Consider the following 540,354-nt stretch of genomic DNA (forward strand, 5'->3'; position numbering starts at 1 on the left):
AGGCATTTGGGGGGTCGGGGGAGAATCTCCCTCCAGCATGAAGTACCCCAAATAGAGGACCTGGTCTTGAGATATTTGGGAATCTGGTCCAAACTCTGCAGGGTTAGGTGAATTAACAGATGCATTTGTTCATTGATTGAATCCGCTGAGCACGGTGCTAGATATATAGAAGGTAAGAGGACTAACAGAAATCCTGGCCCTCAAGGAATTCACGGTCTACGGGAGTGGAAGAAAAGTAAACAAATAATGCATCGAGTATTGCTAGAATTATTTGGGGAATCGCTGAGCAAGCTAAAGGGATGGGGGCGGGCGGCATCTCAGAAAAGCCTTCCCAGAGAAGGTGCTGCGGTGATATCTGAGCCGAGTCTTGGAGGACGAGTAGGAGTTCGCCAGACAGAGAAGCGGGGGTGAGGCGTTCCAGGCGAAGGGAACAGCAGCACGTACAAAACGTACGAAGGCACGGAGGTGTGGAGGTGAGAGCCGGGTTCCGGGTAATGCTAAGTAGTTGATTCCTGTACTAGGCGGGGCGAGGGCGGGGTGCGGGGGGTGGGGTGGAGTGACAGGAGATGGTGCTTGGAGAAGTAACTCATTTTTCTGTTCCAAAAGCTCTTTCCAATTAAAGGAGAGAACAGAACGTGTCTAATGGTAATGGGCTCTCCAGAAGCCAACAAAATAACGCTCAAGTGGGAATAAGCAAACGTCTGATTCTAGAGAAAACAAGCCCATCGAAATAAGGAAAATGAATTTTCTTTCACTAACTATTTATTGAGGGTCAACTGCACGCCAGGAGCTATGCAGGAGAATAGATGGACCTCACAAAGCCTGTTTTCAGCAGTTTATCATCTAGAGGAGAGTTGCCTAGACTGAAGGAAAAACAGGCCCGGCGAACTACGCACAGGACTGTGGAGGAGGGAGCCAATTACTTGGTGCTCAAATAATCAGGGCGGATTAGGTGTTTGGACTGCAATGTGGAAGCAGGGAAGAAGAGTGATGGAATCAGGCAATGTTTCAGATGCGCCAGAGTTTAGGATAGTAATGAGGGACAAGGCCAATATCTACGGCTTAGGTTTCATTGGCAAGTGATGTGCGACCTCTGAGGGTTTTTGAGCAGATGTCTGGTATGAGGTTAAAAGAACAAGAGGCTGAAACCGGTTTGGCTCAGTGGATAGAGCGTCGACCTGCGGACTGAAAGGTCCCGGGTTCGATTCCGTTCAAGGGCATGTACCTGGGTTGCAGGCACATCCCCAGTAGGAGATGTGCAGGAGGCAGCTGATCGATGTTTCTAACTATCTCTCTCCCTTCCTCTCTGTAAAAAATCAATAAAATATATTTTAAAAAAGAACAAGAGGACTTTTACCTACCACTCGATGTGTACCAAAATAACAGTCTTTCTACAGGGTAGATCACTTCCCCATTTTACAGACTCAGAAACTGAGGCTTAGAGCGGTTAGTATCTTACCCAGGGGAACCCAAATATAGTAGACCTAAGATTTAAACGGATACCTTTCTTGTTCTAAAACCCATATATGCCCTCCTTCCTCCCCCCCCCCCCCCCCCGCCCCACACACACATGCTATGATACTTTGTTCTAGAATGGTGGCCAGAAAAAAATAAAAATGAAAGGGAAAGACTTAGTTGCTGAGCAGAGAGGAGAGGGGAGTGAGGGAAGAGTTGCAATTCTTTGTTTTGAGTACAAGAAACTTGTTGGTTGGGAGTAGCTGATTGGGCAGGAGGCAATGGGTGGTTTACAGGGAAGGGGCAGGTGAGGAGGTGATGATGACCCCATTGTGGAAATGTAGAGTTGATCGTTCCTGGAGACATGCAGGTAGAAATATCCAGTATGCTGCGGAAAAGCTCCCTGCTTCCATTCATTCCCAACAAACATTAACTGAGCATCTGCTCTGCAGACAGCAGGATAACCTGCCACAGCGCTTGCAGCCTGCAGGGGAAGACACACCTCTAAGATGACACTCCTAGTACCGGGAGCTTTGAGAGGGCACAGTAGGGGATCTGCCTAGTCAGGATCAGGGAAGAGAGAGGAGGGAGGTTTAAGCTGAGATCCTGGTGAGGCTGAGAAGGAAAGAGTGTTCCAGGAGAGATACTTATCAAGGATAATGTCTCAAGTCCTTTGCAAGACCCTTACGGATCTGGCCTCTGCCTGCCAGCCCTACCCTGCAGTCTCCAGCCAGCTCACTCTCCCCCGAAACTAAACCACTGTGGTTTCCTGAAGGGGCCACAGTCTCTTGAGTGTCCATATCTTTGCATATGCAGTTTCCTCTGCTCAGTCGGCCTTTGTCCCTTTCTTTGGGCCCCCAAGTCAGTTTTAGGGTTTCTTTCCCCAAATTCCCACTGTACCTCCAATCTCATTGCAGCATTGTTGGTGCCCCACTGCCTCCCACCCCGTGCTCTGCAAGCTGCAGAACAACAGGACTACGCCTTTTCACAATTGTAGTCCCAGCCCAAGCGCAGTGCATAGAGTGAATACATGGGTGGATGGATGGGAGGACAAATAAATAACAGAGGTTGACAAGAGATAAAGGCATGGCTGCCTCTCTGTGCAACATGATATTTGAAGCTAAGGAAGTGGGTGAGATCTCAGAAGAGACTAGATGCCTAAGAGAACAGAAAACAAAAAAAAAAAGTATGCACTTCCTTTTAAAATGCAACACTGATAAAACAGACTGTGCGTATGTCTCTGTAAAAATACGTGCATATGGGCCAGATTTGGAAGGGGAACGTTTAAAAGTAAAAATAGGAATTGTGTTGAAATAAAACAATTGTGGGTGACCCAAAAAAAAACCCCACACAACAACAACAAAAACAACCACACAACAACAACCACCCTTCAACATTTGTGACACTGTCTTTCTGATTAAAAAAATTCTTTTCTACAGACACAGATTCAGCAACTTGAGAGAACGCTGCCCAGATCATTTTGTGCAGAGAAAAAAGCCACGCTAGTGACAGTAGGATTTTGAATGTGGGTGTGACTGATGTTAAAGAGCAAACAGAAATCGGAGCAACAGGCAAGTTGTGAAGTAAAAGTTACCCTGGTGTGAAAACCTGCCATAACTGTAGCAAAATTTGCTAGTGACAAACTGCTACCTCAGTTACTCCGGATGCACAAATTAATCACCACCCGTCCCTCCTTTCGGTTGGGGCTTACCGTTGTTTTTAATCAAAAAGGGTTTCCGTGCTTTGCTTTTGGTGAGTTGTGGTGCTACCACCTGCTGGTAAGAACTGGGCATTGCCCTGGCATGTACTGAACCTTGAAAGCCCACAAGAAACTAGCCTAACTGTTGACCCGCTCCCTTGGGAGCTGCCCAAGACCACCCCTGGCACATCCTCGGAGCCCACATTTCTGAGTTTCCCTTTTGGGGGGAAGAACCAGAGAGCCAGCGACAACCTAAACTTGGTCATTTGAAATTCTACTCCCACCTGCTCAACTCATCTTGGAAGTTTTCATCTTAGAATTTCTTTGGCTCAAGTTGTGAGCCAAGACTGCATCCACCTCTCGGGCTTCGAGGGTGGCCTCTGATGCTGAGCCTTCCCTTCCTCTGGCTCTTGACTCTGTCTTCATCACCAGGTCAGGCCCACACACCATCCTTCCTTGGGGGCTGCCTACTGATCATCCCCCCCCGCCCTCCCCCCCTCCCCCCTGCCCAAGTCACTGTCTACATTGCAGCCAGAGTGAGCTTTCTGAAATACAGATTGAGCCCTAGCTGGTTTGGTTCAGTGGATGAGCGTTGGCCTGCAGACTGAAAGGTCCTGGTTTGATTCCGGTCAAGGGCACATGCTGACTTGATTCCCAGTAGGGGGCGTGCAGGAGGCAGCTGAACAATGATTCTCTCTCATCATTGATGTTCTCTTTCCCTTTCCCTCTCTGAAATCAATAAAATATATATATATATATATATATATATATATATATATATATATATATAATAAAATAAAATACAGATCGAAACAGAAGGTCACAAGTAAGGTTCAAAGTCCTTAGCATGCCCAGTGTGGCCCTCCGTAGCTGGCCCCTGCTGACAACTCAGCCTCAACGGTCACCCACGTCCCTTGGAACTCTTGTCCCCACTCTTCGGAATGACTTGCCGTGTCCTGAATAACTCCACAATTCTCTTACCTCCAAGTCTGTGTACAAACTGCTCCAGGGCCAGAATGCCTCCTCTCCCGGACATCCCCAACATCCCCTAGCTCCTGCCTGTCCTCCAATTCTCAATTCCAATGCCACTGCCACCAGGAAGCCTCACTGGTGTTCTGCTCCCTGCAATGTGTTCTCATAGCGCCCTCAGCAACTCCACCACTGCCGTTTTCATAAGACCATCTGCTTGTCCTTCTCTCTCAGACTAGTTCTTCAAGGACAGGGACCCTGTCCTGTTTTTCCTTGGGTCCCCACACCTAGCCTAGTGCCTCGCAAGAATACACCTCAATAAGTGTTTGACAATCAAATAAATGACAGGCTGGCTTAAGGCACGGTAGGGGGATAGAAGGAGCATTAAAGAAAAGCAAATGAAAAAGGGAGACAAAGAACAGATGAAAAAAGCTGGAGCGAAACGAGGGGAGGGAAAGAAGGAAAGAGAGATGAAGAGGTATGTCTGATGGCGAGAAGTAGAGCTCCCTCGCCTTCCTCAGTTATCACTAAGAGACATTCTGCCAGGGTGTCCTATCTTCTAAAGCAGGGGTCCTCAAACTTTTTAAACAAGGGGCCAGTTCACTGTCCCTCAGACCGTTGGAGGGCTGGACTATAGTTTAAAAAAAAAACAACTATGAACAAATTCCTATGCACACTGCACATATCTTATTTTGAAGTAAAAAAACAAAACGGGAACAAATACAATATTTGTATTTGCATGTGGCCTGCGGGCTGTAGTTTGAGGACCCCTGTTCTAAAGTATTGATCAGTCTCCATTTTCCAGTTAAAATTTTGTACTTTCTTTCTTATCTAGCTCCTTTCCACACTCTTGTCCCTCACTTCTTGTTTCTCTTTGGTCATTCCCCAAATCAGTTTTATCAAACATTATTCATTTATTCAACTAATTTCTTACGGAACACTGTGTGCAAGGTTTAGAACTAGGGACAATGGTGGATAAGCAGAAAACTGAATTTTTAACAAGTCCGTGTCCCTAAGAACTCTATAAACTAACAGTGGTGGTAAAGCCTAACTCCAAATAATGTGATACAACATGACAAGTGCTTTAGGAGCGCTGGCACCCAGTGTTAATGGGTTCCAGGAGAGAGAGTCCAAGAAGGCTTCATGGAGGAGGCGGTATCTGAGTTGTCTTGAAGAATAGCTCGCATTCTAATAGGTAGAATCAAGTGGAGTCCCCTTTAGACCAAACAGAAGTTTTTAAAGTGGAGAAAAGGGCCAACAATTCTTCTCTAATATAGTAGTTCTTACATTTTAATATACAAGAGCGTTACCTGGGGACCTATTTAAAATGCAAGCTCTCGTATCCCAGAGATATTCTGGGAAGGGCCCTGAAATATGCATTTAAACTAAGCTGCGGCAGGTAATTCTCAGGCTGGTCAGCTTTGGAACAGACTTTGAGCGACAACGCTTATTGGACAATTGAGTTGTGGGGATTCTGGGGTTTTCCCAATGTGTCCTTGGTTACAGGAGTCAGACTGCGATTTGCTATGGGCAGGAGAGAAGTTGGGGACTTAGTCCCCAGTGTTCGCCCTGGGATCTTCAGCTTCCCGCCCGTTGGTGTGGTCAGGGTCAGGGTGGGTGGCGCCTCTCGGCACCACAGTGTAAATAAGAAGTAAAAAGGAAAGCCCAGATAAGCAAGTGGACTCTGGTCCCGACAGCGCTCTGTAGCAGTGCCAGGGTCAAGTTCAGAGGAGGCTGGCCCTTCTCTCTTCCTTCAGCTTCAGTTTCCAAATCTCTCTTTCATTCCAGCACATTCTGTGCATTAAGGAGACGCAGTCAATTCCACTTTGGCTCTGAGCTAAAATGCAAGTGCTATATCCAAAGGGTGGAAATTTCCCCACTGCTCCTCCGCCCACGAGAAAGCAGCACTAGCAATTTTAATAATGGGACGTTTCTCCAATATTGGTTTTATGATACTTAAAAAGGAAAACATTGCTACCTAGGAGACTCTCCCTTTTTTTCTCCCTTAACATTTCCCTTGTAAAAAATTCATTTTGAGCCTTTGATGTCCTTTTGCTTTTTAATTTTTTTTTTTTTTTTTTTTTTAGCGTCTATCTTTTTTTTTTTTTTTTAAATATATTTTATTGATTTTTTACAGAGAGGAAGGGAGAGGGATAGAGAGCCAGAAACATCGATGGGAGAGAAACATCGACCAGCTGCCTCCTGCACATCTCCCACGGGGGGACGTGCCCGCAACCCAGGTACATGCCCTTGACCGGAATCGAACCCGGGACCTTTCAGTCCGCAGGCCAACGCTCTATCCACTGAGCCAAACCGGTCCTGGCAATTTTTTTTTTTTTTTTTTTTTTTTTTGCAAATTAACTTTTACTTAGACATGAATTCTCTGAATCTGTTCTCTCGTGAAAGATGAAAACACGAAGTTTCAGGCCAGCTGGCTGGCACTGAGCACTGATTTGGGGCCAGGAGAAGTCTGAGCGCAGGTTATCTCATTGGTCCCCACAAGAACCGTGCAGGGCAGATATGATGACTAAGCCTGTTTTATGGAAGGGGCAATTGTTTCCATGAGAGGGGCCAGTCAGCTGTGTCCAATGTCACTAAGGAGGATGGACAAGTCCAACCGCGTGGCTCAGAGGTTGAGCTATGAACCGGGAGGTTGAGGTTCGATTCCCGGTCAGGGCACATGCCCGGGTTGTGGGCTCATCCCCAGTGTGGGGCGCACAGGAGGCAGCTGATCGGTGATTCTCTCTCATCATTGATGTTTCTATACATCCGTCTCCCTCTCCCTTCCTTCCTCTCTTAAAAAAAAATCAATAAAAATATATTTTTAAAGAAAATAGGATGGACAAAATGAGGACAGAATCAACCACTGAACCTGGAGAGACGGCGCTTGTTGGTGATCCTGACGAAAACGGTCTCAATAGCATGGTGGGGTGAGAGAGGTTAGAGGAGATGGAAGGAGGACTCGGAGGAAGAGAGAATGGGAAGTGAGGAAGGGCAGGCAGTGGGCACAGGCAGGTCTTTGTGGAGTTTTGCTATGACACAGAGCAGAGCAGAGGGGAGAGTGAGATTTGGAGGGCCAGGGAAGGGAGTTTAAATATGGGACCTACCACGCAGGCTGTGAAGGCTGAAAGGAACGATCTGGCAGAGTGGAAACTTTAGGATACAGGAGAGAGGTGGGAACTGGGGAGCAAAGTTCTTGCCGCTCACCCCTTTTCAGGGGCCTGCAGCCACACATGTGGGAATAGATATGGGCCAGTGGGAGGCGGAGGCGGTGGGAAGATGCAATCTTTCTATATTCCAGGCTTCTGTTCTCTCAGTAAAAGGGGTGGGGTTTGTTTTGATTAGAAGGTGTGAACGTGAACTTCTGGACTTTGGGGGGGTCATATCACTTTAAGAAACATTGCAGACGGTGCTAGGATCCCACTCAGATTTGTGATTGTAACTTTAACAGTCTACTCAGTCTGGTCGCATGACTTTGCTTGTTTGTTTTTGTTTTTAGAGGAAGGGAGAGGGAGAGAGAGAGAGGAACATCAATGATGAGAGAGAATCATTGATTGGCTTCCTCCTGCAGGCCCTACGCTGGGGATCGAGCCCATAACCTGGGCATGGAGATGGATGGTGGCGATGGTAGCAAAACAAAGAGAATGTACTTAATGCCCCCAAATGGTACACCTAAAATGGTTAAAATGGTGACTATGTATATGCTACCATGATATAATTTTTAAAAAATATTGGCTATTAACAAATATTGATACCTGACCTCATCTCAGATGAATTAGAACCTCTGGTAGTGGGGCCTCCACATGAGTATTTTAATAGACTATGTAATTGCTGAATTAGCACATTTCCTTTCATTCATTCATTCATTCATTCATTCAACAAGCACACACTGAAGGTGCACTGTGAGCTAGGCACTAGAGGTGACTGTTAACGTCAAAGGTCAAGGTTCCGTCTCATAGAGCTTTCCATCCTGTGGGGAAAGGTGGACAACAACCTGCAAACACATACATATTTAACCACAATTTCAGAAGCCGGTCTCAACCACCTCAGGGAGCTTGGACCAGGGTGGCGTGTTGGAGGCGGACGGGGGGCTGGGAGGAGGGACAGACCTGAGATCTTTACTGCAGGGGGAAAGCACAGGCCACAGTGATTGGCAGTGGTTGGAAGTGAGCAGTGAGCGTGCGGTGCGAGAGAAACAGAGGATGAGGACGGAGGCCCCTCCCAAGGGGCGCAGGAGAGATGGCTCCAGCGCTGGCCTTCCTGCTAAGTGCCTGTGATCTCTGACGTGTGAGAGCCCCTGTTTCTGGCTTGATTTCTTCACCTGGAAAAAACGGGGATCATAATACATCCCAAAACAGAGTCGTAAAAATCAAAAAGTAAGTTACTAGTAAACGTTGCAAAGTGTTTCTTAATCAGAACCTTTTAGACAGTCACATCTCCGTTTTCTCTTTCTTCATCTGAGCAATCCCATGTGGATCCATATGCATAGCGTTAAACACAAATGCAGCCGTATCTTTTCTCTGTACCCTGATCCCCAACCGTCCAGCGATCTCAATGCAGTTTATAGATTATCACCGTTATTTTTCTCCTAAAGTCTTAAGGCCCCTCTAGAGAGGGAGCATCCCACGGCCATCCCACAGCCAAGCAGGACGGACCCCTGGTAGACAAATGTCTCATCCCGACTCAGGACAGTCACTGCCAAGGCCAGGAGGTCGGGCACATCCAAACCCATTCAGTGGTTTCCTGTTTTACATACAGGAAAGCGCACTCCACGGTTTTCATTAGCAAGTGGAATGACTTCAACTTGCTCATGTTGTCAACCCTACATGTCATCGCCAACCACAGGGCAGTTAGCGAGGGAAAGAATCAAGAGGCTTCAGAGGGTGCGGTGGGAACCGGGTGAAGGGGAGCTATGGAGGGGGGGAGAGGAATAACTGTAATAATCTGAACAATAAAGATTTTTTTTAAAAAAAGAATCAAGAGGCTTCTGTTGAGACAGAAGTCCATTTCTAGGGCGATGCCTGCACAGGCCGGAAAACTGGGCAGTTCCCTGGGCTTGCCAGTAGAGGGCACTCTAGACGGGCAAGCTCTTCCCCGGGAGGTTGGAGAACTAACTGGAAAGGAATGCTTGGCTTTTGGCTCCAAAAAAAAAAAAAAAATTCAACCTGGCTGCCTGGACTCGCCTTGAGTGCCAGGAAACGTTGGTTGCTAGTTCCCAGCCATGGAGTGTGGAGGAAATATCCAGTTGGATCCCATACAATGAAACCCCACTTCCCTGGAACTGAAACAGAAATCAGGACCAGACACGGCAGCCTTCCCCTCTCACTCTCCCTAACCCCTAAATCTTTAACCACAAGTTTCAATTCTTTGCGGTTACCGAAGAACAGAAGTAATACTTTCCGATTTATCTCATAAACCCCAGGAGTTGCGTTTTCCTTGCCTTCCTCCCTGAAACACGTCTCCCACCTCTGCTAGGCTGTTATTTGGGTTTTATGGCCCAAGAGCAGAGGGTTATGGAGTTCATTCTCTCTTCGCTTCTCAAACTTTTTCCAGGTTTAGATAGTTCGGCTGCAAGGTATCTGGTGTCCTCCCCTCTGGCAAAGATCCTCTGTGTCTGAACATTCCGTCTCAGGAGCCTAAGTGAAATAAAGCCTGCAGTGTGTTTAAGTCGGAGCCTGGCCCTCCGCTCTTAAAAATGTTCGCTGTCATTATTATTACTGTTATTATGGCGTCTGGATCATGACACTAAGAAAATTGTGACACTAAGAGGAACACGACCGGTTGCAGGGATGCGATGCTACCCCCAGGCCCCTCCCCAGGTGGCCGGACAGCCTCAACCAGACTGTTACTGGGAACAAGCCCTCCCCTGAGCAGTTTGACCACAGGAGGAGGTGAGGTAGCGTGGCATCGCGAAACCCTATAATTTTGGTGTTAATAGACGCCGTTTACGGGCTTCGTTTTATATGACCATATAGCTAAGAATTTTCATTGGCAACTAGAATAGTGTCAGTTGTATGACTCCTTTAACTCTTCCTATTACCAGCAATACCATTCGGAAGAACTAACTTGTACTGGGTACGGGCTATGTCTCAGGGCCCCGTGCTGGACACTTGGGCACAATTCATCTCATCTCACCGAGCTTCAGAGTCCTCAGCCCTGTAAGGTGTTGCGAGGAATGCTTGATAATGTACATTTTCTGCTTTCTTTCGGCTCATTTAAGAATCGTTTTCGGGTTGCTTATCAATCAAGTCTAATGCTTTCTACTTTCCCAATTCCCTCTGCGTATCCTTCTTTTTTGTTTCTGTCTAGCTGAGTGTTTTAGGAGACGTCACCCAGTTTCAAATACCTCCCTTCTTCTGCTCTGAGTTCCAAAGAAAGCACGCAAGTGGCTTCGAAGCCTCGCCGGCTGCCTTTCTGGGGCTAGGAATCAACTTTGGCTCTGCTCTACCGTTTCCCAAATTCCCGTGAGCGTCTGGGCTTTAGGAAAAGTAAGTTTCTACAAGCATCACCTGGAGCGAAGATCAATGTAAATAACAGAACGGCTCAGAGGCCAGGGGGGAGCACCATTACTCACTCAGCTGACATTTAGGAACGGGAGGGGGGGTGGGCTCTCGCTTTCCAGGGCCGCTCCGGAGCACAGGCGGGCTGGAGAGGAATGGGTCGGGCGAGCAGCTCCAGAGGCCTGTGGGACCCAAGGGGCATGAGACACAGAGAAAGGGACGCCGTCGGGTCCTCTCTGATGTTCTGCACGGGGCAGGTCCCTGAGCAGCCGGGCCAGGTTAGGAGGGACACACACCTGAGTCACAGGTGTAACGGAGGGTCAGAATGGAATGCAGATGGAAGATGAAAGAACTCGAAGGGCTTTCCTTTAGTGTTAAAGGGACCATATCCTCAAGCACATGGAAGATGCTCACCCCTATTTTCCTTAATTACAGGCTACCAGACGAGCCCCAGCTGAGTGAATTCGGGTTTGCTCCGAGTGGAAACTTTTGGACGTAGAACTAAGTACTGGAATGTGTTTCCAAGGTCGGGGTGATTAAATGCTCGTTTGTCTGACAGAAGACTGGAGGCCAGAGAGCTGTCTTAGCGCTATATATACACACAGGCACCCTATTAACGGGATAGCAACAACATACCCTGTTTATCCAGTAGACAGGTGCGTCTTAGGACTTGAGCAGGTTTAAATTTACCAAGTCGATCCTGGATAAATATAAGATCTGTGCGTTTTACAGAACAGAAACTGGACTCCGGCGGGCGGGCCGGGGGCAGAATGCGGGAAGGAACCTTGGCTCATCTCACATGGCCCTGAGCCCTGTCTCTCCAACCTGCCCTGGGACCCTGCGGGGCAGCTGAGGGCCAAGCTATGTGGCCCAACTCCCCGGGGAATGTGGGCAATGTGGGCTGGGCAAGTGGGAATGTCGGGAATGAGTCCACAGTCCAGGGTTCAGATCTCACGGTTGGGCTGCGCCCTGCCCTGACATCCTCCCTTAAAGATGAGAGCTCCGCGCTCCGGGAGCTCTGAGTCCTGCCCCTGAATCATATTGCTTTTCTGAGCCCGTGTGTCTTATTATATCGGGAAAGACTGCACCCAGTCTGGCTCAGGCTGCAGGGCACTAAATATGGGATTAAAACACTCCCTAAACTTGGGGTCCAACAAGACCACACATGCAGTTGTCTTTATTATCAAACTAGTGGCTCAGTGCATGAAATTCATGCGGGGGGGGTGGGGGTGTCTCTCAGCCCAGCCTGCACCCTCTCCAATCTGGGACATCCCTCTCATAATCCAGGACCACTGGCTACTAACTGCTCACCTGCCTGTCTGCCTCATCACCCCTAACCGTTCTGCCTGCTGGCCTGATCGCCCCCAACTGCCCCCCGCTTCCAGTCTGATCACCCCTAACTTTCCCCCCGCCAGCAGGATCGCCCCCAACTGCCCCCTCTGCCAGCCTGCTTGCCTCCAACTGTGCCCCCCCCCCCCCCCGGCCTGATCGCCCCTAACCACCTCTGCCTCTGCCATGCCACCATGGCTTTGTCCAGAAGGATGTCCTGAAGGTCTCCCAGTCTAATTAGCATATTACCCTTTTATTAGTATAGATTGCTGTGCTTGGTGTTAGCAAGCCATCCCATCTCGGTGTCCTTCAAGACTAATTTCCCTCAGGCCCAGCTGGCATGGCTCCGTGGTTGAGCGTTGACCCATAAACCAGGAGGTCACGATTCGATTCCTGGTCAGGGCATATGCCTGGGTTGCAGGCTTGATCCCCAGTAGGGGGTGTGCAGGAGGCAGCCAATCAATGATTCTCTCTCATCACTGATGTTTCTATCTCTCTCTCCCTCTCCTTTCTTCGCTGAAATCAACAAAATATATTTTAAAAACCTCACAAAACTAATTTCCCTCAGAAGTAGTTTTCAATTATGATAATTTCTAGGAGGATGCTCAGGAAACTCATATATTAGTTGCCTCCAGGAAAGGGAACGAGGAGGTCGCGACAGGGGTGGAAGGAAACCTGATTTTCACTGGATACCTCTCTGTTTCTTTTAAATTGTTTATGCACGTACATTACCTATTCCAAAATAAATCTGATCATTTTTTAAGCATGAGGTTTATAAAACTCTGTGTGGAATTTAACTTAGTTCCTTTTCTTCCAAATCATTCCCCCTCCTTTTTTAATTCAGGTCTTCATTTCCTTAATAATCACAATGACCGAGTGTACCTTTAACTGACCACTTCCTATGCACCAGGCACTGTGCTCGGCATCTGCTGTTCAGTATCTCAGTGAACAAGCCAGTGAGAAGGTTCTTCTGTTATCCACACAGAGAAACTGAGGCTTAGAGAGAGGTCCCATGCCCAGTAAGCGTCAGACCTGGAACTCAAACGTGGGTTTATCTGACCAGGCCCCTCTCGTAACCCCCACGGCCTACTGCCTCAGTAGCTGCAAGAACACTGAAGTGTTAACTGCTTATTAGGAACTTTCTCACAAATTCCTTTGTCGGCCAAACGCTTAAACCCTTAAAAGGCACAAAAGTGATGAAACAAAATCGAGGACGCACGTTCTTGGCCTGATAGCAAAGCTGGGTTCTCAGTACCCCCCGCCTCTTCATGCTGGGGGCACGGATTACTCTGCGGAATGATGGACTAGCCGGCTCATCAAAGTGTGAGCCCCCCCCCCCCCCCCCCCCCCCCCCCCCCCCGCAAGGACCCTCTCAGTGGGACGCGTCTTAAGCAGCATTCAAATGGAAAAGGGTTTGAGACACCACCAGTAAGTACACCAGCCCTATTTCTGGCTTAAGCGGGGAGCTCTTGGGCTCAGAGCAAAGCTGTGAGAATCTCAGAGGCCCCACGGAGGGACCAGCCCCTGCATTGCTGCTAGTTTCTATGGACACAAGAAGAAAGGAAGGGCTGCAATGAAAAATAACTGAGCAGCCAGCAACTCGAGACAAGGCTGCAGGAGGCCAGGTGGAATAACAGCTGATAACACACTACGCGCTCTCATGAAGCCCTTGTCACCCAAAGATAGAAAAGGGGTTTCATAAACAGCCATCAACGATTCCAGCTTTTGGGGGTGAAAATCAAGGCAGGAATCTGGTAGTTGTCCTTAAATAAAATTGCCTTTTAAAAAAAAAATTTTTTTTATTGATTTCAGAGAAGAAGGGAGAGAGAGATAGAGATAGAAACATCAACGATGAGAGAGAATCATTGATCAACTCTGGGGATTGAGCCCGCAACCCAGGCATGTGCCCTGACTGGGAATGGAACCATGACCTCCTGGTTCATAGGTTGATGCTCAACCACTGAGCCACCCTGGCCAGGCTTTTTTTTTTTTTTTCAATATAAAAATTGCCTTCCTTCATGTAACTTATTCACAGTTAGGAGGATTTAGAATATAGTTCATACTGTATTTTCTCTTGTGTAAAGTTTTCTTCTTCTTTTTCTCTCAAGAGGTCAATTTGGTCTTAACGACTTTTTCTGTTTTTAAATCTGTGGCCTATAGAGCGACAATAGCCTGGAATAGCCTGGGCAAGGATAAGAAACCAGAGCTACATACTGTACCTTCACGTTAAGCTCGGCCTTTCCCTTCTAGTCTAGAAGCTGGAAGGGCACGTTCCAGTCAGTTGGGGTCCCGGGGATGGAGAGGGGTGCGGGGGGGTGGGGGGGGGGTTGCCGGATGTGTGTGCGCAGCAGGCATCTGCTCCCTACAGCACGCGCCCCTCCTCTCAGCCTGCAGGGGAGAGGCAGCTTGCGCTCTCCTGCGGCGGGAAGGCTGCGATGAGTGACAAGCTTAGGGCTTTTTTTCAGCTTCAACCCACAGCCCTTCACTGTGTGATCCTGAGCAAACCACTGAGCCTGGTCGTTCCACATTTTTGTCGTCTAGAACCCGGGTCTGAGGGTGCGGACTCTGCACCGTTTCCCAGGGAGGTCCTAGGCAGGAGGGCGGTCATGGGTAAAAAGCTTGGTGAGAACCCAGAGGAAAGGCGGCGAGTGAATTCCCGGGTTTATTACCAGGACGGCAAACAGATCTGAACTGCAGTCCAGTAAGGACAGTCAAGGAACACTAAAGTTCACTTGGTTCTCAGCAACCGGCTAACAACACCCATGATAAAATCAGAACAGAGCCGGGGCAACAACCTGTGTGCGTTGGCCTTTACACCCAGGAGGAGCTGCCTGGCCGCAGGGCTGTCTTCTCCACCGAGCAGCGCTTTCCCGGGGGTGGGGTGGGGGGGGTGGGGGGGGTGGGGGGTGGGGTGTCTGTTAGCTGACATGGATCACACAACCGTTACTGTGCCAACAGGGGCAACCCCCCTTCTGACCCTCCTGTCCTGCTTTGAGGCTTGTTGGTCTCGTGGATTCCATAGCAAGTTGTGACAAGCTCCCTGGGGGGAAGACCCACCCAGCGAGTGGTTGCAGCCTCTGTCCTCAGGTGCTGTGAGGATGGGCTAAAGGTCATGAGACCTCTGTGGCACTTAATCCCTAAAGTAAGCCATTTTTTTTTGAATAAGAATATTCCATTCTCAGGTATGGACAGTCCCTCCAGACACTAGCCAGCCACCTCACACATTTCTTTCTTTAAAAAAAAAAATATTTTATTGATTTTTTTTTTACAGAGAGGAAGGGAGAGGGATAGAGAGTCAGAAGCATCGATGAGAGAGAAACATCAATTAGCTGCCTCCTGCACCTCCTCCCCCCCCCACTGGGGATGTGCCCGCAACCAAGGTGCACACCCCTGACCAGAATCGAACCTGGGACCCTTCAGTCCGCAGGCCGACGCTCTATCCACTGAGCCAAACCGGTCAGGGCACCTCACACGTTTCTTAATCAGGCAGGGCCATGGATGAAAAAGGTGCAGGTGAACGGATATAAACTCCTCACTTCCCTTGGACAAGGAACTGGCATCAACCTTTCGGGGGAAGGACCTCCCAGAAGGCATTTGCAACCGGCAACAGTTTTTGCTCTGGGGGCATTTTCCATCATTTCAGCTCCAGGGGCAACCCCTCACCTCTTCTGTTTTAGGTTAAATGACCAGGCCTTCAGGTCATGCAGGTGCCAACTGTGCTAAGAATCTCAAGGCTGGTGTATAAAGCAAACTGATCATTTGGTTCATAGTAGTCTTTCACTACGGGAGGCTGCAGAGTGGTGCATTTAAGAATCTAGTGTCGTGCCCTAACCGGTTTGGCTCAGTGGATAGAGCAACGGCCTGCAGACTGAAAGGTCCCAGGTTCGATTCCGGTCAAGGGCATGTACCTTGGTTGCGGGCACATCCCCAGTAGGGGGGTGTGCAGGAGGCAGCTGATTGATGTTTCTCTCTCATCGATGTTTCTAACTCTCTATTCCTCTCCCTTCCTCTCTGTAAAATATCAATAAAAAAAATAAAAATAAAAAAAAAAGAATCTAGTGTTGTATCCACATAACCAGGCAGTTTCACTCCTACGTATTTACCCAAGAGAAATGACAGCACATGTTCATATAAAAACTCATACACAAGTGTTCTTATGTTCTTAGCAGCATTATTCATAATAGCCAAAGAGTGGAAACACCCAAATGTCCATCAGCTGATGAATGGATAAACAAAACGTGGTCTCTCCATATTACAGAATGTTACTGAGTATTTAAAAGGAATGAAGGGCCAGTAACATGTTACAACATGGATGAACCTTGAAAATAGTGTGCTAAGTGAAATAAGCAAGTCACAAAAAAACACATATTACCTGATTCCATTTAGATGAAATGTCCAGAATAGATAAATCCATAGAGATAGAAAGTAGTCTAGTGGTTGACAGGCTGAGGGAGGGGGTTGGGGACAAATGGAAGGGACCGCCAGGGAGTGCAGGGTTTCTTTCTGGGGTGCTAAAAGGTTCTATAATTGGTTGTGGTGATGGTTGCACAACTCTGTGAATATACTAAAAGCCATTGAACGATACACTTTACATAGATGAATTGTATGGTGTGTGAATTATATCTCAATATCACCATTAAAAAACAACAACAAACAGCCCTGGCTGGTGGGGCTCAGTTGGTTGAGTGTCATCCCATGCATCAAAAGGTCACTGGTTCGATTCCTGGTCAGAGAACAACAACAAAAAACAAAACAAAACAAAACAAAACTCCTCCATCAAAAACCTGGTCAATGGGCCAGACCTCCTGGCTTGAATCCTGCTCTTCCATATTTTAGCGGCGTGACCCGGTGTCAAGTTACTTGGACCCTCTGGGCTTCATTTTTCTCCCCTGTGAAATGGGAGTGGTAATACTCCTATTCTTATAGGGTTATTTTGAGGCAGTATTATGTAAAGCACTTAGATCAGTGCATTGTATATAGTAAACCCTACCGAAGGCTTATCTATTACTGATATTATTAGTCACACGTCTCCCAGATGTTCCCTAGCTGGTTTTGAGGACCTCAAAAAGCTGAGTCAGAATGATGCTTAGGAAGCATGAATCCAGCCCTGGCTGGGTGGCTCAGTGGGTTAGAGCACTGTCGATATGCCAAGGTTTGGGGTTTGATCCCTGGACAGGGCACATACAAGAATCAACCAATGAATGCATAGATAAGTGGAACAACAAATCGACCTCTCTCTCTCTCTCTCTCTCTCTCTCTCAAATCAGTTAAAAGAGAAAGAAAGCATGAATCCAGAGATGGGTGGGTACTCTTGTGGGGAACTTCATGAGACCTTGGAAAGCCTCCGTTCACTCATTTGTCAAAGCCTCTGAGTATGTGCCAGGCACTGTTCTCAGTGCTGGGAAGACAGCAGTGACCAAAATAGATACGATTTCCTGTTCAAATGCAGCTTCTGTCCGAGTGGAGGAGATGGACGACGAACAAATAAACAAGAGAATATAGCAGACAGAGATCAGGACTTTGAAAAGAGAAGGAGCTGGGGCGGTGGTGACAGGGGGCATGCTAGGCTGGGGTTCAGAGGGGACCTCTGAGAGAAGGGGACATTCTGATTATGAAAACCTCCTGGGCAGGGGCATTCTGGCGGAGGGAATAGCGAGTGCAAAGGTCCTGAGGCAGGGGCATACTAGGTGTATTGGGGAGAAAGAAAGAAGGCCAGCGTGGCTGGAACATGATGAGCAGCAAGGGCCGCAGTGGTAGGAAACAAAGTTGGAAATATGGGTGGGGATCAAATTATGTAGGGGCTTGTGACAGCCAGCCACCTAGGTGGTTCCCAATGATCCCTGCCTCTCGGCATTAAATTCCTGAGTGGTCCCCTCCTACACTGAATAGGGCTGCCTTGTATAACCAATAAGATATTATAGAAATGACAGGGAGATAGAAATGTGGGCGTCATCAGCATGTCTATGGTATTCAGGACCACAGGACCCGACTTGGCCACCTAGAGAGACTAGCAGAGAAGAGAGGAGGCCCTCCCCACTCCCACAGAGGGACTGACTGGTCAGGGATGGAGCTAGCGAAAGGGATTGAGCAGGAGTAACCAGCAGGATGGGCGAGACCAGCAGAGAGTGGCGACCCAGAAGCCAGCAGAAGAAAGCCTTTCTAAGAGGGAGAGGAGCGAGCCAAGAGGCGCTGTTTATGTTCCAGGAAGCGTGTCTGTCATCCTCCGTGTCCTGACTGTTTACTGACAAAGAGCACTGCTCTGCAGGATGTTTCACTGTCTCTTTACTGTTCTCCATCCTGTTGTATAACATGTCCCCCTCTACAGATCAGCGAAGGTTCCGCTGCACTGGGAGGAAGCTGGCTGCCTCACGCAGTCCTAGAGGACCCGTGTGACAGTAGGTGAATGTAGTGTAGATACAGCGGGGGACTTCCTTGGTCCTTTCCGATCTAGACAACACTAAGTGAAATCCCATTCGAAAGAATTCTCCGCAGGAGCTGACGTTCTCATGGTTGCTTCTGGTTCCCAGCTGAACAGGATTCTCCCACAATCCCACTGGTGCCGTCCCTTATCCAACAGCCACCGACCGAGATGTGAAACATACCTCGGCCCCTTACTTTTGACTAATCCAACCACTCACACAGGCATCTATACATGCAGATGTTTCTAGTGAGGGTTGGGGGGGTGGGGAGGTGCAAGAATGTACTACATTGTAGAAACAAGAGCGACTTTAAATCTGTATCAGGGAACTTTTTCCCCTTAAAGTACCTCAGCCATTTCCACAGTTCAGGCTCCGGACCTCCCTCCGCATGGCTCAGCCCTCCTCTCTGCTCTTTGCTCTTTCTCAGCTTGGCATCACCGACATTTGGCACCAGACAATTCTTTGGTGTGGAGGTCTGTTCTGTGCACTGTCCGGGGTTAGCAACATTTCTGGCCTCTACCCACTAGAGGCCAATAGTGGCCCCCGGTTGGGACAACAAAGAAATGTCTCCAGACATCCCTAGATGACCCTGGGGCCAAATCGCTCCCAGTTGAGAAAGAAGGGATAGGTCACATTGAGGTGCGATTTAAATACACTCAAACACGCACATTTTAGGTGGACAGTGGGATGAGTTTTGATACATATGTAAACCTCTGTAACTCTCACGCTAATCAAGAAGAGACATGTCCTTCACCCGCTGCAGTCTCCCTCATGCTCCTGTGAAGTCAGTCCTCACCGCCCCCATCCCGTCCTAGAAGTTCACGTGAATGGCATCACACGTTGTAACCTTTTATGCCCGGCTCCTTCCCAGCAGCCTCATGTCTGCGGAATGCATTCACACCGGGCTGTGTGTCCACGGCTCATTTCTTTTGACTGCTGCGTGGTGCGCCCTTGCATGGACGCACCACCGTCTGTCTCGCCATTCTCCTGCGGACACTGGAGCAGTTTCCCATTTGGGTCTATTCTTAACAAAGGGAGGTCGGAGCCTGAGCTGAGGAAGATCACCAACAGCCTCAGCATCTTCAAAGGACACCCTTGCTACCCGCTTCCTCTCCCCATGCGTATTGTCACCCAGAGACTTGAATTTCGCCGAGGGGAGGCAGCCCCGCGCTCAGCTTGTGCTGGGAAGCTGTGCGCCCTGTGTCAGCACTGCTCCAGGAGGACCAGCCGGTGTCAGGGTTGCCTTGTTCTCAGGATTTACAGCCACGTCCCCAGGGCCTCTTGAGTGGGTCCTCAAAGGGCTCGAGAAGAGGCCCTCGTCCGTGAGACTTCACCTGCTGCAGATACAGGAGGAGCGGCTTCTGCGAATACCACTCACAGCTGAGAGGAAAGGCTCCTGCCGGCCGAGGGAGAATCAATCGACAGCTCAGATCCTTTCACCAGGCCTCCTGCGCCCGGATCCTCCGTCATCACCCCACATGCCGCCCCGGCCACTGACCCCTCTTTCACAGCTTCCGGGCCATCGCCTCCACCTCTGTCTTCCTCCGAACCTTCCTCCTATGCTATCGTGAAGCCTTGCTTCTACGTGAGGAAAATGTCCAACAGCCTGAGCGTCTTCAAAGGACACCCTTTCCCAGGAAGAGGCCACTCTCCCTGCAGCTCGTGAGTGGAGGGAGCACCTCGCCCAAACCAAGTAGCTGGGGTTGGGAGGCAGCAGCACGCTGTTCCTTGCTTTGTGCCTATTTCCATATCATCGGCTTCCTTCCTCGTGAAAACGCCCTCTTTTGAGACACCTGCCCTCTGGCAATCCTCTGTGACCCCCATATCTATACTCTGCTCCAAGCTCTACCATGACCTTCGCAGACAACCCTTATAATAGCTTAGCTTATTCTTTCTCTGCCCACCCCCCCCTTTTTAAAAAAAAAATATTTTTATTGGTTTTAGAGAGGAAGGGAGAGGGAGAGAGAGAGATAGAAACATCAATGATGAGAATCATTGATGGGCTGTCTCCCTGCACGCCTCCCACTGGGGATTGAGCCCGCAACCCGGGCATGTGCCCTTGACCAGAATCAAACCCTGGACCCTTCGGTCCGCAGGTTGACGCTCTATCCACTGAGCCAAATCAGCCAGCCCCCCCCTTTTTTGAATTGAGATCTAATTGGCATATAACATTGTGTGAGTTTGTAAGTTTAAGGTGTACCCACCCCCACACACAATTGATCATTTCATGGTCATTATTTCCTGCTGTCAGATTGCTCAGCAAAGATATTGTAATAGTCCAACTGGTGTGGCTCAGTGGTTGAGTGTCGACCTATGAACCAGGAGGTCACGGTTCGATTCCCGACCAGGGCACATGTCCGGGTTTCAGGCTTGATCCCCAGTGTGGGGCATGCAGGAGGCAGCCGATCAATAATTCTCTCGCATAACTGATGTTTCTATCTCTCTCTTCCTCTCCATCCCTCTCTGAAATCAATAAAAATATATTTTTAAAAAAGATATTGCAATCATATACATTGTAATAAAAAATAATGTATAAATGTATGAGTTTATGCAAACCACAGCCTCGGCATTATTACATTTTATTATTTTATCTAGCTGAATAGGTGAAAAGCGGCACCTGTGTTCGTTTTAATTTAATGTTCTTTCCTTACTAGTGAGATAGAAACTTTTCCCCAAAAAACAATTCCAGACATTTGGTTCCTTCTTGTGTAAACGGTCACACGCTCTGATCATTCGGTCCATCCTTTCCAAGAGCCTGCAAGTGGCCTGAAACAATCGATCGATACTTATCAGCCATTCTAACAATGAGGGTCCTGACGCGGAGATTTCTGGCAAGGGACTCTAACTCGAATTGTGATGTTAATCTCAGCCGCGTTCAAAGCATTTCAGCCCGGGACCTTACGCAATCACCAGTTCACCCTGCCACCTTCCAACAAATGATGAGGCTGAAAGGGGCCCAAGGCCAGGGGTGCTGGGGTGGGAGGGGAGAAGCTTGTTGCTGCTTGGATGCGCGTCAGCGTGTCACTCCTTGTTCAGAAATGCCAAGCAGCCCTGCGGAGTTGCGCACGTTTTCTGACTCACCGCTCCTATCTCCATCTAGATAAAGGGAGGCCTTCTAAACACACAAGTACGTTTTCTGCTTGGCTTAGTACTTTGCTCTAAACTGGCCTTTTCGAGGCACCTGGAGCTGAGCAGAGGCTTTGTTTTTATAACTGACACCAGGAGAGATCCAGGCTGTGGAAACGGAGGAGCCATCCCTCCCTCTTTGTCCCTGAACTTTAGTCCCATCAATCACTAACTCCGGCCTAGTCTACCTGCGAAATCTCTCTCGAACATGCCTGTGTCTTGCCAACCAGGCTGCTACCACCTCAGCACAGGGGCTGTGTTGCTCAGATTACTGTCCAGCCTCTTCTCTGGGCTTCTCAAAACTGTTCTTGCTTCTCCGCAATCCATTCTCTACAAATCCAAACCAAGGATTTGTATAAATGCCAGTCAGATCAGGTCACTCAGAAGCTTAAAACCCTCCAAGAGTTTTTTTGATGCCCTCAAAAGTCTTTTTAAAAGTATATTTTTATTGCCCAAACCGGTTTGGCTCAGTGGATAGAGCGTCGGCCTGCGGACTGAAAGGTCCCGGGTTCGATTCCGGTCAAGGGCATGTACCTGGGTTGCAGGCACATCCCCCGTGGGAGATGTGCAGGAGGCAGCTGGTCGATGTTTCTCTCCCATCGATGTTTCTAACTATCTCTCTCTCTCCCTTCCTCTCTGTAAAAAATCAATAAAATATATTTTTTTAAAAAATCAAAAATATATATATATTTTTATTGATTTCAGAGAGGGAGAGAAAGAGAAACATCAATGATGAGAGAGAATCATCGATCGGCCGCCTCCTGCACGCCCCATTCTGGGGATCCAGCCTGCAACCCGGGCATATGCCCTGACTGGGAATCAAACCCGTGACCTCCTGGTTCTTAGACTGTCGCTCAACCACTGAGCCACACCAGCCGGGCAAGTTCAAATCTCATGCAGAAGACACCGCATGAGCTGCCTCTGAATGCTCCAGCTTTGCTTCTCATACTGCACGCTTCCCCTTTCCTGTTCCAGTTGCGTAGGAATCCCCTTTCGTTCCTCAGTCTCCTACTCTCCTTCCCCAGGGCCTTTGCACTCACTGCCCCCTCCACCTGCAATGTTTGTCCTCATTCCCTTTGCTTGGCTAACTTGCAGTCATCCTTCATATTTCAGCTTAAACATCACTTCTTCAGGAAAGCCTTTCTAAGCCACCCAAGATGCAGTCACCAGGATGCAAGGAGAGATGCTGGTTTGCGGCACTTCACACACCGATGATGTAATTATTTATTTGTTTAAGATCTTGTCTCCTCCACTAGAATACTGACTGGAGGGCAGGGACCCTCTCAGTTTTGGCATCCAGCGCACTCGGTAAATCTGTGCTGACCCTTTGGGAGGTAAGCCAACAGTCTGTATGGTGTGATCGGTCAGTTCTGAAGGGGTTCATTCCAGGCTGGTTTAACAACTTTGTGACATCTTTCTTAAAGTCGAGTGACGTTGAGCTTTTCAGCTAAATCTCTTAACTATTCCACAGTGGCACTAAAGGAATGAAGCAGTGATTCTCTGTGGACTGTGACGGCGAAGGTGAAGTCCTGGGTGTTACTACACTGGCTAGTGTAACAGTGACATAACATTACAGAGTGGGGGAGAGCCACTTGATGGATGGTTCATTAGCTACATGGCAGAAAGCCCACCCCCTCCTCCATCTTCTGTTTTAAGAGAAATGAGAACTGTAAATGTTTATTCAGCTAGGGCAGTGGTCGGCAGACTCATTAGTCAACAGAGCAAAATATCCAACAGTACTTCTTCAAAATAGACTCGCCCAGTCCGAAAACCAACTTCTGCGCATAGGCCATGAAGTTTCAATCACAATGTACGTGCGCCCGCACGTGGTATTTTGTGGAAGAGCCACATTCAAGGGGCCAAAGAGCCACAGTTTGCCGACCATGGAGCTAGGGGAAAGATCCAATGAAAAGGAAGCAACTGAAGATGGTAGAGAGAGAGGATAATTGGGTACCAACTCATTTATTCAGCAAACATTTATCAGGCACCTACTGTGTGCCAGATACTTTGTTTTTGTTTCTTTCGATTTTCATTTATTTAAAAATCTGTATTGTTGAAAATATTACATATGTCCCCTTTTCCCCCCATTGACCCTTCTAGCTTGCCCCTGCTCCCTGCTCCCCCCGGTCCCCCCGGCCCCAGGCCTTCACCACCAATTGTCTGTGTCCATGGGTTCTGCATATATGAGCACTTTGTTTCTGCCATCTGAGCCACTTCTATAAAGGAGTTCCTGGAATCCTACTTCAAATATTAGGACTGGGCTTTCCCCATCCAATCAGGACTGTGCAGCTATAGCTCTATCAACCTCTTCACTGACCAATCAGAGCAGCTCTATTCCAACCAATCAGAATAGTGCCTTTTGGATCCATCAAACTGTGAGGATCTGGAGTCCTCATTTGCATGAGGATGGGCCAATCAGGGACCATCTACATAAGTCAGTTCCCCTCCTGCTCTGGGAGTACACTTTCCCTTTCCATGGAAGAATAAAGGTGCTTTTCCCTGGCTGAACTGAAACACCAAAGATGTCTCTCCAGAGCAGAGCAGATCAGCACAGGCCAGCAGGGAGCCCACCACAGCAAAGTGGGGCAGAGGAGCACAGCAGAGCTGTCCAGCCAGAGAGGGGCCTGGCCCAGGGCTGCCTCACAGCCTTGCTGGATCACAATTGAGCTGTTTTGCCCGAATAAAGTTTCCTTCTTTACCACACCCCAAATTGGGGATTCTTATTGGTGTTGAATTGGTGCCAACGACCATGGATTAAGTAGGAAAGAACCTTCAAAGCACAGGGAACCTCTTGGGCAAAGGAACGGAAGTGGGAGGGTCCCAGATGCATTTAGGACAGCACTTTTCAGCTGGTGAGCCACAAGAATTTTTAAAGCATGCAATACCTGGCCCGCCGGTGTGGCTCAGTGGTTGAGTGTCTACCTGTGAACCAGGAAGTCATGGTTCGGTTCCAGTCAGGGCACATGTTCTTGGTTACAGGCTCAGTCTCCAGTGGGGGGCGTGCAGGAGGCAGCTGATCAATGATTCTCTCCATCATTGATGTTTCTAACTCTCTTTCATCTCCATTCCTATCTGAAATCAATAAAAACATATTTTAAAAAATGCAATATCTGACAATTTAGTCAGGGGCACTGACCTTTTTCTCCTTAGATTGTCAAGTAAAAAAATGACAACAGCCAACACAACAGTAGCTGTCTGGTGTGAATGAATCAAAGTTATACCTATTTTTTTTGTTGGTCAAATTAGCAAAAATATCTTTTTTTGGTGTGCCACAGAATTGTAGTAATTAGTTTATGTGCCATGAGATGAAAAAGGTTGAAAATCACTGATTTAGCGGATGGTGGTGAATCTATGTGGCTGCAGGATAGTTTAGCCCGTGGGGAGTTAAACCTGGAGCGAAGTCTGAGTTGATTTAGGAGGACTTTAAATGACAGAGAGATATGGACTTTGCCTTTTGCAGAAACAAACTGCAGAGGATTTTTGCGTGCAGGACAGTGACACGATTCTACCAGTGCTTTAGGCAACAGCTAAAAGAGTTCAAACATACAAGATTAGGTACTCAAACGGCACCTTCTTGTCCAGCTGAGAAGAGAGCTTTTTAACTACATAATTAAATTCACTGAGGGGGAAAGGACTCTTATTTCTCAGAGCCACATGACCTTCTTCCAATTTTATAAACAGATTAAAAAAACAAACAAACCACACAAAACAAACAAGTCTCCAGACTTGGATCTCTGGGAAAACAGAAGTAAATACTGACGCAGGCTTGCTTTGTTTTCCCAGGAGAGGTCTCGTAGGCAATTTCTCTAATTATCTAGGGAAAAAAAATTCAACTTGCTTTTTCCCTTTTGAGGGGAGAACGGCAGTATTACATTCGCCAGCTTTAGTTAGGACGCAGTATTAGTCCCTTAGGGACTCTCTCCACGGTCTCTGAGCAGAGTGTCTCTAGGCATTTGTTCCCAGCAACAAGGAGGAAGGTTAGAAGTAGGAGACTGGGGCCCTCTCCAAAGGCCTTATTTAAAAAAAGACAAAAACTAAGGCGGCTGGGGGCAGGAATAATTCCGAGGGCATACCAATGGAGGCGGAAGCTGTGCCCTCGCCTCTGGTCAGGGCCTCTGAACCAGTAAACGCCCCGGTGATACGCCCAAAGAGGCACAGCCGCTGCCTGCTCTCCCGCTGGCATCCCTTGGCACTTAGTTCCGCCAGGCTCCCAAAGGGGCGGTTGCAGCTACAGCCTGGCGTGCCGCGCAGCCAATGAGAAGCCAAGAATCCCCGCCCATCTCTAATTCTGGCCAATGGGCGCCCAGGACTTTAGCTGGCGAATGGCGTCTCCGTTGCCGGAGAAGGGAGCCAAGCCCCCTTAGAGTTGCCAGTAACAGACATGGCTGCGGCCCTTGGAGGAGGGGACGCCAAGTGAGGAGGGGGCAGGGAGGGGAGTGGAGTGGACGCAGGCGAGGAGGACAGACCCCCGGGCCCGGGTAAGTACCAGAAGGCCCGAGGCCCGAAGCCAGGGAGCAAGGGGGCGTGGGCGCCGCCTTCCGCGTCCTCTGTATTCGTGGCCCAGGCGATTGGAGTCTGGGGTCTGCACCCAGGGAAGGGCCTGGGGGAATCCCTTCCGAGGGGGTGTCTGGGGACTGGCTCTTGCCTCCAGCTCCTGCTCGCTTCCTTCCCTCGGCTGCTCACGCTTGCCCTCGGCCCTGGCTGGGCCCATTGAGTGTCCCGCGTCCAATCTGAACCTCCCGCCAACAAAGAGACCCTGCCCCCGGCTTGTCGGGTTGTCGGGTTGTCGCTGGGCCCTGGCCCAGAGGGCTTTCAGCGCGGACGTCTCGTGTGTGTATAGGCCCCTGCGAGTCCCCGGCCCCTGCGAGTCCCGGGCCCCCGCCCCACCGCGACCCCAACACGGACTGCTGTCTCCCCTGCGCGCGCCCACAGCTGCCGCCCTGCCCTGCTGCTGGCTGCGCCCCTGGGTCCCCTCCCTACGGATGGGCTTCTCTGCCCCGAGCAGCGACGTTGCAGTTTGAAGCAAGCCCTGCTTTTTTTTTTTCTTTTCTTTTTTCTTTTCTTTCTACCTTTCCAGACTCGTTTAAAGACTCATTCGAAACAACCCGAGGACCACAATCCTTGGCATCCTCTAAACCAGCGGTTCTCAACCTGTGGGTCGCGACCCTTTCACAGGGGTCGCCTAAGACCATCCTGCATATCAGATATTTACATTACGATTCATAACAGTAGCAACATGACAGTTATGAAGTAGCAACGAAAATAATTTTATGGTTGGGTCACAACATGAGGAACTGTATTTAAAGGGCCAGAAGGTTGAGGACCACTGCGGGAGTCTAAACTGATTTCGGCGCTGTGTTCTCCTTCCTCTGCCACACACCCCTCCAGTCCGGTTCTTACAGTCAGGCCCTTGGGTGCCGCGGGGCGAGCTCCCCTGCCTGGAGCCCCGGGTCGGATACGAGGGGAACCTGCTCTTCCCTGGATGTGTAACAGGCTGCGCTCCAGCGTGTTCATTGACGCGGTCACGTGATGCTACTCCCACTCTCTCCGGAGGAGTTTTCGTGCGGCTCTTGGGGGAAGAAGGAGGGAGCTCTGCACTGAATCTGCTCTCCTCCTAGGATGGGGTTTGTGTATTGGAGGGGAAGATAGTGTTCTCGTGCTTTATCCAGGACACTCAGCTTTCGTGGCAAAGCTCGTTATGCCTGGCACTCTCAGAGGATGGAAGTGCGGAGAGGGGAGGTTTTTTGTTTTTAACACATGTATATTTCATGTGCTATGATTAAGCAATGATTTATTTAGTACTAGAGGCCCTCGCAACTCTGGCTTTGTCTGGAAGGTCATCCAGAAGGTAATTTGGCTGCCTGGTCTAATTAGCATATTTACTCTTTTATTATTATAGATTTCACCAAAAACATGGGCAATAGCTATGGAGATCAGTGTGGAGTCTTCTATGCATCTTATCTGTGAGCTTTGAACTCTGAGAAGAGGGGAGTTTCAACGTTTTTATTTTACAGATGTGGAGATGAACCGTTGGAAGGGGCAAAGAGGCAGGGCCAGGCTCACCAACAGTTCTGCTGAGCTAAGTCCAGATCCTTGAGTTGTTTATCTACTAGAGCCAGGCGTGAACCCGTGAGCCGAGGAACTCAAGCTCCCTAACTTCTCTGGGCCTTTGGCAGGGTAGTTGGGAGCGTTAAATGAGATGGTATATAAGGGATCTACAGCCTGGGGTCTGGCACTTACTAGGTTTTTAATACATGTTTGCAGTCATTAACGTTAAAGAACCAGGAGGTAGGTAGTTCATTGGTGGATTTCTTGTATAAATATTTCTTGTGGTTTCTCTCTCTCTCTGTTTTGGGTCATTAGTGATGACCATGATTCTCAGGGAAGGCAGGGAGGGGCGGAGTCAGGGCCAAGTAGCCTCTTCCTCCATTTCCCGGAACCACTGTGGTGTCATTGGCGATGTTCTTGAGGGGCACGTGCTGGGTGAGAGCAGGGCAGAGGCCTAGGAAGGTTGAGAACCCCTGAGGAAAGAAATATCACTGGGTTAGTATTCCAACGAGGCCGTTTACATTTCTTTGAGAAAGAAAACAACAATGGCACAAAAGAATCAAATAAAAGGGATCCGTGGATTAAAACATTTTGAAAATCACAGTGAAGACCAGAACGCATCAGAACGTAGACTGTCAGTAAGCCTGTCACTGGGGGTAGCTTACACTCCCCATGCTCTGCAGGTCTTATTTTAGCTGCCATGTTAGCTTTAGCTGCCTTGCTCGCTGGTTCTTTTTGTCAGAACTACAGAAAGGAGCCCTGGCTGGTGTGGCTCAGTTGGTTGGGCATCATCCTGTACACAGAAAGGTTCAATTCCCGGTCACTGCACAGGTCCAGGTTGTGGGCTCCGTCCCCGGTAGGGGGCGTGCAAGAGGCAGCCGATCTATGTTTCTCATCTGTGTTTCTCTCCCTTCCTCTCTCACTAAAAATCAATTAAAAATCTTAAAAAAAAAACAAACATAAAAAGAACTACAGAAAGGAAAACTATTTGTAGTTGGATACCATGGAGAAGTGCATTGACCAGGGAGGTGGAGTACAAACCACCCCCTTGATAATCAGCTGCCAAATAATTGAGAGTTAACTGTCCTTGAACCCCTACCCGCACCCTGCCCCTTGTTTGTGGTGACCCGACATCAGAAGATTAGACGGGAGAGCCAGGACTGGGCCTTGAGATGCAAGAAAACAGAAAGCCCTTCACATTTCTATTTTGAGAAGTTGCTAGGGAGAGCCAGCTCCAAGTGTTGAGAATCAGCCTTTTGGAAAGCTTAACCCCTTCAGGACTAATGAGAAATGAAGGTGGCAATCCTTGGTTCCCCCCCACCCCCACCCCGCCATGCTCTTTCCTTAATGCTGGGCTTGGGGGACAATTTCTACAGGGAGAGGGAGTGCTAATGTAAATATTATGTACACCCGAGGCTTCATTGAACCTCATTTGGCAAGTCAAGTATGAGCTCCTACCAAGCAGCTGGAGCCGGGAAGACACAGAGACGCTAAACCAGCGTTTCTCAACCTGTGGGTCGCGACCCCTTTGGGGGTCGAACGACCCTTTCACAGGGGTCGCCTAAGACCATCAGAAAACACACATATAATTACATATTGTTTTTGTGATTAATCACTATGCTTTAATTATGTTCAATTTGTAACAATGAAACTGGGGGTCACCACAACATGAGGAACTGTATTAAAGGGTCGAGGCATTAGGAAGGTTGAGAACCGCTGCCCTAAACCCTTTCCTGGCGTTCAGATGAGAAGGTTCTAGGTCATGGACGGCACTTATCCGCTGGTCGATGTGTGACAATATATTTTTTTTCTTTTTTATTGACTTTGTTGGGGTGACATTGGTTAATGAAATTATATAGGTTTCAGGTGTACAATTCTATAATCCATTAGCATGTCAATATATTTTTTTAATCTTGTTATCGTGGCTGTGTTGTTTCCGGGACAGTGGTTTTCTTTACTTAAAAAGATAGGCTCCTTTAAAGATATTGTTTGAATCCCGGTTTCCCAGGAGGCCCAGAGTTGTTGACAATAGCACAGGTGAACTAAAGGACACAAAAGCTAGGCCATGGCTGTGGCAGGAACGCTTTTCTTCCGAATGGACCTGCCAGCCACATTGTGTGGTTTGGTTGATAATCAGGGGTTGGTGGAATAATAAGCTTTGCCGAGACAGTAGTAAACAGTCGGTCACATGGCGTGGTGAGTAGGGGAAGGGCCAGATTTAGACTCGCACGAGGCCTGCATCAGCCTGAGAACATCTCACACGGATGGCTTTGGGTTTTGCTAGCTCCTAAGGCCAAAAGTGACCACGTAATCAGATGAATCCAGTTTCCTTAATTTCAGGATCCTCTTGAAAAAGAGACTCACGGTAGAAGTCTTCCTTAGTAGGACTGAAGAACAGTGGGAAACACTTGGAAAAGATGCATACTGGAGAGAGACTCAAAGGTGTCTTTAGCCGAAACCGGTTTGGCTCAGTGGATAGAGCGTCGGCCTGCGGACTGAAGGGTCCCGGGTTCGATTCCGGTCAAGGGCATGTACCTGGGTTGCGGGCACATCCCCAGTAGGAGATGTGCAGGAGGCAGCTAATCGATATTTCTCTCTCATCGATATTTCTAACTCTCTATCTCTCTCCCTTCCTCTCTGTAAAAAATCAATAAAATATATTTAAAAAAAAAAAAAAGGTGTCTTTAAATAGATCATAAAACATCCTAAAGTTGACACGGAGCATCTTTTCATATGCTGAAGCCACAGGATTTCTTAGTTTCTAATCTCTCAGGGTCAGAAAAGACCATAAAGAGTTCTGTCTTTCTCACCCTGGCCGGTGTAGCTCAGTTGGTTGAATGTCACCCCATGCACTGAAAGGTCAAAGGTTGCTGGGCAGGGCACATGCCCAGGTTGCAGCACATGCTCGGGTTTTGGTTTGATCCCTGGTTAGGGTGCATACAGGAGGCAACCAATCCATGTTTCTCTCTCTTTCTCTCCCTTCCTCTCTCTCTAAAAAAAATCAATAAAAACATTTTAAGAAGCAGTGTTTTGTTTTTTTCTAAAGTCTTCTCTTATTTGCTATCTGATGTATTTCTTATCTTCATAATTTTCCAGCCTCTGCTTAGATCTCTGCAGTGATAGGGAACTCATTGCCTCTTAGGGCAGCCTATTTCTATTAAAAAAAAATACAGTTCTAATTATGTGAAGCATATAGCTCATATCGAGTCCCAAACTGCCTCCTTGTCTCTTCCCCGAGCTGACCTAGTCCCTGTTTTAAGAGCCTGCCTGAGTAAGCCTGGCCCTTCTTCCTCCCGGCAGCCATCACACTCACCCGAGGGGTTTGGTGTCCTATCTAAGCATCTTCAGTTCTTCCCACCATTTCTCATGCCATAATTTCTCCCATCTGACTGCTGCTGTCGGCAGCATTCCAGTTTTGTCAGTGTCCTTCTTAAAGTGTGTGCGTAAAATGAACAAAATATTCCAGGTGTGAGCATTTTGGTTCGGATAGGTACGGAAATCAGACTTAGCCTCTCTTTCCAGGGACATGGCATATCTGTTAACGAGGCCTAACTGCGAATGAAATTTGGACAGCCATGCCACTTGTATTGAAATTGCTTTTAAAGCAGTCTTACACAATGGCTTTTGAACCTAAATGCAGGACTTCATATTGAAACGATTACAGTTAAATTGAACCTATGAGATTTGGCCCATTATTTCAGCCTGTTGAGATCTTTTTGGATCCTGACTTTAGCCTACTTTCCAGGTTTATGCCATCCAAGAATTTGATTAGCATACCATCTGTTTCCTCACTCAAGTCATTGATCAAATTATTGACTAGGACGCCACCAACTTAGAACACTGAGGCTTGTTATTAAAATCCTTCCCTCGCCTCTCCCCAAAAAAACCTTCCCCCATGCCCAGCAGGTGTGGCTCAGTGGTTGAGTGTCAAACCATGCACCAAGAGGCCACCGGATTTCCGGCTTGATCCCCAGCAGGGGCCGTACAGGAGGCAGCTGATCTATATTGATGTTTCTCTCCCTCTCCTTTCCTCTCTCCCTAAAATCAATAAAAACAAAAACCTTCCCCAGCAGAACATCAATCCATCCATTAGTACTCTTTGGGCACAGCTTTTGGATGAAAACAAGTCCGCCATTGTGGTTTTGGTATGTTGGGCGTGGCTAGAATGCAAGCTCAGCTAATGAAGATTATATTTGAAGAGCTAAGAAGGACAGTCCACCCCTTACCTCACCTTCAACCTGAACCTTGGGCACCCTTTCAGTTCTTTTCTATGCTAGTTTCTGAGTTTAGCCGCAGGAAGCATCCAGCCATTTATTTTCATGGCTTGTTTGCCGCCTTCCACTCTAACCAGCATCTTTCACAAAGACGCCTGCGTTTCTTTGGTGCCTTTGTTGGTTCTTGCTTGGGTTGTTCTCCCTCTTCTCACTCAAACTTTCTTAAGGGCAGAGTTCAGGCCTTGCTTCTTTTGGGAGCGATCCCTGGCTCCCCCACCCCCCAGTGACCTCTTTCTCCCAGATATCCCGCAGCACTGATTTGCAATTCTCCTTTAGTATTTTAATGCCAACTTGAATTTTTGTTATCATTTTTCACAATAGCCCCAAACTGGCTATATTATGTAAATCCCTTGAGGGGAGGGACCACATCTAATATTCTCTGAAAACATGATCATTCCTGACACTTATTAAATATATGCTGTATTTTCTTTTATGAATCATGTTTTTTTGTGTTCTAAGAAATCTCTGCTTATCCCAAGATACACCCCCCTCCATATTTTCTTCTAGAAGTTATATAGTTTTAGTTTTTACATTTAGACATGTGATCTATTTTATTTTTGTGTGGTATGAGGTGTGGGTCAAGCTTTTTCATATGTGTGGGTCTGTTTCTGGACTTTCTTCTCTGTCCCATTGAGCCGTATGTGTCTCCTTACACCAATGCCATAGGTCTTGATTTCTGTAGTTTTAAATTAGTCTTAAAATCACGCAGTGTAAGTCCTCTGTTTTTCTTTTTCAAAATTGTTTTGAAAAAGAGAAGACAAAAATCATTTACCTTTCCATATAAATTTTAGAATCAGCTTGTCAATTTCTACAAAAAATGTCAGCTGAGACTTTGAGATCGTATTGAATCCATAGGTAATTTAGGGGATAGTTGACATCTTAATACTGAATCTTCCAATCCATGAACATGGTATATCTCTCCATTTATTTAGGCCTTCTTTAATTTATCTCATCAGTAAACAGGTCTTATATGGATTTTTGTTAAAGTCATCAAGTATTTCATGTTTTTTGTACTATTGTGATATTTACATTTTTTATTCTATATTTCATAATAGCCTAGCAACATTTAATTTATGTTTGTATTTTGACCTTGTATTCTGCAACCTTGCATGTTTATTTGTTCTGATATCTTATTTGTGTATTCCTTAAGATTTTTTATACATACAATCTAGTCTTCTGCAAATACAGTTTTATTTATTTGGTTACAATCTTTATGCCTTTTCTTTTTCTTCTCCTTACTTTTGAGTCCTCATTTTTCACCTCAGCAGTACTTTGATCATATTTCTTGTTTGTTAATAACAGTAATGACAACTATGTGTTAAGACCTACTATGGCCCTGGCCGGTGTGGCTCAGTTTTTTGAGAATCATCCCCCACACCAAAAGGTCACCATTTCAATTCCAGGTCAGGGCATATACCCAGGTTATGGGTTCCCTCCCGGTCAGGGTGTGGTTGGGGTGAGGGGGTGAGTGCAGGAGGCAGCAGGTCGATGTTTCTCTCTCACATCAATGTTTCTAAAATCAATAAAAACATTTAAAAAAATACCTACCATATATCAAATACTATTCTAGATCCTCTGCATGTAATATTTTACATAATTCTTGCTGCACCTCTGTGAAATAGGTATTATGGTTTCCATTCTATGAACAAGGTCATTGGGGCTCAGAGAGACAAGTCATTTGCTGAGGTCAGTTAGCATTTGATACGTATTGGAGTCAGGATTTGAACCCAGAGGTATTTGGCTTTGTGCTCCCCCCTGCGCCGCCCCCCCCCCCCCCCCCCCCAGTGGCCCAGGCACTGAACTGGCCCTTTAAGGACACGGCTACTGGTTTCGGATCAGACAGTTGAGGACAGCTCTCTCCCAGAACCCCATGTATGGAGTGATGGGAAAACAGAGACTCTCAGAAAAATGGCCTGCTCCTGGCTGCCCTCGCTGGACCTCTGTGGTTCCAGCTGGCCGCAGAGTTATTTCCCTTGTTCATTGTTGGCAGGAGCTATGTACAATTCCCATCCGGTGCCTTTCCCTGTGTGGCAACTACCTCATCTAGCCCCTGCTGGGATGGGGTGTCATGGGGACCTTGAGCTGTACTTGTAAACAGGGCCCGGGCGGCCTGAGTCAGTGTGGCCTTGGGGAGAAGTGGATTCGGCCTCTCAGGATCTCATTGCAGCCTGATGCCAAGACCCAATGCCAGTGCATGGCGAGGCTGCTCCCAGCGCCGCTGTCTGCCTCTGACCCGTGGGCCTTGCTCAGCTTTGAAAGCCCTGGCGGGAGAGGCAGGGGTGGGCAGAGACTTGGCAGTGCAGGCCGGTGACATCGGCACTGATGCCGCCTGGTGAGGTTTGGATGGGACTTCAGAGAGGAGTTGGTGGCAGCGGAGCCTGGGCCTCCTGGCTGGGCTCCTCTGGACACAGCTTTTTTTGTTTCTAGACAGCACTTTTCTGGATCATTCTCCAGGCTTCTGACTAGCTCTTCTTAACGAGGCTTTGCTGCCGGCCCCAGGAAGAACTGGTTTAGTCAGCAGGTTCTTGCTTTCTCCAGGAGCAGCACCTGGCACCAGAGCAGATGACTCAGTGGCACTCTTTACCCAAACACACCCTGGTCTGAGATCATGAAAGTGCGTTGGCTGCAGGATGGGCGGGTGAGGGCCAGGGGTCGAGTGGGGATTGTAGTCCGACTGGATTGCATGTCCTGGTGGATGTCTGCCCGGGTGCCTGGTGGCACTGCCCTATCAGCAAACCACACGAGGGGCCCGGCTGTCCACAGGCATGGATGCGTTGGCACAGGTGGTGTGCGTTTCCCAGCACGTGGGAATAGATGGATGCCGGGCTCCTGGGGGCAGCCATGGGGTGAGCACGTCTGCTTTCTGTCACCTCCACTGCCCTCCCCACCAACCTCCTGCTGATTCCAGGTGTATCTAGATTCCAGTTTACCATAAAGCTTACCTTCACTTTCTAAAAAGCTGATAAGCCAAGGCTTTTCCTGCCTGAGTCAGCGAGTGAAAGTGTACAGATGGGAGGAAACATATACGCCTCCGAAAATGAGGGTTAAAAGATGGGAAGCTTGCACCCCCTCCCCCAGCATCCTCGCCGATGGCCGGGGGAAGCTGTGCTCTGGGACAGGGCTGGCCAGGCCCCTGTGGGCAGTGGCATCACTTCTCCATCTGCCGTTCTGTCGTGTAGCTGATAATGTTGTATTTTGCAATAGCCACCTGCTCCAGCAACCTGGACTGATGTGATTTCTTTCTCCTTCCCTCCTCCACCCACAGATGCTGTGACTGTGACAGTCACCGGGGTTTGTACATGTTGGGGCGGAGCCTTCCTTTCGGGGGTGACCACACTCACCTGGGCATGCCGGCAGCACTCCGGGCGCATGGACCTGAAGGAGAAGCGTGCGGTAGGCCACGTTCGGTCCCTGTGGGTATTGTCTGTGTGTCTGTTGGACTCTCCCTACTTGTGTTTGCCTGGGAGGTCCTCATCCGGGGGCTTTAACCCCAAAGTGAGAGAGGGCCGAGGCTCTGGGGCCTGGGGTGTGTGAATGTGTTCCGTGGAGAGGGTGCTATGCTCGGCTGGAAAGCAGAGCCTCGGGGAGCCAGCTGGGGACAGAGATGGACCAGGTGACATGACTGCGAGGGAGCAGGTTCTGATTTGGCTTGGCTCCGAGCCACTCTTTCACTTCTTGCCCAGGGGCGTGCAATTTTGTTTGTTTGCTCTTTGCTAGGGCTCTGTCCCAACCTGCTGAGCCCTGCTGAGTGCTGTTGGGCCCCATCTCTGTGGTTAGAGAAAAGCTCCCTGGTCAGACTGCAGACACAGCTGCGCAGTCAGCTGCAGGTGAGCGGCGGGGCCAGGCCGCCGCCTCCTCGCCCGGCCGCAGGTGCACCGGCTTCGCATCAGGGCCGTTTGTCATCAGTCAGTTTCCCTCTCCTGGACGAAGGCTGCCCTGGAGGAGGTCCTTTCGACCCCTGCCTGGACTTCCGCCACACTCCCAGCACGTCCCGCTGTCTCTGACTCCTTCCTCTACTCGGCTGTCAGCGAAAGCTATTCAAAACGCAGAGCTGACCTTCTGTCACCGCTGCTTGAAAGTTGTCAGTGGCTTCATGCCACCTGCTGCTCCTTTCAGTGTGGTGGACAGAGCCCTCCGGAGCCCCGCCTGTGGCCATCGGCCCAGCGTCCCCCGCCTCCCCTGCCTTGGGCACACACTCCACACTTAAGCAGTGACCCTAACATGCTCCCCACCTTGTTTCCTGGGAAAACTCCTACTATTCTTTCTTCAAGACTCAGTGTAAGCATCACCTTCTCTCAATAAATCCATCGTACTTGCTCACTGCATTGAATAATCTGCCTGTCCCCTGGCTCTTAGCGTAGTTCCTGGAATAGTAGCAAGGGCTTGGCAAATATTTATTCCCTTGAACTTATGGATAGTGATCTTCCTGCCAAGGAGATCTTGGGAAGTCTGGAGAGGGAGCTGTGGCCGCGGGGGATGCCTGGCTGCGGGCTGACTTGGTCAGCTCCAGGCGTCACGTGCCTCTGGACCAGCTGTGGAACGGGCTGGTGGACCTGAGCTCGAGGCAGGTTTGTTCAGCCTCCGGTTCACAGCTGCTTGGCTGCTCTGCAGGGATGGCCCAGCCGTGCTTGGCACACAGGGATGCACGCTGGCCTCTCCCCTGGCCTGAGTGCGAGGCTGCTGAATGCAGTTGCAAGGGGTGTGCGCTGCTCAGTTCCAGGGAGCACCCCATCGCCCCGAGGCTATGATGATGTGCTCCCTCGGTGGCCTGCCGGGTGAGGCTGACTGTCCGCCGAACAGAGGGCAGCATTGTGCTCCGGTTCCAGCCTGTTGCTAATGAACTGGGGGAGCAGGGCCCTGTGACCCAGCGGGCTGGCTTCTCTCTCAAGCCTGAGGAAGAACACTTGAGGGCCCAGGCTGGCTAGTTCTCAGGGGCCATTTTTCCTGGAGGATTTCTCTTCATTCTCCTCTTTCTCTTTCTGGATAGTTGAGGGCTGAACTAAAAAGCAGCATCGCCATCAGCAGCAGCCGTACCTATGGATCACTTCCTTTGGGTTGGTGGAACTCTAGGCACGGGGGAGGTGGCCCCTGGCTTAGAGGCTTGGAGCCCATTGAGCAATTGATAGCACAGGCAGCTAATAGAACCCTTTGGGCTTTCTACCTGAGGTCCCTTGCGAGCTGTATAACTGGGCCTCTCAAGATCATCCCTGTGGCCTCTGACAGTCAGGCTTCTTGGAGGAGTGGGAGAGGGAGAGCCGATGTGGGGAAGGGGGCCTGTCATCCCTGCTGTAGCCCAGGATCGGTCTGGCTGTTGCTGATTGATTTTCTGCACTCTGTCCCCCTTCTCTTTGTACCCTATCATCCTCAGGGTTCCCTTAAGAGCCTCCCCCACCCCCGCCTCCTGTCCTCCAGCTCATAGTGGACTTGCTGTAGCAGCAACGGCCTGGTGTCTGCTTCTTAGATGCAGAGCTGCCCTTTCAGTGCAGGAAGGGGTTCCCACAGAACACGGGCCGGAGGACCCTCTGAGCTGTCTTTCCAGGGCCTCACACAGGAGGGAGAGTGTTTGCTTAGTTGTGGTTCTCAGGGAGCAGAGCCTTGTAGAGAGCTAAAGGGGAGCGCGACCTGGGAGCGGGGGACAGTCAGGAATCTCTCTCCTTGCAGTTTGCGAAGGCTGCAGCGGACTCCTAGGCAGTGGCCAGAAGCTGCTCCGACGCTGATCCTGCCTCCCCCGGGCTTGCCTCAAGGAGACTTCCTGCCCTTAACCTCTGGACTCCCGGGCCCTCCTTTTCTTTCCCACTCAGCCCTGGGTTTGGAGGGGCCCTCAGGGAGCTGGCCTAGAGAAGGGGGAGGGGAGCGGCTGGCTGGAATCTTCCCTTCCCTGCAACTCGAGATGGTGTGTGTCCTCTAGGAACCTCGGGCCCTTGAGAAACAGGCTCAGGCCACGCTCCATGGTCATTGGACTGTTAGGCGGCTTCCTCTCCCTCGGGTTGTGCAGCCCCATCCTAGGGGCGGCCTGGACACGGGCAGAGAAGTGTCCCATACAGTCCCAGGGCCTTTTGCCCTGCTTCACCCGGGAAGTGCTGACAGCTTCCTGTGTGTCCAACTCGGAGCGGAGAGATGCTCAGGCTCTGCTGCTCCTCGGGGAGGGAGCCCCAGGTCACTGTCCCTCTGCCCGGTGGCCTCCCAGCCCCAGCAGCACTTGGGCAGGTGTGACTGAATGCCTGGGGCGCTCATCAGCTGCCGGCATTGGACAGCACTGCTGGGGTCCCAGCACCAGCTGGTGGGCAGGTGTTGGGTCCCAGGTGTGGGACTCCCCGAGGCCCTTCCTCTGGGGCTGGCTCTTCCCTCTTCCGCTGGATTCTTCCACTCGCCCCCGGGCCCCTGCTCTGCCTTCCTGGAAGCCACTGCTTCAGACTTCTCGGTCCTTCCCTCTCCTGCAGGATGTGCTGCTATTAATAACCCGCAAGGCCCTCTCCCCTGCTTCCCGCAGCTCTGACTGTGGAGAGCCGTTGTTGGCTTGGCTCCACGCTGGGAGTCTCAGTGATTTCGGGGAGCCCTCATGATGGCAGGCTCTCCACATGGGGCTCCTACCTTTCCCCAGTGACTGAGGCCAAGGAAAGGTAGTCTGGGAAGGAGCCCAGGTGCGCCTTGATGCCTGCAGTTGCCCTGACAACAGCAGCGGTGTCCAGCCGTTCCTCCCCGCCGCCCACCCCTTGGCTGCACGTCGCCCCTCTGCTCGCCCCACAGTGGCCTCCTCTGAGGAATAGGCCAACCTCCCGGGCATCTGGCAGAGCGTCTACAAACTTTCTCCTCTCAGCCCCCTCTCTCCTCCCCCCCTCTCCCTCCTCCCTGGCTGCTGTGCAGCCTGCCTCCTCCTCTTTCCTCCCTCAGTCTGCAGCGCGACTGGAAATAGGTTGAATTCATCAGCAGATTGGAGCTCCACTGGGCTGCATGCGCGGTCGCTGCAGCACCAGCTCCTCGCTCACACGCTCTCTAGCTCTCCCCTTTCTCTCTCTCTCTCTCTCTCTTTCTCTCTCTCTCTCTCTCTCTGAGGCTGGTGTTGGAAGTTCTGTAGCTGACTCCTCGTGGCTCATGCTCTTTAAGCAGGCAGAGCTATGGATGCCCCTTCAGGGCAAGAGCAACAAAGTGAGTATGCCAGCGTGGGTGCACATTTCTGTTCCAAATGCCTGTTCCCTGCTTTGTGCGAGAGGCTTTGGGGTAGGGTGGCCACAAGCCTGGATGCCACCAGAGGCAGCTCGGATTACCAGGGAGCTAGGACCATGGAGGGAGGCTGGGAATGGGAGCCAGAGAACCAGTGTGTTTCAGGATCTGTCAGCCAGCTCCCCAGTCACCCAGAGCAGGACCGGAGCCGAGTTTCCCAGTGGGACATCGGTCTCCTGGATGCTGGGACCTGGGTCTCCATGCACAGCTGGCAGGGAGCTCTGGGTCTGGGTGCCGGTCCTCCTCGGGGCCAGTAAGGGCGCTTTCTCCCTGGACCACATGGGTCACTGAGACAGGGGCAACCAGAGCTGGGTCTTGGTGGCTGCAGGTGGGAGAAGATGGTGAAGGTACCAAGGTCAGCCTGAGCCTGGAGAGTGAGGAAGAGGAAGGAGCCGAGGCTTTGATTGGCCTGGTTATAGGCAGAGTCGATTCGCGTCTGGCCAAACTCAGAAGAGATTTATCACGACTGCTAAAAACAGCCTGGTGTCTGGTGGTCGAATCTCTGCTTCAGTGATTCAGGCTTTATGTGGCCTCCAGCTTTGGGTCCCCTCCCCACCTGCGTTCGCCACAAAGGCTGTGACGGTGGGGACCTGGCACAGGAGCCAGCCAGTTCTAATGAGCCGTTATCTACTGCTGTTAAGGCCAAGGGTCAAGGGCTAAATCCATAACCTGTCTACCTGGGCCGAGGGCTGTGATACTGCTTGCTCTCAAAACAGGTGCAGTAGGAAGGCAAAGAGCGGCTGTGCTCACAGGCCTCGGAGGATCCCCAAAGGATGGGGGTGCAGGGGGCAGCGGGCGCTTGGGGGCTCTGGCTCTAGGCCGCCTGAGAAACCTGAGGAGGGCGGCACAGGAGAGCACAGGTGTGCTGGCCCCTTAGACTGACCCAGACGCTCGGCCCTGGGCCCTGCAGAGCTGGTCCTGTTTAGCAGCAGATTCCGTGTGGTTCTGATGCAGTTCTTTCAGCACCTGCTGCCCCCGAACCCCTGTCTTCCTTGGGTGATGGGTCAGAGAGAAGCAGCCCAGCGCGTGATGGGGGTTTGCTGCCAGCCTCTCCTGACCTGGGCTTCCCAGAGCCTCAGGTGCTCTCTCCTGGGTCCGGTGGAGCCCTGAGCAGTTAAACTAGTGGGACTGGGGTGGTTCTACCTGCAGAGCATCAGGGTCAGCGGAGGAGCGGGGCCTCGCCCCCTCCGGTGGAGAGGCTTCCTGTAGCCACCGCTCTTGCCCCAGGGACTGCTCTGGAGGCGCCTGGTGGTGGGGGTTTGGGGTTTCTGAGCACCGGGAAGCCAGAAGTGCCTTCGGGGACTTAAGGCCGGGCAGGTTTTCCGCCCCCTCTGGGCCCTGGCAGGCAAGAAAAGCCAACCTCAGAGTGTGCGTGGACGCCTCGGGTCCTTATTCTCAAACAGACCAGACCCAACCTCGCAGTCTCCCTGCTGGTACCCAGCCTAACTCATGCTTTGAAGAAGCCTGGCAGAGCCCCCTTGCCCACCAGCCCTTCCCGAATCTCCCTGGGGAAGGGTGAAGGTCTCCCACCAAGGTCTTCCTCAGCCTTGGCACTCGCACCACGAGGGAGAAAAGCAGGACCCTGAGAGAAACACTGACTTCTCCCGGGCCTGGGCCCCTCCTGCCGGGGACCTGGGATGGGTGAGAGTTGCCAGTGAGTCGGCGAGTGGCTGTGGCCGTCGGGTAAGCGAGGCTGGGCATGGAGAGTAGGCTGGCTCAGCAGGCTGTGTCCTTGCCCAGGGCCAGCCTGTACGGGCAAGCATTTTTGGGGGCGGCATGTAATTACAAAACGACTTATTTTTCCCTGCCGCGCGGTCTCTAATCGTTAGTCTGGAGTTGGTGCCCCTGGCCAGACACAACATGCGGGGGCGGACTGCGCAGTCAGCTCTGCAGGCCCCCTCCCGCCTCCGCTGGCCCTGCCCCGAGCATCTGCCATCCGGAGCCCATCCCTCCCGCACCCAGACCTGGACTGCAGCAGCGCTCAGGTGCTAGGAACCTGGGGCAGAGAGAGAGCAAGTGGGGGGCTGGGCAGGGGAGGAGGAGGCCCTGGGTTTGGGGTGGCTGGAATAGGCCGCAGGTGTCAGGACAGCCACACAAGCAGGGTGAGTGCTGCGTGTCCAACTTCTAAAGCCTGGCTAGACGAGGGCACTGCCCAGGCTCGCAGGCGGCTCCTCTTAGCCTGGTCCTCACTGCAGACCCAGCAGCACCGCAGGGGACCTGCAGTCCCGTGGGATTTGGGGATCTGTCGGGCCTGTCCTTTCTCCTGCCCACTCCCTGTCTTTGTGGCATGCAGTCTTGTTACCTCTGCAGGCCCGACCTCCCCTGCCTCCAGGCCATTTCTGGAAGCCTGGTGGGGGCAGAAACCTCCTAGGAAGCTGATAGTTACCCAGGCTGGGGTGCGGCCCCTGCCCGGAGGGCTGCTTCTTCCCGAGTTCAAATAAGCAGTTGTCCCCTCAGGGAAGAAGCTGTTCTCATCTCCATAACCCCCAAAGCCACAGTGAGAGTGGGGTTAGCTGAGCTCTAGGCAAGGGTTTGGGAAGTCTTTGGGCCAGGCTCCCTCTGGGGCCGTCCTCATCCCTCAGGCCCAGGAAGCTGGCAACAGGCCAGGTGGGGCTCCCCTCTGCAGCCGGAAATGGCCCCAGTTCAGCATCCGCTTCTCTTCCTGGAGAAGTGTGTCCTGTGAGGAGCGAGGCTGCCAACGCGGAGACAGGCAGGAGGGGGAAATCCAGACGTTAGTGGGCAAAGCCAGGGCAGACCCAGGAGGGCAGATGGGGTGATAGGCACGGAGGTGGAGGGCCATAGGCCGAGGCAGCCAGGGCGTCGCCAGCCGGGCGACGTTGGTCGGGCTCAGTAGATGACCCCAAGTCCCGTTCCTGGTGCCCCAGGCCTCGGGCTCCTCTTGCTCAGGAGGGAGGGGTCCTGGTGGAAGCTCACGGTGCTGCTCTTCAGGTGGCCTGGAGATAGACTCACACCTCCTCCAATCACTGCCTTCCCTGGGGAGGCCAGGTTGTGTTCCTAGGACTCCCCCCGCTCCCAGCTGGGGACCTGTGCATCGGGGTCTACCTGGGGCAGGCCTCACCCCCAGGAGTTTTGATTCAGTAGGTCTAGGGTGGGACCTGGACATCCACGTTTTTAAAAACTCCAGGTGTTTCTGATACAGATCCTGGGTTGATAGCCCCTGATAAGGTATCAGTGGGATCTGTGAAGCTACCTGTGTGCCCATTCATTCATTCATTCATCATTCATCATTCACTCAGCAAGGATGTGCTGAGCCGCCGCTGTGTGCTGGGCACTGTCCCAGCAGTGGGTGGGCGGGTGTGGAGATGGAAGAATCAGTGCCTGTTGTCCAGGAGCTGGCAGTGTAGTGGAGAACCAGGCCAGGCAATCTAGAAGGACGGTTCTGAATGAGGCTGACTGTGAGCCGGCTGCCCAGGGTGCTGTTGGATACAAAACTCCCCCGTAAGCGCAGCCCTGGGTCTGGGGAACATTTCCTAGAGCTGGTGATGTTTGAGTCTTGAAAGAGAAGTAGCAGTTGTCTGGGGCGAGGAGTGTGTTCTTGGCTGAGAAAACACAAAGGTATGTGCACATGAGTGGGAGGAGCGTGGCCTGCCTCCGGGATGGCAGGAGGGGGCTGGAGAAGCTGGCAGAGTGCGGGGTGAGCTCAGGGCTCACTGGATATGAAAGGTAAGGGGCTCAGGTGATGGGACACGCTCACTCCACTCCGTGGGTGTTGCAGTTGGTTTGGACAAGGTAGAGACTGAAGGTAGCAATTGGGGGGTGGGAAGGGGAGGGCGGGGTCTGGACGAGGGGGTTCCAGCTCTGGCCTGGGTGCCTAGCGAGATGGTGACGGCAGGCGTGTGGACTCTGGCGGAGGCCAGGTGGCGATTTCAGGTGTTGGACATATGGACTCCGGTGCCTGGGAAACAGCTGTGAGGCAGTTCAGTACCCGGGCCGGCTGTGGCAGGATGGACTGTAGGGTAGATGGAGGGAAAACTGCAGAGTCAGAGGAGGAGAAAACAGCAATGGGGGTTTCAAGGAGGAGAGAGGCCGGGCTGGGGGTCCACATAGGACCGTAGGTCGTCCGCAGTGTCACCCGGGGACCCTCCTGCCCCCCATCCTCAGAGAGAAGGGAGGAGGCGTAGTGGTTCTCGGTCCTTTCTTGGGCACAGCTGCCTTTTTTTCTGAGATTGTGTCCTTCCTGGTGGTGTGTGTTGTAATCCCTTCTTTTCATGAAATGGTGGTTACAAAAGATGGGTTTTTCTCCCTAAATTTTCCTCTAGGAACAATGAAGTGCTAGTATCTCCCTGTTAGTACCCCCCCCTCCCCCCCATATAATGGAATCTGAAGTGGCAGCGGCAGGTAGACGGGGAGGTCAGCAGTGACAGCATCTGATGGGCTGGGCGGGGCTGGTGGCAGTGGGGTGAAAGTCAAGTGAAAGGTGGGCCAGAAAGCACTGAGTATGGGAAGTTTTGTTTTAAACTTGGCTTTGAAGAGCAGGAGGCTGTGTACTTGACTGTCCCTTAGTTTAGTGGAGATTGGAACGTGCTTACACCCCGAGGGAAGGGCTAGTGGAGGAAGAGGGGAGGATTCGGGAGGAGGGAGGTGGGGCCTGGGAAGGGGGAGGCCTCCGGGACCATGCTGAGCGCTTCTGGCTTCCCTATAGGGCGAGCCCCCCTTGGCCCTGGGCCTGTCCACGCGGAAGGCCCTCAGCATCCTGAAGGAGCAGCTGGAGGCGGTGCTGGAGGGACACCTGAGGGAGCAGAAGAAGTGTCTCACCTGGAAGGTAGGCTGAGCCTGGCGGGGAGGGCAGAGAAGCCTGGGCCCATTCTCAGGGCCTGGGGCCCCACTGAGGCTTCAGGGAAAATCCGAAAGAAGCCGGGCTTCCTTCCAGAGTCATGTCCTGACCCCTCCCGATGCAGGAGCCCAACCGGCTGGACCCCAGCCAAGACCAAAACGAGAAGACAGGCAGCCACAGGGGCTGGGTCGGTGGGTGTGGGGGGAAGGCGGCCCCTTCCCACGACCTTGTCCCGGCCTCTCACCCCTCGGCCCCTGTCCGCCCCTCCCCTCCCCCAGGAGATGTGGAGGAGCAGCTTCCTGCATCACAGTAACCGCTGCTCCTGTTTCCACTGGCCGGGCGCCTCGCTCATGCTGCTGGCGGTGCTGCTGCTGCTGGGCTGCTACGGGGGCCAGCCGGCCGGCAGGTACGTGGCTCCTGCCCAGCCTCCCCTACCCCGGGCTCTGGGCCTTCCCTCTCCTGCCTCAGCCGAGTCTGCCGTCTCACCTGCGACATCCCAGGGGAGATGGGCTGCTCCCCCAAAGCTGCCCCCACAGCCGGCGCCTGAGCTGTGTAGGGATCCTAGTCCCTTGGTTAGTTGGTGGCGGAACCAGACTCAACACTCTTGCAGGGGAACTGGGTGGGCTGTGACTGTGGAGTCCAGGGCCCTGTGTTGGCTGGGCTGGTGCGAGTAGCCCTCACCTTCCCGCCAGCCACGGGGTGGAGCTGGTGAATGCCTCGGCGCTGTTTCTCTTGCTGCTTCTCAACCTCATCCTCATCGCACGGCAAGATCGGCTGAAACGTCGGGAAGTGGAGTGGAGGCTCCGAGGGATCATCGACCAAATCCAAGGTGAGACCAAGGGTCAGGCGAAAGGGGCTTTGTGATGGGTCAGAGGAAGGACCCCCCCTTCTGAGCCCCAGCACGTAGGCGTTGTCTCTGTTCGGCATTCCAGGGGCTCTGGGCATCCAGCGAGTTAGCAGGGCAGTGAGAGCCGTGGGGCCGCTGCGGGTGCCCACGCAGTGGCCAGGCAGTGGCCAGGCAGTGGCCGGAAGGCCAATAGCAGCCAGTCGGCTTACAGGCTCGCCGTCCGGTGGGAGACTAACAGGAAGACCCTCTCCCTTGGCAGGACAGTCATATTTTCTCTTCCAAGTGGGCCCTGTCTGCTGGTTCTGGGCCGAGGCAGGCGGGATAATGGACCAGAGAAGCCTGAGAACTGGGGCTGGGAAGCGAGCCGGGAGCTCAGGGTGGGGCAGCCCAGCTCCTAAAGAAGAAGGGAACGGCGCAGGCAGGTGGTTCCTGCTCATCCCGCCGTGCGGCCAGTGCTTCTGCAGGCCGGGCCGTGGATGGAGATCGCATGAGGCTCTTTGGAGACAGTGGGTCCTGCTTCCCCGGAGTGTGTGGTCTTGTAAGAGAACAGCATCTCCTCTCGTGAGACCTTTCTCTCCTGGGCAGTGAGGGTTGCAGCCCTGAGTGAGAACGTGATATGTTTCACTCATTGCAGCCTTGTAGGCACTGGGAGTGCAGCGGTGACCGGGAAAGATGGGTCCTGCTCTCGGGGTGCTAGTCTTTGCTCAGGAACCAGCAGTGGCTCCCTCCTATTTATCGAAGCCGTTATCAATGGCTCCCGAGAACCTCTGGCACAAGCTCTGACCTTTTCCTCCAGCCTCTTCTCTTGCTCCTCATCCTCACATTAAAACCACTCCCCCTCCCCACTTCCCAGCCCACTGAGGACTTCCCTGCTCCAGTGCCTTTGTCCTGCTGTCCTTCACCCAGCATGCTTTTCCCTCACAACCTCCGGCCGACAGAAACCTCGCCATTCTTCAAGGCCCATCCTCAGTGCTCCCTCTTCCATGAAGCCACCTCTGATTGCCCCAGCTCTGTGCTCCTGCAGCTCCGGGACCTTCCCTAACACTCTTAGCCTGTGTGTTTGCCTTGTTCAGAGTTATCTGCTCATGTGTCTCACTCCCCCTCTTAGGTGGTGGCTCCTTAAGGCAGGGACTGTGGCGTCCTCACCTTTGACCTTTGCACGGGGCCCAGCACACCCTCAGCAATGGTTGTGAAATGTATCTGAAAGGAACAAGGAAACAGAGAATAAGAGCTTCAGTGTTCAGAGGAGGTGGAAGTGCCTGGGCTGAGTGGTTGGGAAAGGCTTCGGCCTTGAAAGAGGGGGAGTGTTGGAAAGGATGCGGGATTTCAGAGAGGCTTCACGGGCAGGCTAAGCTCCGAGGTGCCCTGGGTCTGGTGGTCTCCCTCTTTCCGTTCTCATCAGATGCCCTCAAGGATGGCAAGGAGATCAAGTGGCCAGATGCCATGTACCCCGACCTCCACATGCCCTTTGCACCGTCCTGGTCCCTGCACTGGGCCTACAGAGACGGACATCTGGTCAACCTGCCAGTTAGCCTGTTGGTAGAAGGAGACATCATAGCTCTGAGGCCCGGCCAGGAATCGTTCGCCTCTCTGAGGGGGATCAAGGTAGCGTGAAACTTTTCTCCTTCCCTGGAAATGCAGCGGGAGAGGCCACAGGCAGCGGTGGGAGGGTCCCAGTCTTAATCCTGAAGCTCCCCGGAGGCCAGCTCACAGCTTCTTGGGGAACTAAGAAGGGCTGGGACATCTTTCTCCACCTTGTCCTGTTCTTTCTTCTCTGATCCTCAAACCACCAGGAATCCAGTCCTACAGGCCCCGCTCCAGCTGACTCTGCTAACTGATGTCCCCACTTCGCTGGAGTTGTCAAGGAGAGGGGCCTCCGAGAGCAGCCTTTCCTCAGCCTCCCCTCCTCCCCTCTGTCCCTGGCAGGATGATGAGCACATCGTCTTGGAGCCCGGAGACCTGTTTCCCCCCTTCTCGCCACCGCCCTCCCCCCGGGGAGAGCTGAAGAAAGGGCCGCAGAACCCCCAGCAGCACCGGCTGTTCCGTGTCCTTGAGACCCCCGTGATCGACAACATCAGGTAGGGGTGCTGCCCTGCCTTTCTCCTGCTCCCCCCACCCTTGACCTCTCCTCTTCCCCTGTGCCTCTGTGAGCTGGGGGTGGGGAACAAAGAAGGAACCTGTCCATTCGAGGCCCCTCAGGCCAGGCCCTCTGTAGGTTCCTCTCTTTAGCATCTTGTGAGCACTCTGAGCCCAGTGATGGCTCCCCTCCCAGTTCGAGCTCTGAGGGCATGGCTCTAGAGGCCAGCACAGGCCACTCTCCCCGGCCACCTGGCTGGGGCTGAGGAATAGGAGGGAACCGCAGGCCTCCGAGATGCTCAGTGCAGGTGCTCAGTGAAGGTGTGTGTTTCTGGCCTTTCCCTTGAGCATCGGGTCACCTCTTTCTGCAGATGGTGCCTGGACATGGCCCTGTCCCGCCCCATCACTGCTCTGGACAACGAGAGGTTCACGGTGCAGTCGGTGATGCTGCACTACGCCATGCCCGTGGTCCTGGTGCGTGAGGTGGGGCGCCGGGGCAGGGGAGAGGGAAGTGGGGGAGCCTCAGAGCCAGCTCAGGTGAGTGTGTGAGTGGAGACGGGGGTCCCAGAGTGAGCCAGCCAGTGTCGGGGCGTGAGTGGGCAGAGGAAGGGGAGCCTCAGAGCCTGGGTCTTCTCTGGGGCTGGGGGGTTAAGACTGCACCTCTCCCCTTCCCAACAGGCCAGCTTCCTCATCACCAACGCCCTGCGCTTCATGCTGCACGCCCCCGGGGTCACGTCCTGGCAGTACACCCTCCTTCAGCTACAGGTAACCCCCTCCTTTCCTCTCGGCATGCTTTCCTCCTTCCCTGGTAGCCGCATCCCCTTGTGTTCCCTGGCTGTCCCTCCTTCTCTGCAGCCAGGGGCCCCTTAGGCTTCAGCTTAAGAACACCTGCTTCCCCTTCCTCCCTCCCTGCCCCCGACATCTGTCCTGTCCCCTCACCCCAGCCCTGCCCGCCCTCCCTGGGGCCAGCCGCTCTTCCAGAGCCCTCAGTGTGGGTCCCTCTCTCACAGGTGAATGGCGTCCTGCCCATCCTCCCCCTGCTCTTTCCAGTCCTCTGGGTCCTGGCAACCGCCTGCGGAGAAGCCCGGGTCCTGGCCCAGATGAGCAAGGGCTCCCCCAGCTCTCTGGTAGGTTTTCCCAAGGCATCTGGGGGCCCGTGCAAAAGGAACCAAGACAGGAACTACAGAGGGAGTCGGCTCTGCCCCCGTGAACAGGGACAGGAGTGGGAGTGCAGGCCCCTTTCCACCCAGAAGAGCCTCCAGGCCAGGCCCGGGGGTGTGAGTGCCTCCCGGCTCTCAGCACACAGGGGACGGGGCTGCCTGGGCCGTCCTTTGCCCAGATGTTGGGAGCCTTGCTGGTGTGGGGCCCCGCCTGCCAGCGTGGAGGCCTGTGTGAGGGCAGTGTCTTCCCTGAGCTCCCCCTTCTCTCCGTGCAGCTGGCCAAATTCTCGGAGGACACTCTCAGCAGCTACACAGAAGCCGTGTCCACTCAGGTACACTCACCGGGCCGATCCTGCCCCAGGTCCCTTCTGGAACCCTGGACGCCCCCACTTTATGACCTTCTAGCCTCTAGGAGGCTCTCAGAGCCCCGAGTCCTCATCTCACACGGGCAGTGTGTCGTTGCCCTGCCCGGACAAATGCCTCCGCACCCCAGCTTCCGGGTGCCCCTGGACCGTTGCCTCTGGTGACCCCAGAGGCTCTCTCCTGGGAAATGTGGCTGAGTCCCAAACGGACTTTCCCCCACCAGGAAATGCTGCGCAGCATTTGGGGCCACTTCCTGCGGGTGATCCAGGGGACGTCGTCAACGCTGAGCCACAGCTCCAGCCTGCTGCACAGCCTGGGCTCCGTCACGGTGAGGGGCCCTGCGGGAGGGCCCGCCTCAGCAGGCCTTCTTCCTGCCGCACCTGGGTGCCTGTCTGCCCCTCCACGGCCCCTGGCAGGTGGGGGAGTGCCAAGCCCGTCTCCCTCACCATCTCTCCCCACAGGTCCTGTGCTGTGTGGACAAACAGGGGATCCTGTCGTGGCCAAATCCCAGCCCAGAGACCGTGCTGTTCTTCAGCGGGAAGGTGGAGCCTCCGCACAGCAGCCACGAGGACCTGACGGATGACCTGTCCACCCGCTCCTTCTGCCACCCCGAGGTGGAGGAGGAGGTACGGCGGGGGCTCAGGGAGGGTGAGGCTAAGGGAAGAGGAGGACGCGGGCACCATTAGGGTCTGCCTCTGAGCAGTGCAGGCGGAGCCCCCACAAGGCAGAGGGGACGTCAGCACCCTGCCTCCCGGGTCCAGGCGGCCGTCGGGACCCTGGTCTGAGGCCTGTACCCCTTGCTCTCCTCAGCCCCACGAACGGGATGCCCTCCTGGCTGGCTCCCTGAACACCACGCTGCACCTGGCCAACGAGCAGGAGCGCGGCGACTGGTCTGCTGACGGCCCCAAGGTCCCTGAGCCCTGCTCTCACCACAGAGCGCACGGCCACAGCCAACACCCGTCTGGCTCGAACGTGAGCTTCAACAGGGACCCAGAGGGCTGTGAGGATGAGCCCGGCAAGGTGAGGGGGCGGAGAGCAGCCCCCGCGGTCAGGCTCAGGGCGTCCAGCCTCCCCTGCTGCAGGGGCCTGAGGGGTGCAGCCAGCCTGGTGGGTGGTGCCGAAAGCACAGCTTCTCAGGTCCCCAGGCTTGGCCTGGCAGGGCACCTCCTGTTGCTTCGGCCGTGGCTCCTCTGTGAAGTCGGCCCTTGCCCCTCCCTGGATCTCGCTGCCGGCCATTGGTGTGGGAGGCCCCTTCCTCCTAGCCGCGGCCTGCCGGTGCCTCCCTCGAAAATATTTTCCCTGAGAAAGGTCCTTCGTTGTTTCCTCCTTGGTCTGTTCACCTCTTCTTAGGTGTTGCCAGTGTCATTGGGCACAAGATTTAGAGGCAGCCAGGAACTCCAGAAAGACAAGGCGGGGATTTCCGGGAGGGCTGGGGAAGCGTGAGCATGCTGTGCTGGGAAGGGGGGGTCTTCTCTCAGGAGCACCCCACACCCGTCCCAGTCTGAGGCCCCCGTCCCCTCCATGTGGCCCCCAGACGCAGCCTGGGCTGGAGAGCGAGCCCTACGAGGCGGAGGACTTCGTGTGTGACTACCACTTGGAGATGCTGAGCCTGTCGCAGGACCAGCAGAACCCCCCCTGCATCCAGTTTGATGACTCCAACTGGCAGCTGCACCTCACCTCCCTCAAGCCCTTGGGCCTCAACGTGCTGCTGAACCTGTGCAACGCCAGCGTCACCGAGCGGCTGTGCCGCTTCTCCGACCACCTGTGCAACATCGCCCTGCAGGAGAGCCACAGCGCCGTGCTGCCCGTCCACGTGCCCTGGGGGCTCTGCGAGCTCGCCCGCCTCATCGGTGCGTGGCCACCAACTCCACACAGACCAGTCCCGGGCATGGCTTATCGAGATCCCCGGGAAGCCTCCTAGCTCCTGGTCCTTGCCCTTTACCAGGCACTGCTGTCTGACTGCTTCCCAATCTGGGAACAGAACTGGGGGTGGAGAGGTGGAAGGGGCCAGCCAGCATGGATTTCGTCCCATGAGGTGGAGGGCGGGGGGCAGGTGCAGTGGCTGGGCTTCCTCCCAGAGGCCCTGACTGCTGCCCTCCCCCTGCAGGCTTCACTCCTGGGGCCAAGGAGCTCTTCAAGCAGCAGAACCACCTGGCGCTCTATCGCCTCCCCAGTGCCGAGATGGTGAAGGAGAGCTCCCTGGGGAGGCTGTCCTGTGTCACCAAGCGGCGCCCCCCGCTCAGCCACATGATCAGCCTCTTCATCAAGGACACCACCACCAGTGAGCCTCCCGTGCTTGGCCCACATCAGGACAAACCTTCCAGCAGCTTGGGCCACGGCTCTGCCCTCCTCGTCCCTTTTTGGGATGAGTAGATGAGCACCAGGCAGCTTCTTAAGACCTCAGATGTGGCAGGGATTGGTTTGGGGAACCAGGCTGGGATGGTGGCAGTCACAGAGGATGGGACTGTCTGAAGGATGGGCAGCTTAGTGCCTGCATGACCAGCCCAGCAGCGTTCTCCACAGGCTCGCTACTGCCAGGCCTGGCTCGTTCCCTCCACCCCACGATGGCAGTGCTACCTGTGAGGTCAGAGTGAGCAGCAGGGGTGGCTTGGGCACTGATGGTCGGGCCTTTTTATTCACTCCCCGCAGGCACAGAACAGATGCTGTCCCATGGCACAGCAGACGTGGTCTTGGAGGCCTGCACAGACTTCTGGGATGGAGCTGACATCTACCCACTTTCGGGTTCCGACAGGTGGGTGAGGGGCCAGAGCATTGGGCTCAGGCGGTCTGCCTTCCGGCTCACAGTCCTGGGGCGTCCCAGGACCACTCGCCTCACTTCCACTCTGCTTCCCTGGCAGAAAGAAAGTGCTGGATTTCTACCAGCGCGCCTGCCTGTCTGGCTACTGCTCCGCTTTCGCCTACAAGCCCATGAGCTGCAGCCTGTCCTCCCAGCTCAATGGCAAGTGCATCGAGCTGGTGCAGGCGCCGGGCCAGAACAGCATCTTCACCCTGTGCGAGCTGCCCAGCACCATCCCCATCAAGCTGAGCACCCGCCACCACAGCTGGAGCTCCGATGGTACTGTGTGCAGCCGTTCTGTGGGGGCCAGAGCGGGAAGGGCTTCCCGAGGGCAGAGGGGACAGTGGGCACAGCCCTGGACCTGGAAATTCCAGGGGGGCAGTCACTATCTGGTGACGTGGGGGAGTCCCTTTGTCTTCTCCCGTATAAACTGGGTGCTTCCTCTGTCCTCCTCACGGGTTTCTTGTGACACTCCAGTGGGACAACGTATAGAAAACCGCTTTCTGTGAAAGTTACACAATGGCAGCGGTAGAGCATGAGCCTCTCTGAGTCAGACAAAGGCCAGGTCCCAGACCCTGCGGGAACAGAGGGACTCAGAGCTCCACCGACCCCCACCCTCCTCTCCGCCAAACTCACGGGGTCTTATGATCTGAGAGACGATGAATTGAAGCCGTTGGCAAGGGTGGGGCCAGCCCCCTTGCCCAGACCAGGGCTGGGCTGTTGTCACTCAGGGGGATTGTCACCGGACTGATGAGTGCCTTTCATTGTCTTTTCTCCTGTGTCTGTTGGCTCCTCCATGTGCCCCGGCTGTGTGCGTGCGTGGCTGTGTGTGGTCCGCTGGGGCCCGCGTGCTCTTTGATTTGGGTGTGGCATCTGTGTGTGTGGCCCTGGGCTGCCTCCTGGAATCTGCTGGTTCCGGGTGTCCTGACTGGGCCGTGTCCTGGCTGGTCTTGGTGCCTTGTGCGACCTGAAGAAGGGATCGGGGAGGTGCTGGAGAAGGAAGACTGCATGCAGGCCCTGAGCGGCCAGATCTTCATGGGCATGGTGTCCTCCCAGTACCAGGCCCGGCTGGACGTCGTGCGCCTCATCGACGGGCTGGTCAATGCCTGCATTCGCTTCGTCTACTTCTCTTTGGAGGATGAGCTCAAAAGCAAGGTGGGGAGAGCCCCCCCCTCTGCCGCCACTGGCCCTTGTTCCCACGGCCTTCGGGGCCCCTCTGTTCATGGCCATCTGCCTTCTGCAGGTGTTTGCAGAGAAGATGGGCCTGGAGACAGGCTGGAACTGCCACATCTCCCTCACACCCAATGGGGACATGCCTGGCTCCGAGATCCCCCCCTCCAGCCCCAGCCATGCTGGCTCCCTGCACGATGACCTGAATCAGGGTGAGGGCAAAGGTTTGTGGTGGGGACAAGGTGGGGGTGGGTGACTCCCCCCACCTTGGAGCTTTTCCAGAAAGAGCCCCATAGAGCCCTCCTGATACATACATTCCCTTGGAAAATGGCTCAGATCTCCCTGTGGTAACAGCAGCTGACAGGGGAGGAAGGGGGACCTGCGGGCAGGAAGTTCCATGCCATTTGCAGGGCAAGGAAAGGCCTCCAGAAGGCTGGCCCCAAGGTGAGGGACGGCCTTTCATCCCCACAGTGTCCCGAGATGACGCAGAAGGGCTGCTGATGATGGAGGAGGGCCATTCCGACCTCATCAGCTTCCAGCCTACGGACAGTGACCTCCCCAGCTTCCTGGAGGACTGCAACCGGGTACGGCAGCAGGGTCAGCACCCCCGGCCCCTGGAAGTGGCACATGGCCGAGGAGGGAGGGTCACGGCATCTCTGCTTTTTCTCCAGGCCAAGCTGCCCCGAGGCATCCACCAGGTGCGGCCCCACCTGCAGAACATCGACAACGTGCCCCTGCTGGTGCCCCTGTTCACTGACTGTACCCCCGAGAGTGAGTACTGCGGCCACAGTGACTCGGGCAGCCCGTCCCCTTCCCCTGAGCGCTGACAAGGCCTGGGACCCCCCAGGCCTTGAGGAAACGTGGGCTTCCCCTGCAGGGAGCAAAGGCACCTGGGCTGGGAGGAGCTGGGGAGTCTAGTGGGCTGGAGCCATGGGCGTGCCCATTCCGGGGAGTCAGGAGTGTCATAGGATTGGGTAGGATAGTCACAAAGGGGGAGCCCACTTCTTGTCTCCTCCTGTTCTGGGGGTCTCTGCCCAGTGCCCTGCATGGGGCTCCGCCTGCCTGACTTGTGACCGACTCTGCCCTCAGCCATGTGTGAGATGATCAAGATCATGCAGGAGTACGGGGAGGTGACCTGCTGCCTGGGCAGCTCTGCCAACCTGCGGAACAGCTGCCTCTTCCTCCAGAGCGATATCAGGTCAGGGGCACCGCCTCTGCCTCCCGGAAACCCCAGATTGGGTTTGCATGGGGCTGAGCGTATATTATGGCCGATCTTGCCCTGGTTGAGGGGACCAAGGGACCTGGGCATGGTGGGGAGAAGAGGGAGCAGGTGTTCGCCCTGTCCTGTGGGAGATAGGGTCTCTCCAAGTACAGCTGATGGGTATGCTTCCCTCTGTGCTGCTCAGCATTGCCCTGGACCCCCTGTACCCATCCCGCTGCTCCTGGGAGACCTTCGGCTATGCCACCAGCACCAACATGGCCCAGGCCTCGGATGGCCTTTCTCCCCTGCAGCTCTCGGGGCAGCTCAACAGCCTGCCCTGCTCCCTGGCCTTCCGCCAGGAGGAGACCATCAGCATCATCCGCCTCATCGAGCAGGTGGGGGCTTGGGCTGGTGGTGGGAGCCGGGGTGCAGGGCCTGCTTGGGGTGGGGGGTTATCAGGACACAGGATCCATCTGGGTTGCCTCCAGGCGAAGCTCTCCCGGGCGGGCGGCTTGGTTTGCAGGAGCATTGGGGCATCTGGCTCCTGGCTGAGGTTTGTCAGCTATAGGGTCTGAGCGAGGCCACAATCTGTCCTTCCCGGCCCCTAGGCTCGGCATGCCACTTACGGCATTCGCAAGTGCTTCCTCTTCCTGCTGCAGTGCCAGCTGTCTCTCGTGGTCATCCAGGTGAGCCGGGCCAGCACAGACATTGTCCCCTCCCCACCTGCTTCTTTGCTCAAGGGCCAGAGTCTGAGGCCAGTTGGGAGCTAGGAGGATGCAGCACAGCCTAGGGACCCCCAGAGCCCCCCTGACACCGCTGGGCTTTTGGAGATGACCCCTGAGCAGAATAGTGTCCCCTCCAGCCCCAGCTCCACTAGGCCAGGACGTGAGCGTCTGTCTGGGCCCAGGGCGAGGCAGCCTCGGGGCTCCCAGCGTCCTGTTTGTCAGAATCTAACCGTGCTTCCGGGGCTCTCCTGGCCCAGTTCCTCTCTTGCCTAGTCCAGCTGCCACCACTGCTCAGTACCACCGACATCCTGTGGCTGTCCTGCTTTTGCTATCCCCTGCTCAGGTGAGAAGCCGGCCGGCCCTCTGTGCCCAGGCAGGCGGGGTGGAGGTCACCGAGCACCCCAGGAACCGGGTTCAGGGAGCCCTGCTCAGTGCTCATCTCCTCTCGCAGAGGGAGCATGGGTGTGTGTGTTGTGGTGGGTGCCCCTTTGTCTTATCCCTCCTGCCCACCAACCCTGACCCAAGACTCCGAAAAGGCTTCTCACATGGGAATTGGGAGACAGAGGGTCATGGCCCGCCCTTCACCCAGTCTCTGCTTTTCAGCATCTCTCTGCTGGGGAAGCCCCCCCATAGCTCCGTCATGTCTGTGGCAACAGGGAAAAACCTTCTCTCCATTCCTAAGAAGGTAAGCGAAGTGGAGCTGTGAGCCTGGGCCTTTCCCAGGAACGAGCATAGAAGAGGCTGATCCTTGAGGCAGGGAGTGATCAGATGGGCCTCCATCACAGTGCCCCCCACCAAAGGGAGGTGGGGGGACAGAGCTGGGAAAGATCCTCACCGGGGCAGGCAGTCCCTGCTCTGTTCCCCCATCCGGGCTGCCCACTCACTGAAGAGCCTGTTGAATCCGAGTGCCAAGTGCCGGAGGGACCATGGCCTCTGGAGTGACAGGCCTCCTTCTTCCCACAGACCCAGCACTACTTCCTGCTCTGCTTCTTGCTCAAGTTCAGCCTCACCATTGGCTCGTGCCTCATCTGCTTTGGCTTCACATTGCAGAGCTTCTGTGACAGCTCCCGGGCCCGCAACCTCACCAACTGCTCCTCCATCATGCTGCCCAGGTGAGTCCCGCCCCCGGCCCCACCTCACCCCCAGGCCACCTCTGCAGGGCCCAGAGAGGGCTGAGTGCACACCTTGCTTTGGCAGCCATGCTGACACGGCTCCAGCCTGGTTTGATGACTTTGCCAATGGGCTGCTACTGGCTCAGAAGCTCACTGCCGCCCTGATCGTCCTGCACACTGGTAAGGGCTCCCAGAAGGGGGCCAGTGGTGGCTGGCAGGGTGCCCCGGGGACCAGGCCTTGGGCCGTGGCAAGTCTGACGCCCCCTCTGATCCCATTTTCTCCAGTCTTCATTTCTGTCACCCACGTGCATCGCACCAAGCCCCTGTGGAGAAAGAGCCCCTTGACCAACCTCTGGTGGTCCATGACGGTGCCCGTGGTGTGAGTGTGGCTCAGCTGGAGGAGGGGGCGGGGGCTCAGGCAGGGCTATGACTTGAGGGTGGGTTTGGGCTGGAGATTGAAGGGTGCTCATCTTGAGCTACTGCTGTGCTGAGGAAAGCAGGGAAGGGAGCGAGAAGTCCCAGGTTGACCCGGTGCTGCCACCCCCCGCCTGCAGGCTGCTGGGGCAGGTGGTCCAGACGGCGGTTGACCTGCAGCTGTGGACGCACAGGGACAGCCGCGTCCACTTTGGCCTGGAGGACGTGCCTCTGCTGACGTGGCTCCTGGGCTGCCTGTCCCTGGTCCTCGTGGTGGTCAGCAACGAGATCGTGAAGCTGCACGAGATCCGGTGAGCCACCAGCAGGGCACTCCCTCTGGGCCGGGCCTGCTCCCTAAGCCTGTCATCCCCTGGGCATCATTCCCTCGCCTCCTGGCTACCCATCCCTGCCTCCTCCTGTGGCCTGCCCTGACCCCTGATTTAATCTCCCCACCCCCCGGCCCCCCCCCCCCCCCCCCCCCCCCCCGCCCGCAGGGTCCGGGTCCGCTACCAGAAGCGACAGAAGCTGCAGTTTGAAACCAAGCTGGGCATGAACTCTCCCTTCTGAGCCATCGGCCTTGGTGGTCACAGTACCAGACCCATTTCTGAGTCTGGGGAGTTGGTATCATGAATGTTTCAGGGTTTGCTCTTGTGCCCCATGGCACTGGAGGCCCAGATCCCCGTGCCAGACCCAGCTGTCGTCTTGACCCCAGGGCTACTGTGGAGTGAAGGAGCCAAGGCCGTGTCAGGACAGCCTGGCTCTTCCCTGGGCCTCAACAGGGGCCTTCTTGAATGTCTGACCTCATGTGCTTCGCAAAGGGGCTCCCAGCCCACTCCTCCTGGGGGCTGTCCCTCTTCAGGGTGCACTAAGCCAGTGCCCTGTGCTCTGGGGCCCCTGGGCGGGGCTGTGAATGTGGGGCCAGGGCCTCAACCTTTTTGGAAGGAACATTGGCAGCAGCTGTGGGGGGGTCCAGTCAACTCTCAAGGTCGCCGTTGAAGGCCAGGGTGACCCTCCATCCTGTCTTCCTGGGGCAGGGACCTGGATGTGGCCAAGCACTTCCCCTCCTCCCTCTGTAGGGGAGCCTCACAGGGACCTGAAGGTGAAGGCCCCCCTCACCCTGTGCCTGCCTCGAGCTGGCCACCAGTCAGTCTCGGGGACACGCCCAGGGCTCCTCCAGCCCCTGCATCGTTCTCCTGTGAGAATGTTTTTACTGGTGTATATTTTTTACTGGAAATGAGCCTTTTAGGAATGAATGTAGACTGGTTTGTATTAAAACTTATAAATTGCGTAAGAAAAACCTGTGGCTGGTCCATGAGGCAGCCACTAAGGGGAGGAGAGGGCTCGAGCCTTCCTCCTTCCGCTGCGACCGAGCCCAGGGTTCCGGCTGAGGTCCACAGCACAGATCCAAACACACAGGCAATCACGTGGAATGACACTTTCATTGGCGTTAGTTGGGGTAAGAGGTTAATTTACAGAGCCAGGGCCCGGCCAACCAGGTCAGGCTTCCAGCCCCGAGCGGGCAGTGGGCACTCTTGCCGTGGCTGGAAGCCCCTCCCCACTGCGTCTTCTCAGGCAGTTATAGAATAAATTCCATTTAAAATATATGCATTTCTCTCTGCTTAAAAAATAACATTTACAGTTGAAAAAGTTTGGACTTTGGGGGTCTATTAATCTCGCTGCCCCCACCCCGCCAGCTTTGCCTCACAGGCAGGGGAGGAACCGGCGTCTGGCCTGGGCACTGCCGCCTCCAGCAAGCAGCCCCGGTGTTTATTTACATGTCCTATGTACACTTGTGGGACCCGGCCAGACACACCTCTCCTCCGGCCTCTGCACCGGACAGCACAGCCGGTGGCAAGAGGCCCTTGGCACAGGAGCGTGAGACACTTGCGGGGGGAGGGGCACAGAAGCTCTGCCACCACCTTTCTCCCTGGGCGGGAGCTCTTACCAGGGTCCCTGACCAAAGGGTAGGGCTCTTTGCTCAGGTTAGACACTGGGAGGGGTTTCGCTGAGATATCAGGTTCTGACAAGCTCCCTGGACCCCCCCCAGGGGGCGGCTCCCCTGGAACTGCAGTGCTAACAGTCACTGGCTCGGAGCAGCAGGAGGGACCCTGCTAGGGCGGCAGGAACGTCTGTGTTGGGGCAAAGGCAATGGACGCTGCAGGTGGGTCTAGATCAGTCCAGCATGGCGTCCAGCTGGTCAGCAAGGGCGTCAAACATGGTGCTGATGTCATCCAGGATGTGCTTGGTGGAGGTGCTGGGGGGGCTGTAGGGGGGAAGCACCGGGTCAGATCGGCCAATAGATCACCCCGCCAGCCCTGGGCAAGGGCCCTGCGACTGAGCCTGGTTGGTGCCAAGTGCTTTCCAAGAAGGAGTCGCTGTCCCTTCCTTACATGAGTGCACTGGGGCTCAAATGACTTGTCCAAGCTCATGTGCCTCTAAGTGGCAGCAGCCAACTTCCCTGCAGGTCAGACCTAGGTGACCAAGACCTGGGCTCCTCCCATTCCAACAGGGGATCCCAGACTGAGGATCTGCCTGTGAGGTCCCTGCCCCCCAACAACCCCAGGACCCCCGGAAAGAGGATATGGGAGGAATTTTCCCTATGCCGCCACCTTCTCCCCCTCCCTGCCCAGCAGCCCTCACCCCTCTCGCTCCTCAGCGCCAATGCTCTTCTCTGCGGCCCGCAGTGCAGCTGCCAGGGACGAGCTGGTCCGTTCCAGTCTCTGCTGGGCCTGGCCCGAGCCCACAGCCCCCGTGCTCTCTGGACGGGGAGGCGGTACAGGGCGGGGGCCAAGTCGGGGAGCCAGCTTAGGGCCAGAAAATGCCAGCTGGGTGCAGGCCACAGACACAGGCTTGGGAGCTGTTCCTGCAGAGACAGGTTGGCTTGTGACTCAACTGGGCTGGACACAACCCCTGCCAGCAGTGCCCGGTCCCCGCAGGCCCTGCCTCATACCTGCTCCAGGCACCTTGATGAGGGCAGCGGGCGGAGCTGGGGGCTCTGGTTCCCCACGCTGCCGATTGCCTGCCGAGTTCTCCAGAGCTGGCCCAGGGCAGGGGGGCTTGGAGGGCTGGGTGGGAGGGCTGGGAGGGAGAGGGGCTGGAGCTCCTTGAGTTGGAAGGCTGCTAGGGTCTGGCTGAGGAGGGCAGGGGGAAGCCACAGGGGACTCGCTGGGGGTCTGGGAGGGCAGGGGGACAGAGGGGCTGGGCATGGTGGTGGCCACTCCGAAGGCCAGAAGTGCCGTCTGCAGTGGCTCTCTCTCCCGGCATTTGGGCCTCCGCTTAACAGTGTCTGACTCTGTGAGGTTGAAGTCGAGGCCGGTGGGCACTGGCGTCTCCCGGGACGGGGGCCCGGCCGGCTTGGGCCGCTGTTTGATAGTCAGGTTCCCCTCCTCCGCAAACGGGAGCCCCTCCCCCGAGCTGCCCCGGGAAGGGGGGGTCCCCTCAGGCCCCGGATCCTCCTCTTCCTCCGTGTCTGATGCGGGGCCCGTGGGGGCAGGAGGGCCTGGGGGCTCTGATGGGCCAGCTGGTTCACTCAGTGTTCGCCTTCGGGGCCCCGGGGCCCCCTCTTTGGGCCCTAGGCTTCCATCTAGTGGAGGTGGCTCCGGGGTGGGGCCAGGGACAGAGCTGAGGCGCTTTGGAGGAGGTGGGGGGGGGCCTTTGCGTCGGGCCCGAAGGGCAAAGGACTGGCTACGGGGAGCTCCTCGAACTGGGGTCTGGCTAGGGCTGGGCCGGGCTAGGGTGCTGCGTCCTGGTCGCCGGGTGAGGGTGGCGTAACTGCCCAAAGCACTGCCCACCGGCCCTTCGGCCTCCCCCTCGACTTCCCCCTCGGCCGGGCCCGGGCGGCTCAGGCTGTGGGACCGGCGCTTGGGCCGAGGAGGGTCTGGAGGAGCGGCAGGGGGGCCAGCCAAGTACGAGAAGGCTCGGGGTGCACCCGGAGGTGGCCCTGGGGCTGGGCTGGAGGGTGAGCCCTGGGGGTACATAAAAACATAACCAGGAGGCCCTTGGCCAGGAAGTGGGGAACAAAGCTTAGGGGGCCGCTCTGTGCCCTCCGGAAGGTTCCTTTCCTGTGGGGTGCTAGGGTCTCCACTGCTGGGCTGAGGGGCAGGCTGTTCCTGTGAGTGGCCAGACCCCCGTGAGCGAGCTCCAATGCTCTCCTGGCTTGGGGAGCGGGCAGGGGGCAGGGGGAGTGGCTCAGGGCCGCCCCCGGCCATGGCTGCCTGTAGCTCTGGGCTCAGCTCGCTGCCCTGAAAGGTGAGAAGGCGTGGGCCAGCCGCAGCAGGTCCGTCCCCATTCTCCAGCCCCTCGATGGCCATCAGCTCCGGGCCCCGGGCCAGTCGGCGGCCGCCCTCGCCTGCGGCCTCCCCGTGCAGCAGGCCCCGCCGGAGCTCAGCCAGACGCTTCACACCCAGCATGAGCTTCTTCTGATGACCTGAGGGGTGCATACGGGTGGCAGGGTTAGTGGGGCTGCACAGGGCCACCCCAGTTCCTCTCCAACCCCGTTCTCTCTTCTGGGCCTGGACCCTGAAAACATTTTGAAGACCCTGGGCGGCAGGTGGGTGCCTGGCCAGAGGCCCCAGTGCAGCCGGGCTCACCAAGCTTGTTGACGCCGATCTCCTGCAGCTCCTCCCAGGTGAGGTCGGCCACCAGCCCCATGGAGTCGTAGCCGCTGCTCAGCAGCTTCTTGTGGTACTGCGGCAGCCCCAGCGCGCACAGCCACTCCAGCAGGTCCGCCTGCAAGAGCACCAGCGCCATCGGAGCAGGCTCCCCCGCCAGCCTCGGCCCCAAGCCAGGAGGCGCCGCAGCCACAGCTGAGCGTGGGAGCGCGTGCGGCCGCCCACTCACCGGGATGTAGTTGGGCAGCCACTCGGTGATGCTGAGCTGGGCGATCTCGGAGGCGATCTTCTTCCTGTGCCCAGGCTTGGTCACCCCGATGGCCGTCAGGTCCTGCCCCAGAGTGGTGCCATTAGCCCCTGCTGTGCCTCCTGGGCCCTCCCCCGCCCTCCCACGGGGCACCCACCTCGGGCGTCATGCGGCTGATGGTTGGCACGTCGTAGCCGGCCTGCAGGAAGTGGGCGGTATAGCCCTCCAGCTGGAACTCACTGAGCCAGTTATAAATGGCCTGGGCATCCTGAGGTCGGGATAGGGCTGACATTAATGAGCCGAGTGTGCTGAGCAGGGGCCAGGGCCAGGGCCCAGCCAGCCGCCCAGCCGCCCCTAGGGGCCTGGACTGAGTGGCCTGAGAAGGGACTGAAGTCCATACTGAGGCCCATGCAACCCCCACCCGGGGCCCGCAGCCCCCTGCCCAGTGGAGGCCTCACCTTCCCCTCCAGCAGCTGCTCCGGCCTCACGTCCTGGGTGAAGAGCTGCTCCCCAGAGTGACAGTTGGCCAGAGGGCGGTGGCTCAGGCTGCCTTTAAGGAGGGACAGAAATGGAACCAGGGGTGGCAGCATGAAGGGGTGCCAAGCCCTCAGCCGCCTCACCTGCACCTCTCCCAGCCCATCCAGGTCCCGTTTACCTTTCCTACCTGCCAGGGATTGGGGGTGCAGTCCCGGCAGCCCCTGGTCCTCTCCGGCAGAGGGAAGCGGCTGCACACAGGGAAGGAGCGACTCAGTGTTCGGGGAAGTGGCAGCAGGAGGGGGAGCCCTGCCCCGTCAACACCCCCTCCCTCATACCTGGGCGTTCTCAATCAGGAGCCCAGTGCCGTGGCCGTTGGTGCCCTCGGAACTCTGCCCGCTGCCAGCACTGCGGATACTGCCCACACTGCCCTCACTACCCACGCTATTCCTGTCACCTGCTGGAAAGGCAGAAGCAAAGGGGTTAGAGTCCCAGTTGGTCCTGCCAACAGCTGACTGGCAGTCAGACGCCCACCCTGGTGCCAGGCTGCCCTCCGGGAGGATGTACCTGGGCTGTCTGGGCTGAGGCCCACCCGAGGGAGCTGGCCATAGGTGAGAGGGTGCAGGGAGTCGTCAGCCGGGGGCTGCGGTGTCCGAGAAAAGTTCGGGCGCAGGGGTGTGGGTGCAGAGGGGAGGCGGGGCGCAAGGATGCCCACCCGCTTGCTGACCACCTCGACAATGCCCGGGGGGAAGTAGCCCACACGGTCCGTGCCCCTCTGGCTCTCGTGGATGTGGCCCTTCCAGCGGCCATCAGGATGCTGCTCTAGCACCTGTGGCAGATGGGGGAGGGGGAGGCAATGGTTACTTCCTGTATCAAGCCAGGGCAGGCGGCCAGCCCTGTAGCTGCGGTCCCCCACCCCCAAGAAGCTGGTCTCTAATGCAAAAGTCAGCCCACAGCTCTGTGCCTGCCGTCAGCATCCAGCCCAGGTCACCGTGTGCCTCTAGAACACAAATAAAAGTCCTGGCATCAGCCCGGTTGAAATCCCAGCTCCACTGCTTGCTAGCCATGTGGCCTTGGGAAGTCACATTAACTTCCCTAAGCCTGAATTTTGTCTCTACAAAGGGAAAGGTGATAGCGCCTACCTCACCTGGACTGGAAAATCATATAAAGGCCTTAGCACAGAGCCTAACCCACAGCAGGTCCCCATCAAGTAAGGGACAGTGACCACTTGTATTCGCAAAGGAATGGCTGCACCAGGCCCTCACCGTGATGACGTCCCCTGCCCGGACATTGAGGGCAGTGGGATCATGGAGGTTCCAGAAGTCCTTGAGCGCTCGAACCTTCAGGATCCCCGAGGCCTCTAAGAGAAGGCGGAGGACAGGTGTCAACTCGGTCCTTAGGACGTCTTCCTACCCCTGCTGTCCCCTCCAGGCCCCTCCCAGGTCCCTGCCTCATCATCCCCACAGCACTCCCCCTGACTAGCCCCAGCCCCAGGAGTGTGACTCCACCCCTGCTTCCCGGTACCCACTGGAGGCCCCCTGGGCGGGGTCTCCCACACACACTCACCCCGCAGCAGCTGCTTGATCTCCCGGCTGGCCTGGGAGGTGGTGAACTGATTCACGATGTCCAGTGCCGTCTGGTTGTACGTGTTCCGAATGTTCACGTCCACCCCGCCCTGGGGACACAGTGCGGAGTGAGCGAGCACTAAGCACCTCGCTGGTCACTTCCCACAATCCTCATCACTACCAGGAGGCAGGTACTATCTCCATATTTTACAGATGAGGACATGGAAGCTCAGAGGTAGGGTCAAGGACGAGCTCAAGGTCATCCAGTAAGAGGTAGAAGTGGGGCTGCTCTCCAGCCACTTGGCCACCATGTTGGTGAGGGACACCGCTCATAGCCTCCACAGCCAGCCTCAGACCCGGCAACTGGTGGGCTCTGGGGGCACCTGCGGGATGACCAGGCGCCCACACCCACCTCCAGGAGCAGCCGCACCACCTCGGTCTTGCCGTACAGCGCGGCCTCGTGCAGCGCCGTGCCCGTTTTGGTCTGGCGGTTGATCTCAATCCCAGCTCTCAGCAGCTGCCTGTGGAGGCAGGGGAGTCACAGGGTGGTGGGGGCAGGAGAGGAAGCCAATTGCTGGGGGCAAAGGTGAAGAGGGCAGCAGGGCAGGGCACCGAGGGGACACTGCTGGCCCCCCAGGAAGGGGATGAGGAAATGAAGGTGGGGGGAGCGATGGGTACCTGATGACCTCTCTGTGGCCGTTCTTGGCGGCCAAGTGCAAGGGTGTGGTGTAGTTGGGGTCACACGGGTCCTTGGCCTCGCCCTCCAGCAGGGCCACACATAAGTGGCTGTTCAGTAGCAGCTGGGCCACCTGCAGTAATCAGCACCCAGGTAGAGCTTCCTCTTGAGACGCCCACAGACGCCCAGAACCAGCCCCCCAAGGGCCGCAGGCCTCACCTTGAGCCGCCCAAACTCGCAGGCCAGGTCCAGGGGTGTCTTCTTGGCCTTGTTGACCAGGCACGGGTTGGACTGATGCTGGAGGAGCATTTCTGACTGGGGGGGAAGGGGGAGCCGAGTAAGGGGTCTGGCCTGGCCAGCCCCTCAGTGCCAGCCCCGGCCCCCGGCCCCAGCGCCCCTGTGGGCGGGCGGGCGGGCTCACGTACCACTTCGTAGTGGCCATACTGGGCAGCCAGGTGCAGCGGGATCTGCCCGTCCAGAGACGCGGCGTTGACGGCCGCAGAGGCCCGCAGCAGCAGCCTCACGGGCTCCAGCCGGCCCTGCCAGGCGGCATAGTGCAGCGGGCGCATGCCTGCAGGAGGGAAGGGGCTTCTGAGGGGGGCCTGGTCGGTGTGGGGTCCGGGGAGGGAACCGAGCAGGGTCTGGAGCCACCCCAGCTGGAAGGGAGACAGACTGACACGAGCGATGCCGGCTGCACCTGGGCTTGGTCAGCAAGCGGTCCGGCCGTACCTTGCCCACCATGGGTGACCTCCTGACAGTGACCTAATCTCAACCCCCTCCCCTGCATACTGGGACATCAGTACCACCCGCTACCCCACATGTGATGGAGACTGAAGAGGTGAAGCATTTGCAAGCCCAGAGAAACGATGCCAACAGCTATTAGTATTGCTGCGCTGTAGCGGAAGCAAGCTCCGGCCGAATGGTCGGGTGGCGGGCTCCCTGGGGGTCTCACCATTGCTGTCCTTGATGTCCACAGTGGCCTGAGCCTCCAGCAGCAAGGCAATGAGCTCCAGGCTGCCCCCCAAGGCGGCATGGTGCAGAGCAGAGAACCTAGCGTGGTGGGACACATGGTGGGGGTGTCAGTGAGTAGCCCCTACCCCCCAAGTCCTTGTCTTCCACACCAGACCCATCCTGGGGGCTAGCAGGGCTGGGTTACTTGCCCACTGTGGGACCCCCCCCCTGCCGTGGGAGCGCAGAGCAGCCGGGCAGCGGCATGAAAGGGCTCAGTGTCTGGGCTGAGAGGACTGTTTGTCTGGCCTGCCCCCCCAGCCGGCCCAGGGGAGGGGGCCGTGGGAGCAGGAGCCTGAGGGCTCCTATCCTCTCGGGAGAAAAGGGGGCCCGGCAGGAATCTGACCCAAGGAGGCCCCTCAGAGAGGCACCAGGGCCCCTCCCCTCGCTCAGGGGCAGGACCCCTCCCTCCCATCCTATACAGGCAGGCCCAGAGCTTTCAGCAAACACACTTCAAGGGCCAAGTTTGAGAGGGGAAGGGGCTCTAGGCCCCAGGTCTTTCCCATCCGTCCCTCCCCAATGGCACAGCTCCTGGGAGGGGCGGCTCACTCACCCATCAGCGTCCTGGTAGTTGACGTTGAGCCTCTTCGTGGAGCCGAGGAGCTCTGGGGGTCAGAGCAGGAGGCATCAGGACACCCTCGAATGATCGCCCTTAGCCACACCCCAACCCAGCGCTCCCTCTCACCACCTCCCAAGTCCAGCTGACCTCTCGGTGTGCAGGAAAGCACCTGCCCCATGGCCCCTTAGCGTCCTGCGCCTACGGCTCCCCACCAGGGCCCATCGGCCCATCAGCTCGAGGGAATGGAGTGCAGGGAGGGAGCTGCCGCGGCGGTGGCCTAGCTTTCCTGGGCCCCCAGCCCAGCTCGTTTATAGCGCCAAGGGGGCGGGGAGGGGGGCACTGGCATGCCATGCCCTCAATAGACAGGCCCACGAGCACATGGTTAGCATTCCTGCCTGAACGGGCCAAGGAACGAGTCTCATTGTCCCGCTGGGATGAGGGGGCTGGGAAGGAAAAGAGAGGGGCTAGAGGCTGGAGAGTGGAAGGGCAGATGCCAGGGCCGCAGTGCCCAGCCCTACCACATCCATGAGTGGAGCATGTGGAGCAGGTGGTGCCAGACAGACCTACACTAAGGGCTGGCTCTGCCGCATACTTAGCTGTCTGATCTTGGACAAGTCACAGGATCTCTCAGCCTCAGTGTCCTCATCTATAGAATGGGCTGATCACAAAACCTGCCCACCAGGTAGAGTACCCTTGTCAGCATGCAAGATGGGAGCGAGTCCCACTTAGCACTCCCTACACATGAGCCATTATCAGCAAGAGGCTGCCCTTCAGCAAAAGCTGGGGCAGTCCCCGTCCTGGCCCCAGGCAGGAGACTCTGCTGGGTGGTGGCTAGAGAAGCTAGAGGCATGGGCAAGATGCTGTTTCATCTCCCTCAGGGACTGGACAGGATTCATGCAGGTGTGTTCCACCCGTGAGCCAGGGCGCAGGAGGGGGTGGTCCCTCCTAAGTGCCGGGGGCAGAGGGGAATGCCTGTCACAGGCGGCCCTGCCTTCTGCTGGAACACAGCCCTGCGGGGCAGGAGGAGGCTGGCTCACCCCGGGCAGGCGGGGTGCCAAGCATGCTGGTCCAGGCCTGCCCCCAGGCCCTGGAGGGCCCCTGAATACCCCAGCACGACGGGGCCCCCTTCCAACAGGGAGGGACCAACCCCAAAATGACGAGCGTGGACGGGGAGGGAGGGGACAGCTACATTTAGGGCTGCGCTGAACTATGCTGCTGCCGCAAAGGCAAATAACTGAACCAAGGAGGGACTCAGAGGTGAGGAGGGAGGGGCCGGTAAGAACAAGCACAGGCCTCCAGTCTTCCTCCGGCCCCCTGGGAGTCCTTGTCACACAGAACCATCCAGGGCCTTGCAAAGAACAGGGCTCTGGAGGCAGGAAGTGCCTGCCTCAGCTTCTTACTGGCGCAGGTACCTCCCTGGGCCTCAGTGAAGATGACACAGAAAGTGCCTCCACCTGCTGCGCTGGACAGCCAGGGACGGGGCAGCGGGGCGGCGAGGTGCAGCCTCTCCCGGGAGTGACAAGACAATGTGACAGGAGAGACAGGAACAGGGGCCGGGCTGGGCCAGGCTGGGTGGCTCTGTTCTCTCCAGAACAATGGCCGGAAAGGCGGTGGGGGAGAGGCTCGCAGTGACTGGACTGGGGACCTTGGTGGGAGGGCGGAGGGTCCTGGGTCGGGCCCGGCTCCAGGCACTTCCCCTTCAGCACAACCTTCTTTCCCGGCCTGGCTGAGGGGTGGCAGGGTCACTCCTGATTTAGGCCGGGGCAGAGGATGTGAGCTCAGCGGGCCACCCCCAGCCCGCTCCATTTCCTCTGGCCAGAGGAGACAGCGCGCGAGAGGGAGTGGGGGAAGGAGGGAGTGAGCGCGTCCAGAACAGTCCTAGGTAATTCTGACGAGCAGCCAAGTGTGGGAGCACAGGCAGAGGGCACGGCTCGCCTCTGATCGGCCGCACAATGGCTGTGTGACCTTGGGCTCTCTGGGTGTCAGCTGCCTTATCTGTAAGTGGATGTAGAGGCAGGGAGTTAAGGGGATCACAATAGTTCATGAACTGTAGGGTCTGCGAAATGTCACCTTGTGATTGCCTTTTTTACTTTTTTACCAGCTTTCCCGTCTTCTCAGAGGCCTGGGAGGGAGGCGCAGTGCCAGGGCCTCACGAGGTGTCCATCCCAGGACCCTGTCACCCTGCCTGCGCCCACTCTGTGCTCAAGTCCCTTCGGGGGCTCGGGGAAGGGACTGCTTCCCCCACAGACATTGCCCCTGGGGCACAGGGAACCTTCCTGGAGCCCAGGAGCCCAGCTGTGAGGCTCCCACCGCCGCCAGACCCCACCCACCTGTCCTCCTTTGGACCTCGCTTCGAGGCCCCAGGCTATGAGGCCAATAGCAGCTCAAACAAGGCCCTACTGGGCAGGTTGCCAAAAACAACACAGAGGTGAGGGGAGAAGGGTGCGCGGTTCCCACTCTTGGGGCTCCAGGGACCTCTTTAGCACCTTCTCCCCACTGTGCTCACCCTGCACCCACTTCCCCAGGGCACAGACACCCCCACAGCTTCATCTCCCTATACCTTGGGTCTCCTGCCCTGGCGGGAGCCTTAAGAACCCTCCTTCTGGCACCCACACTAGCGGGTGTGGGTGGGGATAACTAGGTGTTTTCATTAGCCAAAGTGGATCTTGGGGCTAGAGGCCCAGCACTCTGGGGGGACCCTCTCGCCTCCAGCCCCAGTGTGGTGGCAGCAGCCACCTCCTGCCCCTGCTGGTACAGGGGCTCCAGGGGACAAGTCTAGCGTCCTCCTGGGAAGACCCGGAGAGCTCGCCCTGAAGTCTAATCTCCTTGGGGTCTCACAGCAGAGGTTCCCAGGAGATGGGGCGCAGCCGTGCACAAAGCCCCCACAACCCTGTCAAGACTAGTGGCCCCAGGCTATGGAGAAACCTCCAGCAGACTAGCTGAGCCACACGCCACCAGGGGACACAGGCAGATAAGCCAGGGGCTTTAGCAAGTGGTGAGGTAGTGTTGGACTTTGTTTTAGGCAGTAGAACTCCCTTTGTAAAGCTATTTTATGGATATGCCCATTAAACTAAGACATAAACGCAGAGAAGATCTGGTTGAAGCGGTGTGGGTGGGGGTGGAGCTCTATCTGTTCAGTCTTTCCCAACCCATTATCGGAAACCCCGTGGCTCCAGAGAACAATCTGGAAAGCCACCTGCTGGAAGAAAACCCCAGGAGGGCAGGAATTCCGGTTTGTTTCATTCACGGCCGGACCCAGAGCTGGAGAACACAGCCTGGCTGGCACACAATAGGCACTCAAAAACCAGCTGAATGAGCCCTGGCTGGTTTGGCTCAGAGGTTCGGTTCCTGGTCAAGGGCACGTTCCCCAGCAGGGGTGCGTGGGGAGGCAACCAATCGATGTGTCTCTCTCGTGTAGATGTTTCTCTCTCCCCCCCTCCTCCCTCCCTTCCACTCTCTCTAGAAAGCAATGGAAAAAATACCCTCGGGTGAGGAATTAAAAAAATAATATTAATTTGAATGAATGCACTTCAACCTTTTACTTTACAGGTGAGGGAACTGAGCACCAGAGAGGTTAAGTTATTTGCCTGAGACACACAGCAAGGGGGACCCAACTTCCTCTCTGGCTCTCACACACAGAGGCACTCCCTGTATAGAACAAGACAGTTCTCCCCCCACCACCGACCCCTTTGATACCCCCCTCCTCCCCACCCCGTTCCCCCCCTTCTTTCTCTGCAACCTGAGCACTCAGAGGAGGGTCTCAGCTGGACAGTCAGCCCATCAAGTACTCACTGGTCTTCGCAGCCTTGACTTTAGCCACCAGTTTCTGCACACCAGTCACATCTCCGTTCTTGACGGCAAGGATCAGGTCCTGTTCACGACCCATCCTGGTCCCCAGGCTGGGCTCTGGCCTCAAGAAGTCCAGGGGAGAGGCCCGAAAACTGGTGTGAGCCAAGGCGTCAGGCTGCCATGCCTTGGCCCGCTGGAGGGCCAGGCGTCCTGGGGGAGCGTGGCTGGTGTCTCAGGCGGTGGGTTTCTTGTCAGGCACTGACAGGTATTCCAACAAGGTGCTTGGTGAGCTGCTGCCACAAGCTGGAAAGCCGATCTCCGAGGGGGCGGAGGCTGCTCGGAAATCTGGACAGATATCAGCTTGCAGCTTCCGACAGCCCAGGATGGGCTGGGACTGGGCGCGCCAATCTTCCCAGCGTGGCTCAGGAGCACCAGTGCCCACCCAGAAAGCCGCCAGCATTCCCTCGGGCCTCGGGCAGCAGTGGGGACAGGTCTCGGGGTCTGGAAGAGGGGCGGTGCTTTTGCTGAGGGCTAGGCCTGAACCTGCAAGGGTCCCAGAAGCAGGGCTCTGAGGAAGAGCAGTTCAGGGCCTCCAGGGAGCCCCCCAACCACACCGGCGGCCCTAGGGGCCCAGGGAGGGGCTAGCCACTCAAAGCGGGAAGGGAGCTGCCATGCATGAGAGGAATATCTGGAGGGGGGAGAGGTGGCATTCTGCGAGGGGGGCTGAGTCACTGCGGCCCCAGGGCACCTGGCAGCATCTCAACCTGGGCAGCAGCCTGTTCTCCACAGCCCCAGGGGCTGACACCCACGGACAGCTGCATGCCAGGAGGTGGGGCCTGGGAGGGTCAGGCCCAGGCAGACAGGAGGGTCACTCCCTGCCGAAGGTGCCAGCCCCCGGACGCCTCCCTCCCTCCCCTTTACTAGAATCGCTGGAGGCCCTCGCTGCAGGGCTCTTTATGAATTCAGAGTGGAGTGGGGAGCTTATGGGCCCCCCATTTCTGGCGGGGGGCTGCTTCTCGGGCAGGGAGATTTCACAGCACCTGTTGCTGACCTGTCCTCACGCCTTGTGCGGGTTGGAGAAGCAGCTGGGCAAAGAACAGAGACCAGAGCTGGGGCACTGCTGGCACACGGGGCTGCCTGGCCCCCCAAGCCTGAACCTGAGGCCCAGAGCCCCAACTTCACTGCAGAAAAGCTTACGTCAGTTCCTCAGTGGCCACGAATTTGCTGCCCGAGCCCTGCGGCATGACACCGGCATGATACCCGGGCAGGCCTGGGAACCCCTCGGTCCCAAAACGTCCCAAGCCCCAACCAGATGGCACTCCCTCTGATGGCACTCCCTCTGATGGCCCGCGGCCGACATGGGGGGAGGGCGCCCCTGGCAGTGCCTGGGGTCGGGCAGGCTCCCCCGCCCCCCGGAATGCCCGCCCAGCGCCGCGCAAACCCCCAACCCCAACCCAGCCCAGGCCGACCTGGGGAACAAAGCGGCGGGAGGGACGGATTGGGACCAGCGTTGGAGCGATTGATGCGGGAGGACGAAATAAGGAGGCGCGAAGGAGGACGGAAGGAGCAAAGAGACGGAGGCACCCGCTGATCCCGCAGGAAAAGTTAGTTTGTGCCCGCCCTCCAGGGTACTGCCCCCCAGCTCGGGCCACGCAGTCTCACCTTTCCCGGCCGCCCCGCCGGGGGTCCGCCTGGCCCCGCGCGGTCCCGGGCACTCTGGACGGTGGCTCCCACGGCCCCCCTTAGCCCCTTTCTCCTCCTCCTTTTCCAAGGCCGGCTCGGCGCCTCCCGCAGGAAATCCCGCCCCTCCCCCGTCCCTCCCGCCGGATCGGGAGCGGAGGGACCGTCCCGGCCGCGCAATCGGGCTGTCAGTCAGCGCCTGCGGCCCCGCCCCTACCCGCGCCAGGCCCCACCCCCATCGCTCTTCTGCGGAGCGGAGAAGCTGGCGGGTCAGCGCATGCGCCCAGGTGCAGCGGAGGCTGTTAGGGGGGAGAGCTCGCGTCCCTGAGTTCCAGTTGCGGAGCCAGGTCGACCTGGGGCTCGAGTTTAGGCCGAAAGGTGTGTGACTGGGTGGGACAGTGGACGTGATGTGGAGTCTGGAAACGGGGGACCCCACCTGGGGAGCCCCCCTGGGGAAGCCCCCCTTGCTCTTCGCCCCTCGCCCTTCCCGGGACTCCCGCAGTGACCTCAACCCGCCTTCGGAGTCGTCGATCCACGGGCTGATCGGGGCAATGGTGCCACCTAGCGGACGGTATTGGAGCGGCCCACGGTGGCGGCGGGGTGGACCCCAGCCTCGAGGAGGTGCTAATGACAGACTGGGGTGGCGCTTCAGCACCATCGCGGGCCGGACAGCGCCTCCCGCCCCCTGGGCTCTCGAAACCGGGCTTCCAAGCCCCTCAGAAGGGACCTAACGGAAGACCCCGAAGGACACCCGAGCTCCCCCAGCCCGCATCTAACAGCCCCCGGCGGCCTTCAGTTTTCGAAGCCGGAATTGGGGGACCCACCGCTCTCCCTTCTTTAAACCCCCCCTTTTTCCGTCCTTGTCCCGCCAGATGGTGGGAACTAAAGCAGCCACGGACTGCGGAGAGGAGGGTCACGCCTTTGACTCTTCCTACTGCACTTTCAGACGCCACGTTCCTCACGTCTTACTAGAGAGGAGCCCAGAGGAGGGCTAGGGACGGCCGAGGGAAGCCCCTACACATCCAGAAACCTGCCGCGCTCTGCCCCCGGAGTCGAGGCACAAGTTTGCGCGGGGAGCCGGGATAGCAGGGAAGGCGGGGAGCCGCGGGTGGAACAGGAGACCCGAGGCGCGGAGGTGAGATCGGCCGGCGCTAGGGCCGCGCGGAGCCCCGGGGGTGGGCGGAGCCTGGGCGGGGCGCGCGCAGGCGCAGGAGGCGGCCCGATGGAGCCCGAACCAGAACCCACAACTATTGAGGTTCCTGCGGGGCGCGTGCTCAGGTGCGGCGCGGCCCGGCCTGGGGGACTCGCGGGACCGTGGGGTGGGCGCGGGAATGGGGACGGGGGTTCCGGGCGGGAGCGGGCGTCCCCGACGCGCGGCTCTGACCCGCGTCCCTCTCGCCCCAGCGCCCGGGAACTCCTCGCCGCCCGCGCGCGGCCCCAGAAGCTGCCCCAGCGCTCGCATGGCCCCAAGGACTTCCTCCCCGACGGCTCGGCGGCCCAGGCCGAGCGGCTGCGCCTGTGCCGCGCGGAGCTCTGGCAGTTGCTGGCGGAGGAGCGCGTGGAGCGCCTGTGAGCGGAGCGGGGCGGGCCGGGGGCGGGGCAGGTGCGCGGGGGCCGGACGGGCCGGGTGGACTTCCAGGTAGACTGAGACCCACCCTTTGCCAGGGGCAGTTTGGTGGCCGCCGAATGGAGACCGGAAGAGGGGTTCGTGGAGTTGAAGACGCCTGCGGTGAGCGGCGGTGTTCAGGGGCGGGGAACTCCCTCCCCTCCCCTCCCTCCCCCTCCCCGTGGTGACATGCGCTGTGGGTCCCGCACAGGGCAAATTCTGGCAGACCATGGGCTTCTCGGAGCAGGGCCGGCAGCGGCTGCACCCCGAGGAGGCGCTGTACTTGCTGGAGTGTGTGAGTGGGGCCCCAGGATGGCGGGGAAGGGGGTTGGGACCGAGGAACCGGAAGAGCATGTGTTTTGCTTTTTGGAGAAAAAGTACACACGACTGAGGATTCAGGGAGCTTGTAACCTGCCTTCTAGAGCAGAAGACCGTGCAGGAAGCAGGGATTCCGTGCGTGTTAGTGTTGCTGCTGCTCCCCACTTCCTGGTGACAATGTTCTCGCTGTAATGCTGGGCGAGGTGGGGGGCGGGTGGGAGGGAGCTGCACAGATATTAGAGTCAGGATGTTGCTCCATTGGCTGTGCCATTGCAGGGAGGGCTTACAAGTTGAGCTGTTGGCCCCACTTCCAGGGCTCCATCCAACTCTTCCATGAAGACCTGCCCTTGTCTATCCAGGAGGCCTACCAGCTGCTGCTGACTGAGGGCACCGTGACTTTCCTGCAGTATCAGGTATCCGCCACCCATCCACGGAGTTAGTATTTACAAGTACCTACGAGGTGCTAGCCACAGAGCCATGTGCTGGGGCTGTGAGACAGGCAAGGGCGCCGCTGCCATGGTGCTGACACCCTAGGGGTGGCCATGAATAATCGACATCAAAAGGAAGATGAATGGCACAGAACTGAGTGCTAGGAAGAAGACAAAGGGGGGAGACACATAAGTGTGGACATCATGAGCACTTGGACGGTACTTATACTTTAAAAAAAATTGATTTCAAAGAGGAAAGGAGAGGGAGAGAGAGATAGAAGCATCAGTAATGAGAGAGAATCATTGATCAGCTGCCTCCTGCATGTCTCCTACTGGGGATAGAGCCTGCAAGGTGGTGGGGGGCGGGGGGTGGGGTGGAATCGAAACCTGATCTCATGGTTCAACCACTGAGCCACGCCAGCTGGGCAGCACATGGAGGGTATTTAAAACCAGGGGGCTGTATGAGTGTGTGGCCAGAGTGGAGGGCTGCATCTGAGACCCAGGTGCTCCAACGTGAGGAGGTCAGGGGTAAGATGAGAGACCAGGAACAGAGACTGAAGGGTGTCTAGCAACGCAGGAGAAAAACCAGCAGGGGTGGCATCACAGAAGCCAAGAGAGGTCTTTTAAGGAAGAAGTTGTCAATTGTGCTGAAGACTGCTGAGAGATCCAGCAAGATGGGGAAGGTTCCTGCATACAGCTCTCTGATGTGACTATGGGGACAGGAGGATGAGCTTGCCTGGAGAGGAATGGGGTGTGCCCCACCTTCTGCCACCTTCTTGTCCACATTGTAGTCAGGAGCTTCACTCGGTCAGCTTTAGTATCAAAACATTTTAGAGCATAGTTCTTTGCCTGGCCCATCAGCTATCAGCTTTTTGAGATTTGCATTTAAATCAAGAAACTGCTATGCGTAATTTGTGCCAAGTAAGGTAAGCAAGAGACAGGAATTCATTCGTATTGAGACCTTAGTTTGGGGAGGGTGTTTATAATGGAGTGTGGTCCAACCACTTCCCAGGTTTGGAATGGGGGGTGGGGGAAGATGGCTTCTGTCTGGAGAAAGTATGTGGTATTTTATAAAGGACACAGAACCTTTACTTTCCTTTCTTTTGAGGTCTTCAGCCACCTGAAGAGACTGGGCTATGTGGTTCGACGGTTCCAACCAAGGTAAGTCCCTGTTCCATTTCCCTCCGGTTTGTTGTGGTCCTGGGGCCTGGGTGACTAGCCCCAAAGTAGAAAGTGGCCTCTGCTTACCTGGAGTCCTTGGCTGGAGCTGCAGCTCCTGGACGTGGGCTGGGGCCTCTGCTCCTCTGCTGAAGATGCTTATTGAGAGACATATTGGGATAATCAAGGTCATTGCAGCTTATCCTGGGTTATCACACTGAACCCCATCTTCAGCCTGTTCACTCCACAGATGATTGAGCACCTACCGTTCACTGTGAGCATGGAGATGGTTACCAGAACAGAGCCTGGCACTTAGTAGGTGTGCAAGCAGATTTGTTGAGTGCAGGCATGAGTGCAGGACCAAGTGAGGATGAGCAGTTTAGTAGAGTTTAACATTCTAGTTGCTAGATTAGATGCTCTTTCCTTCTGGGGCCTCTGGAGGTCATCACCTTAGTAATGCAGCGTTGCTGAGAGCCACAGAGACCTTCAGACCTAGAGTGGAAATTGGTGCAGCCTTTGCGGTTAGCAGGTCACGAAAGCTCTAGAACAGAGCTTTAATTTCTGGAGTTGGAATATATCCTAAGATCACCTGTGAGAATGTGCACTCATCCATTCCGTCAACAATATTTGTTGACTACTTACCGGGTGCCAGCCCCTGTGCTCGTTGCTGAGGAATAGCAGAGAGCAAAATCACTGCCCCGCATCACTTGTGTTTAGTGGGGACCTTACACAAAACACCACCACTTTGCAAAATCAGTGAACTTGGAAACATCCTGTGAGTGCAACACAGAGGGCCTGGTCACACAGATTAGTGTATCCCTTAGACCAGCACTGCCCACTAGAACTTTCTGTGGTGATGAAAGTGTTCTGTTTATACTGTCCAGTATATGTGGCTTGTGCAACTGAATTTTTAATTTTATTTAACTTTAATGGATTTAAGTTTAACTTAGTTATTTATGTTTAGTAGTTACCATATTGAACAGTGCAGTCTTTGAGCCATAAAAAAAAATGGCAGGGAAGAATGCTGTAGGGATAAGGAACCATGTCCATATTATTGACTGAAACAAAATATAACAGAGCAGTATCTCATTTTGGTTAGAAAAAAACAAATATGGAGTCGGTATGGTGTTTATAAGAAACAACAATGGTACAGCGATATCCACGGGTTTGATTTCCATTTTTATTTTCTGTATTTTTCTCGTCCTTGTTTTTCTCACCGGTGATTAATCACTTATTGCTGGCTCTGCAGGAGCCCTGGTTCCAGGGAGCCCCTGTTCAAAGGTGCCATTGGTGAGACCCAGAGGCCTGGGCAGGCCCCTCTGGCCACCCTTGTGTACCCTGTGGGCAGATCTGCCTGGGGCTTAGCCCTTGGATGTGGCTCTGACCCTGGCCCACTGACTTGTGTGCTGGGCCAGCCCCTTTCAAACTCCACGGGGAGCACCAGGCTGAGAAGGTGGATCTGTTGCTTGCCTCATTCTCACCCCACAGCTCCATCCTGTCCCCTTATGAGAGGCAGCTGAACTTGGACAGCAGTGACCAGCGTTTGGAGGATGGGATTGGCAAGAGGAAGAGGAGGAGCTCCAGCTCTCGGTAATGCTCCCCACACGGCCACCACCCAGGGAGCTCTGAGGGGCCGAGCTGTTGAGAGAGTGCTGGTGTTTGGGATCTTGGAGAATGCATGGGTGGGTTTAGGAGCTGGGCTTGGGCGGCTCCTGTGTAGGCTCCGGGAGGCAGTGGGGCACGCGTGGGACGTGTGCACCTCAGTAACCAGGAGCAGATGTGCTGCGTTTCCTCCCCTCATCCCTCAGGTCCATTAATAAGAAGCCCAAGATCCTGGAGAACCCCCTACAGGGAGTGGATGGGACACCCGAGAGCCTGGGAACCTCTGTCCCACCTTCCCACAACCAGAACAGCCGGTGCCCCGAGGAGAAACCCCAGGAGTCAAGCCCTGTAAAGGGCCCAGCGGGCCTCTTTCAGCCTCTGGGTTCCCTGGAGCCTTGCCCTGGCCTGGCCAGGGAGGTGGTGGGATGCAGCCAGGAAAGTGGCAAAGTGGAGAATGGGGTCAAGGGGACTCGGAAGCCACGCTGGAACTTTGAGCAGATCTCCTTCCCCAACATGGCCGCAGATAGTCGCCACACCCTCCTGCTTGCCCCAGCCCCAGAGCTGCTCCCGGCCAATGTCGCAGGGCGGGAGACAGACGCTGAGTCCTGGTGCCAGAAGCTGAACCAGCGGAAGGAGAAGCTCTCCAGACGCGAGCGGGAACAACAGGCAGAGGCCCAGCATTTGCGGGAGGATGTGAACGCGGATCCCGAGGTGCAGCGCTGCTCCAGCTGGCAGGAGTACAAACAGCTGCTGCAGAGACGGCGCCTGCAGACCACCCAGAGCCGCCCCCAACACCTGTGGGACCAGCCTGTCACCCCCTTGCTGAGTCCCAGCCAGGCAGACTCCCCAGGTACTGCCTCACCCTGCCTTTAGCCCCAGAGGCCACTGGCAGCTAAGAAATCACCAGACTTTGAACAGGCATGGATTGAACACGACTGGCTGAGGCTTAAGAAAGATGAGGGAGGAGAGAGCTGTTCCGTGAAGTGGAACCCTCAGGGACAGCCTGTTCTGGAAAGCAGCAAAAGGACCCGTGTGGGAAGGTTCAGAGGTGGTGAATCAGTGCCGGAGGAGAAAAATGAAAACACGACCATGTCCTTAATGTCATATGCAAGATGCCTGTGGATGGCTCTGCCACCAAGTCGCTGTGATCCCATTCTCCCTCCGCTGTTAGAGGGAACAAGGAGGTGATATGTTGGCCAAATAAGAGGAAGTTTACTATATGCCCTGCAGTGTTAGGAACGGAACTAACGGCAGTGATTTTCAGCCCGTGTGCCGTAAAAATTTTTACTTTATTTTAGAGAGAGGAAGAAACATCGATTTGTTTCACTTATTTATGCGTTCACTGGTTGATTCTTTTATGTGCCCTGACCAGGGATTGAACCTGAAACCGTGGTGTATTGGGTTGATGCTCTAACCAACTGAGCTACCTCGCCCGTGCAAACGTTTTTTAAACACGCAATATCTGACTAGTCATGGGCACTGACCTCTCTTCCCTTAGATTGTCAAATAAAAAATGACAACAGCCAACACAACAATAGCCACCTGGTATGAATGAATCAAAATTATACCTTTTTTTGCCAGCTCAGCAAAAGAATGTATTTTTTGGTGTGCGGCAGAATTTTAGTAGTTAGTTTATGTGTGCCATGAGTTGGAAACGGTTGAAAAATCACTGTAAATAGGGCAAGAACAGTATTAACGGACTCAGAGCTACTTACAACCCTTAGGGGAACATGGTAGATTACATGTAACTAGATTAGGGTCGCACGATCAGTTATATTTCAGATAAACAACATGGGACATACCTATACTTTAAGAAATCTGCTAAATCTGGGAACCCTAAACTAGATGGCAGATTGAGAAATGTCAGGGGAGTCTGTAGATGACTGCGCTCCCCAACAACTTATGTTCCCTGTCCTTACAGCCACAGTCCTCCAACATATCTCTGTGCTGCAGACGACACACCTTGCTGATGGAGGTGCCCGGTGAGTTTCCGGGTAGCGCCTGTCTCCACAGAACTTTGGCTGCCAGCAGGAGGTGGCAGCTGGGATTTAACTCCTAAAGTTGGGTATGAGCTGGGGGATCATTCCATGGACCCCCAACTGGCTAATATCCTTGTGTCTAGGGGAGCGGGAGGAGTGAGGGACAAGAGATGGCTTTATCCCTAGGGTTCTGAGATAGGCAGTTGAACCTCCCCCTGCCCCTCAAGTGGCACCTCACAGCAAGACCCCAGTTCCCCTGGACAGGCTGCTTCCGGGAACTGGTGGTGTGGAAAGAAAAGGTGGAGCAGGAGAGTCCCTCAAGTTTCTCACTCTGTTCTCAGGCTGCCGGAGAAGCCTGGGGGCTTGGAGATCAGCTTTGATGTTTACCAGGCTGACGCTGTGGCCACGTTCCGAAAGAATAACCCTGGCAAGCCCTACGCCCGGATGTGCATCAGTGGGTATGAGACCAGCAAGCACTGTTCCCTGGCTGCTGCTAGTTCTATAAACCCCGAGTGGACCTCTTCAGCCCCTGACCAGTTTGCCAGTCCCTGAAAGGTCCAGAGAGATTATGTAACTGAAGTGAGGCCACACGGCCTGTTTGTGCTGTGGGAACCCAAGATTCCCAGTCTGCAGCCCTCATTCCTGGCATTTTCAGACAGTCTCTCCTCTGCCATGTCGGTCCTGAGCTCGCTCAGTGAGAACCTCTCTCCCCAGCCCCCTCACCCAACCAGGACTCTGGGTTTCTCTTGACCTTAGCCATGCAGTTTGCAGAGAGGAGAGCCCAGGGCCCAGACTTCCTGCTCCCTCAACTCTTAGTCTTCCTTCCCTGGGAGCCAGAGGGCAGGGTCTCAAAGCCTGTGGGTAGGCTACATCCAGGTCTCAGTCTCACTTTTATCCCTGCAGATTTGATGAGCCAGTCCCAGACCTCTGCACTCTCAAGCGGCTGTCCTACCAGAGCGGGGATGTTCCTCTGATATTTGCCCTGGTGGATCATGGAGACCTCTCCTTCTACAGCTTCAGGGACTTCACACTGCCCAGGGATCTGGGACACTGACCAGCGCTGGCAGGGCCTGGGGCCTGCTTAGGGGGTTGGAGGGGCTTGGACTGCCTATTCTCAGGGACCATCTCAGCTGCCTCCTACACCCTGTAGCTGCAGGGGCTAGTCTGGGCCTTGGCCCTGGGTATCTGACGCTTGCAGAAGAGCCACGCTGAGCCCCCTACCTGGCTGCTGCAGCGCTTCCAAGCCCCAGGACGGCCTCTGCTGCCTTGCAGTGATGTCCTTGGAGCTCAGCACTGGATTCTAGAGACCCAGCGCGGTGGGGCAGAAGAGAGGACTCTGTGCCTTGAGACGAGAGGGTGCCTGCTTCATGCGATAAAGCCAAAAGCCATAGCCATTAAAAAAATAGATCCTTTTTCTTCTGTGGTTCCATATACTGCACAAGTCCCCCAGCCCCGGGATGGGTGTGCGGACCCCACCCCCATCCCGTTGTCCTTCAACTGGACCCCCGGTCCGGGCCTCTGTTTTGCCCACCCACCGAGAGTGCTTTTTCTGTTGTGGGAGCTGAGAGAAGGCCGTGACCCCGCACCTGCAGGAATGAGAAGTCACAGACCTCCCGTCCACTTCTCTCTGCAAAGTAGTCCAGGGAGGGAAGCGGCACTCCACCGGCCTTGTCCTGAACGCAGCCGGTCGGGTGGAAGGCTCGGGTGGAAGGCTGGCCGAGAGGCGCCAGGTCGGTGTGGTTCAGAGTTGTGCGGTGGCACCCGCCATACACGCCTCGGGCCCGGCCCCCGCGCCCCTTCCGCTCCCGCCTCTCGTTGCTCCAACCCCCTTCGTCGGGCTAAAAACTCCCGTCCCTGTTGCGGTCCCTCGGGCCTCGGGCGCCGGCCAAAGCAGGGCCTCGGAGGCGGGGAGTCCAGGCTCGGAGCCCGCCCCGAGGGGAGGCGCTTCGCGGCGACGCCCCCGTCCTCACGCCACCTCGCTCTTGGGCCCCGAAACCTGGCCCTGTATCCGTGGGTCACCCTCTCGGCTTGGGCAGGGCGCGCTCAGCAGGAGCCGGCCGGCTACGCCCCTCCCTCAGCGCCCGGGACGGGGTGGGAGGGACGGCTCCCCGCAGTCCGGCCGGCGGGGCGGCCCTGGCCGCCGCGCGTTCCGGGAACTATTTCTTCCCGGGGAGGCGGCGGGACACTGGGCGCGGCCAACCTGCGACCAGGTGCGCGCAGGTGAGGCCGGGGGCGGGGCAGCGGCGCCTCGTGCATATTCACGCGGATGAGGCCCCGCCTTCGCCCCGTCCGGGGCCGCGGATTGGCCCGAGCGCGGTCCCCGCCCCCGGAGAGCCCGCGCTGCGCCCCCGCCCCCCGGCGCAGGGGAGGGGGCGGGGCGGGCCCGGCGCTCCGGGTTCCGCGGCCCCGCCGGCTCGCCCTTTATGTAAATAGAGGCGGCTCCGCCCCCTCCCGCCGCGCCGGAGGTGAGCAGGAAGGAGGCTGCCGCCCAACGACCCGTGGGCCCGCGGCGGAGCGAGCGCAGCCGAAAGCGGGCGCTCGGAGACACGGAGGCCTCGGCCGGGGGCCGGCCTGGGGTTCCAGGTGAGGCGCGGGCCCGGGCCCACCTAGCCGGGCCCGCCCCCTCAGGGCGCCCGCCACTCGGGGCGTCAAGGCTCGGGAGGGCCGGGACCCCGGGCTTCCCGGGCGGGGCGGGGCGGGGAGGGCTGCGCCCAGGTCCGCCTGCCTCTCCCGGGTCCCGTCGCTACGCCGGTCTGGGAGAAAGCCACCCGCAAAAGTGCCACCGGGAGTCGTTCTCTCCTGGGCGCGCCCGCGATTACAGAATTTGGGTTTAGAGTTTGCACAATAGTGTTGGCTTTGGGGAGCGGGCAGACAGGTGCCCCGCCCGGCCGAGTGCGAGGGTCACCGCGAGCGGAGTCCCCGGGCCTCGACCCCCACGTGCAAGGGGTCTGGCCGCGGAGGCCGGCGACGCGCGTCTCCGGTGGCCTCTCTCCGCGAGCGGCGGCGGCGGCTTAGCCCCCCGTCGCTGCCATCTGGGGCCTCTCCCCGCCGGTCCTTTGTGCCTCCTAATCCCCGGACGCAGAAAGCCCGCGGGAGGGACTGAGGTCTCTGGGCCTCTCTCTGCCTGGTGGCTTTGGGCACCTTTAGGGGACAGTACGGACACCTCGCCTCTGTTTCCCACGACGACGGGCGTGGGATTGCGCTGTGGAACGTTGGACTTGGCGAGGAGCGAACATGTCTGACTTACCAAAGAAAGTGTGCAAAGTTTGCTCTTGGCTGGCTGTGGCCGGACGGTCGGTAGACACATTGAGCTTTGGCTGTGGGAGAACTGACTGTAACAGGAGAGCCCTGGTGTGGTCCCCTGAGGCGTTCACCTGACGCAGGTGAGCTTTGGGGGAGGCGGGCGGGGCTTCACTCGGGCCCCTTCCCCTGGGGATCCATTTGCCAGATGCAGGGAGTCTTAACCTGGGCTCTGGGACCTTCTGCAAGTTTACAACTCCAGGCTGCAGGGGGATCCTGAAGGGGAATCAGAATCAGGCGGGCGCCGATGAGAGCGTCTGGGAGACGGGAACCCGGGGTGGGAAATAGCAGGCACCAAGGTGAGAGGTGGCCTTTGAGGAAGACCGACGGGTCTGTGAGAACTGAGGTAGGGGAAGGGCCCTGGGGGATGGTCTGTGTTTTATGGGCAGGGGATCCAGGGTGGGTTTCCTTAGTGAGCTGCCCACAGTGCCTGCCCACAGCAGTCAGGGCTCAAACCTGGCTCTGGGGGCTCTGACCAGGGCTGGCTCCTCTGCTCAGAAGTTAGACGGGGCCAGTCTCCGTAGGGGCCGCTGGACAGTGTTTCCAGGGCCTGGGGTCATTCTGCAGCCCTACTGTGCTCCTCGCTGAGGCAATGGACTGTCCCCTTTGGTGGCAGATTAAGGTAATTTTAATAACTTAGTCACTTCTTAATACACAATAGCATTAAAAGAAAAACAACCATAATACTCGATGACCCCTATTGGTTTAAAAAATAAAACGGTAACAGTTGCCCATTGTGGGGGAGATGAAACGTTTCAGAAAGTATAAGAGGGCGAGACGTATCCCTCTCGCCTCAGTCTTTCCTCAGACACAGTGTTCGTTAAGTACTGTAGTGTCCTTCTACACGCAGGTGTAAGTTTAAATGGTGCCTAGCCCGTGTCTTGCTGCATGACTCTGGCTCGGCCAGTTAACCATCCCGAGCCTCCGCTGAGCCTGGCTTTACAGATGTTGATGAATGGATGAGAAATGTCCCAAACACTTGTGGCCTGGCACAGCGCCGAGCCAGGTGAGGGTGTGTCTTAGCATCTCCACGAAGCATGAAAGCCGTGGTTCCTTGTGGGCCTTGGCAGATGCCTGGGCCTGTTGGATTTGCCTGATGGATTGTGAGGGACTCTGGTTTCTCTGTCCAAATTTCAGCCGGGCGGGGGGGGGGGGGGGGGGGGTGTGTGTGTCATGGTTTCTGAGAGCCTCTGGAGACCAGAGCTTTTAAAATGAGGGTGGGAGTTGGGAGGCAGTGGCCTGTCCTAACCTCATTCATATTCCAGAGGCCCCTGGTAATTCTCCTGCTCCTTGGAGGAGCCAGAAGAGGCCCAATGGCCAGACCCCAGCTGGGGGCCTATCCTGGGGGTGGGTGGGGGGGGGGGGGTTGTAGAATCTGATCTGCTCTGCTTTCTGCTCAGGGGAGGGCTTGGCTGTAGACATTCTGCACCCTGTTGGGGGAGGGGAGCACATTCCTGGGCTGCTCTGTTGTCATTGAGATTTTCTGAGCACTCCAGCGTGCTTGCTTTCAACCTTAGTTAGGGAATGAGTTCCTGGCCCCAGGACCCTCTTCCTAGGAGAGAGTGGTGCATAGAGCTGGAGAGTTCGGAGCCTCTGCCGTCTGTCTGTGACCCCCGTTCTACCCCATTGGAGACATTTAGCATCGGGGCAAGAGTCTCCAGGAGCAATGTGGGCTGCCTAAAGGGTTACTCAGCCTTCCTGGCCCACCCACATGTGTTGGAAGCAGCTGCTGCGACACCTGAGTTGGGGTGGAGAGTTGGTGGTCCCTACTCCTGGGTTAGCTGCTCTGAGCAGCATGGGGCCACTGGTACTGCTGCCCTTCCCCAGCCCTAGCCCCCAGGGCTCCCCAGGAGACCCCCTTCCCTGTGCTGTCACCATGGGGCTTTGCCCAGCTCCCTTTGGTGTGACCTTCCCTTCCTGCCCTGCCTCTCAGGGGAAACTGGTCCTTTGAAAAGTCACCTCACTCCTTCCCCTTCCCAGGAACCACAGTGAATTCTTGAGCTAGGAGAGGCTCCTCTGGGCGTGGAGACGGGGAAGCTGCTAGGGACCTGACTCTCCCCTTCAGGAATTCAGCGGTGACCGGGGCCTATGTGGAAACACCTGTGTTACCAGGGTTTGATGAAAGGGACCTGTGGGTACAGGACTACAGGACTGTTTGACTCTTATAAGTAATGATATTGTTGGATTCTCCTTGCCAAGGAGCTGGGTGTCCTGGAGCCTTGGACTGAGGCAGAGCCACAAAAGTCCCCAGCAGGATGCCCGGCATGATGGCCACATGGCCCTGGCCAGAGACTTGACAACAGGGTGGGGAAGTTCCCTGAGGGACCTCTGGTGCCCCAACACACTGTTCTTTGGGGTTGGTAGCTCCTTCTTGGAGCAGGGCTTTGCCTAGTTGGTCCCCATTCAGCCCTGGCTGTTCATTCATTCATTCATTCATTCAAAAGTATTTACTGGTCTCTCTGTGTGTACGGTGTGATTTAGACACGGCACTAGCCTTACAGAAGGCAAAGATCTTTGTTATCACAGGATTCGCATGCTAAAGGGTGGAGAGCTCTAGGGACAGAAACTAGTGTAAGTAATAATCTGTTAAAAGGTGATCTGAGCTACAGAGCAGCAAGGGATAGGACGTTGCCTATGGTGGGGGCAGGTTGCAACCTAAAAGGTGGGCAGGATGGGCCTTGACGAGGTCACATTTGAGCACAGATTGGCAGGGGTGAGGGAACCCTTTAAGTAAAACGGGGATGTCTTTCAAAAGGCAGGGCACTAAGCCCTGGGGATACAGCCATGCTCAGCACAGGCACAGTCCCTTCCTCCTGGAGCTGGCATCTTCTAGAAGCTCCTTAGGACAGTGGTCGGCAAACCGCGACTCACGAGCCACATGCGGCTCTTTGGCCCCTTGAGTGTGGCTCTTCCACAAAATACCACGTGCGGGCACGCACGTACAGTGCGATTGAAACTTCGTGGCCCATGTGCAGAAGTCAGTTTTTGGCCTGGGCGAGTCTATTTTGAAGAAGTGGCGTTAGAAGAAGTGGGGGGTGTCGGTCAGTCGGGCGACGGGAGATGCAGCGCAGGTGGGCCGCGGGATATTGTTTTGAGGTACGTTCGCTGAAGTCGACCCCTTCCAACTCGCCCATCCACACTCATCTATTTGAAACAAGTATACAAGACAAGTGTGGATGGGAGAGCAAACGTACCTCAATCAGATTGAGGAGGTTTTTAGCAAAGGCCAGTTTAGGAGTACCCTAATTAAGTTAATAACAATGTACCTACCTATATAGTTTAAGTTTAAAAAATTTGGCTCTCAAAAGAAATTTCAATCGTTGTACTGTTGATATTTGGCTCTGTTGACTAATGAGTTTGCCGGCCACTGCCTTAGGACAACAGCTCAGTTCCTGAGGCAAGTAGGAGGCCGTGCAATGGGGCTGGATAGGAGGAACCAGGCAGCCTACCCACCTCCACCCAGGCTAGTTGTGCACCTTCTCCCACGGTGGCTTTGGCCTTCCTTGTGCTTGGCCACATCCATCCATCACTTCCCTGGAGAGAGTCTGATGTTGGATTGCAGAAGGGGACTGAGGCCCCCAGAACGGTGATGGGGGTGGTGCCGCTTGCACTCCGACTTCCCACCCATCCTCACAGCCAGGCTGGGGAGGGGAGCCCTGGAGGAGGAGCCTCAAAGCTGCAGGCAGGGCAGGCGGGCAGGCAGGGCCCTTGCCGAGTGTGAGACTGGCCTGTGGCTCCGTAGGATGGATATTGGGAGGATGGTGGCAGCTGACCTGGATCCAGGTAGAGAGGGCCAGGTCAGATGGTGGCTGCTGACCCCAGTTGGTCCCACCCACACTCCTGCTGGCCAGTCCCTTTGTCCTGTGAGAGAGGCCTGAACTGAGCAGAGGGTTTTGTAGTCGTGTCAGAGTTCAGGGACTTGGACTTGGACTTGGTAGCTCTTGGAATTGCCATTTCATAAGTAATTGTAAGCATTGCATGAGATGATGCATGTCAAGTGCTTACAGTAGCAACTGGCCATAGTTTACTCTCGTCCCTTTTATTACCTGACAGCAGCAGCAGCAGCGGTGGCGGCAGCTCTCTGGGTGCCTCCTCCTCCTCTATGTTCTTTGAGTCCCACCTCCATGAGGTGACCTTTCCACTGAGGTTTGGTTGCTAAGCTGCTGGCCAGGGGCTGCCCGGTGTCTCTGCGAGATTGGGGTCTCCAGGGTAACATGGGTGCTTGCAAAGCAGCCGTGGGCATCTGAGTTGGCATGGACAGAGGCCGGAGGGGTCAGCAGCTGCCCCAGTCAGGAGAGCCCGGCCCGCCTTTCCCCTCCATAGAAGGTTGCAGGGGCGTGTTCACACCTGGCGCAGACGAGGCCACAGCCGCACACAGGCCGCACACAGGATGTCGGGCAGGAAGGGCAGCTTCCCGGCAGTAGCAGGCTGTGGGCGCACAGGCCGGGGAGAGGAGAGCCCGGGACTCCCTGGTGGCTTCTGGAGACCCCTTGCACAGGCGGGCACGGTGTGGCTCCCCCAGCCTGCTCTCGCTCAGCCCCAGAGGCCCAGAGGCCTGCTGCTGGTGCGGCCTCTCCGGCAGATTAATGGACTGCCCGGTATGGAAGGAACTCCCGGGGCTCTGGCCCATCACACACCTCCAGGGCAGACGGGCTGGCCTGGGAACCCATTAGCCCGGGTACCCCAAACAATGCCAGTCGGGGACAAGCAGTCTGGGAACCGCCTTCTTTCTTCCCGGGGCACAGTGGGGTCTGCTGCTTCTAGTAGGGCCCAAGACAAGCCCACCTCCACGCAGTTATTCCTTCTTTGCCTCTACGGGTCTCTCTTCTGAGCTGAGGCGCAGGGTCTGGACACAGGATGGGGGGTAGGGAACTCAGGGTATGAATTTGCTAGCCTGTTGCTAAGCAGATGGCTCCCCTATTCTTCCCCACGGAGCAGTGAGGATGGAAGGAAATCGCAGGTCAGCTGCCCACAGGCTAGTTCCACACACAGGCTCAGACGGTGTAGAAAATGAGTGAGAAGCGGCCACAGGTCAGCAAGCCTCGTGTGGCCCGGCCCTAAACCTTGAGCACCTACCCCAAAGGCACCGAGCAGGGAGGCAGCTCAGGGTGTGGTCGGTGAGGGACAGAGCGCCGGCTGGCAGTTCTTAGAAGTTCAGGGTTTGAAAAGGTGTTTCTTTCAGGAAGCCGCTCTCAGGGGTCATAGCCAGGTAGCATCCCCGTGCGGGAAGCCAGGGTCCTCGGAGCTCCTTACATGCCCAGTGACTTTGCCTCAGACCCTTTGGCATCAGACTTGGGGCCTCCTCAGCTTGGGGGGCTCCTGAACTTACCTTTGCCCCCACATACCTCACAGTGAAAGCGGCACTGAAGTGGCCGGCATCCCAGGTCCTCCTTGGGGTCCTGGAGCCCAAGGTCCCATATGGTTCCACCTGCCTGTATTCTCCCTGCCTCTGTGCCATGTGGTGTCCACAGGTGTGTCCTCTCCCCTGTCCAGTGTAACGTGGCTGGAGAGGAACCCAGGCCCCGAGAGAGCAGGAGGGACCCACCTCACACCTGACCACTGGGCATCCCTGTCTCCCTTTGACCCTCTTATCTACCCTGCCTGCGAAGCAGGTAAACCAGAAGGGAAAGCACCGATCCCATGGCCCTTCCAGTGGCTTGTCCATTTCTGTTCCTCCTGGGTACTTTGCACACAGGCTTCCATGTCCTTGGCGACTGCCAGCTCTCCATGGCGCTCAGCACCTTTCCCAGCCCCCGTTGGCCACTTAAGTTGCTTCTGGTTTTTGCCAGTATCTCAGTGGCCAGCCCAGTGGATCGAGGAGAATATTTTCAGAGCTGAACGGGTGCCCCGTCCACGGAGGTTTCAGCAGAAGGTGTGGTCAGGTGCTGAGGGTGAGCGTGGTCAGACAGCGAGGGCATCTGGAAGGCGGTCTTGGATGTGCTGCTTGGAGGACAAGAGCTATTTCAGCCAGGAACACGGAGGCCACAGTGAATGGGCCCTGGTGGGGGCTGAGCAGATGGACTGTCGACACAGGCCAAGCGTCGGGGGACGTGGTGTGGGGGAGGGGCGGGCAGCCCACATCAGGCCCTGCCCAGGACCGTCATGGGTTCCAGGGGAGTCCCACTGAAGCTCTGTTCTGTGGCCCCCTAGGGCCCCTTTCCCACCCACCTCATCTCTCCTTGTTGCCTGCACTCGGCCCCTCCCTGTCTTCACCCTCCTGAAGCGTGCTGGCTGGTTCTGGCTGCCTGACACGCCCTGCCCCTGAATCTGCCTCTGCCTCGCTGACCACTTCCTATTCAGGTCTGGGTGGAGATAGTCCCTCCTCCGTTCATTCATTCAGGCTGCATGCGGGCGCCCAGGGCCGAAGGGGGCCAAAGTCCCCGAGTGGGAAGGAGAAGGCGTGTCCTGTGGAGGGTTGCACAGGTCACAGACAAGGTCAGTAAGTAAACTAGGCCGGCGTGACTGGTACTGAGGAGGAAAGCAAAGCTGGGAAGTAGGAGAGAGAATGTCGGCGGGGGGGTGGGGGTGGGGGGGACACGGACATTTGAGTAGAGACGAGGGAGGGAGGCATCCCAGGCAGAAGGCACGGGCCCAGGTGTAGGAATGGCCGGCCGCTGAGTCCTTCTGACCACAAAACCGTGGTCGCTCTATCTTCCTTGGCATCTTCCCTTATTCTTTTGCCAGCCCCGAAACCATTCGCTGACTAATTTGTGAGTCATCACACTCTCCCCTTACACCAGGCTGTAAGCTTGGTGACATAAGGGATCTTGTCTGTCATTATTGGACCCCCAGTCCCAGGACAGTGCCTGCTCCGTGCCAAGCGCTGCGCCAGGCACTCGGCATTTGTCATTGCTCCAGTCCCCCCAGCGGACCTGTGTGGGAGGGAGTGCGCCCCTCTTTGCAGACGAGCCTCCTGGGCCTCAAGGAGCTGCCTTGGGAGGCCACCCAGCGTGGAGATGAGCTGTGGTGGTTGAGCCCTGGCTATTGGCTATTGGCACCAAGCCCCAGTCTCTTTCCCTTACGCCCCCACCCCCAGTAGTAGACTGAGTAGGGAGGATCCGTCCACACCAGGGACTTCAGGCCCAGATTCCCGAAGTTTCTCTATAGAGAGCCTGCTTGTCTGGGGTGAGTGGAACTGAAGGTGGGTCCAGCCAGTGGGTCAAGAAGGGGTGGCGGTTCTCAAGCCTTGACCGGGGCAGTTATTTCTGTATTGGGAGCTGCACTGAGGGGTTGGCTGGACCGAGGAGCAGATGCATGCCAGTGGGGTCCCAGCCCCCTGTGCAGTGAGCGGCAGGTCCATGCAAGACCCCCCCCCCCCAACGCCGTCCTGCCCAGCCAGACCTCATCAGCACCCCACAAGCGGCAGCCAGGCCCCAGCCCCCAAGCTGCTTGGTTGGCTCCGAGTGGAAGGCATGTAGGCGTGACAGTGCACACGTGTCCGTGCCTTTTGACTGCAGGGGTGTCACTAGGCATCTGCCCTGTCATATCCATCCTTCGCTGCCTCCCGGAGCCCTGAGATTTGGGGGTTCGCCAGACCTGGGGGTCAAATCCAAGTTCTGCTCGTTTCTCCAGTGACCTTGGACCAGCGGCCCGGCCTCTGTGGTCTTTTCCCGTCTGCCAGGTGGGGATATTCCACTCACCCCCCAGGGAGGCCAGAGGGAGGTGAAGGAACACCGGGTCTGGGTTCAGTAGGTGTGCTCCGTTCACAGCGCACAGGGGGCCAAGGAGGGGGCTGCTCAGATGTGTACCCACAAGCCACCTCATGCCCTGGGTGGTGGGGTTTCGGGAGGATTTTTCTCCTTGAGATTGTTTGCTTTTTTAACAGCGAGCAGAGATTACTTAAGCAGAATGTTAAAAAGTAATAAAAATAACACGCAAGCGTCTGGTGTAGTGCCTGGGAGGCAGCAGGTGCTCCAGGGCATTTGGATGGATGGAGTGTCCACGCCGCCCTCCTGGGGGGCCACCTCCCACCCAGCCCCACATCCTGTCTCCCTCCTACCTGCACCTCCTCCACCTCGCCGTGAGCCTGTGGGTCCTGTGGGCCCTGTGTCCTCTTGTCCCCACCCGGTGGCCTGCATGGTTCTGTGGACCAGCCCAGGTCCGCCTCTCCCTGGAGTCTGCAACCGCCCCCCTCCTCCAGGCCCCACCCCCAGCTTCCTCTGACTTCTGACCCATGACCTAGGCCTGAGAGGGGAGAGGGAGCACCCCCAGGACCTGCAGTGGCCGATTTATGAGCTTGGGCGCCCTCCCCCAGCACTGCCCACTGCCGGGCCTCCCCCACAGCTGGAAATTGAGGACACAGCTCAGCTGTTTGTCCAGAGGCTGAAGCTGCAGGCCCCGGGGTGGAGTCTGCTCACGCCCAGTTTCAGGAGCCTCAACTTTCCCGGGTTTGTTCCCTGAATCTCCTTCAGGGCCTTGGGTCAGGTGGGCACCTGGGAGTTTCCCGACTACCTGCTGCTCCAAAGGGAAGCAGGGCTCCCCACTCTGCTGTGGCTCCCCCAAAATGTGAAGGCACAAACCTCTCATAGCCACCCCTCCCCCTCTCGCAAGTGGTGGCCTTTGTGACGTCCCCAGAGAGTGACTGTGCTCTGAGGGCTGGTGTCTGCCTTTTCCCAGTTGGGGTAGCACTTGGAATGCCCCTGGGTGTGTGTGTCTACCCAGTGGGGTGACCTCTCCCAGCATGGTCAGGCCTCAGAGGGAGCCCTGAGTCTGACTGACCACACAGGGTCCTTTCATATGCAAAGTTGATTGATTTTTTTTTTGGTCGCTTCCCAAGAAGCCAGAAACTTCGGGGATAGCATCCTTCAGGTCTCGGCTTAGACACTGTCTTCTCCTATAGGACACCCCGCACCCCAGAGCGAGCTCCCGGCCCTGCTTCCTTCCCTTTATGGTGTCTCCGGGGTGGGCCTGGGCTCCTGCGTTTCCAAGTACAGACCTTGGTGTCCTGTGGTCAGTGGGTGGCCGCTACTGGAAGCCGGAAGCTGGAGCACAGATGATCCCCCTTCCCCCCAGGATGATCCAGAAATAGTTTCCCCTGGATCGGGAAGGCATTCTCCAGTGGGCGGACAGCGTCCAGGGCTGGTTTCTTATTGGGAGTAGGTTTCTGATTAGCTTCACTTGGGCCCGTGGGAAAGGGGCCTTTCTGAGCGCACCCTGTCAGGTCGGGAAGCCTGGGGCCAGGGCTGTAGCTACAGAGACCCCAGCAGCCTCGTGGGACAGACCTAGCTCCACCGTGGGTCCCAGGCGTGTGGTGGGAGGGGCCAGCACCCCTGACTGCATGCTCTGCGCACTCCCCCACCCAGGTTCCCGGCAGCAGTGGCCTGAGCCCAGCATGGCCGAGGCCTTCCCTGAAGTTAGAAGGCAGAGCGGCCCAGGCCCAGGTGTGCTGGCTACCGGAGAGGTTGCTGCCCGGCCCCTTCCTGCCCCCACCTGGTGTGGGAGCCCAGCTGGTCAGCCTTCGCATTCCCACCTCCCAGCCGCTGGGGAGAGAGGCTTATGAAGTTTCCCTTTCTGTTTAGCTGGAGTTTTATGGTTTTTCAGAAATCAGGTTAACAATTAAGCTAATTAACCTCTGGGCCTCCTGTTCCTATGAAGCCTGGGTAAATGGCTTCCTCCCCCAGCTTCTGGGCTGGGTTTACAAGGCCACAGGTGGCCAGGAGCAGCGTTAGAACATTAACCAGTCCTGGGCCCTGGGTATGGAGCGCCGGTTCCCAGGGGAACCACACGGCACAGATGGAGCGTGGGGAAGCCGAGGACGGCGGAGACCTGGCCCAGGGGCGGCCACCTGCTGGGCTGGGCCTGGCAGGCCGGCTCTGGGCCTGGGCTGCGTGTTTGCCTCACCCTGGCGCTCAGCAGCTTCTCTTTCTCCAGGGGCTGCACGCCAAGCAAGATGAGGCGGTTCCTGCGGTCGGGACATGACCCTGCTCGGGAGAGGCTCAAGCGGGACCTCTTCCAGTTCAATAAGGTAAGAGAGCGGGAGCGAGGGGACACAGCAGGTGCTCAGGTGAGCACCACGTTATCAGCCTCCCACAGGCTGGGGCGGGCGCTCGGGTTGCCTTTACTTGATGAAGGTCTTTACTGGGCACTGCCCGCAATGCCTCAGGGGACTCTGACTTTGGAAATGGGGTTTGATTAGAGGGCTTTCCCTGGGAAGGGCAGTGGGATGCCCAGGAGTTGGGACTCTGCAGCTCACCCTGCCTCTTCCAGCCTCGGTTTCCCCACCTGTGGAATGGGGGTAAAACAGTCCGCCCTGTCTACCTCCTCACAGGGTTGTGAGGAGGCTTAGGGACAGGAAAGATGAAAGCATATCGAAGCCTGCCAGGTGTGATAAGACCGCTAGAGAATGTTTTGCACCCAGGCCTGTATTGGGTGTGCTGGGACCTGTGACCCAGGTCCCCTGGGGGAGTGGCTACAGGCCATGGCTGTTCCCACCCTCCTCCGATTGCCTCCAGAGGCAAACACAACTTTCTGTAGGTGGAACACGTGATTCCTGGCAGGCTCCAGGCCTGGGTGAGTGGGGAGAGGCACTGGCGAACTTGCCAGGGTTGGCATTTGACTACCCCAGCCCCACACCTGCTCCAAGGCCTCCAAAGCCGGAGTGACATGTCACCTGAGATCACAGGGAGGGTCCCAGAAACTCCTCAGGGCTCCCCCAAGGGGACAGGTGCCCGAGAAGGCAGGAGCTGTAAACAGGAGGAACACAGCTGTGGTTTACTGGCTCTGGGGCCACCTAGCAATCTGCAGCTATTTCGGGGTAATTAGCCCCTCACCTCTGCCTTGATCTAGGCCAGAGGTTCTCAACCTGTGGGTCGCGACCCCTTTGGCAGTCGAACGACCCTTTCACAGGGGTCACCTAAGACCAACCTGCATATCAGATATTTACATTACGATTCATAACAGTAGCAACATTACAGTTATGAAGTAGCAACGAAAATAATGTTATGGTTGGGTCACAACATAAGGAACTGTATTTAAAGGGCCAGAAGGTTGAGAACCACTGATCTAGGCCCTGGGCCTCCATGCCTAGGCTTCCTCTGCCCCAGAGGGTGGACTGCAGGAAGAGGCGGGCTGGGGACCCCTCGAGGAGGTGGTGATGGACAGGGGTCCCAATCTGGCCAGGTGACCCTGTGCGTAGGGTCAGCACAGGCTTGTTACAGGGACATGTGGGATTAGATCGGTGAAGTGCTCGACACAGTAGTCGAACTTGAGCTGCTCTTTTCAAAGGCAGCCAGCCTCCCAGGGCCGGAGCGCTCCCAGGGCTTCGAGGTGGGCGGTTTTCCCCTCATGCTCTGCCGTTGTCCTCGACTTCCTGGGCCTGTGGGAGGTGTGGCTGCCCTCAGCGCTTGCCATGAGGCCACTGGCCTCTGAGATCTCGGCTTCCCTAAGTGAGTGCCTCCTCCCACTGGTAGAAGGAAGCTGTGGGCAGGGCTTTTGGGTCTCGGGGAAATGGGGTGCAGTGTTGGAACTGGGGGATCTCTGGGCCCTTGGAGACCTGCCATTGTTACTCCCAAGGGAGCAGCACATATTTGCTGGGTGCCTGTCTCAGAACCTCAGCACCGGCTGGAGGATCCTGGGTGACCCCTATGTGCCTCCATGCCCTTGGCAACGCCAGGATTTCACACCCTGAAAAGGTGGCCAATTTCAGTGAAACCGGAAAAACAGGCTCAGCAAGGAGGGATGAACCCCCGTCCCAAGTTCTACTGTTTAGGAGGGTGGGGCTGGGGTGCGGCTAGGGTAGAGGAATCGTCCCTCCACTCCCCCAACTGGTGGTCCCCACACCTGGCCACCCCATCCCCAGGCCTGGTCAGGAAGGGGGAGGGGAGGCTCCTGGAATTCCTTCCTCCTTCCATTCACTTGCAAGAATTGAGCACCTACTGTGTATACAGCCCAGGCCTGGGGCTCTGGGAATCTCAGATAAGACCTTTGCCTTCCTGGTGGGAGGGAGGGGGCTGATAGTCCTAAATTCCACGGGTTGGGAGCAGAGAGGAAGAATGGGAGAGTCTGGGTGTGGGGATTGTCTCATCCAGGCTCTGGGTGAATGGTGGCGCCTGGAGGGTGAGGCCACATCCTGGAAGATTTGGGAACCTACATGGTTCCACCCATACTAGTCCCTCCCCAGGCTCCCCCCAGGCCGTTGAGTCTCGGACCAGGAAGGCTGGGACCTGGGAGTCTGGGCCTGACACAGCAGAGCCCTGGGTATAGAATGCTCTGAAGGTGCCTGGCACACAGGTGCCATACCAGGGCTTTCACATTGGGGGGAGGGGGGGGGCGCTGGCTGGGAATGAGGACCCCCAGTGTGGTTGGTAACTTCACCCCTTGAACCTCTGTTTGTCCGCCTGTGAAGCGGTGGTCTGTGGTGTGTGCTGGGTCCTCAGGCTGTTGGGAAGAGGGATGAGTCAGCTGACAGGATTGATTGAGGGGACCCAGGGACCCCATGGGCACCTCAGTAGAGAGGAAGTGACTCCGAGCGGACATAAGCTCGTGTCAGAGTAAAACCCCTTCCTCGAAAATCCCTCCTGGCCTTTGTTTCCCCTGGTGGAACGGCCGACCGGCCATTTGATGAGGGTGCCTGGGCCCTTCCTGCCGGCCCCCTCCTCCACTCCTGGGCCCTGAACAAACACTGTGTGCCTGCCTGCTGCCCCGTCCAGGGCCAGGTGGTTTTGTCTTGGCTTTTTCATGGCTGGGCCCCTGGTGTCAGGTGACAGCCACACCGGGCAGGCCAGGTTGCTGCCACCGCCAGGAATCTGAGCTGACCACACCCGGTCTGGGGCAGTGCCACCCAGCCAACCTGGTGTGCCCCCTGCGGCCCTGGCAGCCCTCCTTCCCATCACCCCACGCTCTGCGCTCTGGGGACTCCTCAGCCCTCAATCTTGGACAGGCCCCCCCTTGCCGAGGGCAGGATGAAGGACCCCTCCCGCCCCCGACCAGCAGCCTTGCCATCTCCCTTCCGGGAGCCTGGAATGGGTCCTGGAGCCAGCGGGAGACAGACGGGCCTTCTCTCCCACACCGGGCTAGTGTTGCAGTTTGGCGGCTCCTGCAAATCTCTCCTTTCCCAACTCTCTGTCAAAGGAGTTCATTGTTCTCTCCTCCCTTGGCAGAGGTCACCTGAGCCAGGAGCAGGGTGGGGGCAGGGGCAGGGCCAGGTGGGCTGGATGCTGAGCTCAGGAGGTAAGGGAGGTTGGCTGCCAGGCGTTGGTCATCCTTCCAGCTTGAATCTGAGCTGGAGAAGCTGGGGTCTGGGACTTTGAGGGCCGCCCTGGGATCCATGCCTGCTGTCCCACCCCAACCTCTGTCCTGGGCGGAGGCCCACTTGGGGTGGCTCTGTGCCTTGGAGGTCACACAGCAGACCATCTCCCCTCCCTGCTCCGGGGACCGGGAGGGAAGGTGCTGCCCGTGGGGAACTTGCATGTCCAGTAGGGAGCTGAGTCTAAAAGGCTGTTGGGAGTGTCAGGGAGGGGCCACCAAGGAGTGGGCAGAGCACCTGAGCTTGAGGGGACAGCTGGACACTGGCCAGAGGTGCCTTCACCCTTCCTGCTTCCCACGCTGCTCCCGCCCCCGGTTTCCCGCTCCTCCCTGTCACCTCCATTAACTGACCTCCATCCTCTCCCCAAATCCAAGTCCCTTCCTTCCCGATTCCTAACACAACACCCCCCCCCTCATACCTGCCCTACACCTCCTTGTCTAGCCCAGGTCTCTGCAGCAGGACTAGCTTTGCTCATTCGGGGACTCGGGGGCCTTATTTGAAGGTTGAGTTGGTGCTGCCGCCGCCCCTCCCCTCCCTGGGACCGGGGATCCCCCCTCACCACACTGTTCTCATTTGAACCCACTCTCGTGGCCCCTGGCCAAGTAGGGTCGTTGTGAAATTGCCCTTATTTGTGGTTTTGTTTTTTTAAAAATATATTTTTATTTATTTCAGAGAGGAAGGGAGAGAGAGAGATAGAAACATCAATGATAAGGGAGAATCGTTGATCAGCTGCCTCCTGCACGCCCCACACTGGGGATCGGGCCCGAAACCCGGGCATGTGCCCTGATCGGGAATTGAACCTGTGACCTCCTGGTTCATAGGTCGACGCTCAGCCACTGAGCCACACTGGCCAGGCCCCTTATTTGTTCTTAAGGGAGCCTTGTCCCTCCAGAGTTGTCACCTTAGAGAAGACACCCTGAGGGGTACAGTGAACAAGGAGAACCTGGGAAGGAAGTTGGCCTTAGCGGCAGGGCCTGTGTGCTCTGTGGGGTGAGCTGAGCCTTCCAGCCGTCTCAGGTGGTCTTAAGGTTCATCTTAAGGTTCATTGTGTTCGAGCCAAGGACAACGCTGGTGTCGTCCCACTTATCAGATGTGGAATGAGGCTCAGAGGCCGAGTGGCTGCCCAAGTCCACACGCCTTCTAAGTGGCAGTGGGGGGTTCAGAGCTCAGTGGGCCCGACTCAGTCCCTGTCTGTCTAGGTCAGCTTATGGGAAAGCGGGGAGGGAGGGGCAGGACAGTGACCCCAGGGCCCTGGAGGACATGAGGAATCAATAGGAGTGATTGAGTGGTGGGCCCGACATTTGTGTCCCTCTGGGTTAGGCCGCTCCGCAGTAGGAGGGGTCGGGAGATGCTAGGAGAACTGCCTGCCAGGGAGTCAGCCCTGTGTTCTCAGGCCTGCGAGCCTGACCCAAAGCTGCAGGCTGTCTTCTCCTGGTGGGACTTGCCTGCCCGCGGCCTGAGGCAGCCTCCTGTAGGGCAGCTCAAGTCCCAAGAGGAAAACAGTAAGAGCCACATATGTGATTTGAAATATTCTAGAAGGCCTATCACAAAATTCTTTTAACAAGTGAAATTCATTCTGATGAAAAATTCTGTTTAACCCACTATATTCAAAATACTGTTTCAATATAAATTAATGAGACTTTTTAAAAGTCTTTGAAATCCCAGGTGTGTTTTACCCTCACAGCACATCTCAGTTTGGACATTAAATTTTCTTTGGAAATATGTGGTCTGAGTTTAGAGCTAGAAGATTTACAGCTGAAAAAGGAGACCCAGCCCACCTAGTGTGGCTCAGTGGTTGAGCGTCAACCTATGAACCAGGAGGTCACGGTTCGATTCCCAGCCAGGGCACATGCCCGGTTGTGGGCTCGATCCCCAGTGTGGGGCGTGCAGGAGGCAGCTTATCAATGATTCTCTCTCATCATTGATGTTTCTATCTCCCTCTCCCTTTCTCTCTGAAATCCATAAAAAAAAATAATATTTTTTAAAGAAGATCCAAAGCTTGGTCTGCCCAACTCCAGCCCCTGTTCCTTTGAAACCCAAGAACATTCCTACAAAGTTTTCCAGTAACTGAAGTGAGCGTCCATCTGAAATGCAAGTTAATTAAAATAGAATAAAATTAAAAAGTCTGCCCCTTGGTGGCACCAGCCACCTTGCAAGTGCTCGGTGCTGCCTTGCGACTGTCGCGCTGGGTCACGCCGGGCACAGGCCTCCTACTGGCCACCGGGCTCCTGCAGGACGCTGCCCGCAGAGTCCTCCAACCCCAGCCTGCTGCTGCCGTGGTTCTGGGAGAACGCTCCCGTCCCAGGAGCGTCTTCCTGAGCTCTGGCTGCTGGCCTCCTGCGGCCCCAGCAACCTGGGCTGGCTGCAGCCTAGTGGGGGCCCCTGGGGAAGCTTGTCCCCCACACTCCTCATGTGCCCTGCTCTCCTTTTCCTGGGAAATGTTTGCATTCCAGACACTCGCTATCTCCCCACGGCTTCTCCAGGCTCTGCATTTTTGACATAGCTGAACAGGGACCTGGGCGGCCAGCGGGGCTCCTGCTGGGTCGCTACTGCCCTCCCAGCCATTTTCAGGGCAGCCTGTGTCCCTGGCAAAGAGCCAGGCCTGAGGGCGCCTCCCACACCTGGGTGTCCCCAGACGTCCCCAGAATAGGCCCTTTGGGAGCTGCTCCCTGGCCTGCCCCGGCATGGGGCCTCCGACCATGGACCACGGGCCTGGACAGCAGGCGGGCAGCGTTGGGTTTGCTAAGTTATCATTCCAGCTGTCAGCAGGGCTTATCTCTCTCTGCTCCTCGGAGGCCCGACTGGAGAGCCAACCGAAGCCCAGAGCAGAGCCCTGGGCCGCAGGAGAGCGGCCTCATCGGTGCGGCCCTTTCCTGCAGGGCCGTCCCCGTGGTTTAAACCAGAAGAAATCACTAGACTTGGAAGCAGGTGCTGGCCTCCCTTTGCCTGCTGTCATCTAGGCCTGCAGGTTCAGGGGCCCCTGGGGCGGGGGGGGGGGGGGGGGGGGTGGGAGGGTGGGAGGTGAGGGGTAGGCTTAGCTGATAAAGAAACAGCAGAAGCCTTCCTGAGATGGTTTGCCGAGTAATCTGTAGGGTTTCTATCCGTCCCTTTAAAACCTGGACTCCATCCCTGGCGCCTCTGCCTGCGGGAATGCTCAGAGCTGCAGGCAAAGACGGGAGTCCAAGAGGGGTCATCGGTCAAGTGGCCATTGCAGGACCTCTAGAAACAAAAAACGTTTAACAACAGAGGCCTGGTGAGTTAGGGCACTTCCCACAGCGAATATTCTTCCACCATTGGGTCATTTCAGTGCTTTGACAACCTGGGCTGGCTACAGGGGGAAACAGGCTACAGGGCTACTCAGGTATAGGGCCCCAATTAGGTCTCTGTGTTTTTTGTTTGAATATTTTTTATTGGTTTCAGAGAGGAAGGGAGAGGGGGAGAGAGAGAAACATCAATGATGAGAGAGAACTATTGATCAGCTGTCTCCTGCACGCTGGGGATTGAGCCTGCAACCCGAGGATATGCCCTTGACTGGAATCGAACCCAGGACCCGTCAGTCCGCAGGCTGACGCTCTATCCGCTGAGCCATACCGGCTAGGGCAGGTCTCTGTGTTTTAAGGCAGGACACACGCATACACTCACAAGCTCGGGGAAGATAGACACACACAGATGTTAGCGAGGTTTACTTCCGGTTGTAGGAATGCAGGTTACTTTTGTTTTCTTTTTAAAACTCCTTTATTCCAAGTTTTCTGGAATGCGGATTACTTCTGTCCTAAGACATGAGCAAGAGCACATGCCTGCACCAGCACCTGGGAGTTTCCTGTCTGGGAAGACGGAGAGCTCTCGTGCTAGGAGGGCCCTGGCAGAGCAGACTGTCAGGGCTGGAGGAGCCTGGACAGTGCAGGGCTGGGAAGGGCCACCGTGGCTTCCTTCGGACCCCAGTGCCAGGCCCCCAAAGCTTCCTGCACCCCCCGTAGGAGGGCTGGGGGTTGCCCACAGTACACCTGGTGGAGGAACTGAGAGTTCCTGGAGACCAAGTGGCCAGTGTGTGTCAGGAAAAATGAGTTCCCAGGGATGGGTGGTCAGGTGGCCCAGGACAGGGTCAGACATGGGCTGGGGGAGGGGGGCGGGGAATGGTCCACACATGGGTGTCTGGGTGGGAGCCTGAATGGGACTCGGTGCCACCTTCCTGCTGGGGTGGCTCTGTGCTGCGGCTTCTTGGACGTGTCTGTAGGCCCGTGTGGCTGTCATTGCAGACGGTGGAACATGGCTTTCCGCACCAGCCCAGCGCCCTCGGCTACAGCCCCTCTCTGCGCATCCTGGCCATCGGCACCCGCTCCGGAGCCGTCAAGCTGTATCCTTTCGGTGCTCCCAGCTCCCGCCCTGGGAAGGCCTGGAAGGGGTGAGGACTTGGCATTGGTGAGGTGCAGCAAGGCCTCCCGCCCTCCAGGAAAGAAACAAAGCAAGTTGGGGATGGTCCTTCTCACTCAGGGGCGTCCCACATAGCCTCTTGGGGTCAGCCCTGAGCGCAGTCCGTGGAGACGGGGGGGGGGGGGGGGGGGGGGGGGGGGGGGGGCGGCGCGGGGACAAGAAGCCTTTCCCAGTGGGAGTCAGGGGACTGGCCCGGGCTCTTTGCAAACCAGAGAGCAGTGCCGGGCTAGGCTAGGGGAGCCGCTCTTCCAGCTTCTCCGCCCCGCACACGCCCCGCACGTGCGCACGCACCAGAGAGAGTAAAGCAGACTCCGGTTGGCAGGGACGGCCCCCCCGGCTGAGGCTGGATAGTGTCTGGTTGGCCGTCTTTGTCTGAAGCATTAGCTCTGGGCCCTTTCGGAGGCAGCCCGTGGGTCCAGGACAGGTCACTGCTCGGCCAGGCCGGCTGGGCTACACACCTTGGCGCACTCCTGCCCCATCTAACCTGAGCCCAGGGTGAGCCCCCGGGGTGAGCCGGCGCCCTCTCTGAGGCGGGAAGGCTGGGGGCGGTGTAAACACTGCAGGGCAGGGGCCCAGCCCCACTGCTGGCTCAGCCCGCCCTCGGCCGGTTAATCATTGCCAGGCCATGGCCATACCCTGGTGACCAATCCCCTTGCCCAGACTCCTGGTCACAGCTCTTGGGGCTGGGCCCGCAGGGGTGCCTGCAGCTCCTCACAGGTGCCACCAAGCGGCAGCTGATGAGTCTGTTGCAGCTCAGGTTGCAGGGTAGGGGTGGGGTGGGAGGTGGCGCCGAGCAGCCTAACAGTTGCCACGGGGTCACCCTTACACAGTCATCCCCACCTGCCTGGCTGGGAAAGCTCTCCCTGGTTGGCTGTTCCCACCCTCAGGGGTCAGGTCACTGGCCAACGCCCTCCTCCCCACCCCAGGCCCCAGTCTTGCTGTCTGGGGAAAGGGCGAGCCACCGTGTGTTACACCCTTGCCATGGGGCCCAGTCTCCGCTCTCGGGCCGGCGAGGGGTGGCGTCTGCCTCTGGAGGTTTTCCTGAGCCTGCTGCTCGCAGCTACGGTGCCCCGGGGGTGGAGTTCATGGGGCTGCACAGGGAGAACAACGCCGTGGTGCAGATCTACTTCCTGCCTGGCCAGGTGAGGGCCCCTCCGCGCCCTTCTTACTCTCACATCTTCCCGAAGGAGAGGCAAGCATCTGGGGGCCCTGGGTGTGGTGCTGCTGGGAGGACCTGGGACCACCAGCCTTCCCCCAAAGAGTAGGGGTGCCTTTGGATTTGGGGCTCTCTGAGACCGCCGTGGTGTGTAAAAGCCACGCGAATGCTGGCGCTCCCGGGTCAATGAGACAGCACGCTCCTGCCCCCGTCCCCTCCCTAGTGCCAGCTGGTCACCCTGCTGGACGACAACAGCCTACACCTGTGGAGCCTGAAGGTCAAAGGCGGGGTGTCCGAGCTGCAGGAAGACGAGAGTTTCACGCTGCGGGGCCCCCCAGGGTAAGGATTCGGCCCCCTTGCTCTCCCAGCCACCCTGACCCATGCACCCAGCTTCAGGGTGGGATCACCCTTTGAAGGTCCTAGGAGCCCTTGGGGGTCCTAGCAGGTGTCTGAGCCCACACGACGCCACCCGAAGGTGCTCTGGGTGGAGTGGGCGGGGCTGTGCAGGAGGCTCCCAGGGGGTCTCTGCTTCCTGGGCAGACTCTGCCATCTGCTTCCCGTCTTGGCAGAATGTAGCCAATATCTTAGTCCTGGACCGAGACTCTGGACTCTATTAAAAAAGACCTTACAGCCTGCTTTCCTAGGGATGGCCTTCCCGGGGTGAGGAGGGCAGCCAGGGTCGGAAGCCCATTCGTGGGAGTCCCTGCCTAGACAGCGGCCAGCTCACGGGTAGCTGTTCCCCTCCGCAGGGCTGCCCCCAGCGCCACACAGATCACCGTGGTCCTGCCACACTCCTCCTCCAAGACGCTCTATCTGGGCACCGAGAGTGGCAGCGTGTTCGTGGTGCAGGTGCCAGGCTTCCGCACGCTGGAGGACCGGACCATCAGCTCGGACACCGTGCTGCAGCGGTGAGCCCGCGGACCCCGCTGTTAGGAACCCGTCCCCTGGACTTGGCATGACCCTCTCCCTTTGGTCCCGGGAATGTGTCAGGAGCTTATCATTTCTCTCCGGGAAGTCTAGGCGGCGGGAGGAGAAGCTCAGCTCCTCACCTGTCCCCCAAATTGAGAACCTCACCCCGTAGGATGTTATCATCATGGGTCTTGTGGGTAACTTATCACCTCATTTAATGAAAAGGAAAATGAGGCTCAACATGATGGTGTCGTGTTACCAACTCTTAGCCTCTTTGCCCTGGTGCCATGTATTTCACAACCCCTGGGGCTCCCAGTGGGGCAGACGCGACACACACCGCCCCACGCCAGCGGGGTAGCTTCTGCCCATGCTTGTGCTTTGGCGTCTGTGTAGGTTTCCATTCGCACGCAGGCTCCAGGCCAAAGGTCCTGACAGCCACAGCCCGGGGGGTGCTCCAAAGCTTTGGTGAGATCCTGTCTGGGTCAAGAGGGAGGAGATGGGGGTTGCAGCAGGAGAACGTCCTGCGGTTTTGAGGGGTCCCGGGGAGGCTAGGGTGCTGATACTCTTGCAAAGGAGCCGTCTGAGGGAGGTCCCCCGGGGGCAAGTGGCATCAACCCTGCTGCACAGCTTCCTTTTGATATTATTCTTTTTTTCTCTCTCTTTTTGATATTATTTCTTCTCTCTATTTTCCAAGATGGTGTAATTCTCACATTGCTTACTTCTAAGTTAAGGGGAAGAAATTTTTAATTATATAAGTAGTAGATCATTGTAGAATCCTTCAAAAACTGAACGCTTACAGATAAGGGTACAGGGAGTTGACCCCCCACTCCCGCTTCTAGAGGCTGGTGCTCGCGGGGTGTGCTGTCCAGCATTGGTACGTGGCATGGGCACAAGTACAGAGGGTGCCCTTGGGGGTCGTGTGCACCAGGGCAAGTACAGAGGGCTTGGTTTGGGTGTAGAAATGCCCTCAGGTCCAGGCTGTTTCCTACTGCCCATCCTCAGAGTTGGCTCTTGGTCCCATGCCTGCCACCTCATGGCCTTCTGTTGGCTGCAGCAGCTCCAGACTTCACATCAGCATTCCAGGCCCAGGGAAGGAGGTGGGGGGCGGGGGGGGCCAACTAATACAGAGCTTTGTTCTGTGGATCTTAAACACTTATTTGGATGAAATACCACCTCCTTACAGAAATGCACTAAATGTGAACGTGCAGTTCAGTGGATTGTAAAGTTAGCATCCCTACAGCCAGCCCCGGGCAGAGAAATAGAGCCCGCCGCCTCCCAGGAGCCTCCACATGCCCTTCCCAGGAGGGACTCCCTCCCTCCCTCCCACCACAGCGACGTTTCTGGAAATCACTGTCCTGCTCTACGCATTGCTTCTCTGTCCCCTGGATGATGTGTGCCTGCAGCTCTCCGTGCTGCACATTCAGTGCCCGCGGCCATGTGGAGTGCCGTGTGCCGCTGTGCCGTGCTCTCAGCCAGGCCCCGGGGTGCACGTCGGTGTGGGCTCACAGTGCTCCCCTTGCCCAGGTTGCCCGAGGAGGCCCGCCAGCGGCGGGTGTTTGAGATGGTGGAGGCCCTGCAGGAGCACCCTCGAGACCCCAACCAGGTCCTCATCGGCTACAGCCGGGGCCTCATTGTCATCTGGGACCTGCGGGGCAGCCGCGTGCTCTGCCATTTCCTCAGCAGCCAGGTGGGTGGTGCCTGGGCTGGTGGCAGCCGCCACGGGGCTCTCCCAGATCCCATTATCACATACAGCCCCTGTGCCAAGGCGTGGGGGTGGGCGTGGGGGCGGGGGTATGGGTATCGGGACCATCGCCCTGACCCCAGCCTGCGCTCTCTCCCTTTCCTCCCCTGAAGCAACTGGACAGTGCCTGCTGGCAGCGGGATGGCCGCCTGATTGTCAGCTGCCATTCGGACGGCAGCTATTGCCAGTGGCCTGTGAATCCTGACACCCAGCAACTGGAGCCCTTGCGCAGCTGCGTGCCTTACGGTCAGTGCTCTGCCCGCCTGGCGGGGGCCTGGCGGGGCCCTGGCCCTGCCCTGTCACCTGGGACTGCCTTTCACTGTGCGAACCCATGTCCTCTGTTCCCAGCCGGCCTTCCTGCATTCAGGTGTAGGCACCCCCCTCATAGCAGTAAAACCTGGGGCCCAGAGAGGTGACGGCTTTGTCCAAAGCCACATGGTGGGTTTCCTGGCGCCTGTGTGGCTTCCTTGGGGCAGAGCTCCTAACAGAGGTCCACGGAGAGGGTGGGGGTGAGGGCTCTGCTCGTGCAGACCCGCATGCCTCTGCGGGTGGGCAGACCCGTTCCAGCTAATAATTCCTGTTCTTGTAGGTCCCTTTCCTTGCAAAGCTATTACCAAAATCTTCTGGCTGACCACCAGGCAGGGGTAGGTACCGCTCTCTGCCCTTTGCCCTTTCCAGGTTCTCCCTGGAGGGCTGGAAGGCCTCTGCGGGAGGGGAGGGGAGGAAGGAAGGGTCCCACGTTGAGGTCTCAGACTCCAGGGAAGGAGAGAGGGCCGTTCATAGCTCATGGCCAGGTCCTGAAAAAGACATTCCCATTCTCTCCCTTCTGCACTCCTGGGAGGCGATTAAGATCGGCAAGTTTCAGACCTGTTTCTTCAAACAATCACACGGGGAGACCCGTGCATAAGCAGGAGGGGGGCAGCTCTGGTTGGAGCAGGAGTGGCTGCAGACTCAACCCACCGCCCCCCGCGCCCCCAAGTTCCCCTGAGCTGCTGCAGTCAAGAAGAGATGAGGGTCTGGCCTTTTGACCCCCTCCTGGGGACCTGGAGTGGTCACTCACCCTGAGACGAGCCTCCCTCCCGGCCCCTGCACAGAGGCCAGTCACAGGGAGTCCACGCTGCCCGGTCAGCCAGTGGCTGTCTGCTGTTGTGTCGAAAGCCCCAGCCCACCGCCCTTCTCTTCTGTGCCTGCAGGTTGCCCTTCACCATCTTCCAGGGTGGCATGCCTCGGGCCAGCTACGGGGACCGCCACTGCATCTCCGTGGTGCACAATGGCCAGCAGACAGCCTTCGACTTCACGTCCCGGGTCATCGACTTCACTGTGCTCTCCGAGGTGGACCCAGCGGCGGGTAGGCGAGCTGAGGGAGTGGTGTGGGGAAGGCCGGCCTCTGGGAGGTGTAGGCAGACCGTCCTGTCTGTAAAAGGAAGGGCCTGCACAGAGGTTCCCGAACCAGCCACCCCCTGGGGGCCACTGAGGCAGCAGCCACAGTCCCTCTCTCCCTGTCTCTGCCAGCCTGGTGGCTCCATGCTTGCTGGCCACACCTCCTGCCCACTCCACGCTCTCTTTGCCCTTCCCTGGCTCAAATGGGGTTTTGGTCCAAAGAGGGCAGCTCTGTACTATTGGGTTTAATACCCACCCAGCTGAGAAAAGGGCCCTGGTGTGGACATGGGGAAGACCTCATGGGCTGGGGCCAGCTCTGAGCCGGCCTCCTGGAGCTCAACCAGGACAGCAAAGCCCTGAGTCAGCCTCATACACTGGGTGACAGGCAAGCCCAGAAAGGGCTGCTGTCGAAACCTGGAGAGGAGGCCTGGCGGGAGATGTCCAGGAGTCGGGCCTTCTCTCCACCTGACGGACATGACAAGGCCTGAGGCCGCCAGGGGAGGGAGTGGGGGGACTCCTCACGCCTGCCACAGGGTGCTGGGGGCAGCGTCCAGTTTTTTTGTCAGTCCTTTTGGATTTTCTACATAAACGGTCCTGTCATCCGTGAACCAAGGCAGTTTTATTTCTTCCATCCCAATCTGCATACCTTGTGCTTCTTTTTCGCATCTTACTGCCTTAGCTGGTACTTGAAAAGGAGCCTTGTTCCCACGCTTAGTGGGAAAGCTTCGAGTGTCTCCCCGTGAAGATGTTAGCTGCAGCTTTTCACAGATGTGCTTTGTCCAGTGGAGGAAGTGCCCCTCTAGTCCTAGTTCACTGAGAGTGTTTGTCATAAATGAATGGGTCTGGGTTTTAGCAAAGGCTTTTTCTGCATGTGATCATGGGCTTTTCTTCGTTGGCCTGTTGATGTGATGGTTTTCAAAGGTTGAAGCAGCCTTGCAAACCTGCGATAAATCCCACTTGGTCGTGGCGTATGTTTCCTTTTATACATGGTTAGATTTCAAGCTTGTGTTTGAATGCAGATTCCCTGGCTCCAACCCTTAAAGCATCAGATTCCGCAGGGCCAGGCTGGGCAAACTGCTTCCTACTGGCTCCTGCAGCCCCTGACCCTTGGCCTGTCCCCCAGCCTTTGATGACCCCTACGCCCTGGTGGTGCTGGCCGAGGAGGAGCTGGTGGTGATGGACCTGCAGGCGGACGGCTGGCCGCCGGTGCAGCCCCCCTACCTGGCCTCCCTGCACTGCTCCGCCATCACCTGCTCCCATCACGTCTCCAACATCCCCCTCAAGCTGTGGGAGCGGATCATCGCTGCCGGCAGCTGGCAGAACACACACTTCTCCACCATGGTAGGTCCAGCACCCGCCCTGCCCCAGCCCCACCTGGGAGCCAAGCTCCTGCACGCACTTCTCGGTCTCACCCTCTAGGAATGGCCTATTGACGGTGGCATCAGCCTGGCCCCAACCCCACCCCAGAGAGACCTGCTGCTCACGGGGTAGGTGATTTATGCTGCTCTTCTCCTGCATAGGAGGATGGACAGGGTGGGAGCAGTCCCTGGCACCCTCGCCCGGCATCCTTCTCACGGCTCTGCCTACAGGCACGAGGACGGCACCGTGCGGTTCTGGGATGCCTCGGGCGTCTGCTTGCGGCTGCTCTACAAACTTAGCACAGTCCCTGTGTTCCTCACCGACACGGACCCCAGTGAGCACCTCAATGCCCAGGGTGAGGACGAGTGGCCCCCGCTCCGCAAGGTGAGGCCAGGAGCCTGGGCACCGGGAGGGCGGGGACAGGCTGGGTCCAGTGCTCATGGCCACCTGTGGGCCTCCTCTCCCGTTAGGTGGGCTCCTTCGATCCCTACAGTGACGACCCCCGCCTGGGCATCCAGAAGATCTTCCTCTGCAAATACAGCGGCTACCTGGCCGTGGCAGGCACAGCAGGGCAGGTAGCAGGCGGGATGGGGAGGGGAGCAGGGGGAGGAGTGATCAGGTGACTCTGGGTAACCTCCAGGCCCATGAGCTTCCTTCTCAGGCTGAGGGCACAGCAGGACAGGAACCAGCCCCCACCCCCACCCCGAGGTGCTGGGGTTGGCTCAGCCCTCTGCCATCCCATCCAGGTGCTGGTGCTGGAGCTGAATGATGAGGAGGCAGAGCACGTGGTGGAGCAGGTGGAGGCTGACCTGCTGCAGGACCAGGAGGGCTACCGCTGGAAGGGGCACGAGCGCTTGTGTGCCCGCCCGGGACCTGTGCACTTCGAGCCCGGCTTCCAGCCCTTCGTGCTGGTGCAGTGCCAGCCCCCGGCTGTGGTCACGTCCTTGGCTCTGCACTCGGAGTGGCGGCTCGTGGCCTTTGGCACCAGCCACGGCTTTGGCCTCTTCGACCACCAACAGCGGCGGCAGGTCTTTGTCAAGTGAGCAGGCTGCCCATGGGGGCTGGGGCCTGGGGCCTGGGGCCTGGGGCCTGGGGCAGACCCTCGGGCCCTGGCCGTGCTAATGGTCTGATGTTCCCCCCCAGGTGCACCCTGCACCCCAGCGACCAGCTAGCCTTAGAGGGCCCCCTGTCCCGCGTGAAGTCCCTAAAGAAGTCCCTGCGTCAGTCCTTCCGCCGGATGCGTCGCAGTCGGGTGCCCAGCCAGAAGCGGCGGCCAGCGGGGTCCCCGGGAGAGGTGAGGCCACCCGGGCAGACCTGGGGGCAGCCAGCAGCGAGCCGGACTACCCCTCCCTCCCACTTGCTTTGGCTGCAATTACAGGCCCTGGGCCCACCTATAGGTTTACATCCCTGCCCGCTGCCCACCAGTTATGTGGCCGGTTTTGTCACCCTGCTCCTCTGTGCCTCAGCTTCCTCAACTGTAAGAGGCAATCATTGTAGCACCTTAGGGTCAAGTCCTCAGTAAATGCTACCAGGCAGGGAGTGGCGTGAGCTGGAACCAGTCTCCCCCTAGAATGATGGGTGTTGAGCAATAGATGCTCCAGGGAGGTCAGGCCAGAGCCCCCCTCAGGCTGGCCCCACCCCCGCAGGTGCCGGAGCGGAGCTGCCGGACAGAACGGCTGGGCCTGCAGAACATGGAGCTGGCGCCCGTGCAGCGCAAGATCGAGGCCCGCACAGCAGAGGACTCCTTCACGGGCTTCGTCCGGACCCTCTATTTCGCTGACACCTACCTGAGGGACAGTGAGTAGCCAGCCTGGGGTGGGAAGGCCCAGGCATGCGCCCCCGGCATGAGGGCAGGTTGGTGGGCTCCTAAGAGGGGTTTCCCTTTGTGAGCGGGTAGAGACCAGGGCCTGCCTCTCCCTCCCCTGCCTGGGCCTCCAGGTCCCTTTGTCCTGGCTTCATGTCCAGGCTCTACCACTTTCTAGAGCAGTGATGGCGAACCTATGACACATGTGTCAGAGGTGACATGCGAACTCATTTTTTTGGTTGATTTTTCTTTGTTAAATGGCATTTAATTATATAAAATAAATATCAAAAATATAAGTCTTTGTTTTACTATGGTTGCAAATATCAAAAAATTTCTATATGCAGGAGACATATGTAATACCCTTTGTAATACTTTAAGCAATAAAACAATTATAAAAACAAAAAACAAAAAAACAAAAATTTCTATATGTGACACGGCACCAGAGTTAAGTTAGGGTTTTTCAAAATGCTGACGCGCCGAGCTCAAAAGGTTCGCCATCACTGCTCTAGAAGATGGGTCTCAGCTTCTCCCCTGTAAGATGGGGGAATGTCTTCCTCCTGGAATGGCTGTGAGGGTAGGACATGCCTGCTGCTACGCCGTGGGCCTCCCCTGCTCCCTCCTGCCAGGGTACGGGTGGGCGTGGGCTGTCCGCTCCTGTATTGCAAGGGCCGGCTGTCCCAGGTTCAGAGCCATCAGTGTTTAGGGCCCTTGGTTGTCAGAGAGCCTTCGGCGCCTTCTCCCCATCTGTACCCCGGAGGCAGGCAGAGCCCCCTTGTACAGAGGAGGGAAGTGAGGCTTACAGGGTTGGCTGACTTGACCTTGGAGTCACACAAGTGACTAGAAAGGCCAGGACGTAAGCCTAGGTCACCTGGCTCCACCTGACCTCCAGACCCAGGGTTACATATAAACCTTTGCTTCTGGGCAGGCTCCCGCCACTGCCCCTCTCTGTGGGCGGGCACCAACGGGGGTACCGTCTACGCCTTTGCCCTGCGTGTGCCCCCAGCCGAGCGGAGAATGGATGAGCCCGTGCGGGCGGAGCAGGGTGAGTGCTGAGCGGGGGAGAGCGGAGGGTGCTGGTCTGCCTTGGCTGGTCCAGGGCGGTGCTTCCAGCCTCGCTCTTCGCCCGCCCACCAGCCCCATCACCTGCCTGCTTCCTTCCCGTAGTCAAGGAGATCCAGCTGATGCACCGAGCACCAGTCGTGGGCATCCTGGTGCTGGACGGACACAGTGTGCCCCTTCCCGAGCCCCTGGAAGTCGCACACGACCTATCGAAAAGCCCGGACATGCAGGGAAGCCACCAGCTGCTTGTTGTGTCAGAGGAGCAGTTCAAGGTGCTGCACGGTGGAGACGGGGTCCCGGGAATCCTCGGGACATCCAGGGGGCTCATGCCTCGGGCACAGATGACAGTGGCTGGGACTCTTAAAGTTGTGTATGCAGTTGGCATATGCAGTAGGGGCTGCAGGGGCACCGGAAAGGAGAGGGGTCTGTGTGGCGTCCCCGGGCCCAGGTCAGCGGTGGGGACACTGAAGCAGGACCTGTCTGTGGGAGGAAGTGGCCCAGCACCGTCATGGTCCAGGTGCAGTGAGCGCCTGTCCGGGTGCCGAGGGCGTGCCGAGACCGAGCAGGCTTCGCTGGGAAGTTGGGTGGCATCCGGTGGACACAGGGAAGTGATCAGTGGGGTCTGGCCATGGGTGTGACCGCCGCCCTGTGCCCCAGGTGTTCACCCTGCCCAAGGTGAGTGCCAAGCTGAAGCTGAAGCTGACTGCCCTGGAGGGCTCGAGGGTGCGGCGGGTCAGCGTGGCCCACTTCAGCAGCTCTCGCGCCGAGGACTACGGGGAGCACCACCTGGCTGTCCTCACCAACCTGGGCGACATCCAGGTGGTCTCGCTGCCCCTGCTCAAGCCCCAGGTGCGTTACGGCTGCATCCGCCGGGAGGACGTCAGCGGCATCGCCTCCTGCGTCTTCACCAAACACGGCCAAGGTGTGCAAGTGGTGGCTCGTCCTGCCTCTGTGAGCCGGGTGGGGCGTGGGGCTCCCGCTGTGCTGCAGGGGCTGCTGGGAAGGGCAGCCAGGGGTGTGTGGCCAAGGCCAGGCTCTTTGAGAACTTTGAAAAGAGCTCTGGACCCAGTGCCCCTGGTTGGAAGCCCCATTGTCAGCAGCCGCAGGTCCTGAGAGACCAGGCTGGCCTCACCTAGTCTCCACCCCCCAGGTTTCTACCTGATCTCGCCCTCGGAGTTTGAGCGCTTCTCTCTGTCCACCAAGTGGCTGGTGGAGCCCCGGTGTCTGGTGGATTCTGCAGAAACCAAGAACCACAGTCGTCCCCGCAATGGATCAGGCCCTGAGAAGGCCTTGGGCCGAGCCAGGTGGGTAAAGGGCAGGTGGCCTTTGCCCCAGCCCCTCACCCTCACCCTCCTGATGCGCCCACTGGGAGCTGCCACATTCCCCCTCCCCTGTGAGCTCAGCCCACCCTCCTGGCTCTGGCTCTTTGCCCCCCTTCATATACCCCTTCCTCCCATGTGAGCTGCCACCAGGAAGGGGCTTGGCTTCCCTCCCAGGCGCCCCCTGCTCAGGGCAGGCCAGGTGAGCTGACCTCATGGACCAGAGCGGAGAATCTAGTGCCCCCTGATCTTTACTCTCTCTCCCCCCACAGGAACTCAGGGAGCCAGAGTGATGGAGAGGGTAAGACAGGCCAGGGGAGTGTGAGCACACCTGGGCCAGCCCGGGCCCAGACATTGTGGGATGGAAGGAGGAGAGGGGACCCCAGGGGAACAGGTGTGTGTGTGTGTGTGTGTGTGTGTGTGTGCGCGCGCGTTCAAGCTGGGGGTAGAAACAGCCACCCCTCCAGCCCTGGGCTCAGCGCTCTCCTAACCTAGCCTCTGCCTTCCAGAGAAGAGGCCAGGCCCCGTGATGGAGCATGCTCTGCTCAATGATGAGAGTGAGTTGGGGGCTGACAGGAGGGATGTTCCTTGGGGGGGAGTTTGGAAGGCCAGGGTGGAATTGAGGGGGGCAGACCCACCCAGCACCCCATCAGTGAGAGGAAGAGAAAGGCCCCGCCCTGGCCTCACCAGCCTCCCTTCCCCAGGGGTGCTGAAGGAGATCCAGAGCACACTGGAGGGAGACCGGGGGTGAGTCACTGCCGCTTGCAGGGTGGGCCCCCTGGTGCCAGGAGAGCACCGAGCATGAGTGTCCTTGTCTGCCACCCCAAGTCCCCATGGAGGGTGACTGCCCTGTCTTTGCCCATGCAGGAGCTATGGCGACTGGCGTTCCCAGCAAGTGGCCATGAGGTACAGCCTCAGCAATGGGGGAGGTAGGGGCCCTGAGACCGGCTGCGCGTGGGGAGGGGGCGGCTGGGAGGGCATGCTCCTGGAGGGATGGGAGGAAGAGCCCCCATCCCCAAGATCCTACAGGCCAAGGGTCCATCCCAGCCCTGACACATGCTCTCCTTGTTCTGGAAAATTCCAAGTCTGGGCTCAGGTACATGACGGAGGCCCCATCCTGCCCAGGATGCACCTGAGTTTCCGTCACTCTCTCTCCTTCCGCAGCCAAGTGAGCAGGCCGGGTGTCCAGGCTGTGCGGTGAACACTACTGAGGGCTCTTCCTCCGGGCACTGGCCCGCCTGGAGGGCCCACGCACCGGGCCGGGCTCCAGGCTGGGGCCCCCTCAGCTTCCACTCTGCTGCTGCTCCCGGCCTCGGGAGAGGAGGGACCCGGCCCCCGGGCTGTCCCTCCCCGGGCCTTGTCTGTCTCGGTCCTTTTGTCAATGTTGCACAGTTTTTATCATCCCGCCCCCCCCTGCTTTTTGTAGTGGGCTGGGTTTTAAATTATAAATTTTAACTGCCTATGGGTGAAAAAGTTTTTAATAAACACCTTATTACCTCTTCACTGGTCCAACAACTTGAATTTTTCAATTATGCAGAAATTTCCCATATAAAACCATTAGCTGGGTCCCCGCCTCTGGCCCTGGGGTTCGCCCTGGGACCAGGCTGGTGCTCAGGAGGATCTGCTTCTTCAGCATTTGAAGCAGCTAAAGGTCCCTGGGTGTCTGGTCATTGCTGTGCCTCTGTCTTTGGGATTAAATGGCAGGAGTTAACCAGCTGGAGTCTGACCGCATCCCTGGGTCAGGGCAGAGTGAGTCCCCTTCCTGTCGGAGGGGAAAGACACCCAGCCTGGCCAGTGTGGCTCAGTGGTTGAGCGTTGACCTATGAACCAGGAGGGTCACAGTTTGATTCCCGGTCAGGGCACATGCCCGGGTTTCGGCTTTGATTCCCAGTGTGGGGCATGCAGAAGGCAGCCGATCAATGATTCCTTCTCATCATTGATGTTTCTGTCTCTCCCTCTCCCTTCTTCTCTGAAGTCAATAAAAATATAATTAAAAAATAATAAATACAAAAATCCGGTTAAACTAACTCACACAATGAACAAGTGACATGAAGTTTCCTGCCAAGAAGCCAAGAACTGTAGATGATGGTAACACTGCAAGCGCCGGTAACAGGAGAAATGCCACAGCCAGCACTTCCGTGGCTCAGGAAGCTTCGTGGCAGCAGCAAGGATCTGGCCAATCAGGCTGAACAAGATGGTAACACACTCACACTCCTGAAAAGGTCACGAAGACTCTGACAGTGGATTTATATCCGCACTCACTAAGGACGGCTTTGTCTTAAGTACACTGCACTTTGAAATATTAGCTAATGTCAGCTAATATTTCAGTTGGCATGTTTCAGTTCTAAGAAAACATTCTCATATTGAGAGTGAGATCAACGATTTTTACTGATAGCTGCTCACAAATGGAAGGGCTTGGTGCTCTCTGGAACGCGTGTTGATGGAAGCTGGGCTGGCACGGAGAGGAGTTCAGGGTCTTCCAGCGGCAGCAATCCAGGAGAGGTGACCATGGGGACAGAATGGAGCTATTTGAGAGGTTGGATTGACAGACAGCTGCCATGAAGGCGAATGAGTGGGGAGGAGGGGGTCACTGCCGACTCCAGGGCCAGGGAGATGGTCCAGAGCAGCTGGACACCTGGTCTAGAGGCCTGGATCTTCGAAGCCAGGCAGACCCAACCACTGAACACTGGCTTTGCCAGTGATGGCTGTGTGGCCTTGGGTAAATGACCTCACTCCTGGACCTTAGTTTACTTCTCTGTAGAATGGGGCAGAATCCTTACGTGCCTCAGGGCTGTAAGGATTAAAGAAAGAGTCTGTAACATCATCGAACAGCACCTGGCTCCTAGGAAACAACCAACCAAAGGAGTGAAAGTCGTTCACGGAGGGCGGGTGAGGCCTGGAGGGTGGGTGAGGCCGAGAGGAGGAGATGGTTCCTGGAAGGAGGGAGTGTGGAGTCGGAAGAGGGCTGGGCACAGGGTGCAGGCGCTCACAATACTTGTGGACAAAGCAGGTGAGGGGGTGAAAGAGAAAAGGAGGAGGAAGAGAGGAGAGAGAACTACCCTAGGGGGTGGGGCCCCCCTTTCCTGGGTGTCCAGTTGACCAGCTGAAGGTGTACATTTATGCTATGCTGGTTTCTTTCTGTTATATTTCACAATCTCAAAGAACGACAACAAGCTAACAAAACTCAGGCATTGCTGGCTGTGTGCCCCGGTCAGCCTGGTCCCCGTCTTCTGGGGAATCCAGGGGCTAAGGGAGGCGGGCGGGTGGCCCCTAGAGCCCAAGGACTGAGAGGAGGGCTCAGGTCCTTTCCACACCCCTCACCCCCTGCCCCGCAAGCAGTGAGGCCGCGGCGGCTCGGTGTGGCCCGGTGCCAGGCGGCCTAGCTGGCAGCGACTCCCTGGCGGAACAGTTGCCCTGTCCTCGGCCTTTGTCCGCAGCTGCAGCGTCTCCTCTTTCCTGCGAGGCCTCTGCTTCATTGTTATTCGAGGGGTCAGGACCCACAGCCACTTGCATTATTGATGCTCATGCCTAAGGCGGGAGGTGCGGGAGGAGGGTGGAGGGGTGAGGCTGTAGACCCCGCCAGAGCAGAACCGGGTGGTGCAGGGCAGAGGACGGAGGGAGTCCCGGGCAGCCAGATCCAAGGGGAGAGGAGGAAGCCACCGGGAAGCCCCTCTCCACGGGGCGCCATGGGCGGGAGAAAGGGCAAAGCGCCCCGGTGCCCCGAGGGACCCAAGAGGCCGGACTCAGGGGAGCAGGAGTCGGGGTCTGCCAGCGCAGACGGCGCGGCCAGCGGGGACCGCCGACAGGGCCGTGGTGGGGCTCGAGGCTCGGGATCTGCCTCGGACCCCGCCACCGCGGGAGCCCCGGGGACCCCTGGCGGCCGCAGGAAGCCCACCGCACAGGGGAACGGCGGCTGCCCACGGCCAGGGGCTGGGCCTCCGCCAGCGGCTCGGGGGAGGCAAGGCAGTGCCAGGCGTCGGGGACGCGGGCCCAGGGAGAGCCGTGAGCCCGGGGACGGCCGTGGGGGGCGCCTGGAGGGCAGTCTCCCCCGAGGAGAAGGGAGAACAGGCGGGCACGGCCGCCGCAGGAGGAAAGGAAAAGGGCGGGGACCCTCGGCGAGGCGGGGACGCCGAGCGCCTCGCAGCCCCGATGGGGACACGTCGGGCGGAGACCGGGGCAGCTCCTGCCCGGACAGCGAGGCCCGCGAGGACCAGGAAAGCGGCAGCCAGAGCGGCGGGACCCCGGAGCTGAGGCCCAACTCCGAGCAAACGACCGCGAGCCCGGGAGACCCCCAAGCCGGGCCGGCGGCCGCGCGGGGGCAGGGCGCGCACCCGAGCAGCGACGGTAGGAGCAGCGACGAGCCCCACTCCGAGCCCCGAAGCCGGGGAGGGTCGTTGTGGACCGGGCCCCGGAGACCGACGGCCGATTCCGGGTCAGACACGGACTGGAGGCGGGAGGAGGCCGGACCTGAACCGGGCCCGCGGGCAGCCCCAGGGTCAGGGAGCCGGGCCACGGAGGAGGCCGAGCCGCGCAGGAAAGCCACGACCTCCGGCCCCCTCGAGGGCGGCCCCGCTGGCGTCCCCAAGAGCTCGCGGGCTCCTGGGGACGCAAGCGACGACGGGGCGCGGCCAGAGGCTGAGCCCGGGGGAGCCGAGGCCTCGACGGCCAGGGCTCCGCGCCGCCAGGTCGGACAGGTGTCGGGGAAGGTGCAGGCGGCGGCGAGCGAGGGCGCAGCAGGGGGCCCAGGGGGAGACGCGCCCGGGGACCCAGCGCCGCTGGCCGCCCTCGTGGCGCTGCACCGGCTCCGCGCGAGGGCGCCCCCCGGGCCCGCTCCCCAGGCTGCGGGTCCCCGTCGCCCAAGCCTCAAGAAAAGGCTGCTTCGCGTGGCCCAGGCCCTGGGCCTCCTGCGGTGGCTCTGGCGTCTGCTCGGGCTGCGGGGGAGCGAGGGGCAGGAGGCGGAGCGGCCCGCCGGCGAGGGGCCGGGGGCGGGGGCGCGGGCGGGCGAGGGGCCGGGGCGCGCGCGGGGGCTGCGGCGCCGTCTGGGGCTGCGCCTGGCGGGCGTAGTGGGGCTGCGGGGACGGCCGAGGGCTCCCCCTGGCGGCAGCATGAGCTCCCCGCAGGTCGCGGAGAGCCCAGCCCGCCCGGACCCTTCGAAGAACCAGGACCCGACTCCGGATCCCAAGTTCGCGGTGGTGTTCCCCAGGATCCACAGGGCGGGGAGGGCGTCGAGCAGCCGGAGCTCAGAGGACGCGTCCGAGGACGCCCCCTCCAGGGAGGGGCGCGTTTGGCCTTGTGCAGGGGCCTCAAGGGACAGTGCGGGGCGCTGGGAGAGTGGAGAAGGGGAGGCGGGACCCCCGCGGGACGGGAGCGGCTCCAGCAGCGAAGCAGAGCCCGGGACCTTGGAAGCGGAGGCGCCGGTGCACTGGGCGCAGGACCCCGACGCCCGCGAGGACCCCGGGCCTGGCGCAGACGCGCTGCTGCCCCAACTCGCCTTGGAGAAGCGCCCAGGCCCCTACCGGCCCCAAAGGGATGCCTGGGAGCCGGAGGACGAGGCCGAGGAGGCGCTGGAGAGGGACCTGGAGCTGAGCCTTGGGCCCGGCCTGGAGGCGCCGTCCCTCCCCGGTGCCGAGGGCAGGAACCCAGGGACCCTCCTGGAAGACACCGAGGACCTGGCCCGGCTGCGGTGAGCGGGCAGTTCCAGACCTGCGCGGCCCGGGGCTCCGGGTTTCTCATATCGCACCTCCTCATTTTTATAACATGCGGAGGGGTCGCGCCTCCCTAAAGGTGGCCAGGCTCAGGGGCAGGTGGGGGGTGGCCAGCAGATGTCCTTGCTTGGAACTTCCTTCTCTCACCCGCACAAAGCTTCCCTGTTTGCCAGGCCCCTTGGGTGGGAGCTTACCTAGCAGCCGGCCGTTAGGGATGGGCTCAGAGAGGGGCGTGACCTGCCCAGTGTCTGCAGCCAGTGGCAGAATAACCTGGGGCCTCCCCGCCCCCCGCCCCCCCCCCCCCACAGCCCGCTGTGTGACAGCTCCCTTCTGCTGTGCCTCAAGAAGAGGTTTCGCCTGGGCCGCATCTACGTATGGGGGTCCCCGAGGGGATGGAGGGCCGGGACTCCCTTCCCCTGGGATCAGAGGGCCCCCCGGCACCCCAGAGCACCTCTTCTCTTCTTCCTGGGCTGGGCGCCCAACCCTCTCTGGGGCCCTGCAGAGTGAGCAGGGCCGGGGTCTGGGCAGGAAGCATCCGGGCCCCATTCCATCTGCCTCCCCTGCCCCCTCCATGTTCTGGTGAGAGCTTGCACTTCCTTCCCCAGACCTTTGGGGGGCCCCTCCTGCTCGTTCTGAACCCCCGCTGGCCCCTGCCTGTCTTCTCGCCTGAGGTCCTGGCCAGCTACCGCCCCAGGAAGGCCCCCAGTGCCACCCCGTGAGTGACTTTCTCCACCAACCTTTTGTTCACCCCCCTGGCGGCTGAGCCCTGCAGGTCCCATGGACTAGGGTCCTGGGGAGGGTGGGCGCATCCTGCCTCCCCCTAGGAGGGCCCAGAGGCCCCTGCAGCTGCTCACCGGCCCCCACCCTCTTTCTCAGACACATCTTCGCCGTTGCGGCATCAGCCTACAGCCTGTGTGGGAGCACGGGGCGGGACGCAGGCATTCTCCTCAGGTGAGGGGTGGCTCCCTGTCCACGGAACCCCCGGCCACACTGAGGCTGGGAGGGGTGGGTGAGGGCCCTGCTCCACCGAGTGGCAGCTCTGGACTCCGGAGGGCTGTGCTCCCGGCTGACGTCACCACATGTGCCCCTTGAACGAGGCCTCGCAGGGACTTTTTCTGTTGGTCTCCATGGCCCGGGACTCTCTGCATTTTGGCCATGTCCCCACTTCATCGGCTCAGTGGGGTCATGCGATGGGCCCCCCTCCCGCAGTGGGCACAGTGGCTCAGGGAAGACAGAAGCCGCCAAACAGATCGTGCGGTTCCTGAGCGGCCTGGAGCAGGAGCAGACGAGGGACGCAGGATGTCAGGTGGGGGCAGCTGGCCATTTCCCGGGACCACCCTTCTCCTTTGGGCCAGGAGGGGGTCTTCGGGTCCCTGCTTCTCCTCGGGGACAGCCCAGTCCCCAGGCACAGAGTGCCCGCAGCTGGGAGGCCTAACTGGGGGCTCACGGCTCTTCTGGGGTGACTTGAATGCCCTTCCCCTCAGCTGGACGACGTGCTGCCCTGGCTCGGCAGCTTTGGCCACGCCAAGACAGTCCTCAATGCCAACGCCAGCCGCTTCGGCCAGGTCTTAGGTCTCCGCCTGCAGCAGTAAGTGAGGGGGTCCAGGTGGGCACAGGGGCCACGCACCATCAGCTCCCTGGGAGCCTGAGGCTGCTGCCCATGGTGGGTCCCGTTCTGAGCGGGGCCCCTGGGTTGCGTGCACCCTGGGCACCCCCACCCAGCGTCCTGTGCCCACAGCGGGGTCATCGTGGGAGCTTCTGTGTCACATTACCTGCTTGAGACCTCGAGGGTGGTGTTTCAGGTAAGACCCGCCCTGCAGCTCACCCTTTCCAGCTCGTAGCATGGGAAAGAGGGAGGGGCCGCTGGGGGGGAGGGGGGCTGTGGTCCCTAGGCCCCCAGGCCTGCCTTCCTAGGACTTGTCCTTGCCGCCCTGGGGCACAGGACCAGGCCACTGTTCCCCTCTAAGCTAGGCCTTCTCCCCCGAGGCCCAGGCTGAGCGGAGCTTCCATGTTTTCTACGAGCTGCTGGTGGGGCTGGACCCCACGGAACGGGAGCAGCTGTCCCTGCAGGAGCCGGAGACCTACTACTACCTCAACCAGGTGGGGGCCAGGTCCACACAGTGCGGGCGGCAGGGCCTGCCCAGGGAGGGGGCTTGGGGGGGGGATGAGGAGGAGCTGGGGTAGAGCAAGGCTGGGGGCCAGGCCCTGCTGCCACCCCTGCTGCGCTCTGCAGGGCCGGGCCTGCAGGCTCCAGGGCAAGGAGGATGCCCAGGACTTCGCAGGACTGGTGAAGGCCCTGCAGGTGCTGGGCTTGTGCCCCGAGGAGTTGACCGCAGTCTGGGCCGTGCTGGCTACCATCCTGCAGCTGGGCAACATCTGCTTTTCCTCGTCAGAGGTGGGCTCCCCTGAGGCGCCGGGCCCATGTGGCTTGTTTGCATAATCAGGGCAGCAGTATCGATGCCCAAGCGTGTGTGTGGGAGACTGCACCGCCCTGGGCCAGCCTCGGGCCTCCCAGCTGCCCTGGAAAGCAGGCAGACCCCCACCGTCCAGGTGGGCAACAGACCTGGAGTTTCGGCATCTGTGCCGCTGCCTGTCCCACTCGGCTGCTACCCCCAGGAAGCACCCCTGGTACTACCTGAGCAGCTGTTAAGTACCAGGCGCTGTGTGAACCGCTGTACATCTGTTTTCTAATTCGGTTCTCAGGACAACCCTGGAACATAAGTGTGCCGCGCCAGCACGGCCATGGGTGAACCTGAGGGGGGGCCGTGAAGGATTAGAAAAGACAGACAAGAGATTAAAGCTGGGGCTGGGTGGGACGCTGGCTTCTCTGATGGAGAGACAGCGCCACAGCTTGGCCGAGTCTTTATCTTATAGCCAGATTCCACGAGGCAAAGTAAAGGCGCGGTCAAGATGTTTACCACGTTCTCCTGGGTTTCGAATCCACTCAATCACAGGCACCTGATCAAGCTTTGTTTACTTGCTGCACCTCCCGCCGCCCACATCACTCAGCCACATGGGAGCCGCTCTCCACACTATAAGGGGCGTGTTTCCCCTTTTGCACTAAGACAGTGGCGGGCGGTTCAGAGAGGAAAGAGTCTTGTGAGGCGGGCCAGCTAGTGAAGAGGTGAAGTCAGGACTCGCACTCAGGGCCCTTGGACTGTAGAGTGGGCTCCTGTGGCCCAGACCCATCCATGTACCTTTGGGTAACGGGGCAGCTGCCCTGCAGAGCAAGGCCCGGCCTCCGCCCTGTGGGACGTGGCCGCTGCCCAAGCAGAGCGCTCCCTGCTCCCTCCTTCCTCTGCCCAGAGGGAGTCCCAGGAGGTGGCTGCCGTGTCCAGCTGGGCCGAGATCCACACAGCAGCCCGGCTGCTGCGGGTGCCGCCCGAGCGCCTGGAGGGGGCTGTTACCAGATGCGTCACGGTGAGCTCGAGGGTCCCGGGGAGGCTTGGGCACGGCTGGACCACCCGATGGCTGGCTGAGTGCCCATGTGGGCCTCGCCTGACATGCCATGTGCACACCCTCTGCCCCCAGGAGACGCCCTACGGCCCGGCCTCCAGATCCCTGCCCCTGGAGAGGGCCATTGATGCCAGGTGCTCTGGGGGCAAGAGAGAGCCATAGCCTCGCCGGGCGCTCTGCTGCACGCGGCTCACACCCCGTGCCCACAGGGACGCCCTGGCCAAGGCCCTGTACTCGCGGCTCTTCGCCTGGCTCCTGAGGAGGACCAACACGCGGCTGGCCCCACCCGAGGAGGGCGGCAGCACTAACACCATCACTGTCGTGGACGTCTATGGTTTTGAGGTCACCCTGGCGGTGGGGCCCAAGACAGGGTGCCCACTTCATCCTGATTATTTCGGGGGGCCCCAGCAGCGCCAGCTTCCCTGGGAGGGGTACTGGTGAACTACTGGCCTGCCGGACCAAGAGGGTCCGTGAGTCAGCCACACACTCCGTAGGGGCAGCCATTCGGCCCTGCTCGGGCCAGGCCTGACGTCGCCTCTAGGGCAGCGAGAGATAAAGGCCCAGGATGGGGCAGCCCGCGGCCTCACCTCCCATGCACCAAGGGCCCTCCAGTCACCCTGACTTCCACAAGCTCTCCACCCCTTTCCAGGGGGTCTTGCCTCCTCAGGGCAGGGAGGAGGGGCTAGAACAAGAGGCAGCCCCACCCTGTTCACTGCCCGCCCCTCCAGTGTGTCCTTGGTGACCATGACAAGTGTGTGTGTGCCCGTGAGCATGTGTGCTCTTGTGTGTTTTAGAGCATGTCAGCACCCTCTGTTCAAAGCTACCAGAAGTGGGGGCTCTGCTGGGGGGCACACAGGAAGGAGTCTGTAATCCCTACAGGAGGAATATTGGAAGGCTTCTTGGAGGCGGCAGCCTGGAGCCCTGCTTATGAGGATGTGGGATTCTCATAGCTAGCAAGCTAGGTCGTAGGCAAAGGAGTCTTCCAGACCACAGGGTGTCTGTGGCTCGTGCTGAGGCTGAGGGCAGGGGTGTAGAATCCTAGAGGGAGGCCTGACTGTGGCCTTTGCACTTGACCCTGTAGGATGCACCATTAGCCCTGGGGCACCACTCCTCCCTGAATGCTGGGGAGAATGCAGGCAGCCCTGTGGGAGGGAGATCCCTGTGTGCCCACCCCCCATCAGTGCCCTCATCTCAAGTGGGTGCCCACCTCACTGCCCACGTGCCCCCAGGCACTGCGGGTGAATGGCCTAGAGCAACTGTGCAACAACCTTGCCAGCGAGCGTCTGCAGCTCTTCTCCAGCCAGATGCTGCTGGCCCAGGAGGAGGTGAGGGGACACTCAGAACAGAGGCCATCTCTGCTAAAGGGTGGGCACTGCACTGAGAGCTCTACCCCAACGCCCGCTTGCTATGGGCTGTCTCAGTCCTTCTGAACCTCAGTTTTCTCATCTGTAAAATGGGAAGGCCATCCCTGCTCTGGCTCAGATGAGGTCGCCCATGAATGTGGGTGGGCTCCACAAACGGCCAAGTGCTGGCTATTCCTAGGAGGAGTGTCAGCGAGAGTTACTGCCCTGGGTGCCCATCCCCCAGCCTCCGAGGGAATCCTGCCTGGACCTCCTGGTAGACCAGCCCCAGAGCCTCCTGCGTATCCTGGATGCCCAGACATGGCTGTCCCAGGTGAGCCCCCAGTGGCAGGACAAGGAGGGGGGAGCAATAAGGTGAACCCGTGACCTGTTGGTGTACAGAACGACACCTTCCGTGCAGCTTGGGAAGGCAGTGGCCAAACGGGGTTCAAACCCTGTGCTGGGTGACCTTGAGCAAGAGGTCTGACCTCTCTGAGGTTCCTCAGTCCTCGCTGCAGGAGGCCATCATGCCTGAGGGGCACGGAGGAAGGGACTGAGCAGGGCTCCTGGGAAGTGAGCAAATACTGCCTCCCACCCACCCGACCTCAGCTCCCTGCTGCTCTCAGGTTGCCTTCCTTATAATTGATAGCACTTGTGTCCATGGCAATTCCATTGTATATTTACTCACTGACCCTCCTGAGGGAGACTGGGCCCTCCTCGAAGGGTTTCAGCCCTGTCTCAGCGCCTGGCACATGGTTAAGGGGGCACTAAATATTAAATGCATGAATATCTGTGCCAGGAATTGTGCTAGGGATAAAAAGGTGAGCAAAAATAACCCAGCCCCTCCCTTAGAGCCTGCAGTGTAGCAGGAGAGAGGTGTTAACACACACGCAGAGCACACACACGCATACGCTAAGCCACACCTGCATGGCTCGGTGCATGGATGTGCAGGGCCACGAGAGCACGTGTGCAGCTTGGGCCTCCTCTGGCATGTGAGGCCGTTTAAGCTAAATACACCACGACCCCGCATGTAAGGTGACGCCTTCCCATTTTCCCATTTCATTAGAGGCTGAGAATGATGATGAAAAACAATGATAAAGTGCTCGAGCGTGACATTTCACTGATCAATATAATCTTAAAATAAAAGTATTAGTATGTAGGCCTGGCCGGTGTGGCACGGTTGGAGCGTTGTTCTGTACACCTAAAGGTCACGGGTTCAATCCCCAGTCAGGGCACACACCCAGGATGCAGATTCAATCCCCAGTCAGGGTGCAGAGGGAAGGCAACCAATGGATTTTTCTCTCACATCAATGTTTCTCTCTCCGTCTCCCTTCCTCTCTGAAATCAATTAAAAAAAAAAGGACTGGTGTAGAAACACCTGCAGCTGTGCGTGCCCGCAGGCGTGATCTGCACCTGTCGTAAGGTCCCCGCACCTTTAAAGTGATCGGTGTTTATTGACGGAGGCGGTTTCTGTGTGTGTGGAGCTGTGTCTTTCTCAAACAGCACTTTGTTGTCCAAACAGTCCCTGGGAGCGAGAGAGGCGCCCTTCACAGGGGCTCAGATTCGCAGCGAAGCCGCCTCGGTTCACTGTGGCACCTGGGCACGGGGCAGGGAAGCAGGGCCTGAGGGCGCCATCTCTCTTGTCAGGCCACCGACCACACCTTCCTGCAGAAGTGCCACTATCACCATGGCGACCACCCATGCTACGCCAAGCCCCAGCTGCCCCTCCCCATCTTCACCGTGCGACATTACGCAGGGACCGTCACCTACCAGGTACAGGGTGGGGGTCAGGAAGGGCACTGGGACCCTGATGTTTCCTTTCGGAGCTGAGTCACCTGACAGACAGGTGACAGGAGCGGGGGAGGGGAGGCCCCTTCCAAGGCTTGGCCATCTTTGTTGTAGAAGAAAAAACACAAACGACGCCAGAGCTAACCCAGACAAGAAACAAAAGGAGCATGTCAACCATAGCTCCCAAACAGCCACATCAGAGAGAGACACATGGCGATTGAATAAAGAAAATATAAAACTCTATTGAAGTCACAAAAGATTTAAAAATGGAGGGACAGCCCAGCTGGTGTGGCTCAGTAGTTGAGTGTCAACCTATGAACCCGGAGGCCATGGTTTGATTCCCAGTCAGGGCACATGCTGGTTGCAGGCTGGTTGTAGGGGGCGTATGAAAGGCAGCCAATCAATGATTCTCTCTCATCATTGATGTTTCTCTCTCTCTCTCTCTCTCTCTCTCTCTCCCTCCTTCCCTCTCCCTTCCTCCCTAGAATAAAAAATAGATAAATAAAACATGGAGGGACAAAAAAAAGAATAAAAAATATATATAAATGGAGGGACAAACCATGTTCATTTGGGGGAGCCTTAATATTGTCCATTCTTTCCCATTTAATCAATAAAAGTAGTGCAATTCCAGACAATACCCCCCTGGGAGGAGGAGGAATGGGTTTTGATGAAATTATTCTAAAGTATCATCTGAAAAAGAAATGCATGAGACTAGCCAAGAAAATATTGAAAAGCAGAAGGTTATGGAGGAATTTGTTCTAACAGATATTAAAACATATTTCCAAGCTCCAGTAATTAAAAGAGTATGGTGCTCACAAGAAACAGAGCCATCCATGGGACAGAAGTCAGAGCCCCAAACAGACCCCAGGGTGTATAAAGGAGCCGGGCACATGACCAAGGTGGCCTTAAAAATGTCATAAACTATACACTACATACATTTTACCATCTTAACCATTTTTAAGGGTATGATTCAGTGGCTTTAAGTACATTTACATTATTGTGCAGCCATCACCATTGTCCACTTCCAGAATTTTTTTTTTTTTTTATTTCAGAGAGGAAGGGAGAGAGAGAGAGAGAGAGAAACATCAATGAAGAGAGAGAATCATTGATCAGCTGCCCCACACTGGGGATTGAGCCCAAAACCCAGGTATATGCCCTGACTGGGAATGGAACCATGACCTCCTGGTTCATAGGTCAACGCTCAACCACTGAGCCACACTGTTTGGGCTCCAGAAATTTTTCATCATCCCAGCCCCTGCTAATCAGACTTCCTGTTTATAAAGTTGCGTATACTAGGTATCTCATACAAATGGAATCAACACACACACACACACACACACACACACTTATCACACTAAGCATGTTTCCAAGGCTCGTCCACATTGCAGCATGTGTCAGCCTCCTTTCTTTTATGGAGGAATAAGATTGCATTGTGTGCACAGACAGCCCTTTGTCTGCCTTTCATCTGAGGATGGACACTTGAGTTGCTTCTACCTTTTTGGCTGTTGTGACTAAAGCCACTGTGAACACGGTGTGCAAGCATCTGTTCGGTCTCTGCCTTCAGTTCTTTTGGGTCTCTACCTAGAATTAGAATGGTTCGATCTTAGGGTTGTTCTCTGTGTAGATGTTTGAGGAGCCGCCAAATGGTTTTTCCTCAGCAGCTGCACCATTTTATGTTCCCACCAGCGTGTAGGAGGGTTCCGATTTCCCTACATCCTTGCCAAAATGTGTTATTTTCTTTTTTTTTTAAATGCATTTATTTTAACGCTTCCAGTACCTGGATCTTGGGTAGATTCCTGCTGGGGAACAGACTCCATGAAAGAAGAATGTGTTCCTCCTTGGTTCTCTTCCTAAAGCACATTTTTAAAAATATATTTTATTGATTTTTTACAGAGAGGAAGGGAGAGGGATAGAGAGTTAGAAACATCGATGAGAGAGAAACATCGATCAGCTGCCTCTTGCACACCCCCTACTGGGGATGTGCCCGCCACCAAGGTACATGCCCTTGATCGGAATCGAACCTGGGACCCTTCAGTCCGCAGGCTGACACTCTATGCACTGAGCCAAACCGGTCAGGGCAAAATGTGTTATTTTCCATTTAAAACAATTATAGCCATCCTACTGGGTCTGGCACTGTATCTCATTGCAGTTTTATTTGCATTTCCCTTGTGACCAGTGAGTGATGTTGTGGGTCTTTCCATGAGCTTCCGGGCTGTTTGCATAGGTTCGGAGAGATGTCTGCTCAAGGCTTTTGCCGGTTTTTTGAATCGAGTTGCTTTTTTCTTGTTGAGTTGTAGGAGCTCTGGCTAGTAATCCCTTATCGGCTCTGCAGTATTTCCTCCCATTCTGTGGGTTGTCTCTTTGCTCTCCAAATAGTAGTTTTTGATGCACAAAAGTTTCTAATTGTGCTGAAATCGAATTGAACTATTTTCCTTTTGGTGCCTGTGCCTCTGGTGTTACGTTCAGGAAGTCATTGCCAAGTCCAGTGTCGTGACGCTTTCTCCCTGTTTTCTTCTCAGCGTTTTACAGTTCCAGGTCTTCCATTAGGCCTTTGATCATTCGCTTGGAGTTAACTTTTGTGCCTGGTGTGAGATAAGAGTCCAGTTTTATTGTTTTGTATGTGGGTTTCCAGTGTTCCCAGCACAGCCACCTAAAGAGACAAAGGCGGCCTTTAACTCCGAGGGGAGAGGCAGAATATCTGGCAAAGGGACCGGCCTCCACACCCTTGGCTTCCCCCCTCCCCCACGTTGTCTTTTGCAGGTTCACAAATTTTTAAACAGAAACCGGGACCACCTTGACCCTGCCGTGGTAGAAATGCTCGCCCAGAGCCAGCTCCAGGTGCCCCTGCCAGCCCCCCAGCCCTGCCCCTCCGCACTCTGTCCCCTCGTTCTGCCCTTCTTGCCTGGACACTCTTGCTCAAGGGGCTTGCCCCCAAGGCCCTGGCACCTGGGGCCACGGCCTGAGCTGGCCAGGGTCTGGGTGCTGTGGGCTGGTCCACCCTGGCTCCCCCGGGTGGGGGCAGGCTGGGCTATGGACAAGCCTCCTCTCTCCCCACAGCTGGTGGGCAGCCTGTTCCAGGAAGCAGAGCCCCAGGGTGGGGGAGGGCAAGGCAAGCCCACCCTGGCCTCTCGATTCCAGCAGTCCCTGGGGGACCTCCTGGCCAGGCTGGGCAGGTGAGAGCAGTGCCCCCAAACCAGTGGCAGGGAGTTGGGTGGGAGCCTGATCTGTACCTCAGTGACCCCCCTCCACCTACCAGGAGCCGTATCTACTTCATCCAGTGCCTCAACCCCAACCCCGGGAAGGTGAGCTCCCCCGCACCTGGCCCAGAGCCCTCCCCCCTGCCCTGCCCTCCTCCCCCGCTCCCCCTCCATGTGCCCTGCCCTGCATTTCCCGAAGCTGAAGCCCCTGACTCCACCTCTTACTGGCTCTGTCCCACGGCCACAGCTTCCCGGCCTCTTTGATGTGGGACACGTGGCCGAGCAGCTGCGCCAGGCGGGCGTCCTGGAGGCCGTCTGTGCTCGCAGTGCCCACTTCCCTGTGCGCCTGCCCTTCCAGACCTTCCTGGCCAGGTAGGGTTCCAGGATGGCGGCAGCCAGGGGCCCATGCACTTCAGGGACAGGACACACGAGAAAGGCCCCCCAGAGTGACTGGTCCTCCTGGGGTTCCTTCCCGGCAGAGGTGCACAGCTTTTCCAGGGACCTCGGGCCTGGCATCCGACCCTTCCTCTGTTCATTCTTCTCTCCCTCCATCTCTCTCTCCTCTCACTATTCACTGTCCGTCCTCCCCTCCATGCCTCCGGGAGTTCACTGCCCCTCCTCCATTCAGCAAAACTCTCCCAGGTGCCTAGCACATAGTAGGTGCTTTCCAAATCATTGTCGAATGACTTAGCGACTGAATGGACACCTGGAGGCTCGGGTGTCCAACAACTGTGGCGGGAGGTTTATGCTGTGCCTGCTCCAGCCTTGACTCTGTCCTCCCGGCAGGTTCCGGACCCTGGGGACTGGGGAGCAGGGAGAGCCCTCTGACCGGGAGAGGTGTGGTGCCATCCTGAGCCAGGTGTTGGGGGCCGAGTCGCCCCTCTGTCACCTTGGAACCACCCAGGTGCGGGGGGAGGGTGTGCCAAGGGGCAGGCCTGGCTAGAAGGGGGAGGAGGATTTGGGGACAAACCCAGGGTTTGGTGGTCCTTCTGGGTGGTCGGGAGATGGGCTGGGGCTGGGTGGCAGGTGTCCTGGGCACCCCCGGCTGGAAGGGAGGAGGCACCCACACTGGCCTGCTCCAGCCCACACCTCGGCCCCCAGGTCCTGCTGCAGGAGCTGGGCTGGCAGCAGCTGGAGCAGCACTGGGCCCAGCGGCGCGCCCAGGCCCTGCTCATCCTGCACCGTGGGCTCCGGGCCTGCATCTCCCGCCAGCGCCTCCGCTTCCTGCCACGGATGCAGGCTCGTGTACGGGGGCTCCAGGCCAGGTCTGCAGGGGTGGGGCGAGGCCCTGGGCCTTTTCAAGGTGGTGGGGCAGGTTGGGGAGACATAAGGCCTCAAGGCCTGCCCAGTGCCCCATCCCATCAGCACTGGACTCTCCTTACAGCATCCCTGCCCATAGCCATAATCTCTGCTTGAAGACCCCAGTCACAGGACACTCATGATCCGTCCAGGCCCCCAGCCTGCAGTCTTGACGCCTTGAGTGTCCTGTTTTCTAGTCTGCTCTTCACTGTGCAGCAAGAATGATCTTTTAAAAGCATGAGTCGGCCCTAGCTGGTTTGGCTCAGTGGCTTGAAGAGTCATGGGTTCAATTCCGGTCAAGGGCACGTACCTCAGTTGCAGGCTCAATCCCCGGCCCTGGTCGGGGTGCGGGAGGCAACCAATCCTGTCTCTCTCACATCCATGTTTCTCTCTCTCTGTCTCTCCCCTCCCTTCCACTCTCTCTCAAAATAATAAACAAATAAACAAACAAACAAATAAATAAAGGCACGAGTCAGACTTAGGCCAGACTTTCACACTCCAGGCTCTGCGTTTCCTAGTCCTACACTTCCCCCTCCCCTTCCCCCTTCTCACCTAATAAACTCCCAGCGCTCCTCCATCCAACAGCTCCTGATGGACCTTCTTCTCCATCCACCCGGGATGCTGGTGGCACAGAGGTGAAGGCCGGGAAGGTGCCTCCCAGGCTAGCTGGGGAGTCAGATGCAGAGGGTAAACCAGCACCAGTCACCCCGAAGGTGCTTGCTGAAGCGCTGAGAACAAGTGAGGGCAGGGACTCCAGGGAGCCTCCGGAGAGGGGGCACCCGTCACCACTACCTTTTTCCAGGACGTTTCCATCACCAACAGAAACTGTACCCATTCAGCAATAACCCCCCTCTCCCTGGCCTCCAGCCCTGGTAACGGCCAGCCTACTTCTGCATCTATGAATTGCCTGTTCTAGACCCTTCGTGTAAGTCGGCCCCTACAGCTTTCTTCTCTGTCTGGCTTATTGCACTAAAGCGTGACGCTCGCAAGGTTCATCCGCGTCGTCACGTGTATCAGGACTTCATGTCTTCTTTATGGCTGAGTAACGTTCCCTCGTGTGGACGGACCACGTCCCGTTTGTACACGCATCCTTCGGGGCTCATTCGGGTGGTTCCCACCTTTTGGCTGTTGTGGATGATGCTTCAGTGAACATGGGCGTGCAAGTGTGTGTTCAAGTCTCTGCTTCCAAGTCCTTTGGGTCCATCTGAGGAGTGAATTGCTGGGTCACGTGGTAATTCCATGCTTAGCTTTGTGAGGAGCCGCCAAACTGTTCTTGCAGAGTGGCTGCCTCACTTTATGTTCCCACCAGCGGTATAAGAGGGTTCCGGTTTCCCTACTTGCCAATACTTATTTTCCTTCTTTTTTTTTTTTTTTTAAATAATTGCAGCCCTCCCAGGGGGTGTGAACTGGCCTCTCACTGTGGTTTTGGTTTGCATTTCCCTGAGACTAATGATGTGGAGCTCTTTTCATGTGCTTGTTGGCCATTTGTGTATCTTCTTGTTGTAATGTACTCCTCGAATCACACAAGGACGCCTCAAGAAGTCGAATTAAAGGGTCACATTTATTGCAAATTCGGGACTATGAGGGGGCATTTCGCGCTCCCAGATCTGATAGTGATAAGATGGCCGCAACTCCAGACTGATATAGGCAAAGATCACAAAGGTATTGATTACATCCCAAAGTTTGGAATGAGGAACCTGGTTTGCAAAAAAAGCAATTTACAGAAGCAGAAGCAGCATGTTATGTAAATTATAGTTTTGGGGTCTCCGGATCACTGAATTGACAGAAACACATTATCTAGAGCCCTCGGGTCTGGAATGAGGAACCTGGTTTGCTTGGGTCTCCGGGACACTGAGTCAACAGGGACACGTTAACTGGAGCCCTCTGACCTTGGGATAATTGTGCTGTCCTTCCCAGATAAAGGAAAATGTGCTTTCTAAGACCAGTATGACCACAACCAATGGGATATGCACATTATAATCAATAGGGTATTTAATCGAATGGGATTGTTGCGGCCAAAGGTAAACTGAGTGTGGGGGGGGGTGTGTGTGAAAGGATTAAGGACAGACAGATAAGAGAATGAAAGCTGGGTCTCGGTGGGACGCTGCTCCCTGATGAGGAGACAGCGCCAGCGCCCACAAGCCGTGTCTTTATTTTATAGCAGATGCCACGAGGCAAAGTAGGGGCGTGATCACGTTGTCTACAGCATTCTCGTGAGTTCCAACCTCACTCAACTACATGCACCTGAACTCTAGCACAAGGCACGTGGGGCCACGTGTTTGGACCATAGGTTCAAGCTTAATTGTGCTGGGAGGGCCCTGCCTTCCAGCTGGGACTTGCACGTGGCAATGAGAGGACCCTGTCCTTTCATTAGTCCGAGGTTTGAACCTGGCCAAAACACCGTAACTGCGCCCCACGTGGGATGATTTATATAATTCAGAAAATCAAAATAGCTTTTCTATTGTTAAACAAAGCAAATAAGTACAGAAGCCAAACAGCAGGGTTAAAGTTAAACTATAGTTTCTACCTGAGATGATTGCTACCGTACTTCATTCTGTGGACAAATGTGTACTTAAATCCTCTGCCTGCTTTTTAAATTGGGTTGTCTTTTTGCTGTTGAGTTTGGGGATTTTATTTTTTAATATTTTTTTTTTTTACTGATTTCAGAGAGGAAGGGAGAGGGAGAAAGAAATAGAAACATCAATGATGAGAAAGAATCATTGATTGGCTGCCTCTTGCACGCCCTACACTGGGGATCGAGCCTGCAACCCAAGCATGTGCCCTGACCAGGAATGGATCTGTGACCTCCTGGCTCATAGGTTGATGCTCAATCACTGAGCCACACCGGCCAGGCGCCTCGGGTCAGTTCTTACATTCTTGTCTTGGCGTGGAGGATTCAGGCACTGGGTGTCAGCTTGGGTTCCCCACCCCTTTCCCGGCCTCCAGGAAGCGGTACCTCCGGCGCCGGGCGGCCCTGGGACAGCTGAACACGGTGCTGCTAGCGGCCCGGCCCCTGCTCCGGAGGAGGCGGAGACTGCAGGTGAGGTGGCGGCGGCACTAGCAGCTCAGGTAGAAGCCAGGCATCTTGCTGGCCAAGCTGGCTGAGTCCGACAGTGCCCAGCCTCCGAGGCCAACCTCACAAGGCCAAGGCCTCAGGCCATTGCTGGCTGAGCTCCTCCCACTTCTGTCTGCCTGGCCAGGGTAGGCTGGGGCCTCAGGAGGCCATTTGCCTTCCTTCATCCCTGCCCCTGCCCCAGGCCCCTGTCCCCTCCAGCCCTCCTGGGGCCCACCTGTTCCCCTCTCTCGCCTGATGACTCCTAGTTGAGGCCATAAAGCAGCTCAAAGGTCAGTACCCACGTACTGCGCCCTCCCTGGCCCCTCCCTGGCTGGACTTTGCCCCCTGAGACCATTCCTTCCTGTCTCCCTGCCCTCCTACCCTCTCCTCACTGCCCTAACAGCCGGGCAGGGCCGCCCACTGAGGCTGGTGAGGGCTCCGGGGACCGGGTGCAGGCAGCTGGCCCCTCTGGGTCTGTGCTTGCTCCTCTGTCTGTGTCGGGGCCTCCAGGGGCAGGCGGGGCGGCTGAACTGCCTCGCTGGGGAGGGGCTGCTGGGAGGCTCGAGGTGGCTCCTCTCAGGACATCGGCTCCCCCTGCATCTCCCCTGACAGCTTGGGCACTGGTGTGGCTGGCACGGCGGCGGGTCCTCCGAGAGCGGGCCAAGCATGGTAGGTGGCGGAAGCTGGAGGGTGGTGCTGGGCTATGGACCCGATGAAGCTGGCTCGGCTGAGGGCGCATGTGGGTGTGTGGGTCCTGTCCCTCAGGGGCATGTGTCGTGCCCCCGAGAAGGGGCCTGGGTGCCCTCGGTGTTCCTCTGAGGGCTCCTGGGCCCTGTGTGTGCGCCCAGGGTCTTTGGAGGGCGGTCATAGACCTGGGGAAGGACGGACCCCGGGTGCCGGGCCTTCCCCACACGGGTCAATGCCCCTCCGGCAGGAGCTGGCGCGCCTGGAGATCCCGGCCGAGCTGGCCGTGCTGCTGAGGAAAGAGGAAGGTGAGTCCTGCTTGACGGGCGTCACTCTTCCCATGGCCCCTCCCCAGCCCCTCCATTGTGGGAGAGGGTCCGTCCCTGTGGTCCCTCCCTCTGCGGCTCCAGGCCCCTGGAGCTCCTGGTCCGGCTCCCTCTGCACGGGGCTGGGGTGATGGTGAGGGCTGGCGGCGGTACCAGAGCCAGGCGTCTGACCTGGGCACCTCTGGGCCGCCTCCCGGTGCTGTCCCCAGGCCGTCAGCACACGCTGGCCCAGAGCATCACTGAGGCCAAGCCCCCGGAGGTTCCTGCTCGGCCCAGCCTGACCCTGCCGCCGGACATCGACCAGTTCCCCTTCTCCAGCTTCATCTCCACCGGCTTCCAGGTGGGCCCCCCAGGCCGCAGCTCTCGCTGGCTGGAGCCCCTACCAGGCAGCGGCTGTCTATTCCTGTCCCCACCCCGCCTCCTCCCTCTCCCAGCCTGGGGCCTGTGGACACAGCTGCCTTCCTCGGAAAATATTCATTGAACCTAAATGACTCACTCCCCGGTGTTGTTCACTCTGTGAAGCCCCGCCTGTCACACCTGGGCCGGCCCTGCCGCCGCTGCCGTGTGTTAAAGCGTGTGTGACGGGTGTGTGACAGCCGGGGACACTGTCCCGGCTGCAGGGTGCGGTTCAAAACTGCACACAGAACAGAATCTCAATGTGTAGAAACAACAGCGGGGGCGGGGACGGCTGTGTTTGTGCCGAGAACTAGGAAGTAGGACTAGAGAGAGAGGCCAAGACACTAACGGGCTGTGCCCGGCGGTGCAACGCGAGGGGTGGTTTTTATTCTTTATCCTTTTCCAGGTTTTCTGAGTTTTCTGTGTGCGTGGGCATCAATTTTGTAATCAGAACAAGCAATTAAGCCTCATTTTAAAAATATATTTTTATTGATTTCAGAGAGGAAGGGAGAGGGTGAGAGAGAGAGAAACATCAATGATGAGAGGGAATCGTTGATGGGCTGCCTCCTGCCTGCCCCACACTGGGGATCGAGCCCACAAGCCGGGCAGGTGCCCTGATCGGAATCAAACCGTGACCTCCCGGTTCTTAGGTCGACGCTCAACCACGTGGGCCAGGCTAAGCTGCGTTTTTTTTTAATTTTTATCTTTAATTTCTTTATTGGTTAAGGTATTACAAATGTGTCCTCATCCCCCCATTAACCCCCCAACCTCGCCCCGCCACTCATGTTCTCACCCCCCTGTTGTCCATGTCCATTGGTTAGGCCTATATGCATGCATACAAGTCCTTTGGTTGATCTCTCCCCCTTACCCCCACCCTCCCCTACTTTCCCTCTGGGGATTGATAGTCTGATCGCTGTTTCTCTGTGTTTGGATCTGTCCCTGTTCATCAGTCTATGTTGTTCTCTATAATCCACAAATGAGTGAGATCATGTGGTATTTATCTTTCCCTGACTGGCTAATTTCACTTAGCATAATGCTCTCCAGTTCCATCCATGCTGTTGCAAATGGCAAGAGTTCCTTCTTTTTTACCGTAGCGTAGTATTCCACTGTGTAGATGTACCACAGTTTTCTAATCCACTCATCTGCTGATGGGCACTTGGGCTGTTTCCAAACCTTAGCTATGGTGCATGGTGCTGCTATGAACATAGGGGGGTATATGTCCTTTCTGATTGGTGTTCTAAGCTGCATTTTATTTTATTTTATTTTTTTAAATATATTTTATTGATTTTTTACAGAGAGAAAGGGAGAGAGACAGAGAGAAACATCAATGAGAGAGAAACATCGATCAGCTGCCTCCTGCACACCCCCCACTGGGGATGTGCCCGCAACCCAGGCACATGCCCTTGCCCGGAATCGAACCTGGGACCTTTTAGTCCGCAGGCCGACGCTCTATCCACTGAGCCAAACCGGTTTCGGCCTAAGCTGCATTTTAATGAGGGTCTTCCATGCCAGTCCTTCCTTCTCCCTCCCCCAGAGTGCTGCTCCCTGGGCTCCCCAGCAGGTCAGCAAGGCCAGCTGCTCAGGCGCTGGGTCGCCCTCCTTCCTTGCAGGAGCCATCTCTGCCCACTCCTGGGCAGCTGCTGGACAAGCCGCTGACCCGGCTGGACGGTGAGAACCCTCAGCATGCCCTGGACATCAACAAGGTGGTGAGTGACACACCAGGGAGGGGACAGGGCAGGCCTGCTCCTCAGTGCGGGCTGGGACCACGGAGCCCCACATGCCCTGCCCTCGCCTGGCCCCACAGATGCTGCGGCTCCTCGGGGAGGAGTCCCTGCTGCCCTGGCAGGAGCAGACCATGGGCACCTACCTGGTGAGGCAGGGGCAGCACCGGCCGGGACTGCGAGACGAGCTCTTCAGCCAGCTTGTGGCCCAGCTGTGGCACAACCCCAACGAGCAGCAGAGCCAGCGCGGCTGGGCCCTCATGGCCGTCCTGCTCAGCGCCTTTGCCCCGGCGCCCGCCCTGCAGAAGCCACTGCTCAAGTAAGAGGCCTGGCAGCTGGAGTCCCAGGACAAGGGGCTCAGGTGGAGGCCGGTGGGGTGGGGGGTCAGGTGGAGGCTGGAGGGGGGGGGTCAGGTGGAGGCCGGTGGGGGGGGTCAGGTGGAGGCCGGAGGGGGGGGGTCAGGTGGAGGCCGGTGGGGGGGTCAGGTGGAGGCCGGTGGGGGGGGTCAGGTGGAGGCCGGTAGGGGGGGGTCAGGTGGAGGCCAGTGGGGGATCAGGTGGAGGCCAGTGGGGGATCAGGTGGAGGCCAGTGGGGGAGGGGGCTCAGGTGGAGGCCGGTGGGGGGGTCAGGTGGAGGCCAGTGGGGGGTCAGGTGGAGGCCAGTGGGGGAGGGGGCTCAGGTGGAGGCCGGTGGGGGGGTCAGCGGCCGCCCCACCCCCACAGCCTAGGGCTGTCCCCACAGATTTGTGTCAGACCACGCCCCCAGCGGCATGGCAGCGCTGTGCCAGCACAAGCTGCTGGTGGCCCTGGAGCAGGCACGGCTGGCCCCTGAGACCACACGTGCCCACCCCCCCACTCAGCTCGAGTGGACGGCCGGATGGCGCCGAGGCCGCATGGTGCTGGACGTCTTCACTCTCAATGGTGATGCTGCCTACAGTGGAGCCAGCCTGCCCCTCATGCTCCCTGGACCCCCTCCCTGCTTCACCCCAACATCCTACTCTCCTTCCTGTCCTGCTTTTGGGCCCCCTTGGGGACAGCAGCCCCTGCCCGCCAGGGTGAAGGCCGCCGTCTCTCACTCTTGGTCCCCAACCCGGTCCCGCAGACGAGTGCTTCTCGGCAGAGGTGGAGTCCTGGACTACGGGGGAGCAGTTTGCTGGGTGGATTCTGCAGAGCAGGTGCGGGGGCCTGGGATGGAGGGTGCAGCCAACACTGAGCGTGGTCCCGTCCTCCTCAGGAGCCCCCCATCCTCCCAGCCCACTCTCCCACAAGCACCTCCTGCAGCTGCCCCGGCCCAGGGCCAAAGCCTGTGCCCCGCAAGGGGGGAAGGGGCGGGGCAAGTGGGCAGGGTCCAGACGAGATAGGCAACAGGAGTGGAGATGACACCTACGGGCCGGGTTCCAATTAAGTAGGTGAATGAGTACACGTGTGCGTCAGAGCTGACAGGTAAGTGGAAGGTTGTGAGTTGTAACCTGTCCGTGCAATCTGGAGCCTTCACCCAGGGTCCTGTCCCCTCCGCAGCCCTCACCCTTGGCCCCCCTCAGGCCCTGGCCCTTCAGGGATGGTCACCTGCCCGGCTGACCACACCCCTAATGCACACCTCTGTCCCATCCAGAGGCCTGGAGGGGCCCCCCCCGTGGCTGGTCCGTGTCACTGCACTCCGGGGACTCCTGGCAGGACTTGGCTGGCTGTGACTTTGTGCTGGACCTGATTGGCCAGACCGAGGACTTGGGGGACCCTGCTGATCCCCACAGCTACCCCATTGCCCCCCAAAGCTTGTAGGTGCTGCCCTAGCACCCCTGTCCCCGGCCTGCTCCTGTCCCTACCCTGACCCCACAGCCACTGTATCACACCTGGTGGTTACAGGGGCTCACAGACCCAGTCCCCCCCTACCCCGACCCCTGCAAGCCTCTTCCCCCTCCGTTGGACACCCCCCTCAGCAGCTTCTACACCTGGCCTCAGCCAGGCACTGCCCGCAGCCAGGTGCCCGCTCAGTTGGGCCCACTATCTCCCGCAGAGCCGAGGACATCCCCCCCGCCCCCGGCGTCCAGGCCCCCTCACTGTGCCCAGGTCCCCCTCCAGGCCCAGCCCCGACACTTCCTGGCAGGGGCCACACAGGTAAGGCTGGGAGTGGGCACACTGAGGCTGGCAGAGCTGGGAATGGGGGTGTAGGGAGCCCACACCCCAGGTGGTGACACTGCCCCTCCTCCGGCTCCACAGGGGAGCCCCGGGCCTCAGGGAACCTGGATAGCTACCTGGACCACATCTTCGAGCCGGTCCTCTCCCCAGGCCTCAGCGTGAGTATCCTGCACACATACCCTACCCCACCCCACCCCACCCCACCCCTGCCCCTACCCCACTGGGGCCTCTGCTGCCCCTCCCATCTCTCCCAGGGCTCTAGCTCTGACCTTATGACCTGTGTGACCTTTGTCCCTTCAGGATCTGGAGCAAGCCAGGGCTCTGAGCAGCCGCATGAAGGGAGGGGGCGGCATCGGGCCCATGCAGCAAGGAAGCTACCCTATGGGTGAGTGGGGGGTGGAGCAGCACAGGCGAGCATGGCCTAGGACCCTGGATCTGGGGTTAGAGCCCCAGCCAGCACCCTGGGCCTGGACGCGTTGCCTGGAGCTGGAGGGAGGTGGTCCATGGGCCCAGCTAGGGACCAACCTGGGAGGGCCCTGTCCCCTCAGTGTACCCAGGGATGATGCAGCCAGCTATGATGCCTGCACCCATGCCAGCTATGATGCCTGCACCCATGCCCATGATGCCAGCTATGGGCACAGTCCCTGCCATGCCAGGTAAGGCTGGGCTGGGGCACCGGGTGCCTTCTCAGGTAGGGACTGGAGGAGGGAGGGTCCTGCCAGAGGCTCAGAGGGCACAGTGGGCAAAGGGTTTCCAACTTGGCCCCGGTGCTCACCTGCCCCGTCCACCTGCCACTCTGCAGCCATGGTGGTGCCACCACAGCCACAGCCACAGCCCCTGCTCCCCAGCGTGGACGCCAGGCAGCTGGCAGCCCAGCAGCAGAACTTCATCAACCAGCAGGCGCTGCTCCTGGTGAGGGTGGGCAGGGCCCCCGGGTGGCCTGGCAGGGCCAGGCCTGTGGGCAGGGCCAGGCCAGCTCTAACCTGGTCCACCGCTCCTCCCCCTCAGGCCCAGCAGATGACCGCCCAGGCCATGTCCCTGACCCTAGAGCAGCAGACTCAGCAGCGCCAGCGCCAGGCCCAGGCAACTACAGCCACGGCCCCAAAGCCCAAGAAGCCCCCGGCCCCCCGGAAGGAGCCGGAGCCGGAGCCGGAGCCAGAGCCGGAGCTGGTGGGTGTCTGCCTGAGGGTGAGGAGTGGAGACCGCAGAGGGCCATCCCGGACGGGGCAGCCGGCTCCAGGGCTGCAGGGATGAAAGACAGGGCAGGGCAGTGGGAAGATCCCAGTCCCAGGGATTCGAGGGGGTTCACTGTGAGAGGGGCAGCTTGGCTGGCAGGGCTGTTCCCTCACTTCCCCTTCCTGCCAGGAGACCCCACAGGAAACCCCTCAGGAGACCCCGCAGGAGACCTCACAGGACGAGGAGGAGAGGCTGAGGAGCTTCCAGCAGAAACGGAACTATTTCCAGAAGATGGGTGAGGGGATCTGGGGTGGCAGGCCCAGCCTGGCCAGGGGACAGCGGGTGCACTCTATCCTCTGAGTCTGATGTGGCCTGTCCGGGGGCACGGATGGGCTGGCCAGATGGAGGGTGACAGGGCCATCCGGGCACTTACAGGGCAGCAGCAGATCAAGGTGAAGATGGCGAAGCCTCCGGCCAAGGTGCAGATCCCCCGAGGGGAGGAGCAGGAAGAGGAGGAACCCAGTGCAGGTGGCAGGGAGATGGGGGGCAGCGGGACGGGAAGTGGGGGTGCCCCTGGCTCCGCGGTTTTGCACAGGGTCTCACATGTTTCCTCCTCGGCAGTGCCATCTCCTCCTCCCGCCCGCCCGGGAGTGAAGAAGCCACTGACACCAGGTGGGGCCAAAGCTGTGCGGAAGGCGGAGGCTGAGCTGGCCCGGGAGGCGGAGCCTGATGGTGGTCCCAGGCAGGCGCAGGGCAGAGATGCGGTGCCCAGCCCAGAACCCCCGAAGCTGCCCAGCAGGGAGATCCGTAACATCATCCGCATGTACCAGAGCCGCCCAGGCCCCGTGCCCGTGCCGGTGCAGCCATCCAGGTGGGCCCGGGGCCTGCCAGCGCTGCCCACTCCGCAGGGAGAAACCTGCGGGCTCCTGACCTTTTCCTTCTCTCAGGAGGCCCCCCCAAAATTTCCTGAAGAGAAACAACCCTAAGGACGAGGCTCTGGCCAAGCTGGGGATCAGCGGTGCCCAATCGCCCCCGTTGGTGAGGCCGGTCCCGTCCCATCCAGGGCGCGGCTGCTCTGCTCCGGAGCCCGAGGCTCTCGGGGGTCCACTGGCCTTCTCCCTAGACACAGCTTGTGTGCGCTCTCTGCGCCCCCACAGGCGCTGTCCCCTGGCCCAGAGAAGGGTCCTCCGCCAGCCGTGGCCCCTCGACCCAAGGCCACACCGCGGATCCGCACCTCCAACTCCATCCGGGAGAAGCAGGGGCCCCTTCAGGAGCTGTTTGGCCAGAAGCCACCCACTGCCCAGGGATCCCCACCTCCACCCCCGCCCCCACTGCCTCCACCAGGAGAGCTGGGGACCCCTTCAGCTGAGCCCCGCGGTAAGGAACCCCACGACCCCATGCGGCGGGCTTCCTTGGCGGAGAGGGGAGGAGGGGGGCAGGATTCCCAACAGCCTGGGGGTGCTCATGGCTGAGGTCAGCTGCTCTGGCTTCTGGACTTTGGAGCCCCAGCTTCCGCGTTCCCGCCCAGGGCAGGGCCCGGTACCCCCTGGGACCTGTCTGGCACCGAGGGACTGGCACACACAGGGTGATGTCCTCGACACAGAGCTGACAGCTCTGTCAGAAATGTAATGGCCCTGCTGACGTGGTCAAAGGCCCCGGGGAGAGTCTGAGGCCTGACATGGGACTAGGGGCGTGGCGAAGCCGAGGGACGGGGAGGAGGGGCGGGGCGGGGCGGGGCCGAGGGGTGCGGCTGGGCAGCGGGGTGAGGTGGGGCGGCGTGGGAGGGGTGGGCCTCCCAGGGGCTGGGGCGGCGAGGGTCTTCTCACCCTGAGCCCGTCCTTCTGGCTCTGGCCGCTCCTCACCCGGTGCTCCCGGCACCTCCTCTGCCAGGCTCTCTGGGGTCCATGGGAGATCAGGGGGTGAGCACCCAGCTACTCGTGCCCTCCGGCAGCGTGTGCTTCTCCTACACCAGTGCGCCCTGGAGGCTGTTCCTACGCAAGGAGGTGGGCATGAGGGCTGGGGAGGGGGTGTGCGGGACCCCGCTGGGGAACCCCAGTATCTGCTCCCCACACACAAACACGGGGAGCTGCCGCCCCACGACCACCTCAGGGGATTTTCTGTCTGGCCTGGAAGGCAGAGACGGGGATGCGGGGGGAGGAGAGCGGGAAGGGGCTGCGCAGGACGCCATGCCCACCCTCGCTCTCCATGCCCTCCTCCAGGTCTTCTACCCCCGGGAGAACTTCAGCCACCCCTACAACCTGGGGCTCCTCTGTGAGCAGGTGAGAGCGCACCCACACCTGGGCACCTGGGCGTTCCCGCCCGCGGGAGGTCAGGGTAACAGCCAGCACCTGTGGGGCACTTGTGCGGTTCCAGCCCCGCCTCCTCTCTGAAACCCTCACACCCCTGTGAGTAGGGACCATTACTGGCCACGGGGATTAAGGGTAGTGTACACAGTACCTAACAGGCTCCAGCACACAGTAGGTGCTCCTGGTGCTTGTTCCTTGGTCAACTCTGGATGCTCCCAGGACCGTGCCTGTCCCCCGATCTCCATAGCCTCCCCCAAGTTCTGCTGCTTCAGGGAGGCTTACTTCCGCTGACCGAGGAGCAGCCGGCACTCGCGGGGAGGCAGGCAGAGCTCGGGGTGGTGGGGTCCAGGACTTGGAAGCCGTGTTTCTCCTGCTCCGTCTCCGCCCTCGGGCCCTCCAGCTTCTCCTCGGTGTGTGATGCTTCCATGGGGGGCTCTGGCCCCGGGCCCTGGTGGTGACCACTTGGCTCTGCCCCCAGATCCTGAGGGACACCTTTTCCGAGTCCTGCACCCGGATCTCCCAGGACGAGCGGTGCAAAATGAAAGACCTGCTGGGTATGGTCCAGGGACCCTGGACTCAGGGAGCTGGGGTGCTGGGGGCCGGGCCTGCTTGGAGGGAGAGAGCAGACTCTGGGGTTTGCTCCGTGGGGAGCCTCAGGACAGGCTGGGGCTGTCCCTGCCCACAGGCGACCTGGAGGTGGGCTTGGACTCACTCGGCACCACTGAGGACAGTGTCAAGAAGCGCATTGTGGTGGCCGCTCGGGACAACTGGGCCAATTACTTCTCCCGCATCTTCCGTGTCTCGGTGAGTGAGGTGGGGGTAGGGCTGGGGGTGACAGCACCCAGCGGACCCCGGCACATGGCCAGGGCCTTCTGCAGCAGGGATGGGAGTAGGGGGTGGGGAAACATAAAGGCATCCTGGGTGGTGGAGGGGACCCAGCAGCCTTTCTGTGACCCCCTTCTGGGCAGGGCGAGAGTGGCAGCAACGTGCAGCTGCTGGGCGTGTCGCACCGGGGGCTGAGACTGCTCAAGCTGGCCCGAGGTCCTGGCGTCGGCCTCCACCAGCTGAAGACTCTCTGCTCCTACAGGTGGGGCTGGGCCGGTAGGGGGCTGGAGGTGGCGAGGTGGCCCCCAGCTCATGCCCCTACCCTGTGCACAGCTTTGCTGAGGTGCTGGGCGTGGAGTGCCGGGGGGGCTCCACCCTGGAGCTGACATTGAAGAGCGAGCAGTTGGTGCTGCACTCGGCCCGGGCAGGTGCCATCAAGGCCATGGTCGAGCTCTTCCTAAGTGAGCTCCAGAAGGCAAGTGCGGGCGAGAGGGGCCGAGCGGGGCCTCCACTTACGCTCCAGGGTGCCCTGTCTGGGTTGCCTGGTCTCGGGGCTGTCAGCCAAGCTCCTCCAAGCTTCCTGGGTTGGGGCTGGGCCCCTGGAACTCTGGGGTGCTGAGGTGGGGATGGGCCAGTGGAGGGCCAGCAGGTAGGGTGGCAGGACAGGGGCCACCGGCAGGCTGGCCACTCCCTCGCCCGCTCACCCTCCCACCCTCCTGCCTGCAGGACTCCGGCTATGTCGTCGCCTTGCGAAGCTACATCACCGATGACCGCAGCCTCCTCAGCTTCCACCGCGGGGACCTCATCAAGCTGCTGCCGGCCATCGATCTGGAGCCAGGTCTCTCCAGGGCCAGCAGGGCGCTGGCGAGGGAGGGTGGCACGGGGGGCGCGGGGGGGGGGCGGGTTGGGGAGACGACTCTGAGGACAGAGGGGCAGGTGGGTAAGGCGCTATCCCTGCGTGCCCTCCAGGCTGGCAGTTTGGCTCTGCCGGCGGCCGCTCCGGACTCTTTCCTGTGGATGTGGTGCAGCCGGCTGCTGCCCCCGACTTTTCCTTCTCGCTGCTGCGCGGAGAGCCAGGCCCGGCTCTGCGGGAGAGGGGGCTGGAGGTGATGAAGTAGGAGTTGAGGAAAGAACAGTGAGGCTCGCCCACCACCCTCTCCACCCTCTCCCAGCGCCTGCCTCACCTCCGCAGCGGGACCGTGAGCTCCCCGTGGGCGGGGCTGTGCTGTCTGCCCCTCCTGTGTCCCTGTGGTGCTTAGTTCAGTGCTGCCCTAGAAGAGGCTCAATAAAAAGCTCTTGACTCTCCTGACTGGTGGTGTGCTCACTGCAGCCGCTCCCCTGCTCCTCTGGGCGGGCCGGGCGGGGCTGGGGCAGGGTCTCCGGACCGGCCAGGTCTCAGGGTGACACCAGGTCTCCTGTGCTCCCAGGGCCCCGCCAGAGCCTCGAGCCGGGCACACGGTGACAACTCGGAGGCCAGCGGCCTGCCCTTCTCCGAGGCCCCTGCCTCTCTGTCCATTGTCTCCCACAACTACACCATGCAGGACTTTGCCCTGAAATACTTCCGGAAGCCCCAGACCTTGTGAGTGCCCTGGCCCGCCCTGGCCCACCCTACCCGTCCATCCTCAGCTTCTGCTCGGGGCTACCAGGCCACAGCCTGGGAAGGGGCGGAAGGGCTGAGCAAGCAGGGCTGTGCTCTCTCTGCCCCTCAGGCTGGCCCAGGCAGGCGGAGATGCTCAGAAGGCCATGGCCAGCCTGGTGCAGTACACCAAGGTAGGGGGGCAGGAGGGGGCGTCGGGCCAGTGGACCTGCCCCCTGGGTCCCACAGGCCCCAGACCCACAGCCCAGCCTCTTTGCCTGCAGGCCCCCATCCAGGAGTCGCTCATCAGCCTCAGTGATGAGGACACGAGCAGGCGGGCTGTGGAGAGCTTCCAGGGTGAGTGGCTGGCCTGGGCCCCGTGCCTGTGGTGCCTTGGACCTAGGCACCCGGCTGCCTTCTCCCGGGAGTTCGCCAGCTCAGGGCAGCTCAGGGGTGGTTCCTATTCCCCGGCGGCCTCCGCCCACTTCTACTCCTGCCCAAGATGTTGTGGGTTGTGTAGATTCTGGGCCGGAAGGCAGTGGCGGTGCCGTGTGGGGCTGCGGGCACCCACAGAATTTCTGAGCCTTGTTTCCCCATCGGTAAAGCTGGGTCCGCTGCCCGCCCTGGCTCACACACGTTTTGAGAGCAAGGCATCAGATGGCGGGGAAAGCCGTGTGGGGACGCGTGGGCCAGGCCCAGGCCCCGCCCAGCTCCCCACGCTTCTCGTGCTGCCTGTAGTTCTGATGCAGTTTATGGGGGACCAGCCGAAGCCCCGGGGCAAGGACGAGATAGAGCTCCTCTATGAGCTGCTGAAGGTAAGCGAGGGCTGTGTGCGCCGGGACCTGGGGGAGACACCGGGAGCCTGAGGATGAAGTCCTGTCCTGCCTGGGCCTGAACGGGACCCCCTTCCCTTGGTCACTATTCACTCGAATCAGCCACAAGTGTTTATTGAGCACCTACTATATGCCGGGGGTGTGGCAGTGAGCCACGCAGACTACGTCCTGGCAGAGCTTACGACCTAGTAGGAGGAGACAGGTGCAGCCGTGGGGAAGGCCGGGGAGGGGGCTGAGCCAGTGCAGAAGCTGACACTGGAGCAGAGGGAGTGAGGCCTGTGTGCACCGGGGCAGTGCATGTGGACAGAGGGAGGGGCCGGGGTGACATGCTCACGAGAGGGTAAGCCTCAGCACCAGCAAGGCCAGCGTGGCTGGAGCCCGTGGGCGAGGGGAGAGGGGAGGAGGCAGCCCTGGGACGGACAGCGGGTCCAGGTCACGGCAGGCCTTGCAGGCCATTGTCAGAACTTCGATTTTCTTTTCAAGAGAGAGAAACCCACGAGAGGGGTTTGAGGAGGGATGTGGCTTGTGTTTGCTGGGGTCGCTCTAGCTGTGGCTCTTCTGGGGGCCTAAGGGCAAAGGTGACTGCAGTGATGCCAGGTGAGAGGCAGTGCCGGCGGGGGCCGAGAGGTGGCAGCAGAGAGCAGGAGACGCCGAGCACCGGGTTCCAGGAATTGCATGTGGGGTGGGTGTGAGAGAGTGGCCAGGGATGCCACAGGCCCTGGCTGTTTGCTAAGCCTGGGGGAGGAGCGGGCCTGGGCTGCTGGAGGAATTTCGGACATGTGAGGTCTGAAGTCCCAGACTTCCAAGGGGAGGGCTGGGGTTCAAGGGAGAAGTGAGAGCTGGAGGCAGGCACCAGGTCATCAGCAGATGGAAGCAGCTAAGAGCATCAGGGAGGAGTACCGAGGCCCTTAGAGGTCAAGGAGGTAACTAAGAGGGACCAGGGAAGGCGGAGGACAGGCCAAGCACGGCCGGCAGCACGTGGAGACCGTGACTTAGAGTGACCGGTTGTGCAGACACCATTAAACCGAGTGAGATAACAGAGAGATGACCACCGACTGGGCTGTCACTCCACTTGGCCCCCAGCCTCTAGCCATCAGCTCCCACGCCACCCCTCACTCCACTGCACTCTGCCCGCCCCCCGGCTGCCCCTCCCCTGCCCACCGGCCCTTTCTGTGCCCGTAGCTGTGCCGGGAGAAAGAGGATCTCAGGGATGAGATTTACTGCCAGGCCATCAAGCAGGTCACGGGACACCCCCGGCTGTGAGTGTTGGGGTGCTGGGGTGGGCGGCAGGCAGCCCGCTGCGTGGTCCGGCAGCCCGAGCCCAGGCTCTCTGCCCCGCAGGGAATTCTGTGCTCGAGGCTGGAGCTTCCTCAGCCTCCTCACCGGCTTCCTGCCGCCGTCCACCACGCTGATGCCCTACGTGACCCAGTTTCTGCAGGACGCAGGCAGGAGTCAAGGTGCCTGTGGGAGGGGCTCCCAGGCGGGGTCTCGGCAGCGTGGGGAGGGGTTTGAAGATGCCGCTGACCACAGCCTGGTCCTCTCTGCAGAGCTGGCCCACAGCAGCCAGAAGCACCTCCAGCAGACGGTCAAATACGGGGGGCGCCGGCGGCTGCCGCCCCCGGGAGAAATGAAGGCGTTCCTGGTACTGGGGGTGCAGGCGGCGGGCATTCTGGGTCTCCCTCAGGGGGTTGGGGGGAGCCAGGGCCTTTGTCTGGGGTGGACTGACCTGCCACATGCCTTGGCAGAAAGGGAAAATGCTCCGCCTGCTCCTGGTTCACCTGCCCGGGGGCGTGGGCTACAAGACCAACATCGGGACTTTCACCGTGAGCTGGGGCCACCCGAGACGGGCTGGGGAGGGGCGGGGCTGTGGCATCAGTCCTGGCCCCGGCCCCATCATGGCCTGTCTGCACGCCCAGGTGGCAGCAGAGGTGCTGGAGGAGCTGTGTGGGAAGATGGGCATCACGGAGCCCGAGGAGGTCCAGGAATTTGCCCTGTTCCTCATCCAAGGCGAAGGCGAGTCGTGGGGGAAGGACGCCAGGCTGCCCTCAGGGCGGCTCCCCTGCTGGGTCCACCTTTGTGCCCTACACTGGGGCTGGCAGGGGCGGGGCGGGGCCTGGGCAGCAGGGAGGGCGGTGAACCGAACTCCCCGTGCAGGTGAGCTGGTGCGGCCCCTGCGGCCCCAGGAGTACCTCAACAATGTGCTGGTGGACCCGAAAACCAGCCTGCACAGCCGGCGGCTCGGCTGGGAGACCCGCCTGCACTTTGATAACCCCACCTACATCAGCACCCACTACAGCCAGGTCAGCCTGCTGCCCGCTGCCTGGGCGGGGCCTCCGGGCCTCCCTCCCCTCCCGCCAGGAGCAGGGACGGGGGCAGGACTGTCGGGGGCTGTAGGGCACAGCTGCCCCTCACTGTGCTCTGCCCTCAGGTGCAGCGAGACTACCTGCAGGGGAAGCTGTTGGTCGGTGCCCAGGCAGATGCCCAAGTTGCCCGGCTGGCTGCCCTCCAGCTTGTCAGCAGGACCCAAGAGGCCCCCCGCTCAGAGTGAGTGTGCACGCCCCCCACACCTGTCACTTCTCGTCCCTCCTGGTGCTGAGGTCAGCCTCAGCATCCACCCCAAGGGCCTCTCAGCCCACAATCCAAGGTCAGGGCCACCTGACTTTACTCTCCTTGGCCCTAACCAGATGGGGCTGGAGCAGTGGGGCCCCTGTCCACCCCACCCAAGCTCGAGGGCAGGGACACCTCACTGGTGTGTCTGGATCTTCAGTCTCACCCACGTAGCCATTGGTTCACCCACTGCGTGCCGGCTGGATGCCCAGCCTTGACCCACCGCTGTGTCCTAGGCAAGACCTGCTGGCTTACTTGCCGAGGCTGCTGCAAGGTCAGGTGAACATGGCCGCCATCCAGAGCCTGATGGACCAGGAGCTGAGGCAGCTGCAAGGATGCAGCGCCCAGGAAGCTCAGATCGGCTTCATCGGTGGGTCTGGGGCCCGGGGGCAGCTGGGGAGGAGGAAGGAGGTAGAGGCCCTGGAGGGAAGGGGTGAGGGTGGAGGGCTGAGAAAGCTGCTCCACCTTCCCTGTCCCTCTCACCTCACCTGGGGGCCAGTAGGGCAGGTCCCCAGGCCCCAGAACTCCCATCTTCCGTGTCACCCCTCCACCCCCAGAGGCGGCCAGCCAGCTGCCCCTCTTCGGTTACACTGTCTACGTGGTGCTGCGAGCAAGTGACCTGACGCTGCCCAGACCCAGCCTCCTGGGGCTGAACCGCCAGCACCTCATCCTCATGGACCCCAGTTCCCAGGTGGGCTGGGCACCCTGGGCCATTCCCCTCCCACCGCCCACACGTACCCCCGTGAGAGGGTCAACCCCTGTCCCTGCTGCCCCCAGACACTGTGCTGCTCCATCGCCCTGAGGGACCTGCAGCAGCTCCACCTGCTGAGCCCCCTGGAGGCAGACAGGCCCCCAGCCCTGGAACTCAACTACGGCTCCACTGACAGTCCCCAGACCATCTGGTTCGAGCTGCCGCAGGTGAGTGGCCAGGGCCTCTGACCACCCTGGGAGGCTGGCGAGTGCCTCGCCCAGGGCTGGCATGCCCAGAGCCTGGGCCCAGCCGATGCCCACTGCCCAGGCGTCTGTGGGTGGGGCAGAGGCGGGCTGGCTGGGAGCCTGTCCTCACAGGCCTGTGCCCCGCAGGCCCGGGAGCTGCAGTATACCATCGCCTTCCTGCTCAACAGCAGCGACACTTCCGTTTAGTGGCCGGCCTCACCCAAGAGGAGAGGTGGAGGGCAGGAGAGGAGAGGTGCTGTCAGGTCACTTTGGTTTGGACTTTGTGGCTTGGCTGTTCTGGAACCTGCCCAGCACAGCCTGGCTGGCCCATATGGAGGTCACAAGGCAGAGGCTGCTACAGTGACATCAACTGGGAAGGACTCCTTCGGGGACATGTGGGGGCTGTGGGAACTCGGCTTGGAGCTGATGATGCCCGTCTCGGGGAGATGCCCGCCTGGCCCCGGCTCAGGATCAGCACGAGCCCAGACCTGGGAGCAGCAGCTGCCGAGGAAATAAAGCTCCGAGAGAAAACCTGTGCGCGTGCATGTGTTAGAACAGACTTTATTCCTCCGGGAGGCGCCTCGGCCCAGCCTCGCCTTCCCGAGCAGGAGCCGAGAAGCAGGGCCGGCCGCTGCCTCTTCCCACAGCTCTGCACCTGGAGCCCCGCGCCTTGCACAGGTGGCCTCCCACAGCTTACAACTCAGGTACAAGAGGTGGAGGGACCGTTTCTTCTTCCTGTTCCCCTGGCGGCAGCCACCCCACCCAGGTCCTTCTAAGGTGGGGCTCCATGAGGCCAGGAGAGAGAGGGCGTCAGGCCTGGCAAGTACATAGGAAGCTGGGCTGACCTCTAGAATTGGTTTGGGAGGTGTCCGGGGGCATCTCCACAGCAAGGTATGGTTGGAAGTGGGGAGGACCCTGAGAAGAGAAGCCCCTGAGGAAAGAGATGCCCTGCGGCCTCAGGCCTGCCCGCCTTCCCATTCCTGAGTCAGGCCCCGCTGGCCCACAGTAGAGACGGGGGGCGGGACACTGGCCCCGCTGGGCCGCAGTCGGTCATCTCTGTGGGTCACACAGGCCGTGCCAGTCAGCTTCACTCTCGCACCGGGCCCGGCCCCGGAAGAACTGCTGGATGAGGTGCTGGGCCTCTTCCTTCACTAGAGAGTTGGGGTAGGGGAGTGTGAGGGCCTGTCGCCTCCCTGCAGGTCCCTCAGGGCCCCCAGTGCCGCCTGGAGGGGTGACCCAGGCACTCACCGCTCCTCCCAGGAGAGGGCTCCTGAGCCAGCGAGTGGGAGAGGTGGCGGGCAAAGGCTTTAAACAGGTCCTGCGGGTGGAGGGTGGGAGCGGAGGGCTCAGACCCCGGCTCTGCCCTGAGCAACCACAGCCACGACCACAGGGAGAGGGCAGCGGGCCGGGCTCCACTGCTTCCCGGTGGCTCCCATGCCCTGCCCTCCCTGCACCGTCCCCAAGGCCCCGGGGAGGGCAGACTAGCCTACCTTGGAGGCAAACTTGCCCTCTTTGTAGAAAGGGGTCAGGCACTTGACCACTATGTTCGCAGCCACCTTCAGGGAGGTGCCCGGGGCTGGGAGCTGGCAGGAGCCCTGAGCCGTGCGGCTTATGGTGCTCTGACCACTGGCCAAGATGTTGTCGTTGGCCTCGGCTAAAACGGAGGCACCGGCTGAGGGGTGAGGCCTCTTCCGCGCCTGGCTCTCCGGGTTCTCCTGAGCAGGGCCACAGTGAGGGTCACCCTTGGGCTCCCTGTCACTGGCCCTTCCCCTTCTTCTGAAAGACTGGCCACAGCATGTGCTGGCTCCCTCCCGCCGGGGCCTGGCAGTACCTGCTGGGGCCTGGGCCGCTTGCCCCTTGGTGTCCCCTCTGGGGGGGTGAGCTGGCCTTCAGGGGGCCCCGGGTCTCGCAGTGGGCAGGCACTGGCAAGGAGAGAGCAGGCGTCAGGGCTCCAGGTACCAGCTGTGCCCTCGGCCGGGCAGCCCCAGCAGAGCCCACGGCAGGAAGTGGGTCACAGAGGCCCGAGAGCGAAAGGGATTCCAGAGGGTTGCGGGACTGCCCTGCCCTTACCTTGGCCCCTCCCTGGTGCACTCCGTCTGGGGGCGGGCAGCCGAACGCCCCAGGGCTCCATCCTCCTCCCCGGTGCATGTCTCTGGGGCCACAGCCAGGGGTCCCCGCACCCCAGCCCAGGAAGGGCTGGCACCTTCCGCCCCTGGGGCTGAAGCCAGGGCAGGTGGGCTCTCAGCCCTTTGGCAGAAGAAGCGGGCGATGTTCTGAGAGTCCTTGAGGGCCGCAGCGGCCAGGAGCTGCTGCTTCTTGTTGGCCCGGGCCTTGGCCGCGGGACTGCCCCCCGAGGGGCCCTTTGCCTTCTCAGGGGAGGGCTCCCCACAATGAGCACTGCTTCTGGGGGCCTCTCTGAGCCCAGGGACAGGCTCACTGCTTTCCTCATCCTGGAGGCCACGGGGCTGGCTGGGGGGCTCCTGCTCACCTCCCTGCTCAGGCCTCGGGGCCTGCCCCCCAGCCCTCATCTCCTCCATCAGCTGTGAGGCCGTCTGGAATGGGACGGAGCCTTTGGGGAAACCGGCTCCCACCCGCTTGGGTTTGAGCTGTGAAGAGGAGAGAGGGTGCTGACCAGCAGGCCCCTCGAGGGCACCCCAAGGCTGGTCCTGGTATGGCCTTTCGTGGGACGGGGAGGGAAACACCAGCACCAAACCCTGGGGTCAGGCTGTGGGGCTGGGGACACAGGCGGCGGAGCAGACAAGCTCGAGGGCCTGCCTGGGCCCCCCAGCGCCAGGACTGCTATGGCAGGGGAGCAGGGGAGGCAGGGCTGTGCCGTAGCTGAGGAGAGGGAAGTGGCCGTTCCCAGGCCCGCTCACCGAGTACACCTGGGAGGCCGGCAGGATGTCGTGCTCGGTGGGCTCGGCCGGGGCACTGCGGCTCTTGGCACCGCCTGCTGGGTGGTAGAGCTGCCCGTCCTTGGAGGTTCTGTGGATCTCGGCCACCTGGAGCAGGATGGCAGCTGGGCAGGCATGCTAGGCACCCACAGGCTCCCGGCAGCCCCCACCCAGGCTCCCACGGCGGGCTTCTGTGGCCCATGACCGTAGGCAACTGGACACCAGACAAGGTCCAGTCCTCAGGGGCTTGGCTAGAAGTGGCTCCAGCTGGCAAAGGGGGGGAGTGGGCTCCCCACAAATGAGTGGCTGCTTGGTAAGGAGTGGATTCGGGGCTGCCTGGGCCAGAGGGTGGCAACCAGCCTGGGAGTGTGGAGGGGCCGCCTCTCCCACCCTGACCCTGAGCAAGCTCCGCCCATCCCCGCCCCCGCCCACCTTCTTCAGCACGCTGGCCTTGTACAGGTTGGCAGCCTTGGCATTTCGGAACATCTCATGTTCTAGCTCCACAGCCTTGGCCTGCAGGTCAGGTCTGGGGGAGGGAGTGGAGGTATCAGAAGGCCCGAGCTCTCTGCCTGCTGAGCTCCGGGTGGGTTCTCCTGGGGGACCCTGGACATGGCTCTGGGCCTGGTGGGAATGGCCTTGAGGCAGGGATGCCAACCTGGACACCCTGGGCAACCTGCAGCCCCTCGGGGTGACCGAGCCTGCCCGGTGGTGGGGCTGTAGGGAGCTGCGACCCCTGGGAGTAGGATGGGTCACAATCAGGGGAGGGAGCTCCCAAACAGGCTGGGGACCCAGAGTTCCAGCTGTTTCCAAAGGAACAGAACGTGGAGAACCCTCCCCGCCCGGTGACCTGGGACACTCACCCCTGAGTGGCACCTGCAGCCTGGCAGTTACTGCTCAGAGCCTCCTCCAGCAGCCCCAGGCAGTGCTCACGGGCCTGCAGAGGGAGTGGGAGAAGTCGGTCACACAAGCCTGAGGCTGGGGGGCAGGTGTGAGGAGCCGCTACCTCTTACCTTCACAGTGAGCCTGGGGATCTTCCTGCTGGAAGCCTCTTTCAGGGGACAGTCCTCATCTGGGGGGAGGGGCAGGCTCTCACTCTGCCTTCTACTCTCTGGAGTCCCCAACCCCCCAAGGAGGCATCTTCCATCCACACCCTGGAAACAGCCCACACACCCCATACTGACCTGGGGGTACAAATTCTTCTGTCTTGGGGTCTTTGCCCTGGAAGATGACAGGAAAGGCTTGTGAGGCATCCCGCCCGCTGCAGGATAGCACCCAGGTCAGCACCGGCGAAGGGGGTGCTGTGGGGACCCCACAGAGGCCCCACCCCCTTCACCTTGCGCAGACTCATCTGCTTCTGGTAGAAGAGGTTCCATTCCCGCTTGTGGGCCTCATCTCTGCCCTCGTCCCCGCTGCCTCCAGAACCTTCGTCATACCTAGGGGACAGGCTGGGCATGAGCAGCCCTGGCCTGGCCTTTGCCCTCCCTCCCCCCTCGGGAGGGGCAGCGATGCCCAAGGCCCTGGCAGCCCCAGCATGGCCCCTGGTGCAGGAGGATGGTCTGGCCATGGCACCAGGGAGAGAATGCCAGACCGTTTCCCGTGGGTGGGAACCCCGGCTTCATGGCCCCTCACCTGCTGAAGCCCCCGTAGCCCCTGCGGCCGCCCTCATACAGCTCAGGGTCGAAGCCATTGTCCTGGGAGGGCCCGATGCAGGTCTTGCTCCAGCTGCTGCTGCGTTCCAAGGTGTCCAGCTGCTTCCGCACGGCTGCGGGGTTCTGGCAGTGGTCGCAGCCTCTGGTGCAGGCGGGGGGTGCATCCCCAAAGTACTTGGCAATGGCAGCATGGCGGCACCTGGAGCAGGCAACACGGCAGAGACGGGTGAGGGCCCAGGCAGTCCCTAAGCTTGGGCTGAGCACTGCTACATGTCCGGCACTGTGTTGCGCATCGCAGACTCATCTCATAGGAGCCTCACAGCTCCATCAAGTCCCTTACAAATGGCCAGTCCAGCTGCAGGAGTGTGTGTGTGTGTGTGTGTGTGTGTGTGTACGCGCGCGCAGGCAGAGCTGTCCAGGTGCCACGTCCCAGGGACAAGAGCAGCTGGTGCGAGAAACCCTCTAACAGCTGAGACCCTGAGGAGAGGCTTCAGGAACAAGAGCTGACTGTTACCCAGCCCCTAGGAAGCCGGCCTGGCTGCCTTCCTTAGCTGAGTGGAGGATGCACGCTGAACGGCCGGAGACGGCAAGGAGGCCAAGACGGCCACCAGAGGGCGCTGTCGGCGCCACTCCGTGTACCTCGGCACAGTGGCTGCCTGTCCGGCCGGCCTGGGGAGACTCTGGCATCCAAGTGGTGTGGCCACAAGGTTGGCTTCTTTACCCCTCCCCTCCCCCAAGCCCTGACTCACTGGGGTTTTGTGCTCACACTCAAAGGGCTCCATTGACGGCTCGAAGATGCAGGCTGGGGTGGGCTCCTGTCCTGTTCCAGGCACAGTCTGGTCGACTGGGTGGCACAACCAGCCAAATGTCAAAGGGCCCAGCCTGGGCTCTGGAGCCTGCCCTGACAGCCGGGCCCGGAGTGCAGCGACGGCCTAGCACACGCTCTTTGGCCAGGAGACCGGCAGGGTCCCCTTTCCTCCAGGCCCGAGGCACATGAGGCACACCCCCAGCCAGCAGGCCAAGCACGGGCCACTCCCAGGTCACGGGGACTCCTGAGCTCTTCCCCAGAATTCCTGGGGGAGGGAGGCTGGCTTCTTGGGTGGTCTGGCACCTCCCCCACTATTTACTCTCTCCCTAGAGAGGCCAGAGTGAGGGACCAGCCAGGGAGTTGCCTGAGGTTGCAGGTTGGGGTGGTGGGGGATGAGAGCCCAAGGCCCTCCTGAGGGTAGGGCAGGAGCCAGGAGCTGGGCATGCTGCGGGCCTCCCTCCCTCCCTGCCCACTCCACACCTCAGCGGGAACCTCCCTGGGGTCATCTCCGCTGGGGAACTGAGAACCCTCCTCTTTCATCAGCTCCCGGCCCAAGCCCAGCCCACGTGGCTTAGCACACACCCACCAGGAGGGAGAGGAAGAGGAGGAACAAGCAAGAGACAGAGGCAAGCGCCGGGCCCATTCCTGGGACCTCCGGGGCAGGGCCAGTTCTCAGCAGGACTCCCCGCCTGTGGCCCGGCTCCCCCCTCAGTGGCCGCCCCGTGTAATTTGACACTTGGATCTCCTGGACGACCAACAACAAAAAAGCTGAAGCCCAGATAGCAGCTGGCTGTCAGCACCGGCAGAGCGGCTCGCTGGCTCCCAGGAGGAGAGGCATCCAGGGAGCAGCCCTGGGTCACCCAAGAGGCGTGTGACAAGCGAGGTGAGGTGGCGGGAGGCCGAGGACAGGCCCCCGGAGAAGAGGCCGGGGCTGCCTGGCTCCCCAGCACCTGCGGCGGCACCCGCAGCTCCAGCACCTGATCCCAGGTGAGTGGCCACAGCTGAGGGGGTGGGGGTGAAGGGAAGGGAGCAGCAAGGTCCCCCCGCCCCATGGACGGAGGGCCACAATTTACCACGGGGGACACACTTGGTCACAGTCTGCGGACGGCCTCCAGTTCCAACCTGGGCTCTCCCTGCTTGCAGTCTCCCAGCACCGGGGACGCGCGCGGCTGCAGCCTCCTGGAGGGTGGCTTCCTGCCTGCTTGCTGAGCAGGCCGAGGGGCCAGGGTGCCTGATGCTCTGCAAATTAGTTTAAGCTTTTTCCATTCAGGGGCTTATACGAGGGATTTGGCTGCCGGGCTTGGGAGAGGAATGTCGCCTGCCCACTGAGCCTCCCTTTCCCAGGACCAAGGCAGCGCCTCCCTGGCCTGCTCTCCCCAGCGCAGGAGGCTGAGGGCAAGGTCCACCCCGCCATGTGGCAGGACCCACGCAGCTCTGCCTATCTGTGTGCCAGTCCGGAACCGCCGCTGCCCCCTCTCATGGGGGCTTGGCCTGCTGCCCACCAGGTGTCCTCAGCCCGGGGCTCTGCTCATGAGCTCCTCCCGGGGGCCCCCGAATCTCCCTAAATGCTGCCCCAGGAGTGAGAGGGCCAGGTGGGGAGAAGGTGAGGACGGTGGGACTGAGATTGGGGGGGGAGGCGGGGAAGAGGGGATCCCTAGTGTCGGGCCCGCTGCTGCACCAGGTAACACTGTGCCCAAGCCCGTCCTCCAGGCAGCATGGAGAGTGGCCCTGCCCAGGAGGCTGACTCCTGCTTCCCTGGCCTCAGCCAGGGTTAAAGTCTCCCCCTGGCCCTCCAGATGCTTCCCCAAAGCAAACAAGGCAGTGTCTACTTAGAAATGCGGCCTATGGCTAAGGCTACGGGGTGGGGATTGGGGTGGGGCGCCAAGGATCGGCCCAAGTGTGGGCTTTGGCCTGGCTGGTGGCTGGGGAGACTACAGGTCCTACAGCGAAGGGCAGAAGAGACAAGACGCTGGGCTGTGTTAGAGGCAGTGGGTAAGGTGGGGGAGGGAGGGACCAGTGTCTACTTCCCACTGCCAGACGGAGCCGAGACAAAAAGGGGTGTCATGGGGCGGCTCCCCACGGCACACAGGGGCACCTCTGCCCTGCTGGCCACACAGACCTCGCACACACTCAGGTTATTATTCGTTCTAGCTCTTTCTCCAATAAGACAATGCCCCGAAGCAAGGTGGCTACAACCGCCCTGACAGAGTAACAGGCGCTGAGCCAGAAGCCCTGGGGGCCCTGCGCCATCAAGGACTGTACTTATCAGTCACAAACACGCCCGCCTGCTTCCCCTGGGAGCTGGAGTGTCAGCTTCGCGAGGAGGAAACAGGGAAGCTTGTGTCCCCAGTGGCAGGTGTCTGGATGCCTGGCCACCCTGTGGCAAGGTTGTCTGTTTAAATGACACACAAAGGAATGTTTCCTGGTCCGTCCAGCTCGGCCAGCCTTGCTCTCTGCCCTGCTCACTTTCCCCTCCGCCGGCAGCCGCTCCCCGTGGGGAGCACCCTGGGAAGGTCCAAGGGCCAACGCTTGCTCTGGCTGCTTCTAACTGCCGCTCCCCTCCCCCCCCTCCCCCCAGCATGGGTTGGGAGGGACTCCGGTCCCCTGGTTCATAGGCAGAAGGTACAGTTTTAGAAAGAGTTTGCTGGACCTGAGACAGAGAGATCAGAAAAACGGAGAATTCTCAGTAGCCCCACTAGACTTGCCTGGCCCCCTCCCTCTGACCTGGGAAGGTACCGGGAGGAGAGGCAGCCAGCCCAGAGCACCCCATCTCCCCAGGCCACAGCTGGAAACTCGAGTAGGGCTCCCTACAGAGCAACAGCTGGGGCACCAGCCCATGGTCACCTGACGGCTGCTGGCTATATTGGGCACCAGGCACAGGCGCCCCCTTGGCCTGGGCTTTAAATAGCCCACTGGGAGGACCGCCTGGGACCTCCTGGAATGTGCCGCCTCCCTCCCAGGAAAGAGGCCTCTCCAGCACCCCGGTGGTCCCCACTGAGGCTCCTGCTCAAGCCCAAGCTGGAGATGGCAAAGCCGCAACGGAAAAGCCAGGGGCTCCTATCGGTCTTGAGGCCATAAGAGCCGCGTCCAGCAGCCCCACTCCTATTCCGGGCGCAGATGGGACTCAGGGAGCAGCCCTGACTGGGCGAGGCTGGCACGCTCTGGGCTCCAGAGGCCCTGGGTGCAAAGCCAGGATGCCACCCAGGTCCAAGCCTGCTGCTGCTGCTGCTGCGGACCCAGTCCCCCCAGAGGGGGCGAGGACCTCCGGGCGGGAGTCTGCGCTCTCTGACGTCAGACATCCCTGGAGGACGGCTGACTTTAGAGCTGAGGCTTCTGATCAACAAAACCTTCCTCCTCCCCGCCCGGAGGCCACACCCTCTGACTGGCCGGGTCTCCGTGCCACACCCTCGGAGCCCTCCTGGGGCTTTGGGGGTGGGAGCACCAGCGAAGAGCTCCCCCTGCCCTCCGTCCACCTCTTTCAAGGAGCCTGTCTGATGGATACATTAGGCTGTGCAGGCACCGGGCCAATCAGGCTGAGAAAGCCGACCGAGTGTGGACGAAGAGGGAGGGAGAACAGCTCCTCAACCCTGTGCACTCCCCCCTGGAATGAGACCCGAGGGTGAGAACCTGGAGGGGGGGTGCCCACAGGCCTCGGAGCTGGGGGGGGGCCTGCTCTACCATCAATGGGGGATGCTGCTCAGTTTGACCACAGGAGAGAGGTACTAAGCTCTGGGAGGAATATTGAGGACCTGAGACGCAGAGACATGCAAGATCTGTCCCTTAGGTGGTTCTCACAGAGCAGGTGTGGCCTGGGCCTCTGAGAGCCGGGCCTGGTGAAAGCAGGGTCCCGGGCCCACGAGGGTGGGCTAGAGCTGCTCCTGCAGAGCCCACCAGCTCCCAAAGGGCCCAGGGCACTGAGCCGAGCCCCCCCCCGCTGGGCAGGGCCCTCGGTGAGCTGCCCGTGGGCGGACTTATCTTGCTGGTCAGAGAGGAAGCTGCCTAAGACAGGCCTCCACTGAGACAGGGTGGGGCAGCACAGGGGGGCTGGTCAGACCTGTCCAGCCGGGTGACCTCGGGGGAAGTCACTTCCTCTCTCGGGTCTCAGTTTCCCCATTCGTAAAAGAAAGGAGGCAGGAGTGATGGCCTGTGGCATTCTGGGAGTCCGAGCCTTCGCACCTTTGAGAACTGGATCCCAATCGCCTTTGTGGGGGCTGAGAGAAGGAAGGTCCCGCTTTTGACAGGAAAGCAGCTAATTTCCCACGGAGCCATCACTGCCTGCCACCCCAGCATCACTTAAAACGGCTCCGTCTCCAGCCTGCCTCCCCTCCTCCCCCTCACACGCCACAAACATTCCAGAATGAAGGACGCAGATGAAACTCCCCAGGTGCTGGAGGAAGGTCACTACCCCCAAAGGCCACCTGAACTCTCCTGCGCTGGCCAGACCCCACCCAGGGGGAGTCCCGGGTGCTGGGCTCCTCCCTGTGCCAGGCTCTGGGCTGCCAGGCGGCCAGTCCTCCCACAGCCTCGAAACACTGGCACCTCATCCTCACGTAACGAGAGAGACTCAGAGAAGACATCAGTCGCCGCCGAAGCAGGGAGGGGGGCAGCCTCAAATGCAAGACAGGACAGAGCCACGGCGGGCAGCTGGCGAAACTGCCAGAGAGATGACTTGGAGGAGGAGACGCAGGTCTGAGGGACGAGGCAGAGAGGGCACAGGTGTCCTAAGTGACCACAGCACGAGGCCCCGCCTTCTACAGTCCGAGCTGCCCGAGAAGGACCGGGCGGGCTGTGGTCGCTGTGGGTCCCTCCTCACCCCGAGGGGCTCAAGCAAGGGCTGCACAGCACAGGGAGGCGGGAGCGGGCCTAGGGCAGAGGGCAGCTCTACGGAGGCTGTGCAGTGGCACCACGGGAGTGACGGGCTTCGCAGATGGCAGCCACCCCCGGAGAACCCCTGGCTGACACCGGGACGCGGTGGCAGTCACTAGAGCCCAAGGTCTGGCACCAGTCCCCGGCCACCTGTTAGCCGCCCTGGCATTAGAGCTGCCTTGGAGAGCAGGTTCAGGCTGGGCTGGCACACTGTCGCCGGGCCTGTCCTAAGAGGAGGGGCTCCCTGTGGCCGCAGGTGAGGCGGAGGGCAGGGACCTCTGCTCCACATCACGCCCAACTTGCAGGCACGGCTGGCCCTTCGCTTTGGCCCCCCCATTCTCCCTGCTGGTACCGCAGTCCTGTGTGACCCAGGGCCACTGGAAAACCTAGGACCGGTGTCTGAGACCAAGCCATGTGAGCGTGAAGTCACCCCAACATAGACACAATGGCCAACCTTGGCAGCTGGCAGACCCCTCCCGTGCCCAGCTCTACTGAGCAGCTCCCAGCAGGGCCTCAGGCTCAGTCATCACCAGCTGCGGGGGGCTGCGGGCCACCACTGAGCAGGGGGCCATGGGCTCCCTCCCTCCTGAGCCACCAGGGGTGGAGCGAGAGGGTGAGACCTGACAAACTCGTTCTGCGGGCACAGGGAGCGGGAGGGTGGATTCTCGGAGCCGCCCGCCCGCGGGGACTCAGGTGCTCTCTCTGCAGCAGAGCCGGCAGGAACCCGGGAGCTGACCAGCATGGGGGCCACCGACTTCGTGCAGGAGATGCGCTGGGTGGGTGAGAGGCTGCTGCTCAAGCTACAGAGGCTGCCGCAGGCCGAGCCCGTGGAGATCGTGGCCTTCTCGGTCATCCTCCTCTTCACAGGTCAGTCGGGCTCTCGGGTTCTCCTCCGCTCTTCCCGGCACGGGGAGGCGAGACCATGGTGCTGGCCGGAGGGCTGGCGGAGTAGGGAGACCACGGTGCTGGCCGGAGGGCTGGCGGAGTAGGGAGACCACGGTGCTGTCCGGAGGGCTGGCAGAGTAGGGAGACCACAGTGCTGGCCGGAGGGCTGGCAGAGTAGGGAGACCATGGTGCTGGCCGGAGGGCTGGCGGAGTCGGGAGACCACGGTGCCGGCCGGAGGGCTGGCGGAGTAGGGAGACCACGGTGCCGGCCGGAGGGCTGGCGGAGTGGCTCGGTGTCTCCCAGGCAGAGGAGGGGAAGCAGATGTCTCTTGGGGGGAAACGAGGCATTTCCCCTGGTCCAGGGACATGCCTCAGGGGATGGGCTGGGTGGTGCTGGGACCAGAGGCACCCAGCATCCTGCCCCAGGGATGGAGGGACCGGAGCTCCGGGAGGCAGAGAAGGCACTACAGGGAGGAGGTCCGGGCTCCAGCGGCCGGCATGGAGATCCTCTGCCCTGGGCAGAGGCCGTCCACACCTCCAGAGGGGCTTCTTGGCAAGAGGGGGGCGTTCCTTCTCTTCCCACCTCGGAGTTCTGTGCCCTCTGCCTCTCCCCGACCCTCCAGGCACCGTGCTGCTGCTGCTGCTGGTCGCCTGTAGCTGCTGCTGCACCCAGTGCTGCTGCCCCGAGCCCAGGGCCAGGAAGGCCCAGGTGCGGCCCGTGTCCCCGCCATGAGGACCGAGAGCTGACCGAGAAGCTGGAGAGGAGGCTGACGCCACGCCCGGGCGTCGGTCTGGCCCCCCAGCCCTGACTCCTCGAGACCAAGTCCACTGTCACAGCTCTGGCCCCGCCCAGGAACCGGACGCGGCACGTGGGGGCTGGTCCAGGAAACAAGGGCCGTTGTAGTCACAGGACCTCCACCTGCCGAAAGCGCGGTGCCAAGGAGGAGTCACCATTTCAAGGACAGAGTAAACCGCCGGGGATCTTGGCCTACCCGCACTTTTTAACAAAACACGGAAGCGGGGTCCCCAAACCTCGACGGAGAACAGCCCGCACCCAGGGGAGCTGGCCTTGGGGTTCTGCTGACCACGCCAAAAAGGAGCCGCCCAGGCGCGGGGACTTAGTGCAAGAGCCCCTGGGAGGGTGCCTGTCAATATCCCAGTCCAGTATCTGCCTGTTTCTTTCCAGTAAAAGCTTTTTCGTTCTATGTTTCTGGGCATCAGACTCGCTGGGCTGGGCTCTGTGCATGAGCAGCGCCACGTGCCTGAGGACCAGGGGCGTGACTAGCGCGCTCCCTGTGCCATGAAAGCTGGCGGGCCACGCAGGCGGGAATGCTGCGGAACCAGTGGCGGGTGCAGGGCGATGCCTGTCAAGCACCAGCTGCTGACGAGCTCTGGCTCCCAGACGCCCACTGGGCAGCGATGGACGCAGCGTGTGTCCCAGGCAGGTGCTGGCTCAGAAACGCCACTTACCAGTTGTCACTGCCATTAACTGGAGCCTGCACCCTCGCGCTAGAGGCTCAGGCCTCTGGTCTCCCCCAACTGCCGGAGTAAGAGAGGGGCCGGGCCCCAGTTCTGCCCACACCTGTGTCCCGACCCTTCGCCCTTTCCCTGCTTGTGCGCCCGACTGCCCGGTTCAAACCCTCGCCCCAGCACTCCAGCTGTGGGAATGCAGGTCAGTGATGCAACCTTCCCGAGCCGCGCTTTCTCCCTGGGAAATGGGCTAGTCCTGGTCCCTGCCTCCCGGGGTGCACTCGCGGGGTGACCTAAGATGACCTGTCGGGCACTTGCCACAGTGCGGGGCACGTGCTAAGAGCTCCGCAGAGGTCCTGCCTCCACTTCAGTCCGCCCTCTCTTCCAGAGAACATGGCACGTGGGTGCAAACCCAGGGTGACGGCCGGGGAGGCAGAGGCTCCCAGGGCACCTCCCCTCCGCCCCCGCTGGTCCCCAGGGCCATAAAGAGGTCCGCACTTTGCACCTGCCTCTGTCATCTTGGGCAGCCCATGCTCTGGCCGCCTGAGGGCAGAAGCCTGTGGCCCAGGAAACAGGGGGTGGGGAGGGGATGCCAGCCCCGCCACCACCACCCCCTCCAGCTGGCAGGCGGGCGGGGAAGCTCTCTGGCTAGTTCTACTTCCTGGTGTCCAGGGACTTGTGGGTTTGGTTTCGATGGAAGATTCAGAGAGGAAGTGCTTCTGTACAAAATAAAAGAAGTCCAAGAATCTGCCTGTATCCTCAACCCCGCCCCCCGAAGAATGGGATTCAGAATGATGACAACAATGATGATGGTGTGGCTATAAAGGCAACAAAAACCTGCTGAGGGCTCACACTGCACACGCTCAGGCACTGTCTTCAGAGTTTGGCTGCAGGTAAGTTCATGTAATCATCGCAATGACAATGCTGTAGGTAACACTAGTAACACATTTTAAAGAGGAAATTGAACCTTAGTGACACTAGATAATTTGTCTACGTTCAACCAGCTGCAAAGTGGCAGAGCCGCCTCTGGGCCCAGCCCGCCGCTGCAGAGCCCGCACTGCCACACCCAGCCGGGGGCCTCCCAGAGCGAAGGCTCTGATCCATTACCTCCACCAACCAGCCCCACATCCCAAACACCCAACCCTGAACTGTCTCAGAATAACCTCCTGTGAGCGGGTGGGGCCCAGCCAGGTCTCCCTCCCGAAGGAAAACTCCAGGAAGAAGGTGGGAGGGATGGGAGGGGTGCCCTGCCTCCCTCAGTCCCTGCACCACCACCACCCTCCCCGGCTGGAGGGTCCCCAGGAAGCTCCGGTCCAGGAGCTGCTCCAGCAGCGCAGTGCCCAGTCCCCGTGCGACTTTTCCTTAAGCAAGTTTTCCCCCACAGCAAGGATGTCCCTTCCCGTGCTCGCTTTGGCTGCACATACACTGAAAGCGGAACGACACGGACAAGATTAGCATGGCCCCTGCGCAAGGATGACATGCAAATTCTCGAAACGTTCCACATTAAAAAAAAATAATGGTGTCCCTTTCTGAGGGTGGCCGGGCCTGAACCTCTTGGTTAGAAAAGATTCTAGCTTCCTGGTCCAGCTGCCAAGAGGTGGAGGCCACAGGGCTGGCTGGCTGGTTTATTTGCATTTTCCTCCTCCAGGCCAGACAGTACCTGACTGCTGTGTCCAAACAAGACACTGTCCCTGTCCTCAGGGGGCTGGCTCCTCCTCATTCCTTGGCAAAGGGGCGCATCCTGAGCCCTCCCCACCCCCCCCACCCCCCACCTGCCAATTGGGCCAAGCCCCAGGCCGGCTTCAATCCCACCCAGAGCTGTGCCAGCGACAGCAGCCTGCATGCTCCCGGTGGGCAGCTCCCAGCCTGGGTCTCTCTGGGGCAGGTGGGATGGAGAGGTGGCAGCAATACCCCCGTCGTGGGACAACCTGAAGGCTGCCCCTTCCAGGGCGCAGCCAGACCCAGCACTTCTCCATTACCCTCTGGACCGCAGCCCGCTGGACAAGCCCCCGCCGACGCCTGCGGTCCCTGCGGCCCTGTCTGAGGCGGCTCCGCATCGCCCGTCAGGCTTCGTGCCTCCCCTCTGCGGCCTCTGTGCTCTCGGTTCCTCAAAAGGGCCTCAGTCTGCACGTGAGGCCCGTGCATTTCACTGTCAGACGCCACCATGACGCCACCCGTGCAGGAGTCTCATTCGCAAACTGTGGCGGAGAGCCTGCAAACCGGTTTGGTCCTGCAACTTGCCTCTCAAACATTAACTACTGAAAGCAATCCACAACCAAATCTTCACGGCAGCGAACCTATTTGCTTGTGGCTAATACCAGTTCCAGACCATAAAACACTGAGGCAAATTAATTTGTCCTTGAAAACAGTTCCCTCCCTGTCCTTGGGGCCTGGCGCCTGCCACAGAACTTCGACTCCCAATTCTAATTCTGACACCGTCTCCCTGTCTCCACGCAAACCTCTCTCCTCCAGGGGCGGCCCCTCAGGCCCAGGCCAGGCGCTGCCACCGGCACCAACAGCACCCTCCCCTTCTCCTCCTCCCAGCTCACTTCTCTGCATGGTGGTCCCTGCAGCAGAATGTTCTGATCTGCCAGCAACTGACTAAAAGAGGTGGTGAAAGCGATGGTCTTCCTGCCGCAGGGAGGGCCGGGGTCTCCTGGTCAGTGTGGCCAGAGCTCCGGGATTGTCTCGTTGGGTTTCGTGGAAGCAGAACAAGAATTTAAAGACACCAGTGTGAGCTCCTCCTGCATTTTTACAAAACGTTTCCAGTCGTCCACACCAAGGTGACACATGGGCAGGAACATTAGGTGAGTGATTCCAGAATCACGCCAAAGTGGTCAGAGAGGCACTGACGGAAACCACGGCTCCCCACTCACTGAGGTCCGCACAGCTTCGGAGCTCAGATGCGGAGCGGAGTTCACACCCAGCGCAGTTGCCCCTCGGCTGTATGAGCGTGCCTGTCCAGCTGTAAAACAGGCTTTCGGCTATCCTTGCTGCTTCATTTTTCTCGTCCTATTAACATGTTAAGTGCCCAGCCTGTTTTGTCTTCTGGACGGAAAGTGTGGTGTCAGTCACCGGTGACAGACTGTAATTATGTAATTACAAGGACAACGGCCACAAACAGGTTTGTAACGAACAGCTGGTTCTTGATAAGCATCAGCTTCACAGACTGAGCGGAAGTACAAGGGCATCCTAGGGACCCTCCCACGGGCTGGGAGCGGTCAGCAGGCCAAGGGCATTAGTCAGGTTGGCCTGGGTCAATTAAGCCCATGATTGCTAAGAGGGACTTGCTCCTCCCCCACCTCCTTGCACCTGCTGCGCATCCGAATCACCTGGCCAGCTCTACGAAGCAGGGGCTGACACGCCCAGAGTGACGTCAGTGGCATGAGACGGGGCCTGGGCACGGGCTCTTAGAAAAGCTCCTAGAACCTAAATGATCCTACAAGCAGGGTGAGGACAGGGCGCTAGAATGTCAGCTCTGGGAGGGGGCCTGCCTCTCTGATTCATGCTGGGCAGCAGCGCCTGGCACAGTGGAGCTTGACACCTGACTTGTGGAGTGAGTGGTGGCCGCCAGGCATCACATGCCAGGGCACCGGCCCATTCCCACTTCCTAGCTGCCTGTCACACCAGTGGGCGGGAACCAACCACACAAAGCAGCTGCAGACAAAGGCCCGGGGAGAAGGTAGGCCCACAGCACCCGTAGCCTCCATGGGAGGCTCTTCCACCCAGAAATGAGTTCCAGGAGGTGCCAGCAGGAGGCGCAGTTACCCATTCGCCCTGCATCACAGGAGGGAGCCTGAGGGGTGGTTCCAGCCCCGGGGCTTCTGAGCCCTGGGCAGGTCCTTTCAGGCCACGTCATCCAGACAGAGAGGGGAGGCAGGAGCCGCTTCCCGGGAGGTGGATGGAAGTCCCGGGGCAAGGGCCCTGACTCCAGTCTCTTCCCCTACTCACCCCAAGTCTGACTTCTCTTAGCGAGGACATCTCCACACATGTGCCCTGAGCAGCGCCCCCCACCCCCCGCCCCCATGACATCAGAGAAGGACAGAATGCAGCTGAGGGAGTAAGTGTGAAAGGCAGAAAGGGACCAGAGGTTGCTAGGCCACGGACTCTGGCCCACCTTTGTCACCTTTGTGACAGCAGTGAGGTCTGGTCAGGGCCACCTGGCACTGAGGACACTTTTTCCTCCCATCAGCTGCTTCTCTGAGTCAGAGCACCGCTCTGGTCACCTGCTGGCCTCTCCAGCTCGTCCCCCAAAGTGTGGGCCCCTAAGGGTCACCCCATCCGCCCTCTCAGGACTCGGGAGTGTTAACAGCAGAGTCAGGTAAGACGCCTTCCTTCTCAGCCCTGACTCCCTTCTATTGGCTACAGGCTTGCCTCCAAGGAAGTTTCCAGAAGTCTCAGCTCAAGGCTGTCCGCTCCTCCGCAGCCATGCTGCTCTCTCAAAACGCTTCCAACGTTTGGCAATCGAGGCAAGAAAAATAGGGTCTAGAGCGAAGCTTTAGCGGAGTAGGTCTCAGCCTGGGAGAGGAATCCTTGCTCACATCTCTGAGAATCCAGAGGTGGCCTCCACAGGACCCAAAGGCCCCTGGGGGGTGCCAGCCCTCACCCGTTTCCACAGGAGGCATGGAGCCCAGAGACCCCCTTCACGTCAGAGTCTGCCAGCCGCATGGGGCCTGCGTTTCTCTGAGATGGCCCAGCGGGTGACCTGGGGGTGGGGACTGGGCGGGTGTGGACAGCAGCGCCTGGGGCAGGGCCTGGAGAGGCCCTGCACTCAGTGCCTCTGTCCCCTTCACAGGTCCACATGGATCCACTGCTAACAGACCAGAAGCGCCTCTGGAAGGAAGAGTTCTGGCAGAACCCCTGGGACCAGGGGGGCCTGGCCGTCATCAGCATATTCCTCATCACCGTCCTGCTGCTCATGCTGTTCGCCATTGTGTTTGGGGCACTGCCTCTGGCTGAGAAGGCCGACCAGTCTGAAGAGTCATGACCTGACTTTCGGGGGGCCAAGGGGGGCCACCTGTTCGACACTCTCCAAACACCGTGGGCCTTTCCCTCGAAGCCCCTTTAACAGTCTGGATTATACATTTTATGTGATTCTCTGATAAGCGTCTGTCTTTCTCACTGAGCCGAGCCCCATAAAAGCAGGTCCCTCTGTGCTCACCACTGTGTCCCGCACGGCTCCCCAGAGCCCAGTTCAATCTAGGCCTAAACACAGGGAGGCCTGGAGGCCGGAGGTCGCTTCAAACCTCATTACCATTCCTCCTGACACTAGTAGGTGAAGAGCCGGGCCTTGAATAACCACACGCTCCCCATGGAACAGCTCAGAGGAAGCAGAGGATGGAGGAGGGTTTTAGACTGAAGGGCTAACAAGTGCAAGGTGTCCCCAGCTTGTCCAGAGTCCGCCCTGATGTTCCGCCCAAGGTGTCCCCAGCTTGTCCAGAGTCCGCCCTGATGTTCCACCCACAGTGCTCACAGCTGCTGTGCTCAGAATCTGCCCGCCGCCGCCTGCCTGTCACTGCAGCTCCCAGGCTCCTCCCGGCCCCACGGGCAGCAGATGCAGATAAAATCGGTAAGTGAGTTCCAAGTGGGCAGGCTGGCCCGATTCGAGAAAAGCTGATTTCTCTCCAAGCCCGTCATGCACGCCCGCCGAGAGATAAACCCGCCGCCACATGCCCATTCGGGTCCAGGCTAAGGGGGCTCCTCCAGTGAAGCCAGAGGCCCTGTTCAGTGGCATGTGATGACCACAACGCCAACGGCTCAGGACTGAGTTGCTCATGGGGCAACCCATTCCAGAAGGGGATAAAGTAGGGTGGATGGACGACTACCCCAAATATTCACGCTGTCAGTTTCTGGGGCCTTCCACGAAAGAAAGGGGCCCGACTTCCAGGCTGCCTGGCCGGACACACCCCATGCAGGCAGGGTCCCCTGGTGGCCCGAGAGTGGCCCCACGTTAGCTGGTTGACGAGTGGGTGCGGGGCAAGGAAAAGATCTCAGTCACGTTTTGTTCAGAAACACGCGCATAAGTCACTCACCCCAGTTCTTCACAGAAGGTCACCAAGGCCTCAAAGGCCAGGAGGGCGGCTTTATCAGACGCTTTGTTCCCCCTCTTTTCCTGGAGACAAGAAACGACCATTGGTCGGGGTGGTTACCAGAGGGAAAGGGGGTGGGGGAGGCAGGAGAGGGGGGAGGGGGGACAAACGGAGGAAGACGCGACTTGGGGTGGTGAACACACAGTACAATGTGCAGATGATTATTACAGAACTGTACGCCTGAAACCTAAATAATTTTATCAACCAATGTCGCCCCAATAAATTCAGTAAAAAAAAAAGGCAACGACCATTTAGCAGAAGTCTTACAGAGGTGAACTACCTTGTAGCTCAAAAAATGCTGAGAAAAACATCAAATGAGAATAAGAAAGACACTTACCAAACAGTGGCCCCAAGCCTGACCGCGCATGAGCATTACCTGGGTAACTAAGAGGGACGCGGGCTATCCCCAGGCCACTGAAGCACGTTAGAGCCGTTAACACACGTGCCAAATCTTTCACTTAAATTTGCATTTATGTGATCGCTGATGAGTGAACATCTCTGGATGAGCTTTTCTCACGTCCTTTGTTTTGTGCCAGTGGGTGGAAGCTCTCTATTTATTCTCAACTCCAGCCTTTTGTTTGCCTTCCACATTCTATATTTTTCCAGATCTACTATTTAGTTTATGGTCTCTTTTTCATTTCCATTCCTAGGTACTTATGCTAATGCAGAGAAAAGCTGCTGCTTTTTAAAAATATATATATATATTTTATTGATTTTTTACAGAAAGGAAGGGAGAGGGATAGAGTTAGAAACATCGATCAGCTGCCTCCTGCATGGCCCCTACTGGGAATGTGCCCGAAACCAAGGTACATGCCCTTGACCAGAATCGAACCCAGGACCCTTCAGTCCGCAGGCCGACGCTCTATCCACTGAGCCAAACTGGTTAGGGCAAAAGCTGCTGCTTTTAAAAAGATGTAAAATATTCTTACATTCATCCATCTTGCCAGGTTTTTCTTTTCTCTCTCTTTTTTTAATTGATTTCAGAGAGTGAGAGAGAGAAACATCAATGTTGAGAATCATTGATCGGCTGCCTCCTGCACGCCCCCTACTGGGGTTTTCCACAAACTGGGCATGTGTCCTTGACCGGAATCGAACCTGGGACCCTTCAGTCCGCAGGCCGACGCTCTATCCACCGAGCCACACCAGCTGGGCTTGCCAGGTTTCCTTATAAATGGGCAGACATGCATTGACATTTCTACCTCCTGGTGTCTTCTTTCCTGTTCTCCTTGTCCCTGCAAGTGTGTGTGTGTGTGTGTGTGTGTGTGTGTGGTCGTTATGTTGTCATTTTAGTGGGAACTGGGAATAAGCACTTGTATTTCATCTTTCTTTAGGAAAAGTCTACATGTATTCTTCTGCAACTTCACACATTATGCTTTATCCATGTTGGTTCATGTAGATTTACTGGGTCATTTTTCTCTGTTCTAGATCATTCCACTGTGACTAACCCAGTTTTCTTATCCAACACTCTACAGAGGAAGAGTCTAACTGACATTAGGTGCTGCAGCCGACATCCCTGTGCATCCCTGTACACGTGACCGGTCGTCTATGCAGACGTGGAGTTACCGAATCACAGAGCACCAGCATCCTCCACGTCCGCGTCGTCACCTCCTCTCTCTTCAGAGCAGTCGTACGAGTTTACGTTCCTGACACACTGTGAGGTACCCTTTCCCACATCCCCACAGAGAGGGCTTACATCTCGGCCAGTCTGGTGGGCGTACAACAGCTCATCGTCTAGTCTGCGTTTCTCCCATGCCTCCGTGACGGCGAGCACCTCTTCACACGCTCACTAGAGTCCCTGTGACACTCAGGGAGGAAACTTCTCGCTCTCAGCTGTTGCCTTTCACTCACCTGTCAGAGTTCCCTACATGCTCAGTCACTTATGTATGTTGCAAATATTTCCCCAATGGCTCCTTTATCACTGTGTTTATGGTGTCTCTTGCTAAATGGAAATTTTTAGTTTGAATTTAGTCAAAGAAGAGTATCTTTCTTGATAGTTTCTGCTTTTAAAATCTTGATATTCTCTTCCCTTCCTCAAGGCCATCAAGTATTTCTCCCCATTCTTACAGTTTTTTGAGGTCTTTAATCCATTGGTAACTCATATATGTATGGTATGGGAGGTGGGAATTTAATTTTATCTTTTCCCAGCACCAATTATTCAACAGTTCATCCTTTTTCTATTGATTTACAATGCTACCTGTCTTACATCAATTTTCCTTATCCAATAAGGAAATTATATACATGGGTCTCTTTCTAGGCTCTGTACAAAGAATGTACGATCAGTTTTTTTTTTAAGACTGAAAAGAAAAACAAAGAACTTATGTAGCAATATGAGAAAATGCTTATGTAACAATGCTGATGAAAACAAGGCAGGACTGATCTTGAGTATGTAAAGTAACATGCACAGTACTAAGATAAATTAACATAAAGAAGTCTAACCCTGGCTGGTACGGCTCAGTTGGTTGGGTGTTGTCCTATGCACTGAAAGGTTCCCAATTCAATTTCCTGTCGGGGCACACGAGTGGGTTGTGGGCTTGGTCCCTGGTAGGGGGCGTGCAGGAGGCAGATGGTTGATGTTTGCTCTCACGTGGATGTTTCTCTCTCCCTCCCTCTCTAAAAATCAATTTAAAAATCTTAAGAAGGACAAAAGTCTAACCTAGCTTGTTGCAATGCCCATCGACCAACATACAATTCCCCCTTGCTATACGGTCTAGCCCAGGAGCGCCCCTCTAGCTGACAGAATCTCCATCCGAGTTCAGATATGAGCTGCGCAAAATCGGAAAGTTGTGAGTTTGGACAGAAAGGGCTCCTACTGCCTGGGACTTACCTGGAGTTTTGCTACTTCCTTCCTGATCAGGAAGCTGACTTGGTCCCGGTCGCTCCTGGAGTAATAGAGGCGGCACCAGGAAGGCCTCCCGTCCCTGCCCGCCCGGCCAGACTCCTGGTAGTACCCAGCCATAGACTTGGCAATATTCCAGTGGGCGACGAACCTGTGGACCCAAAGGGGCAAGCGGCATGAGGCGTGGCAGGAGACCTGAGGGGAGGAGCGATTCTGAGCAGGGGGAGCCGGGCTCTCCACAGTGAGCAGGGCTGGGTGGGCGAGCAGGCAGAGGACCCCAGGGCGAAGTATGGACAGGACACCTGCAGTCCATCGGCAGGCCTCCCTGCCCCGGAGCAGCCCAGGTCACAGCCATAGCAGGAAAGGGGCCTTTCCAACCCAGATGAGGAACAAAAACGCTCGGTCAGAGGTCCCGTGGGAAAAAACATGCTGGACTTAAACAAATCAGATCAGGCCACTGATGAGCCCCACGGCCTTGGAAACGTCCTTGTGAATCTCTCTGGAGAGGGGCGTACCATTAAGTACCTACTAGGAACCAGGGTATGTATTTGTCTCATTGAATTGTTACCGTCACCATCATGGGAGGTAGCCCCATTTGAGAGACAACGAGCCTGAGATGCAGAGGTGAACTGTACAAGGTGACACAGCAAGGGGACAGCAGAGCTGGGATCTGAGCCTGCGGGTGCCTGACTTCAAAGTTGGCCCCTAACAAGACACAGCCAACCCAGCATCCAAGCTCTGGTGCCCAGGTCCGTGCTCGGAAGGAGACTGGACTTTGGGTGGTGAACACAATACAGCAGACAGATGATGTGTTGTAGAGCTGCACACTTGAAATTGTATATAATCTTATTTACTGATGTCACTCCAGTAAAATCAATAAATATCTAAAACATAAAAAAATAAAGTCCGTGTCCTCTCAAATGCAGTGCACAGACTAATTCCTACCCTGACCAACTCAGCGTCGCTGTGCGTCTCAACAAGACAGTGTGTGCAGAAGAGCTCCGTAAACCATGCCCGGCGTTAGTGCTGGTGTTATTCAGAACCCAGCGCTTCCGTCTGTGGCCCAAATGCCTCCCCAAGGTCAGACTCCCATCCGCCACCGGCGGGGCCCGGGAGGCCGGCTGTACTCGTCTCCTGTGGCCGGCCAGCTGGCAGTAACAGGCAGTGATGGGAACAAGCGCTTGCCTCTGACTTCCGCAGGGAGCAGGTTACGATGGTTCATTCCCCCCTCACTGGGCCCATCCGCTAAGACGTGAGTGAGCGGCGCTGTGTTAATGAGTGAGCCTGGTGGTCTGCGTGCTGCCCACCTCCTGGGGGACGGCAGAACCCTGCTGTGCCAACACTGGGAGCAGCGGCACAGACACTGTCAGAGTGTGGCCTGTGTACCAGGGACCCTCCCCTGGGGCCTCCTTCGCCCTGGTGCTAGAAGGAACCCAGGGACCTGGTCCTCCTGGCAGCCCACCCCGAGCCAGGCCCTGATCAGGAAGGTAAGACAAGAACCAGCGCTCACCTGACGTTGGCTTTGTCCACTCCCATCCCAAAACTGATGGTGGCAACAATTACGGGGACCTTCTCCTCCATCCACTCGTTCTGCACCAGCGTCCTCTCAGAGGCCTTCAGCCCTATAAAGGGGGGAAGGTGGAGAAGGGAGCTCGCGTTTCCCTCGGGGTTCCCTTGGGCACTGCACACACACCCTGAATCCATTACTTGCCTGCTGTGTGACCACGGGCCAGGCGCTTAGCCTCTCTGAGCCTGAGCAATAAATATAAAGGCCCCGGCCTGTGTTCTCAATGAATGGCAGAGCCAAGATTCAAACCCAAGTCCGCTGGCCTCCAAAGCCTGTGCCCTTCCCACACCAGCAGCAGCTGGGCTTTCCCAACTCCTCCCGGCTGCTGGGCACAGGGCGAGAGAAAGCATGCCAGAGTCACGGTCTCATTTTGGACCTCATTCTTGGCTAGACTCCTTCCTGTGGATTTAAGTGAACCGCTTTAGCTCCGCCTGGGAAGCTAGAAAAGATGTCAGGCCACCTGGTTTTTCAGGATCCACAGGAATAAGAGACGCGCCAAGAGGCCTGTGCGAGTGGAGAGGACCACGCGGCCCGGCGGCCCTCACCTGCGTGGTAGGCCTTGGCACTCAGCCCCCTGTAACTGAGCTCTATGGCCAGCTGTTCACAAGCCTCTCTGGTCCTGCAGTAGACGATGCCGCAGCCGGACAGCACCTGAAGGTGAAGACAGGACAACGGGAAGGAAATCAGCGCTGGAAGAAACGAGCCATCCGCCCGTCACCCTGTGGCCTCTGTAACAGGAGCTCTGCACGGTCTCTCATCAGCCCCACCGTCTCCCTGGCAGGCCACCCAGCAGGGCTCTGCCACCCTCACAGGCAGGACCGAAGCGGCTCAGCCCGCCCGGGGCCCGGCCAACCAAACTCCTCTGCCTCCTCCCCTCTAACCCTGACTAGGCCTGCAAAGGCCACAGTCAGAGCATTTCCGGACAAGGAGAGCCCAGTGAGGGGACAACGCCAGGAAGCCAAAGGGACAAGCCTCTGTGCTTTAAGCAGCTACAGCTAGTCTGCGCTAAGGAAGCCAGAAACAGCAAAGGTCTTAGAAAACCAATCCCCAGCTCAGGGCCCTCACCCCTTTCCCAGCCTTCTGGCCAAGCGCCTTAAGGCAGAAGTCCCTCAGGTTCCCGTAGGGATCAGAAAGCAGTTCCTTGAACTGCACGTCGTAGAAGAGATTGGCCCGGAAGCAGGGAGTCTTGAAGGCAGCAACCGGCTGCTTGAGGTGCAGAGCAGCAAACACATCCTCGCGGACCTGCGGGGTGGCTGTGGCGGTCAGAGCCACACACGGGGCATGTGCCAGGCGGGAGCGCAGGGCACCCAGGCGCAAGTAGTCGGGACGGAAGTCGTGTCCCCACTGGGAAACACAATGAGCTTCATCCACCACCAGGTAGGAGAGCAGGTGGCGGGACACCAGGGAGTTCAGGGTGGGCTGGAAGGAGGCGGAGGCCGCCATCTCCGGCGTGATGTACAGGAGCTTGGTCCGGGGCTTCTCCTGCTCCAGGTCGGAGAGCAGCTCCTTTTTCTCCTGCGCCGAGAGCTTCGAGTTCAGGGACCTCACTTGCACCTTCAGGGCCAGCAAGTGGTCCACTTGGTCCTGCGGGCAGAAGGGGAGAAGCACGGAGGGGCGTGAACGGCCCTCAGCATCTCAGGCGTGTTTCCCAGTCATAAAACGTCCTCCTCCCACCCTCCAATGTGTCTTTCCTTTGCCTACAAGAAGGACTGAAGGCGACGTGGTTGAGAGGACAGGCTCTGGAGCCAGACAGACCTGGATTTTTTAAAAAATATATTTTTATTGATTTTAGAGAAGGGAGAGAGACAGAAACATCAACGATGAGAGAGAATCATTTACTGCCTGCCTCCAGCACGCTCCCTACTAGGGATTGAGTCCACAACCAGGTATGTGCCCTGACCGGGAATCAACTGTGACCTCCTGGTTCATAGGGCAACTCTCAACCATTGAGCCACACTGGCTGGGTAGGCAGACCTGGATTTAATCCTGGCTCACTTACCTGCCACATGCTCTTGGGCTGGTTCTTAACCTTAGCCTGTCCATTTTCTCTCTCTCTCTCTCTCTCTCTCTCTCTCTCTCTTATAAAAATAGTGACACCTAATAAGATTGTTGTGAGAATGAAATCGTACATCTCAAAGGTGTAGTGAATGCGCATGAAGCACCAGCACAAAGCCCTGGCAATCACTCATTTAGCGCTCTCATCGTTCTTCCCTGTCTCTCTCTTTCTTCACAGTTGATAGCTCTTAACTACATGGCTACACTTCCTCATTTCTGATTCTAGCATCCCATCTGCAGGCCTTAAATATAGTCAGAAGTGCAGGGCAGGTGTTAACAACATCCCAATCAGCCTCTCATCGCTTTTTCTATCATAGGTGCGCCCTTGCCAGGATAAAGCAGGACACCAGGATCCCCCCATCAGTTCAGCACCCTAGCCATCTGCATGAGTGTGCATGAGACAGTTCCGTATTCGTCTGGACAAAAAGTAACATAGGAAGGTAAGCGACCACACAGTACTATGCACTAGTGGAGAAGCCCACGTACGGGCAATTCGGAAACCCAATACAGAGAGGGGGATAAGCAAATGAAAGAATGTAAGAGGCAAAAGACCAAAGAAAGCAGAAGTGAAATTTCCAGCTATAAACAACCTTCCCCTAACCGTTCTGGGCCGGCATCTTCATTCCCTAAGCCTCACCTGAATCAATGCAATGAGGGGAGAGATGACGATGGTGATGCCTTTGGCCAACAGAGCAGGGAGCTGATAGCAGAGGGATTTTCCTGCCCCTGTGGGCATGCACACGAAAACATCCTTGTTACCTGAAAAAATACAAGACGACAGCATCTCAGTGCTTTCTGCCTTTTATCTTTCCTTCATCAAAGCTGTTGAAAATTAAATGAGAATGTAGAAAAAAGCCCTAGCAGAGTGTCTGGTACATGCAGAGGGCGGTGGGGGGGTGTCAATATAGCCTTAATTCCCTTCCCATCCTTTCTATGAAAAGGGGTACAGGGACATTTGGGAAAGCACACAAACCATTTCTGATCATGGCAATAACTACCACGTCAAGAAGTCTGAGTCCGCTGGGATATAGAAGATTGAACTAAGTAGCCATGAAAGATGACACTGCCACATGAGTGCGCATATCTGCGTAGACGTGGAAGCAACATCATTTAGATGTCTTGTTTATAAACATTACAGTGTAGTTAACTTTCCACAGCTGCTCCCCTCTTGGCAACCTCCATTTGTCAACAAATCTCAAGTTTATAATATTATGAATCCTTCCTTCCCTAGTTGGGACCCAGGCCACTCAATCTTTAACAAAGGGATTACCTAGGTCAGCGACTGGCTGAGGCCTTTCCTGCCACTCCCACACAAACTAATGGGCCTCTATGACCTGTTTTCAAAGATAGCCTGCAGCTCTGGCTATGAAATTAAGAAACAGAGCAGTTGGGTGGTTCTGCCCATAAAATTTCAAGTTTGGCGTCTCTCCGATTTCCAAAGCTAATTATGGACCAAGGCTGGGGAGGCAGGAAGGGTCAGAAGGAGGGTGTCCTCGGCAGTGCTCTGGTAGAGCCGGGGTAAATGTAAACACAGGTAGCGTGGCCTCGTTACCTTTCACTACAGCCATGGTCGCACTCTCCTGTAAAGGTGTCTTAAAAGAGTCAAACCCGAAGACCTTCTTCAGTGTGCTCCGGACTCGACGCTCAGGGTCAAAAGGAGAGGAACGGTGGGTGCTCATCTTAGCGACAGACAGTAGCCAAAGGTTAAGGCAAAGGTGGTGATCACAGGGTTGTGACAGAAACCCTGTTCTGCTTTTAAAATACTGCTTATTTTCCTCTTTAGTATACTAGTAAATGTGCTTGATTACATTACTCAAGCAATATATTATTTTCAAGCCATACATCAATACATTCCTGGGTAATTAACATCTCCCCTTTCACATCAGTGAAAATAAAAACACGGAACTATCCCGGGCCACCGTATGCACAGAGGAGCTAGAAATCAGACACAAATGTCTTCGGAATCGCTTGGAGAAGGTGGAATTGTTTGTCTAAGATCCACCTTCTGCTTCTTCTATAATCATAGCCATGGCGCCCATTCTCCCCCCACTACCCCCCACTACCCTCCCAGACCCGATCCCTTCTTCCCAACTCCCAGGGTGAGAACTCCTCCCCTTTCCTTCTCTGAGCCCCCAAGCCGCTTCACCCCAAGATATCAGAGCTGGCCGTGGGCCGCCCGGGAGCGGAGGGCTCTAGTTCGGGGGGCGGCCGGCGCCTGCAGGCTCGGGAACTACTCCCAGGCCCCCATCGCCACCGCCAACTCGTAGAAACCCAACAGCTGGACTACCACTGTCGGGTGAAACCCCGGCAACCTGGTTTCCGTCGCGCAATAATGACGTTACGTGAGCGCTGCGTGAGGGGCGGGGCCAGGCGCAGAAACAGCCGCCTTGATTGGTTTCCGGTTTGGAGCGGGCGCGGGGCCTTCTGGGACCCGGAAGAGGTCGCCTTTCGGTGCGGAAGTCGGCTCGCCGGAGTCAGCGCAGTGAGCCACCCCGCGGCTGTGGGAGTAAGATGGCGGGGAAGAAGAGCGTCCTGTCTTCCCTGGCCGTTTACGCGGAAGATTCCGAGCCCGAGTCGGACGGCGAGGCTGGAGTGGAGACGGCGGGCAGCGCGGCTGGTGAGGCCCGAGGGGGGAGGCGGGAGGGGGGAGGGGAGAAGCAGGTGTTCGCTCGGAACGCTGCTCAGTCCTTGCGGGAGGGAAAGCGGTGGGCATTGTGCGCCAGGTATCGGGCCCCCGAACCCCACAGCGCGATCCGAACACTCCGTGGTAAGAATGGGTCCTCTCCTTCCGCCGGTTCGATTATTCAGCTGAAACTGATTGAAAATCTCCGTGCCGGGCATCCCGCTAGGCAGAGGGATGGACAAAGGGTGGAGAGGGTCCAGGGCTGCTGAAACACTGCCTCTTCTCTCTGAGCGTGTTGGATGCGAGAGTGACGAGTAAAACGTAGGTGGAGGGTTTCTTTTTACTTTTATAACTTTTAACTAGTAATGTGCCTTAGATGCATCGCGGAGCTTTTAAAAACATTTATCTGGTCCTCGCCGCGCGATTCTGTAGACGTGGGGTAGGATCTGGGCTCGTGTGAGCTTTCCAAGGCCCCTCGTGATTCCATTATTTCGTGAGCTGTTAAGTCCCCTCGGTGATTTTGTTGCCCTGTCTCAGGTTGGGGATCGCGATGCTGGGAAGTGGGCACAGATTTACTTGGGAGCATAGAGAGACAGTGAGTTACTAATATAGCTGGGCCTTGGTGTCCTCATCCGGGAAGTGAGGGGGCTTGGACTAGGTCAGCTAGTCTCTGTTTTGTGTGGTCTTTGCCAGTCAGCGGGGGTCTCTGGTGGTTTCCCAGTAATTTGTATTGTTTGGAGAAGGGGGGTGTTGTTTGTTTGTTTTGTCTTGAATGTAGAAAAAGATTGTTTCTCAAGTGGGTACAATTGGGAACCCCTTGGTGTACCCCCTGTTCAAGGTCCTTTCCTAGGGGAGGACACACAGAAATGAGGATGACAGATCCTTGTCTTGTATGAGAAGATGAGTTCTCGGGAGCCTGTGATCCAAGGTAGACGTCAATGGAGGCTCTCAGACAGCAGGATCTAGGGCCTGAGGTCATTTAACATGAGACTCGGGTTCCTTTTTTACCTTAAGATAGAATTCTAGTCGCTCAGATCACCTACAGCAGCGGTTCTCAACCTGTGGGTCAGAACCCCTTTGGAGGTCGAACGACCCTTTCACAGGGGTCGCCTAAGACCATCCTGCATATCAGATATTTACATGACGATTCATAACAGTAGCAACATGACAGTTATGAAGTAGCAATGAAAATAATTTTATGATTGGGTCTCAGCACGAGGAACTGTATTTAAAGGGCCAGAATGTTGAGAACCACTGAAAGGCTTTCTTGCATCTCCCCCATCTATTCATTTTTATTTATTTTTTCCTCTGTTTAAGAGGAGAAAGGCGGATTGGTATCTGATGCTTATGGAGAGGACGATTTTTCTCGCCTCGGTGGTGATGAAGATGGCTATGAGGAAGAGGAGGAGGAGAACAGCAAACAATCGGTGAGTAACTCTGTTCCCAAATCCAGAGCCTCTCATAGCACCATCCACTTGTTAGAAACTTTCCGAACTGTTCCAGCAGCGTTCCATTTCACACCTAATTTCATCCCCTCTCCTCCCGCTCTGTTTGGTGTTAATTAAGGAAACTGGGTTGGATATTGGCAGTGCTGTTTGAAAATCAAATTGTTTTCACCTGGACCATTTTATATTTACCTTTGAATTTAATATTTGGGGGAAAGATAGTGAATTATTTTATTTGACCCAGATACCAGTGGGTGTTTTATGTTCGTTTTCCCTGTTTAGATCGTTTATTCCATTTGCAACAGTATAGTCATTCTAATTGGTGTGTCATTTATATCTACAGTCAGCTCTGTATTATTTTTAATCTTGGTTGGGGCTCATTCAAATCTATCCATTTATTCAAAAGACTAGGAAGGAAAATTATTATTATTGTGTGTGTATGATTAACTTCTTAACTTCTTTCTTGACATTTTACTTGGCACTTTTTATCACAGTGCCTGGTTCCTGATCACCAGTCTTGCCTGAAATTTAGTATGCGTGGCTAACAAAAGAGAACTTGTGTCTTAACCAGAAAGACTTTAGATACAATATCACATAAGCATCACGATCCAGAATTTAAAAGTTTGGGGGGAAAAAACAAGGACTCACCTGGTGCTTAGCACAAAAACATACAAAGTTGAATGTGGATATTTGACAACAGTTTAATTGAAACATTCAGTGTACTTTTATCGGGTGTTTGAAGACTCTGCTACCTGTTGAGATTTAAATGTTACCATTAAAAATGCTTTCCAGATTAAGCAAAACTGTACTTTATATTTTATGCTCTTTCAGAAGGTATTTTCATGCCTTTAGCCCCACCATCAATGCTAATAATTCAGAATGGACTGAAACTGGTTAGAAAAGCTTTGCAAGTTATGTTCTTCCCCTGACTTTTCTTACGTGCAAACATTCTGGCTATTTTCTTGTGTAAATCTGCATAGTGTGTTTTGAAGTGTTATTCCACATTTGCTTTGCTTAGGATTTTCATCATATTTAAGCTTTATTTCACATTTTAGTAAAATCCTCTCATCAGATCCCAATATAGACCTTCTAAAATGTGATTATCTTTGGCTGCGCCACATCTCTGACATTTGGCCTGATTGGATTCATTTTAAGGAGATTGCATTTAAAACCTTTGACTCGTTTTAAATGCCTTACAGGACAGTGAAATCTCAAACCCATCAGTATAGTTTATTCACACCTCTCAGGTGATGATTATGTTAACATCTGGACTGCTGTTTAATGTGGGGGTTAAAATGTAGCTCGATTGAAAAAACCAGTTTCAAACGACACTTAAGTTTTTCCTGGTGGTAAGTTAAAGGTTCCGTGCACTGGGGTGCTCTGGGCAGTGGCGCTGTCTGTGGCCTTCGTTAGCATTCAGTGGAATGGTGGGCCTGCTCGTGTGAGGCCAGCGCATGCTTTGGAGAATGGTGCTTTGTGTGGAGCAGGCCATTTGGATAAGGAACAAGGCTGGATAGAACGGTAAAGGCAGTTCTGGGGGAACTTGGCTGGAAACGGGGCATACTGCAGAGGCTGGGCACTGCTCTTTAGTCATGCCTTTCCCGAGTCACTCACCCTGGACATTTGACACCTGCCTTCCTAGTGTTCATGTTGGTGCAAACAAATGCTACTGGGTTGAACTGCCGGGGTACAGGTGTGTGGGGGTCACGGCACTCTGGCGGTGAATGGTGCCCTGGTAGGTCTGAGTCAGATTATTTGTGTATATGAAAAGCAAGGAAACAGCTTGTGTTTCTGGTTTTAAGTGATGGATGTTTCATTGGAAACAGTATGCCTTCATCCTGTGGGGCCTGGCCTTATTCTTTTCTGAAGCATCTTGTGGCCTTGCCTCCACTCTTCCGTTGGCGACTTTTCATCTCAGGCATTTTCATTCGTGTAGACAGTGGTTCTGCTGGAATATCTACTTTGAGCCACTGGTGTTCTTCCTCCCCCCAGAACATCTCCTCCTCCAGTTCTGGGTCATATGGTAGGGGAGGGGTCTTGGTGGGATGACCCAGGCTGAGTAAGTTTGCTGCAACCCCTAGTTGTGCATATGTGAACCCTCAGGCCCGCTCCTTTAAGCTTAATCCTCTAAATTCTTTGTCTTGTAGGAAGATGACGATTCAGAGACTGAAAAACCTGAGGCTGATGACCCAAAGGTACTTGGCGTTGGCTGTGGTGGGTGGCTGGATGCGAATAAGGCATTTTAACATTGTGGCTCAGTTCATATGTCCGGTCAAGGTCTGTCCCACTGACACACTGTGCAACCATGTGTAAACGTTCTGGGATGAAATCAGTTTCATGAAGAAACCTGGAGGCCACTCTGGAAGGAGTAAGTCCTGGAGCAGCCTGGACCTCTGGCCTTGTAGGTAGTGCCAGATCTCGACTAGAGAGCCTGGAGGCCTGGCTGAGTGCACAGCCTCCCTGTGCTCTGCGTCCAGGTGTGCTTTGTGGGTCACTGATCCCGCAGGGGGTTAGATTTGGGGATGTTTCCAGAATCAGGAAGCATGAAGGGCCGCCTTGTATACTCTGGGTTCTCTTCAGTTGTCTAGACATGAAGAAGGGCCTGAGAGGGTGAGACAGAATGAGGCCTCTCCCTGCTGTTGGGGATGCTGAGCCGATCATTGTTTCCCAGGCTTGTGCCCTTCCACTCGGGTAAACCATACAGAATGGTCTCTCCAAACAACATAGTTTCTTCTTATAGCTCCATCCAAGTAGCAGCTGAGAGGAATTATCACACTCCTTCACTATCGTGATAAAGGGGAAGAACCCCCACTTGTGTCGAGTAGGTTTGCCCTCTTGTGTGCTGAGCATCGGTACAAGTGTACCTGTCAGGGAAACATTCTTTAGGGAAAAACTCCCCCCCCCCCCCCCCCCACCTCCCAAAGAGAAAGGCTGATTCCATCACTCTGGGGCTGGGGAATAGGGACCAAATTTTGTGATTAAAAACCGCTTTAAACCAGCTGAGGCTGGCACACTCCCCCTCCAAGAGCATGCCCATCCCTTTCTTTCCCCGTAGGCCTGCATCTCCTAAGCTCTGAGGTCCCCACGAGACTTGCAACCAGGGGAGCAATGGGCAGTGTCACCTTGTCCCAGGCTAACCTGAATCTGTCTCCAAGGCCCCCTTTCCCCAGAGCAGCCCCGCCTGGGCTCTCCTGTTGCGGCTTCTATCCTCAGCCCCTCCTTGCTTCCCTGTCTCTGGCTTTAATAAATGCACTCTCAAATACAAAAGCAAAAAACAAAAGCCCAGCTGAGGCCTTTAAGGTGACTTAGTGGAATTTAGGAAAATTATACCCAATTAGGATCTAAAGTAGCATATTTGAAAATACAGCATCAAATACTTCCACATTTGAACTGATTGTGTGATTGGATAGGACTGTGTGCAGGCACTGACGTCAACCCACGAAAGGCTGGGGATGATGCAGAGAAGAAAACACTTTACCAAGAAGCGTTAGCATCAGCATGCAGGAGAAAAAATGCATCCTAGCGACAGCAGATGCAGGCTCCTGTCTGTGCTGGGGAGGAGCCCAGGCCTGCTGTCAAACATTACTGGCAAGAGGGCAGGCTGTGGCCTGGAAGGAAGGTACAGCTCCCTTGGGCTGGCAGAATGAGAGTGGCCAGTAGCATTAGTATTTGGCTTCTGTCTTAGTGTTTGGGGTGTGTGGGCCCTTGGGCTCCCTAAGAGGGACAGGAATTGTTTCTTTATGCACAGTCCCTGGCAGGAGTCTTCTGTGCCCAATTTCCGTAGGGCCCTGACTTCCTCTCCAGCTTGCCATCAGCTCTTCCCGAGGGGGCCTCCACTCAAACCTCTCTCACCCCTCCCTCTGTTCTGGAACTTTCCTGGCACATTTAAGCTTTATTTCAATTGATATTTAACAATATTTTTGTATGCTAAACCTTTATTTTCAAACTAGAGGCCCAATGCACAAAATTCATGCAAGGGGCTCGGCCCTCGCAGCCTCAGCTTTGTCCGGAAGGTCGTCCAGCTGTCCACTCTAATTAGCATATTACGCTTTTATTATTATAGATGCTTCTGCCTTAAGTATGTGAAGTTTCTAACAATAGGATGTCATTTATTTTGCTAACAAATGGATTCATGTCACATTTGTCTTTTCCACTAGATGGCACTCCTTCCTACTTTGGCTTTTAAAGATCTGCTCTTGATTTTTTGCTGTAGCAGCTCTCTCAGAACATTTTGGCTCCTTTACACAATTAAAAATTAGGATCCCTTTACACAATTAAAAATTAGGATCCCATAGAGCTTTTCTTCATTTTGGCTTTGTCTGTTGACAATTTCTGAGCAGTTAAAACCGAGGAAAATGTTAACTATTTATTTTAAAATAGCAAACCTATTACATATTAACATAAATAACATTCTTATGAAAAATTACTATTTCCAAAATTTAAAAAAAGTTAATACAAAGGGAGGCATCGTTTTACCATTTTACAAGTTTCCTTGGTGTCTAAAATCTAGCTTAGTAGAAAGCTAGGTCTCATAACTGCTGCATTCAGCCTGTTGCAGTATGTTTAGGTTGAGGTATTTGAAGAACTGTCTTCACACATTCAGGTCGTTTGAAAGAGAAGTATTTTAATAGGTACTCGGGCACTTGTGGATTCTCTCCTCTGATGCTTTATCAAAGCTCAGCAAGCGGTAATTTTCTAAAGGTTAGTTGGCTGCCATGTGGAACGTGAAGGCTTAGCAATGAACTTTTGTACTCTGCTGCGTTAAGACCACGGCCTCTCTTGCACTTGGAACGGCCCTTTCCCCAGGCACGGTACCACATCATTGGACTTGCGATTTGGAAAATGGTTCACTAGCGATTTGGAAAATAGTTCACTGAGTTACGCAGATCTCCTCGATGCTGACACATTTGCTTCTATAGTGGCCCCCAGAATCGTATTTGACAGGACATTACTGACCTCAGCAGACAGGCCATTAAGTGTTGGGGAGCTGGCTTGCTCACAGCGGGGAGTACACATTTCCCCAGATTCTAGCTTTTGCTGGAGAGCTGGAATGTTATCGTTGCCAATAAATACTCTCAGTTTTCTTTGACGTGACAGGCTTTGTTTTTGAGGAAATGTCGGCCCAACTCCCGCATCGGAGTGACCACAGTTTGTCAGTCATTCTTTCAGGTAAAATGGTGCTCTGTGAAGAAAGCCGCTAGGTCAGCTTGGAACCCAGATAACCACATGGGTGCTTTTTCCTCGATGTCCAAGTTTATGCACACCTCTCGTCATCATACAAAATGCTAAAAAAAACTACTCAAGCGTCAAGGACATTCAGAAGTGAAATTGGCTTTTTTTTTTTTTTTTTAAACTGAGTATGACTCCTGCTAGAATTTGGTGCTGCTGCCTTGATTTGTTCTAAAGGGCCAACACGTTGACCCACCATTGCGCCTGTAAGTGTCAGCACGGTGAAACAGGTAAATGTCTTCATGTTATGAAAATAATTTTGACCTTGCAGACCTCCAGGGGTCCACAGATCAACTTAGAGAATCACTGTTCTTCACAAACAAAGGTCTTGGGTGGGTGACATTAAATAACAGTGACAACTCAGTCATTGCTCTGCATGTGTCCACAAAGCGGCTGTTATCCTGAGGGGGCCTTGAGCTGCCGGGGGGCAGCAGGGCCCCCAGAGGAAGAGGAAACCGCCCAGGTGGTGGGGAGAAGTTAAAGCCCTGGGGTTAGAGACCTGGTTTGAATTCCAGCTATCCTTGGGGAAGTCCCCTCACCTCAGTGTTTCTCATCTGGAAAATGGGCATCATGATAAAATCTGCCTCGTTTGTCTTATGAGACTTAACTAAGAAAATGTAAATAAATACTTAGCTCCATAGTGTCTGGCATGTCTGTGTTCAGTAGTGTTAGGTACAACGACCAGTACTCCTCTGCTCCCTCCCCAGGTGGTCACTCGTGTCGTTGAGGCGTTTTTTGGAATATTGAATTCCGCCTTTAAACTGGAGTACACTCAGAGGAGAGAAAGCTTCAAGGTGAGGGGACTTAAAACCACATCATGTGAGGAAAAGTGAAGGAGCTGGGAGGGGGAGACGGGGGAAGAGCTGGTACTCTGCTGTTTGGAGGTCCGGTAAGGGAAGGGAGGCGGCGGCCACATGAAGCAAAGCCTAGAATTACACGGCAGACGTTCGCTGTCATCTGACGGTGAACTGGCTGTTCTCTCTGGCCAGAAGTGGGCCGAGCTGCTTCTGGAGGTAGTGAGCTCCCTGTTCCTGGACCTCTTTCAGACAAGGTTGAAGAAACCACTTGTCCACTGTGTCCTAAAAGAAATGTGTGGGCTGGGGTTGGACCAAACCCCAGATGGTTTCCTGGGGAAAGACTTGGGCGTTGTGGACGAGCAAAGTTGAGTGTTCCCTGACTTCATTCTTCCCACTCTGGTGTTTGGGGTTACCGAGTGCAAAGCGCCATATTTGGGGGTTTGAGTAAGAAATGACAACTCCAGACCACCTCTGGGGAGCCTTTGGTCCTGATCCATCGGCCTGGGGTGTCAGGGATGCTGGGGCAGCTCTGGGCTTCCTGAGTTGGCCCTGGACTAGAGAAATGGAGGCTGGAGGAGGTGGCCGAGCGTTCCACGGAAGCAGAATGCTTGGGCACCGGGCTGTCATGTGTCTTCTCTCACTTCAGTGTTCTGGCCTTACCTCTTCAGTAAGCAGCCGACTCAGATGTTCTGATTACTGAACAGAAGGTGGCGCTGCTGTCCCAGGAAAAGTCAGACAAGACAAGGAAGCCTGGTCCAGCTCCTCACTTCAGGGGCAGGGTGCCTGCTGGCTTAAGTGTTTCCTGCATCTGTTTGCCCTTGGCACACCAGCTTCCCTTTTCACACTCTCCTTTGTCCGGGCTTTACCTCGGTTGCCCTGGAACATTTTCCCTTGTTTATTTTTCTCCCCTGCGCACAATTCCTGTGGATGAAGGTATTTCCACTCACTCACTGCCCCTGACACACCCTTCCTTTGAAAACAAGCCCGGGCATCAATGGCCTGGCTCAGGAGAGCTGGAGCGGCCTGTCCAGCTACCTGGGAGGCCGGCCTCGCTGTGTGGGGCAGGCTCACGGCTCCCCGAGGTGCTGTGTCCGGGCTGCGACCCAGGGAAAGAATCTCCTGGCCTAAGGAGCTAACATCTGTCAAAACAAAACTGTCTCGGGTCAAGGAGGTGGCACATGGTGGGAGAACAATTGTTCCAGCATTTTCTAAAAGGCATGTATAATCCCAGTTAAAAGAAAACATTTAAGAAGTTCTTTGGGCCCAAAAGTCATGCAGAAATGTGGAGTTCAGAGCTTGGAGCCAGTCTCGTGAACTTGGAGTCGGAAGGCTTGGGTCAAGTGTGGGTGTGGTCCCCCTGCAGCTGTGGACCACAGGCCCAGGACGTAACCTGCGCTCGCTGTCTGTGAAGCCAGGGCTCTGGTCCCCCTTGGCCAGGTGGCCATGACAACAGCACGGGAAGATGTGTGTGAACGTGCTTTGGACAGTTTGGCCTCAGGTATCTGCTATGGGTTTGAGACAATGGGGCCATGTGTATTCAGATTTAGGAAACTTAAAACTCAGTTGTTAGCATTGCTTAGCCTTTCGACCAAAGTGAACCTAATCTCCCGCCCTCATCCTGCGGCTCAGAAGTTGCCACATTTCTCGGTTCCCGGCACCCTCGGGGATTTTGCACAGAACTCCTAGGCCAAAAAGTCCCTAACAATTCCGTTCCGATAATTGGCTCCAGCAGTCGGCATTACTGTCCACACAACTCAGCAGCCGCTTGAAAAAAATAATACACACACTTGTGCAGAATCTGACAGATGCTGAGTAGTGCTCTGTTTCCCTTGACATTGTTAAATGTCACTGCACTTTTGTGAGTTTGCTGCGGCACCCTGGGGTGCCTTGGTGGGCAGTTTGGGAACTGTATTGGTAGTTTGCTTTAGAGTTCTGTAGTGGCGGAGCTTGTAGAGTTCGTACCCTGCCCTGCAGGCCTGGCCAGCCAGGGGATGGGCCTCTGCCTCAGCGCCTGTACATACCTGAATTTCCCCTAAGGTCCGGTGCCTCGGTTACCATGTTATTAGTGGACTCACAGTCTAGATCAGGGGTGGGCAAACTTTTTGACTCGAGGGCCACAATGCGTTCTTAAACTGGACCGGAGGGCCGGAACAAAAGCATGGATGGAGTGTTTGTGTGAACTAATATAAATTCAAAGTAAACATCATTACATAAAGGGTACGGTCTTTTTTTTTTTTTTTTTTTTTTTTTTAGTTTTATTCATTTCAAGCGGGCCGTAGTTTGCCCACGGCTGGTCTAGATGAAGGATTTGTATTGGGCAGAACTGACCCAGCATTATTGCTGGTCTTTTAAAGTATCAGAACCAAAGATCTGGAACCTGAAAACTGCCCGACGAGCTTGTCTCCCAGGAGTTTGCTGTTGATGTACTGGTTTTCGGAAGAGCTTTCAGGAGCCTGCCAGCAGTTGCGACATGTCAGGTGAAATCTTACATCTTGTTGACCGTGTCAGGAAAGAGGCTGCAGACACGTGCCAGCTTCTTCGGGGTCACTGAGCAGTGTGGGCTGCGTGCGCTTTTGCTGAACTGCAGGACCCGAAAGCAGAAAGGGAGACGCTGAGGCTTTAAACACTCAGCTCAGGGTTCTGTTCAGCCAGAGGGACGCTTTGGGGGGGCACGTGGCATGGAAGCCGAATCCCTTTCCAGCCTTTGAAAGTGGCTGTGTGCCTCTGCGTGGGGGGCCCTCAGTCGTGGGCTGTTTTACTGAGAGCTATTGTCCAGGATGTGACAGCAGAGGTCTGTCCGAACTCACATTTGGACTTTTCCTTAGGGGCTTTGACTTGGAAAGGGTTATATGGCTCTTTTCCTGGTGGTTATCCTCTGGGGTTTGGTTTTGTTTGTTAAATACCCGTGATGGAAGAACGGTCCTCTCCTCTATTGGGGAAGGTCCTCTTCGCCCGAGCGTGCAGCTTCGGGAGAGACGCAGGGAGCGGTGAGGGAGGGAGGGGACCCCGCCCAGCCGGCCAGAGCAGCCAAGTCAACCCCAGTGATCAGCGGGGTGACAGATGTCCCAGTCAGATCACCCTCACCTCCCAGGCTGTTTTTATATCGTGCGTATTTTATTGTCAAATGATTCTTACAGCAAGATTGACTATTTTACGAAAGAAAGAAATCTCCTAATTCCATATCCTAGCAGTGCAGTCATATGTTCTCCCATCCTTCTGATGCCCGTAGAGCAGCGGTTCTCAACCTATGGGTCGAACAACCCTTTCACAGGGGTCGCCTAAGACCATCGGAAAACACATATATAATTACATACTGTTTTTGTGATTAATCACTATGCTTTAATTATGTGCAATTTGTAACAGTGAAATTGGGGGTCACCACAACATGAGGAACTGTATTAAAGGGTCACAGCATTAGGAAGGTTGAGAACCACTGCCATATAGCAAGTGTGTATTTTCTATCCAGTTTTGTTTCCATTTGTATTTTAAACCTCTTCAGTGTGACTACAGTCTGGGTAATTGTAACATAATGACACGAATGAACAATTGAAAACTAAACACTTAAGAATTATGTGATATGTGAGGTATATCTCAATAAAACTGCCAAGAAAAATTATTTTAATTTTTTAAACACTTCCATAGGGGGAAGTGTTTAAAAGATTAAGTTGCAATCTACCACCTTTTGTTCTAAGACTGATACCAATCATTAGCAACACAATCCCCACATCCACTTCTGTCCTCCTGTTTTCAGCCAGCTTGGATACAGTCCAGAATTACACACTAGAGTAGCAATGAGTACGCTGTGGTGGCTGTTATTGACCAGAATGCTGTGCGGCCAGTGTCTTTCCAATGAGATTCTCATAGACAGGACACGTGCCCTGCTCTTGACATGGGTCAGAAGAAATAACGCCTTTAAAACTTGAGTTCTCATTGGAAGTCCCCGTGCTGGTTCTCCCGGTGAGGGAGAAGGGCTTAGAAGTTGGGGTTGGGCAGCATTTTTTCTGTACACCCCCAGGAAGTCTCGAAGCTTAGGACAAGGGTGACTGTTTATACGAATAAGTCTTGTGGGCCAGCCCTTCCATTCAGGTCAACTCAGACATTACTCATTGGGGCATCATAGAATCTTGAGCTGTTTCGCCTGGTCCTTAGAGTGAAAAGGTAATAAATTTGGCCCTGGCCTGTGTGGCTCAGTTGGTTGTGCGTCATCCTGTGCACTGAAGGGTTGACGGTTCACCTCCTGGTCAGGGTAGATGCCCGGATTGTGGGCTGGTCCCCAGGAGGGGGTATGCAGGAGACAGCTGATTGAGGTTTCCGTCTCACATCAATGTTTCTCTCTCTCCCTCTCCCTTCCTCTCTCTCTAAAAATCAATTTAAAAAGCTGTTTTTTAAAAAGGTAATAAATTTGGCCGATTTCCCCTTAAGTTGAGGGTTGAACCCCTGCTTTGCTCTGTGGCCAGCTGTGGCATCTTCCTGAAGACCTTTTCCCTCCTCGGTCTGTGATGTTGGCTTCCCCAACGGTTGAACTAAGGCAGTGATGGCGAACCTATGACATGTGTGTCAGAGGTGACACACGAACTCATTTTTTTGGTTGATTTTTCTTTGTTAAATGGCATTTAAATATATAAAATAAATATCAAAAATATAAGTCTTTGTTTTACTATGGTTGCAAAGATAAAAAAATTTCTATATGTGACACGGCACCAGAGTTAAGTTAGGGTTTTTGAAAATGCTGACACACCGAGCTCAAAAGGTTCGCCATCACTGAACTAAGGGCTTCGTAGAAACTGTTATTCTTTGCAGCCTCCTGGCCCAGAGGGAGGAGGTGAGAAGTCGGAAGGTGGTATCCCTGGGCTTGGGAGTCCGACAGACCCGGGTCTGGGTTTTGGCGTGGTCCTTGACTGCTTCGTTGCACTTTGCCTCGGTTTCTTACTCATCTGTAAAATGGACATAATGATGCCTGCCTCCTGGAGTTTCAGTGCTGGTTATTAAAAACTTACAGGGTGACTCACCCAGGCCCGGAAAGGGAAATGGCCCTTGACCTTGCTGGATTGGTAGCCATCCAATCTGAACTTCTCGCTGGAAGTTGCCATGTGGCCTTTGAACTTTAGAGGCTAATGCCAAGCCTGCTTAGCCTCTGGCATTTCCTTTCTCTCACCCAAGCGAATGGCCTTCTTTAGACTCACCTGTAACAAGGCCAGGGTTGCCCTTGCAGAAGTGGGTGCCATGACATTTCCGTGCTGGGAGAACATACCCACCCAGGCTGGGCTCTGCTGGGGTGTCTGGGTGGTGACCTGAGCTGAGCAGCCCACAGGACAGAGGTGGGGCCACTGTGGGAGTCGTTCTTTTGTTGTTCAGGCTGAAGAAATCCAAGCGAGCTCCTTTGTCTGCCGTCTCCCAAAGGAAGCCTGGCGACATCTTAAGCCGAGCACTGCTGGCAGACACCTCGTCATTGCTGGACGCTGTCACATGCAGAGGGGACGAATGACCATTATTCTCCCTCTGACCCCCCCCCACCCCCCCACCCCTGGCTCCCTCGCAGCCAGCAGGGCCTTCTTGACCGCACTTGCTCCAGGTCAGCTGGAGCTCAGATTCCCAAAAGCCCCACCCGCTCCCGCATGGGCTGGTCCTGCAGCCAGAAGGAGCCGCTGCCTGCCCCGTCTGCCCGCCCCGTCTGCCCGCCCCCTCGCCCTGCAAGCCCCAGCACAGTTCCTTCCCTGTGGGCCCAGATGCCACAGATGACTAACCGAGGTGTGGCTGCCCCTCCTTCCCCAGTTGGGATTTATCTTTTTGGAATGATGTGATGCAGAAAGCAAGCTGTCTGTCCTTAGGGAATCCTGCTCTTCCCTCTTTGTTCTGTGTTTTTCATTTTTTGTTTTGTTTTGGAATATTTTTACTTTCATTTATTTTTACTTTTTTATAGATATCATTAATTTATAGGTACTTTTTATGATTGCTACTCAGATGAGATCATGATGATTTAAAAAGGAACAAAGCAGAATATTATTTGATTCCCAAGTTATTAGGTGGGCAGCCCCCTCTCAGAAATGGAGTTATTACTTGAAAATGATAAGTGGATTGGTTGTCTGAAACTTGGAATATATTTTCTAATATAAACAACACCCTTTAAAAAAAGATTAGATGCCCTGGCCAGTGTGGCTCAGTTGGTTGAGCGTCATTCCATGCACCAGAAGGCCACCGGTTCATTTCTCGGGCAGGTCACATGGCCAGGTTGTGGGTTCAGTCCCCAGTCAGGGTCCGTACGGGAGGCAGCCAATGTTTCTCTCTTACATTGATGTCTCTCTCTCTCTCTCTCTCTCTCTCTCTCTCTAAGAAATCAATAAAGCCCTGGCCGGTTTGGCTCAGTGGATAGAGCACCAGCCTGCGGACTAAAGAGTTTTAGGTTAGATTCTAGCCAAGGGCACATGCCCAGGTTGCAGGCTCAATCCCCAGTAGGGGGCGTGCAGGAAGCAGCCAATCAATGATTCTCATCGTTGACGTTTCTATCTTTCCCTCTCCCTTCATCTCTGAAATCAATAAAAACATATTTTTTTAAAAACCAATAAAAACATTTTTTTAAAAGTAGATAGCAAAGGGCATTCAATCCATACTTATTTTTACCCTTGACACAGCTGAGATGTGTCGTACTTGCAGTAAACATTATTAATAAAATAGTACTAAATAAAATGGACAATGAAATTTGAAAACAGAAATCCTCTTAAGATCTAAATTTATCAGCAGACATGGAATGGGTCTTAAAAAACGTAGGTTCTGGCCTGGCCAGTGTGGCTCAGTGGTTGAGCGTCATCCCATGCACCAAGAGATCACCTGTTAGATTCCCCATCAGAGCACATGCCTGAGGCAACAAATCGATGTCTCTCTCTCCCTCTCCCCCTTGCTCTCCTAAAAAAAAAAAAAATCAATTACAAAAAGGTAGGTTCCTAAAGAACAGTGTTCCTTCTTAAAGAACATTCACACAAATGGTACCATACCTCAACCAAAACAAAACTAAATGTCACCCATAATGCAGTAAGATGCAAGTATGTGCAGGAAGGATACACACAAAGTTAACTTTGAAAAGGCTAATGGGATCCTTGAGGCACACGGGTGCTGCATCTATAGCTGTAATAACTGATTACAGAAGAAAAGGGGGAGTGGAAGGAGGCTAGAGCAGGAAGAGAAGAAGAGGAGAGAAAGAGATGAAACATTTTTAAATGCTTACATTTAATGTTAATACTTTCAGTACAGAATTTGCAATGCGATATAGTTAATTATACAGATCACAGGAGAATGAGAGGATTTCTTTGAGAAGTATTCATAGTATTCTGTAGACTGTTGGTCTGGTATCGCACTTGGAAGTCGGGTAGCAAAGTCTCCCCTTTGGAAATGCTCCGACCAGAGCTTTGCGTTTACTTTGAATTCTGGCTGGTTCCCTGGGGTCCGCGCTGTGCTGGGCAGATTGTTCAGATAGAGAAAGAGGCTGTTTCCTCCCACCTCCCTGCCTTTTCTTGGGCTACAGGGCCGGTTCCAGAGCGGGCTTCATTTGTCTTGGCAGGCACCTAGTTAACCCTTTCCGGTAGACACCTCCTCTGCTGGGGAGCTGAGCCTTCCCGTCAGGACCCTGGGATTGAAGGCTGTTCATTGAATCCAAAGTGGCCCCACCAACTTCCGCCCATTTTTCTGATAAATTGAGTGTTTCCATCCCAGGCAGGCAGCAGGCCATGGCAGTGGCCCGTCCTGGCCAACAGGATACAACTGAAGGAAATGCGCTGGTGACGGGCTTTCTCCGGAGCTCTTCTGTGCATGGGGGGGAGACACCCACGCGGCGTCTGCCATGGGGGCTGTCCCCACAGAGCTGGTCTTGGTGACTTCCTCGGAGCCTCGGGATTACTGACAGCTCTCCATCCTGTCTGTCAGGCTACAGTCATTTTGTTCTGGAGCTTGGAGGTAAAGGTTCCAGAATTTCTGCTTTTCTTTATGTATATATACAAGTTATTGATTTCAGAGAGGAAGAGAGAAAGAGATAGAAACACCAGTGATGAGAGAATCATCCATTGGCTGCCTCCTGCACACTCCCCCACTGGGAATCCAACCCACAGCGTGGGCACATGCCCTGACCGGGAATCACGCTGATCTCCCTGGTTCATAGGTCAATGCTCAACCACTGAGCCACACCGGCCAGGCCAATTTCTGCTTTCTTGGCAACATGAAGTGACTCACATCTCCGAAAACTGTCTTCACTGTCATTTTGATGCCTTTCCAGGCCCATCAGTGGCTTCTGAAGCAGCAGTATTGTGCCCACAACTTCACAGGTTATTGTGAGAATTACTTGAGATCTTTCATTGACATGCTTAGCATCATGCCTGCAATTATTCCCCTAGGTTGAGTTTTGTTTATGTTACATCCCCAGTGTTTGGCCATTGCCTGATCCATAATAAATGCTCAATAATTGTTTGTGGAGTAGATAAATGAATTAACTGTATAATAATTCTGTCTTGTTGTTTTAGGATTGGGAGTAGCAGGCTCTGTAAGATTTCTTCAGTTCAGTGTCGGTACCTCTCCCTTCCTTCTGCCCGTCCCATATCAGCCTTTATTGCCAGTATAGCCCCTTTTATTAGTTCTCGTCTGCTGCCTCCCTTTCTGATATTGAGTCCACACTGTGAGAGGAGCAATGGACTTGAACAGTTTGGAGTCTGGGGAGGTCAAAGTTCTGCTCTGTAGCTGAAGCTGGCTATGAAATCCTAAACTAGCCTGGCCAGTGTGGCTCAGTGGTCGAGCATTGACCTACAAACCAGGAAGTCACAGATTCCCAGTCAGGGCACATGCCCAGGATTCAGGCTCAATCCCTAGTAGAAGTCGTGCAGGAGGCAGTTAGTTGATCAGTGATTTTCTCTCATCATTGACGTTTCTATCTCCTTTTCCCTTCACCTCCAAAATCAATAAAAAAGATAATTTAAAAGTAAAAAGAACCCCTAAACCGGACTGAAGAAAATCTGACCATTGGCTGGCTAGAATGGAGAGTGCTGTGTGTATGTGTTTGAGTGTGTGCGCCTTTGGCGGGGCGGGGATGGGTCAGTGTTCGAGCACCTGCTATGGGCAGGGCACTGACTGCAGGTGCTGGGGACACCATGGTAATAAAGACAGTGAGTGCAGGGTGGGGCAGTGTCCTCATTGGCTGGGTCGGGTGGGGTAAAAGAAGGCTTCCTCGAACCGAGTTCTGAAGCCTGATTGGGCTTATTAAGAGGAGGCGGGAGGGGAGATGTTCCAGGAAGCAGGCTTTGCTGGGCCACAGGGAGGATCAAGGACCGGTTTGGTTCAGTGGATACAGCGCCGGCCTGCTGACTGGAGGGTCCCAGGTTCGGTTCCGGTCAAGGGCATGTACCTCGGTTGCGGGCACATCCCCAGTGGGGGGTGTGCAGGAGGCAACTGATTGATGTTTCTCTCTTATCGATGTTTCTGACTCTCTATCCCTCTCCCTTCCTCTCAGTAAAAAATCAATTAAAAAATATACATTTTTTTAAAAGGATGGTTTATAAGTAGCTGCTCTGCTCCTGAAGTGCGGTATTCTTGGGACTTTCTTGGGCAGCCCCAGGGCTGACTGAGCACATGAGGTTTGGAAGGCATTGTTTACTAATCTCCCTCTCCAGCTGCCGCCTACTTGGGAGGCGCTGATGACATCATCCAACAGAAGAACTTGCGGCTGTGGCATTCTGAGCGCTTTCTCTGTGCCTCAGGCTCCCAAGGCTGAGGAGCTAGTCTTAGCAGAACCCAGTGGAGCTGCCGGAGGCTGTGGCTTTGTCTGAGTTGGACCCTGGACTTCTGAGTGTGCTTGTGGGCAGTTCCAGGAAGAACTGGTGACTCATTGGCTGCAGATAACCCTCCCTCCCTCTGCTGGTCCTTCCCCGCGAGCCCATCCTGGAGTCCATCCTCGCAGCTCGTGGGGCAGGCAGCCTGGCCGCTTCACGGGTTGTGTCGTTTCCACCCCGTCCTCTGCTTTAGCCTCGGTGGTCGCTGGACTTTCGTATTCTCTGCAGGGCAACCAAGTCCAGGTTCTGTCATTCCTGAACATGAGGCCCCTGCTGGAATCATTGCGTTCTTACAAGTCTCAGACACGATTGATTGAGAACCAGAGTCTAGCAGGTTCGAATCCCTGCTCTCCAGGGACGGACGGCCTGCCTCGCAGCCTCCAGCCTGTGGGCTCCGGCTCAGGGGAAGCCTGGGGAGGCTGGCGGGCGGACAGACTAGGGGTCTGCCTCCGAGTTTGGTTTCTCCAGCGGTTCAGTGCTCTCGCTCCTCGTCCCTCTTGGCTTCTCAGGAAGCTGTGGGCTTGGTTTTGTTTTCCTGGTGTCTGGGTTGGACTTGAACTGCAGCTGAGGCTGTTTACCTGGTCTTTCTCCAGGAGCTGCGAGGTGAGGTGCTTTGTTTCCACCTTCCTCGTGAACTGGGAAAGCCCTGGGTCTGAGGGCGTGGCTCCGTGTCCAGGTCTGTCCAGGTCTCGGCCCATCCCCCCCGCTGACACAGACACTCGTTGTGATAGGTCTCCAGACGGCGTTCAGACTTTGACCAGCTGCCGGCTCTCCCCGCAGGCCAGAGAGGTGCACTCATCCAGCCCAGGCGGGTGTCCCTGCCGTACAAGTCAGGACAGGTGGCCCCGTGCATTGCGAAACCCTGCCTTGGGGAAGAGGAAGAGAAGGAACAGTGGTTTCTGGTTGCCCTTGACTTGTACCCCTCGCTGTCCCCTTCCTGCCTGTGTGAGGGCACAGAGAGAATCGCCCGGCTGCAGCTTTGGTCAGACCGGTTTCTTGAACCACCGACAGTTGGACAGCGGGAACCTTTTGTCTGTCATTTTAAACACTTTGTGAAATGTTTGTTCTGACACCGAGGCTGGCTTCCAAGAGCGCTCTCGTGGGCGCTTGGTTCTTCTTTTGTACTGAATTCCTGGTCCGTGACTAGGCCGTGACTGGGAAGAGGCTGTCTCTCCGAGTCTTCGTCTTGCGTGTGCACACCCTCACCCCACCCCCAAGTCCCGTCCTCCCCGGAGGCTGCTTTTGTTGGATGAAACTGACCTCAGAGGCCAGTGGTGCGTAAATGGTTCTAATGCGCATATTTTGGGTATTGGACACCTGTCCTCACTGGTCTCACCAGACACTGTGACTCCTTCCTCATTGCTCGAAGGCCTGGACCCAGCTCCCAGCTCCCAGCTCCCAGCTCCCAGCTCCCAGCTCCCAGCTCCCAGCTCGGGGGAAGATTGCGTGCTGATGGGGCTGCAGGCCCCTGGCTGTGGGGCATAATCAAGCTTTTTCCTCGTGCTCAGGGCAGGGTGCGGGGTTAAGCAGCATTTGGGTCCAAAAGAACTTGGGTTGCTGGTGTCCTTGTTCAGGGACACGTTGGTACAGTGACACGTGCCAGGAGCTCACCACCCAGCGTGTTCGTGTCAGAGGGGGAAGAATTACCTTCTGAAACAGGACAAGGTGTGGCCACCAGGGGCACGGGTTCCCATTGCTTGACTCCTAGGGCCTTAGAAGTCCCACGGGTGCCTGTGACACACACGGTGAATCCGCACAACCAGAGATTCCAAGTCTTTTCCAGAGACTGTTGTGCAGGATTGTGGCTTCTCACCTGTGGAGGCTCATTTACACGTTTGGCCGACAGAGTTCTCTTAAGGCAGGATAGTCTTCTCGCACTTGGCATTGGGTCCACGCCCACTGGTGGGTCCTTTGCTTGGAGTGACCGTGGAGCTGGATCCCACTGCGGAGAAGTTGGGGTGGGACTTGTTCCTGGGGACATTGGGTTGTGATTAAGAGTACATGTGACTCGGTACACTCAGGGCACGCATCGTGTGTGTGTGTGTGTGTGTGTGTGTGCGCGCGCGCGCGCGCGCGTGCGCGCGTGCGCACATGAACATTTTGTGAGGGTAAAAACAAAGACTAGACTAGACTAGTTGGCAAATTGAAACCAGCTGTTTTTATTTTGTGGGAGTAGAATGATTGATTTGGGGGGATGAGGAGCCAAGCCACAACAGGAAAGACGAAGCCACCTCAGCTCAGCCAGGCAAGCACCTTGTGAAATGCAGGGTTCCCAGCCCTCCGCCTCCCTGTTGCTCAGAATCGCAGACCTACAAAAAGCCACAGGGAGGCTCAGGACCTTGCACCTGCCCAGGGAGCCTCCAGAGTAGATCCCCTTTGAAGAGACACGCTTGTTTGGGGACTGACTTCCTGTGTCTCTGGAGCAGACACCTAGAATCCCAACGTGGACAGCTTGCCTCCTTCCTGGCTCTGCATCTGGGGCTTTGGAAAGAGCCCCGGGCGGCCTTTGAATGGTTAGTGGGTCAGTACTCCCTGCGACCAGCCAGCTGCCCAGGGGAAGAGGTAGGATGCACCCAACTGATGTTCCCACAATTAGCCCCCGAAGGCTGTCCCTGCAGGGAAATTTAAGGGCCTTTCCCCCGTTTGTTACTGTCATGCTCTCTAGCATTTGTTGCCCCAGGGTCCCTGCCACAAAGGGGTTGTTGTGGAGCAGCTGGTTGATGACCAGCCTGGATTTGGCATGGCAGTCCTCCAGGCGCACCTCCGACCCGCTCGGTCCCAGCACAGGCCGGCTTCCTCTGTGCCCACCTGGTTGGCAGGGGTGAGAGGTAGAGAAACAGGTTGCTAAGCAGCCTGGCCTGGACATGGTGCCGGTCCAGTGAACAGCCACAGTGTTGGGGGGGGGGGGGGGGGTTGGGCCTGTCCCACAATCAGTAGGGACTTTGGGGGAAGGGGCTGAGGTCTTCTCTGGCCTTAGCGTGGACCATGGCGTGGGAGGTGAGGTGGCCTTCCCGCACCCCCCTTTCTGACACGGGATCTGGGTGTAAGGTTTCCTCGTGAGTGGCGTGCAGAGCTCTGCAGCTGTTTCCACGTACCAGCCTTGCCAGAGCCCTTCCTCTCTGAGCTCCCTCACCGACCAGAGCGAAAGCAAATGGGGTCCAGCAACTTCCTGGGAGCCCAGCTTCTGCCACTTTAGCGTGTGGTGGCTCTTTCGCCCCCTGATCTGTGTTCAAGGGGCTAAGTTTCCCCAGAAATGGAGAGATGCGGGGTCCTGGTGATGTACATTTGGGACAGCGCAAGCAAGGGAAGGCCTCCCTCCCCCGGGCCGGGCCTGTGAGGAGGCTGGGCCCTTCCTTCTCCAGGTAGACCCAGGTGAGGCGAAGCCTTTACTCGGCGGGAAATGCACAGCAAGGCCAGGAGAAGGTCTGCTCGGAAACCTGTGCTCTTAGGGTTCTGCACACGCCTAGAACAAAGGACCGTGGAAGTAGGTGTGGGGCAGTAGTGTGCAGTAAGGATCAGGGAGAGCTTTTCTTTAGAGCAGGGGTCCTCAAACTTTTTAAACAGGGGGCCAGTTCACTGTCCCTCAGACCGTTGGAGGGCCGGACTATAGTTTAAAAAAAAACTATGAACAAATTCCTATGCACACTGCACATATCTTATTTTGAAGTAAAAAAACAAAACGGGCTAACCGGTTTGGCTCAGTGGATGGAGCATCGGCCTGCAGACTGAAGGGTCCCAGGTTCGATTCCGGTCAAGGGCATGTACCTTGGTTGCGGGCACATCCCCAGTAGGGAGTGTGCAGGAGGCAGCTGATCGATGTTTCTAACTCTCTATCCCTCTCCCTTCCTCTCTGTAAAAAAATCAATAAAAAATATTTTAAAAAAACAAACAAAAAACGGGAACAAATACAATATTTGTATTTGCATGTGGCCCACGGACTGTAGTTTGAGGACCCCTGCTTTAGAGGGAATGTAAAGCCGACGGGAGAGAGCCAACAGGTGAGCAGGGGAGAGCCAGGAGAAGCACCCCTGTGGTTCGGTCGCTGGTCAAAGGCTGCTCCGTGCCTGCTCCTCTCTGGGTTCCATGGGCTGCCCCCTGTGATGAAATCTCCCCTTTTTTTGCTTAAACTAAAAGTTAGAAAGATCTCTTTGGAGTAGATAGTCTTTTGTGTTTAGTGTTGGTATTTCATGTTATAAAGTAGCCCCCTCTTGCTTCCTCAGTACCAGGTTGGGGCGGCGGTGTCCTGGGGTAACTGGCCAGGGGACGGCATCGGGAGGGTCCTGGTGTGCGGGTGACACTGGCTGGCGTTTGTTCTCCATGGTGATGGTATTGGTGCCTGCTGGAGGCTGTGAGGAGAGACTGACGGAGCATCACAGCTGCTCTGATGAAGGAAGAAGGGGGGTCAGGGATCCCCAAAACCCCTCCCCCCCGAGCATCGCTCGCTCTTAGATGCCTTCACCTTTGTTCCTTCCTCGATTATCCTGAGTGGTCTCTGCATAAAGCAGCCGGGGATCAGGAGCCAGGCTTACCGCCCTGTGTTTCTGTTTGTCTTTGCAGGATAACCCAGAAGTAGAAAAGCGGGATCCGCAGGAATTAGTTGGTAAGTTCCCAGGGAGCCTCGGGACGTATTTCTGAGCCTTGCTGGGGCCTGCGGGCATGGCTCCTCTGCTGTGATCCTCGTCTCCCCTCCTCTCTCTCAGGGCCTTTGGCATTTCCTACGATGTCCGATGTCCGGGTAAGACACCCACAAACAATTCTTCTTTGGAAATCATAGTCATGTGATTTCACTGGCTCCAGCAGTGCTGTAGGGGGGACTCAGGGCCCCATGGAGCCCGGAGCTCATTCCCCTTTTGCCCTGGACCCGTCCTCCATCCCTGTACCCCCTTCTCGCCCTCTGCTGGCATATTCATGTGCTCAAGGAGCAGACACGTGGCCTCTGCTGGCACTTGGCTCTGTCCCCGGGGGAGAGCATGCCTCACAGTCCTGGAGTCCAGGATCCTTTGTGACTTGAGGGCAGGGCAGTTACATTTCTGGAAAATGGCATCGAGGTCTGTTAAACCCCAGCCTCCTCATCCTCTTAGAAGCCCCTCAACTCCTTCAGCGTGGCCTGGACTTTGCAGCTGCTCTTCCCAAAGTCGGCAAACCTCACCGAGGGGTTGACGCTGCTCCCTGTGGCAGCCCCTTCCTGCCTGCTGACGCTTCACAAAGCAGGGTGCCTGCTCCTCAGCTGCTGGCCCCCCTCCCCAGGCGGCCTGGGGAGCCCAGGGCTCAACCTGCAAACACTGCTTCCGGCCGCGCCTCCACCTGTCCTTTCCCTGGACAGGGTCCCTGCACCGGGGGTGGGAGGTGAGGATCCATTCTGGTTTTCTACTGAAAGAACTGAAAATTATTCCCGTTGGTCTTCTGAGGAAGGATTGGGTAGGAACGTGACCGCTCTGAGTGGCCCTTTATTCCTGAATTCTCTGATGGAGTGTGCGTCCTTCAAATCCTGTGAAAGTCAGACCTTTCCTAAGACCTTAGGGTTTGCTCTTTAGAAAATGGCCTCCCCAAGTGGGTGGTCCCTGGTGAGGACAGACTGGAGCCCCTCCCTGCCCCCCATTGTCTTGGCTGTTTACTACCAAGAAACGGGGGTGGGGGGTCAGAGAGCAGCCCACCCAGGAGCCCGCGGCCACATTGTCCTCCGGTCCCACTGGCAGTGCTCACGCCTGGCAGGCGGCGGAGTGTGTGTGGGCATCAGCCATGTCTGCTCCAACGTCCACGACCAACTTTCACTTTTTCTCTCCTGCCACTTTTAGAAAATAGCTGCGGTATTGAGGTGTGACTTGCCCGGAGTCAGAGTCACCGGTTTAAGGTGTGCCGTCCGGTGCGTTCTGACAGGGGATGCAGCGGTGAGCCCACCGCAGACGTACAGAACATCTCACTGACCCCAGAACGTCCCCCGGCCCCTCCCTCGGCCCAGCCAGGCAGAGACCTCTCTTCACCGTGGTTTCCCTCGTTCAGAAGGTCACACAAGTCAGGGTTTCTCAGCCTCGGCACTGCCGGCATTTGGGGGCTGGATAGCTCTCTGCTGTGGGGGCCTGGCCTGTGCCTCGGACAGTGTGTTAGCATCACTGGTCATGGACCAGATGGCGATAGCACTGCCCTCCTCCCGGCCCACCTGTGACAGTTAGAGATGTTTCTAGACGTCGCAGAGCGTCCCTTCTTGTTTTTGTTTGTTTTCATCATTTTGTTGTCCGCACCGTGTCTGTAATCCATTCACCTGCAGAGGACACAGCTCTTTGGCCTCATTGTTTGGTCGCCGTTACCCGTTATCACTGAGGAGGCACAGCTGAACACAGCGCCTGTGCCCCACTCCTTTCATCCGTTCTCTGGATGGAGGGCTCGGGTTGCTCCCCTGGTGTGAAAGCATTTCATCTGTGTAGGCAGCCCCAGGTTTAATGGAGCAAATGACAGCAGAGGAGCTGACCTGTTGGTCTTTCCAGCTGCTTGAGCACGCGCTCTCCATCCCCTCCAGGTGCCCGCCGATGCCCACGGGCATGCCTGGCACCGTGGCGCCTGGGTGGTGTTCTTCATGACACTTGTGAGCTAGTGCCTCCTGCCACAGCCCCACAGTACCCGCCAGGCATCCTTTCCTCCCTCGTTACTAAGCCAGCTGACTGGCTGCTCCTGCTGGATTGGCACCTGGCGGCTATGGTGCTGTCGCTGTTTCATGACTTGGGTGTGCACGGGGGTGAATCACACCGAGGGCAGGCTTCTCAGATCCTGGGTGTGGCTGTCGACAGACCTGGGAGCAGCTAGACATGGCTGCCGCTCCCCACCCCACCCCCCCACCCCCGGTGCTGGGCACGTTTCTCAATGTGTCTCCAGGGGAAATGGAGGCTCTGGCTACGCAAACAGCCAATAGGTGGGTTTGATGTCTTCTTTTGATTCACCCTGGGACTTAGGAATGAATCGCTAAAAGGTTGCTCCTGAAATCGAAGTGATAACCTTTTATCTCGTTTCCTGAACGTATCCCTTCATTTGCCAGCTACTTCCTAGGAATTCTCTTGTTCTAACCCAGCATCTCAGAAGGGGCTCTCCCTGCCCCTGACATACTGTGTACCATTTGAGCCCGAGTGTGGTTGGGTTGCTGTGGCAACACTGTCACACCCTGTTTTTCCTAAAGGCTTTCCTGGAAAATGCCAAAGGGCATTCTTTGTCTCTGTGTCACGTGCACACATGCACTCTCCGCGCCAGGGAAGAGTTCACCCCTCCCTGCCTTGTGCCCACAGCCTGCCCGGGCCCTGCTCGCTCTTGTTGCTCACGCTCATGACATCGGAGGCCCAGCTCTCCCAGCCATTCCCTCAGCTTGGCTCTGCAGCTGCTTGAATCTGGGCCTTCGAACTCCAGTTCCTCCGGGGCTGGGAGGAAGGAGGAAGTCAGAATGAGTTTGAACTTCAGCCAGACCTGGATGTCACCCTTGCTTCAGGAGGCAGGAGGCAGAGGAAGGTGCTGGGCAAAGAGCAGCACATGGTTCCCTGATGGAAACGGCTCCGAGGCTGCACTGCATCTCGGGTCCACAGCAGGATGTCACCCAGGCTCGGTCCTCCTGTCCTCGCCCCACATGGCAGCTCTAGTGCTCGGCTCTTGGGGGGTGGGCACCTGGTGCAGGCCCACTGACACACTGAGAGGTGACCCCTGCCCTGGCTGAGCCCAGTCTCGGTGCTGGCAGTGTGTGCAGGCGTGTTCGGTCACTGCTGAGACTGGTTAAGCCAGGGAGCCCTACCCTCAACTGTATCAGCACCGAGTTCTTTACAGTAACAGTGGAAATCAGAGCACCTTGTCTGCTAAGACATCTTCGCCTTGGAGAAGGGGAGGCTGTGCCAGGCCACCCCCAGGCAGAGCGCAGCCACTCTGCCAGCCCGGCACACACAGGGTACCCAGGAAGTGCCTGCTGGGTGTTGCTGGTGCTTTTTGTTCATTCTTTCTCTTCATCCTGCCCCACCCCGTTCCGCCTGCTGTTTTGCTCATTGTATGGTCCTTTTCATGAGAGAGTGTTTTAAAGAGCACAGGCAGACCTCACAACAAACAGTGCATTGTCTGAGTGAGCCAGAGCACGGCTGCAGTCGCAGGGGCGGCAGGGCCGGGAAGGGGGGGCGGGGGGGACTTGGGGGGCAATGGCAGGTCTCCGAGGGAATGGTCCCTTGGGACTTGTGGTTCTCCACTTCAGAATCAGGCCTTTTGTTCCCAAGAATGAGGTGGACCAAAGAGGGTCAATTGGTTTGTTCATTTTTTAAAGACCCTAAGCTAATTTCCAACAGGTAATTTTTTTAATGCCTTTTATGCACAAAGCAGCTTTGAATGCGTGGAGTCCCCAAATCTAGGGAGCCTTGTGCCCCCTTTATCCTTTATCTTAGGATGAGAAGGGTGGCATTAAGCAACTCTGAATTTCCAGAACTCTGGGAGCTGCTTTAAGGACACAGCCAGTGGAGGGCTGGAGTCAGCTGGAGCTGGCTCACTGTCAGCCAGTGTGCACATCCCTCCCCGGCCCTGGGTTCAGCTACTGCACATTGGTAGCTTGCCGTTGGCCGTGGCAGAGTTTACACCACAGGAACTGGCAGGTGCTGCAGATAGTGGCTGTTCCCGCCCCACCTCCCATTTACCAGCACCCCCCAGGCATACTCTTTCTTGGAAGTTACTGCTGTGGCATGTTGGCATGCATTCTTTACACTCGTCCCCTCTGCCTGAGCTTCCCTTCCTCCAAGTGGGCACATGCTGGCTCCTTTTGGTCACATGATCTCAACTCAGATGACACCACCTGCTGAGAGGCTACTCTGAACACTTCCATAGCATTTATCCCTCCCTGAAAACATTGTGTGTGCTTTCCCCCCATTGCCCATGTGTACCCCCTATCCTAACCCCCACCTCCCTACAGAATTTTCCTCTGTTCTCTCAACAGCCTCCTTTTCTGAAAGAGTCCGGAATATGTCACCTGATGAAATCAAGATCCCACCAGAGCCCCCAGGCAGATGTTCAAATCACCTGCAGGTAGGCACCGAGCTTGACTCTGTGGCCGGGGCAGGTGTATGGTTTGGTCCGGCTTGAAGAGGCTTCTGTAAAAGAAACACCCAGGTGGGAAGGAGCCTGCAGTCCCGTTACCTCCCTTATCTGCTCTCAGGAGTTGCTGTGTACCCACGCCACACTCCACCACCTCACCTGGTGCTGGCTGTGTACCACCCTCCGCCACCTCACCTGGTGCTGGCTGTGTACCACCCTCCGCCACCTCACCTGGTGCTGGCTGTGTACCACCCTCTGCCACCTCACCTGGTGCTCGCTGTGTACCACCCTCTGCCACATCACCTGGTGCTGCGCTGGCTGGGGCACCCTAGCTTGCCCTCTATGAGGGCCTATGCCTAGACAGAGAAGATAACATACTTTTTCTATGCAACCCAGCTGAGCCAATGAGAACATTTCAGAAGGAACTTTGTTAAGAAACCAAGGGACCGTCAGAATGTAAAATAAATTATAGAGATGTTAAACACGAGCATTTTTTTATGCCTAAAATTCCCATGCTCATATCCCAAAAATGCCAGCTCACTAGCTGTTTGTCATCCAGTACCATACAGATCTGAGCTGAGGTTTTGAAACCCCAGGGACGCGGAGCAGTTAGAGCAGTTACCCCTGGGGAGCAGGCCCTCGGGGATAGCTGGGGTCCAGCCTTCTAGCCTCTGAGAGGGTTTCTGGTCCCCCTTCAGGTCCCCTGTGAGAGGGACTGTGACAAGCAGTAGGCAGACCCCCTCTGCCGGCTGCCTGCGGTGGCCACTGGGCTACCTGCTCCACCTTGGACCCCATAGAGCAGAGGTTCTCAACCTGTGGGTCGAGACCCCTTTGGCAGTCGAACGACCCTTTCACAGGGGTCGCCTAAGACCATCCTGCATATCAGATATTTACATGACGATTCATAACAGTAGCAACATGACAGTTATGAAGTAGCAACGAAAATAATTTTATGGTTGGGTCACAACATGAGGAACTGTATTTAAAGGGCCAGAAGGTTGAGAACCACTGCCATAGAGGCTCCACCTTGGACCCCATAGAGTCTCCTGGAGCCGCGTGCTGCTCCGCAGACCCATGCACCACCCTCGCGGATGGGTGACTCATGGGACCGGGCTGTGGAATGCAGCGGGCGGGGGCTTCGGCGCAGTGAAGATTCTCTTCCTTTTCCGGAAGTCTCCTCCCTCTGCTGAGTCGGCAACCCCCTGCCCGCCACCCCCAAGCCTAGTGTAACCTCCACACCGGGCAACAAGTCTCAGCCTGTTGGGACAGTCTAGCCATCTGCCAGGCACAGACAGTCAGCCGCTCAGCCTGAAGTTAGGGTATTTCTCCTCTAGATCCTCCTAGTGGGGGAGAGCATGACGCAGCACACCTTTCAGTTCACCCGAGATGGGGGAATCGTCTCATGGCCCAGGAGACCCAGAAAAGTCCTCTGTAAGAGAGCGCTGCCCCATAGGCCGGGCCTTCTGTGGGCCACCCTGCCTGCCTTTGCCATAGCGCTCAGGTCTGTCCCCGGCTCCTCTCTTCCCTGGTAGACAGATTGCAACCTCTCTCACTCGGTGCTTCCGCTGGCCACGCAGAAAGGTGGGCCTTCTCAGTCACCTCTCCCGACATTCCCAGAGGGCATCCCTTGGACTTCTAACCCTGCCACCTCCTCTCACAAGTGAGAGCTGAACTTGACCCCTGACGATGCCTCTTGATGAAGTGGTGGGGACCAGCCATCTGTGAGCCTCCCCACAAAAACATTCTAGGAAGTTTGTGAGGCCAAATCCAAAAAACGCTACTCCTGCCTTCCCCGAAGGACACAGCCTTCCGGTCTCCCGCTGAGGACTTGCCCCCGTGTTAACATGTAAAACCAGCCTCCAGCCCCTGCCCATCACCGCTAGTGCCTGAAACTCCTCTCCCGATGATTCAGGAGCTGCGGAACCAGGTGGGGACTCGTCCACGGTCTTCTCTGTGGCTTCTCGGCCTTGACCTTCTTACTACTCTCTCTGCCAGCTATCCAGAGGGAGACAGGAGAAAGCATGGTGTAAACAGGCTGCTCGCGGTTCAAAGGCTGGTTAAAGGCTGGGTGGAGAAAGTGTGGCTGGGACAGGGCTTCAGGCGGCCCTGAATCTCCTGTGTCCGTGTGTCCACACAGCCCACGTGACCACAGACTGGGACTGGGGGCATGGTGGGGTCATAGGGCCCTCTGTTTCTCTTCCGTAGGACAAGATCCAGAAGCTGTATGAGCGGAAGATGAAGGAGGGGATGGATATGAACTACATGATCCAGAGGAAGAAAGAGTTTCGGAACCCCAGGTGAGCTTCCCATGAGCCTGCAGGGTTGGTTGAGTCATTGATGTTGGACCAGGGACTGAGGTGCCCCATGGATGTGGCGAGGAGAGACCCAGCTAGGATCCCACCTGAGCCCAAAGGGACCATCAGCCAGTCTGCGATCCCAGCTGGACATTTACCATTTCAGATCCAGGCTGAACATAAACCAGTGTGTGGACTGGGAGCCAAGAGGCCAGGCCTAGAATGGGGCCTGCCTAGGTTCTCATACCTGCTCTGCCCCTGAAGCATGTGACCTCACAAGGCCTCGTTTCCTCATCCGTGAGTGAGGGGATTGGACCATTGTAGGTTCTTCTCTCACCTCTAACAAGTCCCTGGTTCTGCGTGTAGGCGACAGGCTTTAGGACAGAGCTGTCTGGTCTTAAGGGGCACACCTGGGAAAGTCGGGTGTGATGGCAGCAGGGACCTGCCCTGGCCTCGGTGTGGGCCTGAGTGTGGTAGCCCCAACCCAGCCACAGCTGGAGGTCAGGTGTCCAGGTCAGACCCCAAAACGCAGCCCTCACCTCGACACCACTCAGCCTGGTCCCTGGCTAACCGTCATCCCGCGAGAGTGGCGGGCAGAAATGACTGGTCATGTCAGGCCCGTGCACATCTCCCTCCCGCCGGGAAGCTTGCTGAGAACAGTCCCGCTGGGTTTTCAGATTTTGCCTGAGCCGAGAAGTTGGGTGGTGGTGATCTCTTAAACTCTGGCGCCCCTGCTCAGGGCCTCATCCTTTTCTTCTTTCAGCATCTACGAGAAGCTGATCCAGTTCTGTGCAATTGATGAGCTCGGCACCAACTACCCGAAGGTACGTCCCGCACGGAGGCTGAGGCTGAGGCTGAGGGAGAGAGAGGGCCCTTACTGACTACAGCGTTAACCTTTCCTTTTTCAGGATATGTTTGACCCCCATGGCTGGTCTGAGGACTCCTATTACGAGGCATTAGGTAGGTAGTCATCTGTCTGTCCGTCTACCTGCACACCCATCTGTCCCTCCATCTGTTCGTCTGTCCGTGCAGTCATTCAGTCACCAGGCAACATGCATTTCAAGGTCTCCTGTTAGTCCCTGCCCACGGAGCTGGTGTACAGCCCTGAACAAGACAGGCCCCATCCCTGGCTTAGGAGGCTTATGACACAAAGAAGACAGAGGGTGGAAGGGGGAATTCCAGCAGTGAGTGCTATGCGATGGGGTGCAGGCAGGGCCGCCTGACCAGGCCAGGGGCTGGGCACTGAGGAAACACGTTCAAGCAGAGGTTTGATGATGCGAGGCCAGCCCAGCAGTAGACGGGTCACAGGCAGGGGGACGGCATGTTGTGAAGCCGCGAGAGCACAGCTTTTTCTCAGGGGGGACCATTGCGGGGGGACAGGGAGGAATTTCAAAGGGTCCATGCCCTCAAGGGACAGGTCTCAAACCAGCAGCCCATGGACCAGATCCGGCCTGCAGACGGGTTTTGTTTGGCCCACACGAGTCTTGTCTTGCTTTAACTTGAACAGCTGACAACATTCTCCCTGAAAAGCCATAATCCCAGCTTCTCATGGTCCAGGGAAGGTAGTCCATACTGGGCCTTCTGTATTCCCACACGGAGCGGTCAGCTGGACTCGGAGCGTGCGCACCTGGGCCTTGGGGTTTGAGGCCCTGCGGGCCTGGAGGCCACCTTAGTGCATCAAACAAGATGCAGTGAAGGCAGCCAGTGCTCTGGACTAAGGTCCCTCCGCCTAAAGAGTGGGAGCTGTTCCAAGGCCACTTTTGTGACAGCTCCTCTTGTCTTTGTAGCCAAAGCCCAGAAGGTTGAAATGGACAAATTGGAAAAAGCCAAAAAGGAGCGAACCAAAGTAAGCGATGGGAAATGTCCTGGATATAAGGGAAGTGTTTGGGGTTTGGTTTATGGGTCCTGCTGGCGGGGCCCCAAGGGCTCCAGGCTGCTCTCCGGCCCTGACCCCACCCCAGTTCATTGCCTGGTGGTGCTCGGAGCCTTAGGGGTGCCTTGTGGAGGGACAGGCCTTGCTCGCTTTCCGGCCTGTCTCGGCTTGAAGTCACTTTCCAGTTGCTTCCATTTGGTTTCTTGGATCTTGTAGTTGCTGCCTTTGTCCCTCCATCCCCACCCCTGACAGCTGCAGAGTCCTGGTGGCTCTCTCTCTGGGGCCATTGTGTCCTCCCTGGCTGAAGGGAGGCAGGTATTTCCTCCTGAGCGCTCTGGTCGGTGCCTTCCGTGGCCTCCAGAGCTGACCTTGGCGGCTTGCCCAGTGCTTCCCTGTAGGTCCCTCGTCTGATGGCCAGGTGACCCCTCACGTTAGGGCCCTGAGCACCGCTTCTTCCCAAGCAGGATGGGCACTTGGGGGAAGGGAAATGTGGCTGTGAGACCAGCACCTTATGACCAGAGTCTCTGAGAGAAAGTTCAGGACAAAGCCCCTCTCGCCTTTGGTTTGGCCTGACCCTCCCGCAGTTGTGGCCGCAGGACGCCTCCCTCACCCCCAGGCAGAGGAGCTGCTGGGCCCTCTGGGAGCTGTGCTGGGGGGTTGGGTTTTCTCATTCTTAGCCCTGGATTGAGTTTCCCTTCGCTCTCCTTTCCCTCCCCCTCCCAAGCCCCAGGGTCCCGAGCTTCCTTCCCCTGTGCTGCCGGCACCCCTTCCTCCTGGTGTGAGGAGGGGGCCTGGGCATGGGAGGTGGGGCGGCAGGAAGGGGTTCCCCTGGCGTGTGCAGAGCCTGGTGATGCGGGGAGGATCCAGTGTCTGGGGAGTTTACTTCCGAGTGAAAATCCCCTTCGGGCGCCTCTGGAACTCCTCCCCTCCCCCACAGTCACGCTGGAGCGGGTCCTCAATGCCTGCTTTGTGTGATGCCAGCCACACGCGTGTCCCCCAGGGGCAGATGGCTGGCACGAAGGTGGGACCAACCTCGTGGCCCACGTCTCACTCCCTTCCCTCTTCCCCTCCAGATTGAGTTTGTGACCGGCACCAAGAAAGGCACCACGACCAACGCCACGGCCACCACCACCACCACGGCCAGCACAGCTGTTGCAGGTAAAAGGCGCTTGTCTGTTTCCAGCTGCACCACAGATGGAGCGAGGGTTTCCCTGCCTCGTGGGGGAAACAGACCCCATGGGGGTCGGGGATCCCCACGGGGACCCGGGCCTCGGCTCCACCTCCCTGTGCTTTTGTCTGAGCCCAGAGATGTCGAGCCAGCCTTGGAGGCCGGGCGGCCCCCGGTTCACGGGCTGCCCCTTGGCTTTCCGTGGCCGGCCCTGAGGCTCCTGTTCCCTATGCTCTGGCCGCTGCTTCTGGAAAGGGGGTGGTCTGTTTGCTTTGTCTTGGTCCTGACCTCTCTCTCGCCTTATTTCCAGATGCTCAAAAGAGAAAGAGCAAGTGGGACTCAGCCATCCCAGTGACAACCATAGCCCAGCCCACCATCCTCACCACCACGGCAACCCTGCCAGCTGTCGTCACCGTGACCACCAGTGCCAGCGGCTCCAAGACCACCGTGATCTCTGCCGTGGGCACCATCGTGAAGAAGGCCAAGCAGTGACCCAGGCACCAGCTTGGAGCGGCTCGGACATTCCTTCCCTTCAAGGGAGGAGCCGCTCCAGGGCTTGATAAGAGATGAGACTGCCGCCCAGTGACAATGCCCTCGGGAGCTCTGCGTTGTATATTTCAGGACTGGGACCTGCTCCCCAGAGGCCGCCCCGCGAGGAGCCTCTGTGTGGCCTTCCAGCCAAAAGGATGTTGCTGCAGAGGCATGGGCTGTGGACAGGGTCCTTGCGCCACCCGGGTCCATTGCCCTATTAAAAGTGCTGTGTTCTTGCATCTTGGCATCTCGGATGCATTGGGCTCTCCTACAGTCTGTTTGCAGGTGAACGCGGAAGCTCAGGCGCCCTCTCCGTCTTCCGGTTGGGGTTACTACTCAGTGTTGAGGGCTGGCCCAGGAAGATGCCGTGGCAGGAGGGGGCCCAGACAGTGGGTGAGGCCCTGTGTGGCCGCTGCCCGCTGTCCCGCTTCCAAAACCCAGCCAGTTCTCATCCTGGAGCGGAGGCCGCTGCTCCCTAGGGGGTGATTGAGCTTCCGGACCCCTTAGACACACCCACACTTTAAAGTCAAGCCAGTTCCCAGGAGGGCTGGGGTTGATCCGCACCCACACAGGGAGGGGCAAAGCCTCGGCTCCTGGCCGCAGCTGCCTGGGCCCTGGGCACCCCCAGCGCTGCCCGGTGCGGCAGGGGGATGAATCACCTCCTGCCCTGGCGGGGCAGCTCATTGTTTACAGGAGAGCCGGGCTCCTGGGAGGATCCTGCCTCCACACCCTTCCTCCGCCTGTTATCTCTGCCCCACAGCAGCCCCGGGCAGCACCAGTGATCGCTGGGCTCCTCTTGGGGCCAAAACAGATTTCCCAGCCGTGGCCAACCCCAAGGGGACGCGTTTGCCTCTCGCTCTTTGCCACCTCTCCACGCCCGCGGAAGGGCTGCGCGTCAGGGAGGGAAGCCGGGCTGTGAAGAGCCACGTTGCATCCATGGGGCACGCGAAGGTTGGGAAAGGTGCTCCTAAAATGCACCTGGTGCTGTTCGGATGAGTCTGCCCCGGCCGTCCCCAGAGTAAAATCAAGTCACACTCATCCCCTCCCCCCCACAGGACTTGGCACTAGAGGACCCTCTCTCTCCTCCTCTGATAGGACTTTGCAACCCTGGAGAGGAGCTGCTGCCCCATAGTCCCAAGAGGTCTCTTTTTTTTAATGGTTATTTTATTTTTTAACTTTTAAAATGTTTTTATTGTGTTTTTTTATTGTTTTTTTTTAAAAATATATTTCTTTATTGATTTCAGAGAGGAAGGGAGAGGGGAGAGAGAGAAACATCAATGATGAGAATCTTTGATGGGCTGCCTCCTGCATGCTCCCCACTGGGGATCGAGCCCACAACCCAGGCATGTGCCCTTTGCCGGAATCGAACCTGGGACCCTTCAGTCCGCAGGCTGACGCTGTATCCACTGAGCCAAGCCGGCTAGGGCATTTATTGTGTTTTTGGAGAGAGAAACATCAATTAGAAACACTGACCAGTTGCCTCCTGCACACCCCCTATTGGCGATCGAGCCTGCCACCCAGGCATGTGCCCTGACCGGGAGTGGACCCGGCCACCTCTCGATGCATGGGACAACGCTCAACCAACTGAGCCACACCAGCCAGGGCCCAAGAGGGTCTCTTAAGGGGCTTCCTCCCCTGCAGCCTCCATCAGGGGCCCCTGCTGTGGACATGGGGGGCCTCAGAAATAAAAAATGGGACTACCGCCGAGGCCGGTTTGGCTCAGTGGCTGGAGCGTCGGCCTGCGGACTGAGGGGTCCCGGGTTCGATTCCGGTCGGGGGCGTGTGCCTGGGATGCGGGCACATCCCCAGCGGGAGATGTGCGGGGGGCAGCTGATCGATGTTTCTCTCTCATCGATGTTTCTAACTCTCTATCTCTCTCCCTTCCTCTCTGTGAAGAGTCAATGAAATATATTTAAAAAAATAAAAATAAAAAAAAAATGGGACTACCACGTGGCCCCTCAGTCCCAGTTCGGGGTATATGTGCAAAAGCAAAGCAGGGTCTGAAGTTCTGTTTGTTCATCTTCACAGTGTCCAAGAGTGAAAGCAACCAGGCTCCACTGAAGGCTGAGGGATGAAAAAATGTGGCCTGTACGTACAAGGGAATATTCTGTCTGAGAGGGAAGGAAGTGTGACACATGCTGCAGGTTAGGTGAACCTTGAGGACATGGTGCTCAGGGAAGTAAGCCAGCCACAAAGACAAATACTATGATTCCACTTCGATAAGGCAGCTTTACTAAAGGAGTAAAATTCATAAAGATGAAAAATTGGACAGTAACCAGGGACTGGGAGTAGGGGGCCCGGGGTGCTGTTTAATAAGCATAAAAGTTCTGTTTGCAAGATGAGAAAGTTCTGGAGATCTGTTGCCCAAAAATGTGAATGTGCTTAACCCTACTGAACTGTACATTTAAAAATTAAGGTGATAATTTTTGTTATGTTTTTTACTGTGATTTTTTTTAATTGGGTTGCTTTGTAATAGTAATTAAAATTTTTTTTACCCCTAGCCAGTTTGGCTCAGTGGATACCAAAGGGTCCCGGGTTCGATTCCGATCAATTGCAGGCTCCTCCCCAGCCTGAGCCCTGGTTGGGGCTCGTGCAGGAGGCAACCAATGGATGTGTTTCTTTCACATGGGTATTTCTGTCTTTCCCTCTTCCACGCTCTCTAAAAATCAATGGAAAAATATCCTCGGGTGAGGATTAAAAAAAAATGATTTTTTAACAAAAAAAGAAAAGCAACATTTCCCCAGTATTTTTGGAGGCACATAGTTCATCGCCTGTTGATGAAGGGAACCTCTTTTTTTTTAATCAGAAGGATGCCTTCTATTAAATGTAGAAACAGAAAACCACAATTCTGCAACGTCAAAAGAATAGTTGATCCAGGCAAGGATCTACAGTGGACGCTAAAACCCCTCGGTGAGAGGTAACAGGAAACCGGGCAGGGTGACAACTGGTGGTCCGTGAGGTCCGAAAGGTTGGCGACCCCTGCTCTAGATGACTTCTGAATCACAAAGTGTAGAACATATTTCTACAAAGAAGACTCATGGCTGTCACTTCATCATCTCTCACAGTGAGACAGCTGACATGTGCCACCCATTAAAACACGCAGCACAACCTAAGACCACTCTTGCCAAAAATGGTTCCCCTGGCCCTAGCCGGTTTGGCTCAGTGGATAGGGCATTGGCCTGCGGACTGAAGGGTCCCGGGTTCAATTCCAGTCAAGGACACGTGCCCGGATTGCGGGTTCGATCCCCAGTAGGGGGTGTGCAAAAGGAAGTGAACAAATGTAAGCCGATCAATGACTCTCATCATTGATGTTTCTAGCTCCCCCTCTCCCTTCCTCTCTGAAATCAATAAAAATTTATTTTTAAAAAATGTTTCACCTGAATCTAATCAGACTTTCAGACCCAACTTCCAGTTTGCAGGAGGCTAAAAAACAAGCCGAGCAACACCACGAGGAAGCAATCAAATCCAGACAGTGGGACATTCTGCAGGTCAACTGGCTTTTAAAGGTCAATGGCGGTGGGGGGAGGGGGGGACGCTGGTAAGAGAGAAAACAGCTGCAGTGGGTGACATGGAGTGGACGCTAATTCAAAAGGAAATAGTTATAACAGTTTGGGGACAACTAAGAAATTTTAATAGAATTGAGTCAGATATTAGGACATTCTCATTTATTTTTTTTAGGTGTGATAAAGTCATTGTGGTTGTGTGGGGGACCAGATACACATTTGGAGTACGGAGAGAAAATGTCATGGTATCTCCAACTTCAAATCGAAAGATACATGCATAGCTCTGAGCGGTGGCAGGAACATAGGTTTATCCAAGGCATGAATATTGCTAATTGGAAAAAAAAGATAAAGGAATACATGACAAACATATAAATATGACAAATGCTCATTCTTGGTTAGGTCCAGGTAGTAAAAATGTAGATGATCTTTATACTCTTTTCAACGTTTTTACATGTTTGAAAATATTCAAAATAAAGTTGGGGGATTATCATCTTAAAGGGGGTCTACTGGCAACCCGCTGGCCCTCGGAGAGACCAGGCCTAGCGACTGTCCACCTAGGAGGCCTCTCCCTCAGACGGGGCGGTCAGCACTGGGTCTCTACGCTGCCCACCAAACTGTTTTGATCACGTCTCCTGTCTATCTTACACGTACCGCTCTACCAGTAAGCGATGTATGTGGTCAGGCACAGGAAGAGTGGATTATCTGGCGCAGCCCTGGAGAACACGCCGCCCGCTGTGGTGCTCCCGGAAGCAAGCAGGTGGCGTATTCCATGCCTCGGGCTTTCCCCAGCCCTGGGCGTAGGACCTCATCCAATGCTTGTGAAATGAATAAGGAGTTGAACTGAGTGCACTGGCCTGGCCTGGCCTACCCGAGCCCGTGGGGGTGCTGGGCGGTGGGAGCGGCAGTACAGAGCCCCAAGGAGGTGGCCCCTACGTGCCGGCCTCACTCTGGCCCTACGGCTGCTGATGAGACAGCCAGGTTTTATTTTTTATCAAATGAATATGGAATACAGTCATCTTAACCCCTTTGGGGCCAGTAACCTATCTGGGAATACAAGTCAACTAAGGGCCCTCTCCCCAGCCAGGCACATCCCCTAGCCCAGTGGTCGGCAAACTCATTAGTCAACAGAGCCAAATATCAGCACAACGATTGAAATTTCTTTGAGAGCCAAATTTTTTAAACTTAAACTATATAGGTAGGTACATTGTTATTAACTTAATTAGGGTGCTCCTAAGGCTTAGGAAGAGCCACACTCAAGGGGCCAAAGAGGCGCATGTGGCTCGCAAGCCAGTTTGCCGACCACTGCCCTATACCACATACACCTGGAGTTTTGCACATGATCTCAGATGGTTCACAGACAAGCACCCCCAAGGTCCACACACAGACCCCAGGTAATGACACTCCAGACCCCCAGAAACCCGAGGAACTGGGGGCTGGTCTTAGGCCTGAGTACCGCCACCAAACGGGGGCTCCCTCCACAGTGCGCCCAACCAGGAGCCAGCCTCGCCGAGTGCCCGGCCCTGTGCCGGCACTGTGCAAGGAGCAGGGGACAGAAAGATGTCTGAGCGCTCCGTCCTCAGGGGTCACAGTCCAGTGGAGAAGAGAGACCTCAGAACAGGCCCTTTCCAGCCAGTGTGGTGGCCTGAAGCGGCACCGTTGGGGCCGGGGCTGCCAGTGACCCTGTTGAATGGCACTGTCGGCAGGTGGGGCTAGAGAAATAGACGGATGGGGTCCGGGGTCCAGGGCAACTTGGGAGGCTCCAGCTGACACCGGTTTATCTGCAGCCCCGGGGAGATTGCACGGGGAGGGCAGGGCGGAGGGGCAGGTGTGTGAACCAGCGCGTTAAGAACAACTACAGCGATTGCACTGCCCTCCCTGCGGGTGGGTGCTGGCTCTTGATGGTTGTAATTCACAAGGGAAGGAGGTTTGAGTGGTTTGCCTGCGGGCACTCGGTCCTAGCTGGACACACGTGGGGACTGGGCGGGTGGGGAACAGGGGGCGCGGGGGGAGGGGGAGAGAACCTAGTGAATCGCAGACCTGGCTCGGGGCAGTTTTGGGGCCCATCCCTGCGCTGGCACCGGAGCGGGGGAGGTGGTGCCCGCGCTCATTGCCGTCGGGCGGTGCGGAGGCTCCCCGCCCAGGGTCTGGAGGAGGGACCTGGAAGACGGACGATAGCCATCCGGGCACGGGGCTAAGAGGCCACCCCGAGCACAGGGCAGCTCGGCCACCAAGTCTGGAGCCCGGAGGGGTGGGGAGGCGCTGCGCCCGCCCCGGGCAGGACTGGAGCGAGCGGAGGTGGCTCCTCCCCTGTCCGTGCCGCCGTCGGTCCGGTAGCTGGGCCTGCGCCTCGCCCCGCAGTCTTTTCCGGAGGGGCGGGCCCGGCTGCGCCCCAGCTCCTGCCCCGACAGGTGTGCGCCGCGTGCAGGAATGCGCCCGGCCTGACTCACCAGCGCCTCCTTCGTACCTGCCGCGCCTCATAAAGCAGTCCCTCCCCGCCCTGCCTCCCGCCCCCACGCAGCCCGCCCTCCGGACCGTCCAGCTCCCGAGCGCCCGCCGCCCAGCCGCCCAGCCGCCAGCCGCCAGCCACCAGCCGCAGAGCCCAGGGGAGGGCGCGAATCTGCGCCCAGGTAGGTGCAGCCTCCGCCCGGCAGGGGCAGGGGCAGGAGTCCAGGGCGGGAGGGCAGTCAGGGGTCGCCCGGAGGCACCCCGCCCGCCCCTCCGGGTTCCTAGGCCGACAGGGCTCTGCCAGTTCTGAGACCTGGACGGGAGAAGGGGGTGCCCCCGGAGCCTGGGCCGGGCTCAGGGGAGTGGGTTGGGAGTGCTGGCTGGCTTTTGTTTCCCACTTCTTCCCCTTCCTGGAGTCTGGCCGGCGCTGGCCCCCTCTGCCCATGCTGCACAGGGCAAGTGCCCAGCCCGCCAGGTTGCCCTGGGGGCAGAGGCACGGGGGGTGGGGGGGACTGGAGGACGCACTTGGCCATCAGACCTCTGACTAGAGGAAGGGGCAGGAGAGGGCCTGGGTGAAGGGTGGGTGTGCGGGTGGGTGTGCAGGAGACACGGGCAGAGCCCGGCAGGCCTCCCGCTGGGCTCCTCCAGGGTTTGCAGAGAAGGTGGAAGGAACAACCAGCAGAGGCCAAGGCCCTCGCTGCTGGGCAGGGCAGGGCCTGTGTGGGGGCACCGTCCCGCTGGGGCCTGGGGAGTCCCTGACTCCTCTCTTGGCCAAGCACACGCCCGCCTTCCTCCAGGAAGCTCCCAGACCTCCGGCAGCAGCCCTGGGGTGGTGCCCAGCACTGTGGCCTCCTCCGGTGCCGGCCCCGTCCCACCTGCTCGGCCCACCTGGGGGTGACCCTCTGGTTGTGGCTCTAGGTGGCTTCCTAGGGCGGTGGCTGGGCTCCTACTCCTACTTGTGGCTTTGCCACACCCTGAGCCCGAGGCCTGGGCACCAGTGGCACCGTTGTTGCTGCCTCCAACAGAGCTGGCAGTGAGGACTGAGGCCTCCCTTCTGGGGGTGGAGGGGAGAGGGGGCATTTGGGGCAGCAGGAAAGGGGTGCCCGTCTCCTTGATCCCGATTTCCGCGGAGGGGCCAGGAAATGGGAACGTGGGAGGGGCAGCGCTGTGGCTCTCAGTGCTCATGTGCTGAGTGGTCCCATGGGTGGGAGGAGGGTGGTGTGGGGGAGCTCTGGGCCTCGGCCCCTTTGGGTCACGGTGTGTGTCCATGCACATGTCCTCTCTGCGGACGGTCTGGGTGTGTGCAGGGCGACACCCGTCGGGGTGGCAGTCCCATATTCTCAGGACCTGGCTGGTACATGGGGGGCCGAGGGGGCCTAGAGAGGGCCCCGCCCAGCCCGCCATAGCCACACCCTCTGATAAGCCCACCACCCTGACTTTTATGTGCAACCTCATTGTTTTTCGTGTTGACAACTACTTTTAAAACTTTATGGACACAAGTTGAGTCAAACAAAACGCTCGAGTGCACGACTAGCCCCCTAACCCCATGTTAGAGCCTCGGAGGAGGAGCCGAGGTCAAATGGGGGTCCCCTCCAGGCTCCCCGACTGCTGGCTGAGGGGAGGGGCAGCCCAGCGACCTGTGCCTTGTCTCCTCATCTGGGAGATGGGGACTGCAGCGCCCCGCTGGGTCCCTGTACCGGGTACCTGCAGTGCTGGCCTCCTGCCGCCATGACCCAGCGGTGGGCACGGGAGGGTGAGAGCCTGCTGGGCCCTTCAGCACCCACACCTGCATGTGTAATGGTGCCCCAGGGCACCCCGAGCTTGCAGCCTGCACTGTGTGGCATGTGGGTGTGGTGCCTACACCCGAGGCTACAGGAAAGTCATTTCCCTCAAGGAGCAGGACCGGCTCTGCCCGTGGGGGTGTTGGAGCTGCTGGGGGCCTCCTGGGCCACGTGCCTTGGAGGGAGAAAGGTAATGCCTGCCCCTCCCGGGCCTGCCCAGCACTGTGGGCGCCTCAGCCCTCCAGAGCCGGCCCTGCCCCACAAGGCCAGGACAAGAGAGGACCCGAGGAGTGGGGGCCAGTGGGCAATTTTTTTTATTGATTTTAGAGAAAGAGGAAGGAAGGGAGAGAGCTCAAGAGATTGATTTGTTGTTCCACTTACTGATGCATTCATTGGTTGCTTCTTGTATGTGCCCTGACCGGGAATTCTAACCCACAACCTTGGTGTATCAGGACGAGGCTCTAAGTCTTACCGACTGAGCGACCCGCCGGGGATGAGGCCATGAGGCCAGGCTAGGTCCGCCCAGCTCTGCAGGCCTGGGCTCTGGGCAGCCCTTTCCCTTCCCGAGGCAGCGGACTGTGCCTGCCCGGGGCGCCGCTGATGCGTTGAGATGGTTTAATACTGAACCAAGGCAGATGAAGCTCCTGGGTGGCTGGCACAGTGTGTGTGTATATTGGGGGGCATGGGGGGTGCGCTCTACCACCAGGTGAATTTGTCAAAGGGTGAACTACTCAGAGGCCTCGCAAACTCAACTGCGGGGCAGGCCGAGGTGGGCGTGGGGCAGGGAACCCCACCCATGAGGGGGGCAGCCCTTACGGAGCCCAGCTGAGGGCAGAGAGCCCCTCCTCCTCTCCGAGGCCCCAGATATCAGGAGGGACCCCTCTCCTCCTGGCTGCCCCACCCCCACAGAGGGAAGGGGGCCAGGGCGGAGAGGGGCAGGAGGGAAGAGCCAGGCCCTCCAGAGGTGGCCCCTGTTGGGGGACCCTGTCCCTGCCCAGCCTGACCCAGGCCCACTGGGGTCTGAAAGGCAAAGTGAGAAGCAGCCCTGCCCTCCAGGGCCCAGCACAGGGACCTGGCACCAGAGTAAGCTCAGAGCCCAGAGCCCCCAAAGGCAAGAGGGTGGGGCCCCGGTTCCCCCCTGAGCGGTGGGAATGGGAGGCCTGGCCTGTGCTGGGGACCAGGGCGCTGCGTGGGCGCTGCGTGAACTGCTGCTGTCGCACAGGAGGAAGAGGATGGCGGGGCCGCGGCCCAGCCCATGGACCAGGCTGCTGCTGGCAGCCCTGCTGAGCGTCAGCGTCCCCGGGGACATGGGTGAGTCCCGCCCGCCCCTGCGGCACCCCTCTTGGTGAGGGCACCCCTTCCTGACACACCCTCACACAGTCTGGCCCAGATACCCACTCGGCCAGTCAACAAATGGCCCTCGGCCCACAGTGGGGGCTGCGGAGCCGGGAGCCCTGTGGCTCGAGAACAAGGGTGGGAGGAGGGGAGGGCAGAGGGGAGGAGAGGAGGGGAGAGGTGGGGAGGGGAGGCTTGGTCTGGGGAGAGAGAAGATGCCCACTCAGGGAATGGGGACTCTGGCAGGATGTGCTGAGGCCTCGAATCCAGAGGAGAGGCTGGTGACTCATCACCTGCTGTCCCCGTGCCAGCCCCTCCTGCCCATGGCTGCAGCCCCTCCTCCCGTGAAATCTGAAATCTGGCCGGGTGGGTGGTGGCCATGTTGATAGGGTGAAGTGGACCCGGGCAGTATTTACACCACAGGGAACGGCAGCCGCTGCTCCTGGCCAGCTCCATTGTTAAACAGTGACAACAGGCTGTAGCCTGGGGCCCAGGAGACCACCCACTGGGTACACTGGGTGCACATAGTAGGTCTTCACTGTGGTTTTAACTGGATAGAACCAAAGGGAATCCCAGGAGTTTTAGCTCATTCATTTGCTAACAACCGACTGTGAGTCAGGCCTTGGGCTAGGCATTGGGGCGGGTGAGGGAGTGGCCAGGGTGTCCCCACCAGCAAACGGGCCAGCACCTCTGTCTTGGCCGCCACTGAGTCGGGTGGGAAGCTCCAGGCGTGAGCCCCGTTTCTAGCTGTACTCCCTGGGGCAGACCGCGCAGCCGCTGCTGCCTCCGTTTCCTCCTCTGTGAACTGGGGAGAGACCCGCTCTCCCGTGCGGTACAGTGGGGAGGGCCTGGTCTCCGGGAGGTCAGCTCAGTGGTCTGCCCGGTCCCCACCCAGCCAACCGCTGCAGGAAGGCCCAGGTGAAGAGCTGCACCGAGTGCATCCGAGTGGACAAGGACTGCGCCTACTGCACCGACCAGGTGAGCCGCCACCGGCCACCCGGTGCCCCTCCCGGCCACCCGCCACCCCACGCTGGCCAAGTCCACACTGGCCACACCGCAGCCCAGCCTCCTGCCGGGCGGGCGTGGGGGAACGGGCGCGGGTCAGGAAACTCGGAGGGGACAAGTCCAGGGGACGGGCCCCGCGCCCCCTGACCCGTCTCCTTCCGGCCAGACGTTCAAGGACCGGCGCTGCAACACCCAGGCGGAGCTGCTGGCCGCGGGCTGCCGGCTGGAGAGCGTGGTGGTCATGGAGAGCAGCTTCGAGATCACAGAGGTGCCTGGGCGGGGGGCAAGGGAGCTGGGGCCTCCATGCTCAAGGCGGCTGTGTGTGTGGCTCACCGTCCCGGGCTGGGCGGAGAGGCTCCCCATCAGCTATCTGGAGCGACCCCATCTGGCCCCTCCCCCGTCACAGGAGATCCAGATCGACACCACCCTGCGCCGCAGCCAGGTGTTCCCCCAGGCGCTGCAGGTCCTCCTGCGGCCCGGCGAGGAGCGGCACTTCGAGCTGGAGGTGTTCGAGCCGCTGGAGAGCCCCGTGGACCTGTACATCCTCATGGACTTCTCCAACTCCATGTCCGACGATCTGGACAACCTCAAGCAGATGGGGGAGCACCTGGGTACGGCCGGGCCAGCATGGAGGACGGAGGGGCGGGGCAGGGGGGCGCGGGTGCCTCACCCGGCTGGCTGGGCACCTGCTCAGAGGCCAGGGCTCAGGACAGCTGCCCCCACCCCACAAGGAAGGACAGGACATTAACCCCCACCCCCAAACTCCCCACATTCCCAGGGGAGCGCCCCCAGGGTCTGGGACTTAGAGAAGGCCGCCTTCTCCAGCCGGCCCCGTGCAGGGCTCTGGGACCCGAGGCCCATGGCCCTTGACTGTGACTAGGGACAAGGGCTCCTGGGAGCATCACTGTGTGTCCACCGAGGTCACCTCCTCTTCCCAAGCCAGCCCCGGCCCCCCGTGCTGATGTGGGGGCGCAGGGGCTCAGCTGCCCTCTCTGTTCCCTGTTGATGCCCAGCCCGGGTCCTGAGCCGGCTCACCAGCGACTACACTATTGGATTTGGCAAGTTTGTGGACAAAGTCAGCGTCCCCCAGACGGACATGAGGCCGGAGAAGTGAGTGGCCGAGGGGGCAGGAGTCCTTGCTTTTGCCTGAAATGAGCCGAGGGGGCGGCCTCCCAGAGAGGACGGGCGGGGGTGCAGGCGGGTCCTCGCCCCTGACCCTCTCCCTCCCCCTGTGCCCAGGCTGAAGGAGCCCTGGCCCAACAGCGACGCCCCCTTCTCCTTCAAGAACGTCATCAGCCTGACGGACGACGTGACTGAGTTCCGGAGGAAGCTGCAGCAAGAGCGCATCTCAGGCAACCTGGACGCCCCGGAAGGCGGCTTCGACGCCATCCTGCAGACGGCCGTGTGCACGGTGCGCGCCAGGGAGGGGCTGCGGCCTGGGAGAGGGCGGGGCACAGCCAGGGCACCGGCTGCCACAGGCCTGCTCCGGTGCCAGGCCGAGGCCCCGCGTCCCGAGCCGCTCTGGGCGGCCCTGTTACAATGCGGCTTCAGATGTGCCGGGAGCCACAGCCCCTCGCCCTGAGCCTTGGCCGGCGAGGCAGACATGCGTCCCAGATCTCCAGAACCTTCCGTGCCCTGATGCCAGCCTCCCACCCAATCTCCTCCCTAATGCCAGTCTCCCAGGACCCAGCACTGCTGGGCCGCCAAAGAAGGCACTTCGTTTTGTGTGCACGCCAATTTTTTCCATTTTGAAAATAATATACCCATTTAATAGACAGTTTGGAAAACAAAGAAGAGAAGTAGCCCATGGTCACCACGGTCGGACGGCGGCCACGGTGTCCGCCAGCATAGCTCGTTCCCTCTTCCTTATTTCCTGTGGTTGGAGTCGGTGGCCTGCTCATCTGAAACTTGCTTTTTTTCACTTGGCGCATCTTCTCTTTTATAATCGTTTCCAAACTCGTCCCACCTGTCGTCTAACCAAGTGCCATCGCTGCTGGGCCTCTTGTAACCGGCCCTTTTCATTTAACGTTGCGTGGGGTACATTTTCCTGTGCAGTTAAAACGTTCTGGAGGGTGGCTAAGACCTTGGGGGACAGTCGGATGGCCCCGGGGCCGATCTTGCATGGCGCCCACGGTGTGCGCCGACCCGCACCCATTTCCTGGCACTGGTTCTGTCTTCCATGTCGTCACTCATTCGTGACGACAGCTGCTGTTCGTCCTGTGGCCGCGCCGGGCCCCGCGTGGGGACCCACGTTCACTGTCACACACCACAGCGCAGTGACTGCCCTCCTTGCTCTCCCCAGAGGGACATCGGCTGGCGCCCTGACAGCACCCACCTGCTGGTGTTCTCCACCGAGTCCGCCTTCCACTACGAGGCCGACGGTGCCAACGTGCTGGCTGGCATCTTGAAGCGAAATGACGAGGAGTGCCACCTGGACGCCACAGGCACCTACACCCAGTACAAGACACAGGACTACCCGTCTGTGCCCACCCTGGTGCGCCTGCTGGCCAAACACAACATTATCCCCATCTTCGCCGTCACCAACTACTCCTACAGCTACTACGAGGTGTGTGTGGGGGGTAGTGGGGGTGGCCTGGGGCCTCACCGGCTGAGAAAGGGGCGGGTGGGGGTCTATGGATCTTCTCAGACCTCTCTCCTCTCTCTGTCTCTCTCTCTGTCTCTCTCTCTCTCTCTCTCTCTCTCATCTCTCCTCCCTCCCTTCACCCCTTACTCCCGCCCCAACCAGCCAGCACCTCCAGGGTGTGCCCTGGTGGGACAGGGGGGTCATGTGCCCACCCTCCCCCAGGCAGGTGGGGCTAAGAGGTCCAACTCTGGATGCCCCAGCAGGTTTCAGGCCTCAGTGATCCCATCTGCAAAGTGGGGATAACCCTGAGCTGTTGTCTGGACGCACTAAGCTGTTACTGAGCCGGGACCTGGCTTTCTGTCCACAGAAGCTGCACAAGTACTTCCCCGTGTCCTCGCTGGGCGTGCTGCAGGAAGACTCGTCCAACATCGTGGAGCTGCTGCAGGAGGCCTTCAACGTGAGGCGCGGCGCCCACCCGAGGCCGGGTCCCTCCGGGCAGGGCTGGGGGGAGGCCGAGTGGGCAAAGGGTGTCCCCGGTCAGGGTGGAGGAACAGGCCAGGCCAGTGAGGCACGGTCCCTGGGGAGCCCACCTGAGCCCTGCCACCCTGACGCCACCCCAGTCCCCACACAGGGGCAGAGCACAGCCAGGCCCGAGGGTGGGCCCAGGCTCCCCCGGGCCCCTGACCCCTGCCCTTCCTTTAGCGCATTCACTCCAACCTGGACATCCGGGCCCTGGACAGCCCCCGCGGCCTGCGGACAGAGGTCACCTCCAAGATGTTCCAGAAGACGGAGACGGGGTCCTTTCACATCCGGCGAGGAGAAGTGGTACGTTTTCACGGGGCCCCGGGGAGGGAGGCGGGCACAGCCCCTGCGAGGGGGTCAGCCTGAGCAGAGGTCAAGGACGTGGCCTCTGGAGTCAGACAGGCCCGGGTCCAAAGGCCCCGGGTCAGCCCCTCGGACGAGCTGGGCACCTCCCTTCGCTTGTCTGTGGCCTCGTCGGCACAGCGGGGTCCGCCCGCACGGAGCTCAGACAGCAAACGGGCCAAAGGAGGAGGCGCACTGCTGGTGTCACGTGACTGTTCTCAGCACCGAGGGAGAGCAGGCAGGGAGCTGGGGGCCAGGACCCAGGCACACCCTGAAGCTTGAGGCCCACGGGCCTGCTTGGCTGACAGCAGGGTCCCTGCAGGGCACCTACCAAGTTCAGCTTCGGGCCATCGAGGACGTGGACGGGACGCACGTGTGCCAGCTGCCAGAACACGACAGGAAGGGCAACATCCACCTGAAGCCCTCCTTCTCCGACGGCCTCCGGATGGACGTGGGCATCCTCTGCGACCTGTGCGCCTGCGAGCTGGTACGGCCGTGCCCTGGCGGGAGGGAGCGGAGGAGCCGGCCGCCCCGAGCCCCGCGCCCTGTGGCCACATCCCCCTCGAGGGGCGCCCTGAGGGGCAGAGGCAGCAGGAGCGTCCAGCGGCCCTGCCCGCCCCCCATGCACCCTACACGTTCTCATTCTAGCAAAGAGAGGTGGGCTCACCTCAGTGCAGCGGCAACGGAGACTTCATGTGCGGACACTGTGTGTGCTACGAGGGCTGGTGAGTGTGCAGCCCAGAGTGCCAGCGGGCCCTCACCCTGGGCCCCCATCTGTGCCTGACTAGGAGCGGGCACCTGGTTGTTAGGTGCGGCCCGTTCAAAGCACTGAGCTACTTAGATACATAGGATGCAGCTGGAAAGACGTGCAAGAATCAGGACAACGGGCCGTCGGGGCATGGGGGCTGGGGACGGTCTGCTCAGAGCCTCAGTTTTCTCATCTGTAAAATGGGAGGGTGAAAGGCCCAGCCTGGTCCCCGGCTGTGGGAAGTGACTGGCTCCTCCCTCAGGAGTGGCAAGACCTGCAGCTGCTCCACGGGCTCGCTGAGTGACATCCAGCCCTGCCTGCGGGAGGGAGAGGACAAGCCGTGCTCGGGGCGCGGCGAGTGCCAGTGCGGGCGCTGCGTGTGCTACGGCGAAGGCCGCTACGAGGGCCAGTTCTGCGAGTACGACAACTTCCAGTGCCCACGCACCTCCGGGTTCCTCTGCAACGGTGAGCTCAGCGGCCGGTGCTGGTGGCCCGGGTGCCACCCCCTACCCTGCCCTGCCCTGCCCTGCCGCTCCCCCATCAAGACAGGCTGTGAGAGCCAGGCTGAGAGTCAGAATCCCACGTTCGGACCCAGCCCTCCTCCGGGCTCCCTGAGTGCCTCCTCCCCGCAAGTCCAGCACCAACCTGGACCTCTGCCCCCTCTACGAACCTGATGCCCAAGGCCAGTGCGACGTCCCCCTTGTGTTTGAGACCCCCATTTCCCTGAGGTCCCCCGTCCGTGCCCACCTCCTGCCTCCACCCTCCCATCTCATTATGGTGGGTATCGCCCAGCTCAACCCTCGCGGTTACTGGGATACTACGACCTGGCGATCGTTCCTCGCTCAGAGATGCTACATTTCTACGGGCACGCCTGGAGTTACAGCCTCCGCGGCCCCCCAAGGCCGCGGGCACACAGCCTGGCCCAGGCTTCCCAGCCGGGCGGGGTCACAGAACCCAGATAGGTGCCACGTGGAAGGACGGAATGGTTGCGCGGAGGAGGGTGAATGGAAATCCACTCGTCACGTTCCTAATAAGCCCCAACTGTACGCCTGCCGCGGAGGGTGGGGCCCCTGCTCTCCTACCCTTCCGTCCATTCTTGCTGTTGCCCGACATCTCTCTTCTCCCGTCGTCCATCCCAGATGCGTTCAGGGGAACGAAGGGGGAACCAGTTCATCTGGAGGAGGGCAGAGCTGGGAGGGAGAGGGGGGGGGGCGCTGCGGGGGAGGAGGCAAGGCCAGAGGGCAAGGTGGGCCCGGGTCCAGTCTAGTCCAAATGCTTTCCTTCTTTTTTAATATCTATACACATGTACATTTTTTAAATATTCTTATTGATTTCAGAGAGGAAGGGAGAAGAAGAGAGAGAGACAGAAACATCAATGATGAGAGAGAATCATTGATCGGCTGCCTCCTCCTGCACGTCCCACACTGGGGATCGAGCCCGAAACCCGGGCATGTGCCTTGACCGGGAATTGAACTGTGACCTCCTGGTTCATAGGTCGATGCTCAACCACCGAGCCATGCCCCTGGGCCAAACCTTTCCTTAAAGGGTCAGACAATAATTTTCAGCTTTGTGAGCCTCGCAGAAACAGGCAGTGAGGTGGGGTGGCCTACAGGCCACAATCAGTCAACCTTTATTCTATCAGAAGGCTGCTGGACTTTATCCTGAGGGCGGAAGAGGGGCACTGGAGGTTTTGTTTTCACTTTCTAGCTATTTGTATGTTAACCTCGTAGCCAGGCACCTTGCTCAACCCACTAATGAGATCTAATAATTTATCTGTACACCCTTGATATTTTGTGACAGGTTCCTGACACTTGGAAGTAATGACAGTTTTATTTCTTACTTCCCAATACTGATATGTTTTATTTCCCTTTTCTTACCTGATTGCATTGGCCAAGACTCAATAGAGGTTCTTAAACAGGGGAGCCACAGGATTGGGTTTGTGTTTTGGGGTGGCCACTCTGGCTGCAGAGTGGAAAGTGGAAGGTGGGATGGAGGGGAACCGATGGAGGGAAGATTTTCGAAGAAAGTGAGGGAGAGATGGCTCTAGCCCTGAGCTCAGCTCCCCCAGGCCCTCCCTGGCGGGTGGGCCACCAGGACTGCAGGTGTGAATGGGCTCTCCTGCCTTCTCCCGCCTCCTCTCTGCAGACCGGGGACGCTGCTCCATGGGCCGGTGTGAGTGCGAGCCCGGCTGGACAGGCTTGAGCTGTGACTGCCCTCTCAGCAATGCCACCTGCATCGACAGCAATGGGGTAGGCCTGGGCCTGGGGCAGGCAGTGTGGGGCGGCAGAGGGGGGTCCGGTCAGGACCACCCGCCCCCTCAGGCAGGGGTAGGGGTGCAGAGGGCTCACCGGTGCCTCCTCTCGCCTCAGGGCGTCTGTAATGGGCGTGGCCACTGCGAGTGTGGCCGGTGCCACTGCAACCAGCAGTCCCTCTACACAGACACCACCTGCGAGATCAACTACTCGGCGGTGAGGCCAGGATTCCTGGGGGGTGGGCATGGGGACCCTGGGCACCGGGCAGGGTGGGCAGGAGGGGCTGAGCCTGGTGCTGCGGGAGCCGGGCCAGGGTGCGAGGCTGGGGGAGAGGGCCTGGCAGAGGCCTGCCCAGCACAGTGTTCACCGGCCCCTCCCTGCCACCCAGGTCCGTCTGGGCCTGTGCGAGGACCTGCGCTCCTGCGTGCAGTGCCAGGCCTGGGGCACGGGCGAGAAGAAGGGGCGCACGTGCGAGGAGTGCAGCTTCAAGGTCAAGATGGTGGATGAGCTTAAGAACGGTAAGGAGCAGGGGCCGAGGATTGGGGCTGCCGAGAGCCCAGGCCAGGGGCACTCAGCGGGGTACGAGGTGTCACTTATCTGGACAGGGGTACAGAGCTGGGCAGAGGCCTCCTAATCTAAACGGAGGCTGCGCAGCCCTAGCCGGTTTGGCTCAGTGGATAGAGCGTCCGCCTGTGGACTTGAAGGGTCCCAGGTTCGAGTCCGGCCAAGGGCACATGCCCTGGTTGTGAGCTCGATCCCCAGTGGGGGGCTTGCAGGAGGCGGCCAATCAATGATTCTCTCTCATCATTGGCGTTTCTATCTCTCCCTCTCCCTTCCTCTCTGAAAGCAATTATATATATATATATATATATATATATGAAATTGAGGCTAAGGCTGCTCAGTCCAGATAAGGGTTCCAGACCTGGGAGGGGTCACGGCATCCAGGCAGGAGGCACATAGACCCGGGCCACGGGCACAGCTGATTAGGGACCAAAGAGTGTGGGGTGGGGGCACCGGCTTGGGCAGGGGCGTGAGCACAGCAGGGGCACGTGCCAGGCCATGCGGGGCCACAGCGTCCACTCCTCTGGGTCAGACACGTTCCCAGAAGCCCAGCCCCCAGGTGAGGCTCCGGATGGGGAGGTGGGGGCACAGATTTGCAGACTTTGATGCTCCTGGTCAGGGCAGGGCCCCATCTCTGTGCAGGGATGTTCTTCCCCAGGGAGATGCCTCCGGCCCTGGGGGCGGGGGCCCCGGGTGGGGGCGGGCCTTGGGGGGCGAGGGGCGCCTGCTGACTGCCTGTGGGTGCAGCGGAGGAGGTGGTGGAGCACTGCTCCTTCCGGGACGAGGAGGACGACTGTAACTACAGCTACACCGTGGAGGGGGACGGCACGCCCGGGCCCAACAGCACCGTCCTGGTGCACAGGAAGAAGGGTGAGCTGGCGCCCGGCCGCCGGGGTGGGGGGCCCGTCAGACCGCGTCCAGGGATGAGCACCACCTTCCTCCTCCTCCTCCTCCTAGACTGCCCTCCCGGCTCCTTCTGGTGGCTCATCCCCCTGCTCATCTTCCTCCTGCTGCTCCTGGCGCTGCTGCTGCTGCTCTGCTGGAAGTACTGTGCCTGCTGCAAGGTGACGCTCCCTCCCGGATCCCCACCAGTCCCCCCCCCCCCCCCCCCCCCCCCGCCCCAGGGTCCTCGTAGCTGTCAGAGGCCAGGGGGAGCCACATCTTCTGCCCAGTTCTGGTGCCCTCACCCTCCCAGCCCCTCGGCTCTGCCCACATCAGCGGCCGGATGTCTGGGAGCACCTGCCCTGGGGTCAGCCACCTGCCGAGGGCCCGGAGCCCACAGCCCTCCCACCGGGAGCTGGCAGTCGCATTGCGACAACAGACAAGAGGCAGGAAGCATGGAGGGCGGCACAGCCCGGGAGACTGGGCTGTTGGGGCCAAGACAGAGATTCCTCTGTAGGAATCTCCAGGGCTGTGGGATATTAGTGTGAGTTACAGAGAAAGGGAGTTCTGTGGCCAAACACCTTTGAGCTCTCAGGGCCTCTGCAGGGCTCCTCAGAGCCTTGGTCCACTGGACGCAGAGTGAAGCCATAAGAGGGGAACGAGCTCAGTGCCTCCCCATGGGTTTGATTGTAGAATCTTTACTTTACAGAGGAGCTTGCAAGGCCAGGGTCCCCTGGCACACACTTTGGGAACTCTGCCCCATCACCCTCTGTACCACCCTCTGTGCCCCACACCGAGATCCCTGCAGCTATCCTGGGGTCTGGGGGGGCACTGTGGCCCTCTGGACCATGGCTGCGGGAGGGTGGGGCGGTGGCCAGAGGGGTTGACTGGACTGGGCTGCTATCCCACCCTCACCCCACCCCTTGTCCCCTAGGCCTGCCTGGCTCTTCTCCCCTGCTGCAACCGAGGTACGGGCCTGGCGTCAGCAGGGGCGGTGGCGGGGGGGGGGGGGGGGGGGGAGTGTGGCTCTAACCACTCTTTGCCCAGCGGGGAGGGGGGTGTGGGGGGGAGGAGGAGGGCCGAGTCTGGAACAGGGGAGGGAGGCCGTGGGCTCCCCCTGAGGGTGGTGGGAGGAGGGCCTGGCGGGGAGCCTCACGCTGGATCCTGTCCCAAAGGCCACATCGTGGGCTTCAAGGAGGACCACTACATGCTGCGCGAGAGCCTGATGGCCTCGGACCACCTGGACACGCCCATGCTGCGCAACGGCAACTTCAAGGGCATCGACAGGGTCCGCTGGAAGGTCACCAACAACGTGCAGCGGCCCGGCTTCGCCACCCACGCTGCCAGCACCAACCCCACGGAGCTGGGTGAGGGCCCGGGCTGGGTGCTGCGGCCCTTGGCGGTGTCCTTGGCGCCGGGGGCGCGTTCACTGCCGTTCCCGGTCCAGGTTCCCGCCATTCCCGTTTCTCCGAGTGTTGTGGGCGGGCACGGGCCTGGCCACCTGCTGCCCTTCGTGATGGCGCTACAGGCTCCGGCCGCCAGCCAGCCAGCTGGGGGCTTCCGTGGTGCCGGCCGTGCAGGGAGCTAACGGCTCCTCCCTCTCGCCCCCAGTGCCCTACGGGCTGTCCCTGCGCCTCGCCCGCCTCTGCACCGAGAACCTGCTGAAGCCGGACACCCGGGAATGTGACCAGCTGCGCCAGGAGGTGGAGGAGAACGTAAGGGCAGCGGCCGCTCCCGCTCGGGGCCTGGGCGAGACCTGGTGGGCGGAGAGCCCCGGGCAAGCGCCGTGGGACCTGGATGTGCCCGTCGGACAGGGGCCTCCTTGGACATGCGCCTGGCGTGGAGTCTCCTGGGATCTGTTCCCTCTGGGCGGTTCCTGGCAGGGATGAGGCTGTGGGCGTGCCCGGGGGGGGGGGGGGCAGCCAGCCCGGGCAGGTCCTCTGGGAACTGTGTGCCCCGGAGGCCCAGCCTCATGCCCGCCCTTGCCTGGCAGCTGAACGAGGTGTACAGACAGATCGCAGGCTCGCACAAGCTCCAGCAGACCAAGTTCCGGTGCGTCCTGCCCTGGGTGCGCGGGGTGGGGGCGGGGGCTGCCCCAGGCCCCCTGGCTCACGTCCCCTCTTGTCCCCACAGGCAGCAGCCCAACGCCGGGAAAAAGTGAGTTGAAGACTCGGGTGGGATAGCCCCACTCCCGCCCCCTTTCCATCCCGTATGTCTGTCACGGGGTAGGACCTTCATTCGAGAAATACTGACATGAGCCCTACTATGAGCCAGCCCTGTACAAACAGGTAGACCAAGGGGGCCACTCAGGACCAGGGTGGCCCCCTGCAAACCGAGGCTAAAAGAGGTTCAGTAACTTGCCTGAGGTTACCTGGCTGTTAAGAAATAGGGCCAGGCCCTAACCAGTTTGGCTCAGTGGATAGATCATCGGCCTGCAGACCAAAGGGTCCCAGGTTCGATTCCAGTCAAGGGCACATACCTCGGTTGCAGGCTCCTCCCTAGCCTTGGCCCTAGTCTGGGCGTGTACAGGAGGCAATCAATCGATGTGCTTCTCTCACATCAATATTTCTCTCTGTCTTTCCCTCTCTCTCCCACTCTCTCTAAAAATCAATGGAAAAATATCCTCGAATAAGGATTGAAAAAAAAAGAAAGAAAGAAAGAAAGAAGGAAGGAAATCGGGCCAGGATTTGAACCCAGGCTTTAGCGCCTACACCCTCAGCATCGTTGCTGCCTGCATCTCCTGGGCGAGAATAGCCCATTTCACAGAGGAGGTCACCGAGGCTGGGCTGAGGCTGCGGGGTGCGGGGGTGGGGCCAGCATGGGCCTGGTTCTGAAGAACCTGCACTGTTTTGCTGCCCCACATCTTGCCCCTTGTTGACAGGGACAAGAGCCACCTCCTGGCCAGCCTGACCCCTTTCCACCTGACCCCTCCCCAGGCAGGACCACACCATTGTGGACACGGTGCTGATGGCTCCCCGCTCGGCCAAGCAGGCCCTGCTGAAGCTGACGGAGAAGCAGGTGGCCCAGCGGGCCTTCCACGAGCTCAAGGTGGCCCCGGGGTACTACACCCTCACTGCGGACCAGGGTAAGTGGGCAGCGTCCCCACGGCTCATGTCCCCTCCCACCCCATGTGGCCCCACCTCTGACCGCCCCCCACCCCACCCAGACGCCCGGGGCATGGTGGAGTTCCAGGAGGGCGTGGAGCTGGTGGACGTCCGGGTGCCCCTCTTCATCCGGCCGGAGGACGACGATGAGAAGCAGCTGCTGGTGGAGGCCCTCAACGTGCCCATGGGCACCGCCACCCTCGGCCGCCGCCTGGTGAACATCACCATCATCAAGGAGCAAGGTCGGTCAGTGTGGGGGGAGCAAGGAGGCAAAAGGGGAGCCTGGGGCCCTAGCTGGTGCAGCTCAGTGGAAGAGTGTCGGCCTGCGGACTGAAGGGTCCCGAGTTCGATTCCGGTCAAGGGCACACGCCCAGGTTGCAGGCTGGATCCCCAGCGGGGGGCGTGCAGGAGGCAACCGATCAATGATTCTCTCTCATCATTGATGTTTCTCTCTCCCCTCCCACTCCCTTCTTCTCTAAAATCAATAAAAAATAAAATAAGAATGGGGAGCTGGGGCCCTTGTATTCGAGTGGGAGTGGGGCCTGGCTGTGTGGCCTGGGCAGGTCTCTTAACCTCTGCGAGCCTTGGTTTCTCCATCTGTAAAATGGGCTTCGGGCTTTTACACGGAGCGTGTGGCGGCACAGCTCTGCGCGGAGCTTCCGTTACACTCACTCACGGGTGCTGGGTCTGCCTGGAGCCATCCCCCATCCCTCCCTGCTCCCTCCCCTCCGGCCTCTGAACCAGGCCATTGCCTGGACCTCCCTGAAATGCCAGGCCATCCGAGCAGGAAGGAGTGGGCCCCCTGTGCCCAGGCCTATCTAGAGGGTGGGCAAGGCTTCGCATCACGGACACCCAAGCTGCCTTCCTGTCCCTGCTCCTTGGACTCAGGGCCTCCCCTCGGTTGTGCCTCCACCCGACCTCCTTTCTCTGCCCCGGCCCCTGCCCCTCCAGGGTGTCTGTTGGACACTGTCCCAGCCACTTCAACTTTTTCTGGAAAAGTGGCCCATCCCCTTCCTCGGCCCTCCCCAGAGAGTGGTGGGGTGAGGGTGACAGGCAGCCTCCTGGAATCTGAGCTGTGTGGGGCCGGTGGGCGGGGGAGTAGAGAGGGGGCTGAGGTTTGGACCCTCTAACTCTGCCCGGCCCCTTGCAGCCAACGGGATAGTGTCCTTTGAGCAGCCTGAGTACCTGGTCAGTGGCAGTGAGCAAGTGGCCCGCATTCCCGTCGTCCGGCGCATCCTGGACAACGGCAAGTCCCAGGTGTCCTACCGCACACAGGACAACACGGCGCAGGGCAACCGGGTAAGCTCCGCCCTGGGGCTGAGGGCACGGTGGGGGCGGGGGGGGGGGGGCGGGGGGCCCGGACATGGCGGCTGCCTGGGTCCCTGGACGCCTGTAGGTGGATGTGCGTGGTTTGACTTGCAGGTTTGTTTGTTTGTGTTTCTGAGTTTATTGCCAACATTTAAAAATTAAAAATATTCCAATCAAAAATTAACTCAAAAAACAAAATCTAGTCTTACTGGGCCCACAGGGCCGCTTGGCAAAGGCAGGGAGAATGCACTCAGCACGTCCGGCAGCCCGGCCACACCCGAATCTTCTTTTCATCGGGAGGAACGGTTTTCATTCCTGATTCAATGCTCCCAATAAAAATTCCAAGGGAGAATTTGTATGTCCAGAAATTTCACGGAATAGGCCATAAATATACGAGAGATTCCAGCTGTCCTGTTAGGCTTTTATAAAAATGCTTTTGGTATTTAGCAATTTAAAAAAAAATTTTTTTATTATTTCCCAACTTTTTATTTTGAAAAACATCAAACCTCCTGAAAAATGGAAAGACTAATAAAATTAGCATAAGTGTGCCCTTTAGATAGATCCACCAGCTGTTACTATCTGCTTTCTCTTTCTATACAGACCTAGGTATCCATGCATGATGTGGATACAGACGTATGTCTGTATCCCCCACAACGGCCTGTGTGAACTTGGGCACGTTGCTGCCACGTCTGTATGACTGTAGGGAGGAGGGAGAGAGGATTTGGCTTTGTTCTATGTGCTGAACTCTCCACAACTGTAGATTTCATGTGGCCCTAAATACGCCTGCAGCACCTGCCATTCCTCCTGCAGAACTACAACCTAATTACCACTTAGGAAACTTCCCATCATGCTCGCGCCTAATAATTAGTCCGTATTCGGAGCTCCCTGTGCGCCCGTGTCCCAGTGTGTCCATGATTGCCTCTCCCACTCCAGGAAGCAGAGAGGGGTATCGCGGCCGAGGCCATGTGTCTTTAGGCTCCTTTAATCCCGAGCATTTCCCAGCTTTGTGTTCCCCGCCAGCCCACGTCAACTGACTTGCAGGCGACTCCAGCCTTTCTTACACTCGCTGCTGTCTCGCTTGCTGGGTTTTGCAGCGCTTGAATTTGCCTGGTAGGCACAGGGCCTGGCCAGCTGTGCCTGGAATTGAAATGTTGGTTTCGGAGCGCCACCTAGTGTTCCGATGTGAGCATTGCCGCCCCACCGTTTCCGTTGATTCACTCCCTGCGCACACGTGGGGCGCTCAGGGAAGCTCTGGGGCGCTGGGGGTGGGAAGCCGGAGCGGATAGAGGCGCCGCACCCAGCAGGCAGGGCCGGGGGGCTGGCAGGGTCCTAGACCTCAGAGCCACAGTGTGGGGACCTGAAATCCCGGCTCCGCGGGATGAGCGCCTGCCTGTGGGGGACTCGGATCTGTGGTGCATCCCTGTCTCTATGCCTTGGTTCAAGTCCTGGCTCCCCCACAACTGCCTGTGTGAACTTGGGCACGTTGCTGCCCCTCTGTGGGCCTCAGTCCCTCATCTATAAAATGGGGACGGCACTCTCTCTACCTCACGCTGCTGAGGATGAAATGAGCTAATATTTGTCCAGCGGCGCACAGGAGGTTCCCTGTGAACCGAGCCACGTATGTCCACGTGGGACAGCCTGTGTGTGATGGTCCGCGGTGTCCCTGAGGTCGGGGTGGGGGTGTGGCCGGTCTGACCCCTTTCCCGCTTCCAGGACTACATCCCCACGGAGGGCGAGCTGCTGTTCCAGCCCGGGGAGACCTGGAAGGAGCTGCAGGTGAAGCTCCTGGAGCTGCAGGAGGTGGACTCCCTCCTGCGCAGCCGCCAGGTCCGCCGCTTCAACATCCAACTCAGCAACCCCAAGTTCGGGGCACGCCTGGGCCAGCCCCACTCGGCCACGGTCGTCATCGGGGACCGAGGTGGGCAGGGCCTGGGGTCCGTTTAAGCCGGCAGTGAGGGGGGGCTGGGGCTCTCTCCTCGAAGGCTGCCGTTCTCGGCGAACAAAAACACAGGGCGCCCAGCCACGCTTCCACTTCAGAGCCTTAAGTCTGTCCCCTGCAACACTTAGGATAGTCCTACCTCGAGGAAAGCATTGGTTGCTTATCTGAAATTCGAATGTGTCCAGGCTCCTGCATTTTATCTGGCACCCCGACGCTCATCGTGAACCCCAGAGTTAGGCCCTTTGACTTCCGCTTTAGGGGTGAAAGGGTTAGTTCTGATGGGTCCTTGGCCTCCTGGTATTTAACTATTCCAGAGGCCCTTGTGGGGAAAATGGGAGAAAAGGGAGGGTTCTTGGGAGGAGAAGCAGATGTCCTCATGGGGAACATTCCCTTGGCTGCCAGACGATCTCCCTCCTCCTCATCCTTTCTCCAAAGACCCTCCTGGGTCCTCCACCAAGCTTGGCAGGATGCCCCCTGCGTCCCCGTGGGGGCACCGGTGGAGGGAGACAGCAGGGCAGGTGTCAGCCCATCCCAGCTGGGTGTTGCACTTGGCCTCCTGCGCCCCCTGGTGGTGAGAGTGAGTTTCTGCTGGGTGAGGGGATATCCCAACTGGCTGCCCCGCCCTGGCTTCACCCACTACAGACGAACTGGACCTGACCTTCCAGAACCAGACCCAGTCTGCATTCCCAGTCTCCCACAATGTCCTGGGCGCCCCACAGAACCCCAACGCCAAAGCCGCCGGCTCTCGGAAGATCCACTTCAACTGGCTGCCCCCTCCTGGCAAACCAACAGGGTACAGGGTAAGGCAGAGGGCCGATGAGGGAGGTGGATGGGGAGGTGGCTTCCCAGGGCCAGAGGGCCATGAGGGTGAGCGAGGGCAGGTGGGCCCCTGTGGGCAGAGCCTCTGTGCCCAGGGAGCTTTCAGATATTTTCCCTCCTTCCTGGAACATGGCCCCTCCGTCCCCCAGCCCCGCCCCCCCCCCCCCCCCTCCAGCCCGGCTGTGTGAACCCGGCAGGTCACTCAATCTCTCCTATCCTTGGTGTCTGACGTGTGCAAAGGGGACAGTAGGGCAGGTCAATGGAGGTCCCAGCTGCTTGGCACTCGCACTTCCCCCCTGACCAGCCCCTCCCCCCGAGCAGGTGAGGTACTGGATCCAGGGGGACTCCGAGTCCGAAGCCCACGTGCTGGAGAGCAAGGTGCCCTCGGTGGAGCTCACCAACCTGTACCCGTACTGCGACTATGAGATGAAGGTGTGCGCCTTTGGCACGCAGGGCGACGGCCCCTACAGCTCCCTCGTGTCCTGCCGCACCCACCAGGAAGGTGAGGCCTCGCCAGACCAGCCGTCCATCCCTGTGATTCCCAGAAGCCTGTCTGCCCAGCCCTGCCCCCCACCTCCCAGATCTCCGCCCTTTTCTGCCACTGACAGCTCTCTTCCTGCCCACCCCCCACCCAGTACCCAATGAGCCAGGGCGTCTGGCTTTCAACGTGGTCTCCTCCACCGTGACCCAGCTGAGCTGGGCTGAGCCCTCCGAGACCAACGGCGAGATCACGGCCTACGAGGTCTGCTACGGCCTGGTCAACGAGGAGAACCGTAAGGCCCCTCCTTCCGCCCCCGGGGTGGCAGCCGCGGAAGGGGAGGGGCCGAAAGTGGGAGGGAGGCCAGGTTGTCCTGCTCAGTGGATGAGCCCCTGCATCTGGTCGCCTGAGGCGTCATTCGGTTTATGGTCTGGTTCAGGCCCAGAAGCTTCCGGGGCTGGAGGGGGTGGAAGGCGGGAGGTTACACATGTGCCGCGGGCTCACAGGCAGAGGTGCCTTCCCATACAGGTAACCAGAACGGCTAGTTTTTACACCATTCTCTTGGGGGCAGAGTCGAGTTGCCAGATTTAGCAAATAAAAACAGGACACCTTGAATTTCCGATAAACAAGTTTTTTAGTACATTTCATGCCACGGTTTCTGGCGGCCCTAGGCCGGAGCACCTGGCAGAGCCAGTCTGGGAAGGGAGGCAAGTGTGGACGATCCCTGCCAATCTTCAAGATGAGAAAGTACTGGAGGAAGTTGGTCCAAACCCTCACCTGGTACAGGGACCCTCGCCTCTGGGTGGTCAGTCCCAGGATGGAGAGCTCACCGCCCCCTCTGACCTGTGGCCGCTGCGTGGGTCAGGCTCGGCCGCCTGGGTGGCCCACTGGGCAGAGGGCAGCGGGGTTGGTGGTGCTGGGCATCGGGCTCGTGGCCCTGCCAGCCAGGCACACCACGCACAACCTCCTCAGCACCCGCGTCACATCCTTGGCTCATTCTGAGTTCACAGCACTGAGTCCCTGTCAGGAGGTCGCCTCTGACCCTGCCTTTCATCCCAGGCGTGACAGGCACCCCGACAGAAGCTCATGGCGGGGGGGGTTTCAGCGCACGGCTTCGGCTTGAATGTGGGGCCCAGCCCGAGGGCGTCAGCACTTCGGTGCCCTCTCCCCTGCTCCCACCAGCTGAGAGGATGCAAGGGGCTGGGCCCTGGAGTTAGAGATCCCCCCGCCCCCCCAGGCTGATGGGTCTTCGTCATAATCCTTTGAGCCTAGTCCTTGGCTGGGGTGGACACCAAGGTTATGAGGTGTCATTTTCCACAACCTCCTTTGGACCGCGTTGGAAACGGAGATGTTGGCTGGTCTCCCAGGATCCTTTACCAATTAGCAGAGGTGACACTGGGGCCACCCTGAGTCTAGACCTGATGCTGCCACTTAGCTTAGTGATGAGCCCTTTGGAGAGTTGGCGACAGTCACGCCCGGTGCTCAGGGGTTGGCACCGCAGGGGTTCAGTCCTGCTCGCTCCCTGCCTGTCCCGGAGCCCCCGGGTGCCGTTCCTGTCCTGCTGGGTCAGAGGCAGGCCGGGGCCAGGCGGGACCTGGGCGACCCCTCTGAAGCACTCTCCCCGCCAGGACCCATCGGGCCCATGAAGAAGGTGCTGGTGGACACCCCCAAGAAGCGCATGCTGCTCATTGAGAACCTGCGGGAGTCCCAGCCCTACCGCTACACGGTGAAGGCGCGCAACGGGGCGGGCTGGGGGCCCGAGCGGGAAGCCATCATCAACCTGGCCACCCAGCCCAAGCGGCCCATGTCCAGTGAGTGGGGGACGAGGAGGCAGGGGGCAGACGGGGCGCAGGAGGCCGAGACGGGGCTCTGGCTCACCCTCCCTCCTCTGCAGTCCCCATCATCCCCGACATCCCCATCGTGGACGCGCAGGGCGGGGAAGACTATGAGGGCTTCCTCATGTACAGCGACGAAGTCCTCCGCTCCCCATCTGGCAGCCAGAGGCCCAGCGTCTCCGACGACACAGGTGAGTAGGATCCCCGAGAGGAAGGTGGGGGTCCTGGGTAGAGGGTGGGGCTGTCACTAGTGTCCAGAGAGAACAAAGAGGCCAGTGACCTCTGGGCATGAAGGTCAAACTCTCTCAGGTCAATAGTTTGACAGGGACAAGCCCGCATGGCACAGGTGCAAACACGTGCACATCTGTGCAGGAGACAGGGAGACACCTGCTGGGGCAGACGCGCTCGACTCACGCCCACGGGACCACACGGAAACACAGCTTTGCAGCCGAAAGGCTCACCAGCTGTGCCATGGGGTCAGGACCCCCGGGCGGCCTCCCAGGGGCAGGGCTGTGAGGGAGGAGGCAGGCGTGGCCAGGAGGCCCGGGGCAGCCACTTGCCCTGTTCCTACTGCGGTGCAAAGAGCCCTCAGCTGGGATCCCCAGCTACACAGTTCGAGCTTCTGGCTCCACTGCAGGAATTCAGATAAATCACTTACGGGCTCTGTGCCTCAGTTTTCTGATCTGTGCAATGGGATGCCCTCAAACAATGCCATGAGTGCAAATCCTCCAGGACTGTATTTTCTTTCATCCCTGTCTGTGCCTCAGGCCCCAGTGACCACATTCCTGGCCTGACCAGGCAGAGCTTGGGCTTAAGGAACTCAGCCTGGGCGTCTTGAGAGGGCTCAGGGTCTGGGGGCAAGAGGAGCCCCAGTTCAACTGCTACTGACCCCCCCCCCCCAACATTCCGGCTTCGGGAACTGTCCCCTGGGAGGCTGGCAAGGAAGAGATCGCTCTCTCCATTATACAGAAGGGAAACTGAGGCTCAGAGCAGGGAGCCCTCACAGCTGGTGACAAAGCCAGGGCTGCCCCTGTCTCGGGCTGGCCCAGGGTCTCTCCTTATCCGCTGCCCCCCAGGCTGCACTGGCGCATCGCAGGGCTCTTCTGCGCGCCCGCGGGAGAAGGGCCTGCGCCTGGCGCCCCGTCCCTGCCGTGCACCCCCTCCCACCCCAACCTGGATCCCAAAGAGCCCGAGGACCGCTCCGCCGCCCGCACCCTCCCGCGCCGCCGGCGGTGCCAACGCGCCCTTCGTTGTTCCCAAGGCGGCGGCTGGAAGTTCGAGGCCCTGCTGGGGGAGGAGCTGGACCTGCGGCGCGTCACGTGGCGGCTGCCCCCGGAGGTCATCCCGCGCCTGTCCGCCAGCAGCGGGCGGTCCTCCGACGCCACCGAGCTGCCCCGCGGGCCCCCGGACGACGGCGCCGAAGGGGGCGCTGGGGGAGCCGTGGGGGAGGGCGGAGGTGACCGGCCAGTCCGACCCCGCACCCACCTGGACTCGCTGCGGCCAGGCTGCCCTCTAAGGCCCCGCCCCTGCCAGGGGCTGAGCGAGGGCTGGAGGCAGACCTTCCTCCCCTCCCCCCGGAGCCGAAGCACCCCTAGGGCAGCATTTGGGCAGCGCGTCTCCACTGGGTCAGCGGGGCTCAGCCTGTCCTGGTGGCATGGTGCCCGGCCGGTGCCTGGCCTGAGAACACGGGCTGCAGAAGTCTGTGTGGCCCCTTGGACTCCTCCAGGGACACCGGGCCTCTGTCCCCCGTGGGCCAAGGGGGGCCTCTAGTGGACAGGCAGTCCCGGAACGCCCAGGGCTTCCCGGCGCTGGCCTGCCCCGGTGACCCTGTTCTCCCCTGCAGAGCACCTGGTCAATGGACGGATGGACTTTGCCTTCCCGGGCAGCGCCAACTCCCTGCACAGGATGGCTACGACCAACGCCTCCTACGGCACCCACCTGAGCCCGCACCTGCCCCACCGCGTGCTCAGCACCTCCTCCACCCTCACCAGGGACTACCACTCGCTGACCCGCACGGAGCACTCGGGCACGCTGCCCAGGGACTACTCCACCCTCACCTCCCTCTCCTCGCAAAGTGAGTGCACCCCAGCCCTGCCTCTCCCGAGGACCCCTCCTGTCTTTCTTTTTTTTAAAATATATTATTTTAAATTAAAAAAAATTTTTTAATTGATTTTAGAGGAGAGGGAGAAAGAGATAGAAACATCAATGATGAGAGAGAATCATTGATCGGCTGCCTCCTGCACGCCCCACACTGGGAATCAAGCCCGCAACCCGGGCACGTGCCCTGACCAGGAATCGAACCGTGACCTCCTGGTTCATAGGTTGATGCTCAACCACTGAGCCACGCAGGCCAGGCTGACCCCTCCTTTCTTCCGGCTCCTGGAAGTTTGGGCTGCCGGCCTGCTGTCCCCCCGCCCATCCTCCCACACACACATAGTTCCTGCCCCCTCACTCCTGTTTTGTCCCACCCTAGGCCTCCCTCCCATCTGGGAAGGCGGGAGGAGCAGGCTTCCGCTGTCTTGGACCTTGGGGTCCTGGAGTCGGGCTCAGATGAAGGGGTTCCCCCCTTCCAGGAACTCGCCAGACTCTATAATCCTGGCTGCGCAGCCAGCAGCGCCCCCTTGGGGCCCAGGTAGTCCAGCGTGGCCATCGTGTCTCCACAGCTGTCCTGCTCCATCTGTCATCCACGCCACTGCAGTCACTGCCCATGACCCTGCATCCTCTCCATTCCATCCACATCAGCGCTGATGCCTAACCGCCTTGCCTTCCCAGGGGTGCCAGGCCAGCCGAGGGTGGGGGCTCACGGCGCTTGGCACAGGCAGGGCCCACACCCACCCTGAGGTCAGGCGGGAGGTGCTGGGCGGCCTGGACAGGCTGTTGCCGAGTGAGCGAGCCACCTGGCCAGCAGTCAGTGTAGGTGGGACAGCTGAGGGAGGTCAGGAGCTGAGCTTGGACTCCTGCCCAGGGACCCTGAGTCAGGCTGACTGTGGCCTCCTGTCTCCAGGTTCCCGTTTGGCTGCAGGTTTGCCCAACACCCCCACCCGCCTGGTGTTCTCAGCCCTGGGGCCCACGTCTCTGAAAGTGAGCTGGCAAGAGCCGCAGTGCGAGCGGGCGCTGCAGGGCTACAGCGTGGAGTACCAGCTGCTGAACGGCGGTGAGGCCTGGCCACATGTGACACCAGGGGCACTCGGCTGTGGCAGGAACCCACCACCCAGCCTGAGAGGGTCTCACTTCCATGCCCCACACGGTGCCCTTCTGGGCCCTCGACCACTTCCCGGGGGCTCCCCAGGTTACTCCCGGGGCAAGATGTTGCCTAACGAGGCCTCATTGGCCCCAGGACCCAGGCCCTCTGCTGGCCTAGATGCCTTTGTGGGAACCGGCACTTTTCTGGGCCGACAAACTCTCAGCAGCATGACCTGGGCCATAGCAGTTCACGCCCCTCTTCCCTTGTGTGGCGGCAGCCTGACCCATGAGACCATAGCAGGCTGGCCCCAACCCGCTGCTCCGGGTGGGTGCTGGCCAGGTCTTGGCAGCAGCCCGGGGGGAGGACCAGGCCAGGAGTGGGAATAAAGCTGCTCCCACCCCACCCCACCCCACTCCAGGTGAGCTGCATCGGCTCCACATCCCCAACCCCGGGCAGACTTCCGTGGTGGTGGAAGACCTTCTGCCCAACCACTCCTACGTGTTCCGCGTGCGGGCCCAGAGCCAGGAAGGCTGGGGCCCCGAGCGCGAGGGTGTCATCACCATTGAGTCACAGGTGCACCCTCAGAGCCCGCTGTTACCCCTGCCAGGTGAGCTGCTCGCCCTCCACCCCCCGGCTGCCCCCGCCCCCACCCCCGCTTCTACAGATGTGCTAGATCCACACGCCGCCCTCTCCCTCTGCTGCCCCAGGCTCCGCCTTCACCCTGAGTACGCCCAGCGCCCCGGGCCCACTGGTGTTCACGGCCCTGAGCCCAGACTCGCTGCAGCTGAGCTGGGAGCGGCCGCGCAGGCCTGACGGAGACATCCTGGGCTACATGGTCACGTGCGAGATGGCCCACGGAGGAGGTGCTGCCCGCCCCAGGGTCAGGGGTGGCCAAGGGGCGGTGGAGAGGGAGCCACGGAGGCTAAAGGCTTCTCCCCGGCCCAGAGCCAGCCATTACATTCCAGGTGGATGGCGACTGCACTGAGAGCAGGCTGACGGTGCCGGGCCTCCGGGAGAACGTGCCCTACAAGTTCAAGGTGCAGGCCAGGACCACCCAGGGCTTTGGGCCGGAGCGTGAGGGTATCATCACCATTGAGTCCCAGGATGGAGGTAGGGCACCTTGCCCCTTCGCACCCCCATCCTGTCTCTGACCGCACCTTCTGGCACCATCCCCTGAGGGGCTCATCTGTCCCTCCAGGCCCCTTCCCACAGCTGGGTGTCCTCTCCGGGCTCTACCAGCACCCACTGCCCGGCGAGTACAGCAGCATCACCACCACCCACACCAGCACCGCCGAGCCCTTCCTGCTGGGTGAGTGGCCGGGTGGGGGCCCAGGCTCTCCTGGGGGAGACAGAGCTAACAGACAAAGAGGGCAGGGAGCTAGACAGGTCGCTCAACACCTCTTCCCCTGCAGACGGACTGACCCTGGGGCCCCGGGGCCTGGAGGCAGGCGGCTCCCTCACCCGGCACGTGACCCAGGAGTTTGTGAGCCAGACGCTGACCACCAGTGGGACCCTCGGCAGCCAGGTCGACCAGCAGTTCTTCCAGACCTGAGCTCCCCACCGAGACCAGACGTCCTCGAACCTGGGCCCCCACTGCCCACCCCCCTCCCCGGTGCTGCCTCAGCTACACCATCCTTGGACCCCTGGTGGCCCCACCCGCCCGCATGCTGATCACAGGACCAGAGCCTCTGGGGGGTAGGCGCCCTCTGGGGGGCATGTAGGGGGCAGAGGTCCCAGAAGGCCCTTCTGGCTGCCCCACCCCCATCCCACCCAAGCGCATTTGTAACCAAAGAGCCGGGACCAGCATGACAAGCACCCAGCTTTGTTCTGCACTTAATAAAAGAGTTTGCTACCCTGTGGCTCCGCCCTGCCCAGTCTTCCGGGGCCTGCCCAGAGCCGGGGAGCAGGTCCGACACCCCCTTCTCTGCTGGCCAAGCACACACCACCCCTAGAGGTCCTGTGGTCTGAGGCACAAGTTTATTGAGCGCCCAGGTGCGGAGGGCAGGCGCCAGCGGCACGGAGCTTCCTGCTTGGCTGCCCGGCAGGCCCCTGCCCGCGTGGGCCACCCCAGGGGAGCTCACAAGGGCAGCACCTGGGCACCGTCGGCGGCCTGGGAGAGGTAGAAGGTGGCGGTACCACTATACTGCGCCTGTGGGAGAGGCAGAGGCCTGAGCTCGGCGGGGCCCTGGGAACCTGCTTCCCGCCTCGCCCCGGCCCCAGCGTCCACCCACCTGGATGTGCTGCATGGCCTGGGGAGCCGCGGAAGCCTCGAGCAAAGTCACCGTGCAGCCGCCAAAGCCGCCGCCCGTCATGCGGCTGCCATAAACCCCGGGCGCAGACAGCGCGGCCTGCACCAGCTGGTCCAGCTCCGGGCAGCTCACCTCGTAGTCATCCCTGCAGAGGAGATGCAGGCGGGCCTGGGACCAGCCCCACCGGCCCGGGGGACAGCCTGTGCCCGGTGCCCGGTGCCCGGGGCCTCACCTGAGGGAGTGGTGACTCTCCACCATGAGGCGGCCGAAGGCTCTGTAGTCGCCCCGGCTGAGGGCATCGGCTGCCTGGGCCGTGCGCCTGATCTCCCCCACGACGTGCCGCGCCCGCCGGAAGCCCTCCTTGCTCACCAGATCTCTGCCCGCTGGAGAGGAAAGGGGTCAGCAGACCGCCACCCACTGGCGAGGGCCCCTGCGGACGTGGGGGATGGCACCGTGGCTCCAGGGGGTGGGGGAGCCTCCGGTGGGAGGCCTGGCTCTGGCCAGGCCGTGGTAGAACCTTGGGCTGGTCACTAAGCTCCCAGCGCCTCCCCTCAGCTGTGTAGTGGGGCACCCACCCGATTCGGGGCGCCCAGGACCAGGTGGGCTGACACCTGCAGAGCTCCCGGCAGGGCGGGCGGCACACAGTGGGTGCTCTTATCCAGCAGTTAAAGTCCCAGACCCAGGGCTTCCAAGGTGCGTGGGACGCAATGCTGCCTCCTGGAGGCCGTGGGAGGGAGAGCAGGAGGGCACCACACGGAGCCTCCGAGGGCTGGGACAGGAGGGGCACAGGCAAGGGCACAGGGCACACCAGGAACCAGCAGGCTTACACACACACACACACACACACACACACACACACACTGAGGGGAGAGGGCAAGCCGCAGCCCCGAGCACCAGGGCACCTTGCTACTTAAATCGACTACCTTCCTGGCCATGTGTATCAGAACCTGAAAACTTCTCACTCGGTGAGCCTACTCCTAGGAATCTAATCCTAAGAATAGGAGAATGCAGAAGAAGACATGGCTAAAACGTTCATCAGTGTTGACCATCACAGGTGTAATTATCAAACAGTGGTTAAAGCCCTGGCTGGTTTGGCTCAGTGGATAGAGCTTCGGCCTGAGGACTGAAGGGTCCCCAGATTCGCTTCCGGTCAAGGGCACATGCCGGGTTGCAGGCACATCCCCAGGAAGGGGCGTGCAGGAGGCACCAATCAATGATTCTCTCTCATTGTTGATGTTTTTTGTTTTGTTTTTTAAAAATATATTTGTATTGATTTCAGAGAGAAAGGGAGAGGGAAAGAGAGATAGAAACATCAATGATGAGAGAGAACCATTAATCAGCTGCCTCCTGCACACCTCTACTGGGGATTGAGCCTGCAACCTGGGCCTGTGCCCTGACCAGGAATCGAACCGTGACCTCCTGGTTCATAGTTCGTCGCTCAACCACTGAGCCACACTGGCCGGGCTCATTGTTGATGTTTCCATCTCTCCCTCTCCCTTCCTCTCTGAAATCAATAAAAATATATTTTTTAAAAAATTAAAAAGGAAAGTGATTAAGTAAATTACCATGTACCTGGATGCCGGAATATTATATAGCTTATAAAAGCCATGTTGATGGGCCTTTCAAGGCATACAATAATGTTACAGTTTTTTTAAAGGGAGAGGGCCCTGGCCGGTTTGGCTCAGTGGATGGAGCGTCGGCCTGCGGACTGAAGGGTCCCAGGTTCGATTCCGGCCAAGGGCATGTACCTTGGTTGCGGGCACATCCCCAGTAGGGGGTGTGCAGGAAGCAGCTGAATCGATGTCTCTCTCTCATCGATGTTTCTAACTCTCTATTCCTCTACTCTCCCTTCCTCTCTCTAAAAAATAAATAAATAAATAAAAATAAATAAATAAAGGGAGAGGGTGACAATATTCAACTTTGAAAACATTTTTCAAAAGATAAGGAAATATACTATCTCCCAGTAGTGGCCTTAGTGCTTACTCTTTGTACTTGTCCACAGGTCTCCCATTAGGAACAACGGTACTAAGATAGCAAGCAGCCCCGCTGGGGTCGGGGCCCAAAGTTAATAGTGTTCAGGGAGTGGGCAGGCACGGCCGGGGTCCTGGGGATGAGGCCCCAGCAGCCCCGGCCGGGGCCCCGCTGTCTCCAGGACAGACCGCTCCCGGCCAGCTCTCACCCTCCAGCTCCTCCAGCTGCACCTCCCGGAGGCTCTCCTTGCCCAGCGCCCGGGCCACTTCCTCACACTGGCGGCGCCGCAGCGGGTACTCGCTGGAGCCCAGGGAGTGGCGGACGTTCGAGTTGGTGATGAGCACAGCCAGCCTGGGGTCTGACAGTGGCACCAGGCGTGTCTCCAGGGACCTGGGAGGCAGGTGGAGTGGGGAGGTGACAAGGCCAAGTGTCTGCCCGCCAGGTCCCGCAGTGGACGTGCTCTGCCCAGAAGTGGGGGGGTGCAAGGGGAGCCCCTGACCTGCAGTCAATGAGCAGCGCGTGGTCCCTCTGCGCCAGCAGAGCGATGAGTTGGTCCATAATGCCGCAGGGCACCCCTGCGAAGCTGTGTTCGGCCCGCTGGCACACCTGGGCCCGGGCAGCTATTGTCCCCGAGTCTGTGGCGCAGGGTGAGATGGGGAGGCTGGGGCCCGAGAGGGGGCACGAGGGGCAGGTGGGTTCCCGCCCCCTCTGAGAGCCACAGAGGAAGCCGACCACAGGAGAGCTCGGGGAGGGCAGGCTGGGTGGGAGCTGGGTTCTGGGAGGTACCTGGGCAGAGCTGCTGCAGGAAGGTGTACGTGGCCACTTCCAGGGCGGCCGAGCTGGACAGCCCACCCCCCAGAGGCACTGAGCTGACCACCACCGCGCTGAAGCCAGGGAGGGGGGCGGCTGCGGGGGAAATAATGGGGGAGGGTCAGTTGCGCCGTCTGGGAGGATGGGCACAGGGAGGCACGTACTGTATCTCTGCTTCCAGGAATGGGTCTCAATTGTCCAAGCCACCCACCTGCTGGGCCAAGGGGCCCACGGCCCTCCATCCTTCCACCCTGAGGTTCCTGGGACACAGTCTTCCCAGTCCTCCTGGTCTAGGGCTCCAGAAGCCACAGGTTAGGGTTTGACTCCTGACTCCTCCAATCAGGTAATGGGCAACCCAGGGCAAGGTCTGGACCCTCTCAGGGTGTCAGTTTCTTCATCTGTACAATGGGATGCTCTATCCTGCAAGCCTACCCCACAGTGGACTAGGTGCGCTAATGGGTTTTATGACAGAGGGGGTGCTCTTGGCTGCTGAACTTGACCCAGGCCCGGACCCCGTACCTGGGTAGTGCTGAATCACTCCCTTGACATAGTTGGCCCATCTCGGGGTCCCAGGCTCCAGGGACCGCTGGGCTGTGGGCAAGGGAAACTGCAGCCGCCTGGGCTCGTCAGCGCCCTCAGAGGTGGTGAGGAGGGAGACGAGGCCGTCTGCCCGGCGGCTGCCCACCATCACAGTCACCAGCTCCAGCGCCTGGCAGGAGACACAAAGGGTATGCAAAGCTCCCGCCAGCTGAGGGAGGGACTGAGGGATGGAGGAATGAGGCCCCTCTCATACGAAAGTCCCGAGGAATGTGGGTCCTGGGAGAGACAGAAGCACGACCTCCAGGCTCAACAGGAAAGGAATGGCAGTGTCTCACGGAAGAGCCTGAGCGCTGAGCTGGCCTTGGGGGCTTAGGCCCTGCCCCCTGGATTTGCAGGGGCGGGACCAGCGCACAGAGCACACCTGGACTCTGCCCTCCACGTGGGCGCCCAGCTGTGGGCACAGGGGAGCCGCAAGCTCAAAAGGAAAACAGAATCAGGAGCTCCATCCGACGACTTCCCATTTGGGGGTAACCTCAGGTGTGCTGTACCCACTCACTTGCCAAGCTGCGGGGTGGGGTGCAAAGAACCCCTGGCTGAGAGCCGGGAGGCCTCCTGGGTCCCCTGGAAGCCCCAGCAAGCACCGGCTGTGTGACCTTGAGCAGACCGCTAGCCCTCTCTGGGCCTGTCCCCGCTCTGTAAGGGGACCAGGCTGGAGGCTTCGGGCTACTCCCGCAGGGTCTGCAGGGCCTCATGGAAGCCAGAGTCTGAAGCACCTCCTTCCACGTGCAACACACGGGGGGCCCCACATTTTGAGGTGGCCCCCAGGTTGCTGGAAAGGTCCACAGAGGGCGAGCTGGAGCGAAGAGGCTCGGCACACCCTCTCCCAGCTACTTCCTCTCGGATCGCCCTTCCTCCCTTCCTACGTGAGAAACATCCCGTCCCAGGGTCCCTCCCACGTGCTCGGCCCCCAAACTCGCTGGAGTTGAAGTTCGGCGCGGCCCGACCCACAGTTTACGCGGGGACCAGGCGCCTCCCCGCGCCCCTCCGGCCCGCCTTCCCCACGGGGCGGCCGGGCCCCCAGGAGAGGCTCGGGTCCCCTCGCAGCCCTCACCATGGGCAGCACCAGGCCCTGGTTGTAGTCCGTGTGCTCCCCGATGAGGTTGACGCGGCCCGGCGCCGACACCGCCAGCTCGGGCTCGGCCCCGAACTCCGCCCGGAAGGCCGCCCGGGCCTGGGCCAGCAGCTCGGCGACCTGGGGTGGGCTCGACGCAGCCATGGCGCTCGCCCTCCGGCTCCGCGGTGCAGCGGGATCGGAGCGGGATGCTGGGGCGGGGCCGCGGCGGGGGGCGTGCATTCCTGCGCCCGCCGCCCTGGCCGCCCGCCCGCGCCCCCGCCCCGCCCCGCCCGCCCCCGCCCCCGCCCCGCCCCGCCCGCTGCGCCCGCCCCCGCCCGCCCGGCCGCCCGCCCGCGCCCCCGCCCCGCCCCGCCCGCCCGCGCCCCCGCCCGGCCGCCCGCCCGCGCCCCCGCCCCGCCCCGCCCGCCCGCGCCCCCGCCCGGCCGCCCGCCCGCGCCCCCGCCCCGCCCCGCCCCGCCCGCTGCGCCCGCCCGTTGCGCCGGCCCGTTCCTCCCGCGGGGGGCGGGGCGCGGACTTCGGGAAGGAGCGCGGGGCGCCCACTCGAGTGGGACTGGCCCGACTGGGAGGTCTGAGCCGCCCTCCCCTGGCCCTGTGCCCACACCCTCACCCGCAGCCAGAGCGACCCCGCTGCGACCCGGCCGACCTGGGGTCCCAAAGGGACCTCCTAGACTAGGTCCTAAGGTCCTGCAGCTGTGCGAGGTCACCAGCCCCTGGTCACGGGTCTCCAAGCGCGTGGCCTGGCCCTCCGTGTAAATAGCGAGAAAGCCGAGCTTGGTGGTGACCAGGGAGTGGCTGTCCACAGGCTCCTTTCCCGGGTGGACACGCAGGCACAGCTCCCAGCTGTGCAGGGCTGAGGCGGGGGGGGGGGGGGGGGGGGGGGGACCGCCACGGACAGCAGTGGGCCCCACCCTCCTGGAAGGACCGACCACCGCTGCTAAGGTAGGTTGGGCTGCTGGCCCCAGCAGGGGTTGCTGAGGGCGCAGGGACATGGGGGGGTGGCGGGGTGAGAGGGTGATAGCGAGGGGTACTGAGTTCTCCTTGAGCCAAATGCCCTAAGATTGACTGGTTGTAGGTATCTGTAAATATACTAAAACCACGCAATTGTACACTTTTTAAAAAAACATATTTTTATTGCTTTCAGAGAGGAAGGGGGAGATAGAAACATCAATGATTAGAGAGAATCATGGATCAGCTGCCTCCTGCACACCCCCTACTGAGGATCGAGCCGGCAACCTGGGCCTGTGCCCTTGACCAGAATCAAACCTGGGACCCTTCAGTCCGCAGGCCTGTGTGCGCTCTCCACTGAGCCAAACCAGCCAGGGCAAGGGTTTGTACACTTTAAACGGGTGAACTGTATGGTGTGTGTAGCAGGTCTTGGGGCAAGTTGAAATGAATTTCAACCCACAAGCCATGTCCTCCCCAAGGAGGCGCCGCTCTGCTGGGGCAGCTGTGCGAAGCAACACCCCCCTTCTCCAGGAATCCTTTACCCGTCTCAGCCTTGACGTCCAACCGTCCTGAGCCCAGATCTCTTCCCTTGCCACTGTGTGATCTCGGGCAGGTGCCTGGGCTTCTCTGAGCCTCGGTCTCTCCTCTGTAAAAGGAGGCTAGAGAGGCCTCCGTAACAGATTGTTATAAAAGGAACTAATGAGATCATCTTGATTGAGTGCCCGGCCCAGCACTAGCACTTAGTAAACACAGAGGAAGTGTTCGCTATTATTATGTCACCCATGAATGCAACAGACATTAGTGGACTCTCCTGCGTGCAACTGGCCAGACAGGTAAAAGCCCCGGGCGCTCACGCTCTGGCCGGGAGGCAGACACAGCCTGGCCCCTGAGACCAAGGCTGGCACGGAGGAAAGATCAGCTGCCTCCAGCACACCCCCTACTGGGAATAGAGGAGGAAAGAGCTTTCTGAGAAAGGAGAGGGAGGAGGAATCCTGACCGCTCCGAAGCCCGAACACTTGTTTTTTATTTCCATCGTTTCATTTTGATGGGAAACACACCCATGTGCCCTCCCCGGTTTTGCTAAGTGGACTGAAGGGCTGGGGCAGGTGCAGGAGGCAACCAATTGATGTGTCTCTCATAGCAGTGTTTCTCTCTGTCTCTCCCCGTCCCTTCCACTCTCTAAAAATCAGTGGAAAAAACATCCTCGGGTGAGGATGAACAACAAGAAAAGAGAACACGTCCACGTGCCTCATCCTCATCCTTTTATTGTTGTAGTTGTTCTTGGAGCACCTGGATAGGACCTAAGAGGGTAACGCTTCCATCTGCTCAAGATGGACTCTGAAGCATTGATTTTATTTGTGTTCACACTCATTTTTGGTTTGGGCTTTTGTTGTTTGTTTTTTAAGGTTTGTTTGTGTGTGTGTTTTTTCCCCAGGATCGGCCCACACCCAGAGACAAGGGAGCTAATGCTCAAAGATCTGGCTCTACTCAGTTGTTGTTGTTTTAAAATATGTTTTTATTGATTTCAGAGAGGAAGGGAGGAGAGATAGAATCATCAACGATGAGTGAGAATCATTAATTGGCTGCCTCCTGCACGCCCCCTACTGGGGATCAAGCCCCCAACTCAGGCATGTGCCCTGACTGGGTATCAAACCCTGACCTCCTGGTTCACAGGTCGATGCTCAACCGCTGAGCTACTCAGTTTGTTTTTTTAAAAAATATATTTCTTTATTGATTTCAGAGAGGAAGGGAAAGGGAGAGAGAGAGAAACATCAATGATGAGAGAGAATCATCAATCAGCTGCGTCCTACATGCCCCCTACTGGGGATCGAGCCTGCAACCTGGGCCTGTGCCCTTGGCCGGAATCGAACCTGGGACCCTTCAGTCCGCAGGCCGACGCTCTTATCCACTGAGCCAAACCAGCTAGGCTGCTACTCAGTTTTTTAATCCCATCTAGCATGTTTCATGAAATTTGTTGAGAAGTCTGCCTTGCCCTAACTGGTTTGGCTTAGTGGATAAAGCGTTGGCCTGTGGACTGAAAGGTCCCAGGTTCAATTCCAGTCAAGGGCATGTACCTTGGTTGCAGGCACATCCCCAGTGGGAGGTGTGCAGGAGGCAGCTGATCATCGATGTTTCTAACTCTCTATCCCTCTCCCTTCCTCTCTGTAAAAAAATCAATAAAATATATTTTTTTTTAAAAAGAGAAGTCTGCCTTAACCTTTGACCCTCCCTTCCATTTCCTGGCCTGATGTTACAAGATTGGGAGGGGGTGGAACTTTAATGGGAACACTGCACCCCACAGCCTGTCTTCTCCCTTGCATCCGCAAGCCAGAGCCAGCTGTCACACAGGACTGAGGCATCCAGATAGAAGCCCCAGTAATATCCACCACAGGGCCATACATTCCAGGGGTGGGAATGCCACCCCTGCCAGTTGTGCCCTGGAACCCTTGGCAGGCCTAGAATCACAAAGGCACCTTTGCCTAGGCCATGGCGAGACCTGCCCACCATGGAGGACAGGTGCTTCAGCGGCGTCTCTTCTCTCCCGGAGTCTGTGTCTGTGTCTGCACCCAATTCTTTCTTTTTTTTCCCCAAAAAAGGTTTTTATTGATTTTTAGAGAGAGGAGAAGGGAGAGGGAGAGAGAGAGAAACATTGATTTGAGAGCAAATCATGCAACAGACATTAGTGGACTCTCCTGCATGCAACTGGCCAGACAGGTAAAAGCCCCGGGCGCTCATGCTCTGGCCGGGAGGCAGACACAGCCTGGCCCCTGAGACCAAGGCCGGCACGGAGGAAAGATCAGCTGCCTCCAGCACACCCCCTACTGGGAATGGAGCCCCAGCCTTCTGGTGCACAGGATGATGCCCAACCAACTGAGCCACACTGGCCAGGTCTCTGTGCCAGTTCTTAGCCCTTGGGCCCTCCCTGCTGGACTCGCTCGTTCTTTTTTATGTGATGGTCTGCACGCGCCATGCAGCTCTGGCTTCTCCATTGCAATCACAGCCTGGTTCACTGATGGGACTTGAGGCAACATCTCACAGGCAAATATCTACCCACAAGGTCTCTGAAAGTGTTCGCCCTCGGAAGATGGCCCACCCTCTCACCCTTTCTGGGAGGTTCTATTTGTAATTGTTCCACAGCATTAACCTATCTAATGAGTTGGCCCGCTCAGCCTTTCTGTAATATTAATGATAACAGCTCCTGAGGTCTGGATAATACGCATCTGGACCTTGTGGCAGCCCTGGTATCAGGGCTGGTACACAGCCTGCAGGGCAGTGCTGGTTGGGGACTGATTGGTCAGTGCCCTTGACTTCTGTTGTCAAATATTTTAAAAATCACCAGAATTTGCACAGATTATTTCTTTAAATCCTTACAAGCCTATTGGGTAGGTAGTTTTTATTCCTATTTTAAAGATGAGGAAAAGCAGCACAGATGTGTGAAGGAACGCATCCCAGTGGGACAGCTGGGCCTTGAACCTGGGCCTGTCTGCCCCTGAGCCCATTCTCAGCTACCACCCTGTGCCCGTGAGTACCTACAGCTCAGCCTCTTGGTGAGGGGAGGAGGCACAGCTGCTCTCCCAGACCCCTGGAGCCCCACTTCCTACATGGAAGGGTCCCAATCGGAAAGCCAGGCCAGTGACCAAAGGCGCTTGGGAACTGGCCCAGTTCTTTGCCACGTGTGCCAGGAGCAGATCCAGCCAGCTGGGCTGTGGGGCTGCCAGGACCATTCGGGTTGGTCAGCAAGCACGTCTGGAGCCTCTGCCAGGTGTCAGGCCCGACGCCAGGGACAGGCAGGCAAGATTGAGACCTTGCCTTCGGAGCACCGAGCTTCTCACCCTCCCCTGACCTCAGGCGCCCCTGTGAGGGCTCAGCTGCAGCCATGTCTTTATTTGCTGCCCCATGTCCCTGAAGTTCCTGCCCTCTAGGCAAAGGCCACAGAGCAAATCCGGACTCAAAAGATGCAGCTAACAGCTCAGGGCCCCGGCCATCTCTTCCTGCAGCTCACACTGGGCACTGCAGCTGGCAGGGGGCTGCAGGCCTCCAGGGTGGGCAGGACTGAGTCTGCCCAAAGGCAGGGTGTGGGAAGGGAGAGGCCAGTGAGCTGCAGTAGGACTACAGGCTTGTGATACCTGGGCCTTGGACCCAACCCCATCCTGTCCCCTCTGCTAAGTCTTGGCTCAGTGCTGGGAGGTGAGGAGCTTATGGGAAAGTCCTGGGGCCCTGTATGTCCAACAGAGGGCGTGGGAAGAGGAGGAGGGGTTGGTGGAGCCCAGGCACCACCTCCATGGGGACATGTGCAGTCCCTCACACAGCCCTCAGCAAAGGCCACCTGCCCCAGCCTGTCATTCCTCAGCTTGCCTCAACTGAGTGGTCTCCTCACTGACACTGGTCAGGCAGCAGAGGTCCCTGGCTGGGGGCAAAGCAAGGAGTGGGGGCCTGGCCATGGGGCATGAGCTGGTCCTTGTTGGCCTCTCCTGGGTGTTCCTCCCTTTGATGTATAATGGGGACACAGTGAATCTTTTGTATAAGGACAGATCTCAGGAAATAAGCTGGGTTTGAAGTGCGTGCCTGCCTCCATATACTTATTTTAAAGTATGTTTTTATTTATTTCAGAGGAGAGACAGAAACATCAATGATGAAAGCAAATCATTAATCAGCTGCCTCCTGCACGCCCCCTACTGGGGATCAAACCTGCAACCCAGGCATGTGCCCTGACTGGGAGTCGGACCTGTGACCCACACCAGTCAGCAAGAGAGGCAGTTAATATGCAGGTTCAACAAGCATAAATGGGCACTGTCCTGAGCAAAGGGTGATATACATCCCTTTAAGGATAAGGGGTCTGCCTGTCTCATTACTGAAGGCCCTCCCCTCACCCCCCAGTCGAAGGCAAGGCTTTCTAGGAAACTTGTGAAACAGATTTCATTCAAATGAAGACCATTAACAAGTCTCAACTTCAAAAACTTTTATTTTTGTCTGTTCATCAAGGGCACAGGATACCTTCATCAGTTCCAACCTTTGCTTTTCTCCTTATAGACTGTTCCATCACTATACCCAGGGTACCTGTGTGACCAGCTTCCTAGAACCAAAAAATAGTTTTGCCTTCTGGTTAAGGTGCTCAAATAAAGTATGGCGTGCAAGTGGCAGTTTAAGCAGACTCCAAGCCACGCAATAAAACCCAGGAGCCTCCTGAATCACGATGCAGACGGGGGTGGGGGGTGTGTGTGTGAAGGTTCAACTGTCATCCATGGGGTTACGGCAGGTAACGCAAGCTGATCACCACAGCTGTTTCTACTTGTTTGGACACTGCTCCGGGCCAGAGCACAGCACATGCCAGCGGCTGGGGCTTGGACATCTTTCAGATGCACGTGAGGGGATTATATTGGTAGTTGTTCCAGAGCTGGTTACAAACCTTTTAGAAAACCCGTTTGCTACAGTGAACTCCACCTTTGACAACATGTAAGGCTCATTAACTAGACCTCCAAGCCTATTCTAGTTTCTCTCTCCCGACAAACCCCTTAAATTTGAAACTAATTCTTACTAAAAATGGCCATTAGGGCATAAATGTCTTGCTACAGCTTTGGTGGCACTTGCGCTGTCTTGCCAACATTGATAGGCTATGCTTTATTGCTGGCCTTCAATGTCAAAGCAGATTTCATATGGAAAAAATGTCTTGGACTACTGGAATTGTTAATAACTTGAATAGAGATCAATAAACAGTCCACCCAGAGGTTCATGGAACAGGTCCCAAATTTGAGCCCTAGCATTTTAAATAAATTTACTTTCCTTGGCCTACTTCACACCGGCAATGAATGTGCTTTTAATTCCTTGACAATATGGAGGGAAGCAGTGACACTGTAAATATTGCAATCCTGGCATTGTTAGAGCAGAGGAGAGGGTCTTCACATGTTTCTGGAGTTATTTCTGTAACTAAAAGGTTCCTTTGTCTAAGCAAAATCCAAGTAAGCTAAGCTCAAACTTTAGGATACAAAGAACCTAGATAATGGATGTTTTTTGTACATTCAATTTAGGTTTTTGACACTTAGTTGGATAAACAAGTTTTATTTGTAAATTTAGTCAACATACATAATTGACCTAAAAACTTCAATAGAAGGATAAATTTTAAAAACCACTTGGAAGACCAGCTCTATAAAGTGATTTCCCCAGGACCATATACCAGACGTAAGCTAACTGGCCGCCATCTTAACTGGCCGCGATGCAACAAGCTGGAGCTAAGAGCCCCTCCCACCCCACAGCAAGGTTACGCTAAGGGTTATAATACAAACTCCACAAGGAAAAGAACTCGGGTCTTGTCTCCTCTTGGTAGAGGAACTCAACCTAGTTATGAAACCAACCACAACACAAAGAAAAGCTGCACTAACCATAACTAGTCAGAATATTAGTAACAGATGATGCTGGTGTGATAACTTGTATTCTAGAGCCCTTATAAATAAAATCCCCCGATAGTGTTTGCATTATCAGCTAGAGGGTTAGTTCACATGTGGTAGAATGAGGACTTATGCAAGGTGTTATTTGCAAAGCATTTTACTACTATGAAAACAAGTGCAGTCTAGTTAGAACACCAACTGGACCCTAAATTACACACACCTTAATGACAAGACTCCCCACATGTGAATGTAAAACATTTAATTTAAAAATGTTGACACTACAATATATAAAATAGCTATTATAAATGCACATAGTGTATTCTATAGCTGCCAGGTTTACTTTTTTTTTTCTTTTTAGGAAACTGTAAGTTATTACACTGTGGTTAAGACTTGTATCTTCACCCTTGAAAAAGCCCACATTCTATCACAGTGATGCATGGTCAGACTTAACAGCCCCAATTGTTAAACACTTGGATCAAGTCATAACCAGTTTTATTGCAAAAGGACCCTGTACACATTTATCATTCTAGTACCTTAATAACTACCCAACAAGTCATTAACATACAGAAACATGCATCATGAGAAGCAAGAAATATCACCCATCCCTTCTGCATATTAGCAACTTGTCACTCCTGAGCAAGTGCTCACATCACTGAGGTCTGTGAACAGTCACTTTTCGCATTCATCCTGAGTGAAAGATGGAATGACTTAAGTACAAATGCAACATATTATAAACAATTTCTTACAAAAAAAGTCACAAATTAAACCAAAGTATTTTACAGAATTTACTACAAAACACCGTAAAAACTGCCTTCCCTTAAGCTCTCTCTCCCCGTATCCGGCGAGCCAACTGGATGTCTTTGGGCATGATGGTGACTCTCTTAGCGTGGATGGCACACAGGTTAGTATCTTCAAATAAACCCACCAGGTACGCCTCGCTAGCCTCCTGCCGAGGACAAGAGCGCACGATTAGACTCTGCGGAAACCGGGAAACCGCCTCGAGCCCCCGCCCCCGCCGCGGCCCGCGTCTCACCTGCAGCGCACCGATGGCTGCACTTTGAAACCTCAGGTCGGTTTTGAAATCCTGGGCGATCTCCCTCACCAACCTCTGGAAAGGCAGCTTCCGGATCAGAAGCTCGGTCGATTTCTGGTAACGACGGATTTCTCGAAGCGCGACGGTCCCGGGCCTGGGCAAGGAGGATGGAGACGCAAACCCGTGAACTGACAGCGCCGGCACCCCACCAGGCACCCCTCCCGCACCGCCGGGCGCCGCGGCGTCATTGTCTCCCTCTGCCCAGCCTACCTGTAGCGATGGGGCTTCTTCACCCCGCCGGTAGAGGGGGCGCTTTTCCTGGCAGCTTTAGTGGCCAGCTGTTTGCGGGGCGCTTTCCCACCCGTGGATTTGCGAGCAGTCTGCTTGGTTCGGGCCATTTTCTTTCACCTAAAGAAGACACCCATGACGCCCGCGCCGCTCGCCAGGGGGTGGGGGCGAGGGGGACGGACAGGCTCTGCGCGGCGCCCCTGCCCTCCCGCCTCTTCGCACCCCACCTCGCGGCGGCAGGTGGCCGAGGCCTCCCCGCCGCCGCCTCACCCCTAATGACTCAGGCCGCGAGGAGCAGCCGCCTCCCCCGGGAGGGGGAGCGCGGGGAGGAGTCATTTCCCCTCCTCGGCGGGCGGAGGCCGCGCTGCCCGGAAGCCGACGCCGAGACCTCTGAACAGCCACCGTCAGAGACGGGAAGAGACGCGATTCCCGGAACGAAGTCCCCGGGGAAAACCTCTCAACCCCACGCCCGATGCCAGCCGCCCGGGCAGCCCGCACTCGGCCCCCAACGGCCGCGACCCGCGGCCCCAACGGCTGCCGCGGCCCCAACTCACCGGCAAACCCACGGACACTCACTCAACGCCGAAGTCTTAGGCCGCTTCTCAGTCCGTGACGCCGCTCCCGCCGCCCAAGGAAGAGCCGCAGCCCAGGAGCTAAGTGCACGGACCAACCCAACGAATAACCAAACCGCTTTGCTCCAAACCCCCCCGATGCTTCCGCTTTTATACCCACGCTTCACGCTGCGTCTCTGCGTCATAGAACCTTCATTTGCATACACCAACGACTTTTTCTATTGGTCGAAGCTTTCGCCGACGCGTTGACATCCCTCGACACAAAGGCCGTGCTAGGGCCCTGTACTCTGATTGGTGAATATCTAGGCCGCTGATTGGCTGTTAAAATGGCCTAACGATTGGATGAAAGCAAAGAGAAATGGACGAATCATAGTTTAGCACTAAGCGGCTCTTCTCATTGGATGAAATGAAGCTATGTTTGGATCCTTCCCTTGGTTCCAAAGCTCTACAATAGAAAGTCAATGCAACTAAATTGTCTTGGTCCCCATCAGGACGAAAGAGTCTGGATGGGCAGAAGCTTCACCTCATTTGCCTCAAGTAATGCCATCAATGCAGGAAGAGGTTACTTTAATGCAATTTTTGTAAATGTTTTCCAGTGTAAAATAAAACATCTTCCCTGTGATTATTTACGTTTCATGAACATTTTTTTGTTCCCAAGTTTATTCAAAAATTCATACAAAATATTCCATTTAAACGTTTTAATTCATTTTAACATTTTGATAGTTAAGTAGTAGTGTAAATAAGAATTAGAATTCAGTAAATCATGTTATATTAACAAGTATTTTATTTATCTTTCATATACATTTTAACCAAAAAGCAGTTCTTTTGTTTGGTAGGGTGGGGAGGGGTGATAGCTACAAAGAAACAAATGTTAATAAATGGTTTTATGAGTACCACTTTGTATTTTCTTAGGTCTGTCACAAAATGCTTTGTGATTTCAATATGTAACCTATAAGCAACATAGTTTTGGATTATGTAATTCAACTAAGTGAAGTTACTACACATAGCCAAAATGGGAATAATCCTTTGAAAGCATTTGCATGTCTATAAAGAGTAAAGAATAGACAACTATATTTAATATATGCCTCTGTGTTTAATGGTATATCCTGGAATTACTTCTGAAGAAACATGACAAATGTGTAAAAATGTTAATTCCTATCTTTGTGTAGATAAATGTCTTGGATTCAGTACTCCAATGATTCAGCTATATAAAATACCAAAGCAGGCTTAAGGTTCAGACCAGCCAAACGAAGCTCAGAAAGTGACAAATAGAGCCATGGGTATGATACTCCATAGTCCTTATTCTGGGTTCACCGAATATTTTAAATTATTAAAATCTTTTTATTTTAGCAAAACCAGTTACATATAGATTTCACCTCAGAGAATCATTACAAATAAATACAAATACCTCAAAAATGTACTGTGACACCAGAAGTCCCCTCTCAGTATATCAATAATGAGGGGAAAAATGCACAATTTGGAAAAGTAGCTATGGCAAAAATGACTTCGGCCCACTCTCTGGCACCGAACCCCTCTCATTATTTCAGCCCTTTCCATTGTAATATTCAAAACGTGTATTTAATTATCATGTATTTAAGTTTTTATGTGATAAATTAACTTTAATTTTTTAAAAATATTTTATTGATTTCTTACAGAGAGGAAGGGAGAGGGATAGAGAGTTAGAAACATCGATCAGCTGCCTCCTGCACACCCCCTACTGGGGATGTGCCCGCAACCAAGGTACATGCCCTTGACCGGAATCAAACTTGGGACCCTTGAGTCTGCAGGCTGATGCTCTATTCACTGAGCCAGACCAACCAGGGGAAATTAACTTTAATTTTTGCCTTCTTCGAAGTTTAGGAAGCTTTCTGTTTCATTCATGCTGTGCTGAGGAGAGAGACCAAGAGTCTCTTGCCCTGTTCTCAGAACTGTACGGTGGAGAAACAGGGCATTGCTAAGATCTTGAAGGAAATGTCAAATACTTTGGAATATAACTAGAAAAATTGATGTTTCTCTCCCTTCCTCTCTCTCTCTAAAATCAACCAATAAAATTATTTAAGATATATAGTTCATATTGCTAGATTTTAAATGTATTTTTTTGTGTTGTTGTTTTTATTTCCTTGTCAATCTTTTTTTTTTTTTCACTGCCCAAATGGCCTGGAGAAGGAATGGGCTCCTTGAAACACCCCCTTTGTGTTCCAATGTTCTTATAGGAGACCCAGAACCCTGTCTGTCCCATGACTCCTAGAGGAGACACAGTAATTTTTTTTCAATCTTGCTAATTATTAGAGAGGAACTAAAACTGCTCCAGGAGAAACCAGGAATGGATTTACGTTAATCTATTTAAGGGCAATTAGTGGAAATAGTTTGCTCCTCTTATTTGGCAGCCATACAAATTAGATTGTCTTTTTCCTAAATTAGTTCAGGGGAGGAAAAGCTACAAAGGAAATGAAGAACTGCAATCAAAACAATGCAAAATGTTATGTAGGCAACTGTTCTAGTTCCTGTTCTATCACAGACTTGCTGAGTAACTCCGTGCAAGTTACCTAACCTCTCTGAGTTAGGGGTTCCTGTTTTGTAAATTGAGCAGTTTGGATATCTTCGGATTCTACTATTACACACTTATTTTGAAGCTCCTGATGTACACTCATTTAAAACTCAGCACTGTGGCCCTAGCTGGTTTGCCTCAGTGGATAGAGCGTCTGCCTGGGAACTGAAGGGTCCTGGGTTCTATTCCAGTCAAGGGCACATGCCTAGGTTGTGGGCTCGGTCCCCGGTGGTTCTCTCTCATCATTGATGTTTCTGTCTCTCCCTCTCTGAAATCAATAAAAATATATTTAAAATCTAACACTATGAACTACATATTTTTAATATTTTTTATTGGTTGATTTTTAGAGAGGGGAAGGGAGAGAAACTTCAATTTGATGTTCCACTTATTTATGCATTCATTGGTTGAGTTTTTTGTATGTGCCCTCTTGGGGGATTTAACCCATAACCTTGACCTACCGGGACGATGCTCTAACAAAGTGAGCTACTCGGCCAGGGTTGAACTACATTTCTTCATTCAAATCACACTGGAGTGTTTGGGGATAACATAAACCAATCATTGGGGTTTAATAATAGGATTAAAGCAATACACTACAACTTTTGTCTTTTTCTATTTTTTCATCTTCCAACGCCCCTAGTGGTTAACTATTTGGCCTATTTAAGAAATACCAGTTTTGCCCTGGCCCGTTAGCTCACTTGGTTAGAGCGTGCTCCCCATATGCAAAGGTTGTACCTTCGTTTCCTGGTCAGGGCACATAGAAGCAGCAACCAATGAATGCATAAATAAGTGGAAAAACAAATTGATGTTTCTCTCTCTCCTTCTCTCATCCTCTCTAACAGTCAATTTAAAAAAAGAAATATCAGTTTCTTAACATTGTAGGCTGACAAGTTAGCTTCTGATATGAGGTTACGGAAAACTAGATAAAAATGAGTGTCATTCTTTTTAAAATATATACTAGTATTTTTATTGATTTCAGAGAGAAGAGAGATAGAAGCATGTGATGAGAATCTCTGATTGGCTGCCTCCTGCAGCCCCCCCACTGGAGATGAAGCCAGCAACCCAGGCATGAGCCTTGACCGGGAATCAAACCCCTGACTCCCTGATTCATAGGTCAATGCTCAACCACTGAGCAACAATGGGCAAGTAGGTGTCATTTTCTTTTAAACAATATTCCATTCACCCCACACTCCCTCACTCCTAAGGTTATTCCGAATGTGTTCCTTTAATGAGATGATCGTTAGTTAACAAAAGAGTTAAAATATCTATGAAGAACTTTGTAAAGCTCACAGAATCAAATGCCTAGGTCTGGGAAACTGGCTTCTTTTACAAAGTGAAAAACTTAGCCCCCCTGGCGGGAAGCAGGGAGGGGAGACACATTTCCCCAAGTATAACAGCTGACTTCAGAGCGGCAGACTCGAGTGGATTATAAAGGGCACCTCCTACTCAAACCCAGGCCCTTCCTCTGGACACGAATGCTTCTCAACACTCCTGCAACTTGCCGGTGCACCTGAGACTATTCTAGACGGAGATTAAATTCGTCCTTGGCCCCTAATGTACTGGAAACAAGTTGGTCAGGCCAGGTGTCGAGTGGAGAAGAGAACCAAATCGTGGAGTTTCGGGGCCCCAGCAAAGACATGGGAGTAGAGTATCGTGCCGGGAGCTAGCTCCCCTTTAGCAAAGCTTTCTCAAGCTGACGTCCAGCAGGCAGACTTCCCTGCGTGCCTAGTCCCCAGATCTGCCGCAGGAATGATGTTGGCGCAGCCCAGGCGCCTGCAGCACAAACGGAGGACACAAGCTTCTTAAGCTCTGCGAGGGGCCGGCCTCTGAACCGAGCCCAAGGTATACCAAGCCTGGAGCCGAGGTAATTACTACACTGTTGGCAGTAAAATTACACTTGGAACTGTTTCACAGAAGTCACCAGGGCCTCCCTAGCTCTGGGCCCCATCTACAGCAGGGGCTCCAGTTTCAAGGAAAAGTACCCCTACGAAACTGGAACCGCGTTAGGGAGAAACACGGCCGGACTGCAATTCCCAAAAGCAGCCGCGGGCCCTCCGCATCCGGGACACCGTCTGCAAGGATCCCTGGGTATTGTGGTCCGTTCCTTTGGCAGCAACCTTCGGCCGACGGTAAAATTCCATCCGAACCGAGGACCACAACTCCCAGCAACCCTTGCCGCCATGCGGGGGGTCTTCACGTTCTCGTGGCGCGGCGCAGGCGCACTGAGTCCTCGGCGCGGACCGCGCAGACTGAATAATAAAAGGGGAGCGGCGAAGAGGCAGGAAGACAGGACCATGTCGAAGGGCCCCGGGCCCGGCGGCTCCGCAGCTTCCTCGGCGCCCCCGGCCGCTACCGCTCAGGTGCTGCAGGCACAGCCCGAGAAACCGCAGCACTACACGTACGTAGAGCCCCCCCCCCGCCGCGCGCGCACGCCTGACGTCAGCGGCCAGCGTGAGTCACGCGCGCAGGGAGAGCGCGAGGCGGCCTCTCCCTCCCCCCTTCCTCCTCCGGCCCGGCTCAGACCGGTTCCAACCTGCTTGGGCCGGTCCCAACTGCCTTCAACTGCCACCAACCTCTGGTCGGGCCGTGGGGCGGGAAACTGGTCGCCGCCGCCGAGTGGGGAAGGCGGGAGCGCGGGCTGCGGAGTGCACACATCTGAGGCCGGGCCTTCGAGGCCTAACTGCTCCTCAGACCGCAAACCACAGCACCAGGCGCTTGCGGGGCGATAAGACGTCCAAGACACGACCAGGACGAGATCCTCAGGGCCCGGCCCTGGAGCCAGCTGGGAATGACGATTTAGCACCAAGTCCAGGCGTTTTGTGTCCCCAAGGCCCGTATGTTTCCCACGTACACAGTTGACCTCACAGGCACCCTGAGCATGATGGGGTCCAAGTCTGTTCTCAGGCCCAACCGAAATGTGGCATCAGAGGGGAAGCCCCACATGCGGACACTGCCCGAGCCCAGCCAGACGGGAGACCGCTTCCCGGGAGCCTGCTGGTGTCCAAGTGCAGGTCCCTGTAGGCCCCTGTCGGCCCCTGTCTTCTTCCTATGGCTTTGGAAGGCACGTTGAGCAACTGCCTAGTGCTAGGTGCTCTGGGAGAAAGAGAAGAGGCCCCTCCTATTAAGCAAAATGCTGGTTTCCACTTTCCCCGATGGCCTTGGGTGCCTCGCCCCCGGGGCTCCTGCGTGATGTGCGCGTGTAGGAGGGTCCCCGAGTGTATGCACCTCGGGGCTCGCTGCAGGTTTGCAGCGTGGGGGCCGCACCACCCTTCAGAGCCGCTGCGGAGCCCAGAGCAGGAAGCGTCTGTTGGAGCTGAAAACTCAAGGAGGAGCTCTGGCCACAAGTAAAACCCATCGGGGAGCAGTTCTGGGGCTGGGGGCATCCGTCTGGCCTCTGTGTGAGGTTCTCCGCCATCGCTGAGATGGTGTGAAACGTTCCTGGCGAGAGGCCGGGAGGCGGACTGGTGCTCTCGCTCACTTTCCCACGCGCTGTGGCCTCGCTGGTCCTTCCTCCGCCTCCTTGTTGCGGTGATGGGGCCTTACCCCCGAGAATGCTGATCAGGCAACAGTATGGTCTTGGGGTGCAAACCTCGCATAAAGTTGGAACTTTATCCTCTCTGGTTGCTCAGATCACGTTTCCCAGGAAAATGCCCGTAACATTGTGAGTGAGTCTGGTTTCGGCAGCCTCTTTGGGTGTGGTGTTGCCATGGCGCAGGCTTTGCGATGGTTGTGGAGGTGACAGGTGGAACAAGTCAATAGCCCGGTGTAGAGAAATGTTCATGTCCGAGTCAATGTCCTCATTTGTTGAAAATCTCCCTTTCCCTTCCTCGGTGGGGGTGAGTGCAGGGTGAGTAGGCTTGGCGCTGGAGGTGGCGTGTAAAGCGACAGTGAGTTTGGTCGGGTGGGTGGAGATTGTAGCTGTTTCCATCCATTTTCTGTAACCTGTTCATGTGTGTGTGTGTGTGTGTGTGTGTGTGTGTGTGTGTGTGTGTTTATCTCTCCAGAAATCAGAGATAGAAGTCAGCTGTCTTCCCTCATAGATCTATGGGCATCCAGACGCTGTGATGATTGGGAAGACTTCCTCCTCTTGTCTCCCCAGGTTTGAGGAGCAGGGAGCATGAGGGCACAGATGATGACACCAATACACTTGTTGGCTCTGGTTATTATCTTTTCAAGATGAACCCATTTGTTGTTTTGGGGGGTTAGGGTTAGGATACAGGAACATTTTATTTTGATTTCCGTGTTTGCTGTAAAATTTTGAGCTGCCCAGAAATTTTTCATTGTCCCTTGCAGCATGAATTTCCAGAATTTGTTTCAATCTGAATATGACCTTAGCTAATGTATGGATCCCGTCAACAGATAGCTATAGACCTTTTTTTTTTTTTTTACGTTTTTTTACCTGTCAAAATTTTATTGTACATTAATTATGTGTATTTTTTATAACTGTATTCTTTGAAGTTATGTGACATGCAATACTCTTTGCAGTAATCTGGGAGAAATTTACATTAAAACTGAGTCCCACTCATCCTAATGCCTTCCTGTATATTTCCCTTTATTCTTGTCCCACAACTAAAGTCCTAGAGTTCAAGCCCTCCTTTTTCTAAACCAAGAGAATTATTCATAACATAGTTTGAAGAATAATTATTGTGTTGGTATTTTTTTAATCTCTTGAATAATCTTGATTTAAGGGAAACTTTGAAATAATCCTTTCAGCAGGCACTTGTGTTAGACCTGAGGAATCTGACCCTTTTAGAAAATGGTTATATCAGGATTTCCTCTGTTGAGCAGCTCCAAGTCATGATGATGTGCATATGTTAGTGCTCTTCCAGTACAAGAGCCATGGGATCTCTTGCTAGGTAATTTGTCTTTTTATTTCACAAAGATTAAATTTCATCCAGGCTTATTCAGAACAAGATCATTATTTATATTAGAAAAGTTGTATTAAACAAATTTAAGAATGGGAAATTTTGGAGCAATTACATTCCAAAATATATCTGCAAATTTAGCTAACTTTGGGCTTTTTACTGTATAGCAATTATATCATTGTTTTGACCCTATAAGAGTCTTAAATACATTAAGTCATATTTGGATTCTTTCACCTGCAGTTGATTCTCAAGCTTATTAATGCCCCGTGTTAAAGGGAAATGAAATTGTAGTTCCGGGAAGGTTTCTTGGAGTTTTCTGGCCACTGGGGTATTTCTTACAGGTAGACAGGGGATGAATGCTTTATAGCTTCATTTAGCCAAGTGTCATTTTAATTTAGGACTGTTCCCTGGGCATCTTTAAACAAGGATAATGTAGCAGTGCTTCCATAGGGAACTATTTTGAGGCAAGTTTGTTAGTTTGTACATTATATAAATGTCGTGAACTTCACTTAATTGCATCTGATTGTGTTTTAGAAAATCCAGGAAATGAATATGTATTTAAATCATTATTGCAAATTATAATAAAATTGTGAAGATATTACTAGAGTACAACTTGTTGCACAGCAGGAGTCACTGGAAGTGTTGCTTAGCAACCTCAGCAAGAATGAGTTAACAATAAATATTTCTGCATCTTGTTTACTTATCAAGTAGAACTAACTTCTTACAGAACTAAAATTGAGAGTTCATTGCAGCCTTCAACCAAACCCACAAAATCCCTATTAATAAGTGTTAAGTGTCCATGCTAGTGGTAGACTCAAGCTTAGTACCTAGTTGATATTTGCTATAATCTAAATTAATGATTAAAGTGAAGATTTGCTTAATGGTTAAGTTTTTTTGTTTTAATCCAGCTATGTTAGATACTAAAGAAGGCTTCCCCACAATCCATATGCATCTGCTTTGACTGGTGGTTTCTATCAACCTACAAAGACTGTGACTTATTGGTGAGGGCAGCTGGACAACTCTGAGAGCAACTTAGAGAAATCCACCTTGGGCACACTCTGTAGAGGAACTCCTTCTCTGGAAATAGCGCCCCAGATAAGTGCACAAAGCAAGACACCCTCGTGGACCTACTTCCTCCCGCTTTCAACAGCCCGCTGCCTGAAGGTGAGGCCTCCTTCCTGTGTGTCTTAGGAGCCATGAGCTCACTTCGGTCATGAGAGCCCTGCAGCCAGAGCACCGCGTCTGCAGGCTTTCCTGCCAGACTTTGCCAAAGTTACTTTTCTCACTAGGAGAGACTAGGTCAGAAGAGGGATAGAAGGAAGTTGCCCTTCTAGTTATGTTACTTTAACTAGTGGCCTGGTTTAGGGATTATTTTCCCAAATGGGGCAATATTTGCTTAATTATTAAGTTTTTTTTGTTTGTTGTTGTTTTAATCTAGCTATACTTGATATTAAAGGAGATTTCCCCACGTATGCATCTTCGATATCTTGAAATTGCAACAATGGACAGCTATGTTAATCATTGTAGATTGTCTTCCCTTCTTTTAACATCTTGGATGAATTAGGGAACACTAATGTGTTACGTGAAGATGGATGTTGAATGTCATTTTCTCTGCTGTTCTTAATCAATTGGTAAAAAGTTCAAGTTGCCAAGAGTTCGGGTTTAGTAACCTTATGGACAATGTAGCTTTATTGTTTTCTTACTATCTAGATCAGCCGTGGGCAAACTACGGCCCTCGGATCCGGCCCGTTTGAAATGAATAAAACTAAAAAAAAAAAAAAAAGACCGTACCCTTTTATGTAATGATGTTTACTTTGAATTTATATTAGTTCACACAAACACTCCATCCATGCTTTTGTTCCGGCCCTCTGGTCCAGTTTAAGAACCCATTGTGGCCCTCGAGTCAAAAAGTTTGCCCACCCCTGCTCTAGATACTCCATAGATTCACCCAACCAAACATCTTAAATACTTGCTTGGGCAACAGATGTGTAGAGAAACTTTGGGTAAAATCAGTGCATATTGCAATAGATATAGGGGATATTTATGGGGTGATGGAAATGTTCTGGAATTGGTGAAGGTTGCACAACATGGTAAATATACTAAAAGCACAATAACGTGCACTATAAAATGGTGATTTTTATGTTGTGTAAATTACATCTCAATATTTTTAAGAAAGGGTTTTAAAAAAAACCAATGCATGTGAGTCCCTACTAGTAGAGAGTCCTTAGAGCACATGGCCCCTCGGGCCTGGCCGCAGCATTCAGTGTGGCAAAGCCTGCAGTTTGTGAAAAGCTCCTTGGCGCCCTTCCCCCTTCTCAGTGTCTTAGCCCTGGTGTAGCCCTTCTAGTGAGTGCACTCGTGTTGTAAGTCTTTGGAGATGCTTTTGAGATGAAAAGTGAATAGTCAAGTTTGAGACTCCTGGTTGTTGGTAGTTGTACTTTAAATTGTCTGAATTGGCCCTGTATTGACCAGCAATGCACTGGCCCTTTCCTCCCTTGGAAAGTAAAATTAACTTCCTCCCTGTAAAAAATTTGTCTTAATTGCCTCTGAACTGACAGCCATTATAAGAAACAAGCGTATTTCCCCATTGTCTTTGTAAAATGAATTGTGTTATTTCCTAGGGTGGGTGGGAGATAGAAGAGAAGGTGGCTGTTCTGCTAGTCTAGTCTTCAGGTATTGTGATGATTGGTTTAATGTTCACATGGGCATTTAAGGACAGGCCATGTGTTTTAGGCATTTAAAATGATATCAGTAAAAAAAAAAAAGTGATATTGGGGGCTATAATATTTTAGTTCAAATAATCACAACAGATTTTTTAATTATTTCTCTATAAAATCCCTCAACTTTCACTCCTTTTTTCTTTGCCAGTGTGTAGAATTTGACAGCAGTATCGAGAGCTGATGAGGAGGAGAAGATGGAAAGGAGTCTAGCAACTTAAAAATCTCATAGCATTCTCTGTGAGGTGACTTTTTCTGTTGGTGGCGCAATTTATTTAAGATTTAAAGAAGATACTAAGGCCTGTGATAGTATCATCATGTCATATCTGAGCTTATTGAAATGTTTCCTCCCTTTCCTTATTCTTTATATCACAGTTTGCTTTTTGTATTCTTAAGTTGACGCGTTTGTTTCCTATTAGTACTTGAAACACCATATGGCCACCATGAGTCCTAACAGAATGACTTCTAACGAGGAGGGGGAAGGCCTGTGTTCCCACCTTCCTATGACATTTTGGCCTGTTGACAAAACTACCCCCCTAGTTTTAAAGAGTATCTAAGCTTTTATTAATTTTGGTAAGAGCATTGCTATATCTTTTTGATGTCACTTTTATTGCTAAGAGGTGCTAGGCATTTATTAGCCTGTCACCTTATGATTTGTCTAAGTCAAATCTACCCAAACATAATATAAATTAGAAACCTGTACTTGTATATTCTTATTAAAAAAACCCACACACTTAAATTTTACTATTGAACTGAGAGTCCTTTATAATGAGTACATAAAGTGAATATTAAATAATCAGTGGAGTGTGTTAGAATTAACATTTCTGTTCTTATTTTTAGTGACTTATTTCATGGTATTGTAATTATGGCCTGTCAGACCTCCCTGACATGTTCTGAACGAAAAGTTTCTAGTCACTTATGCTTATTTGTTGCTACTCTTGTTTTCCCTGTAGCTCAGTTAAGAAAAACGTGGTGAAGCCCTGGCTGGTGTGGCTCATTTGGCTGAGTGTTGTTCATGCACCCAGAGGTCCACAGTTCGATCCCAGGTCAGGGCCCGTACCTGGGTTGTGGGTTGAATCCCCAGGAATGGGGTGTAGGACGTAGCCAATCGATGTTTCTCTCATCAATGTTTCTCTCTCCCTCCCTCTATCTTTAAAATCAATAAAAACATTAAAAAATAAAATAAAATAAGGGTACTGACTCCAAGGCCAGGCTGTCTGGGTTTGAAGCCCAGCTCTGCCACTTAGCTGTGGGACACTGGACACGTGACTTCCCTCTTAGTGTGTCAGTTTCCGGAGGATATCAATAGTTCCTGTCCCATGAAGTTACTAGAAGGATTAAGTGAGTTAATATATGTAGAGAGCTTAAAGCGGTGCTTGGCACTTAGCACCATGTAAGGACTGTACTGGCCAGTAACGGAACGAGGCCCACGTTAATGCTGTCACTTGCATGCTGTCTCCCTCGGCAGCCATAAGCAAATGCTTTCTCCGGCCACATGCACACTAGAGTAGATTCTTCAGGGCACAGGGCACGGGTGGGTCAGGGTTGTCTTCAGAGCACACGCCTCTCTCCGCATCCATTTTCACCTCAGTCCCCATTTTCCGTCTAGCCTCCATCATGCTGCCTGTATCTACACAATGGATTTGTGCTGTAAACGGATCCGCTCTCCCAGGGCCAAAGACTGTTGCACAGAAAACACTGTACAAAAGAACACATCAATGTAGTTTAAATGTGATACTAAAGTGTTCATCAGCTTGGAGGTTTTTCAGGCCATCTGTGATGGGAAAACTTTGAATCAAGTCAAGGTGTTCCCTAACTTAGGGAGCAGTGGACCAGGGTTTTCAGTGCTCCCCACACATTCTCCAGGTCAGTGGCGTCAGTGCTGCTTACAGGAACTTTCTGCAGTTTTACCAGTTCTAGGATCCTTAGGGCGAGGGAACAGCAATAGAAAGAAGGAACCAGGAACACATAGGGCTGGTTATATCAACATTTCAGCGTTCATGACTCCTTAGTTCTTGGGGCCAGGACTTTGTCCGTGAAGCGTGGGTGAAGTCATTTTCTAGCGAGTGGCTCCCCGGCCCTAAAGCATTTGCTTACCTAAGTGCCCATAGCACTTGTGGGTTCCTGTGTGTGTATGTACCTATCTCTGTAGGGCAGTGTCGTTATTAAAGAGGTTCATTCTGGCCTTACCCACAGCTGCTCTTTGGCTGAAAGCCAGTTACAGGATCAAAGCCTGCCTTAAAGGTGCAGACACACTGAGAAATTCACTAGACGCGTATTTTATTTGCTTTCTTTTTCTGCCAGAGAGAATGTTAAACCAGGATCACTTCAGAAGATTTGGAAGCCAAATCTCTATAGCTCTATAGCACTTTATCAAAGTTGTCCAAATATTTGCCAAGCACCAATTTTAGCTTTATTTGGCCTCGTTTTTAAAAAGTAATTTTTTGGCAACTTCCACTGGTATGGTTATTGTTACAAAATTATATCGTTTCTGGGTTATGTTTGATGTCAAAACAATGTATGTCCTTACAAAAATGAGTTTACTACTAGTAGCAGTTTACCTAAAGCTCTTCAAAACAGAGAAAAGATTTTCAACAAATTTTAAGATATTTAAGATGTATGTATATTTATATATAATATATATATACCACACACACACTTGTGTAATTTAGTATTCTTAATCTAATCTGCTCTAATTCCCCTTGAAGTTAAAAGTATTCTTCTCAAACTTAAAAATGAAGAATCTTTGCTAAGCCATTAAGTATGAACTCTATGACTAAATTTCTCTAGGAATATGTATGGGGGGGAGAAAGTAGCCAGTAGGGTTTATATGAATATGGACAATAGTAGATTATAGATAAGTGTCGCTTGAGGTTGTTATGAGGATTCCACAACATAAATTTACAAAGTTTAGGAAAATGTATGGTGTTTAAAGCGTACAGTTACTATATTGTTCACTAGCAGATAATCTGCAGAAAATTTTTGACTATGGTGTTAACAAGCCATTAAGATCAGTGCTGAACTTCACTCCTGCTTGGGGATTTAACCATCATCAGTCAATTCCTTGAATTTTTGTCAGAAATAGAAGCTGACATGCCTTACTACACAACAATTTGATGGCTTAGCAATGGTAAAGTTTTCTTGTAATTTTTTGAGTTCAGGGCTGATACTGAAATTTTTCTGAATGAGAAGAATCATTTTTAACTACTATTGTTGAACAATGAATGGCTTTGGAAATTAGTTTTTGCTGCAGACTTCATAATGTTTTTAGTGAATTCACTCCAAAATCACAAGGCAAATAAATCATCACTTACATGCAAACTTTGTATTGCAGTAAAGTCACTTGGACAACTAATGTTTGACACGTACGTTGTCACGCTGCCTAATACACTGAACTGTCAAAAGTTGCACCACAGGTGAGATCTCCATTTGTACACAAATTTACCACAGATGTGATTTCCAAACACAAATTACAGTTCTAGCAGGGATCTTGCATGTTGATGTGAATACAAAGGAAATTTCCATATTTCAGAATCCATTTACCTGTGCACCTAAGCAGCCTTCAAAATGAAATATGTAAAATGTTATTACAGAATTAGCCTTAACAGATGAACATTTATAATTTTGATGAAAGGAACCTCAACCTGGCAAGTATGATCTCTCCCAAGTCCATTCTTATTAGTAGACCTGTATTACAAAAACATTGTAGCCAGTTATTCTATTTTGAATATCATCAATAAAAAATTTGTGGAAATTTGTTTTCTCTCTTGTTATATAAGTACCTACTTAACATCCTCAATTTGATGTCTTGACCCTCTGAGTCTAAAATATAAAATACTTAACTATCTGGTCCTTCACAGAAAAAGTTTGCTGACCCTGCCCTAGAGTTGAGTTTGTTGGGAGGGGAGCAGGTCCTGGCAGCAGTGAGGCCAGGAAAGCATGTTCCAGAAGCAGCGGGAGCTGGATTCTCAGATTCCAGCATCAGCTGCTCGGTCCCTGTTGCCTTCACGTACACGGTGTTGCTGCCGGCATCTCTGAGGCCTTCCTGCTGATTCCCTGTGTTCACAGTTCCCCGCCCCTCCCCAGAGAGGGACACACATGATGAATCTGTCCAGTGAGGCGGTTGGAATGGGATTTGAGGTTTAGATGGGAGTCAAGATGGTGGCTGAGCACTTGATTTAAGTGCTATAATTTACTGACTTACTGTTCATCCCTTCTGTGTCATCACTGTTGGTTTAGGGGGCAAGTGTTTACTTTTAGATTTCAAGTAGCCTGAATTTTGCTGTTTATTTAGAATTTCAGAAAATAAAGATACTCCAATAATGTTGAACGTATTATTTGGTTTTTTAAAAAAACTGGATTTGATTTTATAAGTTTTGAGAGAAAAGTATTAATAGTTTTGTAAAACAATTTATTTTTTATTTTTTAAAATATATTTATTGATTTCAGAGAGGAAGGGAGAGGGAGAGAAACATCAGTGATGGGAGAGAATCATTGATTAGCTGCCTCCTGCACATCCCCTACTGGGGATTGAGCCCGCAACCCAGGCATGTGCCCTTGACCGGAATCGAACCCGGGACCCTTCAGTCCACAGGCCGACGCTCTATCCACTGAGCCAAGTCGGCCAGGGCTGTAAAACAATTTAGCACGATGATACGTTATGATGCTATCTATATAAAAATACTGGGAGGAAATTTACCAAAAGGCTAGCATTATTAGTGGTGGGATGAAGGGTGATTTTGCCCTTTAAGTGGGCATGTTACTTCCATAATAATCCTTTACATGTACAAGTGAACCACTATTGGGATAATTAATGTGATGTTTTTGGGAAGGAGTGAAAGCTGGTCTTGCTTTAAAGCCAGCCCCCAGTGGGGCAAGCATGAAGGCGCTGCTCCTGAGCCAAGTGAAGCTCTGACCAATTGCTGTGTCCTCCAGGCTCTGTGGAGCCCCTCTGCTGGCCAGAATCGTGGCTTTCCCGGCAGATCTATCTCCTCAGGGCCTGAGTCGTTTCGGACTCCTCATGGCCACAGTAGGCCTCTCAATTTGAAGCTATAGTCCTTTCCCTTGAGTGCCTGGCTGTGTTCCTGGGAGGTGGGAGTGAAGAATTTAGTCCTATGGCCCTGTGCCCTGTGCCCTCCCCAGATCTTGGAAGATGGAGGGGTTGGTGGGTGAGTCTTCCCTCCTTGGTTAGACCCCTGGACCTCATGGGTTTCCTGAGAGCTGGCTGAACTGAACAGTGAGTCTCAGCCTATTTCGTTTCTTCAATCCTGGGCGTTCACACCTTTAAAATGGAAAGATGGGTCGGAGCTCAACAGGACAGTGTGCATTTCCACTGATCATTTCTGTTTCACTTCAATCCATGAAAATACAAGAGTGATTTCAACGTGGTTTTCTCCTTGCCTTGTGGGCACTGCCTTGCCCATTGGCACAAGGTGAAGAGCGTGGGGGAAGGGGGATTTGGTTCTTAGGTGGCGGATGGTAAGTTCCATTAGTGACTTAAGCAGAAGGTTAGACGTTTCCTTCATCACATTAGAGGTGATTGAAAGTGGGCTCTCTGCTGCCTAGACTAGGTCCTTGGGGTCTCCCCTCCTGAGGGGCTGGTAGCAGAACTGCCTGCCCTGTCTGCTGAGGCCAGGCTTCCTGCACTGCCATGCTGCCCATAGGGAGGAGGCCTGGCTTCAGGGTCAGTGCTCTGCCGCTGGTGGCAGCATGAAACTGCCGCTGGTGGTTTGTGGACTTGGCCCTTTCTGAGACATTTTTATATCTTGTTATAGTCATCCAGCAAATGTCCCATGTCCTCCAGCTCCAGGTGCTGCTCTAAGCCTGGACTGTTGCTTCAGGTCAGGTGTGGCTCCTTCCACACTCCCTTCTGCCCCTTCTAGAAGCATCCTCCTCCCTGTCATCCAGAGCTCTCTATGGAGTATTTGTAGCTTCTTTGTTAGGGCCTGAGGGAATGAGTACAGGCTGCACACCTGCCTTGGGGGAGGGGTGGCAAGTCTAGGAAAGCCTCCACCTGGACCCGCAGAGTGAACAGATGGCTGGACGGATGCTTTGTAAGGGGGAGGGGGACTGGGGCCCTTCACCGGGTGGCGCATGGGAGAGGGGCTTTGGGGATGTCTTGGCTGTCACGTGCAGAGCGAAGGAGAGAGGTGAAGGTTGGGAGGAAGCCAGAGGCCAGACAGCCCCCAGGTGCCCAGGACAGTCGGGATGTAAATACCCAGCTGCTGCGGGTACACCTTTGGGAGATGAGCGGTCGGCCACAGGCAAGGCTGAGGGAGGTTTTCTTCAGATGCTGCTAACGCGAACTCCTGCCCAAACACTCCCCTGGGCGGTGCTAGGAAATGCCTCTGCGAGGAGGTCGGTAGACAGGACAGTAGGACTGAGTCAGTAATTGAGAGGATGCCTTGTGACCTGGGCTCTCAGCTCCCTACAGCAGCCTCCCTGGCCATCAGCCTGGAGCCCCAGGCTGCTCCTGGGACAGGGAGGCCTCCAGCAATTGGCAGGCAGATCTGGGCAGCAGAGAACCCCGCAGGGAGTCTGCGGGAGGCTCCTCACACTCTGGTTTGCAGCCTTTGATGGGAAACCAGGAGCCTTCACTGGTCACCATGGCAGACAGCTGGCTGCGAGGGCCCTGAGGTCCCTGGTGCCCACCCTTCAGGCGGGCTTAGGACCTGGGCATCGGGAGAGATCCGCAGGCCGAGGTCCAGCCTTTGCTCTGGGCTCTCCTGGTGTCCCCGTGACACTAGCACCCAGAGCAGGGCCCCCGGGGGACATGTATGTGGCCAACTTCTTGCTGGGCGACCAGAGGCTTCATTCTCCGCCCCGGCCCGCCCCACGGGGCTCTCCCTGCAGGTACCTGAAGGAGTTCCGCACGGAGCAGTGCCCGCTCTTTGTGCAACACAAATGCACGCAGCATCGGCCCTACACCTGCTTCCACTGGCACTTCGTGAACCAGCGCCGCCGCCGGTCCATCCGCCGTCGGGACGGCACGTTCAACTACAGCCCCGACGTCTACTGCACCAAGTACGACGAGGCCACGGGCCTCTGCCCGGAGGGCGACGAGTGAGTGTCTCGGCCGCCCTCAGAAGTGCCCCCTGCCTCCTGGGCCCGAGGTCCTAGGCCAGGCAGAGTCTGAGCAGCCAGCTGCTTTGGGGGGCACTGTTGCAGCCTGGCCCGGCTTCCTGTGGCCTGGACCTGGGGGAGGCCCCTCTCCTTTTCCCACTTGCGGGAAACCCTACACGGGCCTTCCTCCTGCTAAGCCCAAGGTGGCTCTCACCACCAGTGCACGGCCGCTCAGCCCAGCACATCCTGATAGACACATGGACAGACCACCTTCATTCAGCTGCAGGGGCCACAGCTGAGTGACCACCCTTTCCATGTTTCAGATGCCCGTTCCTGCACCGGACCACAGGGGACACTGAGCGCAGGTACCACCTGCGTTACTACAAAACTGGAATCTGCATCCACGAGACGGACTCCAAAGGCAACTGCACCAAAAACGGCCTGCACTGCGCTTTTGCCCACGGGCCCCATGACCTCCGCTCCCCCGTCTACGACATCAGGTGGGCTGGACGCCACGCCACGCTGGGGTGATGGCTGTGGGCTGGGGTGGGGGCCTGGCTGCTGGCACGGTGAGTACCACACGTGGATCGCAGGACTGGATTGCATGCCCCTCATGCCCTCCCCCCTCTTCTCTCCTCCCAGGGAGCTCCAGGCCATGGAGGCCTTGCAGAACGGCCAGGCCACAGTGGAGGGCAGCATCGAGGGTCAGTCCGCTGGGGCTGCAAGCCACGCCATGATAGAGAAGATCCTCAGTGAAGAGCCGCGGTGGCAAGGTAACGGTGGCCACAGATGCCAGGCCCCTCCACCAGGCTTGTCCTCACCCTGCTCCTACCCAAAGGATCGGCTCACCACCACCTCTACAGGGAGGGCAAACCCCCTCACCCCCCTTACATCCAGCCAGACAGCCCCAGGGGCACTTCTGGGGAGTTTCCCCAGACATGCCTTGCTCTGCTCCCATCATCCCAGGTGCACCCCAAATTTCTCAGGGGCTTTCACACATGCATACTTGTGCATGTATGTAAGTACATGTGTTCTTGAACCGCCTATGGGCGCCCTTATCACCCTGTGAGCATTATGTCCAGTGAGGGACAGCATCCTCCTGACGTCTGGCCTGGCTTATCTCAGTCTCCACTTTGGCCCGTGAAAAGGCGGCCCTGCTCCTACCTCTCTCAGGAGCCTCAGCTCCTAGACCCTTCAGTGGCTTCTCCTTTCCCTTTCCCTTCCCCCACCCCCCGCCTGACCCCCGTCTCTGGCCCGTGCAGAGACCGCGTATGTGCTGGGGAACTACAAGACGGAGCCGTGCAAGAAGCCACCGCGGCTGTGCCGCCAGGGTTATGCCTGCCCCTACTACCACAACAGCAAGGACCGGCGGCGGAGCCCCCGGAAGCACAAATACAGGTCCTTTCCCAGGCAGGGCCGCCAGGGAGGGAGGGTAGCAGGGATGGGGTCCAGCAGGGTGACTTCCACTGTGCCCAGGGACAAGGGGCTGGTCAGGATAGCAGGACGGGAGCCCCCCGGGTCCTCCCAGCAGGAAAGGAGGATCTGGGGTCCGGCCCTCTGAGGCCCCTTCAGCTCTAATCCAGAGGGTGTCTGTAGGGCTGAGCCATGATGGAGAAAGTGTGGTGGCTGTGGCGTGGCTGTCCTTGGGCCCCATAGTGCTCAGTGGGAGGAGCTGGGTGACGGGCAGAGCAGCAGGGCCCGCTTCTGGCCTCCGGGGAGGGATCTAGTTGGCATCCCTCACATCCTGATCTCTCCCTCTGGCATCCGTGTGCCCCACCCTCTCACTGGACCAGGTCGTCTCCATGTCCAAACGTGAAACACGGGGATGAGTGGGGAGACCCGGGCAAGTGCGAGAACGGAGACGCCTGCCAGTACTGCCACACCCGCACGGAGCAGCAGTTCCACCCGGAGGTGGGCCTGGGGCAGGTGGCCTCACACAGCCTCCTGGGGAAGCAAGGCAGAGCCCACCCTGACTCCATCCTGGAAGAGGGAATAGAGCCACAGGCTCCCCAACCAGCAGTGCCTAAAGGGGCCCTGCCCCCTCATTCAGCGACTTCCCTGTTCTGAGCCACGCTCACCAGGCAGCCCTGTGCTCCCAGGCTGTTCCCCCCAGGCCTGGCAGAGAGCACAGCGCCCTGGCCATGCTGGGTTTTGCACCGTGAGTGGTCCTTACAATCCGGGTAAAAAACAAAGCCCTGGACAGGTGTGTTCCAGACCAGAGCCTGTGAGCCTGCGCACCAGCAGCCTCGCAGGCATAGTTCCCCGGCCTCTGGCCCATGGCCTGGCCTGGAGCCATGTCAGTGTGTGAGGTCTTGTGTGGGTACACAGAGGCACATGCTGTCCCTTCCCTGGTTCCGTGGAGCCCAGCGCACCCTGAGAGAGATACACGGACAGACCACCTTGTGGGCCACAGGCAGCAGGGTGGGAGGTTAGGCCCAGCACAGGTCCCAACCCAGGATGCCCTGGGCGAGCAGGTGCTACCTGCGATCTTGGCTCTCTTAGTGCCCAGGGGCACATTCGGGGGCACAAACCAGCCCTGGCCAAGGCCCTGAGTGGGAAGCAGCATGGGAAGAGCCCTGTGAGGGGGGTCAGGGCCGGTCTGATCCCAGGAGGGAGGGTGCCCTCGGCATGGGGTGGCAGTGTCTGCTTCAGGAGTGTGAGTAGGAAGCTGGCAGGGAGACACCTGGGGAAGTGGAACGGGAAGGAGAAGGAGATGGCTCTCTAACCGCCATGCCGGGGGCACCCTGCCTGCGCTGTCCCTGCAGATCTATAAGTCCACCAAGTGCAACGACATGCAGCAGGCGGGCAGCTGTCCCCGAGGACCTTTCTGCGCCTTCGCCCACGTAGAACGTAAGCTGCTCCCCTTGTCCTGAGGCGGTGTCCTCGCCCCGCTCCCCTCCTCTACCCTGCGCAGGCTCAGGCCGGGGTGACACCCTCCAGGCCCTCCAGGCAGGCCCCGGCAGTCACCCGTGCCACATGCGTGGCAGACGTCACTAGCTGAATGTGGCTCTGCCCTGCTGAGCCCTCCCTGCTGAGAGCAGGGCTGTCCCTCAAAATACCACGCTGCCCCTGCCCCCTTAGGTCCGATTCGTGGCTCAGGCTCTAGAGTCCTACAGTCGGGGCGCAAGTCCCCGCTCCTCGGTTCCCCAGTCCGTCACCTCGGTGGTCTTCCCATGCCTCCCTGAGCCTCAGTTTCCTTGTCTATAAGATGGAGACTGTGGTCTTGTCTTCATTGTGAAGACTCGCCGTTAACACAGCTGGCACACGTTATTGGTAGAGGTCAGGTGAAGCCTTCCCTTTAGGTGCAGGGACGCAGGGTCCTGGGAAAGACCCAGGTGCGTGTCTGGCCCAGAGCCTGCCGACACCTGCCCCGTGTCTTGCAGAGCCGCCCCTCAGTGATGAGCTGCAGCCTTCCTCAGCTGTGTCCAGCCCCACGCAGCCGGGCCCCGTCCTGTACATGCCATCTGCTGCCGGAGACTCGGTGCCCGTGAGCCCCTCCAGCCCACATGCCCCTGACCTCAGCACTGTACGTGCCTGTCCAGGGGATGGGTGGGCACCTGCCTCTCATGTCCCTCACCCCTCTCAGCCTGGGCTTGGGGAGGAGGCCTTGGGCTTCTCCCCCCTTTTATTAATGTATATTTTTATTGATTTCAGAGAGGAAGGGAAAGGGAGAGAGAAATAGAAACATCAATGACAAGAGAGAATCATTGATTGGCTGCCTCCTGCACGCCCCCCACTGGGGATCGCGCCCACACCCCAGGCGTGTGCCCTGACCGGGAATCGAACCATGACCTCCTGGTTCAGAGGTTGACGCTCAACCACTGAGCCACGCCAGTCGGGCTGAGCTTCTTCCCTTTCTGCCCCAGGGTTATTTTCTCTGTCAAAAGTGGGTGGTGGGTGGGGCTTAGTGTCCCCAGAGCCTGCATTAGTCAGCCTGGGTAGTGCTGGTAGAGGGGACAAAGCCCCCCGCATGAGGTTCTGGGTCTCCTGGGTGGGCTGCTGCCCGTTGGCAGGTGGAGGGCAGGCCGTGCCCTGGCCTGCATTTTGCCCACCGACCCGCCCCCTTCCTTCCGCAGCTCCTCTGTAGAAACAGCAGCCTGGGCAGCCCGTCTAACCTCTGCGGCTCCCCCCCGGGCTCCGTGAGGAAACCCCCAAACCTGGAGGGCATTGTCTTCCCTGGAGAGTCCGGCCTGGCCCCTGGCAGCTATAAGAAGGCTCCTGGCTTCGAGAGGGAAGACCAGGTGGGAGCCGAGTTCCTGAAAAATTTTAAATGCCAGGTAAGGGGTGAGGGGCAGCCGGTGAGGTTAGCCTTCTGCGCCATGGAGCAGCATGACCCCAGCTAGGAAGCCCCCTCCTCAGCCTCCAAGACTGAGCAGAGTGAGGAAGGCCGGCCCTTTTTACAGATGAAGATGGGAAGGCTAGAGAAGCTGAGCACCCCACCCGGTGTCACAGAACTTTAATGGGGGGGACCCCACAGCCGGCCTTTGCCCTGCCCTGTGCTGCCTGATGGGGCCGCCCCTCACTGGGCTTCTCTGACGCTAGGAGAGGCACAGCCCCTTGGTTCCTGGGCGAGGGAAGGAGTAGTCATGGGAGGGAGAGCCAGGGGCATGCGCGTGCAGGGGGAGCCGGTGGCTGTCCCTGCAGCCTCAGTGAGCCATGGCAGGCGGGTGATGCTTGGAGGACTCCTGGGCTCAGAGGCCTCCACAGCACCACATTCAGCTCCTGCTCTCTGACCTTCCTCAGGCCAAGTTAAAACCCCACTCCCTAGAGCCCAGGAGTCAAGAGCAGCCTCTGCTTCAGCCCAAACAGGTACCAAACTCTCAGCCCCCTTCTGGCACCTGCTGTGGCCAGGCCAGGCCCACAGCCCCAGGAGGCTACAGAGAGCGGGGGGCATGCTTTCCCCCCAAGTTGAGGGCAGGATTAAGGTGGGGCACCAGCCCCAATCCAGACAGGGTGGGTCAGGCCCTAGAGCCCCTCACCTCCTAGTCACTCAGCAGTCAGTCAGAAAATACTCACTGAGTGTCTACACTGCCAGGCACTGGGCTCACTTCTCCCTTCCCCTATGCAAGACTGTGGGGTGAGTGGCCCTGTGACCTCCAACCTTCCAACCAGGTGTTGAGTGGGTGGGGCAACCAGACTAGGGCTGACGCCCCATTTCCTTCTGCCCCACCCAGCGCCTGGCCGGGGCCTCCTGGGCGGGCATCTCATTGCCTCTCCTTACTCTCTCGTTGCAGGACATGCTGGGCATCCTCCCCGTGGGCAGCCCCCTGACCTCAAGCATCTCTTCTAGTATCACCTCCAGCCTGGCAGCTACTCCCCCTAGCCCCGCGGGCACCAGCAGCGTCCCTGGCATGAATGCAAACGCTCTGCCCTTCTACCCCACCAGTGACACGGTAGAGTCGGTCATAGGTAATTAGGCCGTTTCTGTTGCCAAGTCCAGGCCTGGATCTGGACTCAGAGGCACGAGGCCTCTGGAGTGAGACTCGGGCTTTAGACATCTGACTGGGGTCGGAGGGCAGGCACTCTGGCCTTTGGGCTAAAGAGGAGATGGGCCCTAGCCGGTCTGGCTCAGTGGATAGAGCGTCGGCCTGCGGACTGAAGGGTCCCGGGTTCGATTCCAGTCAAAGGCATGTACCTGGGTTGCGGGCACATCCCCAGTAGGGAGTGTGCAGGAGGCGGCTGATTGATGTTTCTCTCTCATCGATGTTTCTAACTCTCTATCCCTCCCCCTTCCTCTCTGTAAAAAATCAATAAAATATATATTAAAAAAAGAGGAGATGGACCCAAGGTGTAGGGCCAGGGCCAGCCCTTGGAGCACAGCCGCCCCTTCCCTGGGCGAGTGTGGCCTCCTTCCACGACAGGTGTCCTGCCGCGCCCACTGCCTCACAGCAGGGTTTCCTTGTGCAGTGAACAGGCTGCACGGTGCCCTCGGGGTCCCTGGCCATCGAAGCTACGGCTCTTCCCCTTCAGCATCACTGATGGGCGCCACTTTGTGCCGGGCCCTAGTGTAGAGACGGGGTTCCAGACCCGAAGACATCAAGGAGGGACACTGCTCCACCCTCCGGGGCCAGTCAGCAGAGGGGAGAGCACATTTGTCGAGCACCTCCTATGCTTTAGCCACTGAAGGCCCAGAGACGAGCCTGCCCTCAGTATTCAGAGATGAGACGTGTGAACCCTAACATCAGGAGGCAGGAACCAACCCCCCGGGGGGGTCCAGGAAGGCTTCAGAAAGGAGACCATGGAGCTGGACTGGCTAGGCAGACAGCGTCGGGGCTCGTGTGACAGGAGCAGCCCAGCCCCAGGCAGAGGCTCAAGAGAGGACGGTCCAGTGGGACTGGAGTGTGAAGATGAGGCGGGGGCAGGAGATGAGGTGGTAAAGGGCAGGTGGGTTCAAGCGGCGAGGCCTGGCGCTTGGGGATTGCGTGCCCCGGGAGGCTGGGAGGCTCAGACCCTGATCGCTCTGCTCCTAGAGTCTGCCCTGGATGACCTGGACCTCAACGAGTTTGGGGTGGCCGCCCTGGAGAAGACTTTCGATAGCAGCACCGTGCCCCACCCGGGCAGCGTCACCATCGGTACTGGGCTGCGGTGGGCAGGGTGGCGGGAGGGCTCCGGGGGTCCGCCTGGCCCAGGGTGGGTGGATGGAGCAGTGCCCTCCTTGGCATGGCCCCACATGGCTTCCCTCCCTCACCTGGCCCCTCCCGGCCTCTCTTGCAGGCGGCAGCTTGCTGCAGAGCTCTGCGCCGGTGAACATCCCGGGCTCCTTGGGCAGTTCCACCTCCTTCCACTCAGCATCCCCGTCCCCTCCCGTTAGCCTCTCGTCACATTTCCTGCAGCAGCCCCAGGGCCACCTGAGCCAGTCAGAGAACACATTTCTGGGGACCTCAGCATCACATGGATCTTTGGGTAAGAAGTGGCGCACGGAGACCTGGGCCAGGAACGGGCTTTGGAAAGTGCCTTTGGCCTCTTGGTCCAGGGCTGGAGACCGTGCAGAGGGGAGGTTAGAGCCGGGCTCTGGGTTGGGAGGTGTCAGGCTCCCGTCCCATGCCTCCCTTAGCTGTGTGATCCCGGACAGGTGATGGTCTCTCGGCCTTAGTTTCTCCTGCTGTAAAATGGGTATCGTGGCAGCACCCACCTCATACGGTGGTGGCGAGGCCTGAAGTGTTAGGCACAGGCCAGTGCGCACTGAGAAGCAGCTCAGAGCCGCCAGGGCCTGGTCTGCTCCTCATGTCAGTGTGGCAGTTCTGCCCAGGCGCCCGGGGCTCCGGAGGCAGGCTCACAGCCGCCGGTCACAGCGCCTGTCCCAGGAGGCCCAGGGAGAGATCTGACCGGCTCAGGCCTGGCTCAGCGTGGCCTTCCTGGCGGGCAGAGGTACCAGGGAGACCCTGCTCCAGGCCCGAAGGCCTTTGGCTGGACTGGGGGTTCTGGAGGGCAGGGCCAGGCATAGTGGTTGGAGGTGCGTGCAGACCTGCGGCTCCACTAGCTGCCACGTGTAGGAACGCGAATATTCACGGAGGTAACAGCCAAACCAGTGACAAGCAGAGACCAACCTGCTGCCTCTCCATAAACAGCAGCTGCTACTTCCCCACCCCCCACAGCTCCTCAAGCTCAGAAACCCCCTCCTTGGAGGGCGCTGGCACCTGTGCACCCGGCCCCGGGCTCTGACCGGGTTTGGGACCTTCCCTCATCTCACTGCAGAGGTCAGGGCGGCACAGTGATTTCCTAGCACCTTTTCCGTTTGTTTGTTTGTTTTATTTTTCAGTTAGTTTACTTTTGTGTACAGCATAGTGGCTGACAGGCACATCCTTCACAAGGTGCCCCGTTTCCCGCCTGGCACCGGTGGTGATTACGGCCTGACTGACCACATGCCCGGCGCTGTGCTTGGCCTCCCCGAGCACCTGCAGTTAGAAGGTGTCTGTTCTGTGTTGACACTTCAGCCTCCTATTTGTCTGACTTGTCCCCTGTTCTGAAGGCCAGCAGCTCTCACACTGGCCACACATCCCTTCCTTCCCCAGGCGGTCACTGAGCAGTTTCATAGGTACAGTGTGAGCTGCACTGTCCCTGCTGGCCTGGCGCCGTGCCCTGGGGGAGGCAGGGGACAGACATGAGGTCATACTTAGAGCAGTTGTGTGGAGTCAGAGGACTTGGGCTGGGATTCAGAATAAGAGAGGAACCTCACCTAGAGGTCAAGAGGGCCCTCTGGGGAGAGGAAGCGGGGGGAGGGGGGTATAGGGGAGATGAATGGTGATGGAAAAAATTAAATAAATAAAAAATTTTAAAAAGAGGGCCCTCTCTGAGGAGTGGCTGCTCTCCGAGAGAGCCAGTGCGCCGAGCGTGGGGCGAGGCGGGGCAGCGCTTGCTGCTGGGTGTGTGTCGGTGCAGTGATCTGGTCCCCGCCTCGGGCAGGCAGCTGGGCTCTGAGCCAGTTCACACGGCGGGGTCTCCACACAGGACACGCCGTCATGTTGCGGGTGCACTGGTGTTACTTGGAGGACACTGTCTTAAATCCATTTGGTTCCAGAAAATCCTGGCTGGATTCGTGGGAAAGGAGGCAAGAAAGGAGTCCCTAGAATAATGGGGGCAGGATGAGGCCAGAGGTGGCTGTGGGTCCTGCTCTGGAGGCTAGGGCTGCCCCTAGGACCCCGAGAAGGGCACACAGTGTCAGCCAATGTCTGGGGGACAGGTGAGTGGGTGAGGAGCGTGAGTGGGCCGCCTGGCAGACTGGAAAGGAGGCCGTGGGAGTCAAGCAGCCTGTGTCCTGGCCTCCACTTACTGCCATAAAGCAGGGGTGGCCGCGGGCTCTGGCTCTTCCTGCTCCGCAGCTCTGCTGTCATCTGAGGCCTGGCCTGTCTTTTCCCCTGACGCCCCTCCTGGCCCTCACCCCGGGCACATGAAGGCTCCCTCCGTGTAGTCTGAAGTCACCACCACAAATGAGCACCTTACAGGCTGCTCTCCCTGCAGCGCTCCCCAGGGCCGAGTCACCCCATCCTGCAGATGAGGATGTTGAGACTCACAATTTAAGTGGCAGCTGATAAGTAGCAGTTGGCATCACAGTAGGTCCGACCCAACTGCAGCACCTACAGGTCCCCACCAGACTCTCCGGCCTGGCACTGGCAGAGCCTGGCACCGAGGCCCCTGGGAGCCCTGGCAGGGCCGGGTGGGCCTCCAGAGCACTGAACTTCCTCCCCTCCCTGGGGCAGGTCTGAACGGCATGAACAGCAGCATCTGGGAGCACTTTGCCTCTGGAAGCTTCTCCCCGGGCACATCCCCTGCCTTCCTGTCAGGACCCGGGGCTGCCGAGCTGGCCCGGCTTCGGCAGGAGCTCGAGGAAGCGAACAGTACCATCAAGCAGTGGGAGGAGTCCTGGAAGCAGGCCAAGCAGGTATGGGCCCCCACGCCCACCCTCCCCAGGGCCTGGTGGCATCCAGCTCGTGTCCCTCACACAGGGCACAGGGGGTGGGAGGCCAGGGTCCCTGAAGGACAGAGCAGAAACTTGGTTTTGTTCTCCTTCCCCCTGGCAGGAGCCTGGGTGGCTGGTGCCCCAGACCTGGAGCTCTGAGCTGTTCACGTGGTCTGGTCCCAGCACCACTTGGGCTCTCCTAAGAAGCCCTGACTCCAGGGCTCGCGTCCAGGTTCTAGGTTCTGAGATGGGCTCTCTGTCGAGGGGCAGCTGTTCCGGGCCCAGCCCCCTTCCCTGTCCACGGAGGGTCTCCTGCAGGTCCTGAACCTCCCTTCTCTGCAGGCAGCGTCAGCTTCCTCCTTGCCCCCTCCCCAGACAGCTGACCCAGCTCCCCAGCAGGCCCCGCAGCCACAGTGGCTCATACAGGCCCCCAGTGCTCCGCTCCCAGGGGACAGGGGGGCAGGGGCCACCGTGACCAGGTGCTGCGTGTTTGGCCCACAGGCTTGTGATGCCTGGAAGAAGGAGGCAGAGGAGGCTGGTGAGCGGGCCAGTGCCGCGGGCGCCGAGTGTGAGTTGGCCCGGGAGCAGCGGGACGCGTTGGAGGTGCAGGTGCAGAAGCTGCGGGAGGAGCTAGAGCGGCTACACTCAGGGCCCGACCCGCAGGCCCTGCCCGCCTTCTCCGACCTGGAGGCCCTCTCGCTCTCCACCCTCTACTCCCTCCAAAAGCAGCTGCGGGCCCGCCTAGAGCAAGTGGACAAGGTCAGCCCAGGAGGTCAGGGAACACTGGGTGGGGGTATCCGAGGCCACAGCCAGTGTTTGGACGCTGGTGGGTCCTCGCTGCTCCGGGGACGCCATCCTGCTGGAGGGGAGCTAGGAAGGGAACGCCACTCACTGGGGAGGGAGGAAGCAGGAGGTGGGTCCGCGCCCACCCCAGCACTTTTGAGGGCAGGCGCGGACCTAAGTCACATCCTGATGGCTTCTCTGAGCTCTGCACGAACCAGCAGACGTTCCAGAATGGGGAGGTCCCCAGAGCTACCCTGGCTGCATCCTGCGGCGCACAGGGCATGGGGGAGGCTGGGGGTCCCGGAGAACAGCAGACACTCACAGGTGGCCATGCCCCCTCAGGGCTGTCTGCCCTCTCCAGGCCCTGTTGTCCTCGTTTGGGGACCTAGGGTCACTGCAAGATCAGTGTGAGGAAAAGCCCTCGGGATGGGGCTGCAGAGCAGCCTGGCCCTCCCTCCCCCGGGCTCCGACTCCCCCACTCAGCCCACAGCCACAGCGGAAATTTGGAGTCTTGAGATGATGTGATCGGCCTGACCCTGACTTGTCAGCCAGGGCCTGCACACATGCCTCTTGAGCACTGTGCCTCAGTTTACTGACCCAAGGCCAGGCCAGTGAACATGATGTCCCTTTCCCCGCAGGCCGTGTTCCACATGCAGTCGGTGAAATGCCTTAAGTGTCAGGAGCAGAACCGAGCGGTGCTGCCGTGCCAACATGCCGTGCTGTGCGAGCTGTGTGCCGAGGGCAGCGAGTGCCCCGTCTGCCAGCCAGGCCGGGCCCATGCCCTCCAGTCGTGACCCTGCAGGCCCGGCCCCGGCCTGGCTCACATCTTCCCACCTAGGACTTTTTAAAGTATATATATATATATATATATATATATATATATGTATGTATGTATGTATATGTATATGATTATGTATATGTATACATCTCCGTGCGTGTGCAGGTATGCGTGGGCGAGCAGTGTGACAGTGTCTGTGTGTATATCTGTGTGTAGATATAGACACACACTTTAAAACAGACTTACCAAGCACTTTTTAAAAGAAGAAACTATTTTGCAGTCCTCCCCTGCCCACTCCCACCTCCCCCTCCCTCTTCTCTGCCACCTTCGGCAGGGAGTCCGTTTATCTCTTTTATATGCAGGACTAACTATTTTTAACTTTTCCTGGGGCCTGAACAGGGGAGGTGGGAAGCTAGAAGGGGCCAGGGGAGAGGAGAGGCCTTCAGGGCAGGCCCTGGTCCCCCACCTCGTAGGCCAGGGCCAGGGGCTTGGAGGCCCAGGTAGACCTGCTTCTGGCTGTGAGGCCTGAGGGGAGTGCTGGGGTCCAGGCCAGCCTGGCTCCTGGGTTTACCAAATGCATATTTAGTTCGGGGCTGGCAGGCCCAAGTAGCCCCGCTCCCAACCCCAGGCCCTTGAAGCCCTCGAGGGTCAAGGCCTGGGAGTTGGACCCCTCAGGTTCCTGAGGCAGGGGGTCTGCCTCAGTCCTCCCCGTCCCCAGAGCAGCCTCCCTGGCCCCAGGGCCACCCACCAGGCTGGCACTGCCCTCTCCGTCACCCCCTGCTGCCTTCAGCTGTCCCCCCTGATGGCTGCGGACTGAGGACCAGGGGGCTCAGGCCCTGCCCTCCCTCCGCCAGGAGGGGCTCCGAATGCATTCCTTGGTGCTCTCTGAGTGCAGCTGACGTCCTGCCGGTTCGGCCGGACGCCCGTGTGCATGTGTGTGTGTGCCTGTCCGATGTATAGTGTGTCTTAGCTTCCATTTTAAAATTGTTCTGTACAGACAGATGCAGCGGGTGGAGGGCGGAGTGGTGCAGGGCAGCCACCCGCTGCCGGCGCTGGGTGTCTGGGGTGGGAGCAAGAGCGCCGCAGGGCTCAGGCCCCAGCCCCCCTTGTGCTCAGCACGAAAGGGCTTTCAATGAATTAAGTGAAAACTTTCTTTTTTTACAAAAATGCAAAAATCAACAAAGCTCCAAACTTATTGGGAATAAAATATGAACTTGCAATGGTAGCTTGTTTGCATGGGGCAAGGGCAGTGCGGCCCCAGCTGAGGGCCCCTGGACGAGGGGGTGGGCCAGCTCAGCTGTGCCTGCCAGGGCCCTGGCCCCCACCTGGCTGGGAGCTCTGCCCCGGCTGAGGAAACAGCTTGTACCCCCCCTGTGTCCCCCCGCTGCCCCCCCCCCCCCCCCCGCAGCTGAGGCTGGGTGCCTGCAGAGGTCCAAGGGCTCCCAGGCCTCTGTGGTTGCTGTGGGGACCCTGAGCCCCAGACAGAGACCTCCTGGCCCTACGACTCTCCTCTTTAGGGCTCAATGGACAGCTGCCACTGGTTTGTTTCCCAAAGGACGCAGGGCCCTAGTGGTTTCTCGGAGGAAACCAGGGCTTCTCATAAAAACATGAAGAGAAAGGCAGGCCCAGAGAAGATGTCCCGCCCTCCACCCTGCCCACTGAGGGCCGAGTCCCAGCCTCTGAGCCACTGCCTCCCTCCCCTGCTCTCAGCTGGCCTGGTAGGTGGGTGTGAGAAAACAGCTGAGGGGCTCCTCTCTGTGTGGCCTCAGAAGTTCAAAGCTGAAGAGGGCTGTGGAGCGATCTCAGACCTCCCACACGTCACCCTTGTGCAGGCTCACAGAGGGTAAGGGACTTGACGAGGGTCACGCAGCTAGAATGACAACCGGGCCTCAGGCGCTGCCTCCCAGCACATAGGCCACTGCCCCCGGCAGGGCTGGGACCCGCTCCTCTAAGCCCTGCTGTGCAGAGCAGCCGCTCAGCCCCAGCCTGCGCCCGGGGAGGGTCCCCGCTCCCCGCGCTCCCCCTGGAGTTCCCGGCCCCTGTGCAGGGCAGGACCACAGAAATGGGTGTGCCTGGTAGTGTTCTGTTCAAAGCTCTTGGCCCAAATATCAGTGATACCAGTTGCCCCACACTCACTCCCTGCCTGTGACATGGGGGAGAGGGGTGGGCCAAGCCCCGGGGTGGGGTCAGCCCAAGGTGTCCTGCAGGCTGGGCGGGGGTTTGTATAACCTGACACCCAGGCCCCACTGTAGGCCAACAGCATGTTTTCTAAGAGGACGATGGATTGCGATTTTTTTATTTTTGCTAAGAACAAGGTGGCCAGTACTGGCTCGGGGAGGAGATGTCCTCAGTAGATATGGTTAGCCAAGCTGTCCTTTCTGCTTCCGCCCTCCATGCCAGCCCCCCTGCCTGCCAGCTCTCTCCTGGCAGAGCCGGGTCCCTGGCTCCAGGCTTCTTAGCCTGGGTGTTGGCAGCCCCGTCAGGAGGGGACCTGGGCTCCTTCATTATGGCTACCCGCCCCCAGGGCAGTTTTGCCCACAGCCCTGGCTCCAATGAGTCCGAGTGGGGGTGCTGAAGAAGAGGCCCAAGGGAGCCTACCCCCCCATACCCAGTGGCTGGAATAGGTTTCCGGGGGGGACAGATGGCTGAGCCCCTGCTTTGGCAGCACTTCCCAGAGGAGGAGGGGCAGGAGATGCACAGCCGCCTCCCCACCCCTGGTGCTGGGATTTGGCAGAGAATGCTGAGGCCAAGGCTGAGGGGGGGGGGCGGGGGGGGAGTATAAATACTGCTGGTGGTGTCCCCAGCACTGTGGGCCCTGCTCTGGCAGGAGACCAGAGGGGTCTGCAATCGGCCTTCCAGCCTGGCAGAGCCCTTCTGAGTGTTAAGCCAGACGGGAGGGCTGCACTGCGGTGGGGACAACCCAGACCTCCCAGGAAAGCCTGTCCCTACCAGGGGCCCAACCTCCACGCTATCTCCCAGGCTGTGGGGTGTGCTGGGAGGCCTGCTTGGCTCGCTGCCGCCGCAGCTTCACAAACGCCTGGGCCTCACGATCCCCCTTCCTGCTCTCCAGCAGCCGCAGGACTGGGTCCCCTGTGAAGAGAGGCGTTTGGGGGTTAGGGGGGGGGGGGGAGGGGCAGTGCCTGGGTAGTGCAGGGGACAGCAGGCAACTGTTACCTTCTAATATGAGGACCTCAGGCTAGCTAACCTCTGTGCCTCAGTTTACTTGTCTATAAAATAGCAATAATAGTATCTGCTTCATTGGGTGGTGGTACGGATTGAAAAAGTTGATATATGTCAAGGAAGTAGAACTGGCCCATACTTGCACAAACGTGACCTGTTAGCAAGATGGGCCTCCCCAGGTAAATGTGGTGACCTTCCCCCACCAGACAGTCACTACACTTGGCCTGGCGTCAGTTCCACTGGCTTCTTGATTGACCCAGAGGTCTCAGCAACATCAGCCACCACGCTGGCTCCAATGGCTTCCCCTCGGGGGGCCCTCAGTCTGAGCCTTGACAGGCTGCCCCTCCCCTGCACCCCCAGCGCTGGGCTCAGGCCTACCATTGGGCGTGGGGTAGGTGAGGGGCAGGCGCGTCTGAGGCACCTCCCCAGGCTCCTCAGTCCCGTGCAGGCCATGCACGGAGCGCAGAGGCAGGAAGGCCTCCCCTTCCAGGTCGTCGGCCCCCAGCGTGTCGTGGTCCAGCACCGTGAGCAGGAGGCACGCCCCGTCCTTCTGGCACGGCTCAGCAGGCACCAGGCTGGGTGGGGGGCAGAGTTGGGCTTGGCTGCCCGCCCCACACACTGCCACTGCCACCCACCCCCACTCACCTCCTGGTCCTGGGGACAGGCCAGGACTGGGGGGAAGACACCCATGTTGGGGGGAGGGAGGGATTGCAAAGGCCACATGGTCTGATGCTCTGACTGGGCCGATGCTTTAAACCAGGGGACGTCGCTGGTATTGGGCAACAGAGGACTTCAGGTCAGGACCCTTCCCTGGAAGTGACATGGGGAGTCTCCCCAGCAGCCTTGCCCCTCCCAGGGAGCAGGTTGGGGACTGATGCCAGCAAACCCTTGTCCCAGGTGCCCCTCCCACGGACCCAAACGAGGTCACCTCAGGGGAGCCCCTTGGGCCCAGTCAGTGGGAGCTGGTCCAGGGCTGGGTTAGCGCTGCGAGCGTGGGACCCACTCACAATTCAAAGGTCTCATCAAACAGCGGGTGAAGGTCCTTCTTGTGCTTTTGGGTCTCCCGGGGAGCCAGCTCGGGGAATTCGTGCCTGGGCTCCAAGGTCAGCTGGACAAAAGGGTCGCTGGAGCCTGGCAAGTGGCGGGGTGGGGGTGAGTGGTTACAATGGCCAAGGCTATCCCAGCTCCCTGTCCGGCCTCCACTCCCTGCGGCTGTGCCCTGCTCGGCAGCACTGCCCCCTCCCGGTCATCCGGAGGAAGTGCACCCAGTGCTCCCGCTGGGCGAGCAGAGCCCCCGGGACCCGGCGTGGCCAGCGGGCAGCCTGCACTCACCGTTGGCGTCCAGGGGCAGCAGGTTGGAGGCGCTGAGCAGCTCCACGCGCAGCTTCTGCTCGGAGGCGCGGTAGGAAGCCTTGATGGTCACGGCCCCGAGCTCCTCGGTGGTGGTTTGGGCCTAGGGGCGGGGCACGTGCGCGTCAGCGGGGGCGGGGCGGGGCGGGGGCGGGGCGCCAGGTGGAGGGGCCTCCCTCACCTGCTGCTCCAGGCGGCTGCTGAAGTACCTCCTGATGAGCTCGCGGCTGGAGGCCGCCTGCAGCTCCAAGTCCCTCTGCAGGTCCTGTGAACGGGGCCAGCCCAGAAGTCACCTGCCCTGTCACCCTCCGCCTCGGCCCAGCGCTGCCCTCCGGGAGCTCGCAGCCCAGAGGGCGACGTTAATCTGACATGGAAAGCTCTGGGCGCCGGGACCGCAGGCGGGGACACACCCTCAGGATTGCCTTGCAGAGGGGCGAGCCACCCTAACACCCCCTCCACATGCTCAGACCCTCACGTCTGGCTTAATGTTCTGCTACTGCTGTTGTTTCCTTTTTTTGGAAAATAAGGCCCATGGTTTTTTTGTTGTTTTGTTAATCCTCACCCCAGGAGATTTTCCCATTGATTTTTAGAGAGAGTGGAAGAAAGGGAGAGACAGAGAGGGGTAAACATCCATGTGAGAGAGACACATCGATTGGTTGCCTCCTGCACGCACCGTGACCCAGGTCCAGGGATTGCAACCGAGGTACATGCCCTTGACCCGAATCGAACCCGGGATCCTTCAGGCTGAGGCTCTACTCACTGAGCCACACCAGCCAGGGCTAAACGGGCCCACATTTTCATTTGGTGCTAGGTCCTGTGGTTACGTAGCTCTCCTGGACACAGGTGAGCACAGGAGGGCAGGCTCCCCCCACCCCAGACCCACCAAAGGCCCGTACCTTGAAGGTGGCCGTGTGCAGAGCCTCGGGCGGCAGGCCACAGCCCTCAGCATAGAAGCAGATCTCCAGGTTCTAGAGGATGAGCAGACACATCAGAGGTGACCCCGCGCACACGCCAACAGGGGTATCATTGCGTCACTGGATTCTTACCTGCAGCGCAATCTTCAGCCTCCTAGAGGCCAGGGGGCAGCTCCGCTGGGCGGTGGCCACCTCCACCAGCACCGTGAGCGTGTGGGTCCAGAGCAGGGTCAAAAGGCTGGATGAGGTGCGGCGGGATGCCAGACACAGGACAGAAAGACGAAGAGGGGGAAGCAGAGATGCTTCTGAGAAAGGACCTCATGGGACCCAGGCCCATCCACAGCTCCTCCTCACCTCACCCCCCACCTGCTTCACAGGTGAGACTGGGGCCAGGGCCCTGGCAGGGAGCTAGGGAGTGAGGGCTGGCCTCCTGAGGGCAGGGGGCGGGCAGTTGGGCCAGTCCTACCCAGCATGTCTCCCAACCTCGTGCAGAAGCCTCCTCGGGATTATCAACCCCCAACAAACAAGGGGCGGGGAGGCTGCTCCCCATGGCTGATCGTGGGTCAAGATGGCAGTGGCCAAAACGAATAGGATTTCAGCCCGCCGCATGGAGAAGCATCTGCTAGCGGTTGGGAGGAAAAAGTAGCAGCCAAGCCACAGGCCTAATAACCACCTGAAATAGCTGGACTCTCACGTGTCAAAGTGGAGCCAGGCGGTTAAGTACGAAAATGTGCAGTGGAGAGCGGAGGTCTACATTCCAAGTAGCTAACTTAGTCACACACTCGTGCACCGAACACTTCTAAGGGCTTTTGGGACAGTGGAGAGTAAAGCTCCTATCTTGGTGGAGATTAAATTCCGCTTTAGGTGAAAATCAAAGCTCAAAACTGGCATTCTATGGCTTAAGAAATAAAGAAGGTGGGCTTCTGGCCTAGCTGGTTTAGCTCAGTGGATAGAGCATTAGCCTGCAGACTGAAGGGTCCCAGGTTCAATTCTGGTCAGGGCACATGCCTGGGTTGCAGGCTCGATCCCCAGGGGGACATGCAGGGAGCAGCCTATCAATGATTCTTTCTCATCATTGATGTTTCTCTCTCTCCCTTCTTCTCTGAAATCAATAACAACATATATATATATATATTTTTTTTAAGTGTGCTCTTGCGTCCCCCAGCCCTCATCACTAGGAGTGGAGCAGGGGGCAGGGACTGCAGCCGCCTGGAGGATCTGGCACCATCACCATCATCACTGACCCCTTCCTTTGTACAGGCTCTGCTCTCAGCACTTCATTGACTCATTTAGTCCTTAATAGAGGCCAGAACTACGATCATCTACACAGAAGACTATACAGTAATCCTCTCAAGAGCATCCCCCAGCAGCGGCGAAGCTGAAGGCTGAATCCAGCTTGTCCAGACCCTACGCCCTTGACCTCATCCCCCACTGCCCCTGAATCATGGGAGAGGAATGCCAGCTGCCCATGACATTAAGGGGGCAGTCTGCCAGGCCGGATGGCCCGGGGCTCATGGAGAAAGGACATCAGGAAGTGAGCTCCCTGTCCCTAGAGCAAGCACGAAAGCAGAGGCTGGTGGCCTCCTCCCCTGGGAATGATGCGGAGGCAGGAAAGGGGGGCAGGTGGGGCAGGGGTGAGTATAGGCGCCGGGGGCAGCGCTGCTGCGGACCTGCTGAAGTTCTCCTGCACCAGGTTGGTGTTCATGTAGCAGAGCTCCACCTCCAGGAACTTCATCAGGGGCAGGATGGCCTGCGGAGAGGGGCGGGCAGCACGTCCAGCTCGGCCCATCCTGGTCCCACCCGGCCCCTGCCCGCCTTGCTGCTCCTCCCCCAGAAATGCTCTTGCTCCTTCCCTTGTTTCCTGCAGGTCTTGAGTCGGCCAGCACCCACTGAGTAAGGCCTTCCCAGGCCTCTCTCTGAAAATACAAGCCTTCCTTCTTTTGTGTTTCATTTTTCTCTTTAGCACTTATTGGCTAACGCACCGTGTGTGTGTGTGTGTGTGTGTGTGTGTCCATATACACATACTCACACACACATACAGTATATTTAGTCACGGCAACAGCTCTAGTTACAGACATACTGGTTCTGCTTTCACCGCCCCCAGCAGAATGTAAGCTCCAGGAAGGCAGGGCCTTTGTCACGGCGCTCACTGCCCCATGTCCCCGTACCTAGGCAATGCCTGGACAAGTGGGTGCCTGAATAATGATGGATTCGTGAGGAACCTCCCAGCCATCGAAGGTAAGCCTTACTATCCTGCTGGCAGGTGAGGAGACAGGCCAGCGGGCTGTGGGAACAGGGCAGCGGTGCGGGGAGGCAGCCGAGAAGGCTGTGCCAGGTCTGTTTGGCAGCGAAGGCCCAACCCTGCCCCATGGCTGCCTACACTCACCACGCCAGGAGAGCTCGGGGAATGTCCCAGCCCCGCCCCCTCAGCACCCAAGGAGGCCCAGGAGGGGACAGTCCTTGCCCACGCTGGCCTGGGGGACTTCTCTCGGACACCCATGACGTCCAGCCTCCTGCCCAACCTGTTCTCCTTCGCAAACCTAGACCCATAGAGCTGGCAAAGGTCAGCGAGGGGAGGCCACTCACATCCTCCGGCAGCACGGACTCCCTGACGCCCACCAGGTTGTGGATGTGTTTGGCAATGCCCGCCTCCAGCTGCGGACACAGAACAGCAGGGGGAGGCCAGGGCCCGAGTTTAGGTCCGGGAAGGAGTGGGGGCTGGACATCAGCCTGCTGGCGGGGAGGCTTTAGGCTGAGGATGGGTGGGCCAGGGTCACCGTGGGTCGGACAAGGTACCTGCTCAGCCAGGGTGCGGACGCCTGTGCGGATCTCGTGGCTGAGCCCTGCCAGCGCGCTCTGCAGCTGGGCGTGCAGCGTGTTCTGCAGCTGCTCCTGCTCCAGCACAGCCCCTACCCGCTGCTCCAGCGCCTCCCATGCCAGCTGGGTAGGTAGCCTGCCGATCACCAGCCGCAGCTGCTCCATGTCATTCACCACCACGCACAGCTGCGGGCAGGCAGGGCACAGGGAAGCAGAGCTTCCTGAAGAGGGGCAGGCGGGCAGTCTCTACCCCATCCCAGCCCAACCCCCAACTCTGGTCCTTACCATATTGGCTGCCAGGCCCTGGTCCTTCTGGCCTGCAGCAAGCTCACGAGCCCGGGCCTTTATCAGGCTGCAGTACACCAGGGCCAGCCGACAGGTGTCCTGGGGTGAGGAGGGGGTGGTCAATGGGGGGCACCCAGGAGGGGCAGATGGCGAAGGCACAGGAATCTCGAGGACTGGGGATGCAGGCCCTGGAGAACCAGGGAGGGCGGGAATGAGGCTGCCTTAGAAGGCGGGAAGGCCGCGGGGAAGATGCCGCACCTCCACGAACTTGACCGTGATCATGAAGGCCTCCTCTGGGTCGGGCCAGTCCAGCTGCTGGGCAGTGTGGCCGATCTGGGCGAAGCAGGTGGACAGATCCACAGCCGAGGTGCTGTGCTTGATCAGCTCACCCAGGGGCACCAGCTGGGAGACGGGGAACAGTCAGAAAGGAGATCCATGCCCTCCTCCCTCCTCCCTCCCACGGCATTCCTTGCTTCTTTTTTTTTTTTTTAAACAGTATTTTTTAAAATATATTTTACAGAGAGGAAGGGAGAGGGATAGTTAGAAACATCGATGAGAGAGAAACATCGGTCAGCTGCCTCCTGCACATCTCCTACTGGGGATGTGCCGGCAACCAAGGTACATGCCCTTGACCAGAATCGAACCTGGGACCCTTGAGTCCGCAGGCCAACGCTCTATCCACTGAGCCAAACTGGTTAGGGCAGCATTCCTTGCTTCTACCATCTGCAAACACAGAGCTGGGCAGGGGGCTACAGGGGAACAAGCAAGGCTCCGCCCAGACTCCCTCCCCGCAACCCTACCATCCCTCCAAACCCCCACCGCCCGCACCCCCCACTGCCCTCACCAGCCCCACTCCCACCCCCTACCACGCCCACCGCCCCACCCCCTGCAAGCATCAGTCTGTGAAGGGAAGCCACAGCTCCAAGGATAACCAGCCGCGTTTTGCATACAACTGGCCTAAAAGCAGCGGCTCAGTGGTTGAGTGTTGACCTATGAACCAGGAGGTCACGGTTTGAGTCCAGGACAGGGCACATGCCCAGGTTTTGGGCTTGGTCCCCAGTAGGGGGCGTGCAGGAGGCAGCCAATCAAAAATTCATCATTGATGTTTCTGTTTCTCTCCCTCTCCCTTCCTCTCTGAAATCAATAAAAATATATTTTTAAAAATAACGAAAAAGAAAAATAAAAGCATCCTTTATCATCAGTGACCTGCTTCTGAACATCCTGAAGTCCCCGCGAGCCCCAAGCCCCACCCTAAAGCCGGTACCCTGCCCCAGCCCAGGCCCGGCCCCGACCTGGTCCATCTGCACCGCGCGCTGCACCCGAGCCAGGGCGACGCTGTACGTCTTCTGCAGCCAGGAGGGGATGGCGGGCTGGAACCAGCGGTGGAAGCTGTCCAGGGCCAGGACTCCATCCCTGGGGAGAGCCAGGACTCAGCCTGGGGAAGGCCGGGCCCTCCTGCCCCCTGCGCACTGCTGCCCGCCTGCGGCCCACCTCTCCGAGGGCGCTGGGCCCAGTCGGCAGAGCTCCTTGAGGCTGATGTAGAGCTGGAACAGGCTCTCGCCCATCTCTGGGGACACCGGGCCGCTCACCGCCGCGGCCGTGTGGTCCTGCACCCGCTTGGCCACCTGCGAGGGGACGGCGTGGTGGGGGGGCTCCAGGGCCAGGGTGCGGGGAGAGGGAGAGGCCTGGGCCCGGGACTCACCAGCCACTGCAGCTCCAGGAAGGCCATGGAGAAGAGGTCGATCTTCAGAACGCTGCGGGAGGGGCGGCCGGTGACCTGGTGCCACACACGGGGTCCCTCTGGGCTGCATGCGGAGCCCCTGCCCCCACTCTCCCAGCCCCGTCCCGCTCACTTGTGGAAGAGCTTGTTCCAGGTGCGCTGGCACTGGTGCAGGTCGCCAGTGATGTCCTGTACCAGGCCCAGCAGGGCCTTGCCCGCCTCCAGCAGGCCCTGGCGGGGACAGAGGAGAGCTGAGCGGGGCTGGGAGAGCAGGCACCCAGCCGCCACCCTGCACAGCCCCTCACCTGCACCATGGGCTGATGGTGCTGCTGCTTCAGGTGGAACCATTCGACAGTGCCAGTCTGTGGGCAAAGAGGCAGTGAGCAGGGGGGCTGCTCGGCCTAGGCACATGCCCTCCCCATCCCCAGGGGGGCACCATACCCGCAGCGCCTCGGTCACCAGGCGGGGCAGCGGGGCACTGTCCGGGCACAGCTCTCCAAAGGCCTTCATCTTGCACATCTGGACCAGGACCCTGTGAGGACAGAGAGCCTGCTGCCCTCCCCCTCCCTCCACAGCTTCCCATCCCTGCAGGTGCCCCCGCTGTTCCCCAGTCCCCGACCAACTGACCGGAGGAGAGACTGCAGCCGGGCTGGGGAGTCGGCGACCGAGAGGGGGAAGACGGTGCGGAACCTCCGGATGAGGGACAGGCCGTAGGCCAGCAGGGAGGTGAACGAGGCGGCCAGCTCCTCCCGCTGCAGGCCCAGGAACATGCCCAGGAAGATGCTGTGAGGCCCGAGCTGCATGATGGGGCCCCCACAGCCGCTCCCGTCCCTGGGCCCTGCCTGCCCAACACCCCTCACCCCGCCCCAGCCCACCTGCTCTGCCTGGAGACGGCCCTGGATCCACTGGTACTCGATGCTGGTGATGGGGTGCAGGAGGCAGCTGCTGGGGAACTCCAGGCTCTGGTAGACTCGGCTGTAGGCCAGCCACTGCCTGTGGCACACGGAAGCCCTCAGCCTGGCCAGGCGGGGCACCTCCCTTCCCGCTGCTCGTCCAGCCCAGCCTGGGAGCGAGGGGGGACGGCGCCTCCCCCGCCCCGAAGCCTCCTGGGAATCCCACTGACCCGCCGAGGCTGAAGGTAACCCAGAGGATTTTTGTGTCTATAATGCTTTTCAAACATGTGAGTTAATCACCCGTCTCTTAAATTAGGACACGTGTGATTTTTAAAATTCGGCTTTCTTGCTGCTTTTGAAAAATCAAATTTGGAGACTTGAGCAAACACTGGCTGGAACTTCCCTTTAGATAATTCAGGGGAGACTTCCCCGAGGTGGCGATGGCGATGGGACAAGGTTTGAGTGGGAGGGTGGGGGCGGGCATAGCCCTGGTACTGTCCCTGCCGGGACATGGCGGCCACCTGCGTGACAGGCCTGGGCCCAGTAGGCTAACCAGGTCCTCCTCACGGTGCCTGTTCCAGTCCCAGCCTCACCTGCCCCCACCTGTCCAGGAACCCCAGCTGCCCCCAGGCCTAGCGCTGCCTCCTTCCACCCCTGACTCCAATGCCAAGTGTCAGCCCTGCTCAGGGCAGCACCCGCTGTGCCCTCCTTCCGACCCCCGTGTGCACGGAAATGCCTGTGAGCTCACGTGTGCGCCTCCCTGGCCTTCCCACAATCTGCTGTGACACCGGATGTGACAGGCCCAGGGCAGAGCCAGTAGCCTCAGGGCACAGACTTGCTGCAGGAAGGCAGCGGCCTTGGGAAGTGGGGTGGGCCTGGGGCAGGGCTGGGAAACGCAGATGCCCAGGATTCAGGTGCTGGCAGGGAGTGACGTGGGCCCGAGGGCAACGTGACAGACTGGGGAGGACATGCCACTCCGTGCTGACCCACCACAGCCCAGCAGGAGGCCGCGTGGGACGTCAGCGCTGAGGTTTCACGAAAGCTGGCGATACGGATCTGTACGGAAATCTCCCGATTTTACAAGTCGGCAACGAACTCAAAACTGAAAACACACAGTTTAGGCCAAACAGAAACCTCTGGGGGGTTAGATCCGGGCTGCCAGCCCACGGGGGGGCCGGAGGGAGGGGGTGGTGCTCACGCCATGGACTGGTGGAAGTCGGACAGGTCCTTCTGGGTGGCGTGGAGAAACAGGATGGTGGCAGCCTGGGGACTCAGCGACCCATCCCAGGAGGTACTGCCTGCCTGAGGGGACAGGTGGAGGGGTCAGGGCCTGGCAGGCAGACCGGGCCCTGCCCAGCCCGGGAGGGCGGTACCTGGTGCTGGGTGACCTCGTGGGCCACGAGCTGCTGCAGCAGGTGGAGGTGCACCGTGTAGCTGTGCTGGGAGCGGCTGGCGGCTGTGGCTCGCTGCAGGAGGGCCAGTGCGGGGTGAGCCGAGCCCCCCACGCCCGGTGCGGCCCGTCCAGCCCACTGGGAGGCCCCTGGCCCTCGGCCCAGGCCTACCCGCTTGTGAATGAGCTGGAACTGGAGGTGGCACCGGCCACGGTCTGGGTAGGTCTCAGTGCAGGGCTCCAGACGGTACCACTGATCCTCCCGGCAGCGCAGGTCCTGGCGGCCGGGTCAGGAGATGCTCACGCCCACGAGTGGGGACAGGGAGTCGCCAGGAGGCAGACCTGGAATCCCGCCCCTGATGCCCTCACCGACCCCCTCCTGCCTCTCTCCAACCTCTTCCCTGCCCCACTCACCTGGAGCCTCAGAACCACGTTCCCCAGAAAGTCGTCCTGGCCCTTGTCCTTGCGGGCATCCTTGAAGATCCTGTTCCGGGCAGGGTGCGTGAGGGAGACGGGCCCAGAGCCTGAGGGGCCAGGATGGCACCTGCCCCCCATGTGTGGCCACAGGGCCCAGCAACTGGTGTTGGGTGTGTGGGGGAGCCCCCACTCCTTCCCTGGGAGCCCGGTGGCACCCACCTCCGCAGCCCATGCAGGTCTGTGAGCTCCCCGAGCTTGTGTCGGACCGACTCCACAGTGTCCAGGTCCCTGGTGGCACAGGTTCGAGCTGGAGGTGGAGGGCCTCCTGGGAGCTCCTGACCCCGTGGGTTGGAGGCTGACACCTCGCCCCCCCATGTCTCCCCACTCCCACAGCGGGGCCTGCTCCTCACCACATGTCCAGATGGAAGCTCGAGCTGTTTATGTCCTCAAACTCCCTGTCGGGAGAGGAGGACACGGGTGAGGGCCTCGGAGGGTAAACCCATCGTCCAGGCCACACTGCCCCAGCCCCAGGGAGCACCACCCACTGTGGACTGAGCCCCTTCCTGGCAACTCCACCTCCCCTCCCAACCGCATCCCTCCTCCTTTAAGCTAAGCCTCAGGCTACCCCAGATCAGCCCTGCAAGCTGACCTCTGCACCCCCACCCCTCCAGCACACGGCTAGCCCTGTCTGTTCGCCCTGTCTGTCCGCCCTGTCTGTCTGCCCTGTCTGTCCGCCCTGTCTGTCCGCCCTGTCTGTCCGCCCTGTCTGTCTGCCCTGTCTGTCCGCCCTGTCTGTCCGCCCTGCCTCAGGAGCAGGTTTCTCCTCGGCACAAGCCAGGCCCCACCCCCCAGGCCAGGAAGCCCTGCTGGTCTCGCTCCGGGGGACCCCTCCCCCTGGGACGGCCCACGTACAGGATGAAGGTCTCGTCCCAGACGGGGTTGAGCGTCTGGGTGATGACCTGGGTGCGGTGGGTCTGCTCCTCGGGGATGGTGTGCCTCACCACAGCCTTCGGCTGCCGCCGCCGCGACCCCGGGCTGCCCCCTGGCACGCCCACCCCCTGCTCGATGCCCAGCAGGCAGTAGGGGTCACTGAACCCTGGGGGGAGAGGCAGGAGGGTGTTGGCCGGGGTCTGTGGGAGGGTCCTTCATCACCCCCACCCCAGACTCCGCGGACAGGGAGCCATCAGCGCCAGGGCAGCCTCAGGGTGTCTGGGGGAGCCGAGCCCCCACTCAGAGTTCCAGGACAGACTGTGATGCCAGGAGAGGAAGGAGCAGGAAGAAGGCCCTCAGGCCCCAGCACCCACTCACCGCTGACATCCTTGCCCAGGATGCCCTTGGCTTGTTTCACTGTGGCCTTCAGACAAAATACTGGCTTCTAGAGAGAGAAGGGGGCGCCTGAGTGGCAGTGGGGGCTGGTCTCCCAGCCCCGGCCCCGCCCCGATGGCCCCGGGCCAGGGCTACCTCCAGCTCCTGGACCCGCTGTAGCATCTGCTGGTGCTCCTCGGGCTCCACCTGGAAGGCCTGTGGGTAGGAGCAAGGGTCTGGCGTGGGTGGGAGTGGCTAGAAGGGAAGGAGGCTGCCTGGTCCAGGCTGCAGGGGCGGGGCCGCGCTCACCTCCTGCAGGTAGCGCAGCAGCTCCGAGGCCTCCTTCACGTGGCCGGGCTCGGGCTTCCCCACGCGGTGCAGGACGGTGTAGAGAGCCTCCTCGTAGAGCAGGGCCCGCTGGGACACAGGGGGGGCACCTCAGGACCCAGCCACCCACCACAAGGCCGGAGTCCCACCAGGCCCGGGACACAGCACCGCCTGCCCACAGTGGGGCTGGAGCACCCACACATGCAGGGGCGGGGGGGGGGGGGGGGTGTGCTGTGGCCATCAGCCTCGGCCCGGATGCCAGGGGCTGCTTGGAGGATGCAGGCCGCGTCCCAGCCCCTCTCTGCGTCCCACACCCCGGCCCGACTCTCACCTGCTCCGGGGAGAAGTGGTGGGACGGAGGCTCGATCTGGGGAGCAAGGTGGAAGGACAAAGTTTGGGGGACCGGGGTCAGGGCCTGGACCAGGAGTGGCTCCGCAGAGCAGGCCCCGCCCGGCACCCAGCCCCCCGGCGCACCTGTTCCCCCAGTTCCCCGAGCAGGCCTCCTGGGGGGCCGGCCCCTGGGCCTCCTTCCTCGGCCCCCAGCCTGTGGTGGCCGAGGTCCATGGTGCTCAGCGGCCCCGGCAGCGTGAGCCCTCGGCCCCCGGGGCCCCCTCCTTTCCTTCCCCAGAGGAAACAGCGAGGCTTATCGGTGGCCACGCTCGCGCCCCAGCAGCGGAAGTGAGGCCCGGCAGCGGAGGTGGGAGACGGGGGGTCATGGCAAGCAGGCCTGGGGGCTGCTCAGCGGGTCCCCAAGCCGCCTGGCCCGGTGGGGGCACCCCCTGCCTGGTGGAGCCGGTGCCTTTGGAGCCTGAGGAGCTGGGGGCGGGGGCGCTCCACCAGAGAGAGGGGCTCAGACCCCGACCTCAGGCCCAGGGGTGGCCCAGAGAACACAGACCCTGCTCTGCTGACCCAGAAGGCTCTGCCCAGGGTGGGGGGAGGGGGGGGACAGGGGAGGCAGGGGAGGCGAGCACACGCTCAGCCCCAGCCCCAGAGAGGTGGGGCCCGCACCCCAAGACCACAGAGCCCCACCCAGGCCAGCTCTTCTCCCCGCTGAGGTCACTCCTACCTCCCGCGTCGGTTGGGGCAGGGGATCCTCTGTATCTCGGACCCTGCGGCGCCTTATCTTGATGGCCTGTCGCAAGAGGGGAGGGCGCCGCTGCTGCGAGTGGGACAGGAGTGTCGCCATGGTGGCCGCTGCCCTTCCCTCCTCGCCGCTGCTGCGGGGGAAGATAGCGAAGCCACAGGATTATGCAAAGGGCCAGGGCTGCCACCCTGAGCCGGGAGGGGCGGAGGGCAGGTGGGGAGAGGGTCAGGTCCGCTTTCACCACCTCAGAGGCCCCGTCGGGGCCTGCACCTTCCTCCCTCCCGCTGGGCTGGCCGTGGGATCCCGGGAGGAACTCCGGGCTGGAGGCAGACGGTGGCCTCATGGGCGGGCCGGCCCCACCCCACCCCACCCCACCCACCCTCCTGCGGAGGCTCCGCAGGGTCCCTGCTCCCCAGCAGGGGCCGCCAGGCGGGCGGACTCCCTGGGTGGGTGGGCTCCCACCCACATTTCCTAAGTGGGCCCCAGACCTGGGGTGGGGGTGGGGGGGCACAGGGCGGGGGCCCCAGGGAGGTGTCCTCCCGGCAGGCGGCCAACGGCTCAGCCTGCTCCACTCCAGGTGACATTCCACCGAGGTGACTGACGCCAGGCTGTGCCGGGCGGGGACGGCCCCAAGGCCCTGCCCCCACAGGGAGGCAGGAAGGCGCCCCTTCAAATGTCCTGGGGGGGCGGCCAGCCCGGCAGCTGCCCGAGCGGGGCTGGCAGAGGCTGCGAGGCTGAGGCAGGGCCTGGCCTCCCTCCAGAGGGCACCTTGGTCCCGAAGAGGCAGGAAAGCGGACACTTCAGGGCTCGGCTTTCTCAGGGCCCAGGACCTGCCCAGGCCAAGGCGGGCAGGAGCGAGGGAGGACCGGCCTGGGCATGGACTCTGGCTCCTTCCTACCCCCTGCCTGGGCACTAGTGTCACCAGGAGGGTGGCACCAGCACGTCTTGGGAGCCCGTCTGGCCGGCTCGAGACACCCCTCTTGAGCAGAGCAGCTCCTGGGGCCAAGCCTGGGCCCGGCCGCACTGCCAAGGGTGGTGACCGCGGCCAGGGACACAGGACCTCACACAGGGAGCCTGGCCCGGCCTCCTCTCCAGGGCATTGCTGGGCGGCACCAGCCCCAGGGACTCAGGGGATGGGGGGGGCAGTTGCTGAGTAACCGCTGGGGAACGGAGACAGGAGAGGCCTTAGCTTCCTGGGCCCAAATGGGCCGCGAGAACAAGGGACTCCCACAGGAGGGCACACTCCCCGCCCCCAGGGCCTCGGAGCTGGAGCCGGAGGGACGGCTCTCCTCCCCCGGGGCCACCTCGGTCACACAGAGCCAGACAGGGTCCAGTTACTTCACTTTTACTACTTCACATTTTCAGCAAACAAATCAAGGTGCAAACAGGGTTTATTTCACAATAATATATTAACTGGAATTGTTTTGTCAAATAAATAGGGCATTCTCTTTACATAACCATCTCCTCACTTCACGGCCAGTCCAGGAGCAGGCGGGGGCAAATCTGATGCACCTGGGGGCACGTCGCCAAGCGTAAGGGGAAGAGTCCGGCGAGGGGCGTGGAGCGGCCGGGTCAGCGCGCACCCAGGCAGGGCAGGTCCCGGGGGCAGCGGCCAGTGTCCCAGCCCACCCGGCCACCCCAGTGGCATGCTGGGACGCACACGCCTTCTCTGGTCCCAGGAGCCCCTCTGGACGGGAGAGGCCGAGGGAACCAACCCCAGAAGCACTAGCAGGAAGCAGAGGGCTCCCTCCCGAGCCTCAGTGTCCGGCCCGGATGCCACCCACCCCTGGGAGCTCACGCTACAGCTCCACACGTCACAGCAGTGGCACCCGAATGACCAGGACGGGGCGGGGGCGGGGGGCAGGTGTGACGCCGGAGGCTGCTGGGGACGGAATGTGAGCTGACAGTCGGCGGAGGGACCCCCATGGCCAGGCCCAGACCGAGGGCGGGGAATGTGAGCAGGGCTGCCGGGCCCTCGGGGGGACCGGAGGCCGAGGACAACGTGGCTGCCAAAAGAGGGAGCTGGACTGCGGCAGAGGAGGTGGCCAGAGAGTCCCTCCGTGGGTAGAAGCTACTAGAGCAAGACAGGACCTCGGGGACGCCCGCCCCGAGGAGAGCCCCGATGCTGCGAGGAAGTGCACTGGGCACTGGGGGCCCCGGGAGAGTGTGGGGAGCTGGGGGTGCAGCTCCCAGCCAAGGGGCCCCTCCCTTCCATGGATGCAGTTCCTGGCAAGTGTTTTATAGTCAGACCTGGAGGAAGAACAAGGCCTCCCCATCACCCACCCCAGACCCGGCCCCCAGGGGAGGGAAGGAACGAGGATGAGTGATGAGAGGCAGGAGGCAGGGGGGTCTACTGGGTCTTCTTATCCTCCGGGGGGTAGTAGGGAGGGGGCGGAGGCTGGTTCTGTGAGGGAGGGAAGGAAAGGTCAATTAGAAGGCTCAAACCAGCCCAGGTCTCACCACCCCTAAGTCCCAGCCCCTGTGGTCGCCCTGCTCCACCCCGCTCCCCACCGGCCCCTCCCCACCGGCCTGCTGCACCCACCGTGGGCATGTAGACGGTGTGCGGGTTGTCCGGGTTGTAGTAGGCGCTGGCAGCTGCTTCTGCGGCCTTGGCTTCGGCTGTGAAGGCAAACACACCAGGGATGAGCCCCCCTCTTCCAGCCGCCGCGGGGCTGGGGCTGCTCTCACCCAGTGGCCGCTGCTCAGGGCAGGGCGCTAGGACCCAGCTCTGTCCGCAGCACAGCCTTAGTCTCCCTTACCACCCCCCTTCCACTGTCCCCCCCAGTCCTCCCTTCCTGTCACCACCCACCAGGTGGCCCCGGAACCATCTGCTGGGAGTGGAGCAGCTGAGAAGGCCCAGGCAGAGGGAGACCTGCCCGGACCCGGGCACGACTAGCTCTTCATCCTGAGCCCGCACCTGCCGGGCCCTGGGCAGCCCCTAGGCCCGGGCCACGCACCACTGGGGCTCCCACCAGCCCCCACCGTTCCGAGGCCCCCCGCCGTGCAGCCCCGGCCAGGACAGGGCTGGTTTCCCAGGACGGCGGGCAGCCCGGGCCTCACCTGCAGGAGTGGAGGGGACCTCAGGGCCGCTGACCGGCGGCTCCATGGGGCCCGGGTAGGGCGGTGGTGGGGGCTGCACGTATCCCATGGCCCCGTCCATCATGGGAGGTCCTGGATAGAACTCTGCTCGGCAAGAGAGGGACAGGGACCCCGTGAGCAGCCAGCCCCCGTTAGTCCTGGAGCAGGTCCCACAAGTCTCCCCTCTACACCGCCCTGGCCTGGGTGGGGCTGGTTAGTGGGTGGGTGAGGGGTGGGCAGCAAAGGACACACTCACCAGGTGGGGGCGGTGGGTAGGGGTAGCCAGGAGGGCAGGGGTACATTCCATTGGCGACGGGCGGGGGGAAGACATAGGGCCCGGTGGGCAGGTAGGAGTACCCATAGGCTCCAGGGGGCGCTTCGCCTCGGGAGGCTGCAAGCACAGGGGAGAGAAGTGCGCTCTCAGCCTCGGGCTGGGGGAGGGTCCCACCCCTGGGAGGGGGGCTCAGGGTCCCAGGATGTGCACAGCAGACGGGCCTTATCCCACGCCATCCGCTACCCCCACACTTGAGTTGACCTTGGTCAGAACAAGGCGAGGGGCCAGGATGGGGAGAGAGGTCAGAGGGGGAGGTCAAGAACAGGGGTAAAGGGAGAGGGAGAGGGGGAGAGACAGAGGGGGAGAGAGAGGGAGGGAGGGAGGGAGGGAGGGAGGGAGGCTCAGGGCTGGGACTGGGTAAGGATGCCTGTGCATACAGCTCTCGGGGTCTTAGTGTTTGAGGGTTCTTGTCACAAGCCCCCAGACAGCACCCGTAGGCCCCCGATGTCTAGAGCCCTGATACCTTGCGACGCCACCTGCAGCATCCGCTGTCCGAACTCGATGGCGCCCCCTGCCGTGAAGGTCAGCTTGTATGAAGCAGAGCCTTCCCAGCCACCTGGGGAGGACAGCGCAGCCAAGCTCAGGACACAGTCACTGTGAGACCACTGGTCCTCTCCGCCCGGGCAACGCCCGAGGCTGAAGGGAAAGGGCTGGCTCTGCAGCCTCGATGGACCAGACCTCGGCCTCCAGCCACCGCGCCGGCTGCCGCCTCCCGGCGAGCCTACGGGGCGTTTCCTCTGGGAACAAACTCGCCCTCCCGCTCAGCACTGTGAGTGCATCGGCACCAGGGCCTCCCGCCCCCTCAAGCCACTTCCCAGGAGCAGGTACCGTCAGCAACCACTGACGTTCAAGCTCAGGGCTGACCTCACCCTGAGGGGCCCAAGGATGGACTCCCGGACCCTCTGGCCTGGCTCCCGCCAAAGGGGACCTGTGAGCCCCAGTGACAACGTGAGCTCCCGGGGCGGGCGAGGGCCAGGGGGCTGGGCAGAGGTCAAGGGCGCCTGGGAAAGAGCCCGCCAAGCAGGACCTCCCGGCATCACAGAGCAGCTCCTCGGGCTCCAGGGAGAGGCCCTTCCACCCTGAAACCGGGACACGCCCAGGTCACAAGCGCTTCCACTCGCTCAGTCACCCGCCGCTTCCCTCCCTGCGAAGGTGATGTGCGCTGCCACCTCGATGCCAGCATTTCCAGTTCTTGTCAACCAAACCCACCGCCGCTACACAGCTGGCGCCCAGATGAGGGCGTTGGAAGCTAACTCAGACCAGGAAGAGGACGAGCTGGGACGATAAGGGACCAAGGAGGCCATCTCCACGGCCGCCATCAGGCGCCGGAGCGCCTCTCTGGAAGCCCACGGATGTCCCTAACCCCCCCCACCCCCCCAGTCACCCACCTCCTGCCTCAGCCTTCACTGTCCCCTTGATGTAGTTTGCACCAAACACGGGCTGCTTGATCTCACAGTCCTTCATCAGATAAAAGGGCATCATGAAGGACCGCATGGCATCCTTCCCCTTGGACAGAAAGATGACCTGCAGTGAGAGAAGACGAGAACCATCACCAGCCAACCGCCGCCCAGCGGGCCATTGCTTCCTGCGTGTGGCGAGTCCACGCCAGTGCGGGGCGGGCAGCCCGAGCCAGGGCCCAGTGGCAGAGCTCTCCGCTGGCACAGACCCTCCTGGAGAGAGCCTTTCACAGGGAGAGGCCAGACGTGCAGTCCCAGAAAACCGTGCCACTCACAGGCAGCACGGGAGCACAGACGGCTGTCACTTAGGCGGTGGAGGAGGTGGCGGATGTGGTGCGGCAGTGACAGGGCCTGCAAAGCTAAGGCAGAGGCAGGGGCAAGGCAGGGGAGGAGTCCTGAAGGGAGGTCCGGCCTGAGCTTTGCAGAACCAAGAACGAAGTTGTGGCGAGGGCGTGGGAGCCCGGACAAGGGGGCTGAGGGACCCCTCCCCAGACTCACTGCCCGCGCTTGCAGAACCATCAGTTTCACACCCACAGCTCCAGTGACCGAAGATGCCACCTGAACCACCAGACATGGGCTTGGGGCCTCCCCTTTTGCTGCTAAATCCCGGTGAACACGAGGATGTGCTCCGCCCCTGCCAGGCAAGCCTGACTCCTGGGAACTCCAGGGCCTTTCCCAGGATGCCCGCTGGGATTTCTCTGGAAGTCTCTGTCGCCTGGGCAGCTCTCAGGCGAGGCCACTGTGCAGCCGGGCATTCCTCGCGCTGCAGGGCTGCACCGGGCTCTGCCCAGTCCGGAGGCTGTGGTCATGCCACCGCATCCTGGTCACCATATTTATCACTCTGATGTGCAAAGGCCCGGAGGCTACGCCTACAGAAATCAAAATAACAGCAGCCCCTCCTCCCCGGGCCCAGGCCATGCCAGCAGCTGCCTCCAGAACACAGAGCTTATGCAGCAACAGCGCTGGGACTTGCAGGACTCACTGCCCAGTGGTCAGTTCGGCTGCACAAACAGCCTGGTGGTTCTAGGACCCAGAAGCACGTGGCAGAGAAACTCGCGGAGTGAGGAACTAACAGTCACGTGGTTCAGAGGCCGCTGGACTCACAAGACTGAGGCTGCCCTAAGACTCACATCAGTTGCAGGAGCCACGCCTCCAAGCCAACCACTGTAAGGGGTGACTCACCCGGTAAGGGGTCAGGTAAACGGTGCCTTTCTTGGTCCCTTTGAAGGCCTCTGGCACATTCTTCATGTCATTGAACGTAAGTTCCACATGCTCATAGGACATGAGGATGCTGCGATGAGAAAAGAGAGGGCCTGATGAGACAGGCTGCAGCCACGATCTGTTACCGGGGACTGGCCCTCCTGGTAGGCAGGGACCTGGCATGCCGTCTCTGGAACAGTTTCAACATTGCTGCAAGGAAGCTATTCCCACGGCCATGGGAGAGATGAGCTAGTCGGGGTTCTACTGAATTTCCCAGCCCCACTACCAGCCCGAGTGGCCAGCGCAGCAGAGGAGCCGCCGGGCTGACAAGGTTAGATTATCTGAGGTCACTCCTATCTCCTTCGGAGTCCTCATGACAGGTGTGCCATTTTTGTTGGTTTTTTATTTTTCATATTTTTTTATTGATTTCAAAGAGAAAGGGAGAGGGAGAGGGAGAGGGAGAGGGAGAGAGAGACAAAGACACATCAATGATGAGAGAGAATCATTGATCGGCTGCCTCCTGCATGCCCCTAACTGAGGATGGAGCCCGCAACCTGGGCACGTGCCCTTGACTGAAATGGAACCTGGGACCCTTCAGTCCACAGGCTGACGCTCTATCCACTGAGCCAAACCGGTTAGGGAAGGGGTCCTCAAACTGCGGCCTGCCGAAAACATTTATCCGGCCCGCCGGGTGTTTCTGCCGCCGCTGCCTGTTGCTTAGCAGCCGACTAGTTTTTTTTTAAACTATAGTCCGCCCCTCCAACGGTCTGAGGGACAGTGAACTGGCCCCCTGTTTAAAAAGTTTGAGGACCCCTGGGTTAGGGCATTGTTGGTTTGTTTTTAATCCTAACACACAAACATTCTAAGACATGATTACACGTTACAAAATGGCTGACTTCGGGGTTCCTTTCAACCTGGGGCTCGTCAGCTGGGTCTGCAGGGATGTCAGTCCCTGGAGCCCCAGAGATGACCCTGTACCTGCCTTTTCCTGGGAAAACCTACAGCTTTCATCTCTCTCAAGGGGTTCCTGACTTGAAGAGCCAGGAGGACTATTTTACACATGGAATTCTGAACACGAATTTAAGCTGCAAAGCCTGTGTACACGTTTTGTTTTCAGGCTGAGGCATTTTCTGAAACAAGGCTCACCATTATTTAGCAGCACTGAGCCCCAAGCCAGGCAGGAGGCCCAACAGAACTGATACATCTTGTCCCAGAAAAAGCTCACTGAGAGGGTAAGAAAAACAGTCCCGGGCGATGTTACCAAGTGGCATCAACAGTGTCTGTCAGGCCAGGGACTGGCTGGAGCACAGAGGCTACAAACTGGGAGCAGCGTGAGGCTTCTCTGATTATAAGATAACAAGGTTGGTCTAAGTTCACGAGGTTCCTCCTCCCAAATATCACAACTTCCTCCACTGGCGGGGGGTCAGCGGGAAGGGGACGGGCACCGAAAAAGAGAAGCACAGTCCAGAGAAGAGAGGTCATGACAGGAACAGGATGGCAGGTAAGATGGAGAGTCAGCACTCCTGGGTGGGGGCCCTGGGTGCTCTCAGGACTCTGACTCATCCAGCTTCCAGGTGGCGGCTGCTGGGCTGGTGCTGCCCTGAGCGGCTACAGGCTCTGATCCACCAAATCTCCTCCGGGGACTCGGGTTCCTAAGCTCCTTCTGCCTTTCCCACGAGCGTCGGGCTCGGCTTAGCCCAACCAGGGCGGGCCGGTCCGATGCTCAAGGCCCACGGAGCAAGGAGAGGAGCCATCCAGTAGCCCAGGCGGTGGGGGAGAGAGCATTCACTGGGGGAGGGGGGGGGGCAGAAAGAATCTGCAAGTGGGGAGACCTCTGCTTTGGGGAATCACCAAGCCGACAGGTCTGGCGCTGGACAAACGGTATCTATCTAAGCTCAGCTCTGGCCTCATCGGGTTCTCATCTGAGCAGTTCTGGAATATACTGGAAGTTTCACCTACTGATTTTGGAGTCAAGACTCCTTTCCTGGAATTCCATCTGTTACAGCTCTGTGACCTCGGGCAAGTTACTTAACCTCTCTGTGCCCCCACCCACCTCCCCCTCCGATTCCCTACATGTGAAATGTGTATATAATAGTATCTGCCCCATAGGATTTACGTATTAAATACGGTAGGAGAGGGGCAGTGCCTGATGCGTAGTAACATAGTAAAGGCCCAATAAACGGCAATTGTTTTTGTCGAAGGCTCTTCCCATCACTTACAAGTCGCCTTTTCTGGGAAAGGGGCTCAAGAACTACCCCCTGGGCCCCACTGGCTTCCTTCAACTTCGTGCCCGTCCGCCGCCCCACCCCCATCCCGAAGCTGATCGTGGAACCCGGCCCCCCCACCTCCTCCAGCCCCGCCCCCAGCCGTTTACCCCCCCCACCCCCACATCCCACCCCCGGCACCGCAGTCCAGCAATCTCCCCTCTTCGGCGACTGTTTTGCCCAGCGCCCACCGCCCACATTCCTGTCGCCCTCCCTTCGGGCCTCCCGGATCTTGTGCAGCGTTTTCACCTCTCGGTGTTGTTGACGATCACTCCGCCGCCCTCCGAGTGATTCTTGTTGAGCGCCATAGTCTCTTGGAAAGGGGTCCCAAGACTAGCAACGCAGTGCGCTTGCGCTCCTCTCAGCCCGCCCCTAGTGGCGTCGTTCGCAATAGAGTCAGCCAATCACAGCTCTTAGACGGAGGCTGGCCCAACCACCTGATCCCGAGTGTCACGTGGTCAAAGAGTTTACACTCTCTCCCCCTTCCGCCTAGTTTCGCCTGCATCACAAACAACTTGAAGACTACAATTCCCAGAAGGCAATGGTCCCTCCACCTCTCTGTATACTAATGAAGGATGCATTCTGGAACTTGTAGTCTTCCAGACCGTAGGCCTGGATGATTCACTACCTTGCCTTACTAATCCTCCTGTGTACTCCCCACCTTGTGGAATGAACAGTTGGGCGCATCATAGGGGAAATTAAAAAAAACAAAAAACAAAAAAACTACTGGATTCGATTCTGGTCGGGGGCACATGGCTGGATTGCAGGCTTGGTCCCCAGTTGGGGGCATGCGGGAGGCAGCTGATCAGTGATTTTCATCATTGTTTCTCTCCCTCTCCCTTCCTTTCTGAAATAAATGAAAATACATTTAAAAAAAAAAAAAAAAAACACTGGGCACACAGAATGGGGGCTGTAATCTAAATCTGGTGTGTGGCTCGCTGAAAAATCACCTTACAAGGGCATCTTCACTCACTCAACCAACATTATGGAGCACTTACTAGGTGACTTTACATCCGACATACACATAGATGAGTGCAAGACCCAGTCTCTGCTGCAGGACACGGTGGGTGGGTGGCTGGCAGAGAAGAGTCAGAAAAACTTTCCCTTCATGACATCAAACCCAGACCCTAGCCCGGCCAGCGTGGCTCAGTGGTTGAGCCTTGACCTATGAATCAGGAAGTTACAGCTCCATTCCTGGTTTCGGGCTGGATCCCCAGTAGGTGGCGTGCAGGAGCCCGTCAATGATACTCTCTCATCATTGATGTTTCTCTCTCCCTCTCCCTTCCTCTCTGAAATCAATAAAATAGCCAAAAACAAAACAAAACAAAACAAAACACCCAGGCCCTAACAGGTGGGCGGTGAGACTCTCCCTGTTCCCCCCACCAAATTCACTGTCCCGTGGGATGCGCCTCCACCACAACTGGCCTCCAGGTGGCACTGCTCCCTCTAGAATGTTCTGGCTTAGTGGTCCAGCCCGTCCCTGCAGCGTCCTGGCTGGAAGATTTTAACCAGATTGAACGAAATTAGGCACAATGTGGGGCCAGCAATTTACAAAATAGGCCTGATTCGTTTCAGCTTGTGACCTAGCATTGGGTGGCCCTACTGGGCATCTGTAGTTCGTAAATTCCCCACCTCGAGGGGGATTTTTAAGGGGGAATGTGAGCATCTCACCCCCGCGTGGAGGTGCTGGTGCACCATTCACCTTAAGGGCTCAGAGTTTCATTCCGGGCAAACAGCTGGTTTCCTAATACGTGGTGGCCAGTCGCAGGGTCCACCTACTTAATTTAACTTTTTTCTTTTTTAATCCTCACCAGAGGATATATATTTTTTTAAATATATTTTATTGAATTCTTACAGAGAGGAAGGGAGAGAGATAGAGAGTTAGAAACATCGATGAGAGAGAAACATCGATCAGCTGCCTCCTGCACATCTCCCACTGGGGATGTGCCCGCAACCCAGGTACATGCCCTTGACCGGAATCGAACCTGGGGCCTTTCAGTCTGCAGGCCGACGCTCTATCCACTGAGCCAAACCGGTTTCGGCAGAGGATATTTTTTTTTCTTTTTTTCACCAGAAGATATTTTTCCATTGAATTTTAGAGAGAGAGTGTGGAAGAGAGAGGGAACGACAGAGAGAAATATTGATGTGAGAGAAACACATTGTTTGGTTGCCTCCTGCACAGCCCTGCGCTGGTCTGTGCTGGTCTGCTCTGGCACCTTCAGTGTTTTGGTTCTAGCCAGAGGCTGCCATCTTTGGTGGAAAAGTAAAGTATTCTCACCGCCATGGGGGACCAGGCTTACATAGACAGAAGTCCCTGCCCCTGGTCCCTGGTTGGTCCATTCTCATGCAAATGAGGACACCAAATCCCAGGTGTGTGGTTTTTTTTAAAGATTTTTTTCTTGATATATATATAGAGAGAGAGAGAAACACTGATGTGAGTCTGAGACATCCGTTTGCTTCTCTCTGCGTGCCCCCTACCAGGGACCAAGCCCAAAACCCGGGCATGCGCCCTGAGCAGGAACCGAAGGTGCATGGGACGGCGCCCAACCAACTGAGCCGCACCCGTCAGGGCTTTTTCTTTTCAAAAAGAATCGTGTGTTGATTTTTAGAGAAAGAGGAAGGGAGAAGAGCCTGACATCCATCGGCTGCCTCTTTCTTACAAGCAACCTTTTGGTGCACCACCTCCCAACAGGTTGCTTGGCCCAGAAGGCCCTGTCCTGATTGGTCAGTGATGAAGCTGATGGGCGATGGCTATGCAGCTCCAATTGGATGGGGAAGCCTCAGTCCTCCCGGTAGAAATAGGGTCCCAGGAGCTCCTCTACAAGGGCTGGCTCCGCTGGCAGGAGCACCTTGCAGGCAGGCAGTTCAGTGCTGGCTTCTCCCCGAAGCGCAGTTTGCGTGAGAGGCCCTGCTGCAGAGAAATGGCTGCTAGGCTCTTTATTTTATTTTTTTTTGGAGCCCAGTTACCCACCAGGCGCCCTTTTTAGTAGCTATCTTATTTCTCAGGCTCTAAACTAAAAGACAATATCATGAATACACAGTGCTGTGGCCACACTGAGGGATCCTGACAGAGGGGAAGTGTGATAAAGAGGAAGTCGGAGTGGAGAGAGATAGCAGGCTTAGCGAATTCCGGCTTAAATGTCCAACTTTTGCAAGTTTTATACAAACACATCCTTAGGGCCGCTCCCCGGCCGTGGAGGAACCGGTGGTTTCCAGCGTCCACACTGGCCAGCTCCAGGGCAGTTCATTGCTGATCCAAGTCTGCGGCCAAAGTCCCCGTCTGGGCCCAGGTCTCAGAACTCAGACCTCTCCTGCCTTCTAGTCCACACAGGCTCTGCCTGTTTCCAGAAATGGCCCCTTTTTTGTTAAGCTGTAAGTCCTCCTATTCTCCAGACCCAAGCATCTTGAGGTGTGCTAAGAAGGGGTGTGAGTATGCCTGAGAGACACTGCCCCCCACCAGGGCAGCCAGGTGGGTCTGACCCTGCCTGTCTAACACCTGGTGCCCTCCCTGGTGTCCCTCCTGACCCCCGAGCAGCTTCATCTCTGTGCCTCAGTGAGCAGAACAAGCATCATTTGTGCTGGACAAATCATCATTGTCTTTGTGTGCCAGGTGGGCAGTTAGGCTTGAGCAGAGCAAGGACGATGGGCCAGGTTCAGAAGGTCACCAGGGAGGAACGCTGGGTGCCTAGCAACGGTCAATTGTAGGGGGGACCTCGCCCCCAAGGGACCTTCCCTACCCTCGCATACCTATGGCCATAGGCTTAGACCTCCTGGCCCTTCCTCCAGAGAGATCACCTCCAGGCCTCAGTAGTATTTCAGCTCTAGGCCCAGAGAAGCAGCGAAACCAGACCAGCTACACCAAGGCCGACCTCAGGATTAACCGCATTGACTGAGGACCCCTGACCGGGAGACCACCACCCTGCAAGGACACACCTGGAAGCTGCTGAATACCCTATTGGGATCTTCCCCTGGGACCTCCCCTAACATCTGCACCCTCAAAACCCTTAGGACGGAGGACCCGTGCACGCTCCCTCCGGGTGCAGGCCCTCGCCTCTCTCCACCCTCCCCCCTCTTCGTCCCCCTTCCTCCCTCCCAAGCTCCCAGGGCCCTTCCTTTGCCTCTGTAACTTGCTTCCTAAGCTCCTTTCTTCTAGGAATTCCTTCTTCTACCTCCGGGATTTACCCAGTGAACGTTCTCTTACAGCACGAGTCTTGGCTCTGAATTCTTTCCCAGCCAGAACCCAGGTCCCGAGGTTGCAGGACCCAGGTGGGCTGACCCCGCCGGTCTAACACCCAGTCCCTTCCTGCTGCCGCCAACATTTCCTTGTTTTTAAACTTTGACCCACAGCAAGCAATACATTTTATAGCGAGACCCATCACGTGGGTGCACGTTTATACGTGCAAAGAAAGTAAAAATCAGCTGGACAAGCAAAAACAGCCTTGCAGTCCCCCGGCTGGGAGGGGAGACGCAGGCGAAGCCCCAGCCACGCTACAGGGACCTGAGGACCCCCTCCCTCAGCGACTGCTGCTTTCTTACCAGAAATACCCCAGGCAGGCTTGGCAATGCCTCACCATTAGGGGGTGCCCCATGCTAACCGCTCGCCTCCTGACGGCACCCAACGCTCCTTAATCCCGCTGCTTTGAACCCCTGCTCAGGGCCAGCAGCCCCCCAGGACCGGCCTGGCCCTCGCTTCCTGTGGACCCTGCTCAGAACCCTCCAGAACCCACACCTGACTAAGACCACTTCCCGCCTCCCTCTGGTGGGCGCGGGCCATCCTGGGGTGAACTGTGCGGGAGCCACTGCTTGGCCAGAGGAGACTGGGCGCCTGACCAAAGACAGCTGGGTGGGTGAGGAGCTCATTCCCAGAAACACTCTTCATGCCATGAAGGTTTATCTAAAAATTGCTTAAGCGTTTAAGTGCTTAAGCTATTTTCCCCCAAAAGGAGACTGAATTACATCAGCTAAAAAAAAAAAAAAGATGTGCGTTTGGGACAAGTTTTATTTTATATTGTACTCCAATATTCTCTGTTCTACTTAGTTATTTTAACAACTTGCTAATTGTTAAGCACTGAATAGGTTTTGCAATCCTCGTCTTGAAAGCCCCCTTCCCATTCCAGAAGAAAGGCAGGGGTGGGCTGGGGGCGGGGAGGAGGGAGGTGGGAGGAGCACCCACTCAATGGGACCTGCGTTCCTGGAGCTGAAACTGCCCCGATTTACGGCTCCCCAAGCAGCGTGCTGAAGGGCGGGCCGGTGTGGCTTACGTAGTTCCCGACCTCTGGGGGTGGCAGGATCATTTATTTTTTAAAATATATTTTTATTGATGTCAGAGAGGAAGAGAGAGGGAGGGAGAGAGAGAGAAACATCAATGATGCCAGAGAATCATTGATCGGCTGCCTCCTGCACGCCCCCTACTGGGGATCGAGCCCGAAACCCAGGCATGTGCCCATGACCGGAATCGAACCGTGACCTCCTGTTCACAGGTCGACGCTCAACCACTGAGGGTCGACCTATGAACTGGCCAGACAGGGTCACTTTTTAGATATGCCCTTTGTTTGCTCTTCACGTGGTAGGAGACTGAAAGGCATTTCCCGGATGACAGAGGGAGCTACAGCCAGGACTGCCGCCATCACCAGCCAATCAGTGCGCTGAAGGCCTGGGACGGACTCTCCCTCGCGGCCGCGGCAGGAACCGGTCTTGCCAACACCTCGATTCCAGTCTCCTGGCCCCCAGACTGCGCGACAGTAACCAGCCCCTGTTTAGCCCCCGGTTTGTGGCACTTTGTGACGACAGCCCCAGCCGACTCCTGCTTGGCCCCGGGGAGAAGGAGGCTGCCATTCAGGACCCGAGGGGCTGGGACAATGGGCATCTCAGCAGCTGCCCCGGGGGCGTTTCAGGGAGGACCACCCGGAAGGGGCAGCTGAGGTCTGAAGGGCAAGGAGGAGCTAGCAAGGCAAGAAGAGTGGGCCGGGGCTTGGACTGGGGGCCAGCGCACCCCAGGGGGCCAGCCTGTAGGAAGGAGAGGGAGAGGCGCGAGGGAGGCAGGCGGTTCTGCAGGGACGGAGCCGGTCAGGATTCTGGACTTTTCCTAGCAGCCATGGGAAGCCTGGGGACGCAATGCCATCAGATTTGAAAGTGTGAAGTCACTGTAATTTAGGTGAGAAATGGGTTTAAGGAAAGAAAAAAGAGGATGAGAGGGGCCGAGGCTACCCCATCTGGCATCTTTCCGGGTAGATGGAGAGGAGCACCCCCAACTCTGGGAAGGAGGACCCAGAACTTGCAGGGAGGGGCCCAGGCCCCCAAAAGCCTCTCCGAGGCCCTCCTTCCCTGAGCGCCCTCCACGCGGCTCCGCGGGGCTGACTCCCGCCTCTTCCTGGCTTTCGGGGCTTTGGGAGGCGCAGAAGTGGAACCGGACAGCAGGTCTGTGTAAACACTCCATCGCGGACTCTCAGAACAGGCCTTGCCGCTACTTCTGGGGAAATCGAACTTGACAGAGCAGGGAGGTCTGGACCGGGAAATTTGGGTGGGGCTCGTCTCCATAGCAACCAGAAATAGCTCCAACGGTGCCCTGGCTCTGCCTCCTGATGGAGAAGCAGGGACTTGTGTTACCGAACATGACCCGCCCGAAATAGCTCCCTTCCACCTCACGAGGGCCCCTGCTGGCAGCTGCCACTCTGCCCACAGCTCAGGGCTGGGTTTGACGCAGACCCTGCAGCTAAGGGCTATTTTCCTCCCGGGGAAACCAGCCCAGCCCAGCAGAGCCTCTGGACCTCAGCCCCTCCCAGCTCAGCCCGTCTTCCCAACAGCCTGCTGCTTGGCCACAGTCTGGGCCTGGCCTCATCCTGGGCCTGGGAGGAGGGGAGGGCAGGGGAGGGGAGGCCCTTCAGTGGGTGCTCCCCGGGAGGGGACGGAGGAGGGGAGGACAAGGGTGGAGATGGTGTCTGCCTTGACCCTCCTGGGGTGTGTGGAGGGGCTGGGAGCAGTGAGGGGTGCAGGACCCAAGGGTGCAGGACGCAGCGGTCCGCAGCTGCCAAGAGCAGCGATGCTCCAGCCCGTTGCTCGGCCTGTTGTTTAGGGCTCTGGAGTAATTTTCCCACAGAAACAAAGCGCAAGTGGAGGTTGGCTCCCTGCCTGGCCCAAAGGAGCCAGATTCAGCCATAGCGACAGCCCCGGAGCCCTTCACACTCTCTGCCATTGTCTGTGCTGGGCGCCGGCGGCAGCTTCGGAGACCACACATCCTGGGCAGCTCCGCCAGGGGCTCTGGTGGCCATGGCAACGGGGCCAGGCTCAGGGCAGCTCTCATACAGGCTACTGCAACGCTGGGAAAGAGTGCGTGCTTGTGCATGTGTGTGCTTGCATGTGTGTGCGTGCATGTGCATGCGTGTTTGTGCATGTGTTCAGACATTTCTAAGCAAGGCCACACCTACGCGTGGAGCATGGAGCAAGTGTGCTGGACTGGGTAGCTGGACTGGGTAGGCTCCTGCATGTCTGTGCCTCAGTTTCTTCCTATGGAAATGGTAGTGGTAGAAGGTTTGGCCTACATGGGGGTTTCTAACATTTTTTCTTTTTTTTAACAGTTTCTCTTTTTTACAAGCAATTTTCAGTAAAATCTATTTAATTAAAGTGTTGGCTATACCCAAGTGCCTAAAAGATTTCATTTAAAGTGGTTATTTCCATAAGCCAAATGCTGTTTTATCTAACAATCAAATATTAACATTTATGGTTTGGTGTTTGACTTAATTAAAAATATTTATTATAAAAAAATAAATAAAGTGTTGGCGGGGTGGTGAGGGGCTAGCCCTGCTCCACTGCCCCTTCCCAGCCTGCCACCTGCCCCACCTCGGGCACCTCTTAACTCCTGGTCTTCTCAGAACATTTTGAAAAGTACAGCTGGATTCAGACACACAAATACAGACGTACACCCAGGCGGACAGGCAGACATACACACTCATACAGGACACCCACACGCACAGACACACAGACAGACACACGGATACACAGGGGCTCCCACACGCCATCCCTCCAGCTCTAGCATGATCCCAGAGTTAGAGGACGGGCAGGCGTGTGGATACCCCACAGTGGGGACCACACTGAAACCTGGGCCGCGCCCACCCGCCAGCCCCGTGCCAGCTGTGCGGCCTGGGTGCCCACCCCCTGCGCGGGGCTGTGCGGCTGCAGTGCACGTGAGTGTTGGGAGCTGGAATCACTGGAAGCGGCAGGGACGCTGGCTGCAGACCTGACAAGTCAGACTGGAATTCCGCCAGGAAGCGCCAGTGCCAGGGGGGCGATGAGACAGAGCTGGGGTGGTGGGAGGGGTGGTGAAAGGTGGGAGGCTCACAGCAGGTGAGCGGACACTAGGAAGCCCCACGGGCCCACCTCGTGAGGCCCCAGAGCCGCCTCCCTCATGGGCCCCAGCGGCTGGGTGAGCTGGGGGCCCTGGCTGCCTAGGGAACGGTGTTTTGAACCCAAAACACCAGGAGCAAGGAGGGCCCGCCCAGAAAAACAACATCCTGGCTGTGGGCTGAGGCAGGGCTGCGCAGGAGGGACTATTTTTAGCCGCCCAGGCAGCCAGGGCAGGACTTGTATGGCCTTGCTGTCTGGCTGCATAGCTCACCCATTGTCCCGCCTGACCTGGGCCGGGTGCAGAGAGGCCTCCGTCTGCCCTGGCCCTTCCTGCTGGGGCGTTCTCTGGGGGGCCCCTGGGCCACAAAGAACCGAGGGAGGGCGGGCTGGCCTGGAAACACTCACCAAGTAGCCTCGGGGAGCAGAATTGGGGCATCCCAGGCCACGATGGAGGTTTGGTGGCAGCAGGGGACACGGGGCCATCCAGGCAGAGCAGCAGAGGCTCTGCTGGGGTGCAGGGCACGCGTCTCCCCAGCCTGGAGGCCGAGCACTGTCCCGGCTGCACAGCCGGGCGCGGGAGGTGAGGCAGAGCCCAGAGGACACAGGTCCCTTTATTGTAGATGTTCTGGGCTCCAGCCACACCCGCGTCAGCTCAGTCACATCCTTCACGGGCTGAGAAGGTGTGTGAGTGAAAGCAACTCGGGTCTCAGGCCTTCTTGCCCCTGCCCAGGAGCCGTGCCCTGTTCTCGGGGGTGTGATGTCTGCAGTTAGTCCTGGGCACAAACACCACAGGCAGGGCCAGAGCGAGGCTGTGGCATTAGGATGAAAACAGCTGATGGGAACCAGGCTGCCCAAAGCAAACACGTGGCAGCCAGAACCACTGTGGGGCTGGACCCCCACGGGAGAAGCATCTCTAGCTGCCCCTGTCCAGCACCAGGGAGTAGGGCTGCCCCAAAGGGCAGGCACCCCATTTCAGCCCCCTCTTTGGGCTCCCTCCCTCCCAACAGGAATCCTGGGACCAGGGACTCTGTTCCCTTCTCCTGCCTTTCAAGACCGGCTCCTGAAAGATGAGAAACACTGGGAAATTCTTGGTGGGCGGAGAGCAGGAAGGAGTCATTCACTCAACAAATGTTTATTGAGCACCTACTGTGTGCCAGGCACTGTCCTAGGCACCTGGAAAAGGAGGGCTTGGGGTAGCCTGGATCTGTCCTGGCTGTGGCTCTCTCTCCCGGAAACAAGGCCTGCAGTGGGGGGAGGGGGTCTGAGAGGCACTTGAGAGGGTCTGGGAGGCCAAGTGTTCTTTTAGAAATGAGGCTGCTGAGGACGCGTGGGCTGCGGAGACGTGCACGCCAGGAGCCGAGGCAGCGGCCGAGGCCCGGCGCCCGCATTACCTCCTCTTCAGCACTGATATGCAGGACTTCTTGAGGGGCCCGATCTGCAGGTGGGCGTCCACGCTCTCCAGGAAGAAGGCGGGCTTCAGCCGGCTCCTGAAGAGCCCCGGGAAGTGGCTGTCCAGGATGCTCTGGAAGGGGTCCCCGGGGGAGGCCGTGGGGCCACTCCTGCGGGCCCGGGTGGCCTTCAGCCGGCGCAGAAGGCTCACCTTGCCGTCCCGCACGGCATAGAAGGCCAGGGCTCGGTCGGCATATTCCAGGCAGACCCCAACCGTGGGCGAGAAGGCGTGCGGCAGGGGCGCCTCCTGCCCGTGGAACCAGACGGAGAAGCCGCGTCCGTTCCACTGCAGGCAGCAGGAGTGGGGGTTGCGGCCGAGCCGGCCCCGGTCGTAGGGCTCTTGTGGGGAGAAGTCTTCAGCCATGACGCCCACGCTGACCCAGCCCTCGATGATCTCCACCTCCCAGTAGTAGGTGCCCCGGTCCAGGGCGCCCTCGCCCAGCACCTGCTCGCAGTGCGTGAAGCGGGTGGGGGACTCGGGGTAGCTGATGGGACACAGCACCCTCTTCACGCCTTTCGTTCCGAACAGCTGCAGGAACTTGTCCGCCGTGTCACTGTCCAGGTCCACGATGTAGGCGACTGCTCCCCGGGCGGGAGAGAGACGCGGGGCTCAGGGACAAGGCCAGAGAGGACACCCTCCCCTAGGTGCCCACCTCCCCAAGCACAGCCTCGCCCACCTTTGCAGCCAGCACTACTCAGCCCTGCTGGAGCGCGCCCCATGAGCTGGCCTAGTTCACCCCATGGACAAGGGAGGGACTCCAGGGCCAGGCCAGCCCTGCGGCCGTCAGGGGGCCCCGTGTGCGGAGGGCCGAGCCCAGGGTGCACTCACACTTGAGGAAGTAATCCCGGGGCACCTCGCTGTCCAGGTGGCTGCTGTTATCTGGGTCCTGGGACTCAGCATCGGCTGCAGAGAGGAGACAGCGGAGGGGTCTCGCCAGCTCCCCGGGACTGGGCTGTTCTGCAAGGTGCCCCTTCCAAAGCCGTGACCCCCAATTCCCTCTTCCCCCAATTCCTCCCAGCAACCCAAGCCTCCTGGGACAGGCACGCCGCCCAGGTAGGGTACCCTGGGTCACATGTATGCCTGGCCCTCGGAATCTACCCCCCGCCCCACTTGCCCCCGGACTCCAGCCCCTCTGAAGTTAAAGGGGGGCGGGGAGAAGCCCCCCTCCCGCCCCGTCCTGTAGGCTACGGCCAAAGCGGCTGACTGGTCATTACGGGGTGGCGGCTCCAGTCGCTGGCAGGATTCGGTTCCGCCCAGCAACAGGCCATTTCCATCCTCTGCTCCTGCACGGGCACCGGGCCGGGGGGCCTGGGAGGGGAGCCTGGGGAAGGTGAGTCACTCCGAGGGGCACCCACCTTCTGGGCCGAGCTTGTGCGGCCCGTCCTCGTCACCGCTCAGCCCCCGCAGCTGCCCCCACTGGCTGGCGCAGGCCGCGGCCAGCACCTCTCGCACCGCCTTCACAGCCTGGGATGACTTAGTGAAGCCGAGCTCCCGCGGGGGACCAGGCCCGGGGCCGCACCCCTCCTCCAGGGCCAGCCTGAGTGCCAGCAGCTCCTGTGCCAGATACATGCCCATGAAGGCCCTGCGAGCCACAATGCCTCCCAGCGGGGGTGAGACAGCCCTGCCGGGAGCCGGCACAGCCCTGAAGGCTCGGGCACCCGCTGCCGTCTCTCTCCGCCTCCCGCCCTCTCTGGTCCTCACCTGCAGGAAGCTCACTGAGTCGGCCTCGGGGACCTGGCTGAGGTTGTGGCGGGCCCGGCTCAGCCTGCTGCGCTGCTCCTCCTGCCGCCGAAGGTCCCCCTGGGAGCGGCTCAGCATGGCGGCCTCTCCCTCCTCGATGAAGCCCAGCACCTCCTTCTGGAACCCCTGCAGGGTGGCTGCAGCCTCCGCAAACAGCTGGCTCACCCTCTCCCGCTCAGACACGGCTGCGCTCTGCACCGGACAGTGGGAGCGGTGGGGAGGGCACAGACCATCACTGTTTGGGCCCCATCCTTCCAGACCCCCCTCTCCCACCCCACTCTCTGGGAGGGGCAGAGGGACCCACCGGAGCCACCCTGGGTCTCTGCCAGGGGGACTGGGCAATGCCCTGGGCACAGGCCTCCTTGGAGGGGACCAGACCACGCTGCGAGCTCACAGTGCCAGGAGCCTCCTGCAGGAGGGGACGGGGTCAGGGTCGGGGCTGACCTTGATGAGGGCCACGGTCCGCCGGGACTGGGCAATGCCGGCGCCCAGCTCATCCATGCGGTCCTCCACGGCACTCAGCACTTTGGGCTGCTCGGCCTGTGGGTGACATCTTCATGAGTACGGCGCCTGGCAGAGGCCACAGCCTGCCCTGGGGTCCCAGGCCTCACCCCGGGGTGGGGCAGGGCAGGGGCGACGTGGGCATGGTATCGGTGCACGGGTGGGACTGGGGGTGGCCGTGATGTCCCACAATATGTCAGAGGGCGGGCCTCAGGCCGCGGTGGGTGTCGTTCCCAAATGCCCAGGGGGAGCACAGTCTGGCTGGGGGCTGTCTGCCTCCCCTCTCTGACCAGCGGGCAAGTACAAGGCCACCCGTGGTCCTCAATGGCGCATTCACTTGAGAACTTCCTTCGGTGGAGAAGAGGCAGAGAATGGAGGGAGCAGGGGCTGCACAAGAGGCCATTCAGCTGTCCTGGGGACCCCTGTCCCCAAAGAGCCCGTGTCCCCAATCCAGGCCTTAAAAATGGGGATTCCGGGCAAATCCCCCTGGGTCTTATGAGTCAAGGCGGCTCAGGCTGGAGACACGGAAAATCCCAAGGCCAAAGCGCCAAGACCGGGCTGGAGGCCAAAGGAAACTGGGGGCGGAGGCAGCAGGAAGGACCGCGCACATGGTCCCACCACTGGCCCCGGAACAGCTGGACAGAGCGGTCTGTGTGCTCCACCGGCCGCACTCCAGTGGCTGCCACACCCATCTAAACCCGCGGCCTCCGTGCTGGGCGAACCTGGAGCCCGGTCCCGCACGAACTGGCCGGTCTCATCAGCCGCGCAGCGGCAATCAGCTGCCCAGGAACCGCAGGGCCTAATCCAGATCCCTCCTGCCTTAGACCCCCATGGGCCCCCTGCCCACCCTCCGCGTCCTTTTCGCGTTCTCGCTGGGTCCTCGCATCAGCCCATCCCATCGCGAGCGGATGACGTTGTCAGGGCTGGAAGGGACAGCAAAGACCCTCAACTTCCAGGAGAACATGAACAAAATGGGAAGGAGGAGGGGCGGGGGGCGACCCAGGACCCTCGGCCCGCCCACCGTCACCCGTGCGCGGCGCCGGCGGCCCACCTCCTGGAGCGCGCGCTCCTGCTCCAGCGGCACCAGCTCGTGGCCGCGATGCTCCTGGGCGGCGCAGGCCTCGCACAGGCACAGGCGCTCCGCGCGGCAGTAGCGCTCCAGCGGCCGCAGGTGGCGCGGGCACAGGCTCTCCTCCAGCCGGCGCAGCGGCGGCACCAGGCGGTGTCCGCGTAACGCGGGGCTGCGCTCGTGCGGCCCCAGGTGCGCGGGGCAGAAGGAGGCGAGGCAGGAGAGGCAGGAGAGCGCGGCGGGCAGGGCGGCGCCCTCCGGGCACGCGTCGCAGCGCACCGGCTCTTCGCCCGCAGCCCATGGCTCGGGCGCGCAGGGAGCCGACGGCTCCGGGGCGCTGGGGGGCGCGCTGGGGGCCGCGGGCTCGGGGGCCGGGGCCGAAGCCGAGGCCCGGCCGGGCCCGGGCCCGGGGCCCGAGCCCTGGCGGAGCTGCAGCAGCTCGGACAGCGTGTGGTTCTTGCGGAGCTGCAGGCCGTCGGGGAAGGGCTCCTGGCACAGCGGGCAGCGGGCTGCGCCCCCGGGGGCGCCGGGTCCGCCCGCGCCGCGGTGCGGCCAGAGCGCGCTCAGGCAGGCGAGGCAGAAGTTGTGTCCGCAGGGCAGCGTCACCGGCTCCCGCAGCGGCTCCAGGCAGATGGGGCAGCTGAAGGGCCCGCTGCCGTCCATGGCTCCGCGGCCGCCGGCGCCGCCTGTCCTGCTCCCGCCCGGGAGGGACGGACCGCTCACGCCCGGGCACCGCCCCCTGGGGCCGCCGCCAAGGGGCCCGCCCCGCCCGTCCTCAGCGCGCACCGCCCCCCGCGCCCTGGGCCCGCCCGGGTCCCTGACACCCGCCCCAGCTCTGACTGCTGGGCCGCCCTGGGCCCCGCCTGACTTCCAGGGGCTCCTGGGTGATGGGTTCTCCTGGGCCCGCGGGGCTGAGGGGCGGGCGCTGCTGCAGGTGTGAGAGAGGGCAGAGGGCAGAGGAGGCGAGCGAGGGCGGCACGCTTGAAGGAAACTGGGAAGGAGCTCACCCTCCATTGCCCTGCAAGCCTCCCCCAGGTGTGGCCAGGCCGGGCGAGCCACAGTGTCGCGCAGCCAGCACCTTGGACCTCCAGCCCGGACTCTGCGCCATTAGCACAGCTCCGGAGCTGCTGACGCAGAGGAAAAGAACTGCTGATGTGCGTGTGTTTGTGCCCCTTGGCGACTCCATTTACCGCCCCCCCGCCCCGCCCCCCGCCGGGGAACTGGGACTTTCCTAACCCTGAAATGGGAAGTTAATGTCTTCTCTTCTCCAAGCCCCTTGTTTGAGGAATTCAGTTCTGGTCCATGGACACGCGTGGGCACCTGTGGTGTGCCCGGGGCTTGGGGTGTGGGTCCCCAAGTGGAGGCATTTGTTAAGACTCATCTCACTATGCATTTAAAATGGTGCACTTTATTGTATGTAATGCTTTTATTTTTTAAATATATATTTTAAAAAATATATTTTGTTGCTCTAGCTGGTTTGGCTCAGTGGATAGAGCGTCAGCCTGTGGACTGAAGGGTCCCAGGTTCGATTCTGGTCAAGGGCACATGCCCGGGTTGTGGGCTCGATCCCCAGTAGGGGGCGGGCAGGAGGCAGCCAATCAGTGATTCTCATCATTGATGTTTCCATCTCTCCCTCTCCCTTCCTCTCTGAAATCAATAAAAAAAATATATATTGAAAATATATTTTGTTGATTTCAGAGAGGAAAGGAGAGGGAGAGAGAGATGGAAACATCAATGGTAAGAGAATCATTGACTGGCTGCCTCCTGCACGCCCCTCACTGGGGATAGAGCCTGCAACCCGGGCATGTGCCCTGACAGGAAATCCAACCATGACCTCCTGGTTCATAAGTCAGTGCTCAACCACTGAGCCACGCCGGGCTATATGTGTTGTTGTTGTTTTTTTTAACACAATAAACAACAAGATCTGATGGGGCCTAACAGTTACTGTATCTTTGAAAGAGCGATGAGCATAAATGGTATTCCAACTTCTCTGTCACCATGGCAACATGCTCTGAAAATGTCTGTAATTTCTGTTGGTGACAAGTCACAGGTATTGCTAGTAGCATTGTGGTGTGTTCTCTCCCTGCACAACAGAGAAAAATGCTCGATTGCAGCTGGAGGACAATGAAAACACAGATAGACTCTCTCCCCAAGACCCCAGGGTAAGAATGTCTACTTTGGAAATATGCTATGGCGAGCCCCCTGACCTGACATCCTCCTCCCCGGGAGGGAAGGAAGCAAAGAGCTAAAAACATTGAAAGAGAGGTGCTCTTCACTGCCCCGGGGGCAGGGGGGGGGGGATTCATGATAAAGGCCCTCCTGGAGGAATGACATTTGAGCTGGGGGTTCGCAGACTGACAGGACTCAGGCGGGCAGAAAGCAGGGCGGGAAGAGACAGATCTTCAGGAGCGGGCCTGGGCGGGCCTGCATGGGCGGGAAGGCGGCTAATGAGTTCCATACGCTGGTTTCCACAGGGAGCCCTTGATCTCGAAGGTCCCTTGTCTGCCAAGACCAGGAGCGGCTCAGAGGCTCAGGCGTCAGCGCCACCCTGCTCCCGGGCTTGCCGAGACCACAGGCCTGCCTGATTCTGGAGGGGAAAGGGGTACCTTTCGGGTTGGGGGTAGTCAGGGGCGAGTCTCAGCTGGCCCTCTGCCTCCCACCCCACAGCCTGTTCAGGAAGACCTGCCCCCCCAGGAAGGCATGGCGATTTGATCTGGGGGGGGGGGGGGCATTTTGATAGCTCACTTGCATTATCCTAGCTGTAAAGTTGTTTGCCCGACATAGTCATTCCTTCTCAGTGAGTTGGCTCTTCAGGGGAAAGGGGAACTGGCACTGCTGACCTCTGCACGCTCCGGCCTGCATCGCCCTCTGCCTCTACCCTTACAAGGACTGGTGTGAGGGATGGGAAATGGAATTCCCACCGGCTCCCTATCTTGCCATGCAGGTCGCATAACTAGTCCTGCGGAGGAGGAAGAATTTACACCCAGAAGGTGCAGGCTGAAAATGATCCTGACCCTCATCGAAGAGCCTGTCTGGTTGCAGTATTGCTTCAGAAAGAAATAAAAGTCGACCGGAAACAAAAATGAACAAGCAAAAGGAGCCCTTACAAGGAGGGTCCCTCACAAGCCAGCCCACCTCTGCTTGCGTCTATGACAGAAACTGAAATGGGACCCACGCCGTGTTCTTTTTTGTTAGGCTTTCGATGAAGTTTTAAAAAATTGGATGTGTTTATTTCAAATAACATATTTAGAGCACCTACAAAGTAAACAGTTTCATGGAATGGGGCTTAGAATAATAAAAACTGGCAGCCCTGAGCCCCACATACTCGATTCTTGCTCCCACGGACAGCCAGTTGCTTCCAGCCGCCACCTCCAGTCTCTACAGCCTGTCCTCGGGCGCCGTGAGCCTGTGTGGGTGCTGTGCTCGGATGCCTGGAGATTTACATTCTTATTCACTCACCCTCCATGTCGAAGTCCATTGTTTGGATCCCAGACCTTCCTTTCCCTTCACTGATTTACTTCTTTGCTTTTGAAAGTCCTCTGGGAGCTTCCTGAGACTGGGTGGGGAAGTGCCCGCAAAGGTCTTTGTTCAGGCTTCAGCCTTGATTGACAGTCTGGCTGGGTATGGGATTCTAGCATGGAAAGCCTTTCCTCTCCGACTCTCAAAGGCCTGGCTCCATTGTCTTCTAGCTTCCAGTCCCCTTGCTTGAAGCCACGTTTCCTACAATTGCTGTGCGGCTCCCTTCCTTCCCGTCCTGCCTCGGGGAGAGCCGCCTCCGCTCTGCCCCTCACCTCTCTGACCTCCAACCCAACTCCCTCCAACTCCCCTGGCCCCTAAGCCCCTCAAAGATTTGTTTATTTTTTAGTTGTTAATTTTTGTTGTTAATCCTCACTCGAGGATACTTTTTCCATTGATTTTTAGGGAGAGTGAAAGAGAGGGGATAAGAGAAACATTGATGTGAGAGAACACATCGGCCGAAACCGGTTTGGCTCAGTGGATAGAGCGTCGGCCTGTGGACTGAAAGGTCCCAGGTTTGATTCCGGTCAGGGGCATGTACCTGGGTTGGGGGCACATCTCCTGTGGAAGATGTGCAGGAGGCAGCTGATCGATGTTTCTCTCTCATCGATGTTTCTAACTCTCTATCTCTCTCCTTTCCTCTCTGTGAAAAATCAATAAAATATATTTAAAAAAAAAAAAAAAGACAAAAGAGAAACACATCGACTGGTTGCCTCCTGCACGAGCCCCAACCAGGGCCTGGGCTGGGGAGGAGCCTGCAGCCAAGGTACATGCCCTTGACTGGAATCCAAGCTGGGGCCCTTTGGTCCACAGGCCAATGCCCTATCCACTGAGCCACACCGGCTAGGGCTAGTTTTTAGTTTTTTTTAATTTAAACTTTTTATTATTATTTTGTATTCATACTCATATCCTATGTACAGCATAGCGGTTCGACAATCATATGCTTTACGAAGTGTTCCCCCCTATATTTCCAGGACCCATCTGGCACTAAACTTAGTTATTTCAATATTGACAATATCTCCTGTGCTGTAAGGGTCCCTGTCTGTACAATTTCTCCTGCCCTCCCGTCCTTGTTCTGTCTGTGTGTCCCTCCTCCTGATTCTGCCACACAGACGCCCAGACCTGTGAGCCGGGAGCAGAAACGCTGGAAACACCCACTGGCTAGTCAAATGTTACTCCCCAAAGCCCAAGCTTCGTTTCCCTCTCTACCAATGCGTTTTTCTGCCAGAGTCAGGCAGACCGAGTCCATTGCGGGAGCTCTCCGAGAGATTTGTAAACGCTTGTCCCCGCCCCTAGAGCAGCATTGCTCCGTTTCCCACCATGGAGATGGCAGTAGCATCTCGTCATGTGACATACAGGTTAATGGTCACGATCCAGAACAGTAAGGAAGAGACCAACACCCTGATGAAAAGGTACGTTCATAGAATAAAGGGCCCCTAGAAGCGGAAAGGGAGCCCGTCTTCCTTTCTCTGTCCCTGTCAGAGTGTGGGCTCAGCCAGCTGGACACGTGTGTCGGGGCCCTCGGATGAGGAGCGATGGTTGGAAGCTGTACCCTGGGGTAGCCAGCAGCGATGGCCGAGTGGCCAGCCCAGTCCTGCTTCCTCCCCATGGAGTCCGGCTGTTCAGTGAGGTCCTGGCTGCCTCCTGTTACTGTCAGGCTGCCCAGTGTATGATGCCTCCTCCCAAGATTGGGGAACTCCCCACACCTTAGGAATCTGACTGGGGGCTCCTTGCCCAGGCGGCACCAACCAGAGGCCTGGCCCTGTCCTTGACCAGAGAGCCACAGGGCTGAGGAGCAAGGCCACAAGATGGGGTTTGCAACCAAGGCCAGATATCAACGTGGGAGGGCGATACACTTCTAACAAAAACACAAACATATTTTGTTCTTTTTGGAGTGTTTGCATGTGTTATCCTTTAGAAAAACTTTATTTTTAGGAGAGAAAAATACTGATTTGCTCTCCCACTTACTGATGCATTCATTGGTTAATTCCGGTAAGTACCTGACTAGAAATCAAACTCACAACCTTGGCATATTGGGATGACGCCCTAACCTGCTCAAAAATACTCATCACGGCAATATTTTTATGAGCCCAAATCCAACAATTTGAATGTCCGATAATGGGCCAATAAAACCCTGACAGTCATGAGAATGACTGTTTATATAGTCATAGTTCAGGAAACAATTTTTATAACATGAAAAATGCTTACGTTACATAAAAATGTAGAAAACACAACTGTTTATGGAGTGGCAGCCACAAGGCCGTACAAAATAAAAGAGACTAAAATATAGCAAAACGTTAAGGAAAAAAGAAGAGATAGAGACAGGGAAGGAGGAGGTAGAAACCACCTTTCCGTAGACTGTGTCTAGGAACAGTTTGCGGTTCCCTCCCCACACCCCGAAGCTCCCCTGGCTACACTGTCTCTGGGAGGCACGCTGGAGCCGCGAGTGCACTATTTTGCCGCAGCCTGTGGCGTGGACCACATGGCACGGGCTCTCCTGTAGGACCAGGAGTCCCTGGGCGCTGCCCTTGCCTCTGACACCCAGGCGCCCCTGGAACTGGGCTCTGCCTGGAGCAGGGGCCTCCCATTTGACTCCATTCCTAGTCCCTGTCCCCTTCAAAGAGGCTGGGAAAGTTACCTCCAGTTTGGGGGTCCCTCACCCCCACAAGTGGCCCTGCCTCACCCCGAGTCAATCTGCTGGCCCACAGCTGGCCCCATGAGAGCTGTGGCCTCAGGTGCCCAGGCCAGGGGCTGGGGCGGCTCGTGGGCACACAGGCATGGTGGCTCCTGTGCCCAACCCAGAGTTCCATCCTGTGCCTTCCTCAGCTGAGCCCCGAGGCCTCTTCCTGGAGCCCTGGAGGGAGCCTGGCCTCAGGCCGATGGCACAGGGTCAGGGTTCTGCCCTCCAGGAGCCAGAAGACAGGGTGGAGGGGCTGGGTGAAGATGGCGTGGAAGGTGTGCAGGCGCTGGGTCTCAGGCTCCAGGCTGTAGAAGGTGAGGCAACCAGAGGCCAGGTCCAAGTCCACGCCCAGCAGCTTCCCTGGCACCCCTGGGAGGCGCTGGACCTCCCCGTTGTGCCAGGCCTGGGCGCTGTCCTCCTGAACGCAGAGCCCCCACGAGCTGGGCCCACGGCCGATGTTGTCCGTGTAGGGCCCCAGCTTGCGCCGTGCCAGGTCCGGGTAGGCGACGCCCAGTGTCACCAAGTGGTTCGATGTGTGCACCTCCCAGTAGTGCCGCCCAGACTGGAAGCTCTGGGCGCACTGCACCTGCCAGAGCTCGAAGCTGCCGGGCTCAGCCGGGCCTCGGGGCTCTCGCCGGTGCTCCACCCGCTGGTCCTGCCGAGACAGGTAAAGGTGGCGGTTGGCACTCTCCGGGTCGAAGGTCAGATTGCGATAATCTGTTGGGGAGAGAAGGGCTGGAGGTGAGCAGGCAGGGTGCCTGTGCCTGTCCACCCTCAGGGGACAGGAGAGACGGCGACGACGCTCCACTGATGGCACATTAAACCCCTGCCGGGCACGCTGCCCGCTGAGCGAGCGCCCGATCCTGGCGGTGACCTCTGAGGCACAACCGTCCGTTAGCCTCATTTCACAGATGAGAACACTGAGGTCCAGAAAGGGAAGTGACTTGACGGAAGTGGAAGAAGCACAACTGATCCAGCTTTGTGTGCCTAGACCAGTGATGGCGAACCTTTTGAGCTCGGCGTGTCAGCATTTTGAAAAACCCTAACTTAACTCTGGTGCCGTGTCACATATAGAAATTTTTTTATATTTGCAACCATAGTAAAACAAAGATGTGTGTGTGTGTGTGTGTGTGTGTGTGTGTATATATATATATATATATATATATATATATATATATATTTTATTGATTTTCTACAGAGAGGAAAGGAGAGAGATAGAGAGTTAGAAACATCGATCAGCCGCCTCCTGCACACCTCCTACTGGGGATGTGCCCATAACCAAGGTACATGCCCTTGACCAGAATCAAACCTGGGACCCTTTAGTCTGCAGGCCAACGCTCTATCCACTGAGCCAAACCGGTTACGGCCAAAGATGTATATTTTTGATATTTATTTTATATATTTAAATGACATTTAACAAAGAAAAATCAACCAAAAAAATGAGTTGTGTGTCACCTCTGACACGCATGTCATAGGTTCTCCATCACTGGCCTAGACCCTCCTTAAACACTATACTGGCTCCATGTGTAAGAGCTGTGCCTCCTGCGACAGGGGTGCCGGGGGTGAGGTCAGACCCAGGGAAGGGCATGGACGGGGCAGTCATAGCACATGCCACACACACACACACACACACACACACACACACACACACGTACATACACATGTGCTCACAGTGCCTGTGTACACGCCTGCATCCACATGTATGCACAATGCACTCACACGCACACACAGGTGCACACACATGTGCTGGGCCTCCTTACTCTGCCAGAGCTTCCTCCTCAGCAGACAAACCGGGCTTGGGACCAACGCCAGGGCATCTGGAGTCTCTAGGGGGCAAAGCAGTGTTAGGGGGGTGAGGGGGAGGGGAGCTCTTGGGGGCTCCACTCCCACCCTCCCACCCTCAGTGGGAGGGACAGCTGGGCTCAGGGTGAGGGAGAGATCTGGGGTAGCCTTACCCGGGGGACCCAAGTCAGCCGCCTCAGCTGGTGCCCCGCGGGGGTCCCCATTGTCCAGGAGGAGGCCACAGAGCTGGCTCAGAGACTCCTTCAGGCCGTCCAGCTGCTGATCTGCATCCCACTGTGGAGGGCTCAGCGGCCCAAGAGGCCCTGGGGGCGCCAGGAGCTGTGATCCCTGAGTCCCAGGGCAGCTGCAGTGAGCTGGGAGCAAGGGGCAGGCACTCTGGTCCCTCCACCTGCCACCCTTTGTCCTGGTACCTGGAGGAAGGTTCGGTCATCGGACTGCTCCAGGAGGTCCTGGGTCCAGCGGTCAAAGACAGCCGTGGCCTCCAGGTGGCCCCGTAGCCGCTGCTCCTCCTCCTGGGCCTGCGCCAGTGCCTGTGTCTTGGCCACCTCGATGGCCCTCAGTGCCTTGATGCGGCGCATCTCTAGGGCCTGCAGCAGGCGGCTGAACTTGCCAGAGACCACGGAAGCCAGGTTGCAGGCCGAGCTCTGGATGGGCACAGGAGGAGCCTAGGGTGGCCAGGGCTGCCGCTGCCCATTGGGCTGAGGGGTGCAGATATGGGGAGACAGGGTCCCTGGAACCTCTTTCCCCCATTCAGCCCCCTACTCCCTGATGCCAGGAGGCATTTTCAAGGTGGCTCACACCTACTGCCCAGGGTCCCAGGGGCCAGCTGGTGGCTGCCTGAAGAGCACAACATGAAGTCGGGGGTGGGACAGGCAGGCCGGTACCTGGATCTGGCTGCTTCGCTGCTGCAGCTCCTGTAGCTGGCTCTCGGCCTGGGTGGCCTGCTGCCGGGTGACCTCCAGCATGGCTCTCAGCTGGGCCTGTGGTGTCCCCCGGGGGGCAGGGGACGAGTGACAAGAGGGGGCCAGCATTGGCTGCTAAGTGTCCCCTCCTCGTGCCGCCCCCGGCGAGGCTGACCGGGGGGGCACGAGGGGACGAGGCACTCCTGTTTGGTGGTGCCCCCTCTGGTCCCCTCAAGGATGTAAATGTAACGTCCTGGAGCAGGAAAAACTCCCGCCCCCGGATGGATCTGCTTCCCTGCACTGGCCAAGCACCTCTCCTGCCACCCACACTGCCAGGTGGGGATGGGTGTCGTCCCCGCTGCCAGACGAGGAAATGGGAGAGAAGTTGACAGTGTGGCCAAAGCCAGCAGATCGTCCTGAGTCCGGCCCGTGTAGGAAGTGGGTCATCTGACTCCCCCAGAGGACACCCAGCAGCCCGACTTCACTTCCCCTCCTTCTAGCAAAATCCCCCTCCACTGGCACAAGTGCCGTCGTTGTACCACCCGTCCCTGTCCCTCCTTGTTGCTGTCACCCACTGTCCCACTGCAGGCCCTCATGCTTAGTGCCGGGTCTGTGCCACCAACAGTATCACCCAGGCCTGTTCCCCGAGACCTGGGCGGCCCGGGCGTCACCTCCAGCCCTCCGGCTCCGGCTCCCGACCTCACCTGCACAGCCCTTAGCTTCACCCCTCAGCTCCTCACCCCGCACCCCTCCCGGGCCTTGTCCCCCTCGGGAATCTATTCCTAGAGCCTGCTTTCTGACCACCACCCCTGCACACAGAGCGCGCGGAGGGGCCCCGGGGTGTCACCTCGCGCTCCCGGCGCTCAGCGTCCAGCAGCACCCGCTCGTGGAGGCGACAGTCGCCCACGGTGCACGCGCTGCACACGCAGCGGCCCTCGGTGCGGCAGAAGAGCTCGAGCGGCCGGCCGTGCTGCGGGCAGCGCGCGCCCGGGTCGGGGTCGGGGTCGGGGCCGGCGGCTGGCGGCTCGGCGCGCACCACCTCGACCACGTCGCTCAGGGCCACGTTGCGCCGCAGCTCGGCGCGCGCGGGGCAGAGCTCCCGGCACTCGGGGCACTCCACGCGGGAGCGCCACCAGTCCCGGATGCAGTCCCCGCAGAAGTTGTGGCCGCAGGACAGCGTCACCGGGTCCTGGTAGAGCTCCAGGCAGATGGCGCAGGTCAGCTTTTCCTGCAGCAGCTGCTGGGCCATGGCGGCGGCGGCGGCGGCGGCGGGAGGGCGGGCTGAGCACCCCGGGCAGGTCCGCGCCTTTTAAAGGGACCGAAGCCGCGGGTGCGGCGGGGAGGAGCGAGGGCCCGCCTCGGGCGAACAGGGGGACAGCCTCCTCCGGGGACCGGGACCGCCGCCACCCCCAGCGCCCGCCGGCTTCCGCGCACCCCGTCCCGCCCGGCGACCCCGCCCCCGGCCTCCCGCTCAGCTACGTCCAGAGCGACCCCTGCCGCCTCCTGCCGCCCGGCTGGGAGCTGGGGTCCCGCTCTCTCTGGTCTCACCCTGGGACCTCCTGCCGGCTTTCCTAAACCTCAGCGCGCAGCTCCTGAGCAGGGGTCCGGTCCCAGCCTCCAGAGACCAGAACCCCAGGGGCCTCCTGGCTCAGGGCCGCATCTGAAAATCTGCGCCGCCGCTGCTGGCCGCCGGCTTCAGCGGTGAAACGGACGGTGCGAGCGGGTGTCTGGCCGCCAGAGCGGGGGCGCAGCTAGTGCTGGTTCAACGCTCTCCCGCCCAAGGGCCCTGCTGCACTTTTTCCTTGAGCTGAGTTTCAGGCGTTTGCCAAACCAGGGTGTCTCCCTTCTCTTGGCTAGAGTCAACATGAGGTGGGCGTTTCTGGTCACCAAGAGACCAGTCCAGTGGTTTTCCCACGCCCTTTCCTGGAAACCGGAAGCACTCAACTGCACTGGAGCCCCCTCCCTGGGTGGGCCGCTGCTGCTCTAGAGCCCGTTTTCAGAGCGGTGGCTCCCGGCAGTTGAGCAGAGGGCTTCTGATTGCAAACCCACCTGCCCCGGGGCAGGGCGAGTCAGCCCAGGACCGGCTGGAGGAGGGTTAACTCTCCTGACCAAGCCAACCTAATTTATTTATTTTTTAAAATATATTTTATTGATTTTAGAGAGGAAGGGAAAGGAGAGAAACGTCAATGATGCGAAACAGTCATTTATCAGCTGCCTTCTGCACACCCCACACTGGGGATCTAGCCGGTAACCTGGGCGTGTGCCCTGCCCGGGAATCAAACCCTGTTCATAGGTCGATGCTTAACCACTGAGCCACACCACGCCGGCCTGCTGTGAAGGTAAGCTGCCCTCAGTGCAATGCAGCCGCGTGTCTTGTGCTGTAAATGTGCGAACGCTCTTTCTGGAGAAGGTGCACAGAGCTCCTCTTGCTTGGCTACAGGCGGCCTTTCCCTTTAGAGACAGACATGCCCTAACCACCCAGGCAGGGGGCCGGGCGTGTGCCTGAGCTCTCTGAGACCGGACAGGCCAGGCGCCAATGCTCAGTGGGCAGACCTCTCCCCAGAGGCCTGTGGGAGGAGCCAAGACCTCAACCTGCTTTTTCTTCTGGACCTGCCTTCAGCCACTGGGTCAAAGGGTTACCTCCTGGGATGGGAGGCAGCCCTCTTCCCACCCACAAAGCAGTACAACTCCATGGGGGTGGGGAGGGGATCTGGCTGCTCCTGGAACACAGACCCAGACCAGCTATAGCAGAAATCATCTTTATTCATTCACCCCAGAGGGGCTGCCTCAGACAGGGCCCAGGGCCCCACAGCTTGGTCCCTGGAGCTGTGTTTATGGTTCCTGCCTGCGGAGCCTGACAGAGTGGCCCCAGGCCCAGCCCACCCTCTGAGGTGGGTGGCAGTCTAGCTACTCAGTAGATGCCATAGGTGGGTTCATGACTGTCTCTGTACCGGTCCAGGTAGCGAAGAGGCTGCTTGTGGGGGAAGCGCTTCTGCTTGGGGTGGTAAGGGGGTGGCCGCACAAACTCGAACACGGGCTCCCGCATATCTGCAAGAAGAGTGAGGAGTGCGGATGTGGACTGCTGCCGGCCCGAACCCCCATCTTGTCTCTAGGTTGGGACTGGGCGACTCCCCGAGACCAGGGAGAACTGCCTGCCAGGTCTGGAAAGGCCTGAGTGTTTGCCAGCCCCCCCCCCCCCCCCCCGGCAGCCCACTGTCCCTACCCAAAAGCTGGTGGAAGGTGTGGGTGACCGAGTCATCCCAGCGGCACTGGAAGAAGGCCAGGCCAGCTGGAGTCATGGCTTCCTGGTGTTTCTTGTAGAAATCGAAAGTGTGGAAGGTCCGCTGGGCAAGCTGGTAGCTGTAAGATGGGGAGAATGTGAGTGGGGAGGGGACACCAGGGCCCCACACCCCCTCTGCCCCATAGGCAATCCTGAGGAGCCCCTTAGGGCCCGCCTAGCACAACCACTGTCTGCCCGTCTCAAGTCCTGAGGGAAGAGAGAGGTGAGGAGACTGAGCAAGGCTGACCACTGCTGGGAAGCTGGCCTGAGGCTGGGGTGGGGGTGCGGGGACAGGCGCGGGGGTGTACATTACCAGGGGGAGGGCCGGGTATCCTCAGAGAAGTCGACTGGCTTCTCCTGCTTGAAGAGCAGGAAGGCAAAGCGGTGGAAGCCAGAGCCCCGGGCAGGGAAGGGGGGCAGGTAGGGACACGTCTCCTGTCCTTCAGCTACCCTGTTGCCTGGGATGTTGGTTCTGGCAGGAGGAAAGGAATCTGTTAATGCCACTGGACAGAAGTGGCCGCAGGAGCATCCCCATCCAGTACTTCCTAGAAGTTGAAACAACTCCCGGGGGACACAGACCCTACCAGGACCTCTTCTGTGCAATCAGGTAGGAGCTGGAGCTCTGTGAACCCTTGGGGCTGAGGCGGGGGGCTAGCTGCAGAGACAGCCAGGATGAGAGCAAAGGCGAGCAGCCTGTTTGCTATGCCCTGGGGAGCCTGGCGGGGTGGGGTGGGGGGGCAGGGCTGCCACAGCTACTCTGGCTGGAGACCACGACACCTCTGAGTTGCTTTTTTCTCTGTTTCCTGAAACTCTGGGCTTTACAGAGTGTCTGCCCAGCCTGGCACCGGAACGGCCACTGTACCCGCCTCAGAGGGTCCTGCTGCATCGGTTGGTAACTGCAGTTGAATAAAAATGACAGAAACCAGCCTCCCAGTCACTGGCCTTGGTTATCCAGAAACGCCAAAGCTGCGGTCGCCTGCCTGACTTCTGTCCCCTGGTGTTCAGAGCCAAAAGCCACCGAGAAAGCAAAAGGCTGGCCACCCTGAGCACGTGCAGCTGCCAGAGGCCTCTCATGGTCCCTCTCATTTGACTGTCACAGAGCCCCCGGGTGGGTAAGGAATGTGGAGGCATCATCCTAGATTTACAGGTGAGGAGATGTGTTCAGGGCGACCAGAAGGCCTGTGGGAGCAGCCAGGCCCGCTGCCTGCTTTTCTTCTTACCCGTTTCCGGCCACGGGATCATAAGGCCCTCACACTCCCAGGAAGCAGAGGGGAAGGGCCCCCTCCAAGGGAAGGAGGTTAACCCCAAGTCCCATTGTTAATCCACGATGGAGCCAAGACTGAAATTCAGGTGCAGCTCTTCCCAGGATGCCAGGGCCTCCCCGCATGCCTGACCCACAGCCCACCCCAGGTACTCACACCAGCCAGTGGACATACTCGGCATCTGGCTCCAGCAGGTGTCCATCTGCACATAAACAGACCCACCGACTGAGTCCCCATGAAAGGAGCTGGGGCTGCAGCTCTCCACCTGGCCCCGCCCCCAGGGCCCTGGCTCCTGTACCCTAGATACCTACCCAAGTTGGTGAGCAGCAGTGTCCACAGGGAGCCCTCGTCTGCCTCGTAAGTCACCTCTGGGGCCTGGGCAGCCTGATGGGGAGAGAACGAGGGAGCTGTCACCCCCACCAGGGACAGACAAGCTGTTATACACAGAGGTTCTTGGGGAAGGGAGACTCCTGGCCCTGCAGCGGGATGTCTGTGCGCACAGGGCAGGAAGGGGCACCGCCAGCAGTTACCTCTGTCGGCGTGACCTCATTGCCGTGGTACACAGGCATCACGTCATCCTCACCCACGGCGTAGGCCACGTGCAGGGGGACTCGGGGCACGAAGGTGGCACCGTGGAACAGGTCTCGGTAGAGGCCATAGTACTCCGCCAGGCGCTGCTTGTGGTAGGGCCCGCAGGTCCTCTCCCATTCCACCCGCACAGCCTCCAGCGGAATGCACACTGGGAAGGAATAATGCCAGCTGGGCCCCGGGTGGGGGCAGGGGCGCACCGGGGCCCCTCCCCTGGGAGGGCTTACCTGTGCGGTGGCGGGCGGCCCGCTCCTCCTCCACATTGGCCTTCAGCTCCCGGAGAACCTGTTTCCGCTCCAGCAGCTGTTGGGTCCGACGGACCTTGGGTGGAGGCAGCCCAATGTCAATCTTGCTTTTGGGATCTGGGGAGGAGAGGATGTGTTGGAGGAAGAGGGATGGATTCTTGGCCAAGCCGCCTGTCTCTGCCTAGTCCTCGCACTTGCCCAAGATCTGCTGCTAAAGCTTCCCCTTTATTCACAAAACTAAAACCTATCGTGTAGTCTGCTTCTCAGACCTGAGCTGGGTCCAGTTGCTAAGTAAATTGCATCAGCTTGAGATTGCATTTTCTAATCCCTAATCCCTGACACTGTCAGTCCAGGTCATGGAAACAGGCACGCGGCCTCCCAGTTGTAGCTGGGATCCCCTTCAAGCCTGTCACAGCGGGGCTGGGACACACCTGTGTCCTCAGTAGAATGAAAGAAGCACTTCTCACCCTTTAATGAATGAGCCATACAAGTCACCTGGGAAATTTCTTAAAATTCAGATTCTGATTCTGCAGGCCAGAGTGGGAACTGAAACACATTTTTTTTTCTTCAAATTCTTACCCAAGGACATGATTTTTATTGATTTTAGAGGGAAGAGGAGGGGGAGAGAGAGAGGAAAATCCATCGGTTGCATCCGACTGGGGATCGAACCCCAAACCTGGGCATGTGCCTGACTAGGAGTCGAACCCGTGACCAGCCAACTGAGCCACACTGGCCAGGCCATGGCAGCGTGCTTCTAAGGAGTTCCTAGGTAATATCCGAGCTGCTGGTCCCAGAACCCGCTCTTGAGTAGCAAGGCCCTAGAGAACGGTTAACCCAACGCCTTTTCCCACTTAGTTAGACACTAACAACTGACTACTCAAGGGCAGCCCTCCCCAGGCACCGTGTCCGGGGCTTTCAATGTCATTCAGCGAAGTCCTGTGCACTGTGCGGGTGCAGGGACCCCTGACCTTGGGGGGCTCACAACCTGGGAGGGAGGCAGGGCCACACACGGAGCATTTCGCGGGCACAGAGGGGCGCTCTGACTCGCAATGGTGGGGGCGGAGGTCAAGGAAGGATTTAGGAGCAGAAACATCTACGGGGGAACTCTAATGGGGGACCAACAGGTGTGAAAATCCTGGTTGGACAATACCACCAACGCGGGATGCAGGCTGCCCCCCGCCCCAACCCGCCCCCAGTGCTCGGGGCGCCCCGCACCCACAGCGCCCAGCTCCGGGCGCCCCGCACCCACAGCGCCCAGCTCCGGGCGCCCCGCACCCACAGCCCCTGCTCCGGGCGCCCCGCACCCACAGCCCCTGCTCCGGGCGCCCCGCACCCACAGCCCCTGCTCCGGGCTCCCCGCACCCACAGCCCCTGCTCCGGGCGCCCCGCACCCACAGCCCCTGCTCCGGGCGCCCCGCACCCACAGCCCCTGCTCCGGGCGCCCCGCACCCACAGCCCCTGCTCCGGGCGCCCCGCACCCACAGCGCCCAGCTCCGGGCGCCCCGCACCCACAGCGCCCAGCTCCGGGCGCCCCGCACCCACAGCGCCCAGCTCCGGGCGCCCCGCACCCACAGCGCCCAGCTCCGGGCGCCCCGCACCCACAGCGCCCAGCTCCGGGCGCCCCGCACCCACAGCGCCCAGCTCCGGGCGCCCCGCACCCACAGCGCCCAGCTCCGGGCGCCCCGCACCCACAGCGCCCAGCTCCGGGCGCCCCGCACCCACAGCGCCCAGCTCCGGGCGCCCCGCACCCACAGCCCCTGCTCCGGGCGCCCCGCACCCACAGCCCCTGCTCCGAGCCCCGCACCCACAGCCCCTGCTCCGGGCGCCCCGCACCCACAGCCCCTGCTCCGGGCGCCCCGCACCCACAGTCCCTGCTCCGGGCGCCCCGCACCCACAGCCCCTGCTCCGGGCGCCCCGCACCTGACTCCACCACGAAATGCTCCCGGTAGGTCCGCCACCAGTGCGGGGCCCGCGCCTCCTGCTCCGCCCGGCGCCGGTAGCGGTCGAAGCTGCGGTACTTCTCCAGCCGCTCCAGGTTGCTCACATCGATGTCCTCGTTGGGCATCGGCCCCAGAGGCGGGGTCCGGCGGCTCAGCGCGGCTGCGGGCAGAGAGCGGGACGGCTCAGGCCGGCGACGGCCCGGGCCCTCGGAGGGCGGGCGGGCGCTGGCTCGAGCCCCAGGGCTCGGGCTTAATGGGGACCTGCAAGAGCCCCGCACCCTCAGACGCCTCACCCGAGGTGCTGAAGCACCGCCACCTCCGACTCGCGCCCAGCACCGCTTGCCACAAGGGCGCCGCCATCTTCCCTCAGGTCGGCCCCGCCCCCGCCACCCAGGAGCCACGCCTCCACCCAGGCCCTGCCCCACCCCGCCCACCAGGCCCTGTCCTCGGACCCTGAGCCACGCCCCCTTCAGGCCCGCCAATCAGGCCCTGCCCTCGAACCCCTGAGCCCCGCCCTCTCCCAGTCCAGGCCCTGCCCCCGGACCCAGGAGCCCCGCCCCCTCCCAGCCCAGGCCCTGCCCTCGGACCCAGAGCCACGCCCCCTCCCAGCCCAGGCCCTGCCCTCGGACCCAGGAGCCCCGCCCCCGCCCAGGCCAGATTCCTCCATGTAGGGAGAGCCCGAGGTCCTGTCCTTCCCGCCAGAGGCGCCAGAGGCGGTGGCGGGCCCTGGGTTCTCGGTCCCGGAAGTGCTCAGAGGACCACAGGGCGGAGCTGGGAGCGGTCGGGGCTCTGCTCGCGGCCGGCCACCGGGGGGCAGCACAGACCCGGGGCGGTAGGCCCGGCCTGGCAGATGCCCCGATGCGCGGAGCTCCCTGAGTCTCAGACCCTCTGGCCATGGTGTGTAGCTGGTAGGCGGGAGGTCCCAGGCCTGGCCAGTTCTAAATAGGCATTGAAGGCCACTGTTAGAGGGTAAATTGGTCCAACTGCTTTACAGAGCAATTTGCCAGTAATTAGTACAGTTTTAACTAGTAAAGTTAAGCACATATTCTATGACCTAGAAGTTCTACTTCTAGTATTTACCTTAGAGAAGTGCTTACATATATGCCAAGGTGGCATGCCCAGCACTGTCGTGGCCCTATTGTTTACAATAAAATCCCAATAAAACTGTAAACACCATAAATGTCCATTAGCAAAAGAATGAGTAGTGGTATATTCAAACAATGAAACGGTATTCAGTAGTTAAAATTCATGAATTGCAGCTACATGAAACAAGGTTAAATATAAAAAAAAAGTTTGGGAAAAACAAAGTTTATTGGTACTATAAATACTAGAGGCCCGGTGCACAAAATTTGTGCATTTGGGGGAGGGGTCTCTCAGCCCGGCCTGCATCCTCTCACAGTCTGGAGCCCTCGGGGGATGTCCGACTGCCGGCTTAGGCTCCCCCCTCCCCCCACCCCCAGAGAGCAGGCCTAAGCCAGCAGTCGGACATCCTTAGTGCTGCCACGGAGGTGGGAGAGGCTCCCATCACTGCCACTGTGCTCACCAGCTGTGAGCCTGGCTTCTGGCTGAGCAGCACTGCACTGACCACCAGGGGGCAGCTCCTGCATTGAGCATCTACCCCCTGGTGGTCAGTGTGCATCATAGTGACCAGTCATTCCACCATTCAGTCTATTTGCATATTAGCCTTTCATTATCTACTAGAGGCCCAGTGCACTAAATTTGTGCATGGGGTATGTGTGTGTGTGTGTGTGTGGGGGGGGGGGGAGTTCCTCAGCCCAGCCTGCACCCTCTCCAATCCAGGACATCCCTCTCGCAATCTGGGACTGCTGGCTCCTAACTGCTTGCCTGCCTGTCTGCCTGATTGCCCCTAACCGCCTCTGCCTGCCAGCCTGATGCCCCTAATTGCTCCCCTGCTGGCCTAATTGCCCCTAACTGCCTCTGCCTGCCAGCCTGATCACTCCCTAACTGCTCCCCTGCCTGCCAACCTGATCGCCCCCTAACTGCTCCCCTGCCTGCCAGCCTGATAGCCCCCCAACTGCCGCTGCCTGCTGGCCTGATTGCTCCCTAACTCTCCCCTGCCAGCCTGATCACCCCCTAATTGCTCCCCTGCCAGCCTGATTGCCTCCTAACTGCCCTCCCCTGCCGGCCTAATCACCCCTAACCACCTCTGCCTCAGCCCCCACGACCATGACTTTGTCCAGAGGGCATCTGGAAGATGTCCAGTCTCCTTAGCATATTACCCTTTTATTAGTATAGATAATAATAAAAGCGTAATATGCTAATTAGACTGGACAGCCGAATGACCTTCTGGACAAAGCCGGGGCTTCGAGGGCCAAGGCAGCTGCCACGACTTCGAGGGCCGAGCCACTTGCATGAATTTCGTGCATTGGGCCTCTACTATAGGATAATACCATATAGATATTTTTTAAATTTTAGGTATTTTAAAATTGATTTTAGAGAGAGGAAGGGAGAGAGAAACATCAAAACACTAGTTGACTGCCTCCTGCATGCACCAGGTATCAAACCCACACGTGCCCTGACCCAGAACTGAACCCACCACCTTCCAGTGTATGGAACGACTGCGCTCCAACCGAGCCACACTGACCAGGGCTGGAGAGGTCTGTAAACACACAAATCAACATTCTGTTTTGTTTGTGGACACGTACATACAGAGTGAAACTGTAGAACCAGAAAGAGAAGGGCTATCTCTGAACCCAATATGGCAAGAAATGAAACGTAGTTGGATTAAAAAACATATAGCAATTTAATGGGTCCAAGATGAAGGCTGTAGATTGTGGGTAAACAAGTAAGTTCCCCCGAAAGCTGTTCTGCGACAGACACACAAACTGCCTGCTCTCTGCCTTCGTGCTCACCAGGACATGTTCCTTCCAAGTAATTCACAAGTAATTGCGATTCCCACCCTCTCCTGCCCCTGCACCCCCACCCATGGCCAAGAGGACAGAGGCCCTTCAAAACACGTGGTCCGCCTCCACGCCCCCATTAGGGAGGGGGCCCTGTGCTGTCTCTGCTGGCCTCAGGTGGGAGGGCAGGAGGCTGCTCGGGGCATCCCTGGAGAAGACTCTCTGCCTCAGAGGAGGCCCAGGTGAAAAGATCCCTCAACCACCTGCCTACTGACAAGGGGAGGGGTCCAGAGAACCAAAGCTGAAGCTGACAGTGTCTGGGGGAGAGACACTCAGCACTGTGTCTCCCCAGAGGCCATTGTCAAACCCGAGGCCTGGGGGCACCTGCCTGCCTCAGCTGCGGCCGGCGTGGTGGGAATGCCCTTGTACCCTATCTACTTGAAGAGTTGTTATCAGGCCCTGGACAACCCCTCCCTGGAGCTGGCAGCCAGGGGGCGCTAGGACAGAGTGCCAGGGTCCGAGTCTTCTGTTGAGGAGGCAGCAGGGCCCTTTAGGCTGAGTGGGATGTCATATTGTAGGAGGCTTTCTTCAGGGTCTCCAGGAAGAACTGTTCATTCTCCAAGAAGTCTTGGTCCTGAAAGGCAGAGCTGGGTGAGCACCCCCCTCTGGGCCCCTCCTGTACCGCTTCCGTGAACAGGGACACAGGCTCAAGGGACTGAGTGAGGTGGGTCCCCGGGTGCTACAGGCCAGACCTCACTCCAGGCCCCTCCCCACTTACTCCCTGGCTCTGGGAAGCTGTGAGCTGGAAGCGGGGCCTGGAAGGAGCAGGCGCACTGGAGTGAAAGACCAGGTCTCAGTTCTGGCAAGGCCACTTGCTAGCACATAACGTCACTCTCTAAGCCTGTCTGCAAACTAGAGAGAAGAGCGTCACCCGCCTTGTAGGCTGGGGGAGGGCAATGTTCCGGTACAGAGCCTGAAACAGGAAGTGCTGCCACTGCTATCACAGGGTTACTGTGAGGTCCCTGGCAAGAATATGCAATGGCTCGAACAGAACCTGGCCGACGGGACAGGTCTGAGACGGGCCCCTCCCGGGGGTAGGCCCAGCCCTCCTGAGGGCCAGGACGTGCTCCTCGCTGACTGCCCTGAGTTGCCTGTCACCAAGGTGACCACGAGGACCCGGTCCAAGGGGCGTGGCGGGCCTGGGTGGCGTCCGCCTTTGCTATGGGATGCTTACCTGCTCAGCTGTGTGTTGCAGCAGCACCAGCTTGGTGTGGCGAAGCGAGGGGCCCAGGGTGGCTGATGGCTGGATGCCCTGAGGATTGGCGGGAGCAGGAGCCATGATGGCTGAAAAGGCTGAGGAGGAGGTCAGGGACCACGTGTGGATGGGAGGGCAGGGGGGCCACAGCCTGTCTCCCGGGGCCTTCTTACCACGCGGTGGGTGCACCAAGGACCCCCCTTCTCCACCAACTCTCAAAAGGCTTTGAGAACGCTCAGGGGATTTTACCTGGAAAGTCTAATTCTAGGAACTTATTCAAGGGAAATAATCAGGCAAAAGTGCAGAGACGTATGTACAGATTTTCACTGATGTGCTGTTTTTCTTAGTGACAAAAAAATCACCCAGTAGAAAATCATTGAAAGTATGGAACAGCCTCCTAATGGAAGCTTATACTAATTAAAAATTATGGTTAAATGTTTAATTTCTGATCCGAAAACATGTTCTATATGTATATTTCCAAATTAAGAAATCAAGGTACAAAACAGTATATGATATGTCGTCAATTTTGTTTTTAAAACTGACGCAGTCTAGAACACTACGCACCAAAACGTTAAAAGTGGTTGTCTCTAGAGTGTGCGGTTGAGAGTGACATTTTATTTTAAAAGTTTTCTTCCCTCTATTTCCAAATGTATTTTGTAAAATATATTTTTATTGCTTTCAGAGAGGAAGGGAGAGGGAGAGAGAGATAGAAACGTCAATGATAAGAGAGAATCACTGACTGGCTGCCTCCTGCACGCCCCACACTGGGGATCGAGCCCGCAATCCGGGCATGTGCCCTTTGCTGGAATCGAACCTGGGACTCTTCAGTCCGCAGGCCAACACTCTATCCATTGAGCCAAACCAGCTGGGGCCAAATGTATTTTTCTATAATGGACATGCATTCCTTGTGTCATGAGAGAACTTTAAAAGCAGCTAGCCCCTCACTTGAGTGGAGGGAGGTGTGGGCAGGATGCTCCTGGCACTGCCCACCCGATGGTCAAAGTCCATCCTTCCAGAGCCACTTACCACTAGGGCCGGAGGCTGCCAGGCCCTGGGCCTGGGCGAGTGGCGCCACGGGACCAGAGGGCAGGTCCTGTCGGACATGGTCCAGCTGCAGCCTCTGCTGGGCCAGACTCAGACGCTCCTGTCCCCCGTCCCCAGAGAGAAGGACACGGCCGTGAGGGTCTGGAGGTGGGGGGGTCGGTGGAGCCAGATGGGGGAGCAGGAGCTGGGTGGGGGGTAGGGGGGAGCCTTGCCTGGTGCATGTGCTGCTCCTGTTGCTGCAGCCGCTCCAGCTGCTGCTGCACCAGCTGTAGCCGGGCCTGATGCTCTGACTGCACCTGCCGGGCCTCCCGCAATGCCTGCTCCCCCTCCTGGTACTTCTCCGAGGCCACCTGCGGGGAGACCACCTGGGTCAGCCAGGCTGTCTGAGGACAGGGCACTGCCCAAGCCCCGGCCACACGCCCAGCTGAGCTGCCGGAACCTGGCTCATCTTGTCCATCTCCTCGGAGCGGAGCCTGATGCGCAGGGCGGCGGCGCTGACCCGCTCCTTCTCCCGCCGCAGTTCTTCCCGTTCCCGCTCCAGAGCCTCCCTCTCGGCCGCCAGCTGGTCCTCCTTGGTCCGGAGCTCACTCGCCCGGATCTTCAGCTCTGCCTGCTCCTGGAGACAGCAAACCCTTCATTGCTGTGTCCTCTCGGGAGCTGAACTAGGCTCTGCTCAGGGTTTGAGGAGCCCCTGGCCCGCCCGCCTCATTGCAGTGGCTCCATCTGATCCTGATTCTGGGAGAAGGGGGCGGGGTAAGGGGGTCCCAGAACCAGTCAGGGAGGCCCAGGGCCATGCCTCCGTGCTGCCTCACCCCTGGGCTCAGCTTCTCTGAACCCCCCTTTTTTCTGTCTAAGTCCTGGGGATTGATGAGGATCCAATGAGCAATGTGTGTAAAGCACGAGGCCAGCAGAATGAAGCTGTTACTATTATATGATTATTGTTGCTGTGCCCTTTGCTGAGCTGACCCAACCTGATGGAGGAGCAGACAGTGAGGACCGGAAGGAAAGGGCAGGGCTGGCAGCTCGGGGCTCTACCTTGGCCAGGCTGACGAGGGTGCCCTCCCGCTGGGCGTCCACCTGCAGCGCCCACTCCACCTCTCGCTCGGCCCTCTCTTTACTCAGCTTCTGCTGCGTGAAGAACTCGGCCCACTCGGCCGCCAGGCGCCGCCGCTCCTCCCCACACTTGTGCATGACGGACTTCTGCTCCTCCAGCAAGGCACTCTGGGACGAGGGTGCAAAGGTCAGGGGTGGGTGTCCTCGGGCATCACGGGAGGGATGGCCACTGGAGACGGTGTGGCTGGACTCACCTTGGCCCTCTCCAGCTCCTCCCGCTCCATGGCCGTCTGCTGGGCCAGGACCTTCCTCTGCTCCTCCAGGGCGCGCTGCGTGGACTCGGCCTTGGACTGCTCTGCACTCGCCCGCCAGCGTTCCTGGGGCAGGGCCGGGAGTGAGCCCTCGGCGCTCCACCTGCCCCGTCAGGCCTCGCTGCAGCGCAAAGCCACCTGCGCCCTCCACACTATGTCACCAAGTCACCAACACCTCCTTTCCAGAGAGGCGCGAGCGAGGGACCCGAGGAGGACTCGGCCGACCGCTGGGCTAAGGGCACCGGGCTGAGGCTCAGGGCCCTCTGCTGGGAGCTCCGGAGGAGCAGCATTCCCGGCCCCTGAATTGCCAATGACTGTCTCCCGTCAGCCAAGCAGGCAAAGCAGCGGGTGGGCATGACACTGAGCGTGCCAGGGAACGCAGGGCACACACAGCATGAAGCGGGCTGGCCTGGCCCGAGGCAGGGGCTTCGTAAAGTTACCCAGTGAGGCCTGAGCAAACAGGTCCAGGACACGGAACCCTCTCTAGCTGCACCCTGCTAGCCACAGGCACCGTGAAAGCACCAGGGCTCTCTCTGACTAGGGGGTGATTTTCATTTTTTTTCTTTATTGTTTCAGGTAGTTTAATTTTTTTCAGTGAAATGTATCATGTTATAACCTAATACAAAAGAAAGGAAAGATATTTTCTAAAGACTACAGCTTCCTCTTATATGTAAGCTATGTAGGGAGTTCAACATCTTTCCCAATTTCACAGGCACCAGCTGTCATGACAGGTTCAAGTGCCTGGGAAGAAAGTGGGACATGCAGCGCTGGGCAGAGGGGCTCGCGGCCATGGTGAGGGCGCTCTCGGAGGTGGGGATGGGGGGGCCGGGGCAGGAAGAGGCAGGAGACATTGCAGAGGGAAGTCCCGAGGCCCAGGAGGTGAGCTCAGGGTACCACTGACGATCCCTGGGGCTCTGGGAGATGGGCCCCGCGGGGGGGAGGACGGCTCACCTGCTCCAGCAGCCGGCTCTGCTCGCTCAGGCGGGCCTCCATCTTCCCGATGACCTGCTGGAGCCGGCTCCGCTCCTCCTCCATGTCCCGCTGCTGCAGGCCCAGCCTCTCCTGCAGCGCTGGGGAGCCCACAGGACACTCAGTGTCCGCCCACCTTCCCACTGAGACGGGAGGGGCGGGAGGCAGGCCATGCGGTACCTCGGAGCTGCTGGTCCTGCTGCCGGATGCCCAGCTCCCGCTCCTGGGCGGTGGTGAGGTGCGAGGCCTCCACACGGGAGGACAGCTCGTTCAGGCTGCTGGAGAACTTCTCCATCTGCTCGATCACGCCATTCAGGGACCTGGGGAGGATCCGGTCACCCTGGCCTGGGGACCCCAGCACCGCCCCCTGGTGGGCAGGGCCTGGACCTCGGGACCACACACATACCGCGTATGGGAGGTGGCACTGGTGACGGCGTCGATCTCTCGGTCCTTCAGCAGCTTCAGCCGCTGCAGCTGCTCCTCGTGGTCCTTGCGCATCTCCAGGATGGAGGCCCTGCAGGGCCGTGGCAGGGCGGGCTGTGGGCAGCATCTCCAGGGAGGAGCGTGCCTCCGGCACAGTGCTCCCAGACCTCCCTTTCTTCTCCGGGCACTGCCTCAGTTTCCCTGGCTGTCAGCCTTAACGGTCTTGGTGCCTTAATACCACATCCACTCTCTAAGGCAGTGGTTCTCAACCATCTGGCCCTTTAAATATAGTTCCTCATGCTGTGACCCAACCATAAAATTATTTTCGTTGCTACTTCATAACTGTCATGTTGCTACTGTTATGAATCGTCATGTAAATATCTGATATGCAGGGTGGTCTTAGGCGACCCCTGTGAAAGGGTCGTTCAACTTCCAAAGGGGCCGCGACCCACAGGTTGAGAACCGCTGCTCTAAGGGGCTGTTCCTCCTGTCATTCACGCGGAGGAAGACAGGTGCGCCTGGACCCTGACGAGTGTTACGGGCCGCCTGCCTCATCAGCCAGCGCCCTGTGCACCTTTTCTTAGTTCCGCTCTAACCTAGAAAGGCAACCAGATCGCCATGCCGGGCACCCAGTGCAAACCACACCAGGGTCCGTCGAGTAACTAGACCTTAGAGGTCCAGCGGGCGAGGGGGTTGACCTGGGCCGAGTTAGCCGCCTGCTTGCTGCTGCCAGGCCCAGCCCAGCCAGCCCTGTGGGCACTCACCCCACTCTCTAGGGCGATGCCCCTCTCATGGGTGGGATGGGTCAGTGTGCTGGCCTGGGTGCTCACCTCGGTTCAGAGGCACAGCTTCGGGGTGTCATGGCAATCAGGTTGCCCTGGCCACCCTAGAAGCCTGCTCCCCTGCCCGCCTGGCCCTGGGCCTGGCCCTGGCCCTCACCGCTGCAGCTGCCGCAGCCGCTCCACCTCCTGGTCCTTCTCCTGCTCGGCGGCCGCCAAGCGCCGCTGGTGCTGGGTGGTGAGCTCGGCCCGGGCCTGCTCGGCCGCCTGGCAGTGCGACAGGTACTGGGCGGACAGCTCCTCGTTCTCTCTCCGCAGCCGCTCTTCCCGTTGCTGGTAGGAAGTTTCTAGCACCTTGATGCGGCTTCTGCCAACGGAACACCCAACTGTGGGGCTCAGAAGGTGAGGGCGGCCACCAGAAGGGTCCCCCCCCCCCCGAGCACATGGCTGGGGCAGGCCAGGAGCCTTGGGGAGCCCCGCAGGCCCTGGCAGGGGTACCTGTGAGCATTCTCGATGAGCTCCAGGTCGGCCTGGTGTCGCTGCTGCAAAGTCTCCAGCAGCAGCTTGTGCTGGGCCCGCTCCAGCTCCAGCTTCCGGACCTGAGACAGCAAGAGAGACAGCTTGGGGGGTGGGAGGCAGGTCCCTTAGGTCCCTGGGGAAGCCTTCCAGCCCGCACAGTGACACCTTCCCATCGCAGCCCTGCCTCCACCCTCACCCGGGCCCAGACCCTCACCTGGGCCTCCAGCTCTGCCAGCCGCGCCTGGCTCTGCAGAAGCTCAGCCTGGAGCTGGGCGGTGCCACTCTGAAGCTGCACCTGCGCGGCCAGGAGCTGCTGCTGGTATCCTGTGCCCCGCAGCAGGGACTGAGAAGGTGAGACATGCTCCAGGTTCGGCAGGGGCAGGGACGCAGCAGAGCTCAGCTACCTCAGGCCCTCTGCTCACTGAGCCTCCCAGGCCCTGCACCTGACCGGGGGTGCAGATGGGGCCAAGGACATGACACCAAGAAGCCGAGGAAGGGGCCCCGGAGAGTCACGTGGTCCCTCCTTCCTCAGGACAACAGCCTCCCACAGTGGTCAGACTCCTGGACAAATGCTACGTCCCAGCAGTCTTAATGATGACGAAAGCTTACAACACGCCTTTGCTGTTAGCCTGTTTCCTGCCACCAACCCCCATCTCCAAAAGGGCCCTGGGTTACCAGGGACATGCTCCTGTGGGGCGAGGCCTCCTCAGGCCCAGAGTCAGAGGTGACGCCACACCTGGGTACCAGGTGGAGGCACGGAGGGAGGGTGGCCAGGATAGAGGCGGCTTTCTAGATGGAACAAGGCACCTGCAGCCCTGCTTTCGGATGCAGCATCCTGGCCACGCCGCCCGGGTACCACCTCTAACTCCCCATTGGTGCTGGCAGTTGGCACCAGCTCTGCCTGACAAGGCTCAGTGCAGGGGATGCTGGGGGGAGAGCTGGTGCGCTCTCTGACCTCCTGCAGGCCACCAGGTCGAACCACTGCTGCCGCCTCTGAGCGGAGAGCAGCATCATGGGGCTGAGACCTGTGCTTGTTTGTCCGCCTTCCCTACCTGGACCGGCCCAGCAAGCCCTGTGGGATCCTGGGAGCTCGGGAAACGCACTGCAGGCTCTGAAAACAAACAGCAGAGAGCTGAGCTGGAAGGAGGCCCAAGGTCTGTCTCTGTTTCTCTGGTACGTGCGCGCGCGCGTGCGTGCGTGTGTCCCAGCATCCCTGTCTTCTGGGGGCCCCGAAAGAAGCTCAAAGTGCCTCTTTCTCACCCAGATTTTACCCCCAAAGCAGAAAACAAACCAGTGCCGGAGAGGTCTCCAGGGACTGTGTCCTTCTTTGAATCGCCTGCATAGAGGGCCAAGGAGGCTGGGTTCCAAGTCACGGGGGCCCTGAGGACACGGGGAGGGGGCAACAGGAAAGGAGAACAGGTCACGCCCTCAGCTGGAGAGGCCGTGGGTGGCAGTTTCACGGTGAGGCCTCAGTGAGCAGAGATGGGCTGGCTGGGCCCCCAGCCTCCTCACCCCCAGCCCTAGCTGCAGACGTACCCCGAGGCGGCAGGCTGGCCAGGCGGCTTTAGTGCTGCTGGTCCTGCGGTCCCTCCAGCAGCTGCTGGCTCGAGCCCTCGCGGGCTCGCAACCGGTTGGCCGAGGAATTCTCCTCCCAAGTCCAAACCCCTGTGCAGCCCAGAGGAAAGGAAGCACAGGGAAGAGGTGGTGCTCCTGCACCCAGCCCAGTCCTCCCTCCACTGGAGACAGCAGCCAGAGCCTGTACCTGCTGGAAGGGGGTCGGCCCGCTGCCCCCACCGAGATCTGGCCCTTAGAGGCCGCAGCACGCTCTTCTCTGGCCAGGTCTCGGGCCTTCTTCAGAGACAAGGCATGGCTCAGCCAGTCCTCCTCCTCTTTCTCCACAGACACTCCTGGCTGGGAAGGCCGGCTGGCTTTGGCAGGGGGATCTGCACCCTTGGGTGGTGGCTGTGCCCCGGGGGAGGAGAGGGGCAGCCCAGCTGGGGCAGAGCATGGGCCGGGGGCAGAAGGCTGTCTCTCGGGATGGGGCACGGAGGATGTGGGGAGTGCGGAGCCTCTCCTGCGGGGCTCTCTGGTGGGAGAGGGAGGGAGCAGGTCCTCATCTTCATCCTTGAGGCCCAACCAGTCGGCCCCTCCCTTCCTGGTGGGGGTGGGGCTGGTGGTCGCTGGGGCAGCCTGCTTGGAGCCTGGCTCTCCCTTGCGGTCTATGCCATCTTCTGCAAAGAACCTACTTCAAGACAGAGAGGAGGGGGTCTAGGGCAGGGCAAGCAGCCTGTCCCAAGAGCCCCCATTGGTCTTCCCCTCTGCGGCGGGCGGGGTGACTGCCAGGCCCACACCAAGGAGCCTGGGGTGCCCAGGGGCTCGGCACAGCCTGAGGCCCTGTGAACACGGTGCTCACACCGTGCAGGGGGCAGCGCGGCAGCACGGACACCTTAAACCCATCGCAGGAACTGGGACAATCCCCCGCGCAGTGACCAGGCCCGAAGGCCAGCCAAGGCGCGCCCGCCCAGAGGGAAGAGCTGGTCAAGTGGTTCCCGGCGCCTGTACCCGGCCACTGCCTGTGTGTCTCTGGCCGGGCAGCAGGGACTGGAGGCGCGTTGTGTGCAGAGGGTTATTTAGAGAGAAAGAGGGCGATACGCCCAACATGGCATGTCAGCAACCGCGAAGTCTGGGCGAAGGGCAGGAGGGAGTTCTTTGTACCGACTGTTCTGACAACCTTCCTGTCAGCTTGAAATTATTTTAATACAAAGTTTAAAATCTATACTGGGAGAAAAAACCCTCCTTCAGTCCAGTCTCTTCCCTCTGCAGAGGCTGGGAGCGAACTGGGCCTGTATGTGTGGGTGGGACTGGGTGGCCTCCCTCCTCCCGCACACCCACAGAGCCCCAGCCCCTGCGCAGCCTGGCCTTCCAGCAGGACTGCCTACCTGCCTGGCTGCCGGCGGGACTGCCGGCCCTCAGAGGAGCCCACGGTGGGCTGATAGGCCCCGAAGGTGAAGTCCCCGTTGGCCCAGGTGTCTTCTTTGTCTGTGAATGAAGGAGCCTGTGATCTAGGGCAGGGGGGTGACTCTCTGTCCTGGCAGCGGGCGTGTCAGGCCTGTCAGGCGAGGCTGCTCTGCCAGAGGCGGGCGAGGGGCTGGGTGTCACCCATCCAGCCCTGGGAGACCGCGGGGAGCCCTGCCCCACAGCCTGGAGGTGAGGCCCGAGCTGCGTGTGTGAGGAGAACGCGTCAACCCCCGGGTGGCGCCTGAGCAACACCGCGTGGTTCTCACGCTGAGCAGGTGGAGGACGTAGTGAGCTGTGATACTGCCCTTATGGATCAGGTGCCATAAAAACAAAAGCAGCAGCATGGAACGTGTGGTTATTACTTCATGACACTCGTCTCCTTGGTAAACGGCACAGCGTGTGGGTCCCCATGTAAAGCTTAGTGCTCATTATGGGTTGTGGCCAAACCTGCTCTCGGGTCCCCCCCACCTCCCTGTCCCGCAAGCTTCCTCACCCTCTGGCCTCTGGCACTTCCTGTCCAGCTTGAGCTCCAGGGGCTCCCCGGTGCCCAGGCAAGCCCGGTGTGTGGCGGCCGCGCCTCGACCCAGCAGCTCATCCAGCTTGGAGCGAGCAGGGCGGGGCCCTTCCCTACAGGCGGACACAGGGCTGGTCCGTGTGAACAGAGGGGCTCCTGGGGGCACGCTGTGCCCACCCTCCAGCTTCGGCCAGGGCCCCTGCCCCCTGAAGGGCCTTACTGGTCTCCTGGCTGCCTCCTCTCTGCTCTGGGGCTGTCTCCAAACCCCAGGGCGGCCATGAGGTCGTCCTCATCGTCAAAGAACAGCTCTTCTTTCTTCCGGACGGGGGTGTCCCCAGGAGTGAGGGGAATGGAGGGACCTGAGCGAGGACGCAGGGCACAGTGCAGGTATCGGGCCCTCAGCGCTGGTGCTCGGAGGGGTGGGGGGAAGCGTTTCCCTGCAACCCTGACCTCTGGCTGGGGCAGCAGGCATCGAGCGCCTGGTCGGCCACAAGACCTGACCCCCCAACACGCCCCACTCCCAGGCTCACCCCGCGGCGACACCGCCTCCCCCCCGCCCCCCCCGCGCCTTCTTAGAGATGAAAGATCTCTTGGTCCCGGGTCTCAGTCCTGCGGCCCGCCTGGCAGGTCTCTGCTCTTCCCGGGACAAGAAGCCCCCTCCCACCTTGGTCTCTGGTCGGGGCTGGGCTCTTTTCAGAAACCGCTTTGCTCTCTGTCCCAGGCAGCTTCCTAGTGGTTCCTTCCTCATCGTCGGAGAGAAGTCCTGCCAACGGGTCTTCCGAGTCTCGGGGAGGAAAGCACAGGTCAGACCGCGGCTGCGTCAGGGAGACAAGCCCTGTGCTGAGCTGGGGGCTGCACTGTGCGTCCTCCTCCTCACTGCCCCTCGGCCTCTGGCCACAGCCCGGGCTCCTCGCAGGAGGGAACGGACAGTGGCCCTGGGCCTGTGGTCCAGCGTGGCTGTGTCAGGCCGGCCGGGACCCCAGACCCTGCCGCCGGCACAGCCTTCTGGGGACCATCCCCGGCATCAGAAGAGAAGCCAAACATCTGTGCACCCACCAAGGGAAGGAACGTCTATACTTTATAAAATCTCCAGCGTGGTGTCTGGCTCCAAATTTCTTGCAAATAAGTTCCCCAAATATCCGGGTGAATCCACAGTAGTCCCACCCTGGGCTCATGAGGAATTAAATCAGCGGCCCCAGCCCTCTGCTCCTGGTCTGACACACACAGCGACTGGGCTGCGGACAAGTTTGCGTCGCCATGGCTACTCCCTCCCCACACTGAGTGTCCCAGGAGCGTGGCTGGAAGGCCTGTGGTACCTTCGAAAGAAAACTTCTTGTATTGATGCCCAAAGCTGCTGGGAGAGGGGGCGGGCTTCTTGGTGGGAATGGCATCCCCTGCAGAGAGAAGGCAAGGTCATGGCCGGGGCCTGGCCGGGTGGCGTGCACTTCTCCCAGGTGGAGCTCAGGGGCTGGCCGTGGACTCAGCCATGGGTGGTGTCTGCACCTCCCTGTTCTCACACAGGCTTCCGGCAGGACACATGGTCTGAAGCTCTCTGCCCAGGCACCAGCCACCAGGCACCAGGCACTCCAGGGACACGGGCCTGGGAGCGGCCAGGCTACCACAAAGCTCTCCAATGACCGCAGGTGGCTGCTCCAGGAGCTGCCACTGGGCACAGAGGGACGGGGACAGCCCTCGGAGGAAGCTCGCCTCGCCCCCCTCCCGCCATGAACACTCACACACACAGTCAGCTCCTGGCCTCCGTCCCAGGCAGAGCGAGCCCCCGGGCAGGAGAGCTCCCTTCCCGGCACCTTCCAGTCGCCAAAGCCTCGGGTCTGAGGCTGTGTCCCCCTCACCTTGCTCATGGGCGGTGAGCGGAGCGGCGGGCTGGGGGCTGCTAGGCAGCTCTTCTTTCCCAGAACCCTTGGCGGCGCCTCTGTGAGGGGCTCGAGGAGACGTCTTCAGACCCAAGAGGTCAGCATCCATCTCGTCCAGATCCTGGAAAAGGCGGGGGGCCCCACGGTGCTCAGCTGTGGCTAATCCTCCAAGCCCCCAACCCTGAGGTTCAAGTCTTCAGAACCGATGTCTTCAATTCCAGGGTCCAGGTCAGCTTGGGTCCTGACTGACCAGAGGAAGCTGGACTGGAGGGGACTCGGCAGGGGGTGGGGGGATGTGGAGAGGCTGAGAACAAGCTCCAGAGGAGATCGTCTCGGTCTCCGCCTTCCCCACGGGGGGTGGGGGGTGGGGGGGGAGCTGGCCATGTCTCAGAGGCCTGGGCCTGATGTGTCTGCGTGGGAGAACCTCTGAACCAGGAAATGGGACTCTTCCCCAGAGGGCAGAGGGCAGAGGGCAGAGGGCAGCAGCTCACGATGAGCCCCATTCCCTCCCTGGGAAGGGCTCGAAACGCCATCCTGAGAGGGAGCATGAACGCGTGGCAGGAAATATCGGCAGCCCAGCCCACCCGGCTACCAGAACCTACCTTCATGGCCTGGAGCAAAGCCTGCGGGTCTGCATCTGAGATGTCGGAATCCTGAGGCCACCGGAGGGAAGGACGGGGTTAGTCAAGGGCCTGGGAGCTGCTGTCGGGGCCGGAGCAGAGCTCGCCAATGGGCCTCGCCAGGAGCCTTCCTGCCCGAGGGCCCGGGTGCTGTCGGAAGTGGACCCTGCCCAGGTGTGGAGGCCCAGGGAGCGCTGCCACTTCGCTTCCTCCCAACGGGAAAGCCTGCTTCCAGGGCCTCAGCGCTGCCCTTCAGCCAGTGACTGCCCGTGGGGCCTCCTGTAGACACCCAGGCAGCTGCCCACTATGCCTTCCAGGCCGTCTCCGCGGGGGCGGAAGAGGATGTTGCTCTGGGCGTTGGGCAGCCCTTGGTGTTGTTTGGCTTTAGGAACTGGCTTTGCAGGGCCTTCGAAGCCGTCCTGTGAGCAGCCCTGGGCCATGACGCCCACCTCACTGCTTCCGGGGCTGGGAGAGAGGGTGGGAGGAGGGCCGGCCAGGCTCACCTCGGCCTCAGCTCCCGCCGGGTCGGCCATGGTGCCGAAGTCGTATTCCAGGAGGGACCTGCAAAGGGCAGAATGAGCACCCCCTGCCTCCGGGGGCTCGCAGGGCAAGTTTGGGTCGCCATGGCTACCCCCTCCCCACACTCGAGTGTCTCAGGAGCGTGGCTACGAAAGGAGGAACGGCCTGGAGAGTCCAGGGAACCTGGAGACGCTTCCGCGGAGGACAGAGCTGCTGAGAGGAGCTTCGCAGGCTCCCCAATGCCGTGACTTTTAACTTTTAAAAAAAGCAGAGCCTCTTCAAAACCAAAATCTTAAAACACAACAGGTAAGAGAGAAAAGCAGATCTGCTTCAGCTACAATGAAGGGGAGGGCGCTCACAAAGCTCCCTGCTACCGCTCAACTGTCAGAGCCTCAGAGCAAGCCACTGAAAATCACCAATCCTCTGAGCCTGAGGAAGAAACGGAGGCTCAGAGAGGTTCAGGAATTGCCCAGGACACACAGTAAGGAGCCGGTGCAGGTGAGACCACAGCCAGGACTTCTGACCTCCTCCTGAGCAGGAGCCGAGGCGAGAAGAGGAAACCGCTGGCATTGAAAGGCGGGCACCCAGTCAGTGGCAAGCAGGTGAGGGAGAGGCAGAGCCTGGGGGGGGGGGGGGGCGTGGGTCAAGCCCACCCACCCAGTCCCCTCTTACTCTGTCCTCGCCCTTGAGGAAGGGAGCGCCTGGGCGACGCCTGTCTTATCTCTGGCATGTGGTGCCATTTTCACAGGCTTCTCAGGTAGTGTCGCTGGAAAAAAAGAAAACAGAAAAGACGTCTGGAGTGAAGACGAAATGGGGTGCAGGCTCCCCAGCAAGCTGTCGCCCAGACCCCCGATGGAGAGGAGGGCCCCTTTGGAGGAAGGAAATGGGCCCCACAGGACATCAAGCCTAAATGCCAACTGGTGACAAATGAAGACCAAGCCCTCCCCACCCCATGGAAATGCAGGAAGAACAACGCACTTCCGTGGCCCAAAGCTGTCGGCTGGAACACCAGGGGCTGTGCCTGGTGGGGGGGCAGGCGGGGACCTCAGCCTTGCTGCCCTGCTGTCCCCGGAGCTCTGTGTGACTCTGAGGCCCTGCTCCTCGGAACATCACACACGGTCATGCGGGTAAGAAACGAGTGTCCAGATAAGGACCGCTTACAGTGCGCCAAGTAAAAACGCCCTTCTCCAAACAGGGTAAGCAAATGGCCAATAAATACGCGAAAAGATGCTCAAAACCATTAGCCATTAGGAAAATGCAATCAAAACCACAATGAGATGCAAATTTACACCCACGAGGATGGCTTGTCAAGCAGACAGACAAGATCCAGTATGGACAAGGGTGTGGAGAAACGGAACCCTCCCGCACTGCTGGTGAAATGTGAAATGGCGCAGTTGCTGTCAAAATAGATTGGCGGTACCTCAAAAAGTTAAACGCAGAGTTAGCATAGAGTCCAGTGATCCCACTCCTCGGTTTATACCCCCAAAGCACTGAAAACATATATCCACACAAAAACTCGTATCTGAATGTTCATACAGCATTATTCCTAACAGCCTAGGAACGTGTGGAAACCACCCAAATATCCATCACCTAATGGCTGAATAAACACAAGGTGGCAGAGTCACACAACAGAATATTGCCCAGCCGTGGAGAGGAACGAAGAAAGAGACCTTGAAAACATCACGGTAAGTGGGAGAAGCCAGAGGCAAAAGCCACTTACTGCATGATTTCACTTTATATAAAATGTCCAGAAGAGCCCTAACCGGTTTAGCTCAGTGGATAGAGCGTCCGCCTGTGGACTGAAGGGTCCTGGGTTCGACTCCAGTGAAGGGCATATACCTGGGTTGCGGGCACATCCCCAGTGGGGGGTGTGCAGAAGGCAGCTGATCGATGTATCTCTCTCATCGATGTTTCTAAGTCTCTATCCCTCTCCCCTCCTCTCTGTGAAAAATCAATAAAATATTTTTTAAAAATGTCCAGAAGAGGTAAATCCGTACAGAAAGGTCAGTGGTTGCCTAGGGTTGGAGGGAGGAGAGAATGAGGCGTGACTGCTAATGGGCATGGAGATGCTTTACGGGTGATAAAAATGTTCTGGAATTAGACGGTGGTGATGGTTGGACAGCTTTGTGAATATACTAAAAGCCACTGACACGTACACTTGAAAAGAGTAAATTTCATGTGAAATGTATCTCAATTGAAGAAGAAGAAGCCTACATCAGGGGGTTCCGGGAAAGGGCACTTACGTTCATCCCCCAGGAGGTCCTCAAGGACGTCATCAATGGAGCCTGGAACAGAGGGGGCGGTGGCGTGACTGGAGGAGGAAGACGGGTCCTCACAGGCGCACGTCGGAGCCCTCACCCCAGCGCCTCAGGGCTCTCAGACGCTGGACGTGGCCCAGCTCTCTTTCACTGGCCACGAGCCGTCTTCTCATTCTCTGGCAACAAGTCACGTCGCCTTATTGGAAGACCCCACGGTAGAAACTGAGAACAACTTTCTCAGAGGACGATGGTGAAGATTTTCAGTAGAACCTACGCTGTACGTGACACACTGGCCAACAAGCCAGTCTTCCGGACTCTGCACAAAGCCCAGCGTGTCTTCGGGAAAAGCGCCCGAGGTTTCTAGGCGCACACAAGCTTCTTTCAGACCGACAGCCTGCTAGAACCCTTCCCCCCGAGGCCCCTCCAGCAGGGCTGGTCTGGGGGCACACCTCCTTGGCCACTTCTCCATGGGCACGTGGGGACCCCATCCAGCTCAAGTGCCTTCACCACCCTTAACCCCAACCGAGTACCTCCGGGTACAGATCCCAGTGAGAAGGATTTTCTCCCAAGTCCCATCCCTCGTTTATTTTTAAATTATGCGAAGGGCCACCGAGGCTGCATCAGGAGTCCCCGTGGGCAGTCCAAAGCTGCCAATGGAATTACGGGGAAACGGCCAGGAACTTTCAGACACGGACACATGTTGGTCCCTTTTGGCCCCCAGGCGGGGAATTATTTTTGGCTGACGGGTGACGTTCCTTCTCGCCACTCACCTCTCAATCCTTTCTTGGCCTTTGGTGCCTGCAATGGGAGAAACAAATCACTTTAACGAAATCAAACCATGAGCGTGTGTGGAAACCGAGAACAGAGAATGCAGTGCCGTGCCTTTTGCTAAGTCACCGGGCGGCGGGGGGAAAGGAGCCCTTCCTGCTTTCCTAGCGTTTCTGAGGACAGACTCACGGAGAGCATGGAAACAGCCCCACAACGCCGTGGATCCACTGTGGGGGCCCCCTCCCACTCCCGCTCCCTGCAGAAGTCTCTCCTCCTCCCTGAACTCCAGATGCCACTGGCAAACCCTCCCAGCCAGGATGCAACGTGATTGGGGACGCTCTCCTCACTCCCACGGCCCCAGCTCAACACCAGCCACAGGCTGCACAATGCCTCCAGCGGGACACGCAGAGCTCCAAGAAATACTTGCTCATCGCTTAACAACAAGTTCGAGATCCACGCGACCTCCGGGCACTCTCCTCCAGGGACCACATCCGGGTCCCGTCACCCAGTCACCCAGCCCCACGGACTCCATGCAGCCAGGACCTTGGGCGGGGCAGGCTCCCATTCCACACCTCTCGCCCCGCATCTGCCTACCATCGCCAGGCTTTGGGGCTGCTTGCGGCCCCTCCAGAGCGCCATCCAACTCATCTGAACTCTGCCCACACCAGGCTCCTGCTCCCTGAGGAAGAAACTTAAAGTGGCTGCTTGAAAAGGACGGCACGAACCGTGCTCGAGCCCGAGGCCTAGCAAGGCTTCTCTCACTTGGCCCGTTCAATAGGGGGCGAAAGCTACTTCCTAAAAGTTCCTTGGAGGGGAGTAATTCGGGTGAGCAGCAAAGCGCGCTCGGTCACTTGATGAGCCGGTTTCGACTCCAATAAAGTGCAGTTTTCTGCATCCCTTACCGGAAAGAGGATGCTGAGAGGGCTGGTACCCGCCTCCGAGAGGAGGTGGGGGGCCTGGCACTGCGGCCAGTGCCCTTTCCCGGGCCCCCCCAGCACTGTCCAGGAGGCATTCGGCACCAACAGCGGGCCAAGCGCTGGCTACTCCCTGGCAGGACACACTTTCACGTGGAAATTTCTTCCTTCACACCAGCTACACACCCGTCTCGCCCCATGTATTGGGCGGTTTTCCCCGAGAACGATCACTCTTCCTCCGTGGCCGCCTCCCTCCCCCACCCGCTCCCCGCGCCCCCGGAACCGACCTGCGGCCCGCCTTGGAAGGGAGGGGTCAGAGGGGGTCATCTTGTTTCTCCGCTGTCGGCCTGTCCTGTTATTAGATGCAAAGTTTATCTGGGGTTACATACAGGGGCTACTCTGAATGTTCGTGTTTCTTTTTCTCTGTAATGGCCATTTTCACGACCTAAACGTGCCAACGCGCTTTGTCTCAGCACATCCAGGCCCTTCCGGTCACTCCGGTGGGTCGGGTCCCAGCCTTCCAGACCGCGGGGATGTCTAACGGTCGACAAAGGCCACGGGGCCACGAGCACCGTCATGTCGTCGTACCTGCTCGGCCAACTCCGTGCGTCGTTTTAAAACCCCGAGCCTGCCCCTTAGCGAGGGTCCTCCCGGGGGCACCCCTCGGTCCCGATGCCGCGTCCCTCTGTCCGTCCCTCCGCGCACCCAGCCCATCTCGACCGCAGCGCAGCCGACGACCCTCCCAGCCCCTGGCAGCCCCCGCGTTACGCGCCCTTCCCTTCGCGGGAGCAGCCCCTGGGACTTGTCCGAGCCATAGCCCCGGGTCCCGGCCCAGCTCGGTCAGGCCTCCCGCTTCGGAACCCAGCCGATGCCCAGCTCTCAGTCGCCCGGCTTTCGAAAGAGGAGGCACGAGGCATCCTGGGAGTTGTAGTCTGAGACCCGCTCACCTGCCGGGACCAACGGAACAGGAGACGCTAAGATGAACTACATTTCCCAGGGTGCCCCGTCGCGGCCGTTAGCCGAAACCCGGCCGCGGCTCACTACTCGGCCGTTGCTAGGAGCTGCCTCAACGCCACTTTGGAAGAGGGTCCCTGACTCCAAGGAGAATACATCTGGGATCAAAGACAGAACACTCTTCTGTGAGCTGACTCCTGACCGGGAAGGCGTGAGAAATGTGTTAAGTTTGGAAGTTAAGCCATAATTATGTATTTATCCCGCATTCCAAAGCTTAGGGAAGTGGCTGTGACCTAACTGTTCAATGAAGAAAATCAAAGATGCAAAGCCAGAACGAAATCCAGTACCATCCCCAATAAAGACACACAACACGTTTTGTGTTAATTACAGGTTTTATTAAGGGTCTTTCGATTTAACAAAGGGAAAAGGGGTGAGTGGTTTGGCTTACCCGCAGTGTTGGTGGCTCACCCCTGTCCAACCGTGACTGACATGCTATGGACCCGCGCACCTGACTGTCCTCCCGTCCCCGCTGAGTGTCCAGCTAGGGACGGGCAACAACGCAAGCTAAATGCAACTTGTTAGGCAGGAACCAAACTCAAACCACAAGTAAACGGAAAAGGGTCGCAAAGAAATTATACATTCCAACGGATACAAGTCCTACCCTTGAATCCACAGCAATTGTAAATAAAATGGTTTTCACAAAGTAGTAATCAGCAGTCTGAATATTATGTGGAAGATTACACATTTGTTACCTAATCTATGAAAGTCAAGAGTATTGTGGCAAAACAACTTATTTTGGTTCATAATTCTTTTTTAACCCTTTGAGTGTCTTTCGCCAAAAGTGCTGGGAGTGCTTTATTTTAACATTATATGTTTTGTTCAAATTTTTTTTCTACTAGTATTTTATAATACAATCAGCAAACCATATATGTCAAAGATGAAAACAAATGTAGTAAAGGTTTCCTTAAGTTTTTGAATATGTAACTTCATTTACTTGCGATTCATAATTTTTTTCCTAAACTGCTGTAAAATCAGCAAAAATGCCTTGGCAATTTTAGCATAGTTCCTGGGACATTGGTCGGCACTCAAAGGGTTAAAAATTTGAGAGAGAACCATTGATTTATTGTTCCACTTATTTATGCATTCATTTGTTGGTTCTTGTATGTGTCCTGACTGGGGATTGAGCTTACAAACCTTGGCCTACTGGGACAATGCTCTAACCAACTGAGCTACCTGGCCAGGGCTGGTTCAGAATTCTTAAAATCACTTCCAATTTTCCATGATCTTCCTGAGATAGTGAATGGTTCACTTAAATTTAAGGCAAAATCACACAAACACCCCCCGCCCCTCTTAGAATCTAGGAATGTGCAGATCTGCAACAGCTAACATCTGGTAACTCACTCCAAAGAGTCCTTATAATTGTTTACTGTCATGGGCCACAGAAATAGTTACTGACAAATTTAATAAGTATGCACAGCTAAAAGCAAAACACCACCGCCACCATTTTTATTAACTTCAGAAAGAGAGAGAGAGAAAGAGAAAGAGAGAGAGAGAGAGAGAGAGAGAGAGAGAAATGCCGATGAGAATCATGGATCGGCTGCCTCCTGCATGCCCCCACACTGGGGATCGAGCCTGCAACCCGGGCATGTGCCCTGACCAGGAATTGAACCGTGACCTCCTGGTTCATAGGTCAATGCTCAACCACTGAGCCACACCGGCTGGGGGAAACCATCACCACCACTTTTTTTTTTTTTTTTTTAATATATTTTATTGATTTTTTACAGAGAGGAAGGGAGAGAGATAGAGTTAGAAACATCGATGAGAGAGAAACATCGATCAGCCACCTCCTGCACATCTTCTACTGGGGATGTGCCCGCAACCAAGGTACATGCCCTTGACCGGAACCGAACCTGGGACCCTTCAGTCCGCAGGCTGACGCTCTATCCACTGAGCCAAACCGGTTTCGGCCATCACCACCATTTTAAAATGAAAAAATCTTTAGTCATTTACCTATGACTTGCTCTAATCCTCCAAGTAAAATATTGCGTAATAAACATTCAATTAGTTGAGATGATCTCTGTGTTGCTCCATGAAAACGACCAAACCTTGATGGGTATCAGGAGAATCAACGACTCCTAGGCTCAGGCAGAATAAGCAGTTTCCTGGCCCTGATCCTTCTCCAGCCGCAGGAACAGCTGCTGCTTCAAGGCAGCCTCTAACTCCAGGCATAGCTTCCACGTGTGTAAAAGGACCAGCAGCGTTAGAAAGATCTGCATCTACTCCCTCCCCATAAGATGGACGGGAAGAACTGAGAAAGGGGAGCAGGGACTGAGCAGCATTCCCCAGAGAACTCCTGGGGTCGTGAACCTGAACAGTTCTATTTCTCCAGCCAAAGCCCTTCACGGAAGAAAGGCAAGAATTAAGATCTAACATGTTAACTTCGAGAATACAAAATGCCTCCAGGGAGAGACCCTGAAATTCCGGGCCGTGAGTTCCCAGAGCACATGTCAACACAGTTCATGCCGCAAGGGAAGTGTTCTGGAGCCAGTGATGCTGCAGCCACATCCAGGACGGGCCCCAAGTGTCCTGAGGTCACTGCGGTGCAAACACTGAAGTGCCCCTCAGCACATACCTAACAGGGAAGACAGCTCCAAACCCGAGGAAGAATCAACTTTCATCCGCTACAAAGAGCAAAAGTTCCCTACTAAACCTCAAACTTTTTTTTAAAATATATTTTTTTCTATCTGTACTCAGCATGACATATATATATATATATATATATATATATATATATATATATATATAAATATATAAATTGATTTTTCACAGAGAGGAAGAGAGAGGGACAGAAAGTTGGAAACATCGATGAGAGAGAAACATCAATCAGCTGCCTCCTGCACACTCCCTTACTGGGTATGTGCTCGCAACCAAGGTACATGCCCTTGACCGGAATCGAACCTGGGACCCTTGAATCCATAGGCCAACGCTCTATCCACTGAGCCAAACCTCAAACTTTTGAGCACTGCTCAGAGTACTTTTACAGAAACTTAGGTCAGTATCATCTAATAGGAAAACCTTACTAATTTTACTCAGTCTTTACCATCATTTTGGAGGAGACGAGGTTGAAGTTTACCTTTGTGCTCTTTGAAAATCCAATTTACACAAAAGAACCCAACACAAACTTACCGATGGCCAAGTCTGCCTTCTTAGGGACAGCAGACTGGATCTGCTGCTTCCTGTTCAGCAGTCAACAAAACAGGTCTCCTGCCGAAACCGGTTTGGCTCAGTGGATTGAGCGTTGGCCTGCGGACTGAAAGGTCCCAGGTTCGATTCCGGTCAAGGGCATGTACCTGGGTTGTGGGCACATCCCCAGTAGGGAGTGTGCAGGAGGCAGCTGATAGATATTTCTCTCTCATCGATGTTTCTAACTCTCTCTCTCTCCCCCTTCCTCTCTAAAAAATCAATAAAATATATTTAAAAACAAAAAACAGGTCTCCCAAGTGGACCAGAGCGCTCCTGGCTCCCGAGACAACGGCAGCAATGACAGCGGATGGCAGGCTGCTGGCTCAGGCAGCCTCACTCCTGTTCTCAGTGTTACCTAAACCTAATAAGCCCATTACTTAAAGTTCTTCATAATTTGAACTTATGTTTAATTGTGTGGTACACTCTTGCCCTCTTGACAGTACAAATTAGTGAGGTTTTACTACATCTTTATTCTTTGATTACAGTGAGTAAAGTTCAAGACAAAACATTCCAATATTAATAAAAATGGTATCAAATATCAGATTTAGTTTATTATTAGGTGCATGTATTTCAAACACAGATCATGATTACAGATGTTCATCTGTGGGTAAGGTGCTTAAGCACTGATTGTGAAACAATTCTGTATTTAACAGGTCAATATCCAGTAATTTAAATATTATTTCTCAGAATCTGAACTACTGTCAAGAAATACTCAAATGAGATGAACATGGTGCTTTTTACTTCAATCTTAACACAATTATCAATTAATCCTCCTGGTGGAGAGAGTAAGGCTTGTGTCGACAGACAAGCATTCCTGCTGGGCCTAAAATTCTCCGATTACTGGGACAGATTTTATGTCCTAGGTAGGAATTAATTTCCATGAACTACAGCACTTCCTCAAGACAGTTCTAGGACAACCAGCTTCCTGAGGCAGAAACAACCGGTTTCACAGACACCGTTAGCAGGTTAAAAAAATTAAAATCAAGTGATATGTAGTTTTACATTGATTTTAAGAATAAAACTCATTAAGAGATACATGTTTACCCTTTACATATAGAATGATTGTGTAAATGAGATTTCAGTTGAAAGGACAATTTAGCAGTTCAGATAAAACTCCTAGAAACATACTGAAAATAAAACCAGTTGTACAGTAAGAAACAGATTCTATGCAACTTCCATTTATCCTTCAGCCATAGTTCCAATGATTATTTTCTGATCCAAAATCAGAACACATGGTTTGCCAAGGGTTTTTTTGTGGTACCCGGGGCGTCAGAGGCAGCCTGAGGGATGCTTTTACTTCTGTCATGGCGGGTGCTGGAACCTCCAAGCATGTTAATGGTTTAGCCAAAATGACAGCACATATGAAATCTGGATTGTTCCAGGCTTTCCAGTGAACATGGCCACCAAAGTCACAGTAACCGTGACCGAGAGCTCTCCCTACACTCACTCCACCAGGAAGGAACGGTGGCTCTCTCCTTTCTTCAGCACCTCCTTCAGGAGGTTAGGGGAGGAGGGCGGGCGGGAGATCAAACACCACTGATTGAAGTCCCATCACTGCCAAAGGTCCTATGAGATAACTTTGCTACCTACCTCTTCCCAAGATGGTGGGGACAAAGGGAGATGCAGTGCTACTACAGTGACAATGTAGGGATCCTGCAAATGGAAGATTAATTCCCAGTTGCGCAGGACCATGACCTCGCAGTGGGCCTGTACTGAAGAAATCCTTGTGTTGGACAAACGCTACTGTGAACAATTAGAAAATACATCAGCAATCAAGGGCAAGCAGGCAGAAATGTGTCCAGCCGGACTCACACCGAATTTCCTGATTAGTTTACTTCTCCCATCCGTTCTCTTCAGAACTGCTTTTAAGCCAGGGCCCACGGTGGGAGGGGTAGGGCATTCAGCAGGAAAAGCTTAGAAGGGTGCTACCCCACTTCAAAAATATGGTTGCTTAAAAACACTATTATCCAGTGATTAGCAATTAAGAAGCGAAAAATTAACTACTTAGTAGTTAAACCCTATGAATTATCAAAAGTTATGGCCTGGGATCAGCAGCGTTACAAAGGGAAATCATACTGCATTTCTTAAAGCTTTTTCTGAATGCTTAGCAGGTCTCTTTTAGTGTTAATTGCACTTAAAACATTTGTTTTTTCATTTAATCTCTGAAAGCTGGTCATTGTTTTCTTCATTCATAAAGAGGAAAGGGTCCATTTATCATGTGCTCCAGAGCTCTCTGCATTGGATCAAGATTCCGTGCAGGTCTGTGTGGCGGGTGCAGGGGCGTGGAGGACTGAGGTCGTGACCTTCAGAGCTTGGACTGCAGTGGCTTCAGGTGCTTGTAGAAAGATTCATGGACCTGAGGGAAGGGAGGGGGAGAAATGACAGGTCAGGAGCTTGCAGTGTAAAAGCACACTTTCTGTTGCTGTTCATCCTCACCTAAGGATATTTTTCCCACTGATTTTTAGAGTGAAAGGGAGGGATGGAGGGGGGAAGAGAGAGAAGAAGAGGAGAGAATCATCGGACTGGGGCTGGGAATTGAACCTGAGACCCTTCAGTGCTTGGCTGATGTTCTAACCACTGAGCCACCGACCAGGGCTAAAAGAGCATACTTTTAACCAAGAAATCATCAGGGCCTTATCTGGATCCTGATCCAAAGAATCTGAAGGGGGGGAAACAGAATTGAGCCAACTGGGAAGCTCTGGACAAGGAGTAGCTCATGATATAATCCTTATTTTTAGAGATATGTATTTATTGAAATATCTCTGGATAAAATCATCTGGCATCTTAGGTCTGTTTCAAAATAATCCTCAGCAACAGACACGGACAGTAGGGGGGTGAGGGCTTGTGCTGGGGGAGAGGTCAATGGGGGAAAGGGAAGACATATGTAATACTTTCAACAATAAAGAATTAAAAAGAATAATAATCCTTAGGAGGAGAGGGTGGAGGTTGGCCGTAAGCAGACAGTGGTGGCAGCATGAGAAAGGGCACGTGGCCGTGCAGCGCAGTCTTCTCCTTTTGTGCATGTTTGAAAAACTTCAACGACTTACGAAATAGTCAAGGAAGTTACACCTGCTCGCTGCGGGAATAACCCAGTTCCCTTCCGAACCTGCTGCTTGAGTAACGACCGTCCGAGGTGCGTTTCGCAGACGGAGCCGCCCAGGGGTCTTTGCTGTCTAACGTGGACCCGGAGAATCACCCAGGTGAGAGGACGCTGCTCGTTACCTCGTCTTTGTTGAGCGGGGAGGTCCTGGCCCACGAGAACAGGTTCTCATACACGTTGCCATCGTAGCGGCCCAGCACGGAGCCCAGCGACACATCCTGGAAATCAAACGCATCGACCAGCGCAACAGCGTCCGGGCGGATCACGGTCAGTAGCTCCTTGATGCGCTGGTGCACCTGGGTGATCTGAGAGTCTGTCAGGATGTTCTCCTGCAAGAAACAGGTCGTTCTTTTGAGCTAGGACGCTACTGTCATCACCGTAACCTGCGTGTCTTTTTCCATATGAACAACTGCGAGCCTATGGCTGCCCACCCCTGTATGTAGACAGCTGATATATTACATGCATGCACAGCTACACATGAGACCACAATCATTTTTCTACCATAAAAAGACTTCAACTTGAGAAAATACTGACCTGAAGAAAATCCCCCGCCTTCTGACTGATCCCGTACAGAGAATACAAGAGGCACAAATTCCTCAAGACGGCCTGGATGGACTTATCTTGAATTTTGAGGAGCTGCTCTGAAAAGAGCTTAACTGTCACATAGTGGCAGTGCGCCTGGATAAAGAGAGGACAGCAGAGGTGAGAACTCTGCAGGAGTCGCCACCAGCGACAGCTTCTGCCAGAGAGCGAGGCGCGTGGCTGCGGGAGGCCGGGCCGGCAGCGCAGCGCCATCACTGACCTCACTAGCTCGCACGAGGTCCACGGAAGTCAGGTTCCACGCGACCTCCTTGCTTTTTCTGTGACTCACTTCAGTCTGAAGGTTTTTGGCAGCCATTTCTACTAATCTGTTAAGAAATGAAAGAAAACTGAAGCTCGGAGGAAGGGCTCCATGGTGCCCACGCCTCCTTCCTCTTCCTTCAGGCCCCCAGCCCGCGGCCCCACGGCTGCCCCGAGGGGGAGCTCACCTGGCCGCCCGGAGCCGATAGGCTTCGGTGAGGCTGTGGGGGCTGTTGATGTCCACCACAGTGGGCCACACGGCCACCTGCTGCGGCTGGATGCGCTGACTGGGCAGGTCATTCAAGTAGGACACCATGCCACACACCAGCTTTCCCGAGTGCACCTGGTCGTAACTTTTCATCAGAAACCTAAAGCAACATACATGCTTTCAGTAACCTGCTTCTTGTGAAACAGAAACCAAACCAAACCTTCAAAAGGTGTGAGTTATGGGACAGCTGAGTTTCACACTCGCTGGTCTGATCACAAGATCAACAGAGTGGGTCTGGACAGGAGGCGCAATGCCGTCTTTCAGGAACAAATTTAACGTGAAGAGAAACACGGTAACTGGAACCGGTGGAAAGGCCTCGAACGCTCTAGCTAGCAGGCCAGTCATCGCGGTAAAGACTCTCACCGGGCGGTCTGCAGCATCATGACGGTGTTTTCTCCCTCGAAGGTGCAGGTCGGGGTGAAGGTGACGTAGATGTTTGGGAGGCCGCTGCAGTGAGAGTAGCCGTGCCCGCCACAGGCCATCCGACAGGCTTCGATGGCGGTGTTAGTTGTCCAGGAGGTGAAAGCCTTCAGCCCGGCGGTGAGGGCATGAAGCTGAGGGCAAGCAAGGGTCGTCAGAACATGTGCGCTGACAGCTGAGTTCCGAGGAGAAACACTAACTCTCCCCTGCCAGCGCTGGTCACTTCCTGGTCACTCCCACTCCCACTCCCTCAGAACTGCTCTACTTGGCAAAAGTCTCCACGTCATTAACAGGCGACCAACATGGTGCAGCACTTCGGAAACTTAAAGACCAAACCCACAGCCCAACCGGCGCGGCTCAGTGGTTAAGCGTCAACCTATGAACCAGGAGGTCGTGGTTTGATTCTCGGTCAGAGCACATGCCTGGGTTGTGGGTTCGATCCCCAGTGTGGGGCGTGCAGGAGGCAACCAATCAATGATTCTTTCTTATCATTGATGTTTCTATCTCTCCTCTCTGAAACCAATAAAAATAAAAAATACAATGGGGGGGGGAGGGAAGAAACATATGTACTACTGTTTGTGATACTTTAAATAAAATTTAAAAAATAAAAAACCAAAAAATAAACCCTACATGTCTTCATAGCTAACTCTATTCAATCAGAAGAACTTTTTGGACCTTTTGAGAATATATGGACCATTCAAGAAATCGCAACTCGTACTTTCCTCTGGACACTAACAGGCAAACGTGAAAGAGAAGGGTGCCCACGAGTGCATGAGCCTCCACACGCACCTCGGGCAGCTCACTCAGGTCCCCTTGGCCAATGTCTTCATTAATGCGATGATAGGTCTCCTTCATGTAGGCGCCTACAAAATGGAAGGCATAGGCAGTGGCCAGCAGTGGGAAGAGTTTATATTGCTGGGTTTGAAAATCCAAAATCTGTGGTTCTGGTTCACTAAAACATAGAAAAAGGAAAAAAAGTTATACACACACACAGAACTGCCTCTGCGCCGGGTTCTAGTCTGAGCACTTGGTATTATCTTATTTCATCCTCATAAAGACCCTGTGAGGTAACACGTATCACCCCATTTTACAGATGGGAACAGGGGAGGTCCAGGCCCTAGCTGCACTCACGCAGCTGGTAAGGGGCAGACCCTCGATTTACAATGAGACTATGTTGCCACAGAAGACGCTCTTAACCCCCATCTTAGGTGGACACACGTTTCTAGCTGTGAAGTCCAGATCTTTCTCTCTCTTTCCAGCATGACTAGGGAAACTGTATCTTACGGCAACATACAAAAGCAAAGTTAGTTAACTTCATAGGAGGAAGGCAATGGTAAAGAGATCTAACCTGCTAACTGGATGGCTGAATAAATTATATCTTGACCACAACTATGGAGAAGACCCCATGCACAGATAAATATTTGAATTCTAAGAAGGTCTGCTCTTCATCAATTTTATTCCTTCTTTCGGAGTGAAAGGTTACCAGCGAGTCATGCCCAAGTGAAAGGCAGTAGTAGGGATAAACTACGGGCACGGACACAACAGGGAGCCAAGTTCAATGTCACTTTCGCCATGCCCGATTTGTAGCTGTTAGTAGCAATCCGAATTTTCAAACTGCCTTGTTGTTTTGAACATTTCATGAGTAGAGCTCAAATAATATTATTACCGCTTTTCTTAGCAGGTTAAGAATAATGAGGTGGTATTCTCATCTTTCCATTAAGAAAAGGAAGTTTAGGTTCTAAGTAGCAGGTGCAGCACACTGCCACCTTCGCCAAGTTTATGGCCAGGGCGTCTTCTCTGCGCCGCATTCGGGAATTTGGTATCTGACTGGGCTCAAAGCCAGGTGTTCAGTGATGAGCCCACTCAGCCCACCCCCTTACCCCGGCTTGATTTCCGACTGGTGCCTCACGGCGCTGTATCGGATGGCAATGGTGCAGGCCTTGGCCAGGCTCCGAGCAGCTTCTCCCACGAGGAAGGACCTGATGAACACCATGGTCCCGTAGGTCAGCTTGTTACTCACGGGCTTCACGTAGGTGCCGTCAGGCTTCACCTGGAAAAGAACACGGGCTCAGCTTCCTCTGTGAAACCGGAGGCAGCTCAGGCCAGCGGTTCTCATAGTGAGGTCCCCGAACGGCACACGGGCACTGCCTGGGAACTTGTTTGAAATAGAAAGCCCTGGCTGGTGTGACTCGATTGGTTGGGCTTTATCTTGGGCACCGAAAGGTTGCTGGTTTGATTCCTGGTCAGGGCACAGGCCCAGGTTGCGGGCTCAATCCCTGATGGGGGGGTGTAGGAGGCATTCGGTCAATGTTTCTGCTCTTACACTGATGTTACTCTCTCTCCCCCACTCCCTTCCTCTCTCTCTAAAAATCAATAAAATAAAATAAATATAAAAATCTCATTAAAGAAAAACTCTGGGGGCGAAGCAATCTGGACTTTAGCCGGCTCTCCAGCTGATTCTAACGCGCCCTCAAGTTTGAGGCCGCTGGCTTAGCAGACCAGGATATGCTCTTCAGACCTGCCAGCGGCTTCTGGCTTCACTGTCATAACAGAAGCATCAGAAGTAAAACCGTGTCAGTAGCTCCTAAAAACAGGCCCTTTGAACCCTGAGGTCATCACCAGCCACAGCGCCCCGCGCCCCACACCACTGCTCCTCCTGTCTCTCATACCTGGGCGTACTTCATCAGCATGTTTTCCCTGGGGATACGATAATGGTCCATCTTCAGGTAGCCATTATCCATCTCGTCGTAGCCGAATTTGGGGCCAATGTCGCCAACGGTGATCCCTACCACGGGAGACAGGAAAGTCACCAGGGTCCACGCTCTGGGATTCCTGGCTGTCCCCTCCCCTTCAGTTGTGTCTTATGCTTTCTGCAGAAGAAAGCGGTCAGTTTGAGTTTCCATCTCAACATCAGATGAACAAGTCTAACCTGGCAAAGGCTTGTGCGTTCCAATTTCCCGAATAGGCACAATGAAGGCGTGCAATCCATAGCACTTCCCCTGGGTGTAGAGCTGGGCTAGAACTATCGCATGATTTGAAGTCTTTCCAACTGCAACATCAAAAAACAAGAGACACAAGAGAGCCGTTCTTACATGTTCAAGGGACAGAAATGAAAAGAGAAAACATGTTAAATTTAACACTAGATTCTCAACAGTGTGCAGAAAACCTTTCTTATGGCAGCCTAGTTTTCAGAAGAAAATCTATGTAAGATGAGAGTTATTAAAACGTATGGCAGTTTGGCACAGCCATCCTTCATTTCCATATATATATACATGCATAAGCTTTTTAATGGGATAACTGACATATAATAGCTTCTAAGTTTAAGATGTACAACTCCTTGACTTGATAGCAATTTATTTTACAAGATGGCTCAGCTCTACTTTCTCTTCTACTATTTAGAAGGTAATGCTTTCCAAAGCAGTAGCCACCGGCCCCCGTGACCATTTATATTAATTACAATGAAATAAAAGATTCCGTTCCCTCGCCAACCAGCGGCCCTCGGAGTGCTCCGCAGGGGTGCATGGCAGTGGCCAGCACCTTGAGCAGCAGTGAGGGTAGCCCTCAGTACAGAATAAACTCTCCTGGCCAGTCCTCTAAGCTCCAATATCTCAGAGAATAACAAGCTCCAGCGCTGGCAGGAGATTTCTGGTTAGTACATCCAGAATCTGTGTCTTCCTTTTGCATGCTACTCTGTTTCTTACAAAAATGTATTGAAATATATAATGTGAATAACAAAATCCTTCAAGCACTAACGCCATCTGAAATATATATCCTAAGACAATGGCTCGGAATGGAAGACACTATTAAGTTTCATGTCAAACTTATTTATAATAAAAATCTGAAAATAACTCAAGTGCTTTCCAATACAGAAATGACTAACCAAACAGGGAGTGTAGTCACTTGGATGACGACGCTGTAAACTGCGCTAATCCTCAGACAGCTCCGACGGAAACTGAGAAAAGCAGAGCGAGACCGCGCTCCTCTCTGCGCTCTGTGATGTGTGAGCATCTGTAACGTGCTCGGGAGAATGTGAAATAGCTTAGAATAGTTAAGCCTTAAGAGTTTTTCTATTAAGAAAAAGGAGTTTTTTCTATATTTCAAAACGATATTCTCATATAAGCTCTTCATTCTAAACATGATCTTAAAACATCCAGTAACTGTGAAGTAGCTCACTTACGTCCACCTGGCCACCACTTGATGGAGGTCACAGTGGGACTGTTGAGAACAAACTCCTGGGTTTCAGGATCATATGTGGCTGTGGTTTCCAAGCCTCGCAGATGAGTCCCTAAGGAAAGAAATTGCACGCATGTCAGCTAGAATAAGGGAAAAACAGGTACAGAATAAACTCTCCTGGCCAGTCCTCTAAGCTCCAATATCTCAGAGAATAACAAGCTCTAACAACAATACAGTGTTTTCAGATGAGCCACCCATGGTTGATAACCAAGATACATAACTCCCTATGCTGAACCAGGTAACATTATTTAGAGCAACCAGAAGTAAAAGTAAAGGCAGCTTAGAATCATAGTTCGTAAGATCACAGGACATGAATTTCACAGTTAACTGCCCTTTTACACCCACCTCTAAGTGGTGAGATGCCAATTTCAACTCAGACTATGGTGTTTTCCTCACCAACTACGAAGAATAAGATAATGTGACAGGAAGAGACTATCTAGTTAAAGGTCTTGTAAATTGAGGATTTATTGCAGAATAATTGCTAGAATGGCAAACAAGATCTTAAAAAGGTGTCACATTTGGGGAAAAGACCCAGGATGGTGACTCCGCCCTGGCCGGCTCACCGGTGTGACCAGGAAGAGCTCCCAGTGCCATGATTACTAATGAGGGGCAGGGAGTCATGTTTTAAATCCCAATACAGATGTGCCAATTCTCTTAAAGACACAGGAACATGTCCTAAGTGTCACCCTCCCTAACAACACACGGCTCTGTAATGCCGGATGGATCTCATTGACACGGAAACTCTCAAACATTTAGAAACTTCCAAGGTGAACAGCAGCCACGGCCGGTTTACGTGTGACCACAACCTTCCCAGATTGGGAATCAAGGAAAGAGACACTTAGACCCCTCTCACCAAAGCAGCAGCTTTTTAAGAAAAAGAGGTAACGTTACACAGAACCGATGATGACAAAGTGCTTCCAAATGCACATCTGAACCAAATGGCATCCCACTTAGAGCCTTGGACATCCTGCCAAGCAGTACTCAGTCCAAAGCCGAAAGACAAAGCAGCTAGAACATGAGATGAAGTCGCACAGAAAGAAGGAGCAAATGGCAAATACACAGACCGGATGTCCTGAAACCTCTGAGTAGAAAAAGAGAAGCCAGGAGCAAACGAATGACAAAGACAGACAGAAACCAACTGCCTGGAGGCACAGCTGATCTTGTTATTTATTTTTTTGGTTAATCCTCACCCAAGAACATTTTTCCCATTGATTTTTAGAGAGAATGGAAGGGAGGGAGGGAGGAGTACCGACAGAGAGAGAGAGAGAGAGAGAGAGAGAGAGAAACATTGATGTGAGAGGGACACATCAATTGGCTGCCTCCTGCACACGCTCCAACCAGGGCTGGGATCGAACCTGCAACCCAAGTGTGATCCCTTGATCTGGAATTGAGCCAGTGACCCTTCAGTGCAAGGGCCGACCCTCCAACCACTGAGCAACATTGGCCAGGGCACAGCTAATCTTATTTTTGTGAACTCTGGCAAAGCTAGCTTTAGAACCTCACTGAATTTACTGGATCAAGGCATAAGTAACTTGCAGGTATAAAATGCTGCATGTTTTGGTTATATAAGCCACTCACTTCCCGTCAGCAAATCAAAGAGCACACATACTATAAATCTGTATTTCTTCTGGAATTTCTGCAAGTTCATGATGTATCAGTAGTAAGGGTAATCAGATAGTAACAAGAAAGATGGGTTCAGAGTCTGTATGCATACATTCTACGCAACTTCAGTGAGCTTGAAAACCCACTTAGCAAGGCCTGACTTGTTATTATTGATCTTCTAAAGGGGAACCAATGGGGGAAAAATCAGCATATCTCTGATCACGTAACCTTTCACTTTCACTGACCAAAGCAATGTCTTTGCCAAGACTTGTATGTTGAAAAACCTGTCTTCTACAGAAAGGTCGCATGTAATCAGCCTGTACATGCGATCGCTAGCACGTGGCGGGCACGCCCTGTGTGCTAAGCTTGCAGCGCCCCACCCAACCCAGAACGTAGACTGAATGCACCGTACCATGGCCCATCTCTGTCTGGGCATAAGTGCCAATGACCTCCAGGTTCCAGGCGGGCATGAAGAAGCGCTCCTGCTGCTCCGCAGTCGCCTGGTGAAGCAAGGTGGGCAGGAACATGCCCAAGTGGAGATCCAGAGGCGAAGGCCCTCGGTGCACAAAGCTTCGAAGGCACACCAAGGTGGGCATTTGAGAAGAGCCATCAGGTGGGAGAGAATCAGCAATGTGAACAGACAGATCAAGGAAAGGAGAAAAAAAACAACCTTCTGTGAGTATGCGTTAGTGGGGGGCTTTCCCAGGTGTAAGAGCACTGCCCCTTTCTGCATCACTTCCTCGCCGGGGGCAATTTCCATCCTTCTGGAGTGGCAGGAAGTGTTTTCGTACACTATTCGTCTCTGCCATTACTCCGCCTGGCAGGGCTGACCGCCGATTTCAAAGCCCGTGCAGCACAAAACCCTGTGAGCAAGGCTGAGGGTCCCAGGAAATGAGGCATCAGAAGAGGGTGCGGGGAAGGCGGTGACTGAGCTGTGCCGTGCTTTGCTCTGAAGAGCAGCTGAGACAGCGCGGCAGTTCCCTCAGGAAGCTTTTCCGGGGTCCGATTTCAGTCACGCTGGGCTCTCCTGTCTGTCCACCCACGTCTCAGCTCTGCTCATTGCCCTCGGTTCCTCGTAACGATCTAGCCTCATGCCATCGAAACAGTTTCATACAGAAACTGGCAGTGCTCTTCACCCCAATCATTTCAGAAATTAAAAAAACATGCAATTTCTAGTGAAGACCATCTAATCAATCACAAGTAACAGATTCATGGCTAACAAACGCTCCGTGACGGTTTATGGGGATTGTCGCTAATGGTAAGCATCTTCGCAGTGATTTTAATTCCACTGACTGAAGTCATCCTTTTCCACTTAAGCTCTGCAGACGCCTTAGACTTTTGTGTGAATTTATCTTTAATAGGAAACAGTTCTATATGCCTTCTACATGCCCTTGTGTTTTTATTTTTTATTTTTTGAGAGAGAGAAACATTGGAGAGAGCGTCCTGCATGCCCCCTACTGGTTGCAGGTTTGCTCCCTGGTCAGGACACACGCAAGAATAGAGTCAAGCAATGAGTGCATTAATAAGTAGGGCCCTCTCTCCCTCTCTCTCCCCTCCCTCCTCCCCCCTCCCTAAAAGGAAAACAAAGACTCTTATCGCCTGAACACATCTTCTGGTCTAGTGTCCCTGGGCTGAGAACAAAGATGAGGACACTAGCGACTTGCCGAACGAAACCAGAGCTGTCCCTGGAAACGTCCAGTACGATGTGAGCGCTGGTGGAAACTGGGTGAAAGGTCCACGGGACTGCTCTCTGCTATTTCTGCAACTTCCTAGGAATCTACAATCATTTCAAAATGAAAAGGTAAAAAAAACCACGCTCAAGGATGAGAGAGTACCTCTCACTCACAATCAAGAACGCCAACTGTCCCGTTTTTAAAAGAACGGTGACCAGGGAGAAAAAGAAATGTGTGCCTGGAACCTGGAAAGAAAAAACCTCTTTGAACGAGGGCTGACAATGGTGGCCGGGGACCAGGCGCAGCGCAGCGCTGAGAGGCGCGTTTGCATTACTAGAAACTAGAAACCAGAGCTGCGCCTGGGGAGGAAAGGCCCCCGCCAGACACGGGAGGCGGGCAGCGGACGTGGCATCACGGAGGAACACCACACAAGGGCTACCACAAAGCCACTACAGCCAGAAGCTGTTCTTGAGACTGAGGAATGTTATTTAGAAGTGGATGGAATTCAGGCATGTTACAAGGAGAAAGTGATTGTAGATAATTCTTTGACTTAAATATTTATTGTAAAAAGTTATGCATAATGAAGATTATATTAAAAATATTTTTTAGAGAGAAGGGTATGGAGGGAGGCTGAGAGAAAAACATCGATTTGTTGTTCCACTTATTTATGCATTCAATGGTTAATGCTTGCATGTGCTGCAACCTTGGGGTATGGGGATGATGCTCTAACCAACTGAGCTACCCGGCGGGGGCTTTATATATTACTAGAGGCCCGATGCACGAAATTTGTGCAAGAGTAGGCCTTCCTTCCCCCGGCTGCTGGCACGGGCTTCCCTCGCACCCAGGACCCGGGCTTCCCTCAGGCCATCCAGGCACCGGGCACCTGGGCTTCCCTCGCAGCCCCAGCTTTTGTGAGGCCTAATTAGCATATTACGCTTTTATTATTATAGATTTTACATTTAACTTGGTGAAGCACTAGAGCTAATTCTTGTAAAACCATAACACTGAAGGCCTTTCCAGACAACACTGAGGATAAAATGATTGGGTTGATAATGTAAGAGAAAGGAAGAAATAAAAATAACACCATCATTCATAAATGATTTTAGAAAAGCTTTAAGACCTTGGCTGGGTAGCTCGGCTGGTTGGAGCATTGTCCCGAAACACCAAGGTTGTGGGTTCGATCCCTGGTCAGAGCATATACAAGAAGCAACCAATGAATACATAAATAAGTGGAACAATAAATCGATCTCTCTCTCAAATCAATAAATAAAATTTTTAAAAAAGAAAGAAAAGCTGTAGGCTATAAAGAAAAAAAAAAATCATGCATTCTTATTGATTAGGATCATTCAAGTAGAAACACCAAAGAAGAGATTTATAAAATCAACAAAATATTTAAAATAGGTTAAGTAACTTAGCTCAGGATATTAAAGATTTAATTAGGAAAAAATATATACCTAATAATATGAATAAAAAAGATAAGAGCAAAAAAGAAATCGCTGATTCCTGGCTAAAAGGACTACATAAACTTAATTCTTCCCAATAAATCACAAGGATTTAATGTAACATGGATTTTAAGTTCCTGCAGAATACATTTTACGACTTGATAAATTGCAATCAGAATTCATCTAGAAGAATAAGTATGCAAGTACACCAAACACATGTATCTTGAAATGTAACAATAGTAGGCTTATCCTATCAGATTTTAAAATATCTTACAAAGCAACAATGAGCCAAAGTTTATGACACCAGGAGAAAAACAAAGGAAGAAACAAATGACTGTAATATATTTAAGATTCTAGAAGTAAATTGAAACTATTATAAAACTATTATAAGATAAACCAGAAAGAACATAACAATGGTGATGAGCTAAGAGTTAATAATCATAAAAACAGTAAGGGATCATTCATTACTCTAGCAGTGGTCGGCAAACTGCGGCTCTCGAGCCACATGCGGCTCTTTGGCCCCTTGAGTGTGGCTCTTCCACAAAATACCGACTTCTGCGCATGGGCCACGAAGTTTCAATCGCACTGTATGTGCGCGCCCGCACGTGATATTTTGTGGAAGAGCCACATTCAAGGGGCCAAAGAGCCGCATGTGGCTCGCGAGCCGCAGTTTGCTGACCACTGCTCTATAGCATACATAGGTCAATATGTTGAATATCAAGCCAACAAGATTGGGAGAAAATAGAACGCTTACACCTACTCAGAGAAGGGTGCATTGAATACATTCGGCCAAATGTTTAATGAAACAGAAGGTAATAGAAAAAATATTCCAAGGGTACAGTATACTCATAAAAGATCAACATGCATATTCCATTTAATTGATACTTAAAGTAGAAAAATTCAGTTTTATACTTGAGAAATGCAGACAGTAAGCCAAAACATATAATAATATCTAGGCACACTAGCATTGGAAAATTAAAACTCTTAACTCTTAGATACATATTAATGTAGCAATACAAAGTTACAGGAACCATGTGGATGAGGCTATGGAGATACAACAAGTATACTAAAAAGTTGCTAAGTATATTGTAAACTGGTTCTATGTTTTAGGAAAAATACTGAACTATGCAATAAAAGCTAGAAAATGTTCATGTCCTTTAATGCAGTAATTTGTTTCTGAGATATTCTAAAGGCATAACCCAAAGGACAGTTTTGTAAAGAAGTGACACTGTTATTTCTAACAGTGGGAAATCAGGCCAGCCCCAAGAGGAAGAGACTCACCCAGGGAAAAGGAGAGATGTTGGGGAGACAGAGCAGGTCAGTGACTTACAAATTCAAGTTCACTACTGTTCAAGTTTCAGAGGGAGAAAGATGCTTTATTAGTGATGGGAATTTGCAAAGACACTGCACCATCTTCAAGGATGACCACTACAAATTGTATAAGCTTCGTTTTCCTTAATAGTAATAACAATGATAAGTCAGTAATAGAAAACGACACGCAAGAAGTGACCAGAACTTGAAGAGATGAAGCATCTGTGAAGACCACACATACCACCGGCTTTGTGACCTGGAGCAGCGTCTGGTCAGCGTGATTAACACTGGACCACACGCAGTCTAGGTGATCCCTTCAGCGCGCAAACCCTGGGGACAGGGGGCTCTCCTCTGCCCAGCCCTCTCCTCTGCCTTAGGCTCACCACACAGACCAAATGTGTGTGGGAATCTGTGTGCCTACGCAGACATGTGCGTATTTAGAGGGAAGATAGAGGCAAGAGAGAAAACTGGTGACGGAGACTGTCGGCAGGCGATGGAATTCTAAGATTCTTGGGAATCCTGGAATGAGCATGAGCAATACTGAGTCTCTCCACTGCTCAGGGGCTACTCAGAGGTGAAAGACAATTCTGTGCAAACACTTTAGATAACTGTTGTTGATCAAAGTTCCACAGTCTCAGGACTTCAATGAACTAATGGAATGACTGGCTTCCCTGGAAAAGAACAGCAGTCAGTGAAGCACAACTCACACCAATGGCAACAAAATTCCCGCAAGAAACAAGACCTAATCCTAATATACTGTTCTCTAAGCAGTGATTTCCCACCTTTTCATCTCATGGCACACATAATAGCTAAAATTCTGCAGCACACCAAAAGATATCTTCTAGCATTTCCTGATCTGACAAAAACAAAAAGGTATAATTTTGATTCATTCACATTGGAATGCTATTGTTGTGTGGCTCTTGTCATTTTTTATGTGACCATCTAAGGGAAAAGAGGTCCGTGTCCCTGACTAAATAGGTATCGCGAGTTTTAAAAATCCTTGCAGCACACCAGTGTGCCTCGCACAGCAGCTGAAAACCTCTGCTCTAAAGTAAACTGTAGAGATCGAGACAAAGGGGTTCAAATACAAGAAAATATCTGAAAATCAGAAGCAAAAGGAAAAGAAAATTCTCACATACGCACACTCGCCCAGAGCAACACGGGACCTTAGTCCAATTTTTGGGCTCCTTCACTGTAGACTACAGTGAAGTTCAAGTCTTCACTTTTTCCTCTCTTCCTTCAAAATTTAGGGCAAATATATATTTGGAATGTACTTTATCAAGAGAGGCAGAAGGACTGGACCAATCAGTAAGAGAAAAACACATCAGCCCCATTCAGACTCAGGAGGGTTTACATCTTACGCCTCCTATGAGCAGCGTGACTGGTCATAACATAACATCCTGCAGGGATACATACTGAGAGAGAAAAGGGTTCTGCACCCCAACCTATTTACAAAACACACTCTCTCCCTCTCGCCCTCCCCCACACTCCAAGACAGAAAGCCCCTGGAATGGGATTTTCCTTCCCTTTCTCCTGGAGATTGGCCGTCCTGAAGCTCCCATCTTAGGTGGGAGCTCGACAAGGCATTCAGAACGCCACGGAACCGGAGTCGGAGCCCTCTCGGGATTAGGATAAAAAGCATTTTCTTAAACCAGTTCACAAATCAAAATGCACCAAATCCTCTTTCCCTTTCTCCACTCTCTAATGGAAGCAATATGGTCATTAGAAACGAGACAGGGCAGTGCAAATTCAAGACACACAAACGTGCCCGGGGCCTTGTCCATGAAAACAAACTTATTGCACATCGAGACCAAACACAAACCGTGCAAGTAGCCAGGCTTTTAGGAGCAATTTAACCGAGAATTATTCATAATGCAGAGTCCATGGACATGTACAGATAAGATGTATAAAAGAAGCAAAGAATCACTGACTTTTTTTCAAACCACCTTATAACCCCGCTAGTGGGCGATGAAATCAGGAGTCAGACACCTAACTGCTCTAATCCTCCGCCATTAAAATCCGCATTTGATTAAAGCAGAGGCATCTACCAGATGGAGAGGCATTAACCCTCTCAAGAATTTCCAATACTTTAATCATCAGACACCAACACAACGGGGCTCTTTGCCACATATTCAGCCCCATCTTTCGAAACTGCTCAACCCGTGAAAATGGGCACACGGAGCAACAGTAAATGACAATGAAGGACGCTTCAGACCAGAGTCCTGGACCAGTTTAGGGGGAAATGATCTACGAGAGGATGAGGCGCTGGATTTTATGTAACATTTGACAATTTAAAAATAAAATCCCAAATGTTGAGCAGCAGAAAGAAACCAAATGCCAGGAGTCACCTGGTAAGTGAAGCCCTGCGGTGGGTTACCCACTGACCCTCATTTGTGGACTAACCGTGGCCCAGCTCCGTCTGGGCGTAGGTGCCAATTATCTGGAGTCCTTGGGCGGGAAGCAGCCATTTCTCTTTCTGAGCAGTGGTGCCCTGATTCAGCAAGGTGGGAATAAACATGGAGAAATTGAGGCCCACAGGTTCCACAAAATTGATCATATGTAGTCTACAGGAGAGAAAAGAAAAGGGTCTCAGCCTTGCTCTAGAAACTGCACCTGCCACCCTTCCTGCCAGGCGTGGCCCAGGATGAAGGTGAGGAACATGTAACCCCCTTCCTGTGAAATTAAGTGCAAAATTTACCATTTTACGACCCAAGAGCCAACAGCAGAACCTAGTGGTATCTTTTCTGCCCCTTATCATTGCAGGGTCAGAATTCCTCTTTAATTCTATACTTAATCCAGGAAGCAAATCTAACATCGGTTTAGCCTAAAAACACCTTTAGCTTTTTGTTCTGTTGGTTTGATTGGTTGGATTTTTTGGTGTGTCTTTATTTTTGCTTTATTTCAGGTTTTACTTATTTGAAAAATCAAAAGAATTCCATACATTTGTAGATCTGTTACAAAAAATCCTAAAGAAGAAGAATGTAGGAAGGAGACTGGACTTGGGTGGTGATCACACAATACAATGTGCAGAGGATGTATTATGAAACCATAAACCTGAAACCTATACTAGTATAATCTTATTAACCAGTGTCACCCCATAAAAGTCAATTAAAAAAAACCCACACAGCCGAAACCGGTTTGGCTCAGTGGATGGAGCGTCGGCCTGCGGACTGAAGGGTCCCGGGTTCGATTCCGGTCAAGGGCATGTGCCTGGTGTTGTGGGCACATCCCCAGTAGGAGATGTGCAGGAGGCAGCTGGTCAATGTTTCTCTCTCATCGATGTTTCTAACTCTCTATCTCTCTCCTTTCCTCTCTGTAAAAAAATCAATAAAATATATTAAAAAAAAAAAAAAAAAGAGTACTCTTAGAGACGTATAATAACATATTGCCGATGAAAAGAAAAGGAGGATGCGAACTACCTTCCCTGGATACCCGAAGGGAACGCCCAGGCTGGCAAGTAGCTTTCTGTTCCAGGGCGGGAGACCGCTAAAGGCCTCCAGAGTTTACAGACGGGTCAGCAGGTACGATGAGCCTGCTGAACTATCGCCAATGGTCTCTGAAAATTACTCCGGACTCAAGGAACTCTACTCACAATAACATTCAGTCTTCAACTATTTTCTCAAAAACAGAAGCTGTGCAATAATCAAAATACAAATTACACAGCCAGCCTTGGCTACAGTGCGTTATAGATTTTACAGGGGCCTATTTTGTTCCATCTGTCTGTCTGTCCAAAGAGCCTGAAGTCAAAATAAAGAACTGATGTTCATGACTTCTCCAGGGCTGAAGAGGCGGTGGTGTTGCCGCCAGTGTCCTGGTCTGTACAAGCAGAGCATGAAGGGACAGGAGGGTAGGCTGCCCCTTTTCACTTCTGCAGGGGCCCTGAAATCACCCCACCATCTTTCGGGGGGAAGATCACCCTCCAGAGGTGCTGGGACAGACTCACACACCCAAGGAACACCTGGACTAGCCATCTCCCACGCTCTCTGATTTTTATTTATTTATTTATTTCACGGTCTCTGATTTTTACAGCAATATCAACTGTTACTGAAACTGAGTGGAGGGAGAGAGGGGAAGGAGGAGTGTGAACAGGAGGGGAGCTGCTTTCCCAGTAACTCGGGTGAGCAGCCCTTTACTGCTGCCCGGAGGGAAGTATCACACTTCACAAACACACCCCACCTCACTGACGTGTAGGAACCGAGGCCAATACACGGTTGAGTGTAGAAGTCCTTCTCAAAGGCAAGAGGAGAATCAGAGCACTCCCTGACGAGTGTCTTACCAAACGAGGAAATGAGCCTAGGAGATTTCTGAGAAATACAAGCAGTCACGTAGGCGCTAAACACGGTGCCAAAAACAGACACTCCTACTTTCAAGAGGGAACTGAGGCTGTGGGTTTATAAAATGATGGCAATGGCACCCACAAAATTCTAGGAAACTGAGGGGGAAAACATGTGACACGAAAAAGAGACTGCCAGATATTTATGTTCTCTCTTTTTTTTTTTTTAATATATTTTATTGATTTTTTTTACAGAGAAGAAGGGAGAGGGATAGAGTGCCAGAAACATCAATGAGAGAGATCGATCAGCTGCCTCCTGCACGCCCCCCAGTGGGGATGTGCCTGCAACCAAGGTACATGCCCTTGACCGGAATCAAACCTGGGACCCCTGAGTCCGCAGGCCGACGCTCTATCCACTGAGCCAAACCGGTTTGGCTATTTATGTTCTTAATAACATACTGAGCTGTGTGGGTTTTTTGGAGGCCCCTTGAAAATCAACTTAATGCCCGACCAACGTGGCTCAGTGGCTGAGTGTCGACCTATGAACCAGGAGGTCAGCGGTTCGACTCCCAGTCAGGGCACATGCCCGGGTTGCAAGCTGGATCCCCAGGAGGCAGTCGATCAATGATTCTCTTTCATCATTGATGTTTCTATCTCTCCCTTCCTCTCTGAAATCAATTAAAAAAAATTTTTTTTTAAAAAGAGAGAAAATCAACTTAAGAACAAAATCTGAGTGCTTGTCTTTTTAATCCTCCCCCAAGGATATTCTTTCCATTGATTTTTGTTTAGAGAGAATGGAGGGGAGGCGGGGGTGGGGAAGAGAAAAAGAAACATCGATGAGAGAGACACATATTGATTGGTTGCCGGGATCAAGTCTGCAACCAAGGTACGTGCCCTTGACTAGGAATCGAACCCAAGACCCTTCAGTCCAAAGGCTGACGCTCTAACCACTGAGAAAACCAGTCAGGGCTGAGTGCTGGTTTTAAGTTATTGTTTAATTTCTCCTGAAGATGCTTCCCAGGAACCGGCTTTAAAAACCTAAGGGCCCCGCCAGGTGGCTCAGTTGGTTAGAGTGTGGTCCTGCTAGGCCAAGTCAATCCCTGGTCAGGGCACATCAAGCAGCAACCAATGAGACATAAATAAGTGCAGCAACGAATCAATGCTTCTCTCTCTCTCAAAATCAATAAAAAATAAATAAAAACCTAAAAAAGGTAACAAAATCCATGGCTGATTCTCATTAGAATTTTAAATTACTCTTAAGAACACTTAGTTTTTTCATAGCAAATAATCTAGTTAACAGACAAAATTACAGGAAAGGGGATTAGAAAAACAGCTTTTATATTCCCCCAACAGCAAGGTCTTATTTTCTCAAAGACTGAAAAATTCTTTTGTTGCTCAAGTTGAGAAATTTCAAAGTTGTTTTACTAATAGTCAGTCACCTTCAAAAGTGGATGTAAAAGAGACCAGTAAATAAATGCCCAAAATCCCCAGAAAGAGAAATACTCTAGTTTTCCATCAATTCTAGCACGCCCCACCCCAATTTTAGCATTTAAGAAATGTGATGTGTCTCACAATTTAAACCATGTCATAGCTACCTGGCTTAGTTATCTAAGACGTGGGTGTCAGTTACATTCAAAGGAGGCTTAAGACTTGGCATTCATTACTTGCCCAGATTACTTTTCAATCCCCTTCGCTTAACATATTGATCTGTCATATCCTATGGATATTGGAAGGATGTCAAAGGGCGTGTTAAAGTTTGTCCTTTAATCCCCAAACAGCAAGGTCTACGTCAGGAAAAATAATACCAAACTGCCTGTTGTCCATTAATCTTTAACCCACATAAAGGACTCTGTCCTATTTCCTCATGACTTCATTTGAGTCTGGTTACCATCACAGATGATGAAATCGTCTAACCAACTCTGAACTACATTGCATCAACCGTTTAAAAGCAAAACAAAATAAACCTCTGTTTTTGTGTTATCTTAAGGAATAATAAAAGCTTAGTAATATTTTAAGGTTTACAAACCCATGTTGGGTAACTCAGAAACAATCTTCTAGGGAGTTGCTCTACCTCGGTGATGTTCAGCAGGTGCGGCAAGAGGAGCACTGGTGTGTCCCAAGTTTTTAAAACATGCAATACCAGCTCTGGCCAGGTAGCTCAACTGGTTAGACATTGTTCTGACATGCCAAGATTCTGGGTTTGACTTCCAGTCAGGGCACATACAAAATCACCAATAAATGCATAAATAAGTAGAACAAGTCAATGTTTCTCTCTCTCCCCCTAAAATCAATAAAAGAAATAAAGAAAAAATTAAAAGTTCTCTAAAACAAAAAATATAATATCTGACCACTTAGTCAGGAGCACTGACTTCTTTTCTCTTGTCAAATAAAAAAAATAAAAATGACAATAGCCAACACAACAATAGCCGTCTGGTGTAAATGAATCAAAATTATACCTTTTTTTTTCAGGTTAGCAAAAAATATAACCTTTTTTGGTGTGCCACAGAATTTTAGTGATGAGTTCATGGGTGCCATGAGATGAAAAAGGTTGAAAATCACTGTTCCACCTCAATATCCCTCCCAGCCATGAGCTACAAACTTTAACAAGAACAAAAGAGCATTTGGGAGTAAGTACTCTTCATTGGGGCTACCAAAAGTAAATTAATTGTATTTTTATAACAAAATGGAAAGAAATTCTGCGGGTAGTGCTAAGGGCCACAGTAAATGATTTCACATTGACAATAATAGCGAGGTAAAGGTAATAATTAGATACCAGCCCAGTCGGTGTGGCTCAGTGGTTGAGCATCAACCTATGAACCGGGAGGTCATGGTTCAATTCCAGGTCAGGGCACATGCTCCGGTTTCGGGCTCGATCCCCAGTGGGGGGGTGGGGGGGGGGGCGTGCAGGAGGCAACCAATCAGAGTCTCTCTCATTATTGATGTTTCTATCTCTCTCTCCCTCTCCCTTCCTCTTAAAAAAAAAAAATTTAGAAAAATATTAGATACCAAATGAACTACAGGCAGTATTATGGGAGAAATGACTATTACTACATAAAGGCAAAACTTTTAACATGTTTCATTTTTCTCTTGGCTTTTGAATATACACTATTCATCATATTTAATCTTTAATGATGAAAATATTAAAGTTCTTCTAAAATACAGAAACCTAAAAGAGGAAATGGCCAGGAATAAGTGAGAAGTGTAAGGGGTGCTACAGGCCTAAGGGAATCTGGTATTAATAAGATCATGTAATTATAGAGTATTTGCTTAGATAAAGGCAAAAACAAAGAGCTTTTTTCCAATTAAAAAGCAAGACACAACAACAAAACACGGATGGTCTGAAAAAGGAAGGTACCCTGCTCGGCGCTGGGACCTCGGCTGTTTTTATGAGGCCTCATCCGCACCAGAGAACCGTTTAACACTAACACCAGATTCCACAATGCCGCCTCCTCAGGGCCCTTTATATTCATTCTGAGGTTTGACTAATGTTCTTCATCCATCCCGTTCTCCACTATTTGAAGCTCAAGTTCTACTCTACCCTAGAAAAATATAATGTTATTGCTACGAAATACTTAAATGTTTGGGCTCACAACTGACAATTCCCCCGGAACCCAGCACCTAAATGCGGCAAGCCTCCCTCCCACCAAGAGCGAAGGCATTTTGAACAGGAATCACTCAAACTGAGGCTCCGGGCAGAAAGAATCTGTACGATTCCCGAGAATGAAAACTGCAGGGTCACCACTTGGTTATCAGCGTTCCACGGTGCCATTCCCTAAAGGGCGTAGGTGCAAAGGTAAACATTCTCTTCCACACACACAACTTTCAGGAGGCCGCAAACAGGCCGAGGAAAACGCACCCGCAGACCGCGGAGGTCAAGTGTGGGCTTTTGCAATGAAAACCGGCTCTGCGCGAGGGCATACCTACTTTTTAAACCACATGATTTCATCAGGGTCTGAGATGCCAAACTCCCTGATCTTCTTCACCAGGGTGGCACTCTTCCTGACAGCCACCTCGTAGCGCTGGCTGCGGGTGAGGAAGTTCAAGTCCTCATGCTTGAAGTCTGGGTCGTTCAGAATCAGGTTCTCTGCAAGGGATTAAAGGGCATCGAGACGAAGACGGGCTTGCTGGGCTCCGTTACACCGCCCTGAATCCCAGCTGGTTTCAGAGTCACGGCCCAGTCCCCTCTGTGGATGGTCGGCCCCCCCACCCCCACCCCCACAAGGCGCCCCCGGAAGCGGGGGTCCCGGCTCCCCCCAAAGCTGGGCCAGAGCCTACGTCCTACAGCACCCCCACACTGTACGGAGGGAGGCCTGGCCCGCAGCCCTCACCGATCTCTCGGCGTCGCCGGGTGTTCTCCGGGCTGCCGTCCAGGATGTGCGTGAGCAGCTCGGGGTTGAAGGTGGCGGAGGCCCGCTCCCGGCGCAGGTCCTCATTCATGGTGACAGCCATCGGGAGCAGCGGAGGGCGAGGGGCCGTCGACGAAGGTTGTCAGAAGCTCTGGTGCCAGCGGAGCCGAGGAGCTGCCTAAAGGCCGCGCAAGTCCCCGCCCCCGGCCCGCCCCTTCCCCTTCCCCTTCCCCTTCCCCTTCCCCGCGGCTGCCGGGCGTGTGAGCCGCCTTAGCCCAGGAGGCGACGGCGCCGGATTGGTCTCCTTGACTCAGGTCAGCCCCCGGGAAGGCGGGTCCCCACCTCTTGGCCCGGGGAGCCCTGAGCCGAACCCCCAAAACCCGGGGAAGAGACCCCGGAAGCTGCTCAAGCAATTGCCCGGAGAGAGGGGGAAGCGCGGCGCGCTCAGTACCGCCCCTCGTCTCGCGATCACGCGGGGCGGAAAAAGGAAGCAAAGGAGGGCCCGGACGCCCAAACAGGTTGGCTGGAGGCTTGGGAAGGGGCGGGACAACCAGGTGAAGGAGGATTGCGCCTGCGCCTTGGGACTTGCCCGCCCTGCCGCTTCCGGGTCCAGGCGCAAAGGCCTCCCGGGAGAGGCGCGGGGAAGGAGACTCAAGGTCCTGGGGGTGGAGAACCTGTGGGCTTGGCGCGGTTGCTAAGGGAGGTCTTAGGATTTGCCCAAAGCCGCCCAGATTGGATGTAGAAAGGACGGGGAGAGGCTCTAGTTATCTTTTGTTAAGATCATGGCATCCTTGCTGCCTGGGGCGTAGGCGGCTGTGGGCTGGGTCCCGGCTGTGCGCGCGGACTTGGAATGAGGCCGAGCTAGCCCTGTACTTAGCGATCTTGGAATCCACCGTATTGTTTTCACAATTATCAGCGTCGTCATCCGAGTTGTAAATGCACGCGTTTTTTAAAGACCTAGGGCAGGAGGGTTTGTAATGAAAAGCAAAGTTCAGCCTTGGGAGCCGCCACTTTTAATCAGTTGTGCTCTTAGTTCTGATCCCTAAAAAGCTGAACTTAAATGCTTTTTATTTGTTCGTTTTCGTTAGTCTTTGACTTAATGCCATGCTGATGTAGAGCACACGACACCACCCCCTTCATATCTCCCTAATTTACCTTTATAACTTTCATCAACATACTTAATCCCGTTTTTTAAAAATGTAAGAAATGGCCAAACCTGTAGAGAATTTTTATGAGTTTATTTGAGCAAAATGGATGCCATATTTGGGGAAACAAGATCTCAAATGCTGTGGAGAATAACAATTTTGCAGGACAGTTATCAACATTATGTGCTCCCTTGAGAGTGATTTTGCTTATTTCCAAGTTGTGTTAACTTAGCTGCATGAGAACATGGACAGGGCTGCCTTAAAACCTTCACTACAGGAGTTACAGGCCTGGGATGTGATTGCCCACCATGGTGACTGTTAGGTGGCTCGGGAGGCGGCGTAGGAAATAAAGAGCCAGGTCAATCAGAAAAGAAAGAAAAGGAAAGGTTTGAATCTGCGCCCCCAGGTGACCCACAAACCCCAAACACAGGGCCGGTGGATTCACCCCAACAGGGAAGGGGGGTTTCTTTTTATACAGGTGTTTAATGAGGGGCAGGGGCATGAGCTGAGGAAGCCCCCCCACCCCAGGGAGGGGGGTCATCACGGTATTCAGCTGAGGAAGCTCCTGCCGCAGCCGTGGGCAGGGTATTCAGGAAGGAGTCAGTATCTGTGTCTGGCACCCTGATCTGTTAGAAATTCCAGGGAGGGTCCCTTATCTCGTCAGGCATCCGCCTGCATCCGATCCTGGGCTCCCTCCAACCTAACAATGACCTGCCCATTTAGGAATTTATGATCAGATCACCCTGTGAAGTTACTTTCCATAGGACCTTTTTTTTTTTCTATCTACAAAACTATAAATTTAATGCTCTGTTCCTTCCAGCCCTGGGAATAGGGTACGACGAGTGAATCATTCACCTCCAACACAAAATGTAAGGAAGTACCAAAAAATTAAGATGAACTGTTTTAATAGAACATTTTAAAAAATCAAAATCAATGCAAGAAAATGCACAATGAACAGAATATCAAAATTCTAAATAAATACAAGTTCATGATTCCTGATTGGTCCTTTGGTCTCAAGCTCTGGCATATTTGGGGAAGGCACTGTTACTGAAGCTGTTTTTAACGCTCCCAGGCATTAAAATATTTATTTTGGCTACTGTGTTTAGATTGTATTCCTCTTGCAAAAACTGGCTCAGAAGTTCACCAACACAACAAAGCCGAGTTTATTGCTTCCTCGGGCAAGAACACTACTCGGCCAACACTTGGGCAGTGTCTCCGAGAGGAGGAGGTAAGGCCGGGGTTTTTTGAGAATCGGAAGCTTGGTTTAAGGCCAGTTTTTCAGTTTAGAGTCTCGATTAGGATTGGGTAAGAATGCACAACAGTCCCAAATTGGTGGAAACGGGGGAGGGAGTTCAAAGAATCTCGGTGGGCAAACTGGCTGTTGATACTCAAACCATTTGCCTGGCCTGGGCGGTTGAGGAAGAGTAAAGAAACGCCAGGGAAGACAGCAGCCCACAAAGTCACTGTAATGTAGGCAGGAAGGTGTGGCTGGGGTTCTCTGTATGCCCAGCTGAGTGTGGGGGGAGATGGACTGGGTGTTCACTCTCTTCTGCATCCATTCAATAAATATTTCATAGTGTCCCATATGCTGTATTGGACACATCAAACTTGTATGCAGTGCCTTTAGCATCTATGGATGGTTCTTCTCTGAATACATTTTCCTCTGATTGGAAAACTTTTAAAGACAGAGAAAGATAATCCTTTTTTTTTTTTTTTTAAATATATTTTATTGATTTTTTACAGAGAGGAAGGGAGAGAGATAGAGAGTTAGAAACATCGATGAGAGAGAAACATCAATCAGCTGCCTCCTGCACATCTCCTACTGGGGATGTGCCCGCAACCCAGGTACATGCCCCCGACCGGAATCGAACCTGGGACCCTTCAGTCCGCAGGCCGACGCTCTATCCACTGAGCCAAACCGGTTTCGGCAGAAAGATAATCCTTTTATCTGGTTACTGTGAAATCCATTTCGCTGAGATTAGTGTAACATTTGTCATCCCCACATGCTAGAACATTTTGAGGCCATAATTCAAATCATGTGTAACTGGAGTTTTCAGATTGAAGATTCAGGGTGCAATATCCGCTAACAAAGAATCGTAACTTCTAGAACGTTAATGAGTTGCTTCTGGGTTGGCGAACATGTGGTGGTGTGTGTGTGGGAGAGCAGTGCCCTCACAGGGCATGGACGCTCCCTGCCCCTTCCCACACACCTTGCCCTGTGCACTCTTCCATGGGCCTGTTCCTGAGTTATCTCCTGTCATAATAAGCTGCTAATCTAACCTAGGTGTGGAGTGGTAAGCATACACCGTCAAGGTTCTTGTCTTCAAGAAACAAACCCAAAGCCGATCAAAGCTCTGATGAACTTGGTTACTAGCGTGACTTCTCTGACCTTCAGCCTGACTCCGGAAGTCTTGGCAATCGCTCAGAAGAGATGAAAGAAATAGTCAGATTGGTTCACCATCCTTCCTCTACAGTATTTCCCAACTTCCCAGTCCTTAAAAAAAGAAGATGATTTCTCTTGTTCCTACCAGAGATTTTTTTCTCTCCCAGAAGTGTCTTGGGGAATGAAAAGGGCAGGGCCCTCAGTTACAGTTGCACCCCTCCTCACACTCCTAGGGAGATTAGTTGAAATCCAGCTGAGTCGAAGAGAAGCCCATCCTGATAGTTCTTCTTGGAAACGTTACGGAATGTGTGATAATATGTGGCTGGTGATTTATGGCGCCAGCTGTGCTTGTCTTAATAAACACATAGCAACTTCTGTTTGAAAAGGAAAAGTTGAGGTTAAATTTATAAGTATGTGCCTCCAAAGAATCAGTTCTGCTGCCCAAACCGGTTTGGCTCAGTGGATGGAGCGTCGGCCTGCGGACTGAAGGGTCCCGGGTTCGATTCCGGTCAAGGGCATGTACCTTGGTTGCAGGCACATCCCCAGTGGGGTGGGGTGGGGGGGGTGCAGGAGGCAGCTGATCGATGTTTCTAGCTCTCTGTCCCTCTCCCTTCCTCTCTGTAAAAAAATCAATAAAGTATATTTAAAAAAAAAAAGAATCAGTTCTGCTGTGTGATACCTTTAAAAATTAAAATAAACGTGATGGCGTTGTTACTGATAGCGTAGCTTGGAGTATACATGGTCTTGAGAGTAGGAAAATGACCTGGTCTCGTCGGTTCAGGTGTCCTCTGTGTGTTTTCATGCTGTGATGGCAGCGTTGAGAGGTGGGGACAGATCTCAGATTGCCTCCTGCCCCTCGACAGACCCGCCCCCCCCGTCTGGGGAGAAGGGAGGGAATGGGTTGCACAGGGGTTGGAGTAGGAACAAGATTTCTCCACGTAGAGCTTTTGTATGTTTTTTGTATGTTGTTTTGTTTTTCAAAATATGTGAAGGCATAACCTATCAAAAAGATGTTTATTTTATTTTATTTTAAACCACCATCCGCTGGTTGTGGCTGTCAGGCATCATGCGTTAATCCCCGCCTTGTGTTCTGCTTGGTTTGTCAGGAATCTTCAAAAATCCACCCCAACACCTTGGCCACAGGAGCCAATGACGCTGCCCAAACCCGGGATCTATTACTTCCCCTGGGAGGTCAGTGCCGGCCAGGCTCCTGACGGGGGCGCTCTGCGGACTTTCGGCAGGTGAGATGCTTCTTTTTCCACTAAGCGGGGTGGGGGGATGTTTAAGTGGCTGCCTCCCCCTCAAGAAAACGATTAAAATAGTCATCATTTTGTCTGATTAAAAAATTAATATGCATTCATTGTAAAAGATATGTAGACAATTCATAAAGGTGTAAAGAAAGCAAGCAAAAATCACCTGTGGTGCCGAAACCGGTTTGGCTCAGTGGATAGAGCGTCGGCCTGCAGACTGAAGGGTCCCAGGTTCGATTCCGGTCAGGGGCATGTACCTGGGTTGTGGGCACATCCCCAGTGGGAGATGTGTAGGAGGCAGCTGATCGATGTTTCTCTCTCATCGATGTTTCTAACTCTCTATCTCTCTCCCTTCCTCTCTAAAAAATCAATAAAATATAGTTTTTTAAAAAATCACCTGTGATCCCACTGTCTGAACAACCACTGCCTATGTTTTGGTGATTGCTTTACACATGTTTTCATGTGTGTATGCATATATGTATATGTGGGCGGGTGTATACACACTATGTATACACACGTGTACATACACGTGTACTGTACGAATCAGTCATTTTATTGCCATGTAACAAATTACCCCAAAATTTAGTGGCTTAAAAGGAGAATGAAAGCTTATTATTTCTGCCCTGGCCTGTGTGGCTCGAGCAGCATCCCATGCACCAAAGGGTCTCAGGCAGGTACCCAGGTTTCGGGTTCAATCTCTGGTAGGGACACATATGGGAGGCAACCGACTCATGGATGTTTCTCTCTCACATTGATGTTTCTCTTTCTCTCTCCCTCTCCCTTCTTCTTTCTCTTAAAAAACACCACCACCACAGCCTGGCGGCTTGGCTCAGTGGATAGAGCATAGGCCTGCGACCAAAGGGTCCTGAGTTTGATTCCGGTCCCGCACGTACCTCGGTTGCAGGCTCCTCCCTGGCCGGGGCCCTGGTCAGGGCTCGTGCAGGAGGCAACCAGTCAATGTGTTTCTCTGTCTTTCCCTCTCTCAAAAACAAAAACAAGAAAAACACACCACAATAATACAAAACAAAAGCTTATTATTTTATAGTTGCTATGGGTCAGGAACTTGGGAATAGATTAGCTGGACCAACACCTAAAGGCTGGGTGGGCCCTGGGGGATCTGCGTCCGGGTGACTGGGTCACACGTTTGGCGAATTAGTGCTGGCCAAAGACTCAGGGAACCTTGGGGTGATAGAAACATACTAAATCTTGACTCGGGTGGTGGTTTCACCAAGTGTGTATTTTCATCAAGACTCGTTGGACAAGTGTGTTTTGATGCATGTAATTTATACCTCAACAGTTTTTCTGATTTGTTGCTGCCATTTTTATTTTGTCTGATCAAAGTAAGGCTGACCATTTTTTTCTCCCAAAACCTGGTAAGCTCTAAGCTCCGTGGCAGTTATGTCTAAGGAGAGAGACAATCGCACTTTCCCTGACTTCCAGGTTGAGCCTCTACGACATGACCCAGTCCCGAGCGACCCTGACAGCTCAGCACGGGTCTGAGCAGCACCAGGTCCTCGTCTGTACCAAGCTGGTGGAGCCGTTCCAGGCCCAGGTGGGCTCCCTGTACCTGGTCCTTGGGGAGCTCGAGCAGCAGAAGGGTAAGCCGGGACCTCACATGCTTTTGCACTCTGGGTCCTGAGTGGTGACTCGGTTGGGACTGAGCCTGGTGTCTGACCGAGCAGTGTCCCTCACGGGGATAACATTCCTCCCAATCATCCCACAAGTTCAGGGGCCCATGGGAAGCATGTGACTGGGCTCAGAGCCCATCTGCCACTGGGCATTGCGCAAGAGTGGAGGGAAACCATTCATTTCTGAAGGCCCACACGTCCAGGCCTCGTACCAGGTTTGCTTAAATCTTTGAATCTGCCCACCTGCCCTTAATCTGAGTCTTATTATTGCTGGTTCATAGATGAGCAAACCAAGGCTGAGAGAGGGTGGAGCTGGACTAACCATCCCAGAAGTCAGGGTCAGAGAAAGAGGACAGCCCTGGCTGGTGTGGCTCAGTGGATAGAGTGTCAGCCTGCAGACTGAAGGGTCCTGGGTTCGATTCCAATCAGGGGCACATGCCTGGGTTGCAGGCTTGATCCCCAGTAGGGGGCGTGCAGGAGGCAGCCGATCAATGATTCTATTTCATCATTGATGTTTCTCTCTTTCTCTTTTTCTCTCTCTCTCTCTCTCTCTCTCTCTCCCTCCCCCTCTCTCCCTCTCTCCCTCTCTCCCTCTCTGAAATCAATAAAAATATATTTTTTTTAAAAAAGAGAGAAATAGCCCTAGCCGGTTTGGCTCAGTGGATAGAGCGTCGGCCTGGGGACTGAAGGGTCCTGGGTTCGATTCTGGTCAAGGGCATGTACCTTGGTTGCGGGCACATCCCCAGTAGGGGGTGTGTAGGAGGCAGCTGATCGATGCTTCTCTCTCATTGATGTTTCTAACTCTCTATCCCTCTCCCTTCCTCTCTGTAAAAAATCAATAAAATATATTTTTAAAAAAGAAAGAAATAGGACACAAGGGGAGAATAAAAGCAGCCTGAAAGAATCTCTGACTTCCAGAGTTGAAGGTTGCTCTTTAAAACTCAGGTCCTCCCATGCCGGGAGCCGGTCCATCCTTGCTGCTTGACACAGTCGCTGCAGGAAAGAAACATCTGCACAGCATATGTTTCAAGGGACCTGGCATATATAGCATATTGTTCTTAATATGTTTGCTCTCCTTAGCGCCATGTGTTTTTACCAAGGTCACCTCTCCGAGAAAGGTTGTTTCCCCAGGTGGGGATTTTCCCCTGAGGTTAGGGAGGGGATACAACCCCTTAACTAAGTGCCAGGCAGGTAGTTAATCACTTTAACTACAAACAATCACGCTTAAACTACATAATCTTTACTCCCTGGAATGGAGATAAGAAACGCCCTAACCTTTGCAATAGAAATTGACAGGATTAAAATCGACTGGTATAAATACAGATGTAACAAAACAATAAACATCAGATCCTAACCAGATCCTGATTAGATCCTAACCAGAACTTGGCTGGAGATCCCAACCAGAACTTTGGCTGGAGATCCTGGCTAGAGGTCCTGACTAGGCTGCTGATCAACTGAAGGCTGTCCCCTGTCATTCCTTCTTTGCCGACTCCGTCCACACCTTTGGGGACCCCAGCACTCCCATCCTTTGCCTCCCATATGGCTGTCCCTGTGCCATTTTCCTTCATATGTTTGATGTCATACTATGTTGGAGCTGGTTATTTTGGCTTCATATTATAAGCATTTCCCCACGTCTTCAAATTTTTCTAGGTATAGTGTTTGGCTATATCATATTTTATAGATTAGATGTGTGACCTAATTCATGTGACCATTGGACATTTATATTGTTTTAAATACACTGTACATTGATTATTGGTTAAAGAAAGTATGGTATATTTACTCGGTAGGATATTATGCAGCCATCAAAGGTGATGTTGTAGCCCTGGTGTATTTTAAAGCAAATATAGGACATTGTCTCGTTTTACTCATAAATACCTCAGCATGTATCTCTCCCACCACCACAGTCACACCCAACAAAAATAATGGCCATTTCTTCGTATAATCTCATACCTTGTCCATGTTCACGTCCCCCAGTTGCCTCAAAAACAAATAAACAAGCCGAGTGTTCACAACTGGCAGCTCAAATCAGGCCCCCGAAGTTCACACATTGCACCCGGATCACACATCCCAAGTCTCTGTCCACCTCTAACAGTTCTGTCTTCCGGTTTTCTTTCTTTTCATAAAAAAAAAAATGCCATTGGAAATCAATAATATATATATATATATATATATATATTTTTTTTTTTTTTAAATGCCATTTATTGGAGAATTAGCCGTCTGCTGTGTAGAATCCAGTGGAGTCTGGACCTGGTTGCCTTACTCACACTTGTGGCCTCCTTCCCTGGCATTTATCCGGCCTTTTTCTGTTTGGATTGTGCTTCAGGGAAACTACATGATTGATGGGGGAAAGCTGGTCAGAGGAGAACACGGTGACTAAATGCAGGAGAAGTCATTGCATTTGAAAGTCACCTCTTCGGAAGCCCTGGTGAAATAATAAATCCAGGCCACGAGCCTGATCACCAGCTGCTGGACTCGTTAGGCGAAAGCGCGCGGGGAATGTGGTAGCGCAGGGACCAGGCCAGCCTGTCCAGCCGACCATTAATGAGGCAGAGCGAGCAATCGATTGATCGCTCTGCTGTGGCGCACCCAGAAGGCACACAGCGCCGCTCTGAAGGGCGCCAAAAAGGGAAAAGCTGAGCCTGAACATCAGCCCTCAGGTCAGGCAGCAGTCTCCTGGCCTGTCGCTAGTTACTGAGTACGTTACAACCTGAATTTTTCTTCCCTTGTTTTTAAATAACTTAATTGATTTTATATATAGATATATACATACATATATGTGTGTGTGTGTATATATATATATATATATAGAGAGAGAGAGAGAGAGAGAGAGAGAGAGAGAAACATCGGGTTGTTCATCTTATTTATGCATTCATTGGTTGATTCTTGTATGTGCCCTGACCAGGGATGGAACCCACAACCTTGGTGCATCTGGATGATGCTCTAACCAACTGAGCTACCCGGCCAGGGCCTTTTTCTTTCTTTCTTAAAAACAATTTCCCCAAGTTTCTAAGTCATACACACTCATCATTTGCAACTGAAACAAGGAAAGAAACTTGCCGAGGAGGAGGTAGAGGCAGAGTGTGGGCAGGGCGTGGGCTGAGCATAGAAGGGGCCACCCCACCCCCAGCCGGGGCAGAGGGGCTCGGCGTGGCTAACCCCGGTCAGGTCCCAAGTCCTGTCGGACACAGAGGTCACCCATGACCAGGTGGGTGGTGCTGAGGACGGGCAAGAGGCTGCCTAGAGTCACCTGTCTGATATGTTTACACAAAGAGCTTGCGGAGGCCATAGAAAAGGTGAAGAAATGCCAGCACCATTTCGAAACTCGCTGGCTGTGTCACCCCCTTTGGGCACCGTCCAGAGGCCCTCAAGGGCTACCTGTCCTGTTCAGGCGCTAAGGGACTGGGGCGCAGCCTCTCCCCCTCAGCTCCCGGGTCCCTAATAGAATTGCCCGGCTGGAGGCGACTTGCCTACAGCACGGGGCTGCCTTGGATCTCTCCCTAAACCCCCGTAAATGCCGCCCTTCCGGTTCATTCCAGCTGACGCCGCGTCCTCCTCCACGGGTCCTCCTGTCCGGTCCTCCGGGACCTTTGCTCTTCCACCTTCCAGCCTCCTTTCCCTGCTCGCGCCTTCGCCGGGACCTGCCTGACACCTGGCTTGTTCCCAGGGCCGCAGTCCCCCCTCCCCCCAGGGAGGCCTGGCGAGCATCCCCACCCCACACACTGCAGAGGCGGGGCCGCACCCTGCTGGCTCCCCGGGTACCAGTTCTGCCACCCTGTGACCTGTTTGCCTGACACCCCCAGCTCCTCCCAGCATGGCGCCACCTCTGCCACCTGAAACCACTTGTCCACCCTCCCTATCTCTCTGCCCTCCCCCGTCAGCCCTGGGGGACTTTGGACTCCTCCCTTTCCTTCCATCTTTTCTCTCCTGTTCCCTTTCCTCCCCTAACGCCAGACCTCACTATCATTTCAACTACATTCCTGGCAGATGGTCAGCCCTCGCCTTCTCTCCTCCTGCCGGATTAAACCCCGGCCTCCACCCTCGCTCCCACCCACTGTGGGTGGGAAGGTCACGCAGGCTGGGCTTCCTAGCACAAAGGTTTCAGGGTCCCTCATCTCACTGGGCTCCTCCAGGCTGCCTAGACCCTCCCACGTCCCGGTCAATCCCTGTCCCACAGCCCTCAGGGCTGTTTCAGGCGGGCAGTTACCAAGACACCCACTTTATCACCTCCCTGCCCCTTTCGGCAAACCCCCTCACCTCTTACATCCCGGAGAACCTGGGCCACAGCAGCCGTCCGTCCATCCTCCTAAAACCACCTGCATCCACAGACGGGTAGCGCCTTCCCTCCAGGCTGCGCCGTGGTCCTGGCCTGCCCTCCGCAGGGACGCTGCTCTCGCAGCAGAGCCCTTCACCTGTCCCCACGGGTTCTCCCCTCGAGGTATTTAAAGCACCGGAGCCTCTTCCATGTTAAAGTAATGATGGTAATTGGCGGTGGTGCCGGGCGGCCGAGGGAGGCCCCAGCCCCCTCCCAGTCCTTGTCACGGCCCGAGAAGGAATTCAGGGGCCGACCGACAGATCTAGCAAAGCACAGGCAGCTCCGTAAAGCCAGTGCCCCCCGAGAGGGGAGAGCCGAAGGCCTCGGAGAGCCAGGCGTGCCTCGGGTCTAGGCGGGAGGTTTTTATTAAATGCGGGCAAGGGGGCATGGGGTGGTCCTCTGCCTCTGACGTTTGTGGGGCCACTGCCTGTGCCCTGGTCCTTGTCCCTCCTCTGCAGACGTCGGTTTCTCTCCTTGTTTTGTGTGTGCTCTCAGTCACAGGAAATCGAGGAGGGGGAGCGGTGGGAGGGGGCAGTGGAGGTCGTGTCTGTGATGTTCCAGCCGAAAAGGAGAGGGGAGGGCAGAGCTCGAGGCCTTTGTTCCCTGCTCTCACTTTCCTGCCTCAGTAATAATAACAACGACACTGTCATCTTCTGCTCTCTGTGCCTGCCTAGCTGGGACCCTCGTTCCCTTCACAGTCACACTTCCTGCGGAACGTCTGACCTCCATCCGCCCCTCCCTCATCTCCTGCTCACACCTCAGTCCCGGGCATCGCGGCTGCTCTTGCCACTCGGCCCTCCTCCTTGCTCTGGAGTCTTGATCTTTGCAAGAGACTCCCCTGCAGGACTGTTTCTCTAGCATCTTGTTCACAGCTCCTCCCGGGCCTGCAGCGCTTCAAACCCTCTTCCTTTCACCCAGTGACCTTGCGCAGATGGACTCACAGATTTGCCCCTTGTGAAATCCTGATGTCAAAAGATTTCCAGGTGATTCTAATGTGCAGCCACGGTTGAGAATCACTGTTATAGAGGAAGAGAGAGAGAATTTGTTGTTCCACTTATTCATGCTTTCGTGGGTGGATCCTTGTATGCGCCCTGAGCCCTGACTGGGGACGGAACCCTAACCGTGGCCTATGGGGACGGCACTGTAGTCAGCTGAGCTACCTGGCCAGGGCCCTGTTTGGAGATTTTCAACTGAATTGGACTGATTTTGTCCTTGCCCTCCCCGTGTCGCCCCGAACACGTGCAGCTGCTCTGTGAAACAATGGAGGGCCACGCGTGTCCCCAGAAAAGGTGTAGGCCTCTCGGGCGTTCGGGCAGACACCTGCCTGCTGACCAGGGCAGCTGGCCAGCGCTTCCTGGGGAGGGACGGGAGTCAGCGTCTACACTGGCCGGGAGATCCGGACGTGGTCACGCGCCCACACCACGCTGGCCGGGCGGTCTCTGCACCCAGCACTGGGGCCCCCAGAAGCCAGTGGCCACAGGCGACCCCGTGTTCCAAACAAGCTCACCTTCCCCGTTGGAGGCTGGCACCTGGGCCGCCCAGCGCTCTGCCTTCCGCCCGGGCTGCGTCCGGTCAGTAAAGGGGCTGGACAGCAGGAAGGCCAGCAGAGACGTCTAACCCAGAGCCTCTCTGAAGCATCAGAGGAAGACAGGGCGAGTGTTCTAGAACACTGAACGCAGTCACTGATGGGCCAGGGGAGCAGAGGACATGACCGAGAGAGAGAGAGAGAGAGAGAGAGAGAGAGAGAGGAGAGGAGAGAGCCCCCCCCCCCCCAGAGGCCCTTTTCCGGCTGCTGCCACTTGAGCGTAGACCAGCCTTTCTGTCGGGTCACCCCTATAAGGCCCCCCCCCTCGGTTTACTGCATACGGGCTCTCGTTGCCCTGACTGCCAATGCCAGGCGGTGCCAGGACGCCCGTCCCCTGGTACAGAGGGAACTGGGGTGGCGACGAGACCCCTCCTCCCCGCCCCTGGGACCCAGGGACCCAGATGACCAGGGAGGGAGGCGGAGGGTGCGTCTCCCCGGCGTCTTCCCTGGAGAAGCGGGATTTGGGGGAGCCCCGAGTTCCGAGCACCCCCCCGTCGGGGCCTCGCGCTGAGCCGGCGTCTGTCTTTTTATTTTTATTTTTATTTAATTTTATTTTTTCCGGCGTCTGTCTCTTTATTTTTATTTTATTTTTTCCGGCGTCTGTCTTGCAGGCCGCCGCGTGGTGCGGGCCCGCGTGCTGACCTGCGTGGAGGGCCTGCACCTCCCGCTGCTGGAACGGGCCGTCGCGGAGCAGAGGCGGTACCGGCGGGAGCGGGCCGGCCCGTAGGACCGCGGCCCCGGGACCCCCGCCCCCGCCCCTGGGTCCCGCCCCCGACGCGGGAGCCGCGGAGAAGAGGGGGCGTCCCCGAAGCCCCCCCCCTCCGCCCAGCCCTGCGCGCCTGCCGGTCCTCGCCGCGCCGCCGCGCCGCGGCCTCGCGAGTGAACCCGGACCCGCCACGTGGTGCGGCGCCGCCGGCCGCCGGGAGGGGGCGCCGGGGAGCGGGCGGCGCGGGCGGGAGACGAGGCGCCTCCGCCGTGCGGGTGAGTCCGGCCGGGCCTGAGGGGACGCACGGGCTGGGCCCCGACCCACCGACCCAGGTGCGGGCCCGGGACGCAGGGGCCGCCCCGCCGGGGCTCTGCCCTCGGAGGAGGCCGGGCGGCCGCCAACTGGGGGGCGAGGCCCGGCCTCGCCCCGGCGGCGCGGCCTCGGGGGACCCTGCCCCGGGACCCCTTGGACCCTGCCCCTGCCCCTGCCCCGAGCTGCCCTCTCCTCCCCTCCACCCCCCGACCCCCGCTGGCCGCTGCGAGCCCCGGGCCTGGGCCTGGCCCGGCGGAGGCGGGAGGTTTGGGCCCTGCCGCGCCCCGTAGCCGGCGCCTTCCTCGGGGGGCGCCTTCCTGGGGGGCAGCTTTCTGGGGGCACCCGGTTCGGGCGAGGGGCTGCCCCCTTCAAACCCGGTTCCCAGGGGTGGGGGGCAGCGGCCGGGCCGGAGCCGGAGCCCGGGGCCTGCGGGGCGGGAGCGGGGCCTGGGCCGAGGCTGCGGGGCCCCCGGGACCCAGCGGGCGCCTGTCCCGCAGCCGCGGCCATGGACGTGTTCCAGAAGGTGGAGAAGATCGGCGAGGGCACCTACGGGGTGGTGTACAAGGCCCGGCACCGGGACACGGGCCAGCTCGTGGCGCTCAAGAAGATCCGGCTGGACCTGTGAGTGCTGGGCCGGACCGGGACCCGGGGGGCCGCCCTCCCGGAATCGGGACGCGGGGACCCCGGGCAGGAGCGCCCGGCTCGGCTCCTGCCTCCAGCTGCGCCCTCCCGTCCCGCAGGGAGACCGAGGGGGTCCCCAGCACCGCCATCCGGGAGATCTCGCTGCTCAAGGAGCTGAAGCACCCCAACATCGTCAGGTGAGGGGCCGCCGGCGGGCCGGGCCTGGCCGCCCTCCGGGAGCCCCCTGACCGCCCCCCCCGCCCCCAGGCTGCTGGACGTGGTGCACAGTGAGAAGAAGCTGTACCTGGTGTTTGAGTTCCTCAGCCAGGACCTGAAGAAGTTCATGGACGCCACCCCCGTGTCCGAGCTCCCGCTGCACCTGGTCAAGGTATGGGGGGGCGGGATCGGGGGCCCCCCCAGCTCAGCCGGCCGCTGCCGCTCAGCCAGCCCCCCTCCCTGCTCCAGAGCTACCTCTTCCAGCTGCTGCAGGGGGTGAACTTCTGCCACGCGCACCGGGTCATCCACCGCGACCTGAAGCCCCAGAACCTGCTCATCAACGAGCTGGGCGCCATCAAGCTGGCGGACTTCGGGCTGGCACGGGCCTTCGGGGTGCCCCTGCGCACCTACACCCACGAGGTCCACGGGCGCGGGGAGGGCAGGGGGCTGAAGGGGAGTGCCCGGCGCCCTCGGCTGCCCCGAGTGACCCGGCGCCTGGCCCCCGCAGGTGGTGACGCTCTGGTATCGCGCCCCCGAGATCCTCCTGGGCAGCAAGTTCTACTCGACAGCGGTGGACATCTGGAGCATCGGCTGCATCTTCGCAGAGATGGTAGAGGGGCAGACGGGGCCAGGGAGGGGCCTGCGGGAATTGGGGGGCGGGGGGGCCTGAGTCGCCTGTTGGAGGTGGATTAAGGGACTGGCTAGGGACTGGGGCCTTCCCCCAGAGAGGCCGGGGCCTTAGCACAGCTGGTCTGGCCTCTGCTCTGGTGTTGGATTCCCAGGGATGAGGGCGTGGACCCCACACCTCTCCGCTTCCCCCGTCAGGTGACCTGCAAAGCTCTGTTCCCCGGAGACTCTGAGATCGACCAGCTCTTCCGCATCTTTCGGACCCTGGGGACGCCCAGCGAAGCCACGTGGCCGGGAGTCACCCAGCTGCCGGACTATAAGGGCAGCTTCCCCAAGTGGACCCGGAAGGGGCTGGAGGATGTGGTGCCCAATCTGGAGCCGGAGGGCAAGGACCTGCTCCAGGTGGGTACCGGGCGGTGGCGGGAGGGCAAGAGGCCTCCTGCTCCAGCTGCTGCTCCCGCCACAAGTGTCCCTTCTGTTCGCCGGTGCCTCAGGCCACCCCGGCTCCCCGAGTCCAGGCTGGCCTCCTTTCTGACCCCTGCCCGCACTGGCTTGCCCTGTCCTGTGCGGACTGACTGTGCCACCTGGAGACCTCGCCCACCGAAAGTCCAGCGTTCACCGTTCCTTCTAAACGTCTCTCCTAGTCGGCTGTGCGGGGTTTGCAGTGATCCTGGCCCCTTTGCCTGTTACCTCATGTCCTGGTCATTTTCCCGTGGTCATTCTGACCCCACGTGAACTGAGCTTTTCCGGGCGGGGACCACCCCTCCTGCGTCAGTGTTCCCCGCCGTGCCTTCCACAGCGTTACTCCCACGCCCGGCCGTTCCTGCTGCCCGGGCCCCTGCCACGTCCTCGCCACCCTCCTGTTGCACCATCCGGATCCCGCGGGCTGGCCAGGCCAGACTGCCCGAGGCCTGAGCAGAGCCGCCTGGTTCTCGCCCACAGAGGCTCCGAGGCACCTTTTCCGTTTCACTGGTGTCGGGCCGAGGCAGGCGGGGCTCTGTTTCCATCGTCAGGCCACACGTCCCACTTTCCGGAAGCCTGTGTTCACCAGCCGGGTGCCAGCAGCCCCGCACAGACTGCCGCCAGCTCTTAGCACGCCGTCCTGGCTGCTCCTCCTCCCCCAGCCTGGCTGGGAAGAGGGTCTGGGAGCTCCCGCCCCACCCGGCAGCTTTGGCCCCCCACTTGCTGGTTCACAGAAGTCTGTCTCAGCTACGGTAGAGGGGGGCCTGGAAGCCGCAGTGCAGAGGGGAGCCGGACTCAGCAGGGCTGGACCAGGACTGAGTCTTGGTCTCCACGTCCCAGGAGTGTCCAGAGCTGGCCCGTGAGCTGGGAGGAGGCGGCTCTGTGCAGTTCTGGGTCTGAAGGCAGCCCTTTGGGGTGGTGGCCCTCCAGCCTGGGAGGCAGGGGGGTTGATTCCTCTCCTCCTCCTCCCTTCACAGCAACTCCTGCAGTACGACCCCAGCCAGCGGATCTCGGCCAAAGGCGCCCTGGCCCACCCGTACTTCTCGTCCACGGAGACCGCCCTGGCCCCCCACCAGTGTGTGCTGGAGCGCTTCTGCCGCTGAGGATGCGGGAGGCCACCGCCTCGGAGCCTCTCTCCAGCGGCCGCCCGCTGCCTCCTCACCGGCTCCCCAAGATGGGGGCATGTCTGGGGAGAGGGCAAAGCTCTAAGGAATTTGCATCAGCCGCCAGAGGGCTGAGTTTGGGTTCGTCCTGCCAACAAGTTAGCGAGTTCCTGTGTTGTTTGTTGGGTTTGATGGTGCCGTTTCCAGACGGGGGCACAGAAGCTCTGTGTGCGAGGGGGTGTGACAGGCCCTGGGTCTCCTGGCACGGGGGCGGCCGGCCAAGGAAAGCAGGAAGCCTGGCCCGCCAATGCTGCTGTGCGCAAGGCGCTCCTCCGCCCTTCGCCTGCCCAGCCCTCGCTGCAGGGCCAGACCCTGAGGGGAAGGGCGCCCTCTGCTGGCCTTTTGGATTTAAAATGTTTGGGGGAAGAGTTGAGTCCCAAGTTTAACAGGAAGGAGGGTGCGGGGGAGGGTCGTTTCCTGGTACCAGTGTGTGTGGCTGTTGTAAGTAGTTGTCACCTACGATATGTGTACGTTTGTTTGCTTCTGGATTGAAGAGCAGGAAATAAAAGTGATGCTCTGAGTGTCCCCGTGTTTCTCTGCTGGGGGCACAGCAGGGACTTGCCCGTCTGCCACCTCCTTCCATGGCCTGCCAGCACATCCCTCCCTCCGAGTCAGAGGGGCACCCGTGTGCTAGGACCCAGTGGGCGTGCCCACCCCCCACGTGGGAAGGACTCATCCCCAGACAGGTCCACTCTGCACTCCCAAAGGCAAACAAGACGGTAGGAGAATTCGTTTATTGCAAGTACTGGGTGGGGAGGAACAGATCTGCTGATCTCGGGGCCTGGGATGGATTGGGCACCAAGTCAGGAGAGGGAGCCCAACACCGTGGACGCTGAGTAACAGAACAGGGATCAGGGAAGACCCACCCCCTGGGGTAGGCTACTCTGGGGTGTGGGGTGCCTGCAGCCTACCCTCCCCTCATAGACACTCCCATGACTTCACCCCGTCAGCGCCGCGCATAGGGCCCAGTGGGGGAGGCGGAGCGGTAGCAGCGGTACCCCTCCAGCGCCGCGGGCAGGAGCAGCAGGCCGCTCAGGGGGTCTTTCCGGCAGCGCCCCATGGCCTCCTTGTAGCTCAGCCGCTCCTTGGAGATGGGGTCGGTGAGATCCTTCTCGTAGCTGGACTCGTCCTGCAGGAGCTGGGCCAGCTCTTCGCTGATCATGCCGGACAGCACGGCCTGCGGGACGGGGATGCGGCCCGTCCTCTTGGGGTCGATGAGCCCCCCGGTCAGGTGCTGCACCAGCAGGTGCGGGAACACGCTCTCCCGGGGCATCCAGCCCTTCTGGATGGCCTCGCCCACCGACAGCCTCTTCTTGGTGACGGGGTCCTCGATGCCGGTGAAGGCCTTCTGGGCGTTGAGCAGCCGCTGCGTCGAGGTGTTCTCAACGAGCCCCCGCTCCATGGCCTTGTGCACGGAGTAGCGCTCGCGGCTGAGGAGGTCCACGATGCCCCCCGTGGCCGCCTGGGCCTCCAGCAGCTTCTGCCCGGTGATGGGGTCCAGCATGTTCTTGGCCATGGCCGTCTTGATGGTGCACTTGTTGTCGGTGGTCGTGTCGTAGACGCCGGCGATGGGGAAGCTGTCGTCGCCAAGCCCAAAGGAGAAGCCGGGAGAGAAGGAACTGGCGCTCTGGTGGCCCGGGGAGGTGAGCGGGGACTTGGAGATGATGGAGCCGATGGAGAGCGAGGGGCAGGGCTTGGTCTCCCCGGCCACGAGCAGGGCGAACTCGGAGATGGGGAGGCTGCCGTCCCGGTAGAGGTGGTACTCCTCCTTGGAGATGCGCCGGCACTGCAGGGCGGTCTCGATGGAGTACTGCTTCCCGCTCTTCCGGTCCAGGAGCACCGACTCCTCCCCGCAGGGGCCCGAGGTGGTGACCTCCTCCCAGTCGCACTCGAGCTCCTGCAGCTGGAGGTACTGGGCGCGGTCGATGATGCCCCTCTTGTAGGCCTCATACGGGGACAGGTCCTTGCCCGTCTCGGGTTCCAAGATGCAGATCTTGGTGGAAAGGTTGGTCTCCCGCGTCTGGGTCTCCTGGTTGAGCTCCTCGCGGCTCACCCGGCTGTGCAGGTCCCGGAGGGTCCTCTCCTTCGTGTAGATCTGGTCCTTCTCCTGGAGAATGGCCGCCTTGAGCTGCGCGAGCTCCTGGCCCTGCTGGGTGGCCCGCTGCCGCTCGCCCTCCGACCGCTGGCTGAGCAGCTTCGCCTCCTCCTGCAGCTGCAGCACTTTCTGCTGCTTCTGCCGCTCCAGCTCCCGCAGCTCCTGCTGCAGCTGCCTGCACCCCTGGCTCGCCTGGGCCCGGGCCTTCTGCAGCTCGGCCTCCTCCCGGGCCCAGGTCCTGCTCAGCGCCTCGGCCCTGTCGATCCGCTCCCGGAGGCGCTGCACCGTCTCCTCCCGGCCCTTCCTGCCCGAGCGCTCCCTGTTGAGCATCTCCCACACGCGGGACCGCTCGCCCTCCAGCACCCGGTCCTTCTCCACCCTGATCACCTCCTTGTAGATGGTCTTCTCCTGCGACTTGGTTTTCTGGAGGACGTCGATCTGGACCTGCAGGTTCTTGCACTCGCGGTGCAGCTCGGCCACCCGGGCCTTCTCCTGGTCCAGGTCCTGCCGCAGGGCTCCCGTGGACTCCTCCAGCGCCGGGTCCTTCTCCAGCTGCACCACCTCCTCCATGATGATCTTCTCCTGCACCGCGCGAGGCCGCTGCTCCAGCTCCTGGATCCGCAGGCTCAGCTGCCGCAGCTCCTTCTCCACGGCCAGCTTCTTGTCGCGGTCCTCCTGGAAGCTGAGCAGGCCCTCCTGCTCCTCCACGCCGGCCCGCAGCTGCTGCACCTCCCGCTCCAGCTGCCGCCGCCGGCCCACCTCCTCGTCCAGGCTCCGGCTCAGCCGGCTGTGTTCCTCGTGGAGCTTGGGGTCCTTCTGGGTGACCACCACCTCCTGCACCACCACCTTCTCCTCGGGCCGCCTCCTCTCCAGCAGCAGGTACTTGTTCTGCAGCTCGTAGACCAGGTCCTCGGCGGCCCGCCGCTTCTGCGCCGCCTCCCGCACCTCCTGGCGGAGCCGCTCGGCCTCCTTCTCCAGGACCGGGTCCTTTTCGTGCCGCACCACCTCCTTGCTCACCGTCTTGGTCTCCACCTTGGACCGCTCCCGCTTCCACTCGTCGCGCTCCCCCTGCAGCCGGATGCGCTGCTCCTGGGCCCGCCCGCTGGTGTTGACCAGCTCGTTGAGCTGAGCCTTCAGGCGGTCGATCTCCCGCAGCACCTCGGGGCTCCTCTCGTGCTTGACCACCTCCTGCGTCACCTCCTTGTACTCCACCTGGGGCTTCTGGGCCCGCAGCACGGCCAGGTCGGGCAGCAGCCTCTCCACCTCCCGCTCCACGCCGCTCCGCTTGCTGGCCGTCTCCTGCAGCTCGGCCCGCAGCCGCGCAATCTCCCGCTCCGTCTCTGGGTCCACCTGGAAGATCTCGCGGACGCGCTCCTGGAGCTCCACTTTGGGCTTCTGCTTCGCCTCCGCGCTGTACTTGCCCTGCAGCTCCTTCAGCTCCTTGGCCAGCACCGCGTTCTTACTCCTCTCCCCCTCGAGGAGGCCCCGCAGCCTGGCCGCCTCCTTGACAAGGCCTGGGTCCTGCTCCACCTTCTTGGCCTCCTTCACGATCACCTTGGGCTGCACGCTGCTGATGGCCCGCCCCAGGTCCCCGATGCGAGCCTGCAGCTCGGCCACGGCCTGCTCCGCCCTCTTCCTCTGCGCAGCGTCCTCCTCTATCTGCAGCCTCAGGGCCCGGGCTGCCTTCACCATTTCCAGGTCCTTCTCCACCTTGACCACTTCCTTCACCACGACCTTCTCCTTCACCTGTGCCTCCTGCTGCTCCAGGGCCAGCAGCTCCGCCTTGAGCTGCTCCAGCCGGGCGGAGACGGCGGTGTTCTCGGCCCCCAGGTGCTGGATCTCCCCGCTGAGCTGGGCCGCCTGGCTGTCCAGACCCGGGTCCTTCTCGATCTGGGTCACCTCCTTGGTCAGCAGGTGAGGCTGCATGGCCTTCCTCTTGCTCTCCAGCTGGACGACCTTCTGGGCCGCCACCTCCAGGTCTGCCTGCAGGCCGGCCCGCTTCCTGCCCTCGTCCTCCACCTGGGACTTCACCCGGGACAGGCTGCTCTCCAGCTGGGGGTCCCGGTAAAACTCCACCACCTCCTTCTCCTCCAGCCTCTCCAAGGGCCGCTGGGTCCGCAGCTGCAGCAGCCGGTCCCTCTGCCCCACCAGCTCGCGCTGCACCTGGGCCACCCGTTTCCGCTCCTCCTCCAGCTGCGACTTCAGGGCCTCGGCCTCCCTGCCCGCTTGGGCTGGGCCCTCAGAGCCCTGCTGTGCCCCGTGGGCCGCCCGGATGTCCTCACTCAGCTCCTTCTGCAGAGAGGGAAGAAGGGGAGAGCACGGTGGAGGGCAGAGACCCTCCTGCTTCCTGAGACATCCTCCCCAGTAGGTGCTGGGAGGTGGAGCTGAGACCTGAGGTGCTTGGATGCAGGGTTTAGAGGGGACCCGTCCAGCCCAGGACGGCAGGATGCGAGGCAGGGTCCGGGCCAAGTTTGCAAGGAAACGTGTCCCCTTCCAACCTTTCCCCATTCCCCGTCCCTCCGGGCTCCCAGACATGGGTCCACGCCCCTCTGGGGGATGCTGGGTCACCCCTCTGGGTAGGAAAAGCTGGCGAGCCCCTCGGCCAGTCACCAAGAGTGATGGAGAGGGGACCTAGGGGGCCTCTTGGCCACTGCTGGGACCTCAGGCTGAAGACTGAGGGATTTTCTCCTGTTCCCACCGGGGGGCTGCCCAGCGGCTGAGCTGTGAGCCCCTGAATGACCCTCCGGGACCTTCCTCTGAGATGGAGCCCAGCCTGGAAGAGTTGCTAGGGGGAGACCCGGGGGCGGCAGAACCCTGGCCTGAGAAGGCGGGGAGGGAGGAGAGGGGAGAGGAAGACGGCTGGGCCAACAGCTGGCCAGGCTTCCTCCTGCGGGGACGGAACGGCCTCCGTACCTTCTCCAGCATCCTCCTGGCAAACTCCAGCTGGTGCAGCTGCTCCTGGTGCACGGCCACCGCCTCCGTGTAGGCCTCTGTCAGCTGCTTCTCCTGGGAGGCGGAAGGGAGGGCAGAGGGCCCGTCAGCTCCCGCCCGAGGCCAGCTCCCGCCCGAGCTACAGAGCTGGGGCCCCGCCTCACCTGGGTCTGGATGCTCTCCTGCAGGGGAGCCACTCGGGGTCTCTTGGGAGCCGACCCCGCCTGGCTGGGCTCCAGGGAGCAGCGGTAGGTGTCCGCCTGCAGCGCGTAGTCCTGAGCAGGGAGGAGGGACACAGGCTGTGGTCAGGGAGGGAGGCCGGGGTGGGACGGCAGGGACCGGCGGGGGAGGGGAGGGTGGAGAAAGAGGGACCCACCGGAGGAAAACTCACCTGGAGCGCCTCCTGCAGGTCCTGGGAGAGGCGGGACGCTGCGGCCCTGTCCCGCTCCCGGCCCTGGATCTCCCGCAGCAGCCTCTGCTCAGAACAGGCGAGAGTCGGGGGTCAGGTAGCACCACGCACAGGACTCCCCTCCAGCCAGCGGCAGGGCAGGAGGGGTCTGTGGGAAACTGCTTTTCCCTCCCCGGACCCACCGTGGCCGTGGCTCGGACATTTCACCCCTCCCGGCCTATTCCTCAGGCCTCCAGACCACTCGCCCTGACCCACACGTGTCCCGCCGAGGGCTCCCAGGGCACTGGCTCCTCCACCAAGCGCTCACAGCACCATGGCCTGTGACACACGCCTCCCGCCGCCTGAGCTGCCCAGGCCGGGCTGTCCCCCAGCCCCGGGCTCATGGCCAGTGCGTGGGAGGGGCAGCTGGGAAGAGGAGGATGCAGTAGGAGTTGTGACACCAGGAGCATAGAGCCCACCACCCACCTCGGGCCAGACAGGCATGGGCTGGCCGTTTCTGGGGGCAAAGCGGAGCATTTTGGGAGGTGGGGGGGGGGGGTGCTGGCCCAAGACCTTTGTGGTCTGAGCTTTAGGGCTTCCGGGTACCGGCCCCCCAGGCGGCTCTCCCAGTGGGAGAGGCTGCCAGGGAGGCGGATGTGGCTGAGGCCCCAGCTCTGGGCAGGGGTCTGTCCTGCCCCAGGTCCCCTCACCTTCTGCGCCTGCAGCTTGTAGGCGATCTGGCTGGGCCCGTCGCTCGGCCGCACCTGATTGGGGGGCAGGTGCTGCAGCCAGGAGCTCAGGTTGTCCCTGCAATTCTTAAACTGCTGGTAGGTGAGGCCCGCATCCTGCACCGTCTTCTCCCTGCAGAGGACGAGGCCGGAGCAGGTGAGAGCTGCCCTCTGGGGACAGGAAGGGGGGCTGGGGGAGGCCTGAGTGACCACCATGCTGGTCCCCTGACGCTGGCCCTGTGCTGGAGCTGGGCCTGCACAGATGGACCCCCCCGGTCTGCCAGGCACCACGTGCAGGGTGTAGGGAGCAGGGGCTGCTATTACCCCATTTTCGAGGCGAGGACACTGAGCCTCAGGTGAAGTCACCAGCCCAAGATCAGCCTCAGCTGCTGCGCAGGGTGGGGGCGCGCCTCGAGCCCGGCCGGCCCAGCCACTCACCGCAGGTCCAGCTGGTCGCCCACGGCGTGGTAGCGGTCGGTGAGGGCCCGCACCTGGCGCTGCTGGCGCGGCAGGTCCTGGCAGAACTCGTGGAAGTTGTTCTGCAGCGCGCCGCACGCGTGCTCCGTGGCCTTCAGCTCGCGGTGCAGCCCCAGCACACAGGCCTGCTGCTCCAGCAGCTCCCTTCGCTGGCGCTGCGGGGGGAGGGACACGGGAGGTGGGCCTTCTACCCGCCGCCTCACCCCGAGGCCTGTCCAGGCTCCGACCCCTCACCTGCAGCTCGCCGACCCTCTCCTGCAGGGCGCCCGGGCCGGCGGGCAGGGGGGCCTCCTGGGCCAGCGCCGACTCGAAGCCTCGGAGGACCCTGTCCGCGTCCTGGATCTGCCGTTCCAGGCCCAGGGCGGCCTTGGCTCTGCGCAGGGGAGGCCGAGGGTCAGGCACCCCGTTGGCCACAGCCCTGCTGCCCGCCCAGCCGTCCGTCCTGCTCCTCGCCCCTCGCCCCTCGCCCCAGGGCACTCACTTCTCCCCATAGAGGTTGCAGAGCGCCTGCACGTCGCTGTACTTGTTCTTGACGTTGTTGAGGGCCACGGGCAGGTGCAGGGCAGCAGGGCCCACGGGCCGCGCGGACAGGAAGGCCTCACACTCCCGCTGCGCCGCCTCCTTCTCTGCTCCCAGGCTCTGCAGCTGCTGGGCGGTGCCCTGGGGTGGGCGGGGCCGGGGTCTGTGCTCTGGGCAGGTGGGTTTCCCGCCCTCCTGCCGGCCCAGCAGGTGCCCCCCCACCCCCCACCCCCACTGTTCACTGTACAGTCAAGTCCCAGGTCACACAGCCATGCGAGCAGCACGGGTCCAAATTAAAAAACCAAACCCAGACAATGTACTAGTACGTGAAAGGCCAAACCCACGCTGCTCCCCCGCCCGCCTGGGCTCCTCCTCCCCCGCCAGGTGTGAGGACAGGGCCTTCCCTGTGAGCACTTCCAAGCAGTTCCTTTTTTTATTTTTATATTTTTATTGATTTTCAGAGAGGAAGGGAGAGGTAGATAGAAACATCAATGATGAGAGAGAATCATTGATTGGCTGCCTCCTGCACGCCCCCTCCTGGGGACTGAGCCCGCAACCTGGGCATGTGCCCTTGACCGGAATTGAACCTGGGACCCCTCAGTCTGCAGGCCGACGCTCTATCCAAACCAGCGAGGCCGGAGTAATTCTCTTGTTCACACACTCTGCCCTCTCCAGGGAGGCCCCTCCACTCCACTCCCCGCCTCCCAGGAGATAACACCCCAAGATGCTCCGGGCTTTCTTGCTGCCCTGGGGCCCTCCCAGGACACATCCAGGGCCTTGACTTCGAGCCCGGCCCTCTAGAACCTTCCCCGGGCCTTACTCCACTTCATCCTCCAAACAACCAGATGAGCTGCATATTCTGTGCCTTCAGGGTGAGGAACCAAGGCCAGAGAGGTTAAGCGAATGGCTCAGGGTCACAGAGCCGGTCAGTGAGGAGCCAGGCAGGACCCAGTCTGTGTGACCCCTGGGCTGGGCATTCCCTTCCTCAGCCTCGGTCCCCTGGCTGCCCCTGCACTTGCCGGACTTAGTTCCTGCAGCCCCCGGGCAGGGCCACCTCTTACTCCGCTGCCCGCGCTCACCCACCTGGTGGCTTCGCATGCGGCCCTCCAGGTCCTCCAGCGGGGCCGCAGGGCTCAGCGGGGCCCGGGCCCAGGCCAGCACCTGCCGCTCTATCTGCCTCAGGTCCCCGTCCAGCCGGGTCATCTGCGTCAGGAGCTTCTGGGCCTGCGGGTCAGCCGTGGCCGGGCCCGTCGGAACTGGGGGCACAGGGGCTGTGAGGGTGCAGGGCCCACCTTGCCTCTGCCCATCTGCCCGAGGGGCTCCTCCCTGAGTGCCCACAGGGGCCCCATGCGTGCGGGGTAGGGCGGGAAGGGGGTGGGCAGGGCCTCACTGAGGGAGGGACTGCCCCAGGGACTTGCCAACAGGAGATGGGATCCCCAGAGCAGACCTCCCAAACCCAGGGCCACCACTGCCCCCCGCCCCCCGCCCCGCCGGCCCTCGGTACCCTGCTGGCCAGGCCGGCAGGGCTCCGTCACGCTGGCCTTCAGGCGGCTCTGGACTGTGGCCAATTTCTGCTTCAGGGCCTGCAGCTCCGCAGCCAACCTGGATGGAGGAGGAGCTCAGAGAAGGATGCCCCTCCTCCCTCAATCCCCCCAACCCCACACAGACGCCAGGCAAAGGCGAAGGCCTCAAACCCCACAGGGCCAGTGTGGGCCCGCAGCCTGCCCCTGCCCCTGCCCCTGCCCCGGCGTCTCCCCAGGCAGACCCACTTGGAGGCCCTGGTCACAGCCGCAGGGTCCGGAGCTGGGATGCAGAAGCAGGCGGCCGGGGCGCGCTGGGTCTCCCCGCCCGCGCCCTGCACCACCCAGGTGTGCGGGTCAGTGTTGTCCACCAGCGTGTACCGCTCACCCCGCAGCAGCTGCACCTGGGAGCAGCGGGAAGGGGCTCAATTAGGCTCAGGGGTGGGCCGAGAAGGGATCAAGGCCATGATGGGGTAGGGGCTGGGGACAGGGGCAGGTGGGGGGCCAGGAGCTGGGGCACGGGCAGGGGTGGTGGTGGGAATGGGTAGGGGTGGGGCGGGGCGGGCGGAGCCTGTACCTCTCCGGTGTCCCAGTCACAGATGCTGTCCACGTGCAGAGGCTGCTGGGGCGGGTTCCTGCGCTGCGGCAGGGGGGCCACCTCCTGGCTCCGCCGCTGCAGGTCCCCAATGGTCTTCTCGGCCGCGGCCAGCTTCTTCTCCTCTGCCTGTGGGGTGCAGAGCAGTGGGGGGTCAGGCCAGGCCCCCCAAACCTGCCTCCCAAGAGAGCCAGAGACCTGGCCTTCATGAAGAGGGTCTCTAGGTCAGCAGAGTAAAAAGGGCCCCTCCCTGGGGCCTGGACCCTGGGGTCTGCTGGGCAGAGTTGGGGGTGGAGGGGCGCTGCCCAGAGCCATCCAGGCCTCAGCGTAGGAGCGGGAGGGGCTCAGCAATCCTGGAGGCCCTGTCATGTTACAGGGGAGGAACCTGAGGCCCAGGAGGGACAGAGTTTGCTGGTGACTAGAGCCCCCCCGCCCCTCCTGCCCCCCAGACCAGGGCTCGGGCAGGATAGGCACCGGGAGGGGTGAGGCCCAGACACACAGGCAGGCCGATTCCCAGGAGTGGGGTGCAGGGGCAGGTGGGGCTGTCTCACCTCCAGCTGACGCACCAGCTCAGTGGGGGCGCCTGGGGCCCCCCCAGGGGCAGGACCGTACTGGGTGTCCAGGCTGGAGCTGAGCTTTGCCAGGGTCTGGCTGACGGAGTCGGCCTCTTCCTGGAACTGAGGTCGGTGGGTGAGAAGCAGAGCCCAGGGCCCCCGCTGCCCGTTAACCCCGCAGAACAGCTACATGCCGACCGGCTCGACCAGAACCGCCACGGTCCCCGCACCGCCGGCCCTTCTCCCGGGCCGCGGGCCGTTCTACCTGAGGGCTCTGCCCGCGGGCACCTGTGGTTCACTGAACCTCATCTCCTCTCTGAGCCCGGCCTTGTCCGGAATTCCTGCCCAGGTGAAGGCCGCCGCCTCGGCCTCCCTCCAGCCCCAGGGGGTGCTGGCTGCGACCGGGGCTGGGACCCGGGTGGGTGCCCAGGATGGGTGCTCAGGAGGTAGAAGCTGGGGATGTGCTTTGATGATTTTTTTTGGTGCTTTTATTTTATTTTATTTTTTAAATTGACTGGAGAGAAACATGGATTTGTTGTTCCGCTGACTGATGCCTCCATGGGCTGACTCTTGCATGTGCCCTGACTGAGGATCCAGCCCACAACCTCGGTGTATTGGGGCGAGGCTCTAACCAGCTGAGCTACCCAGCCAGGGCCTGGGGATGTGCTTTAAAAAAAAACACCCCAGCCCTGGATGGTGTCGCTCAGTGGTTAGAGCGTCGGCCTACAGACTGAAGGGTCCCGGGTTCAATTCCGGTCAAGGGCACGTGCCCGGGTTGCAGGCTCGATCCCCAGTAGCGGGCATGCAGGAGGCAGCAGATCAATGATTCTCTCTCTCTCTCTCTCTCCTTTTTCCTTCCTCTCTGAAATCAATAAAGACATATTTTTTAAAAAGAAACGCCCCCCAGCTGGGTGACACTGAGGAACTCTTGTCGATGGGGGCGACATGGTGTTGTGGTTTATCCAGAAAAAGGAAGGCAAACGCCTTGGCTTTTGTCTCTCTCGCAAATTTGGGGTGAAAATTACCAAAAAAAGTTCCTGTCGTCCATTAAATCAATGTTTCTCAACACTTCTTACTATTGTCTTTTCTGAGGAGGTGTTTATTGTAGACATTCTTTTCTGAATTTCCCCATCACCTCCATGAAAGTTTAGCACTACAGACAGGTTGTCTGTCCGTCATGTGTGTCTGTCTCTGGTTTAGACAACAAGAGCAGAGCCTTTTTTCACTCGTAAGAACCAACTTCCTCTGCCTTGGGGCGTTTCCCTGTAGAGAGCGCAGGTGTGACATCACCTTCCCCCTGAGACCTGGGCGCAGAGGCACCTGCCATTGTCACGAGCTGCCTTGCCTCCCGCAACGCGCGTGTCCTGTGTCTTCTCCAGGCACCTCTGTGCTCCAGCCGGGCCCTGGCGGCCACCCCCACCCCCACCCCGCGTCTCCCGGCCCCGCCCGCCCCGCTCACCCAGCGGTAGTCCTCCACGTGCTGCAGCTGGCTCTCCTGGCAGATGCACAGGTTCAGGAAGTTCTGCCACTCCATCTTCAGGGCCTCCTGGTGGACCTGGGACAGCAGCACGGACCCTTCAGACCCTGGTCGCTCCACCGCCCACCGCCCACCCTGCTGGCCCTGCCTGCTGCCCTCAACCTGGGCCGTGTCTCCCTCCCCTCTCCCAGCCTCCCGGGAGCCCTGGATTGAGGGGCTCTGGGCCGGGCACCTGGATGGGCCCCACGGCCGGGTGCCCGAGCTCCACCATGCGCTCCCCGTCGTCCTCCAGCTGGTTCACGCACTGCTCCTGGCTCAGCAGCTCGTGCTGCTTGAAGTGCTGGGGAGAGTAGGGGCGGGGTGGGCAGTGAGCCTGAGGACGCCCTTGTCCCCCACCCCACCCCCTTTCTCCCCCCCCCTGACCTCGTATTCCCGCCGCACGCCCGCGGGGTCCGCCATGAGGTCGCTCCAGTCCTGCTGCAGGATGCGGTGCTGCTGCTGGGCCAGGGTGCTCAGCTGGCGCGTGCAGCCCTGCAGGTGCGTGTACAGGCTGCCCAGGCTCTGCCCGCGCCACGCGGCCACCTTCTGTGCTCGCAGAGAGACGGGGGACCATTAGGCTGCACCCAGAAACACTGGCCCATCGAGGGTGCAGGCAGCCAGGCCCGCCCGCTCCCGGCCCACCAGCCCGGCCCTTCCTCCTGCTCACCAGAAGGTCCCGGTATTGGTTCCGGATGGAGTTCGCATCCTGCCTCAACCAAGGGGAGAAGATGCAGGCCCAGTGAGAGGCGGGTGGAGGGGGGGCCCCCCTCTCCTCCCCTCACCCCAGAGGCCAGCGGGCTAGCCCAGGCTCTGATGGGAGAAGGGAGCCGGGGCTGGGGTGCGTGTGTGGAGGCTCACCCACCGGCCCCACGAGGTTCCGCAGCTGCTGCCCGTAGGCGTCGATCTCCTTCTGCAGGATGTTGTGCTCGGCGATCTGCTGCTCCAGCTCCGCCATGCCTGGCCCGTAGGGCCCCTCGCGCACCTGCTTCTGCAGAGGAACCGGCCACTCAGCTCCGCCCGGCCTGCCCTCCCGCACCCCATCAGCAGGTGGCGCCGCAGAAGGTGGGCGAGCCAGGAGGATATCCTGGGTGAACAGCTGGCGGCTCACCCTTGGGGACATGCCTTTCTCCAGTGGCCCTAGCTGAGGCCTTGGCATCCCCATGACTGCGGTCCCCGAATCCCACTGGTCCCCAGGGTTTGGGTCTCAGCCTCTGAGAAGTCTCCAGCTCTGCCCTGCCTCCTCCCGGCCCCGTCTCAGGGCCTCCTGCTCTGCCCATGGCCCCCCACTGTCCCTTCACTGTCATCACGGCACCCCTTCTGTTGTGGCATCAAAGCACAATTCCTCACCCAGGGTGAGGAGTGAAGGTGCCCGTGATCTGGTCCTGCCTGCCCGCCCAGAAAACCCCACTTCCTCTCACTCCCAGGGTCCTCTCCTCACCACTTCACCCCAACCCAGCCACGCCTTTCCACCCCTCTGAGGCCTCTGAGCCTCCTCTTGCAGGAAGTCTTCCCTGACTGCACTGTCTCCTTGCTCTCTCCCTTCCCAGACCCCTAACCGCCTCCCGGTCCAAGCATCCTGTGGGGCCCCTGATGACACTCTGCGCTGCTCTGATTACTGCTGGGCGTGACTTCCAGCTCCTTGAGGTGTCGCCAACATCGGGGAGGACCCCTGACCTGTTTCTGCTCCAGCACCCGCGCCCAGTCCACCCTGGGCCCGACGTTGGGCGGCAGCACCATCTTCTCATACAGGGCGCGGTACTCGGCACACTCCTGGGTCACCCGCTCGTGCAGCTGCTTGATGCTGCCATGGAGACGCGGCGGGTCAGGGCTGGGCCAGGGGCTCCCCCGTGACCCCCGCCGCCTCCATCCTTGAGCCCAAGCCCCTCCGCTCACTCGTTCTCGATCTCCTCGGCCTGTGGGTGCTTTAGCCGCCGGGCCTTGTCCACGTCCAGGAAGAGGTCCTTCAGCAGAACCTCGGCCTCCTTCAGGCTGCGGCCGGCCTCCTGCTGGTGCTGCAGGGCCTGGCTCTGCTCACTGTTCAGCCGGTCCTGCGGGTGGCAGGTGGAGCGGCCGCCGTCGCCGTCAGCGGGGGATGACATCCTCGCTGCCCATCACTGCCCCTGAGCCCCACCCCGAGGAACCCCGCTGCACGGGCCAATGCTGGAGCCCTCACTGGCAGAGGGACAGGCTCAGGGCATCCGTGGGGGGAGCTCAGGGACACAGTGGAGGCCTGGGCCCCTGAGCCCCTCGCACCCCCCAGCTGAGAAGTGCTGAGTCGTCTTTCCCACCGTGTTCAGGGCGTGGCCAGTGAAGAACAGAGGTCTCATCGTCACCATGACCAGGGGACACGCCAGGCCGTGACAAGGCCCTCCCATCCGCACGCCCTGCCACCTGCCCCCCAGGCCTCACCTGCTGCAGCCTCTTCTGGGTCTCCAAGATGTCCCGCTCCACCTGGTCGGCGTTGGCCTGCATGCGGGAGATGAGCACGGCCAGCTCCTGCGTGGCAGCGCTAGTGGGCGGTGGACAGAGGCAGCAGGTTGGAGAAGGTCCCCTGTCTCCCTGGCCCCGCCCCCACCGTACAGCCCGCTTGCAGCCCCGGAGGGAAGAGTCCAGGACCTGGGGAGCCCTCCTGTTCCTGTGAAGGCTGAGAAACTGTCGGGGTGGGGAGAGCTGCCCCCAGTTCGGGATCAGAAAGTGCGGGTCCAGGTGTGTGTGGCAGGTGGAGCGGCCGCCGTCACCGTCCTAGCAGTGAGGTCCCACCCGTCCAGCGCCCTGCCTGGCGGGCGGCCCGCAGCCCAGGGAGTGAATCACCAGCTCAGCCGCTGACCTGAGACAGGACGGCTGGGCCCTGGGAGGGGCAGTTGGGCGGCTGGGGGCTGGGAGCAGCAGCATATCCCCACCCCCACTTCCTCCCACCCCAGCCCTGTCTCTCCCCCTGCCCCCTGCCCCCCCCCACCCGCCCCAGGCTCTGCCTATGCCCAGGCTCCATCCAGAGGAGCCACACAGCACTGGGGCCTGGTGGGGGCCAAGAGATTTCCAGGGTGCCCCAACATTTTCAAGATTTGGGGGTTCAGAGCCCAAATTGGGACCTGACTTGTTCCAGGTCACACACCCAGGAGCAGACTATGAGCTTGAACCGGGTTCTCCTAGTCTTTTCCATGCACTCATCCAGCAGCCTCTATGGGGCGCCATCTGCATACACTCATCCAGCAGCCTCTATGGGGCGCCATCTGCATACACTCATCCAGCAGCCTCTATGGGGCGCCATCTGCATATACTCATCCACCAGCTTCTATGGGGCACCATCTGCATACATTCATCCACCAGCCTCTATAGGGCACCTGCTGGATCCTTGAGCTCACTCTCTGGGGCTGAGAGGGTCAAGCAGAACTAACAGAAGGAAGAGTGGGCCAAGCCTCAGGAGCACGGCACCTGTAAGGTCACCCTGTAAGGTCACCATCTTGGGAAGGGAGACCGTCACAGAGCTGGGCTTTGACCAGGGGTCAAAGGACAAGCCCCCGGGCAGAGGAGTGGTGCAGCAAAGACCAGTCTTACAGGACTCTGGCCACACAGGTGAGTTTGATCCTTCTCATCCTTGTGCTGTGTGGCCTTGGGCAAGTTATTTAACCTCTCTGTGCCTGAGTTCCCCACTTGTAAGGTGTGGCTTTAATAGGATCTGCCTGGCTGTGTTGTTGGTGTTAAGAGAACGAATCCCTCTGGAGTGCCCAGTGCAGAGCCTGTGCAGTCGTTGCCCCGGGAAGTGCTGGTTTCTATCCCAGGAGGATGTCAGTGCGTGAAGGCAGGGCGGGTCAGCTCTGTGCGGGGCATTCCCAGTGCCTGGAACAGTCTCGCACACAGTGGGTGCATAGCGCACGCTGACAAGTGGACTGCATGGGGGCGGGGGGCGGGGGCTGCAGCCAGAGGGCAGGGCCATGTGGACAGAGGGGAGGCCAGGAAGCACTGCCCCGAGGCTGCCTGGGGGCGGTAGGGGCTGTGGGTCCTGAGCCCCGGCACCCTGTCCTCAGGCCCGGCCTCCCACTCCCGCCAGGAGGGGCACCTCCACCTGGGCAGGCTCAGAGCCCCAGGGAGGACAGGTCACCCCAATGAGAGACTTCAGTGCCGTCTTTCCCGTCCACCCAGAAGCCCAGGCTCCGTGTTGTTGCCCTTGGCCCTGATCTCTATCGGGATAATAGGTTTTTGTCTCCATTCTGTCTCCATTCTTATTTGCACGCCCAGGACCCCAGGTAGCTGCCCCTCCCCCGCAGGGGGCTGATGGCAGAGCAGGAAGCATGCCAGCAGCCCGCAGTGCAGACCCCGCAAACCCCGGGGAGCCTGGCTGGGCCCTGCAGGGAGCGGGTGAACCAAGCCGGGCTCTGAGGAGTCTGGGGCCTGCGGGCCCTTCCCCTTTCCCACAGCACCCCCTCCAAACACAGTGAGGGAATCACCCCAACGCTGTGACCAGACCCTCAAGGCCTGAGGTGAGAGCCTCATGGGGAACGCTGCACCCTACCCCCCAGCTCCCGGCTTCTCTGGCCTCAGGCCTCTGCCCATCCTGTGCCCAGGTCCCCAGGGTCATCCCAGCCCAAGCAGAGCCTTGAGGGCAGAGCCATGAACTGGAGCTGGGCACTCCCGCCTCCCAGACTCCCAGCCTCCCAGACTCCCACCTCCAAGCCTCCCAGCTTCCCACCTCCTAGCCTCCAAGCCTCCCAGCCTCCCAGCCTCCCAGCCTCCCAGCCTCCCACCTCCTAACCTCCAGCCTCCCAGCCTCCCAGCCTCCCAGCCTCCCAGTTTCCCAGCCTCCAGCCTCCCAGCCTCCAGCCTCCAGCCTCCCAGCAGGCAATGTAGCTGCTCAGGCCCCATGTAGCAGAGCAGCCTCAACTCCTGGCCCCCAGCCCCTCCTCCCACCCCCTACCCCTGCCCCTAGAATACGAGGAGCCCCAGGCCACCCCTAGCCTCTTGCCAGGGCTGGAGCTCAGCCTCAGACAGGAAGAGAGTCCAACCCCCAGGCCCTTTGGCCTCGGGACACTGAATGCCAGCACTGGGCTGGTCCTGGCTCCGGGCTTCGCCTCCAGGAGGCTGGGACGCCTGGGTCCGGCACCACCCACCCGGCCCCATCCCTGGCTCCACTCACCGGTTGTGCTTGTTGGGGGAGCCCTTGGCCGGGGAGCCCTTGGGAGACCCCTTCCCCTGGGCGCCTTTGCTCAGCCCCTTGAACATGGTGGTGGAGGCAGGTGCTGGCTCAGGCTGGGCTCGCGGGCGGGCGGCGGCGTGTGTCCTCCTGGCGGCTGGCTGGGCTCTGCGAGGTGGGGCGGCCGGGCGCTGGGAGGAAAGGCAGTTTCTGGGAGGCCCCTCTGGCAGGTGAGGCCTGGCTGCGCATGCACCCACCCTCGCCCACACTCACGCCCGCTCCTGCACAACCAGTTTGGGAGGAAAGGGCAGAGCCAGAGGGCGGGGCGCCGAGCCTGCCCAACTGCCAGGGAAGGTTTGGACTTGTCACACCCACAGCCCGGAGGCAGCCAGCAGGTCACGCCCAGCTGGGGAAACAGCTGGGCGCAGGAGGGACAGGGCTCCAGACAGACGGACGGACGGACACATGGGCAGACTGGGGGCCTCAGCGCTCGGGCTTGGGTGAATGAGCACCTCGGGGCAGCACAGGTGTGCCCGCCACAGCCATTGGCCCCCACCCCCCACCCCCGCCCCCCGCCGCCCCGGGGTGGGCGGGAGAGTCCTGGGTCTCCACTTACCACCCAGGCATCCAGGGCTCGCTCTGTGGCCTCTTCTGACTGATGGGAGCCAGGGGCACTCACCCTAGACAGCTGGCACATTTTTAAAGTGGGCACCACCAGCAATCATGCCCCCTGTCTTCCTGGCTGTCTGTGACTCCAGGGCCAGATGCAGGAGGACATGCATGGCTGGGACCCTCCGAGGGTCTCAGACCAGCTCCAGAGGGACAAGGACTCCCCTGGACCCTCCCCCAGGACCCCCATGCCAGCCCCCAGTGCTGCTGAATGAGCCCCCAGAACCCACTGCACTCGGGTCTTCCTGCCTCTCCGTCCCGTCCCCGGAGCGGCCTGGTGGCTTTGGGAGTCGGATGGAGTGGCCGGCGGCCATGCGGTTTATTGGCCTTTCCTCCCAGTGAGTGCCGGGAAGGTTATCTTGGGAGCTGCCTTATTCTGGGGGGGCCCCAGCGTCTTCACGAGGGAGGGCCCCCGTTTCCAGGCCCTCGTGCCACCGGCCCAGCTCAAGGCGTCCCTTCTCCCGTTTTGGTGGAAGGAGGGTTGAGGGCAGTCACAGGGGCTTGGCGCTGGGATGTCCTGGCAGGCCTCGCGGAGGGCAGGGAACATGGGAGAAGAGAGGAGGATCTCAGCAGACTGGAGACCAGGGCCGAGGCCTGACACTGGCCACATGCCCCAGGGGACACAGCAGGCCCGAGGCCCTTTTGGCTGCATCTCATGGACCAGCCGCTGAGTGTGGCCCTGGAGAGGGGACAGGGAGTCACCCACCTGGAGGGGGAGGGGCTGAGCGTGGCAGGGGTGGGGGCGGAGGTGGGACAGCAGGCGGCCGGCGCAGGACAAGGAGCAGCAGGGAAGTGAGTGGTGTCCATGTTCTGCTCCCACCACTTGGTGGGGGAGCTGCCTCGGCCCAGCCCCTCCCCCCCTTGTTCCTGGGTGACAGTTTTCTTCTAACCCGAGCAGCACGCCCGCAACCAGCCGTTCTCGGGAAGGGCCCATCTGCTGACATGATGGCAGGGTCCAGGAGCAGCCTAACCACAGGCCTCTCATCCCAAACCAGTCAGCACACGTCCTTATCTGAGAGATTAGGCGACGCCCGGCCGGCCGGCAGAGCCAGACCGGAGAGGCAGCGTCAGCCCCCTGTCCGCCTCCCTCCCCAGAGCTCCGGCCCCTCCCTCGGAGGCAGTGGTCACTGAGGTGGGGGCCGGGGGAGGGGGGAGTGGATGTCCACACTCCAGCCCCGGGAGTGGGAGTGGCCAGGGGAGAGGCTGCGGCCCGTGGAGGCGGATGGGGAGACAGACAGGCCGAAATCTGGATCATTTGATCTTGGCCTCCCGTCCGCAGAAGCCCCCCTGGGAAGAAATGAGTACCACGGGGCCTCGCACGCCGGGACGAGGGCTGATTCACGGCGAGCTGGATTCCTGGCGGGACCGTCTAATGCCCAAGCGGACCAGAGCCCCGCTCCCGACAGTGCCCACCGGCAGCGGGCAGGCACCGAGGCACTGAGGCGGCCCCGCTCTCCCAGGGAGGCTCCTGCTCAGGTGGCCTGGCCCCCAGGGACAGAGAAAAGGGCACAGGGTTTAAATACGTGAGGGGAAGAGATGTTCGTTAGTTTAGGGGGCACACACAGCAGCCGCGAGCCCCTGTGGCTCCTGAGCACTTGCAATGCCACCAGCGCGAGTTGAGGGGCGCTGTCCGTAAACTTCACACCGGATTTCAAAGGATCCGTATGAAAAGAGGATGTAAAATACCTCAAGGTTTTATCGATTGCATATCAAAAAGATATTTTGGATAGTTCAATGGAATGTATTTTATTTATTTTAATAATTCTTTATTGTTGAAAGTATTACATATGCCCCCCTTCCCCCCCATTCACCCCCTCCTGCCGCCACCACCCCACCCCGCCCCCGCCCCAGGCCCTCGCCGCCCCGTTGTCTGTGTCCATGAGCCGTCCGTATCTGCATACAAGGTCCTTGGTTGATTACCTACCACCCACCCACCCTCCCCCACCTTCTGAAATGTATTTTTGAAAATTGATTTCACCTGTTTCTTTTCACTTTTTTTTTTTCTTTTCACTTTTTTAAGGTGGCGACTGAAAGTTTGAAACGGCAGATGTGCTAGTTCTGTTGGACAGCGCCGACCGGGCAGCTGGGCAGGGCCCCGGCTTCAGCCTTCCTAGGTCTCGCCCCTGAGACGTCTCCTCCCCTGGAACCAGGCAGGAGGCCAGCCCTGGCTTCTTGTCCCGCCCCAAGGCCTTCCCCTCGCCTGGCACTTGCTTCCCCTGTGGATTGAGAGGTTTGAGGTCACTGACCCCAAGTCTCCCTCCAGCCCTGTGCCAGCCCTAACTCCCAGTGGCAGCTACTCGCGTCCTGGCCTGGAGCTGCGGGGAGGCTGCCGGGCCGGGCTGCTGCCAGCTCACGAGGCCCATCAGAGCGGAAAGCCGTGCAGAGTCCCAGGCACCTCGCACCCATGCAGCCAGGCAACAGGGTCCCAGGGCGTGAGTGACCCGCTCTCCCCACTAGCTCCGCCTCCTGCAGGAGAGGGACCCTCCCTGCTGAAACAGATGTGGCGATGGCTGCCTCTGCCCTGGGAGCCGTATCTGCCAGCCCCCGGGCTCCCTGGTCGGGACAAGCTTCGCCATCTCAGGAAATTGTGCTGTTTGTACTAGAGCTCAGCCACCAGACCCTTGGAGCCCAGCTGGCTGACCACCTCCTGCCCCGCCCTCCTTGGCTCCCGAGGACAAAGGTCCCTTCACCAGCTGGACGAGAGGACAGGGCTGTGGGGAGGGGGGTCAGGAGATGAGCCGCCTTCAGTCGGCAGGTGCCCTGGGGAAGGAGGGCGCAGCCCCAGGGATCCACAGGGGGGGCAGGAGGGGGCTCTCTCGGCTGCCAGTCTGCCCGGCAGGTCTGATGAAAGAAGTGCTGACGGGGCCTGGAGACGTGACCGCGGCTGCCTCAGAGCGGAAGCAGCAGGAAAGGTGCTGGCTCTCCCACTCGTGCCTTTTACAGGAAGCAACTCAAACAAACAAGCCAGCCAGCAAACTGCCTGTGCTGAGAGCACAGGCTCCCGTCCTCGGTGGCAGGACAGAGAGCAGAGGGGCCTCAGGAGTCCTCCAGGCCAGGCCGCCCCGAGTACCTGTCCCTCCCTGGGAATGGGTCCCTTTCCCTAGTCTTGGGCGACCGTGACGGCCCAGTTCCCTGTGCTGCAGCCGCAGGCACAGCCCACTGAGTCCAGCCGTCTGCAGCCGCCCACTCAGTGAGCAAGCAGGGGCCCCGGGTCACTCTGCCACCTTGAATTACAGGGGGGACGGGGGGGGGGGCTTAATAGCTAGGTCTGGGGACTGCGGCCACCGTGCAGCTCAGGTCTGATGGAGGCGGCTAGCTAACCGCCCCCCGCCCCCCAGGTCAACAGCAGGCGTGGCAGCCGAGAGCTACTCGGGCTCCGGGAGGGAGAGCTGTGGGTAAGTCGCCCTGAGCCCGTTCACTGGTCCCAGGAAGGAAAAGGTTTATAAAATGAACAAACAGAAAGAAAGAAAAATACTAATAACAGTCTTCATAGACTAATTGCTAATTAGTCTTTATTGCCAGGAAATGGGAAAGCAAACGAGGGCGGCGCATTGGACTCCACCTGCTGCCCTCGTGCCGTTGTTCAGCCCGGGCTGCGCTCTGCCCCAGGAGGCAGGAGAGGGCGGGAGGCAGGAGAGGCCGGGCCGCTAGAGGGGGAGAAACCCACGTGAATGGAAGGATCTCCTCACCAACGCAGGGCCCAGCAGCCCCCACTCACCGGGCCCTGGGCTCAGACTGTCTGTGGCGAGGAAGAGGAGGGACTTCTCCGGATTCAGGCCTAGCTGGGCAGGGCTCTCCCACGGGGCCTGGGGCAGAGCCAGGACAGGGCTCAGGGGCGAGTGGACGTGGGCAGCAGTGGAGGGAAGGAAATCAGTCAGATGCGCCTGTCTTATGGGGGACGACCCCTCGCCCCCTCCAGCCCCCAGGTCACACAGAGCTCGCTGACGTCACGGGATGCGGGGACCGGGTCCCCCCGCTGTCTAACCGCCGGCTGCCATAAGATGCCTGGCAAAGTCCAGCCTCATATAAAGGAGGTGACTCTTTTCCAAGTGGTGGTGAGGACTCAGAGCTGCAGTTCACGGAGGTGAACAAAACCACCTGCTAAAACGGGGGTCGGGGAGCACAATGAACACGGCCACGGTGGGCACGACAGGGCTGAGGGCAGGACCCTGCGCTGCCTCTGCGGGTTCCTAACAGCCAGCCGCCGAGGCTGTGGCCGCCCTGCCCCCCCCCCCCCCCCCCCCCCCAGCAAAAGCAGACACACCTCGGCCCTTAGACCAGTCTCACCGGCTGGAAAGGCGAGACATCAGCTCCACAGCTATTCCATCCGTGTCAGTCATTTGCGATTTTTTTTTTTTAAGGAGGAGACTTTGATAGTCTCTGTGGTTTTTTGTTTGTTTTTAATATATTTTTATTGATTTCAGAGAGGAAGGGAGAGGAGGATACAGAAACATCAATGATGAGAGAATCATTGATCGGCTGCCTCCTGTCCATCCCCTACTGGGGATTGAGCCCGCAACCCAGGCATGTGCTCTTGACCAGAATCGAAACCGGGACCCTTCAGTCCGCAGGCTGACGCTCTATCCACTGAGCCAAACCGACTAGAAAGACGATTCTATTTTTTTTAAACTTGTACCAACTGCGGACACGGCTGAACACTTGCAGTCACTGTGCCAGATGGGGAGGTGGACCCTGCAGCCAGGGGCTGTGCTGGACACTGTGCTCCCGCCTGGCCCCACCCCCACGTGGTCTCTGACAGCCACACACCACCAGGCTGGATTCTTCCAGTCGGTGATGTCAGGATGCGGGCAGTTCCCAATTTATCTTGGCTTTGGAACAGCGATAAATTTTACAGCTAAACCTGGTTTCCATCTCCTCTGTAGCAACAAGTATCTTCAAAACAAAAATTTAGAAGCAACACATATTTTTGCTATCTTTGGACATTTTCCTAGGCCTCTGAAGGTTCCAAGCTCCCCGAGGCTGGAGCAACGTGCTGTTTAGATTCTGTGAGCTGTGAGCTCGGCGTGGACTGGGTGACACCGAGCATGAAAAATCAGCCCCACAGTGAGACAGGGACAGGCCGGCCCAGCCTCCCCCAGAGGGCGTGCCCGACGCTGGCCAAGGCCGCTGCGGGTGGAGGGCCCCGCCGTCCCCGGCTGCCACCCCACACACCAGTGAAAGGCTCCGGGTGCCAACAGGTGAAGGAGACAAGCCAAGCCCAGGAGTTTCATTTTCAAACAGGGAGTCCAGAATCTCACCTGGTTGAATGGAAAACCGAGACAAGACAGGACACCGGAATAAGGCATGTGAAAGGGAGAGAAAACCCAGTCCCACTGCTCACGATGTTTCCTAAACGGAACCCACAGGGTAAGGGCAGATAAACGGGGCCGAACTGTGTCGTTTCAAGCCCCGGCTGAGCATTATCTGGTGATAAAGCAGCTCTCCGGGCCAGTGCTTGGCAGATCAGGACGACCTCGCCAGCAGGTAGGAAATAACATGAACGCAGCAGCCCACAGGGTGCCCTGAAACAGAGGAATGGAGTTTCCTCCGCAATCCGAGGAGACAGAAGACCCTTACAGGACCCAACTGCTGCCGAACCACAGCCCGTCCTGGGGGGGACGTGCACCCCAACAGCAGGAAGGATGCCCTGGGAACGAAGCGGCGCCACACCCGCTCCTCACACCTGGACCTCCCCGCGTCGCCTGCTCCCTGGGAAGGCGGACCCTGGGCGCTGCTTTCGCTCTGGAACCCTGTCCCCATGGGCGGAAGCCGCGTCCTAGGCCTGTGGGCGGGATGGGCCCTGCTTCTGGCACCCCGTCCCCCACCACACAGCCTGTCCAGCATCCAGGGAGCCTACGCGAAGGGCGGAAGGCCCTGCCAGCTGTCCTCTTACGCAAATATGTCCTTGTAATACCAAACATGTCCTGTCCCAGCGTCGCTGGCTGACCACACCGTGCTGGTCAGAGCAGCCGGCAGGGAGGCCGGGAGGCCGGGACTTCCTAGTGTGGACACGAGACAGAAGACGCGCAGGAGCTGCGACCAGGGCGAGACGGGTGACGGGTGCCGGCACTCTGCAATGGAGGCCCTGAGCAAGACAAAGGGACGCCTCTGCAGGTGAGGACTGCAGCCCCGTCCCGCCCCCAGTGCTGCGGGCGCTCCTGGCGGCGGAGCACAGCCTGTGGCGGTGACCAGTCAGCTTAAGGCGGCGAGGGGGATGCGGACCCTGGACCCCAGCCCACTGGGAGCTGGAGGGCGAGGAAGGGGTGAAAGCCCCCAACTTCCCTCCGCCCCATGAGCCCCGAGTTGGGGACCAAAAACCAAGACCACAACCTACGCTCACTGTTTATATTTCAGGAGGGAGGATCCCCCAAATGGTGTGGCAGAGACCATGAAACTTTCAATTACAAAACAAAAAAAAGTTCTCTTTGACCCAAAGCAAATCCTGGGTGAGGAGAGGTCACGTGTGAGCACCTCGAGTCTGCAGTTCTGACGAGCAGCCAGGCGTCTTCCCACCACAATGTGGCTTCTGCAATTCCCTGGGAGGGAGGCCCGTCATGCCCACAGTGGGAGTCCATCTTGTAAGAACGCGCTCAGATCCTGAAGCGATCAACCTCCTCTTCAAGCTGCTCTAGTCGGCGCCAAGTCCGAACCACACTCAGCCAATGTTCCCCGTTCCCTATGGGATGTTCCCATTTCCAAGGGATTCAGAGGTTCAGGTACATCTCAGGCTTAAATCACCTAACATCCCTTCTTCCTCACATTGCCTTTGTGACTTATTAGTGACGCTATAATAGAAATAAAGAATGACGAAGGACAACACAAAGGGGCGAGAGAAACTGGTTAAACTATGGTGGCAGCTACAGACGACAGCCTGGGAACTGTAGACACTGACAGTCTTATCTCGCCTCGGACACACCCCCCGCCCGGGAGTCAGGGTCCACCTGACACACGGGTCAGGAGCACGTCCCACGGAGAGGCCGGGCCTGGGCTGAGTGGAGGCACGTGAAAAAACGGGCACAGTCTCCAACATCTTTGCCTTTTAATATAAGATTTGTTTTCATCATTTCTGACTGTAACACATTTCTTCTAAAAATAGAGCTCTTTGCTTGTTCTGAAACTTAACTTCCAGGTGGAGGTGAGGGGATGAGGCCCACCGTAACTCTGGGGAGACGCTGCCAATCGTGCGTCACAGACACACGTTTCAAGGGTTCTGGGTGCTCACGGCGAGGAGCTCATTTCTAACCCACGGCACTGAAGGGCGGGAGAGAACACCCGAACCCCTTCCGTGCCTGGTGTGAACCCCTCCCGAACACATAGCGACCGGAGGGAATCAACCACCGCACACACCCCCAGGAGCCGGACAGAGGGACCCCGCACGCCCCAGAAGACCACAGGGTGCCCTTCCCGCACGTGGTTAAGGATTAAGTCACCGACACACAAGACACAGGGACGCAGGGCTGAGGGCTCCACCCCCGCCCTGGGCCGGTGCGGGCCTGCATCTACCACCTGGAACTCGCTGGGTTTCTCACAAGACAGACCGGGTCGGATCTCCCTGCCCCCAAGGAGCCTGGTTAGCTCCTGAACCCAAAGATGCCCTTGATGTAGCCAGTGAGGCCGCTCTTGGTCTTCTGCTCCAACTTGTCCTCCAGGGGCGGGAAGGCCACGTGGTTGAGGGCCAGGTCGAAGAACAGGGGCTTGCACGGGATGGGCTGGAAGCCGGGCGGGAAGTGCACGAGGCTGGCCTGCTTGGTGACGAGGGAAGGATCCAGGCAGAATGTCTCAAACCGTTCAACCAGAGGCTGGAAGGCAAGTCAAAGGGAGGGATCGGGGTGAACCACAGACCAGCAGGGGGACTCACTGTGTGGAGCACCCAGTTCAGGGCCTATAGGTGCGACCTCACTTGGTCCCCGCTCACCTCCTGTGCCCCCATTTAAATAGCCGAGGTTAGAGAGGGGCAGGCTGGGACTGGGGTACATATGGGCCTGCCAGACGGCCAAGTCGGGACTCCCAGCAGGGGTGCTCCTCGCACCAGTCCCTAAGCTTAGGTGGGACCATCGAGATGACACCTGACAAGCTGTGCACAGGCAGCTTCCAGGTTTCTGAGTAAAAGGGAGGGAGCAGGTATGTCCTTAGGATGAGGGGTCCCCTCTACCAATGAGCGCACATCCCTAGTGAGTCAGGAGCCCGCCTTTCACTCCTCGAGAGCCCCCCAGGCTCACCGTATTGTCCTTGACTTGGGAGGCCGTCTCTGTTTGCTGGGAGTCACTTGCATCTGAAAGGTCACAGGGATTCAGTAAGGACGGGGACGTCGCAAACTCGGTCACAGCGACACCCATCACACGTGGGCTCTCGTCCAAGAGCAGAGGAGGCCAACCTGTGGGCGAGTCAGCCCTCTCCCTCCTGGGCCCAAACTCTGCTGAGCAGACGGGAAAGCCCAGACCGGGCCGCCGGCCCGGGAAGCCCGCACACTGTACGAGACACAACTAGGCAGAAGGGACAGTACGACAGTCCCTCTAGCTTCTGCCACATAATTGGATGCCTTAATGCACAGAGGTGATGGCGGGGAAAATAAGAATCTTACAGATTAACCAAGACAACCCCTTCAATCCTCACAGAGCAGTGGGGGCGGAGAGGAGCCGCGGGAGGGGCTGTGGGGGAGGAGGCTCACCCAGGATGGCCGCCGCCTGCAGAGAGCACTTCTCCGACCTCACCTGCGTGATGAGGTCCTGCACGTCGGGCAGGTCCTGCAACAAACCAGAAACCGCATAGTCACGAGCCGGCGGCCGGAGAAGCACCAAACCACCTGAGCTGGCGATGCCGCTGGTCTCAGGGGACTTTAGACTTTTGAGCACTTCTCCCCTTGAGAAACACTAGCCTGGTTCTAACAGGGAACGCTAAGCCATGGATCAGGTAATGATGCCTGGGAATGATGAGACTAATGATGTACTAATAAATGTATTTATTATACACTATAAACGCACCTGCCGTTTTATAGGTAGGACTGAAGCAGAGAGGGGCCAAGTAATGTGCCACCCACACCCCCAGGGGCTGGAAGCTGGGGCCCACCCTGGGCGTCTGGCTGGAGCACAAGGCCCTTCTCTTGCCTGGGTCTCTCACTTGGCAGTATTGACAATGACGCTATACGAGGATCCCACTGAATCCCTCGCGCCTCTATTCCCGGACACTCCCCACCCCACGGGCACATGAGATAGGATGGGCGTTTGTAAAATGTTTCCTCTCCTGGGAGGAGCCTTTGTACTGGTCTGCCTCCCATCTGGACGACAGCGCACTGTGACGCTGGTCACACTGGCCACCCCTCCTCCGCCCGCACCGTCGCCTTCCCAGCTGCTGCCTTTGCTCCAGGACCCCCAGCCCCGCTCTGTCTTCACAGACGGGCTCCCACATGCAGGTCTTGGGGAGGTGACCAAGGCACAAGCTCTCTGAAGGCAGAGACCAGGTTGATGCTGCAGCCCCACGCCGAGTGCTCTGCTGAGCAAACAGCCGGAGTCTGTGAGTACCAGCGCGTTTATTATAAACCATCGCTCACTTTTCTAAACAGTCTCTGCTCATAAAATACACACGGATTCCTCGGACCGGCCGGTGCTTCAGGAATCTCTACATCACCACAGAGTCAGGAGCTTAAACAGCCAGCTCTCTTCACATCCGTAAAATAAACCACACCACCCGGCACGCTAGGCCAGCGCGCTCGCTTGGACGCGCACCCGATTGCCTGCGGGTCGTGCTGAGATGCAGATTTCCACGCAGAGGCCGGGGCCTGAGTGCACTCCCAGCGCACGGCCAGGTGCCGCCGCCGCCGGCCCGGGCACACGGTGTGGGGAGAGGCGCCTGTCCTCAACTTGGCTGTGTGTGAAAATCACTTTAAAAACCCAAGGCTCATCCCAGATCCCACCGTTAGAATCAGAATCTCTGGGGGTGCAACCCAGACGTCCACTCTTTCCCCAGAGGCCGTAAATCAAGATCAATCCTGTAGTGTGGGGGCCGGAGAGGGATGTGACTCCAGACATCCGCTTCTAAAGACCTGCCCAGGCGCCCGCCACGCGCAGCTGTCTCAGGTTTACTTCATCCAGAGGAATGGCTTCCCTTCTTCGGACCTGGTCCTCCTCAGGCCCACAGCTCCATGGCTGACCAGGCAGGCCCACCCCAAGGACAGGCAGCCCCTAGAGACTCACCTTCAGGCTGCTCCTGAAGGCCCCGGCATCGGAACTCACTTCATCTGCATATTTCAGGACTCGGTCATACAGGACGAGGGCTTCGCTCCACTTCTTCACCAGCACATAGGACTGAGCGATGAAGAAACACCTGCGGGGAGGGAAAGGCACAGGCTGCTGGAGCACAGCTTCCCACGGGCAAGGCTTTCCTTGAGTTTAGGCTGAACTTAAACTTTTAAAATTGATTTTAGGGAGAGAGAAAGGAAGGGGGGAGAGGAAGGGGATAGGGGGAAGGGGAGGGGGCGGGGGAGAGGGAGAGGGAGAGGGAGAGGGAGAGGGAGAGGGAGAGGGAGAGGGAGAGGGAGAGGAAGATAGAAACATTGATTTGCCGTTGTATTTATTTATACATTCACTGGTGGTTGATTCTTGTATGTGCTGACAGGAGATCAAACCCACAACCGTGGCCATTCAGAACAAGGCTCTAACCAACGGAGCTGCCCGGCAGGGCTAAATGTTCAATTTGGAAACAGGTTTCTTCACCTCAGGATCACTGCCTGGAGACCCCATGTTCTCTGTCCAGGCCTGCGGGGCTGACTGCCCCTTCCCCGCCAAGGGAGGCCAGCGCAGGCCCAATGTAAACCCAGCCGGCACCGCACACCTCGGGTCACATGGCTCATCTCTGCTCACCTGTTTCAGAAACCAAGTCCCAAATCCCCTTCCTCATGGGAACCCGTCTACCGGGACCAGAGCCTGAGGCTGCCGGCCCGACAGGATGAAGGGTCCCCAGGGCCAGGAGGGGCACCCTGGGGAGTCAGAGTGCGGGGGTGTGAGGGCCAGAAAAAGAAGGGCGCCAGGTGGCCATTTTGTCCAGACCCCCTCATGCTACACAGCCCACATCCAAGTTCAAATAACAAGTCATTTAGAAAAGCGAGAAGCCCGCCTTCCCTCAGCTTCAGCTCAGGCTCTGCCTGGTTCTGCTAACTGACCCTTTTCCGGCACCGTCCCTTTTCCACGGGAGGAGGGGGAGGGGGGAGAGGGGGGAGAGGACGGTTAGTGTGTGTGCTCTCTGCCTGCCCCTAACCACCCAAGAGCAAACAAGGACCCTGGGAACCGCCAGCCACACCTGAGACTTCGCTTGAACATGCTGGGCTGCTGGCCTCTGATCACGGGCAGGTTACCCACAGCCAGCGCCCCATGTCCCGGGCAGAGGCCCGCCTGTCCGTACCTGTAGGCCTTGTACACCAGGGTTCGGAGGCCTATCTCTTTCTGGAAAGCTCTGTCGTCTTCTAAGCCCGGGAGCTGGAGCAGCTCCACCAGATTCTGCACGAGATGCACAAAGAAAGCTCTTGAGGAGGTGGCTGCGGACCAACAGACCAGCGAGGTGAAATGAAAGCCTGGGCTTCAATCCAGGGGGAGGCTGAGTCCAGTGACCTGGCAGCAGCCACACCTGTGTCACCTCCATCGTCTCTGACACCGAGGGCCACCTGCCCTTTTCGACCCAGTGCAGACCGACCCCGAGAGCCTTCTCGGAGCAGCTCGGCCAGAGGGGACGGCTCTGCCCTGCACCTTCCTTCCAGAGCGGCCCGCTCGTGTGGCGTCCACACGGACGCCTGTGTGTGTGAATGTCTCATCATGCTGCTCCCTTGCAAGCTCCCAGGGGCCGCGGCTGTGTGGCCTTGGTCTCAGGACGCGCCACAGCACGTGGGCGAGGATCACACGCAGGCAAAGTGCTCGGTGACCCCTTGGGCTCCCTGTCTTTGCACATCAACACGTCTGAGTATCAGGGTCACAGCCCTAACCGGGTGGCTCTGCTGGTTGGAGCATTTGTCCCCAACACCAAAAGGCGGCGGGTTCAATTCCCGGTTGGGGCACAAGCGGGAGGCAGTTGGCAGATGTTTCTCTCTCTCTACACCCCCTTCCTCTCTCGAAAATCAATTTTTAAAAATAGTAAATAAATAAATAAATGCTGAGGGCACAGTCACTGAAGTGGTACAAGACCTCTCTCTCCTGTCTTTTACCAAGACCCTCACAGCTGCTGGTTGTCACCACCATTTCACTATGTAAAGCGAAGGCACTTGGTGTCCAGCACATGCCCAGGCCAGGCCCGTGCCCCGTCCTCCAGGTCACCTGCAGAATGATGTCGTAGAGCCGGATCAGGTCCTGGGGCCGGGCCGAGCGCTTGCTGTCATCCTCCGGCTGTGGCTGCAGCAGGGCCCTCTGCAGCCCTTTCGCCATGTTCTCGTTGCGCTTGATGGCCGTGGACAGCTTGATGTAAGTCAGGTAGCTGGAATGCAGCACATGTCAGCTCAGGTTACGCCCAGGACACTGACGTTCTGAGAAGAACCTCAGGTCGGGGGACCTAGGGGAAGCGTGGGGTGAGGGCCTGTCCTCAAGCCCTCAGTGCTGGCTGCCGCTCAGGGGCAAACAGGCAGGGGGCCAGCCTGAGTCCACTTGGCAGAATTTATATTAGTCTCAGTTATAGTCTCTGTTTCTTCCTTTAAGGAGCGCAGAACTACTAGTCCCAGAGGCAGTCCTCACGAAGACCACGGAGAGCAAGCCCGTTCCTGGACCAGGACTGGCTCACGCCTGGCCCACACTCACACTACAGCAAGCATGTCAAACGAGGCATGCGGCCCGCCGGCTGCGGGTGTGACGTGCTTGCACTACAGGGAGGCATGTTTCCATGACGGCTTCCCTCAGAGAGTGAGGGATGTCGCTCCGGATGGCTGTGCAGGTGGCATGTCCCGGAGACTGTGCCTGGGGCCTGCTCACTTTAACCGAACCACCTGGTGAGGCCCTTTAATAGCTGGGTTAACAGGTAGCCATTTAGAACCTGGTAAGAAGTGTTCAGGCCTTGAGGTCCCCATCCTCCTCCGGCAGAAGCCGGGAGGCATCCTGGGAGAGGACACCAGAGGCCTGGGCCGGGCACAGGCACGGCTGCGTCAGGGACTCTGTAATGAACCGGGGACCACAGGCCTGTCAGTCTGAGTGCTGACTGGCCTCCTAGCCTCCTTCACCCACTCAGCTTCCGGAACAAGAGCAGCCAGGGATGTTCTGGGGATCCGACCTGCCCAAGACAAAACCCTACAAGACTGGAGCCGGGTCCACGGTGGAAGGACAGAATCGGAACGCCTGCCTACAGAGAAGCCCAAAGCTGACGAGCCCCGTGCAGTACGCAGAGCTGCCACCAGACAACCACACGCTTCACAGGAGGGTCGAATCAGACATTTAAACTCTAACAAGACAGAAGAGGTCAAAACCAAGAAGGAAAACAAGCAACTTAGAAGAACCTGACTTTGCAGGGAGCAGAAAACCTAAAAACATGATTATTAATAACCCACGAGAGACAGAGGAGACTTCCTGATCACAAAATTAGAACGAGAGACTGACTTTTAAAATCAACATTCAGAGAACACAATCAGCCCTTAGAAATGACATGAGAGCAGAAGTGAGAAAGCCACACAGGAGTCGGAGGGGAGGGAAGTATCCTCACTCCCCGGGTGAGGAGGGGAACAACACACACAGATCACACATGCTCTCGTTCCAATGATGCATTCACAGCGCTTGCAAGCAAACGTCACAGCTCACCTGTGCAGGTACTGAAGGTTAGAGACCTTCCCCGACTCCCCGTCCAGGCTGAAATCTCGCTGTTTCTGCAGAAAGTGAAAGAGGCACAGATCACACAGCTGGCCTTCCCTGGGCTCTGGCACCTCATTCCATGTGTGGCCCCAGCGCCCTGGAAGGCTCCTCAAACAGCAGCTCTACTGGCCATGTGCTCGGCCACAGGGTCACTCAGTGGCCACTGGCACCTGGAAACGGGACTTGAGTGAGAGGAGAGAATTCAGAGTAAGGCCAGCAAGACTTCCTCTCCCGAGCCAGACCCCGGCACTAACGCAAGGCAGACAGCCCACGTCCATGGCTCCAGTTAGGGTCTGGGCCTTCGACCCGAGTTGGGCCCCTTGTGCTGTCAGCGCCTGCCTTGTGTGCTTGGCTGAATGATAACCCCAAAGGTGTCCACGTCCCAACTCCGGAACCTGTGAAGCGGTTCTCTCACATGGCGGGAGAGGCATGAAGAGGTGGTGAAGTTAAGAGCTTTTTGATTAGCCTAGAATATCGGGGCTCCAATGCAATCCAGGCTCCTTATAAGCGGGAGGCAGGGGAGTTGGTGATACAGTGAGACAGAGGCAGAGGTCAGAGAGAGCTTTGAAGATGGAGGAAGGGACCATGAGCCGAGGAATGCAGGTGGCTTCTAGAAGCCAGAACATGCATTCTCAGGAAAACTAGAAGTGAGTTCTCCCCTAGGATCCTCCGAGCTTCCAAAAGGAACCCATTTAGACTTCCAGCATCCAGAACTGTTAACAAATCTGTGTGGTGAAAGCCGCCGAGTGTGAGTTAATGCTACAGCAGCAATGGGGCCGAATGCACCTTGGTGTCACCATATTCCTATCTGGGAGGTGTCCCTCGACTGCTGTGAATTCCAGGTGAAGATGGAGGCTGGGGCTCTGTATGTACCTGTTAAGTGCATGAAGGGAAGGGCAAAAGCAGCTTCATGGGAAAGGGACAGGTGGCCACAGCCTAACACATATTTATTGAACATTTTATACCCAATGTACTGTGACATATGCTGAAGAAAATATATTGTTGCTTTTATGATGCTTACAATCTTGAGGAAAATAAAATGAAAAGGTAAATATAAAACAACACACCAAATGTTAAATGGCAATTCTTGATTAACTATCGAACATTTAGATACGTAGAAAATGAAGAGGTCTTTGTGGGCGAGGAGGGTGTAGCAGGCTTCTCAGAGGTGGTGAGCTGTGATCTGGCCGTTGCAAACAGGCGTGTGTGGAGTGTGAGAAGGGAGCGGAAGGATGAGCAGGTGGAGGAGGGGAAGGCGTGCACGAGGTGCGAGAGGCATGTGAAGGTGACGGTGAGCAGACAGCGGAGGCAGAGGGCTCCGAGGGAAGCAGCACAGCTCAGGGCTGGAAGAGGCTGGGACCAGCGGCGGGGAAGGCTCTACACCAGCTCAGGGAGTCGGCACTGTGTCTGCGAGGCCACGGTCTCTAAGTGTGGTGCACACAACCTGAAGAGTCCGGACTAAGGAGAAAACTAGATCTTTTTCTAATTAAAAATTTTTTTTAATGCATTTTATATATTACAAATCACCTGACTAATAAGGTATGTAATTTACAAACAAACACATCAGCGGTAAATGCTCCATGTGACTCATGGGTGGCCACCAGCATAAGCATTTGGAGCCCCTGCTCTAGCCCGAGAGGAATCGCGACACTGATTAGAAACAGGAGCGGCAGGCCAGCGGCGAGAACTGCACAGGGAGAGGAAGCAGGGTGTTTGGTGACGGGAAGGAAGAGGCACCATGGTTGTGAGGTTTCCCAGACGCTGAATGAACCGCAGTGATTTTATTAAAAAAGAGCGCGCTGGAGAGGTCTCCCTGGAGAGATGAATTTGAGAGCAAAGGCCTAGCAGGTAATAGCGGAAACCATGAGGAGAAGCAGGAGAGAGGGAGCTCCTCAGCCTGATGGAGCCCACAGGCTTCTGTTGCTTGTCAGCCGAGCTCCCCCCAAAACAACAGTGGCTGAGAGTCAATGCACTCAGTCCCCCGGGACCCCACCTGGGCATGGGCCCCAGGAGAGGAGCAAGAGCCGCCCTCAGCTGCTGGTCCTACCTGGTCCGGCTTCAGCTCTTCCCGAACGGCCTGGATGGCGTCCCGACACTCGCTGAGCATGGATTCAAACAGGCGCTCCTTGGTCTCTTCACTCTCAGCCTGAACAAAGGCAGAATGAGGCACTGACTCTCCTCTGAGTAAGCACAGTGTTCTGATGGGGCGGGGGGGGGGGGGGGGGTGACAGCGCTTCGATTCCCCCCATTACACAGCCAATAAAAAGTGCCCCAACCAGAGAGCTTTCAGCTGTCACTATTCTGCACCACGTAAGCTCTTTCTGGGAGTCATCGTCACTCTTTAGTGGAAACAGGAATCCTATGTATAGAAAGTGCGCATACTGAGAAGCACCCGTCCAACCACCTGAAACTGTCTGTCAGGCAACAGATGCTTCAAACTGTTTCTGATCACAGAACCTCTGCACTTCCCTCCAACGCTCCCCCTCTGCTGAGCCTGCACCGGCCTCCCTGGGGGCCTTACGGACCAGATCTGGGCGCTACTCCTTCACACTGAAGCAGGCCAGAGGTTTCTTTCCCCTTTTCCTTCCAGAACAAACGGCCTTGAACCCCACTGGGTGCCAGCAGAATTACCCCTCCGAACGTAACCAACAGACGTGCTGACACTGGATTGCGTTTAGGTGCGAGCAAGTGGATAACTGTACTGAGCGACACCCATCAGACATGGTTTCTCTTGCACATCACACCGGTTCTCTTCAGCACCGAGATGCTGCCCTCGGACAGTCCACATGGCTCTGCTGAGAGCCTTTCTGGGCAGACAAGGTGGACAAGCCTGCTCTCCATGACAGTCTCTCACAGCACAGGGCGTCACCCACTGCTCGCCAGCGGGGAAAAGGGAAGGTGATTCATTAACTGAATGAATACCTGCCACACCACATTACTGTCTAAAGAATCCGACTGAGCAGGTGGGAACGGGCGAAAGAAAGGCAGAAAGGAGGTGACTTGTGTTACTGGCAGACCCACTGTGACACGAAAACATCAACATTCCATTATCGTGTTTGATTTCCACAGAAACTAACAGCCGACTGACCTGAGAAAGCCCAAAAGAAAAGCCGGTACTGCCCACTCCTGTAAGAGATGGCTGGGAGGGGTTTAGAGAAAAATCTTTTCTTCTCGTAAGAGCGCTTATGTTTTTCCTAGTTTTCAGTGAGTTACCCAACATAAATCAAACATACTTTCTATTTATAAGTCACTTGACTCCCCTGTTGTTCCCTGACTTGGGAACAACCGGGGACAGTCCTTCTATAAATCTACACAGGCCAGCCCGGCCACCAGCCACTCGCTGGGACCTAGAGCAGCCTGTCCAATGGAGGGTCAGCCGTGAGGCAAACGCCCGTACGCCGTCCATACGGCAGGTGGTGGCCACAGGTGACTACTGAGCACCTGAAGTTCTCATCAACTTAAGCTGAGCCACGTGTTCTAGCGGCCGCAGTCTGCACAGTGGGGCTCTGGAGAAACACACTTCATACAAAGCACTCGCCAGCACCTCAGGTTACAGTCTCTTTGTAACTATTTAATCCAACTTGCTGGCCAGTTTTCTTTTTTTTATATATATATATACTAGAGGCCCAATGCACAAAATTTGTGCAAGGGGCTCGGCCCTCGCAGCCCCAGCTTTGTCTGCAAGGTTGTCCTGACAGTCGTTCCACTGTTTGGCTGATTTGCATATTACGCTTTTATTATTATAGATATATTTTATTGATTTTTTACAGAGAGGAAGGGAGAGGGATAGAGAGTTAGAAACATCGATGAGAGCGAAACATCGACCAGCTGCCTCCTGCACGCCCCCCACTGGGAATGTGCCCGCAACCAAGGTACATGCCCTTGACCAGAATCGAACCCGGGACCCTTCAGTCCGCAGGCCGCTCTATCCACTGAGCCAAAGCGGTCAGGGTGCTGGCCAGTTTTCTAAGTAAAACTCCTGTGGAACCGGGCAGCCGTACAATCGTTTAATTGGAGTAAGATTTGTGAATAGACTTGGCAGCAGCCACACCGAGCAGAGCCGCCTGCTCAGCAGCAGGGTGAGCTCCCGCTCTAGTCCGATACCAGGCAACCCAGCAATTACGCCACCAACACCCTTCTAAAGACGGCAGGGTTCGCGGTTGGGACAATGGGTGTGTAAGTCAGAAAAGGGTCACCTTCGTTTTACCGGCCGCACAGGCTCCGTCGCCCTCCTGCAGGGAGGGTCACATAGGAAATGAAAACACCGCTGAGCTCTTCACTGCACGGGTCCCTCCACTCCCCGGGGAGGCGGCGCCTCTGCATCAGGCGCTGAGCAGAGCGAGGCGCCCCCTGGGACTGTTAGGAAGGGGGAGACCACAACGAAGGGGAGAGCCGATCTGAGGGGAGGACGCCGGTCAGCGGGGCACAGTGACCGGAGACCACTCCTCTCTGGGCGGGCAAATGTCTCCAAACAGGAGGCTTTCAGCATGTTTCATTTTCACACTTTTATTCTATGAACCTATCTTGGAGGCTAAGATCATCTGAGAGGACAAAGGAACAAGAGAGGCCTCTCTACACGGAGAGCGGGGTCCTCAGAACGCACATGCAGACCTCCCAGCTCTGCGGCTGAACCAACAGGTGCTCCCAACACGTGGCAACTCCCTGCCTAGGAACGAGGGGGGCCTGCGACCCAGAGCCACCTCAGGCCCAGGAGGGTTACTCACTAGCCCTGTGCGTATATTCCAGATCAACTTCAAGCGTCCCAGGACGTGGCTTGAGGTCACCTCTCCTGGCTCACTGGTACAGAGCAAACCAGCTGCTGTGTGTCCTGAACTAGTGACACCCCCCCCTGCCCCCGCTATTAAAAACAGACCGTTTTCACTTGCCTCCAAAAACTGCTGGAAGGTGGTGGTGTGACTAAGAGACAAACAAGGCAAGTCTGACCACATTCCCCACCACACCCATGGGAGAACCGGGGGACGGAACCACACCTCACCCAGCCCACTGAGGTCTAGAGAAAACTAGGGATGTCTGGTAAAGGGGATTTTAAGAGAGCAGAATAAATGGTCTCCTTCCCACTCAAACATTAAAATATTATCCGAGATGAAGAGCCCTCATCTCCAAGGTGTGAAATGTCCTCACTCGGTCTAGTTTAGCCGAAGCTGAATTATTACACAAATAGTAACCACAGCTGAGAGTCATCCAACCTGAGCTGTGAGACCTGCCCTCCCTCCCAAACAGCTGCCTCACAACCGGCCACAGGGACAAGTCCGCGGTGACCCATGTGACTGGAACCCCATAGAAGTAAGTTATAAAGGGAGGCGACATGAAAGACGTGAAGATTTAAAGCTTGGCTGAGACTCAGGATTTTGCAACTGGATTTTGGCAGCGGATTCACTCTCAGCTCCAGTCTTTTCAGTCCAATGTCTCGTCTCCCTGAATTATTTCTTCCTCCCATGCTTTTCAGTAAGCTGCTGTTTCAGTACTGAAGTCCTAAAAGCCTGGCCAAGCAAGCGGTGAACGGGGACCCCTGAATTCTGCATCCCAGCTCCTGAGGGTGGCAAACACCCGTGCAGGAAGGTCAGGACACACCGAGATGAAGAGCCCTCATCTCCAAGGTGTGAAATGTCCTCACTTGGACTAGTTTAGCCGAAGCTGAATTATTATACAAATAAGGCAAAGCCCTCCCCAACCACAGGTTTTTAGTCTCTATGTGTAAAAAACAGGAGAAAGATAAGTTCTACCACGTGGGAGACCTGCCTCCCCGACTAACCGGCCGCATGGAGACGATGCCTTTGCCAAGGAGCTGGTTTCACCCCCGGCTGTGCCTACTCGAGCCTCTCCCAGGCCCAGGATGCTGCTGTGTGCGCTGGGTGACATACAGCAGCGACTCACCAAAGCCAAGGACACGGTCCTGTTCCCAGCCCCCTGTGACTCTGACAGGACATGTGGGAAAGGCCAAGGAACATGAGGGGAGCCAAAGGGCCTGGACTGAAAGGCCAGGCTCCCCTCTCTCTGTGGCTGGAAGTGACACAGCTCCGAGGCCCGTTTCCCATCTGTAAACGAGCGCTGCCCACCCTGTGGGTTGAAAGACAACAGGCAGAAGCACTGAGCAGTGTGTCTGGGACAATAAGGAAGACGATCACCCTCCTCTGCTCCCCTGTGGGTCTCTGGCCAGGTGACCACCAGGCATTTTTTTAAGTTTTATGAAATGATTGATAAGAACATGAAAAATCTTTACAAAATGTGAATAAACACAGGATATAAAATCAGATCTCAGTGTAATTCCAACCAGTAAAAAGTATACCTCATGAGTACAAGGAAGACTTGTACGCCGATTTCCTTTTTATTATAGTGAAATATCAATGGAAGTGAGTGGAACGTGAGACAGATCACTCTCTTTAAAACATCATTTATATTTTCTAGACCTTAAACTGAATCATTTTTAAAACTTAATAAATGTTAGCTTTTCTTGTCCTTTATCTGATATATGTCTATGGCTCGATCCTAGGAGCCCCCATTGAATTTGCCCTGTGGGCCTCCCCCACCCCATTCGAGCCAGAACTCCTGCCTGGCTGTCACCGACGGCAGTTCTTTTCTTCCCGCATGTGTCACTTTAAAACAAAACCATTAACCCGATCACATAAGCTAAACGGCGGTGCTCCCAGAGCCCTAGTCCAGAAGAGATACTGCCACACTCCAGTGCAAGGAAATGCTCTCAAAGTGTTTGTCAGTCTCCTAGTTTAAGGGGAAAAACTTCCAAGCCCTGTTCTAGTCTTCTGTCCTTCAGCAAATAAAGGAAAACTCGAGAGGCAACACGTAACGCAGAGGCACAAAGAGATTCCACCACTGAAAGCTGTCCTCAAGTCCAAGGAGCTCTTCTGGAACAAGTCACTGGGAAGACCGGAGGCTTCAAACAGCCCATGGGAACAACTGACAAAGCACCCGACATGCAAGTCACTCGGGGTCCCCGCTGCGGGGAGTCTCAGGAAGGGAACACCAGGGCCTTGGTTGGGGAGGTGGCGGACGTGCTGAGCGGCCTGGCTTTTCTTTTTAAAGATGCTCTTCGCTGCAGATGGAGGAGGAGTCCAAAAAGGGCCTAATCACTGTGCAAACCAAGAGCCCAGGTTCTCATCCCCTGAAACCCACTTGGTTGTTTACACCCACAAACAGGCCACAATTATGTCAGCCAGCGGCTCTGCATGAGTACTACACAGACCGCACATCAACAAGATATTCTGGTTCAGCGAGGCTCTCCTTAGAAAGCCAGGAACAGGAGGCTGCCCTTCAGGCTGGAAGGCTAGGGGAGAGGTCACAGAGAGGAAAGCGACAGTGAAGCCGCTGCTCCACCTGCTGGGCCCAAAGCCACCCCTACCTGCGGCCGGCCTCTCCACTGCTGCCAGGTGTATGCTGATGGCTGTCGCATCAGTGTCTTTGCCCTTTACACATGATATCTCCTCTATAAACTTAGCTTTTAAAGTAATTTTATTCAAGAGGGTGCATCTTGAGACCGTTATCAAATACCCAACAGCATTAAGGTAAGTTTTTGTAATAGATACAGAGGCAGAGAAGCATCGAACAGACTGTCAAACTACAGCGGAAAGGCTGGGGAGGGTTGGGGGTTGGGGGGTGGGGGTGAGGGGTAAGAGATCAACCGAAGGACTTGTATGCATGCATACGAGCATAACCAATGGACGCAAGACACTGGGAGGGGAGTGAGGGCATGTGCCGGGGGGTAGGGGAGGCCAGGGGAAGGTCAATTGGGAAAAAAAAAGGAGACATATGTACTACTATTTGTAATACTTTAAACCATAATAATAATAAAAAAGATAAGTTTTTGTTTTGTGACTTTAAACACACAAACACACACCGCTTCAGAAACATGCAGGAGAGAGGAGGGTGCTTCCTACCTGGGCGATGGCCGCCTCGTTGTCAGCCAATCCCAGTAAAAAGATCCGCACTTTGTCGATCTTGACTGGGACCGTCCTCCCCCTCCACTCCACTTCGCTCATGGTGGCCGCCTGTTTGGCTCGAGTCTGAGTGATCAATGCCTAGAAAGTAGTATCAGAAAGTTAAAGTTTTAACTGATGGATATGAGTGACCAAGGGGAAATAAATAGAAATTAGTATGTGTCTCTTTCTATAGCCAACATATTATACCTTATAGACTACACACAAATTTATATTTGAATTCCTCCTGGGATAATGTATCTTGGCGTACAGAAACTCAAATACTAAAAAGACATCACAGAAGGTTAAAAAGACCATCACTGAGTTCTGATAAGGGGGTAAAAGGAGGAAAGCATATGTCATACACAAGCAGAAATGTAAATTAGTAGAAACAAAATATTTATCAATATGTATCAAAAGCTTCTAAAATATTTCATTACACTTTTAGAAATTTATCCTAAGGAAATAATTAAGAATACATACAAAAACTGGGGACACAGATATTCATGGTAATATTGTTTAGCACTTAGTAACACTGAAGTGGTCAAATAAAACAGGCCTAAAGGAGTACCAGGTGGCCATCAAAAGATGATGTAGAAGGTATTTACTGAACGGGAAAACCATATGTGACATATTGTAAAAAAATGTTACTAAACTGCACACTGAGATCCCATTTTTAAAACATACGCCTTTTTCCTACACATACAAAAGTCTGTGTGTGGCAACGCACGTGACCTTATTTCCCCCATCTTTTGTATTTCCTACTTTGTCTATGAGCCTATGTTGCTTAGAAAATAAATGTAACAGGCAAAGAACTTGAATACTTAAAAATACTAAATGAAAAGTTTCTTGCTTAAAAAAGATAGAAATATGCATATACTAATAGCAATTATATTAGGTGATGGGATTATGGACTACTTTTTTCTGGACTTTTTAAAATCAAAGACTTTTCACAAAAAACGTACACACTAGATTACCTCCAATTTTTCAGCCAGGAGCCCCTCGGTGCCCCCAGACCTGAGTCTCATCTGCATGAGTTCATTGATAGCTGACTGGTCCCCTGAGAATGAGAGGAAAACGGTGAAGGGACTGGTCTGTTCTCTCCAAAACCACGAGGTTCAACTCCCACAGGAAGGGGCGCTCCCTGGGCCAGCGCCTGCAGTCACTCCAGTCCTTGCCCGGAGCTCATGGGGCACAGGAGACGCAGGGTGGAAGCCAAGCAAGGCACGGCCTCCTGCGATTCTGAGCTGAACTGACTGACAGTCCCACCTTTTCGGAGATGGACCACCCGCCCCCACCGGGGCTCGCCCTCCGCAGCCCCTCACCGATGTTGTAGGCACAGTAGCGGATGTTGGGCGAGATCTCCTCCACGCGCTGGTTGTACAGCACGGCCTGCTCCTCTGTGAAAGCACTGGCGAGCTTCTCGTAGATAGTTCTGCGAGGGAAGAGCACCGGTCTCACAGCAGCCTTATTTTATTTTAAATATATTTTATTGATTTTTTACAGAGAGGAAGGGAGAAGGGGAGGGATAGAGAGTTAGAAACATCGATGAGAGAGAAACATCGATCAGCTGCCTCCTGCACACTCCCTACTGGGGATGTGCCCGCAACCAAGGTACATGCCCTTGACTGGAATCGAACCTGGGACCCTTCAGTCCAGAGGCCGACGCTCTATCCACTGAGCCAAACCGGTCAGGGCGAGCAGCAGCCTTATTTTAACACAATGAGCTCACAAGCAACACGCTGGCTAAAAACAAAGCACGGCACTTTGAGGCCTTCTCCCAGCTACCAGAACGGCCATGTTCTGAGAGTGAATGAGAATAAGTAACATTTCTAAGGGAAGAGAAACAAGAAACTGTACCAACTTGCACAGAAACAATCATCACCTGATCTGCAGCTCGAGGCGGGGGACGACCTAGAGTGAAGCTGGCAGAGCCTTGGAGCGGAGGACTTACTTGCACTTGTTAAAAGCCTCGATGGCAGCTTTCCACTCCTGATGCTCAAACCGCAGCATCCCTGCGAGGTACGCCGTGTAAGCCTGGAGGCGGCAGGGAAAGAGAAACTGCTTCAGCGCCCGAGCACCAGTGTAAGAGCCCGACCTCCTCTATGTCCTGCCAACTTGGGTTTCCAGAATACAGATGTTCAGGCTGACTTTAAAAGAGAACAACTTCTCACTAATCCAATGTGATACACAGGTAATTTGTTATGATTCATTTACTTCCCAGGAGAGAACTTCAAAATAAAGGAATTGGTTGTCTTCATTTTACTTAAAACCAGCTTCTGGGCTATAATGTAAGTATCAAAAGGTGACTGTAAACTTGCAATATCCATCTCTTTTAAATAAATGCATTTTTTAAAATTACTACTTTGTGAACGCTTCCAAATAGAAGATGAAAAGTTTCCATTTACATATCAAAACAAACATGAGCTTTCGTTCAAAGTGAGGGCCAATTATTAAAAACCAAAAGCTCAAAAACAAGAGATGCCGCCCTGGCTGGGTGGCTCGGGTGGTTGGGGTGTCATCTCATGCACCAAAGGCTGCAGGTGTGGGTCCCCGTCAGGGCACATACCCAGGTTGTGGTTTGATCCCCGGCCAGGATGCATATGGGAAGCAACCAATCACTTTCACATGTTTCTCTCTCTTCCACGCCCCTCCCCTTCCTCTCTCTAAAATCCATAAACATATCCTCGGGTGAGGACTAAAAGGAGATACCAACCTCACCTTGAAAAACCAAAACCAGTGTTTTGCCTCTCCTGACCATCCATGTGTAACCAAGGAACCCTGTTCTGTGGACCTGTGTTCTGTGGAGTCACGTCTCCCGTCTGCACAATAAAGCAAAGCTGAGGCTAAGACACTAACCTGAGCCTCCAACTTGGTCTTGGCATCCACGCGATTGCTCTCACACAAGCGCTCCAACTCCTCGGCATGCTTCACGGCTTTGCGGAGGCGAGACAACAAGTGGAACCGTTTTCGGGGTTCAGTGTTGGCTTCCTGTTTGAGCTGCATGGCATAGCTCCAGGCCCTTTCAGCATCCATCAGAACCAGCAGCAAATACCTAAACCAGAGACAGGAGCGAGCGAGCTGAACAGGCAAGGCCAGGAGCACAGACTCAGGCATTCTCCGAGGCACCACCTGCGGCCTCGCAGCCTCTCCCACGCTCCCTGGCTCTCCTCCTGACTACTCTTCTCACAGCAGCAACCATGACTCCAAAATCCGCATCTTGGACTGAGGCTCCCGACTCAGGCTCTTCCTCGGGTTTCTTCTTTTATTTTTATTTTTCTAAATATATTTTTATTGATTTCAGGGTGGAAGAGAGAGGAAGAGATAGAAACATCAATGATGAGAATCATTGATCGGCTGCCTCCTTCACGCCTCCTACTGGGGATGGAGCCCACAACCTGGGCACGTGTCCTTGACCAGAATCGAACCGGGGACCCTTCAGTCCGCAGGCCAACGCTCTCTATCCACTGAGCCAAACCAGCCAGGATCATCTCAGGTTTCTAACCAACACCAGATACTTTTTTTAAAAACTATATTTTATTGATTTCTTACAGAGAGGAAGGGAGAGGGATAGAGAGTTAGAAACATCGATCAGCTGCCGCCTGCACACCTCTTACTGGGGATGTGCCCCCAACCAAGGTACATGCCCTTGACCCGCATCGAACCTGGGACCTTTCAGTCCACAGGCCGATGCTCTATCCACTGAGCCAAACCAGTTAGGGCAACACCAGATACTTCTTATTGAAAAGCCTGCTCCCACCTCAATGGCAAACCTAGACTGACCCCTCCCAAATTCCAGCAAATAGAGACTGTCCAGGCACACAGTCTGGCCTCACCTTTGAATCCACATCTCTCTTATCCCAACCCAGTTAGAAACCAGAGCATTAGGAGGCGATACATTGAGCCCGGTGGGTGTGGCTCAGTGGACTGACATCATCCCATTCACAGGAAACTCCTTTGTAAAGGGCCCAATATTTCAGACTCTGTAGACCATATGGTCTCTGTCACAATTACTCTGTTATGGTAGCACAAAGCAGCTGGGAACAATACTGAGCGAATGATGTGGCTGTGTTCCAATAAAACTTTATTTATAAGGACAGGTGGCAGGAGGACCAATCTGGCCCACAGGCTGTAGCCTGAGGAACTGACCTGAGGCCTCCGGTACCTGTGCCTGGCAGGTTACTCCTGCGCAGCATGACGCAGGGTGCATGCAGCACTGACACACGGGGCTCATCTGTAGTAACGTGTGTGCGGCCAGATTCCATCTAAGATCTACTGACTGAAGCACGCACTTCAACACTAAGTTTGCACTCCAGAAACCTTTCCCAGCGCTGGTTAGATTTTAATCACCGACTTTAACGTTACCATCCACCACAGTTTTTGAACAAGTTCTTGAACCTTATTACAACACAGCAATAGTAAAAACGCCCACTCCACAGAGCTGCTAAAAAATCACATGAACCCTCGCTGGTTTGGCTCAGTGGAAGGGCGTTGGCCTGCAGACTGAAGGGTCCCAGGTTTGATTCCGGTTAAGGGCACGTGCCCGGGTTGTGGGCTCGGTCCCTAGTAGGGGGCACGCAGGAGGCAGCCGATCAATGGCTCTCTCTCATCATTGATGTTTCTTTCTCTCCCTCTCCCTTCCTCTCTGAAACCAATAAAAATATATTTTAAAAAATCACATGAGACAATGAAACAGTTTGGCACAATGTCTGGCACATTGTAAAAGTACTGAGCATCCAGCACTGAGCCGTCAGTACCTGTTATCAGTCAGAAGATCTTCAGTTACTTTTTTCCCCGTGAATTTGTGTCTGTTCCCCATCTTGAAGTTGAGTGTTTTCCGGAGACGCCTTTGTCTACGGGAACAGTAGCCCCTGTAAGAAACCACAAACAAGTCACTCAGACACTCTGACAGTACATTCAACAGTAGGTTCTATAATGAGGTAAGGCCACAGGTTGAACATGTTCTACTTATGGTTTCTATAGCCACCACACAGCGTCTTGCAAACATTCGCTGAAGTAAAACAAGCAGGGCAGTCTGACTGCATCACAGAAGACAGAGAGACAGAGGACACAGTGCCCATTCTCAAAGGACCCAGCCTCTAGTTGGGAGGGTCACGCAGATAAAATGGCAACCAAGAAAACACATGCAAGCTGGATGTCAAGGACACAGTCGTCATCCCCTCCTCGCTGACACTGCGCTGGAGTGGACTGATGATGGGCTTTGGAAGAATGAGCAGGATGCCTGTCTCACTAATATAAACTCCTTTAGTGCAAAGATGACTGTATTTTCAAATTTCTAAGCACAGTGCCTAACATAAAGATGCACAGTAAAATATTTTGACTAAATTAGTGTAAAAATATATACAAAATTTTACCAACCCTTAATCAAATAATATAGCACATAATTTACAATACAGAATAATATTTAAATGATACTGTGGTATCTTAGTCCTAAAGCTACCAGGGTATAGCTTATTAAAAAAAAATAACAGTCTGGCTGAATCTATAAACTAGATCTTCTCCCTCAATTCATAATTTTTGCTTTAATTATCACTTATCCTTTTACATAAAAATCAAATGGAACACTCATACTTTATGGGGAGAAATATAATTTGCTAAGAATTTTCTGGCAATTTGGATACATTTATCATGATCCTTAAAAATTTTCATACTCCCTGAACCAACAGTTTACTTCTATACTATTCTATACCCAAGAAATAATCAGAAATACAACAAGGGCCGTAACCGGTTTGGCTCAGTGGATAGAGCGTCGGCCTGCGGACTCAAGGGTCCCAGTTCGATTCTGGTCAAGGGCATGTACCTCAGTTGCAGGCACATCCCCAGTGGGGAGTGTGCAGGAGGCAGCTGATCGATGTTTCTCTCTCATCGATGTTTCTGACTCTCTATCCTCTCCCTTCCTCTCTGTAAAAAATCAATAAAATATATATATTTTTTAAAAAGAAATACAACGAGGTTTGAACAGATTCATGGGAACAAAAATTTTAAACCTAAAAAACTGGCAATTATATATGTAACCAATTCCAAGGAAAAGGCAAATAAATTATTGTATACATATACACTGGGTAATATTGCAACTTATAAGAATCATGTGCCGAAACTGGTTTGGCTCAGTGGATAGAGCATTGGCCTGCGGACTGAAAGGTCCCAGGTTCGATTCCGGTCAAGGGCATGTACCTGGGTTGCAGCACCTCCCCAGTAGGAGGTGTGCAGGAGGCAGCTGATCAATGTTTCTCTCTCATCGATGTTTCTAACTCTCTCTCTCCCTTCCTCTCTGTAAAAAATCAATAAAATATATTTAAAAAAAAAAAAAAAAAGAATCATGTGTGTAGAACATTTTTATAGGCAGGGAGAAATACATACAATATAATATTCAGCCAAAAGGCAGGATACACATTTGTATATACAATATGAGCAAGTGCATATGGAAAAGTGCATAGAAAAGGACTAGAAAACCAAAAACACTATTTTGTGGGCACACATATACAAATGTATTTATGTATTTAAAGACATAAAAATGACTGAAAGGTACACACTGATGTCAATTTTATGTTATGTATATTTTTACCACCAAAAAGCCAATTAAAATGCAATATTGGCCTGGCCAATATTGGCTCAGTGGATGAGCATCGACCTATAATCAAGAGGTAACCAGTTTGATTCCCAGGCAGGGGCACATGCCTGGGTTTCGGCTTGATCCCCACTAGGGGGTGGGCAGGAGGCAGCCAATAGATGTTTCTCTCTCATCGATGTTTCTCTCTCTCCCTCTCCCTTCCCCTCTCTACAATAAATAAAAACATATTCTTTTAAAAAATGCAATACTGAATAAAATTACTAGAAAAAAAACACAAGTGGGAACAGAGCAGAAAGTTGATCACTGCAATACATGTGTGATGAGTTAATTATACTATCAACCCTACATTTGTTTTTGGAAATTTTCTTAATATCTAAAAACAAATCAAGTGATAAAAATCTGCTGTTTGCCAAGACCGGTTTGGCTCAGTGGATAGAGCGTCGGCTTGCGGACTGAAGGGTCCCAGGTTCGATTCCGGTCAGGGGCATGTACCTGGGTTGTGGGCACATCCCCAGTGGGAGATGTGCAGGAGGCAGCTGATCGATGTTTCTCTCTCATCGATGTTTCTAACTCTCTCTCTCTCTCCCTTCCTCTCTGTAAAAAATCAATAAAATGTATTTAAAAAAAAAAAAAAATCTGCTGTTTAACTCTTCAGTGGCTCCCCGACACCTAGATGAACACCTGAAGGAGCTTAGCCTCCAGGACCCTCCACACTCCGTCCTGCCACTTCCTCTCCTGCCCCAGCCTGCTGCCCTGCACCATAAAGCTGATTCCTCAGAAGCTGAGATTAGTGTTTCTGTAGCACTTTTGACAATCAGGTAGCCAAAGCCTGTATCTACAATATAGAAACAGTTGGATATTTCTGCTTTCAAAGTACTGAACTGTATTACACATTAGGCATCTATTGTATTTTTTAGACTCGTATTAAATGTTTTTCAACTTGCAGGCTGTTATAAAAATGAATGAGAACGAATCACAATGCCGGAAATTCCCCTTCTATGTTTAAAATACTGTAAAGCTTTGCATTTAACCAACACTACACAATATGACTAAGTTAAAAAATAATGATGACCATTAACTGCTTATTAATTTCAGCAGAAGCCCCCAATGTATCTGCACTATTGTGAGGCAAAACGGATAAAAAGATTGGCTCTTTTTATTCATAATAAAACTTTAAATTTGAAAATTAAGTATCTTTTGAGGATCCAATGTAAGTTCAGAGCTAGAGTTTCTAGGTATACTTTCTGATATCACCAAGTAGGATATTAACAAGGGCAAGCTAAGCTGAAAATTCCACAATGACTTGCACACGATACTAACCTGTACCTCTGAAAATCTCCATGCCGCAAGCCGTGCTGCTGCTGGGATTCCTTAATAATCTGAAGAACTAGAGCCACGGTTAAGGAAAAGCTTACAATGGCAGGAACCCAACTAGATCAAAACATGTCCCCATTAGTCTGTATTTGTAGCAAACCACGGCATATTACACATTTCTGAAATGCTTTAGCCAGTGAAACCATGTTCAATAGCTGTCTTGCCAGAGGACAGGGCTAAGGGCATAGAAAAGCGGATTGCCTTCACTATTTCTCCCTTCACACTGAAAAAGGCGGCCATTGCTAGCCATTACCGATCACTGAACCCCAACAGCGTCAGGAAGGCTGCTGGATTCTAAGTGCTGACTGTGAGTGGGCTGGTTCCCACTGAGTTACACCTGGACCCAGTCACGTCCGCATTCCAGCAGGTTCGGGCCGGAAGTGACGTGTATCCCTCCCCACTGGCATCGCCTCCTCCACCTGCCAAACCGAACTTTCCTCACCAGCTGTGATGCTGCACGCGCCTCGGATTAGCACCTGCCAACCAAACCAGGCCCCCGTTTGGATAAAGAGACTGAAGTCTTTATTTTAAAAGAACAAGCGCTGACCAAATTCTCCTTTTTAAGAATCGTAAAATAGTTTAAGGTCGTGTACCCAACTTTAGAAAAGTCCAATGGCCTTTATCTACAACTTTCGTTTTCTTTCCCCAGTTTCCTCAACGCTTCTCTATGGCTGTATTTTTTTTAAAAAAATATTAAAAATTAAAAGGAGTATTTTAATAACCAAAAAGGGACGAGGAGGTACAAGGTCCGGAGTAAAATCAGGGAGTCCTAACACCCATCTGGAATCGCACCTCCAGTTCAAAAACTCCAACCCCCTGAAAACCGTAACTGTGTCCAGACGTCAAGCTCCTTGTGTTATTTCAGAGACTCCGCTACCTGCTTCGCGCTTGTTACTTCGTTTCAAAAAGCCACACGCTGGTGTCACCAGCACTCAGGTGCGATCCCGCGCGATGCAGACTGGAAACCCACTCCTCCGGCGCGTCTGCACGTGACAGAAAACGCCCACCGACCTATTAAGAAAGCTTCGCCGCGATGGTTCGCGTTCACAACAGGCCACACGCTTTCCCTCGGAGCATCAAGCTTTAAGCTTTGCCTTCGCACCCAGGACATCAAGCTGCGATGCCTACTCCCCATTCCCCGCCCGCCCGCCCGCCGCCCGATCGACACGTAGTCATTCCCCGTCGGGCCCGATTACTCCGGGATACTCTCCAAGCTCAGGCTGTCCCCGAACTCCTTGTTGGCCTTCGATCCGGCCGAAGGGCGCTCGTTTTCCTTGTTTTCTTCTCCCCCGGCACCGCGTCCACCGCCGCTACTGCCGCTGCCGCCGCAGCCGCCGCCGCCGCCACCGGGAACCTGTTTCTCAGCAGCCATCTTGCCCCAGTGCCGCAGAGCAGGACGGGATAGAGGAGGCGAGACGACCGCGGCGGGAGAGAGCGGGCCCTGCCAGGCAGAGGCTGATGGGATAGCGGCGGACTCCCCTCGCCCTCCCGGCCCTCAGGAGGCAGCCACTTGTTGCAGGGCCTCTGGGGTGGGCTCGGATGAGTCTTTACAATATGATGCTCACTGAGAGAAGCCACGCAAAAGGCTGTCTATTGTAGAGGTCCATTTACATGCAATGTCCAGGGTAGGCAATCCTATAGAGACAGAAAGTAGTGGTGGCCTCCGGCTGAGAGTGGGGGTGGAGATTGGAGACTAATGGCGAAAAGGGTAGAGGTTTTGGGGGGAGGAAAGAAAATGTTCCAAAATGGATCGTGGCGGTTGTACGATTCTGGATGTAATTAAAACAAACAAAGACTTTAAATGGGTAAATTGCATGGTCTGTGAAATATATTTCAATAAAAAAATATTTTAAAGTCAGATTGGGTTAGTCAAAACTTTCCAGTGGCTCCTCATTTTTCTCAGACTAGAGCTACAAGCAACCGTCCTTACAATGGGAAACAGCCCTGCATGCTCTGCCTCTTACGTCCTCTCCCGCCAATGTCCTTCCAGTCCATTCAGCACAGTCACACCAGCCTCCTTGCTTAGGGGCCCAGGCCCATGCCTGCTGCAGGGCCAGCACTGGCTGTCCATCCGGAATGCTCTTCTCCTAGACATCTACTGATCTAGCTGCCTCACTTTGTTCAAGTCTTTTTTTTTTATATAGATTTTTTTTTCTGATTTCAGAGGAAGGAAGAGGGAGAGATAGAAACATCATTGGTGGGAGACAATCATTGATCAGCTGCCTCCTGCATGCTCCACACTGGGGATGGAGCCCGCAACCTGGGCATGTGCCCTGGCTGGGAATTGCACCGTGACCTCCTGATTCATAGGACCACACTCAACCACTGAGCCACCTGGGCTTTACTCGTTCAAATCTTTACTCAAATGTCACCTTCCTAATGAGGTCTGCCTGACCACTCCATTTTAGATTGCACCATTACCACTACCCCTGTACTCCAAATTCTCTTATTCTAATCTACTTTGCCTGCAAATACTTATCAACTTGGACTACATTAATAATTGACTTGAGTTATGTTGTGTATTGTGCATCTCCCCTGCTAGAAAGGATGCTCACGGAGGGCCTTGGTCTTTGCAGAACTCACTGGTAGATCCCAAGGACCCAGAACAGTGCCAGGAGTGGAGTAGGTGCTTAATAAATACTGAATAAATGAATGACAAGCATCTCATAAACACGAACTATTATTATTTTCCTATTCAAACAAAAGGCAGACAGTGCAGGGGTGTGAATAAGGATTTCCTACCCACAGGAACAGGTAGCTGGGTTCCTGAGGCTGAGATCCTGGGGGCTGGAGGGAAGAGGGAAAAGAATGGTCTTGACTGAGAGCCAACGAACAGGGCAGGGGAAGGAGAAGCAGAGATCAAGCTACAGAGGTGGGAGGTGGTGCTTTTCACACCCAGAGACGGGGGGGGGGGGGGGGGGGGTTAAATCCTATAGAAACAGTAATAGCTGCACGTCACAAATGCTTGATGACTAATACATCAAAATTAAAAACAAACATCTAAGTTTTATTGCAACTTAAATGCCCTCCTAGCCATCTAGGCAAAGGCTGCTGGTGCATGGAACTCTGCTACTTTATATATTCATTTAAATATATTTTTATTGATTTCTGAGAGGATGGGAGAGGGAGAGATGGAGAAACATCATTCATGAGAGAGAATCATTGAATGGTTGCCTCCTGCATGCCCCCCACTGGGGATCAGCCGCTGCAACCCAGGCATGTGCCTTGACCAGGAATGGAACTGTGACCTCCTGGTTCATAGGTTGATGCTCAACCACTGAGCCACACGGGCCAGCTCTGCTACTTTATATTGAAGTTTTCCCTGTTTGGATACCTGACTAGGGTCAGAAGAAAGAGAAGAATTTCATTCATTCAGATTCAACCACTGGCTTTGGGCCTCTCAGACACCAGAGCCCTCTGCGAAGGTGTTATGTTCCCATTTTACAGCTGAGGACATTGAGGTATCACGCCAAGGACGGAGGCTGACACACAGGAGATGCTCAGTAAATACTGTTTTTGGATTGAAGTGGAGGGAGAAACGTTCAATAAGCAGATCCCTCATCCCGGCCCAGGCTCTCTGGGGTCTCTGAGCTCTCGGGTGAGGGTACTCAGGAAACCCGGGGGCCCCCCATCTACCTCCGCCCCTTGTCTCCTCCCCACCACCCCCTGTGAGCACCCGCCGGGAACTCTTCCGAGGAGCCCCCAGTGCGGGGAGGTTCGGCCCCCTCCACCGGGCTCCAGGGAAGCACTGGCGCCGCGCACACAGGTCCCGGCAGCGCCACACACACACACACACACACGCACACGCACACGCACACACACGCAGGCCCCGGCGATCGTTCCCTCCCTCCAGTGTTTGCGGGGAGGTCAGTTCGCCGCTCAGCCCGGCACAGCCCGGACCCCGACGACGCCAGAGGGTCCTGCGCCCCGGGGCTGGGCTGCCGGTGCCTCCGCCAGGACCCGCCAGGGCCCCTCGGCAGCCCTGGGGGCATCCCACCCCTTCAGCGGCTCGCTCCTCCCCCTGGTCCCGCGCCCCTGGCTCCGGCTCCAGCCGCAGCGAAGCTCACTCGCCTGCAGCCCCGGGAGGGAGCCGCGCCGGGCGCTGCAGCCGCGGGAGCCGCCGGAGCTGCGCTCGCCCGAACTCAGACGGCTGCGGGCGCCCGGGCAGCCTCGGGGGCGGCCGCACCATGAATGACTCGGGGGGCCCTGGGGCCGAGGACGCGAGCCAGGCGGGCGGCGGGGGCAGCTGGCAGCCCGAGGCGGTCATCGTGCCCATGCTCTTCGCGCTCATCTTCCTCGTGGGCACCGTGGGCAACAGCCTGGTGCTGGCCGTGCTGCTCCGCAGCGGCCGGGCGGTCAGCACCACCAACCTGTTCATCCTCAACCTGGGCGTGGCCGACCTGAGCTTCATCGTGTGCTGCGTGCCCTTCCAGGCCACCATCTACACCCTGGACGGCTGGGTGTTCGGCTCCCTGCTCTGCAAGGCCGTGCACTTCCTCATCTTCCTCACCATGCACGCCAGCAGCTTCACGCTGGCCGCCGTCTCGCTGGACAGGTCAGCGCGCGCCCTGGCACCCCCAGGGCCGGCCACTGCAGGGGCGGGACTCGAGGGTCAAGGAAAGAGACAGAGAGGGTAGAAAAGGACTCCACCACTCAGAGGGGCCGGGAGGGAGGGAAAGACAGCAGGCAGGCGTGCTGGCGAGAGAGGAGTAATTGGGGGGGGGGGGGTGAGGGGGGCCGCAGTGTCCCTCTATCAGCTGCGTCCTTGGCGCTGCAGGCTGGGACCTCAGCTCTCCAGCGCCACCGGCAGCCAGCAAAGCGCAGCGTTTGGGGTACAGCGCGTTTTTCCCGTGCTTGGTCTCGCTAGAGGCTCAATGACCCCGTGAGATTGGGGTGGGAGGGGTGACTGTGCCCACTGCAATCTCAGAGTCGCTCATCCAGTACTTGTGTGCGGGAAGCCAGCGCTCGTGGCGTCAAACTCAGCCTCGAAGCCGCAGTTTGCTCGGCGCCCTGGACTCTGGCCCGGACTTGGGAATTTGGGTCCTTCGTGGGGGCCCATGCCACGCCCGAGGTCCCCTGGCTTGGTCCCACCCCTTTGGCACCCCACCTCCAGGCCCAGGTCAAGGGCAGGGAGAGGAACGCGCAGAACTCGCCCGCCCCCTAAGCCAGAGCGTGGAGGAAAGGCGGGTCTGACCACGGTCTCTCCTCGCTCCCCTTGGTCCCCACGCGCTGCCCCTCTCCCCTGGGAAAGGAGCGAGGTGAGCCCGCCTTCCACACGCGCCTCCCAGTTCCACTGAGCGCAGAGTGTCGGTTCCGGAGCGCTGGTGCGGCCCACGGCGTTCCTGGGCTGTCTCCTCAGGCGCCTGCCTGGGCCCACCTCCCGGGCATCGTCACTGGTGGGTAGTAGCCTCCCGGTGCCCCCAGCCGGTTCCGACTCCACCCGGGTCGTAGCCCCGGAAAGAGAAGATGAGTGGCCTCTACGTGCGCCTTTCCTGCTGCTGGGTCTCCCCTCATCTCGACGCTGCTGGGTCGCCCTGGGGGTGTGTGCGCTGTGACGGTGAACTGAGGACCGTCCTGGAGAGCGGGTGTGGGCCCCGAGGTCCTGGGCTGAAGGCGCAAATCAGCTCGCTCGGCTGACATCTCCCTTCCCGGCTGACCCGCAGGTATCTGGCCATCCGCTACCCGCTGCGCTCCCGCGAACTGCGCACGCCTCGCAACGCGCTGGGGGCCATCGGGCTCATCTGGGGGCTGTCGTTGCTCTTCTCGGGGCCCTACCTGAGTTACTACCGCCAGTCGCGGCTGGCCAACCTGACCGTGTGCCACCCGGCGTGGAGCGCGCCCCGACGCCGCGCCATGGACCTCTGCACCTTCGTCTTCAGCTACCTGCTGCCCCTGCTGGTGCTCGGCCTGACCTACGCGCGCACGCTGCGCTCCCTCTGGCGCGCGGTCGACCCCGGGGCTGCGGGCTCGGGCGCCCGGCGCGCCAAGCGCAAGGTGACGCGCATGATCGTCGTGGTGGCCGCGCTCTTCGGCCTCTGCTGGCTGCCCCACCACGCGCTCATCCTCTGCGTGTGGTTCGGCCGCTTTCCCCTCACGCGCGCCACCTACGCGCTGCGCATCCTCTCGCACCTGGTCTCCTACGCCAACTCCTGCGTCAACCCCATCGTCTACGCGCTGGTCTCCAAGCACTTCCGCAAGGGGTTCCGCCGGATCTGCGCCGGCCTGCTGCGCCGCGCCCCGCGCCGGACCTCGGGCCGCCGGTGTGTGGCGGCGCCGGGCCCCCGCGGGGGCAGCGTGCTGGAGCGCGAGTCCACGGACCTGACGCACGTGAGCGAGGCGTCCGGGCCGTCCGCCCCTGCGCCGGCGCCTCCCGGGGTCCCGGCCTTGTGCCAGGTTCCGGGCCCGTCCTGGCGGGACCAAAAGGTCCCCCACGGCAGCCTGACAGTTAATGCGACTTAGCGGGGACGCTCGTGTGTGAAAGGACTGGAGTCGGAGGTCGGGGGATGGTGGATGGTTTCGTCTGTTAATAAAATGCGCAAACCGATTCACGTGCCGTGCCGCGCTGTGTCTTGAGGGTCTGCGGTGAGATCTCTGGGGCTTCACAGCGGACTTTGGCTGATTGGGTGCGAGTGCGCGCGCTCAGGACAGCGGAGCTGAAAACCGGCGTAGAAATCCCTGAATGCGCGAGGCTGGGGAGCTCGCGCCAGGCGAAGGCTCTTTGCACGCGGCCACCTGGAAGCGCCTGGTGCCAGCACATCGGCAAACCCGCCGCCGCCGATTCGTGTGGCACCGACAGGCAGGTTAAGCACTCGATACAGTGGGTCGATGACGGACGCAGACACTATGTTCCTAGTAGCGTTCGTGCGCCCGCGTGTGGCGGGGCCTCGGCTGCTCCCAGCTCCCTGGGGCCCTTTCAGCAGCCCTATCGGTGCCTACAGACTGTAAGCCTTGGGGTGTCCTACCCCCTCCCCGAGTGCAGCTGTCTGGGACCAGGTCTCCAACAGCTCAGGTTATCCTTTGGGACAGGAAAGGCGCGCCCTACCCCGCGGGTCCTGTTCTGGGGCCACACCGGTGGTCCCGAGGCACTGCTGCCTGGCGCAGGCTGAGAATCTGGTGCGAACAGGAGCGCCCTGGCGCTTTGCTCTTGAACTAGCCCCCACCTGACCCCGGGCTCCTCCTCCCCCTCCTGGAGTCCTTGAGCCAAGGCTTTTCACATGAAGTCGGTTCAGTGTTTCAGGAGAGGCAGGTCCCTCTCCAAGGTGTGCCCATCTCACAGCGTTGAGTGCAGGGCATTGGACGAGGGCGTGTTTTTAGCCAGGTGGGCACCCACTGCGGAAAGGCACCCGCCTAGACTGGAAGGACCGAGTCCGGGTGGGGTTGGGGGCGGCTCTGTGCTGGCCGTGAACTGGCAACCGGTTCCAGGTGGTGGAAGTGGGGCGGGACAGACAGCGAAGCCCAGGCAGGTGCAGGGTGGGCAGGGCTTGGTCCTGGGCTTTGTCTCCCGGTGTTTGCAGAACCCAGGGTGGGGTGGGGGTGCCGAGCCCAAGGCTCCAGGGTCATTGCACAGAGCAGCTGCCTTGACCAACTGCCCAGTCCCCCAGGGAAGTGTCTGAAGCAGAGGTTAGCGTGGGCGCTGCTGCTCCACCTCCCCCTGCAGCCCCTGCGGATGATGGCCCTGCAGCTCCTGCTCCAGCTCGCCTTGCTCGGACTTGGCACCACGAGGCCCTTGGTCCGGGGCCGCAGCTTCGGCGCACCAGCGGTTGGTAGGTGAAAGCAGTAAGGTCATGAGCTTTGGGATTTGGGCCCCGACGCACCCAGGTGACCTTGACCTCCATCCCTCAGCCTGGCCATCTTTCTTCGACCTCAACTCACCCCTGGGAGTTCATGAAACCACCCAGATTCCCAGCAACTGGAGCGCGCCCCTGCGCGTGGACGTGAAGGTGTTCGTGACAAACGTGTTCAACGTGGTGAGTGTCCTCCGGGCCAGGAGGGGCGGGATCCCAGTGCTGAGAGGGAAGGGATGGGACCACGTCCCTGGAGTGCTGTGGTCTCCTGCCCTCTTGTGTCACGTAGCAGCCAACCCTCAGGTGACGTGCTGCCCCTCCCCAGGACATCCTTCGGTACACAGTGTCCTCCATGCTGCTGCTCCGGCTGGTGAGAGCCCCCGGGGGGTGGGGCAGAGCCCGCTCTAAGTCCAGCTCAGAAGTACCGTCTTCATCAACCTGCCGAGCGGCACATACACACAGAGCCTTAGTGGGGTCCTTGTGTTCCCAGTCCTGGCTGGACACGCGCCTGGCCTGGAACGCGAGTGTGCACCCACGGCGCGCGCTTACACTGTCCTGGGACTCACTGTGGACACCGGAACTCACTATCCAGGAGGCGTGAGTTCTCGTCCCAGGAGCCACTGCAAGTCCCTCTGTCTCCCCCGAGGCCCTTAGTGAATGCCCTCCCGGTGGCCCTGGCAGAGCACTGGCGCCCTCGCCTCCACTGCCCCGTGTTCCCCCTCCCTCTTGGAGCCCTGAGGGCAGGGGATGGCAGCTGGGCATATGCCCGTCTCCCCCTTCAGAGGGGGCTGGGCCTCTGGCTGTGGTGTCTTTCCCCGCAGGCTCTGGGTGGACTGGCAGGACCAGACCCCACAGGCCCAAGTGGACCAAGATGGCCGTGTCGAGCTCTACCTGGCCCTCACCACGGAGACCAACTGTGACTTCGAGCTCCTCCACTTCCCCAGGGACCTGAGCAACTGCACCCTCAGCTTCTACGCCCTCAGCAACACGGGTGCTGACCAGCCGGGCGGGATGGATAGCGGGCTGTGTGCACACCCATCTGCCCCAGGCTCAGGGAGCTGGACCCACCCAGGAGCAGAGCGTGCTCCTCACCCTGCACCTCCCACTCAGACAGCAGCCCGGCCCCACTTCAGTCTCCTCCCCTCCGCCTCCGCTAGCAAAGCAATTGCCCTCAACAGCCGGGCCAAATGCAGCGGCCAGGCCACTGGTGTCCGCTCAGGTTGCTGCGGCCTCACCCCTGGAGACATCCTGAAGGTGTAGCCACCCAGGCAATACCCCACACACCCGCCGGGTGGTGTCCAGCTTGGCAGAAGGCCCACCCTTCCCTTACACCCGTGCCCTCTGGGCAATGCCACAGCGGCCGCCCAGGAGCCCTAGTATTTCAGGTGTGAGATGAGACACTGGTGGATGAGTCCACAACGGCGCCCCCTCCATGCAGTGGTGCAAAGTGCATTTATTTTTACAATGGAAAGCCGTCTGAGTCTGAAAAAGCCCTTCCTCTAACTGGAGAAGACGGGGGGGGGGGGGGGGGGGGGGGGGTAGGCGGGGGAAATGAGGTTGGGAAAGCCCTTGCGTGGGCCACTGTCACCGCCAAGTCTGCCCAGCAGCCACCAGAAGTCTCCATCACCCCTGGGCACTAGCTTGCCCCTGCCCCTGCCCCCAGGAGATGGAGGGGGGCAGTGGTATTTCTCAGCTCACGGCTCTCTCCCACCCTCCCCCAGTGATGGAGCTGGAGTTCCAGGCCCACGTGGTGAACGAGATCGTGAGTGTCAAGAGGGAGTATGTGGTTCGGGATTTGAAAACCCAGGTCCCGCCCCAGCAGCTGGTGCCCTGCTTCCAGGTGAAGGTGAGTGGGCAGGTGGCCGAAGAGGGCGGCAGGGGCATCAAGGATGCAGAGCCAGAGGCATGACAGCCTTCTGTTGCCCACCCCTGCACACGCCCCCCAGAAAGCCCTAACCTTGTCCCTTCCAGCTGCACCTACAGAACACAGCACTGAAGGCCATCCTGGCTCTGTTGGTGCCCGGGGAGGCGCTGCTGTTGGCTGACATGTGCGGGGGGCTGCTGCCCCTGCAGGCCCCGGAGCGCATGGCCTACAAGGTGACCCTGCTGCTGGGCTACCTCGTCTTCCACTCCTCCCTGGTGCAGGTCCTGCCCAGCTCCTCCTCCTGCAACCCACTGCTCAGTAAGCCCTGTGCCCTCCCCTGGCCCCGGGCAGGACCACTGCCACGCCTTTCCCCTCTGCTCAGCTCCCCGGGGCCTGGAGGCACAGGCCTGGCCCCTGACTCGGCCCCGCCCCTCCCCAGTTCACTACTTCACCATCCAGCTGCTGCTGCTCTTCGTCAGCACCATGGAGACCGTGCTGTTGGCGGGGCTGCTGGCCCGGGACCACCTCAGGGCCAAGCGCAGCCCTGGCCCAGCCCCGAGAGGGGAGCAGCAAGCTCGTGAGGAGGCAGGGCTGAATCCTGAAGGTGGGTGAGGAAGGAGGCTGGGAGCAGGTTGGATGGGCGGAGCTGGCAAGCTGCACCCCTGGGGGTGGGGCTAGGGGTCCCTGGGCTAGAGGGCCCTGGCACTCACTCTGCTGGCCCGTCGCTGAGCTTTACCACGTGGGCCCTGGGAGCAGCAGGTCTGAGCAGGGAGCAAGGCGAGCTTCCCTGAGGCCTGGTGACTGCGCTCCGCGAGGAGACCCTGTGCCTTGGGAGCCTCTCTACAAGGCTTTCACCTCCAGGCGGCCTGCAGTGGGCCAGCCCCACGTCCACTAGTTGGGAACCCAGGGAAGGGAGAAACCCGCTGCCAGTGCCGGGGCTCCTGCTCCGGGAGAGGGGGGAGGCCTGGAGTGCAGCTCCTGCTCCTGCCTCTCCCCACAGAGGCCCCCGGAGGAGCGGGGTCACGGAGGAGCTGGGCCGAGGCTGCCGACCACACCTTCTTCCTGCTCTACGTGGCAGGGGTGGTGTGCAGCCAGTTCATCTTCATTGGACTCTGGATGTGGGCGACATGCAAATCTGACCCAGCCCCTGGCGAGGCCGTACCCCACGGGGGGCAGCCGAGGCCGTAACAGGGCAGGGCCGGGGCTGCAGGCTGGGGTGGGCCCTGAAGGGTCTCTGGAGACGGGGAGGGAGGCCAACTCTTCCCTAGGCCTGGAGGCCCCAGGCTCTCCCTTCTGTTTGCAGAAAGCAACGAGTGTGAAATAAACGCATCACCCAAGTGCAACAGTGCCCCCCAAGGGCCTGCTTTCATTGAGCTCAGCTGTTCTCTCTTGTCCGGTGTAGGTGGGGCCCCCACTCCACACCTGAACTTCTCACCAGTGGCCACCAGTCACCCAGCCCCACCCCCACACCTGCTCCTTCTGTGACTCCAGCTGCTTGGCCTGGGCCAGGATTCAGGGCCCCGAGGGTCAGGCCGCCTGGGGTGGTCAGGACTCCTGAGCTGCTGAGGTGTGCTGGACCCCAGGACTGGGGAGAGCGCCTCCTGGGGGCAGAACACCCAGCCCTCAGGATGTGGGCAATGGGGCATGTGTTGTCGGCATGGACTCTGAGCAGGTGAATCTTGCTGGGTTTTGCTCGAGGCCCCTGCAGCCATGTGGCCTGTGCCTCTCCACCCACATGCCTGTGTTGAATGGGGAGCGCTCCCCACAGCTGTGAACTGGGCTGGTGGGGGTGGTTCTGCCCCCTGCTCGTGCTCACAGGCAGCTTGGGCGAGGCCTTTGTCTTCCTCTGTCCTTTCCTGTCTTGAAGCCCTTACGTGGCCCCTGCAGGCGGCGGTCGGGACACAAACCCCAGGTGCGCAGAAAGCCCGGTGCAGGGCAGTGCTGTTTGGTGGGGGATGGGGGTGGGTGGGAGAGGGCGCAGGGAGAGGCACAAACCAGGACTCAAGGGCCCAGGGCAGTGAAGAAACGTCCCTGTCCCAAAGGACACTCCCCTGGCCCAGAGGCAAGTTAACACGGTTTATGTGTCCAACACCACGCTGCCTGGTGCCGCCGGGCAGGGAGCGCGCAGGCTCAGGCGGAGGTGTCAAACAGGCGGTCGATCATGTCACCCACCTGCTCCACGTGGTACTTGATGTACTTCTCAGGGTTCTTGGTGAAGGGCACGCTGCCATACCTGCCAGGCACTGAGGTCAGCGGGGAGGCCTCCTCCTCCCCAGCTCCGCTGCAGGGGCCTTCCCGTGGGGTGTCCCTGAGGCAGAGCACTGAGCGGGGAGGGGGCGGGACGGGACGGGACGGGACTGGCTCACCTGTGCAGAAAGGCCCCATAGGTCTCCTTGACGATGTGCTTCTGAGCTTGGCGGATCTTGTCCCGCTGCTCCGTGTCGGGGATGGCCCAGGCCTTCTGGATCTTGCACAATTCTTCCAGGCCGTCATTGAAGCCCTGCCGCCAGCAAGGTGGGAAGAGAAGGGACCCAGAGACAAATGTTTGGGTGTGTGTCGCTGCAGCAGCAGCAGCAGCAGCAGCAAGCAGTGGAGGGGATGGGGTCCTGACTCACCTTAAACCGCTCCTTGATCACCTGCCGCTCCTTGTCCCGGAGCTGGGGGCCGAGACAGCTCTCCTCAGAGAGAGGCGCCTGCCCCGCCCTCCCCCAGCGCCTGAGCCCAGCCCCTCCCCCAGCACCGGAGCGCGGCCCGCTCCTGCTGCTCCGAGGGCCACAGGCATCCCCTGCTCTCACCCCACAGGGACTCCTGTCCATTTTCTCCCAGAGGCATGACAAACAGGGTGACACCTGCTAGACACCCTTCCCAGCCCAGGCCCTGTGCCCACCTTGACTCCCGGCTGGAACACAGGTAGATTCTTCTCAGTGATGTAGTCGGTCACCTTTAACCAGCTGCCAGGGAGAGAAAGCAGAGGGGCGGCTCAGGCAGCTGCTGCTTCCTGGGGCTGGTTTGCTTGGTTTGCTGTGTGCGTTTTACTTTTATCTCTTCATCTACTGAGCGGGAAGGGGAGGGCAGGAATCCATCTGGGTCACAACTAAGCAAAACACAACTGAGGTTTCTCTTTTCGGGAATAGAAAGTGCTTGAGATGCTCACTTTTAAAACTGGAACAGGAAACAGCAGTCAATAAAGGGAGCGAATACTAGTACTATCACCTCCGCTGCACGTCAGCCTCCCGGAAAGTGAACACGGAGAAGCAGGGGAGGAGGGAAGGAGGCGGAGGCGGAGCACAGACACTGGGAAGGGAGAGGAAGACACCTCCAGGGGAAGGACAGAGGGAGACACACCCGCAGCAGAAGAGGGAGCTCTGCAGAGCAAGCTCAGCCAAGGTCAAGTGCTCCTGCAACCTGCTCTTCGCTTGGGCCAAATATTGCCCACTTTGACGTCAGCCCTTCAACTACGCTTAACTTCACCCTCACAGGCAGGCAGATTGACCTCTGCCCTCTGAGACCCCTAGGGAGCCAGCAGTGGGGGGGGGGGGGGGGGCTCCCATTGCCACCCCCTGAATTTGACTACAACACAAGAGAAGGACTGGGGTCCACAGGGCAACAGTTCCCCGTTGCTGACCCCACTCCGACTGGGCCCAGTGTCCTGAGACTGAGACGGGAGCGTGAGTGGTGGGTACAGGGGTGGGGCGAGCGGAGGGCAGCCTCGCACCTGCGCTGGTAGGTCTGGATCTGCTGCTCGATGTGCTCCCGGTAGGAGCGCTCGGCAGTCTTCTGGGTCACAGCCACCAGCTGGATCAGCTCCGACCTGGGGGGCAGGTAGGGGACAGAGTAGAGGGGACGGGATTGGCTATGGGCCTGGGCAGCAGCACCAGGGGGCCTGCCCTTCCCACCCCACCTTCACGAGCTTTAAGAAGGCAGCACACACGCCCCTGGTCCTGGGGCCGGAGGAGTGAAGCCCTGCCCGCCCCCTGGGCACACGGAGGGCACGCCAGCCCCGAGCACCTACTTCTCCAGGGCCTTGAGGATGTAGTTGTAGTTGTTGTGCAGGAAGATGGCGCTCAGAGCTGGGTCCTCATACACCTTGGACTTGCTCAGCAAGTTCAGCTGCAGGTTCCCCAGGACTTTACCTGCACAGGGAACAATGTGGCCACGCCCACATGGCAGTGTGACCAAACGACCCAATCCCGGGCCCCACAAACCAAGTCCTTCCTGTCACTCCTGTCCCTCCCTTTGCCCAGCCCCCTCCGCCCCTGAACCAGAGGTTAGGTTATTCCAAGGGTTGGGGCTCAGGAGCGGGGTGGGGGGAGGGAGGATGGGAATAGCAGGAGAGCACAAAAAGGAGGCGGAGCTGAGCAGGGATGGGGCGGGGCAGCTGCCACTGCAGACTCACAGATGTAGGTGCTCAGGAGGCGCCTGCTGAACTCGGAGCTGTAGCTGGTGGCTGAGGAGCTGGTCTCTGAGAGAGAGAAGTCCTGCTATGGCCGCGGCGGCAGCCTGGACCCTCTCTGGCCTCCCTCAGTCCCAGGGGCAGCGGAGGGCGGGTGGGGAGGGGCCTCTGTGCCTCCTTCCCCTGGCTGCTGGGACCGAGGGAGCTGGGGCAGAGCTGGTGTCCGCGAGCTCAGCTCCCGCCCGCTGCATGGAGCGCTGCCTCGGACTCTTTCTGGAGCCCAGGGCCAGCCCCTCTGTGGTGCCAGGGTGGCCCACGGTCAGCAGGAAGGCTGGCAGGACCTCCAACGCCCGCCCCCTGCTGGGTGGCATCCAGGCCCACCTACCCCATCTGTCAGGATGGGAGTCAGAATGGGCTCCATGGCCCCCCCCTTCCCCACGTCCCACCTCCTCTATGGTGCCCTGCTGTACAGAGGGGACCTGCCTACACAGTGCGAGGGCCGAGGTGGGGCGAGGGCGGGCAGGCAGGAGCTGGCTGGGCTGGAGGGAGTCCCAGGTGCTGGGGACAGCAGGACGCTGCCTGGGTAACCTCAGAGACGGAAAGTGGCTGTGAGGGAGCTGCGAGAGCGGGAAGCACCTGAAGGGACCATGTGCCCTCTGACCCCCACTCCCCAACAGGTCCTGAGTCTGTCAGGGGCCTCTGTCCCCAGGGAACCTCACTCCCGGGGCTTCAAGAGGGAGGATGGGGCTGCAGAGCCCTGCCGCTTACCTCGGGGGTCTAAAGGAATATTGTATGTGTCCCCAAGAACTACGGAGTGAAAAGCAGTGCGACAGGGGAAGGAGGGAGACAAAGACGGGAGAAAGATGCAAAGTGCAAAAACAGGTTAGAAACAGCTGTGTCCTCCCATCAAGCAGACCGCTCCCCACGACGGCCAGGACAGACAGCAGGACACACCCAAGCCAGACCCGCGGGGACCAGGCAGCACGCAGGAAAGTGGAGGCCCGAGAGCCACAGGCCGAGGCTGCCCCTGGCTCTGTGCCCTCCGATGGGGGAGCGGGGGTCCGATGGGGGAGCGGGGGTCCGGGGCCCAGACATGCCGGGCTGGGTCTCAGTGCTGCAACAGCTGGAAAGGCGTGTACCCTCCTGTGCCAACCTCAGGAAGATACCAGGCTGCCCCCGAGATGCCAGCCTCCCTGTGTCCACTGTGTGAGACTCATGGGGGGACAGGCGAGCACAGAGAAGGGGGAGGGATCTGGACGGAGGGCGGGGCAGGAAGAGTGCCCTCCAGAGGGAGCCTAGGGGCAGAGGTCCGGTGGGAAAGGCAGTCAAACCCGCTCTCCTGACGCTCAGCCCTGAGGGCCCGGCTCAGGGTCCTGCCACAGGCCACGTCTCCACCCCACTGCACAGGCGGGAGGCCTAACCCCACATCTCCAGGCAAGAGGGAGAAGGGGGGCACGGGGCTGGGGGCCCCGCTGGGAGGGGCCAAGTACCTTGGGAGGCCAGCATGGCACCTGCTGTCTCCTGGAAGTCCAGCAGCTGCTGCAGGAAAAGGATGGCCTGTGTGGGGAAGGGGCCAGGAAGGTCAAGGCAGGACCAGAGGCCAGGTCCCGCCCACCGCATGCCCTGTGTGACAGGGCACGTCCAGGGCCTGGGGCTGCCGAGTGAAAATGGTGGCTGCAAACTCTGATCCCACTTCGAGGGCAGGCCGGGTCTGCTGAGGGTGCTGAGCACTTCGAGGTTCTGGTGAGGCACGCCCCCCCTGCCCCCCCCCGCCGCCGCCCCGGGGTCCCAGGCAGCACGTACGTTGCTAGTGCTGGTGCCCCCTCACCCCCCCGGGTCCCGGGCAGCACGTACGTTGCTGGTGAGCTCGTGCACGGTGCCGTCCTTGGGCATGTTGTACTCCTTGTCCGGGTCATTCTGTGGAAACAGCCACTCCCTGGAAGAGCTCCCAAGGAGGCCCCACCTCACCCAAGCCCCTCAGCCTGCTCCTGGCGCCACCTCTTGGCAGACAGGTGTCAGGACACCCCTTAAGGCACAAAGGGGAGCAAGATGCACATGCCAGAAAACGGGGGTGGGGGGGCCACCAGAGAGGGGGGCAATGGGTGCTGACAGGAGTCATCCCTCCGGCAGACCCGACCCGCTCGGAGCCTACCCCCTGCCCACAGCCAGGCGGCCCTGCAGTGGGAGGAGGGAGATCACCTTGATGTTGTCCGCGAAGTCCTCCAGCGCTTTGGCACCAACGGTCTCCATGGAGGTGATGAGGCCGGGCAGCTTGTTCTTGGTGCTGGCGGCTGTCCCCTGAGCGGCACAGAGGGCACAGCTGCTACTGTCCCTGCCGCCGGCGGGCGGGCGTGCAGCCCCTTCCTTCCAGCTGCTCCCCTGCCCTCCCCCAGGGGATGCCTGTCACCCTCCTCCCCACGCCCCCAAGCGCCCCACCGCCCACGTACCTGGAGCACCTGGTCGAACTCGGGCTTGGTCTGCTTGAGGTGCCTCAGGATGGGGAAGATGGCGAGCACCGCCGAGAAGTCGTGTCTAACGATGGCCTTCCGGGCAGCGGACACGATGTTCTCCCCCTCGAGCATCAGCCCCTCCAGGGCATCCTGAGGGTGAGGGCACGGCTTAGGGGGCCAGAGGCGAGAGCTGGCTCCCAGGGGCGGTGAGGGCGCCCGGAGGGGTGAGGGGAGGCAGTGCGCTTCTGATGGGAGGTGCCGACCAGACACACCGCCAGGACAGATGCCCAGGACGCGGGGAGGAGGTGGCTGTATTGGAGGCTACAGACCACAGGCACGGCCGCGCTGCGGTGACAGCTCTGTAAGGCCCGGCCCGGGCGGGGCAGCACCTGGATCAGGGAGTCGAAGGTCTTCTTCTGATGGTGCTCGGGGATGACCTCCACCAGCAGCTGGTACTCGCTCTGCGCCAGCTTGACGAAGGCGCTGACGCAGTGAATGTAGGCGTCGGTCTCCACGTCCAGCATGTCGTCTCTCCCTGCGGGACAGCGGTGCGCTGAGCTGCTGGGCTGGGGCAGCCCTCTCCCTGCTGCGGGGTGAGGGTCTCCCCAGCTCCCGGCCGGGGTCCAGACTGGCCGCAGACAGGGAGGAGGGAGACTGTGCGGGCAGAGAGCTGAGGACGCCAGCAGGCCCCACGGGCTGAAGGGGAAATGGCTGGGTCCAGCCTTTGTCGTGGCTTCACTCTGAGCTCTGCCACGGGCAGGATTTATGGCCCAGAGTGCCAGGTGCGGGAGGTGTGGGCGACAGATAAAAGGGAAAGAGGAGGATCCCTAAATGGACTCCCTGGAGAGGGCAAGGCCCCAGGATTGAGGAGTCCGGATTGTACGGAAAGAGGGCAGCTGGGGGGCAGGCGGCAGTGTCCACCAAGGAGACAGCCATCTCAGAAAACGCTGGGACTACGAGGGCGGTGGCCAGCCCAGCCAGGCTTCCGGAACCTGTAGGAAGGCCGTGGGCGCCGGCCTAAGAGGCCAGCTGGCCCGGGGTTAAAGTTTAAGAGGCAGCGTGAGCCCCAGAGAGGCAGGGCTCCTTGGCTATCAGCTGCCCCAGGAGGAGACTGGATCCCACTGCTAGAGGCTGGGGCAGGGGACCTAGTGCTATGCGCCCAGGGACGGGCTCCTGGGAGTCGGAGCTGTTGGTGAAGCCGGTGTCGGGCTCCCTGCCCTCCAGGGAGCACCTCCCCTCTCTGCCTGCCATCCAAGCAGCAGCCACATCTCCCCTTAGCCTGGGCCCTGAGAGCCGGGTACACTCCCAGCTGGAGGGCGGCAAGGAGACCTCGTGCCCGAAGGAGAGCAAGATGGAAGGAGAGAGCGACAGGTCTGGCCCATCCTCTGGGCCCTCTGGTGGCTGCTGGGAAGGCAGCGGCGGCTGCCCGCGGGCTGGGCTGGGCTGGGCTGCGTACTCACCGGCCAGCGGCCCGTGCTTGTCGTTCAGGGCCTCGGACAGGTGCTTAACTCGGAAATCATGCTGGTGACCTAGCGAGACGTCAGCCGCACAAACACAAGCAGCGTTTATCCAGGGGCCGGGCGGGCTGGCCCTCGGGGACCGGGAAGAAGCCCTCGATCTCCGGGAGGGTGTGAGGGGGTGTCGGGGAGGGGCATTGGAGGGGCTCTGAGCCCCTCCTCTGCCGCGGGCCACCCTGGGAACAGCCGTTTCAAGCCTGACTTGCAGCGCCAGGACCATTCCTGGGAGCTGGTTTCCCCAAGCCCGGAGGCCAAGAGAAAGCCGTGAGGCCAAGGAGAGTTGAGGGGCTTCTGGCAGCCGTGGAGCTGCTGATGGCTGGCCCCAGGGGGTGATCTTGCCGGACATGGGGAGACCCAGTTAGAGAATTGTCACTGCCAGGGACTGGGGACAGCCTCCTTCTTGTCCCCGGCTCATTCTTAGGGAGGAGGGCCAGGTCCTCCAGGGTGAGGCTATTCTCCTGACATGAGAAAGGGATGTGCCGACCTGCTGCCTGTCCCCTTGCTGCACCCCTCCCCCCTTATAAAGTTGGGGTGACCAGGAGGCCTAGGCCAGCTTGGTCTTGCCACCGCTGATCTCAGCATGAAAGGGCTGCCCATGGCCAAGAACTCTCTCTGAGTTCAAACAGGAGACAAGGACAGAGACAGGGAGGGGAGGGGGAGGAGAGCCCCAGGGAGGGCAGAGCTGCCATCAGCCAGACAGGACCAGGCCAAGGCCACGAAACCTGTCCCTGCGCCAGCTGGAGCGAGTGGCACAGGGACGGGCAGCCCCACCCGTCCCCTCTCAGGGTTCCCCCCAAGGCCCTCCTGGGGCTGGAGGCTCTGCCCTGCCGCAGGAGTGAACACACGACGGAGGAGGAGGGAACGGGAGAGGAACACGGGGTGATTACCTTCCAGAGGAATGAGGTTAGAGCCCCCCTTTTTCCCATCTAGACCATGCTGGGAGTACTGTTTCAGAAGGTTCTGAGCCTTACGGACCGTCCCTGTCACCAGAGCCACACAGAGAGGAGATAAGAAGACCTGGGAAACGAGTAAGAGAAAACAGCAGCGGCCCTCCACGCCCAGCCCACGCCCGGCCCCCCGACAGTGAGCACGACCAGACCCCCCTCTCCCAGCAGCGGCCCTCCACGCCCAGCACACGCCGGGCAGACAGTGAGCACGCCCAGGCCCGCCTCTGCCAGCGGACCTTCCCCAGGCCGCCGGGGACCCAGCAGATGGAGACGAAGGGGTGGACACATTCCCTGGGGCCTCCCGTCCTGCTGCTGACCCTCTGTTCTGGCCTGAGCTCATTGGAGGGTGCGTGGAGGGTGAAGGAGACGAGGCGGGCAAAGGTCCACCAAGAGGAGCCCCAGTAAAAAGAACTCCCGGAATCCAAACAGGCTTGGGCTCGGGCTGGAGGAGCTGGTGACGAAGCTCTCACACCCGGAGTGACCACCCAGGACAGAGCGCGGGCACCTGGAGGCTGGGAGGCCTGCGCCCCTCGGAGCGCCAGGCATAGCTCTGGGCATGCTCAGTGTTGGCAAGTGGCCAAACAGCAGTCAGAAAGCAGCATGGGAGCTGGTGAGACGGGAAGGAGCCCCCTGGGAGGGCAGTGCCAGGACGAAGGCTGGAGGCCCGGAGGCAGCCCGGCCCACACACTGAGGTTACCCAAACCACCAAAGCGACTGCCAAAGCTCAAGGGCGAGAGGGGCTAACAGAGCCCCAGAGCCGGGAGGGCAGTAGGAAAGGGCGCATGCTCTTGGCACGGGGGCGGGCGGGGGGGAAACAACAGTTAGTGTCACAAGTCAAAACAACAAGAACAAACTGCAGCATCCGCAGCCTCGGGTCAGCCACTCGGAACGAGACACCGCAGGGCAGAGCGTGTGGGAAATAAACCGGCACCTCACACAGCCAGCGCGCTGCCTGCACGGGCCTCCGCCCTGAGCCGCAGCCCATCCCGCCTCGCAGCACAGCGAGGCTGCCGAGTCCTGGCTGCGCCCGAGGAGCGCGGGTGAAAAGAGGCAAGGCCTGGCTCATTTCTTCCTGTTCGCACCATGCCACCATCAGCCGCTAATAACACGCGGGCTGGCTCAGCATCTGTCTCCCTGTGCAGTGGGCGGCCCGCTAAGGAGACCTCAGATTCCGCCCCGCAGCCGAGCGGGAGCCCAGCCAGCACAGGGCACGGGTGTGAAGTGGGGCTGCCTGTTGGCAGCTGCCAAGACCATCAGGCACCCAATTGCCATGGACAGCGCTGAGGCTGGCGCTTCATGGCCACCTACCTTCCTCTCCCTGCCCCCCGCCCCCCGCTCCCCTCCCCCCGCCCCGCCAGAACTGATGTCTCAGGCCCGGTTCCCTAGTCCCGACACCAGTCCTGAGCCCACCAGCTCCGGACAACCCTCGAGCCCCCACAGGAGCACGGGAACCTCCCAGCTAGTTTCCCTCTTGGGTCTACAAGCCAAGGAGGAATTCAGTCCACAGGGAGCCCTCCTCCCGGAAGGCCCTGTCCCTGCGTGGCTGGCCAGCACCCCAGGACAGAGCACATCGGATCCCAGGGCCTCCTGGGGCCGTCAGAGAAGAGACGGACGGGAACCGAGCACAGACCGCTGGCCCAGGCGGCCTCCCAGACACAGCCCCTGCTCAGCACATAGAGGCACAGAGGGACGGGGCGGCCCGCCTGCAGCAGCCGCAGCCTCGGCCAAGCCTGCCGGCCCAGTGGAGTCACGGATTTTCTGGGTGAGCGGCCAGGGCACCCACACTGGAGGGGAGAAGGCAGTGCCTTCCTTCCAGGCCCCCCAGCTTCCCTAAGCTCGCCTGGCTGTGCCCCCAGGGCAGCGTCTGCTCTGACACGTTTCCAAACCCTAAGGCAGGGGTCCTTAAACTATGGCCCACGGGCCACATGCAAATACAAATATTGTATTTGTTCCCCTTTTGTTTTTTTACTTCGAAATAAGATATGTGCAGTGTGCATAGGAATTTGTTCATAGTTTTTTTTTAAACTATAGTCCGGCCCTCCAACGGTCTGAGGGACAGTGAACTGGCCCCCTGTTTAAAAAGTTTGAGGACCCCTGCCCTAAGGAGTATGAACAGACACCCTCAGAGGGGCAGGGCAGGGAGGGCCGGACAAAGGAAGGGGGAAGCTCTACACCCAGCCTCTCACGGGGCGGGTCCCGCAGGCCACCCCTGGGGCAGTGCCTGCAGCTTGAACCCAGGCCTGCCAAGCTGTGGGTGCACACGGGACAGTTTACTTGCACAGACTGTGGGGACATGATGCAGGGACAAGGATGTGAGCTGTTCACCCAGGACACCACAACCCATGGCCCGGGCCTCTCGCCCTCAGCACCCTCCCCCTACGGCCCGCCACAAGGCACAAACTCGCAGTGCAGCCTGAAAGCCGGGCGCACTTCCTCCGCGAAGGCTGACTGTGAAAGTATAAAGTCTCCCACCCACTTCTCAGCCATGCGCCACTTCCAGCCGCCCTGGCTCGCTGGGAGGTGAAGGCGGCCCTGTCCCATCCCGAGCTTGGCTGTCGCAGCCTGGCCTCCTGGCGGGACAACAGGGGAGGAGCAGGGGCCCGGCAAGGGGCTCTGCCCTGGCCACACCCCACTCCCCCACTCCCCTGCCTCTCCACATCTCTGACGCCCCTCCCTCCCCCAAAGCCATGGATGCAGCCCCCAGACCCTGCTGAGCAGCAGGAAGAGCCTCCTCGGTGGGGCCTTGCTGGGGGGCAGACATTGGCTTTCTGTCCTGTCTGCCTGCAGCTGGAGGGGCCGACGCCGCTAACCCCAGGGTGGCCAAAAGCAATGCAGGTCCCAGCGCCTTCTGGCTGGTGCTTAAAGGGCCGGGGCGGGGACTCACCTGGACGCTTGATGGGCTTCTTGGTGGGCGTGTCTTTCCTCTTGTTGGGGATGGCAGGGGAGTAGGGAACCCCAGAGGCAGAGCTGTTCTTCCGGAAATGCTCCTTCAGGCCCTTGATGGAGCGGTCCAGCTGGCTGGAGCGGATCTGGTAGTAGACGTTCATGAAATCTGAGGAGAGATGTGGACGGGCCTGCAGCAGCCGGTGCCGGCCTTTCCCCTCTAGACCAGCTCCGCGGGGCGGCAGCGCGCCCACTATTTCTACTTGCTAACCCCTTCCTAGCACCTCCTCGGGCTCGCAGCCACCACGGGGCCTTGCCCCGAATCAGGCAAAGTCTTTAAAGGGAAAGTATCCCCCAATAGAACTGATGATTTTTTTAAGGTCTGAAGCTAAGTATTTTCAGAGAAAAAATATAAAGATTAGGTAAGGAGTCAAAGGATGTGAGTAATTTATAGGAGGCACAGAGACAACACATGTCAGTGAATGGAAAAAACACTATTATCTTTAGCCATTACAAAATGATTTTATTAATTTTTATTGATTTGAGAGAGAGAGAGAGAAGCATAGATGTGAGAGAGAAACATCGATTAGTTGCCTCCTGTACGCACCCTGACTGGGGATTGAACGCACTACCTAGGTATGTGCTCTGGCTGGGAATCGACCCCACAACCTTTTGGTGTACGAGACGACACTCCAACCCACTGGGCCACCCGGCCACGGCTAAACTTTTTATTAAAAACAAAACAAAAAAACCACCCCTCCTCCTGGGCCTGCCCTGACGCTGGCCCCCCGGCCGGTCCCTCACCTTGGTTGTGGCCGAATTCCACCAGCCAGCGGGAGATGCGGATCACATCCAGGAGCACGCCCTCCGGCAGGTGCTCCAGGGGCAACTCCTCCTGGATCTCCAGCTCCTCCTCCCCACTGATCAGGTCCAGGATGAGCACAGGGGAGACCACCTTACTGTGCCGAGTCATCAGGCTGCGGAACTCCGACTCCAGGGACTCCTTCCCCCGCTCGAACAGCAGCTTCTGCGGGGGCGAGGGGAGGGAGGAGGGCCCACTGCTGCTGCGGCATTCGGCTCGCCCGCCCCTCCCTGCCTCTGCCTGCACTTCCTTGAACCCCGAGAAGAAAGGCAGGAAGCCTTCCTTGGTCCTTCCTTCAGCTCAGGTTCTCGCTCACAGGTGAAACCCAGGGCTGTATAAGCAGATGCTGCATGAACACTGGCTGATTACCTTCTCACTGCACTACCAAGCTGTCTTCCTGTTAGAAAAGGGTTTGCGAGGAAAGAACTAGATCAGTGATGGCGAACCTATGACACGTGTGTCAGAGGTGACACTCGAACTCATTTATTTGGTTGATTTTTCTTTGTTAAATGGCATTTAAACGTATAAGATAAATATCAAAAATATAAATCTTTGTTTTACTATGGTTGCAAATATAAAAAAATTTCTATATGTGCCCCAACCGGTTTGGCTCAGTGGATAGAGTGTCGGCCTGTGGACTCAAGGGTCCCAGGTTCGATTCCGGTCAAGGGCATGTACCTTGGTTGCAGGCACATCCCCAGTAGAGGGTGTGCAAGAGGCAGCTGATCGATGTTTCTCTCTCATGGATGTTTCTAACTCTCTATCACTCTCCCTTCCCCTCTGTAAAAAAATCAATAAAATATATATTAAAAAAAAAAATTTCTGCCAAAACCGGTTTGGCTAAATGAATAGAGCGTCGGCCTGCGGACTGAAAGGTCTCGGGTTCAATTCCGGTCAAGGGCACATGCCCGGGTTGCGGTCTCGATCCCCAGTGTGGGGCGTGCAGGAGGCAACTGGTCAATGATTCTCTCTCATCATTGATGTTTCTATCTCCCTCTTCCTCTCCCTTCCTCTCTGAAATCAATAAAAGAAATTTTTTTAAATGTATATCTGTGATTCCTGAGGCAGAGTTCTTCAGGACCACAGTATATGTACTATATTTATTCCACTACATTCTCCTTTAAGCTGGTTCAGTCTCTCATGAGGCCAGGGCAGGGGCTGATGTCCCCACACCTCCCCCCGTACCCTGCTGGCTCCTTACCACTTTGTTGAGCTCTGGGCTGTCTGGGCTGTTGTCCTGGAAATACTCCACAGCCTTCTGAATCTTGGCCATGCTTCCCAGGTACTCGTCCAGCCTCCCTGTGGGGCTGGAAGGAACAGAGCTGTGTCAGCCTGGCTGGATGGAAGAGGGAGAGAAGGACCCATGTGGAGGGGGAAGAAGAGAATTAATGTCGGGGACTCCAGGCTCAAATATATTCTGCCCCCTTCCCCTTCTACGCCGCTGGTCCAGGAGGCATCAAGAATGTCAACAATAAATTAACAAAAAAATAAAAGAAAAATTCAATTAAAAAAAAAAACAAAAAACAATGAAAGGAATGTGACCTCCTGGCCTAGCTCACCCCTCCCTGATGACCTTCTCGGTGTCACTGGCCACATGGTAGTAGCTGATGACGTGGTCCAGGCAGGACAGAGTCTTTTCCACGTTCTCCTGCAGCCGCTGCAGGTTCTCTGTCTGCTTGTGCACGGGGATGATGGAGTTCTCCAGCTTCATCAGGCGGCTCTCAAAGGACGACAGGATGGACACCTGCGGGGGAACACGTGCTCTCAGGCTTCTAGGCACCACCAGGTCTCCGGCCTTGGCTGCTTTTTCTCTGGTTTTCTAGACAATAAGCTCCACGAGGGAAGGGCCGGGGTGCAGCTGTTCAGCCCTGTGTCCTCAGCACATAGGAGGTGGTCCAAACACACTGGATGAAATTTGATTCGAAGGCAAGGCAAGCAACAAAGGACCTTCCCCCAAGATAATCACCCGATGGTTTCCCTTCCACCCTTTGAAGCCAAATCTCAATGCGTGATCTTTCTGAGGCTTCCCTAGACCGAACAGGGCGTAGTTGCATATGGAGTCGCCTCAAATGCATTGTTGGCACTTTCAAAAGCCTCTCTCGCTAAGGGTGAATCTCACTACATAAGGACTAGGACAGTGGTCAGCCAACTCATTCCTCAACAGAGCCAAATATCAACAGTACAACGATTGAAATTTCTTTTGAGAGCCAAATTTTTTAAACTTAACTATATAGGTAGGTACATTGTTATTAACTTAATTAAGGTACTCCTAAGGCTTAGGAAGAGCCACACTCGAGGGGCCAAAGAGCCGCACGTGGCTCTCGAGCCGCAGTTTGCTGACCACGGTACTAGGACTTCATGACTGTGTTACTGCATGCATACACCAAGCTTGTATCTACTCAACCTGTGCTTTACAGTCCCCTCTGGAAATAAAGAAGAAACCTCATGTTTGTGGAGCACCTACTGTATACCAGGTGCTGTGCAAGATGGGTTCCCACGTATTGGCTCCTATGACCTTCACAGCCACAGGGGGAGGGTGGCATTGTCCCTGTCTTACCATATGAGTTAACTGAGGCTCAGAGTTACCTGTCAGGAGCCGCACACAAACAAGTGGAGGGTGAGGACCAGATCCCAGATCTGTCCGATTTCAGAGCTCATCCTACCCCAGAGCCCTGGGGGAGGGAGATGGCTGAGTCTTGTCTGCCTTCGGCAGCCTCAGAAGTGCCACCCCTGCCTCCGCCCTTCGCCTGAAGTGAGGATGACACACGACCGTCCCCGGCCCACCCAAGTCAGCCTCACTGTGTTTGCAGCAGGAGACGAAGGGGAGGGCGTGGAGAGAAGGCCAAGCCCAGGCCAGCGGGGCAGCAGCATCCTCAGGGAGGAGGCGGACCAGGGGAAGGCGACCAGGTAAGGGACACGCCCGCCACATTGCTGCCGCCGGAGAAACCCACCCAATACCACCATTCCTACCCAGGCCAGAACCCCAGGCCTTACGGACCGGACCGGACCGGACCCGCCAGGTCGCTGAGCTCTCTGGAGGCCTGCAGCCCCTCCCAGCTGGGGGTTACTCACCATGTTCCTGGTGAGCTGGTCGCTCTTCTCCAGGCTGTCTCGGATGAAGGACAGCGTCTCCTCCTCCTGGGGGCGCGGAGAGGAGGCATCACCAGAAGCCCGCGGCGGCAGAGCACCGCGTCCCGGCCCGCGGCCTCGCCCCGAGCCCAGCTCCTTGCAGGGAATGCCCTCTGCCCCCTGCCTCCTTCCAGAGGGGATGCCGGGCCTCGGCGCCTTCCCTCCCCGCCGCCCCCGCCGGGGGTCTCACCTGCTTCAGCTTGTCCTCGATTTCCCGCCGCCGGGCGGACGCCTCCTGCGGGGGAATCATCTCTGCGGCCCGGCGCCGCGGCCCCTTCCAGTGTTTTGTGTCTGCGTGCGTCCCTCCTCGGCTTCCGTCCCCGTTACACCCACTTCCGCCCCTGGCCCCGCCCCGAGCGCACTGGTGGGGCCATGTTGGGAGTGGCAGGCGGAAGTGCTCCGCGGGCCCGGAAGCGGGCCGGGGACGTAGCCATCTTGGGTGTGGCGAAGGGTGGCCCCGCGGACCAGCCGGGACTTTATTTCCCTGAACCACACCCGCCCACAGTAGACGCTCAGAAAAGTATCTCGCGAGCATCGCGCTCTGTATGTCTAGGGAAGGCACTCCTTTATGGTTGTGAACAAATACCGTCTTTTTTTTGCCCCAAATCTTTAGTTGAAAGTATAACTTATGTCCCCCTTTTCCCTCAATTGGCCCCTTTTAGCCCGCCCCCGCCCCTATGGTCTGTGTCCATGGGTTATGCACACATGCAGACAATGAACAGATACTTTCAACTTTATACAATCTCATTGCATTTTTAAAAAAATATATTTTATTGATTTTTTAGAGAGGAAGGGAGAGAGATGGAGAGTTAGAAACATCAGTGAGAGAGAAACATCGATCAGCTGCCTCCTGCACACCCCCTACTGGGTATGTGCCCGCAACCCAGGTACATGCCCTTGACCGGAATCGAACCTGGGACTCTTCAGTCCGCAGGCCGATGTTCTAGCCACTGAGCCAAACTGGTCAGGGCTGTGTGTGCTTTTTTGCATTTTCTCAAATTTCCTGCACCAAGTGTAATTTGGGAGCCAGCTGGGATGTAGTGAGAGCCCTGTTTGCCATCGCTGTCACCCCGTTCCCGTTCCCCATCTTGGCTAATCCTCACAGTAAGCTTCCGGGTGGGGCACAGCGCTGTGTCCCGTCAGCAGCACAGGAAGCGGGCTCAGCGGGTCGCTGCCTCAGTCAACGCAGCTGTCTGCTCCCGCCCTCCTCCCAGGCTGGCTGCTCAGGACGTGGGTTTGTTGCTCTGCAAAGCTGCCAATCTGATGGTCAAGAAAAGCCACTGTGGCCCTAACCGGTTTGGCTCAGTGGATAGAGCATCGGCCTGCAGACTGAAGGGTCCCGGGTTTGATTCTGGTCAAGGGCATGTACCTTGGTTGCGGGCACATCCCCAGTAGGGGGTGTGCAGGAGGCAGCTGATCGATGTTTCTCTCTCATCGATGTTTCTAACTCTCTATCCCTCTCCCTTCCTCTCTGTAAAAAGTCAATAAAATACATAAATAAATACATAAATAAATAAAGATGAGAGATGCATTGCAAAAAAGGAAAACATTTTCAGAGTACAAGGGATGCTCAAGTTTCTCTAGTTTCTAGACTGTGAGTTTAAATCCCCTCTCTATTGCTAACACTTCTAAGAAAATAAATTTTTTCTTTTTTGGTAATGATTAAAAAAATAGATTCTTTTTTGTCTGTTTCATTTGGAAACCACCAGCCATCAACAATGCCATCTGACAGAGTGGTCAGAGGAGTGGTTTTTTCTTCTTCTTCTTGAAATCCTTTTATATATAAAATGAAAGGAAGCCCAGGAGCGGACAGCTGTTGTTCGCTTTCTTACGGAAGAGAGAGCGAAGGAAACTTTTAGTGTGCTTTCAGCCACGTGTAGGGTCAAACCTGCAATTTGGTTTTTAAAAATATTTTTTAAAAATTGATTTCAGAGAGAAAGGGAGAGGGAGAGGGAGAGGGAGAAACATCGATGATGAAAAAAACACACGAAACATCGATGAGAATCATTGAGTGGCTGCCTCCTGCACGCCCCCTACTGGGGATCCAGCACACAACCCAGGCATGTGCCCTGACCTGGAATTGATCGGTGACCTCCTGGTTCAGAGGTCAATGCTCAACCACTGAGCCGCACTGGCCAGGCTACATATTGATTTCAGAGCAAGGGAGAGAGAGAGAGAGAGAGAGAAACATTATGAGAGAGAAACATTGATCGGCTGCCTCCCACACGTGTAACTTGGGCAAGTGCCTTGACCAGAAATCGAATCCGCCACCTTTATAGTGTACGGGACCACGCTCCAACCAACCGAGCCACACCGGCCAAAGCTACAATTTGGCTTTAAAACTATTTTTTAAAATTCAATGTAATTCTATTCAAACTACAAAGAAGGTACATATGCCCTCCTCTGCCTTGACCCCCAGGCGGTTACTCTGTCCCAGAAGGAACCGCAGTTATAACTTTCTGGATGGAGATATACGAACCCAGGCATATTATACACAGAATAACCTCCCTTCTCTCTCTCTCTCTCTTTCTCTCCTTCCCTCCTTCCTTCTCTCCCTTCCCCTCTCTCTAAAAAAAGCAATAGAAAAAATATCCTAGGGTGAGGATTAACAACAACAAAAATATATCCTTTCCTGGAGCCTGCATGTTCACTTCATAGTACACCTTTGTTTTCCCCTCCAGGTGAGCTTTAAAAGCATTTTCCCAACTGCAAATTGAATCCCCCTGAGTAAACTGGCTTGAACTCAGGTCCTCAAAGAGGCTGGGGGTGTCCCCAGGGGACGTGCCCACTTGAGGAATGGAGGCCAAGTGTGACCCGGGAGAGGGAGGGCTGGCAGGCTGGACCAGGGCCTCCTGGCGGAGCTTGTGAAGTGGCCCACAGCCCAGGGGAAGGGCGCACAGGCCGGGGCTGGACCCCGCTGAGGGCAGATCAAAGGCCGAGTGACAACAGTGAGAGGAAAGCTAGGCTGCAGGGGCAGGCGGTGTCAGGAGGGGGACAGGAAGGCCTGGGCTGCCCAGCACCTGGGGCGGGTGAGCCACACAGCTGTGATGAGCAAGTGAACAAACAACTAAGTGATGGCTACACCCAGGAGGCCAAGGGAGGAGCAGGGGCGAGGAGGGAGGACCGCAGGGATGAGACGACCTGGGGGGGGAGGGGAGGCGGGAGGGGGTGTTCCCAGAGTGGGGAGTCGAGAGGAAAGAGGTTCATGCGCCTTTGGAGGCAGCTGTGAGCTTCCGGGGCCTGAACATCACTGCAACATGCTCGCAGGGAGCGGGCACACCTCGCGGAGCTGGGGGGAGAGCCGCTGTTCCCTCTGTGCACCCCAGTCCCCCCCACACCTGTCACGGTGGGCAGGGCAGGCCCCGGGAGCGGGTGGGAGTATGTCCCACGTGGCGGCTGACTCCTGCCCTCCCCCTGCTCTCCCTGGGGCATCTTCAGGCTCCAGGACGCCCCTGCTGCTTTCTAGAAGCCTCTGGGAGGGTTTTGAGGACGCGTCTGTGCCGCAGGGGGGCGCGCTCCCCCCGCTAACCCAGGAGCTGAACCCCAGTCCGGGCGGGGAGGGCCTGAGGCGGCCACGAGGGGGCGCCCGACACCGCCTGTGCGCGTCCGCCGCGCCCCGGGAGCTGGCTGTCCCGGGAGGGGGTGCAGGGAAGAGGGAGCGGGCGGAGCGCAGGTGGATAAGGGGGCAGTGGGCCTGGAGCGGAGAGGGACGTGGGGGAGGGGGGAAGCCGATAAGCGAGAAAACTCGGGGCGCGAGGAGGCGTGTGCCTGGGCCAGCGCCTCGGCCTCTCTTTCCGCTGCCCCACGGCCTCACCGGCCGGGAGCGGGGTCCGAGCCAGCGGCCGAGGCAATGTCAGCCGCTGGCACCCGCGGCATTTCCGTCCCGCGGCTCCAGGCAACGGAGGACGCCGGCGCCCGACAGCCTCCGCGGAGGTGCGGGGCCACCTGCCCCCGCCGCCTGCCCCGCGCGCCCCCGCCGCCCCGCGCGCCCCGCGGACCCCCCGGGCGGACTCCCACCACCCCGCGCCCCCACCCTGGGGCGCATTCTCACAGCCCGCAGCCCCAGCCGGGAAGATCTGGCTCCCCCGGGCCGTTCGCCTTGAACGTGACTCAGCGCTTTCTCTGTGCCAGGCTCAGGCCCCCCCTCGCGTACCCCCCCCCACCCCGTCACCCTAACCCTCCCACCTTGTGGGTTCTACCCCCACGGGAGGCCCGGGCCCTCCTGGCCGCACGCTGGCTTCCTCCCGGAGCCCCTCGGCCTGTGGACCCCCCGCGGGCGCCTGGAACAGGTGTGTCCGGAGCGGGGACAAGAAGCCCTGACCACGGCCCTTTCCAGGGCTTGGTCCCCGCTCTCCCCGCTCCTCTCCGGCTCAGTCCTGGAGCGTCCCTGCACCTCTGGGCTTTAACCTGACCTTCACCGGAGGCCCGGGACTGCATCTGAGCCCGGCCCCTGCCCTTCCTGTCTGTGGGTCCGCTCACCAGCAGGCCCCGCTGTCTCCACGCACAACCTGGGCTGGCCTTCCGCAGTGCCCTCCCGCCCCTCCCCAAGTGGGCTCCACTCACTCACTAACTCATACGGTCATTCCGTCACCTGGGGCTCGGCAGTGTCTGCCCCGGGCCTGCTCCTTCAGGCTGGATTGATCTCCCGTGTGTGGCCGCATCTTTGGGGGTCACTCATGCCTGGCTCGCCTCCTAGGCTGGAACTCCCCTTCCCCGGTGGAGGTCATCTATGTGGAGGGGCCTGGGAGCTGGACTGGGAGTTTGGTGGAGGTCAAAGTTCAAGCCCAGTGTAGGGACCGCTCTCAGCTGGGCTCTGACCCCAGGTCATGGGGACACTCAGCTCCAGGGTTAGGGGAGAGATTAGAAATCAGTTTCCTCCTCTGCAAACTGAGGGCTGGGCCTGCTCCCTGGTCCAGGCCACATGGAACCAGCCACACAGTGCCCTGGGCCCCTCCCCAAACTGCCTCAGACAAGAGCTCCCTGGGCCGGAGGGTGGCAGAGCCTTGGAGCTGAGCCCTGGGAGGGGGCCAGGTGGGGGGCTGCTGCTCTTCATGACCCCCCCCCACCGTTCGCAGGGTGCTTGACCTAGTTGGTGATTCTCTCCCCCCTCCTTGGATTCCTTCTGGGGCTGGGAGACCCCCAGTGTCCCACTCAGGACAATGGAACCCACATGTGTAATAGGGAGGCCAGAGAGACCCGGGGAACGTGGATGGGGCATGAGCCCTGGCCCTCGGTGAGTTGGCCCAGGACACTGCCTGCACGCCACCCCCCTCTCCAGGACTGGCCTTGAACAGGTGGTCTCCACCCGGCCTTCCTGGTGAGACAGTGCCAGCTCCGGGCCCAGCCTCGCAACCAGGCCACCCCCCCAGGCCACCCCACCAGCCCAAGGTTAATCTTCAGCCAATCCCAGGCACTGGAGGCTCTGCTCTCAGGCCTCACAGACCTCCTGGCCTCAGCTAGAGGCTGGGCAGCAGCGCCACCAGGGCCCGTCCTGGTGCCCAGTGGGGTGGGACCAGGCAGGGGCAGCTGAGCTGGGCACAGCTCTGTCCTGGTGACCTTGTAGCTGGGGTGCAAATAGGTGAAAGGCCTGCTTGCTGACCCTGTGGTTTTTTTGGGGGGAGGGGTCCTTGAATGCCGGTTTCTCCACACCAGCCCTGCCTCTTGGCTCCCCATGATCCTCACTCCCAGGACAGAGGCCCCAGGGCAATGGGGGGGGGCAGAGGAGCAGATGAGAATGAGGCGGGCCTCTTCCACCTCCCTCCACCCCTTCCTCCTTGCCCATGTCCCTTCTCCCTCCCTCCCCACCTGACTCCCACCTGCCACAGGTCCACTCAGCTTCAGCGGACACGCAAGGCCCCCGCTGTCCCTTTTATTGCCCCACCCACACCCACAGCGTCAGCAAAAGGGCTGCTTACTTGTCCAGAGCAGGGCAGCGTGGGGCTTTCCGCCCAGACCCTGCTCACCTGATCGCTCTCTCCCCAACCTCTGCAGCCCGGGGCCCCCAGAAACCCCCACTCCCAGCCCCAGCCCCACTGGCTGGGAACCCCTTCATGTTTACTGTCTGCAGTCGAAACCTGCCAAGGCTCCTTAGCTGTTTCTCTACCTTTTATCCATCTGCCCAGCCAGCACATTCATTCATTCATTCATTCATTCATTCCTTAGGAAATCGGGGGCCGTGTGCTTGATGCTGCAAATGTAGAAAGCAGCAAGACAGGCAGGTTCTGTGCCTGCGGGAGTCTGCAGACCCCAGAGCTTCTGAGATGGGCAACTCTGAGGCAGGGTCTGTATGTCACTCCTCCCGCCGCTGGGACCGCCCACCCACCCACCCTGGCCCAGCACAGCAACTTTAAGCAAGTTGGCGAAACTGGAATATCATGTGGAAATAGGGACCGGGCTTGGTGCCCAGATGAGGCAGGAAGAGGGCAGGGTGGTCTGGGGCGGGGCAGGGCCCCTGACAGAGCCCGTGGGTGGCTCTGCGTACACACAGCAGCCTCTGCTCAGCTTCGCTCCCTGGGCAAACAGCCTGGAGGGCTGTGGGCAGTGCTGTGGCTTCAAAGGGCCCTGGGGGCCTGGGGGCCATGGGCGGGGGTGCTGTGTGCAGGCGGCCTGCTCTCCCCAGTTGCTGGAGTCTTGCTGTCCCAGGAGCTCAGGGAGCTGCTTCCTTCCAGGGGAAAGAGGGTCTGAGCCCCTCCTGCCCTCCGAGCAAGCGAGCTAGCGCGGGGCAGGGCTAGGGGCTGTGCGGAGCTGGGGGCAGGGCATGGAGACCTTGGTCCTATCACCCCTGGTGAGTGTGCACCAGCCTCTCCCTGCACTGCACCCCCCAGGCTGGTTGGCTTCTGGGGGACAGTGCCCTCCAGCTGATCCCTGCCCGCTGCTGACCACACAAGGAAAGTTCAGGCCCCAGCATGCCCGCTGGGTGACTCTGACCTGTCCCTGTCCCACCTGGAGCCCCTGAGTGGGACAGACACATGTGCCTCAGGAGGCTGGTGACCCCCAGGGCCCCCATGTGCCCCCTGGCTCACACGGTCAGCGCAGCCCCAGCATGGGTGGCCTCACAGAGCCCCCCAGGGTGCCTCCCCTCCCTTGTCACCCACGTTTTCTCCTCATTACACAAGAGTGTGTCAGCAGGACCTGGGCCACTCTCCACCCCATTGTTAACGCAGCGCCCCCCCCCCCCCCCCATCTCCACCCCAGACAGGCTCAGGCCTGCCCGCTGCCCCCTGCTGCGAGGCCAAATACACCTGTTTACCTTTGGGCCTGGCCCAGGATGGAAGTGCGCCTGGCTCCGGCCCACCTCCTCCCCACCTGCCCTCACACCCCCTCTTCCCCGCCCCCCAGCTCCCTCTCTTCCTTCTGAAAGTCTGTGCGTGTGGGTGGGGGGTGGAGAGCGGTTCCATCCTCAGCTCAGCTCTGCAGGCGCCTGGCCTTCTGCTGGGGGACAACCTGGAGTCCGGAGCTGAGGGGATCCCAGGCGGCTGGAGCCTGTGGGGGCCCGGCCAGGGGAACAGGATGTGCTCTGGGCAGGGAGGGGAAGGGCCTCCAGCTCCAAGCTCCTGCCCTCTGCCCGCACCACATGGAAGCTGGGGCGAAGGGGACCACTTAGGAGACAGAAAAGCAGCTTCTTCTTTGGGAAGGCTGCCCCAACACCTAAAAGTGAAGCAGTTGAGGGGCTTCTCACCTCAAAGGCGGGGATTAAAGGAGATGAGGAACCTGCTCAAAGCCACACAGCTTAAAGGAGACAGGACTGCCCGGCCGGTGTGGCTCAGTGATTTTGAGCATCAACCCATGAACCAAGAGGTCACCCACCGGTTGGATTCCCGGTCAGAGCAGATGCCAGGGTTGCGGCTCGATCCCCAGTAGGGAGCGTGCAGGAGCCGACTGATGTTTCTCTCTCATGGATGTTTCTATCTCTCTATCCTTATCCTTTCCCCTCTCTCTAAAATCAATAAAACATATATATATATATATATAAAAGAGAGATGAAGAAGAAGAAGAAGGAGGAGGAGGAGGAGGAGGAGGAGGAGGAGGAGAAAGGGAGAGAGAGAGAGAGAGAGAGAACCCCCCCCAGTGCAACTCATGACCCTGTATTGGGATGCTGGGCCGGAGAGAAGCATCAGTGGGGCCATCTGCAAACTTTGAATGGGTCGGTGGTGAGATGGGATTACCAGGTCCATGTCCATGTCCTGATGGTGACGGTGGCAGGAGGGTTTGCAGGGCTGTCCTTGCTCTAAGGACATATACACTCCAGTAGTTTGTGCCAATGGGTGTTGTGTCTGCAGCTCACTGTCACATGCTGCAGGGTTATTCTGACTGGGGCCATCAGTAACTATGAGGTAAATGAACAGCTTCTTAAAAAGCCACCAGGGCATGCCCGGCCGGCGTGGCTCAGCGGTTGAGCATCGACCTCTGAACCAGGAGGTCAGTTTGATTCCCGGTCAGGGCACATGCCTGGGTTGCGGGCTCAATTCCCAGCGTGGGGCGTGCAGGAGGCAGCCGATCAATGATTCTCTCTCATTATTGATGTTTCTCTCTCTCTCTCTCGCCCTCTCTCCCCCTTCCTCTCTGAAATCAATACTATATATATATATATTCTACGTTCAAAGGCTGTTAAATCCCGTTGTTTACCCATATCTTCAGAAAAAAAATCACTTCTGCTGTCTTGGTAAACAACCTGCTTCCCTATTTATAATGGTCTGGCCCTCTAGCAACTTCAGCGTGAAATTATAGCTAATTTGCCTACAAACGTCAGGTGGTCATAATAACCTGACCACTCAGTGTATAAACAAATAAGAAATAAAACTGAAAGCCATCGGACAGGGACAAGCAGGAGGGATGAGCTCTGAAACTCACGCTTCCCTCTTCAGATGCTGCCTGCTCAGCGAGTGGGAAGCCCAGTGCACCCGCCCCCTCGGCTTTGGTATCGTCTGGGGACCCTGAATCAGTGTTGGTGCCTGGACCCCAGCACAGGGATTTTCAGGGGTGCCTGGTCATTCCCCTACAGCCAGGGCTGAGCCCCACCTCTGCGCTCTCCTCGGCCTTTCCTCGCCGCCTTGGGCAGCTCTGCCTGCCCGACCTTGCCCCTCTCCCCCCAGCACAGCGGAGGCAGAGGATGAGGTGGGGGAGAGGGCGGCAGGCCCACCGGTCAATCAGAGATGTGACCCCTTTGGCCAGGGCTGGAGGCTGATCTTGGGGGCCAGTGGAGAAGGCCAGAGCCCCCCCCCCTACTACTTCCCCACTGCTGGGGGCCAGTAGAGAGTTGGGCTGGTGGGTGGTGGGCGGTGAAAGGAGTCGTGGAGTGAGGCGGCCTCAGTCTGCTGTGGGAAGAGGCTGGGCTGGCTTCTGGGCTCAGCAAGGCCCCAACCCCACCCGCCCTGCAGTGTGCGCCCTTCTGAAATATTTGGAATCATTAGCAAGTGAAAGCAGCAAGTTAGCAAGGGGAATGCAGGCTGGCCTAGAGCCAAGCCCCAGTGAAGGGAAAGAAAGGGCTTGGGTGAGAAAGGGAGAAAGGGGTCCTGGAGGCTGGGCAGGACTGTGCGGGAGATGCCCGTTTGTGCCAGGGTGTGTGTGTGTGTGTGTGTGTGCGCGCGCGCGTGTGCCCGCGCGAGCTGGGGGAGGAGCTGTGCACCCCCAGGGTGTGCTTGTGGGGCTGAGTGGAGAAGTGGGTTCCAGACAAAGCTGGGGGGCGGGGATTGAGAGATGCCACACTGTGTCACTCACACACACAAGTTCTGCGCCTCAGTTTCCCCATCAGAACCCTGGTAGGCTGGGTTCCTCACAGCGCAGACCGGCCAGTGTGAGAGGGGGGAGGGTCTGGGCACGCAAGCTCCCCCGGTGGCCGCCTCCTGCTCCAGCCTGCACTGGGCCTGGCAGGGAAGGCACGGGCTGGGTGGGAGTGGGGGCCTGGGACGGGGCCCTCTGACCTCACACCCTGTCCCCTCCAGGAAGGGACCGAGGGAGGGAGGTGCTGGAGACTGGCCCAGGCCAGGGAGGGTACATTCAGGCAGACAAGCCCAGGCAGGCCCTCACGGCGGGACGCTCAGCGGAGCCCTGGGCAGGCGCGGCCTATGAGAGTCCCCAGGGCGGGGGTGGGGGGGCGGTGCCTCCTTTTTCACACACTCCTGGGGGCTGTGGGTTGCTTATCCCCATTGTGCAGATGGGGGCACTGAGGCCCGGGCTGCCTCTCCCCTTTCTCCCTGGGACAGTCATGGGGGGCATGTTTCAGTGACCCCCGAACTCCCTCCCAACCCTTGCCCTGCAGCACCGACGAGAAACCCCCCTCCACACGGTGCCCTTGCCTTTTCCCAAAGAAAGTTGCAAAAAGGTCCATTTGCAGATTTAAAAAAATTTTATTTTCAAAAAAAATTTTTTATTGTAAATAACTTTCCATGAAAAAGGTTAAATTGCCCCGTGGGGCAGGAGGATGGATTCGGGATGCAGCCTGGGGTGCTGGGCAGGGGGGGCGAGACACTCCCTCCCACAAGTGCAGGGGGGCACGGGCGACCCCCACCCCTTCCTGGTCCCGGCGGTTCTAGCAAGCTGGGCATCCCTCCCGGTTAAACCTCAGCTATAGTGACACTCACTACGTTAGTCTGTCTGCCCCTCCCCCCTGCAGCTTGGCTACCCCTGCCCCCAACTCCCCAGAACCCCAACTCCTCACTACTGTCAGCCTCCTGTCGGGCTCAAAAATTAGGGGTTTCCCACCTCGCCCCTGCCCCCTGTGGAGATGGGCCAGGAGAAGACTCCGGAGGCCTTAGGAAGTCTCCCTGCCCCATGGGCACCCGGACCGCACCTCTCTCCTCTCTGCCCCTCCCAGCTCCGCTGCCTACTGCCCGCCCGGCCCTGGGAGGCTTTGCCCGGAGAGGCCTCCGGGGGTTAATTTGCAGTCACCTAATTAGCATTTGCTGTACCTGGGAATTTTTTCTGGATAGAGACCTGGGGGTGGGGAGGGGGTGAGGATGGAGAAAGGAGAACCTTTTGAAGCCAAAGTGCCCAAGTGGGCCCTGTCCTCTGGCTCCCCGGCCCCAGCCCGGCCAGGGCCCCTCAGGCGGCAGCGCTCACAACGCAGGGCTGTTAGCTGGTCCCTGGGGCAGGGCAGCTGAGGGTCAATGAAACACTGTGTGTATGGGGGCCAGGAGGGGAGGCAGCGAGTCACTGGTCCTGAGCCCCACTTCTCAGCCTCCGGGGCTGGAATCCGAGGGCAGCCCAGGCTGGGGGATGTGTGGCCCCGTGGTGCCAGCTCGGGAGACGTGGCCCAGCCCCTGTCTGGGCAGTGGGGTTCCACGGGCCTGTGTTGGGGGGCAGTCTGGGCCCTGACTTGGGTGCTGTCCGCAGGTGGGGGCGGGGCCCGGCCTCTTACAAGAAGGCGCCCACACTGGCCCAGTCTTGCAGGTCGGCAGCGAGGGTGGCGTCCCCGGCCTCGAAGAGGGGCTCGGGGGGCAGGCAGCCGCTGCCGCTCTCGTCCCACGGGTGCTGCAGGAAGGACGTGGCCAGGAAGGTCTCGTCGAAGTCCAGGCTGTCGGCAGCCTGCTCCACCGAGGGCCCCCACGTCGCGGGGCAGTCGATGTGGTGGCCGTGGACGGTGAGGTCCACGTCCCCGTGCGAGGCGGGGCTCAGCGGGGGGCTCAGCTCCAGGGCCTCCAGCGCGCCCAGCTCCCCGCCCAGGGCGCCGGAGTGGAAGACCGCCTCCCAGTCAAAGTTGCCTTTGAGGGGCTCCAGCTCACCCTGCTCCTCCGGGGTCAGCAGCAGGGTGCTGGGGGGCCGGGGCGCCTTGGCCACCCGCTTGGGCAGCGGCTGTTTGCGCTTGTGCCCGAGCCTGCCCTCGCCCGCACCCCAACCCACCTCCCCGGTGGCCTCCTCGAACTCCCGCAGCAGCTGCTGGGCCTCGGTGTTCACGGCCAGGGGCCCGGCCCATGGCGCGGCGCTGGGCTTCTGCTCGGCCTGGCGGGCGAAGGCCGGGTGGATGTGGACCGGGGTCAGCCGCCGCTTCTTGAAGGCCCCGCTCAGCAGGCGCTCAGCGTACTGGGGGTCGATGCGCCAGAAGCCGCCCTTGCCCGGCTCGTCCTTCTCCCGCGGCACTTTGATGAAGCACTTGTTCAGGGACAGGTTGTGGCGGATGGAATTCTGGGCACAGGACAGAGGAGGGAGGAGGATGCTGAGCGGGGAGGAAGGGTCAGTGGCTGCCAGTGCTCCCGCCTGTCTCCTCCCCTCTTCTCTCGGTGGGGGAGGGGGAGGCGGCTCTGGGACACCAGCCACAGGGCCCCCGGAGCCAGGAGTGCCGTCGGGGGCTTTTATTCCCCGTTGCCGGGATATCTGCCTGCTCAGTCATCCGAGCCCGAGCCACAGGGTGGTTTCAGTGCCACCCTGTCCTGCCCGCCCACCCCTCACCCCACCGCTTGCAGCCTCTGGCCAAACGCCTCAGCTCCCCCAGGGCCTGGCCTGGCCGGCCCTCTCTGTTTGTGGAGTGAGAGGGTTGGGGTGGGCGGCCCGGGGTGACCTGAGGTGTGAGGGGGTGTGTGTCCTCACGCCTGCGTGCACAGGGGTGTGTGTAGGGATGAGGTGTGGTAGGAGCCGATGGCTTTCCTTTGTTGAGCCAGCCGCTGGCCAGGGCCTTGCCCCCCGCCCCTCCTCCCACCAGGCTGTTTGGCCTCAGTTGATTATTACCCAGCAAAGAGCATAGCGCTCATTCCTGGGCCCACTTCCCGCAGTCGGGGCTCCACAGGCTTGTGGGGGGGAGCGGGGGTCTGTGCCTTCTCGCCAAGGCTGCGGAGGGCCTCGCCCGGGTCAGGGCCCAAGCAAGTGAAGAGCAGCGGGGACTGTGATGTGCGGCCTGCTGCTGCGGGTGCCCCAGGGGCCTCTGTCCCCAACCAGGCCCTGATCCCCGACTCTCAGGGCAATGCCTGCCCCGCCTCAGATCACCATCCTGCCGCATTCATTCCTAGTTGCGTCGTCTTATCCAAACCAGGATGGGGACGGGGGTCGGGGGCCTGGACAGCGGGGCGGACGGGTGGGGGTGGGTAGTGCCCCTTGGCAAGGCTGGGGTGTTTACATGGCGGCCTGGCCCTGGGCTGCTCTGAAGCCGGAGCTGGAGGCAGAGCCCCTGTGGGAAGCACCTGGCTCAGGTAATTGTCTCCCCAGGGAGCTTGACTGAGAGGAGGGGGAGGAGTGGAGACAGGAAACTGGGGAGCGGCTGGAGTGGGGGCTGGGGCAGCAGCTGTAGGAAGGCCCCATACCTGCTCTCAGACACAGCTGCCTTCACACCCCACAGCACTCGACCCCCTGCCCCCCAAGCCAACTGCAACCAGGCAGGAGGCAGAGCGTGGGCCGATGCTCCAGCTTCCACTTCTGAGCCAGGTCCTGAACACTGTCCCTGGGCAGGGCAGTGTCTAGGAATTCTAGGACTTGGGACAAAAATGTGCCCCTCGTCCATCACCACCTTCCCCCAGGGGGCTGTGTCCATGGCAAAGTCTGGCCCTGGTCTTTGGGCTGAGCCCCTTGGATGGGTGACAAGTGTTTGCCCTTTGAACTCAGCACCCTCACCCCTAAAGCCCTCTGAACAGCCTCCCTCTCTTAAGTCAAAAGAGAGGCATTTCCAAGCACTGGGCTCCCCCAGGGCCTCCCTCCAGGGCCTCCCTCCCGTGGGTCCCTGGCTACTTGACCCGGATCTGAGAGAAGTGAGTGAGTCCCTGCAAGAATGGAGGAGGAGGGGGCACGGGAGGAGGCTGGGAAGGAGCCGCCGCAACCCACACCTCCCCTACCTGCCAGGTGGGATCGGCGTGGCGGAAGTAGCAGAAGTTGTCTGTGATCCATTTGTAGATGGCCGACAGGGTGATCTTGGTGGCCTTGCTGGCCTGCATGGCCATGCAGATGAGCGTGGCGTACGAGTAGGGCGGCTTCACGCTCGGGTTGGTGGTGTAGTCCACGTCGTCGGGGGGCGGAGCCTGTAGCCCCGAGGGCGAGCTCCCCGACGTGCACGAAGATGTGGGCTTGCCCGGCGTGTGCGGCTGCCCCAGGCAGGCGGGGTCCGCCGCCAGGGGGGACCCGGGCGCTGCCGAGCCCGGCACCTGATGGTAGCCGTGGGGGTCGGTGCCCCCCGGGGGCAGGGTGGGCGCCTTGGCGTTGAGAATGGAGAACTCCTGCAGCCACTGCAGGCTGGTCAGGCTGTCATCCAGGGCGTCGGGCTCCTCCAGGCCGCCCTCCGGCCCCGCCTCCTCCGCCGCCCCTGCGCCCGAGAGGCGCAGCCAGCTCTCCGCCATGTCTGCGGGGACTCTCCGAAGGGGCGGTCAGCACCCACGGCTGAGCCCCGGTGGCCCGCCGCGCTCTCCGGCCCGCTGACTCCCGCGGCTCCAGTTACACCGCCTCCCGGACGCGCGCTTCCATCCCGCGACCTGGGGGTCGCCTCCTCCGAATGCGAACGTGGGGCCTGCGGGGACCGCGGCGGGAGCTGAGCGCTTTCCCCACCCCGGGGGCAGGGGCGTGGGGGGGGGGGTTCCTCTAAAGTCGTTCCGCAGCTGCGAGGGTGTGTTAGGGCTGAGGTCTGGGAAGCAGGACCGACCCCCGAAGGGACCGCCTCGCTTCATTTCCTCTTCGAGGTTGAAGAGGAGACGCTATTAGCCAAGTGAAGGGAGAGGGTAGGAGCATTCCAGTCGGTCCCGTTCTCCCCAAGAGCGGGAAGTCAGACACCCCCACCCCAACTCAGGGGAAGGGGCGAGGGAGCCCGCGAGGGCAGGACGACAGGGCGGGGGCCCGGGAAGGTCGTCTGATCTTTGAAAAGGGATATTCGGATGGGAGGTCAGGGGAAGGAAGGGATCGGGGCGGAATGTCAGGTACCCCAACGCCGCAGAGGTCAGTTTCCAGGCCACCACTTGCTGCGGGACGCACGGGAGAGCGCGCTGCCGCCCACCTTCCGCGGCCCGCAGACCTCTCAGTCCCTTACCTGGCTCAGAGCGCAGCCCGGGCTTAAGGAAGGTTCTGGAAGAAGTTACCACCACCCCCGCGGCTCTCTGCCCTCAGCTTGAGGGCCCCGCCAGCAGCCCTCGTCTTCCCCGCAGCCTGAAGGCGCCTCTCTGAGCGCCCGCGGCCCGGGACCCGCGTTAAGTAGCCGCTCCAAAGGCTTCTCCTGCTGCCATGGCGACGCCCCGCCCCCATAAACAGCTTTCGCTGCTGCCATTGGTCAGCGCGTCTCCAAGGTGACCGCGGGCTCTCGCCACTCTCTCCGGCGGTAACTCTCTTGGAACTCCCTCCTTTTGCCTCCCTCTCCCGCGCCACCCAGCCCCCTACCCGCCCGCGGCCCGCGCCTCGCATTCCCGCCCGAGGGGCGCGCGCAAGTTTCGGAGAAGCGCGCGGCTCCGCGCTCCTGCCGACGCGGGCACCCAGGGGAGCCGTTCCCCCCAGGACCCGCACTCCCGCCCTGGCCCCTCCTGCCCCGGCCGCTCCGAGGCGTCTACGGCTCCGGGGACGCAGCCCGGGGCGCGGGGCAATGCCCAGAGGGGGCTCCGACTCGGGAACGGTGGGCTGGGGTCCCATGGCCTCTCCTCCGGGCTGCGAGTGGCATTTCCCCGCGTTCCGCGGCCTGTCCCTCTCTTCCGGTCCCGTGTCGGCTCTGGTGCCCGCGGGCAGGTCCGACTCTCCGCTGCCACCTGCCGCCCAGGTCCGCAGCCATGGCCCGCCCGGATCGCAGACGCACCAAGGCGGGTAGGGTCATCCCTCCCGTTCCCGGTAAGCGGCTGCCTCCCCGCCCCTGACATTCCAGAGGCTTCTTCGGAAATCCTCCCTCCTTCCCAGATATCTGAGGAAGCAGACCCAGCGGGTACAACTCAGAGAACCACGGGCTTCCCAAGTTCTCCCAGCCGGGCCATTTAACCCATCAATTCCACCCCCTTTAAGTGACAGGGACTGTGGCCCTCCCCCCCTGCCCCCGCCTCCCTCCTGTCACCAGCTTCCCTGCTCTTCAATTATGGAGGAGCTGCAGTGTTGGGAGTTCTCGGGTTTAAGGGCAAGGGTGGGGCTGAGGGCCCCTGGCTCAGGCCTCTGCCCAGGAGCTGGAGGGCTGCGGAGGGAAGCCGGTGCCCAGGGGATGGCACATCCACTCCTCCCAGGGGCATGGCCTCCCCTGCCCCTTGCCCTCGCCTCACCTCCACATTCTCCCGAGTGAGAGGTAAAGGGGGCGGGAGAGAGTCAGACAGGAACTCTCTCTCCTTCCTTGTAAACAGTTTTATTCCGTTTTAAGAATCATGCAGCGGCCCATGAACACCGCATCCTGATGTCCCCCCTGTCGTGTACCCATGAGCGTAACTCCAGGGATGAGGGGTACACGGATGGCACAACCGTACAGACACCCCTGCACAGAGCCGGGGTGCAGACCCTAAAGCAAGGTGAGCAGCGAGGGGGCCAGGGTCGGGCGGACAGGACCCTAGCTCTCTCCGGGTGAGATGGCTTCAAGTGTGTGGGTCTGTGCCCCAGAGGTGCCCGGTGTGGGCGTGAACTCTGGTGGGATGGAAAAAGGCTCTGCCAGGAGGCCTGGATCACACCACCTGGAGGCCGTGGGGAGCTCAGACCCCTGTGGTAGGAAGGAGCGACTGGCCCCCAGTTAGCCTGTGCCCGTCCATTCTCTCGGGGGCAGCGGCCTTGTCCCCTCTCAGGCTGAGGACTAGCCTCTGTGGGGGATATCTCTGCTTGCCAACATCTGACCGAGAACAAGGGCGGGGGGGGGGGGGGGGGGAGGGAGAGGGGGGCAGAGGACAGGAAGTGACTGAAAAACAAGGACTCTAGGGCCATCCTATAGCCCAGAGGTCTTAGGTAGGGAACCAAGGCCTAGAAGAACCTTTCTGAGCCTCTCTCCCCCTGGGAGAGGACACAGACCCCCCAGAAAGGGTGTCGGTGACGGCTTCCTCTTAGGGTTCCTGGCCCCTGTGGCTGCTGTTGACCTGCGGCTCCTTCATCTCAGGTAACACCACACCGTGAAGGCTACCTGCCGGGAGAGCAGGTGGGTCTGTGCGCCTCTACCCTAGGCTGAGGGAAGCCCCCTTCCCTGGCGTTTCTGGGGCTCAAACTGGGAGGAACTCAGGGAGTGGGGTTATTGCTCAGATCTCCAATAGGAAAGGGGTGGGGCTGGAAGAATGCCAGGGGGGAGGGAAGGACACGGAGTGGGGCCTGAACCAGTGGAGTCCACGGCAGGATTCCGGAGAGGGCGGACGTGGGAACTCCCTCCAGAAGCTTCGATTCCGGCTTGGCTCACGCCACACCTGTCAGAACAGCAGGTTCCCCCGACCAGGCAGAGCGTGAGCCACAGCCACTGGGCGGCGGGGTGCCGAGCGAGGGCTCGGGGCTCCCTGGGAGGCTTGGCAAGGGCCCCGAGCAGCTCTTCCGGGTGGCAGTTCCAAATCCTAAGACAAGCCATCGGACGGGCACAGCCTGGGCTCCACGTCTCCGCCTCACACATGCTGTTTACAGTTCTGCCTCCCAAGCCCGCGCTCGACCCCCTTTTCCAAAGGCCAACAGACCAAGCGTCTGTCCAAGAGCCGAGGACTCAGCAGAGCCAGCGCAGGGAGGGGCACACCCAGCACTCACGGTCCGGGCAGCCTTGCTCTCGCCAGCGTTTGGGCTGAGGGGGGGTGGGCACGTGACTGGAACACTCTAAGTCTCTAATGAGCCTGTGGAAGGCAGTCCCTCCCCTTGCCCCTCTCAGGCTCAGGAGGACTAGAAGGTGGGGAGGGGGTGATGGGGGGCGGGGAGACTTCCAGGGGTGAAGGCCCTGCCTCCTGCCACCAGCGCCCAGCCCACTGCTGGCCCCCAGCTCAGCGCTCCGCACCGCTCCCTTGGGGAGTCCTGGGTACCAGCTGGAGGGTCCCTGGTCCACCCCCCTCTCAGCCTGTTTCTTCAACTATGAACAAACCGGGGTGGAGACAGGAAACGGGTAAGAATACCACTGGACAGGGCCAGCGTGATGACAGCTCCACGCACCAGAGAGAGGTGGTCACAAATGTGTTTTGAAATGTCACCTTAGGGTGGAGCCCCAGGCCTCCCCGGATTCACCTGATCTAAGACCCTCCCGAGGGCGGTCATGTAACTGGGGGGGGGGGGAGGCGTGTGTCTCAGGTCCAAGGCCTCCTCTCTAAGCAAGACATGAGGCTTAGACCAGCTCGCCTGCTGGAAGCAAGAACTGTCTTTTCAACCGTCTGGTGGGCTGGTACCATTTCTCTTGTCCTTGAAGGAAACTCTGCATATAGTGCAACATGGCTTTGCCTTCTCACGTGTCTCCCTCAAATCCACCCCGAACTGGAGGTTTCAAATTGGAGTTGCTGTCCCTGACACACAAAAACGCCTGCAACGCAGCCGCTCAGACTCCGAGCCTTCTGGTCTACCCGCCACGGAGAAGAGAGATGCTCGAGACGCCAGCCTGTGGGCGTGGCTCCCCTGAAGATCAAGATACAGTGGGAACGTTCCAGAGGGTCTCTGAGGAGGAAGGAGGCGTCCAGCCCCTGCGGAGAGGGCCGGGGTCCTGGTGATGGAAGGCTGGGGGCCGGGAGGAGCAGGCTGGCCTCCACGCCCAGCTCCCACGTGGGTGTAAAAGTCTCCATGTATCCTGCTGAGGATGCCCAGGAGGCCATGGTCCAGTGAGTCCAGGATGGGATGCGGGGACCGGAGGAGGCTCTGGCCTGGGGCGGGCTCTCAGACGGCCAGAGGCCCCCACACGCAGCGCCCGCTCTCGGCATCCTCCAGGCTGCTGGACGACCGGCGCCGACGCCGAGGGTGCCGACGGCTGAGCGCGTTGTCATCGGCCTGCCAGGTGCCTGAGGAGAGAGAGCAAGGTCACAGGGCCAGACCTCGGCCAGGTCCCTGGGTCTCCAGCAGGGCAGCCGGGAGCTGGCGTGGAGGCTGGCAGGATGTGTGTCACCTGAAACTCTGCGTGTGCGGCCACAGCGCGGGAGAGGGAACGGGAGGTGGGCGCCCCTGCCCCACGGGGCCTCTGCGCCCCATGACAGAGGGACACGCAGGCTGTTTCTCGCTTTGTGGACTTGCCCCGGGACCCACTTTAGTGCCTTGTTTTGAAGTCGCCACCAGCTGGCTGCACCACGTGCTATGCTGGACGAGAAAGAAACTGGGCCCAGCTGAGCTTTCCTCCAGCGGGAAGAAGTGTTTGCACCCCGAGTGTCTGCTGGGGGGGGGGGACAGGGCGGGGCAGCAAGTGACTGGCTGCCCAGCAGGGTGCTAGAGACATGGGGGGGGGGCAGTGCTATGGCTTCAGCACCCCGTCCAGCTCTTCACCTTTTTGATCTGAGCAGCTGCCGAGGCTTGCTATCCGCCAGTGTCATCCACCTCAGGAGGCACTAGCCGAGAAACTGGGGGTCCCCTAGGTGTCACCCCTAAACTCCTCACTCTCCCCTCAGGCCCCTGCGGCTCTTCTCTCTCCTTTGCACTCTGCATCCCACCCACCACTGTCCCTCCGTTCACTCCCCAGGCTGCCTAACCTGCCCTCAGGATGGCTGGGCTCCACTCCCGGCTCCTGCCTTCCGGCCTGCATGAGCTTGCGGACTGGGAGAGGTAGGGGAGAGCGCAGAGCGGGGCGCCCACTGGCAGAAGGTGCACAACGGCCAGTGCCCCAGGCTCCGTCCCCCCATGCTCCCCTCTCCGCATCTCCCCCTGCCCGCCCTCCCCGCCCATGGCCCGGCGGCTCCATCCGCGCAGGGAGACGCTCGTGGACAGGCAGGGCCAGGCTGCCCACAGCGCAGGAGGAAGGCCTAACTCGGGACTCCGAGCAGCGGAGCCCCCACCCGCCTCCACAGGTCCCTGCCAGATGAGGCCCAGGGGTCGGAGGGCTCCCCTTCAGCCTGCATGGACGCCCCATTTCTCACGCTGTGCCTGGACCACCTCCTGAGCAGGGCCGACCAACTCTGCAGGGCGGGGCCAAGGTTGGCTGTGCTCATGTTTGAGGGGGGACACTCACAAATGCGGGGGGCCGGCCGCAGGCTCTGGGGTTAAGCAGCATCAACCGCTTATTTCCAAGAAACGTGCTGGGCGATAATGCTTTCAGGGCTCTGAGAGTCGGGGAGGTGGGCCCCGGGGAAGAGGGGTGAGCAGAAAGGAAAGCCTCAGGTGTCTCACACCCAGCCGGAATTGGGGGGGCCGCTGGTCCCTGGGGTACCGGCGTCGGGGATGGGGGTCAGCAGCTCCTTCCCTGCGAGGGCGGCACGCTGCGTGCGCAGGACCAAGAAGGGAAGGCGAGGCCGCCCGTGACGTGGAGCCCCGAGGCGGCACGAGCTGTGTCATGTACACAGTGGGGTGGGTCGCATACCTAGTCCTCAGGGTCTAGGGGGCAGGACTCCGGAGCTGCGCTGTGCGGTGGGAAAGACCAAAAGCAGATGGTGAACAGGAGCGAAGACACACACGCATGCACAGAACAAAACAGCGCCGCCGCCCGAGATCGCGGGCCGGGCTCCTGCTGAGCTCACACGAGCCCTCTCCGCAGACACGGCCATTCTAGAACCCTCCCCGGCCGACACCGCTGCCTTCGGGGCGGCCTCCAGACTCGGGCTGGCGTCTGCTCTCCTGGGGCTACCCATGCGCCTGGGGTGCCCTTTCCCTACAGGGGACGCTGCCTCTGCTCACCTGGGCCAGGGGGCGAGCTCGGCCACAGAAAGGAACCTGGATGCTGGGGAGACTCCAGCCAGGAAACGGGGCTCAGAGGTTTAAACTCTCAGAGGGAGACAGGTAAAGGCGCTTCCCTTCAATTCCCGTTTGGGGGACCCAGAAATGGGTGAGTGAAGAGACCTCTAGAGGTGGATTTGGGGCACACGATCAGGGCACCCCTTTCCTGAGGTTTCTGCCGGGGGGGGGGGGGGGGCGGGGGTGAATTGGCTGTTTCCTCAGTCTCTACCGAGTGCCGCCTTCCCCAGGAGCCTCCTGGTCTGGGTCACCCACTCCCTCCACAGGCATTTTTAGTTCCGTTAGCTACGCCCCCGGCTGCCCGATGCGGCCATTCAAAACTGTAGTGTTTCCACGACAACCCATCATCTGTGCTCGTTCCCATCATCAATCTCCCAGAGGCGTTCGCTGAACGACCGCTGGTCCCCGACCACTGCCACTCGTGTGACAGCCCGTCCGATCCCCTGGACCTGCCACTCCTTCGCTGGTCTCAGAATTCCCAACTGCTCACCCTGCCCCATCCGCTTCGCTGCCCTCCCTTGGAGAGCAGAGCCTCTCCAACAACCTGGGGGCACCCCTCCGCCCCTGGGCGTCAGGCCCGAGAACCCCAGAGGCTTCTTAGGGGTCACTCTGAGAGGCTCAGAGACACAGGTGCCCTGTCGGCGTCACTCTGACGAGTGGTGAGGATGGGGACCTGTGTGGGCCTCGCCACCAGCTGGCTGCACCTCCCGGCCGAGCACCCGTGAGCATGGAGGGTGATGGGGACAGGGAGAGTGGGGTGCCCCCGGCTCTGCTCCTCACGGGCCCTCCTCGAGGGGTCACCCTCTGCTTGGAGAGGGAAACAGAGACCAAGGGCCGCGAAGCCGGCTGGAGCCCACAGGCCCGAGGAGCCCGGCCGGCGAGGGGGCGGGGCGTGGGGGCGGGGGAGGGACCTCGGGATCTCCATCGTGGGATGGAAGTTTGACCTTAAGGCCGAGGCCCCTCCATCCCAGGGGACCTACCAAAGCGGGTACGCCTGTCACGAACCCAGCGGACGCTTCCGGAGGGTTCCCCAGCACTTTGCTCCCCGCATGGTGCTCCCGGCCGAACCAGAGTCTGTTTGACTGTGAGCAGCTAGGCTGTCCCTCTTCCTAAGAGCCCCGGACCTCTGGTGAGGGGACGATGGACAGACACCTCAAGCGCTTACACCGAGTCCCTCTCCCGACAGACATCACAGCGCTCGGTTTGGTTCGTGTGTCTGATCTCAGCCGTGACCCCACTTTAATCTCAGATCCCCACAAGGAACCCCAGGGGTCGGTCCTCCCTTCCTTCCTTGTCTCACTCCCCTCCCCGACCCCGAGAGCGGACTGAATGTCAACCAGCAGGCTGGCCGGAGGGTGAGAGGAAGAGGAGGAAGCAGAGGGAATACGCTCGCATTTCCAGCAGCTTGGTTGGCTCCAACAACTCCCAGCAGCTCCCTCTGCCAACAAGTGGGGGGGGGCCCTCAAGGGGGACAGGAACCTAGACTCTCTCCCACGCACGCACGCCCAGTGAGCAGACACACAGCGGAGGGAGGGCAGAGATGCCATCTGCGGCCGGAACAACCCGCCCCAGGACCCTTGCACAGGAGCACCCCCTTTTTCTGGAACAGGAATGGATATATTCTCCCAAAAAGTTTTTTTTTCTTGGAAAAATCCCAGTCTATGGAACACGGGCCCTTGCCGGTTAGGGATGGAACCAAAGCAGGAGGCGCTGGGATGCACGCAGGCCCAGCAAGCGCGGGGCGGGCGGCGTAGCCGGGAGGACAGTGTTGGCACAGAGCGAACGTGAGCCTCCACACACAGCCTACAGGACACCAGAGAACCGAAAAAGACGTGGAAAACGAACGGACAGATAGAAGCGAGGCGGGGATGGGAGGCAGGAAGTGACGTCCAGACCGGCCTGGGTCAGCCCTCCATAGACCGCGACCCAGGAGCCCCGGGAAAGGCTAGAGGGCACGCCTCCGAGCCTGCGGGACCGTGTCCTTCCCAGGCCGATGGAGCGTGGCAACCACAGGCGGCTGTGTGGCCCCAAAGCCGTGGCCACTTCGCGGAACGCGTAAAGCACTGGACCACGATGCCAGGGGGCTGCTCTGAGGTTGAAATGTCTCCATTTCAGGGGCCGGCGGAGCGATGACGGAGCGCACGTGTGAGGGACAGCGTCTGCCGTAAAACCGGCGGGGAGGTCTGACCGAGTCCGCGTGGGCAGGCCCGGGCTTTGGAGAAGCGGCTCGGGGAGCCCCCACGTGGGCACAGCGGGTGGAAGAGGGCAGCGCGCGCCGGTTGGTACCGTGGCTCCTCTGCAGGAAGTCAGCTTGGGTTCCGGTAGCGCCGTGAGGAGGAGGAAGGGGCCCTGACAGCCCTGATGAAATGTAAGGTTAGGGCTCCAGGGGGCACGGTCACCCTCCAGCCCTGACCTCTCCTCTGGGATCCAGAGCTGACAAAGTACAAGGCGACTGGTCCCCCAAAGCTCACGGTCACGGAGCCCCTCGCTCATCGAGAACACGCTGGCTTTCACCTTCCTGCCGAGGAGCCACGGATGCCCTTCCCAAGGGCTCCGGCTGCCTTCCACACCGCCTGTGGGGGACACAGGCCAGGCCGCCCGCCATGGGATCTGCGAGATCGCGATGGAGGGGCCCGTCAGGAAGAAGGGGAAGACAGGAAGGAGAGGGAGAGCTGCTCCCTACTCCCGGCCTGACCGTCTCCCTCGGGGCACACACTTCCTTTCAGCAGCAGCTTCTGGCATCCCAGCACAGCCCAGGCTTCTGCAGGAGCCGCAGGGCAGGAGGTGGGCGCCCCGGGGTGAGAGCAGGGGTGTGAGCAGGGGAGCAACTCCCACCAAGTTCACGTTCAGCAGACTGCCACTCACCCGGTAAGCAGACCTCAGAGCACAGCTTATTGTCCAGTGCTTTCACGCTTGCGATGTCAAAGTCATTGTTATTGTCACACTCCATGCCTAGAAACGCGCACGTCCTCTGGCCTGTAAGGGAGTCAACGCAGTTAGGCGGGCGCGCTGGATGCGTCTCTGCTCTGCTGTCCTGAACGTAAACATCTTAAGGATGGAGACAAACAAACCGAATCATGTGTTTAAAAAAAAGACAGTAATTAAGTGGGTAAAGAGCGGACAATACGGAATCTAACTGTGTGGGCATGTTCGCGTTCCCGACCCAGCCTGTCCCTTTTCCCTCACTGGCCCCTTTTTAGCCATTGTTCCGCAGGGGCCGGAGCCTGGGGGAGGGGCTGCCGGCAGCCGGGGAGCTCTGCCAGGGGCGCGAGGAGCTGGGGACCCGCCGGCGGAGCTGCCCTGCTCCTGCCCGTGTCTGTGGGTGCTGTCGGGTGTGCTTGTGACCACAGGGCTCTGCACACGCTAAATACCAGAACAATCGAAGGTCTCGCAGGTTCCCTAAGTTTGCATGTCAAGTCAGAACCGCCACATGCACCAAGTTAGGATCCATCTTCTTACGGGACTTTATGAAATTTGTTATTCTGAGGACGTTTTAAGGGGACTAGCCAGAAACCTACGGACGTGTGAGCGGGGGAGGGGAGGGTTTAGCAGTTATTTTTTTCAAGCTCCCTCTTTCTATCTTATTTTATTTCTTGCTGAAAGGGAAAGGAAGACACAGAGACCCACCATGGGGCTACACGACGTCAGGGGGAAGCACCTGCGGCCTGAGCTTGTCGGAAGCAGATATTCGGGGGGCTGGGGACAGTCCCCAAGGGAGCCGTGAGCACTGAGGTCATGGGCCTCGTTGTGCAGAGGGCGGCGGAGGCCCCGCCTGGCGGCCATCCCCTCCTTCAGGGCGACTTGGCCAGGCAGAGTGGCCAAGTCCGCATGCGTACCCTGAACTCCCCAAGCAACGGCCAGCGCTGAAGCAGAAGCGATGAGGGTGGCGTCTGCACCCCGCGGGTCGGGTCTGCTTTGGAGGTGTCCTTCTGCGGAGGCGCCTCAGAGCAGAGGGGAGAGCTGGGTTCCATCCCCTGGGGGGCCAGGCCCAGCCCCACCCCCTCTCCCCACTCCCTTCTCTGCAGGCCACCCCTCCTCTTGTCCACACTAGAAACCACACCACTCCACCGGAGGGCGTCCTGGAGGCCTGAGGAAACCATTCCGGCAGCTACGGACCCGCCCGCCTTGTGCTGCTGGCTCCTGGGATCCCTGTCCCGGCAACGTCAGCCGCCTCCTTCGGTACAGCAAAACCAAACCCGCAGCCTGATTCCTTTCTCCCCCACAGAGGAGACAGCGCCGTCGCTGCTGCTGCTGCTGCACTCGGGGCGCTGAGAGCTCTGGGGGACCCGGCGGGGGGCCGGAGCAGGAAGGCAGGAGGTGGGAGCTGCCCGAGAAGCTTCGGAATGTGTTCCATGTAAAGGGGGAGCTGTCCTCTGCTGCACCCCATCCCGAGCGAGCCGGGTGGGCACTGCGGTCCTCGGACACCCCATCCCATCAGGAAGGTGACCTTCCCCGGGCACACGCTGAGGAGTGCCACCCGCTCACGCCAGGGCCCCCTCTGCGCCCGTGAAAGAACACCCGGGAAGGACAGATGAGAGGGAGCCAAGAGCAGGTCGATTACCGTCTTCCTGTGTGGGGGACCCATCGTCTTCCTCCATGACGTCATTGCCCTACAACAGAAGGAAGGCGCCTGAGCCTGCGGAGCATAGCGGGAGCGCAGCGGGCCTGGAACAGTGCGGGTCGGGGTGCCGGCCACGTCTCCGCCGCCTCTGCACACAGGGCTCCCCACTGCAGACCCGAAAGACAGCCGATTCCAGGACAATGCGGCCCGAACTGTGCCGTGTAAGGGCCAACTGCACCCTCACGGGCTGGAGCCCGAACTAGTCACCCTCACGGTGTTTAACTCCAGGGCCGGCGGCGGCAGCGTAGGAGTTGTGGGTGCCTGGGAGGCCGGGCAGGGACAGGCTGGCTTGGGAGGGACTGGTCTGGGGCGTGTTCGGATGCATGCTGGACATGCCGGCAATGGCCTTGGTGCTGGGTTAGCTCGTCTGCTTTCTAAGGTGGAAACAGATGTCCGAGGAAACAGCGCTGAGACCCCAACCTCACAGAAACCCCTTCCGATCGCAAACCCTATCCAGACGCTCCTCTGAGAATATACGGCTCAAGAAGAAGTTCTAGTGCAGTGGTTCTCAACCTTCTGGCCCTTTAAACACAGTTCCTCATGTTGTGGTGACCCCCAACCATAAAATTATTTTCGTTGCTACTTCATAACTGTAATGTTGCTACTGTTATGAATCGTAATGTATATATCTGACATGCAGGATGATGGTCTTAGGCGACCCCTGTGAAAGGGTCGTTCGACCGCCAAAGGGGTCGAGACCCACAGGTTGAGAACCGCTGTTCTAGAGGAAAAAAGGGAAGTTCTAGAGCCTGCCCTGTGACACCTTCGTCAAGGCACTTCTCACGCTGAATTGTCACCCCGTCTCCCCGCCTGGGGGTACAGAAGGTGGGGGGCAGGCAGAGGCCAGGCCACTCAGGCCTTCATGGCCACGGGCTGGCCAGCACCTGCGACCCAGTCACCTGTGCAAGAGTCACTAAGTGAATGAGGGACAAACAGGTGCTCAAAGCCCACTCCGTGCCTGTAACCCGAGACCAGCGCCCTCTGCTAACTGGACACCCCCCCGGCCCCTAGTGCAGCTGCTGTCCCTCCCCAGCCCGCCTGACCCGAACGCCACCTGGGAGGATTGTTCCAGAACAGCGCCCCTCCCGTCTGCGTCCCCAGCCAGCACTAGGACTCTCTGATCTCTGGCCGGGAGAGGCACCACGTCCCCTGTGGGGGTTACCTCTGCGTCCTGCTCTTCAGCGAGGCCCACGAAGTTGCTGTCTGGAGACGCCGCCGGCATCGCCTGCAAGAGTAACAGGAATGGAGGTGCGGACACGCCGGCTCTGGGGGCACCCAGCTCACCCGCCTCGCAGCAAACCCCAACCACGTCCTCGAGACAGAAGTGGTGCCAAGCAGCCCTGGCTGGTTTGGCTCAGTGGATAGAGTGTCGGCCTGTGGACCATAGGGTCCCGGGTTCGATTCCGGTCAAGGGCACGTACTTTGGTTGCAGGCTCCTTTCCAGCCCCGGCCCTGGTCAGGGCGTGTGCAGGAGGCAACCAATCAATGTGTTTCTCTCGCATCGATGTTTCTCTCTGTCTTTCCCTCTCTCTCCCACTCTCTAAAAATCAATGGATGCCGAAACCGGTTTGGCTCAGTGGATAGAGCGTCGGCCTGCGGACTGAAGGGTTCCAGGTTCGATTCCGGTCAAGGGCATGTACCTGGGTTGCGGGCACATATCCAGTAGGAGGTGTGCAGGAGGCAGCTGATCGATGTTTCTCTCTCATCGATGTTTCTAACTCTCTATCCCTCTCCCTTCCCCTCTGTAAAAAAATCAATAAAATATATTTTTAAAAAAATCAATGGAAAAATATCCTTAGGTGAAGATTAACAAAAAAAGTGGTGCCCCGCAGAGTCAGGCCTGAGGGGGGAGCCCTGGGTTCTATTCCCCCATTTCCATGGCTCCCCTTCCCAGCACGGTGGGGGCTCCCAGATGCCCCGGGCGCACCTTGTGGGAGCTGCTCGGATATGTCACACGGAGAGGCCCCGTGCCCTGCCCTTACCTCTCCTTCCTCGGAAGCGGCCCTGCTGGCGGCCAGCGGGGAGGGGAGCGCCTCTCCCTCGTCCTCCGTGCCCGTGCCCGTGCCCGTGCCGGGGGCGATGTAGGAGCCGGACATGGAGGAGACCGTGTCGGTGCTGAGCTGCGAGTGCTGGCTCTGGGAGGACACCATGGACATGACCGACTGGGCCAGGCTGCTGCTGGCAGGGTCTGTGGAGACGGGAGGAGAAGGAGGAGACGGGTCGGCACGGGCTCTGGAGCTGAGCAAGGAGCCGTGCCCTGCCCCTGCCCCGCTCAGCGAGGCCACAGTGGCCTGGCCTCCCCCTCACCGAAGGGGTTTTAGATGGAAGGTTTTCTTTTTTATCCTTTTTTAAAAATATGTTTTTATTGGTTTCAGGGAGGAAGGAAGAGGGAGAGAGAGAGAGAAACATCAATGATGAGAGAGAATCACTGACCGGCTGCCTCCTGCACACCCCCCACTGGGGCTGAGCCCACAACCCGGGCCTGTGCCCTGATGGGGAATGGAGCCGTGACTCCTGGTTCGTAGGCCCACGCTCACCACTGAGCCCCGCGGCCAGGCCGGACTGAAGGTTTTCCAGGGCTCTGCTCCTTCGCATTCAGAGCTCAGAACTCACTCGGGGACCAGGGACATGCAGGACTGGGGGTAAGACAGTGCTGTCCCCCAGCTCGCCCCGGGGACAGCCAGTCCCTTCCCCCTGCAGAGGGGCCTGCTGGTCACCAGCTTAGGTGTTAACTCGCTGCCCAGGGTCTGTCTGCTCCGGAGGAAACAGGGGGCTGAGGACTGGGCTGGGGGGGGGATGTGCCGCCCTCCCCGCTCCCTCGCCCTCCCCGCTCCCTCGCGTACCTTCTGGGGAGGAAATCGTGGAAGAGAGAGGCGTCCCCGTGCAAGACGACTGGTCAATGGCCCCTGATGACGACAGGGTGAGATTCTCGCTGTCTGGAGTGACGCCACATTCCTGGGCAACAACGGAGGGTGGACAAGTCAAACACAGCGAGGGCAGGAGGAAGGGCGAGGGGACACTGGGAGGGGCCGAGGTCCCCACGCCACGGCCAGGACATCAGGACATGCAGGGCCGTCTCTCTCTTGTCACCACCGTCTCCGGCCCTGGCCCGGATGCTGCTCCCAGGGGAGGTGCAAACCTCAGTCAGCTCATCCTCCCGCAGCACAGCATCTGCCGGGCCCACAAAGACGGGGCTCAGGTGACAGGCCACCGGCAGCTGTGACATGGGGACGCCCAGGTTCCCGGGATGAGAAGCAGCTTTCCTTCTGAAGGGAAGGGACACAGAGCAGCGGAGGCCGCCCACCCGCCCGCCCGCCGGGGACCCCCACTCGGATGTCGGGTTAGTTCCAGCTCAGTCGTCTCACACAGCAGCCCCTTCCCCCGCCCGCCCTGCCCTGACACCCCACCCGTCAGCCAGCTGGGCCGGTGACCCCAGCACCCCCGGCAGGTGCGAAGTCCTAGGGGTTCTAGCACCACAGCCCATTCTCTTTTCTCCAGGCCGGCATGCTTTTTCTTTTTCTTTTTTTTTTTTTTAAATATGTTTTATTGATTCCCTACAGAGAGAAAGGGAGAGAGACAGAGAGCTAGAAACATCGATGAGAGAGAAACATCGACCAGCTGCCTCCTGCACATCCCCCACTGGGGATGCGCCCGCAACCCAGGCACATGCCCCTGACCAGAATCGAACCTGGGACCCCTCAGTCCGCAGGCTGACGCTCCATCCACCGAGCCAAACCGGTTTCGGCTTTTTCTTTTTTAAAAAAAATATATTTTTATTGATTTTAGGGAGGAAGGGAGAGAGAGAGAGAAACATCAATGATGAGGATCATTGATCGGCTGCCTCCTGCACGCCCCTACTGGGGATCGAGCCCACAACCCAGGCACGTGTCCTGACCAGGAATCGAACTGTGACCTCCTGGTTCATAGGTCGATGCTCAACCACTGAGCCACGAAAGCCGGGCCCAGCGTGCTTTTGCGATCCCAGCTCTGGGCTCCCTCCCACCCAGGCTCAGTCTGTCTCCCCCTAATCCATCGACTCTGCCCCAGCAGGTGGGCCTTCAGGACACAAAGCTCTCACGGGACCACTGACCTGCCCACAGCCTGGACGTCTCCCCATCCCCAGCGTTTCTCTCCCTTTTCTCTCCATTTCTAAGAATCCCCACGTCTACTCCACGCCCGTCCTCTCTCTCACTCACGGTTTCCTTCACGTGCCATCTCTCCCACCTCTGGCCCAGCGCTGATGGTCCCTGCCTTGGGCACACTTGTCTCCTATCGTTAAATTCATTCATTCGTTCATGCATTCATTCAAACAACACCTAACTGAGCAACAACTCTGTGGCAGCCCCTACACATGTCCTGTCCCCACTAGGCCTCAAGCTCCCGAGGGCGGGACCCCCGCTGTCCCTCCGCCTGCTCCCGGGCCCAGCTCACTGCCTTGCCGAGAGGGGGTGCAATGCGCCTGTGTTACCTAGAACCTGTCAGGGGGGCACAGGCAGGAAACCCCACCTCCTTCCCTCCTCCACACGTCCTCCCAGCGTGTCCTGTGCCCGCACCCTTTCCCCGGATGCCTGCATCGCTGGCTCTCGCGCCTCCCTCGGTCTGTGTTCACGGGCCACTCCGTAAAGACAGCAACCCCACCTCTGGCCTCGACACCCTCTCCCTCCCTCCTCTGCCACAGCGAACACAGCGCCCTCGGACACACGTTTTTCACTTACTGCCTTTCGGGCCACCCCCTCCCCACCATCAAGAACATAAGCACCACCAGGCAGGGGTTGGCGGTCTCCTCACTGCTGCTGTCCTCGGCAGACGGAATAGCGACCGGTAAGTCACAGGCTCATGAGTAAATGAATTGAACGAAACCTCTGCCGCTGTCTCAGAGAGGGCTCAAAAGGTGTTTGGTGGCCCAGCCAGTGTGGCTCAGTGGTTGAGGGTCGACCTATGAACCAGGAGGTCACAGTTCGATTCCTGGTCAGGGCACATGCCTGGGTTGCGGGCTCCATCCCGTGTGGCGTGTGCAGGAGGCAGCCGATAGCAATGATTTTCTCATCATTGATGTTTCCATCTCTCTCTCCTTCTCTGACATCAATCAAAACATATTTATAAAAATTAAAAAAAGGTGTTGACGAATGAATGACAGCAGGTGGACCTGACCGGGAATCCGACACGCACTGGAGTCCGACCCCATGAAAGGGAGGGCGGTGCAGGCTACCTCTCCCGGCTGCTGCGCGGCCGGCCGCGGAGAGAGGCGCGTCTCCGAGTCGCTGCAGGAACGCTCGTCTTCCTCCTCGTGCAGCACGGAGGAATTCTGGGAGATGGACCTGTCGGAGGGAACAGCAGCTGGGCCGCTGGTCGCATAGAGAACAGCACGTTCCCACCAGACCCGCAGGAAGGGGCGGACCGCACGGAGCACCCCAAACCCTAAGGCGCGGGGAGGTGGGCAGAGCACCGGGAGGGACGGAGACGGCTCATGGGCATCAGAACACCTGAGTTTTCTCTTCAGCTTCTTCCATAACGTGTGTGTAAACTTGGGAAAAACCACTGACATTTCTGCTGTCTTAATATTTTCATCTATAACAGGGGTGGGGAACGTCCGGCCCGCGGGCCGTGCCCTCGAAGGAATCATTTGGTCTGGCCCCACCAAGGCAGTAGGAGTGAGTTAATGAAATGTTTGACCAGATACAGCAGCTAATTTTTAATTCCGCATGGCCCGAGAATGATGCTAAAAACATCCAATGGCCCCTGGCAGGAAAAAGGTTCCCCACCCCTGGTGTATAAGCCGCCTCCTTGATGCCACGGCAGAGAGCTTATCAGTCTGGGCCTCATTAGGTTTAAATGCCTAAAAGATACAAATCCCAAGGTTGCTTTAGTCTTCAGACTAAATCAGTGATGGCGAACCTATGACACGCGTGTCAGAGGTGACACGCGAACTCATTGTTTTGTTTGATTTTTCTTTGTTAAATGGCATGTAAATATATAAAATAAATATCACAAATATAAGCCTTTGTTTTACTATGGTCGCAAAGATCAAAAAATGTCTATATGTGACACGGCACCAGAGTTAAGTTAGGGTTTTTCAAAATGCTGACACGCCGAGCTCAAAAGGTTCGCCATCACTGGACTAAATGATGCCCTGGACCCCATGCCCCCCCCAACAGAACGCCTAATAGATCTGTCTATCTGGTCCCCCTACGTCCGCGTGTACCATCTTACCTTCCTCTCCTAAGGGCCGGGGTAAGCTCCCCCAGGGATCAGCCCCGGGTCTTCCGGGAGACGAGACGCTCTGGGAACGGCCCAGCGGGCCCACCCTGCCCGGGCACCCAGGTGGGGGGTGGCTGGGAGCACCCCGCCAAGGACCCCAGGCCCACACGGGCGGGCGCGTGCCGGCGACTCACTTGGAGAGACTCCTTTTGAGCTTGAGTCCTTGGCTGCTGCTGTCGGGCAGGCGGTCGAGCGGGGAGAGCGTCCTGACGGGGGGCAGGTGGCCGTCGCTGCCGTAGGCGGGCAGCATTCCTGAGAGGTGGCCGTCGCCCAGCACGTGCAGTGGAGGGACCGCGGGGGACGGGGTGAGGGGCCCGTTGAGGGCCTCCAGAAGGGACACCACTTCATAGCCCGGCGGGATGTTCTCGGAGGACTAGGGGGACCAGACGGTGGGAGAGTTCGTTAGCCAGACCGCGTGGCTCAGGCCAGCGGTCCCGGGTCGATTCCCCGCCAGGGCACATGCCTGGGCTGCAGGTTCAAGCCCCGGCTGGGGTGTGCTGGTTGGGGTGTGTTGGTTGGGGTGTGCTGGTTGGGGTGTGTTTCGGGAGGAGACCAATCGATGTTCTCTCTCACATCAATGCCTGTCTCTTTCTCTCTAAAATCAATAAACATATTGATTTTATCCTCGGGTCAGGATTAAAAAAAAAAGTAGAAAGGAGGGGGAAAACCATCAATAATCAAGTCACCCAAAGTAATAACTTCATTAGCATTCTGTGTATTTTCTTCCAATTTTTCCCTCTGTCCTGTTTGCACAGCTACAACCTATCATCTGTGAATAACAACTTTATATCCCGCGTACGTCACCTGACACAGATGTTTTCCTTCACACGCGTCCCCTTCCCACCGACACCGCGAGCTCCTGGTCCCACCGGGGCTGGCTACTCAGCTGTGTCGACATTTCCGACTGTGAACAGTCTGAGGGATGTCCTAGTGTGTGAATCTTTTTTCAGATGATTTTATTGGTATTAAATTCTTAGGCCCTAGATTACCTCGTATAATTGTGTTTAAGGCTCTTGACATACACAGGCTTTTTTTTTCCCCCCAACGATTTTTCTAGTTACACTCCTCAAAGCAGAACAGAAAACCTACTTAGTTCTGCCAGCCTGGAGTGTCTTTAAAGAGGTTTTTAAATTTGAAAGGTGAAAACGGTGTCTCCCATTAGTTTGCGTATCGTTGGTTTTTAATGTGGCTGACGCTGAAAGCAATGACTGCTAACCTGCTGCTTCCTCTTCTGGGAACTGCGTTTTGAAACCCTTTGAACATTTTTATCTGTTTTATTCACAGGAGCTACAGCCGAGACACGGGCTTTCCTCCGGTGTAAACGTCGTGGAGACATTTTTTCTTTAAATGGGTGGCTGTTTGCCTTTCGATTTTGGTCATGTGCTATACATCTGAAATTCAAAAATTGTTTTAAAGCTCCTATGTTTTGTTTTCATTGTTTTTGTTTTTAGAGGAAGAGGAAGGGAGAGGGAGAGAGAAACACGGATGGGCTGCCTCCTGCACGCCCCCTGTGGGGGACTGAGCCCACAACCGGGGCATGAGCCCCGACCGGGAATTGAATTGGTGACCGTTTGGTGTCTGGGTGGATGCGCAACCACTGAGCCGCATCAGCCGGGCTGAAATTTAAACTGTTACGTGGTAAAAGGTGCACCGTCTTCGTCCGTCCGGTTCCACTTTAAGCTTGGCGAGCCCTCTCCCGTCCAGAGTCCACCGGAGTCACCAGTAATTCATTCCAGCCCTTTAACGTTCTGCTTGGTTTGCTTTGTTTGGAGTACAGTTCACTGTTACTCCATGTGCAATCTGTTATCTGGTGAGGAGTAAAGCTACACTGATTTTCCTCCCCAGATAGCTAAGTAATTATCCCCGTACCGCTCACTGGATGGTACCTCTAGCGTGGGAACCTAAGGCAAGTCAGTATCTGCTCCGAGGCTTCACCCCGACACCATGCCTTGTACCCTGAAACGGAGGGGGATACCTTCATATGCTCGGCTCCCAGCCCCTGACCCCACCAAAAGGGATAAAGAAAACCAGTTACCGCCCGGCCGGTGTGGCTCAGTGGTTGAGCATTGACCTATGAATCAGGAGGTTACGGTTTGATTCCCGGTCAGGGCACTCGATCCCCAGTGTGAGGCGTGCAGGAGGCAGCCGATCAATGATTCTCTCTCATCATTGATGTTTCTATCTCTCTCCCTCTCCCTTCCTCTCTGAAATCAATAAAAAATATATTTTTTTAAAAACCAGAAAAATAAAACCAGTTACCTCCTGCGAGGACTCCGATAAAGACAGTAAACTGTATCCCAACCTAAGATGACCATCCCCTTGCTTCTGCTTGGGGGAGTCCCAGAGAAAGGGGGACCCCACAGAGGGGAATGGGGGAGGCTCTAGGCATGGCCACCACCATCAGGACACCAAATTCCCAACCTTATACCACAGACTGGTCTCAAGGCAACAGGGGCTCACCCAGCTTACTGCCCACGCCCCGCAAAGGCACGGAAATGAGGGGCCCGAGGCGAGAGGAGGCAGCGAGGAGACCTCCCTGTTGGCCTCATGGGGCGCGGCTCTGAGCCCCACTCACCGAGGGCTCCTCCGAGTCGGAGGTCTGGGAGGAGATGATGGGGTTGAAGCTGGTCGGGGACAAGGGGCCCAGCTTCTTCCTCATGGCTCGGATCTGCAGCAGCGCCCGGAAGGCTGCGGAGGAGGAGAGGGGCCGTCAGGCCACGTGGGTACGGGGGTGGGACAGACCCCGCCACCCCTGCCCCGCGGCCACGCGGACCGGACCGGACCGGCGGGGCTTACGCAGGCGGCAGATGGGGCAGTTGCTGGCCTGGTAGCGCAGGGTGTCGGCGCAGGTGTTGCACAGGCAGAGGTGGCGGCAGGGCAGGATGAGGGTGTCCCGCACGTCCGAGAGGCACACCACGCACTCGGCGCTGTTGTCGCTCACCTCGTCCTCAGCCACCTGCCGGGGAGCGGACACTGAGCCAAGGACAAGGACGCACACTCGCTAGACCAGGGATGGGAACAGTCCGGCTGGCGCGGCTCAGGGGCTGAGCATCGACCCATGAACCAGGAGGTCAGGGCACCGGCCCGGGCTGCAGGCTCGATCCCCAGTGGGGGGCGTGCAGGAGGCAGCCGGTCCATGATTCTCTCTCATCATTGATGTTTCTCTCTCTCTCCCTCTCCCTTCCTCTCTGAAATCAATAAAAAAATATATTTTTTAAAAAAGAAATAGGAACAGAAGCTTACACTTACATCGGACTTCACCGTTTACCCAGTGCGTTCACACACTCGGGGTCACTGACTCCGGGAGCTTCTCTCAAGCTCACACTGTGAGGCTGACCTGCCTCTGACCGGCTGGGCCATGGGGCCGAGCAGACCCCACGGGGATAAGACGGGTTTAATGATCAGCGTCGGGAAAGCCCAGCCGGCTAATGGCGGAGGGGGGTGGGGGTGGGGACTCAGAGACTAACCCAGAGCGATTTAAGGACAGTCATCTGAAACGAGGGGCGGGAAACACCCTCTGGGCCCGAACTGACTGCGATCACGGCGCCCGGCCTCCCGGTCCCGGTCCCGGCTTGACCGAGGCTCCTCGCTGCCCCTCGGGAGGACAGGCAGCGTGCCGGGTGGCTCTCACCTTGGCATCCTGCGTGTTGTACTTGTTCTCGATCCCATAGATCTCCTGGAGCAGGTAGCTGACCCCGTCGACCTGCACGGCAAACACACAGAGTTCCAGGGCAGGCTGACCCTCGCACAGATAGGAGCGGCCACACACGCCCCCGCCGTGGGGACGGGCCGAGGGCCGTGGGTTCACGGCGGGGACGACCGAAGGCCGGGACAAGCCGAGGATGCTTTCTCCACGGCGGCTCTCTTGTTGAGAAGCAAAACCAGCTGTTTGATTTTCCCCCAACAGGGACACACAGGCTCAGACTGGCATGCCGCTGCCCTGCCCTCACCATCGCCCACAGCGAAGAAAGGGGAGACTAGAACGGGCGGGAGAAGATGCAGCACAATGTAACCTCAGCTACGAAATAAACGTGAGGTCCACACATCGCGAGGAGAAAGGAGGGGGAGAGAAAGACAGAGGAGAAGTGGGTAAGGGAAAGGGGGGAGGGGAAGACACAGGAGGGAGGCATGGGAGGGGAGGCCGACCGAGCCCCTCCCCCGCCACGGAGCTGCCGTCTCCAACATGCTGCAAAATCACCCTCTAGCCCTTGTTTCTTTTCTTTTTTAAAATATATTTTTATTGATTTCAGAGAAGAAGGGAGAGGGAGAGAGAGACAGAAACATCAGTGATGAGAGAGAATCATGGATCGGCTGCCTCCTGCACGCCCCCTACTGGGGATTGAGCTCACAACCCGGGCATGTGCCCTTGACCCGAATCGAACCTGGGCCCCTTCAGTCCGCAGGCCAATGCTCTATCCACTGAGCCAAACCGGCAGGGCAGCCCCTGTTTCTTAAAACTCCAACTTCAACACCCAGGCTCACTCCCATGAGTCTGGCCCCAGCAGTGCTGAGGCTGGCCCGTCCCCGGCTTCCCTAATCCAGGCCCCGCCCCTCTGCCTGGCCTCTGAATTCATCCCGAGACCTGGCCTGTCACTGATGTCATATCCCACCCGCCAGTCTGACAAAGTCTGTCACTAACTCGACTCTAGCTACAGAGAAGCCGTTTTCCCTGAGCTTCCCCAGCCAGCAATCCAGGCAGCACCTGCTCTGCCTCTCCTATAACCCCTCTTAAACGCCGGTGTGGCTCAGTGGTTGAGCACTGACCTATGAACCAGGAGGTCATGGTTTGATTCCTGGTCAGGGCACGTGCTCGGATTGATCAATGATTCTCTCTCATCACTGACCTTTCTCTCTCTCCCTCTCCCTTCCTCTCTGAAATCAATAAAATTATATTTAAAAAAGAGAGAGAAAGAAAGAAAGAGAGAGAGAGAGAGAGAGAGAGAAAGAAAGAAAGAAGAGAGGAGAGAGGGGACGCCAGCAGCCCGGCCCTCAGGACTCACCACTTGCTTCTGCTTGAGGGGCTTGACACAGAAGGTGCCGTCCGTGTGCTGCAAGGAGAACAGGGCAGTGATGACCAGGGCGCAGGCCAGGCAGCCCCGCGTTCACTGCGACTTCTCTCAGCCGCACGTGGCCTGGGGGCCCCGCCGTGGGGACTGCAGGCTCCCAGGGCGGGCAGGGCCTTTCCAGGTCTGGTCTGACCCTTCCCTTTGGAGGAGAGGGAAGGAGGCCTCGGGGTGGAAGGTCAAGCACAGTTGGTGGCAGAGCTGGAGCTCGGCCCTTGCAGCCCCCAGTGTGGTGATCTCCCCCCGCCAGCCCCAGCCCCCGGGCCAGCGCCACCTGCTGAGCTCAGGCAGCCGGGACGAGGCTGCCCGTCCTCCCGGGAGAGCTGAGCCTCTGAGGTGAGGCCCTGGAAAGCCACTCACTCACCTTCTCGAAAGTGCCCAGCAGCACGTGGCAATGGCCGAAATACTCTGGAAGGAACGAAGGCACCGGATGGAGAGGCAAACCAAGCGACGCACCCTCCCCGACTCCCCGCGGCTCGTGCCGGTATGGAACCCGGTGTTCCTGTCCGCCGAGGGCCTCGGGAACAGGAGTGGGGGAGGGGGGTGCAGACACTGCCTGACACCCACGGAGGCCTTGGGCCACCCACGGGCAGTGTCGGCCAAAGAAGACACAGGGCGTCCATACCGTCTCCTTCGTCCACCACGGCATGGACCACCAGCGGGTAGACCTCTCGGTCCAGATCGAAGCCGAGCTGGAGGGAAAGCAGAGGGAGGAAGAACAAAGCTCATGTTGCCATAGCGCAGGGCCCGTCGGAAAGGCCCATCGGAAAGGTGGGCGTGGCCACGGCCCTCATCTCTGCCGGCCGGGGGGGGGGGGGGGGGGCTCGGGGGCGAGCACGGACCTAGGAACCAGCAGGTCACGGCTCGATTCCAGGCCAGGGCACACGCCCAGGTTTTGGGCTGGATCCCCAGTAGGGGGCGTACAGGAGGCAGCCAATCAATGTTCTTGTTTTTCATCATTCATGTTTCTCTCTCTCTCCCTCTCCCTTCCTCTCTGAAAAGTAAACATATAGATATAGATGTAGATATATAGATATAGATATAGATATAGATATAGATAGATATATAGATATAGATATATATAGATAGGTATATAGATATAGATATATATAGATATATTTTTTTAAACGAATCTCATCTCTGCTCCTCCACAACCTCGTCACTACCCATGTCCCTTTGACGGACGGCCACCAGTTTCTCTTTAAAATCTCCTAGAGACACAGCCTTGTAGCCTCCAGGCTCTTTTCTCTGAGCGTGGTTTTCTTGAAACGCCCCGGGCTAACGGGCTGGTTTGGAAGAGGGCGTATCCTTAGGGTGTGAAGGCGTTACAGGCTGAAGGTGAGCATGGCCTCTGAGCGCCTGGGCAGTCAGTCCTTTGCTGCTGGCCGTGGTCCTAACGAGCTCCCAGCCCATCCAGGCCCCCGTGGGGAACTGCCCCGCGTCCTCTCCCGCCAGGGGCGCTCACCTCCTCCTCGGCCCACTCGGAGGGGTCCACGGTGTGGGAGGGCAGGCAGAACTGCTGGCACACCCCGCGCTTGTAGTGCACCGTCTCCGACTGCAGGCTGTTGTCTTTGGGGATGTAGCTATCGGTCAAAGTCGGGAGCAAAGCAAGAGTCAGTGTGTGGCCCGGGCGGCGCTGCCATTTCCTGCCTCATGTCTGCTCTGTCACCCACAGGCGCCGGGAATGACACCGACGGACCAGACCTATCACCTACGTCCTCGGCTCGGCTGGGGAATGCGATTAAACTCGTCTATGCAGCCACCGGCCACCAGGGTCGCTTCACAGGGTTCCAACAGCATCGGAACGACCTGAAGGCCCTGCTGCCACCTGCCACGGCAGCCACATGGCACAACTTAAAGGGGAACGGGCAGAAGTGGGGTCTCTGTGCCCGGCCAGTGAGGCCCAGTGGGTGAGCATCAGTCTATGGACCAGGAGGTCACGGTCCGATTCCCAGTCAGGGAGGGCACACGTCTGGGTTGCACCTCGATCCCCAATAGTGGGCGAGCAGGAGGCAGCCGATCAATGATTCTCTCTCATCAGTGATGTTTCTATCTCGCTCTCCCTTTCCTTCCTCTCTGAAATCAACAAAAATATTTTTTTTAAAAAAAGTAGAGCCCAGCCGGTTTGGCTCAGTGGATAAGAGCGTCGGCCTACAGACTGAAGGTCCCAGGTTCGATTCCGACCAAGGGCACATGCCTCGGTTGCGGGCTCCATCCCCAGTAGGGGGTGTGCAGGAGGCAGCTGATCGATGATTCTCTCTCATCATGGATGTTTCTATCTCTCTATCCCTCTCCCTTCCTCTCTAAAAATCAATAAAAATATTTTTTTTTTTTTAAAGAAGAAGTAGGGTCTGCAGAAGAAAGTCCACGTTCTAGAGCCAGATCTTGCCTGGTGAGGGCATGAGGCACGGGCCCTGAGCTGGCCGGGGAGGAGGCGGCTCCCCGGTCCCGTCCGTACCTGGCGATGCCGTTCTGGAACTCCTCGGTGGCCTGGTAGTAGATGGTGATGGCCACGCGGGCGTCGGTGTCGAAGGTGAACTCCACATTGTAGTGGACTTTGGCTCTGCCGGCCTCGGCCCCAGGGGTCTTCACCTCCTCGGCGCACCTGCAAGCACCAGGCCTCAGCGTTTGGCAGGCAACAAACCAGCATTTAAACCAGCGGTTCTCAACCTTCCCAATGCCGCGACCCTTTAATACAGCTCCTCATGTTGTGGTGACCCCCAGCCATAAAATTATTTTTGTTGCTACTTCATCACTGTAATGGTGCTACTGTTATGAATCGTCATGTAAATATCTGATATGCAGGATGTATTTTCATTGTTCGCGACCCACACATTGAGAACCTTTAAACTGTATCCCTTTTTCAAAAACTTAACATATAGTGGGCTGCTCTGCGGTCCTCAGCCCCGCCCTCCGCCCTCCGCCCTCCGCCCTCCTCGGGGATGATGGCAGAGGACGTCACTGCCGCCGGGCGGGCGGTGTCACTGATACTTCACGACTCAACAGCCAGCGTCCTTGCGCCTTTGCCCGACTTCATTTATGTTTACTTTTCATCGGAATCCAAGGTTCTAGTCACATAGTTGACATAATTTCCACTCCCCGTTCTGCCTCTTCAAACCTATCTTTCCCTCGGGGAGCCCGAGCCTTAGCAGAGGCAGCATCTGCTTAAAACCGACGCTGAAGCCCTCGCCGGTGTGGCTCAGTGGATAGAGCGTCAGCCTGCGGACTGAAGGGTCAGATTCCGGTCAAGGGCACATGCCCAGGTTGTGGGCTCGATCCCCAGTGGGGGGCGTGCAGAAGGCAGCCGATCCATGATTCTCTCTCATCACTGATGTTTCTATCTCTCTCTCCCTCTCCCTTCTGCTCTGAAATCAATAAAAATATATTTAAAAAAACACACAAAACGACTGACACTGCCTCAGGGACAGCACAGAGAAGGCAGATCAGGGACAATTAATAATGATGATGGGCCGGAAGCAGCCGACCCCGGGCACTCTGAGTGTCTGGGCGTATGAGGTTAAGAATAAATTTAAAAGTAAATATAATCAATGAATACGGACTTCCTATTCCAAGTTCAAAGAGCTCCTCTTTACACAGGCTTGTGGAGGTCTCTGCAAGATTCACTCTCTCTCCCAATCATTCTTCTTTTAAAAGAAATTCAGCCGCACGGCGGCTGCCAGGGAAGGGGCAGGGCTCGCCCTCACGGACGACGAGGTGAAGCCGAACAGTCTCGATGCAGAGCCCGACCTGAGCAGGCGCGGGTCAGGCTCTGGGGCCGGCACCCCTGCTCTGGGCGGCTCTGCGGGGCGGGCTGCCCCAGGAGGGCCCTGGCCTGGCCCCGTGGAGCGCTGGGACCGGCGGACTTACTTGACCAGCCGCAGTGTGTCCTTGCGGATGTTGACCAGGCTTCTCAGCGTCTTCACTGGCTCCTGGGGCGGCGGGGCTGCGTAAGGAAACTGCCGGGCAAAGCGGGAGAGGACAGCGGTGAGTGAAGACCCGTGACCGCCCCTCCCTGGCACGGGGCCTCGCAGCCTGGCCAGGTGAGGGGGGCAGGTGCCAGGCCCGAACGCCGGAGGACACGGAGAGCCGCCACAGTGCGTGGACTTGCTCCAGGTCACAGCCGGTAGAACTGGGATTCGATTTGGCGTCAAAAGAGTGAGATTCGCCCAGCTGGGGTGGCTCAGTGGTTGAGTATTGACCTACGAACCAGGAGGTTGAGGTTCGATTCCCGGTGAGGGCACATGCCCGGGTTGCGGGATCGATCCCCAGTAGAGGGTGTGCAGGAGGCAGTGGATCCATGATTCTCTCTCAGTATTGATGATTCTCTCTCCCCCTCTCCCTTCCTCTCTGAAATCAATAATAAAACAATATATTTTTTTAAATATACTTTATTGATTTTTTACAGAGAGGAAGGGAGAGGGAGAGAGAGTCAGAAACATCGATGAGAGAGAAACATCAATCAGCTGCCTCCTGCACACCCCCCACTGGGGACTTGTCCACAACCAAGATACATGCCCTTGACCGGAACCGAACCCCGTACCCTTGAGTCCGCAGGTCGACGCTCTATCCACTGAGCCAAACCGGTCAGGGCATAAAACAATATTTTTTAAAAAAGAGAGATTTACCTGCTTTTCCCATTCCATGAAGCTCACCTGAGTCAGCGTTCACAACGTGGATCGCTAACAAGAACGCCTACAAGTACCAAACGGACACACACGCGGTGGCCGCATTCATCACGAAGGCTTTTCCCTCTGACCTTGGACGACGGGCGCCAGACCCACAGGTGTTCCCCTCAGAGAGGCCACACGCACCTGGGGAACATGGAACTGCGAGCAGGGAGAAGCTGGCCGCCCGCGCAGGGCACGGTCCTCCGTTCCCGGCCCCTCAGAGGCAGCACAGGCCTCTGGAACCAGCGCCAGGAGCTCTCCCGGGGCCATCCCGGTCCCTGGCTGCCCGGCATTGACCTTACACTCTCCCTCAAGGAGGAGACGAGAGGAGACACAGTAACACACTGAACTGGGGAACTGCCTTCAGAAGATGGATTCTCCAATGTGCCCGGCACGGTGCCGATGCTTTGTGGACAATGAACGATTTTTGCATCTAATTCACAGAAAACCTACTAGACCAGTGGTTCTCAACCTGTGGGTCGCGACCCCTTTGGCGGTCAAACGACCCTTTCACAGGGGTCGCCTAAGACCATCCTGCATATCAGATATTTACATGACGATTCGTAACAGTAGCAACATGACAGTTATGAAGTAGCAACGAAAATAATTTTATGGTTGGGGGTCACCACAACATGAGGAACTGTATTTAAAGGGCCAGGAGGTTGAGAACCACTGTACTAGGCGGTGTAGCTCTGCCCCAGCGTGGCGCTCCCGAGACAGCCTCGCTCCCTCCTGGAGCGGCTTCGGGGAGCGGGGCCCACGGTCCACTCTGCCGGGGCCTCCACGGGGTTCTGCTGACGAGGTTGTTTCACTCAGAAAACACAGCCGACAGCACCTAATTTTATGGATTCGATATGATTGCTGATAATTCACATGCGTGCACGTGGCCCTTGAGAAAACACATTCCATCTAAGCTGTCACATGTGTATCCAACGACCCTCTGTGGGTACCGAGCAGCAACATTTTACTTTCTCCGTTGATACATTAACGCATCCTTTTAAAATACATGATAGTGGGGTTTCCTACCTACAAAGCAACACATGTAGGGTGCCCCCCCAAAACGTATACGCACTTTGAATAATTATTCATCCCAATGGGCTAAATCTGAAAAGAAAGAAACATCAATTGAGCTATCAGAAAAAAGGGTGTCTACATTTTTGGGGGGGGGTCACCCCGTATTCAAGCAGAAAAGTTGAAAAACATACAAAAAAGCACAAAATCAGCCATCATTTCACCACTCAGCGATTTAGACGGAAGCTAACACGGTGGGGTCTTCCCCGTGAGGCGTCCATCCACGCCCGGCCCGCCTACCTGCCTCCGTTTCTCGGCGCCGTTTCAAGCTGCACACACAGCTTTATAGCCTCCTTTCCACGTAGAACAACGTGGTGGACACTGTTAAAGCCGTGGTCGGACGTGCCCTCGCACGGCAGCGATAGAGGCACGCTTGCTGGAATCAACCCCATTTTCCTCCCTGGTTTCCGCTGGTTTCCCCTCGTGTGTGTTTGTTTTATTTTTCTGATATAAATGTGGTGAGTGCCTGGGTCCTGCATTTCTGCATGCTCGTTTGATTCCTTCCTTAGGACAAATTCCTAGGCGTGGAATTTCTGGATCAAAGAGTAAGCATATTTTTTAAGAGTTTTAAGAATATTTTTGCCAAACTGTTCTCCAGAAAGCTGGTTCTGGTTTTCTCTCCACCGGCCGCGTGTCAGAGGCTTTTATTCGGGGAAGCTGGAAACCCCGCCGGCCCCGTCTGTGGCCCATTTCTCTCCCCGCCGACCCCCCCCTTCCACCAAAGGCATTTAAAACGATTTTCAAATACGCTTAAGCAAAAAGGAATTAGGGCAGCAAAATCCCACACAAATGCTAGTCTATAGTAAAGCCAAAATAAATGACTTTGGGATTAAAATAGTTTTCTGGAGCAGCACGTTAATCATATACATTTGCACAGGCACGGGGAGCGAGCCATAACTCCTCCCGAGTCTAAAAAAATAAATAAAAGACCAGTCCTTCCTTCCTTCTTTGCCCTTTTTTCCTCCCCACCCTCCAAAAAAATAAAAACAATAGAAAAGGGGGAAAATCCAACAAAGGCCTCGTGATCTTTGTCTTCCATTTAGAATGTTACCTGAGCCTCAATTCTCTGTCACAAGGTGCAGGTCCATGTCATTCTGTGTCCGCCAGGCTTTACCTGGAGCCTGCCTTCGTTATGAAAAGTGAGATGCCCTGGCCGGCATGGCTCAGGGGCTGAGCACTGACCTACGAACCAGGAGGTCATGGTTAGATTCCCCGTCAGGGCACACGCCCGGGTTGCGGTCTCGGTCCCCAGTAGGGGGCGTGCAGGAGGCAGTCGATTGATGACTCTCTTTCATTTTGATGTTTCTCTCCTCCTCTCCCTTCCTCTCTCTGTAATCAATAAAAAAATTGTTTTTAAAAAAGAAGGAACGAGACTCAAAAGATTGGTGTAGTTATGGAAGGCCCCAGCGCTAATGAGCAGCAGAACCAGGATTTAGGCCCGGAAGCCGCACTCTTTCTACTGCAGCTGCCTCGGCTGCCACGGGGCCGCCTACAGGTGGTTCTGATGCCGGGATGTTCAAGGAACCTGAGCAGAGTGTGGAGAGTCTGACAGTTCAACGGTCACCTGCTCAGGTTCTGGGAGCGAGTCCGAACCCCCCGGAGGACACCCTATGCATCAGCAGCAGCGCATAAAAAAGGCACCTAATGCCACCCTCCTTCTACATTTAAAAATATATATTTTTTTATTGATTTCAGAGCAGAAGGGAGAGGGAGAGATAGAAACATCAATGATGAGAGAGAATCATTGATAGGCTGCCTCCTGCACGCCCCCCACTGGGGATCGAGCCTGCAACCTGGTCCGGAATCCCACCTGGGACCCTTCCGTCTGCAGGCCAATACCCTATCCACTGAGCCAAACCGGCCAAGGCTCCTCCTACATTTTCACAGGAGTGTCTAAGGCCGTGGTTCCCAATGTGGGGCACACACCCCACAGGAGGGCAATTTGATGTTTAAGGGGGGCAATTTGAGAATGAGTTATAAACAGTGAATTTTTTGCATTTATTATGGTTCTAGGGGCCTCATATACTGTATATAAATACATATTGTGACGTATTTATGCATTTCAGGTCTCTATTATATGTTTTGAAACTTTATTTGCTATTTTTTCCTATCACTTCATATTATTATTCTTTTAACAATTTCTCAGTGACTTCCTCCCCAGGACTTCAACTGTCCTTCCGTTCTTTTATTTTTCTCTTTCATGGATGCCATGCTCTTTGGAAGCTTGTTTAGACCAAGCTAATGGCCTTTCAGGCTTCCTCCCCGTGACTAGGAGTTCACTGTTTGAATAATTAGAATTCTATGGGGGGGGGCATCAGGATGTTAGAGATGCTCAGCTGGGCGTGGCCAAGAAAGGGGGGGACCACTGGTCTAAGGTCTTCTCAGAGCCCAGCTTTCTCGGAGCACAGCGTGACAGAGTCCTTGTTGGTGACTCTCACGGCACCTGCAGAGGACACACATGGGGGCGCCGATGGCAGGGAGCTCTGCGCAGCCGCGGCCGCTGCTCACCTTGCGCCCAGGAGGCTGGAACGCGCGTTACTGACAGGCGCGGCGGCTGCTCCTCTGAATTAATTTCCAAGGATCAAGACATCTGCCCATTCACTCCACACTCTCCTCTGCCTGCTGAGCCTGGGGCTCAGGGATGGGCCAGACACGCCTCTGAGTTCCGTCCGTAGGGCTTACACCTGCTGCCCTGCATGGGGGTACAGCACCTCCCGACGGGCCTGCAGTGTCTGTGCTGAAATGAGCCCAAATCTCAGAGTAATTTGAATCCCACAGGCCTCAGGCCCAGGACGGGAGCATATACAGCGTGGGTTCAGCCAGATGAGCTCATTCAAAGGGCCCTCCCCCCGCCCCCCGGGGGGTTGCCAATCAAGACTCTGAGTAATTCTGACCGGGCTTCCCTTTGACCTCTAACCCTGGTGTTCATCAGTTTCTTCTTTCACGTCGGCAAAGTGCCCCCTGGTGACCAGATGTGGAACTGCTACTGTGTGTGTGTGTGTGTGTGTGTGTGTGTGTACGTACAATATGTATGTGTACACTAGCATATCAACCATATATCCTAGATATTTTTTTAAAATATATTTTATTGATTTTTTTACAGAGAGGAAGGGAGAGAGAGAGAGAGTTAGAAACACTGATGAGAGAGAAACATCGATCAGCTGCCTCCTGCACATCTCCTACTGGGGATGTGCCCGCAACCTAAGTACATGCCCTGGACCGGAATCGAACCTGGGACCTTTCAGTCTGCAGGCCGACGCTCTATCCACTGAGCCAAACCGGTTTCGGCTATCCTAGATATTTTTTAAGCCATTCTAATTTCAACTACCCCTACCTACAAATGCATTCACATTTTTGCTGTAGAAAATGTGGTCACAATGCATATGAAATGGAAGGATACCTTGTTTCAGTGGTAAATTACTGGGCGATTCCCAGGAGCCTCTAAAAAGGACATAGCCCATTCATAAAAATAAATAACTTCGGTAAAAAGCCTTTTAAAAAGGACATGATTTGCTAACATTGCTCTTCGTCTCAGGCCCGATCGCGTGCAGCGCACGCCCGCTGTGGCTCTGGGAGCACCTTCGAGCCGGTGCCCATCCTGTGGCCTCCCCCGTCTTCTTATTTTTCTTTTTTTTGGTTAATCCTCATTGAGGATATTTTCCCACTGATTTTAGAGAAGGCGGAAGGGAGGGAGGGAGAGGGAGAGACAGAGACACAAGTACTGGCTGCTTCCTGCATGTGTCCTGGCCGGAGCCAGGGATCGAGCCTGCAACCCAGGTGTCTGCCCTTGACGGGGGAGCAAACCCTAGACCAGCGGTTCTCAACCTGTGGGTCGCGACCCGTTTGGGGGTCGAACGACCCTTTCACAGGGGTCGCCTAAGACCATCGGAAAACACATCTATAATTACATATTGTTTTTGTGATTAATCACTATACTTCAATTATGTTCAATTTGTAACGATGAAAATACATCCTGCATATTATGAATCGTCATGTAAATATCTAACAGTATCAAAATTACAGAAATGAAGTAGCAACGAAAATAATTTTATGGTTGGGGGTCACCACAACATGAGGAGCTGTATTAAAGGGTCTCGGCATTAGGAAGGTTGAGAACCACTGCCCTAGACCCTCCGGTGTGCAGGCCGATGCTCCAACCACTGAGCCACACCAGCCAGGGCTGCACAAATACAGTCTTTCCTTAGAAAACAGGAAGCCCCAAATGCCAAAAATCTGATTCCAAAGAAAAAGAAAATGATTTTAGGCAATTTATAATTAAAGCAGAAAAGTGCTCATTTGGTAGGTTAGCAGGCGTGTACTATTTGTGGCAAAGAATCAAATGATAGTTACTATGGCGACCAACATCTGGAGTCATGTGAATAACTCCTTTACAGCCCTACATACACCCTTTCGTTGGCAGGTCTTAGGGCTTTTATATTTAAATTTCAGTTCCTTCTATTTGATGCCTTGCTGTTTTCTCCGCTTTCTCTACTTCCTCTCTTCTCAGAAGTGTAGTGTGTCCACGACTCAGCAGTGGGTATTTTTAGACTCGCGCTGCCTTGGAGCGTTTTCTTAGATCAGCGTCAGGGGAGAGCAGTGTCGTCTCTGCTTGGATGCCGCAAAAGGAATGCAAATTTGCCTGTTTAACCAGCTGCTGCCGGAGGCAGGCGGCGTTGTGCCTGCGGTGGGCCAGCACGTCAAAGGGCTCTATTTACAGCAGAAAAACCCCCTTTCGCTAAGTTTCCATCCAGTCCTCCCGGGAGTTCTCCGCCACAGCAGGAAGGTGATCACAAAGCCGACAAGACACCCCATTCCCCAACCAGAGGCGGGAAGGGGACCCCAAGAGGGTGTCGCAGGGTGACCTCAACACGAAGATGCTCTGGGCCCAGGTCTGGTTCCCAGAGATACGAGAGGGCGGCCCCTTTAGAGCCCGTGACGCCTCCGCTGGGTGTCCTGGCAGGACACAGGGCCGGTGTCATGGCTGTGACCTCACAGCGAAGGCTGACCTTCCCAAAACATCTATCTATCCATACATCCATCCATTCATCCACTTATTTATCTATGTATTTATGTATGTATGTATGTATTGATTTATTTAAAGACTTTTTCCTGTTTCTTCTTTTTTAAAAAAATTGATTTCAGAGAGGAATGGAGAGGGAGAGACAGAAACATCAATGATGCGAGAGAATCATCAATCGACTGCCTCCTGTACACCTCACACTAGGGATCGAGCCCGCAAACAGGCATGTGCCCTGACAGGGACCTCCTGGTTCCTAGGTCGATGCTCAACCACCGAGCTGGGCTCCAAAATACTTAAACCCCAGCCCGAGCAGGCCCAATGGCTCGATTCTCTCTGTTCACCTTAACGAGGGACAAGGGAAAGGGGAACACCCCATCGGAGGTCAAGCGCCGTCATAAAACCGCCCAGATGCCTGGCAACGGCCGTGGAAGACCCTCGGTCGCCCCATTCTTACGGGTCGGGTCTTGGCTCCCATGGGGGCACCGTGACCTGCAGGCAGCCCGTGCGGCGCCACTCTGACGTCAAATGCACCCACTAGACCAGCGGTTCTCAACCTGTGGGTCGCGGCCCCTTTGGCGGCCGAACGCCCCTTTCACAGGGGTCGCCTAAGACCATCCTGCATATCAGATATTTACATGACGATTCATAACAGTAGCAACATGACAGTGATGAAGTAGCAACGAAAATAATTTTATGGTTGGGGGTCACCACAACATGAGGAACTGTATTTAAAGGGCCAGAAGGTGGAGAACCACTGCACTAGACTCCGGGTACTGTTTTGATGACAAATGAAACGTACGCGACTTCCGGTTTCCTCACGGACAGGAAGCCCTTGCCAAGATGGGGACCCCTCCCAGCCGGACAACAACACCCCCCCCCCCCCCCCCCGCCCGCTGCGCTTGCCCAACAAAGGCCCTTCCCCAGGCGAGCGCTGTGTTCAGATACAAAGGATGTTGCCCAACACCCGCTCATTTCGAGCAGCGCCCAGAGGGACACAGTGCTCTCCGCGCAGACCAGCCATCTTTTCCACCCGGCGAGTTGGTAAATAATGACTAACGGCCAGAGACGCCACCCCTTTCAGACAAGCACCCCATTCTAGACGCCCGGCTTCTGGGCTGCATCTGGTCAGGAGACGCATCACCCAGCTCCCAAACAGGAATCTGCCTGTAAGAGGTTTTCAGACGCCTGACGCTGTGTGCAAAGAATATGCCCAGAGAGGCAAGCCCCGTATCAGTCAAAATATGCATTTACAAATAGTCAGTGTACATTTCCCCCCAAAGAAGCATAGTAGGGCTATTGTATTCTAGACGGTGAATCCCAGGGGCAGAACACAAATACCCACAGGATGTCCTGGTCAGCGTCCAGCTCCAAGGCTGTTATGTCACTGGGGCGCTCTCGTCCCGTGTCCCACCTGTCCCTTCCCTGCCTCCTACCTGAGCTCTCCACCCCCCTCCACGCTCCCCTCCACGCCTGTCGCCCACCGCCTCTAGGCCCATCCCTGCAAGTCTCCATCCCTGAGCCGCGTCCTCCAGCCCCCCCCCCGCCCCCCCCCCCCCACCCGTTCCCTGCAGCGGCCTCTGAACGGCTCTTCCTCCTGTTACTGATCGCCTGCCCACTACCAAGAGCCTGGGCTTCAGGTCATCTTGTTTTTATTGATTTTTATTTTTATTTTTTGAGAGAGAGTGGGGGGGGAGGGAAAGAGAGAAAGGGAGGGAGAGAGGAACACTGATGAGAAAGCAACATCGATCGGCTGCCTCCTACACACCCCCTACTAGGGATCAAGCCCACAATCAAGGCATGTGCCCTGACCGGGAATCACACCGGTGACCCCTTGGTGCATGAGATGATGCTCAACCCACTGACCTACCCTGGCCAAGCTCCGGCCATCTTCCAGGGCTTGTCAGAGGTGACCCCAGCTCATCCAGAAGGAACAGGGTGTCTGAGCGTTAACCACCTGCTTTCCGAGACTCAAAATAGCCAAGTACCAAGTCTAAACACAGCACGAAGCAAAGACGGTGCAGCGGGTGGTGATTCCCCAAGAGGCACCAAATGGCCCTCCCTCCCAGCCGCGCCGGCCGGCTCCTGGGTCTGCGGTCTTAGCCCGGCCACGCTACAAAGATCCTAGTTAATAATCTGCCGAGAAGGCACAGCCCCGCAAGTCAGGCGCGAGGCCCAAGTTCAGCAAGAGGACTCAGTGCCTGGCTGAGTCTAACGAATAAATTACGGAAAAGGAGAGGCCTGCAGGGGGCAAACCTGACCACACCGCCGGCCCACGTGCTCAAGGTCGCCGTCGCCATCCCCAGGAAGACGGCACGAGCGATGCTGTACCTTAGGGAGGTCATTTGCCTCTGGTTTCTTCCCCCAAATCCATCACCCGCTCTGACCACGAGGGAACACCCGAAACCCCAACGGCGGGTGAGTTCCACAGACGAGCTCACGGCAAGCTCAGCCCAGACTGTCAAGGTCACAAAAAGCCACAAAAACCCGGGAAACGGTCACAGACTGGAGGAGCCGTGACAACCGAAGGCACTGCGGGGCCCTGGGAGGAGCCTGGACCTCTAGGGGTGCAGCCCTAGGAACGCTGCAGCTTTACGGCAGGAACGCACCGGTGCGAGCATTCAGGGCGGACCCGGGACCGTGTCAGGCAAGGGGCCCGGGTGAGCGAGCGGTCCACGGGCATTCTCTACCTTCGCAGCCTTCCGGGAGCAGACAATGACATTTGAAAAAATAAGTTCTGCCCGGCTCAGTGGCTGAGCATTGACCTACGAACAGGAGGTCACGGTTCGATTCCGGGTCATGGGCTCCATCCCCAGTGTGGGGTGTGCAGGAGGCAGCCGATCCATGATTCTCTCTCATCACTGATGTTTCTCTCTCTCCCTCTCCCTTCCTCTCTGGGGGGAAAAAAAAAAAGTCCGGCAAGAGCCACGCTAAGATGAGCCGCAATGCAGAGGAGCAGAGGAGCTCGAGGTGGAGGTGTGGGTCTCCGCTCTGGGTGACTTCAGGCTAAATCACTGCACGCAAGCAAGTCTCCATTCCTCAGCTGTCCAACAGGCCAAGTACCAGCGACCTCACCGCTTGTGAGAGGAAAGGCTGCATGAATCGGGAAGACGGAAACCACATCAGCGGTTTTCAGGGAGAGAATTTCATAGAAGGAGCCGGTTAAACAGGCGTCGAAGGACGAAAACACCCAACGGGGACACAGAGCTGCCGGAGTGACCAGGGGAAACGGCCAGCCCCCTCGTTCTCAGATCCTACAGGCCCGACGCTGGCCCTCACCTCCAGCCAGCAGCCCTCTCTCGCCCCCTGTGGGCAGAGCCTGGCAGGGAGCCGCGGGCCATGGGGAGCCCCAGGGTCCAGGGTGCCTGGGGGCTGGGAGGCAGCGTCAATGTCAGCTGTGAAGGGCTCTGCAGACTGTAAATGCCACCCACGGGTGCTGGCTTTTATCATGGCATCTAGTAAGGTCCTAGGCTAACCGCACGCTCCCCCACCCCTTCCTTTAAAAGACATGGTGCACAGGATGGATTAGTCGAAGAGATTCACCTCCGGGGCTTACAGCGTTTAAAGTTGTGGTTTTTTAAATATATATTTTTATTGATTTCAGAGAGGAAGGGAGAGGGAGAGAGAAATAGAAAGAAACATCAATGAGAGAGAATCATGGATCAGCTGCCTCCTGCACACCCCACACTGGGGATCGAGCCTGCAACCCGGGCATGTGCCCTGACCGGGAATCGAACCCTGACCTCCTGGTTCCTAGGTCGACGCTCAACCACTGAGCCGCGCCGGCCGAGAACGTTTGAAGTTGTAATAAATGGAGACCGTGGCTGGGGACGGCATTCTGTTCTGTAACTACAGCGCCTGGCCTGCGAAGCGCACTTCTCGGGGCTCCTTCTGAAGCCGAGGCCTCCGTCTGATCAAGTTCTGTAATAATCGGGGCTACTTGTGGATGTCACTCACATGTGCCCAGCTGTCAAGCCAGTGGGCCCGGGACTCTGCTTTAGAGACGCTGGCAGAACAGTTTCACAGCGTCGAGGCCACGCCTGCCTTATCTCTTTAAAAGCTCAACCAGTGACCCAGGTTTTTCTGTGAAACGCGGCACCAGTAAGTACAGTTTCCCGTAAGCCGGGCGAACCACAGGAAACAGGGGTGAGAGTGTGTACCCGGGTCTCGGGGCGTTTCAGAGAAATTTCTAGGAAATTCCTGCAACACGTGCATCGGTCTCACTGCCGAGCACCAGAGTTGCCTGCGCTCCGGTGCGAGAAGACACAGCGCCCACCACGCGGGAGGTCCCGCGTGGAGCGGCCTTTTCCGAGTCCGCGGCACTGAGGTCACGAAGGCCCTCCTCTCTCTCCTCCCTGTGTGTGGGGGTCTGGTCTTCCCTCGAGACCGAGTTTGAGGGCGAATCCACAAGAGAGCGTGTTCGTATGACCCAGAGCGATCAGGACAGAGCGGGCCTGTGCGGCAGGAATGGACGGGCACGGCCCTTGGAGGACAGCAGGTGCCTGCGGCGACTCCCCGAATTATGAACATTTGTCCCTCAGGCTAAATGACCGGCTGCCACATCCATGCTCACAAAATAACTGACAAACAAAACAGATTGCCCTGAGCTTTTTTTTTTTTAAAGGATAGAGCAATCTTTTCTTTTTTCAAATATATTTTTATTAATTTCAGGGAGGAAGGAAGAGGGAGAGAGAGAGAGATAGTAACATCAATGATGAGAGAGAATCATTGATTGGCTGCCTCCTGCATGCTCCCCACTGGGGATCGAGCCCACAACCTGGGCATGTGCCCTTGACCGGAATCAAACCTGGGACCCTTCAGTCCACAGGTTGACGCTCTATCCACTGAGCCAGACCAGCTAGGGCGCCCTGAGCTTTTTAAAAAATATATATTTTTTACTGATTTCAGAGAAAAGGGAGAGGAAGACAGAGAGACATCAAGGATGATGGGCTGCCTCCTGCACGTCCCACACTGGGGATCGAGCCCACAACCCGGGCTTGTGCCCTGACTGGGAATCGAACCGTGACCTCTTGGTCCTTAGGTCGATGCTTAACCACTGAGCCACACCGGCCGGGCTGCCGCGGGCTGTTTCATGAAGGGGTTTGTGGAGCAATCTTGATGAAGTTTAGGAGCTAAGACCCGCTGGTCCTGCCAGAGAACCGTGTGCAAGACCACGGGAGAATGAAAATGAGATGACTTAGCAAAAACGAGCAGAGGCCACGGGAGCGGGAGACCGAGTCTCACCTCAGTTCTCACACTTGCTGACACGAGACCCGGGCATCAGCCTCCTTATCTGTGCAACGGAACTGGCCGCCCTTGTCTAGCTCGTGATTAAGATCAAATAAAAAGTATTTTCACCATCACACAGGGCCATACAAATACAGGCTATCAGCTGTGATATGATCATCATCCGTGACGATATTATCTTCCTTAAAGAATTCTACCCACCATGCAACTCCTAACACTAGAATGATCCCCGAGATACACTGTTCGATTAACAAGCAAGGGCAGGAGTGTGAACGGGGTGCACGGTGATGTGTGGGTGCCCCGCCCTCTCCCCGCCAGGTCTGTGCTCCCATCCCCCGGCCGCAGACAGGGTTGGCCACAAGTGACCCGGCCGTCCCGCTCCTTCCTGGGAATGAGGAACCAGAGCCACCTGTTCCTCCACCGCCCGCCGCAGGCCGAGACAGCTGGTGACTCACTGAGGGGCGCACCGCAGGCCGGCCCGGACTCGGGTACACATTGTACCCCGAGGCTTCCCCCTGAGGCTTCCCGAGGACCAGGCTGAAGCCACTGCACCCAAATCACGTGCTCATTCTCACTGGCGTGTGCCCCACGCGGAAATATAGCACAGCGTGTCCCCCCACAGCGCTCTCCACCAAGGGCTTCACAAAGGCCCCGGCTCAGGTTTGCTTCCGACCTCATCCAGCCCGTCCCAGAGGTGCCCAAGGAGGCGGACTGGGCGGGGGTGTGGGGGGAATTCTAGGGCACCTCCTCCTCCTCCTCCCCCTCCCCCTCCCCCCTCCTCCTTCTCTTCCTCCTCCCAGGGCAGTTTTACCATCCGAATTGGTGTGGAAATTCTCATACAGGGAAGGAACCCGCTAGGTTAGCAGCTGCTGAGAACTGCTCTCCTGCTGCTCATTCGTCTCCAGCCAGGCTTCCTCCAGAGACTTCTTCCTTTCTCATAATTTCAGGTTACCTTGCACCCCCTTCCTATCACTTTCATCCATAAAATTACACCCTGAAGTCTACACGCCAGACAGTACAGCCACGCTCCCTGTCTCCCACCTCAGAGCAAAGCGGAGGATCCGACACACACCCACTCGCAGACCTCAGCCCACGCGGCATCTGCAGCGGAAGAAGAGGAGCAAACTCGGTTGATGATTTTTTTACATTAAAAAGAGAGAGAGAGAGAGAGAGAGAGAGAGAGCCCGGCCGGTGTGGCTCAGTGGTTGAGCATCCAACTATGAACCAGGAGGTCACGGTTCGATTCCCGGTCGAGGGCACATGCCCTGGTTTCAAGCTCGATCCCCAGTGCAGGGCATGCAGGAGGCAGCCAATCAATGATTCTCTCATCAATGATATTTCTAACTCTCCCTCCCTCTCTGAAATCAGTAACAATATATGCAAAAGAGAGAAACGTCGATGTGAGAGTGAAACATCGATCAGTTGCCTCCTGCACATGCCTCAACTAGGATCGAACCACAGCCTGGGTACATGAGCCGACCAGGAATCGAGAGCGAGCCACACCGGCCAGGGCTTTCCTTTTCTTCATTTTCATATTTGCTCATTGATCTCAGAGAGAGAGGGGGAGGGAGGGAGAGAGAGACACCCATTTTTGTTGTTCCACTCGTTTATGCATTCGTTGGTTGACTCTGTGTGCCCTGACCAGGGATCAAACCTACAACCTTGGCGTATCAGGATGACACCCTAACCAAATGAGCCACCCGGCCAGGGCCCACAAGCTTTTCAAAGTTGTCTTTTTATGCTTTAACTTGTAGTTAACTTTACAGTTACTGTGAGGTCTCATGTTTTATGATCTCAGCTACTGAACAAAAAAAACCTGCCCTACTCTCCATATGCCAGGGACCCGCTTGTCCACGTTATCTCAGGAATCAAGAAACAGCTGAAACTAACCCTTGAGTAAAGCCTACAGTTCGGTGGTTTGGGAACGTGACTATGATGCCGTCTCTGTACTGCACAGCAGTCTGTTCACATGGTCAGTATTTATTCACTAAGTGGCCCAAAGCAACTTCCGCCAGAAGAAGGCCTCTGAGATCATCTTTTCATCTTTATTAATGAAAAGTTTCAACGTTGAAGAACTAAAATAACTTCATTTATATAATTTTCTAAAACCGAATAGTCCTTCTTCCTTAGCCCAATACTGGTGTGCCCGTGCGCCTTAAAAACTGAACGGAGCCTCCGCCCATGTTCACAGCAGCGTTAGTCACAACAGCCAAGAGGGGGACGCCACCCAAGTGCTCGTCGGGGGACGAACGGGGTAAACGAGATGTGTTGCCTACACACAACAGAGTATCATCCAGCCTTAAAAAGGGAGGAAATTCGCTCTGGCCGGGTGGCTCAGTGGGTTAGAGCATTGTCCTGATTGGCCAAGATTTTGGGCACATACAACCAACCAATGAATGCATACGTAAGCGGAACAACAAACCGATGTTTCTCTCTCTCTCTCTCTCTCTCTAAAAATCAACAAAGTCATTAAAAAAAAAAAAAAAAAGAAAGGAAATTCTGACTCACGCTACAACATCAATGAGCCTTGATGGCATTTTGCTCCGTGAAACAGCCACACACAGAAAGACAAAGACGGCAGGATCCCACTCCTGTGAGGGGCCTGGAGCTCTGACATTCAGAGAGACCGGAAGCAGAAGGGCAGCTGCCAGGGGTGGGGAGGAGAATTCACGGGGAATTACCTTCGATGGGGGCAGAGTTCTAGAAGTTGCTTGTACTACACTGTGAATGTCCTTAACACTACTGAACCGTACACTTAAAACATTTCAAATGGTGAAGATGTTACACTTCCTGTGACGTGTATTTTGTCATAAATTAAAAAAAACAAACAACCTGAAGGTGAAAACAAAGGTTGAAGAGATTCCTTATTGAGCTGAGCAGGGGGTCACTTCTGGGAGCGCCTAGAGGCGGGGAGCCGTGTATAATAATAAAAAGGCCACTTTATTTTATTTTAATTTTTTTTGGATTTTAAGTTTAATTAAATAAGACAAATGAAGAAGCACATAGAAGGTACCCAAGTAGCTCTTTCCTATGGCTTGTGAAACCTTAGGAGAATATGACCTGACACCACCAATTTTAATCAAGAATGAAGATCTACATACATATTCTTTGCTTCTTTCAAAAGGGAATTTTTAATAAAACTATGAAAGATAAAGTAATATATTGGTAGATCAGTCGCAGACTGTGAGAAGTGTTGATAAATTATATAAATTTGCATTGGCAAACAAAAATTTTTAATTTTTTATATAAGTGACATAAAAAGGCCACTTTAAAAATCCTTCATCGGCCCGGGTGGCGAGGCTCAGTGGGTGAGCGTCGGCCTAGGAACCAGGAGGTCACGGTTCGATTCCGGTCAGGGCACAGGCCCAGGTTGCAGGCTCCATCCCCAGTAGGGGGCGTGCAGGAGGCAGCCGATCCATGGTTCTCTCTCATCATTCGTGTTTCTCTCTCTCCCTCTCCCTTCCTCTCTGAAATCAGAAAAGATATATATATTTTTAAATCCTTCAGTAGAACTGTCTGTAAAGCCCGACACCACTCAGAAAGTGACTATTCCTTCCTGTTCAGCTCTCACAGCGTCCGAGAGGCTGGGGCACCTTGCCTGTCCTTAGGGCTTATTCCGACTCCTCGTCCTTCTCCACAAGCCCCCCCTCCCCCGTTCACACCCCCCTCCCCCGTTCACACCCCCCTCCCCCGTTCAGCCCCCCAGCGGGCCCCACCCTTCCTGCAGCTCACTAAGAAAACCCACACCCACTATTTTATGAACTTCCTTCGTGTTCCTGCTTCTTCCTATTCCGCTAGACCTCCTTCCTTCCTCTGCTCAGCAGCAGTCCCTTCTCTGTGTTAAGACATTTAAAATGCTTCAATTTAATAAAAAAATAAATAAAAACACGTTCAACGGGGAAAAGTCAAACAACATATAGGAGACTGTGATGATGCGCCCAAGAGTGACCACGTACCAGGGTCAAGTGCTCTGTCCTCTTGTAACTGTTACTCGCCGACAAGCAGAAATGCTCACACACACGCTGCTGCCTCTATCAGACGTGAAGTCGGACCCACGTTCTATCTGGCAACTTGCTTTCTTCGGTAAACAGGGCGGTGGGGGCACACCTGCATCTCGGCTGCTACCAGTTCGCAGTACAGACACGCTCTCCCGTGTGTGACGATCCCCGCCGAGGTGTGGACACCCCACAGCACCCTACGGTCACCAAGCCTCTGAACAACTTGGATTCTAGCAGCAATTTGCCTACAAGAACAAGAGCAACCACCCCATCACGAAGCAAAAAACCAGCCCAGCTCTCCCACCAGCCAGGCAGGGGAGGCTGGCCCCTATTTAATTGTAATGACAGGATGGAGGAGCACAGTGACCTTTGCCCCCCACGGAGCACGGAGCCCTGCAGACCCTGCTCAGCGCCGAGGACTCGCTCCAGCCCAGGGAGTCTCTCCCCCCAGAGCCGGCCGTCCCTGCAGAAAGGACCCGCCCGGGAGGGAGGCAGGCACAGCCAACAGGCTCCAGGGCCCTCCCGCCTGGTGACGTCCAGGCGTTTCTCCAGCAGGACAGGCCTCTGAGGTCAGAACCGCCCTCGCTTCACAGCCAGGTCACCCGAGAGCCCAGCAACAGACGTGCCAGGACTGCGGAGAGGGGAGCGAGCGGTGAGACGCACCCCCTCCCCCTGAAATCTGGATCCCAGCCTCCCTCTGATCCCAGCCTCCCTCTGATCCCAGCCTCCCTGGGATCCCAGCCTCTCTCTGGCCGTCTTGCTGAGCTAGTGCTTTACACAGGCCCCTGGAGACCTGATGGTAAATTCGACCTTCAGGGATGCTCCTAAGGCAGTGATGGCGAACCTATGACACGCGTGTCACCTCATTTTTTTGGTTGATTTTTCTTTGTTAAATGGCATTTAAATATATAAAATAAATATCAAAAATATACATCTTTGTTTTACTATGGTTGAAAATATAAAAAAATTTCTATATGTGACACGGCACCAGAGTTAAGCTAGGGTTTTTCAAAATGCTGACACGCCGAGCTCAAAAGGTTCGCCATCACTGTCCTAAGGGGTCGACGGGAAATTTGACCTTCAGGGTTGCTCCGAGGGGTCGCTCAGCTCAGTACTGCTCCACAGTACACACTACGGGCGGAGCGATGGTCTGCCAAATGCTACTCCTTTTATCTTTTTAATAATTATAATTTTATTTTTTTAGAAAGAGCGTGGAAGAAACAGAGAAACATCCATGTGAGAAAGACACATCGATTGGTTGCCTCCCGCACAGGATCGAGCCTGCAGCTGAGGCATGGGCCCTTGACCAGAATCGAACCCGGGACCATTTAGTCCAGGGGCTGGCACTCTATCCACTGAGCCAAACCAGCGAGGGCGAATGAGACTGCTTTCAGCGCGATCATTCAGAAAGGCCAGGGAAGACCACAAGTCCCTGAGGCCAGGGAGCCCGAGGCTTTTCTGTTGGATCAAACAATTCATTGCAGCCCGGCTTCATTCCCTCCAGAAAGGGGAGCTGCTCTCGCCTCGAGCTGCTGGGCGGCTTTAAACGGCTGTGCTCCTTCCTCGGCAACCCCACGCCCCGGACGCCCCGGCCGACACGGAGATATGTCACTAGAGAGTGGAAGTCACGCCTTGGGAGCTCAGCTCCCAGCCCTTCAATCACTGGGCCTCCCTCCCTCCCCTAAACCAGCTGAGATGCAGGGCCGGCGACCCCGGGGCTCAGGGCGGATGGAATTACACACCCAGAGAACTCGCTTGAGAAATCCTCCGGGAGAACATGCTGCCACGCGGTCTACTTTTAGACGCCGAGCCACAGCTCACGGGCCCTCGATGACCTGCTCGGCTCCCACACAGGATGCGGGCGGGGGGCCGGGGTCCACCTGATCTCACCGCAAAATGGCTCTGGGGCCGGACGGCCGGGTTCCAGGCCCCAGGCAGGCGCTCACAGGCTTTGGAACCTTCATCTAGACCAGTGGTTCTCAACTTTCCTGATGCCGAGACCCTTTAATACGGTTCCTCATGTTGTGGTGACCCCCAATGTCATTGCTACAAATTGAACATAATTAAAGCATAGTGATTAATCACAAAAACAATATGTAATTATAGATGTGTTTTCCGATGGTCTTAGGCGACCCCTGTGAAAGGGTAGTTCGACCCCCAAAGGGGTCGCGACCCACAGGTTGAGAACCGCTGGTCTAGATTCCTGGTGCCTCGCGCTCCTCAGAGGTCAGGCGAGAACCTTCCTCACTAGGGTGTGGGGACGGCAGGTTGGAAGCGCTCAGCACGCCGGCCGGCCTGGCAGCCAGTGAGGGTGCCATGAGCGTTAGCTGTGACGAGCATTACCTGGCACAGGGGAGGGGAGGTGTGCTGCATTCACTCCGTTTCTAGCCACCTACACGGAGCTCTAGGATTTGTTTTCTTTCTTTTTTGTAATTTTTTCGATCACAGTTGACATTCAATATTATTCTGTATCGGCTTCAGGTGTCCGGCACAGTGGCTAGCCCAGTGGTTCTCAACTTTGGCTGCACATGAGAATCACCTGGGCATCTTTTTTAAATCCTGATTTCTGGGCCTCATCCTCTGGAAATTCTGTTTCTTTGTTATGGGGTGGGGCCACAACATTAGCAACAAAGAAACAGAACTTCCGGAGGACGAGGCCCAGAAGTCCGGATTTTAAAAAGATCCCCAGGTGATTCTCATGTGCAGCCCAGGTCGAGAACCACTGGGCTAGACAATCGTATACTTTACAAAGTGTCCCCCCTCTCCCCCCTCCCCTGCCCCGATAGTTCCCCACCTGGCATAGTTATTACATTTTTTAAAAATGATTTCAGAGAGGAAAGGAGAGATAGAAAGATCAATGACGAGAGCGAATCACTGACCGGCTGCCTCCTGCACGCCCCCCACTGGGGATGGAGCCCGCAACCCGGGCCTGTGCCCTGACGGGGCATCGAACCGTGACCTTCTGGCTCGCAGGTCGATGCTCAGCCACGGAGCCCCGCTGCCGGGAGGTTATTATAACATTATCGACTCTATTCCCTGAGCTGCACTTTACATCCTGCTGACTATTTGGCAATGACGAGTTTCTGACTTGCTTTCCTCACATAAAACTTTGATGTCTTTTGAGAAAAACACTTGCTCCGCACACGGTGAGGCACATGTAACGACTGCCACATGAGAACCACCGCGGAGAGGCCCACGCGGCGCTCCGTGGGGAAGGAGGCCCCTCGCCAGTCACCCGCAGGCTCACGCAGGGGGACGCTCAGCCGCGAACTCGGGGGAAGTTGTCAACCAGCGCAAGCCCCAACCCGAACCCAACCGAGCACTGACTTGCTGTAAAATCATCTGGATGCCCCCAAAAAGGTCAAAAAATGTAAACAGCAACAACCAACCAACAAAAACTGTTCTGACACCAGAGAGGAGCAAGAAGGAAGGGAGACGGGTGCACAGGGCACGCCCGTGGGAAATGCCCTGCGCGGCCAGAACAGAGCGCGCTCTTTCTTCGACCCGACCGGCTGAGCAGCCGCAGCAAACGCAGAGCGGACGTCCCACTAGGCTTCGCCGGCAGAACTTAACCTGAAGCCAGAGGAGTTGGTTTTTTTTTTTTTTTAATGTTTTTATTGATTTTTAGAGAGAAAGGAAGGGAGAGGGAGAGAGAAACATCAGTGAGAGAGAGGCACGCACCCAACAGGGGATCGAGCCCAAAACCCAGCCAGGTGCCCTGACCGGGAATCGAACCGGTGACCTCTTGGTTCCTGGTTTGACGCTCAACCACGGAGCCGCACTGGCCAAGCAGGACCTGGTATTTTGAAAATACCGCTGAGCCACTGCTGGCCAAAGGCCTGTAAGAAGGGTCAACCCCAGATAAAAAGGAAGGAAATAGAGCCGCCACCAACAAAAATGTTTTTTAGTTACAGCTCAAGATGGAGGACCATCACCAGATTAATCTTCGTGAAAAATAAAACTTCGCCCTGGCTGGTGTGGCTCAGTGGACAGAGTGTCGGCCTGCAGACTGAAGGGTCCCAGGCTTGATCCCGGCCAAGGGCACATGCCCGGGTTGTGGGCCCGATCCCCAGTAGGGGGCGTGCAGGAGGCAGCGATCCATGATTCTCTCTCATCACTGATGCTTCTATTACTCCCTCCCTCTCCCTTCCTCTCTGAAATCAATAAAGAAATATATTTTTTTAAAAAGAAGAAAAATAAAACTTCTCCAGGGATGCACCTGCCTGTGAATCATCGGTCACCCCGGGGCCGACAGGAGGGAGTCAGAAACCGCTGGCGAGCGGAGCCCCACCGACTTTGCCAATTGTATGTTGCCACCAGAAGATGCCCACTCCGCTGCCTGGTGTCCTTGTTTGTGCCAGGGAGGAGCAAGCCATGCGCCTGGCAGCCTTGCCCCCGCGCCCACCACAGCACCTGGCACACAGCGGCCGCTGGGTAAATGTGTGCTGGGGCCTGCTCACGCGCCTTGCTCCTGGCAAGCCCTTCCCCACCCTCGCGGACGACCCAGCCGTTCTCGAAGGCTCGCTGACCGCCTGCCCGCCAGCCCCCTCCTCTCAGCACCAGCCCCGAGGCAACACCCACGCCTGCTCCGCTCCCAGAAGCCTTCACTTCGGGCCTTTTCTGCTTTTTAAACATCTGCTCCTGTGTTTTGCCTGCCCCGCTGCACGGGGGGTTCTGGAGGGAGGCGGGGGATGGGGGGACGGAAGGCGTGGCGAGAAAGGCTGCTGCTCGGTGGCCTGGCGGCCTGGTCATGTGAATTTGGGAGAATTTTATCGGAAACACTTAGAACAGCCCTTCATCAGCACCACGATTATCCTTCACCCCTCGGAACCTCAGTTCTCTCGCTCACAGAATGGGACTGACGCTAGCTCCGCTGACGGGTGGGCCTTTATGAAGACAGAAATAATGTCCAAAGTCCAGGCCAGTGATGGCGAACCTATGACACGCGTGTCAGAGGTGACACGCGAACTCATTTTTTTGGTTGATTTTTCTTTGTTAAATGGCATTTAAATATCTATGTATATAAAAGTCTAATATGCAGTGTCCCCTCGGGAGTTCGACTGACCGGGAGTTCGATCGCTCACTATGATGTGTGCTGACCACCAGGGGGCAGTGTGGAATGAAGGAAGACCAAGGCTGGCAGTGGCAGCCAGGGAAGGGAGGCCCTGACCGCAGTCAGAAGCTGCTAGGGACCCTACCCATGCACAAATTCGTGCACTGGGCCTCTAGTATAAAATAAATATCAAAAATGTAAGTCTCTGTTTTACTATGGTTGCAAATATAAAAAAATTTCTATGTGTGACACGGCGCCAGAGTTAAGTTGGGGTTTTTCAAAATGCTGACACGCCGAGCTCAAAAGGTTCGCCATCACTGCTCTAGACAATGATGGGATGAGCCGAAGGGACTGAGACAGACAGAGCCTCACGTCAACCCGGACCCCGAGGGCACCGTCTCCGTCATTCATTCACGAAACGTGTGTTAGGGGCTATGGCGATGCGACCATGAGGGTAGTCCTCGCCCCACAGACTCACCTCCTAAAGCAGCGGTTCTCAACCTGTGGGTCTCGATCCCTTTGGGGCTCAAACGGCCCTTTCACAGGGGTCGCCTAAGACCATCGGAAAACACATCTATAATTACATATTGTTTTTGTGATTAATCACTATGCTTTAATGATGTCCAATTTGTAGCAATGACATTGGGGGTCACCACAACATGAGGAACTGTATTAAAGGGTCACGGCATTATGAGGGTTGAGAACCGCTGTAAGGGCAGGCAGGTGATACACAGGGCAAGACGGGGCAGTAAACGTTTCTATGGCGATAAGCGCGCTGAAGAGGGAAGGACAGGCAGGAGCGTGAGCTGGTGCTGGGCCAGGGCTGTCGGTGGAGCTGCACCGAGGCCGAGTCTGAACCCCACGGAGACCTGGCTTCTGGGAGCCGGCCTCACCCTCGGGCAGACGCCCGTGGCCTTGGCACAGCTCAGCTCCTAGTGCCAGCGACCCAGCTCCGCCAGAGGGGGTGCCCTCTGCCTCCCAGGGCCCCGCCTGCCTCCCGGGACCCCCCGCCTGCCTCCCGGGACCCCCCACCTGCCTCCCGGGACCCCACCTGCCTCCCGGGACTCCCCACCTACCTCCCGGGACCCCCTACCTGCCTCCCGGGACCCCACCTGCCTCACGGGACCCCCCACCTGCCTCCCTGGACCCCACCTGCCTCCCGGGACTCCCCACCTGCCTCCCAGGACTCCCCACCTGCCTCCCGGGACTCCCCGCCTGCCTCCCGGGACCCCCCGCCTGCCTCCCGGGACCCCCCGCCTGCCTCCCGGGACCCCCACCTGCCTCCTGGGACCCCCTGCCTGCCTCCCAGGACCCCCACCTGCCTCCCGGGACCCCCTCAACTCAGACCAAGCCACAGACACGGGACGGGCCCGGCAGGGAGCGGCCTCACCCCCACGCGCAGCACACGGTGAGCCATACCGCCACGGGCCTGTTCCCCAGGAAGTTCAGGTCGCTGTTCTCTCCAAACAGGTAGCCTTCGGGGTGGGCCGAGTCGAACTTCTCTCCTCCCATGATGAAGTGGCTGGCAAAGTAGCTTCCTGGAGAGGGAGACACGAGAGCCAATGACACCGGCCGACTGGGCGGGGCAGGCGCCGATCGGAGACGTGGGCCCCCCACCAACACCCGAGCCACTGCCACGCCCGGGACGGCGTCCTCCTCTCGACTCGAGACCACGGCACCAAGTAGAGAAGCAAAACCGTAGCAGCGAGAAGCCACGCCACCAAACACAGCACCGATCACCGCTCTCCTGTCAGCATCCTGACCGGATGGCCCCAGACCCGTCTCCACTGCCCTCAGCCCAACACCGGAAGGCCCCGCGACGCCCATCAGTGAACACGTGTGTGCATTTTGTTCCTGATTTTTCCCCTTAAACTCGAGTGGTTATTCTCTGTCATTTATACATTTTGGAATCTTTTTTAAAAAAAATATATGTTTTTATTGATTTCAGAGAAAAAGGGAGAAGGAGAGAGAGGTAGAAACATCAATGATGAGAGAGAATCATCCATCAGCTGCCTCCTGCACGCCCCCCACTGGGGATTGAGCCAGCAACCCAGGCATGTGCCCCGACTGGGAATCAAGCAGTGACCTCCTGGGTCGCAGGCTGACGCTCAACCACTGAGCCACACCAGCCAGGCCAGGAGATTCTTTCATTAAACAACAAACAAGGAAAGATTCTTCGAGAGCCATCGCAGCCCGAATCAAAGCAAACGCTAGACAGTTCCCCAACCAAACATAAAGCCACAGAGAGCAGCCATCTGCTGGGATGCCACTGGGCAAGCCATCATTTAGGAAGGCTTGATGATCAATTATTGATGGCCAGCACTTACGGGCCCTATTTTCCAAGTGCATAATTTATAGCGAGGGGAGGTGCCTCGAGTAGAAGCAGCCATCTCAAATCATCAAGCCATTTAAAGCTGACCCTTAGTGAAATATATTTTCTATACGTTACGTATTTATGGAGAAATCATATATTTATTATACACGAGGTGAACTTAGCAAAGTGAAGAGTTTACGATGATGGGTGGCTTGCCCAAATCATGAATAAGGAATGGTGGGGAGCAGGCTGAGCTCAGCGTGGGACACGCCGAGGTGCCAGGACCTGGGAGCGGTCAGGTGAGGGATGGGGACGGGGACACGCACAGATCATCAGCTTACAGGCTCCGAGCAAGAGAAGAGCACCAATGGCCTGGGCGGGGGGGGGGGGGGGGGGGGGGGGGGGGCAAGGGCTTAGAGAAGGTGCCAGGGATCTATTGGAAATGCCCCTCCCTTTGGGGATAATATTAAAAGAAAAGAAATGATCAAGAACATAGCGTAGAGCTAACTGTAGTTTTGCTTTGCATCTAAAATCAAGAGCCCAAATAGACAAAGACCACAATGAGGGTTGATAATCCACAGATGAAAAGAGAATTTTTCATTTCAGTAGAAGAGTCCATGCCGCGTTCCTTTACAAAGCTGATCTCTCCTGGTATTCAAAGAATACCCACCAGCCAAAAGGAAAAAGAAATTCATCAACATTCGGCTTTCTCCTTTCTTGGGAATGGACCCCTTTAGAAACTTGCCCCAGTGCCCGGCGGGAGTGCTCAGGTGGTTGGGCGTCCTCCAATATGGCGAAAGGTGGCAGGTTCGATTCCTGGTCAGGGCACATACTCAGGTTACGGGTGCCGTCCCTGGTCCGGGCACATTGCGGGAGGCAATGGATCAGTTTCTCTCTCTCTCTCTCAAAATCAATACAAAAATAAAAGGAAATAAATGTTTTTTTTTTAAAGTATTAAAGCAAAAAAGGCATCCAGGTAAAAAGTCAAATTCCTTATCAGGGAAGAAAATGACACCAGTACTTTTCCTCAGACCTGTGCTATCCAACAAGAACATAAATGCAAGACACACATGTGGTTTGAAATGATCTAATAGCCACAATTTTCAAAAGTAAAAATAAACAAGCAAAATTAATATGTCTTACTTATCACAATATTTTGGATATCTGACATATCTAATATATCCAAAATGTTGTTGAACATGCAATCAGTATAAAAAATCATTAAGAAGCTATTTACATTCTTAAAAAATTTTTTTGTATGGAGTCTTCAAAATCTGTCGTGAAATGAGCCAGCCAGAGAACGTTAAACATCATATGATCTCACTTATAGGTAGAATCTAATGAACAAAATATACTAACAGACAAAATGGAAACAGACTCACAGACACAGAGCACAGACTGACAGCTGTCAGAGGGAAGAGGGTTTGGGGCTGGGTGAAAAAGGTGAAGGGATTAAGCAAAAAAAAACAAAACAAAAATAAAAAAAAAAACCCAAAATTCATAGATACTGACAACAGGATGGTGATGACCAGAGGGAAAGGGTCGGGGGAGGTAGAAGTGGGTAAAGGGGGGACACATGGTGATGGAAGGAGACTTGACTTGGGGTGGTGACCACACAACACAATACACAGGTGATGTGTTACAGAGCTGTACCCCTCAAACCTATGTAATTCTATTAACCAATGAAACCCCAATAAATTTTTTTTTAAGTGATAATTCAGCTCCATGAGAGGTAACTCCGAGGCCCACAACTGGTCTGGGCCTCCCGCTGTCCTGTGCTCATAACCCCTGCGCCTGGAGCGCTCTGCTCGCCTCTGTTTATGTTCTAACCCAACTGGGGTGTCACATACACTGGTCTGCATGCCGCTCTCCTCCGCCTAATGTCCCCAGGCCCGTTCCCATGCCCGCTCACGGCCTGGCCGCGCTGTTCTGATGGAGCACGTGCCGATACTCGGATTGAGGGCGCACTGGCCAGCACTGTGCGGGCAAGTACCGCACCGGTTGCGCCTCGCAGCAGCCCTAAGGCAGGGGTGACTGATGTTTTCATTTTACAGAAAAGGAAACAAAGGCACAGAGAGTCTAAGCCATTTGTCCAGGGTCACACAACCGGTAAGAGGCAGCGGCAGGCCCCGAAGCCAGAGGGTTTTATTCCAGAGCCTGTGTGGGCTCTGAACCATACACTGTATCTCCACTGAATGCCAAAATTAAATATATATATATGATTGTTTTTACATGTGGACTATGTCCTTGTGGGATAAGGGTTTAATCTTTTTTTTTCCAGATAGGAAACTTTATTAACACCATTTATTAAATATTATTTGAAATGCCCTTTTTACCATGCAATATATACCTAGATCTAGGCTCTATTCTATTCAGAACCAGCACAATATAATTTAACAACTGCTACCTTAATAGTTTCCAGAGCAAGGCACACATCCGGGGTCCAAACCCTTCCTACAGGCCCATCCCCAACCCTGGTCCCTCTACTGTCTTCCTCCTCCGTGGCGCTCCCTCAGAACCCGCCTCCATCAGCCCCTCACAAGTACTGTGTTTCCATCCATCCTCTCGGCCTCAAGGTGTCCCTCCCCATCCGAGGTTAACCTCCCCTGAGCTCTCATTCTAACTACCTTGACCTCCTTGAGACCTTAACAACCATCCTTTCTCCAAGTTTCCATTCCTCTCGCTCCACTGGCTTTTTACTTGCCTCATTATATAAACACTAGAGGCCCAGGGCACGAATTCGTGCACGGATGGGGCCCCTCGAGGTGGCCTGCGGGGATCAGGCTAAAACCCGTAGTCCAACAGCACCTGCGGCTCCTACCTGCCGCTCCCGCTCATCCCGGCCCCACTGCGCCTGCCACGGGCTCATGCCCAATCAGTCCCGATCAGGACAGGCTCGCCAGCCATGAGCCCTGTGTCTGGCACCTCCCGAGGGGAGTGGCCTGCAGGATGGGGCTGAAACTGGCTCTCCAACATCCCCCGAGGGGTCCCGGATTGTGAGAGGGTGCAGGCCAGGCCGAGAGACCCCACCCGTGCACAATCGGGCCGGGGAGGGACCGTGGGAGGGCTCCAGGGTGTGTCGGGCCCATCTTGCTCGGTCCCCAATCAGCCGGACCCCAGCAGCAAGCTAACCTACTGGTCAGAGCATCTGCCCCCTGGTGGTCAGTGTATGTCATAGCGACTGGTCGACCAGTTGACTCTGCCCCTGGTGGCCAGTGCACGTCACAGCGAGCGGCTGTGGCCTTAGCATATCATTAGCATATTATACTTTGATTGGTTGAACAGTCACCTGATGACCGAACACTTAGCATATTGGGCTTTTATTATATAGGATGCTCTCTCCCCAACTTAAAAACCTTTACAATGGTCCCCACCACTCCGCCGAAACTGTTCCCGGGACCGACAGCCTTTCCCCACACCTCACGCACCTCAGGAACTCCAGGAAAACGTCCACTCGCGTTCCTGAGGCTCTCCGTTCCTTGGCTTCTGAAACCCCGTTCGGTTCTGCCTCCTCCTGCCTCTCCCTGGCTCCACTTCTTGCCCAGGCCACAAACAGGGTCACGGCTCTAAGAGCTCAATCCTCCCTCCACCCTTCCATTCTCCCTCCTGCTGTCCCTCCCTCTCCCTCGGTCCTTCCCTCACAGAATCACAGCAAAGGCCTTGACTTGGGCCGGAGCCGGGTCTGACGCTGGTATTTCGGTCTTCCAGCCACGTGACCTAGAACCAAGTATTTAACACTGCTGAGCTTTGGTGTCTTTATTGGGGAAACAGAGATAATAAAACCTCTTTCAAAAAAGGATTATTGTCGGGATGGACGCCTATGCAGCTGGCCGGACCCTGTGGGCAGTTCGTACCTGTTGCCTTCTCCTTCCTTACACGCGACTCCCAAACCGCTGTCTCTCATCTTTCGTTAGCGTTTCAGGCCGGATCTTTAACCACCTGCCCTACCTTTCCGTCTGGCCACCCCGTCTTCGCCTGAAACTCAATGAATACCCTTTTCTTCCGGAAGGAGATGGAATTAAAGAGCATTTTATCTTAAGAGCTGGCACCAGAACTCCTCTTAGAAGGCAGGATCTGTTTTTGGAGTTTACCTTATTAAGCTATTACAGAGGGAGAGAGCGGGGGAGAGGGAGACATCGAGGTGAGTGCAACCTTGTGGTGCATGGGATGACGCCAGCCAACGGAGCCACCCGGCCAGCGCCCTCCGTACGGTGTCTTTAATCAGCTTTCCTGAGGAATAACACACACAGCATAAAATCCATCTATTGTACAGTTCAATGACACTGGTCACTCTCACCACGAGCCAGTTGCAAACATTTCGCATCACCCCGAGACGTTCCCTCATTACAACCAACTCCCGCTGCCGCCCGGCCTCGGGCTTTCTCTCTCTGCAAACTTGCCTTTGCTAGGCACCTGCCGTGATGGCCTCCCACCGCCCACAGCCCTGCAGGTGGCTTCTTTCACGGAGCTTCTGGTCTTGAGGCTACTCCATGTTGCGTAGTCCATCCTTGTAAAGTGCTCGCTGGTATTTCACTGTACAAATACACCTAGTTTTGTTAACGCCCTCACAGCCCGCGGGCACCGGGGTGGTCTCCAGTTTCCTGACCGTCAGGAGCAATGCTGCTGTGAACATCTATCTGCACACGTGTCTTTGCATGAAAGTGCGTCTTCATTTCTTTTGATGGGTTCATAGGAGCGGAATTGCTGGACCATAAGACACATTGATGTTTAGCTTCTTAAGAAACTGCCAGTCTCTTTTTCCGAAGTGGCCGTACCATTTCACATTCCCATCGGCGATACGCAAGAGCCACAATTTGCCAAACCGGTTTGGCTCAGTGGATAGAGCGTCGGCCTGCGGACTAAAGGGTCCTGGGTTCGATTCCGGTCAAGGGCATGTACATTGGTTGCGGGCACATCTCCGGTAGGGGGTGTGCAGGAGGCGGCTGATCGATGTTTCTCTCTCATCGATGTTTCTAACTCTCTATCCCTCTCCCTTCCTCTCTGTAAAAAATCAATAAAATATATTAAAAAAAAAAAAAAGAGTCACAATTTCTCCGCATTCTCACCAACACCTGATCTTGCCTTTTTTATTTTAGTGGTTGTGGCTTTAACTGTCCCCCCCTAGTAACTACTGATGGGGGCATCTTTCCAGGTGTTTATTAGCCATTCTTATATCTTCTTTGATGATAGGTCTATTCAACTCATTTGTCCGTTTTTAAACTGCGGTGTCTTCTTCATATTGAGTTGTAAAAGTTCTTGATATTCTGGATACAAAATTCTTTATGTGATTTGTAAATAATTCCTTTCAGAGGCTGGCTTATCTTTTCATCTTCTTAACATCTCTCAGAGCAGAAACATTTTCAATTTTGAAGAAATCCAATTTATCAGTGTTTTTCTTTTATGGATTATACTTTTTATCTCTGACATCCATATTTCTCTCTGTCTTTCCCTCTCTCTTCCATTCTCTGTAAAAATCAATGGAGCCCGGCGAGCATGGTTTAGTAGTTGAACATCAACCTGTGAACCAGGAGGTCACAGTTCGATTCCCAGTCGGGGCATATGCCCGAATTGTGGGCTCGATCCCCAGTGGGCGGCGTGCAGGAGGCAGCCAATCAATGATTCTCTCTCATCATTGGTGTTTCCGTCGCTTTCTCCCTCTCCCTTCCTCTCTGAAATCAATAAAAATATTTTTTTAAAAAAATCAATGGAAAATATCCTCGGGTGAGGATTAAAATAATAATAATAATAATAATTAATAAATAAATATTTTCTCTCATATCTTCTTGTAGGGTTTTATAGTTTTTAGCTCTTGTATTTAGGTATATCGTCCATTTAAAAAAATTTTATTGTGATATAATTCACATACTATACAAGCAGCTACTTAAAGGGAACAACCCCGTGGTTTTTTAGAAAGTTCACAGAGTTATGTCACCATTCACCACTATCTACTCTGGGGACATTTCCATTACCCTAAAAAGATCCCATTAGCAGTCACTCCTCATTTCCCCCTCCCCCAGCCACTGGCCGTCAGTAATCTACTTTCTGTTTCTCTGGATTTGCCTCTTCTGGACATTTCATATAAAAGGGATTACATAATATACGCATCTGGCGTCTCTGACTCAGCATCAGTGTTTTCCAGGTTCAGCCATGTTGTAGCAAATATCAGCACTTCGTTCCTTTTTATCACCGAATACTCCTCATTGTGTGGGTTTACGACATCTTATTTCTCAGTTGTTTCATTCATCAGTTGACGGGCTTCTGGGTTATTTCCACCTTTTAGCTATTGTGAATAATGCTGCTATGAATAAACATTTGTGTACGCTTTTGGGTGTGGATATTTTTTCATTTTTATCACTGATGGGTGTTGGATCTTGTCAAATGTCTTGTCTACATCTATTAAGATGATTCATGTGGGTTTTTTTTTCTTTATTCCACTAATATAGTATATTAACATGGATTGAGTTTTCAGATATTAAGCCAACCTTGCATTCCTGGGGTAAATCCCGTTTGGTCATGGCACATTCTGGATTCTTATTTATCTCTGTATGCATGCATTCTGCTTCTGACACTAGATGATAAGCTCTGAAATTTTGGAAGGAGCATAATTTTCTTTTTTTAATCCTCACCTGAGGATATTTTTTCCACTGATTTTGTTTTTTTTTTCAGAGAGAGAGTGGAAGAGAGGGAGGAGGGGGAGTGAGAGAGAGAAACATCCATGTGAGAGAGACACATCAATTGGTTGCTTCCCAAATATGCCCCGACCAGGTCCAGGGATTGGGCCTGCAACTGAGGTACGTGCCTTTGACTGAGAATAGAACCTGCAAGCCTTCGGTCTGCAGGCTAACGCTCTAACCACTGAGCCCCCAGCCAGGGCAGGAGCATACTTTTTAAATAATGATTTTTAAAGACTGTAAATTTTGGTTTAAAAAACCTTTTTTTTCATAGTACACTTTTTCAGCAACTAAAAATTCACGCTTAGCATTTATGTAGTAAGAATCATTAAAGTGGAAGCCACAACGTTAAATTTTAGGTGTCAACCTGACTAGGCTATGGTGCTAGCCTCAGGTACTAACTAGTCTAGATGTTTCTGTGAGGGTAACTGCAGGTGTGACCGGTATCTAGAATCAACTGACTTTATTTTCTTTAAATATTTTTTTTTATATTTTCTTTTTTTAAAAAATATATGTTTTATTGATTTTATATAGAGAGGAAGGAAGAGGGACAGAGAGCCAGAAACATCCATGAGAGAGAAACATCGATCAGCTGCCTCCTGCACACCCCCCACTGGGGATGTGCCCGCAACCAAGGTACATGTCCCTGACCAGAATCGAACCTGGGACCCTTCAGTCCACAGGCCGACGCTCTATCCACTGAGCCAAACCGGTTAGGGATTTAAATATGTTTTTTATTGATTTGAGAGAGAGAGAGAGAGGGAGGGAGAGGGAGAGAGAGAAACACCGATGTGGAGAGCAACATCGATCGGTTGAC

The 540,354-nt window shown here is 57.2% G+C and overlaps 29 protein-coding genes, 2 long non-coding RNA genes and 1 other non-coding gene across 88 annotated transcripts in view; 16 read left to right on the plus strand and 16 right to left on the minus strand.

The window, feature by feature from the left end:
- Nucleotides 1-25,879: 25,879 nt before the first annotated feature.
- Nucleotides 25,880-57,304, plus strand: TMEM94 (transmembrane protein 94). Of its 5 annotated transcripts, none has more exons than XM_070394526.1 (32): nt 25,880-25,975; nt 35,085-35,212; nt 43,704-43,823; nt 44,114-44,241; nt 44,528-44,664; nt 46,085-46,287; nt 46,609-46,760; nt 47,130-47,232; nt 47,437-47,523; nt 47,769-47,885; nt 48,194-48,250; nt 48,505-48,609; nt 48,743-48,907; nt 49,092-49,301; nt 49,816-50,131; nt 50,389-50,562; nt 50,931-51,033; nt 51,140-51,357; nt 52,052-52,233; nt 52,322-52,460; nt 52,720-52,832; nt 52,920-53,019; nt 53,338-53,446; nt 53,655-53,844; nt 54,058-54,135; nt 54,432-54,517; nt 54,778-54,859; nt 55,138-55,286; nt 55,372-55,466; nt 55,572-55,665; nt 55,841-56,011; nt 56,195-57,304. In XM_070394526.1, exons 2-32 carry the CDS (start codon nt 35,189-35,191, stop codon nt 56,265-56,267), a joined length of 4,080 nt encoding a protein of 1,359 aa, XP_070250627.1. In that variant the 5' UTR covers nt 25,880-25,975; nt 35,085-35,188; the 3' UTR covers nt 56,268-57,304. The 5 variants fall into 5 exon arrangements, with proteins under 5 accessions (XP_070250627.1, XP_070250629.1, XP_070250624.1 ...); XM_070394528.1 differs by having other exon boundaries at nt 49,092-49,253; XM_070394523.1 differs by lacking the exons at nt 25,880-25,975; nt 35,085-35,212 and adding an exon at nt 38,739-38,965.
- CASKIN2 (CASK interacting protein 2) lies at nt 57,121-70,405 on the minus strand. 7 transcript variants are annotated; one of them, XM_070394540.1, is made up of 20 exons: nt 70,291-70,405; nt 68,632-69,129; nt 64,834-64,885; nt 64,225-64,322; nt 63,698-63,843; nt 63,492-63,587; nt 63,275-63,405; nt 63,009-63,117; nt 62,598-62,706; nt 62,297-62,391; nt 61,599-61,860; nt 61,370-61,491; nt 61,213-61,282; nt 61,016-61,107; nt 60,715-60,825; nt 60,540-60,641; nt 60,290-60,428; nt 58,651-60,126; nt 58,341-58,563; nt 57,121-57,963 (listed from the first exon to the last, which is right to left on the minus strand). In XM_070394540.1, exons 2-20 carry the CDS (start codon nt 68,723-68,725, stop codon nt 57,873-57,875), a joined length of 3,618 nt encoding a protein of 1,205 aa, XP_070250641.1. In that variant the 5' UTR covers nt 68,726-69,129; nt 70,291-70,405; the 3' UTR covers nt 57,121-57,872. The 7 variants fall into 7 exon arrangements, with proteins under 7 accessions (XP_070250641.1, XP_070250645.1, XP_070250642.1 ...); XM_070394544.1 differs by having other exon boundaries at nt 63,275-63,396; nt 68,632-69,171; XM_070394541.1 differs by having other exon boundaries at nt 61,370-61,488; nt 68,632-69,171.
- Nucleotides 70,406-71,509: 1,104 nt separating this feature from the next.
- On the plus strand, nt 71,510-78,803 carry TSEN54 (tRNA splicing endonuclease subunit 54). Its single transcript, XM_070394572.1, has 11 exons — nt 71,510-71,586; nt 71,713-71,877; nt 71,974-72,037; nt 72,126-72,209; nt 72,547-72,645; nt 73,769-73,821; nt 75,307-75,408; nt 75,627-76,270; nt 77,342-77,402; nt 77,741-77,857; nt 78,303-78,803. The coding sequence occupies exons 1-11, from the start codon at nt 71,531-71,533 to the stop codon at nt 78,451-78,453; spliced, it is 1,596 nt and encodes a 531-aa protein (XP_070250673.1). The 5' UTR covers nt 71,510-71,530; the 3' UTR covers nt 78,454-78,803.
- Nucleotides 78,804-79,828: 1,025 nt separating this feature from the next.
- LLGL2 (LLGL scribble cell polarity complex component 2) lies at nt 79,829-110,603 on the plus strand. Of its 4 annotated transcripts, none has more exons than XM_070394546.1 (26): nt 79,829-79,982; nt 90,570-90,663; nt 98,199-98,296; nt 99,434-99,515; nt 99,753-99,868; nt 100,279-100,437; nt 101,963-102,125; nt 102,293-102,425; nt 102,769-102,823; nt 103,373-103,527; nt 104,683-104,900; nt 104,979-105,046; nt 105,149-105,302; nt 105,389-105,493; nt 105,665-105,957; nt 106,062-106,212; nt 106,565-106,715; nt 107,648-107,764; nt 107,887-108,053; nt 108,439-108,703; nt 108,932-109,085; nt 109,373-109,401; nt 109,610-109,657; nt 109,816-109,847; nt 109,968-110,029; nt 110,265-110,387. In XM_070394546.1, the coding sequence occupies exons 2-26, from the start codon at nt 90,589-90,591 to the stop codon at nt 110,299-110,301; spliced, it is 3,087 nt and encodes a 1,028-aa protein (XP_070250647.1). In that variant the 5' UTR covers nt 79,829-79,982; nt 90,570-90,588; the 3' UTR covers nt 110,302-110,387. The 4 variants fall into 4 exon arrangements, with proteins under 4 accessions (XP_070250647.1, XP_070250649.1, XP_070250646.1 ...); XM_070394548.1 differs by having other exon boundaries at nt 79,834-79,982; nt 109,805-109,847; nt 110,265-110,357; XM_070394545.1 differs by having other exon boundaries at nt 79,839-79,982; nt 109,968-110,006; nt 110,265-110,603.
- A 2,183-nt stretch (nt 110,604-112,786) lies between these two features.
- MYO15B (myosin XVB) lies at nt 112,787-144,994 on the plus strand. The gene is made up of 63 exons (XM_070395415.1): nt 112,787-114,783; nt 115,114-115,177; nt 115,411-115,520; nt 115,682-115,756; nt 116,015-116,111; nt 116,290-116,393; nt 116,544-116,607; nt 116,792-116,905; nt 117,039-117,200; nt 118,112-118,225; nt 118,337-118,395; nt 118,471-118,603; nt 119,491-119,586; nt 119,804-119,935; nt 121,249-121,374; nt 124,150-124,227; nt 124,447-124,562; nt 124,646-124,691; nt 124,834-124,958; nt 125,373-125,490; nt 125,688-125,851; nt 128,832-128,925; nt 129,553-129,609; nt 129,875-129,932; nt 130,160-130,290; nt 131,957-132,052; nt 132,151-132,386; nt 132,809-132,987; nt 133,169-133,241; nt 133,689-133,841; nt 134,081-134,181; nt 134,284-134,360; nt 134,503-134,587; nt 134,751-134,858; nt 135,005-135,114; nt 135,211-135,390; nt 135,604-135,673; nt 135,814-136,249; nt 136,329-136,416; nt 136,536-136,755; nt 137,269-137,381; nt 137,598-137,657; nt 138,163-138,238; nt 138,370-138,488; nt 138,653-138,771; nt 138,843-138,984; nt 139,236-139,347; nt 139,479-139,615; nt 139,937-140,088; nt 140,219-140,279; nt 140,370-140,442; nt 140,824-140,900; nt 142,101-142,177; nt 142,260-142,375; nt 142,466-142,560; nt 142,664-142,741; nt 142,835-142,931; nt 143,073-143,218; nt 143,347-143,462; nt 143,762-143,895; nt 144,083-144,216; nt 144,303-144,443; nt 144,609-144,994. Exons 1-63 carry the CDS (start codon nt 112,787-112,789, stop codon nt 144,666-144,668), a joined length of 9,081 nt encoding a protein of 3,026 aa, XP_070251516.1. The 3' UTR covers nt 144,669-144,994.
- A 12-nt stretch (nt 144,995-145,006) lies between these two features.
- RECQL5 (RecQ like helicase 5) lies at nt 145,007-171,621 on the minus strand. Of its 5 annotated transcripts, XM_070394549.1 has the most exons (19): nt 171,133-171,621; nt 170,218-170,339; nt 168,591-169,109; nt 168,071-168,176; nt 167,469-167,580; nt 165,947-166,109; nt 163,066-163,145; nt 148,985-149,203; nt 148,689-148,788; nt 148,537-148,573; nt 148,366-148,424; nt 148,216-148,289; nt 147,788-147,881; nt 147,338-147,463; nt 146,532-147,067; nt 146,293-146,383; nt 145,952-146,176; nt 145,710-145,779; nt 145,007-145,612 (listed from the first exon to the last, which is right to left on the minus strand). In XM_070394549.1, exons 1-19 carry the CDS (start codon nt 171,257-171,259, stop codon nt 145,512-145,514), a joined length of 2,961 nt encoding a protein of 986 aa, XP_070250650.1. In that variant the 5' UTR covers nt 171,260-171,621; the 3' UTR covers nt 145,007-145,511. The 5 variants fall into 5 exon arrangements, 4 of the variants coding, with proteins under 4 accessions (XP_070250650.1, XP_070250651.1, XP_070250652.1 ...); XM_070394550.1 differs by lacking the exons at nt 146,532-147,067; nt 147,788-147,881; XR_011468450.1 differs by lacking the exons at nt 145,007-145,612; nt 145,710-145,779; nt 146,532-147,067 and having other exon boundaries at nt 146,091-146,176.
- On the plus strand, nt 149,939-156,768 carry SMIM5 (small integral membrane protein 5). 4 transcript variants are annotated; one of them, XM_070394608.1, is made up of 4 exons: nt 149,939-150,043; nt 150,356-150,799; nt 155,390-155,545; nt 156,187-156,768. In XM_070394608.1, the coding sequence occupies exons 3-4, from the start codon at nt 155,419-155,421 to the stop codon at nt 156,294-156,296; spliced, it is 237 nt and encodes a 78-aa protein (XP_070250709.1). In that variant the 5' UTR covers nt 149,939-150,043; nt 150,356-150,799; nt 155,390-155,418; the 3' UTR covers nt 156,297-156,768. The 4 variants fall into 4 exon arrangements, with proteins under 4 accessions (XP_070250709.1, XP_070250711.1, XP_070250712.1 ...); XM_070394610.1 differs by lacking the exon at nt 149,939-150,043 and having other exon boundaries at nt 150,129-150,799; nt 155,387-155,545; XM_070394611.1 differs by lacking the exons at nt 149,939-150,043; nt 150,356-150,799 and adding an exon at nt 151,752-155,092.
- ERLN (endoregulin) lies at nt 156,879-166,752 on the plus strand. Of its 4 annotated transcripts, none has more exons than XM_070394614.1 (4): nt 157,883-157,926; nt 161,402-161,502; nt 161,829-162,602; nt 164,595-166,752. In XM_070394614.1, the coding sequence occupies exon 3, from the start codon at nt 161,835-161,837 to the stop codon at nt 162,018-162,020; it is 186 nt and encodes a 61-aa protein (XP_070250715.1). In that variant the 5' UTR covers nt 157,883-157,926; nt 161,402-161,502; nt 161,829-161,834; the 3' UTR covers nt 162,021-162,602; nt 164,595-166,752. The 4 variants fall into 4 exon arrangements, 3 of the variants coding, with proteins under 3 accessions (XP_070250715.1, XP_070250713.1, XP_070250714.1); XM_070394612.1 differs by lacking the exon at nt 157,883-157,926 and adding an exon at nt 158,928-160,157; XR_011468454.1 differs by lacking the exons at nt 161,829-162,602; nt 164,595-166,752 and adding an exon at nt 159,578-160,157 and having other exon boundaries at nt 156,879-157,926; nt 161,402-161,687.
- On the plus strand, nt 158,435-158,541 carry LOC138995195 (U6 spliceosomal RNA). The gene has a single exon (XR_011468529.1). It is a non-coding gene; the product is annotated as a U6 spliceosomal RNA (small nuclear RNA).
- A 411-nt stretch (nt 171,622-172,032) lies between the features above and the next one.
- SAP30BP (SAP30 binding protein) lies at nt 172,033-204,618 on the plus strand. Of its 3 annotated transcripts, XM_070392887.1 has the most exons (12): nt 172,033-172,197; nt 173,521-173,630; nt 175,796-175,843; nt 179,585-179,671; nt 194,035-194,077; nt 198,416-198,504; nt 200,719-200,810; nt 201,571-201,631; nt 201,716-201,767; nt 202,595-202,653; nt 203,754-203,838; nt 204,159-204,618. In XM_070392887.1, exons 1-12 carry the CDS (start codon nt 172,092-172,094, stop codon nt 204,338-204,340), a joined length of 1,014 nt encoding a protein of 337 aa, XP_070248988.1. In that variant the 5' UTR covers nt 172,033-172,091; the 3' UTR covers nt 204,341-204,618. The 3 variants fall into 3 exon arrangements, with proteins under 3 accessions (XP_070248988.1, XP_070248987.1, XP_070248986.1); XM_070392885.1 differs by lacking the exon at nt 179,585-179,671 and having other exon boundaries at nt 172,035-172,197; XM_070392886.1 differs by lacking the exons at nt 175,796-175,843; nt 179,585-179,671 and having other exon boundaries at nt 172,034-172,197.
- Nucleotides 204,619-210,387: 5,769 nt separating this feature from the next.
- Nucleotides 210,388-236,865, plus strand: ITGB4 (integrin subunit beta 4). 4 transcript variants are annotated; one of them, XM_070394750.1, is made up of 41 exons: nt 210,388-210,509; nt 213,331-213,419; nt 214,339-214,421; nt 214,615-214,716; nt 214,855-215,059; nt 215,462-215,558; nt 215,688-215,859; nt 216,751-217,014; nt 217,400-217,489; nt 217,735-217,857; nt 218,219-218,383; nt 218,545-218,621; nt 218,907-219,109; nt 220,790-220,893; nt 221,014-221,112; nt 221,285-221,414; nt 222,205-222,327; nt 222,415-222,521; nt 223,274-223,307; nt 223,515-223,706; nt 223,951-224,054; nt 224,333-224,391; nt 224,473-224,496; nt 225,276-225,424; nt 225,506-225,685; nt 226,594-226,742; nt 228,465-228,669; nt 229,333-229,490; nt 229,831-230,011; nt 230,145-230,282; nt 231,616-231,798; nt 231,882-232,013; nt 233,084-233,278; nt 233,666-233,896; nt 234,296-234,454; nt 234,827-234,976; nt 235,425-235,613; nt 235,714-235,869; nt 235,952-236,116; nt 236,205-236,315; nt 236,419-236,865. In XM_070394750.1, the coding sequence occupies exons 2-41, from the start codon at nt 213,341-213,343 to the stop codon at nt 236,556-236,558; spliced, it is 5,607 nt and encodes a 1,868-aa protein (XP_070250851.1). In that variant the 5' UTR covers nt 210,388-210,509; nt 213,331-213,340; the 3' UTR covers nt 236,559-236,865. The 4 variants fall into 4 exon arrangements, with proteins under 4 accessions (XP_070250851.1, XP_070250852.1, XP_070250853.1 ...); XM_070394751.1 differs by lacking the exon at nt 234,296-234,454 and having other exon boundaries at nt 210,389-210,509; XM_070394752.1 differs by lacking the exon at nt 233,084-233,278 and having other exon boundaries at nt 210,389-210,509.
- A 103-nt stretch (nt 236,866-236,968) lies between these two features.
- On the minus strand, nt 236,969-241,936 carry GALK1 (galactokinase 1). The gene is made up of 8 exons (XM_070394755.1): nt 241,688-241,936; nt 240,556-240,745; nt 240,013-240,132; nt 239,726-239,861; nt 239,435-239,616; nt 237,488-237,638; nt 237,238-237,400; nt 236,969-237,155 (listed from the first exon to the last, which is right to left on the minus strand). The coding sequence occupies exons 1-8, from the start codon at nt 241,928-241,930 to the stop codon at nt 237,084-237,086; spliced, it is 1,257 nt and encodes a 418-aa protein (XP_070250856.1). The 5' UTR covers nt 241,931-241,936; the 3' UTR covers nt 236,969-237,083.
- Nucleotides 241,937-247,601: 5,665 nt separating this feature from the next.
- On the minus strand, nt 247,602-251,068 carry H3-3B (H3.3 histone B). Of its 2 annotated transcripts, none has more exons than XM_070395579.1 (4): nt 250,937-251,068; nt 250,343-250,480; nt 250,073-250,226; nt 247,602-249,985 (listed from the first exon to the last, which is right to left on the minus strand). In XM_070395579.1, exons 2-4 carry the CDS (start codon nt 250,468-250,470, stop codon nt 249,857-249,859), a joined length of 411 nt encoding a protein of 136 aa, XP_070251680.1. In that variant the 5' UTR covers nt 250,471-250,480; nt 250,937-251,068; the 3' UTR covers nt 247,602-249,856. The 2 variants fall into 2 exon arrangements, with proteins under 2 accessions (XP_070251680.1, XP_070251679.1); XM_070395578.1 differs by having other exon boundaries at nt 250,915-251,068.
- Nucleotides 251,069-255,738: 4,670 nt separating this feature from the next.
- UNK (unk zinc finger) lies at nt 255,739-280,299 on the plus strand. 5 transcript variants are annotated; one of them, XM_070393072.1, is made up of 16 exons: nt 255,739-255,875; nt 267,912-268,121; nt 268,445-268,621; nt 268,764-268,894; nt 269,384-269,519; nt 269,915-270,032; nt 270,887-270,971; nt 271,505-271,647; nt 272,198-272,398; nt 272,865-272,930; nt 273,356-273,530; nt 274,592-274,693; nt 274,836-275,024; nt 277,319-277,500; nt 278,020-278,277; nt 278,940-280,299. In XM_070393072.1, exons 1-16 carry the CDS (start codon nt 255,772-255,774, stop codon nt 279,093-279,095), a joined length of 2,433 nt encoding a protein of 810 aa, XP_070249173.1. In that variant the 5' UTR covers nt 255,739-255,771; the 3' UTR covers nt 279,096-280,299. The 5 variants fall into 5 exon arrangements, with proteins under 5 accessions (XP_070249173.1, XP_070249174.1, XP_070249176.1 ...); XM_070393073.1 differs by having other exon boundaries at nt 272,198-272,362; XM_070393075.1 differs by having other exon boundaries at nt 278,020-278,290; nt 278,940-279,061.
- LOC138993743 (uncharacterized) lies at nt 256,903-265,364 on the plus strand. The gene is made up of 3 exons (XR_011468338.1): nt 256,903-258,333; nt 259,251-259,506; nt 261,211-265,364. It is a non-coding gene; the product is annotated as an uncharacterized lncRNA (long non-coding RNA).
- Nucleotides 280,300-281,359: 1,060 nt separating the features above from the next.
- On the minus strand, nt 281,360-295,093 carry UNC13D (unc-13 homolog D). Of its 3 annotated transcripts, none has more exons than XM_070393479.1 (33): nt 295,006-295,093; nt 294,744-294,894; nt 294,009-294,044; nt 293,660-293,767; nt 293,507-293,566; nt 293,354-293,420; nt 292,958-293,141; nt 292,456-292,500; nt 292,265-292,333; nt 292,043-292,112; nt 291,801-291,905; nt 291,612-291,704; nt 291,437-291,540; nt 290,221-290,338; nt 289,973-290,097; nt 289,787-289,877; nt 289,651-289,707; nt 289,479-289,576; nt 289,328-289,379; nt 289,117-289,250; nt 288,918-289,038; nt 287,884-288,027; nt 287,626-287,724; nt 287,320-287,526; nt 287,110-287,178; nt 286,194-286,273; nt 284,656-284,761; nt 284,506-284,577; nt 283,791-283,874; nt 283,592-283,712; nt 283,267-283,390; nt 282,638-282,834; nt 281,360-282,169 (listed from the first exon to the last, which is right to left on the minus strand). In XM_070393479.1, the coding sequence occupies exons 2-33, from the start codon at nt 294,861-294,863 to the stop codon at nt 282,048-282,050; spliced, it is 3,282 nt and encodes a 1,093-aa protein (XP_070249580.1). In that variant the 5' UTR covers nt 294,864-294,894; nt 295,006-295,093; the 3' UTR covers nt 281,360-282,047. The 3 variants fall into 3 exon arrangements, with proteins under 3 accessions (XP_070249580.1, XP_070249581.1, XP_070249582.1); XM_070393480.1 differs by having other exon boundaries at nt 294,744-294,891; nt 295,006-295,073; XM_070393481.1 differs by lacking the exons at nt 294,744-294,894; nt 295,006-295,093 and adding an exon at nt 294,152-294,271.
- A 1,041-nt stretch (nt 295,094-296,134) lies between these two features.
- WBP2 (WW domain binding protein 2) lies at nt 296,135-303,452 on the minus strand. Of its 2 annotated transcripts, XM_070393733.1 has the most exons (8): nt 303,344-303,452; nt 300,813-300,921; nt 299,562-299,697; nt 298,637-298,729; nt 298,096-298,230; nt 297,822-297,944; nt 297,304-297,380; nt 296,135-297,165 (listed from the first exon to the last, which is right to left on the minus strand). In XM_070393733.1, the coding sequence occupies exons 1-8, from the start codon at nt 303,400-303,402 to the stop codon at nt 297,112-297,114; spliced, it is 786 nt and encodes a 261-aa protein (XP_070249834.1). In that variant the 5' UTR covers nt 303,403-303,452; the 3' UTR covers nt 296,135-297,111. The 2 variants fall into 2 exon arrangements, with proteins under 2 accessions (XP_070249834.1, XP_070249835.1); XM_070393734.1 differs by lacking the exon at nt 298,096-298,230.
- Nucleotides 303,453-312,350: 8,898 nt separating this feature from the next.
- Nucleotides 312,351-316,857, minus strand: TRIM47 (tripartite motif containing 47). The gene is made up of 6 exons (XM_070393134.1): nt 316,177-316,857; nt 315,069-315,164; nt 314,586-314,816; nt 314,240-314,438; nt 313,713-313,787; nt 312,351-313,462 (listed from the first exon to the last, which is right to left on the minus strand). The coding sequence occupies exons 1-6, from the start codon at nt 316,855-316,857 to the stop codon at nt 312,822-312,824; spliced, it is 1,923 nt and encodes a 640-aa protein (XP_070249235.1). The 3' UTR covers nt 312,351-312,821.
- Nucleotides 316,858-320,689: 3,832 nt separating this feature from the next.
- On the minus strand, nt 320,690-326,344 carry TRIM65 (tripartite motif containing 65). The gene is made up of 6 exons (XM_070393785.1): nt 325,943-326,344; nt 325,078-325,173; nt 324,604-324,837; nt 324,346-324,520; nt 324,151-324,216; nt 320,690-323,107 (listed from the first exon to the last, which is right to left on the minus strand). Exons 1-6 carry the CDS (start codon nt 326,342-326,344, stop codon nt 322,533-322,535), a joined length of 1,548 nt encoding a protein of 515 aa, XP_070249886.1. The 3' UTR covers nt 320,690-322,532.
- Nucleotides 326,345-327,838: 1,494 nt separating this feature from the next.
- MRPL38 (mitochondrial ribosomal protein L38) lies at nt 327,839-332,790 on the minus strand. The gene is made up of 9 exons (XM_070393786.1): nt 332,704-332,790; nt 332,391-332,570; nt 330,453-330,587; nt 330,168-330,376; nt 329,949-330,021; nt 329,794-329,839; nt 328,689-328,847; nt 328,319-328,455; nt 327,839-328,143 (listed from the first exon to the last, which is right to left on the minus strand). Exons 1-9 carry the CDS (start codon nt 332,768-332,770, stop codon nt 328,007-328,009), a joined length of 1,143 nt encoding a protein of 380 aa, XP_070249887.1. The 5' UTR covers nt 332,771-332,790; the 3' UTR covers nt 327,839-328,006.
- LOC138994116 (uncharacterized) lies at nt 328,337-329,292 on the plus strand. Its single transcript, XR_011468389.1, has 3 exons — nt 328,337-328,598; nt 328,855-328,982; nt 329,200-329,292. It is a non-coding gene; the product is annotated as an uncharacterized lncRNA (long non-coding RNA).
- Nucleotides 332,791-335,150: 2,360 nt separating the features above from the next.
- Nucleotides 335,151-352,987, minus strand: FBF1 (Fas binding factor 1). 8 transcript variants are annotated; one of them, XM_070393961.1, is made up of 31 exons: nt 352,698-352,774; nt 352,397-352,461; nt 351,790-351,874; nt 351,198-351,225; nt 350,413-350,454; nt 348,842-348,935; nt 348,154-348,211; nt 347,633-347,683; nt 347,010-347,151; nt 346,473-346,550; nt 345,821-345,940; nt 345,377-345,515; nt 345,136-345,287; nt 344,564-344,663; nt 343,387-343,869; nt 343,161-343,289; nt 342,916-343,004; nt 342,677-342,735; nt 341,839-341,967; nt 341,604-341,704; nt 341,266-341,472; nt 340,310-340,417; nt 340,084-340,223; nt 339,886-340,004; nt 338,878-339,000; nt 338,606-338,791; nt 338,010-338,186; nt 337,783-337,920; nt 337,553-337,670; nt 336,506-336,624; nt 335,151-335,905 (listed from the first exon to the last, which is right to left on the minus strand). In XM_070393961.1, exons 3-31 carry the CDS (start codon nt 351,841-351,843, stop codon nt 335,822-335,824), a joined length of 3,567 nt encoding a protein of 1,188 aa, XP_070250062.1. In that variant the 5' UTR covers nt 351,844-351,874; nt 352,397-352,461; nt 352,698-352,774; the 3' UTR covers nt 335,151-335,821. The 8 variants fall into 8 exon arrangements, with proteins under 8 accessions (XP_070250062.1, XP_070250064.1, XP_070250061.1 ...); XM_070393963.1 differs by lacking the exon at nt 352,397-352,461 and having other exon boundaries at nt 352,698-352,776; XM_070393960.1 differs by lacking the exon at nt 352,698-352,774 and having other exon boundaries at nt 352,397-352,688.
- Nucleotides 352,988-356,756: 3,769 nt separating this feature from the next.
- ACOX1 (acyl-CoA oxidase 1) lies at nt 356,757-380,034 on the minus strand. Of its 3 annotated transcripts, none has more exons than XM_070394651.1 (14): nt 379,797-380,034; nt 379,393-379,552; nt 373,599-373,759; nt 365,112-365,219; nt 363,864-363,983; nt 363,604-363,719; nt 362,815-362,984; nt 361,724-361,886; nt 360,878-361,068; nt 360,435-360,614; nt 360,209-360,314; nt 359,941-360,084; nt 359,529-359,735; nt 356,757-358,662 (listed from the first exon to the last, which is right to left on the minus strand). In XM_070394651.1, the coding sequence occupies exons 1-14, from the start codon at nt 379,915-379,917 to the stop codon at nt 358,612-358,614; spliced, it is 1,998 nt and encodes a 665-aa protein (XP_070250752.1). In that variant the 5' UTR covers nt 379,918-380,034; the 3' UTR covers nt 356,757-358,611. The 3 variants fall into 3 exon arrangements, with proteins under 3 accessions (XP_070250752.1, XP_070250753.1, XP_070250754.1); XM_070394652.1 differs by lacking the exon at nt 373,599-373,759 and adding an exon at nt 367,182-367,339 and having other exon boundaries at nt 379,797-380,033; XM_070394653.1 differs by lacking the exons at nt 379,393-379,552; nt 379,797-380,034 and adding an exon at nt 367,182-367,339 and having other exon boundaries at nt 373,599-373,744.
- A 949-nt stretch (nt 380,035-380,983) lies between these two features.
- On the plus strand, nt 380,984-392,862 carry TEN1 (TEN1 subunit of CST complex). The gene is made up of 6 exons (XM_070394656.1): nt 380,984-381,365; nt 381,780-381,828; nt 382,066-382,187; nt 384,449-384,583; nt 386,033-386,190; nt 392,729-392,862. Exons 4-6 carry the CDS (start codon nt 384,492-384,494, stop codon nt 392,842-392,844), a joined length of 366 nt encoding a protein of 121 aa, XP_070250757.1. The 5' UTR covers nt 380,984-381,365; nt 381,780-381,828; nt 382,066-382,187; nt 384,449-384,491; the 3' UTR covers nt 392,845-392,862.
- Nucleotides 392,863-393,023: 161 nt separating this feature from the next.
- On the plus strand, nt 393,024-396,747 carry CDK3 (cyclin dependent kinase 3). The gene is made up of 8 exons (XM_070394654.1): nt 393,024-393,098; nt 393,633-393,756; nt 393,876-393,953; nt 394,024-394,144; nt 394,222-394,392; nt 394,481-394,582; nt 394,798-395,001; nt 396,039-396,747. The coding sequence occupies exons 2-8, from the start codon at nt 393,641-393,643 to the stop codon at nt 396,162-396,164; spliced, it is 918 nt and encodes a 305-aa protein (XP_070250755.1). The 5' UTR covers nt 393,024-393,098; nt 393,633-393,640; the 3' UTR covers nt 396,165-396,747.
- Nucleotides 396,748-396,943: 196 nt separating this feature from the next.
- EVPL (envoplakin) lies at nt 396,944-412,874 on the minus strand. The gene is made up of 22 exons (XM_070393520.1): nt 412,679-412,874; nt 409,957-410,056; nt 409,441-409,595; nt 409,222-409,348; nt 408,410-408,535; nt 408,215-408,253; nt 407,932-408,093; nt 407,741-407,848; nt 407,491-407,586; nt 406,029-406,154; nt 405,460-405,606; nt 405,132-405,286; nt 404,867-404,964; nt 404,446-404,618; nt 403,325-403,503; nt 403,078-403,216; nt 402,805-402,998; nt 402,349-402,499; nt 401,642-401,725; nt 401,415-401,525; nt 401,233-401,325; nt 396,944-400,611 (listed from the first exon to the last, which is right to left on the minus strand). Exons 1-22 carry the CDS (start codon nt 412,762-412,764, stop codon nt 397,171-397,173), a joined length of 6,090 nt encoding a protein of 2,029 aa, XP_070249621.1. The 5' UTR covers nt 412,765-412,874; the 3' UTR covers nt 396,944-397,170.
- Nucleotides 412,875-419,675: 6,801 nt separating this feature from the next.
- SRP68 (signal recognition particle 68) lies at nt 419,676-444,466 on the minus strand. The gene is made up of 16 exons (XM_070392870.1): nt 444,274-444,466; nt 443,014-443,080; nt 439,859-439,972; nt 437,961-438,156; nt 437,056-437,138; nt 436,427-436,536; nt 436,079-436,161; nt 435,063-435,203; nt 429,200-429,298; nt 427,102-427,166; nt 425,641-425,797; nt 424,739-424,833; nt 423,535-423,664; nt 422,013-422,088; nt 421,564-421,616; nt 419,676-421,143 (listed from the first exon to the last, which is right to left on the minus strand). Exons 1-16 carry the CDS (start codon nt 444,437-444,439, stop codon nt 420,916-420,918), a joined length of 1,863 nt encoding a protein of 620 aa, XP_070248971.1. The 5' UTR covers nt 444,440-444,466; the 3' UTR covers nt 419,676-420,915.
- A 2,788-nt stretch (nt 444,467-447,254) lies between these two features.
- Nucleotides 447,255-449,526, plus strand: GALR2 (galanin receptor 2). The gene is made up of 2 exons (XM_070394326.1): nt 447,255-447,622; nt 448,731-449,526. Exons 1-2 carry the CDS (start codon nt 447,255-447,257, stop codon nt 449,524-449,526), a joined length of 1,164 nt encoding a protein of 387 aa, XP_070250427.1.
- Nucleotides 449,527-449,746: 220 nt separating this feature from the next.
- Nucleotides 449,747-454,096, plus strand: ZACN (zinc activated ion channel). Its single transcript, XM_070395416.1, has 10 exons — nt 449,747-449,863; nt 450,725-450,830; nt 450,910-451,034; nt 451,177-451,221; nt 451,342-451,448; nt 451,673-451,842; nt 452,573-452,697; nt 452,823-453,033; nt 453,155-453,319; nt 453,716-454,096. Exons 1-10 carry the CDS (start codon nt 449,747-449,749, stop codon nt 453,901-453,903), a joined length of 1,359 nt encoding a protein of 452 aa, XP_070251517.1. The 3' UTR covers nt 453,904-454,096.
- Nucleotides 454,097-454,777: 681 nt separating this feature from the next.
- On the minus strand, nt 454,778-469,207 carry EXOC7 (exocyst complex component 7). 11 transcript variants are annotated; one of them, XM_070395512.1, is made up of 21 exons: nt 469,087-469,207; nt 468,840-468,905; nt 467,327-467,511; nt 466,969-467,074; nt 465,710-465,932; nt 464,907-465,074; nt 461,963-462,055; nt 461,019-461,087; nt 459,948-460,093; nt 459,556-459,708; nt 459,308-459,406; nt 458,963-459,025; nt 458,599-458,665; nt 457,592-457,696; nt 457,112-457,177; nt 456,728-456,848; nt 456,431-456,526; nt 455,603-455,666; nt 455,331-455,372; nt 455,082-455,215; nt 454,778-454,948 (listed from the first exon to the last, which is right to left on the minus strand). In XM_070395512.1, exons 1-21 carry the CDS (start codon nt 469,144-469,146, stop codon nt 454,846-454,848), a joined length of 2,229 nt encoding a protein of 742 aa, XP_070251613.1. In that variant the 5' UTR covers nt 469,147-469,207; the 3' UTR covers nt 454,778-454,845. The 11 variants fall into 11 exon arrangements, with proteins under 11 accessions (XP_070251613.1, XP_070251614.1, XP_070251616.1 ...); XM_070395513.1 differs by lacking the exon at nt 457,592-457,696 and adding an exon at nt 457,877-457,915; XM_070395515.1 differs by lacking the exon at nt 461,963-462,055.
- A 10,015-nt stretch (nt 469,208-479,222) lies between these two features.
- Nucleotides 479,223-483,944, minus strand: FOXJ1 (forkhead box J1). Its single transcript, XM_070394452.1, has 3 exons — nt 483,829-483,944; nt 482,651-483,315; nt 479,223-481,016 (listed from the first exon to the last, which is right to left on the minus strand). Exons 2-3 carry the CDS (start codon nt 483,146-483,148, stop codon nt 480,249-480,251), a joined length of 1,266 nt encoding a protein of 421 aa, XP_070250553.1. The 5' UTR covers nt 483,149-483,315; nt 483,829-483,944; the 3' UTR covers nt 479,223-480,248.
- Nucleotides 483,945-485,095: 1,151 nt separating this feature from the next.
- The window catches only part of RNF157 (ring finger protein 157), a 61,619-nt gene continuing 6,360 nt past the window's right edge, over nt 485,096-540,354 (minus strand). The window contains exons 2-20 of one of the 2 annotated variants that reach the window (XM_070395577.1): nt 531,972-532,090; nt 509,367-509,455; nt 507,958-508,104; nt 506,965-507,082; nt 506,125-506,191; nt 505,864-505,907; nt 505,437-505,484; nt 504,068-504,139; nt 503,233-503,392; nt 503,012-503,124; nt 500,571-500,809; nt 499,388-499,496; nt 497,022-497,133; nt 496,161-496,366; nt 495,341-495,403; nt 494,119-494,167; nt 492,423-492,533; nt 489,187-489,226; nt 487,633-487,684 (exon numbers count right to left, since the gene is read on the minus strand). In XM_070395577.1, the coding sequence (XP_070251678.1) occupies nt 489,201-489,226; nt 492,423-492,533; nt 494,119-494,167; nt 495,341-495,403; nt 496,161-496,366; nt 497,022-497,133; nt 499,388-499,496; nt 500,571-500,809; nt 503,012-503,124; nt 503,233-503,392; nt 504,068-504,139; nt 505,437-505,484; nt 505,864-505,907; nt 506,125-506,191; nt 506,965-507,082; nt 507,958-508,104; nt 509,367-509,455; nt 531,972-532,090 (1,892 nt within the window). In that variant the 3' untranslated portion in view covers nt 487,633-487,684; nt 489,187-489,200. Of the gene's footprint in view, nt 487,685-489,186; nt 489,227-492,422; nt 492,534-494,118; nt 494,168-495,340; nt 495,404-496,160; nt 496,367-497,021; nt 497,134-499,387; nt 499,497-500,570; nt 500,810-503,011; nt 503,125-503,232; nt 503,393-504,067; nt 504,140-505,436; nt 505,485-505,863; nt 505,908-506,124; nt 506,192-506,964; nt 507,083-507,957; nt 508,105-509,366; nt 509,456-531,971; nt 532,091-540,354 lie in introns of both variants that reach the window. The other variant, XM_070395576.1, reaches the window with a different exon arrangement.

Source organism: Myotis yumanensis, unplaced genomic scaffold (genome assembly GCF_028538775.1).
Source record: "Myotis yumanensis isolate MYYU_CA2020_CCGP unplaced genomic scaffold, mMyoYum1.0.hap1 SCAF_16, whole genome shotgun sequence".
In the NCBI taxonomy this organism is placed as follows: domain Eukaryota; kingdom Metazoa; phylum Chordata; class Mammalia; order Chiroptera; family Vespertilionidae; genus Myotis; species Myotis yumanensis.

Coding starts and splice junctions, on each gene's coding strand:
- TMEM94 (XM_070394523.1), top strand. CDS start 38,771: ATGCGCGGTCGCTGCAGCACCAGCTCCTCGCTCACACGCTCTCTAGCT. Junction 46,761..47,129: donor CCCGTGATCGACAACATCAG/GTAGGGGTGCTG, acceptor CTCTTTCTGCAG/ATGGTGCCTGGACATGGCCC. Junction 54,518..54,777: donor TTTTGCTATCCCCTGCTCAG/GTGAGAAGCCGG, acceptor TCTGCTTTTCAG/CATCTCTCTGCTGGGGAAGC.
- CASKIN2 (XM_070394540.1), bottom strand. CDS start 68,725: ATGGGTCGTGAACAGGACCTGATCCTTGCCGTCAAGAACGGAGATGTG. Junction 63,406..63,491: donor GCGAGTTTGGGCGGCTCAAG/GTGAGGCCTGCG, acceptor TGATTACTGCAG/GTGGCCCAGCTGCTACTGAA. Junction 58,564..58,650: donor CATCAAGGTGCCTGGAGCAG/GTATGAGGCAGG, acceptor CTGTCTCTGCAG/GAACAGCTCCCAAGCCTGTG.
- TSEN54 (XM_070394572.1), top strand. CDS start 71,531: ATGGAGCCCGAACCAGAACCCACAACTATTGAGGTTCCTGCGGGGCGC. Junction 72,210..72,546: donor CGCTGTACTTGCTGGAGTGT/GTGAGTGGGGCC, acceptor CCCCACTTCCAG/GGCTCCATCCAACTCTTCCA. Junction 76,271..77,341: donor CAGCCAGGCAGACTCCCCAG/GTACTGCCTCAC, acceptor CTGTCCTTACAG/CCACAGTCCTCCAACATATC.
- LLGL2 (XM_070394545.1), top strand. CDS start 90,589: ATGAGGCGGTTCCTGCGGTCGGGACATGACCCTGCTCGGGAGAGGCTC. Junction 99,869..100,278: donor ACGCTGCGGGGCCCCCCAGG/GTAAGGATTCGG, acceptor TCCCCTCCGCAG/GGCTGCCCCCAGCGCCACAC. Junction 105,494..105,664: donor TGGCAGGCACAGCAGGGCAG/GTAGCAGGCGGG, acceptor CATCCCATCCAG/GTGCTGGTGCTGGAGCTGAA.
- MYO15B (XM_070395415.1), top strand. CDS start 112,787: ATGGGCGGGAGAAAGGGCAAAGCGCCCCGGTGCCCCGAGGGACCCAAG. Junction 119,587..119,803: donor TGCTGCTGGCCCAGGAGGAG/GTGAGGGGACAC, acceptor GGCTATTCCTAG/GAGGAGTGTCAGCGAGAGTT. Junction 136,417..136,535: donor GTGCCCAATCGCCCCCGTTG/GTGAGGCCGGTC, acceptor GCGCCCCCACAG/GCGCTGTCCCCTGGCCCAGA.
- SMIM5 (XM_070394608.1), top strand. CDS start 155,419: ATGGGGGCCACCGACTTCGTGCAGGAGATGCGCTGGGTGGGTGAGAGG. Junction 155,546..156,186: donor GGTCATCCTCCTCTTCACAG/GTCAGTCGGGCT, acceptor CCGACCCTCCAG/GCACCGTGCTGCTGCTGCTG.
- ERLN (XM_070394614.1), top strand. CDS start 161,835: ATGGATCCACTGCTAACAGACCAGAAGCGCCTCTGGAAGGAAGAGTTC.
- RECQL5 (XM_070394549.1), bottom strand. CDS start 171,259: ATGAGCACCCACCGTTCCTCTCCTTTTGACCCTGAGCGTCGAGTCCGG. Junction 166,110..167,468: donor GTGGACAAAGCCAACGTCAG/GTGAGCGCTGGT, acceptor TTGGGTCCACAG/GTTCGTCGCCCACTGGAATA. Junction 149,204..163,065: donor ACCTTCTGTGAAGAACTGGG/GTGAGTGACTTA, acceptor TGCCTGCTCCAG/GTGCCGCCATGCTGCCATTG.
- SAP30BP (XM_070392887.1), top strand. CDS start 172,092: ATGGCGGGGAAGAAGAGCGTCCTGTCTTCCCTGGCCGTTTACGCGGAA. Junction 198,505..200,718: donor GATGTTCAAATCACCTGCAG/GTAGGCACCGAG, acceptor TCTCTTCCGTAG/GACAAGATCCAGAAGCTGTA. Junction 201,768..202,594: donor CTCCTATTACGAGGCATTAG/GTAGGTAGTCAT, acceptor TTGTCTTTGTAG/CCAAAGCCCAGAAGGTTGAA.
- ITGB4 (XM_070394750.1), top strand. CDS start 213,341: ATGGCGGGGCCGCGGCCCAGCCCATGGACCAGGCTGCTGCTGGCAGCC. Junction 215,559..215,687: donor ACGGACATGAGGCCGGAGAA/GTGAGTGGCCGA, acceptor CCCTGTGCCCAG/GCTGAAGGAGCCCTGGCCCA. Junction 218,384..218,544: donor ACCTGTGCGCCTGCGAGCTG/GTACGGCCGTGC, acceptor TTCTCATTCTAG/CAAAGAGAGGTGGGCTCACC.
- GALK1 (XM_070394755.1), bottom strand. CDS start 241,930: ATGCACGCCCCCCGCCGCGGCCCCGCCCCAGCATCCCGCTCCGATCCC. Junction 240,746..241,687: donor AGGGCCTGGTGCTGCCCATG/GTGAGGGCTGCG, acceptor GTCTCCTGCCAG/GCGCTGGAGCTGGTGACTGT. Junction 239,617..239,725: donor GCGCTGCTCATTGACTGCAG/GTCAGGGGCTCC, acceptor CCTGCCTCCCAG/GTCCCTGGAGACACGCCTGG.
- H3-3B (XM_070395579.1), bottom strand. CDS start 250,470: ATGGCCCGAACCAAGCAGACTGCTCGCAAATCCACGGGTGGGAAAGCG. Junction 250,227..250,342: donor AAGAAGCCCCATCGCTACAG/GTAGGCTGGGCA, acceptor CTCCTTGCCCAG/GCCCGGGACCGTCGCGCTTC. Junction 249,986..250,072: donor CAGCCATCGGTGCGCTGCAG/GTGAGACGCGGG, acceptor TGTCCTCGGCAG/GAGGCTAGCGAGGCGTACCT.
- UNK (XM_070393072.1), top strand. CDS start 255,772: ATGTCGAAGGGCCCCGGGCCCGGCGGCTCCGCAGCTTCCTCGGCGCCC. Junction 268,122..268,444: donor CTCTGCCCGGAGGGCGACGA/GTGAGTGTCTCG, acceptor TCCATGTTTCAG/ATGCCCGTTCCTGCACCGGA. Junction 278,278..278,939: donor GCCTAGAGCAAGTGGACAAG/GTCAGCCCAGGA, acceptor CTTTCCCCGCAG/GCCGTGTTCCACATGCAGTC.
- UNC13D (XM_070393479.1), bottom strand. CDS start 294,863: ATGGCGACACTCCTGTCCCACTCGCAGCAGCGGCGCCCTCCCCTCTTG. Junction 293,421..293,506: donor AGCGGGTCCAGGAGCTGGAG/GTAGCCCTGGCC, acceptor TTCTCTCTCTAG/AAGCCAGTATTTTGTCTGAA. Junction 287,179..287,319: donor TCCGCACCCTGGCTGAGCAG/GTACCTTGTCCG, acceptor CTGTGTCCGCAG/CTGGAGGCGGGCATTGCCAA.
- WBP2 (XM_070393733.1), bottom strand. CDS start 303,402: ATGGCGCTCAACAAGAATCACTCGGAGGGCGGCGGAGTGATCGTCAAC. Junction 298,730..299,561: donor AGTGAAGGCTGAGGCAGGAG/GTGGGTGACTGG, acceptor TGTCCTCCCCAG/GTGGCTGGGAAGGCTCTGCT. Junction 297,945..298,095: donor CTACCCACCGCCCCCACCTG/GTGAGTGTGTCC, acceptor CTTGCCGAGCAG/AGTTCTATCCAGGACCTCCC.
- TRIM47 (XM_070393134.1), bottom strand. CDS start 316,857: ATGGACGGCAGCGGGCCCTTCAGCTGCCCCATCTGCCTGGAGCCGCTG. Junction 313,788..314,239: donor GCACAAGCTCGGCCCAGAAG/GTGGGTGCCCCT, acceptor TCCTCTCTGCAG/CCGATGCTGAGTCCCAGGAC. Junction 313,463..313,712: donor CCGGGATTACTTCCTCAAGT/GTGAGTGCACCC, acceptor CCCGGGGAGCAG/TCGCCTACATCGTGGACCTG.
- TRIM65 (XM_070393785.1), bottom strand. CDS start 326,344: ATGGCCCAGCAGCTGCTGCAGGAAAAGCTGACCTGCGCCATCTGCCTG. Junction 325,174..325,942: donor CTGAGCGCCGGGAGCGCGAG/GTGACACCCCGG, acceptor GGGACACCACAG/GCCCAGCTGAGAGCCATGCT. Junction 324,217..324,345: donor GGCTGACTTGGGTCCCCCGG/GTAAGGCTACCC, acceptor TTTGCCCCCTAG/AGACTCCAGATGCCCTGGCG.
- MRPL38 (XM_070393786.1), bottom strand. CDS start 332,770: ATGGCGGCGCCCTTGTGGCAAGCGGTGCTGGGCGCGAGTCGGAGGTGG. Junction 330,588..332,390: donor GCATTTCGTGGTGGAGTCAG/GTGCGGGGCGCC, acceptor TCTCCTCCCCAG/ATCCCAAAAGCAAGATTGAC. Junction 330,377..330,452: donor GGCCGCCCGCCACCGCACAG/GTAAGCCCTCCC, acceptor ATTCCTTCCCAG/TGTGCATTCCGCTGGAGGCT.
- FBF1 (XM_070393955.1), bottom strand. CDS start 352,823: ATGGGCTGGGTGCGCGGAGGGACGGACAGAGGGACGCGGCATCGGGAC. Junction 342,736..342,915: donor TGGAGACCTCTCCGGCACTG/GTTTGTTTTCTG, acceptor GTTTGTTTTCAG/AGCCTGCAGTGCGTTTCCCG. Junction 340,005..340,083: donor GCAGGACCAGCAGCTCCGAG/GTACCGCATGGC, acceptor TGGGCTCCCCAG/CGCTGCAGGAGAGGCTGGGC.
- ACOX1 (XM_070394651.1), bottom strand. CDS start 379,917: ATGGCTGTCACCATGAATGAGGACCTGCGCCGGGAGCGGGCCTCCGCC. Junction 373,760..379,392: donor GAAATCATGTGGTTTAAAAA/GTAGGTATGCCC, acceptor TCTCTCCTGTAG/ACTACATATGATCAATTTTG. Junction 361,887..362,814: donor CAGTCGGAAATCAAGCCGGG/GTAAGGGGGTGG, acceptor TCTATGTTTTAG/TGAACCAGAACCACAGATTT.
- TEN1 (XM_070394656.1), top strand. CDS start 384,492: ATGACGCTGCCCAAACCCGGGATCTATTACTTCCCCTGGGAGGTCAGT. Junction 384,584..386,032: donor GCTCTGCGGACTTTCGGCAG/GTGAGATGCTTC, acceptor CCTGACTTCCAG/GTTGAGCCTCTACGACATGA. Junction 386,191..392,728: donor GGAGCTCGAGCAGCAGAAGG/GTAAGCCGGGAC, acceptor TCTGTCTTGCAG/GCCGCCGCGTGGTGCGGGCC.
- CDK3 (XM_070394654.1), top strand. CDS start 393,641: ATGGACGTGTTCCAGAAGGTGGAGAAGATCGGCGAGGGCACCTACGGG. Junction 394,583..394,797: donor GCTGCATCTTCGCAGAGATG/GTAGAGGGGCAG, acceptor TTCCCCCGTCAG/GTGACCTGCAAAGCTCTGTT. Junction 395,002..396,038: donor AGGGCAAGGACCTGCTCCAG/GTGGGTACCGGG, acceptor CTCCCTTCACAG/CAACTCCTGCAGTACGACCC.
- EVPL (XM_070393520.1), bottom strand. CDS start 412,764: ATGTTCAAGGGGCTGAGCAAAGGCGCCCAGGGGAAGGGGTCTCCCAAG. Junction 407,849..407,931: donor GCGTGCGGCGGGAATACGAG/GTCAGGGGGGGG, acceptor TACTCTCCCCAG/CACTTCAAGCAGCACGAGCT. Junction 400,612..401,232: donor CCAGGAGGATGCTGGAGAAG/GTACGGAGGCCG, acceptor CCCTCTCTGCAG/AAGGAGCTGAGTGAGGACAT.
- SRP68 (XM_070392870.1), bottom strand. CDS start 444,439: ATGGCTGCTGAGAAACAGGTTCCCGGTGGCGGCGGCGGCGGCTGCGGC. Junction 421,617..422,012: donor GCAGGCGGCGGCCATCCTGG/GTGAGCCTCCTC, acceptor GTGACCTTTCAG/ATGCAAGTGACTCCCAGCAA. Junction 421,144..421,563: donor CCCAAGTCAAGGACAATACG/GTGAGCCTGGGG, acceptor CTTGCCTTCCAG/CCTCTGGTTGAACGGTTTGA.
- GALR2 (XM_070394326.1), top strand. CDS start 447,255: ATGAATGACTCGGGGGGCCCTGGGGCCGAGGACGCGAGCCAGGCGGGC. Junction 447,623..448,730: donor GCCGCCGTCTCGCTGGACAG/GTCAGCGCGCGC, acceptor GCTGACCCGCAG/GTATCTGGCCATCCGCTACC.
- ZACN (XM_070395416.1), top strand. CDS start 449,747: ATGCGCGAGGCTGGGGAGCTCGCGCCAGGCGAAGGCTCTTTGCACGCG. Junction 451,449..451,672: donor GAACTCACTATCCAGGAGGC/GTGAGTTCTCGT, acceptor CTTTCCCCGCAG/GCTCTGGGTGGACTGGCAGG. Junction 453,034..453,154: donor CTCCTGCAACCCACTGCTCA/GTAAGCCCTGTG, acceptor GCCCCTCCCCAG/TTCACTACTTCACCATCCAG.
- EXOC7 (XM_070395512.1), bottom strand. CDS start 469,146: ATGATTCCCCCGCAGGAGGCGTCCGCCCGGCGGCGGGAAATCGAGGAC. Junction 459,709..459,947: donor CCTTCGACTCCCTGATCCAG/GTGCTGCCCCGC, acceptor CCTCACCCTCAG/GATGCCCTGGAGGGGCTGAT. Junction 459,407..459,555: donor AGTTCGACCAGGTGCTCCAG/GTACGTGGGCGG, acceptor TGTGCCGCTCAG/GGGACAGCCGCCAGCACCAA.
- FOXJ1 (XM_070394452.1), bottom strand. CDS start 483,148: ATGGCGGAGAGCTGGCTGCGCCTCTCGGGCGCAGGGGCGGCGGAGGAG. Junction 481,017..482,650: donor ACGCCGATCCCACCTGGCAG/GTAGGGGAGGTG, acceptor TCCTGTGCCCAG/AATTCCATCCGCCACAACCT.